This window comes from Andrena cerasifolii, chromosome 5 (genome assembly GCF_050908995.1).
Source record: "Andrena cerasifolii isolate SP2316 chromosome 5, iyAndCera1_principal, whole genome shotgun sequence".
NCBI lineage: Eukaryota > Metazoa > Arthropoda > Insecta > Hymenoptera > Andrenidae > Andrena > Andrena cerasifolii.
The window spans coordinates 15,902,737-16,455,739 of NC_135122.1; the positions used below are offsets into that span (position 1 = coordinate 15,902,737).

Sequence of the window (553,003 nt, forward strand, 5' to 3'; positions counted from 1 at the left end):
GGGGCTTGCCAAAAAACAGAGTGTGCCACCACTAGGGTGGAAGGAAATATAGGGGCGAAATATTTTTTGTATTATTCGTGACTTCTAATAGTGGGCAAAAGTTGTCTTTTACAAAGTTATTTAAGCCGTGAAAGCTTGATCTTGATCGGCAAATTTTTTGAGGTGCCGCAAACCAGTCAAAAGTCACACGATCGATAAATATGAATTTTCGAATGGCTCGCGGCACCTCAAAAAATTTGTTGATCAAGATCAAACTTTCACAGCTTAAATAACTTTATAAAAGGCAGCTTTTGCCCACTATTAGAAGTTACGAAGAATAAAAAATATTCTCCCTCTATATTTCGTCCCACCACCTGCTTTGATACTCCAGGAAAACCATGGTTCGGAAAATCTTATCGAGAATAATCACTCGGAAATGTTATCGAGTACAATGACTCTGTAAATGATATCGAAAACACCAAAGATGCAGAGGAGCATAATCATAAGTCTCTGGAGGACGGACGACGAATTGTTGAGTAATGTGTTTCAAATATTCCCGCCTCTAGAGGTGATTGCGGCGTTGCCGCACTTTCACAGCTACTCAGCTGACAGTCGAAGATTTTTCCGATTCAGTTTTCCGCGTGATTTTCTCTCATTTAAACAAAAACCATCGAATCAATTATCCGGAATTTTTGCGACAATTTTGTTCAGCGTTCGATCTTTCTGTACACCATATTTAAAAAACTTTGGCCTATTATTTCACTCTTAATTTTGAAGCTATATTCTCAATATTGCGTTTTCCCATAAGAATACATGTTAAATTGAAAGTTAAATAATTGGAAAACCACCGAATCAATTTTCCTAAAATTTTGCAGAGGGTTTTACCATTGCATAAAGATCGATGCCTGCGATTTTCAAAGATTTCCCAAATTCTTTCAAAGATTCAAAATCAGCTTTGAATGTTACCGAAGTTCATCCTTAATCGCGTTTCCCGCGGCCATTTAGCAGACGGCGGCGTCAATGGCGAGCTTTCCATCCCCTCCTCGCAGCCCCGTTGAAAGGAAGGCGAGACGTACTTGTTGAAAGTTGTTCGATGATCTTTTTCTCGTTCTCGAGGAAAGCGGCGAAAGTAAACCGCGGGAAAAGTAAAGCGGGAAAATATTGGCCCAGGCCCCATCTTCTCCGCCCCCCCCCCCTTCACCCTCTTGAGCCCCGGGAGAATGATAATTCGACGATTTCCAGGGTAAGTAGCAGACGACCGCGACTTCCAGGACTCTATCTTTCGCCCCTCCCGCCCTCTATCTTCCCCTCTTATTCTCCCTCCGGCGCGAGTTTACGAGTGTACAAAGTAGCGGCGCGGGGGGGAATTTTTGTAAGACCCGGCAGCGAGAGCGGGACGGAGCTGGGGCTCGCATCCTCAAGAGGGCCGTTTCCGTTCTCTCGAGTGCTTATCTCCGCGGATCGTGCACGTACGGCAATTCCAGGCAAATTGTTTGTAGCGAACCGTCTGCGGATTCAAACGAGCCTATTAGCGCTGGGAAACGGGGCTTTCCCCCCGCAGTTCGCCCCCCCTACCCCCGCCCCTCGCGCGATATTCCGGGAAGATCAAAGCGATTCGAATTTCAAATCGTTTTATTCGCCTAGGCGTGCTCTGTTGTCGTCGTCGCCGCCGCTTCGTTTTGCTAATCGTTACATCCCTTTATTAACAAATGTATCCGCGCGAGCTGCATTCTCCATCCCCCGGTCTCGATTATAGGTCGCTGCGCGCCGAGTACGTCGTTCTTTTCAATCGCGGACTTCAAAGACCGCGTAACCCTTTCGAGGCTTCGTACATTCGACAGAAACCGTTTCTCCGAGACTCTTTCTGCACTTCAACGCGATTAACTGGCTTCGTCCCTCCCCCAGACCTCTGTTCGCTGCACGCTGCGCTGCAGGCAAGTAGTGTTACGCGCGATACAGCCATGGGCAGGGGGGCTTGAGGAAAAATCGCTTGTTTTTGAAAACTACTCTTTATTAAGTTGACACTAAAAATGTGAAAACTGTTGAGATTTTAATTAAAATGCCGCTACGTAAACGGCGCGACGCAGCTAAGCGGCTACAAATATTTCACCCTAATTAGCGGAACGCCTCGGTAAGCGGTAAAACTCTTCGAGAGGGATCGGTTTGATGTAGACCAGGCAAACAGAGACTGAACAAAGGCTAGAAGAATCAATTCCTCGTCACTGATCCGCTCATTTCGACTACTAAACGTGAACTGCCCGACTGTTGCCGGATCAGTGTAGACGCATGCATAACATTAGGTGCCGGTGACGCACCGCGCCGTTGCCGGTACGTGTCGGTCCGAGCTGTATAGTGTAAAATTGACCTTAAGGGGAGGTTTCGGTCTAGAGCCCCAAAAAATAGGTGATCTTTAGGAATTAATTAAAGGAAAACTACTGTGTATAATTTAATGGGACTTTTTGCATCGTATTAAGGATGTCTTAAATTATAGAAATATATTTTTTGTTTTATAATTAATCATTAAAAACGGCACTGGGGAGTCGTCAAAGTCAAGGCGTCAAAAAATTCATCAAAATCGGTGGAACCTGTATCCCCAAAAGTTATTATCCGATTCGACTGAAACTTCTTTTATTTTGAAGAATACACTTCTGGCTAGGGGGGAAACCAACAAAAAATGCAAAATTAACATTTTTTAAGAAAATAACGATACTTGAAGTTTGAAATCACTTTCCCCCTATATTTTTCGTCTTTCAACGCCTTTAAAAATTATAAATTTCCAATTTTTTGTACTTTTTCCTGGTTTCCCTCCTAGCCAGAAGTATATTCTTCAAAGTAAAAAAAAGTTTCAGTGGAATCGAATAATAACTTTTGGAGATACAGGTCCAACCGTTTTGAGAACACTGTTTCGAGAAAAACGCGTTTAGAGTTTTACGTCAGCGCCAAGTAGCGGGTTGTTACCCATGCATTTGCCGCCACTCAAATGCCTATAACTCCGGGAAATTTACGAATTTCAACAAATCCTTTTAAACACGCATTCCTAAAAGGTTGAGCATTCGAAAAATGAAATAAAAAAAATCGACTTTTAGACCGGAACCTCCCCTTGACTCGACACTGTTGCATCGACCGAAACGTCTCAATCGAAACAGAAACTCGCTTGTTCGTATGGGGCTGCAGTTTTACCGTTTTATCGGAACTTTGATCGGTATTGCTCAGAGATATAGATCCGCGGCCAGGTCTCGATTCCCCACAGTATCACGCGCATCCAAGATCTCGCTATTGTTTGGTATCTGTTCGATCAGCTATAACTGAGTTCCAACAGGAATCTTACTTCGCGACATCGACCGGCGGACGTCTTTCTCGCAGCTATCGCCACTGGTTCCCGGCGTTCCGCTTTCGACGATCCGCGCGAATATTGTCCACTGCTACCCAGCAGCTTCGCTCGCCCCCGATTGCCGCGTAAAGTCCATTGCTCATCATAAGCGACGATTCGTTTCAAAAATGGAACCCGTACGTTTCCCGGGAATAACGAAGCGAGCGTCTCCATTCGCTCCAGCCTCCCTCAACGCTCCGCTCGATCGGAACCCGCTTATCCGTCTTCTTTACTCCGCCAAGTGACCGGCCACCGTTGGATCACTAACATTCATTTGCGGGGCCGTTCCCCGCGCAGTCTGACACCGATTATATCCAACCATCCCCCTTTCAGCACTCCATTACTCGCGGCTTCCTTCAACGTCTCCATTTCGATGACTCTCGGCGAACACAGGGACGGGCAGTAATGGCGGTCCTTCGAACGACAAAAGCTTCTCCCGCCCTTTCGATTTATCTTTGCACCAAGAATCGCCCCTTCCTCTATCTCGTCTGCCCCCCCCCCTAGCCTGTATATCTGATCGGCTTTGAATTTTCAAATTCAACGCTCAACGTCCCCCGGGGTTGCCATAATCTTCTTTCGAGCATTGAATTTATCGCGCGGACAAATCACTGGAGGGGTTGCTGGCTGTCTTCTCCAATCTCTAATGTACAGTCTCTATAGGAGCTCGTGGAGGGAAGGAAGGAATAGCAACGCCGGCTTAAAAGCGAACGACACGTCGCAGGAGTCTACCTATCATTCCAGGTCGAATCGTTCGCGTATACCTCGTTAAGCGCTCGCGCCGAGGCGATTTAGAAGCGAGCCAGTCGTTCCCCTCCGTTTATCGTCTCTCTGTCGAGGCGTCGAACGATCGTAGTGCCTTCTAGGTCCCGTTTAACGCGGGGCGAAATGGCTATCGTCGCGCTCGCACGATAATGCTGGATACGACAAATATTCATCCCTGGACGGGCAGATTGAAAATGCGCGCGTGCAGTCACTCGACGGCCTGTTTTTCGGGGAATTAACGACCGCTATTAAACGCGTTTCCCCGGGCATTCGTAGCGGGGCCGTAATTAACACGTCACGCGCGAAACAAAGTGATTCGCAAATATTTGACAATTTGCAATATGATCGAGCAGCGGGGTAATGCCTGTAATGACAGCCCTCGAGCGAATTCACCGCCACGTCCTCGGGACAAGCGCGCGTTGTATTTATTCCACTTCTCAGGAACGAGTGATTCCAACGATCTCGTGATTCCTCACTTGCTTTGTCGCCAAGGGGATTCCTTTGGCGCTCTCAATCGAATTCGCTGCCTTGTAGACTTAACGCTGTGGGTTATATCGTAAATTCTGTGTAACAATTCTGGATTATCGTTGCTGTGATAACCCTTGGTTATTTATTGTAAAGTTAGGAGGACAAATGAGAGAAAGTACTTCTGGATCAACGTTGCGCTGGACCTAACGCGAAGAGAAGTGGGCGAGATTCAGCAATTTGCTGCTCTTGAGTCGAACTCCGAGACTAATGGCAAAATACAATAATAATAGATAGGGGATAAAATAAAATAATACAGTGTACATGGCAGTTTTTATTCAGAATAATTTGCTGAACCCGCGGGGAAGTTTATTTACTTATTCTTTAACGGGAAATATCCTTTAGTTACAACGAAGCATGTAGCTGTTGTAAGTAAGGGCAGTCTATAATAATTAACCTATATATAAGGGAAGAGAGAAAAAATGAAAAAGGAAAATATACGGAGTCGTTTTACGGCAAGGAAAGCAGAGAAGTAGAATATAGAATAAGATGTAGGTATACGCAAAATAAAAGGAAGGGGAAAATAGTTAAAGGGGAAGCTTACTGACGGTCGAAAGTAAAGGCTACTGGCATTCTTTTATAATGAAATGTAACTTGCTACGGAGAATATTTATCATATATTCTGGATTGAAAAAAAATTGAGTAGTGCTCTGCAAAAAACATTTACAATAAGGGCGGTCATGTAATTTCTCAACGTGTGCTCTGGAAAAGTCGAACGGTTTCTTAAAGTATATTAAAATAGCTTCAGCTAAGCGTACAGATTTAAAAAAAATAGTAATTTTTGAAGAAATGGCGGACTTTGGAAGAAAAAGTATAAACAATAAACATGTCTTCTCAATGTTACGATTAGACGAATTGTTCAACCAAAACACCTGTACGCTTAACGGAAGATAATTTTATTACGAATATCCCCTGAATATTTCAAGTGAATCCGATAAAAATTGGCTGAGTTATTAACTCGCTCTGTTTGAAAAATGCCGTTTCGAGATAATCGCGTTTGAAGTTTCGACAGAAGTTTATTTCTGCAACTCAATCCATTGCAGATGTGTACGGTCTCGTCGTGACCAGCAACTCTCTACCTAGTTCTAAAAGATGTATCAGTTCATAATCCCTCTTATTACATACGTTTGGATTTTCGGACATTAACTTGTCAGGCGATTGACACCAAGTTCTGAGCGCTGCGCTACCTATGCAAAACCTTCTCGAGCTCCCAGAATTTGTCGAGATCCACTTTGAAACTGTAAAGGTGTAGGCACAAAACCAGTGACTGACCGAATTATTGAATTTATGAACCCTCGAGATCAATACTTGAATATATTTATGTACAACAACAAAACAACTGTCGAGATTGCATTTAAATTTATTTTTCTTGAAATTTCTATAAAAATAATTACTTATTCGTATGGTAATTTAAAGAGAAAAAAATTATAAAATGCAAGACGTGTAGAAGCCCAGCAAATGACCGCATACTTTTAATAATAACTGTACTTATTAATGTTTGCTTAATACGCGCAACTAAAAATATTAAAAGTGCAACTACATTTATAAACATATAATATTGTTTAAATTTATAATTGACATTTCTTTGCCTAATGGTCACTCACTGGTGCGCGGTGAATTTCTGGTTGGTTTACCCTATTTTTGAGACCGCAAACATTCTGAAAATGCAGAAAAATAAATTTCTCAACGGCTTCCTCCCCTTAACAAACTAACATTATAAAGTGACCAACATTCCTTCCTGATATCTCTTAACCCACCACCGCCACTAGTGCATCCCTCGAGTACCTCGTTAGACCTCGTGCACCCGCGACAGCCTCCCTCCCCCAAGCTTACTTAGCTGCCATACATCGTAGCAGTGGACAATTAACGAGAAAGTCTGATCGTCCATCGTATCACCGGATCCCGGAGCTTTTCTTGCCCTAGCTGCCCCGATTTCTCCCACCGGTGGGTATCGACTGGTCCCGCGGAAACTTTCATCGCGGAAACAGATCTTCTTGTGTCGTCGGGCGAGCACATAACGGGCGGGGTCGATTTATGTACAGAACCCTGCCCCCCCTCCTTCCTCGACAGTAGTTTCTTGCCGCTCGCAGGAGCAGATATTTTCGTTCTCTCATTCTGAAATTGACTCGCCCCGGGGGATGCATCGCGACGGGGGTGAGTGGCCACGACGCACGGGGGATGTAAACCGATGTATCGGAGGAGGAGGGGAGAAGAGCACGAGCTCCTAGCCGGTGCCCCCTTCCCGGAAGCTTTTTTGTTCGCCGCACGGAACGGTTGTTTGCGCTGCTTTCAACAGTTCCGACTGTTCCGCCGGATGGCAAGGTATTTTTAAAGTTGCAACGCCGTGCCGCTGGGTCTCATCGAGGGCAAGGGACAAGCGTCGCGGGGACGCTCCAACCTCGCATCGAGGGAATTATTGAACGCGTTCGAGTGCCCTTTGATGTCGCCTCGCGCGTCACTACCGGCGAGGAAACGTCTTTGCTCTGCTTTCCGCGCGGTACACGCGGGGGCGGCCTGGCTTTTCCATCGTCCTCTCGATCGTTTCTCTGTCATTGCTCGATGATGGTGGCAAGCAGCGATAGTAAGAAGAAGCTCCACGGGGCCCCGAGCACAGAAGCGTAAGAATGCCTATAGGTCTTTTGTAATTCTTATGTGTCCCGCAGCCACGGGAAAAAACGGACCTCCGCGTACTGGGCAGCCGCCTTACCAACTCCGCCGAAGTCTACTCTCCGAGGTCTCTTATTCCGGGATCACTCTTAAGGGGTTATGCCAGGGCTTGAACGGGTTTCGAAAATAACTGTTTCAAACTGTTATATAAAGATTCTGACTGAAAGAGTTATGAAGAATCTTTATTCGGAATAACCGTTATAAAGAACGAAAATATCAGACTATATAAGTGTAAGTTACGGTTCCTATATAGCTCTATATTAGGGTGGAGTGAAAAAAACTTTTTTTCGATGATCAAATTCTAATAGTGCGGAAAAGCTGCCTACGTGGCCCAATAAAACCTGTAAAAAAAATTAAGCTCGATGGGATAATTTCTTCTGTGTGCACCAGAGGCCTTAACTTTCAAAATTTTAGTAAAAAACTTAAGAAAGTTCAACATTCTTCCGTTGGTGGTTTCTATCTTTTTCCTTACCCAGGACTATATTTGTTGCATAAATGAAGCAAAGAAACACCCGTGGTTCGTTTCGGAACCACAGAAATGGCCCATCGGCACTCTTCGTCCACTTTCCTAACGGAATAAGTGGCCCAAAACTTGTTTTTGTGTTGTTTTTTGTATTTTAATTTTTTCTTTGTTTCTTTAAATAATTTTATTGTTTTTTTTCGTAATGTATTTTCACATTTCTATTTGCCAGAACGCGAAACTGCGCTTGTTATACCTGCTATTGATGTGCAAACTTTGCAGCGAGAACTGATTATTCGTTTCAAAATTTGGCATCGATGGACGGGACAACAATGTACACCGAATGAAACCATCCCCTGCATCGCTGACACACACTTGACAGGATGCTTCGGTCACGAGTTTCACCATGCGTTCGACTGCAAGGGTGTGCCAGGCATACTTAAGAAATTCCCAGTCTAGAAACAAGCTGTTACTCGACAATTTCTCTGACAGCTCCTGATTAGTTACATAGGATACATTAATACACTAACGAAATCTTTTTTGTCTTTGATTTTAGATAATCCGGTTCCGAATAGCAGTGCTCAGCGCAAAAGCAAATTTTTAAAACTGCCTCTTGGATGTCGCTTGTTACTTTATTCTAAACGTAAATATTTTTCCACGAAAAAATTACCAAATGTTCCTCAAACGTTGCTCTTTTAAGCGCAAAAAGTTTTGTAGAAATATACGCTTCCACGTCCTCAAAAAAAAATCACAAATATTTGCCTCTTTTCGGCTGTCTGACTAGGTACAACCCCTTCAGGGGGTTCCGGATCCCACAGAAGCCTCTTTAAAAGTGCCTTTTTGGCAAAGCTAGAATTGCCGCGCGGACGTGGAAGTGCACGCGTGACGGCGTGCACGCGCGTGTGCGCTCGGGGATCGGCGACGGTTTGTTCGTCGACCTCTCGCCAGAAGAAAGGGGGAGTTTATAAATATTTCGCGCGGACCTCTCGCGCCCCGTTAGGGAATAACGTCTGAGGAGCTCGAGTCAGACGGATGACGGTCTTACAATGAGATGCGCGTGGAAATCGCTGGCAGCATCTACCTATCCACCTGAGGATCGCGCACGAATAACAAGCTATGCACTCTTATCCGTAGAATTCTTTGCGGTGGGAATTTCCCGGCACCAGCTCGGTGCAACGACCGATGGGAACAGCCTATTCGCAGACTACTGGTGGCGTTCGCTTTTCCTCCACCCCTGCCCCCGGGTATACATCGATACATCGAGTTTCGACTAGCCTCGAGGACGGGAAGAGGAATGGGAGGTACGTAATTTCTTGAGCGTTCCGCGGCAATAATTCCGACGCAATCACGCCGCGACCGTCCACGTTAGAAAATGGGAGCGGAAGTCGATTACCGAACAGTGAGCCGCCGCCAGCAGTAAACCGTTTCCGCACCCGGGAATCCGTACGTTAGTTTTGAACAGTCGTAACCGCACCCGGAAGCACGGGAACCGGGTGCACCTGCGATTGCAGTATTACGTGACTCGTTATCACCGCTATGATACGCTACGGTACGATACCAAACGATACCGATGCGGCGCGGCATGCTCGGCGAATAACAGCCTCCATCGATTCGGTACCGATCATCGTCCACGCGTTTAATCGCCGCGGCGCGGAAAGAAATACTTCCTCGCGGGGGCGACGCAAATATCCAACTGGGCGGTGGACTTCTATTTACTTTTCATTTGGCCGTTACATACGCTTACAAAGGAACCGCCTGAGCCCGAAAATTCAAGAAATTCTGAAACTCCGCGAATACGTAGGGAATTTCCCCCTGATTACAAGGGAATTTTTTTTTGCTGCACAAATTCACTCCAAGGGGGTGTAATTGACCCCTGAATATCCGGATAGTTTCCGAATTTCTGTTATAACTCGTGAACTGTAAAATTATTATTTTACCAAATGATAGATCTAATTGAGAGAAGTAACTTTTGCCTGGAAACTTTTTTTCTATCTCTTACATTTCGCGAGTTATAACAGAAAATTTGGAAAATAGCCGAATTTTCGGGGGTTAATTTCACCCCCGCTTCGAGTGAATTTGGGCAGCAAAGAAAAGTTGCGTTGTAAGCAGGAGGAAATCCCCTACATATTCGCAAAGTTTCAGAATTTTTGGAATTTTCGGCTTCGGGATCCTCCCTTGTTCGCCGCGGCGAAACAGAATGATGTTAGGAATTCCTTTTAGGGGCTTTATTAGAAACAATAAAACAAAATACTTATTACGCATAATTTATTACTTAGTCCATAAAGCGCAGGGAGCAATTTATTTACAATAATTTTTGTATTAAATTATTCATGATTTCGGAGGATCTTTAGACCACTGCAGGAAAAATGGTCAGCATGATATCTCCTTTAAACATCCATGGATCTGAAAAATCAAATGATATTCTTGTAAAATTTCTCTTGCAAAACTTTGCTTTGTAATTGAGCATCAAAAATTAATCAAACAATATATAAAAAAAAATGGTCCGCCAGCCTATAATGGCAACATTATTTTGCAAGAATATCATTTCATTTTTCGGATCGATTCAAGATCCGAGGTACGAATATTTATGAGCTTAGTATAATTACGTATATCCACTAACTATACAATTTGTATACCGAGGGCCAGTCCCGTTTAAGTAAATAATAATATAATACTTTAAATATTTGAAACAGATGTACTTGCAAGTGTTATTCGGATTTCCCACTTAACCTCCCCCATAAATCAAAGCACCGGTTACTTTGTCCCGCGGATTCCAATTATTAGCAATCCTCGGTTGCGGGCTATTGAAAGCCACGACACTTCTCTGGCTTCGATGCCTGTTTACGCGAGGTTTTAATTGGAAAACGTGCGATTGAAAGTATTTCCCCGTCGACGGTGGCGCGTTTTGTTCTATCGGGCAACCGTATTCCGCGGCGGTCCATTCAGTTCAGTTCCGTTCGTTAACAAACGCCAGCGGTACGCGAAATTTAACAATGCCCGGCGTTCCTTCCGTCTCGCCCGTTTCGCCTTCGCTGTCCCCACGTCCCGCCGAGCCAACCGGCGGGACTCGGGTCGTGGCTCCCGGGACCTTGAGGAACGCGCGCCGGAAAATTATTTCGCTGTTGACCGTAATAAATTGCGCGCAATTTCCCCCGCCGGGTGCCGAGCGAGGGGGGTAGAAACTAGCCGAGGGGGAGGTCGGCGGTGAGTACGTGCGAAAGGGGGCGAAAAAATGGCACGAATTTGCCGCGCTGAAGGCGTAAATCCGTCTCGGGGGCTGCATTACGGCGAAGGCAAACTTCCTTCGGGGTATAATTAGAAAACTAGCGCCCGCCTTGTACGTTTCGACCGTCGTGGAATTTTCGAGGGAGCTGCGAATGTCGCCCTTGCCAAAGGGAAACTTTACCTACCCCCTCCTGCCGCGCAGCTCCTTTATATCGCGGCTCGAGTATAAAATTTCGTTACGTGTCGCCTGACCGAGTTGTTTGTGCATTCGGAAAATATGCAAATTAAACTCGTTCCAGTTTCTTTCGTTGCGCGGCGATCCGCGCTCGAGTCGCGGCGCACCCTCCAACCCCCCCCCCCCCTAACGGGCAACGACGCTTATTCGATTTCGGGGGGAGCCGCGGAGAAGCGAGGCGGAAAGTTTACCCCGATCTCCAGTCTCAACCTCGCGGCTCCAAATTCGAGATCCCAATCCTCTCGCCGATCTTCCCGGGGCAACAAGTGTTTTCAATTTCACTTTCAATTACCCTGGACGCCTCGATGACGTTCCAAGAGGCAGGGGCGCAAACATAGGGGGGATAAGGGCCCCGGAAACCCCCAAAGAAAAGGGGAAAAGAAGATTAAGGGGTTATACCTAGTCAGGCGGACGAAAAGAGGCGAATTTTTGTGAATTTTTTTTGAAGAAGCGGAAGCTTGTATTTTTACAAAAATTTTTGCGCTTAAAACAGCAACATTTGAAGAATATTTGGTTATTTTTTCGTAGAAAAGTATTTATGTTTATAATAAAGTAACTAACGACATCCAAAAAGCATTTTTAAAAATTTGGTTTTGCGGTGAGCAAAAATCACGCGAAAAAATCAGGATTTCAACTTTAAATAGCTGCCATTTTGTTTTAAATTAATATTTCGGAAAATTCTCTCCGTCAACCCGAGGATACATAAATATACTATCGAAATCTTTTTAGTTTTTTGATTTTAGATAATCTGGTTCCGAATGGCAGTGCTCACCACAAAACCAAATTTTTAAAAATGCTTCTTGGATGTCGGTTTTTATTTTATTATAAACGTAAATATTTTTCTACGAAAAAATTACCAAATATTCCTCAAATGTTGCTCTTTTAAGCGCAAAAAGTTTTGTAAAAATACACGCTTCCGTTTCTTCATAAAAAATTCACAAAAATTCGCCTGTTTTCGCCGCCTGACTAGGTATAACCCCTTAATGTAACCACGACTGAATTAATTCAACAGCTTTGTAAAAAGGAAAATATGGATTTAACCCTGCGGTGCATACGTAAATTAAAGTTACACCATTGTCACATGTATCTCTGAATCTAGAAATGCATGGATTATTAACAAAAATATTTAATAACGAAATGAAATACTGAACAAATATCTCTTTAGCATTACGAGTCATCGTTATTTGAATCTCTTTCAATATCATGAGAACTGTTCACTTGGGTCCACGCGTGCACTGTAGGGTTTAGTTAAATTTTTATAATAACCTAATCAATTCCATTGAATTTGCGTTAGAGATATTTGAATCCCTTGGGCTCGGAATCCCCTGGATTATATCCCGAGTGCGCTACTGCAAGGGGGAATCGTGTTTTGAAAGCTCAGAAGGAAAGTTATTCGAACGTCGATCCTGTTGCCCCTGTAAATCAACGGTTCCTTTCCCTGTGACGAAAGATTACCCGTGGCTCATTAGTTATAGGATCGCGACGGTTGTCGCGACGCAGTCGGTGTGCAGGCTTCCCGTTGCCCAACGGATTACGGTTCCGCGGCGGAAAGTGAGAAACGAGGGGCTGGCGGGGCCAATAGGGCGCGTTAATTTTATTCGAGGTGCCTCAATCCGCCGTTAACGCGGCCATAAAATATTGCTAATACGATTATCGATGTAACAGTGCGTTTAATATGCGCGGGGAATTATGGAGTATCGTCTGTTCCGCGACCAGGCCGAACGGAATTTATTACCCCGCGGTGGCCGTTTTCAAACGTTAATCTGGATTTCGGCTTCATTTTCCACTCTCTTTGTGCTTCCCTGTACAAGTATCACGTCGGCCGGATTTGTTTAACTATAAATTCCGACAGCAGCGTGGGGCGTAAGCCGGAAAACGCTCGCGTGCGGCTATTAGTCTGTCATCGCTCGGATATCGTATTACATTTACTTCCGTTTCCAACGCGATATTTATATAGAGCCTAATAAAAATCATACGCCTCGATATCTGCGGAGGACAGATAAAAGTATCACTCAACCCTTCGGTGCCACGCTTTCTAATAGTCAAAAATCGGTCACAGTTTCGAGTTGCCATCTTCGTACTTTTGAATCTTTTAAATTTTCAGTTTCGATATGAAGAGATTCGTAGTTGAAAAAATAGGTGCGGCAAGAAGCGTTTTTTTATTGTTAAAATTCAGAAACATTTTTAAATTTGAACATCAAGGTCTAAAAATTTACAGAAATATTGCCAAAGACACGTACTTATGGAAGAAAATAGCCTGCGCAGTCAGGAAGGGTTAAGGTGCGAATCTACGATGAGACTTTACACGGGACAAAAATCTCAGCAGCAGCTGATTGGAAATAATGAAAATAGCCGGGAGAGATGAGGTTTTTGAAGATATATCATGAAACTCGCCTCGGGAGAGTCTAGTTTCACGGAACTAATGACAGAATAATGAACAAAAAAAAAATGAAATAATTGTCACACGCGAGGCACAATATTTTTGCCTCATCGTGGATTTGCACCTTTAGGGTAGCTCGCCTGCCTCGCTTTCGAACGTTCTTTTATAAGACTCACGGACGGTGAACGAACGCTGTTGGCGGTTCAACGCCTCCGCGGTTTACCCTCTTATTTTGTGTCTATACTTATGCACCGGCGTTTGGAGTAAAAAAATTCTTTGCGGAGCGCAATATCGGATATCGGATTGATCCGTGTCCCTCGCGGGTCCCTGTTTCGCGCTCCGGTCCAGAGGCCAGCGGCGGGCGCCACATGGAGACGGTAACCTCGCCCTCGTAACTAACGATTCCCCGGTAGCCGGTACGAAAATAAACTATTTATGAATCATTCCGAGAATACACATAATTCCCCGGCTCCCTTCTACCAATCTTCTCCCTTTTTAAACGCCTTCCCTCTCGTTCGCCGCGCGACTCGCGCCTTAGAACTTTATTTCGGGTTCACCGACTTCGCAGCGCTCTTCCTTTTCTTCGATGCCCCCTTAATTCTCGTAAAACGCGGCGTAAATCTTTATCATCGCCCCTACCCACCCCCTTCTATCCGCCGTCCCCGAGCGAGAAGCCTTGTTTGTGGAAGTTTGAATATTTGTTCGCGCCCCCGCCCGCCGCCCCGGCAGAGGGGCCCGGGTGGGAATTGTTCTTCGCGAAAGAAGAATTTTGCAATTATTGACTTTGGACCAGTCGAGGGTGCCGAGCTGCTGCGCATGCACGGACTTCCAGCGCGCCAGGGAATGATTTAACGCGAGTAATTCGATTTGCTTTTATGGCTCGAGCCTCGCTCCTTCGATGCCACCGAGACTGCTGTTACTTTCAGTGTTTTCTCACCTCTTTCACGGTCCGTTCCCTTCGGCGCTTCGCTGGAATTCCTGGTGACCATTCTGACCTGCTGTGTTCGTTGTAAATTTTGTTACGTGTAAATTGAATAGGTGGAGGAATTAATTATTTTTTTTTTTTTGCTCGATTCGTGGCAAGTGCGAGGGAAGTGGCAGAGGAACGGGTTAATAAGCAGCTGCAGTGCATTCTGCCTGTCGAGTTCATTCCACCGTTCCTCGCGCCCGTATGCACGAGCTCGATGTATATTTTCTTAGATTACACAAACAAATCGCGGCTCACACCCGCCGTCAAAGTCGAGTTCACGGAACGTCTGCCTGACCTACGATAATCCGTGCTCGGTATGCTGCTTTTAGAACGCGTTTCGTAATTATGGAAGAGTGGGCTCCCTGATAAGAGCTCGTTTTTATCAGCGGCAGCGTGGAAGGTGGCACCACCGACCAGGATTCTGTTTCAGCGACTGCTGAGCTACGATTATTGATTTTCCAATTGTTCTCGCAATTTCTCGTCGGCTACTTAAGGAAATTTTTTACATTATGATTCGGATGTCACGTAAGGGGAATTCTGGTGTGTGAAAATTTTTCCAGCGTCGTTGGTAAGAGTTATCGCACAGGGGGTGTAGGTAGAGGTAATATTTTTTTAAATTTGGCGGCTCATCTTCGGCTGCATTACCGATCCAGAAATTCGAGACGATTGTAGCGTCCTCTCTTCGTGAACGACGGTCAGTTGAATAATTATTCCCCGAAGTAGTATTGTAGGCGAATGAAAAGGACTTTAAAGACAGTAGAAAATTTGCAAAATTCCCTCGGTTCCAACTTCTTGCTGAAATATTCCGAGTTCCACTTCTACCTTAACAGTGTAGGGGAGACCGGGGCCAGTTGATACGTTCTTCAGTTTTCAATTTTTTTAAATTTTGTTCGCATTAATTACTTAATAACAAATATGCCAAAATATACTTTGGTCCTTCCTCTTTAATATATAGCAAACGAAAACTCGAGAGAATACGTACAGAATGAATGAAAAAATGTCATTTGGACGAAGGCAAAGTGTATCAATTTACCCCACTGCGGGGCTAGTTGATACGTTCTTGAGTTTTCAATTTTTTTAAATTTTGTTTGCATTAATTACTTAATAACAAATATGCCAAAATATACTTTGGTCCTTCCTCTTTAATATATAGTAAACGAAAAAATTTTACTGCCAAGCAATCACTCTATTAAAAGAAATTCAGGGAAGAAGGAAAGACGAGGGGTAAGCACGAAATGAGTATTGGACGGCGCAGTTCCTACCACCCTGCTGTCCGAGTCGAGAGGGAAAAGCGCTCGGCGCCTCCTAGGCGATTCCTCTTGCACCGAGCGACTCGTCAGGAGCAACACTAGGTGTGACCTGACTCAAGCCGATTAACCCGGAGATTGGGCAATCAAACTGGGTGACTTATGCAGAGAGTGGTGCCAAAAGGTACACCCCCTGCGCCCGAAACTTTTCCCTTTGGACAAGAACACCAAGGGATGAAACTGATCCACCCGTACCGATTCCATGCCCAGCCACTTGCTTCCGAATACAGAAGCAGCGGTGACCTCCATCAGAGATGAGCCAGCAACCGAGCAAACCAAAGCTAATGAATTAGGGGCCTTAAATACTTTATGCTGTAAATTAGCCTAGGCTCCCTTAGATGTCTTCTTTCACTTTCACTTTTCACTATTTTATTCTTAAATATATTATCCTCTTGACTCCATTCCCCGCGAAAGGGTGAGCCTCAGAAGCTGAAGCAATCAGCCACGTCATGTTAGTAATGTTGCAGTGGGCTTGGAAGGGAACTGAGGAAATAGTTATTAGGTTGGTGACGATCGAGATGATTTCGAGAGCTGCGGAAGAGCATACACGAGCACGCAAAATCAACGCAGAGATATGTACATGGAGGAGGCCAGGAAATGTAAATACATCGATGAGATGCATGACAGAAAACAAGTCGTACGAAACCATCGAAGAAGTACCTGAAATAGAATAAATCTTTAAACTATTCCTCTATCAAAAACATTTGTAAATCGCGGGTTTCGAGCGCCTTACTTTTACACGCGTTGAATTGTTATTCCCACCACGCGAAGCGTTACAATCTGCTTCGAGACTTTCCCGGTAACGTTGCACGTGACACTAAAATGGTAAAGTCCTCCTAGCGCAAACCCAGAGCAGAAAGATACATAAAATGTTCGGTCTATCTGTGCACTTATTCTTCGCCACTGATGGCAAACGCTTCTCCAATGAACGTCCATTGATAATCCAGCTTTTCTAACGAACTTACCGTTGGGAGGAAACTTGACGACCCCTCTGCATCGTGAAAACAGTGCCATTCAATGGACAGCAATTGCTGGCCGAGAGGTATCGAAGATCGGTTGAACGAAGGATCAATGATAGGGGCTGATCATTCTCGAGTTTGCCGAATGAGCACACACGAACAGTGTGAATTACCCAAATTCAACAAGTACAAGTCCCTTCACCATTTAAATAATTTAATTCGCATCTGTGGACTTGATCGATCAAACGAAAGGAAAGAATCTGCGATTAAGGGCATCTTCTGCTACGTGCTCCGCCTGGAAGACCTTCAGGACTCTGATTTATCTACTTTTAATCATCCACTTTCGGCAGCCAAGGGGTAACGATATATTTATACTCCGGTGCCATGTTACGCATCCCTTCCCCCTTTGGATTCCACTCGTTCCCAAGAAGGGGGTGGGACGTCTTCGGGACATGTTCATGAATGGGAGTTGATTAGGATACGATAACGATCCAGGAATAACGCTGTGTACACGGTGGTACCTGATCGGCGTAAATTGCGCGGATATGGGTACCTTACCGCGGATGTTTGGCTTTAGCCCCTGATTCGCGGCACGTAATCCGAGATCATCGATCTCGATACGCTCCGGAGACGAAATTGGCGACGATCCCTTCCTGACGAGTGATAATAACCAGCAAGCCCCGTCTCTCTTTCGCGCGTTCCGCAGAATTTGTTGGAATCTCTGCGGACGTAATGATAGTAATGATACTTTAATTCGGCGAATGGCGAGCAGGAAGCGGAGCGGCGCGAACGCATGCGTGCGTCTTGGCCAATTTCACACCCACGCAAAGCCTCTGCGCGCGAATGTACTCGGGGAAGTAGATGCTCGCTGCTGGGTGTCGATAATTGCCTCTTCATGTGGAGGGATTTGTGTATGGGGTGGTTCGTTGTTGCTGGGCATATCTTTAAAGGGAAATACAGCAGACAAAACTAGCCTTTTCTGCGTAGAGTTGGGCATCATTCGCATAAATTTTTATTCGAAAGAAAAGACGTTTTAAAATTTATTTTATTAAAATTAGTTAACTAAAGTTAGTAAAATAAATTTTAAAACTTCTTTTTTTTAATAAAAATTTATGCGGATAATGCCCAACTCTACGTAGAAAAATTAAGTTTTGTCTGCTGTATTTCCCTTTAGTAAAATAAAATTAATAAAATAAATTTTAAAACTTATGTACATAAAAAATTATTAAAAACTAATTTTAATAAAATAAAGTTTAAGACTTCTATATATCTATATATTTATTTTATATATATCTATGGATTTATTTTATTTATTTTATTAATAAAATAGATTTTAAAACTTCTGTATATAAAAAATTATTAAAAACTAATTTTTTATATATAGAAGTGTTAAAATTTATTTTATTGCCCAATTCTGTTTCTACCTGAAACATTCTGGTGGATGTGGGATATTTGAAGGGTTCAAAAACATAGAAGAATTTGGGAATTTTTTTTTAAGAAACTAGCGGTTCGATACATCCGAAATTTGGACCATGTTTTTCATGCATCTTTGAAGAAGTTGCGCGTTTTTCTTATTAATTTTGAATAATAAATATAGGAATTATGCATGATGCCCTGCAAGTCCGCTTCCAGGCAATCTGAAACAGAAAAATGAAAGGGCGATTTAGTTTATACATATGTAGCTTCAATGTAATCAACCAGAATACCGATAAGTTATACACTTCTTTTGTTACATAATAAAATTGCCACAAAATTGGATAGCAACAATTCAAAAGATTCAGACATTTCACTTTGAAAACTCACCACTCTCCTTAATAAATACTTGTGTTTTATTTTGGTTCACCAAATTACTTCCACACGTGCGCAATAAATGGCGGTACCTACTTATATTGGCCACGGAATTCTAGGCAAAATTATTCATAGTACAAATAGAATAATCTCGATATTAATGCTAATGGGCTTACACTTAATGGCTCCTGAGCCCTCCATTCTTTCACATAAAAACTAGTTTCTAAATTACAATTCCTTTTCAATTCGCATAGGCGGATATAAAAGCGTCCCGTCCGATTTCAGAGACGCGCGTCGAAGCGTAGGTTGTTCCGTGTAGTGTTTCACCGAATGTGGGTTTCGGAAGCTCAGTAGGCGGTGGTAACGAAGGAAGTTTATATAAAAGTTTTCCCTTACTCCACGTCGCTCCCCAGCGGCGCTGGATTACGAAATAAGCAAAATAAGCACGCGCTTAGGGCATCGGGTTCCATCCCGAAATCCCCGCAGGTTTCCTTGGGGGTACGTGTTGCGCCTGGCTCGAAGGGTGTTCAGGCCTCGCCTCGGTTGGCATCCCTTCAAGCTGGCCTGGAAAAGGGTGCGATCGAGCTGGGGTGGTGTTTGCTGCTGTGCAGCCAGCGGCCAGCGTGGAGCATGTGCGGCCACGGGAGAGAGAGGATTTTTACTCCGCGGGGCGAATTTCGGGGGGCGCGTGCGCCCGCCTCGTCCAAGCCCTCGGCGCCCGCGCCGCGACGCTCGCACACGCTCGCAACGTTTACACGCGTCTGCGGGACCGAAGCGTGCCTGTGCACACCAGCAGGATCACCTCGAGCGCCTAAAAACTCGGAACGGAGCCAGCCAGCGGGCGTTCGCCGTATCTGGGACTGGAGAACTCGCCTAATCGCGCGTGCACCCGCGCGAGGCCAATACCGGAGCCCCTTTCCCCCTCGCTGCCGTGTGTACACGTAGGTGGATCAGTTTCGACTCGGCTGGGAGGGATATCAGACGGACGGGGCAGGGGAAGGGTGAAAAAAGGGAGGAACGAATTGGTGAAAAAGGAGAGGGGGATGGAAAGGGTGGAAATTGGGTGGGTACCTTAGATCGCGGCACGACGATTTACGACGGTTTGGCGGGAACGTATTTGGGTCAGCGTTTGTTATCGGTCGCGCGAGGGCCCACCCCCACCCTGGCTTTTCCAGGACACGGCGCGTTACGTAATCAACGGTGACCGATCGTCCTGGACCAGCGGACCTCCTCGGAGCAAGGGACGAACCTTCTCCTTTGGCGGACGGCGGTCGGGGATTCGTCACCTGGAGGGCTGTTTCGAAAGTGTTGGATCTGTAGGCCAGCAGGAAGGGGGTGGATCCGCGCGGCCGTGCCGCTGGTAGCAGGACGTTCGATAACGGGGGTGGTCCCACCTTTCGGCTCGAGAGACGTGGAAACTTTCGAGGGTGGTGTAACCGTATATGTACATCTAATCTGTGGGTATTAGCTCGGTCTCTCGTGCACGCTGCGCGTACACCCTGTACACACCGGTCCTCCATTCCTCTCTGTACACTCTCCTACCCAACGAACCTTGGACGTTGCGCTCTCCGTGCTCCCGTTAATGGGATTAACCTGTTAACTGTAACATTTTTCCATTGGAAACCTCCTCCACACTCGCGGAGGCGACACAGTGGTATGTTGAGAGATCTAGGGCTCGGGAGATTATATAAGAATAGTTGTAAGATTCTCGTGTAACAGCCCCCAAATGTAACTGATATTCACGATTCTTTTGGACGAAAACTATTGCATTAAACTCTTTTAGGCTATAAGGAGACATCTGTAAACTCTTTATCTCCATAAAAAACTTGAGAAAAGTAAAAAAATTACGCCAAGTACATGAAATCAAATAAATCACAAAAAATTGAAGATAATAATAATTGTAAAATAAAGGAACATGTGAAATCAAAACGAGCTGCACGTACATAAAGGTAATGATAGATACAAATAGATATTTTAATACGAATAAACATTTTATTCAAAATACTTGGCGCTGCGAAACAGAAAAAATGTTAATTGTCCTCGTATTAATAAATTACAATAACTCCCTTACAATTTAAAATGTTGACGAAAAAATTTCTTGGAGAAGACGTAGAAAAATCGTAAAATTTCCGACTGATCCATGAGACGATATTACGATATCTCTGTTATGCGCGGACCGATTTTATTGAAATTGGTCTTATTCGAAAGCTTATATGCGGTTTACATAAGAAAAATGCCTTTAAATTTAGGAAATATTGCTGGCGTGATGAGATATTAATGAAATAAGTTTCAGGTTAGGTTGGAATAGCCCGGCGGCGAGTAAATGATAGCGGTAGCGACAGTCGCCATATACAGGGTGTCTTTCCTGTACTTTCTTTCCTGTACTTGGCGTTGAGGCGCTGCCGCGTCTCTAGAAAATTGTTTTTTTTATGTTTAATAGTTTATCTATATGTATAGTAAATAAGAAAGCTATATCTACATAAAAAATAGAGATACCCATAACAGTTCATATTTCATACGTACGTGAAATCGATGCCTGATTTTCGGCTTATCTGTCAAAGTCTCCCTCGGAGATTCTGAACGATTCTTCGGCTTTGTCAAAAATATTTAGGTTCCTTTTTATACAGATTTAATACTTGGCCTTAATTGATATAAAATACCGATGGCAGGGCACAAAATACCTACTAAAATCCATTTATCTCAGAACCACCCCTTCATACGCCCTTTCGAATCAGCACGGCGGCAGTCTCATCCCCGTCGAAGGGAATATCCTCGCGTGGCGTCCAGCTCGCGAACTTGAAGCGCGACCGTTTCTTCGCTGGTCGATACCGGAACAGACCTAGCTGAAACGCTAAAGTTGGCCAGCTCGTGGTCGAGATTGATACAAAAGAGTCGGCGGCCAGGCCGCAAATAGAAAGGCGACGGGGAGGTGGAGAGAGAGAGAGAGAGAGAAAAAAAGGGAAGTTTTGAAGTTTCGACCAGTCGATAAATCCGCGTGCGCCGAGCACGCTAGGAGGCTCGTGTAAAAGTGACACGCGCGCTCCGCGTCTCTACACCTCCGCGGCCCTTCGCTCGCTTCCATACGTCACGCTGACCTCGAGCGAGTGTCATTATTTTTATTGCCGCCTCCCTAATGAATCTCGACGTCGCGGCATGTAATTATAACGGACCCGATGGAATGATACACTCGGCTGTACTAATTCCTCCCATTCTGTCGGCCGTGATTATCCGCTCGTTATTTCTCGATAAGGGTGCTCTCCCCGCTGGATCTCCGCGTAGTATTTCAAGACGCTCCTCCCTCGCCGCCTGCCCTTCCGCCGCGCCGCGCAGCCCCGCGTATTATCGCGTTGTTATAACCGAGGGAAATGTGCGCGTCACGTCGGACGGTAAATGTTTCAAGCCGGCCGCGCGTCGCGTAACATATCAAGCGCCGAAACGGACATACATCGCTCTATGGTAATACAATCAGGGTTTAGTTAGGGAAGAATGCCTCTACAGCTGTCCTCGAATCGATGCTATATTATTAGAGCCAATGTATTTCCGTGTAGCTGGACACCCGACTAGATACCAGTGTCTCCGTTTCACAGGCATTTTTACACCCCTAGGTTGGAGAACCGAGGACACCGTTCTCCTGTGTTCCTGGCCGAGTAATTGCGTCGTCAAACGCCCGAACGGTTTGCATCGCTTTTCCAGAGTGCACCAACGGCGCAGGGGTGGATTTAACTCTTTCGCGGCGGACGTATTCCTCGGACTAATAAAATTGTTAACGGTGCCCTCGCGAACGGAACGATCCGTTTCCCGATACTAGCTGGCAAATGGCACCAATTATTTCAGCCCGTCCCGTTCATTAGCAGGAGCGGCTTTGGGGGTTACGCGTCCAAATAATTGAAAAAAAGTTTACGTAAGCCTGCGACCTAGTTGGCCTTGTATCCCAGTTACAGTTATTTCACCCGGTGCTCCTTCTCAGACACCGAGCTAGCACAAGCGATTCCGTGGAACCGCTTACGACCGACGCGACGCTCGCTGGCTCGTGCATAACCATTCCAACGTTCCGCGAGTCATTAATATGGTTGACTCGAAGCGTATGGTCGCTGAAGAGTATTCTTTGGGAATAAGGAAAGCTTTCGAAGAAGTTAGCATGGACCGTGGCGATGGTAACAAGTCGAGGGAGGGTGGAGCTCGCTGGGGATGTCCCTGAATTATCGGCGGAACGTTGCAGCGTTGCAGCTTTTTTCGCGAGAATTCCCGCGCGTCGACTGGCAGCGAACGCGGAAACCGCGGAAAGGTGAAAAGAGGCGGGAGCTCGAAAGTCTCCGGTTCCGGCGTTCCTCGCCGCTCGCTAATAACTGTAACGACCACTGGCACATGACGAACCGGCTTAGGCGGTTGCAGGAGCAGCGGTGTTCCGGGGGTGCCACGGGGGCACGGATAGTTTGCGGTACGGTGTAGACTGTAGTTGCACGTGCCTCCTAGCAGTCCAGGGAAATTAAACGGAAACATGGCCATTCTGCGGAATAATTCCCAGCAAGCTAAATCGTTGTACGGGCCTTTATTTCGTCGTTTTAAACAATACCTCAAAAGCTTCCATCGCAGGTAAGGAAAAACAGATTTTCGTGAATATATCGTTACCGATTAGTTTCTCGACAAAAATAGTTATTATGGAATTTGTAGCGTAGGAAATTTTGTACAGAAAAGGTTGTATGAGTTTTCTTCGTAGGAGTAATGAGAACGTCAGCATCCATGGATGTAGCGCGTGTAGAGCGAATAGAAAGAACAGGAGTAGGTTTATCGCTAAGCTGTCTCAAAAATTGGAAGCTGAATCTCAAACACGCTCAAGACGATGCTGGCGTTCTCATTACTCCTACGAAAAAAACTCGTAGCATCTTTTTTGTAGAGAATTTCCTAAGCTATAAATTGTATAATAACTACTTTTGTCGAAAAGCTGCTAGATAACGAGATATTCGCGAAAGACAGTTGTCTTTTCAACACTCTGTAAAATTTTTAGCGGCAGTTGGATCGATGGGGACTTCTGATATAAAGGCCCATATAAAAATTTAGCCTGCTGGGAATTATTCCCCTGACAGCTCCCAATTTCACTGGACTCTATAGTCTATACACGACTGCGCCCACCGTTGCATTTCCCGTGTCCATTATTTTTTTGCGCGGAGAAGTGCACGAGGGACGCTTCGAAACCTGCGGCTTGCTCGATCTCCGCCCCCAATGCGCGTGAAATAGACGAGAGGCTCTGGGGCGACTCGATCCAATGATTTAGTTTTTTAATGAATTAATTAGCTGCTGGCTGTTTCGGAAGACCACTTGGTCCCTAAAAAAAAAAGCGCAACGTTTCTGCGAAATCTCCGGACAACGCCGCAGAAGCGTAAACGGAGACAATGTGAGTTCGTTCCCCGTGGCTGATGAGGGAATGCGACCGTACTATTCACAACAGTTGCGCCCCATTCGAGTGCGCTCCCCTGATTACAAAGTTTGCGCTAAGCTCGCTATTGTCGTCGTTAAGGGAACGGTTGAATTAGACATGCTAAGTCGCTCAAAGCGAGCAGGCGCGATAGCTGCAGCGGCAGCTAGTAATTCCGCGTGCGACAGCGGTTATTACTTCGGCGAACGTATCCGATCTGAATTTGCAGTAATGCTACTAACGAGGCCTGGGATCTTTATCCCGCGCAATCGCGAGATTCCCTTAACCGGTTCTGCCGATGCAGCTACAGTCCCCAAAATTGCGCACCTCTGAGATACATACCGTTCCACTTCCTCGCGAGCGGGGGATCAAAGATCGAAGGTAGCTACGTAACGCCCAAGATGCGAGAAAGTTTCAGTTATCCGGAGGTCGAGCATCCGCCCGTTAAAATAAACATATAGGTCGAGCCAGGAACTTCACAGGTGAGCGCATGTTGCCTGGGATATGGATCAGCCGGTGTGGAACTCACTAGAATTCCAGCAGCCAGGTTTGATTCACGGCTGGGTTTAATAACGTTCGCGGATAGGGTGATTCCCCGAGAATATGTCGGGGCTCTCCCCCGAGGACCGTAATCCCGGGCGGAAGGGCTTTTCGGGAGCCCTTGGAACGATCCATCGCCGCGGTTCCCCAGCTGTTGTTACGGCGTTGCGTGGCAGTAGGGAGTGAACGTCCATGGGGAGACACGCTGGGACGCGTATACGCGGCGAGAGGGATCGGGCGACACCCGGTATACGCGGATTCGTAGCGTAGAGTCGTGGAGTCGACTCTCCGATATCGAGCGGGAGGCCCAGCGAGGGTTGCGCGCGCGCTCACCCACACACCACCCCCCCCAGGAAGCACGTACACGTACGTGTGCACGTTGCTCGGGCTTACACGTGCGCAGGCTCCCACCTCCACGAGCCATCGCTACCACCGCCTCCGCCAGCGTCGCCTTCTCCGTCAGGTGGCGAGGCTCGGGGATGGAATTTCGAGCGGAACGAAGAGGAAAGTAGGGTGGCGAGTGGCGGCGGAGCGAAACGGGAGATGTCAGAGGGTGGCTCCTCTGGCCGCTGGGGAGGAGAAAGGGGCCTGGGTGGAAGAGAAAGGCACGAGGAGGATGGAAGAGAGCGGCGGAAGAGGGGTAGGGTTGAAGGAGGGAGATGGAAGCAGGGTGTGGAGTATAGAGTGCAGAGGGAGAGGGTTGAATCTGGCGTGGTTCAGGTTGGAGGGAAAGAAGGACGAAGATATAGCGAAAAATGGTCTCCACCATCCTCCGATAGAGGGACGAGGATAGAAGACCACCAATGTCGGCGAAGGAGATGGAAGAAGCTGATGCGAGGGACAACGCCGAGGGAGCGGAAGGGTTGGTGCTGGTGGGACAGAGAGGGGATGACGATGGAAGGGGGCGGGTGAAACGTGGCAGAGGGAAGAGGGTGGGAGAGCGAGACAGCAGGAGGGTAGACGCGAGGGAAGTGTGGAGGGTGGTGGGAGCGGAGAGAGAGAGGAACGAAACGGAACAGGGTTGTTCCAGTGTGCAGCGGGCGGGCATCGCGGCGGGGGCGCCGTTCTGCTGCTCCTGTATATCCATCCAGAGTTATATGCACCATCCACCGCATCCTAGCGACCACGACGACGACGACGACGACGACGACGACGACAACGACGACGACGACGACGACGACGATCACGACGAGAACGACGACGACGGAGACGACGACCGACAGCAGGAAGAGGAGGTGAACCAGCGGAGGATATCCAGCGGCATCCCTCGAATCGTCGACCACATCGCGCGAACGACAGCATCGACGTTAGTAATAGTAGAGTACATTAGAGATTAGTAGTACGCGCGGCGAACGTTTTACCGATACACCTTGTCGCGGACGGTGCGAGTGACGTTGTCTCTGGGGACGGAGGACGAGCAAGGACGTGTAGCGAAGGAAGAGGGAAAACTAGCGCGACAGAGGAGAGGAGGCTGCGCGAGGATAACACGGTAGGAAGACACGTAGCGCGGGGGAGGTGCGGTTGGACTACATAACTCGTAAGCGAACGAGGGAAGAAGAGACGAAGGAAGGAGCCGAGGTGAAGGAAAACAGAAGACGGGGGGTGGTCCCCCCGTCACAGGTTACAGTGGCAAGGCCGCAGAGGGCGCGATAATAGAGGAGAGAAGAAAGAGAGAATAAAGTGAAAGGTAGGTCGACTCGTCGGTGGGAGCCATCGAAGGTGGAGGAGCATGCGAGAGCAGCTCCTCAGTGTTCCAACATGATCCAGCCTTAGTAGGGTGCCTCTGCTGGCGTACACCCTCCGCGCCGCGACACGATACGACACGCGGAGGTGGTGGCGACGGAGGAGGAGGTTGTGGCGGAGACGGAGACGGAGGCGACGGAGGCCAGAGAGGAGCAAGAGGCGGCGGGGGGGAGGGGAGGAGGAGGACGGAGAAGAAGAAGACGAAGGAGGAGAAGGAGGAGGAGGACGGAGGAGGAGGAGGAGGAGGAGGACTCGCTAACGACGGCGAACGTCCTCGAGGGTGCGATACACCAGCACCAGCAACACCACCGACGACGATGATCGTGACAGGAGGTGAACGGCGTACGTGCTGGAGGAGGAGGCGCCGATTCGGCAGCGTGGCGGCCGCGGCGTTCATTTGGGTCCTACTGGCCCTCGCGATCGGTCCCACGCCCTCCGACGGACACAGGCCGGCCCCGAACAATCCCATCATACTTCAGACAAGCAGCAGCACGTCAGCTACGCCCTTGCCCGTGCACGCGACCAACAACAACAACAACAACAACAACATGAACGCGACCGGTACATTCCTGTGGAACAACGGGCTGGAGCCAGGCGAAGAGGGCTACAACAGCACTCTTCACCACCATCACCACCAGAAGGCAGGCGGCAACTTGACCGAGGAGAAGGCACCGCTGTTCCCTCGCGATCTCTTCAGCATCCAGGAACGGCGTCGCGGTGCCGTGATACTTCACGTGATCGGTGTGGTGTACATGTTCGTCGCCCTGGCGATCGTCTGTGACGAGTTCTTCGTGCCGTCGCTGGACGTGATCATAGAGAAGCTAGAGATCGCGGACGACGTCGCGGGTGCTACCTTCATGGCGGCCGGCGGCTCGGCCCCGGAACTATTCACATCGATAATCGGCGTGTTCGTGTCGTTCGACGACGTCGGTATCGGCACCATAGTCGGCTCCGCCGTATTCAACATCCTCTTCGTGATCGGCATGTGCGCGATATTCTCGCGTACGGTGCTGTCCCTCACATGGTGGCCCCTGTTCCGCGACTGCACCTTTTACAGCGCCAGCCTGATCACCCTCATCTATTTCTTCCGCGACAATTATATATATTGGTACGAGGCGCTGGTGCTCTTCGGATTCTATTTGGCGTACGTGAGCTTCATGAAGTGGAACCAGCCGATGGAGAAGCTGGTCAAGAGAGTGATAACCAGAAACAAGGTGACCCGGGTCAGGTCCACCGATCAGCTGATGCCCTCGGTACGTACACGTCCGTCCACCACGTTATATCGCCACGTTAAGCATACCGCAGACGGAAAGACGAACCTTACCGAGATCAAACCCCGAAAATCACATCGATCTAACCTGTGTCCAATTTTTTTCTCTCACCGCTCTTCGACCACGTCACTCTCACACCCGTGCCGTTTCCAGCAGCGTCGCGTGACTCTCCCCAGTCGCGGCCAGTGTTTCGTCTACTCCACGGACTTCGGCCACGCTCGTTCTCTTATCGACTCCGCTATTTCTCCCCCTGTTCCCTCGCTCCAAGAGAAAGCATCGCGGGGCCGCGACATTGGCCACCGCTTACCCCGATTATTTCCACCCTCGCCACACACCCCACCCAATCGCGAGGGCTCCTCGCGATTGCTTTTAATCGAACCGCCGCGATCTCCCAGCCGAGGACGAGGTTATCCTCTGTGTACTTTAGTTAATAGAATAGGATCCACGAACGGCCCCGTTTTACTGCCTTGTCGAACATCCGCGGGACGCGACGGTTTCCTCATCGATTGCCGTGCTCTCGCTGGCGAAGAGGAACCTCGCCGGAACCTAGGGAATCCTCTTTAAGCGGGGGAAAAGTAAGGTGGGAACAGGATACCCGCGCAAGGTCGATCTTGATGAATAAATTCGAGCGAGAAATCCCGCGACCCGCAAGACGGTCCAATTACCCGCGCTGTCGTCCAACGGCGCGCTTAATTAGCACACTTGCCGCACGTACGTGGTTCGGAATCGGAGAAACGCGCGAAAAGAAAAGCGAGCGGAAGCGACGTTGATGTCGCCTCAGCCTCGCTTCTCGGCGCTCCAAAGGCTCAACGATTTAATTTCGCGTTAAGTCTATACAGGCCGCTTCAAAACGGGCGATCCTCTTTGTGAGAAGTAAGGGTACTATAAACGGGCGCCTACTCAACTGCATTAATCTCTGCGCGCGTATTTATCGCATCCGCGCGCGAAATTATTATGTTAATTTTTGGGGGACTTGTGCGTTTTATCGTGCGCGATTGCTCGCGCGTGTCAGAGGGGATCGTTTAACGAAATAAATTCCCCAGCTCGCAAGTCCAAGTGTTTTACACAGCCAGATAGAGTTTTCTCGCAGCGACACGCCATTTTTACACGCACGAAGGCACACGACTCGGAAATTGAAGAGGCTGGTGGCTCGAAAACACTTTCTCGCGTGACACGAGGATTTGAGTGCCTTCTCCCGACGCGAGAGACGCGCCGCCGCGCGCTGGCATTAAATATTTAATTAAACGGTCCCAGATAATTCGCCCGCGGCTCGGTATTTCCAGCTTCGCTGGCTTAATCATGCATTGCGCCGGTAAAAATGCGCGAACAATCCACGGGCCAGCGGATGGAATTTATGAGTCAATCAGCGGAACGTAAACGCGAATAAATCAATCGACCGAATTGAATTTTCCGCCAGCGATTAGTTTGCGCCCGCCCAAGGACAGAATTTTGATTTATCGGGCGAACATTTCGACGGTCCGCGATTGATTCGTCCAAATCTGGCTTCCAAAATTCAAGCGTCCGGAGGGAGGTATTAGAGGCACGCGGAGTTTGTACTAAACGCGAACTGAAAGGGAGAAGAGTGACTTGACTTCGCTGTTATCCATCCATTCAGTACCAAACACTGACAAATGTAGGGTTGCCACCTTTTTTTTTACAGGAAATTAACGCAAATTTGCTTTCGCGGAGTATAAAAAAATACGCTCGAAAGAATTAAAAGTAAATTTTAATATTATTAGTCTCTATTTGCTTGAAATATATTTTTTATTGCTTCTTGCATTATACAGCAACTTTTCATCATTTTTAAATAACTCAACGGCATTATTGCGCTCGATATTTGTATTAAAATGTATAAATAATTCGTTGCTGATTAAATTAAGAGTGGCCTTGTTCCTCTTGTCCCGCCATTTCATATTCATGAAAGGCAGAGAAAAGTTTCTCGGTAAATGCTGAGGTGGCAGGAACAGACAGAAGATAAGAATTATTCGAAAGTATAGAGTACATTTACGTATAGTAACGTAAGATACTTTATTTTAAAGTACGCGTGGCAATCCTAGTTGTGTGCTCCCTTCAGGGCGTGTGTGTCTAGAGATCTATCAAATCCAATAGAAGTGACTTCAACGAAACACCTGAACATCCAACACCAGCGTTCTCCAACCGGTGTTCCGCGAAACGAGGTTTAGGATTCCCCGAAGTAAAATTTCCAATATTTTTCTTTCTTCATTTATAAATGATTAATTTCGATCTTACAACCCTTAGTATACAAAAGAAAACTGGTTGAGGGGGTAGCTCCGCGAAATCTTAGGGAATTTAGAAGTGTACATTTCTTTTCCAAAACGACCAAATACGTAATTTAGCAAACTAATCCTTCTAGCTTCTAAAATAAAACTCGAGTCGTTTCCACCAATTCTAAAAAAGTTATGCGATTTTAAAAAGTGTCCGAATATTAATACGAGTCACTGTATATATTTGCTTACTTATTTCTAATAATTTTTAACCAATTTGGTTACAAAGAGTAATCTATAGCTGTAATATGTTGTGATTTCATTTACCGTAAAACTCTGTACAATCGTTACAAGCATCGGTTCTATAACCGCTTTGTAACTTACATAGAACCTAAAAAATAAAACTTATAGAACCTAAAAAATAAAAGTAATAGAACCTAAAAAATAAAAGTAATAGAGCTATATAGTAACCGTAACTTATACATTCTGATATTTAGGTTCTTTATAACGTTTATTCCGAATAAAGATTCTTCATAACTCTTTGAAGAACCGAAATCTTTATAATAACGGTTCCAAGCCCTGGCTCCAGGTAATTCGCCAGCCGATCGTCGCGGGCTCGCAGCGTTCGTCGGGGCGCGTTGATTTATCAGCCGCGATCTGGATAACGCAATTAACGTTACGACAGCCCGGCGATCCATCTTCCTGGCGCGCGAATAAAAATCGCCCCAGAGCCGCGCAGCCATGAGAACCTAATCGCGCCGGCTAAATATTATGCAGCGGGCCCACGTTACGAGCACTGGCTACGCCTCGCGCTCTTCCGGCCCGCACGAAACGATAATAACACCGCCGGCATTGGTGGAATATCGATTGCGGCTCAACTCGTTCGCATTCCCTAATCGAGGATCGCTCTTTAATGTTGTGCAACCGTGGAGGCGCCCGATAGATAGACTGCCCGTGTCCCTCTGCCTCCTTTCCTCTTCCTCTCGCTCCATTCCACGCTCCCCTGTACTGGTCCGGCTTATCTTCCGCGTCCATAGACAATCGGGTCGCGGAAAAGTGGCACGAAGATCCGCGTACGGTCAGATTAGCGCCGCTGTCCCAATTTTCCCAGCCCGAAGGAGCGCGCTCGAGTTTGCGGGGCGGCCATCGAACGGGCCGAGGAAACGACCAGCGCCAGGCGAGCGTGGGTTCACCGGATACTCCCTTGGGATCGTTAACGTTTTACCATTCTCTCGGTAAAACTGGGGATGCTGGATGCTTTATCGTTGGCCGTGATAGGGAGTCCATTGTGATTCCTTGGTATTATATGCCGCGTTGATGTTCTCCAGGAGACCTACGCACACAGAGCCCTCGTAGACGGTGTGCAAGTGGTTCTGTATTTCAGCTTCGCGCGGGACAATAATGCTGGAAAGTGTGCAAGGTTCAGCAATGTTTGATTCGCTGTTGAGTGGCTAGTTGTGCTTGAGAAAAGCCCAGTTCCTTTGGAAGCTGTAATCGTTGATACGTATCACGTAGGGGTGCAACCCGGTGGTATAGGAAGCAATCAAGCTTCTTTTCGGAAATTCTTTTGCAAGGAAACTATACACGCGATCTTTTTGAAGCTTTCAGGATATTATTGTGCAGTTCAAGAAGGGAAGAAACATTTTTTTATATAAAAATAACGCGGTATTTCCAATTGGCGCGAGTGTTTTGGTGCGGAAGCTGTTCAACCGCGGGCAGTCTAGGGTCCGCTGAAGTGGCCTGAAACGAAACAAGCGAATAGTTTTGTGTTTTGTTAATAAAATTACGCTGCGGATGGTCCTCAATCCGCACTCAAATTTGAAAAATCACGGTAATGATGAGTGTTTGAAAAAATAGTTGCGTTCTCCACTGAAAAGTTTCGCGTTAATTAGGCAATAAAACCTATTAAATTTCATAATATTATTCCAGATTGAGGTCCATCCATAGCGTAATTTTATTATGAACCCACAACTATTTCGTTCTTTGGTGTCAGCCCACTTCAACCGACCCTAGGCTGCACGCAACTTGGCCGCTCAGAAACACTCGCGCCATTTGGAATTACCGCGTTATTTTTACTGAAAGTTTCGAACAGACTGCACGTATAGTTTCTTCACAAAAAATTTCCCAAAACAATCTTGATTTCTGCCGGTTCCACTGCGAACATCAGCGTCAACCCAACGCAACATGAAAGGCGCGAAATATAAGTCCCATTGACGCTGGTTAGTGATTGCCGAAAACCGAGGTCTGACGCGCTAATGACTGCATAATTGTACGCAGACAGTGCCTCCGTTCGGGATTTACATACGTCCACGTGCAAATAGTTATGTTTCACTCTCCATTCGTGCTTCGAGCATCGCGCTTTCGATCACTGTCCTAAACAGAGAGATGCCAAGTGCGGCGACTTTTGCCCGACATTTCGTCGGGGAAAATTCGCGGGGGCTGTTAACCCGGAGTACGAGGGGGCAGGGCGGAAGCAATCGAAAGATTAAAGGCCTCGTTAATGCGAGGCCTGGAGTGGCGGAGGGCGGTCGCGAAGGATTTTTCCGGGGGCACGCGAGACGTCGAGGAAGACGTGGAATAAGTTGGCAAACGGAAAAGGGTCCCTCCCGTCGTCTCTTCCCTCTTCCATTTCCATCCTTTCCCGGTGATCGCCGGCGGTGGTTCCGACTCGCAGGAATCTTGCCGCTCTCGGGGCAAGTTACGGCATTGCAGTGTGCAGAGCCAGGCCCTCCACCCCATCGTCGAATCGATTCGACAGAGGCCCTTCCGCGCTTAACCTCGCCGCCGCCGACGATATACTACCCGCCCGCGTACGCTCCAGCCCTCTCGTCCGCTCTCCTCTCCTCTCCACTCTTTGCGTTACATAAAACGTATGCACGCCGATCAAATGCACGCCCGAGTTGCCAGCTAGCTGCCTGCGAAACGCGATTCACCGAGCAGGCCTGAAAGAAGTTTCGAGGGTGAACCCCTGGGGTGGATGCTAATGATATAATTAACCTTAAAGGGAGCAGATACGCCCAGCGCTAGGGCCTGGGCGCGAGATTTCCGTGGCAAGGGAACAACCTCTGAAAGGAGATTTTAGTACAGCTTCTTCAATCTCTCGTGAGGGGAGTTTAGGGAGCTTCGCGGTTCTGTCCCTTTGTCCATAAATAGGTGTAAGTTCCTATTAAGTTTCGAGCTAACTCTACAGCGACTCGTTGAGCAATGAACACTGAAATTTCAGAGGACCTCGACGCCAGCCGCGACGCGAACCCGAGATCTGCGGGGTCCTCCTCGTACTGGGTAGCCGCATTACCAATTTCCCCAATGTCCACTCTAAGATGTTACTCTTCTCAACCTCTACTAATACCCAACCTAATCGGGCGCCACCTACGTATGTGCGAATCACATCATAGGACGTTCCTAAACGCCGGATGCGTTCATTTAAGGGGGAACACCACTGTCACGGCCGGATAAGTAAGCCATTCTTAAGAATTTTTTTCAGGAATATTATACAGTTTTCATAGAAATTTTTTATTACCTACCTTTAGTACGCTGTCTTAAGAGACTATACAGAAAAAAGTAAATAGGAAAACACCCATAAATTTTAATATATTAATTAATCTACTAGACCCCCCACGCGAGCTGGTCGAAGGGGTAACTATGGAACAGCAGGTCCGAAATCAAATTTCATTTTTTTTTTATAAACTATATGAGTGTAGTTCTTGTTGTACGTACCGATTTCTTAAACAAATCATTTTTGTAAAAATGGTGCGCCTTAGAAGAAAAGCTTCGAAAATCCGCGAATAAGATAGACAGCTCTTCGAGCGTATTTAAGAAAATTTGTTTTCAATCAAAGAATCCGTACGTACAACGGAAACTACACGCGTGTAGTTTATAAAAAAAGAATGAAATTTAATTTCGGACCTGCTGTTCCATAGTTACACCTTCGACCAGCTCGCGTCGGGGGTCTAGAAGATTAATTAATATATTAAAATTTATGGATGTTTTTGTATTTTTTCTTTTTTGTATAGTCTCTTAAGACAGCGTACTAAAGGCAGGTAATAACAATTTTTTATGAAAACTGTAAATTATTCGTGAAAAAAATTCTTAAAAATGGCTTACTTTTCCGGCCGTCACAGTGGTGTTCCCCCTTAAGTTCCGTACACTTCTCCTAGCTTCGGCAAAGACAGTCTACAGTGGGGCACAGAGAATTACTCCACTCTACACACTCGTTTCGACGAGTAACGTCTACGTACCGCGATCCAAGCGGAAGTTTAATTTGACCCTTCAATTAGAAACGTCTGTCGCCGGGATTTAAGCATAACTTCTGCGCACTTGTATTTCCCTCTGGAAAACGGAAAAGTCTCGCAGTCGTTCGTTCGTTGGTTCGGTCCCCGACGGTGCGTCAAAGGTTGCTGGAAATGGAAATCGCTGGCGAGGATGGTCGTGAATTAAATCGAACAATAACTCGCTGGATCGCGGTGCTACTCGACCCAATCGTCCGGAAGTTGCGATTAGTCGCATCGATTCCGGGACGTCCAAGGGAATCCGGGTCAACCTTCGGCGGGTATTAGACTTCCCTCGTCGTGGGAACTCGATGAAAAGCTTTGGGGTAATTAATGTGTTTGAACGGGAGTCCTCGAACACCTTCGACCATCCCTGAACTTTGGATCGCGAGACGATGGACGATGGATGCATTTTTCATGGCGCGATAGTTCGAATCGCGATGTAGCCTGCAAGTTTTCACAATTAAATGCCCCGCGTTCCCGTAGATAGACAGTTTCGACTGGCACGCGCACTCTCGCGGCATACTTGCTCGACTACAGAGCTCATCCTGGAATCCGTTTTGTTCCGTTTGTCGTCCCTCGATGCTCCAGGTAGTAATTAACTCGAACGGCGCAAAAATGTTGCCTTAAAATTAAGGGGGATGGAGGGGGTCGTTCGAGGCAGTACGTATCTCCCTCGTCCAGAGTAACTCGACGAGGGAACACGCAATTAAGGAATTCTCCGTTCTCGTTAAGCGAAGGAAGAAGCACGAAAACTTGGCGGTAGGCTTCTGCTGGAAACGGAACATTCTCGCCTCGAATACGGCTGTGTAAATCGCTTTCCATGCAGGTTGGGTTTAGGGGTGTGCGGGCACCCGAAATTACGGGACGCGATTTCCAACTCGGGAGCCGATTTTCTTTTTTACAAATTCCTACATCTGATCGCACTGCAAAATCACAGCTTAAAAGTTATTTAATTCTTTATTTTTTATTTCTCCTGCACGGGTAACCGTTTATATAACCCATTTTGTAATAGAAATGGGAGCTTTGATTTTGCAGGGTAATCAGATGTAATACGACGTCTGGTTCCTAAGTTATGAAGAAAAACGTTTTGTGTCACGAATCGTGGCTCGCGGTCGGTGGTCCATTTTGGTACGGTACGGTTACCCGGAGTCAGGCTCGGGTTAATCCGCGGGCCGGCTAATACTAGTGTAGCGGTACCTCCGACTCCGCCGCTAGAGGGCAATCCGACCGATCCCGCTCTCTCGCTAGCACTCCCTCAACTACCGCTTTGTATATATACCTGTTTCGTCGCACCTCCTAATATCCCCGCGTCTAAGGCAGGGTGGACTAGGTAAACCTTTTAAACCTCGGTCTCCATTCATTAGTCAAGTTACTTGACATATTTAACTTGGTTGAATTCAAGTTACTCGACTTCCAAGTCACTCGAATTCAAGGTACCCGAATTTAAGTTACTTGACTTTTCAAGTCGCTTAAATTCAAGTAACTTGATATAAAGTTTGTCTTCAGTTGCCGTCAAGTCAGTTTCAAGATTACTTGAAGCAAGTAGATATCTAAAATGGCGGCATCAAAGGAGAGGCGATGTTTGCTGGATTGTGTGTAATAAGGAACGAAATTACGAATGAGTTATTAAAAATATATAAAAAAAAATGATTAAAAGGAAACGATCAATTACTCCCTGTTCTTTGTAATTGCTTTATGACCATAACCTAACTGTGCAAAAAAAAAATAGGCAGCTTACTTCAAAGACTCTACTTCGCGTGAAACTTGAAAGAAACTTGAAAGGATATTCCAACCGAAGTGAATAACAGGTTCACATTGGTAAAGTAGTCTCGAATTACTTGACTTCAAGCGACTTGAAGTCAAGTAGCTTGTCTAATCTGAACGAGGCTACGAGTCCACTAGCAGGCCTAAGACGAAACGTACTCCTCCTTTTAAACTCCTTCCCTCCTACCTCCCAACCGTTTTTATACCTCCACCAAACTAACGCGAGAATCCTCAACCCATTCTTCAATTTTAGGTGAATTTGAAATTTCCTCCTCAGGATCCTCAATCAATCGAGTTTCTCCCAATTATTTTACATATAACAGTCCGTTCAAATCCCATTACCATTATCCACCCCCACCCCCACATCTTCCCCCTTTATTCCCCTCTCGCCGCCAAGTACCCCCTACCAGCACCGTCTAAATAAATAAATACAAGGTTCGTCTGTCCCTCCCGCCTCGGGGAAGTGTCCCCGCGGGAGTTCATTTCCGCCAAGCAAGATACCAGGGTTCGATCGCGCGGCCAATCTCGAGCTGGTATTTGCGTAAACGTCCTCGCGGCTCAAAGTGGGGAGAGTTCGTTCCACGTTAATGGAACAGCGTCGCGTATCGAGATGCTGAAACGGATCCGCGTGGGCGCTTCCGGGGAGGGGGGGGGGGGATATTTTTTCGCCCGGGAAAATGGAACGACAGCCACTACGGGAAAACAACGGCCCCGCGTAGAGCCTCGTACCGATCGTCGCCGTCGGTTTGTTTTAATTACTAGCGATCGGCTGGCCGACCCGAAATCACTATTGATCGCGTAGAGCGCCTCGGAACAACACGACCAATCATCGTGCCTCGTAATTACTGCGGGGCCCCAAGCAAGCACTGCTCGTTATCGCTCGACACCGCTCTGTACTCTGTATCCCGCTTTCCCCTGGCAAGCTTGCGAGATGTCGCGAAGGAAAAACAAGGGAACCGCCTTCCGGGGGACCGAGATGCCGTCGTATCGATCCGAGGGTCGCAATTATTCGCACGATTGAAAAGTAAGTTCCAAGGATTCCTGCTTTCTTTTACTTCTCCCCCACTACTCTTCTTATTGCTCTGGTCTCTGTGCTCGTTAATCGTAGCGACTGGCCTTCGGTCGACCCACGACCCCGTCACAGTGGTTCGAAATGCGATTCTAGCTGAGCGAAATTATTCTTCTCGTTGTTCCTTCCTGCATATATTTTAATAGCGTTTACTCGGTTATTACTTTTAATGTATTTTCTACTTATTTATGATTATCTTTTGCTTATGTTTGTGTTAGTAAAAATTAATATTCTTAGATTATAATCGGATAGTTTAACGGAAAATTCACAAATAAGTAAATAAGTGTTTTGGTAAAACTAAAAAATGCATATATTAACGTACCTATGTAGAATACAAAAAATAGTGCGAAGGATTGGGAAGCGCTGGAGTATTTAGTTTCTCCGGTACTTTGATAAATACAATAACAGAATTTAGCGACAAATTTGGCTGGTTTTTGCATAAGTAATCAATTTCTCAAAAACCTGCAAAGAATCAGCCAAAAGAATTCTTAAATTCTATTAATATAGGGCATTTATCAAAATACCAGAATTCTAAATACTCCAGCACTGCCTAATGCTTCGCACTATTTTTTTGAATTTGCTAAAACACTTCTCTGCTTGTTTCTAAGCTTTAATTGATTATAATCTGAAAACATTAACTTTTCTCAAGAACACCTGTATTTTCACTTGCGCACAAGAGTAAACAAAAACAGATCGCAAGTGAGTAGAAAAAGCATTAAAAATAACAACTAAGTAAGTGAATGCTATTAAAGTATATGCGCATACAGGAGAAACGAAAAGTAATTTTCTTCCGCCGGAATCGCATTTTAAATCACTGCGCGCCGTCCCCCGTCCTCCGTCCTCCGTTCCCAGTCCTCCGCCACCCCGGCTCGATCTCTGTGCACGACGATCGATGTGAACTGAACGCTTTCCCGCGAGCACTGCATTTGCCGTGTGACTGTGCGCCGCTTACCGAACATCACCAATCACCCTGCGAAACAATTACATACTCGATTGTCGTTACTGTGACTTTTGTAACTGGGTGTTTCTTGCTTGCAGCACCAGAGCGCCGCCCAGGCATTGGTGAGTCGCATGTCTATCTCTCTCTCTCTCTTTCTTCCCTCACATTTGTCATCCTGGTTGGCAGTCGCGTCGCCGTGCCTCGCTTGCTAAACTCTCGTCCCGGTGTCCGTGCTCCTCTAAGAGGAATCAACGCCTCCCATCACCGCGAGGCTTCTTTCCAACGCGAGTTTAGCAAGCGAAACCGTCGACTTGCATGCTTCTCTGTGTCGTGCCTCGCCACGTCATGCGCCTCTAATCGATGTACTTCTATTCATACCGTTCCATATCCCAACACAAAACACAGGGCGCTCTGAAACTCGTGCTTTATTACGATTAGAATTAAGTCCAGCATGGTCGGTGCTTTGGATGCGAAGCTAGCCCACAGGAGTTCCGTATGCATCGCCCCGGGCGCGACACCTTCCTTCCAGGGGTGCACGACTTTGGGAGCGCCTTGTGCAAGAATAATCAGCCGAGTTCCCTCCGCGGGAATCGTAGAGGGACCCGGAGGGAAACGGAGGGGAGTCGCAGCCGCGGGAGTGTATAAATATTCAAGGGTACAAGGCAGACTGTCGCCTGATCCCCCTCGGCGCGCCCTCATTGTTACCTTCGACTTGAGCCGCTGCGGCTCTGATCTATCTCTCTCTCTCATCAAGCACCCTTGGTCCGGGATGCAACCCCGGCCGGCGCGGCCAAGCCGGGGTCCGCCCGTGAGAAGTGGCAGCTGCGACAGAAAAGAATCGTTTATCCACACCCTCAACCCCGTTTCCGCATAATAGATACGTGGGGGGGGGGGGGGGCCGCGTGCACACCTACGCAGCGCACACGGGTGCACGCGCTTGGTGCAGCGGGAAGAAATGCACTTAGGAGCGGTCGAAAGTGCACGATGCGCGCGTCCCGCGCTCGATAACAACATCCGTCGTAACTACCGGCAAGCAGGGACGATTCGAAAGCACTTTGGACAGGTACGAGGGTGGCGTCGAGTGCCCGCCGATCAGAGTGCACCCGCTCGTTTCAGCGACAGCGGCTCGATGGATCGCTCGAATCACGCGTCAATAATTTATTCGCCTAGCAGGTGTGGTAACCGCTGAACGCCCCGAGGAGGACACAGCTCGTGAAGGAACCGTGAAATTTTATACAAAGTTCCAGTCCTCGTGAATCATTCATCTACAACCCCTGGCAATACGCTTGGAAACAAATAAAACGCAACGGCAGGTACACGTATAAAACGGATGGTGATATTAAATTGGTCTATTTTAAAGTAAAAACACCGAGAATAATTAATAATTTCGTTTATTATGTAATAAGAAATGCAGAAGAAAAAAGAAAATGTTTTGCTCCAAACTTATTGCCAGGGGTTGTCTGAGGCGTCGCGACGCGTCGCTTATACCCCTCATTTTTCGAGCATAAACGGATGGTGATATTAAATTGGTCTATTTTAAAGTAAAAACATCGAGAATAATTAAAAATTTCGTTTATTATGTAATAAGAAATGCAGAAGAAAAAAGAAAATGTTTCGCTCCAAACTTATTGCCAGGGGTTGTCTGAGGCGTCGCGACGCGTCGCTTATACCCCTCATTTTTCGAGCATAAACGGATGGTGATATTAAATTGGTCTATTTTAAAGTAAAAACACCGAGAATAATTAAGAACTTCGTTTATTACGAAATAAAAAATACAGAAGAAACAAACTGTTTCGCTCCAAACTTATTGCCAGGGTTTGTCTGAGGCGTCGCGACGCGTCGCTTATACCCCTCATTTTTCGGGCATACATATATATAGTACAGGTACTACTACTTCGCCTCGTAATTATGCAAGTTAAGACGTGCAAATGGCCCCTGTAATTACGTCGGGGCTATTAGCGAAAGGTCACTCTGCAGAGTAAACTTTTCCATTACGTCTGACGAATCCTGATGGGAAATCGATAAGCCGCGCGGCCGGTCAGCCGTCCGAGAGGTCCCACAATTGGAAGAAGCCGGCGTTCAGGCATTAGACTCAGACATTAACCGCGACGTGATTCGTTTCCCCGACCGCAACACCGTGGAATCGTCCCCGGCGCGGCCGATGCAGGTTATCCAGCCGCGGTACGAAGAAATTCACCCCGGCCAGACAGTGCGGAAAATCCAATCGCGCGGATAATCGAATTGTCGGGTCGATGAATCGGGATATCGGCTCCGTCGGTCGGTCCGGATCGATTTTTTCGCCGCTGGCGCGCATGTCGTCGAGCGTCGCTCGGGAGAAGAAGCCACGGCTCGCTTTATCCCTCTAAAATCGAAGCCGTTCCCCCGACCCGCCGGCGGCAGCCAGATACGCTCGAATTTTATCCGGAAGCGGCAACGTCACGACAAGGTGCGCGGGGGATCCACGCGCGCCGTTGCCCTTTGTTGCATATTCTATGCGAGAAAAGTTACGACGAATCGCGGATACGGGGAACTGGGTCGGGAGCAGAAGTTGCGTAATTGCGTCCCTATCGGTTCCGATAGCCGATTCCAGGCGGAGAGCTCGGGGATGAAGAGTGGAGAGAGTGCCTCTAGTTTCGCGGGCCAAAGTAATCGCAGTTGGCCCAAAGTTCCTGCCCCTGAGCTCCCACTTTGCCCCACTCGAGTGTAAACAGTCTTACACGGATCATCGCGGGAGCTCTATCATCGCGGCAACTGACTTGCGCCGTCTTTCCTCCGTCGCTCGGAAAGCTGCGACTAGGCTGAACTGGGTTTCAGGAGCAACTGAAATGGAATAAGGCTGCCGCGGTGAAGTAGAACGGAGGCTGAGCTCGTAAAAATTGCCACGGAATTGATATCTGCTCTGAACCGAGCAGCGACTCGATTCAGTCGGTTTCTAGTTCCTTGGATCTTTCGCGGCAGGAGTGATGATGTTAGGATAGAGGATCTTTACCTCCCCTGGAGGCAGGGTGAAGCAGGGTTTCTGTTTCACCAGGCTCGCTGTGTTTACGTCATTACACCCTAGGGTGGAACGAAAAAATCGAAATGGTGCGATTGTTTTCTGGAAGTGAAAAGAAAACTTGCCTTTAGCGACACTGATTAGGCCGCAAAAGCTAGATTCTGTCCGAAAAATAGTGAGGTGTCGCGAAAACCCAGAAATAGGGTAAAGTACCCAATTACTGTCAGCTTAAGAATTGACTCTGACATTATTGCACCTTAAATCATTTATTAATAAACTTCAGCTTCTACAGCTTAAATGACCCTCGTAAAAAGGCAACTTTTACCAACAATTATAAGTCACGAATAGTAAAAACAAAAAAGAATTCCACCCCTATCCCTAGCAGCATTTCTGGTTGGCCCACAGTATCCCCAAGTTGGGAATTAGTTGGCCATCAAAATGCCAACCATAAATGCTACTAGGGATATTTCGTTCCGCCCTATTACCCCCCGTCGGAAGGCGACTAGACAAAATTTGGTCTTGTTGCGCGAGTATCGGCTGAGCTGCAGGCGACAGCTACAGCGGAGTCTAAGAGTCTTAGCAGAAGAATTCGTCGTTGGCCTGAATAGCTTAATCGGTTAAAGATTGAGTGTCCCGGGCCAGCAATCCGATCTGGCGATTCCTTTCTTCTTGCAATCTGGGCTTCGATTCACCCGCCCCTTCCCACCGTTCTATAAACTCTGGCCCGCCTGATTGCTCCGTTCTCTCAGCTTTCCTTCCTCGTTTCCAGCGACTTCTCATCGAGTCGCTCTAGCGTCGATTCAGGGGCACACCGCGGGCGCGCCGCACTAGTAATACGACAATTCCCATCCGCGAACGTTGGACCCGCGCGTCAGCAAACTGTGTCCGGGGATGACAACACAGCGGCGACAGTGACGCGGTCTCGACACTTGGTCCGTCGATTTCGACGCACGTTGCTGTCCGCTTAATTAGCTGTACTCTCGCGGTCTCACTGGGGCCGCGTCACCCTGACGAACGCGTTGACCGGAGGAAAGAATTCCCGTCGCGATATGGACCCTGACAAGTACATACACCTCGCCCCCAATCTCCACGAACATTGTTTCGCGACCGACGCAGCGTAGCGTTTAATAGAGAAAGCTTTGTGGGTGTTTGGAATGATTCGGTGCGCTGCGTTTCCGCGAGCCGTGCCGCGTCGGCGAGGCGCGTTAAATTCCCAACGTTATCGCGGCACGTGTCCCCCGCTCTGTCAAAGTGTCGATAAAAGCAGTGGCGCGCCGTTGTCACCGAGTCACTCGATACTCGCGCAGTGGTAGGTTTTACGATCAACTGGGATCGAGCCCAAACAAAGCAGCCCTACGCCCACGCGCCGGCGAAGAATAAACCACGTAATTCTAGAAAGTCTTGGATTATACCCAGTGACCTAGTCAGCAGCGATCAACGGTACGCCCGTGGAAAGGGGCTCGAAGACAGCTGGCGAACGTGCCTGGGAGAGTAAGTGGCCAGGGTGAAGCGGCGACAGTGAATCGAAGACGGTAGTAAGCGGACTCGATAATTTATTTACGAATATTCCGGCGGCCCCAGGTCGCGGCGCATGCCAGGCCCGCTGCAAAATAATGCACACGGCTTGTGTGCGCGTGTGTGTGTTCGATGCTTTAATATTAAGCGACCTTCCATTCATACCGCAAACAGGCTTTCCGATTCATTGCCATCCGCCGGGCCCAAAACACTTATCCCTTTAATGGCGCCGCTTCTTATCGGGTAGTTCCACGAAGGTTGCACGTGAAATTGCATTAAGGACAGCGAAAGGTTGAACTGTAAAGTCGAGGCGGCATTTGTCACCGCGCCTCGCTTTGTTACTGCGACCTGTTACCTAGCTAACCGGTCATGGTAACAGATGTTGACAACGTTCTGTGTCCGCATATGTACTGCGACGCGTTACTTGCTTCGGTAAAAATGACAAGCCTCGAGGAGCAACGCGTTGCCTTTTCGAATTCGGTTTCGGACGCCTTCGCGCACCAAGACTTTTTACCACCCGCACAAAACGCAAATATAGAGATAGTGTATAAATCCCCACAGAAGCGGAAAGTTAGTGCCAGTCGTGCCTGAACGCTTATTATAGTCTTCCTGAAATTTGTATCCTTCTTTGCCACTTTTGGCCAGAAAAGGATAGGTGGTTTCAAGTTAATTTTCAATTCAAATCCATGTTGCCATTTTTACAGTGTACAGAGAACTGGAACGCGATGGAGTAAAGATGGAGAGTTATGGGTGCGGGTAATTGTGAACAGATTCAAACGGATTGAAAAATGGGTCCTGCATCAAACCTCGTTGCCATTAAAGGGGCGGCCTAGAACGGCCAAAACAACATGCTTCTTTGGGAATTTTTTCTGGAAAAACCGATTAACTTTTGTTATTAAACATTAGTCTATTAGAGAGAGTATATCTTACGGGTATTGCAGTATTTTTTGCAGTAAAAAGTATTGAAAGGTTTGTGAGTTATGGGCGATGCCCCGAGACGTCCTTTTTTTTAGGCGCTTTGCGGTGACGATCGTAACTCGGTGCAGGGTCATCCAAAATTGAATTTGGAAAAGTTATTTTGAGAGAAAATGGCAGCTGTGCAATGTTGCAGCATCGATATTTGGCAAAGAATCGCTGGTTTTTCGAGTCTAACAAAATATGTAAGCAAAAGAAAAGGAAAAGTTACTGATAGCGCTTAGATATTTAACCGTAAAATAAGCCTGCAAAGCCTTGACTAAATCGACTTTGAAAACATGATTTTGAGGGAAACGCGGTTAAAGTTTTGGGTCTGAGCGCTACATCGAGGAACACCTACCTACTTACACGCGTATAACTTTGTCAACTTTGGTCGGATTTACTTGACACTTTCAAGGGATATTTTCAAGATGTACTTGAAAATATAAAAATCGATTTTCGAAAATTTCTAGGTAGGCCTCCCGCTTAAATAAAGTAATGCGACAACAGAGCACGGTGTGGTAACAAATGTGGACCCGGCTTAATAGACTAAATAGCATTCTGCATTCCCATCGAAGCGATCCGTTCTTTTTCTTCTTTTCAACCCGCGACGCAAAAAGAAGAAGTGTTATAAGTTCAACGCCTATGTTTGTGTGTGTGTTTGTCTATTGCCCCGTAGCTCATTATCCCTTCGTTGACACTCTGGGTGTGAGCCACCCGTAAGCTGATTTTGACGCTCTGTACCTTCTATTTGCTAAATGAATACCTTTTCTCCAAAGCTGACTTATAGACTATTTTTTCTCTGAAAATATGATGCCCGAGCAACAACTCCGTAGATTTTTAGCTTCTAATACTGAAATTTGTAAAAGTCACAACTATTTAAAGATTTTCTTCGTTTTTTCTCGACATGTGGTAATCTAGATTTTTTTACAAAAACTGTGATTAAATCTCAATAAAAAAAACTATTGGCATATATTCCAGAGACCTTAAACCTGATCCATGATTTTTTTTACGACGATTGGATTCTTCAGACGATAATGGCAGTTGTTCAAAAATTGCTCTGGGTGCGAGCCACCCAGGTGCACACGTCAAAGTTGATCGAAAAAGGAGGTGTGTCGACGAAGGGTTAACGAATGATCCAATTTTGATGCGGTTTTTTTTGTCTCCTCTTCTTTTTCTCCTGCACGATGCACGTTACGCGGTCAACTCGGAATGCGTGTATATTCCATCAGCGAAGCGACTGTAAATTTGTTCACCAGCCAGCTCGTCGAATGTATCGCACTGTTTGTCGTTCGACCCACTTGCCGCGAGAGTGGAATATTTTAGCGGCGCGTTTCGTTCAATTACGTCAATCTATTCGAAACAAAGGATCAGGGAGACAGTCAGGGACCATCGTACCGAGCGACACACCGACATCTGTCACGACCACGCGCCCAACCCTTATTTCCCCGACGACCCCGGTAATCCTGAGTTCGCTCTAGGATCTCATCTCTGATTTCTTTTCGAAAACGTGATCCGATCATCGAGGAATAAAATGGCACCTCAACTCTGGATAGAACGATCTTTTAAACTCTAAACAATCACGCAAAAGGAATCTCAACTAACTCGATCACCGTTTCAACAAACAGCCGCCCGTCTCGAATAACAAGATTCCACGCGGCCTAAAGAATCGCAGTCCTCGGTCGTCTTCTCCTCGGCTGCGATTACGCTCCGCGGTAAGTGCGAAGTTTCGTTCGTTGTTTCTTCTGGGGCAGCAGCGACTCGACTTACGTCCCGCCCCGGTTTTCCCAGTCCACGAAATGGCCGAATTGTTTCCAGCCGTGGCTCTCGAGGAGCCCGTAGCTCGCGACAACAGCGCGGAAAGTTTGCTAGCTGGGAACAACTGGCCGCGTCCTTGGTCGTGCTTTCTGCGAAAGATGTCGGCGACAATCGAGTGCCGGCTCTCTATTGTTCGCGATTGCGACGAAGTAAGCGAGGCACCGGATGAATCCGCGACTCACTTGGCCTACTCGCGCCCGTTTCCCTAACGGTGCACTCTTGAAATATTGCCAAGCGACGATAAACGCCCACGTTCCCGATTCAATGCTCTCCTCCGCTTCGAGCGGCCGTTACACGCGAGCAAGGGCGGAGGAAATGTGTGTATAGAGGCGTATCGCGTTCCACTGGACGGGAACGATGCTTTATTCGCTCCAGCTGGTCGCTGGACTGGCCTCGACGGGGTACTTTTCAAATTGGCGCGTGCTTTCGCGCCACGGCCACGCTACTTGGCTCCGTTAGGCCTGAAGGTATAACGCGTCCGGGGGATGTAACGACTTCGTAAACGCAGTAGTGGCTCGGCTCCTTAAGGAGAATCCTATTTCTTCGGCTTAAAACGTAGCAAAAGTTGGGATATTTTTTTAATCTCCCAGGTAATCTGAAACAGAAAAATTAAGCGGTGTTTTACCTTATACTTCAATTTCATCAAACAGAATAGCGATAAGATACGTATATTTTTTGTTAGATTTTTTTTCGTTCTTCTGGGTCGTCAAATTGAAGTTGCGGTTGATCATGCATAAATCCTGTATTTATTATTGAAAATTAATATAAAAAAAACTGCAACTTCTTCACAGATGCTTCAAAGCGTGGTGCAAATTTCAGGTAAATCGAATCGCTTTGAATGTTGAAAGAATTCCCAAATTCTTCTGTGTTTTTAGCCCAAAAAATAGGATTCCCCGTTAACATCTCCGAGTGTTTCGGTGGCAAGTAAAACGCCCAGGAACGTATTTAGCTTACTTTTGGGGCATTGGTTGGTTGAGGTCAACGCAAGGAAGCTCGCGTAACCAAATACATAATTGCGGCCCTGTAACAAGTAGCAAATGATACATTTGGTGGCTTGTAGCTTCAATGGCACACATTGCTCACTTCTTGAATGGACCTCCCCTTAGTCGTTACTTCTTTTCTCAGTCACATCTGATCTAGCCTCGCCTCTATTTTGCTCTACCTGAAGTTTTCATCTTGTCTCGGCTCAGCTTCTTGTAAGTCAGGCCTTCGCAAGTAGGGGAAAACCACTCTTGAAACACAGGTTTTGATTCTCCCTCCAACGCTACGCCTTCAGCTAAGGTGGGACGATTCCTGCTACCCTTTCTCCGAGGAGACAGCAACGCCGCTAGGAAGCATGTTGGGGCGCTTTAGGGTGAAAGTTACCAAATGTGTCAAGTTTTTGTAGGAAATTTCGTAATGACTTAAAAATAGTAGGAAAAATTAAAATTTAAACTAGCATTTCAAAATGACGTAAAAAGAATTTTAAAAAAAACTATTACATACAACGATACAATAATAATTACTGCATCGTTGCGTGCAATAATTTTTTTAAATTCTTTCTACGTCATTTTGAAATGCAAGTTTAAATTTTATTTTTTAAACTTAAAAATAGCAGGGAAAATTAAAATGTAAACTAGCATTTCAAAATGACGCAAAAAGAATTAAAAAAAAAATATTACATGCAACGATACAGTAATAATTTTTTTAAATTCGTTTTACGTCGTTTCGAAATGCTAGTTTAAATTTTAATTTTTCCCACTATTTTCGAGTCATTACGAAATTTCCTACAAAAACTTGACACCTTCGGTACTTTCACCCTAAAGCGCCCCAACATGTTTCCTACCGTCGTTGCTGTCTCCTCGGAGAAAGGGTAGTAGGAATCGTCCCACCTTAGCTGAAGGCGTAGCGTTCGAAGGAGAACCGAAACCTGTGTTTCAGGAGTGGTTTTCCCCTGCTTGGGAAGGCCTGTTGCAAGTCAACTTGTCGAAATGCATAAGGAAATCCTAAAAGGAATAAAACAGCTGCCAGTATAAACTACTTTTGCCCCTCTCGCCATTTTCTCGTTACTCTACACTCTTCAGCCTGACGGTTGACAAAGTGACTTTTCTCAAGAATGTCTTCCACACCTTCCCATTATTTCCCCCGCTTGTATCAGCAGGTTGCAGGACACCCTATATTTCAATCACCTACCATGGAGCACGCGTCCTTTCTTCCTCCTCTCATAATTGCCTATAATGCTCTTACCGATAACAGGCCATTAAGCGCTCCTTCATCCAGCGAGCGGCTCCTTTTCCGCGCAGCCTCTCAGCTCCCGTCTACGTTGCAGGCGAGTCCTCGTTGCCCGATTAGATAAATCAGCGAAACTCTCGTTCTTTTGTCCCGTTTCACCTACATTAGTTCTTTTCCTCCGGACTTATCTCCGCGAGGTTCGGAGCCACTTCCATACAGCCAGCGGCACGCGCATGCAGCCGTCATTAATTGTGCAGAAATCTCACCGGGGCTCGTCCTCTCCTCGCTATTCTTCTCTCCCGTGGCGCGCACCAGCTCACCGTTTCTTTTGCCCAGCGAATCTGGGGTAAGGTCAGGGTACCTGACGCTCCCAGGACACGTGACAGCACGCGCGCATATGTTCCCCTCGCACGAACACCAGATCCAGGAGCTCGTGAAGCCGAGTCACTCGCGTTCACCGCGAGCAGAGCCTACACGTGTGGGTGAGCCTGTGAAAGACGTAAATCCGACCGGCTGATATTCATCGCGTGTAAAACTCCGCCATCACCCACGCGCCCCTCTTGCCAGGCGACTTCGAAGCGGCGTGCACGCGTCGATTTATTCCTCCGGCTATTAACAATCAGGAGGAAATCGCGCGTGTGATGTGTCCTGATTAGAAAGTTCTCGATCGTTCCCCGTGCCAGCCGGGAAGTCAGCTCGATCGGCTTCTGCAGCTGGCGTCGAACAGTCGCGACTGATTCGATCACCGTTGATACCAGTTGCACGGTGAATTAGCTGAAATTTTCCGGCGCCCAGGCTGGGCCAACGATTTCCCGTCCGGGCGGAATTCATCGACAGAGTGCTGCCGATCGATTAAATATACTGAAATTGGCCTTCGGTGCTTCGGGACAGGCGAGACTGAAATCAAGCCACTAGTAGCAGAGTAATTACGAAATAATTTCTCCGGCTTCGTTGCTTGCAAATAACCGTATCGGTACTTTGCGCAACGGTTAGGTACTAGAGAGAACGTAGTGCATTTCGTTTTCAAATAGGGACTCCTACGTTACAGTTGAGGAGCTTGCAGCAAAATCGACGCAGCTTCGTGCTTACCAAATTCGAGGAAATTGGAAAAAACTGTTTATAAGAATTACTACTTTGGCTTAACATTGAAAAGGGAACACTATTTTTTACTAATTGAAAAATATATATTCTCATAGAATAAGTAGTAGTTATCGAGTTGATTTGTTTTTATTTCTATTTTTGGCAAAGAGTATTCTATAATAAAAATATTAATATTAATATATCTATTTTTATTTCTCTGTAATAAATCCTTTACTTGCTATCGGATTTCCATCAAATGTGCACCGAACGATGATGAATTTTTGTTCTCGTATATTACGCGCCATAACTCAAAAACTGGGGGAAAAAATGGAGCTGGACCCCTCTCGCTGCAAGGTCCTCAAATTCAATTCCAGCGGCAAGACTCGACGGGGCTCGCGTTTAGCGACAATCTTCGAGCGATAATGAAATTCCCTGCCGAGGGGGACGGAACACGTGGGTGCAACAATCGAGCCAACTCGTATAAATTTGTCAGCTGTTGGAGTAAGCTGCTTACCTCTCATGCGCTCGGCTGAACACGCAACCCTCGAGACGCGTTACCTGCGACCCCCACCTTCCGCGTCTCTTCAGCAGCGCTTGGTAATTAAGAACACAGGTTGATTGCTTCCCATTTCGCAATTATCGCGGTCCAGGAAGGTTAGACCTAATACATTTCAGCGAAACGCTGTTCACTGTAGGGGGTTAATTCAGTTAGGGTTACTGCGTGGTATCCAAAAGAAGGACGCGTCCTCCTTTCTTCACTGAAATGCAGTGTCCTCCAATTACCTAAAAACTCAACCACCTAGGTGCTTACCAGATCCAAAAATGAAAAAGGAGAACAATCTACTCACTCAGAAATATCTGAATTTCGAAATTTTGAAATTTCTAGTCTGAATTTTCCTTCGATTTCAGACTAGAAATTCCGTTCTTTTTCATTTTTGCCGCTACGTGAAATAAGAAAAATTAAATTAACTCGCAATTTTATAATATTAGATTTAATAAATAAAGTACCATCTACATTGCTTTTTATTTCTATCTTACAAGGGAAAATCCCGAAGCCGAATATTCAAAAAATTCTGAAACTTTGTGAATATGTAGGGGATTTCCTCCTGATTACAACGCAATTTTTGTTTGCTGCCCATATTCACTCGAAGGGGGTGAAATTAACCCACGAAAATTCGGCTATTTTCCGAGTTTGCGTTATAACTTGCGAACTGTAAGAGACGGAAGAAAAGTTTCAATACAAAAGTTACTTCTTTTAATTAGATCTATCATTTGGTAGAAAAATATTTTACAGTTCACGAGTTATAACAAAAAAATTTAGGGGTCAATTACACCCCCTTACAGTGAATTTGGGCAGCAAATAAAAATCGCGTTGTAATCAGGGGGAAATTCCCTACACATTCACGTCGTTTCAGAATTTTTTGAATTTCCGTCTTCGGGATGTTCCCTTGTTAGTCGCCAGCCGGTCCGCGAAATATTTCTCCTATTTTCGCCGGTCCGCAGATGTGGAATGGCTGAAGAACGCTGGTTTAGTTGACGTGTCGTACGTAAACGCGCGCCTCGTCACGATATCTCCATCGAAATTCGCCACGGTCTATTTATTAAGTATTCCCGGTTCGACATTCGACGGTGATAACTCGCGACCTGACAAACAAGGTACCTATGGGTACGTTCCTGCGCGATACTTCAGTCGCTTCGATACTTTCCGCGTGTAAACATCCCTCGCGGTTGGAATTCACGATCGACGGAGTGGAAGCTTCGCGGTTTTCTGCAGTGTGTTCGCGTTAGGGGAAGACGTTGCATTTCCTCGACTGGAACCCGCCGCGGAGCTAACCGTATCACTGCAATTGCGAATAGGGGTGTGCATTCTCGCGGGAGACACGCTGCACGCGAGGCGAACCTCTTTAATAACTTTCCGCCGAGTAATTCGCGTTGGTTCTTCCACGCTTGTCGACTGCTTCTCTGTAGAATTTTATCCTATCAAACGTGCGACTTTCTACGAAGAAGACAAATAAAAACTGCGGAGTAGAATTCCTTCGTAAGAGGAAGGAAATTTCTGTGTAACTTGAAGCTTAATATTGAAGGGAGAACTTAATTTAGAACGCTGGAGAAAGGTGATTTTCGCGAATTTTTTTAACACAGAAAAATAAAGTCGATCTTTCCAAAAACTTAGGGGTACTTTGATATATATTTGTACGATACAAAAATGAATTTTAATCGGGAAACTTCAAGTTCATCGCGCCGAAATTGGGATTTTCACTGGAATTGCGAAACGGCGGGCAAAGTGGAGCCTTTAATTCTTGCCCGTGATAAAGAAACCGAAGCGTTTCTTAATTTCCATGAACTTACATTGTCGACGAACTAATAAAATAAGAAAACTATTTAAAATTCACAAAGTTCTGTGACTTTAAAGGAAAAGTTGCAGTTTTGATGAAAGAGTTTTTATGCTTTATGCCCCAAAAAACTGGTTCGATTTAATTTTTTCATAAATGTTTTTAGTTCATAGACGATGGGGGGTCACTCCAATGACTTAAATTATTCTTAAAACTTCACGTAACAAGAAAATGCAAAGAAAAAAAAAATCGTGTTTTCAAAACTTTCAGGGCGGTGTAACCCCTTAACCACCCCTGTACAGGCTCCGCATGTTCGCGAGAAAGTATTTTCTTCCATATCTCCGACTTGTCTATCTCTTCCGCGACGAATCGCTTCGATTCTCGAAGAAGTACCTCGCGTTTCGATAGATCCAGGCAGTCGTCGTTACTTCGTCTCTATTCTCGTCGTAATGGCGCGCCGGAAGATTTACTGGAGCCTGTTCCACGCGCGTCGGATTTATATTCTGCAGACGCGGAAATATGCACGTCTGGGCGCATTAGAGCTCGCGCGCAAGGGTTCCGGCAGTTCTTGGCGAGGATACCCGAAGGCTCGAGCGTGCAGGCACTTTCGCGACGCTCTCGACCCACTATTCCCCTCGAGATCCTTTAACCTGCTCGAACTCGTACAATTTTTACCAACGGGAGCAAATACCGCCGGGAGGAACAGTCAGCGGAAATCGAAGGACGTCTCTCTTGGCACGAGCCTCGCGAGGAAGAATTCCGTCTCGCGGAACTTTCGAGTGCCCTCCCCCTTGTCTCTGTTTTTTTCGCGAATCGCGCGCAGATCTGGCCTCCGTCGTTTATCGAACATCAAGGCGATCGATTCGGAAGGGTGCAGAAGTAGATCGGGAGTGGTTTTTGAACTGTTAAACTCGCGAGCAGTCAACTGCACTTGCATTCGACGAGCGACGCGAAGTCTGCAGGGTAATTCGCAGCCAAGGTGTGCGCTGTACTTTACTGAGAAGCTTTCATAAAGAAGAATCGAACGGTGGCATTGCTAGCTTAGGGGGACAACCGGGTTTATTAATCAATTTCGGCGCGACAAACTTGACATTTTAAAATTAATTTTGTTTTGTATCGTATAAATATATATTAAAATACCGCTGAAGTTTTGGAGAGGTCGAATTTATTTTTCTTTGTTAAAAAAAATCGCGAAAATCACCTCCTGTCAGCGTTGTAATCCAGGTTGCCCCCTTAAGGGGGTATACCCGTTTTTACCCTCGGAAAATGTGTACGTTTTGTGGATTTTTTTACAAGTCAACGGCTTGATGAAGATTTCCCGTTTTTTTTACTATATTTGCATAGTATCATGAACTACTTAAAAAAAAAGTTTCAGTTAAAAAACTACCGTTTTTCGGAAGTTATGCTTACATATCCGAAAGTCTCTCGATTTTAGACGGCTGAACGGTGGGCCTGGAAACAGCTGTATGTCGTGTCTGAAATCAAAGGCAATAAAATCTTCTTATAAAGTTTGTCAATAGCTATCGTCCAACGGGGTGGATTTTGAAAATTTTGAAAAATAAAGACATGGTGAGAGATCGAAGGTAAAGTTAAATTTTTCTAAGAGAAAACGCCACCTTTTTTCTTTATAAATAATAAGCGGGGAATCGGAATAAAAAAAGTCCTCGTCGGACGACGTGGAATCTTAGTACAATCCTGCGTGCAAAATTGGAAGTGAATTGGTTGAACGTAGCGCGAGTTTTTGGGCCCGCCGTTTAGCTGTCTAAAGTCGAGAGACTTTCGGATATGTACGCATAACATCCGAAAAACAATCGTTTTTTAACTGAAACTTTTTTTTTAAGTAGCTCAAAATACTATGCAAAGATAGTAAAAAAAATGGGAAATCTTCGTTAAGCCGTTGGCTTGTAAAAAAATCCACAAAATGTACACATTTCCCGAGGGTTCAAACGGGTGTGCCCCCTTAAATCAGATTTGGGTGGTTTTGGATTTTAAATATTGCCAAGTCAACAGCGGTGTCATTCTATTCCCCTCGGCGAGACTCTCACAAATCACTCAACAATCTTAACATCGCCCTCTTCAGTCGCTGTGTCTTTCCGATTTTGTTACCTTGCATCGCTTTTCTAAGCAACGAAACGGCGCCAGAGGAACAGTTTGCCCAAGCAGCATGGTGCCCTTAAACGGCACAAAATGCTTGATAAGTCCACAAAACTTCTCGTCGAGTGCACTTTTTGGAAGTGCACGGCTCAGAATGGTGGTAAAGAAGTCCCTTTCACCACCCCCCCCCCCCCTCGCACCACTCGGCTCCGTTGTGATTACGAAAGTTACGGAGCCAGGCGCGAGCTTGGGTCTCACGAATATCCGCCCGTTCTCGCTGGCGATCGTTAAATAATTCCTCGTCCGCCAGTCTGCAGTTCATGGTTTATTTAATGAGCCCCCGCGTATCCCGGGCGAGTTACAATCCGCGCCGCGCTGAAGCGGCCCGTTAAACGCCTCGGAGGAGAACTCGAAGCCCCCAAGTGGCCCTCGGGATTTAAACGGGCGCGAAAACGCGACGCTGGGAAATTTTGCGACGGGAAACTGCGCCAGATTCCGCGGCGAAGTTAGACGGTTCGAATTATACGCGCCCCTCTCCCCTCGCCACACCCTCCCCCGTCAGAAGAGGGATTTAATATCGCGAAGCTGGGCCAAAAGCGACGTTACCAATCTCCGAAGCAGTCTCATCTTTTGTGAACTACACTGGTATCATTGAAATGTGGTCGAGCTCCTCGATTTTCGTTCCAATTAGAAAGAAAACGGTTGGATTAAACTTTTGGGGTTTTAATGGAGGGTGCAGTTGGAAATGGAGTGATAGTGAAACTCGTAAATGTGTTAAAATATCGTATTAATTTATCATTGAAATTTTTTTAACGCAAATTCAATGAGGTGTAAATACATTGGGCGATTATAAAAATTTATTTAAAGCATAAAATCCAGTCTTCCTTTCTTTTTACATTAATCTCGTTTGGACTTCTTTCTTTGGGGTTGCCAAGGCCCCTTGTTAACACTACCTGAGTAACAGAATCTAGCGAAATTTCTAACAAGCGTTTCAAGCTTCTCTACCCCCCACTCTTTCGGTTGCCATTTTTGCAATTCTTAACACATAGATCGCTTTATATGCATCTCTTCTAAAATTCGCGTAATCCTGGGGATATTCGGCGTTTATATCGACTAACATTTCATTGGGGAACTGCCAATTTTCGAGATTCGCCTGGCTGTTTCACCCCTTAAAATTGAAATTTAAGAAAAATAAAAGAAATACGCTTGTCTCAAATTTGAGGCAATGAGAGCAGAAACGGACTAAGTAATCGACACTGAGAAAAACGAATTTTACAATTTTATGCGATTAGTACAGCTGTTTTCGCAAAAAATCCGGGTTAGTCCGTTTCTGTTCTCAATGCCTTATTTTTTTTTTTCGTGATAGTGAATTTCAAATCTTCAATGCTGCTTGAGGTGAAACTGAAGCGTTGCACGGAAACAATCTTCTTCCCCATTCTCACCTATTTTTAAGAGCATCCCCTCATTCCGATCGTATTCAGAGAGCTCGAAATTCACCGTTGAACCGCTGCCTCGAATATTTCCCCCGTCCTTGGGGTGAATCGGTTGATCCGTTTCCACCGGCACACCCTGTACACTGCAAACGTGGTCGTTCAAACATCCCCCTGTCTGCCAGAGGGCAACTAGAGCGAATCAGATATTCGTTCCCGTTTGTCCAGCAAATAATCGGGATCAATCCACGCTGTTACATCCGCTCTGTTCTCGTTATTACGTCGCTTCCGTTTAAAGCCGCCCCCTCACGTGTCCGCGCGAGCCGTGTGCTTTCCCACTTGTTTTCTAGTTAGAAAGGTCATTATCTCGTTGCCGAAAGATACTGGGCCAACGAACACGCGTATCCGCAGCGCGGGCCTCGTGGTCGATTCGGAATCCAGGTTGGAAATTGCGCCCATCCGCGTCGTCGTCAGTTAGCCGCTATCAATCCAACTACCATCAACACTGAAACCGTTTCAATATACCTACCCCACGCCGCAGATCAGCGGCGGTAATAGGAATACGCGGAGAGCCGAAGAGCTGAAACCCGACGGGGTCAGACCAAAAAATATCGCAGCGTGCAATCAGAGTTGGGCATTATTCGAATAATCGTCGAATAAAAATTGATTCGTTATTTTGGAATCACTTCACTTCATTCGCAATTCTTATTCGAAATTACTCAAATCGAAATTTAGTGGAAAGATGAATAAACCTTTATTCGAAAAGGTGATAGATTTTGTATTCGGATAACGCAGAACTCTGCGTGGAATCGATGGGGGTGAATTTAAAAGGGCGCGACTTTCGCGGAAGAAATCGAAGGCGAGAGCGATAAAACCAAGAAAGAACTCGACTCGCGTTGAAAAGACGCTGAAAGCTCCATTCCCGCGGGGGATACTCTGCCGAGCAGCGTTTCGTTTTCGAATTAATGTCGGACCGAAGTCCCATTAGACGGGGCCGTTCGATTCGAGCCAGCCCCTTTCATTACCGAGTTTCCTTGAGCGCATTCGACGCCGCTTGAACGGCACTTCCGTCCTGGCGACGCATTAAAATTTACGACCCCCGCGGGGGCGAACTTCCCTCTTCGATCGGCGTGCGTCAAAACTTTGCGGGCGGGCGTATTTATGAGCGGCCCGCTCTGCAACGGCACTCGGCTTACGAAATCGACCTGTCCAGCGTGCGTCAAAGTCGACCCGTCTCGATTCGATTTCCACCAGCACCGAGGAAAGTCGGGCTCCGGCGATGCCTCCTGCGACGGGGAACGAACGTAATTGGAAAACGGATGCGCCCTGACGAGTCGCGGAGTTACGAGTGCCGCATTCAGCTGGATCCGATGCATCGAGTCGTTATCTCTCGCTTTGTTGTATCTCCGCGTTAATCTCGCGGCGCACCAGTCAAACCACCGCGCTGCATGGTAAGGGAGAACGGGGCTGGCTGCCTCGAGGGGTTGGTTGACTAATTGTTAATAACTTTGCAACGACATATGCTCTATTGCGGAAGAAACATTTACTGTAGTTATTATTTAACTATTATGTAGTTAAAATTTACTGGGTTAGAAGCAACATTAAAATACCTTACTTGACAAATTCATTTTCTTTATTTATAGATAACTTTTTAATCTTTGTATTTTAAAGTAAAGGTTTTAATTCTTTTTACACCTACCTTCTTAAAAACGAATATACTTTCACGAATACTTGCGCAGCCTAACTTTCTTCTCTGTGCATTTTCCACGGAAAATGCGTGGGGTGTAATTACACCCCTGTACACGGTTAACGTTAAAATATTAATAGACAGAGCGAAGGTTAATTGTGGTCGCGTTAAGTCAACTGTAATAACTTAATCAGATGGCCAAGTATATGCCTTATCGAATATAATAACCGGTTCAATGATATTTCGTCCTCATAAGTTATAGCTACGGCAACAAAGGAAGGCCAATTCTATGGCCCCGGAATCGACGATTTTATGTAAATTAAAAAACAATAATTATGCCACTTTAACCTGTAGTTTAAACGCTGCTTTCTCAAAAGTACATTTTCCAAATCGACGCCAATGATATTTCAAAAACTACTGAACCGATTTCAATGAAACTCGGCACGATTAATTCTCATATCAATCTAGTATTTTCCATATGTTTTTTTTTAATATCCACAGTTTGTTTTCAACCATTAAAGAACTGATGAAATTCTTCTGAGAAATTGCATTTTGAAGTTCAATCACTCGTATATTTTTTGAGAATTAAATTTTACAAGTAGCGGATGATAAGGACTAAGTAGTTTCTTTTTTATACTTTAAGGGATATTTTTCTTTTTTTCTTCTCGACGACACCCAGAGGAGATATTTTTGGCATCGTAACTCCTTACCTGACGGCCCTGCTTTGTTCAACAACTACACGGCGAACGAAACGAATATTACCTTCCTTTTTTAAAAAAAAAATTCTTTAAATTATAAGCTTTCAAGTGCACATTGCGATTTTTATCAACGAAACTACTTATAGGTAAAAATATCATAAGAAGTCCCCTCTTTTCACGGTCCTAGGTGTATGTAACCCTTTACCGCAGAGGTGACGAAGGATAAGTTTACGGTATCCTGTGTCCGTATCCCCCCCTAATTCGGCTAGCAATTGAACACTACGGAGTCGACTGCAGCCGAATCAGCTGGCTCTGTTGCTCGTGGTCGCGGAGTTTCGTTACGCGGCCATTGTTGCACGAGCTTGGGCTCTGTAAACGAACAAAGGGGACAGCCCGGTGGAGGTACGCGCGCCTCGTGACCCGCGACCGAAGCTGTTGCTCGGCTATCCGGAAGCGACCTGAAAAGTAGGCGAGCCCCGCGTAGTCGGACGCCTTAACGTTTCATGCATAGCAGATGAGCCTCGAGTCATCTCCCTCTGCGTTCGATCACACCCGGCGCAGCGGAGGAGTATGATAGTTAAAGTATCGTTCACCGAGGTTACCGAAATTCTCGGACAGCAGTGCGATTCAGGCTGCCGTCCGGGAATCCGGGGAACTCGGTCTGCAACTCACCCGTGAATTGGGTTGCCAACTTTTTCCCGGGTGTACGCACTACTTTACGGCCATGTGCGTTACAAAAGCGATACAAACTAAAACTACATTAACATTTTTTTATAATAAAAAAATATACCGCGGTAATAGTTCTTGTGCACTTTGTTGGATTGCACTGAAAGTCCAGATTTTAATATAAATGAGGTCATTTTTTCACGAGAGACAGACTGACTCTGTTTCTCTCTTCCCGCATTTCATATTCATTATAGAAACAATTCTCTCTGTAAAAGACGAGGTAACGAAGTGGCGGGAATAGAGAGAAAGTATGAAATTATTTTATATAAATTTCGACAAACATATCATGAACAACACTTTTTGTAAGTCGCCTTCAAAAGCTTAAAGCTCAACTTCGCAAATTACAGTGTCGATGTTGCCATAGAATAAGAAAAGAAGTAGAAATTGTAGAATCCCATCGATGCATCGGAAATATAGTGTCAGACAAAAATATAGTGCAATACTATATAATATTATTATACCACGGCTGGCAACCCTGCGCGAGCCCCCTCCGCTTCCCATTGCTCGATGCCCCGCGGTCTCCTTCATACATACCACCCAGAACTGATACAGCAACGTAAAAGTTGCGAAAGTCCCAAAGTGTACAGCTTTAAGGTTTCGGAAGAAGAGATCTGCGAGCCTCACCTGCCCCAGAAAATAATAATAATAAAACGCGGAGGCTCTTCTTCCGACACCTAAACTTCTGTATCCCTCCTACGTGCTATACCTTTGAAGTGAGGCTTGTCACTGACGCGGTCACTGGCCAGCCCTAGAGTCACCCATCAAAGACCCAGAGAAAGAGAGCGACGGAGAGGAGGGAGCATGGTGGAGGAGATGGAATATTGTTTGTATTGAGAGACGAAATGACGTGTGTGTTCCAGCAGCATCCGAACGCGACGAACAGTAGCGAGACGAGCGTGGGTGGCGTGTCGGGTGCATGCGGAAGCAGCGGCATACCGGCGGGCGGAGAGGCCGGGTGCAGCAGCAGAGGTGGCAGCAGCAGCGGTGCCGGTGGCGCGGCGGGACAGGGCTGCGAGCAGGGCGCCCACGGTGGCCCCTCGTCCCATTCCAGGGAGAGCCACGCCAAGTTCAGGCACGGTCTGCTACAGCTTATGATCCACACGATCGATCCGCTCCACGACGGTCAGTCCCGCGCCGGTATACCAACTCCACACTCTATCACTCTCGCTTGCCGCTTTGCCTTAGCGCTGACAGCACGCTCTTAGCTGGTAGTCGTAAACTTAACTTCCATATACCGTAGAAACCTTGATCCCCCCGACTGCACGCGGCGCCTACCGCCGATACGGGCTGCTTCTCGTAGAATCTAGGTCTCGAAGAAATTCGTAGAGATGCTCGACGCCTGGCAGCCTTGCATCGATCGTGTTCGAGCCACGAGACGGTCGATCGCTACTTTCGCAACTTTCCTGGCACCGTGGCGGGGCGAGCCGCCGCTGTTCGCCGTCGAGGAACCGCCGAGACTTGTACGGCACGAGCCCCCGTCAGGCGGAGTGCTTTTAAATCTAGAGTCGCGCGAACACGCGGCTGTCTATCGACACAGGGCTTCCGCCCGAGCTGGCGAACCTTGGGGACCTTGGAACGTGGTCTGACAGGTGATTTCAGGGATGCGAGGTGGAGACTACTGTCCTTTCTAACAGGGGAAGCTCGGTCACCCGAGCACTATCATTTCTTTCAAACTGTAAAGTATCAAACAATCTTTCGTTCGCGCCCATTTTCAATTCAAAGGGGTGGAGACACCTCTTAAGGGAACGTTAAAATAATTAAAGGCAAACTACCACAGATAATTGAATCAGACTTTTTTGCATCGTATTAAGAATGTCTTAAACTGTAGAAATTAATTTCTTTCTATAATTAATCATTGCAAATGACACTGGGGATCGTGGAAGTCGAGGCGTTAAAGAATTCGCCCGAACTTCGGGAATTTTTTCTTCAAAAATCTGTTTCTCAAGATTTTTAAACCGGAAGCTCCCTTAAGGGGTGTTCTCACCCTGAAGAACCGAACACAGGCGCAAACTGTTCTTGCGAGTGTTGACATACACGTGTAATTCGCTTGGGGAAGATCTAAATCCCGCCGCAGCATTCTACGATCACCGTTGTATGTACAGGGATTCGAGACATCGTTAGCAACTCTGGCAGTACTGCCTGACGGCGCAGCGTCCCGGGCCGAGTCGGTTAATTGAGTCGCGTAAATAAACGTCGCTGCGCGGAGCCCGATGGAATTTAAAATTCCAATTGAAATCCGTTCATTCCGAACTAAGTAATTCCGCGAGGCCTTGGACCTGTAACCCAATTGACCTACATCACGAATTCTCGTCTCGGCCTCGATACGAGCAGCAATGTTTCGTAGACAATTTTTCCCGGCGACGGGGGCCGCCACTCTCGCGCGGCTCACAGTTTGGGAAACGGCCTGGAATATTCGTCGACGGCCGCGACGGCTGCGTTGTTTGCTCGTCTGTGTTGGTCTCGTTGCATGACCGATGGCTGTGTTTGCGCGTCGTTGCGTCGGGCGAAGTAATTAAACGTTACGAGCACTCCGCGATAACGAGCCAGAAGTTCAATGTCGTGCACGCTGCGCGCGGGGGCCTGCGTGCGCTGCAGTGCCGCGACGTTCCGCACGGTGTAGAAACCAGTAGAACGAGTCGCTACGTAGTCAGACGCGCGTTGCTCGGACAGCGCCGGGACCTCGTTTCAAGAACTTTGATTAGCAGGGGTGATTCGCAGGGCGGAGATTCATAGTGGTGTAAGTCAGAGTTGGGCGTAAGCTTAATAAAAAATTATTCGAATAATGGATCAAATAGAAGTTACTCTAGATTATTTGACGAAGGAAGTTCATGTTTGCATTCGACGAGAATTTGTTCGATGAGTAGTAAAGTTTACTCGAATTATTCGTTAGTTTACTGTTATTAAAAAGTCTACGTATACATTGCAGTTGTGGGAACACATCTAAAGGTTCAAATACTACTATAATAAATATGTACGTAGCTAAAAATTTAAAAAGAATTTAATTTTTTTTTTTCACTCGTCAGCACAACACTTATTAGTCGGACTTACACCGTTACGTTTCGAAACGCTCTGCTCTTGTTAATTAAGTGCTAAAAAAATGTACTTAATTCTCCGTCAAGAAAGGAGTCATACCTTAATGGGGTGTGTCAATTTTTTGAACGTTTTAATTTTAAAAACGACTAGTGAGAAAACGGTACGTCAGGTTTAAAATTAACCACTACCTTTAAATTTTGTGTATTACATTATTTACGTAGTTGGAATTTCATTTGAAATTATAGAAAAATACGAAAGTTATTAAAATTATTTAAAAAAAATTAATAGTTGAGCTTATGAACCGCGACAGAAGCAAACAAGATGCCGCTTCTTTGGTGGGCTTTGTTAAATAGCATTACATTTACTACATAAATGACACACGACTAGATCTGTTGCTAAAGTTACATATACTATCATTTTGTAATAAATACACATTTCCATACATTTTCACGTGAATGTAATAAACACTAATTTCCACATATTTTTATTCTCATTTTCCAGTTTTTATGTAAGCAAGTTTGCAGTTAAATCTTACTTAATTTTCACTTTTTTCAACTGTGATTTGTAGTAGCTAAACCTCACTCAAATCAATTTCCGAAGATAGTTTCGGATTCGGGATTAAAAACAGCATTACTCTGTTACTAGTCGTTCTAAATTTTTCAGAAATTTTAAATTTGCCCATAAAATTGACACACTCTGATACCTTAATTCGCCATGTAAGTAAACAGACGGAGCCTTTAAGACTTAAAAACTGTTATCAACCGAAATTATAAAAATTTGCACTCACGTACAATTTAATTCTCAGCACTCCATTTGAACGAGGGAAGGTCCGACTTGACAGTGCGGCAAGTTTCGGAAACGGGAGACAAGGAAACAAGGGGAAGAAGAGTTTCCCTAGCTGGAGGCGCCCGAGTCGATTCTCTCTTCGGGGGTAGAATAATCGATACGGAGAGGCTTTCGTAAATTAGAGGAACCTTGAGTAGTTTGACACCGTGGTATATCGTAGATTGTTTTAATTTGTTAATTGAGGAAGAGAAGGTAACTCATCATCGCGCTTAATGGCCACACTCGTATATCGCATCCGCGGCCAAGTTGCCAAACAATGGGAACGCAACCTTGGGATAACAACGCAGTCGTGGCACCTAGATACGCGTCCATAGTGCATCGACGAGCGATCAGGTCGACAGATTAGCCGCGAGCGATACGATTCGACAGTGGCTAGGGGAATAAATGCGAATACGCGGTGGCTTCTCCGCTGCATATCGCCCTCACCCCCTTCCCCGCGCCGCCCTTTACGTATTTATGGATCAAGCCACGGCCTCGTCGTACAGAGAACTCCTGAAACGTTATTTTTCATCGGCTGTGTAATGTTTGCCAGACGGACGTGACAATAACAGGCAAAGATGGGGCCGATAAACGATAACCTTCCCCCAGTTTCCAACACTGTCTATTAGTATGAAAATCTTTTAATCTCATCTATGGCTCTATGCGTTCCTTCGCCTAAAATATCGAACCGACCAGAGTTAGAAAGAAGAGTATTCCTGTGGGCGAGTCGAGGAAGGGTGAATGTCAATGTTTAGCAGTTTTGACTTGAATAAAGTTAAAGTTAACCCCTTCGACACTGCTGGGACAAGTGCGTTATTCGATTCCCCTTTCGTTAACCTGACTCCATACTAGTATCTTTGATCAGCAATTATGAGAACAAGCAATGTAGTAACGAGCTGGATAATTTTTATTTTGGCAGGGTATATGCCTGTGGAATCACAGTGATAGAAATCGTGTTCTTTACACGCGTAATTGAATAATTCTCTGAATTATTTATTGTGGCCTTTCAATTTATAGTTTTGCTAAAAAAGATTTTAAATTATTGCTTTTAATTATCTTATGCAGCCCAGAAAAGTGCCTATGCGTTTTCGGGACACACATGTCCCATTAGGTATTTCCATTTCTACTCCCGAATGCGGTCAAACTGTGTTTTTCCCTAAGTAGTTACGCTGCGAAGGCCTTCTTCCCCACCCCTCTGGAATACGTGGAATTGATACGGGAGAAATATCGTAAAAATACACGTACGACGTACCAACTGAAAGTCCGAAGTGTTTAACCCTATTTACCTTTTCCCGGGACACATAATGCCCAACTCAAAAGAACTGCTGAGACCCTGTGTCACAATTCTTAAAATTGACACACCCACTTTCAAGTTCGATCTGCACCTATCCGTAGCTCGATACAATTGATTTCCACCAGAGAATATAATAAAATCCAAATAAATAAAAAAATTGGCAGGAAAGGGTTAAGTAAACTTTCCGCTGCCAATGTTGACACCCTTCTAGGTCTCGCCCGCAGATGTTACCAAGCACAGAATTTTATTCTCTTACCAATCAATGAAACTACCACAGAGCCCGCGTACCCTTCTTTTTTACGAAGCCAAGCTGCCGCGCAACTGCTCACATCCCGATACGGTCTCACGCGAAGCGACGTCTTGGGGACGGAGTCTCGCGTTTCTATTTTTCCCGAACGACACTCGATCCAGGGTCCGCGCGATATTAGACCGCGCGATCGACGCGGTGAATTTACGACGTATACGTGGCCCATTCGCAGGAAATGCCCCGGCGAGCCTTCCCTCCTGACGTCGCTGGAAGTCGAGGCACATCCGTCTCCGTTTCGCCGCGGTAAAGTGCGCTTCCTCTCGTGCCCCGTAATACGAGCGCCGCGCCGTCGATTATATTTGTGTGTACGCCCGACCTGTTTGCCGCGCGGAAGCACCGATGGAGAAGGATCGCCTGAAAATCCATATCTCCCTTGGAGATGGGATCGCGTGCATTTTCGACCCTCCGCCGGCCCGACCGCCCTCGTCCAGCCCCCCGTCGATGAAATTTGTACAAGTGTCAGGACGGGGGCGCTCATTAAGCGACCGCTAAACGAAACACGTGGATCGCGGCTGGCGTGATCGATAGGGATCTTAATCCAGAAGGTAACCCGGCAATCTCGACGTTGAAATTGATTTCGGGGGCTGCGCGCGTGCCGTGTGCAGGGCTCGGTGTATAAATGGGTCAGGTCACGCGCGGATGGAAAGAAAAAGGACGATCATCAATTAGACAACTCTTTCGCGCCGTTCCTCGCCGTTATAGTCGACGGGATGGAAAATTAGCCAGCGAAAACCGAGCCCACGGAGGACCATTTTCGTTTCGTCGTACGAGGCCAGTGATTCCCAACCGGTGGGCCGCGAAGTGTTCCCCGGGGGGTGGTTTTCGGGTCTATTTGTAGTACTATTAAGTTAGAATTGTATTCTGAAATTCCTATATTTAATCTGTTTTCGTTAGCTTATTAAATTTAAAAGGGGATCGCGACTCATAAAAAGTTGGGAAACACTGTATTAAGGGGAAGCTAGACGGCCACTCTTCTTGCAAGGGAACATCCCGAACTTGGAGCTTCAAAAAGTTCTGAAACTTTGTGAATGTGTAGGGAATTTCCTCCCGATTACAACGCAATTTTTGTTTGCTGCCCAAATTCAATTGTAGGGGGGTGTAATTGACGCCTGAAAATCCGATTATTTTCCGATTTTGTGTTATAACTCGTGTACTGTAAAATAATTCTTTTACCAAATGACAGAACTCATTAAAAGAAGTAACTATTGTCTTGAGACTTTTTTCCTATCATTTCTCTATCTTTTTTCTATAACACAAAATCAGAAAATAGCTGAATTTTCAGGGGTTAATTTCACCCCCTTCGAGTGAATATGGACGGCAAAGGAAATTTGCGTTGTAATCAGCAGGAAGTCCCCTGCATATTCGCAGAGTTTCAGAATTTCGTGAATCTTCGGTTTCGGGATCTTCCCTTGTTAGATGATTACACGATCGTCCTGTAAAATTGGACTATTCACGGGCAACTATTGCACCCTCGAGATTCTCATTCCACGGTCGATGCCGCATCGATCACGACCTCCCGCGTTTACTCCTCCATTTCCACAAGCCTTCTTCCTCCTCCTCCTCCAGGAGGATCTGGCCGCGAGAGCCCCAGCGTCATTAATCTCGATTCCATGGAGAACGTTCAATACTAGATCTCGATGGCGCACCGATTGTACGCGCGCGTGTGTGCCTCGCCTGAGAAGCGGGCAAACTATTTTCCGTTGCCGCGTCGGTGGGGCGCGCGCGCCCACTGAACCGTCCACCTATTTTTCTCGTCCCTTCCCTTCCGTTCCACGCGAGTCGGCGAAACAGGGGAGGGAGGAGGGAAGAAAGGTGAGACAGGACGAAGCGGAGGCAGCGAGCTCCTCTTCCGCGGCGAAAGCTGCGGGAGAGGCTGGGGAGGGTAGTCGGCTTCGAATGAATTTGCGGGACGCGTTTCGAGCCCGTATATCCGCCCCCGAGTGGCGGTGAGTGGCGAGCATGTATCGGGACCCTGACCTAGAAACCGCCGAGTATCGATCGCGACTAGCGAATCCACACTCGGGGCTCGCCTTCCTTTTCCCTTCCTTTAAACTCCCGGGCCTTTAACGTCATCGAGACATCGCCTCGCGCCGCTACTCGAGATAATATTCAGGACGAATCGCTGCCCATCCTCCTGGAGGATTCTCTAGCCACTTCCCCTATAGGAGCACCCTCGAACCCTGCTTCTGCGTCGGCGAGTGAACCTCCGCGGCCTCTGGGCGAGATTTTCCAGTCAGAGCGGATAACAGATAGGGTGCTGAATCGACCAGCAGATCTGTTCCATCAGTCGTTCGACCAGCTTAGGGGGTCGGGGATAAATTCGACGGTAAACGCGGACGGACGACTATCGTTTTCTCTTACGTACTTGCGTCCCGACGCCACGCTAAAGCGACGCACAGTGGGGCTGGAGAGGAAAAATTCTTACAATGAAAGTTGTATTTTTATGTATCCATCGCTATACCCTGAAAGCCAATAGACCAACGTATCTAACGTATATGACAGATACGTCATATTCATGTTATTTGCAAAGAAAAATTGATCCGAAGTTAACCCTTCGTATTTTAACGGGAAACGTGTCAATATTCGTACGAGATTGTCGAATTTTTTCTGAAGTCCTCTAGATATTTATATTTTTTTACCGCATGTATTTCGAATGTGTATAGTCTCAGCTTATTTGTGACATAAATATTTTTCGAAAATTCTTCACTGTAATCCCACTATACGACTTCAAATGAAGCTACCCAGTATTTCAAGTTTTCATTAACTCTTTTAGGTTCATAAACAAAGCTCCGCCTTCCCCCGGGCTCTAGATAGTACTAATTGAAAGCAGACACCATCTACTAACAGCCATAAAAAAATTGGCTGCAACTATTTGCAACTTTGGCTGTTATTAATACATAATCACCCGAGTGCGCTGTGCACGTTTCTTCGGTTTATTACTATTTCATTTGTTAAAGATGCTTCAATTTTATTTACGTTGCTGTCCATATAACCGTTGGTCTATTAACAAATAATATAAAAAAAAGTACTCAGAAATATTGAGAAACACCGAAGTTATGATATTTTTTCCGCGAATCCTGTGTTACGTGCCCCACTGTGCGACGTGTCTTCGCTCGACCGACTGAACCTTTCGCTCGCGAAGTAGTCAGCCGAAGAGCGTCGTCTCGGTTCTGCACTCCGAAAAGCATAGAGGGAACAGAATAAGCCGAGGCGAAGCGCGGCGCAGCGAGAGGCTGCATTTAACAGCTGACAATTTCGGGAGTGATGGCAGCGCAGCAACAACGCCCGCGTCACTCGCCCTCGAATCGTGTCCGAATCGAGCGCGTTATTTATAACGAACGAGATGCACCAGTTCCGCCGGGTTTTTTAATAACTTGCAGAGAATGCGAGGCGGATGGGCGGCATTGTGGTAGAAGGCCAATCGAAATCCCTGGTGACGTTTTCCACGTAGCAGAGAGCAGGGCGGGCGGGGGTGGGGGAGGGGGGGGGGTGGGTTTATCGAGAATCCCGGTCCCGCGAGTCACAGTCACGATTACTCGCCGCTCCCCCGGGGATGATATTAACAAATTGGGCCGCGCTGCTTTAATTCCTACCTTTCTGCTCTCGAACCCCTCTCTGGCAGCCAACGTCCTGTCACACTTTTACTTGATTCCCGCCCGCCTAGTTCGCGGCCCTTGTTCCATTTACCAAGAGACGCTAGAAGTTTGTCCTAAATATCCCGTCCTTCCTCTGATCCTCTCCAGCTGTCCTCCTTCCTCCACTTGAAGAAAAACGGAGGCAAGAGGCACCTGAAAGTCTGTCGAATATCGAAACTTCGTCAGCGTCGAAATAACGAAGGGAACTGCACCGTCGAGGGGACAGCCAGCCAGCCCCGCCATCCGTTGCTTCTCCAGGCTTTCAGAGAACGAAGGAATTAGGAGTGGATAGGGGGGGGGGCGGGGGGGCGAACGGTGACTGAAAAGCAGCAGCTCTCGCACGGCGACCTTCCACCGACAGGCCTGAGGTGATCGCGAGCAATCAATCACGTCAGCTTCTGCATTACAATTACCTGGCAGCCGCGTATAATCGTTTACACGCAAGAGCCCTCGCGGCAATCCGACACCCCCGAAAAGAGCCCCGCGATATGGATCGATACTCCCTCGATGTTGCGCCGTTTTCCGTGCAGAGCCTCCCTTCTGTTCGTCCCCTGCCCCTCCCCCCCCCCCCCCCCCGGTCCCTGGCGATTCCCATTCGCTGATCAACGCCAAGATAGACGATTTTCTCGGAAATCAAGCGCGATATCAGAAAAACTTGCTCCTCCTTTTCGACTTGTATCGAGTAAATGAATCCATAAGAAGGAGCACAATTTTTTCATATTCCGCTTCGTTTTCGAAAAAAGCGGCTTCGAGAATTTTATTATTATTATTATTATTATTATTATTATTATTATTATTATTATTAACGGGAAACCCTTTAGTGTACAGAGATACAAAATTATTACCATTACTACATAGAAAGATAAAAATAAGAGAAATAAATGAAATATATATATATAAAATAATAACATAAAATAAAATAGTATAATATAATATAAAATAAAATAACAAAGATAAATTAAGATGAGATAATAATAGATAACAAGAATTCTTCACGTTGCGGCCAGTGAAGTGTAGGAAAGCATACACGTGGAAGTAGAAGCCGGAGAACTTTCATTAAGCAGACGAGCAATCGCTTTGATCCGACGTTGAAGCGAAACTGAGCGGAGAAGGAAGACGAGACTACGAAGAATACAGCCTCGCCCTGTGACGAGGAAGGATCTGCTCGCGGGGCGTTTAATTTACTCAGAATGGAACTGGAATACCAAATTCACTCGATGGGAATTGGGTTTAAGTACACGCTACGTTATCCGGCAGGCTCGTATCGCTCTTCGTCATCAGTCTGCAATTTTGAAAGCCTGAAACAGGCAGGCAGCATCCAGGATGCAAATTGTCGCCAGTCTCCTCGGAATCCTCTCGCGGAGCAGCGAGATGAAGTCGGGGAATTTGCTGGCGAAGGCTTAATTTTCCTGGCTAATTCGCCGAGCGACTCTGGAAGACAGCGGCCAGCCGGTTATCTCGACGCCGACCGATTCGAATTTAAAGGCAGATTAGCTCCGGGGACGAGTCATTGAGACGCACGGCCGCGCCCGGCAGCGGCGGCGATCCCTCTGATCAGATCTCGCGTCGCTGGTCCTTTAAGGAAGCTGATGGCCCTCGATTTAGGAGGCACTCGACTGCGCGCAAGGAAACTTACCCCGGGATAACGGAACTTCAAAGATACCTCGCCCCCTGAACCCGCCCGGATTACGCGACTTACTTTTCCCAAGGAACTCTCCACTTTCGTCGCCCGTTTCATCCGCTGCGTTCATCGTCGCGTCACCCCCCCTCGGCAATCGTGCTACATTTCCCGCGAGCCGGAGAAGCAGGGGAAGAGAGGGTAGAACGAAATTCCTGTTGCTGCGGAATGAAATTGTCACAGGGCACACGAACGTGCGAGAAATCCTTGGCAAGAACGACGCGGCTCGGTCGCAGAGCCGTGCAGCTTCTCGGGTAACCTTTCCCGCCGCGACCTACCGCATCCGACAAACACAAAAATATTTGCCCCATTAACGGGGGCGGTTTTTATGGCCGCCCGAAGGACGCCGCTCGATCTATATCTCCGTTCTTAACGATCGCCTCGCCCGATGTCATTTCCCCTCCGCCTGCTTTATTCCGTACGCGAGTCGACGGCGCCGTTTAACGAGTGGCGGCCCGTGTTTCCTTTCCAGCCGGCTGCTCATCGAGCAAAACCTGAAAGGCCCGCGTTCCAAGGAGGAGCTCGGCTACGCGCCGCGACTCCGAAGGACAGCCGCGGCTCCGGCTCGCTTTAATTGTTCGTAAAACCGGAGCATGCCCGCTGAATAAACCCGGACCCGATCGAGTTTTGTAGGTTAATAGGTGACACTTCGGCCAACCTGCCGCGGACTCGTTCTACTTGATCCGACCTGACCCTTTCGATCCTTCCCACCACAGTCGCGCATCTGCCACGAAATTCTTGTTGGACGAGCCATGGGGCTGGGAGATGGGGTGCAGAGGGATGAGATAGGAAAGGGGTAGTGGACTATTGGATACGTAGAATCGTTGGTTTCTTTGGCGCTAAATTACTTTGATACCATACGATCGTTACAGTCGAGCTTTTGACAATCTATCGCGGGCATGTTCGCGAGTATTTGCAACCTAAAGAATCGTCGGAATGTATGAAATTGTCGAAGTTATTAATCGTTGAAGATAGTCATGCACGGCGCGCCGCTGCAGGTGGTGTACGTAGATTCAGGTGAACCAATCATCTGAAAGCAAAATGCTTCGAGGTGATTATTCTATACACGAATACCTACAGCGTGGAAACTTGCCGATGAATTTGAAGAAAAATTGTGGAAGTTACAGACTAGTCAATTTTCTTTCCACATGTTTACGGGGAAATATCGTCTTTAATCGGTTATAAAATGTTTTACATACATCCAATATCGATGCGGAATTTCTGCACGATAGAGATTGGAATTCTGCAGGTCCGTTTAAAATTTTAAGTGAAAATATTCATTCGTTCAAGAGTTATGGTGTACACCGTTTCTGAAAATGGTGCTTCGAGAAAACCGGCTGCAAAGTTCGGGGTGTTACTTTTATCGCGCGGTTACTCGCCGGTATACTGCGTTATTTTCTCTGCTATAACTTCGACAATTATTTGAATTTTTTCATGAACATTTGTTTAAAATGTTCGTAAACGATAAGACTTTCAGAAGCAATAACAAATATTTATTTAAATTCGTTTCCTGATTTTAAATGTTAAGCTCGGCGATGTATAAGGTTACATTATGCGTCACAATAACTTTCTAGTTTCTTAATGTTAGTTAGTTCTTTTTTTTTTTTTTAGTCATTTAGTTAGTTATTTAGTTATGGTTAGGCTTCTAACAGTATTGTACTGCAGTTTTAGTTTTTTGTATTTGAAGCTTTGGTTTAACTGAAATTTGAAAATCTGGAATCCGATTTCTGGAGGGTATGGATTCCTAGACTTTCTAAAATTTAGTTTATTCTCTAAAGTGGGGGTGGTCAAATTTAGTAATATAATTGATTTAGTTTAGTTTTTTGTATTTGAAGCTTTGGTTTAACTGAAATTTGAGAATCTGGAATCCGATTTCTGGAGGGTATGGATTCCTAGACTTTCTAAAATTTAGTTTATTCTCTAAAGTGGGGGTGGTCAAATTTAGTAATTTAACCAGACCATTTACTTCGCTTGTCTTTGTGTATTATTTTCTTCTCTGGATGTGTCAAGTAATAAAGACGAATAATAATAATAATAATAATAATAATAATAATAATAATAATAATTTTTTTAAACTGAAATAGTCCACTACCCCCTTTAAAGCGCAGCTGCTAGCTACTTACTCTAGGGTGAAACTAAAAAATACAAATTGTGTGATTGTCTCCTAATAGTGAAAAAAAACTTGCCTTTCATAATTCAGATTAACCCTTTCGCTTGCGGCAAAATTTGTTCTATTATGCTTTCTATACACAACACATTTGCGCCTTTTTTTATCAGCAGAATTCAATTACTGACACAAGCGAAGTTCGTTGCAGTTATTGCCGATTAGATTTGCCGGGCGCCTATAGGCGCCTTCGGTGCGAGCAATATGAAGTGAGCGCCTATAGGCGCCTGCAGTACAGCGGAAACAAATTTTCAAAGCGCCTTTAGGCGCCGGCAGTAATGAAAGGGCTAAGCTCGCGGAAGCTAGATTCTGTCGAAAATAAAATTCAGGTGCCGGAAGAATCTTGAAGTATTAGGTAACCTTTTGTTTTTAACCCTCCGTGGTCACCTTCTTATAATCACAAATTAGTCGCATGGGGTTCACTGCACCCCAGCTTCATTTTGCACCCCTCAAAACATTTATTAACGAAGTTCAGATTTTGTCAGCTTAAACACCATTATAAAAGGCAACGACGTTAGAAGTCACGAGTCATAAAAATAAAAAATTGTCCCCTAAATTTCTTTCCAGCCTGACCTACGCCACTCGCTGTTTCAATAAAATTGTCAGCTTACTTCGTGATTTCCTAAATCGGACAACGCTCACTTCCTCCTCCTCCCTCCCTTTAAATTCTCAGTCTGCAGAGTACCTAGCCCTAATTTAAGTAGATGCTCCTTCCCCGTTCAAGTCCTTTCCTCCACCCAACCCCCGGGTTCGCCCTCTCCCTGAATCTAGCCGTACCTTCGAGTGTATTTATCTTCCCTTACGTACAGGGGACTGCAGCCGCGAACGGGGGAGGGAAATACGAATGAGAGGGAGGAAAAAAAATTACAGAAGCTTAGCAGCTTAAAACACGGACGGTCCATTCTCCTTCCGCCCTCCGCCCCGTCTCTCCCTCCCTTGTTCTCCGGCGCCGAGGCTCTCGCCATTCGCGCGTTCCTCCCTTGTGCCCTTCCATCCAGCCCGAGGCGACTTAGGGGTCGATACTTTCATCGCGGCACGACTTCTCGCCCTCGGCTCTTCGCCTTTCTTTTCTCGCCTCGTTTCCAGCTCCGTGGATGAAGGCCACTCACCACGGGCTTTCTCTCTTTGACCCAACATCAAGCTAGCGCGGGCCCGCGATTGGTCGAAGCTAATCGCCGAATTACGTCCTCCTCCGCTGCCACGTATTCCTTACACACCCAGGCTCTTTTTCTCCCCCACCCTCCTCTTTTTCAGAACGCAGGCTCCCGCAATATTTCATGCGTTCATTTCGCCCTGCCGGGACGGAGGATCCTGCCCTCCGGCGGAGCCCGAATGAGAAAGTCATTAGCGGAGCTCTCAATAGAAGAAGACGCGAACGATCGCAGTCCTTTGAACGCTCGGCAGCTCGTAGCCAATTGCCGCGGTCCCAGCGCTGCGGCGCTCTGTTAATTATTCCGACGGTCTCGCGGCGGGCACCACCTCGCAGGACTTCAGAGCCCACCGTTGTTGCCGCGAATATTTACGGGCGAACGCCGCGGGACGCTGAATTATTTAAGGCGGACGCGTCGAATTAAGACGCGCTCCACTTCGCGCCACTCTGCCCGCCGGTTAATCGATAAGGGAGACTAATTTACGCGACGCTAGGAGAGGAAACCACCGTGCGGATGCTGGCCTATTCGACGCACAGACGCCGTGTGCACGTACGCCGGAAGAACGGCGCGTAGGGGATGGAGAAACGAGATAAATAGCAAATGAGCCTGTCCCGAGGCTAGACGGAGGAGATATATACTTTCGTATCGCTCCGGCTTGCAGTGCTCTTCTCGACCTTACTCCACGCGGAGCTTCCTCTTTGACCTACAAGGGAAGTTAGGCACCCCGGGGATTCAGACGATTATGCAAAATTGCACGCGAGTATGTCATGCGTAAGACAAATCTATTTTTTTGGTGGTGCCATTATTGCTGCTTTTGAGGGGGTGGAGATACATTTCGTGGGATATCTCGAAAACGGTGAGAGATATCGAAAAGAAGTATAAACGAAAGTCGCATCTTTTTTTTGTGTCTAGAAAACTGCGTAAAAATAATTATCGAACAACCATACTTTTCAAATTATCCCTACCACCGATCCTTAATTCCATAATTACTTTTACGGAGTTCTGTAAATATCAAAAAAAGATGCAACTTTTGTTCAAACCGTTTTCCAATATCTCCCACCGTTCTCGAGATATCCCAGGAAAAAGACAATTCTACCTTTCTCTGAAGGGGTGATCTCACCCCCTAAAATTGTACTATGGCACCAACAAAAAATAGTCTACTCCACCTGCGCACGAAGTTGAATAATTTTCCGAATGTCCGGCTTGCCTAACTTCCCTCGCTAGTATCGCGCGAACCAGCGCAGGATCGTTTCGCTGAAAATCAAGTGACCATCTGAAGCTATAGCTGTTACGGGGCGATGAGCTTGGCAGGAGAGGACAGCCCGCGAGTGAAGCGTCGGAATTTTACTCTCCAGTATCTCGAGACACGTTTACGGACGCTGGGGAATGGTGATTCCTTTTCACCGCGCGTATAAGTTAACGGGAACGCCTGGAACATTTTTGTCCCGTTCGAGGGGGAAACGGTCGATACCAAAGTTGCGAGCCATTGTAGCCGGAGAAAAAGTTGCTTCGTTTGCGGGAGCGCGGACGCGATTCCTGGAACACTTCTTTTCTCTTAATGAGGCAGCTTGTTCGCCCTGGGGATGCTCGCCGAGACGGACTCGGCTAGGTTCCGCCGAAAGGTCCTCCAAGGGCGTCCAATGTCGTAAGTTGACGAGAAGCGAGCGCGCGGGGAAGTTGAAAGGAAGGAAAAGTAGCAAGCACTGTGCCGCAGAGGAAAGGAATCCGCGACATCCCGGGGCGCAAATTTCCTTGGAAATCACCGCGCGCTAACGATAACGGGACGGAAGTCTCGGTTGATTCACGAGGCGTATATTAATTAAGGTCATCTCCGGAAGGGAAAAGAAAATCGCCGAGGAATTAGTTCTCGCCCGGAGCAGGCGTTATCAGTGGGACGCTGCATTTGCTGAAGCGACGCTCCCTAATGCGCTAGCTTCGTTAGGAAGTGGATGGAATAAACACGAATATCGAGTAATTTCTCTTGGAGAGCTGAACCACCCTTCGACTATTTAAATTCCACCCCTTCGCCGGTAGTGGAAGCAAATGTAGGAGTGCGGCGTTTAGGAGAAGCCATGGCGCGTATGGCACTTAGGGTAAACTGCACAATGAACGGCACCCTAAGCGAAAATCCCAATTGGGATTTATATCTATATCTTCTTGTGACGTTTTTATATGCTCTTAATTTTCAGTTAAAACGTCTTGAGTACCTATTAAGTCTTTTGTTTTAAAAATATTCAATGAAAAACAAAAATGGGCATAAAAGTACAATCACTGGCAAATTTCAGATTATATAGAAAAAAATAGTTGAAAGCGAAGTTTAAACAGACTATTTCATTCACTATTAAATACCTGCAACACTTACAAGCGAACATCCCGAACCCGGAAATTCGAAAAATTCTGAAACTTTGCGAATATGTAGAGAATTCCCTCCTGGTTACAACGCAAATTTTATTTGCTGCCCAAATTCTTACTCTAAGGGGGTGTAATTGACCGCTGAACATCCAGTTATTTACCGATTTTCTGTTATAACTCGTGACCTGTAAAATAAATTTTTCACCAAATGGTAGATTTAATTAAGGGGTCATGCTCAGTCAGGAGGCCGAAAAAGGGTGGTCTTTGGAAATTTTTTACTCAAAAGCTATAACAGATTTCTCAAAAAATCTTTTTTTCCTTTTAAGGATTGCATCTAGTGCCGTGCATCGCATTTTACTTTATTTAAAAATATTTATCAATAACTGAGTTATTGTCTATCACTCGAAGGTTCTCTAAAAAAGGCTTCTGCGGTGACCACTGCTGCTCGAAAGTCGAGCATCTAAAATAAAAAATTCAAAAGAATTTACTTATTACATTATATTATCTAGTGTTTATTAATATTATCTAGTATTATTATCCAAAAGAAGTAACTTTTGTCATGAAACTTTTTTTCTATCTCTTACAGTTCGCAAGATATAACAGAAAATCCGAAAATAGCCGAATTTTCAAGGGTGAATTTCACCCCCTTCGAGTGAATTTGGGCAGTAAACAAAAATTGCGTTGTAATCACGAGGAAATCCCCTACATATTCACAAAGTTTCAGAATTTTTTGAATTTTCGGGTTCAGGATCTTCCCTTGTTAGTAAATATGCATTTCAACCCGCAACTTAATTATAAAACGGCAACATCTGAAAATTTTAAGACATCGCTACCTTCAAGACATTTGTGCGGTGTTGCCAGATGTAAAATGTGTATTTCAGCTACTGGGATTTGCAGTGCTGCGGCGAACGAAAAATAAGAAATTGTAAAAAAGTTCTTTCTAAGCTCGTAGTTCTTGATAGTTGGCTTTTTAATCAGGAGTGCCAATGATTAGTGCAGGTTAGTTAAATAGAGTCCAAAACATAGAGACCTCGGGGAGTCGGCTTTAGCGGAGCCGGTTAAGGCGGCTGACCAGCGCGCAGTGGATCCGAAGATCGTCGGTTCGAGTCCCGTCGCCCGAGGTTTTTTTCCGTTTTTCTACCACAGAAACAGGAAACATTCTCCGTCGCTCTTTGTCATTGCTCCGTCATTTCGAAGGAGGTTACGAAAAATGGTCCAGGCAAAACGCACGAATCCATAACAGGATTTATCACGAGACTTGCATTTCTCAATATTATAGGTGCACAAGAGTTCTCCCGGCGGCAGGTGTCGCGATACATTCGATATTCCGAACGGAGGACGTTTAAGAAAACGAATGCGCGTCGTCAATCTTCCTTCCGTTCTCCGCGGCGAGATCTGCTTCCTATAAAATTCCACGTCCAAGGGCTTATAGAGGGCAGGCAAACATCCGAAACTGTCCTAGCATTTCAATGGAGCGCGAGGGATGACAAACAACGGTGAGGGATGACATATCGAGTTTGTCTCGAGTGGCCTCTGACACACGCGGGCCGTAAGTGGGATCGCGCGCCTAATCCGGCCCGTTGTAATTTTCTTAAACACGATTTGCCCCGGCGATCTGCTCTAGCGCGATGCCGTTCGACGCTGATGATCCAATTGGCCGCCGATCGCGACAGTTAAACTGATTAAGCGCGTGACAAGCGGCTTTGGGACTCATCCCCGTGGCTCGTAAAACGTTGGCTCGTCGTCACGCGTCGTCGTTGCAGCAGAGTCCACCTCTCGCAGGACCGTAAACGCAGCGCGCGACACGTAGAGCCCCGCAATTAAGTGAATCAGGCTTCTGTACCGGGTGGCCCTGGTGCCAGGCAACGGTATTCGCGCGTCGTTAGCGCCCCGGGATCGTTTCGGCTCCGCAACCGATTCGTGAAATGGTCGCGCAAAGTGGAACGGTAGCAATGCTCGCTGGAATGACGCTCATAATTATTTCGTAGCCCCAGCTTCAGCCAGATCTTGAGCCCACGCTTGAATGGAACGGCGATGCATCCGGCCGGGCTTGTGCAGTCGCAGAGCATGCGGAATGTTTGCAACGTCCTTCCGCTGGACGGAAGGGGGTCCATCGAGGTTGGGCGTCGAAGGGGCGACGGGGTGGATCTTTTGCTCGAGAGTTTGCATTTAACAGCCTCTAGATGGCCGTCATGGGCGTTGCTCGAGTATATAAGAGACGAGCGCAGATTTGTCTCGGAAGATCGGAACAGGATGATGTGTTGGAAAGAATCAGAGGATAGCGCTCACCTTAGTTCAGGGGTCGGTAACTCGCGATTTAATGGTAAACGGGACAAAATAGGTCACATTTAGGATTTTATTAAAAAAAAAAAAAAGTAAACGCCGTAGTGTTAAAAAATACTTTGTACGCTGTATCTGTACATTATTGAAGATAGTAAAAAAATTCTTTTAGTCGCGCGATTATCTAGAACCCAGAATATCCAACGTCCATGACGCTAGTTGACGGTCGGCTGGAGTAGACTTTACCGAAGTTACTTGTCAGTAGCTGAAGGAAAGCGTGTGTACAACGGTAGCCCGTTGCCGATCCGTTTTCCTCATTAACCTGCATCTCTGGTGTTGTTCAGGCAAAGTGGACGAGAAAGCGACGCAGCTGCACGCGATAGCGTCGCTGAAGGTGCTGCTGGACGCTACCAGGCCGCACAACGGCGCTGCGACGTCCACCGCCGCCCATTACTCCGGCGCAGCGTCGAAAGAGACCACTCTGCAGCTGCAGCAGGGCTCCCAGGGCACCACGACCACCACCACGACGACGACCACCGCTGGCACCACCGCCGGCATCCAGGAACTTCCCAACGGCGGTATAGCAGCTGGCCTCGACGCAGGCCTCGACTCGGTAATTGTCAAATTCGACGAATGCCTAATTCCCTCCCCTGCCGCGGTCCCAATTATTGCGGTCGCATCGGTCGCCGGGGCTTCCGGTTATCACTCGTCCGCTCTGCCCCGAAATTCGTTGGTGCTCGACGCGAGTCCATTAGACCCCCGCGGCCCCCCATGCTTAACGTTCTCCTCGCTTCTCGTGCCGGTGAATCTCTCGAGGCCTCTGATCACGGGTTTAGAACGAACCTGCTGCTTCCCAGCATCGGAGTTGCCGCTCTTCAGCTGCGAAAGGTCAAGGAGGAACGCGCTCAGACTGCTACTTACAGGTAGCTATTCGAATTGTAGGACGCACGGGGCAAAAGCATAACTTAATTTTTAAAAACTGATCTTTATTAAGTTTGTACTAAAAACGTGAATACTTTTAAATTTCGCTTTTAAAGTTTTCATTGAATTGCCACTGCAAAATGAATTTTCAAAAAGCAAGAGGCCTACTCCACTCGCACCGCGTGTTTCATGATCCGATTCGTCACTTCGGAACTACAGTGGCTCGCAGCCATAATCGTACACTCTTTAAAATCGCGTAACTTTTTTAAAGTTAATCCAAACGACTTGAGTTTTTTTTAGAAGCTAGGAGGATTCGTTTGCTAAGTGCCGTGATTCGTCGTTTTGAAAAAATGCACTTAGTCGGAATAGCAAAAAAGAAAATAGAAAAGGTCGTTTCTTCAACTTTTTTATGTGAGCCTGTAATGAAAATTCAAAAACCCAGTTTGTAGATTGAAATAAGTTGTATACGTGTCTAAAATTCCATGAAAATCGGTTAACGTTGCTCTGAGCTATAAACGCTTAAAGATCGCAGGATAATAGATTTTCATGGAATTTTAGACACGTATACAACTTATTTCAATCTACAAACGAATGTTTTGAATTTTCTTTACAGGCTCACAAAAAAAAGTTGAAAAGCATCCTTTTCTATTTTTTTTTTTTGCTATTCCGACTAAGAAGGGAACACCCCGAACCCGGATATTAAAAATTTTTTTAAACTTTTTGAATATGTAGGGAATTCCTCCTGATTACAACGCAAATTTTGTTTGCTGCCCAAATTCACTCGAAGGGGGCGAAATTAACTCCTGAAAATTCAGCTATTTTTTGATTTTGTGTTATAACTCGCAAACAGTAAGAGACAGGAAAAAAGTCTCGAGACAAAAGTGACTTCTTTTAATTAGATCTATCATTTGGTAAAAAAATATTTTACAGTTCACGAGTTATAACAACAAAATTTTAGGGGTCAATTACGCCCCCTTACAGTGAATTTGGGCAGCAAATAAAAATTGCGTTGTAATCAGGAGGAAATCCTCCACATATTCACAAAGTTTCAGAATGTTTTGAATTTTCGGCTTCAGGATCTTCCCTTGTAAGTGCATTTTATTTTCAAGACGACGAATCACGTCACTTAGCAAACTAATCCTTCTACCTTCTAAAAAAAACTCAAGTCGTTTGGATTAATTTGAAAAAAATTATGCGATTTTAAAGAGAGTACAATTATGGCCGTGAGCCACTGTGTATTTCTCACCCGATGGTTGAAAGAATACTGCGCACCTCCTGGCGCTCCTTGACATTGAAGCTTACCCAACGCATTGTTTTTGGGTGCTCCAATCTTCCCCTGGAAAATAGTGCCTTTAAACTCCCAGCAGCATAGCAATCCATTTCCCGGGCGTGAGTAGACGTGCAGGACCAAAGCCGACAGGCCCTGTCGTCGGCCGCTGTTCGCCGCGCCGCTGAAAGATTGCTGGTACACTTGAATGCCCCGAGTCAAGTCAATCCGCGCTCGGCGTGCAAGCATGAAAGCACGAGCGCCTGGACACCCTAAGTATTTCAATATCGACAGACCGTGAGAGCGGCGCGTGAATGTAGTTAGCGCGGGCCAATAGCAGCCGAATTCCTCGCCAAAGCTGAGCTTCCCAGCTGCCGCAATGCCGGCGAAACGTCGCCGCGAGTTTCCACGTAGACGCGGGTCGCGCCCGGAAGCCTCGTCCGACCGCAGGAACAATGGCCGCGGGAGCGCTAATTCGGTCGTGTCGCTCCCCATCGCGGCCCAGGGAACGCGCGTCGCGAAACTCAACCCCGCTCGGGCTCGTTCCCCGTCACGAACCCCCCGGGGCCCTCGAGACCCGTCCGTTTTCTGATCCCGTTCCCCGCGGCCTCGTCCGAAATAACCGTAGTCGCCGTAGCCAGATTCGTCGAGCCAATTATCGTCTATCGATCGCGCCGGAGCCAGTCCAGCGGAGCGACCAACCTCCGCGCCGAATAACTTCGCGGTAACAACTTCGCGCCACGGTTTCTTCTAGTAATTCCCGCGCGGAGAGCGAAGGGGAGGCGCGAGGGAAGCGTTCAACCCTGATAGATGGATTCTGGGAGAATTTCATTTTATGTGCGCTGGTGGATGGAAACGGGGGTGTTCTTTTTATAGGAGCCAGATACAGTTAACTGGAATGTAATTGATAATAATTCCTTATTGCACAGTAGACGTTACGAAAGGGTGTATGTAAAAAGACAAGGAAAAGGAAAATAGTAAGAAATCGTATAGTATGAATAGGAAAACGCTGAAGGCGAGGTAGAGCTGTCAGCTGTTGTTACCGTAAAACTAGTTAAAACTACTTAAAACTAGCACTGGCAGTGTATAAGGAAAATAGATGTCGATGGACAAATAACGTCATCGCGAGTAAGGACTAAAGCCACATGTGTGACGTTTTAAATAGCAACGTGCATGTTTGAAAGGTGAGAGGGTGGTTGGAGAGCGAATTTCAGATGGAAGGGAGTGGTAGTTAGAGGTGGAATAATTGGAAAAGGAGCCAATTTATCTAATTCATTTAATTCTTCCATCCACAACACGCATTAGGAAGGAGGTCACGTGCTATACGTTTACGCGCGGATCGGGCACCCGAAAACCTCCGCGCTGGAAATTTTCCTCGCTGTTTCCCCCCCGGGAGAGGGTCCCATCCCCCGGTCGACCGGTTGTCGCTCAACGTGAAAACGTAACGAGCTATATCGCCGCCACCCCTGTCGCTCGACCGCTCCTATCTGAAATTCCGCCCGCCTGCCCGCGGACAGAGATAGATATTTGGTGATTCGGGACGGTCCTGCCGGCGCGATAGGAAAAATGAAGCGGGGACTCCTTATTTTCCGGCCAGTCGACCTCTGACAAACGAACCCCGCCAGCTTCTCATCGACCAACGGGCGAGGCTGCTGCAACGAAGGGATTCGTTGTTACGGGCATTCGATTAATCTGTGGAAAATCAGTGGAAGTTTATTGTTCTTAACGCGACTCATAAATTTAATGACATCACGTTCCGAAGATAATATCCAAGAAATTACCGATAATTCGAATTCATGCAAATCTGGGCACTTTTGAAGAACTTTTGGGGTTCGATTTTCGATTTCGTGTTGAATGTTATCCTTTAATTGTTGCAGGGTAAAGGACCCAATTACTGACAGCTAACCAATTACTGTCGGCTTAAATAATAGGTTCACAGAAATTTACTAAGTATATTTAATTGAAAATATACAAAATTAAGTTGGCATGACATACTCTGGTTACTCCGTGATAGCTCTGGTTACTCCGTGATAGTTCTCTGGCTCATGATATGGCCATCAGCTACTGTTATATATTATTTTACATTATTTTGAATGATTTTACATTATTTTATATTATTTTATATTATTTTATATTATTTTATATTATTTTATATTATTTTATATTATTTTATATTATTTTATATTATTTTATATTATTTTATATCATTTTATATTATTTTATATCATTTTATATTATTTTATATCATTTTATATTATTTTATATCATTTTATATTATTTTATATCATTTTATATTATTTTATATTATTTTATATTATTTTATATTATTTTATATTATTTTTATTTTGTGCATAATCAATCGTTTCGTGATAGTTAGATGTCTAAGACGTCTCAGCCACAGGAAAAATAAGTATATAGTCACTTTTCATAAGCAAAACTAACACTGATGCCTTATTGTATAATAATTTCAAGAATAAGACTTGTTAGAGTGACATTTTACCACCACATACCTGCAGTTTGAACTTTCCATTTATCTTCTAAAGCACATATAACACAGAAACAAGCGGCCATCCACAACTAGCGCGAAAAATTTCACGAATAATGCGCTGCTGGAAGAAACTGCTCTCTCACTCTATCACACTAACTTCAATTGACTAATTATTTTACCACAACATAAACTAGAAGATCAACGCTGTCTGTTAGTTTTCGTCCCATCTAAATTGCGTCAGACAATTTCGAGTTACAGATAAAGGAAAAAGTATCACTTAGTAACCTGTGCACACGAACTTACCCGAGTTTACCCTTCTTATCCATCTTTGCGGACAAATTTTGCGAGTCTGTTCTATTGAAATGTCAAAACATCACTGGCATGAACACTTAGCGATATTATTATAAGATTTTAAAAGTCAGAAAATTTATATTTCGCCCCGCTTTCTCCCGACGTCCCAAACGCGTGCTTATTTTGTTTATTGCTTAATCCATTTCTGCCATCCTACGCTCCTGAAACATTCTGTGTAAGGGTGGCCGCTATTAACGGCCCGTCAGTCGCGTTCCACTATAATGGCAGGGTGTTGGGGAATTGGGACGCTTAATACGTGGAAGAAACGTCCTGGAAGCAAGGCAATCGCGAAGAGTGGCTTTTTCCCCGAACGAGACTTTCGTTTTCGAATCGGCCGCCGTCAAAGTCTCCCGTCGTATCCGACAGCTCTCGCACTTAATGCCCTTTGTGGCCCACTCCTGCCCCGGCCTCTCAACTTTTTCGTTTCTCTATCCGAGGGTAGGGAATCCCGAGGACGATCGCGTTGCATCTTCAGGGTCACTGCTTCCGAGGTACCGTGGCGAACGCACGCCAATCGCAAGATTGCCAAGAATTAATGGACCTTAAAAGACAGCTGCAATCTGAGCGGCTAATTCCGGAATAAAACGAGTGTGCCGAGCGTGGATCGGCTTCAGCGATTAAAAAATTCACAGCCCGAGTTTTTCACTGCTATTAGTCCAGGGTGGGGGTTAGCTCGCGCGGGCGGATCGCGGGGATTCTCGAACCTCTTTGTCGCAAATGAGTGAGAAGACCTTTTCATTTTGAATGCACCGCGAATCTGGGTCAATTCTGGCTACACCGGGCGTCGGTGCGCTGCACATTGCCTATTTCAGTCCCTCTTTTCCTCTCGGATAATCGAAGCGAAGTCACCAGGCGATGGCTCTTCCGCCCGAGTTCCGCGTTTTCTAGCACGCGTCCACCTTCCTCCGCGAGCCTCAAGGTCTTCGATCTCGATCGACGCCCCATTCGTTCGCCAGGCCCCATTTGTCTAATGACTAGCAGCCATCTTCGTTTGCTTGCCGAACAAGAAAGCTCCTCTTCGAAATCAAACGAACGCAGCACCACCTCTGGCATTGCCTTTTAGTCAAACAAGACGGCGATTCTGATACTTGTCCAGACGATTTTTCGATTAGTGTCTTGTTTCGTCCTTTATCGACAAAAGAATATACGAGTAGGTGCCATTTTTCGAAAAGTAAACTTTTTCAAAATCGGCATTCACGAGTATTATAGATTATAGTCTTAAGAATATTCGTGCAAAACCTTATTCAAATCGGTCTAGTAATCTCTGAGATATTTTATTTTGTGCGAAGCTGCTACGGTGCCATTTCTCAAGATATCAAATTTCTTTTTGAAGGGAATGCGGTTGAATTTATGCGCAGCAAGGTGTATATCTTGATCTTTAAGTATGAAGAGTTTTTATATGGAAAAAAAATCGTAAAAATGAGCATGTAATAACCCTCTAATTCGCCTTTAATCATTTTTAAACGCGCGGCAGGAGTTCCTCGAAGAAATGACCCAGTTAAGGGGTTGAATTCTCGAACCCTCTGTCTTACAACTCGTTACGTTAAACGACTAGGCGCTGTAAATTACCGGAGGTCCCTGGTCGGCAGATTTACAGCTGCTGTGGCTGGAAAACCTAAGGCGCGAACCGACCAGGACGCTTCCTCTTGGCTTCGCCAGTAGAGAAGCCGCGTTCTGGTCAGACGCTGGTGCTCGGACGACCAGGCAGCGAGATGATCGGTGTGCTCGCCGAGAATTACACGTGCTCGTTCTACCGGGGCACCAGCAATCCTTATAAAACGATATTCTGCTGGGAGAACCGTACACCTTGCGGGGGCCATTGTATTGCGGTCAGCCGAGGATGAACAAGGGGTTGGCTGGGCGCCTTTAGCGCGGTTTTCGGAGGGCCTTGTGTCTCTGTCCGCGGGAGCTTTATTGTATAGCACGACATAATAAGCGTGGCGGGGCCAAGTGTGTCGCGGATGATAAAACTCCGGCTTAAACTTAATTCCATTCGACCGGGTCCACTGAACGGATTAAGCGGGCCGCGTTAATTAGGGAGAAGGGTGTATTCTTCTCTTGTTCCTTGGTTTCTTGTTTCTAAAGGAACGTTGGTTTGCAGAAGTTTGCCTGACTGGAGGCGCGTCTCTGTTCCAGGGAGAAGAGGATGAACCTCCAGAGGCCTTGGACATGGCCTGGCCCAGTAGTCCCAAGAAGAGACTAACTTACATTCTAGTCGCGCCGATCCTGTTCCCTCTGTGGCTCACCTTACCGGACACAAGGACACCCAGGGGTAAGTTGAAGTGGGGAAGGAGACAACGTTGGCATTAGGATGTCGGTGGCATAATAAGAAGACCAGAGTGCTATGCAGAGTTGAGCAGTTTTCGAATAAAAAATTATTCGTCATTCTCGAATAACTTCATTTTACTCGCCATTTCTATGCGAAGATTATTCGAAATTTTTATTCCAAGATTATTCTTAAATGTAAAGATATAAATTAAATATAAGTATACAAATTTATTCGAATAATGTCCAACTCTGGTGCTAGAATAATATTCACGGTTCAGAAGCCAATGAGTGTAAGTCCATCGGCGTTAAAACCGAGATTTGCACTGTTCGCCCTGCGAATAATTTTGCCAAGTTATTGCTTACGTATGAAAGTAGAGACTTAATTGATTAATCAACTGAAAGTTTTAAAAATAAAGAGGTTTTCGAACTACATTCGAAATTTTTATTCGAAGATTATTCTTAAATATAAAGATAAAAATTAATATAAGTATACAAATTTATTTGAATAATGCCCAACTCTGGTACTAGGATAATATTCACGGTTCAGAAGCCAATGAGTGTAAGTCCATCGGCATTAAAACCGAGACTTACACTGTTCGCCCTGCGAATAATATTGCCAAGTTATTGCTTACGTATGAAAGTAGAGACTTAATTGATTTATCAACTGGAAGTTTTAACAATAAAGACAAGCTCATTTACAAGAAAAGTTAGACTTACACTGACTGCCTTCTGAACCCTCCACTTACATCTTCCATATTTCTTTGTTCCTGATTTGTCTAACTTCAAAAAGGTCACTGAGCTAAACCACGATACCCACCTACCTAATACCCCGATACTAGAATCCCACGCTCACAAGCCTGAGATTTGTACCACTCGTAATCAGAGTCGGCAACGTTCTCCAGCAGAGTAACGTGTTAATTTCTCGAGATACGCAGGTACACCCAGCAAATCTGCGCCGCAATTTCAGCTATACGTGCTCGCCGTGTCGCGGCATTAACGAGCCACGCCGCTGCTAAAACAATCTGAATATGGAATGTAATCTTTGCGGCCGTGCGGTTCCTTGATTCACAATTCCCGGCTGCTAAATTACAGCGGGGATAACCGTGACTGTACAGAAGGTTACAGGTAGTACCTCAATGGACGGCGGTTCATCCCCCTTTGTTCTCCATCCCTCCAACGGACGTTCCCCACGCTCGTTTCCGAGCGCGGCATTGAAATTTTTCCGAGAATAGCCCGGCGACGCTTCCTTGCTTATTCCGCGAAGCAACGAACGACCAGGACCGGGTATTTCTGTCAGCGTTGTGCAATATTCATCGGGACCGTTCGATCGCCCGAGCCTCCAAAGAGCGTCCGCTGTATTTCCGAAGGTTTTTGGGGAAGCGGACAAGTTGTTGGGATTAAAAGCGCGAGGAAGTAGGTAAGGGGGAGCCGCTCCGCCGTCGTAGAGCAGACAGGGTCGCTCTGAGCGGTGTCGGAATTTAATGACGCAATTAAACGCGCCAGCAAGACGGACGCGGGCGACGCGCGCGCGTCTGTTATTCAAAACCGTTCCCCGGCCGCCATCAATCACGGACGTGCTGCATTATCTCGGCCTATTAACGGCCTGTATTTCAACGCGACACAATGCCGCCCGACGAAAGATGATATTGACACGCTAATTTCGAATCGGCGGCTGATTGTTGCGGCCCTCCGACGCTGGCTGGCATTCAGCCGCGCGCCTCTCATTGTTACAGAAAATTGCCAGGGCGGCCTCTCGATTTCGATTGATGCCGGCGGGCGGCAGCGAAAACTCCTCCCTCCGCAGCGAATCGTTATTATTATTACTGTTACGTCTTTATTACGCTGGCGTTGTGTGCACAATTACAGGGAGGATTAAATTTGGAGGTGAAAATAAAAGAAAAGGAGGCAGGAGATCGTAAGAAATTCCGGCGCACTGTTCATTTGTTGCAACTACTCTTTGGGGTAGGTAGGCGTTTCGAGAGATCGATCGTGTCAACATTCCACGCACTGTAATTCAGTAGCGCACTCGGGATTTAATCCTTGGGGGAGCCGAGTGGAGGGGATAAAAATGTATTTTAATGCAAATTCAATTAAATCCATTAGGTGGTTATAGTAATTTATTTAAAGAATAACATCGAGTTTTCTTTTGCTTTCGCAGAGTTCGTGAATTGGAGAAGGCGTGCTTACGTGAATCCCCTTTTTTCTTTGGGGTGTGCCAGGGCCCCAGGCTCCCCTCTAGATGCGCCACTGCTGTAATTACACTGTGCATGTATTGTAGGCTTGCTTCTTTTTTATTTATCTACCATTGCCCCTCGTTTTCTTCTTTTCGTTTCGCAACAACGGGAGCTTCTCTTCCGTAAATGAATTAATAATAATGAGAATAAAGGGAAACAGAATGGGAATACGTATCATAATAATGTAAATGTAAGAAGGCTCAGCTTTGGTAGCTGTTTTTAAGCCCGGCTCGGAATACCAGTACAAGGGGATGAGCCGCGGATAGATCCTATTTGAAAAGGGAAGGGTGGTTCAGGAGATAGGTTTTTGAGAGCGCGTTTGAAGGAGGGAGGTGAATAATTTTGGGAAGGGCGTTGGCGTAGCGAGAGGCAGCGTGCGAGAAGGAACTGTAGCTGTTTATTTGGGAAATGGGGTCTATCATTCAGGTTTGGGCAGATAAGTCGCGTTCCATTAGTTGGGTTGTGCTTAGTACGTTCGCTTGGAGAAGAGGAGTCGTCGTCGGCTCTGGGTAGCTTACTGGGTTTTTAGAGTGACTCGACACAAGAACAACGGTGTCTTTCATTTGGGCCCTATCGCCCTTTAAGGGGGTGAAAACTAACCTCAAAGTCAAATTGGCACTTCCACTTTTTCGCGTATAACTCTCAAAGTAGAACAGACAGAAGAAAATGTTTCGAACAAAAGTTTAGTGGTGCAATAAGCGCTACAAACTTGCGTTAACAAAATTTTGATTTTAAAAAAATTAAAAAAATTAAGATTTTAAAAAAATATATAACTGACGAAAAAAAACTCTTTTCAAAATTTTGTTAACGCAAGTTTGTAGCGCTTAGTGCACCATTAAACTTTTGTTCGAAACATTTTCTTCTGTCTGTTGTACTTTCAGATTTGTACGCGAAAAAGTGGAAGTGCAAATTTGACTTTGAGGTTAGTTTTCACCCCTTTAAAGGGCGATAGGGCCCAAATGAAATACACCGTTGTTCTTGTATTGATTCACTCTAAACACCCAAAAAGTTGCGTTCCAATCGGTGAGTTCGGATTCGCGGTGCTCCCTTGTTAGTGGTTAAAACAGTGATACCTGTTCTATACGTTGTTATTCACGCGGTGTCTTGCACAGTTTAATACGCTAAGATTAAGAAATTATAGTGATATTCTATAAACAGTTTGAGACTGTGCGTACCCGAGCAGGGTCTTTACAAAATCGTTACATTTGTTATTCATTTATACGTTTTAGAATTATTGGTTCTTATTGTTGTATCTTTGGCTTGGAGCATATAAACATGGAGGAAGCATGCAATGGGCGAAAATGTAGACGACGGTCGGAAGAAAAAGATATACACCCTCTCTATTCCTAGCGCCAGGGGCGACAGCGTTTTTTTTTGACAATAAAAAAAAGAGGTTGTCCCCCATGTATATCTTTCTCTTTCTACCGCCGTCTAAATTTTCGCCCATTGCATGCTTCCTCCATGTTTATAGGGTAAATGTCCCAATTACTGCCAGCGTCTCTATTACAGCTACTTCATTTATTTTACTTAATAAACACGTGACGTATAAAGAATAGTGTAAAAAAGAATTTATCATAAAATTGGGACTGTTCTTCTTACTATTACAGTACACTCTATATGCGTTACGTTTTTCTTAAGTGAAATAAATTAAGTGGCAGTAATTGGGACACCTACCCTATGCTCTAAGACTTTTTGGTATTAAGCGTATAGTTAAAAACAAAAAGTGGCTAAAGCAGTCGCCCGGCAAGCGAAACGTCCCTCTTTTTCACCCAGAAGAACTACCGACAGACCCATTCAATTACCAACAAAGCAACCTCGTGAAAGCGATCGTTGCAAAGCGAAAGGACTCTATTCGAATCCAAGCACTAAGGGTCCCCTAAGATATACTAAGAATCATTCTCCTCATCAAATTATCTTGAACAGGTTTCGGTTAACGATTAATGAGAGTCGCCGGTGAACCGTCCAATATCGGGAAGGAAATTGCCCGTCAATTTCCGCGCGCGCGCGCGCCTACGAAAGACCCCCGTTTCCAGGGGCGCGATGGGGAAACTTTTTCGTCGGGCCGGGAAGCGGTTAAAGCCGAGCGAACGGAACAACCCGCTCGAGACACAGATATCGCGGATCCGCGGTCTACTTTCCGCGGTTTCGCCAGTTTGCGAGCTCGCCAAACGTTTCGCGGCTCCCATTCTTCCCCGATCGCTAGCCGCCCTTCTCTTCATCGACGCTGCTATCCGCGTGTCTGCTTTAATCGCGGCTTTCGCCCTTCCGCGGCCGGTTCTTAGAACAGACAGCTCACGGGTCGATGGAAATAGAAATACCTTTGCCCGCGAAGCGAGCGATTTTAATATCGACGGGATAGGGGAGTCCGACTGTCCAATGTAATCACAGATAGTCGACCTTTGACGCTGGATGATCGCGATACAAGGCGTTGGGCGTGGCGCGCCTCGATACATACAAGATCCCTCCCGTCTGATACGTGGCTGATCTCTTCTACTCGCCGCGAGCGTTGGAACCGCCAAGGGGAGAGGTCTTGGGGTGCATTTCCACATCTGGCTGCGAAAGTGGCACGCGGATATCGTGCACGTAATGCAGCATCGAATACGATCTCATAATATCCATGATATTTACTGTTCTTCGATTTTCGAATTATTTAAACTTAACGCTCCGCTCGGGAGTTTCAGGAAATTTCCGCTTTTTCACCGGTTACGCCACACTTCTGCTTTCGGTGAGAATAACTTCACTGATTGCTTGCGTAACTTAGCCAACAAGTTCTGTCGCGCTGTGGACTGTTTTTTAAACACCGGCGTGGTTCTTTCAAGAACCAACCCTTAAGGGGGTATTCTCGTCTAGTAGGCCGATTTTTTGCCTTCCTTTAGGGACAACGCAGAAAAGAACTACGCAGTTTTTAGCGGCGAGCATTATCCAGCCCTGTTTATTAACATCTCAGTAAGTTGCGACAAATATTTCAGCCATATAATAATTTGGGCTTTTTCTTTCAAATCAGCGGAATGGCCGAAATCGTGCGTACCCTGAGGCAACTTTTTTGCGCACGCTTTACAATATGACGCATGTCTCCATTAATTATCATTATATATAGCTGAGTTTTGTTTTGCGACTCACTGAAATGTTAATAAATCTGTGTGGATAATACTGAGGGGTAAAAACTGTGTAATTTTTTTTTGCGCGTTGTGCTTAAAGAGGACCTAACCCAGACCTACCCCGACCTTTTTTTTTTTTTTAAAAAACACCCAACCGCCCCTCCCCCGCATTTGACAGATCCAGAAACGCTTAAAAAGCATTAAAACTAACAAACCGGCCAGGTGACTAGGCACGGGGGGCCTCAAGGTGGGGCCATGAGTTCAAAACAACTCCCAATAAATAAAAACATACACCAGTACACTGATACCGGGACAACACACACATACACACATAAGCACATAGTGAGCGGGCCAGCCGCCACTGCACAACCAAACATCGTGGCCACTCAGAGAGACGGGACCGAGGAGAAACCTAACCCCAACCTAATACCTTCTTAAGTTTAATGCGCAACAACTCTGTCTAATTCCTTTTGCGTTTGCTTATACTACATCTTCTGCGATGTAATTGCACCTCTTACCAAAGGATGCCTACCCCTATGTAAATAAATTCGTTCTCGCGAAGGAAGGACCATATTTCAAGGTTCGTTTCAGAAAACATCCTTTCCCAGTCGGTGAGGAACACGAAAGATTTCACACCCATTTGGGAAAGGGAGGCGTTCAGAGTTCCCGCGTTCGATGGAAAGGGCTTGAACCTTTTAGAAGGGTGCACTGTGATGTCCGATCCATTGATTGTTCCAGGGAAGAAGCTGTTCGCGGTGACGTTCATCGGGTCCATCGTGTGGATAGCGGCGTACTCGTACCTGATGGTCTGGTGGGCGAACGTAGCGGGCGACACGGTCCGCATACCACCGGAAGTGATGGGCCTGACGTTCCTCGCCGCCGGCACCAGCATCCCCGACCTGATCACCAGCGTGATCGTCGCGCGAAAAGGATTCGGCGACATGGCCGTGTCGAGCTCCGTCGGCAGCAACATTTTCGACGTGACCGTTGGGTGAGCACACATGAATCTCCACACCCGTTTGCTCCCGTCATTACGGGGGACAAAGCTCGCGCGAACTTACTTGGGCGGTAATAAATTTATCTCTGTTGCGATCATGGAACGTCCTCCTTCTGATTAGTGGAACTCGATCTTCTTTTCTTCTTTGGCTTGGCAATTTAGGAATCCGTTGCAAATTGAGGAGTTCATTGCAAATCTGGGAATTCGTTGCAAACTTAGAAATTTATTCCAAATCTAGGAATTCGGTGCAAATTTAGGAATTCGTGGCAAATTCTAGGAATTCGCGGCAAATCTAGGAATCCGTTGCAAATTCTAGGAATTCTTGGCAAATCTAGGAATTCGTTGCAAATCTAGGAATTGGCTTCAAATCTAGGAATTGATTTTAAATTCTAGGAATTCGGTGCAAATTGAGGAGTTCATTGCAAATCTGGGAATTCGTTGCAAACTTAGAAATTTATTCCAAATCTAGGAATTCTTGGCAAATCTAGGAATTCGTTGCAAATCTAGGAATTGATTTTAAATTCTAGGAATTCGGTGCAAATTTAGGAATTCATTGCAAATTCTAGGAATTCTTGGCAAATCTAGGAATTCGTTGCAAATCTAGGAATTGGTTTCAAATCTAGGAATCGAGTTCAAATCTAGGAATTGATTTCAAATCTAGGAATCCGTTGCAAATCTAGGAATTTATTTCAAATCTAGGAATCGAGTTCAAATCTAGGAATTGATTTCAAATCTAGGAATCCGTTGCAAATTTAGAAATGTATTCCAAATCTTGGAATTCGATGCAAATTTAGAATTTCTTTGCAAATCTAGGAATTCGTTGCAAATCTAGGAACTGATCTCAAATCTAGGAATCGACTTCAAATCTAGGAATTGATTTAAAATCTAGGAATCCGTTGCAAATTTAGAAATCTATCCCAAATCTAGGAATTCGGTGGAAATTTATGAATTCGTGGCAAATTTATGAATTCGTGGCAAATTTATGAATTCGTTGCAAATTCTAGAAATTCATTGGAAATCTAGAAATCCGTCGCAAATCTGGTAGTCCATTGGAAATCTGTAAATTCGTTGCATCAAAAATTTCGTACGTCATCGCTCCAGTATTTCGCCTACCATTGACGATTTAACTTTATCGAGTCACACAGAAGCAATTCCAGCCATTAATCGCTAGGGTTCCGTTCCCCCGGCTCGACGAGATAATTCGTCGGTATTTGTTTTCTGCACAGTCGGATGTAGGTCGCGTATGGATTTACGCGGCTCGGTTATAAGCGGCCATCGCGTCGCGTTATCGAGGGCATCGGTTGTGGCAATTTTCACACGAGACAGACACACTCTGTCGCGACCCTATACGCGAGCTCCTAATGCCCGCGAAACAAGCGCGTTTAAGGAGCACCCTCTTCCCTCGCACGCCATCGATCCGACCTCCTTCGCGAGGAATCTTCTATTTTGTCCACTTCCGCGGAAGAACCAAGACCGCCGTGGCCAGACGTACCCAAACGCGAGAAACAATTGCGACATTCCAGCGTTCAGATAACGCTCCAGCGAGCTTTAGGGACAGGACCTATATTTCACGAGGGCGCACGCTTTTCCGAGTGCCTTTAAAGTCAAGATCGTTATTTTAGGAGCCATCATAAACAAGAATGTTGAGAATACACTGCAGGAACGCTCCCGTCCCCTTTCCTCGGCACCCGGCGAACCGTTTCTCTCCCGATTTTTCAGAGAAACTTCCGCCGCGAATAGCCCCGGCTGTATCTTTCACGAGCGACGAAGGGAGATCCGATTTTCAGGGGATCCGTTTCATAGACAATTACGCGAATTTACGTTACGGTCGAGTTCGGGAGATTGCTCGGTATGGCCAGCAGGGTGTTCTTCCGAGGGCGGTTAAGGCGCGAGTAATAAGATTACGTCACTTTGAGCTGGTGGAATCTCTCGTTAGCCGGCACTCATCGCGCTCGAATATGCCCGAGCGATCCTCGTCGGACAACGCCGGCAATTATTCCAGAAAAATCCGGTCACTTGCTTCGTTACGTGGCGCGTTCAGGATCGGGTAGAAAATCGCGAGCCGCGGCTCCGTAATTGTACTGTTGGATGCAGGAACATCCCTCAAGGACACTCGAGCACCCCTTTTCCATAAAACGCGTAATTAAATTCCTCGTTCTTCCCTACACATGTCCTCTAAATTTCATTGCCGTATCTTTAAAATTGACAGTGCTGTGGTAAATTTTGTGGATCGATGTTGAGTAACTGTGATTCTAATTCTATACTATTTTCAAATATTATGCAGATATTAAATAAATAATAAAAAATGTTTGAAAAAAAACAACATTGTTTTCTATATTTCTCCGAGAGGGCTATAATTATAATTAATCTCACTGATTAATTTATTACGTAATTCCAGTTGCAACGATGCAATTACAAAGGACATACCTATATCAATTTTTTAAAAAATATTACAGACAATTTTACAACAAATTCGCTAAAAAATATCTAACTTCGTAATATTTAAAGATACTTTTCTCGAAACCGATTTTTGGCACTGGCAGCATCCTTTGCAACTTTGAATCCAACGGTACAATTTATTGAACTCGCGGCATAAAACCGACAAAACAGAATTCGAGCAGAATTATTGCAACGCCTGCCACCATCGCGAGGAATTAAATCGTCGATCTGACGACTCACAAACTACTGTGCAGCGTTTGAATGGCACTCTGCGAGGTGGCACACGAACCGTTAGGTATTGTACGCAAGTAGCGAGCTTAAATGAATAGTTTGAAACAGCGGCAAGTAACAGACGGCGCGTGTACTCGTCTGGATGGATCCTCGAGACGGTGCAGCGCCGCGACGCGTCGCGATGCTTTTCCTTTCGCGTGCCGGATAACACGCGGAGTTTCTTTAAGGCTCGCGATCGATCCCGTCGCGAGGAAGAGCGCGAGCGGGTGTCTTCGGGGAACGGAAATTGCCCGACGTTCGGAACGATTACTTCTTGAAAGGGACTAAAGAAACGATCCCCCGACAGATTCGCGATTGGCCGCTATTGGAAATATCGGAAACACGTACCCGACACACAATGCATTTAATTGGATAACATAGATACCGCTCCGCGACTCCCTAAATAAATCGCTTTGACGTTCGGGCAACTCCGGGGCAGTCGGTCGACCTAACACAAAATGGTTATTAAAGCTACGCAATACTGATATTATTTATTTTATCCAGATGGAAAAGCTAAGGTTTATTTCCTTTATTATAGCCGTCGCTATGGTTGCAACCACAGAGGCACCCTAATAATAAAAACTTGCAGAGTGCACAGCATTCTGAAAGAAAAGGTTGGACTTTTGCTAAAAACTTAGCTGCTTTCGTTCTGCAAAATTAATTGTTTGTGAGACAGAAACTCGCCCGGAGTTCCAACCACAGCGACAAACGTAATAAAGCAAATAAACATCAGTTTTTCCATTTTGAATTGATTAAAACAGTCCCCACACCGTCGCCCGTTGGAAAAGATTTTTTCTTAACAACCTGGCGCCACGTACTATATCCATGGGATATAGAAGCCCCCAAAAATTCTGAGTGTTACTTCAAGCATGCCTTTATATGCAGGCAAGTCGCCAGGCAGCATAAACTGATACTTTTTGTTAAATAAATTCCCGAAGATGTCGTTTGAAAAACAGGCAGTCGCACCAGAGTCCCGCTTAAAGAAACATGTTGGTGTCACCCTCCCCGCGGCACCAGACGCTCTCCCAGAGATTTAAATATCCATTTCACGGCAGCTGGAGCACATTTAAATTAGCCGCGATTAAACGAACAACTTCCAACGCTCCGAGACTTACCAGATCTTCGAAACTTTGGACCGCCCGAGTTCTTTCCATCCACTAAGTCCCCCAGAAACGTCGAGAGACCCCGCTAGGCGAGTCGAACTTCAGCGCGACCGAGTTGCTGGAAAACTCGCGAAAAATGGAGTCGGAAGTCCGTCGCCATTGATTGCGCGAGGAGGATTCGAACGGCGCGCTGACGTATAAATTGGAATTTCACCGGCGATCGGATAGAGCCAAGAGGAGAGGCGCGGAAAATTGGTCGTTGCGCCAGCCCATTCAAGTATCCCCGCTATTCCCTGTAATGGCGTTCCCCGTTCGTTCCGCCGGGCCTCCCGTTCTGTATTATTATATCGTTGGCGCGTGAAATGGCAGGGATGCCAGGCGCCGATCATTTCCCGACGACGATCCGTCCGGGGAGGCCACGCGCGGCTCCTTTTCTCAGCCGCGGGTCACGACCCCTCGACATCTTCACTCTGTGCATCTTCGAGGGTGGTCCTGGATCGTTCCGAGCGTTGGCCCCGGGTTCGCCTAGTTAAGGGACAGGTTCCGCGTATTCGAAGAGCTTTATTCCGCTCTCCAACGGTCGGGGTGAACGAGCAAGTGATAGACCCACACGGATAGTCAGACGCTGCGACAGAGATAGTTCCCGGCTGATTTTAAGTGGCCAGTTGATTCTGCTTCAACCTGCAGCGACCAGCATCAATCGATATCGTTAATGACGGCCCGACGGTGATACTAAAGTCGGTAACGTCATCCAATACGCACCAACGCGAGGACGTTCGCGTCCCAGATGCAATAAGCGCGAACAGAGCTTTGTCCCCCGTCCGGCGGTAGAATTTTTCCGATGCGAATGAAACGACGCCCTCCTCCGGCCCCTCGCCCCCAATCCCGTAGCGTTCCGTGTTTGCAGAGACAGCCGTGTGTGTGCGTGCGACTCTGCGCGCGCGACAGTTCGTTGGATGAATCGAGATCAAGTCGGCAGGATCTTGCGAAACGCGGGCAGAGCCGCGCAGGCACGCGGGTACGGGTGCGCACGCATGATTTCCTGGCGACGGCTCGGCAATCGACTCGATCGGAGGTCGATTCGGTTCCACGCATCCGTGGGTTTGGCTGCCAGCTGGCAGACCGCCCAGCCCGAGAGCAGCGGAGCGCTTCCCTCGCCGCTTTCGTAGCTTCCCGCGGCTGCCAGTCGGGGTAAAAAGGCGCATACATTTTCCGCGTAAGGCGCGATTGCACCTCGAGGATTACGATTAAAATGCGTCCGAGGGGAAAATAATGCCCGACCGGCTGCCGCTCCGCCGAACGGGATTTATCGAGTGCGCCCTGTCCCGGTTCTTGCTTTAATTCTCTGCTCTCGAAAGCTCGCCACGAATTAACGAGCGGCCGCGTAAGAGCGCGTTTGGGAACCGCGCCCGGGCGGTGGCGTGCTCTCTGTCGAGGGTCTGCAGATGGAGAAACGAGAAGGACTTCTTAGATGACGAGCTGAACCAAGTCCGCTGTTGTCGCTTTAACGGAACATCGCGTTTTCGGTTCGGAATTTCGCCGACCTCTTGCGAATGGTAAGAGGAAACGATCGCGAACCGCCCGGCGGTGAGGAGATGGTAATAATTGAAGCTTGAAGAGTTCTTGTAGAAAACTCTGTATGTGCCAAAAATCGAATTTTTTCAGAGAGAGAGGAAACTTGCCTGACTTTAAATTATTTGCGAAACTTTTTTTTTTTACTAAATATGCTTAAGTACACAGTAGCCGAATACATTATAAACTTTTCTATTTTTTGCATTAATATAGTAGAATTCGTGAGAAATAGATTTGTATTTGGTGAAAACCCTGTATGTGCCCACTAGGGTGGCTCTTATTTAGTCTGGGTCAAATTTTTCTTCGAGATTTTCTTTGGGGCACCCTCCAGAATAGTTCGAAATAATTTTAAAAAAATCCGTGTAAAGTTTGAGCTCGATCGGATAAAGGGGAAGGGTGCTCCTGGGCCCTTAATTATTTAAATCATTATTTAACAGCTCGCGCAGTCGATTTTATAATATATAATATCATCCGAGTTATTGATTAAATAGAAAAATATGTCAAACAAAAGTTGTAGATCCGGACAAGGAGCATCTTTTATGTTGTATTGCTTTTTCTCGTGCGACAAACGGTTTTCGAAAAAAATCCGAGAAACTAAAATAAAAACTTATTTTCCTGAAATTTTGAAAGTTTAAATGCTTCTGGAACACTTTTTATTTTTGAAGACGAACAAAGAAAAGGAATTTTTATTTTCGAGGACTATTTTTTAAACATTTAAGGGGGGGAGCATGTACCGAAATATGCGAAAAGATAAAAAAAAATCTTATTTTCAGTGTTTGATATGTCATGAATGTTTCCTGAAAATTTGGGATCGAGTATATAGACTCTGTACTATATATAGTCTCTAGCCACCCTAATGCCCACCTTACCATCTTTTAACACTATTGGTAGCATGACTTATAAACACTAGTATTACCATTGGCACGTAGACCATTTTCCGCTAAAATTTCTCTGTTTAATTTTAGCACTTACGGTGTTTCCTACCAGTTCTTCACTTCTTCCTCAGAATCAGTCGCGTTTAAATAGGTAGCTCACCTTTGCGAAACCTTACACTACTGAAACTGTACTATTATCACAGCTCCGCTATAAACCCACCAAAGGAATATAATTTTTCCAACGATCGAATTAAATTCCGAGCGCGCCACCGAACGTACCCTAAGATTCCAGGCAAACAGCCCGGGCGCGATATCTAAAAGAACGTCCCGCGCGAAACGGAAGGTGGAACTAGGCTGGATTTCCGGTGGGCTTTTCTGTCGACAGGCTTCCTGTGCCGTGGCTGCTGTACGGCCTGATCTACGGGAGGCCCGTGGAGGTGAACTCCGTGGGCATGGTGTGCAGCATAGCGATCCTGTTCTGCATGCTGCTGTTCGTCATCATGAGCATCGCCTGCTTCAACTGGCGGATGAACAAGGGCCTCGGCTTCACCATGTTCCTCCTCTATTTCGTGTTCGTCGCCATCTCGCTGATGTTCGAGTACGAGTACCTGGTCTGCCCGGCCTAGGAGCGCGACCGGATCGCGGCCAGCGAGCGAAGTGGTCCAGAGAGGGCGGTCGATGGACGAGCAGTCGCGGGCCCCGTCACCGTCACCGTCATCGTCGTCGGCGAGCAGTCCGCCTCGCGTCGATCGAGCGACGGACGGACAGCCTTCCCGAGATAACTATACCGGAAAACCGCTGACGCGCTCGCCCCGTTCCCTTCGCATTCCCTACACTCCCCCCTCCCCCACCCCCATTGGAAGCCCCGACGCACCGTCGGGGTTCCGTTCGCGCGTCAATCGGGCGTTCTAACGAAGCGTTTGTTGTTCTAGTCGAAACACGTTGTACATATTGTATAAACCTTGAAATACCTGAAACAAAATACTCGTCTGGTTTAAGGATCACCGCGGCGGTCGCGTTTCGCCGTGACCGATCCCGAGGCGGGCGCCGGACTTATTCTAGCCGTAGCGAGCGCGTCGGCCCCGATCGTGCCAACGATCGCGCGCGCGGCCTCACTGTCTACTTTGTATAAACTATAGCAGCCAGAGATCCAGCCGTTTCCCATTTTGCCTCCTCTTCTTCTTACTCTACTTGTCGATCTTACGCCACTCTTACACCTATCTCTTCGTCTTGCTGTTACTACTACTTCCTCCGCGACACTTGTCCTAGTTCCGCGCTCGCGATTCAGAGCAAGATCATCGAGCGCGTCGACGCCACTCGTCGGACTGCCCGGCGGAGCCGATGGACGCTCGGCGCGGGTCTGACGAGGGGCGGACGGATACCCGGTCGGATGCTGAGAAGCCTCGACTCGCGACTCTGCCAGTGGCGTTAGTCGGACTGCCAAACTCGTCTCGCCGACGATCACAATGAGTCTCGCCATCGCGTGGAACGCGCACCATCCCCGACCCCGTCCCCGCGATCTCTCGCCCGAGTCCCATCGACTCTTTGGCACGATCCCGTCCGAAGCAGCGCGAGTGGACGTTCTCGCGCGGAACGACGGATGGACCGACCGCTCGCTCATTTCTCTCTCTAAAACCAAATCTCTTTTCGCCTATAACAGTAGACTCTAGCTACATACTTTAACTCTGCCGCGGACGCGCCCTGTCGCTCGGACCTTCCCTCTCAAAGCGGGGGCGGATTTAAGGAGAACGGCCCAGACGGCGAACGCTCTGGGAGGCTCTGTATACGCAGCAGAGTTGCAGATAAATTCGCGCGTGGTTTGGATATTACGGGGAGCAAAAGGAAAGAAATAGTGTTTGGATAAAATCATACTTTTTCTTGGAAAATGGGACCCCTGAGGGGGGCATTTCGGCCGAGGCCCAGGCGGCAACTGCTCCTTATAGGCTGACCGTTGAATCCGCCGCTGTCTGAGAGAGATCTAAAGCGATCTCCACCACTAAATGCGAATCCTACCGATCGCCAGAGCCGGTCCGTGCGCGCGCACGAGGAACGGACGCGTCCCAGACATGGATCGCGGAAACGAGGGCGGTAAAGTCGAGTGTCCTTCGTCCACCAAAGTGCAATTTGCTGGCCTGGTTGCTCGGGGTGTCCTGCCGAGCTTCCCAAGCCGCTGTGTCTAGGTACCACGAACTCTAAAGCCATAAAAGCCAACCCTCGCTCCGCGAACGATCCTCCGCCCGGGACGCGCGCCACCCCTTCCGTGCGCGCTCCTTTTTAACCTCGATTTAACTCTACTTATTCAGCAACTAGTCCGCGTAAGGGGCAACGAACTCGATCTTTTCTAATCGACCTTCCTAAACGCGGTAGAGGAAACTAACGAAGGGACGCGCGCTCGCGACGACGGGGTCGCGAGGTCCTGGCTCGAACCCCCTAGCGAATCGAGCACCCGCGACGCTTCGCTCTGCACCTACTCTCGACGGTATGTTCACCTCGCGGTCGAGCGGTCACGCGACCCTGCGCCGCGGATAGAAGCGCGCGGCGCGCTGGACAAGGCAGCGACGCGAGCGATCACGGAGGGTGGATAACGGCCTCGGTCGGTGGACCGAGGATCGGAGCCTCCAGCGACGGAACCACGCGAGACTGTGGCCCGTGGTCCCGCGTCGACGCCGATACTCGCTAAGCTATTTTTTCGCTACCATACTTTCGAGTTTTCGATGTCACGTTACGACTCGCTACGGTGACACCCGTTAGGCAATGTTGAATCATTATTATTACCATTATTATTATTATCGTTGTTACGTGTACAAGCGAGGAGAGACAGAGAGCGAGGGACAGTTGTACAGATGTGGCGACGACGGGCGTGAATGTGACAACGGGAGAGAATGCAAGAGATTTTTAATTCGCGTTAAGACAGACTTCTGTATCATATTTAAATGAAATGTTTCAATACGTACGTTTCACGCGTAGAGTAACGTAAGGGGTAGCTGCGACGTGATAACGAGTAACGTTAAGGGCACGAAGGTAACGGCGGGGGTGTGACTGTTGTTCATGGGAAGGTACCGCCTGAACGCCTAACAGCGGCCTAGCTTTTTACTAAAACGACGAGGAACGGCGGCGCGCTCGGTGACGCTGGGTGGCCGCGTCGCGGAGGAGGCGAGCGATTACGGTAGGGGAAGCAGGATGATGGACGCGTACTCAGCCGAGATTCACTTTCGCATGTACTTCGAACGTTGCCGTACTTTTGTATACTTCTCGACGCGGATCTGGACGAGGAACGGGCATCGAGCTCGCCAGCCAGCGGCTGCTCGTTGCTGTTGGACCCAAGCGTTCTCGACCCGTAGTCGATGGAAGGGTTGTTGCACTGGGTTCGTTGCGCCGGGAATGATTGAGCTTCCGAGGGAATATTCAGCGTGGGTCGCGGCGACCGGTATTGACCAGCGAAACGGTGAAGCTGTTGCAAGGATATTAGAGGAAGCCCTTCGAAGGAAGGAGAAACCAACACCTAGCAAGTGGGGGTAGATACTATTGGGAGCTGGAAAGAAGTCCCACTACCCACTGGAATATGTCACAGGGGCAAGTGGAGTCGTCCGATCGTCCCACCCAATATCCTCCGAGAAATCCTACTTTTTAAATCGCGCGATTTCTGTCGTTCGCGTTCTTCGTTAGGTACGCGGCGGAATTTGTTGGAGCAGGTCGGGTGGAGCGAGCGGAGGACTCCCCTTGCCTAAGGTTACCGTGTCCAGAAATGAAGAAGGAGGAGCATCTAGCCTGAAATCGTTTGAAAAGGAGGATATCTTCATTTTTTCAAACGATTTAAGAACAGACTGTCCCCCTTTTTCATTTTTCAGAAGGACGTCCTCCTTCTCAAACGATTTCAGACTAGATTGCCCTCCTTTCTCATTTTTGGAGGTGGACGTCCTCGTTTCCGAACGATTAAATTGTCCTTGTTCTTCATTTCTGGAGAAGGACGTCCCCCTTTTCAAATGATTTCACTCTAGATTGTCCTCCTTTTTTATTTTTGGATCTGATAAATAGTGATGGAATTTTGCTAGGTAAAGCCAAGGCGAGTGGACATTTTTAGGTGATAGGAGGACACTGCATTTCAGTCAAAGAAAGGAGGACGCCCTCCTTCTGGATACCATTTAGTAACCCTACTTGCCCCAGTGACGTTTCAGGTCGCGGGTAATGCGACTTCTCTCGCGCCTCTACCTAGCTGCGCCCCGTCTACTCGCCAGCCTTATCGTCTACCTACACTATTCGCCCACTTGAGCCTTCGAAGTCTCTTCAGAAGCAACCATTGCCCACGCTGCAACTGTGATCTCCACGTGTACAGAAGAGCCTTCAGCGATCCTCCTACAGTCGCGGATCCGTTCTCCACCGATCGAGGCCCTAGCCCTCGGATCGATCAAAGCTCTCGACGAAGTCGAGCCTGCCGCGACGATTAATACGCTTCCGACCGCGAGACTGTTTTCCCCGACCGACGAGGGATCGAGGGTGCTACGGGACCGAGAAACGCACGAGGCACTCGGAACGGAAGGAGGGTCCGCGCGAGACCGTGGGTCCCCGTATCGAGCGGGCAGAAAGCGCGTAGACACGACGAGCGAGTGGAGAGGGGATGGAACCCTTAGCGAGAAGTAGCCGATAGGACCGTAGGCGTTTCTTAATAGTTCTTGTAAATGATTAAAGCGAGAGAAGCAAGTAGCGAGAAATGCACAATACGATCTTCCCGAAGTATCGATCACCGATCAACAAAACGTTAAACGAACAAAAAGAAAAAAAAGAGAGAAAGAACGGCGCCCTTTTTTGCGATCTAGCGTTTTTAGCACCACGCCGAAGGAGCGAGTGGGAGGGAGAGAACGTGTGCGCGAATGTCTGCGTGCGCCTGAGTGACGAGGGAAGGGGGAGAGGTCTCGTAGCTTCGATTAAACGTTTCCAATCAAACATTTGTTATCGTAGCGCGTGCCGATATATCGTAACGACCGATCAACCTGCGATCCGAGTCCGCTCCACCGGCCGGGAAACGAGCAGCGTTTACTTATCATTCGTACAAAGTTCGTGGAAGCTTAGGGGACGAGGTTGAACGCCGGGGACGCGGCGATTGTGGGCACGTGGAGCAGTTCTCGCAGAAGCGACGCGTGGCCTGCATCACGGGTGTGGCCGCGAACGAGGGAAACCAACCCCTGCACCTTGGAAGCTCCCTCTCCAGCGAGCTGCCTGCGCGCCCGACGAACGAACCGCGAACCGATATCCTGCCTTCCAGGATCTATTAGACCCTAGAAACTCAAAGATGCGCGTCAACCACGAGCTACAGTGACCGACCAAGGGCTTCGGGCGCTCGAGGCCACTATCCCCGGAGTCTCTTAAACAAAGCCTTGTGCAGACACGGAGGTCGTAGTTAACGTAATTGAAAATTTTCAGGGGTGGCTTCGAGGATCAACGATCATCTGCCATCGATCTACCACGCTGTGGTTCGTCGGGCTCCCGAGCCGTTCTCCAAACTCGAGTTGCTCGAGAGTTCGTTCCACATTGTGTTCGTTACGTTGTTCTCGTTAGAATCCGCGCACGGAGGGGAAGGAGGGAGAACGGACGAGCGGGAAATCGCGTGATAAGGCGAAGGTCGACTGGGAGGAAACTCCGAGGCTCGGGGAGGGGGCTATCGCGCTCGTAATTTGTACTTTATAATACTTTAGGATAAAGATCGTCGGGGGTGAAACGGGGATATCGAGTTTTCGATTTCGTCGCGTCGGGACCGATCGCGGTAGGGCCCGCGGGAAATCACAGACGGTGGGCTTCGCTGCGATCGGCCGGACGTTTGCGGCTCGAGAATCATTTTTATATAAATACGCGTACGCGAGGGCGGTCGTTTAAGTGGAGCCTTGCTTGTCGTCGAAAGTGTCACGGGAACGAGCACCTAGGCTGGTCGAGAGGCTTCGCTCTTTCGGGCGGTGAGCGCGCGGAAACGGGGAAGGTATTTATCGAACCGTTCCATTCTATATCACTCGTACGATGCCACGGTTAACTTCAGCTCCTTCTCCTCGCCCCTCGTTCGCTGTAAGAAACCCCGCGGCGAAGAGAGGAGGATCCCTAGATTTCGTTAATCGATCCCGGACCATGGTGCCACCTCGGTTTCTGGTCGCTCGAGCGGCAAGCCGATGCACCACCGGCGTCACGGAACCCGCGATCCGCTCGTTGTCAGTCAGGGCCGACCAACAAATTTAGAGAATTGTATTTATATTTTCTGTGGGAGCGGCAGCGCACTCAGAATTCAATCTTTGGGAGGCCGAGTTGAAGGGATACAAATATTCCTAATGCAAATTCAATAAAATTCGTCAGGGGATTGTAAGATTTATTTATCGAATTAAATTCAGTTTTCCCTTCTTTTTACAATGCTCTTGAATCACTTCAACCGAATTAAACGGGTGTAAATATTTGTAATGTAAATTCAATGAAATTCATTAGGGGATTGTAAGATTTATTCGAAGAATAAGAATTCAGTTTTCATTTTTAGCTTTTGCAAAGTTCTTTGAATTACTTCAGTCGTGGTTACGTCAATCTCCTGTTTCTTTGGAGGTGCCAGGGCCTCTGGCGACTAAGCGTGCGATATAGTTTTCTACCGACCCTATTGGCATTTCCTTATTTCCGCTGCGCCATCTGGTGGCGAAAATTAAAGCAGTCTAATCGGGTTAGTTGTCGCCTGTTATTGGCAGTATTGGGAATTTCGACTGTTTGATGATCGATTTTGTAAAATTTGACAGACTATTTAATGACAAAAACATTATTGCAATATTTCAATACTTGTGTGACACCAGTCCTGTAACGCGATTCACCCGATTACAGAGCTTACTTTAGTAGATGGCGCTCTCACAATATTTCCCAGTACCGCTCGGAACTTGCATGACAGGTTCCGTCGGCCCTGCGCTCAGTCCCCGACCGAATTCACGAACTGTCCCCTTCCTGCGAAAAATCGCGGGACGTCGAACCGTTCGCCCGGATCGCTCTTAAAACGACGCGAAGCTCCACGTACATGGAGCACACAGAGCGCACGAGGCGGTCCCGAGGAGAACGCGATGCACGGCGACGATACGGGCCGTAGGAGGGGCATGAAGCTTGCCGCTAGAGCTCGCCGCTGTCGCGATGCAACGGTTACATAAATTCGCTCTCCCTGCCAGTCGGTCGATCGTATTTACGCAACACTGTTCTTTCCGCCTGGCCGAGAAACGCTCCTCCGATTGCCGATCGTTTCGTCTGTTAGAGAGGAACCGGCCAGTCGGAAGGAGGGGGGTTGGAGCGGGAGTGCTTGGTGGTGCGAGGTGTGCGCGTGTGTGTGAGAGAGAATGACGGACGAGGACAGGAGGGAAGGAGATTCCGCTTAATGGCTTAAAACATATTCTCTTGGCAATGACGAGGCGCGAACGCACATATCAAAGAGAAAGAGACGTTGACGATTATATATATATATTATTATATATAAAAAAAAAAAGGTAACCGATCAATTTAGCGGTATTACTAGCGACTTAAATCGTAAGGTACAGATTAGGAGAACGGAAGAGAGGATACAAAGCGTTACAGAGTTTCTATATGATTAAAAAGATTATATTATATTAAATACATATTATATATATTATATATAATATATATTATATACATACTGTTTTCGGGTCGTGTACGGGGCCCGTCGGACGGTCCCTCGGGCGCCAGCGGTCGCGTGCGCGCGCACGCACACATACGCACACGCACCGTATACTTGTAGGGACGTGGGTGCGCGCGCGCGGGGCGTTGCGCGCGTGAAAAGACCGCCGGGGGCGATTATTATCGATATTCGGCGTATGCCCGTGTTTCTTGTGATTAGTTACCACAAAGACGCGCGCACGTGCACACGAGCGACGACACAGGAGACGACCGGCGCGCGCGCGCGCGCGCGCGTTCGCTCGCGTACACACACGCGTGCGATACGTTTAATATACACATAAATATATATATATACGTGCGATCTCGTTTGTTCCAGTTCTTTTTTCACGTATATATACACACGCATATATATATATATTTTATGATTGTCGTTGTTGAATTCGTCGCATTACATAGGGTTTTACCCCCGTCCATCGCCGCAGTAGTAGAACTGGATACGACCGTAGTTGAGGAATCCGGATTTTACGAGGTAAACAGACAGAGGCAGCCGATATCTAGGCTACACCGAGGAACCTTTAGTGGGAGCGGATAAACGGTGAAATATGATTATAAATAATACTATTATGTATATATACATACGTATATGTGTATATATATATACATACCATATACATACTTATATACATAAAAAAAAAAAAAGAAGAAGCGCATATAAATATGTAAAGGTTCTAACGTTGTATACGTTCGGGGTGAGAGAGTCCGAGGATAGGATGATTTTATTACGGTAACGCTTTCTTTCGCTCGTGCGTACGAATATGTGTCATTGTCGTTCCGCTTTTAACCCCTTCTCTGCCTTTGAGTATCCACTTCGCGCCCGTGACGCAGCCTCGACTCGTTTCACCTTGGGACTCTTGTGTTCCGCGCGGCGTCGGCCAGCGCGCTTTGACTGTCCCGATGCGTCGTCGTGTGCGTCCTCCTTTTTGTCACCGGTCAAGAAGCTACGCAACCGTTAAACGGCAGCCGAGGCGCCTCGAGGCCGTCGGTCGACGATCCAGCGTTGCTCTCGCGTCGCGCAAACACGATGGTCTTCGAGAAATTATTCGCCCCGACCATCGCCTGGGCGACATCGAAAAGCGTTCTCGCCCTTTCGGTGCCGAACGGCGCGCGATCGTTCCCTCAGCAGCGGAGGAAGGGCCGGAGACGCTCGGCGGGAATCGCGAGATTCCCTTTCTGCCTTTAGACACAGCGGTGTTTGCCTCTGAGAAGCGTCGCCATTTCTTTCGTGAACTCGGAGGCGCGAAGTGGCCAGGGGCGGCAAAGCGTGGGTTAAATTGGAACGCGCGAATGGTCGATTCTGTTTCTCGCGGATATTTAGGGTACACGCGATTAGACCGAGGCCCGCGTAGTACGTACATATTATACATATTATACATATATAAATATTATGGATTTTACTACGGATTGCAGCGCGCGCGTGCAATTTGCTCGAGAATACAACGAGGTCTCGACAACCGTTCGATTTGACGATTTTTTGTGATACCAGTCGATACGCAAACGGGGCGAACCGATCTTCTCGATGGACGACCACTGCTTCTCCGTTTGTCCCGATCGCACGATAGGAACCCTTTTTTTCGTACGGATCACGCCTGGGCGGGCCCCCGCCGCGCGTACACTCCACGGCGGGGGGCGAGGCGGACGCTGCACCAACGACCACGTGTTATTCACACCTCACGCAGGATTGAACTTTCGGCTTATACCTAGAGGAACCGCTGATCGCGCGCGAGCGAGCGCAACGAGGATTAAACGCGGGATTAAGGGGGAGGGGAGAGGGAGTATAGTGAAAATCTCGCAAAAAAAAAAAATAAATAAATAAATAAACAAAACGAAAATGTAACAGGCTGATGTTAAAAAAAAAAAAAAAAAGAAAACGTCGCCGCGGCGGAATCGGCATCGAGGGAGCGACGGGGATCGGCGGTCAGCTCCGTTAGTCCCAATTGTCCTCTTCTGTTTACTTCCTTAGCTTCTCCCCCTCGACCTCTCGAATGGCCCTGCAGAAGTTCCGCGAACCGTTGCTTTCCCCTCTCCTCCTCCCTCCCTCCCCCCCCCCATCGTTCTTAGACGTTGCTCAGCGATGCCGCGATTGTTCCCGAGAATCGATAATCGTCCAGGATCGGCCGGATGCCCGACGCTCGCTCGATGCGCCGTCGCCGCCGCGGTCGACACCGCGTGCAATAAAACCAGGATATATAAACAATATTAATATCATTATATACAACATTTTTACGGCATATACGAATACGACATAGAGAGAGCAGGCGAAACAAGTTTAGGATTAATATTACTTGTTGTTGTCTACCATAGGCGTAGTAGTTACGTACGGTACAAGGTAGATGATTAATTTATAGGCAAGCTGAGCGGCGTGTGAGAGGGAGAGCGTGTGTGAGAGAAAGAGCGCGAGAGAGAGAGAGAGAGAGACCGCGTGCAAGCGAGAACGAGAAAGAGAGAGAGAGAGAAGAGAGTCAGCGCACTTGTCGAGCGTACATGTTACTATTATTACATAACAGCGACTATATATATATTCACATACATATGTACTGTACATATACCTATGTGTATATATATACATACTCGAGGAAGCTAGTTAATTGAAGCAACAAACAAGCAACAGAAAACAAGAAATCCAATGATTAACATTATATACAGAAGAAGTCTATACATTATAAACTTTAAACGAGAAAAAAAAAAAGAACGTGTGCCTATGTGCGCACGTGCGTACGCGCGCGTACGTGCGGACACACTGACAGCCCCCCGAAAATTTATCCAGTATCCCGTCCCGCCACCGCCCCAAATTTCTCGCCGCCACCACTTTTTGCAGCCAACTTCTTCTTCTTCTGATCCTCCATCTTCTCCCCCCTCTTGCCGTTCGCCTCGATCCTTCTCCTTCTGGCCGCCAACCCCTCCTCCCCCTCCCCCCCCACGGGTCCATCCCTCCCTCCCTCCCTCCATTCTTCACACGCACTTGCGCACATATCCATGACGCATTACCGTAGCCGTGTTGTGTAGGGAATGTCTTTTAACGAATAAGATACGATTTCTCATGTTACATGTTATACGAAGCAAAAGCGCGCAGCAGAAGTAACTTACGAAAGAAAAAGAAAATACAAAAAAACGAATTATACTGAGGATAATACCGAGACAAAATCTCTTCTCTGGTCAGTTGCAGGATCGCTCGAACGTTGTCGGATCGATTATTCGCGTCGCGTGAAAGGGATATGATTATAGAGGGGAAGAAAGGGCAACGGGTGGAACGCGAGAGGAATGACGAAGAGAAATGGCACGTTCCGTTGACGAACGCGCGTAGCGGTGCGGACGCGGAGTCGCTCGAGACGTCGGCGGGAGGGGAGCATTCCGGCAACGGAGCGCGCGGGAGGGGAAAGGAGGAGCGAGAAGGCTCTTTCGCTGCGTAAAGCTGGGTTTACATTTCGGTGATCCGCTTCGGCAGTGGATTGCGACTGCAATAACGTAAACAGTGACATCGTTCCAGCAGGTGTCGACTGGATCGAAAGTCTACTTTTCAATCCAGCTTTTTAACAGTTTAATCCAGTGCTGGCTTAAGCGTAGTAGGGTGTATACTGCTCGACACTATTTTTTGCCGAGTATATGATTACGTATACATTAATTGGAACATAAATGTCCAAGGAAAGGTATATAAAATTTTCTTAAAAATCATGCAAGAAGTAAATAATTTGAATACATGAAATTTACATACAGCTTTAAAAAAAAACTTGTAACGAGGGAGAATTTATTGCGACACATTTTTTTACGGTAAACTTTGTCGCTTTGAATAGTCACTTGTTTATTAATTCTTAAAGGATCTAGCTGGGTAAGCATAGGAAAAACAGTGACACCACCAATTTCAAATAATGCTCCTTGCCTAAAAAACCCACTGAGAAAAATTTCAAATCTCTCCCTCCTTTCGTTAGGATGATATGGGGATAATAACCCTAAACTATACCATTTTTTTTCTCAATAATTACTTAAGATATTTGAATGCTTCACAATGCACGCAGGGTAAACCAACCAGTGAACGACCGAATTGTTGAATCTATGGACCTTTTATATTAGCACTTAAATATATTTATGTATAACGACAAAACAACTGTGGAAATTGCATTTAAATTTATTTTTCTTGAAATTTCTGTAAAAATAATTACTTATTCTTATCGTAATTTAAAAAAAAAAAATTATAAAATGCAAAACGTGTAGCACTGTAAATGACTGCATACTTTTTAATAAGAATTGTACTTTTAATAAGAATTGTACTTATTAATGTTTGCTTAACACGCGCAACTAATTTTTATAGGATATTAAAAGTAAAACTACCCTCCATTTATAAACATATAATAATGTTTAAATTTATAATTGACATTTCTTTGCCTGATGGTCATTCACTGGTACGCGGTCAATTACTGTTTGCTTTACCCTAGTAGGTACTGTCTTAGCTTTTTTCTGTTTACTAATAACGAATAACTGAAAACAATGCAATCTACGCATGAAACGATACACTATTTACTTCGCATGAATTTCGTTTTATCTTTTCGCGTGACCGATCGGTAAAAAACAGTGCCCAGCAGTATACATGTGTTTACAAAACACATGCAGGCACATGTACGCGTGCCACTAACAGTCCACCCCTTTCAACGGTGCCGAATAGACTGGAATAGCGTAGACATCGACCGATTTCCAACGAAGCCACTCGCTTGATCCAGCGACTGGACTAATGTACCTAAAGCCAGCTTCAACCCTTAACTGGTATACTGTTTTTGGGCAAACGTGACTGGTATACTGGGGTGGTGGCAGACCCGAAATAAAAAAGGACCCATAAATTTGTAAAGTCGACGCTAGAGCAACCACTATGAATATTTTCATCTCAGATAACGTAGAAAATAATAGAAGCGTAGAAAGTTAAACTATTATTTTAAAATTAATTAGAAACTCAGTTCACCAACTTAGACAACCGAAAATTGTACATCGAACTTCGGGTGCTTGGGGTGACGAGCGACCCCAGGGTACCAGTTAAGGGTTAATCAGCGTCGCCTACTGTGCGCTCGTTCACGAGTGCCTGGAACCTCGCGACGCCGCAGCGTGTCTGGCGACGTTCGCTTCCACCGCTGCGCGTACACTCTGTGCATCACAAGCTGCCCGTGTTGATTATTACTGTCATTATTATCGATTCTTGTTATTGCCGGAGATGCGCGCGTATCGACCACGCACGTGCGCATATAGCCCGCGTGTGTCGCGCCGGCCGCGGCGTTCCTTTATCCGCGGCTCGATTTTATTTCCCTCTCCACCCGCCGCCCGATCGCTGTGCCTGTGTTAGCGGCCGCGCAACCCTCGTCGCTCCTCGATAAAGATCAGCGATACGCCGATGGCGAAGCATCGATCGATGGATCAAGCGCTGGATACGAAAGAGCCATTTGGCCGAATACTATCGCTGCCGTGTGCTGACACGCTCCGTTGTTTATCACCCCCTCCGTCCCACGTTGTTTTCGCGACGCATCCCTCTTTCCTTATCGCGCTCGCGGTTTAAAACACTCCGCCGCCAATTCGCCCGCGGCTCCGCTGCCGACTCTTTCCGGAGAGGGCAGTTCATTAGTACGCGTCCATCAATATGCATCGATCTATGGATAAAACATACCCCTTTGGAATGGAAATTTCTTGGGAAAAAAGGACCTTTACCGTACCGACAGCGAAACTTGAAAGGATCTCGGCAACTATTTCTCGCTCGACGCGATTCCACGGCGAAGGGAATCCCCGGGCACGTCTGTGCAGTGGCGCAGTCAGGATTTAATCTTTAATCTCGAGGGGCGTTTAGAATTAAAGTCTAGAAAAATTTATTCGATGAAAAAAATCCAGTTTTCTTCTCTTTTTACGAAGCTCTTAAATTACTTCCAGTCGCGGTTACGTTAATCTTCGTTTTCCTTTTTCTTCGGGGGGTGCCTTTGGCCCTTCTGGGTGCGCCACCGCGTGTGTGTATTCTGTCGCGGTACTCTTTCACAGGGCAAGCCTATAAAAGTATCCTCAGAATTGGAATTTCAACTTCGCACTACTCGGAAATAATCTTTCCAACGCCATTCCCGGACAACAGTTCCCAATTCCACCCAGCGCTGAACCAGCGTCACCCCTCGGGTTCCCAGCAGGCGGAATCAATTTAAATTCGCGAGTGCCGTTTTAATGAATGGCTCGCCCCTCTCGAGGGTTTCTTTAAATCGAACGCTGAAAGAGCAATTGACTCCACCCCGTTGAAATCGAAGCAGGCGGATGTCTTCGAGATCCTCGGTGATACCGAGGAACGTTTCGGACGGAAGTTCTCGCAGAGGGGAGGTATGAAGATCGACTTCACTGTTCGGCGAATGAACCCCGTTTCGGACCCCGTTTCGAGCGTTTCTAGATATCGCCGACGGTTTCGGGGATTTGAATAGGGCACCCCCGTAACTCCTGCGACTGTTGGGAGCAAAGGATATCGCGGTGCCCAGATAAGCACGATCCAAGCGTCAGCACATGCAGGCGGAGAAAGAAAGGACGAGGGGATGCACGATCCGCGAACAATGCATCGGATATGCGGGTCAACGATGCCAAGTGTTGCGCCCGATTTTTTTTTTTTTTTGTTCTTCTTATACTTTAACTTTGACCGAGAGAGAGAGAGAGAGTGGCAGAGTACTCGCGGCACGGTGTACAGACGGAAAAGTCGGGCGGTGGGTTATCGATCATTACGAAGCAGATGCATACACATACATACACACGGACATGCATACACAGGTACACACGTATATATATACGCATTATTCCGTACCAAGTACGGCTAGAAGCTACCGAGTAATTTAATATAGAATTAAAACAGTCAACTGTATCGCGATTAACGGAGCACGAACGAAGAAAGGCCTGCATCGACCATCTTTCTCCTCCACACTTTTAACCCGATCCCTCCTTCCCCTCCGAGAAACCTCTTTGTCCCGAACCCCCCCCCCCCCCTCACCCCACAAGCCACAAGTTATTCTAATGATTCCTGCCTCCCTCTAACCCTCAACAAGAACAAGACAACATATTGTAATCTATTGTAGATTGTTGTAGATAAATTATACGGTTTGACCGTACATTGTTACTTTTTGTCGACAATATAAAATACACAGATATATAAGTAAATTACATCTGTTGGTTTCCGCTCATTTCAGCCCCCTCCACCCCCCGTTTGGTGTCTTTGCTCTTTTGGCATCGGCGAGTGTCTGGTGATGATTCTACGGTGGCCGAGTAAACGAGTATAAGTCAGAATTATTAGTTTCGCAGGTGTGAGCTGAGCTCCGGGCTGTACAGGACCCTAAGGAAAAGGAAAAAAGAAGAAAAGAGAAAGAATATGAGAAGGAACATTTTTTGTTTCATCGGAATAAATTTAACCGAGACTCACTAATTTACAAAATTTAAGTTAATGAGTCTGGTGGATATATATTTTGAAAATATAGAATAGAATTAATATTTTCTATTAACTTTGAATAACTATTTGAATAAATAGCGTTAAACAGTATTATAAAGCGACTTGAATTTCACTGTCAAGTCTCTGAACTGACAATACCATGTCAAAAAATAAATTAGGATATTATAATAAATATAATAGAATAATAGGATATTATATTGGAATATAGAAGTATAATTAGAAGAAATTTGAATTTCTAATATAATAATATAATATTATTAATGATATGGCAATAAAAATGTCATATGTAAATGTCTTAATGTTTATTTATTTCTTTCATTTTTCATTTTATTTTTTCTATTATTGCTATTGTTATCCTTTCCCGTGAACAGATATTCTGCCTTTTTACCGTTGAGAAATTGTTCGGGGCGCCAAAACGTTTCTTGCAACCCTTTATAGATAAGGCCGCCCTAATTTTACAGGAAGACAGAATTTAATATTTAAATTTTGGACTTAAAAGTTGCCAACGTGTAAGTTAAAAGAAACTTTTAGTTTCAACTTCGATTCACAAAAACGAACAAAAAGAAACTGTTTAAGCCCGAGGTAAATTATGACTTACACTCGTTCGCTTGCCCACGAGAATTGGTACGGCAGCGACGTTCGTGAAATTAGTTTTATTCGTTGTTCGATACAATGTAAAAAATGGTACAGTAACGGATTGAACAAGCCTACACAGTATCGTGCATGTCGCGAATCAAACGGTTCGATAATTATTTACAACTGCTACGGAACTGCCTCATTCCACCGATCAGTGAGTAATACCTGGCATGCTGGGTGAGCCGACCACGTCTATTATGTCGGCTTTGACCTCGGGCTCCGTTTTCGGTAGCAGCGCGGGAGGTATCGTCAGCGTCTGAAAATTATGCGTTATTATTGTTGCCGCTTTGTAAAAACCGAAGCTCGCCGTTGGCAATTTGAAAGGAGCGTAACCTTTCCAGGAGCTAAAGCCTCGTACTGGTGCCTCAGCGATTGCAATTCGTAGTCGCAAGTCGATAACGCGCTTTTCAATTCATAGTGTAAAACGATGTCGCTTCGTAATTCATTAAACTGCTGACATATTTGCTCCGTGGGCGGCGGGTTTAATTCTGGAACGAAGAGCGTGTTAATTATTCAACTCGGGGATACTAAATTTAGATAAGCTAATGTTAGATACCTAGTCGCAGTTCGTTGAGCATCTGTTCGATACCCTTCATCTTCTTTTGGCCTAAACTACTCGGCAGCTTTATTCTCTGCGAACGGAGCGACACGCCGCTGTTTTTGAAATCGGGGAACTTTATTCCGGCCGATTCCACTGTCTGAAAGTATTTTCGATGTACGTAAGCACGGTAAGTTCTCGAGGTGAATTGCTATTACATCGAAATTATTTACGTGAGAAGCGTCAGTCTTATTCGGCCTATTTCTAGCGGAAGCGCCGCTCTTCTTGGTAGGCTTCCTCTCGTTCTTTCTCGGGTCCGCTTGATGATCAGCCGCTGTTATCAATTTCTGCAGGTCTTGAGTCTTCCTGTCTCTTTCCTTCTTTCTTTGCTCGATCTTCCTTAATTCCGCGAGCAACATTTGCTCCTCCTCCACTTGCTCGGGCGTTCTCTCAAATAACTTCTTTAGTTGCTCTTTTCTACGCTTTTCGTGCTCTGCATCAAATATATAAACCTTATCAGTGTGGGATTTTGCCTTGGTTAATGCGGCGCACACTTGATAGTACCTAAACATTAATATACATACACATGAATAAGCAGAAGTAGGAAGAAACACAAAGTCGCACGACGATCACTTGCCTTTCTTTCAAGTCCTCTACAGATCTCGCAGGGAATTTCGTGCGATCCCATCTGTCTTTGATTATAATGAACCGCAGATCGAACCTCCTGCACAAATCGAACAGGTGATCTGTCTCTGCCCTGGTCCAACCGTTCGTAACCAAATGTTGAACGTACTCGGCGTTGGTGTACGTCGGAATGGGAACCCTTTTATTGAATTTGGCGAAGGGATACTCTTTCCCCGCGTCCGCCACTCGCCTCCAATGGTGGAAGACCGCGCCGTCCGTTCTCGCGGGATTAGTGAAAGGTGTCCACTTCCATGGCCTAACCTTCCTCATACCTAGCTTGGCCCTGATTTGTTTATACCCCTTCGCTGTGTCGGTGGGGAACATAGGTGGTACATCGTTGTTGTCCTTGCACAGCAGTGCGAACACCTCACGATGCATGCCCTCTGGCCTTTTTGGTACTTTGTATTCATATTTTTTCCGGTTCTTCTTATCGCTGCCTATAATCGATTCCTTCGTCAGCTCGCTGGTAGTGGGCACCTCGATATCTAATATATCACGTACGTCCGCCATTCTGTTAATTTCCGACAGACTCTCGTTTTATATACAGGGTCGAATGGCTTACATTGAGGTTATGTTGGATACTACGCGTGATAAATACATTGCCATTTCCACGAGTTTGCGAAATAAGATGTGCGGGGTAGTTACGTGTAAGTGCGCTGTATTTTGTTTAAATAACTGCCATGTTATTGTGTGTACATGGTTAAACAACACCTTTTGTTGTCACGAACTGGAGTACAACCACAATCCCGTCATAAGCTTAGGAGCATCTAGTGTTGACACTCGTGACATGAACAGCTCCTTTCGAGGATTGCGAATCATTTATTTATTCATTCGAAGATGCCAGTATCTCATTTAGGTAAACTGTAATTGACTGTGCATAAAATTGCACAATAGTACAGACGATTTTCTGCCTTTTAACAGAAATTTTAAAATTTATCGGATCATGAGCATTAAGCGCCACAACCATCTATCGGTGAATGCTGCAAATTAAAAAAACGTGAAAACTAGTGAAAACGCGTCTGCATATAGTTACAGCACAGACGAGGGGCGGTATTCTCAGTCGCTACTTATTCTTAAGCAAATGGTTAAGCATGCGGCATCCTCTACTAACCTAGTAGCTGGTAAAGGATGCCGAATGCTTAAGCATTTGCTTAAGAATAAGTAGCGACTGAGAATACAGCCCGAGGTCTCGTCTGTGGTTTTACACGTGTTGAATTCTAATTCCTACCACGCATAGCGTTACAATCTGCTTCGAGACTTCGCCGGGAACGTTGCATGCGACACTAAAAAATGGTAAGGGGTTCTAGAATCCCCTCCTCCAAACCGGTGACAGAAAAATCCATTGGTTGATAGGTCTATCCTATACCTTGTCTGTGATATAGTACTAATGTAAATTTTTCGGTTTCTCAATTCTTTTTTTTCAAAAAATGGAATTACACCTCTTTCAAAATAAATGGTTCATATCGTAAAATGAAGCTACTCGTATAATAAATGTACATGTATAATAAAACAATTTAGTTTTAATTAAACTATAATTAATAAATCTTCAGTTTGTTGTTTTTTATTTATTTTATGTATCGGAATGTATCGATATTTTTATTACGATATTTTAAGTGTATCGATATTAGGGCTGTCGAGATACGTATCGATATTTTTTAAAGTATCGCCCAACCCTAAAACAGAGGATCGAAGCTGAATAAAATCGTTTAAAAACAGTTCCAAAGAACGGCATCTCGTTAGGGCGTTACAGTGGAAAGATCCCTTAAATTAGGTGTATCGTAATTCAAGAGAATAAATTATAGCCCATTATTGTTGCAGAAATATGTGGAAAGAGGTTTAGCAACGCAAATATGTGAGAAAAGGTGGGATATGTGGAAACTATGGTAAAACATAAGGTATGCGCGACAGGTGGTTCAAGAATAAAAATTTTACTTAGAAGAGTGGCAATTATCAAAAATAAGTAGGGCTAGAGTATAATAAATCAAGGCCTTATTGCGAAGGTCATAGAACAATATGTTAAATTAGTAATCCCGCATTTAGATGTATTCACATAGTTGGTTTTATGTACTATATCCTGTGTAACATGCCTTAATACTAATAAAAATATTATACCTATGAAACAGTACTATTCATCGTATCTATATAGATATCACATTACAATTCAGTTCTTTTAAAGGTAACAAATGAAATGCTGGTTTTTTTACATACTAATTATAAAAACAGCTAGAGAAATTCATATCCATGCTATGGATCTCCCTCTTTCTATAAACAATGTAACTTCCGTTACCCTTAGGAGTCACTTAAATGTACAAAGATCCATCCGCCGGACCCAGATATCTTATAGAGATAAGTATTACGTCGATCAGTGTCCACACACCTAGTCCTCCAAAACTGAACACTTTGCCAATCCCCTCTTGCCAATGGCCCAAATAAAACCTGCGGATTAAATCAATAAGCATATAACGTTCCTATTCCAATAATAAATATCAAAACACAGAACTCTACATACCGATCTGCTCCAAAACCTCCCAAAGTGATACTTAGAATTAGTGTAGTAGACCATCGATATCCCACGGTCCAATTGCACAATAAGTTCTTCATAAACGTACGTCTTCCCAGGCACAGTATATCCCCATTCACCGTGCAATTCGTTCTGTAATATTGTTGAGGGGACGCCACAGAACTACAAGAATTCTTTTGCTGGCACTCGTGTTCCCAATGCTCCGTTTGGTAGCAATACCTACACACGTACTTTCTCTGGAAGTTCTGCTCACCCTGCAAATTTCGCCGTACAAATCATTATTGAACACCCATAATCAGGGCCGGCGCGAGGATGGCTCGCGCCCTTATGCGGCGCATAACTTGCATAATGGGTTTCGCCGGCCCTGCACATAATAGATACCATCGCGCTACGTTATGTCACTTACAACGCAATCGATCTGTTCTAGGACAGAACAATTGGCAACATATGATGCTCCGTACACGCAATTAAGATTCAAATTACACTTCAAGCAGTCTCCGCTCAGTTCTGAACAGGCGATACCCCTCGAACATAATCTTGCAGTCTCCTCCTGTAGCGATTGAAATCATTATAATCGTTAATCGCTCTACTGAAACTGAACTTCATAACTTCTCCATTACCTTTTTGCTATTAAATGCAGGTGTAGAGTTGACATTGGCCTCTTTCAGTACATAACTCAACACGCTATCTATAAAGAAAGCGTGCATGAGAAATAAGAATAGTTGCAGGCTAAGGAACAAGATTAAGTCCACTGGATGGCTTACCATAGCCCATGTAAGCCTGCTTCACGGTGGTCGACAGAATCGCCAGAAGGATGAATATCACATTTCTTGAATTGATCCGCACAACATTCATTGTGGGTAATGTTTAATTAATCGAATCGACGCTCGGCGTAAACGGGGATTCAATAACCTTTTCACTTATCTACGTACGGGAATGCATAGTTCTCTTTGTATATACGGCACGTCCACTCGAAGTGGTCAGGCGACATTCGTAAGTTGTGAGGAAACTTTGGACACCCCGATTCGAAAAGTAATGGTACAATCTTCGAATGTAACGCTCGATGTGATCCGAATCCGAGGAATGATCGGATTCAAAATAAATATCAACTATTACTGAGTTTGACGGCAATCAAAACAAAGCAACGTGTTTCTAGGGACTAACCAGGACTAACTATCTTTTGGACCTCTCGGCGTGCTTGAGCGTGCTCTTGCGTTCGATTCCATTGACGTTATCTACACTCTCAGATAATATGCCGCGCATTTATCTCCTACGGAATGAATGCAACACATATCGCGACAAATCCTCTCATTGTCGGAGCATGCAATACCAATTTAAATACTTTCGGCGTGACGCTTGAATGTCTCTATACAAGCTGCTTCGATTGTTCGGTGTTATTAACAGGATCTTCTTTAATACGGAGACCGAGGGTATACCTATAGGACATAGGTGAACACGACCCGCCACGATTGGTGGAGATTGTGCTCAAGTTAAATTCGATTCGTTTGTGTCGCAAATTACAATAATTTCGGACTTCAAATCGACTTTCTAGATAACATTTCATTTCAGGCAAGACGGATGCATTTTACATGCAACCTGTGCGAGACTAGGTTCGTAAATATCGCGACTGACGGTCTCGTTAATGGACGGGCGAGTCGGGAGAATTTTCTTTTAATATCGCCCGTGGCCCTAGTGATAAAAGTGATGTACAACGTCTCTTCCTATCGGTATGGATGACTGGATATTTGCTCGAGAAACGATACGCAAATTAACGAAGTCCCGTATTCTAGTACACTTGCTTCTAACAATCAGCTGACTTCCGGAACTAATACGGGCAGGGTGACAGGAAAATCCGTACTACAGAAGAGGGGGAACATACGCCTTGTGGAGGAGGAACACCTACGTTGGCGTCGATTGGTTGACGTCACGGCGTCATCACTCACACAATATACCGCGCTGCTGTAGGTATTCCCCCTCCACTACGCGTACGTTTCCCCTCCGCTACAGTAGGGATTTTCCTGTCAACCCTGAATACGGGAGAAGGTGTTAGTGAGGCCTGATGAGGCCTTTCGTTCTTTCCTCTTGACATCACACATTTTCGCAGACAGAATAGACAAATAATTTTTCACCACTCGGCAAACCTAACGATCGAGGACTGACACGTTAGGTTCTTCCAGGTTCTTCGTAGTTTAAGCTTGCTCGGTGATAAACTAATGTTACGATACGCGTAACAGTAAGAACTGTCGGAGAATAACTCGCAGGTAAAATACTTACTAACACATTTTCGCGATCCGCAGGCTCGTTAGATGGTTATATTTGCTTTATTTAACGCGATTTATCACCACTCCGATAATTATCAATCGCTATAGCACGAGCTGAGAGAGAGAGAGAGAGAATATTTATGTACAGATCATTCTGGTTCACGTTTTAACAAACAATTTACTGGTCCCTTAAAGATAACATGAATTCTCAAGAGAGTACAAGCAATAACCAGACAAATGCGGAAACGAGAGTGGATGGGAACCTGAAGAAAAATGGTAATCAACCTATTGAGCAACCGGCTAAACCATCTAAAGTTCTGCAGCTTGAAAGTAAATTATGCAGAGATCAGCTTAAACTGAATAACAAGCTGAGCGAGAACACTGCCAAGAACCTTCTGCCTTCTAAGCCTTCGGTTGCATTGGCCAACGGTACGAAATCCCCGCAAGCTGCTGCGTCCTGTCTCACCAATTCTATAGATCAAGATATAAATCAGGACATGCCGAACACGTATGTAACTTCCATATTCTTAAATACCAACGATATCAAGCCTCGGATCGTAAATGCGGATGCTGCGAGTTAATCGGAGCATAAGACTGTAACGAACACGAGCGCTTTAACACTAGATCTACCAAGGGGGTCCAAAAGACTTGTTCGGCATTTCTTCTAATCGTTACTTACATTATCGTTAATTATACAGTTTATATTCAATTTTCGCTCATAAAATAGGAAAATATATAAAAACGCAATGAAATGTAATGTCTTTTCTTAACTCTATTCCTACCACGACTGGTCAAATGACCGTTTTTAAAATTTCGATTAGAATTTCGTATATACAACGTAATTGAATCGCCTTTAAACTTCACGAGTTTTCCTCAAATATACGTATGTACATGATATACTTCTAAATAAAAGAAACTATATTTTTATACTGTCAAATTGGCTATTATCTGCATTCTGTATTAAGAAATATAAGTTGTGCTAAAGACCGGTCATTTGAATAGGTATATGTGAAGTGTCGGTAGGAATAGTGTTAAATGACTTGTTAATTTTAAAAAACAAGTCATTTTGACTCCTCCGGTGGAAGTAGGTATACGTCAATCGTTGGTTGTTCTAGTGTTAAGCTTGCAACAGATGCATTTAATTTTCTCTTCCAGTCAAAGTAACGCACATCCGAATCATGCTTGCGTGTCGATCTCTTACAACGCCGGCGAGACGTCGAGTCCTATTTTACATTTAAATAACTCGGCGCCTGTTTCGCCTGCGATACTGCCGAACTTATCGACGATCAGGCCGAACGAGGATATCGATATGAAGAACAATGTGGATTATGTTTCTGGAATCGAGAAGTGTCCGTCGAAAGTATCTTGCAGTCCGGAGTCTAGCCCCGAAGCAGACTGTGCCTGGGCGTCAAAGTCCGACGGGTCGAAATGCGCGCTGAATAATATCGGAGGTAGCATAGGTTCGACGAGCCAAGGGACATGCTGTTTCTTAACACCAAATATCAATGGAAGTAGAGAAGTAACAGGACTAAGCGGATTACAGAAGGTAGGTTTCTATATTTCTCTGCGAGTCGGGAAATGCAATGTGCTAAGCGGAAATCTTTACTTCCCCGTGTACCAGAGTATACAAAGAGAGCAAAGCGAGAGGCAAGATTCAAATTCAGGCAACGAGGGAGATTTGTCGGACGGAGAAGATTATTGCGTCTACACGTACAAAGGAAACGACGACGCAGTTCACTTGGCTCGGAAAGAAGATGCGAATCGAGGGCAAGTGGAAGATCAGGACGAAGAGGGGCAATACAACAGCGGTAGATCAAGTCCAGAGATGGACTTTCTGGAAATGGACTTTGATCCCGGGCCTTCTTGTGAGCAGGTATTTGATTTATTGCAATAGAGGTGCAATGTCATTTCTTATAGTAATGTTTTCCCATACAGGACACTGGAGATAGCGACTTGGCCTCTATAAATGAAGATATACAAAATATAGCATCAGATAATATAGACCCAGACCCAGTATTAAATGATTTAAGTAGCGGTAAAGTTGTGTCTCATCAAGGAATTGCTTCTACATCTCAGTATCCCAGGCAGAGCGTGCAGAATGTGAATCCTGCGGTAGTCCAGCCAAGTTCTAGCAGTCAATCTTTACCGGAATTAGTTGCACAGCCCAGTACTAGCGGCGCAAGCGGTACTTGAATATTTTTTATTTAGAATATCGTGAAACGTGTCGTATATCCGAGGCTATGTATTCGATTATGTACTCCGCAGGGAAATGGGAAACTACTAGATTATATCGTAACTTAGGATGTCCCTTACGCGAATCGTATGGATATCACAACACAAGCGGAGATCTTATCTCGCCCGGTGACAATAGTGACTCGGATTCGGAATCATCGACAGCTTCTGTTCCAGAGAACTCGAGCTTAAATTCTAGGAGGGTGAATCGCAGTTCGACGCTCTATCATCGCACGATGGCGAAGAAATTGATGCTTAATAAGCAAGCTGCGTTCAATCAGAGTGGTGACTCGAATCTAGTTAATATATTTCATTGCTACCAATCGAGATAAAGTTATGTTCTATGTAGCGACAGCAATGTACAGAAAGCTCTGCTTTACATTTCGCAGGAAAACGAATTATGCAATGAACGGTTAGACGGCCTCGTACCAGTTGAAAAAGTTATGCTATGGAGCGAGCAAGAAGCTACAGTAAAACAAGTGACCCAGATCGGAACCTCTTCGTGCGGTGCCACTTCTGCAATAAACGCTCTGGTACACGTATAATTAATTCGTACTTTGTGGCTGTCCGAATAATTTAGCTAAATGATGATTTTCCCGCAGTTGGCTTTGAACGTATCGTTTTCATTGGAAACGTTAATGAAGGGTGTTAACACTAGACAGAGGGAGCCCGGTACAGCGCTTCCGCGATATTTGTTAAGCCGATCAGTGGCGGGATCCACTCACAAAGATTTGGCCCGCGGCATCGCTTTGTGTACAAATGGATCGGTCGTAACGAAGTTCTTTGCATTTTACCCAGAAAGGAAAGTTTCTTTGTCCCACTGGCTGCATTATTGGATTTCAAGAGGTATGTTTAACAATGTACAAATTAATACTCAGGGCCCGATCTAGGAAAAATGATTTTTGCCGCCCTTTACATTTCATTATAAATAATTATTTTCGAATATAATTTTTCACAGTGAGCGAAACTTTTTGTAGGTATTTGTTGAATAACAAAAGCATTCTGTTTTATAAAAAAAATTAATATTCATAAGTTACCAATTCAACAATTTGTGCCGCTCTAGGCAGTTGCCCTGCTTGCGTCCCCTTCAGATCGAGCCCTGTTAATACTGAGGCAATATCGCATCGGTGTGTTTCGGTTCAGGTGCCGCGCCAATCGCGACGTTAAATTTACAACATTGTGGACAAGGCTGCGATATTCCAGATGCGTGGCATCATCAAATGATATTTGGTGTAGGACGAGGAGGAATATATTTAACCAATCCGTTAGAATGTTTACCGGAGCAGGTTGGTTGTAATTGAAGTGACTCGATTATTCAGATACGTGAATTCCACTTACTTTTAGAACGTTTGGCATCAACTCGTAAGTCCTAGTGTTCTGCTGATCCGAAAAGCGGACGTTTTAGCTCACTGGAACGTTAACACGGATCTATCGCCACTCACTACTATGAATCACACATGGAGGAAGGCCAATGTTCTCGGTACGTTTAATCTTTATAATTCATAAATGAAGGGTAAGGGGAAAAGCAGGGAATGCCACGAAACAGCTTTATCGAGAAAATTACGTTTTAGCCCGTCAGTAAAGAAACAAGTTTCAATGAATTTAATTTTCTTCTTAAATAATTTCTTTTTTCACCTTGACGACAGAGCCTTATGCTTAGGAAAGCCGTGGGGACATTCCGTATTTCGTTTCAGTGCAGAGTGGACATTTCCTGTTTCTAACCAGCATACCAAATCTTTAACGTTATATTACGGAGGAATTTGAACTTTACAACCTTTGTGATTCGACAATTCGGTTGCCACCAACAAAATATTTCTATAAATCGCAAAATCGCGAAAAATGGACATTCCCTGTTTTTTCCCCCTTACCCTTCAAATATCTAACGTTATTTTTACGCCTCTGTTCTATTAGGGCAAGTTGTGTCAATGGTACGCGAGGCAATGATCCCGACACAACAGCTTAATAACGCAATGGCCTCTATAACTCACATTCGCATCCCTGCATCTTACGAAGCAGGCATCACGTTAGTTATGTGTGCAGATTCCGCTGCCGCTTCCGAGTTGTTACATGCTGAACAATTACCATTACTCTAGTCTTGTTAATCAAAATTAATAAAACCCAGGTTGCCCCCCTCTCTTCGTTTGTAATGAATTTAATTAGCAGGCTGGTCCGCACAATGTTGTTTACAATGGTTCATTTACTATGTAAAGGCAGTTTAGAGTCAGAACTGAGATAATCATTTACATTTTTGACACAGAAACTGTTTGTATTCAAAGAGAATATTATCGATTAAAATATATTTCAATAGAATACTTCCGTTTTATATGCAGTTATATTTATAAATTCGTACATTAAAAAAGATTTTAACAGAATTCAGAAAGATCGTATGTTCTCTCTCGTGAGGTTTAAATTTTATAGAGGAAGGTTAGTTGCGCACGATATCAAATTTTGCCTCATTCTTTCATTGCTCTTAGACAACAAACAAGGTAAGTATTTTCTTTCTTAGTTACAGACATGTCTCGTCGAGTCCTCCCGTTTAGATATTTTCTTAGAGAATTTAAAAGAATTACATTACATGGTAAAAATCGCTTTGGTGGTTTAAGATAGAACTTAGGGCTGTGTTCTGTAGAAATTTCGGTACACAATGTTGCGTTAGGTTTCTAAGTTATCCTATGTTGGAATCATAAGGAATATGTGTCTGCTGTGGTTACTCAAAGCACAGAATTGCCTTGGTCGATTGCGTCCGACATAAATATTGGATTCATGTAAATGTACACAGTACAATCTATAGTCCACCAAGACTTTTGTGCTCTCCCAGAGAGTTCACTTTGACTTAAGACATACTGAAACCAAAGAGAAGCATCGATCACTCGTTAAGATCAACGCGATACTCACAATTTCAAAATCAAGATTATGTTTACCTTTCGATAAGCGACGCACGCATGGTCGAGGTAATAGTAGCTGGAGTAGCTTCGTTAAGTTTAAAAACGCTCTCGATGACTGAAAGCTCCGTGGAAGTAGTGTCCATCCCACAAAATGATATCCAATCGTTTACAACCATGCCCGCAGCTATAACATCGCTGCCTCTATTTATGGTTCCTGCCTACAGAATATTTTCAACACATTTAAGCCTCCTCTTAAACTTCTCGCTCGTTGTATCTGTCTGCGAAATAATCTTACAGCGAGCGGCACTTGTAACAAGGACGACAATTCGTCTTGGTCTTGTATAGACGTCTTCGGATGTACTAAGCCACCTCGATTCGACAGTACCGAGTACGAACCCACTAAAACATTACTCGCCACGGTTTGCCTGAAAACTTCTACGTTCAAAGTGTCAGCTAAAATTTCTTCCGTTTCCTGGGGGATAATAAACGGCAAACATTATAGCGGAAGGAAACTTAAAGCCCTCGCTACCAGTAAATACTTGCCCTATCAAGGTCGGGGTGCACTAAAGCTACGTAATCGTTACAAGCGATAACGTTGCCGAGAGCAGAGAGTCTCTCTTCGACTCTCTGTACTTTGACGCTATCTGGTAACGAGTTTCGTATGTGCTGCAACTCTGTGTCTGTTGTCGAGTTCGGGACCAATAGGCCACTTTTGTTCCCTGTTTAAGTGGAATTTCTGGATCAAGCATCTTATCTGAACGCGATTCTGTAAATCTTTATTTTCCGCTTACCAATGCACAGTCGACCAATTATACGGCATCCTGCGACCGAGGCGTGAATTACAGGTATGGTTTCCGCTAATTCTGCCTCAAAAACACTGCAATTAACAATATATGTTTTATCGAAGGTAAGGAGCTGAGGTGTGCTTCGTGTCAACGTACGGTTACAGATACATAATCGGATTGGTAAGCCGCTCGTGAAAGCTATTTCACCATCGATAGTTATTTCGCAAGGGTGATGAATCATATATTGAAGAACAGAGCGGTAGGTAGTGATTTTTATCTATTATTACCTGTAAAAATTCTCGGAACCACCGATTGCTACGAGGCAATAAGAATTTGTTAGCTTGGAGAAGACTCCGATTTCATTGTTATTCTCGAACTGTACACGAACCGCCATAATCGCGCTGTTAATTTACATTAGCGTGTTTACACAGGAGTGGATTTTTGAAAGTCGACGTGTTATGCTCTTATCGATACTGAAATACACAGTCTAACCTATACTACGCACACGTATTTTCTTCTGCCGCTACACGAGGATTTACAGGATTTATGTCACCAGACACAGACTAGACAAAGTTCTAGAAAGGATGACGCGGTATAAGGGTGTTACGGGTTACGGTATCACGTGGAAACGCTTGAACATAGCTTTATGTTGGGTGACCCCGCATGGCCAAAGATTTAGACGCGCCAAATTTAAATTGTTAAGTGAAGTAATCGAAACTATGAATAAAAGCTTTCCAAAGACTAGGCCGGTATTCATAGTGTTGCGAGTTGCGATTCTCGCTCTAGCGGCGTTCAACACAAACTTTAGAAGCGCGAAGTTCGAAACGGATTATACGAGTGTAATAGGAAAGGGAAACACAGCGAAGTTCGCACAAGCCCGAGGGGTTTGAAAATAGTTAGAGATTCTTTTAATGAGAAAACTTCAAGATTATAAATTAATCAATACCCGCTTGGAAACGGGTGTTTGAATAAATGAACTGCACTTTGATCCCTTCTCCTAGATGTAATTCCAGAGCAATGTTGTTAAACGCTTGATTCTAAAAATCAATAACTGCGAAGGAAATAGATTCACCAATGAGAATTTAGTTAGTAAATATTTTATTGGCTCTTAGATTTTACGGACATCTTGTAAAGAACAAAAGATGTAAAATCGGTGGGATCCTTTTCGTCGGCCGATCGTTTGCGAGCCCCTGATTGCCAGCGCCAAACCCAGCGAGCTTGTTACAAAATCCAAGTGAAAAGGTCCAGTCATCTACCAATGATTAAATTAATTCATGGGTGTTTTCGAAAAGAATATCAAACAGTTTTTAGGGCTCATCGGGTACTACCGCCGATTCATTCCTCAAATGGCTAAAATCGCCAACCGCTAACTCAACTTTTAAAAGCAGACGTTCCTCTTACCTGGAACTTCGTGCTTCTAAAGCTTGTGTTGAACGCCGCTAGAGCGAGAATCGCAACTCGCAACAGATGCTGCAGAACTGGCGCGGACGTTTCATCTAGGGACATTTCACGCCATACTTTACGATCTTAATAACAGATTAATCGCGTAGAAAAGACAGCCACTTATAAAATCGCATCGTTACAGTTCTTGAACGTAATATCTAGTTTTAAATAGTACCGCTAATGGCGTTGCAATGTTGTTCAATTTAGAGACACTATAATATATTATTATTATTGAATTCCAAAGCGATGATATTGGACGTGACGCAAATGAAGTTGAATAAGGTTAAAGATCTCTGGAAGGTACCGGAGGGCTCTGGAGCTCGCGCTCGCGAGCCACTGAACCGCGTCGCGTGGGAAACATGGGACATTGGACAGTGACGTAGAGGCTGCTCCCCTCCACGGTTCCACGGTCGCGACTCGTGAATGTCGCGCGATTGGTCTGGATTGGTCGCGGTACCGTAACGTTTGAACGCGCGCGTTTAGCGAACGCGAGCAGCGCGCCCAAGTGCGCCTCGTACGAGCAAACCGCGAACTGGGGAAACCGCGAGGGGTAGTGCTGGCACCGCTGGCCGCTGTTTGTCTCGTTGCAAGGACCCTCCGTGTCAGTGTGCCGTACTTTCTAACCTAAAACGCCGAGATGGCTGAATCTGAGCAAGATTCCGGTGATCGCGGTGACAACGATAATATAAAGACGGACAAGATGTTTATCCTGAAGAAATGGAACGCCGTGGCCATGTGGAGCTGGGACGTAGAGTGTGACACCTGCGCGATTTGCCGAGTTCAAGTAATGGGTGAGTGCTCGCACATACATACGGTTCATAGATCACGGCATTGTTTGCGAACGGTTCGCACCGAAAGAAAGTGTCCTATCTTCGTTACCGGTGAACGTACGTGCGTTTCGCGCCGCGAATATTCTCAGAAAACGCCAGGAAAGCATCTGATAGTCAGAGAATCACGCATTGTAACAATCCATCGTGCCGTTTGATTTCGATGCGTGTGAATTGTGCATTGTGATTGGGAAACGCGAGAAAACAGTTGAGGCTACACTCGTTTACCGTTTATAGCGGTGGCGCGGGAATTCAAAGCGAAGATAAAAGGATGCTGAAGGAAGGAGAGAAATAGACACGAAAGCGGATCTTGTCAAACGTTATACATATTTCGGTGACTTATAGTTTACATAAAAACTGGACGCGTGTATTACGTTTTTGAAGATACTTTCATCGAATTTCGTAAAATTTAGTAAGCGCCTCACGCCCGAAGGAGGAGGGGGCAGGCGGTACAAATGTTTGTCAGATAAATAGAAAAGTATAATATAAAGGTAAAAATATAGAGTCGAACAACGGTACCGGTGGAAGAAACGGTAAGGTAAGGTGTTCAACAAGGGCGTGGGTACGAAACACATTTTTTCACGGGAACTTATTGCTCGCTGTATCGTTGGTTCGAGATCGTACGTTAAGTCGTACGGCAGGAATGTTTCGTGACGCTGTCTCGCCTGACCCTAGAGCAGAGATTCGAAATGCGTGACGTCGCGACGACAAACGTGCAGTTCTATAGATGGCGGAGCGACTACGCTATGCGCCTGTTCGCGATGGCGGAACGAAAAGGAAGAAAGACGAATAAATGGGGCGAAACAGATAGTGCTGCGCGTGCAATCGAAATTCGATTTCAGATATGGAAAATAGACGCGTCTAGTAACGCGTACACACCTCTACCGCGTTACAGACAGTATATACGTCATATACGATACACAGAAACTGGCGGAAACATAGCATCGGACATCCGTTAGAGGTCGATTGTGTTTCTCTTTACGGGCGTCGAGTTCGTTTCGTCGCTGGTTACAACAGTTTCGACGCTTTCGCGAGTTTCACGTTGGAAAAATAAACGCCTCTTGTTTCGATCTCTGGTTTCTTAACAATAAGGGTGATTCATAAATGCGTGTCAATACTTGAGAGGTAAATCTATACGCTAATACAAGTAAAATATCCTATACACCTTAGTTTATCGAGTTGTGGATGATTAAAGAAAACGTTCCCAAGTGCCAGCCTCGTGTCTCAACACGCGTCACTCCGCGCTCGCTCTAACGCACCAGGTTAAACGACCCCAGAAGTAAAAGTCTAAGCGGTTAGGGCACTTGGAAGATTTTCTTTAATCATCCTTAACTCGAAAGCCAAGGTGCGTAGGATATTTTACTTACATCGACATGCATTTACGAACGACCGTGCGTACCTTGCGATCTAATTCGTTGGCGGAAAGGCATCCGTTGGGACGACGGATTCGGCAATAATATCGGCATGCAGAAACTCGACGCCGACGGCCGGTATCCAAGGAGATACAAGCTAACTGTAAGTAGCATATAGTTGCCTGGCTCGTCGCGTTTCAAGCTTATTGTCGCGATAGCAACGGACCAGTCTCCATTGCTTTCGAGAATAGCGTTGTTTCTTTCTCTCTCGGCAATATATCGTGCACGTGTCGGTAGCGACCGGTGTACGCGCGCGCGATCGATTGCCGTTAGTACAGCGTGTCGCGCTCGCGTCTACGCACGCGTACATAAATTAAATAAATCGCACTTTGTCGTTAACCTACTCGTATACCTTTCGTAACAGTGCTAATTTGAGGTAGACCCTGTAGAACTATCAGATAACAAAAATAACAGCTATGTCGACATTTAATCAACGAGGCCTCCTCTTCGTTGATCTCTCATTCTATCGTAATCGATACACCATCGCCAGTGCCGTTCGGCTTTATCTTTACACACATGCAATCATTCGCGAGCGCGTCTCGTAAGTACAGGCAAGCCCAGCCTACCGGAGCGCTATACTTGACGCGTCGTATACATGGGTATATGCATATTCTCTCTCTCTCTCTCGCAAACGCACAACACCCACACACATTCACTCTGTCTCTCTCTCTCTACCTCCGTTTCCTCTTTCTCCCTTTATTCCTATGCTCTGCTGGTCGGTGCAGGTTTCCCAACGGTATTAGTGTTTCGAGATTCGACGCCGCCTTGAAGGAACGTTCGGGAGGAAGACGAGCAGAGGAAAGACCGATAGCGGTTAGACATCATTTCGAAGAGGAGAATCACATCCCGGGAAGACGGTCTGCCGTCTGTTTCGCGCGTGCGTGCATCCGCGGTACAAGGAACTATACGAACCGTTCGACGGATATCGGCCGTACGACGAATTGACAACGGGAACGCCAACGCCAACGGCGACGTCAACGAACGTCGACGCGATTTCCAAGTGATCGAACGGATTGATTGGCTAGCTATGAACGCCGGGAGCAACGGTTAACAGCCCATCGGCATCGGCTTCATGTTCGCGACCGCGCTCATTCTTCGCACGGGGCCGGTGAATCTCTTCTCGATCTCCTCTAGGGAGCGGCCGCGAGTCTCCGGCACGCAGGCGATCACGAACACGAAGCCGATCAGAACGATCGTGCCGAACAGCCAGAATGTTCCGTGGGCCCCGAGTATCGAGACGATGTCCTCGTAGGTTTTCGTCACAACGAACGTGCACGTCCAATTGAAAGCGGTGGCCACGCTGGCGGCCGAGCCGCGTATCTTCACCGGCAGAATCTCGCCCATCATCAGCCATGGAATAGGGCCGAACCCTAGCGAGAATCCGATCACGTAAACGATCAGGCTCATCAGAGGTATCCAACCGAACGCCGAGACGTCGGTGCCGCTGGCCTTCACGTAGAAGAACGAGCCGAAGGTGAACAGGGTTATGCACATCGAGACCGCGCTTATGTAGAGCAGCATCTTTCTGCCCAGCTTGTCGATCACAGCCGCCGCCACGAACGTGGAGATGAAGTTCACGATGCCCACGATTATGGTAGACACGTTCTCGTCGATGCTGCTCCCAGCGTCCTGAAAGCCAGCACAACGATATTATAACAACTAATCCGTCTGTTTCTTCCCTCTGCGCTTAGGTTCTCGTCCGGAGGAGCTTCGGGACGCGCGCAGGTAGCTACCTTGAAGATTTGCACGGTGTAGAATATGACCGCGTTGATCCCGGACAGCTGTTGGAAGAACATCAGACCGAGGGAGATGAGAAGCGGCTTCAGGTGACCCTTCTTGAACAGCTCCATAAAGGCACCCTGCGAGACGTTCCTCTCGCTCTCGGCGTGCAGCTTCTCGACGGTCGTCATTTCCTCGGTGATGTCGGTGCCCTTGCCGCGGAGCCACTGCAGAGCCTTGCGCGCTCTCTTCTTCTTCCCCTTGGATATGTACCACCTCGGAGTTTCCGGGATCGCGAACATCAGGACCATGAACGGTATAGGGAGGCAGGCTCCGAGCAGCGCTAGATTCCTCCAATCCAGGTACATGCCGGCTACGAAGCACAGCAGGATTCCTGGCGGCGACAGATTGCCCCGTGAGCGATTTAACAGCTCGCTTAGGATTCGGGTCGGGGCGTAGAGAAGCGAGGATGCTTACCCGTGTTACCAAAGGCCGTTGGTAATAGTCCAAGGGTGCCTCGCACCTCCGCCTGTATAGTCTCGCCTAGATAGACTGGCAGGGACAGCGAGGCGATACCGACGCAAAAGCCGCAGAGCGATCGTCCGACCAGTACCATCGCGACGTTCGTTGCCAGCGCGATGAACAGCCAGGCTGCAATCGAAACGCGGGGATGCGTGGTTAATTAGATCGTCCGACTCCAAGCGCGCCTGCCATTTCGGCCGTGAACGCGATATCCTACCTGCGATGAACGGCAAAGCCGTGGCCAGGATGGTGTTCCTTCTACCGAGGTATTCGATGCACGGGCCGCCAGCTATGCCCCCGAACAGCGCGCTCAGCGGCATGATCGAGCCTATCCACATGCCCTGAAAACCGACAAGTAGTCCGCGTCACGTTTGCAATGACGCTCCGATGCGGAACGCGAGGTACCGAGCCAGGCGTGCTGCTTAGGCACCAGGCATCCCATTACCCCGCGTTCGTCGCTCGCTAAAGCGCCGCGTCGGCTTGCGCGACCGCGGCCTTCGAATATAAATAAGCCCCCGGGAAGAATTAAGGAAATCAGTCGATGAAGGAAGGAAATCGTTAGCGATCTTTAAACGCGGGCGGGGAGTAATACGCGCGTGTGTTCCTCCCGCGCTGCGTTCCAGATAGACAGAGGCCAATCTGGCCGCGAAGGGGTAGGGGGCCGGGAGAAAGAGAGGAGAACGCGGAAGTGGCCATCGCCGTTGCGATTAAACCTCGATGCGTATCGTCGGCGAAGGTTGCGACAAAGTCGAGACGCGGCTTGTCAGCGGAACGACGCGATAGTACCGAGAGGAATAGTCAACGGCTCGGCGCAACCGACGGAGAGAGAGAAGGAGAGAGAGCCTAAAGAGCCAATCGGATCTCGCGGTCACAGCGAGGCTGGACGAACCAATGGCTGCTGGGTCCATCGAGCCCCTGGCCACGTTCACTACCGTTGACGCACTCGGGGTTAAAGTTTTAATCATCCATTGACCCGCTCGATGCCGAGGATTCACCGATCTACATTTTCACGCGGCGGCCGCAGCCTCGGTGTCCGATCCGATGTGTCCGATCTGTCCGCGCGAAGAGACGGATCGCGCGCTCCTCATTATCGCGGGGAAACCGCGCCGCTCGCGTAATCATGGAACGTTCGAAAACAAACGTGCTGCCTGGTCGGAGATGGGTCCGGCCTTGGCTGGCTCCTTGGATAGGAAGAGAATCACGTTCCTTCGCCTTCCGTTCGAACGTTCGAGATTGCGCGAGCCCCGCGGAGCACGTTCTGTTTGGGAAGAAATTGGTGGACGGAACGGCGAGGGAGGGCGTCGCCGAGCGGCGCTCTCTGCATTCTTCTACTTACAATTTCTTTCGTCACGTCGAAGGAGGACGTGGCGTTGTTCCGCATGGAGACCAAGCCTGGAGAGGTGAAGGAACTCGCGTAGCCAACCACCATGGAGCCCATCGACACCGATAGGGCGGCTAGCACCTGCGAATAGTCGAAGCGAACCGAGCGTTACACAATGAAGTATCGTAGCCCAGTGTGCTCGATCTTGGGACAGTTTGCCGGCGAGTGGCGCGGTCGAGAAACACCAGGTAACGCCACGGCGACGGGTGCTCGGCGTTGCGTGATTACACGGTAGAATCTTGACCGATATTCGACACGGAAGGTCGATCGGTGGTTAAGCGCAAGCAGCATGCTGGGCGGGACCAACGGAAAATTGACCGGAGGAGGGAAACGGTTCGGAAGTACGACGGTACACGTCGCTTCGCTTGACCTCCGGGCCTTTCCGATCAAGGAATACCGTAGAAGTTACACAGTGCGATCGTCGATACCTGAGTGAAGGTGCATTTAGCGACTGGCGTGTTGCCCGGTAGCTCGATGTTCACATGGGTATCTGCTCGCATAAGAATCTTCATGGTTGGTGGAGAGAGAGGCTGCCAAATTTATCGAACGGACGGAGCAATCGGGCGGAAAATGTTCGGCGACGCAACGACGCACACCGCCGGCCACGGGCGGATCCTCCTGGGATCGTCGCGGTAATTCCGCCTAGGCGGTTAAGCCGTTCGATCCCTTGCGAATGGCGAAGCGTTTGTCGGGTCGCGCGGCGCGCAACCAGCCAGCCGTTCGAGCACGCGCCGATCGATACCGATGCAATCTCGGCGGACCAAAGTGGATCACAGGCTAGATCGCAGCGGCGATCGCGGTGCTCTTTTGATCGTTACTACTCTTGCCGTTGTTCCACTGTTTAGCGACGTCGTTCCCGTATAATATTGACACGTTTATTGACACTCGTGGACCGACGGGTGGTTCTCCGCTTATATAGGGAACGATGCTGGGGGGCCGCGACTCTATCCCTTCCCTTCCCGCCGCGAGGATCCATCGTCCGCGAATCGGATGATTATACGTACGCGTATGTATGTGCACGAGCGTTTTGCGTATATGCGGTCCTACGCGTGAGCGTAACTCGTGCCATTCTTTCTTTCTTGCTCGACGCCGGCACGTGGCACTAATTTCGAGAGACGGGTGGACGGACAAAGAGCCGCAGAGGCAGAGATGTTGGCGGGCGGGGGGTAGGCGAGCGGAGCTGAAACGGGAGGTTGCACGTTGGCGGGAAAACGGGTGTACGTTGGAACCGCCAAGGTACGACGCCTCGTTTCGTTCGAGGGGACAAAATTCGTCGGCGCTTAATTGCAACGCGCTCATCGGGGATCTCGCGGAAGACGTCGTCGTCAACGTCCGATCTTACTCGCGACCTTCTTTCGCGTTGCGCAATCACCTGTGTCGGAACACGACTCGCTGCTCCTCTTTTCTTTTCGCGTGGCAGAAGAGAACCGGTCGCTGTTTGATGCGCGACCCGCCACCCGCGTTTCGGGCTTTCACGACTAGTCGCGGTGAAAGCAACAGCTCAAAGGGAGCTTATCGCGCGAAATCGTTGCTCGCCGCGACTGAGAAGAAAAAGAGACGTGGACGTTTCTCGGTCCTAGGTAGCCCCTGGCCAGGTCGCTTTCACCCGAGGATACCGAGGAATCCTGCGAAATACGTTTGCTCTTCGCGTGGCGCAATTATCGGTGCCTCCCGCTGCTCGCTTCGATTGCGCTCGTTCGCTTTCATCGTTCCAGACTATTAATTGTTTCATAGAGCTCGGGGACGTCGCGAGGATGAACGTTAGCGATATTACGTGAGAAGAAATTAAGTCGTTAGTTGTTATCAGAAGTGTGCAAGGTCGCTGTGTTTGGTACCCACATCGTGCATGCACGAGCGTATGCATGCACGCACGCATCCTTTGTTTTCCCTAATTGTTTCTTTCGACGGAACAACGACGAAACACGCGCGAAGATCAACGAGACGTGTTGCCCGCGCACCTCCGTTTGCAGCCATTCCTTCTCGCTCGCTCCACCGGGCCTACTGATTTATTCTCGTCGGCGACAGGTATGCATCACGAGCAGAAGCTCGCGACAGGAATGAGATCACTGGAAGCCGAGAACGGGTGCTTCGGCGTTTCGCGCTTGTCGAACAGAGAGCTAGCCGCGTGGTCCCATCCGACCGATTCGCCAGTCGCCTCCGCGACTTCACTCAACCGCGACAGCCAGAATCGGGAGTAGGGAGGCCTTAAAGGTTCTCGAATTTTTAGAGGGAAGAAAAGCTGCGCTGCTCCCTCGTCAGCAGCTTTCACAATAGCAGCATCTATGTCGACGGGTGGCTCGAGTCGCCGCTCGCGATGTTTATTCGCGTACGTCCGTTTGCGCAATAATAACTGCGAGAGTGACAGTGTGCAACGTGGATGTCGTAAAAGCGACACGAAGATCACAATCCACCCGAGTTTAGCTCGATCGAAGGGGGCGAGAGAGAGAGGCACGTGCGGCGGCATCCGACCCGACACCGCGACTTTACACTCTCGAGGGACGAGGAATCGTGGCCGAGCTTGCCCCGAGACTCGCGCGCGGCTACGTTGCTCCGTCTCGCGGTGAGATCGAATTCTATCAGCCGAGGCGGATCGAGAAATGGATCAAGGATGCCTCACCGTGCTACCACGTATCCTTGAGGCATCTACGCGAGTAGAAGCGAACAAGGTCTCCGCTGTTTTCTCGCGGGAACGACGCGACACCAGCGTGCCGAGACGTAGTTCCGTTACCGGTTCTCGTCCCTCGGATCGATAGCTAGAGTTTCCACCAGCCGAGCGGAGAGAGACGAGGGAACGCACCGACGAGAAATGAATAAAAAAAAAGAAACAGACCAACTGAACCAAAGTTACCTGAGAAGCGAAACGCATCACCGACGGCTTGACTTCCTTCGGGAACTGGAGCGAAGGTTTCCGAAGCCGCTCCATGCTGATCGCGTCCTTCGGCACCTTAACATCCTGGGAGCTCATGGTCGCCTTCGTATTTACAGAATACGGGGGTTCGCCGGCCAACAGCGGGTCCAGCTGCTTGTAATCGGGATCGAGGTTCTTGTCCAGAGGATCGTACATGCGACCCCCGTGCAGGGCCTGTTGCTGGTTCCTCAGGTTCTGGGCATAATAATGATTGGCCGACGCAGGGGCGATCGTGCCAGGGAAAGCCTTCTTCTCCGCGATCAGGGCGGTCTGGCTGTTGAACGGGCTCGCGTTCGTCGCGATTGTCGTGCTGGAGGAACAGTCGAGATTCGCGGCGGAACTGGTCGCCGATGATCTCGCCACAGAAGGCACCCTCGTGTAGTACTTTGGTAGAACGCTTCGTTCCTGAAAGCAAACCAACGTCTATCGTCAACAACATATCGCCTATCGCCGCTGCTACGTATATCTTCGCTTCGGAGGAGAAGCGCTTCCTTGCGTGCGCGGCATCCACGACCGCGGTCCCGACACACCCGACCGCGAACACCGCGGCAATCGCGACCTTCCAACCATTCGCTCGAAACAGAAGCGATCGATGACGGCTTTCTTCGCGAAATCCGGCAACAAGTGGAAGATAGCGTTCCCACTGATTGGCAACGGACTTGAACTGTTTGCCTCTGACCGCGATAAACGCGTAGGTATCGGCAGTTAAAGGAAGAAGACTGGTCGGCTAAAGAGCCGTAGTTATCCAACAGTCGCATATGTCCGTGGATCCACTGCGAGACAAACTTACGTGATAGGTGAACTTGCCGACGTCCGCGTACCGATCGCCTGTACAACCTACAACCTGGGAAGAGCGAACCTTCTCTACCCGACTTTTTCTTTACTTTAATACTCTGGAGAAGAACGAAGCTAATCTTTCGCTGGAACGACCGAACAAAGGATAAGTGCGCGGTGTAGGTACGCTTTCCGAAACGAACGCAGTGCGTCGGATGGCAATTGCCGTGGCCGCTCGCAAACCGATCGACTTCCTCAGGGGATGAAACTTCAAAGTTGGAGTATTTATACTAGATGTGTTTATCGAGAACCGTTCCGAGGGGAACGAAACCGGACGAAGGAAAGAGAAGGCGAAATACGGCGTTTATCGCGACGAACCAATGACGAAAAGCGACCAATCGGAATGAGAACAAACGAGCGTGATTCTTACTCGCCGATTAGATGACTTTTACCCCTGCGCTGCGTTGATAACCTCCGCTGAACTGTGTAACGAAACCGTGAGTTTCTTTTTGTTTGCAAACCTTCGCGCTCGTGGCTCCGGCTTGTTTCACGCGCACAGAGGCTGCCCCGGGGGACGAATAAGTCCCGTCCACCGAATTCTATGACCGCATAGGTATCGCCGCTCGCTAGCCGCTTAAGACCACGCCGCGCACTGTGCGCTGATTATGACATTAATGACCGTCCATCGGTTTCCGTTATAAATCGAAAACTGACCAAGACCGCGTCCTAACGCGTCAGCCTAGCATAGATTTGCAAATAATCATTCTCGCGCATTGCACTCGGATAATCGCAATTGTTTTTATGCGAACCTACGCCGCATCTCATTCTTTAGTGCCCAATTATAATTTATTAAGTATTCTCGACTTATACGGGGAAGTATCTCCTCTACTTCCTCGATGTTCGCCTCGCCTACCGCGATACGCTTCACCGGCCAATTTCGCGGAGCTTTCGAGCATTTAATTCCGCTCCTACTTAGGCGCCGTAATCGGTGTTCTGTATCGAATCGTTTGAATTAGCTGGAAACCTAAGTCGGTCGCCTTTACAATTGTTGAAACGATCACGTCACGCATCATGGGGTCGTCTATTTTCGTTTTTACGCGCGCTATCGTTTCTCCTTTGAACGGTACGAATGATAACGTCCTCCTAGATATCCGATTCACCTCGATATATTAACGTCACGTCAGTATCTTCGGTCGACGGGCATCATCCATCATATTGTATCATCGTCCCTGAGGGAGCAACGAGCGCGCTTCTTTTCGTGCGTCGCGCCTCTCCAAATCGAAACGATCCCGCCGCGCCAGGCCATCGAGTTTCGACTGTTTCGAGTATCGTAGGAGCGCGTCTCGATTTTTAACGGTGGCGCCATCTGGCGGGCGGGCGCCGTACCAGCGGAGTCTAAGCGGAACCGAGTCGAGTGGACTCGAGGTCAGCACGCGGCGGACCAGTGTTGCGCCTATTATTATTGCATGCAAGCCCAATTTTATCCGTCGAGTTTCATCGAGGTCCGTATCGTCCGACGAAGCGACGTCGTCTGTCTGGCCGCGATAAATGATCCATGATCCATGATCCATGACATTGCAGGCCTTTCAAATGCGCGTTCCTATCGATCAACAAGTTACGAGGCAATCAGCCGGAAGCTCCTTTAGGCAAGATGGCTGATCGAGCGCCACGGGTTCTCGGAAGCGGTTACTTTCTTCCTCACCGACCGACAAAACTGTCGCACAGAATTCCCTGGAATTGGTCAACCGCAGATGCATCGCGCGCAACTGTTCCCTCCTTTCCCTCATTTGCTCAGGGCTTAGAACTAGAGACCACGGTATGGTACGTGTAGTAAAAAGACACGTGTACACGTGTATTACATATATCCGTACCTCGATCCGTGTAGCTTTTAGTACACGGGTACCCGTGCACTATTTCACGTGTACTTAAATACACGTGTATCAACGTATTTGTGTATTTTGATCAGAATTGGGCATTAACTACGGGAGAATGGGCAATGGCGGTCACTTAAGCAATAAGTGTAATAAAACCGAGTGATGTTTTTCAATTTTAAGAATTATCGTCTAAAAAGAAGCTCGCTTATTACCAGTAGTGCCTTAATTTTTTGTATCGAAATAGGTAATCGATTAAATAAATCTTGTTAATTTTATAATTGCGTTATTAGTTACGATCTGAAAATTTGTGAAACCATACTTTCCGCATATTATTCTAGTAAATATATTTAAATACATTAATTCTTTTATGAATTTCGCAATCCCCCAGAGTTCTGGGATATCTATAGATATTAAAAATCAGACGAATCAAAATACGGATACGTTAATATACGTGTATTTATAAATACACGAGTATCTAAATTCACGTGTATTTAAATACACGTGAAATAGGGATCTCTACTTAGAACGCGTTTCACGTCTGATCGCATCCGCGGCAGCATGTCCTCGAGACTCAGCAGAGCTGGGCCCAATGGCTAATAGGAAGCAAAAGCACCGTGAGTCGCAGTTAGACTGGATGGTTGACAAAATTCGGCGAACGCGAATGGCGGTCGTCAGCTACGATTCGCTTGTCCAGAGAATTAATTGGCGCTGCGGCGCTACGTCCCAAATACAGTTCTGTCTCTCTATGTACGCGAGCGTCGGGGCCGGGCGCACGCAATTTCAGAGACGAGTAGCCTATTCGGCTTGCTTTGATTCCTCCTCGAGCGCTCGAGTGGTATGGGGCGACGCGCAGTTGTTTTTGCGTTCGGCTTCTTCGGGTTTTTCTTTGATATCCGATACTCAAATTCTGTCGCTCAGTCGAAGAAAATTAATCGATTCTCGGTATTTCGACTGTGCGGTGACTACAGAAGTAGCGGGGATAGCTTCGCGCGTATAGAGAATCTGAAAACGCGTGCAATTTGGAGACAACACTGTGCATACATAGAGGCGTCTCTTAGACAATTGAATCGGTAAGAAAATCGCACGGTCCGATACACCGGCAGAGAGATCGGACAGAGTTGCGAACGCGAGGCAACGAGCTTCCGCAGTCCGCCGCGTAGGAAAAAGCTCGAGGATAGATGTATGCATTACGCAAGCTTTCGTCCTTAATTCGCGACAACAATTCTGTTGTTCCGCTTGCAGAAACTGCGTCGCCCTCTGAGCGGGCCAGTCGAAGCGGCAGGGGGAGAGAGTGAGAGAGGAAGTTGTGCAATTGAATTCGAAATTCGCTTCTTGTTTCGAATATCTGATAAAAAAAAATATTGCAGCAGCAGACCTTGCGTCATTCATATCTGGCGGGAAAGGTGTGAAGCTACTTGTTACCGCGTTGAACAGAAAAATAAGCAGTTGGTAAACTCTGGCGGACACGCGGGTAAGGTGAACGTCCCAATTTCTGCTGATTTAATAGGTTACTCGTCATAAAGAAGGTGTACAAAAATTTGTTTGCCATAAAAATTTGCAGAGTAATTGATTAATTCTTAAATAATAAATCAACCAGTTCAAAAACTATTTAAGAAAGATATTTCAAGATTGTTAACTATTAGTAATTTCTAATTAAATATATAATACTCTAAATGTGCGTATTTCTGCTGATGAAAAATAGCGATGTATGTATTAACCCAAGCTCGTGCAACACTCGCGTAAATGTTTAAATAGTTTCGAATAATTTTGTTGCGACTATATTACAAACGTAACGCGTATAATAATAAGAAAAATGCTTAAAAATAAATAAAATTGGGACATTCACTTTAACTACCTAACTAGGTACTTCGGTACCTACGAATTCTGTGACGCGGTGAGCTGCGCGAGTTGGAGAGCAAGCAAAGGCCAGTAGCTCCGCAACGCATTCGCGATAAGCGCGAAATAAACATCGGTACACATAGGGAGGTGTTCTAAGCGGTTTTCAATGCCGATCGTCGCCACCGTGCGTTTTCAGTTGTGTCCCCTGATTGTTTAATCGAGCCGAGGAATCTCAGTCGGGTATGCACTATACAGCAGCGAGAGCGGCAAGGGGCAGTGGCCAGCGTTTGCCGTAGTTGAGGGCTTAACTACAGGGATGGTCGGCGATCGTTTCGCGCGTTGAAAATCGGCCGGAAGCGCGCGAAGCTAGCGACACGGCCATCCGTCTGGAAACGGAACGGAGAGAGTCAGGGTCGATCGGTTGCCACCAGGCCGTTGGTCTTATCCAAGTGATCTTGGCCCCGGCTGTGATTACGTCGGGCGATGACGCCGACGCCGGGCGCAAACATTTGCACGTGCGCCTATTTGGCCAGAATGGAATGTTGCGCGACGCTGTGTAAATCACAGTGTCGAAAGCTGCATCTAACCGGTATCTGTGGGGTATCAGGCCAGCGGCACGTCGATCCCACTGTTACCGAGCTGACGAACCAAACCGCCGAAAGCTTTTCACAGAAACGGGACTTGTCTCGTTGAGATTTTCAAACAACTCTCCCGAAATGACGAAGGACATCAAGCTGTGGCGACTACTAATCCAAAACGGACCAAAAGTTGAAAAGGAAGGGGGTGAGAGAAAGAGAGGAGAGTAAGAGAGTGAGAGAGAGAGAGAAAGGGAGAGTAAGAGAGAGAGAGAGAGAGAGAATGAGAGAGAGTGAGAATGAGAGAGAGTGAGAGAGAGTAAGAGAGAGGGAGAGGGGGAGGTTTCCTACGAGCGAGCAGAATTTCTTACACTCTGCCGATTTTACTATGTCGATCGATACGCCTGTCTCTCCACTACCTACTTGTTCGTGTATCGTCTACCGATCGGATCCCCTCGACGCCCATAGTGGCAGTGGCTGCCCTAGTATCTCGCGAACGAACGGGCGAATTATGCACGCTCCAAGCATTCCGAAACCAAGTTGCGCTAGACTTAGAGCAATAGTGACATACCAGCGGCGTAGAGACTCGTGGCTGACGAAGCATTTTAGCGCTGCGTCCGTGACAATTAACGTAGAGATAAGTCGACTGCAGTGCCCACATCTTGCTGGCCGAAATATATCATGCTACGTGAAGCGATCTAGCGGGGAGCGCCAGATAGTAATTGGCAATCTTGGGGTATCTAGGCTGTCATTACGCCGCGATATACGACACCTCCGCGGCGTTATCAATGCATTTAAGCCGCGCGCCGGCCCGGTACCGCGCCGGCGTCTTACCTATTCCCTCGGGTCTCTCTCCCCCTGTTTCTCGCCTGCTTGCGGCAGTGCGTGGCCCGCTCGGCCAAGGCAGCAACGGACTCTTTCCATCCGAAAAGTCTCCGTCGAGAGCGGCGAGCCTACTAGCTAACGAACGGAGGACCTCTCCTCGGAGAGTTTACTTCTCCGCGTATCGATCGCGCCCGCGAGTCGATTCCGTGATCTTTGGTTCGCGGGCGGCGCGGCGCGCTCGGGCCTTGATACGTGTTATCCGGAAGCTAAATAGAGCGAGAGAAGAGTATATATTTGCGTATCGGATAAACGAGAAATCTCGCCACGAGCAGATACTGCCGTTCCAGAAGAAGGGATTTCAGTTCGTACGCGTGCACGGGGGGCGTGTAGGGGGGGGCATCGGGGTGCAATTTATGAGAAACACCAGCGACTTGATCCGACTTGAACTTCCCCGTCCAATTCCGCGAGATCGAAAGAGCGATCCGTGCTCCGAGCAAAAGTTCCCCCGTACACGTGCTACGTAGATACTCAGCGCGGGGGAGTAGGTCCGAAGTACGCGACTGAATCACCTCGACGCGGATACACACTGCCCGCCGAGACGTCGTCGATGAATGTTGCAAACAAACAAGGCGAAAAAAGGGGGAAAAAAACGATGCAAAGAAACGGGGGAAAAAGTTGAAACGATCCCCGGAGGAGTTATCGCAAATGACGAGCGCGCTCGACGATTGAACAGTATGGTCGATTAAGCGAATGGTATGGACTATGGAAGCAGGTCCGAAATACACTTAGAAACTAATGAAAACGATTGAAAAACACCATTTATTGAATTTCTTCTGTTGCGTTACAAAATGATGCCACCTTTATATTCGGGACACATTGGCTGACGATACTGGTGAACGACAAGTCCTAAAAGACAATTCAAACTTCGAAATTATACATGGTTTCCGCGTCTTTCGAGTACGAAGCCGAACAGGCCTGGCGGCGACAGCAGACAGTCGAATGGAAAGCAGCGCGCGGCGTCCAAACGCACTTATCATCGGTCGATGATGTCTGCTGACTGCCGCGACAGGATGCGCGAGCATCGTTCTTACGAGGGGACGATACTTTACTGTACGAATAGTCTCGGGGAAGGCAGAGACGAGTGGCCGAAAGAAAAACAACAGTGCGGGTCGTGTACCTATCCAAAAGGGAAGAGGTCGCGGCGTCGTGGATACGTTCGTTTGAAACATCGAATACGTGCAGTGTTTTGGCCGCGCGTCTGCGCAGTCTATTCGCGACCGATTGATATCCCCGGAGAGACGGAAGACCCGCGTACTTACCGCGCAAAGATACCGACGCGGAGTCGCGAGGAACGCGCGCGCAAAAAAAAAGTACGCGTCGCGCACGAAAACGTATAAAAGCGAGCGAGCGAGCGAGCGATCGATCGTCCGGATCTCCCAACGACGGACGGGGCTAGCACGGCTTGACGTTCGAGCACCGTGGCTACATCTTACGGCATACGGTACATGCCCGTGAACCTCTGCCGACTTGGACGCGCGCGCGCGGCCGTTGCTCTTAGATATAGAACGCGAACGAATTTCCGTGCGAGCGAAGCGATAAACAACGCGACGCGACCGACGAGAGACGCGCGAGCGCAGGAAGGGTTCTCCAGGCGAACGAATTATTTAGGTGCGGAAAAAAGGTTAGAGAGATGAGAGAAATAGGCGAAATTAAAGTGTCTGAGATTCCGAGGAGGGAAAGAAGAAATAATTATATAAACGAGAAGACGGCCGTCGCTGTCGCCAAGTTGTAACGTCGTGTCGGGTGGAATTTGTTGAAAATGTGGAGAACGGGCAGGTACGGAGAGAATCGACGAGGGACGGTGACATCGGGCATTGGAAATATAGGGGAAAGTTGGACACCCGAAGCTGGAACCATGGACCATAGGAGAGGCAGGTGATCCGATGTCGGTAGAGGTGAAGGTAGAGGCAAACGTATAGCGGCAGAGCGGACAGCGATGTGGATCGTGGACATCGACGCCGGCGCCGGCGCCGGCAACAGCACGCACGGTGGAACTTTCCAGAAACGGTGGAGGGGGAAAAAGAGCGAGACAGTGAGAGCACGGAATCCTAGAAAGAGATGCGGCAGGGAGCGGGGAGGGGGGAAGGGGGGAAAGAGGGAAAGGAGACGAGTGGTGGGCACGGTAGGCGAAAATGAGCTGACGGAGAACAGCTGGTTCGTTGATTATGACCGACCGCGGGGCCGAATGCGCGTTACGCGAAAGATACTCAGTGCAGCTTACCTTCGTTCTCGAAAGGGGCACTAGGCACAGGGGCCATGGCTGCATCATCTGTCTTCTCTGAGAGTTGGCCATTTCGCCGGTGCACCTCGGAACGGCGGAGCCCTGTCAGCTGTTCTGTTGCCGAGTAGCGTCGTCAAATCCGCTTCGGAAGAGCTTCGGACCAGACGTCCACCTCCGAGAATCACCAATTCTCTTTCCGATCGCTTCTTTTCCCCTTCTCTGTGGTTCGCTCGCGCGTTCTCGTCGCGAGATCCAACACCCTTCGCGCTCTGTCTTTTCGTCGACGGTTTGCTTCGGCCTCGCGCTCGCTGTGCTTTCGAGATACGTGACACGCGTGCCTCCGTATTTACGTGCAATAGCCAGAGTGTCAGCGGTCGAAACTTTTCCCCCCTCGATGTCACTGTGACGTTCAGATTTTCTTCGTACAGCTGGGCTACTTAGCTAATTAGGCGTAAGTAGCGATTTGTTCTTCTCCTCCTCCTCTGTTGCTCGCTCTTTTGCTCTCTCTCTCTCTCTCACTCCGTATGCACCACCCTCGCGAGACTACACAGGGAATGGTTAAAGCGTAAGTGGATGCCGCGTGGACGATTCGGCGTGTTTCGAAGCTAGTAAATCGAATCCACCACCGCTGGTAACAGGACCAGCGACATAACCACGGGCCTGCCCTGCGCTCTCCTACTTTTCTGTATCTGCTAAGTTGTGCGGTGCAGTGCGGTGGTGCAGTGCCGGATTTTCTGTTCTCTGCTCCCCTGGCTGTCCGCTCGCGCGGTTCTCGATCACGTCACTGCTTCTGCCACAACTTTTGCACCTGCTACTAGTTCACCTCGCCCCGTCAATTGCCGTTTATCGCACTCGCTACTTTAAGCCGTCCCTCTTACGACTTGACTTGCTTCCAGGACGACTAGGTAGGCCGTTTTGCGCCGCTATATTTAGAAGGTTCGCCGCTTCGTAAGTGCGCTGCCAGTTATCGGTCGGAATGTCGATTTTCGGCTGCCCCGGCACGTGAGATCCCTCTCTTCCTCTCCTATGCACACCGGCAGAACTCGAGCCTTTACTTGCCGCCGCCGGCTTCTAAACTTTTCTTATTGCTCGCGCCGCTGCCACTGCCTGTGTTTACCATAGGCCGTTCAAATCTGTATGAATGGAATACGCTTTTACGTGTGTTTTGGAACTTTGCTAATCAGATCGGGGGGTTTGTCTCTTTTATATAGAGGCCCGTGCAGTCGCAAGCGCCGCCTCCTCTGCTGGGGCGCGAGTTGCTGGTGGGGACACGCGCGCTGACCCGGCACCCCTTCGCCCCCCGCCCCTGCCCCCACTACACCCCTTCCCCCCCCGCGCAGCGCAACGCAACGCTACGGAATCGCGCGCTGCGCCTCTCGGCTCCGCGCCATGCCACACGTTGCTTTCAGGCTCCCCAAGGAAATTTAGCGGAAATTGATAACATAACGCCGCGCATCAAGTAACGTGCACATCTACCACTTACTTACTTGCTACGCAGACTTCCGAAACCAGCGAATCCTGCGGACCTTTGGTTTTCCTACGCATAAGTACATACATATTTCTTTTTCTACTACACACTGCAACTGCCCCCCCCCCCCCCCGCATTCCCCCCATTGCTACTTAGGTGACGCGATCGGAAATGGATCCCGGTTTTCGCACGGTTGGTTCCTGCTAGCCACCACGAGGATGCGGCGCCAAATATCCTTCGGGCTTCTTACGGAAGGTTCCAGTCGTTCGACCTCGTTCGGTCGCGACCGCGTGCAGTCGCTCTCGATCCTGTCTACGCGTACAAGCGTCCCGTATTTCTGCCGCTTTCTCGTCCCGTCTCGGCTCGTCTCCTCTCACATGTCTGTTTCTTTTTCTCCTGGCTTCAAATGCTCGTCGAATCCTTTGGCTCGTGGCCAATCCACTCATTCGTCGGGGGTAGTTTCGTTTTCCTTAGGAATGATCTTTGGACAAGAATAATGGCGCCACGAGTGGAAAAAGTACACAGTCTCTCCCGTTAATACCCGTGAGACAGTAATGCATGCCGCGGTGATACCGAATTCTCCTTTTTCGCTTTTCTTCGCTACACCCTAGCTGCGCGTGAATCGGCAACGTCCATCGACGAATACACGATGTAACGAGAAAGAAAAAGATCGCACGAAATAACCGGTTTTGTTTGCATCACGTGCGTTTTTATCAGATGCTTCGCTTGTTTACTTTTTTTTTCTCTCTTGTATTCGCTCGCCGTGGCGAGTTAGTTAATAGATCGCTGTTGTTTCCCGCTATGCCGTGCGTAACGGCTTTGTCTCTAAATTGAGGAGAACGAAGTGGATCCCGGAGCGTGGAAAGCCTGAGCCGAGCCGCGTGTCGTTCGTCGCGCTCGGCGCGATTTCGTTCGAGGAATCCGTATCGCATTGCTGATTCTGGGTACGATACCTACTCGTAACTCTTTACCCATCGCGAACCGACTCGTCCCCGCTGTTCATTCGGGGATTGCGCCACGCTGATTCGGAGCGTGCAGATCGAGGAGAATTCTCCGCGATGCTTCCGATTGATGAGCTCCGCGATCCGAACCGTTTCCCGTCTTTGCGTCGCGATCTTGAACTTTACATTGACGCGCAAATCACCTTCCAAGGTGTCCTTCTAATGCAAATACAGATTTTTCTAATGCGCGCCGCGACTTCGCATCATGGTAAACATCGTTAAACATGTTTGTATTTCGTAGCTTTTAGTCTCCTCCGTACGGATCGCGTTTGAAGTAGGCGTAGTATGTGCTAGGTAGTAAATATTAATGCTGCGGCATGAAATTGCAACGCGGCTCGATAGCTGTGGGTTGCGCAGATTTGCGAGCCGGTCGAAATAGAGTAGCGTGGCGTACGTTTCGAGCTGTAGACGCGGTACGGGGAAACAATTCGCCGGATTTATTTTTACTCTACGGAGAGGAGGTAGGTAAATGTTATCGCGGCAGAGTATAGACGAACTTGACATCTAACGCCGCGGTCGCGATAAAATATCGAGCGTGCGCGTGTAAAATTCCTGCGTCTGGTCCGGGCAAGCGAACGCGCGCGTAAGCACTATTGAGCAGGCATCGTCGCGGTTGCGGTAGCCGAGGATTTCCATGGTGAGCTTGATTTGAACGGTGCCTACCAGGGTACCTACAGGACAAAACTGACAACGGTGGCCGATGGCGGCGACGCGACGGCTTGTTCGCGGGCCTCGGATCGTTCGTCTTCGTCCTCCCTGCTTCTCCAGCGGTCAAAGTTGCTCGGCAATTGTCGCGCGCTGTTACATCACGGAACACGGTCAACTCGTTGATCGATAAAGGTCAATCGATCAAACGAATCTTCAGCAACAATAAAGGAAAAATACCTGCATCTTCGGGTCGATAAAATTCCGATGAATGAAGAGACAAGGCGATACATAACGGGACGATACAGTTGTCGAAGCGATGATTCGTTTCGGTTCGGTCGGTGTGGCAGCGGAGCTGGGTTTCCCGAACTCTTCCTGCAATGGAACACTGCGCAAACCCGGAAATTTTAATGGAACACTCAGCTTATTTTTTAGGTTGGGTAATTCCTACTAGTAAATTAAAAAAAAATGTTATTGGTGCACATTATTTATTTGGTAATTATTTTTAAATATAAAACTATAGTGTAATATAAACATAAAAATATGAATAAATAAAGCACTTAACACTAGAACAACCAACGTTTGACGTACCGGAGGGGTCAAACTGACTTGTTTTTTTTTAAATTAACAAGTCACTTAAGAAAAGACATTGCATTTTATTGCGTTTTTATATATTTTCCTATTTTATGAGCGAAAATTGAATATAAATTGTATAATAATAATATAATAACGATAGTAATTTTGAAAATAATTACGCATAAAATTCAAAGACATTTTTTACAAGCTACAATTATTTTAGCACAAATATTCTTCGTTTTATTATTAGTACAATATGCTATTTGACACCGTTTACGTTTCATCGCATTATGTGTATGGTGGAAGAATGAAAAAATTGAGAAAACATAATACGTGTATATTATGGCAGTTTTTATACAACGTGTATATATGAAAATATACTTAGTTTTTTAAAAATGTATTTGAACTATACGAAAATAATACGAGAAACTTCTGAAACTAAAAATTTACCTGCGAATATCAAAACTATATTACAGAATTAATTATTTACATATCTTACAAGGAGAGTATTTTAAGTGTCCGCCTCCGATCATTTTGATTTTTGGATATGTTATAGAGGACCGAAAAATAAGAAATACGTGTTTTTTTATTTTTCCCCGTTTTCATATTTGGGGGGTGAAAACTGCGTTCAAAGTTAGGGTTGAAAAATCATTTTTGTGGATTTTTGAAAATCTGGTGAGTCAGTCATATTTCGCATTCAAAGACACAAAATTCGTCCATTGACACTATTCCCCTATCTCTAATAGTTCTCGAGATATTCCACAAAAATGATTTTTCAACCCTAACTTTGAACGCAGTTTTCAACACAAATATTGACACAGTGCAATAATGTTTTTGTCATTAAATAGTCTGTCAAATTTTACAAAATCGATCATCAAGCAGTCGAAATTCCCAATACTGCCAATAACAGGTGACAACTAACCCGATTAGACTGCTTTAATTTTCGCCACCAGATTGCGTAGCGGAAACAAGAAAATGCCAATAGGTATCCAAACACTATACTTCTTTCTGTACTTACTACACTTGACCCGTTTTTAGTAAACTAGCTCTTCATTTTCCTCCAAAAATGACCCCCTCAGAACGTTTGCCAACCTGGGCCTTTTCTCTCAAATCCGCCACCGCTGGTGTTAATGACTTCGATGAAAACCTTTCCAAATTGTCGCGGAACACCTATTCAGGTTCAGCGGAACAGAGTTTAGGAAAGCCTCCAGTAGAGCATACGAAAACGGACCGCGAACCGATCAGTCGATCACCGATCATATAAATTGCAAATCCCCCGGATGATTTCGTAACGCGAGCTGACGCGTTAAGGAGTAAACGCCGGAGAATTATAGTAACGCGTAGTATCTACCTCTGCAGCGAGAAATACTGGAGAATTAAATTAAAGATTCGTTCGAGTGGCTCTGTACGGGCGACGGGTTTGAAAATGTGTCGCACGCAAACATGTTGTCGACTGCCGAGGCACGATGGCGCGCAATTTAATAGCGTGCATGAACATTGAACGGCGCGGCGCGCTACTGTCATAAGTATGTTCGCATCAGCAACGCAAGCGGTGTGTATATGCACAGTGACTCGCATTAATATTCGGACACTTTTTAAAATCGCATAACTTTTTTAGAATTGGTCCAAACGACTTGAGTTTTTTTCAGAAGCTAGAAGGACTAGTTTGCTAACTGACGCGTTTCGCCGTTTTGAAAAAAAATGTATTTGGTTGGAATAGCGAAAATAATAGTAAAGGTCGATTTTTAAACTTTTTTTTGTGAGCTTGTAATGAAAATTCAAAAAAACCCGATCGCGAAAATTCCCGAAATCAGCGATCCTCGACCTTATTCTGCGATCTTTAAACGTTTGTAGCAACGTTAACCGATTTTGAAGAAATTTTAGGCACGTATAAAACTTACTGCAATCTACAAACGATTTTTTTTAATTTTAATTTTAATTTTTTTAATTAAAAAAAATCGTTTGTAGATTGCAGTAAGTTTTATACGTGCCTAAAATTTCTTCAAAATCGGTTAACGTTGCTCCGAGCTACAAACGTTTAAAGATCGCAGAATAAGGTCGAGGATCGCTGATTTCGGGAATTTTCGCGATCGGGTTTTTTTGAATTTTCATTACAAGCTCGCAAAAAAAAGTTTAAAAATCCACCTTTACTATTCTTTTCGCTATTCCAACCAAATACATTTTTTTTCAAAACCACGAAACGCGTCAGTTAGCAAACTAATCCTTCTAGCTTCTGAAAAAAACTCAAGTCGTTTGGACCAATTCTACCAAAGTTACGCGATTTTAAAAAAGTGTCCGAACATTAATGCGAGCCACTGTAAGTAGATACGTAAATATGTCGGAGAAGCCGCTTAGGACGAACGCGACGGATCGACCCGCCTGGAATCTTCTTCGCGTTCCTATCCTCGCATCGTCGCAAGTTTCATTTCGGATTCGCCTGCGCCGGCATCGCCGATGAACGAACAAGTGGCCTGGGCGAGCGGCACGTGTCTTGTCGATCGAGCGACCGATCGATTCGCTGTAAAGGATCGGGGCTAAACATCGATGGAGCCTGCGCAAGTATATATGTACTCGCGTACATGGAACGATCAGGGCGATTGATACTGATCGGCTGACCCGCGGTCTGTACTATGGATTAAGCGCGTACCTCGATAGCTATCGCAATTTCATCACCGTTCACGCGATACTCTGCTTTCCGGACCATAAAATCGACGTGTGCCTTATCACAAATGCACGATAGCTCCGTTCTATAAATTAGTTTCTGCCAAGCTGCAACTCGGCGCCATTAATCGCTGGCGTGCACGCTTCTATTTCTAGTCGCAAGCTCGTCGATAAATCTCACCCTCGATAAGGCTATCTCTAGTCGATTCAAAACGGTAGCCGCCAGTCCAAGTAAATCCGGGGAAGAAGGTCGCGGGCGCGCAAACAGCGGGCATAGTTGGCCCGCTCTTACTGGATCCCACCGGAATCCTAGGTCAGTTTTTTTCCCGCGAGGGGGGGGGGGCCTATTGTTGCGAGTAGAAGCGGGGAATGAGGGGAAAAAGGAGCGGTTCGGAACGGACAGCCGCGAGCCGGTTGCACGAGCAGTCACGTAGTAAGAAGGAACACGTGCACGTTTCTCGTCCCGATAAGATCCAGTATCTATCGCGTGGACGTCGACGGCTCGATCGTGAAAGATAATTGGCCCGATGCCCTGCCCGCTTAAACCTTGGGGGCACGACTGACACGCTTGCCCCGATCCCCCGGTGCGGGTCAACGAGAAGCAACCCTTGAGAACGATAGACGGCCAACCAATTCATTGGCTAACCGCCGCGTCTCCGCAGCTCTACCTACACGGACCTATGCCTAAGTAGTTGTGTGGTGAATCGCGTGGACGATTGATTCGCAGGCCACGTTCGGGTGTCGCACGTCGGTTTCTCTCTCGTTTGCCCTCCCTCGTGCGCGGTGTCACTTTCGACGAATAGGCAGATTTCCGCCTGCGGTACCTACCTAATGCGCGTATATAGCTCGCTTCTTTACCGTTGGCGGAGCGACATTCCGACCGGACAGCTTACGCTTCGTCTCTATTTCTTATCTCTACTGTTTCGACTAATATGTGTACCCGCGTGTATCGAGGGGGTATTCTGGTCTGACGAGGCGTTTTCGCAGCGGTATTTCGGATTTTTTTTACAAACAACACATCGATTTTATTACTATTCAGTTTGTTGCTACGTGCTTATTGATATTTAAACTGTCTTTAAAAAAATTGTTAATAGAGAAATGTGAAAATTAAATGCAGTTGACTGCTTTAAGGAAAATCGTGAGAAAAAAAACATGGGGCCACGATTAGGCTCGTTCTGGTGATCAGAAACAAGAAATGTAAAGAGATTGTTTATTTGTACGCCTTTGGATACCGTCCCTACCAGAATGATATAAAAATATTGAAAATTAAGCAAATGGCGGCGGTTTGAGAGTTAAGTTTCGATTTTCGCACATTTCTTTCAACTTTAACGGTCTGTGGAAGTTGAAGAACAAAATATTTTATCGTAATTCTGGTAGGGACGATAGCCACACGTGTGCTGATAATATATGCAAAAGTTGGACTGATTTGGTCCAGTCGATCTTGAGACATCATGACCCCCGATTCGAAGAGCATGGTTTCGAGGAAATCGAAAGCACTCCTGTAGGTGTGTCTGCAGATTAATTCCGCTGAACACTGGGTCTCTTTGTAACCAAATGGTCGATTTTTGTGTTCTAAAAGGCACAAAAATGCACAACCCCCTTCAGAAAGAACAGTCCGCTTTGCTAAAATAGGTACACTTGTCTTTGTTTACTTTCTTTTCGTTGTTTTCTGCTTGTGTTTTGCAATAAAGACGTTTAATACTAATACTAATACTAATACCAATGCCAATACCAATACCAATACCAATACCAATACCAATACCAATACCAATACCAATACCAATACCAATACCAATACCAATACTAATAATAATAAAAATAACTTGCAAGAACAAAATTGTTGTGCGTCGCCAGCCCCGCTGAGTGAGCGCGCCGTACGGCCGTACCTATACCTACCTATTCTGCACCCTGTAACTCTGCAAATAGTAGTAGTACTAGTTTATTGTTTCCTCTTAAAAAAGATTTACAATATATACACGTAGAGTGCTGCATTCCACTGCATATTGATATTTTACATTAATTTATTTCTATTCTCCTGTTATACCATGCCATACACAATTTTTTCTTACCATATCTTTTCTACTTAAACTCTGCAAATATTACGAACTCGAAAAAATCCCTTTGCGCACGTATTACCCACGTAACGTACCAGTAGAAAATGCAACAAAAAAAAATCAATTTTTCTGACCCGTCGGACCAGAATAACCCCCTTAAGCGACGGGCGCCAAGTGAACACTCTCTTTATCGTTTGAATGCTTTTGAATTTGCAGACGCGTGTCTCCGTTGCCAAGCGGAAAGCAAGAAGGACTTTTACGGCCGACAAGACTGCGTGGTGGTCTGGGGAGAGTGCAATCATTCGTTTCACTACTGCTGCATGTCTCTTTGGGTGAAGCAGAACAATCGTTGCCCGCTGTGCCAGCAAGAGTGGTCCATTCAGCGGATGGGCAAATAACGCCACGAAAAAAACTTCCTTTTATCTACCTTTGCTCCGACCATTCCTCCAGCGGTTCGTCTTTACCTAACAGTGTTCCCGTCTCCATACGTTCCCGGCCCATAGGTAGGTACGCTCTTCCTTCTCGCAATTAATTCCTCTCGCCTCCGCTTTTACTACCTTTACTACATACCCAGGGTATACCTTCTCCTCCATCACTTAGAATTCCGCCCTACGATCAGATGTCCGCTCGGAAGCCGAATCGTTATTCAGAGGGAACTTTGCTCCCAGAACAGCTACGTGCATATGCTCTTTCCCGGCCAGCATAACGCGTCGCGCCACCTTCGGCTATCGTGCTAACTGTAAGACGATCTTATCTCGGAGGATTGTCCGGTTTTAATCGTCACGGCCGAAACAAAATAAATGTGCCGTAATCTCTTAGCGCAAAGTGCATCGTTTGCAGCCGCGTTATCGTGCGATGCATTATCGGCGTCTCTAATGGATTTCGACAGAAGAAGGTTCAACGTTCACGAACCGCGCCTCTTGTTGTTAAGCGAGCCGGTATTTCACCGCGCCGTCACCGACCGCTTCTTTCCGTTGCGTTTCGCGTGTTCTCGAACCTTTGCGTCATCCGGACGGGTCGCTCGAATGCAACGACGCTGAAAAGCCCCCACCGAAATTCTACGAAATCCATGTTCAACCTTCCAAAAATCCTCCGGCTCTCGGATCACACCAATCTGCGAGTGGAGGAGGGCTTGGAGGGTCGATCGATCAGCAGGAGGCAATACGAGGGTTTTTATCTACGATTCGTTCGGTGCGATACGATACACAGAGCGGGCGGGCGGGCACGTAATCTTTATCCGAATGTTCGAAGGTCGTTCCTCACTTCCCCTCGCCCCGCTCTCCCCTCTCTCGTCTGCCGTGCCTCCCATTCCTGTCTTGTTTCTTCCCCTTCTTCCCCTCGCTCCTCAAGCAGACAGGCCGTTTTTCTTGGTTGCCCGACGTTACGTGTCGCGTCACGAGCTCGGAGGCTCGACCGGAGGCTCGTCCAATGAAATCGTAGAAGGGCGAAGCAGCCGACTGTATCTTTAACCTCGCAGTCCCACCACCTCTTGCGTTCTCTTTCTGTCCTTGTCTACTCTCTCCTTTTTCGGGCACCACGTAGAAACCCGTCCCTCCTCCCCCCCCCCCCCCACCACGAGCCTCTGTTGTCTCGTCGCCGCGTCGGTCTTCCTTCTTCCTATTTTTTTGGACTTTGTCTCTAAGCCCCGCACTCGCTCGACTGTTACGCTCTCAGCCAAGCCTTCGCCGGAATTAACGGACTTCAACCGAATTTAAAGCACGCCTTCAATTTCGATCGCGTCGGCTTTAGATCTGAACCGTTGATCGATCGATCGAACGTACTGAAATTTCCGATCTGGTTACCCACCACGGATCTCAGTGTTTCTGCAGCGAAGTTATTAAGCACGCGCCGGCCAAGCGATATCCTTTTTGCACGAAGCACCGTCGAGCAACGCTCGGAGAATGTATGTGTAGTTATTTACCATAAAAGTTAGCTTATTCGTTACTCGAGGAGGATCGCGTGATTGACAGAAACGCATTTCGTTGACTGCAATCAGCTCCAACGTTCGAGTTGCACGCGGGAGATAAGGAAAGAGCGTTCTGTGACGAAGCACGAAACGGTCTCCGTGCGCAGCTGGAAATTTTCCGCCTCCGGTAAAGAGAGGCTGAAACGTTTTAGCGTGTATGTATTCCTGTCGTTAGGCGATCGAGGCGAAGAAGTGGGAGCCGCCGTAAGATAAGATTAAATAAAACATCTTGAAAAGTAACACGCATCTTGGAGAGTTATTTCCGCAACCCCATCGTTATTATTCTCGACGAATGACGCGTTTCTCCATGTGACTCGACGAATCGTAGGTATACCAATAAAAATAACTGTTAAGCATCGCGGCGCGGAATGACGCAACGGCACGACGAGGCACGCAAATTCGTTCGTCACGCTTCTGCTGAAAGGCGGACGCGCCGCGCGCCACGAGTCGAGGTCAATTCGAGTCGAGCCTCCACGCAAGCCGCCTTCCATTGGCCCTAACCGAGCAGCTATCGGGGAATATCGTGTTCTGTTTACGTTAATTCCTATTTTGTCCCATGATGGCCGTGATACGCGCCACTTGCACTGGGCGAACGGCTATGACCTGTTAAACGTTAAATAGGTCCCTCTGGCGACAAGTGCACCGACGAGTATCTCGACTATCTGCTACTTACGTAGAAACCTGTCTCCTACCACGCGATTTCTCCCAGTGGTGTGACGCACGAATTCCTGCGCCGCGGCCTGCAAGCATTTACGGTGTCCATACCTACATTTCCCATAGCGAGTACGTGCAAAGGAGCAGGGACGCTGGTTCGCTGCACGCTGGCACGCGGCTATTAGTCACATACTCATCCAAAGATTTACGGATGTATGAGATTCGAACTTCAGGGCTTCAGGCACAGGTACATACCGGTCGCCCCTCCCCTTCCTTCTTTTCCCGCCCCCTTCCTTTCCTTCTCGCTCTCGAATTCATGCGCCCGATCCGACCCGATCCTTTCGAAATGTCTCATTCCCCCATGTGGCGCGTATGACTGCCAAGAAAAATAATTCTTTCAGCAAAGACAGAAGCGTTGCTAGCTGCTGGTATAAACAAGTAATTCTCTATTCATCTTGATCGAGAAGCATTTGATTATTCATTTTCATTAATATTTATTCGATACAGATGAACGTTCCAGACGCAAATCGTAAGACATGGTTTCCCCACAAGGCGGTTAATGAAAAAACCGTCGATTAGATTGGCCAAGAAACGTCAGTGGCGCCAATGATTGAGCATAATGCGATGGTCACTCCGGTCAACTGGAGGCTCGTCGCGTTCCGCCAATCAGCTAATGGCATTACAAAATGCCTTTCTATCCGAGCCTGATACATAAGCGGAATTGCATAGTATCTATACATACCATTACTTTTTGCGATTACTGGCTGAATTCCGTGTTGGTATACTTACCTATACGTGTAAGAAAGTAATAAATGTTCGTACCCTGTATATCCTTCGATTTCCCTTAAAAATTATCGTTTCAAAATGTGAGAAAGAAAATAGTATGACGCCGGGGACTATTTTCAAATGAGAAGCAGAGCAACAGACTTAACGCAGGTATTTTTTTTTTTTCTTAAAACGATATAGGTTAGCCGCGATCTCCGCGGAACTACTACATAGCTCTCTTTATTCTTTTTCTCTCTCGGTCGTAAATACATTTTTATGCCGCGTAGTAGAAGAATATCAACTTCGATACTAAATAATTGCATTGAAAATAGATGAACAAGTGTATGGCTTTACATTTCAACGCTGCTTGTAAACTTTTCTTCGTACCGGGATAAGACACAGTGGAATCAAGGGATTTTTCGAGTGTCGAAGGTGTGTAGGTATACGTGGAACTTTAGAATCGATATGCACAAACTGACAATGAGTCGCGTCCTCTTTCTACACTACACCGCAAACGCGTAAAACTTGTCAGCAATGCTTTCGTTTAATCACTAAAGTAACGCGTAGATTATCACAGACGATTCGAATGGTTGAATCGATAAAGTATTCTGTACATCATTCAAATAACCCTTATCGATTAATTTTTATCAAGTGGTCGTGATTCTAGACGATTATTTAATGACCTTCGACTAATATCAGGAACACTCGTTACTTCGTAATAAAACTAACGGCAGTTTTGGTATTCGACCGTAGTTGACGCGCAATTAGCAATACAGTAAAGCATCGATTATCTCACAGTCAGTGTAGGACAACGGAAATACATTGTTGATTGTTGCATATCCGATAGATGAATTATTGTACAGATAGGCAATCGAACATGCCGAGAATCTTATTAGGAATGATCCACACTTTGGTACGATTTTATACATATGTATGTACGTGTGCAGTGTATGCATAACCAATAAGAGGAATTATGATTTCAACAAAGATTATTTTGCTTTGCGTTGCGTTTAACGTATATATGTATATTTCTTCAAACATTATTTACACGATTTGCCTTAACGTTCTGTTAGATAATCGACGTTTTACCGATAATCATTTACTTATTCGCTTGCGAAACAAAGCACTACGTGCCGCCGTTCTGCGGAAATTTCATTCTTTCAATTTCTTTGCGCGTTCTTTCCATTCATACAAAGTAACGCTCTGAAAAGGTATGTATCCGTTTACAAATGGCAGATTTATGTACCTATGTACTTACATGATTTGCGTCGTACATATTACGTCAGTTACACTTGTGTACAAAGCTTTTATCTATAAAACGATACTCGATGATATCTACATGTTGTAAACATTCTACTGTCACGTGCACCCTTAAATAATTAAGACTGCGAATCGTCTGTTCCACCGATAGTCTTTGTCCGTATTGTATTTCGATCGCTTGATTCGATCAAAATAAATGGCGCTCGGCACTACATAGTTTAAACTTCAAACATCCTGATAGAGATAAAGACGAAAGCAATATTTACGAAATATACATTCCTATTTCGTGATGGAATAGAGAATATACTAAAATCAGCGCGTTGGATCTAGAATTTCATCTTCGAGTAATTCCGGCCACTCTATCGGAAAACATCATTACGCGAATCGGTTAATCTGTACAAGTTATACAAACGCTTATACATTTGCAGTAGATTTTTCCTTTAATTCACGCGCGTATGCCAACGTGTAACGAATAAATTAAACCTACGTACTAAGTCGTCAAAGATAAAAAAGACGGAAGAAGGGTTGTACGATTTGAATTTAGTCGCCTGTATGTTGACACTAATTCATCAATCACATACTTCATTCAAATTTGCGTAATACGCTTCTGAATTAAATATCACTATTCTCGATCGTTACTTTAAGTACAGACGTAATAGCAGCGTTTGCAAAAATATTTTCAATTAATCGATTATGGGTTAAAGATTAAAGGATAGTGGAATCCAAGTCGGAGCGAACAATGTAAAGAGATAAAAGAGAAAGTTAAACGATGCTGATTACGAAGGCACTTGGATGTATAACGTTTTGTTAAATAGATCGGTATAAAAAAATATCTTTTAAGATGCTAGTGCCTATCACTGGCAATAAACACATCTATAAATTGATAATGTTTCTAAGTAAAGGCCACGCTGGAATGTAAGACTGTCTCTACCAAAGGCCACTCAAACGGTTTTCGCCACTTGCATCGCATTCTACAGCTTTACGTTTATATTTTCACGTCTAACAACGAACTAAGAAACGAGCATCGTAAGCACGATTACTTTCATAACCGATGTACAGAGTAGAGTACACTTGTTTTGCAGTTGCCGCGGCGTAAGTTATGGCAAGCGTTATGGCTTGTCGCTGTCGCGTGCCCTCTCGGTCGTTCTCAGCCGCCCTCGCGCGCCGCGGCAGATAATCTTTATTATTTGCAAGCCGAATAGACTTATACGTTTATACCAGATTCGAAACTGGTTGAAACTAGCCGGCCCCGAGCCAGCTTCGCTTTTGGAGGGAGTGCTGTACGTATTAACGAATCTGTTACCGCACTCATGCATTTTTACATGGGTCAACGGTTATCGACAGTTATCAACAGTTCGTATGCCTGGACCCTCTCATCAATGGAATCAGAATACTCGGACTCTGAGCCTGTCTCAGAAACGGATGTTGTAATAATTCGGTCGCCGTGGCCCTCTGCGCCGGATCACGGACGAGCATTCTCTCAAGGAAGCCTTGAAGACGTGGGCTGACCTGCGAATAAAAATAAACGCGATTAATCGTTCATCTACAGTCTATACGTGCCCTGTACGGTGAATCTGACGGAAATTCGAATCGTTCCAAGCTTACTTTGTGAGAATTCTTTAATTTCGGCGGTGGCATGTCTCTGATACGTCGCATAGCTTGCAAAGGGGGTTCGTTGAAAAATGGTGGTTCCCCGTCCACCATCTCAATAATCATTATCCCTAATGACCAAATATCTACTTCAGGCCCGTATGGTAACCTGAAATGCAGGATGCACAGGGGTATTCCGAGTGAACAACGACGCAATAAGGAGAATGGTTAAGACGTTAAGGGGTCATTCTGGTAATCACGCCGCAAAATTCGACAACATTCAGGCTTTTTTTCTCAGTGAATGCAACGAATAATAATGTGAAACTTTTTTTTTCATTTATTAAGCTACTTGTAATGTATACGGAACAATTATTTAAATACACTTTTAATTGTGTTTTTTCAATGTCATCTGGAGTTAAAAATCGCGCCTTTGAAAAGACGGCGGGAGTGATTTCTGCTCACAGACTCATCTGAAACTTGAAGTTTGAATGCGCGCAATTTTGTTAAATTTTTTACTTGGCTAATTCTGGCACCTGCGATAGCGGTACTCATAATGATTAAGAATCAGCTTGGTTTTTTTGTTTTAGATGAGTCTGTGTGCTTAAATCACTCCCGCCATGGAGGTATTTATTTTAAAAGGCGCGAAAAAACACAATTAAAAGTGTATTTAAATAATTGTTCCGTATACATTATAAGTAGATTAATAAAGGAAAAAAAGTTTGACATTGTTATTCATTGTATTCATTGAGAAAAAAAAGCCTGAATATTGCCGAATTTTGCGAAACGATCGAGAACTGTGTTCTACCTGGAAATAACTTCGGGACTCATCCAATACGGTGTCCCCACCAGAGACTTCCTCCTTGGCAACTCTTGAGAGACTTGAGCACAAAAGCCAAAGTCGGATAACTTTACCCTGCCGTCCGCCGTGAGCAGTATCGAGTCCGATTTAATGTCCCTGTGGATGACGCCCTGAGAATGCAAGTACGCGAGTGGCTTCAAACACTGGGAACACACAGTAGCTATCTGACTTTCGTCCATGCGCGAGTGCGTAACGATATCCGTTAATGCTCCTCCTTCGAGATACTCCATCACAACCCACAGTTCATCGTCCACCAAGAAACTGTCATACATTTCGACAATGTTCGGGTGATGATAATCTCTCATGATAACTACTTCGTTGAAAAGTAGCTCCCGTCTCTGCTGTTTCCTCAAGTCCATCTTCTTCACTGCCACTTGCCGATTTGTATTCTTCTCAGTCGCTATGCACACCGTTCCCGTGCTACCTTCGCCGATTTTCAGAAAGTTTTCCAAATTCTCCCTCGGGTCGCCTCGACTCACCTGAAATTTAGGCACGTGTATTTTTCACGGGTATTTTACAGCTATGTAACATTGGTTTTAAATTCCCCTTTCTTACCACCATCTGCAAAGCCGCCCGAAATTGTTCGTGAGTCAGCCTTTGTTCCGCGGTTTGTTTACTGGAGGCACTCGAACTGGAACCGACTGCTAAATTTCCAGAGGACAAGGCAGTTTTCATGTTCTGATTTTGATCCGGAATCGAACTACTTCCGGATGATGGTACATTTGGCTTTGATAAGTTATGCATGGACTGGGATGTTTCGATAGGTTTTTTCATGTGAGCATGCAAAGCTGATGAATTTTCTTGCATACTGTACCCTTGGGTATACTTATTGGCGTTATGCGAACTCAATTGGCTCAACGGTCGTTGCGAAGCTATGGATCCTACCGGCGAGATTTTAGGTTGCAACTTATGCAAAAGGACGTTCTGAGCTACCTGCTGGTCCCTCGACGACGATTCAGTATTTCCAATCTGTATACAAGAGACAGAACGATCATACGTAGAAGGCTTTTCGTAGAATTTCACGTTACATACGTCCGATAACCGAATCTCGCTTACTTGAACGTTTCCATTGTATTGGCCAGGCATTGTTGTCATTTGAGGGTTTAGCCTCTGGAATTCAGAATCTGCGAGTTGAGGAGTACCCGGACTTTGCGCAGGTCCTTGCGGATTAGTGATGGGACTCAAGTTTTGGAAATTTAAAGACAGATTCGGAGCGTTAGTTCCGGTATGCGTTAAATTTGGAGACGACTGCATGTTCGGATTGAGATTCTGAAGATTCGGAATCATATTCTGTACATTGGGGTTCAAACCCGCTATAACATTAGGCGAATTCTGGCGCAATTTGTCCAGATAATTATGTTGCTTCCCAAAGTTGGGATACCCTTGCAATTGATTAGCGCTGGATGGTATTTCTTGACCTTCCGGCACAGACGGTGGCAGATTACTGTTATGCCTGGGAAATTAGAAATAGGAATTACAAGCTGTTGGAACTGGTCTCGCTGCGTATTAATTTGACAGGTAAAAATAATCACCTGTAATCTCTCCTAAGTCTCGGCGGGCTCGAAGAACGAAGAGAATTGGACCTAGCGACGGTGCTAGTCTTGGGTAATCCATTTTCTGTATTCTTGTCGCTGACGGATGTTCTCCCTTTAGGGTCGTTATGACCTCGAACGATGGTTTTTAGATCAAGAATCTCCGTAGGTGTGATTTCGCTCGGGTCTACCAGAGGTAACGGCCTGTTCGTGGATTTTAGAATTTGATTGTTTCCAACTATAGAGGCCCACTGTAGCGGGAGTCCGATGAATTTTCCTTCGCGTTTGTCGAACCCTGTGTGTACACGATGCTCAAAATTTGTCGGAGTGGATATTTGTGGTTTCTTTTTCTTCTTGGCGAACATCGCCCTTCCTGTTGTAAGTAACATGTATTTAAGACATCCACTACACCAAACGGTACGCCGTTTGAAACGTCTGCGTGTACTTATATGTTCGTCAAGTATGTACTTAGCCTGAGTAGTGTTCAGTTGTTTCTTTCACATAAGAAAAGAAATTACGACGAAGAACGTAGGATCGAATGTGTCGGTTGTTCTACTACGCGAGTGCTTAGTTTTTAAAGGACAATTCTTACGAGTTATCGAACACGTAGTGGAGGAAGATTATTAACGTTTATGACATCTCGGTAGAAAGCTAACACGGGCATCGGCGCATAATATCCGAAGAAAGTATCAGAGGCGAAGGGAAGCCAAATGACAGCAACGCCTACCAGTAGTACCAGTACGTGATGCGACCGCCTTAAAGTGCTTTCTATCAACCGTCGCTCAGATCTTCCAGGGCTTAACGTTCCCCGTTGACTTTACAACGTCTCGAAAAACAGGCGAATTCGATACGGTGCCGAAACATAAGAGAATTTAGTAGTTAAAAACAGGTAAATACGGCATTTAGCCTCTGGACGGGTCGTTCACACACCGGCGCTCCGCGCGGAGGGCTCACGAATCTTTCCTGGCATGTGGCTCGTGACAATTTACTTAAACCGCTTAAACGTGCGTGAGGTAGCACCTGCAATGAGATTACCGCCAGCAACGTAACGCACGGAAAACTCCTGTCGAGAGTCGAGAGAAAGCGATTGCCGATCACGATTAAGAATAAAACCGTACATGTACAGTGACTCGCGATCATCGTAGCACGAAATCGGATATACTTACACGCATATAAGTACGTACCTATTATGAATCACACGCCGGATAATAAACTCCTCACTGTCTCATTGATATATATGACAACGGACTCGCTTCGCAAGCGAGAACGCAATAGATTCGAAAGGAGGCGTTCGCGCGTGTCTCATTTCCCATGAATCCATCCGATCGAACCTTCCTTCGTTCTTCTTGGTTCTTCGTCAGATATTAAACATGTACGAGCAGAGAAGCAGAGGGAGTAAACGGTTTTTCCACATCTTCGAAACTTTAAGTACATGGTGCAATGTTTCGTCCCTGAAATTACTTCTTTTTAATAGAAAGAACGTAAGTATACGACAGATCAACAATGTGGAAACATTTCGTCGCACGCGACGTTGCAAGATGAAATATTAAATGCTTTCTCGTCCGTGTGGCGGGCTACGGCTGTTTCTTGTTTAGACGATTCTTTTCGCGGAACTATTACCATGGCTATTTAATGTCGCTACCTATGTAGCGTTTGCATTGCAACGCCCGCGCAAAGAATAAGAAACGGATGACGTCTCAACGTCACAACGCCGAAGGAATACGCAGGTTCGCGCCATATTCCTAACCGCCTGTCAAGTACATACATGTGCATTAGGGTGGATCTTATTTTCGACTTTTGAATTCTCTTCGGGGCACCCCCTACAATAGTTTCAAATAATAAGAAAAAAAATCTGTGCAAAGTTTGAGCCCGATCGGATAACGGGAAAAGGTGCCCCTGGGCCCTTAAACATTTAAATCATTATTTAACAGATCGCGAAGTGAATTTTATGTAATATCCTCCAAGTTATTGATTAAATAAAAAAATATGTCAAACAAAAGTTGCAGATCCGGACAAGTAGCATATTTTATGTTGTATTACTTTTTCTCGTGCGATAAACCGTTTTCGAAAATAGTCCGAAAAACTGAAAAACACGAACTTTTTTCCTTCGAATTTTGAAAGTTTAAATGCTTCTAGAACACTTTTTATTTATGAAGGCGAATAAAAAAAATGGAAATTTTATTTTCGAGGACTATTTTTTAAATATTTAAAGGGGCGAGCATATATTGAAATATGCGAAAAAGATAAAAAAAATTGTTTTCTTATTTTCAGTGTTTGATATGTCATGAATGTTTCTTGAAAATTTGGGACCGAAATTCGCAAAAATATTCTAAGGCAGTCATTTAGGCCGGTATCAAAATTTTTTTTTTCTTTTCAGCACATTTTAATAGAAGCTTGTTTTTATTGTCAATTACGTTCACTGCATATTATAAACTGACATCTACGAAAATCCTTCCAATTACAAACGAAATTCCAGTTTCTTATCATACACACTCGCAAAATCGTTACCTTTTTTCGATGGAAAGCATTGGAATTATCACTATTCAACAGAGTTTGTAAATTTCTCAATTAGGTATATACCTACTGCCGATAAGCAGGACACTGTTTTGATCCATGTCCGTTAGCCGGCGTCAGGTGGCCAGGAGTATGGACCTCCGTAAGGACACGCAGGACGAGTCGGTGCAATTTGCGCCGAAAAACGAGGAAAAATTATTCCCTCTTAATGATGGATAATTTAAAATATTTTACGTTTACTTAATTTTTCTTTTAACAATTTTGTAACCATAATTGTTGTAAAAACCTTTGCAAACTGTTTATTTGATACTGTATTTAATGCCCTTTTTAAAATTCATGGTGTTGATAAACAACAGGCTAGTTCTTTCTGTATCATTACTTCCAGAAATTGAGAAATTAACTTTTTATTCAATTATGTGTTAATTCTGCAAACCTCAGAATCTATTGTCCTGGTTTTCTTTTTTTATAATTTTATCCTTAACGCAGCGCATGCATAGATCAGACATAAGGGGTAACTAACGGGACGTGTCTTTGATTGTAGTGGTGTTTGAATTTTTTTCTACAATTTTTGTTCCTGTTAATATCATTTTTTGGAACGATGCGCCATTATTGTGGCTTTTACACGCATGTGGCGAAAAATCTCTCCTCGCACAGGAGGTATAGCGCCGCGGTCGACACTGTCGTAGTTAAAATTTTTTAAATTAAGACAGGAACGAGATCAGTCGACATTGTTTTCAAACCTTATTACAGTAATCTGGGGTGCGAGTAGTAAACCGATCATAAAAGCGGAGCGCGCGGCTCGCTTACCTGGGTCAGGAAATTAATTTGAAAGAGACCATCCTAAAATTTTCGAAGCTCGGACCATCACTGCTGTCCAGCGGTCGCTGGCAGCCCTCCGCACGCCGGGCCGGTGAATGGTTGTAGCGGAATGCTTCCGTGAGGCGGTGTTGCCATTTCGTCTGTTCGCGCGCGCGTAGGTTGCAGTTTTAACGGATGACCCTGTACATATAACGCCACCGGTCACGTTTTCACAATGCAACGACATGGTTCTCTCTAGTAGAGATTCACACAGTATACAGAGAACAAATTACATTTTTTTTCGTGCGTTCACAAGTTATTTGGTTAACCTCGAAATTCAGAAATAGACCCGGTTCTCCACTCGATAGGTTCTTTCTCAACTATAAGTTGCTGAAAATGGGAAGAAAGTCTTTACACGATCTGCTCTGCCCGATCGACCGTTCACTCTCATCCAGATATGTCGAGACATCAAAGATGCACGCGAGCCATAGAAGGGGGAAACTGTTTTCTCCATCGTTGAAACTTTAGTTGGACAAATGTTTCGCCTCTGCTGTTTGGAATTATGCATGCACTTGTTCTAGTAAAAGATACGCGACAGAACGACAGTGTGGAAAAATTATCTTACACACGATGTTGCAAGATAAAATATTAAGCGGCTCATGCCTGTTTCGCGGGGGCTTCTACTTTCTTCTTCTTCCTCGGGCACTTGTTTTCACGGGGTTATTAGCATGGCTATTTAATGTGCTCCTGTAACGTTTTTATTGTAATGCCCGCGCAAAGAGGAAGAAACCGCTAACGTTTCACTGTACTCGCGAGTTTCAACATCGTTCAACATGAAGGTCACAACGCCGAAGGAATACGCAGGTTCGCGGTACATTCCCGAACGTCTTTCAAGTAGATAATACGTACATATTTGTGCACAAACTTATCGTTGGTCTTACAACCGTAGATTACGAATGGGCAGTTAATCTGAATCGCTTTTGCTTGAGGCTAATTGGTATTTGGCCCGATGACGACCGCGGCGCAAGAAAGTTGTCGATAAAATTATACGTGACGGCGATTCTGCTGCTAATGACCTTCGTCTGTTTGATTCCTTGTCTGTGCTCGTTGATCTTCAAGTGCAAGAATTTGTTGGCAGCCATAGACAATCTCGGTTACGTTATTCCTTTCCTGATAACGCAGATGAAGTTCGCTACTATATACAACAAAAGAGAAGGTACGTTTGCGAGCTCGATTGATTCGCCCGAGATTATAATTTTAACGCGATTCATTCATTACTGTGTTGACTTTAAGTTCTTCTGCCGGTTATAAATATGATCGCAGAAGATTGGGCAAAAGCTAAAACGGACGCAGAGAAAGGCGTGATGATACGCCGGGCGCGAATCGGTCGAGTATTTAGCGGATTCTTTTACGTATGCGCATTTCTCTTATTACTGTGGCTGCTCGTCGTGCCACGATTCGGCGTCAAGACAAGATACTTAACGAACGAGACTGATGTACGAAAGAGTTTTCCGATTCCCACCTATTATCTACGCGACATCTCTCAAAGCCCGTACTTCGAAATCGTATTGGCAGCTCAAGCCGTCACAGTAGCGATTACAATACTGTGTTACACTGGAGTTGACAGTTTCTTCGGAATGCTGATTCTGCATATATGCGGGCAACTAGAAAATCTTCGAACTCGCCTCGCAACTATAAAGGACTCCGAGCGGTTCGATCGCGCGTTAGCGGCCACTGTGAACGACCACACGCGACTTATCAGGTATCTCGTCAGTAAGCACCTAGAAATCAATTCAAGGAAATTTTTTAAACGGGTCTCTATTTCAGAGCAATCGACGCGATCGAAGATACATTTACGCTGTTGCTCCTCCTCGTGTTGCTCTATTTCGTCATTTATCTTTGTGTTACGGGACTGTTAGTAGTAAACGTAAGTAAAGGGAGTTGAAATATCTGTGATCACAAAGAGAGCACCTACCTAAGTCAAGGGTCGTCATTTAATCTTGCAACCTGCGCTCGGGTGAACAGGAAACATGGCAACACCGCCTCACGGACCCATTCCACTACAACCATGCACCGGCCCGGCGTTCGGAGAGCTGCCAGCGACCGCTGGACAGCAGTGATGCCCGAGTTTCCAAAATTTTGTTATGGTCTCTTTCAAATTAACGTCGCAAATCGCTAATTGGAATTTCCTGTCCCGGGTTGAAGAATTTGGGGCCTTTTCGTGTAACTTTTGAACTATAAAAGATATCGGAATGCAATTTGCGCCGCAAAATGAGGAAAATTATTCCCTCTTAACAATGGATAATTTAAAATATTTTACGTTTACTTAATTTTTCTTTTATCAATTTTGTAACCATAATTGTTGTGAAAAGCTTTTGCAGACCGTTTATTTGATACAGTATTTAATGCTCTTTTTAAAATTCATGGCTCTCCGAACGCTGGGCCGGTGCATAGGTTGTAGTGGAATTCGTCCGTGAGGCGCTGTTGCCATTTTACCTGCTCGCCCGAGCGCAGGTTGCAAGATTAAATGATGACCCTGTACATAATCAGTCCTAAGCGACAAAAACGTGAACGCCAGCATCGTAATTTTTAAATGAATTCATATTTTTTAGATTATCCTGGAAGGTGGTGATATTCCTCTGTCGTGGCTATTATGCATGTTATGTTGCGTTGCAAATACAGCTCTGCAAACAGCTCTTTACTGCGCCATGGGGCAAGTTCTGGTAAGTCAAGTAAGTAGAGATTCTCATTTTTTGTACGATGTTGACGATTATACATACGTGTAGCTCATAATCTATGAACGTTATACTGTACATTCAGTCCGAAGGTGTGTACGAAGCTGTCTACGAATGCGAATGGCTAAATCTAAAGCCAAAAGAAGCAAAAGGCTTGATTATGATTATGATGAGGGCCAAAAAGCCGCTTTACGTAACTGCTGGAAAAATATTTCCAATGATGATGCTGACATTTTGCAACGTACGATACATTTTCACGGCGCCGTTGTTTCCCTAAGCAGTATCGTTATGTTTAATTTAATACCTTTCCAGATATTAAAGATATCGTTCAGTTATATATCTTTCCTAATGACAAAGTTGTAGCACCTACCTATCGGTCGGTTATCCTATTATCGTCGAAGAATGTCGTAGGCCGTAGCGTAGGCCGTACGGATAACGCATTCGGTGAAATAGAGAAATATTTTCTGTACACGTATGCTATATCTACTCGGAGCCTCTTTACGCTAACTTTGCCGATCCTTATTTAGTGGTGGTAAATTAAATAAACTAGTGGAGCTAACGTTGAACATTTCAAATGGTTCATTTTTTAAGTTACTTTCACTGCGTATCCCAACGAAATTCCCGTTTCTTATCATACGCATTTGTAAAGGCGTGGAAGGCATCGGAATCATCACTATGTATTCAACTTATTGTTTGTAAATTCCTCAATTATGTACGTATCTACTGCCGATAAGCAGGACATTGTTTTGAACCATGTCCGTCAGCCGGCATCAGGACCTCCGTAAGGATACGCGGGTCGAGTCGGTCCAAACTCCAAATTCAGTATTTCAGACGCTAAACACTGTAAAGTACCTACGACGCAATAGTGGAGTAACGAGACGTTACGATGGCGTTTCAAGCTTATTTTTGCTTATATTGCCCAACGAACTATAGTCACACATTTTTTTTATCCCTCCTCTCTCCTTCGGGTCCCAGCAGCAGCAGCGTACCGGGAGAAAGGTGGTCTCCCATCTTTCCCCATTACACCGCCCCCTGATGCTTAACTTCGGTTTTCCTTTCTTTTCTTTTCCTTCCTTTTCCTTTCTTTTCCACTCCTCTCCACTCCTCTCCCCTCCTCTCCTCTAAATATAAGGATTTCGAAGTGAACAGATTACATAAACATATTATGCTATAATACAGCATAAAATACATTAAATACTAAATTTAGACAACATGCAAACTAATAATAATAAACGCATTTGAATATCCAAGCTTACCTTTTTATTTTAAATACGAAATTGCAGATTACGTAGTAGATTAGATGCGCAGGAAAATTCTCTGCCGACACTGAACAACGACTTAAAACAATTAACGGGTTATATTGCGGTAGGTCTGGGGAGAGAGATGAGGTACTTAAACGTGCTTACAATACGAACGACCGGAATGCTCGTTTCTATCGCGATGTAACAAATATAGACTGAATTCTTATTTTGACCCGACCCGCCTCGGTCTACCCCTGTAAGTTGTTGAAAATCGGAAGAAAGCCTTTACACGATCTGCTCGATCGACCGCTCGTTCCCATCCAGACATGCCGAGACATCAAAGATGCACGCGAGCAACAGAAGGGGGAAAAACTGTTTTCTCCATCGTTGAAACTTTAGTTGGACAAATGTTTCACCCCTGCTGTTTAGAATTATACATCCACTTGTTCTAGTAAAAAATACGCGACAGAACGAAAGTGTGGAAAAATTACATACCTCAGCTACCCACGATGTTGCAAGATAAAATATTAAACGATTTGTGCCCGGGGGCTTCTACTTCTACTCCTTCTTCTTCTTCGGCCGCTTCTTCTCGCGGAGTTATTAGCATGGCTATTTAATGTGCTCGTGCCACGTTTTTATTGCCACGCCCGCGCAAAGGAGACCAAACGGCTAACGCTTCATTGCACCGGCGAGTTTCAACATGAACGCCACAACGCCGAAGGATTACGCGGGTTCGCGCTATATTGCCAAACGCCTGTCAAGAACATAACACATACATTTACAATGTATACACTTATCGTTGGTCTTACAACCGTAGATTACGAATGGGCAGTGAATCTGAATCGCTTTTGCTTGAGGCTAATTGGTATTTGGCCCGATGACCACCGCGGTGCAAGAAAGTTGCTGATAAAATTATACGTGACGGCGATTCTACTGCTAATGACCTTCGTCTGCTTGATTCCTTGTCTCTGCTCGTTGATCTTCGAGTGCAAGAACCTGATGGCAGCCATAGACAATCTCGGTTACATTATTCCTTTCCTGATAACGCAGATGAAGTTCGCTACTATGTACAACAAACGAGAAGGTACGTTTGCAAGCTCGACATTGATTCGCCGAGATTACAATTTTAACGCGATTCATTTATTACTGTGTTGACTTTAAGTTCTCCTGCCGGTTATAAATATGATCGCAGAAGATTGGGCAAAAGCTAAAACGGACGCAGAGAAAGGCGTGATGATACGCCGGGCGCGAATCGGTCGAGTATTTACCGGATTCTTTTACGCGTGTACATTTTTCTTATTGCTGTGGCTGCTCGTCGTGCCACGATTCGGCTTCAAGACAAGATACTTTACGAATGAAACCGACGTACGAAGGAGTTTCCCGATTCCCACCTATTATCCACGCGACATCTCTCAAAGCCCGTACTTCGAAATAGTATTGGCAGCTCAAACCGTCACAATAGCGATCACAATACTGTGCTACACTGGAGTTGACAATTTCTTCGGAATGCTGATTCTGCATATATGCGGGCAACTAGAAAATCTACGAACTCGCCTCGCTACTATAAAGGAACCCGAGCGGTTCGAACGCGCGTTAGCGGCCACTGTGAACGACCACACGCGACTTATCAGGTATTCTCGTCAGTAAGCACCCTCAATCCTTGCAATTAATTCCCCATACCCTAATTACTATCGTATGCGGCGAGATTTCCTTGTAAGTTTTCAAAACGACTTTCTATTGCATACGTATAGAGCAATCGACGCGATCGAAGAAACATTTACAATATTGCTCCTCGTCGTGTTGATCTACCTCGCCGCATTTGCTTGTATTTTTGGACTGTTAATAATAACCGTGAGTAAAGAAATTTGAGGGATCGCGAACAGAGTTATCAATCGTAAGAGATACGTGAACAGGGGAATCCTAATTTTTAAATGAATTCATATTTTTTAGATTGTCCTGGAAGGTGGTGATATCCCTCTTATGTGGCTATTATGCCTGTCATGTAACCTTGCAAATACAGTTTTTCAAACATCTCTTTACTGCGCAGCGGGTCAAATTCTGGAGAGTCAAGTAAGTAGAGATTTAAAGTTTCTGCACCATGTTGGTGTATATGTACAGGGTCATCGCTGTATCCTGCAACCCGCGCTCGCGCGAACTTGTGAAATGGCAACAGCGCCTCACGGACGCATTCCACTACAACCATGCACTGGCCCGGCGTTCGGAGAGCTGCCAGCGACCGCTGGACAGCAGTGATGCCCGAGCTTCGAGAAGTTTGGGATGGTCTCTTTCAAATCAACGTCGCAAAGAGCTATTGGGAATTTCCCGGCCCAGGTAATCCAGCCGCGTGCTCCGCTTTTATGATCGGTTTACCACTCGCACCACAGATTATTGTAATCGGGTTTGAAAATAATGTCCATTTGTACGGAGAGATTTTTCGCCACCTGCGTGTAAAAGTCACAATAAGGGCGCATCATTCCAAAAAATGACATTAACGGAAGCCGGTACAGGCGTGGCGTTGAGTAGCTAAAACGTTCAGACACAAAAATTCTAGAAAAAAAATTCAAACACCGCTACAATCAAAGACACGTCCCATTAGCTACCCCTTACGTAAGATCTAGGTATGCACTGCATTCAGGATAAAATCATAAAAAAGAAAACCAGAACAGTAGATTCTGAGGTCTGCAGAACTAACACATAATTGAATAAAAAGTTAATTTCTCAATTTCTGAAAGTAATAATACAGAAAGAACTAGCCTATTGTTTATCGACACCATGCATTTTAAAAAGAGCATTAAATACTGTATCAAATAAACAGTTTGCAAAGGCTTTTTACAATAATTAAGGTTAAAAAATTGATAAAAGAAAAATTAAGTAAACGTAAAATATTTTAAATTATCCATCGTTAAGAGGGAATAATTTTTCCTCATTTTGCGGCGCAAATTGCATTCCGGTATCTTTCATAGTTCAAAAGTTATACGAAAATGGCCCCAAATTTTTCAACCCGGGCCGGGAAATTCTGAACAGCTCTTTACGACGTTAATTCCCAAACGCCGGGACGGTGCATGGTTGTAGTGAAATGCGTCCGTGAAGCGCTGTTGCCATTTTACCTGTTCGCGCGAGCGCGGGTTGCAGGATAAAACGTTGACCCTCTATGTAGGTGTAGCTCATGATTTATGAACGTTATTGTACAATGTACGTACATCGTAACTGTGCATCAAGTCTGAAAGTGTGTACCACGCTGTCTTCGAATGCGAATGGCTGAATCTAAAGCCAAACCAAGCAAGAAGTTTGATTATGGTTATGACGAGGGCCAAAAAGCCGCTTTTCGTAACTGCAGGAAAATTATTTCCAATGACGATGCTGACATTTTGCCACGTAAGATACCAACATTTTCACCGCGCCGTTGTTTCTCTATATTAGTATCGTTGCGTTTAATTTAATACCTTTCCAGATATTGAAGATATCGTTCAGTTATATATCTTTCCTAATGACAAAGTTGTAGCATCAGTCGGTTTACCTATTACGCCTTACGGATGACGCATTCCATGAAATGAAGAAATATTGTATACCTATACGTACGCTATTATAAACTAACATCTATTATACATTATTATATAACCTACTGTCCCGTTAAGCAGGACATTGTTTTGATCGATGTGCGACACGCGGGTGACGCGGGACGAGTCAGTCGAAATTCAGATGCTGAATATATGTATAGGTACGATGTAATAATACCTATGTGCTAAGTTAAGTAGCGACACCGCTCACTTGTCGGCGATTTTGTTCTCTTTTTTCCGCTTACAAGTTATTTGGTTGGAATTAACATTCCGAAATCGACCCGGTTTACCACTGGTTTCACTCTGAATTCGGCTTTCCGAAATTAAATATCTACATACCTACTCGGCTAGAGTATTCGATTTCGATACGTTCTAAGTATCTAAGTCGCTGGAAATAGGAAGCAGATCTTGTAAAGACTATCTTTACACGATCTGCTCGACCATGCTCAACCGTCCGCCCCTATCGAGGCATCAAAGATGCACGAGAGCAAAACAAGGGGGGAAACTGTTTTCTCCATTGTTGAAACTTTAGTTGGGCAAATTGTTTCACCCCTGTTGTCTGGAATTATGCACGTAGCTACTTGCGGGTACTTGGCGTGGTAGAAAATATGCGACAGAACGAAAGTGTGGAAAAATTACATCCCCTTAGCTGCCCACGATGTTGCAAGATAAAATATTAAACGGTCTACGTCTATCTCGCGGGGCTTCTACTTCTTCTACTTCGGTCACTTGTTGTCGCAGTGTTATTAGCATGGCTATTTAATGTCTCCGCGTAACATTTTTATTGCAACGCCCTCGCAAGAAAAGCAGGAATGAGCGACCGTCGCTCGTGCACGCGAGTTTGAATTTCAATATGAATAGCAGAACGCCGAAGGGACACGCAGGTGTATTTTCGTTAGCATCCTTCAAGTAATAGGCATCTGCCGTTGCGTTGGGTTTAATCGATCGTCGGTTTTATCGTCGTAGACTACGAGTGGGCGGTGAAATGGAATCGCGACGCCTTGGGCGCGATAGGCGTCTGGCCCGTGGACGATCACGGTATAGAAAAGTTTTTAAGGAACCTGCGCGCAATGGTGGCTTTCGTCCTGATCACTTTCATCTGCACGATTCCTTGCTTTTGCTCGCTGATAATGAAATGCGACAATCTGACAGCATTCATAGACAATCTCGGATACTTTATCCCTTTCGTGATAACGCTGATGAAATTTCTTACCATCTACGGCAAAAGAAGAGGTAAGTTTGTGCATCGAACGATCCTGTAAAGTCTACGGCGATCGCGTAGATCGCGATTCAGAATTCAAATGGGTGTACTTACACTAGGGTGGCTTTTATTTACTCTTGGTGAAATTTTTTCTCAAGATTTTCTTCGCGGCACCCCCTAGAATAGTTTCAAATAATAAAAAAAAATCTGTGCAAAGTTTGAGCCCGATCGGATAACGGGAAAAGGTGCCCCTGGGTCCTTGAACATTTAAATAATTATTCAACAGTTCACAAAGTCGATTTTATTTAATATCCTCCAAGTTATTGTTTATATAAAAATATATGTCAAACAAAAGTTGTAGATTCGGACAAGGAGCATCTTTTATGTTGTATTACTTTTTCTCGTGCGACAAACGGTTTTCGAAGAAAGTCCGAAAAACTAAAACAGAATAGTTTTTTATTTTTCAAATTTTGGAAGTTTAAATGCTTTTAGAACACTTTTTATTTGTGAATGCGAACAAGAAAAATTGAATTTTTATTTTCGACTATTTTTTAAATATTTAAGAGGGGGGGATATACCGAAATATTGCCAAAAAAAAATTTTCATTACAAGCTCACAAAAAAAAGTTTAAAAATCGACCTTTACTATTCTTTTCGCTATTCCAACCAAATACATTTTTTTTTTCAAAACGACGAAACGCGTGAGTTAGCAAACTAATCCTTCTAGCTTCTGAAAAAAACTCAAGTTGTTCGGACCAATTCTAAAAAAGTTATGCGATTTTTAAAAACTGTCCGAATATTAATGCGAGCCACTGTAGGTGCCCACCTACAAGCCGCGTAGGTAGCGAGGTGATTGGAAAACTCATTTAATTGCTTTCTGCTTCAAAGTTCTATTGCCGGTTATACGTATGATCGCGGAAGATTGGGCAAAACGTAAAACGGACGCAGAGGAAGACGTGATGATACGCCACGCGCGAGTCGGTCGAACATTCGGCTTTATTTTCGGTACATTAGCGGCTGTCCTAGTATCACTGACGCTCGTGCTACCGAAATTCGGCGTCACCCTTCGATACGTAAGAAATGACACCGACTTACGTAAGACTTTCCCGATACCATGTTACTACTCGTTCGACGTCACTCGGAGCCCGTATTTTGAAATGACGTTAATCGGCCAACTTGTCGCCATATGCGCGGGAACAATTTGCTACACAGGCCTGGATAATTTCCTGGGAATACTGATTCTTCATATCTGCGGGCAACTGGAGAATCTTCGGGCTCGCCTCGCAAACATCGGTGATTCCGTGCGGTTCGATCGCGAATTAGCGGGCGTGATAAACGATCACGCGCGGCTTATCAGGTACCCAGCTACGCGCAGATTACAGTATTTCCTCGTTAGCGACTCGATTTTGTGTACACGATACCGACTCTTCGCTATCCTCGCCACTTTTGTCTCACTCTTGCCCGGCGAAAGCTGAAGCGAGATGGAACGAGAGCGAGCGAGAGGCACTGAAAGCGAGCGAGGACGGTACGAGACCGACGACGCGTTGATGTTTTGTCTCGCTCCGTCTTTCGGACGCCTGACATTCTGTCCTTTGCGCTTGCGACCATCGCGCACGCTCGCCGCGCACGCAGTGTTCCATCTCGCTCCCCCCTCCGGCCAGAAAGAAGCGAGAAACGAACACTCGGAATTAGGGTTCTGTTCGCGATACATACCGACTCAACGCCGGTCCCGACCAGCGAGTCGCTAACGAGACAATTCTGTAAACTCTTATGCACACATTTGGAAACGACCGCTCGTTGCAGAGCAACCGATGCTGTCGAGCGTACATTTACGATGCTGCTTCTCGCCCTGTTGCTCTACTTTGGCACGTTTGCTTGCATCTACGGCGTGCTGTTCATCTCCGTAAGTCTGTGGGTTCAAACGATCCTACCCAGGCAAGCGCGACGGAACTCGAGCGATAAAGCCCGAACGCGAAGGCAGTCACCGTTTAATAATTTTTCATAGATACTTGCTGACAATGATCGTCGCTCCGCGTTTCAACTATTCTTTCTAGCATGCATCCTTGTAAACACGTTTCTACAGACATTTTTTTACTGCATCGCAGGGCAGATTTTGGCAACTAAGGTGAGTAGAGATTGCAGCGTTTCCACAATGTTGGGCCGGCTCACGATTTACGAACATTGGTTGTCAAGTCCGAAGGTATGTACGACGCAGCCTACCAATGCGAATGGCCACATCTCAAGCTGAACGAAGCAAAGTGCTTGATTCTCATCATGGCAAGAGCCAAGACGCCGCTTTATATAACGGCCGGAAAGTTGTTTCCCATGACGTTGCTGACATATTGCAAAGTAACGTACTTCGTCGATATTGCAGATTTTCGTTTTAAAATAATGCCCTTTACTTTCAGATATTAAAAGTGTCGCTCGGCTATTTATCTTTCTTACTGACGAAGCTGTAGAACGTAGGTATAGGTACTAATATAGGCTGGCATATAGTAGCCCTGGAGAAGTACGTGTGTACTATGAATTATTACACTTTTCACGAGACAAGGCGTGGTATTTTTCTTTGAAAATATACGTATGTATTATTAATCTAACAATAAGCAGGATCTCTTCAAGTGTGATTACTGTGGAGGGGCTGAATTAAATAAACCGAACTAACGTTAAGACTACGTTTCAGACCATCCACTCTTTCTCTCTAGCTTACTTTACTTTAGTGGGTTCTATGCAGAGTTCGGCAAAATGTAATCTAATTACAACTTACAAATTAGGATTAAAATGTAATTGTGTAGTTGATTACACATTATTTTCCGTAATCGTTAAATTAGGTAGTTGACGAAACCAAATGGTCAACTACCTAAATGAACGGTTACAGAAAATAACGTGTAATCAACTACACAATTACATTTTAATCCTTAATGGGCTGACGCGTTAACGAATTTTCACTTCTTCGACCTCCCATATCTCAGAAACAAATTGTCACCTCAACTTGAAAATTTCGTGTGATCGATGTCTCATCATAAGGTATCGTTTCGCATAAAATTCAGTTCCAAAATCGTGGCACCAAGAAGAGGCTATTTTTTGGGTCACTCTTTTATGGTCGAAAAGTAAGGTTCACCCTAATGTATATATAGGATATATATAGATGTATATATAAACATTCTTTCCCTTTCTTCCAATTGTAAGAGATGCGAAAAAAAGAAATTCCCAGTGGATGTCGAAGAAGGATGCGTCCAAACATTGTTATCGAGCGCGATCATTCAACTCCGAGTTTCGTCGAGTTCCGCCTGTAGCTGTACCTATGTAGGTACCTACCGGCCTACCGCTACCACAGTATAATAACACAGTCGAACACAGTGGTGTACACCGCGCCGTACGGTGTACCTATAGTCCTATACCCCACTGTACGGTCAAGCATTCAGTTTATATGCATGTACACATACGTACATACACAGCTATGTACATGCATACTTGCATGCACGTTTCGTACGTATCGTACGTATAATCGCGTAGCGTAGTGGATGCATGGTATTTATGTAACGTATGCCTGTCATGTGTAGTGGAACGCGCAGTATGTATATGTGTGTATGTAGTTTCGTGATACAGAGGTAAATCGATCGATTGGACCGATTTGATTTCCTTGGAAAAAAAGTGGGATGCCTGTGCGATTGTAACGCAAAAGAAATTACAAAGGTTAAATGGAAAAATAAGGAAAAGGATCAGCTTTGGACGTGCGTGCACCGTTTCTCAACCGAGATGTGTAATCTCCACTGTAAGTAAAAATAGAGAGAAAAAAATCATACTTTACGATCGATTCGCCCACACCAGTAGAGCCAATTAGTAGATTATCGTATTAAACGTTTTACGAATTGGACGAGTTCACCCGTTGCAATCTCTTCTATTATCTTTCCTGTTGCATACCATCGCCTTGCAGGTTATTCGATTACATACATCCAACCTCCTATTTACGATTTCTGCTTTTCACCGTATAATTAGATTACCGCTTAGTCGAGGTAAGCGCGATCGAAATCGAAATCGTACAGAGCACTCAATTTCATTTACAGATTAGAGTATGTATGGCAAATGGAAGATTATATGGTGAAAGATGAGCCGATGGATGCATTAAACATAGACAGTCAGGTTATGGTAAACGTTTTCTATGAAACAGCAGCACCATACAAATACAATGCTTAATGCTCGCGCAAGGACTCTAACTTAAACCTTACTTTAAGGACGAAAACATTGTAAGCGTTGTACTTAAAGAAGAACCCGGCGATAGATTTGATCCCGACTACATGGAGGACATCTGCTCCGGGACATTCGAGAAGGTATTTTTACCTATCGAAAATAACGAAGTTGACTTCTCTAATGAAATGGTAAATTTTCAAGCTCCTGCGTGGCGGAGCTCTTTCTATTTTCCTATGCACGAGCCGAGTGACAAGCGACAAGTGACTTAATACCGCACTCTGTTTCCAGGTAAAACTTGAATTAGATGGCGAGTCCAGCAGTCATCAGAATTGGACGGCTCAAATCGCTAATGCAAATTTATGCGACAAAGAAGATGGAGCTATGCAAAGATGTTTAGCGAATGCCAACTTTGCGCAGCCGCAAGACCCTGAGAAACATTCTGGCTTCTGCTCGAACGGGCAGCAGGCGAAATTTTATAAAATACAATGTTCCATTTGCAAGAAATGGTTTCTGAACAACGACTCGATGGTTACCCATCTGAGGATGCACTGCAGTGGAAACGAGTGCGAGGTGTGCCAGCAAAATTTTCAAGATAGCTCCAGTCTCCATGCGCACATGTTAACGCACGTCGGGATGAGTCCACTGGAGTGCAATGTTTGTCAAAAGCGGTTCGCTTACAAGTGGTGTTTGCGCAGCCACATGCAAATGCACGTGTTGGAGAAGCCGTACGACAACGACAATGACGCCCTGCAGCAAAGTTTTATGAAGAGGCCGGATTCTGAGGACGACCAGTCGATGAACACGGAGGAAAGAGTATTCGAATGCGACGTCTGTCACGCAACGTTTAAAGGAAAATCTAGTCTGAACCGACATGTGCTTACTCACACAGAAGAAAGGCCGTATAAATGCGATATATGTTTTGCAATGTTTAGAGAAAAAGCGAAATTAAATATGCACATGACGCTGCACGGTGGGAGCAAACCGTTTAAATGCACCATGTGTCACAGAGCGTTCACGCAGAAAACGGCACTAAACAATCACATGCTGGCGCATAGCGGTGAGAAGCCGCACGCCTGTAACATTTGTGAGAAAACGTACAAACGGAAATCGGAATTAATAAGGCATACGATGGTTCATACCGGCGAGAGACCGTACGAATGTAAGGAATGCCTAATGACGTTTCGGGAGAAAGCGAAATTAAATTCCCATATGCTGGTGCACACCGGCGAGAAACCACACGAATGTCATATATGTCATAAGGCGTGCGCGCGGAAGTCTGATCTTAATAGCCATATGCTGTTACACACCGGCGGTCAGTATGATTGCAAAGTGTGCGACAAAATATTTACTCGCAAATCGGATCTGAATCGGCATACTTTGATACACACGGGGGAGAAACCATTTGCTTGCGAATTATGCGACATGGCCTTCAGAGAAAAGACCAGACTGAATTCCCATATGCTTATACATACCGGCGACAGAAGACACGTCTGCCATATCTGTCAGAAAACATTTAAAGAGAAGTCCTCGTTAAGGAAACACATGCTGAGTCACACCGGTGACCGGCCGTACGAATGTTACGTCTGTCACAAGGCATTCACCCAAAAGACCACGTTAAATAGCCACATATTAGTACACGCAGGAGAAAGACCATACGAGTGTAGTGCGTGTCAAAAGGTATTTAAGGACAGAGCTACATTGAAGAAGCATCTATCTGTGCACATAAATGAAAAAACTCACGAATGCCTGATTTGTTTAAAAAAATTTGCCCATAAAGCTGCGTTAAATAGTCATTTATCGACAAATCATACGTCCTAATTAGAGAGATCTAGTCCATTATATTTCAGCCGTTAGTTTCTTTTTTTAATACAAGCACCGTGTACATCTATAGCTGCGTAAAAATGATGATATGTATTATAGGTGAAAGAGATAGAGTGTACCCCCGCGGGCGCAAGCCGCCAAATCTCTTTCCCACTGTTCATTACAGAGCTACGCAAAGCTCGCAATGTCTGCCCGCCTTAAATCTACTCGGGCCCTCGATGCGCAACTGTTCCAACACTAACCGCTAACGGATCTCCTTTTCTCGGATCCTCATTTCCGGCAGTGAACTGCGCAACCGTCTTCAGTGTTCAGCCTTCACTTTCCACTGCTTTCACGAGTTCGCTATATTTCTTCCACCCATAATGCAAATGCATCGGTTTTATATGCTCACTCATCCGAACAGTCACATTCTTTCCTGTGTATGTCTTTACGTACAATAAATTAATTTCTAATTAGTCAGTGACGATTCTCTTCGGCACCTTTATAGTGAGCAACGTTTCTCTTTATAAATTCAGTTCAAGTTCGGGGACGTTTACTGTCTTTAACAGCAACGGCATAAAAGTACGTACAACTTACGTTATACGTATACATGTACATATGTATAGAGTCGAGGCCTGAGGCCAACGGATTCTGAATACAACAAAATGTTAATAAATAAAACAGTTTTTATAGGCTTTCATCGCTACATACATGACTACCAAAAAGGCCGTTTCGTGCAGAAAGAAAATAACAATTGTGTTGATCAATACAATACGATCGTACAAAAGTGGCAGTGTCTCTGTAACAAGTCATAATAGGTACCTCTCACAAGGGATGTTCAGCAACTCGCTAATTCAGAAAATTATGCAACTCGGTGTGCAAGGAGAGTAGTTCATCCGTAACGCAACTCTAATTTTTGGGGGTGAAATCACCACTTGAAAAAAAAATGCAGAATTTTCTTTTCCGTGGAATATTTCGAGAACGGTGAGAGATATCGAAAAGAAGTTTAAACAAAAGTTGAATCCTTTTTTTATATCTACAAAACTGCGTAAAAATAATTTTCGAAAAAAAAACATTTTTCAAGTTACCCCTACCACCAACCCTTAAAATTAAGTTTTTGTATTTTGCAAATATATGCTGAAATACCTCTGGATAATCTTTTTTCTGAAACTAATCTATTTTTGAAACCACACGATAAATAAATAATGCGCGAAAATTTACACTGACTTTGCAAAATATATATTCCGATTTGCATAATGCATATAATGTGTAAAAATAGCCTAATGAGACAACACTTCAAGTAATGCATGTATGAATGTGCTGTTATCATAATGATTCATACACGTCATTGATTATTTTTAATGAGTTTTACCTTGGATACAATTTTAGGTAAAACTGATATAAAAGAAGGATGCAACTTTTATTTAAACTTCTTTTCGATATCTCTCACTGTTCTCGAAATATTCCACGGAAAAGAAAATTCTACATTTTTTTCAAGGGGTGATTTCACCTCCAAAAATTGCATTATGGCACCAACAAAAAATAGGGTTGCGTTACGGATGAACTACTCTACTTGCACACCGTTGCATAATTTTCTGAAATTGCGGGTTGCCGAACGTCCCTTGTCAGACTGTCATACATTTTTATTTCTATATAGAATTGATGTATTTCTGTAAAAAGCGTTTTAAAACTTATTTGTTCTAAAATGCCATGATTTGAGGCGCGAGGCGGAAAGCTTGGGCGTGAAAATGTGCCAATCTCAAGCAACAGAGTAACCGAGTTTTCCAGTTTTCTACCTGTAGCCTGGCATTTCACGCCTTTTCGCGCCCATTTTAGTTCATACGTTTCACCGTTACGTGGTGATAGTGGTCCCTAAATCGCAATAAATTGTTAAAACGCTTTTCACACTGAGAAATTGAATAATCAAACCTGTTGAATGTACACGCGTATGTATGTACCCGCATAATGATCAACAGATTCCACAGAAAAAACTTGGAATCCCAGATTACAAGTAAGGGAGCAAAACAATCGTTAGACCACGTTATATCTGCTTACCGTAACAGGTAACTGCATAATACAGTACCAAACAGTGCGTACCTACTGTGCGCCTAACCCAGATAGCACACGTCGTCTATAAGCCGTCTTTAAGACGTCTTGAAATTCTGAAAGACGTCTTGAAAGTCTGAAAGACGTCTTAAAGACGGCTTATAGACGACGTGTGTTATGTGGGAAGTGAGTCGTACGTTGTACGTTTAAAATTTGAAATGAAGCTTGGTTACCAATATTAAGAAAATTATGAGACTTTTAATTAAACGGTTAGAAAGAAGTATGATCAACACTATAAACAATATTTTTTCCGCTAGTATCGAGCGCGTAAAAAGGCCTGTCAGAGATACTGACAATGAGTGATACGACGGCATCATTTCGATTTCGTAGCGCCGGTCAAAGAATTTCAATCGAGTAACATGTATGTATGTATATTTTCATATTTGTATATATACCGAGCATTGAGCTATAAGAATACCTGGAGAGAGAACAGCAGTGGGAAGAAGTAGAGGCGACAGCGGTCCGAGGGAAATAGAAGATAACGGGTGAACCTATCCTTCTTCTTCCTATTATCCCTCTCTGTACTATCTGTGTTGTGCATGAATTTTGTATTCGCAGGTAACTTCACTCACATGCACTATGCATCCATAGCCTGTTGTAAGACAGAGATAGGTTCACCCGTTACTTCTCTCTTTCTCGGACGGGCCGCCATTGCTCTGTTCTCTCTCCAGGTATTCTTATAGTTCAATGGTACCGAGCTATCGAGTACATCATGTTCGTCGTGCCTTTGTTTTTCTAATTTTTTACGTAGCGTGATTGTAAAGTTATGAATTCTTGAGAATCTGTAAAAAAATCCTTGTAATTATTAGGAGTAAATAGGTTAAATAATAAGCGTATATTATGATTTAATACGCGTTTAATCCTGTACATATATGTATATATATATATATAAATTGAATAATGAGGGTGAACAAAGTGTTTTTAAATGTTATTTAATCTTATTAGATTTATGTAGTATACAGATATATACTTATAATTTCACCACCTTGAAATCAACTATTTAAGAGGATTGAAGTTTTCAAATGGAGCTATCACAGTACACCCAAATTTCATCTGACCCTCGAACAAAAGGATTCGATCTGTCAGCTGGCAACACATGGATCTATCCGGAGAATTATCCTGTTAGGGACTATCAGTTCAATATAGTTGAAGCTTCTTTATACAGCAACACATTAGTTTGTTTACCAACTGGTAAGAGAGACTGCGCTTTCAATATTAGGAACAACTGCAATGCAGAAAATTAATTTAAGTTTTCCTTATGATTTGCATCAGGATTAGGGAAAACATTTATTGCTGCGGTTGTGATGTATAATTTCTGGAGGTGGTATCCATGTGGGAAAGTTGTATTTCTGGCACCCACAAGACCTTTAGTGGCTCAACAGATTTTTGCTTGCTATGATATAACGGGTATACCTAGCACAGAGACTATCGAACTTACAGGTACAGGTAGTCTGTGTATTTTAAAATATTTCTTGTATTCTTTATATTATCATTGATGCATATTACAGGAGCAGTAAGTCAAAAGCAGCGTGAAATGGCATGGTCGAAGAAGAGGGTGGTGTTTGCCACGCCGCAAGTTTTTCACAACGATCTGGAGAAGAATCTTGTGCCTGGTAATTCAGTAAAATGCATAGTTATAGACGAAGCGCATAAAGCCCTAGGGAAACATTCGTACTGTGAGGTAATTGTCCAGTAAAAACATAAAACTTAAGGGGTCATTCTGGTAATCAGGCCGCAAAATTCGGCAACATTCAGGCTTTTTTTTCTCAGTGAATACAATGAATAACAATGTCAAACTTCCTTTTCATTTATTAAGCTACTTGTAATATATACGGAACAATTTTTTAAATACACTTTTAATTGTGTTTTTTCGCGCCTTTTAAAATAAATACCTCCATGGCGGGAGTGATTTAAGCTCACAGACTCATCTGAAACAAAAAAACCAAGCTGATTCTTAATCATTATGAGTACCGCTATCGCAGGTGCCAGAATTAGCCACGTAAGTCAAAATTTAACAAAATTGCGCGTATTCAAACTTCAAGTTTCAGATGAGTCTGTGAGCAGAAATCACTCCCGCCGTCTTTTCAAAGGCGCGATTTTTAACTCCAGATGATATTGAAAAAACACAATTAAAAGTGTATTTAAATAATTGTTCTGTATACATTATAAGAAGATTAATAAATGAAAAAAAAGTTGGCATTGTTATTCATTGTATTCACTGAGAAAAAAAACCCTGAATGTTGCCGAATTTTGCGGCGTGATTACCAGAATGACCTCTTAACAATATCTTTGACAATCCCGGATGACTAGGTTTTTTTGTATTCCTAGTGCATTCGATTATTAAGCGAGAAGAACAAATACTTCAGGGTACTAGCCCTGTCAGCTACACCAGGGAATAAAATTGATAATGTTCACGAGGTATGGCCTGTTAAAATGGAATTTGGCACTTGTTAAACTAGCTGGTGCTTTCTATAGGCGTGTTCTGATTTGCAGGAATAAATAAATAAAATTTTCTGTAGGTGCTGCAAAATTTACATATAGCTCATCTGGAGTTAAAAGATGAGACATCTTCGGATATTATACCATATATCAACGAAAGAAAAATCGATATAGTTTTGGTGCCACTTAATAGTGAACTAGCAGATTACAAAGAGAGGTATATCTTTATCATGGATCGTCATGTTAAAGTTCTATTGCAGCATAATGTTCTTCGCGGTCATACCGCGAATATCTCGAAAGGAAGGGTAAATTATATCATTCGTTTATTTTCCATTGATAATCTAGAAAATTAATCCGATCGTTTCTGTATGTTTCAGGTATTTCATTTATTAAAGGAGTTTCAGAAGAAAACCAATAAATCAGGAAATTATGGACAAATTATGAAAACGTTAAACATATTAATGACTATGTATCATGCTTATGAACTAATGGTCAGAGATGGTCTTCGAGTATTTCATAGCTTTTACCAAAGTACGAAAATACAAATGCGTATTTTTTAAATAAATCGATAGAATTCTCTGCCTTGTTTTCGATCAATCCGTGTTCATGATTACGTATTGTATAATTATTATCAATTTCTCTTGGACAGGTCATTCTGACAAATTTTGGATGCACGAGGAAACGCAACTGCAGAACTTGCTTGAAGACATCAAAGTATACCTTGGCCCGTTCCCAGATGTAAAATCTTTATGCGAAGAAACTACAGATGATGTGTGTTATATGTACATTAGTTTAGACGAAATTCGCGGTGCTTGCCGCGAGAAATCATCTTGTACGTGACTTGAACTCGAAAATTGATTTCAGATTCCGCGGAATCTTGTATTTGGACATACGAAATTTGAAAAGTTAAAACAATTGCTTTTACGTCATTTTACCAATAATCGGGAGAAGCAAGTCGATACAAGAGCCATAGTTTTCGTCGAGGTTCGTAAGTTTCAACTGAGCTCTGGCTTGTGCCAAAGTTTCACACCCGACACGTAATTTACTTCTGTTTATACAGTATAGAGACATCGTGAGCGAGATTTACGTTCTACTGTTGCAATGCCGACCATTAATAAGACCGCAAATGTTCGTCGGTCAAGCTGGACTGAAGCAAAAGCAGCAAATAAAAGCGTTGGAAAATTTTAGAAGCAATCACGTTAACGTTCTTATATCTACCAGCATAGGTATGTACGCTTGTGCATACAGTGGATATCATCTCGACAATGATAAAAATGTAATATTTTCTGATAATTGACGTAGGAGAGGAAGGGTTGGATGTTGGAGAAGTAGATTTGATAATTTGTTTCGACGTATCTCAACATTCCCCGACGAGGCTCGTGCAAAGAATGGGTAGGACAGGTCGAAAGCGTGACGGACATATAATTATTCTGGTCACAGATGGAAAAGAGCACGAGGTAACCGAATACTCTTGGTCTTGGAGAATAAATAAAGCTCCCATAAAACTTTGCATATTATACGATACGACTCGATAACATGTCGGCATTACAGACATTAAAATCCACAATGGCTAGAAGAGATTCTCTAAATTACAAGATATTAAATACGAGTAACATTTTTGACTCTCTTTATCAAAACAACCCACGTATGATACCAGAGACTTTCAAGCCGGAATGTTTGAAAATGCATATCAATGTTCAGCCAAAATGTCCGGTTACAAAATGCAACGGTAGAACGGAAACATCGGATAAGAAAGACAATAAGCGTAAGAATACGCGAAAGAAGATTACCACTACAGGTAATAATACTTGTGTGTATTCTTGTAGAAACGATAAGATAAAAATATGTACAAACCGCATGTATGTACATGTATTTCAGATTCGAGCTTGGATGTACAGCCGGACGGGGCGAAATTTTCGATCACAAGATTCTTTAAAAGTAAGAAGCAAGGAGAAGAGAGAAACGCATTACAAACACCGGATCCTGATACGAATCAGCCTAATAATGCCCGCAGCACAATAAAGCCCTCCGACGTGAAAGTTCTGTCTTGCGACAACGATGCGGTCGATTTTCTTACGGCGTGCGCTTTAAGAAACTCCAACAGAGAAATGAATGCAGAGAGGAACCCCAGCACTGACCAGACTCGTTATTATATACCGAAAATTTCTCCGCTCAAGAAGTTTTTTAATTTCTCGGTGCCTGGCGTTCAAATTCTTGATTGTTTAATTACTTTGAACGATATCGTTCCGATATTGCAGGATCACGAAGAGGGCGGTTTAATAGACAATAACGAATGGGCGGACAGCACTGGCGGGGACGATTTGTGTAACGATATATATCAACCATCGAACACTATAGCTAAGAACATCGATAGCAAGTACGTCGCTGAAGAATCGAAATTCGAAGATTTGCTCGACGAGAGTAGCAAATCAAACGAAAGCGACGATTCTGTTATCGAGGAAGAGACAAATAGGGTGAACAGTGTACGCCGAGAAGATACTGACGACCTGAAGATAATGCTGGAAGATACAAGCGGCTTGCAAGACGTGGAACTCGGTGAATTCGAGGATATACTGAATGAAATGTCCGACGACTCGGACCATGATACTCGAGTCGGTGATTCCAATACGGTTCAAACACGAACAGAAAATATCGATATTCCTCACGACACAGACTTTAAAGGGTCAATCAAGAATTTCACGATAGACGATAATATGGAATTATACGGTACCCGTTTGCAAGAAACGGACAAGACCACCGATCATTTTAATCTACCTCGCCAGACAGAGAACAGCGTTGAAAACTGCAGGCGAAAAGATGAAGCTAACGCTAGACAATCGAACCTTCACGAGTCCATGAATGAAACTGTGCTTAGCGTGACACAGGCAATTAACGAGATAGCGCGATTAAATGTAAACTCGAGCGTGGCGAGAGCGATCGACAAATCCGAGGATGATATATTTCAAGACGAAAGCTTTTTTGAAAACAGTTCCGTGCGGCAAATCAAAGATTCTGGGAAGAGTACCATTGAAGGACCCGATGATCAAATGGATCTCGATGAGTCGACGCGTCTTAACTGCCGACACAGTGCAACTAATTCGGACTTTAACATCGAGGAATACAAATGGGACGACTATTTTGAAACGTCGATCGGTCCTGTACAGGATCACGCCGTGAAAATCCACGGAAACTGTGAGAAATTAATGCAAGTCGACAGCGAAGTTGAGGCGCGACATTCGGATAGTAGTCATGATTGGATTTCGGTGGAGAAATCGTTTAGTTCCGCGAGAAAGAATATTCCCGGTACAAGTTTAGCGAATAAATTGGCAAACGTAAAGAAATGTTGGAGTTCAAAGGGCGATTGCAGTAACAGACATATCAATGATGAAGAGGATTCTGCGAGTAATCTGTTGTCAAAGAAAAGGGAGGGAAGCATCCATCACGAAAGGAGTTACTTTTTCGATGAAACGGAGAATGATGTTGGCGGAAGCGCAGGTGCGCGAGAGAGGAGGAAACGTGTCAAGCTGGTTGACGGCCGAAAGCGCAGCTCTCGCAAATCGGGGAAAGTAAGAAATGTATTTATAGACGACGAGGCAAAAGCTTCGTCCAACAACGAAGAGACGACGGAGGAAAGTTCCGAAACCGATCACGATCTCGAGGGTTTTGTGAGCTACACACAAAACGTGCACGATGCTACCGAGGTGTATGCACACTATTTGCAATCGATTAGAAGCCCGATCAAAAGACGCGGATACCTCATTAAGGAGCCGCGTCCGCTCGATTCCAATGTAGAAATATATTCTCAGCCGGTGACCGAGATAAACGAATCCTACATGAACGTAAGTGGAAGCAGTTATAATTTTCTTCGTTCCTAACGTTCTTATTTCTCCGTGGTTGCGCACTTTCAGGATTCATTCTGCGTGCTGGATGACGCCGAGGAGGAAACGATGTCCGATCAAGTCGAGGAATTGTCCGAACTGGAAGAAGCAGAACGGGAGCTGAAAAGGAGAAAGCGCAAACGGGCCCGCTGCGAGGAATCGCAGGATAACAGGAGGAAAAAGACGAAACGGAATAAAAGGAGAAATATAATAGATTGCTGTAGCAGCAGCGAAGACGAAACTGAGAAATTACGCCAACAAATTAAAGAGGAGTCGTTCATATTGGCACGATCGTGACGGAGACGTTACTTCAAAGTCGGGATGAATTTACAGTCTATTTATATTTTTGTATCGTTGTACCTAACAGCCGAAAGGCGACGTCTGCCCCGTTTGTCTAAGAAACAATTAAACGCGAAGAAGACGAAGAGACGCCGTTAATAGAGCAAGTTCTTTTTAACGAAAATGACCGTTTTGATACTCAGTGGAGACCGTGTCGCACGAACTATGCAAGGAATCTTACTGCTAGTCACGGCAAACCGTGAAACAGCAAAATATTTCTTACCGGGCCGAGCAGTCCTAAATCGTATTCTTCGAGTAAATTTAACGTTAACAAATCTCTTGGAGATTCGGGAACGGTAACGGTAACTCGAAGGAACAGAAAGAACGGGGGTACAGAAGGATACAGGGGTTCGAGCTCTCCACAGGTAGATCTAGGCCAGTTGAAAGGAGATTTAAGATGTACGTACACATTAGAAGGTTTCGCGTCGACTAGAGATGAACTGTTAGAGGCAGAAAATGTTAATGGAGCAAAGTTTCAAGGGTTTCTCCCACGCACCTTACGTTAGGTATAATAATACTATATAAAACAGATACGTTTTTAGTTAGTTTCCGTTTTGCGAGTTGTTGGAAGCCACGCGCACAAATACTCTGTGCATCTAGGAGGGAGAGAAATCCGAGTCAACAGGTGTTCGCGATCCCTCAATTCGGCAACAGTTCAGCACTATCCACAGCAGCAGCCGGTCTACACGTCCGCACAAGGAAGTCAACAGTTGGCCAGTCAATACTCTTATCCTACTTATACAGACTACGGCGGTAACGCGGTTAAGCCAGGATATGAGAGTTATCTCGTTCCAACGGCTCTGTCGTCGAAACGAGAGTCTAATTTCGTCGGAGCGCGTGCCGGTGCATACATACCTATATTTTGCAACTTCTGTTTGTGGCTCTATTAGGCGGTGCTGTTATGACTATAATTTGCACGTTCACGCCTCTTTGTACCATCGATTTTCTTGGCTTTGGTCTTACAAGGAAGCAGGTAACGCCCATTAATCGTTTCCCCTATTCGCGTTCCCGACATTGGAAAACGATAGGAGGAAGTTCAGATTCCCATTAATAAGAGTGATTTCGTTGTAGCAGGTAAAAGAGCAAGTAGCGGAATTGGCCCGGACCTACGTAACTCCAGAGAGCAAAAACGCGGCGGCGACCGTGTTGGTTTCGAGGGCCATCGATAAGTACACGGCGATGCAGCGAGCAGAGGACGAAAATGCGAAACGGCGAACAATGGAGAAGTCAAAGACCAGCTGATTTCCACTTTTTCCAAATTGTCAAAGTGCGGTAACACATACATGTACCTACTTGCATACCCACATGACGCGTTTCCTTAAAAATCTACCAACGTTTTCGTCGTATTGTAAGCAGCATTGTCGATGGCTCGATTTCACTGTAATAAATCTTTTACCGAGAAATTCGTCTCGCTCTTGGGTATTCTTTGTTCGCATAAACGCCTGTTTGCGTTCGAAGGATGCGCGAGTCGCGAGTTGAAAGCGGCGATTCGCTCGTGGCTCGTGACTGCTCGTGAGTCCCCGACACGGCGAGCAGTCCCCTGGGGGGACTCTCCTCTGCCCTATACCACTTCTCGCCCGTTCCGCGAACTAAACCGACCGGTTCTCTGCTGATCGTCGCAGGCTGAGATCACTCAAAAGCTGACTAGCTAATTTGTCTGGCGGAATTGTTTGCGTGGACTGAGCATACTCTCTGGGCTATTACGCAATGAAGAACATCGGAGAAGTGCTGGGTGAGAAATTTCTTTCATTCCCGTGTAAATCTACGAGCCTTATTCGTTCCGAGCAACTATTCCTTTGTGTGCGCAACGAACACGGAACAGAAAACGATGGAGACAGTTGTTCTTACCTTGACATCTAAGCTATTTTACCGATCAAACGAAATGGAGGGGGAGAAAATCGCTTTTGGAATAAGCCGTCGAACGATTCCAAGTTCGAAGGAAGCCGGGCCGAATTATATCTACGTATAGGGTAAACGATACAGTAGTTGACCACCTAAGAGCTTCGGTTTAGGTAAACGCTATGGAATAAGTAACTTGAATTTTGTAAATGAAATTTTGCTATACCAGGCGGAAAGAGAAGTATCGAAGATGATTATAACACCAAAGAAACTTTGAAGAAATCAGTAGTTTCGATGTTATGCTATTATAAAGAAACATAACTCAAAAGTATAGTTATTGAACGGTCGTGGCATAGTTGTTGACCGGTCTTAGTACAGTTGTTGACCACTTACTGAATATAAAAGAAAATGGCATATTTTTTACCTGCTCTTTCTTTTTTTCTTCTTCTCTTTGCATCTCTTAGCCTCTTTCTTTTTCTTCTTTTGCTTTTCTTTTTTTTGCCCCGTGCCTCCAAAGATCTAAATCAATTTTCATCGCGGTCTTTCAGCACGAAAATTACGAGTGGTCAATAACTGTATTACTGTGCATTCGTCGAACCAGTTATTGAACACCCCCCAAAATTGAACAATGATTATACAGTCATTAAACAAGTCGCCGCTCTAAAGATGCCCGCTAAGCCCTTAGCTTCTTTGATAGTTGAAATTACACGTTTTCCTTTCCAACGATTCTTGGTTGAAACGAAAGGTAGAACTGTCTTTTCTGATCAAATTGCATCATTGCGGAAGCGCGCATGTTCATTAGACTATGGCGGCAGATATTTGAAGTGGTCAACTACTGTACCCTGGTCAATAACTGTATCCTTCACCCTATATAGGATTAACCCGACCGATAGCAATGTATTAATTTCAGGCTACATAGTAGTCGCGTATATCTATATCGCGGTGGTTGCAAGCAAACAATTCAACTCGGAGGTGACGCAAACATCCACCCATTCGAACACGACACACGTCGGTGCTAAGGCCATCAACCCCGGCGAGGAGGAAGAGGATGACTTCGTGCCCTATCGAGGAGAATATTCCAACGTTTTCGATTGGATACTGCTCCGGGTAATGACTTTTAAAACAGGAAATCTTAAAGCCACTGCTTGCATGTACCTATGCAGTTTTGCGTTCTCACGGTGTCTTTTTGCGCTTGCCCCCAGGTCATGAGCAAACGGGAGCCCGGAAATCTTCTATTATCGCCGATATCTCTAAAAATCGCCCTAGTCTTGCTGTACGAAGGGGCTCAGGATGAAACTGCGCGCCAGCTGGCCAGCGCGATGCAACTGCCGGTTAGTCGAACGGCTACGCGAGATAGATTTACCACTGTTTTGCAATCGCTTCAGGTAAATGTTTGATATAGGTACCTAGGGAAAGGAACAAAAATAATGGCTCAGATCCTCACTTATGTATACTTTGTATTTGTTGCAGGCGACTACGTCCGCGTACAGTTTAAACATGGGAACGCGAATTTACATAGATTCGAACATTTTAGTTAGAGAACGATACGGGGCGATCGTGAAAACATTTTACAACACCAACGTGATCACCGCGAATATGTCCGATGCTCGTCCTCTGGTCGACAGCATCAACGCCTGGGCCAGCACCGTTACTGATGGCAATATCCATAAAATGATAACGGATGGTATAGCACGCGCGAAATATTCCATCGAATTCAATCGTCTATTCGGAATGTGCGTAAGAGTCGCGAAACACGATTTTTTCCAGAGAGCAGCGTAGAAAATTCGCTGATGCTGATCATGAACGCGATCTTCTTCAAAGGATCATGGCGTGGTAGATACTTCTCCCCGGAAGATACTCGAACAGAAGAATTCCATACGAGCCAGAATCGAACAGTGCTCGTACCGTTTATGCGTACAATCAACCGATTCTACTATTACGAATCTCCTGACCTAGATGCCAAGATTCTACGTATACCGTATCACGTACGCGAAACCATATTCCATTCCCTGACAGATGCCACCCGTACCTTAAACTTGCAATTTCTCTTACCTTCATATCTTATTTCAGGGGTTAAAGTTCGCCATGTACTTGGTACTGCCACGCGCTAGAAACGGAATCGAGCACCTCATCAATGAAATCAATCCGTTTGCGTTGACGCGGCACGTGTGGCTGATGGAACATTTGTTCGTCGACGTTTTAATTCCGAAATTCAAATTCGAGTTCTCCAGCCACCTTGAACCTGTTCTTCGGGAGGTCTGTTCGTTCTCGTTCTCGCTTCGTTACATACCACGTTTGTTCGCGCGTCTAATCCTGCGTTGTTGCTTCGTTTTCTCTTCCATCAGCTTGGCATCCAGGACATTTTCGACGATACGGCAACGTTAACGGGTATAGCCCGCGCCAGACGGACTTCCAAGCATCTAAAAGTATCGGACATAGTGCAAAAGACCGGCATTGAAGTGAACGAAAATGGAACCACTGCTTACGCGACCACTGGTAACTAAATCCTCTATGTATCTCTATTAGGGTGGCTCTTATTTACTCTTGGTGCAAATTTTTTTCAAGATTTTCATCGGGGCGCCCTCGAGAATAGTTCCTAATAATTAAGAAAATATTAATTGGAGAAGTATTTAAACTTTAAAAATTTGAAAAATAAAAAAGTATTTTGTTTTAGTTTTGCGGACATTTTTCGCAGAAAATAGAACATAAAAGATGCTCCTTGTCTAGATCTACAACTTTTGTTTGACATATTTTTTTATTTAATCAATAACTTGGTGGATATTATGTAAAATCGACTTTGTGAGCTGTTATATAATGATGTAAATGTTTAAAAGCTCAGGGGCACCTTTTCCCGTTATCCGATCGGACTCAAACTTTCCACAGATTTTTTTTAATTATTTGGAACTATTCTAGAGGATGCCCCGAAGAAAATTCAATAGTCGAAAATTAGAGCCACCCTGATCCCTATATTATCTCGCCTGCACTTCTAATCATTTTTTCTTTTTTGCTCCAGTGGTCCAGCTCGGAAATAAAATCGGGGACGAAGCCTTTCACGCAACTCATCCGTTCCTGTTTTACATCGAAGACGAGTCTACTGGAACGATTCTCTATATGGGTAAAATGGCAAATCCTCTGGATACATCTACAAATACAGTCGACGTAGAGGAGCTTCCATCGAGATTTCAGCCGGATGTACTCGCTGCAGGTTAATCTTTTAATCCACTTTAGTCCACCTTAACGGAGGTTTTACAGATACATAATTTCAGATACGAGTTAGATCGAACTTGGCCTTTGGCTCTACCTTACTTTACCTCTTGCTTTAACTTATACTTATTGCTACTTTTCTTCCAACAGTCTTAACACTTTACGCTAGGTATGTCTTCCTCAATTTCTCCTCTTAATTGTTTACGCTGAACAGATATCGGCTTTCAATAAATGAATAAGACGCTTGTACACGATATTAACGCCAAGATATTTCTAGAACCAGTCTTGCAGGCAGGCTTTAATACCGAAGATCGGAAAAATCTCTTCAATACGTACTTTACGCAGGTAAGAGAAAGAGTAATCACAGCGCTTGCGAGCAAAAACCAAAGCCGCTGGGCAATAGAAAAATGATGGGAAAGCTCGCGGAGTAGAATGGTAAAGGGTGCCCCCATCGAAATCCCATTGAGTGACTAGTAGCGATTTCTTTCTGTCTCAGCCCCTTCAGTTCTGCTCGCGAGACCTATTTAACAATAATTGGATATCATGCATCCATGTACTTATTTCGTTATAGGCTTTGAATAAAGAGTACAATGGAAATCTGGTGTCGTCGCCTGCGAGCGTTGGAGCAGCCCTGGCGATGCTATCCGAAGGAGCGGGTGGAGATACGAGAAGAGAACTTATTTCGGTCTTAAGATTACCGGAAGACGGAACACGTATCAGAGAAATTATGGAACATACTCTGACATCTCTAAAGGTAGTATGTACACCGAAAAATATCCAAAGGTGTGTATTTTATCCAGTTTCTCACGTACTCCTTACTTGCAGAGAAACGAAAATGGTACGGAAATTGATTTAGCCACTTCTCTCTGGGTGCACAAGGACTTGACCGTGTTGGATAATTACAAATACACTTTGCAATCTTATTACAAAGCAGATATTCAGAATGTTAACTTCGCGGAATCACAAAGTGCTGCAAAACTCATCGACGACTGGGTTCGTCGAGCAACGCGCAGCAAAATTTCTTCGCCGTTGGTAAACGATCTTCCAGATGATACGCGTTTAATGTTGACTTCGGTCGTTTATTTTAAAGGACGCTGGTTAAAATCGTTCGATAAGGCGAAAACCAAACTACAATGTTTCTATATGCCGAATGGTGAATGTCGAAACACCTACTTCATGAAACATGAATCTACGTATCGATACGCATACGTATCTTCTATCGAAGCGGAGATTTTAGAAATTCCATATTCGGTATGATAAACCCGTTAAATCTCATCGCCGACATACCTGCGTGATAATCCGTACGTAATTCTTTTAGGATGGCAAAACATCAATGTTGACTTTACTGCCGAGAAAAAGCGGGATAGATCCCTATCTTCGAATATTATCTACAGATTTAGCTACTATCCCTGTTTCTGCGATATTTGCAAACTTAAAGGAGAGAGACGTTACTATTCACCTCCCGAAATTTACTATAGAAAGTAATCTCAATTTGCTGCCTACCCTGCAAGACGTGAGTGTCGTTATATAAAATCTTTCTCATTCTAATTTGAACGTAAACAGATATTGCCGTGCATCGCAAAAATTGTTATTTCAGTTGGGTATCGAGAGTATATTTAACTCGAATGCAAATTTCACTGAAATCATATCCAATGGTTCCTTACAAGTAACTAGTCTCTTGCAAAATGTTAAAATAGAAGTAGACGAAGAAGGAACGTTAGCTGCTGCCGATACAGGTATTCCATACGAAACTCTTGTGTCCTTATAGTCTCTCAGATTTATATACAGCGCCATGTTAATAAAACCATATCTCACCAGAAGTTGGATTCGGATTCCTGTCTTCGCTTGGCAATGACGTGAAGTTGGACAGACCATTCTTGTTTTTCATTGTCGACACTGTGACAAATACTACTCTATTTTCCGGTCGCTTCATCGGACCTTTGTAACAACGTTCAATGGGTATTTTAAGGTATGAAATCGTAACCGCTTCTCACAATGTAATCCATGCGCGTGACAACAATAGCTTCTTCTTTTCATAAATAAATACGTTGCAATGAAACAGACTATGCATTTAAATACTATGCGTAGAAAGTTAAGAACCAATACTGTGTCCAAAGAGAATGCTCTTTATTCGTACAATTGGAAAAGGAATATACTTATTCGTGTGTACATACAGATTCTAATTCAAAAGTATTAATATTTTTCTTATCTATTTTTCATATTTATGTTTGATGTCTTTCCAAAGTTTCTGAAACAGAAATCACCACCAATGTTATTTTAAACATATTTCTCCTGTTCTTTAGACATATTAAAGCTTTCATGCGATAGTTTTCTACCATAGCTATGATTTCTTTTCAGTTGTATTGGAAGAAGAAGAAGCAATAGTTTGATAATATGCACGTGTGGGTGTGTTTCTCTTTTCACACGCCGCACAAGCTTCTGCGATACATCATTGGCTTGTTTAACAAAATAATTAATGAATGCAATCTAACAGTAGTAGTATTTAAGTAAGTTAACTAAGTAAGTACTAAATATGTATATGTATAAGAGGAAACCATGTAAACCAGCGTTCTTTTATTAAACTATTAAACTAAAGTGACCAAACGTCCCGCATTTGAGCCCTTTGTCCCGCAAAGTGTCCCGTATTGGACATGTAATCTTTTACATTTTCGCAGTGGCATAAAGTTACTGTTTCCCCTACTTTTTTTTTGTGAAACAAAAGAAATATTTTTAATTTCGTTTCAATGTATCAGTTTATAATCACAAGTATGTATTTTTTAAATATATTGCAAATGCTTTAATAAACTACGAAAAGGATCTCTTCACGGATCTGTTAACCCTTTTTTTTGCTTGCTTGCTTGTCCCGCATTGGAACAGAAAATATCTGGTCACTTTATATCAAACATATCGTATCATACAGTGTGTACGTACCCCCTTATTAGCGCTTTCGTATATACCATCCGAAATCATATCGAAAGCTCGCTCGAAGATGAAGCTGCTTGCCAGAATGGTTACAGCGAACGTAGAGGTTCTTTTGAAAAGGATATTATACGCAGTACTTGTTAATCCTGCCATGATCCTGACTTAAAATTATTACGTCTAAGAAGATTGCCAAATCCAAAACACAAATATCCTTTACGCCTATCTTGCCGATCGTGATCGACTTTACCGCTCTACCTCGCAATGCCTCGGCTATCTGAATAATATAAGAAGATGAAGATGTAATAGACTAATAGGAATAAGTAAGTTGAATAAGTAAAAAGATGATCGGAGTATGTGTTACATATTACGATGTGTTACGCCACGATTGCGTAGAGTACAATAGAGTAGTACAGATACGGTTCTTGCATGTAAAATACATATCTGCTTAGCCGCGACATCTATGGGAAGAATGTATCCTTCCACTAATCATTGATAAATTCCAAAAAATCCCAAAGCAATGTCGTCTATCTATGTGTAATTGCAAATAATATAATAAAAGAATGAGAGAGCGGTATGTGACAGTGTAAAGGAAAAGTAGATGATTTGAATTGATTGTGATTGTTAACTTACAAGTCTTATAGCGAATTCGGTACCTAGCACTGACTCTGCACTGGTGTCAGAAAATGACTTGGATTGGTTGTTTTTGATAGAAACGGAGATAGCTCTATAAGAATCAACCAATCCAAGTCATTTTTTGGCACCAGTGCAGAGTCAGTGCGGGTTACCGAATTCGCTATTACAAGTACTCTACAGAGCCGCTAGATTCCGCACGAAAAGAAACGAAAGGATGAGCCACGTCAACGTCCGTTCGACTTTAATTAATGAATCGCTCCTCTTACGAGTAAGTAACGATGATCGATGCGTGTCATTCTTGACCATTCTTGACAGATTGTCGCGATTGTCGCTGTTGGTCGCTGTTTGCCGTTTGGTTTGATTGGGTTTGATCTAGTTCGCTCCCAAGTATACCGCATAGTGTGAAATTTCTTGTAAATTCTTCGTATTATGAAACATTTGGAAAAACTGTTGGCATGAGTTCGTTATGTCAAAAAACATGCAGATGGAAGAAGATGAAGTACCTTTGGATTCCAGTGTCTCAGGAGCACCTGCGAAAATGGCAATTACTCCTGAAAAGCATAACCTGAAAGTTAGACGAAGAAATGTAGTTGACACAGTGAACTTTACACCGAAACAAGACAAGGGCTCGGACTCTGAAAGTCACGTCCCTCTCATAAGGGTGTCTGATTCCGCGAGGGCATGGCGCGACGAAAATATGCCGCGAATACCTGACCTCTCAGACTCTAGGTGGTCGGTTAAAGAACAGGAACCGTTAATTCGTGATGATAATAGCAGTTCGTTGGAAGATGATTCTGGTGGTGGGGAGACATTGACGAATAGAGAACGGATAAAGATAAGCGTTATTCGAGGCTGCATCGTTAATCCGGACCTAACGTTAGGGGAGCTCAGACTACTTGGCTGCAGCAGCGAAGGACTCGTTAATGGTATTTCGTTGATACTATCGTCAATAAGGAACCTCTACATGGATGGCGCGATGTAATTTGTTTATGCACGTTTACCGAAAAAAAAAATTAAGTTTATCAAGTCGGTTTGAATAGTTTAGTGCGCTTAGAATTGTGGGTTCCTTATTGAAAATAATTTTACACCATGTAATTAAATACTGAAATGATGATGATGATGAAAGATGATTCATAGATGATATACGAAGGGTTCTATGGCCAAGGCTTTTGAGACTGTCAGAGGAGAATAGTTTATCAATAAGTGGATTAGAAACGATACATAAGCATATACCAAACGAAGTCTATCAGCAAATATTAAAGGACGTCGCGCGCAGTGGCAGTCATATTTCTCAAAATGCTGCGCAACACGAGATAGAGCATTTTCAGCAACAGTTGACGCAATTGATGTGCTGGGTTCTTCACAAGCATTCTACATTGAAGTCAGTATTATTTACCCGTCTGGTCTACCAGAGAGCATTCGAGTTTTAAATGCTTTCTGGTGATGTATTGGAAACATTTATCTTAAACACATGTACATACCTTAGTTACTACCAGGGATATAACGACATAGCCGCAACTGTTCTACTTGTCATGGGTTTAGAGAATGCTTTGCGTGTACTCGAGTCTATTTCAGTTGAGTTTCTCGAGAGATTTATGGAGAGAACCATGGAGAAAGTAAATCAAGAGTTATTTTATATATTTGCACTGTTAGAGAGAGTACATCCTACTCTATTGGAACACTTGGAAAAGTTAGTACGATAATAAGTGTGTGTTCCCTGCGTCTTACTTACGCAAGGTATACACGAGGTTGTTAAAACTGTTTTATACCGTAGCGTAGAATTATTTCCACATTTCGCACTGGCTGAGTACACAACATGGTATGCGCACAAGTACGCGGAAAATAGGAAATTGTTACATAGATTATTCGATTACTTCCTGGGCAGTCCTCCATTGATGCCCCTCTATCTGAGCACTGTGATCGTAGCTTATAGAGCAACAGAGATTTTTAATACTACACCGGACATGGGTCACACTCACAAAGTATTATGTACAGTGAGTATTGCTTCCTCTTGATAGTCTTAAAATGAAATCATATATGTATTAAGCCGGAAATCCACTGGGAAGCTAAGCTATGCTATACAATGCTATGCTATGCCATGCTACGTTTTAAAAAAATTAGCTTCAATACATTCTTATGGAACCGTTTCCACCAAAAGCTACGTTAAAACATAGCATCGCATAGCTTAGCTTAGCTTCCCGGCGGATTCCCGGCTTTATGTACAAGAATCTCGTGCTTCTTATGCAAAAGTTATTTCTTCTTTGTAGTTGCCAGATAATTTACCGTTTGAAACGCTTCTAATTGAGGCAAAAGATTTGTATTCTCAATATCCTCCTGAATCCATAAATAATGATGTTAGAGAATACGACCGGAAGAGAAAGTGTAAGGAACAGGAATGGAAGGCAAAAGCAGTAGCGAGCCGTCAAGAAAGGGAGAGACAACGTCAACTTAAAATTGTACAATCGACGCCGAGAATACCGTACCGTATTAGAAGTTACAAAACAATCACAGTGGTAACCATCTTGGCTCTAGGATTATATGCTTTTTTAAAATCTTCGTCTAGTCTCAACTGACATTAAGCGAACATGTCTTGTTTGGATTTTGGAAAGTACATACAGTTAGTAAAAAAAGTATTTGCAGACTTTTTAAAATCGCATAACTGTTTTATAATTGGTCCTATCGGCATGAGTTTTTTTTTATAAGCTAGAAGGATTAGTTTGCTAAGTGGCGTGTTTGGTCGTTTGGAATAACAAACGGGCTTTTTGAACTTTCATTGCAGGCTCACAAAAAAAAGTTAAAAAACGACCTTTATTATTTTTTTTACTATTCCGACCAATTGCATTTTTTTTTCAAAACGACGAAACATATCACTTGGCAAACTAATCCTTCTAGCTTATAAAAAAAAACTGATGTCGATTGGACCAATTATAAAAAAGTTATGAGATTTTAAAAAGTGTCCAAATACTTTTTTTACTAACTGTATACAGGGTCTTCCGTTAAAACTGCACCCTACGCGCGCGCGAACAGACGAAAATGGCAACACTGCCTCACGGACGCATTCCACTACAACCATTCATCGGCCCGGGGTTCGGAGCGACCGCTGAACAGCAGTGATGCCCGAGTTTCGAAAATTTTAGGATGGTCTCTTTCAAATTAACGTCGCAAAGAGCTATTTCAAATTTCCCGGCCCGGGTTGAAGAATTTGAGGCATTTTTCGTATAACTTTGAACTATAAAAAATGTCGAAATGCAATTTGCGCCGAAAAAATGAGGAAAAATTATTCCCTCTTAAAGATGGATAATTTAAAAAATGTTTCGTTTACTTAATTTTTCTTTTATAAATTTTTTTAACCACAATTGTTGTGAAAACTTCTGCAAACTGTGTACTTGATACTGTATTTAATGTTCTTTTTAAAAATCATGGTGTTGATAAACAATAGTCGCTGGTTGTAGTGGAATGCGTCCGTGAGGCGGTGTTGCCATTTTCGTCTGTTCGCGCGCGCGTAAGTTGCAGTTTTAACGGATGACCCTGTATATGTATGTATGTACGTACGTACATACATTTGCCTGTTCCTCGAGCAAAACTTCATTTTATTATTTCTATGGCATAAGCTTGATAAATGATGATAAGAATCGTTGGGCATGCAAACGTAACAGAAACATATAGTATTACTAAATATACGTGATGAAGAGTAAATAGTTGCTCAGTGGTTGCTAAGCTTAGTCGGCGACGATTGAACGGGCGTGTTTTTTAATGTGTGTAACAAGGTGTATCGTATCTTGAGCATTCCTGTGCTGCCTTTACGCTGTGTTCTTCAAGAAATCGACATCAACTTTTTCTGCATACATGTTTACGATGCCAGAAATTTAAGCACACGTTTATAGAGGAACAACGAGTGCATATGATGACGGGAAAAAGTACTCCTGAAGTAAGAATACAATTTTAAAACATAAAGAAGAGGGATTTAGAATTTAGAGTATGGTGGATGTATGTACTTGTTTAGATTGTAATTGTATATTTACAATCTGTGATCCAGTTATGCATGTATTTATTTAAAGCAAACAAAAACCAACATACAGGAGCAAGACAGAGATTATTAATAAAAGAACATAATTTTTCAATATCATTTTTATTCTCTTCTACACCTTCAATCGCATTTATTGATTACATTATTATTATTATTATTTAATCTTTATTACAATATTATTACCACAAATACATTATCTCTAAGTAATTTGTATTTTTAAGTAATATTTTTCTGAAATTCTCAACACGAAACACTTTAAATACAGTACCTAAGTAGTACCTACTGCAATTATTTCATGTGATCATATGATACATATATGCTCAACGATGTGTGCCTAAGAGAGTAAAGATAACGTGGAAAAATTTTAATACGTTGATCAAACCATTGTAAAACTTAAAAACTTTTCTTTTATTATTCATCTACTGGAGTTCGTTTTGTTAACTTTTAACAGGAGTATTTATCAAAAAGATATGAAGAAATAAAAAAAACAAGTAAACGTTCACTCGAGTATGGCAAGGAGTGGTAGAGTGATGTATGACGTATGTATGTATGTAATGAGTAATACAAGAAACTGTACATATGTATATACAAAAAATCGGTCGAGTTAGTTTCTACATGTAATTTCTTCTCGCGATATATCGTTGTTATGGAGCGTTATTATAGCGCATTATTTTCCTATTATTTCGATTTGCTAGTTGGACTGAAACTAATACACTTGTTTGAACAGTAAGTACTATTGCACGCTTAAAACAGTGTTAATATAACTTAATACAGTAGGATTTCTAAGAATGCCCAAATGATTTATACCGGGGAAAATTTGAGAATAAACTTTGTGTTTTTGGTTACCCTGCCAATGTTTACAAGCCTCTAAACTTCTTAAATTTACAGTGCCATCACCGTCACCAAGAATTAATTGAGGAGTATCCTCTATAGATGTACCAGGCTTATAATATAATCTGAAGTCAATTCACACGTATAAGCATATTAGAAAATTAGAACAGAGTAAATGCATGACTTGTTTAAGTTTTTAAAATGATCGAATTCTAATGGAATCAACATACCTTTCTACCGTGTGCACACCAGCTCCATATAAACAGTGTACTTCGACCCCTGGTGGTTGAAAATTCAATTGATATTTTTCGTTGTCTTTCCTAAATTCCCATGCATTGGGCACATTAATGTTTCTATAACAGAGAGCAAAAACTAATTGTTATTATTTCTGTTGATAGGAGATTAATTGTAAGTACATATCGTAAATATACTATACATTAGGTAATCTTTTAAGGTGGATAACGTATAGTTTTTCTGCTCTGTTTGCACCAGTACTTCTGTTTCCTTCCAGAATAACCTCGACGGTAATAACCATCCTAAACTGGGGCTGGTTATTTGCTCGTCTTTCAGAATACTTTGCCGTAGGAAATAAGCATCCAGATCGTCCCCTACATTTATTCAAAGCGTTACACCTTAAGTACAAAGTCAAGACATGTACATCGTAGCATGTATAATATGTCGTATACCACATATTTTTTACCAATGGCAAATACTTTAAGCGCCTTGACACTGCCACCCCAAACACCTGACAAGCTTATTAAACTGTTGATGTATTTGTCCTTCCACGTTTGACTTTGGCGCTGCAAAAATATAAGCGACATAGGTCCTCCCATACTGTGCGCCAATAATGTTACAGGGACCTGCTTATTCGCGTCATACGTCTCTTCGATCAATTCTTTTAGTTTACCAAAGAATTCTTCATTCTCGTCTAAAAAGGATTTTGTGCACAATCTAATTTATAACACAGTAATCAGTCATCTCGCAGCTTTAACAAGGACTCTAAGAAATATGTATACGTACTAGGTGCTTTTCTAAAATCATACGGAGCACCACGTATAGAATGATTTCTGACATATCCAAGTTTCTCGACTAGCATGTTACCGATATCTTTAAAATAGGCTCCAGGAGAAGCTTTACTCGGATCCAGATACTCAACAACAAATGGGTCGCCCCAACCTGGTATACGTATATCAACGCCTTCTGGATTTCTTGTTGTTCTCGTTACATTGTCATAAATTAATTTCATATTATCAATCTGAAATAATAAGTTTATATTATTTATTAAAGATATAAGGAACACCCGCGTACCGTATAATATCTAAGTACATACCCAGCAGTCTATAACCATTGGCACCAGTAATTCCAAGTTCAACCAAATATTAAAATATTCTGTGGAAAGCTTTTCACACAAATAGTGCACCACAGATGTTTTATTGAGCTTCGCTTCGACTTGACTGCCTCCATCACCTGGAACTTTTCATAGAAAAGATTATACATATTAACTGTCCTGGATCAGATCAAGGAGAATTTATCGGGAAATTACTTATTGCTGGTTCTACAGAGAAATAGAATAGAAATAAGTAATTACCAAATATGACAGGGGATATTTGGCTGTGCTTGGAGTGCCACGATTTTACAGACAGAATGCAATGCAAAGAGATTAGTGCACAGATAACAAAACACAAGCGCATCGTATATCAAACGGACTCTTCTTGCTATGTACACTTTTAATCACATTTACATCAGTCACTTTCACTTGCACTTAAACTTTAGAATTTAGAATAATTATTGGTGCAGTTAGAAGTGCACGTCAATAAACAAATCGAAAATATTACGCACAATAATATTGATGCTTTACTCTTGACCTTTGTAATGCACAATCAGCTGATTGCAACTGAATGCCGATGAGTTATGACTGGGTGATGACGTACTATTTGACCGTGTGTGACCGCCAATGGTTAATAGGTGAGGGAAATTATCACACAAAGATGAACATTTATTGACGTACCTACTTAAATATATCTGATAAAACGAAAATTTATATTGGTGTTTTGAACTTTTCTCTTAAGGCTTTTTTCGGGTCGAAAATGTTAATTTTTCATATTTTTTTTAATTGAAATAAAAATACATGTTTTTGCCCCAATTACCGTGCCATGAATAATGCGTTGTCCCTATTCCCGTGCCCTTTGTGAATAACGTTCCCGCGGTTAGATTATGTCTTTCAACTTTGAACTGTTTAAAACATTTTTTTGCTCTACGAGAGGTGTTTTTATGTAATTTTAATATGGCCTTTTCATTACAAAAGCAAAATATGCAAATGTAAATTTCTGTTCACCCCAGTGATTTCAGAATCATGGGACGTGGAACAAATATTTACTCCCACTATGACCTACCGTCGACCCCCACTTTCTTCCCATATCACTGCACACAACCATATCCCTACTCCTGTCGTGTGCATTGCCTGGGCTGCCAACAGGGATCGGCGGTCTCCAGCTACCGCTGATGGAGGGGGAAACACCTACAGGGAGCGTTGGTAATAAGTGCGTGAGACGCCACGAAGGAGACGAACGAACCACGGCGAACCAACGTCACCGGGAAATATATTGTCGACGCTGGTTGGCCGTGGCGTCACTCGCTTGGCGCTGACGTCGGTTCGTCTCCAATCGTGGCGTCTAACTAGGGAATTCAATCCCGGGATCCCGACTGTTTTTTGGATTCCATTTTTATATTTTTCAGTTGTTCACAAAGTAATTTACGTTTTTAAAAATTCTCGGGATAAGTTATAACTTGATATATCAAATCCCGGGAGTTTTAGAATCAAAAAAACAGCCGGGATTGAATTCCCTACGTCTAACGCACACATTACCACCGCTTCTGTAGATGTTTCCCCTTCCATCACTGTAGCTGGAGACCGCCGATCCCTGGCTACCAAGCACATGGAAAATCCGCCGTGGATTTCCCGACGCGCTGAGGACTGTTAAAGAGAACTACGAGAGATTAGAAGGCAAGAGAAGGAAACGAAAGGAAAGTAACCGAAAGGAAGACGACAGTGGTCACCAAGTAATTTGTTCCCTGAAATAATGCAGAAAAATCTGCATACATGACTTGATATGACGTGATACACAACTTGTGTTGATTGTGTGAACGTAAATAAACAGTGTGCCTAACCTAAAGGTGTGTTTCGTAGACAGCAAACATACAACGTAAGAACAGAAACGTCGCAGTGTAAATAGAATTCCGTTAGAATTTATTCTTTCCCATGCAAAAATGCCGACAGTTATAGCGTTAGATGTTTCTCTCTCGATGAGACGTCCGATATTACGAAACGGATCTGGTGAAAATAATCAAACTGAACAATTAACAAGGCATCATCTAGCTGTTCACGGTATAAATGCATTGTTACATTATCTGCAAGTGAATTCAAAGTTAGAATTTGTGTCTCTAGTAAGTGCACCTGCTTCGTTACAAAATTTTAAGTTGTCACTATTTTCGTGTAATCACAGACTTCTCTTCTTTATTCAGGTTGTCTTTTCTTCCCTGTACGAAGTTATTTGTCCATTTACTCGTGATTATGATAGTATTCGTTCAAAGTTACAAAACATAGAGGAATGCGACAAGACTTGCATCGAAACTGCTCTCCATGGTGTTAATAATGTTATTATGGCAGAGTGGGGTAATACCACTGCCTGTCAAGTGATATTAATCACAGATGGCAATCCTGGAGTGGGTCCAATGTCGTTAGGTGACTCATTGAATTCCTTAAATGTAACAAGGGATGTAAATCCATTTCCGTTACCCTTTCCTTATCCAGGGAAATTAAGTGTCGTGTGCATTACTTCGCAGCAAGGTATGTTCACTGAAACTAAGAATATGTAATACCCTCTGCCAGCAATTCATCAGGTCTTACTATATTTTTAAGTTTTAACGCATTACCAGATGCTGGTTTACATATGGGGTTGCCACTTTACCAACGATTAATCGAGTTGGCTGGTGGCGATAGCGTGGTACTGGTTCCTGAAGCACCGCTTTCCAAACATTCGGTGACAACTTGTTTCCAAAAACTAGCCGAAACTAATTATGTGTCTTTCCAAGCATACTTGAAATGTGGAAATTTGGGTTCCTGTATTCTTTTATCACCAGCACCAATGGTAAACCACAATAATGAAATATATAAAACTGGGGTATAAAGTAGCCCAAAGTAGCCTAGGCCTGACATAACACCTGTCGTTTTAGTCTTATACTAAAAAATCAGACTTCGAATTAGTGTCTGGCTTAATTATATCAAAGACCATCGAAATTTGTGGATTCGTATCAGTGGCAGATGTCGGCAGTCCCAGTGCTATTTCTAGGCATCTAGTTTTACCATTAGCTACGGAGAAAAGTCCGAGTATGCAGGGCATATCTTTGGAAGAGGATTCTGATACAGAAGAAAACGGAGACGAAGGGAAAGTACCATCTTTCTGTGTGTTATTACATGGGGCATTGAAGGTAATGCAAAAATTGAAATTTCAAAAGATATGATATGCCATAACGGTACGGGCCTGAGGCGCTCCAAGCACCTGAAAAAGTTGTCTCTGAAAATCGGCCGCCGCATTCACTTAATTCCCAAGCCTGTAGTTATGGAATTATGTATACCTATTTGTTACAGGTGGAAAATATGGTAGCGCTTTGTTCACTGAACAACGAATGGTATGGGTTTATATACTCGTGGGCTGATACTAAAAAAAAGTCAAACTTAATGTTGACAGTGTTGGAACCAGGCCTAGACGTTGTACCCTGGTTAGGTAATTTTAGTAACTTGGGTCCAGTTGACGCAGCTAAAGGTGCTGCTGTTAGCTTTCCAGTTAGGCCAAATGAGAAGAGGAGTTACACACAGAATGCACCTTCGTGGATTCGCCAAGTTGGATTGCAATCTGATATTCAAAAGATTTTAAGGCATGCAAGAAAATTGCCCGAGAAAACACAAAACTTTTATAAGGTAAGCTGGTACTGGGTGCGGACTCAACCGTTGAGTAGCCGCTCACTGATTTTTCGTTGAACGCTACCGCTAGGTTGCTCGGTTCTCAACATGTTTAGTGATCGGTCGCCATTTTTTAAGCGGGGATAAAGGGTGGGTTCAACAGACTCAACTGTTGAGTGATCTCACTAGATTTTACTCTAAAGTTGCACATTCATTGGTCGACGCGATTAAAATCTAGGGAAATCACTCTCAACTGTTGAGTCTGCTGAACGCACCCAATATCGCTGCCCCTCCCCAAGTGTCGTTTAGTGGAACGGTCACTGATCAGGACTGATCACCGTTGAGCTCTCAACGGTTGAGCCCGCTGAACGCACCCAATATTAGCACCCAAAGTTCTGACTTATGATGTGTTGTACTTTTATACAGGAAGTAAATCGATTACGCAGAGCGGCTGCGTCTATGGGATTCGTGGAACTTTTAGAAGGATTAGCATGTATTTTAGAACGAGAGTGTACATTACTACCCCCAAACTTGAACCCTGACTGTACGATTCAGATGGGTCATGTAGCATCTATGATAAGGAAACCCGAATTTCTTGAACTTAGGTACAATATACCACCGGCGCGTACTAGATTTCAACAAGGAGGATCATAGACTAGGCAGTCGATAATAGTACTTGTAATACATTATGGTATTTATATTAAAATGAAATTTGATATTTTACTGATAATTGGATAATTTTTAGTAAAATTGTATAGTGACAATGATAAAACCTATCCCTCATGAGGGTGGTTCCTCACACTTTCAATTAGATAACATAATATATCGTGTAAGCCTTTCGCGGTTTGAACGCTTGAATACTTATCAAAATCAGGAACGTGAACGAACAGCGTTTTCATAGGCTCTATTTCCAGAGATTTATAAAATGTATATTCGCACAGATATCTGCCTGCATCGTAAGAAACGCAAGCCTTACAATTTGTCTGCCTTGACCTGTTGTTAACAATGTCACAAACTTTATTCACATTGATACCACTTGTTAGAATCTTTTCTGCAACATCATTCTCGTCTGGACATTTATTATGTATATCTGGCCTTATATACCCGTTACTACGAGCACAACATTCTACAGTTAAACAGCATGCAATCTTCGATACACCTACGTGTAGAATTACCTAGAATAAATAGACATTATTTAAATCTGAAATAACCCTATAGAATGTGAGATTTCATTAGGATGAAAAATTTACCGTAGGTTTGTACTCGTTGCATAGTTTAGATACGTAATCGACTACACCGTCATACGAAACTGGAATTTCTTTTACAATCACTTTAACATCCTTGAGCTGTTCTGAAGTAGCAGATAAGTTGCTTAATTCTTTCACAGCTTCCCAGCTGGCATTAATAACATGATTATCAAATGGACCGAAACCAGTTACCAAAGCCGTATATTTATCTTCAGAATTCATCGTCAAAGTCCCAATGGAATGGAAAATTCTAATCAATTGTAATTTAATTACCTATTGTTTGAACGAAAGTAAACTTTGATTTTTGGTTTTGTTTAGAGTAGAATACGTGTCCTGGTTAGGGGTCATCCTTAAATTACGTAAGGCTTTTGGGGGGGGGGGTCGCAAATTTCTTACGTTTTTCTTACAAGGGGGAGTCAGGTAGCGTCTTACGTAGTATTGTTTAACCTAATTTTAAATAAATACAAATTCAATCATTAATTTTCCAGAAAAGTAGTTTTAGTTTAAATTTCCCGAAACTGAGTTAAATAAATTATATAAACTATTAATGTACGTGTTACAAACGAGAAGGTTGTATTTTTAAACAATTAAAGCATAGTAAAAAAGATTGAAAAATAAATATGAAGATTTCGATGGATTTACCTAAATCCTTACCGGGAGCGGTAAGGAACACGTATTTTACAAACGTGAATAAATTGATAATTATCATGATTTGCACTTATGTGATGTATTAATTAGATCATAAAGGATTCTAATTATATGAAAAAAATAGAAAAAATGAGCATTTTTTAAACGTTTTTGTATTTTTTAAAGTGAAGCCATAACACGGACAGGAATTTAACGCTTGTCCCTATTACCGCGCCCCTCGGTGCCCACTACTGGCTTCCTCTGTAACTGCTAAACCTAACCTTATTTTCGTTTCTCACAACGTGTGAACAGAAATTTATATTTGCATATTTTATTTTTTAATGAAAAGGTAATATTAAAATTACATATAAACACCTCTCGTACAGAAAAAAATGTTTTGAACAGTTCAAAGTTCGAAGACATAACCTAACCGCGGGAATGTTATTTAAAAAAGGGCACCGTAATAAGGGCACTTTTTAGGGCATAGTAATTGAGACAAAAACATGTATTTTTATTTCAATTTAAAAAATATGAAAAAGTAACATTTTTAACCCAAAAAATGCCTTAATAAACAGAAAGGTTCAGAAAACCAATATAATTTTTCACCAAGCAAAATTAAAGTAAGAGAAGTCAGTAATTAATTCCTTCGTGAGCAAGTGTGCGTCAAAGCACCGTAATCGGGACACGTACCCTAGTTTAGTAGTCATTTTAGTAGTTTAGACTGTTGGAAGAAACGAGGATCAAGGAGAAGAGCATTCGTGTTGAATGGTGATGAAACTATGAAACTATTCCCTCTATTTGACATCTAAACAACTAAACGCAACTAAACTTAATTTCTTATTCCAACATATGGAATACTATCTAGTTTACACTTTACCAATGATGCTGATGCTCGAGAGCCGAGGGTGACCACCAGACCACGGGTGACCAGTTAGTAGCGTTAGCAGTTCATAGCAGTTAGGGAAAATGGCTGACGATATACTATTAGGTCATGTTTTGACAATTTTACGTGCTTCATTACGATCATTGGAAAAGAAGTGCGTTACTTTCGAGAATATGATTTCGATCGTGCAGTGAGAGAAATACTCTGTTAAAGATCAGAAATATCTGTTGAATACCTACGTACATACATAAATGTCGATCGATTAAGGAAGTCTCGTGAAAACTTGTCTGGACATGTTTCAAGTAGCTGCCATCAGGAAATACTCATTACGACCGTGTGAAAAAAAATTTCGACAGCGTTTGCGAGGAAACTATGTTATAGGATCTTGGTACTGTTAGGTAAATTTTTAATTTAATTTTTAATTAACAACAAACAGGTACCACTTGTTTTCGTAAAAACGTAAAAGATAGGAAATCTAGTGTTTCTTTTACTCGATTAACAATAAGTGCACGTTACAGGCAAATATTCCTCGTCCTCCCTCGTTATAACCAGGAAGAAGAAGTTTGCATTTCTATAAACTTGAGAAGTTACACATAGTTTGTTTTAGATAATCATGATCAGCGACTTATGTGATATAATGGTATCGTACGATGCGAGAGTATAATAATTGTACGAAGGAAAGATACAAATGAAATACTTTTAACACGAATAAGATGCCTGCCACTCCATCTAATGATGGGACAGCATTTCGCTAGTCTCAGAGAATTTTTTAGAATGGACGGCGAACGACAGTCATCCGAAGCGGGCACTAATGTTGTTTATTCGTCCGAATTAGAGATGATGAATCAAGATGGTACAGAGGGTACCATACACGACAATGAAAATAATGGAAACGTACCTGTGTTAGACTCGATCGATTTGATTATGCTCGGAGAATGCAAGTTGGACGGGAATTTGGACAATGATCGTTTAAATTTAGATCTGGATAATCATAATTCTAGATTCGAAAGTTTGTACAGCCAACCAGTTGAAACTCAGGATACAAGGCATATTTGTAACAATGGAAACGTTACTACAGAGATACGTTTCAAGCAACAAGAAGCGTGTTGTAGTAGCTCCGGCGGTAGTAATACTAGTAGTAGTTCAGAAGACAGCCCTGTAAATCCACCGTTACGCAGGTCTTCTAAAACTTTATCCTTTGTAAAAAGAAAAAGTAAGAGACATCCTCTGTATGTCTTTTTTGTATTTATATTTTCGTGTCGAGAGACGTTTCGATCTTCTACTGTACATGGTTCTATACTTGCAGATAAACAACGTAATAAGGATCAGAGTCCAGTGTGTACTCATGTCTTGTCATCGAAAAAGAAGCGAAGCAACTGGGTGTTAAAATTTAACTGTGCCAAGAGCAAAGGTTCCAAGAGCACAGACATCATTCCCGGGCATGGAAATAACAGCTCGGATTGCGTATGCACCGGTTACAGAAGAACCGGGGAGCATCCTATGGGTGCCGGTATCATGTTCAATAGTCGGTCGGCCCCGCAAAGTCCGGTCCTCGGACCGCTTCCACCCAGTCCTGTAGTCGATCGTTCAAGGTTCGATGCAGAGTTGTTTCCCATGGAAGTATGTCTTGTATTCTTTGTTGGATGTAACAGTATATTTATGTTTGTACATGACGTTATTGTTTTAGTATATTTTGTCGCAGGATTGCGATGAAAGAGCTCGATTACAACGTGCGCGAGAAATGGAAGAGGGTGTTGAACCTCCTCCCGGTTATAAGCCTAATTACCCTTCAGGGATACAAGTACAAGTACATCCAAATGGGATAACTGTAGACAGCTTGGCAGCCCTATTTCAATCCCACGCTCGCATACAAGCTGCCGCGCTCACAGCGTTGTCTCAGATCGATTTAATTCCGAACATCGAAAGGCTAGTCCATACACAGGTATACATATTACTAGCTTAAAGTACCCGGCGTCGCCCGGGTAAAACTTTGATTACCACATAGTATCAAGGGGGTGAAATAGTGGGAAGGGGAGGGATGTCCAGATTTCATGGTATCGGTTAAAAAAATTATATTAGTAGGATACTCCACAGAGTACAGGGACAGTATCCCAAGTATGTTAATCTACTGTTACGCACTTGCAGGTTGATTACGTTCATTGCCTTGTGCCAGATCTTCGATCAATCACAACTTGCTCGTTTTATTGGGGTAAAATGGACAGATACGAGGCAGAACGTTTATTGGAAGACAAGCCGGAAGGCACGTTCTTGTTGCGGGACTCGGCACAAGAGGAATTCCTGTTCTCCGTTAGTTTCCGAAGATACGGTCGTTCTCTGCACGCGCGAATTGAACAGTGGAATCACAGGTTTAGTTTCGATTCGCACGATCCAGGAGTTTATGCCTCCGGGACGGTATGCAGTAGAATGATTCTTTAACAAACAGCAAAAGAAACTAGTTTTCCGGATGAACTAACTATATGATGAATTTGAACGTTGAATGTGTGCTTCCGCAGGTGTGTGGTTTAATCGAGCATTATAAGGATCCATCTTGTTGTATGTTCTTTGAACCTATGCTTACGATACCATTGCATCGAAATTTTGCCTTCCCGTTACAACATTTGTGCCGAGCAGTGATAACTACACGGACGACGTACGATGGTATAAATAAGCTGCAGTTGCCAAAGACCCTGAAAAGTTATCTCAAGGAATACCATTACAAGCAAAGGGTACGAGTTAGGCGATTGGATACCGAAAACGATTCGCAATCAGATGGAAGATCTATATCGTATTTACCTTTAATATGAGTCTATGTATTCATATTGAATAGAGCTATTGTACGTTGTATTATTAATTTTCCATTCGCATCTACAGTTTTGTCCCGTTATGAGGACGACGCTCGGGGGACAAGCCGTTCCCTTAACGGCCTTAACTTTAACCATAACGAAACGGTATGCTATATATTCGGCTCGCCTTTCGTATTCGCAGTCTTCTTTCAGTTATTACTACGATGCTGCCGCTATCTCCGACGAGATTTATGGCTTGTCGCTGTCGCTGTCGCCTGCCCTCTCGCTCATTCTCACTCTCTCGCAATCGCCGCGGCGATTACAAAAGAAGTATGTAGCTGGGATAGAAATGTTCTTATAACTTATAACGAGACATTACTGTACCACTTTACTACAGTCACGTATGACATATGTACAGTATTGGGACCAATACCATTCTACGAACTGTCGATACTTGGAAAAGGTACATACATTGATTTCTCGCGAGCATCGAAAAATTAAAAATTAATATTTTTCATAATATTGTCGGACCTTTTATTTTCTTTCATCCTACATTTCTCAGTAAGATACTACTGTTCTCTTCGGATATTTCGGATTTTCGGAGCCTATTTACATTCCCACGATCAATATCGATTCAGTATGATTTTCCACGGAAATGTCGGACTTTAGGATTGCAAAAGAGATCGATTTGGACCCACTATTGTCGTATGTAGCGTAACCATCGCGTTGAGGGTCCAAGTTCTTTTCGAACATTCTCCCTCGACAAGACAATTGCAATATTAGCAAGTAAACCATATCTATTCCACGTAAAAGTGAAAAGTAGCTTAATTTAAACAGTAGTTATCGTTTTAACTCTATCATCTTCTCTTAAATTTCCATCAGATGCACGCACAGATTCGGGAACACCGTATGTAAATACATTTATAATACCTTAGCTAGCTGCTTCAAATACGCAGCGTGTTATAATTCTTACGTATTTTAGCGATTACAGTTTTATGATTATTATTATTATTACTACGTTTCTCATCAATTTAATCAATATTCATGCAAAATACAACTAAGGTTATATGTTAATTTCGTTTGTAAAGAACGAAAAATGTTGAGTCCAGTATCATTATGATACTTTTCCTTTGATGCATAAGTTGACCTCCCATTTTGAGAAAAAAAAGTTTGATTTGTATCACTCCTGTTGTGCCTACTCGTATTGGAAACATTGTTAATTAAAAAACTGTGTTCATGCTCATCGTTATTAAATAAATAAAAAGAAAATGAGATAATGTTTGTGTACTTGAAATTTATCCTTAACCTTGGTAGGGTAACTATTCTGTGCAAAATTTGTTCTGAACTTTTAAGGAATCAAGCGAGCTTCCCAGCCAACCGCTTAACAATGCGTTACAATATCAAATACATAAAGATCTGATAATTTGACAGAATGTAACATTACAAATATGTATAATTTGAAAAACAATAAACACAGTTCTCTTATTGCTCAAAATAGTTTAATTGAACCTTTCCATATAGAAAAGTATTTGTCTATGTTTATAATTTCAACTATATCGCGTAAAGCTGTTGGGTACAAGACAATAGATTGGCGCTAGTCTTTCCAGCAGTGTTTTCAAGTGTCCATCGCATATTCTGTAATTGGCAACAGCACTTTGTAATTAAATAGGAAGAAGGAAAAGAACAGCATTACAAGCAGCATATCTATGTTCGACATAAGAATTAATATAGACTGTTTCTGAAATGTTCGTTTAGAAATTGGAACAACCATTTCACCTCCACACAAACATTCTGCCATGGTAGTTGTTTTTTCTTTAACATTCGTTTAAAAGGATACTGATAAAATTTCTTTCCCATTTTTCCACCATGTATAATTCTGTAACAAGCATGTATCTGAAATACCAATATTCTAGAAAAGAGAGCAATCGTCGTAGCGGATTAAACATATTTGCGAATACACTTGAACCGATTAAATTAAAGCAGTAAGGTTAGTTTATCACTTCGTCAGATATATGTGGGTAAGCATGTATGGAAGTACCGCGCCATCACACTAATCAGTGAGCACACATCTCTGAAGTCACTTGCTAACTTTCCTAATGATGAGTAATGATAACAAGTTCGATTCAAGTTCTTGACAATCAAACTTTTATGCACAATAAGCGTAATTCCATGGGAAACATTGAACAGACTGCACCGAAAAATAGTTTTCACACTTAAGCACGTAATCCGCATATATATACATTAGGGACTTAGGGTGGTCCTTATTTTTAACCGACTTCAAAAAGAAGGAGGTTATAGATTCGACTCGTTTGTACTTTTTTTTTTTATATGTTTGTCCCCGCATAACTCCTCAATATATGGGCCGATTTTGATGATTTTTTTTTTATTTGAAAGAGGGCGATGCCCCGGTAGTCCCATTCTACACTGCATCAACATTGGCCCAATATTTTGTTAGTTCTGGTTAATAATAGAGACTATTGTCACCTAATTATTATTCTTTTATGTACGTACGTGTATATCTCCTCAGCATGTTGTGTCAATATATATATATATATGAAACTAAAAAGTTAAAAAAAAAATTGATAAGAATTAAAACCGACTTCAAAATAATAAAAATGCACTAAAAAGTAAAAAATAATTTTTCCTTTATTTAATTTTTTAAGTCATTTGCACTGTGTAATTTTGGCATCGACTTAAAAAATATGAGATCCTAGATTAAATAAGGGAAAAAGTTATTTTTTACTTTTTAGTGCATTTTTATTATTTCGAAGTCGGTTTTAATTTTTTTAAAAAAAATTTTTTCAACTTCCGATTTTTTTCTTACCCCCGATATGCAAATTATGACACTTGGTGAGAAAATGATATGTGCCAAATTTCAAAGTGATTGACAACGGGAACCCGTATCGCATTTGAGTTAAAGTTTTTAAATTTTAGTGACTTCTCGTCAAATTTGAACGTAATTGTGTTCCGAGGTATAAACTCTGTAACATGGAAAGGCTGGAAACTCTGAAGCATTTCTTAGGTATATGCCCGCAGTATAAGCAATGCCGTTCGAAAGAAGATAAATGGAAAGAAGGCATCTTACAAGTCATGATTGTGAGAGACGTACGAGAAGCAAAATGAAGCAAAAGCATTTGTGCACTAGGATAGAACTTATATACATATACTAAACATTGCTGTTTACGATACGCCAGTTCAATAATATTATATTTCACTATGTTATAGAAGTACTATTATTATTGAAATTAATGTATTCTATTGCTATTAGTGCAAAGTTAGAACGGTCCTATGTTAAGTTAAGATAATAATGTATATTGGGAAAACTAACAATAAGCGGCAATGCCAAAGAACCTCCTTGTAATAGATATATGGTTTGAAATACAATAAATATTATTATTATTATTATATTATTTTGAAAGTATGAGTGAATATTTTTTATTAAAAGTACAATTTCTTAGGTGTATAAGGGTATCATTTGTGTGTGATTTGAAAGCATATTTATACATAAAAGGTAATTATTTACAAAAGGACAATCCTCACCGATTTCCATGACCTTGGAATATGTTGTCATCTATCTGCCTCGCTTCACTATATATTTCGCTTATTACTCAGTCCCATTTAGTAATATCGAGATGATATATAGCTTAAAACCTTCCCTGAGAAATGGAACTACACGTTAAAAAAATGGATTTTTTAGTTGGAAAATTGATCTATCAGTTCCTGAGTTATAAGGGAACAGAAAGATAGACGTTTTCATTTTATACATGTAGAAATATACATATGTACCACTTCCTTGCATGGTGAGATACCTATTTCAAATTACATTTATCGAGAAGGGCTAGGATTCCACAAACCCGAGGCCGGGGACAGAAAAATGCATTGGATGCTCGGGTGTTCTACGCATACCCTGCCCGTGTGTGATGTTACCTTGTCTCGGGTGTAATCCCTTGTCTTCTTTTTGCAACAAGTTGTGCAAAAGTTTTCTCTCGAAATTAATTAATTGCTAGCAATTTTTGAAAACACGAATTTTTTATTTAATACTCCCAGCTATTAATATTATTTATATAATGATAGTTAATTTCCCAATTTGGTCTCAAATTCAATAAACATTAAATTTAACTTTCACTACGTACATGTAAAGTAAATATTGTATGTATTGTATGAATAATAATTAAGTGTGTAATACACGCAAAGAATAACGCGGATTAAACTTTATGATACAGTTTACTTTCAAAGATTAAAAAATTTGTACAGGCTCAACAAATACCTTTCATCCGATAGTAAGGAATTGAAACGCGCTTACTTTAGCTCGGTTATCGTTCTCGGTCGTTATTTTACAAAACAGTAAATATAATTAGCTTCTCGTGTTCAAACAAATTCTAATTGAACTCGGTCCGCAACGTAAACAGAATCTGTTATGACAAAATATTATATTTATATATCGCACCGCCTTTCCACAGTGTATCCAAAGACGAAAGACTTGCTGGAATTACCAGTAAAAACGTACATATTTGTAAAACTTAAAGGCCACTTGATTAGATACAGTGGGATATACATTTCAGAAGAAAAAAAATGAAAAGTAATGAAAAATGAGAGAGAAAAACAGAAGAGAATAGGGTACAAGTGTTGGACCGCAATGTAACGCACTGTACTACATATATATGCTTTCACCAATATTCGATATACACACTATTTGAAAATGCCGAGTCAATTGATCGATTTTACAACTACCTCACAGTGCACTGTGATTAAAAAATAATGCGTCGATCTTTTTTTTATCGCTTTTACAATCTTTTCATTCTTTGTTCGCAAAAACGGCTTAGCGCTATCTCGCGGAAGCGAAAAATAAATTTTCTTTCGCATCCAGTTACAAAATATATCAAGTCATTCATTCATCGGAGTCGCTCTATGTACAAGCTAAATGTACATACATATGTAAGACTTTATTATAATGTGTATCGTGATAAAAAGTAATCTCTTACACTGTATACTAAAGGCCTTGTCGTCGTATATTTTAAATCGCTGTCCGCGGTCTCGCTACTTGCGCACCCCAAACATGTTGACACGAAACAATTGCCAAATTGTGAGAACAGGTGACAGGTGACAGATGACAGATGGAACGAGAATCATTGCAACCACGTGTCTCTGATGGTGATGCTAATTACATCGATAGATACAACTTTTCGTCGCTATTTAAAACGGTGATGGTTATATAAAAACACTGCAATATTTATGCATTTCCATTACGTGGAAACCTATACAATCATTGCTGGTACGTTTCCAGTGCCATTATTCTGGCTCGGAACAAATAATGCAAATAAATAGACGATGTAACTTTTAGATAATTTTAGACAAAATTTGTAAAAACCTCTTGCACCAGGATAATGTATGTATTATCTTATGCGATTAATCTCTTTGGGAAACATGTTAATTTGTTAACAAGTGTTTATAATAACGTGCTGCTCTTTTCAAAATCCGAATCTTGTTAAAAGCCTACACATCCTACGTGGTCTAACGTCTAACGTTTCACGAGTAAACTCGTCTGATCGATCGGAGAAAGCACGCGATCGTTACCTTTCAAACCAAATATACCTATAAGAGGAGGAAATTCTGTTCGTCGAACGGTTAATATAAAAACGGATAATACACTTGCGCTAATAGTTTCCACGTCCGTTCTGCTAAATACATATGTACCGTTCACTAACCATTAATGTTAGTGACGTAAAGTTCAACCTATATCCAACCAATTACATACCTTCGAGATCGCAGGGCACGACGGCGTTAAATGATGCGCAAAGAAATTGGGTGAAGCACAACAATGAATCGTTATCGTTTAGACGATATTACTAAAGTTACATCTTACAATTAATATCATGTGAGTGCCACTAAAGAGAGAGAAAGAGAGAGAAAGAGAGAGAGAAAGAAAGAGAGAAAAAGCAGAGAACGACGGAAAGAAAAGGAAAGGAAACCACTACAAGCAAAGATCGTGTGGATAGATAGGATGTGTAGTTTATAGTATACGATGGATATAATCGATACCAGGCTTACACGGTAGACTCGCGATCAAACAAGTTGCACCATTTCTAACAAAGTTTGTACGAGATCTTGAGCCAGACTGCCCCAAGTTGTATATGTGTGTATGTATGTACGTATGTAAATGAAAAGCGAGCAATTTACCATGCTCGTGTCTAAAATAAAGATCAAAGAGGCAGGTCTACTCTGTGAAACATGGATATCAATTCTGTTAAAATATGCTGGTACGCACGAACTGTTGGATCAACACTGATGATCTATGTAGCATTAATATGCTACATAATTCTCCTCCGGCAAAATTTCTCTTATCATTCGTAATAAAGACCAAATTTTCTGGAATATACCTAATATCGTTCGACTATCGGGAAGGGTTGGCATCGGTTAGCAGAAGTTCCAGGGTTGTGTATCTCTCACTTTTCAAATGAGACAGTCGATTTAAATGCTGCTTGAGCGTGATGCCAGCGATTGGTCGACAAGGCGCGACACAGGGTGCTGTCTCACCGGTTATTTCGACCACGTTCGCTACGAAGGACGACCATTCGGAAGATAACGAATCATCCGTAGGATATAAGCTTTCGGCATGCTCCAACATCGATGCTATCACGGACACGCCAAACTAGAGAGTAAAAATGTTGAGTGAAATTTAGAGTAGCTTGACGACAAAAAGATAAGGTGAAAGCGGCGAGTACATGATAACATTTTAAACAAACCTTATTCGTGAGCGCGAAAGCTAAGCTATTGTTCTTTATCGGATGACTAGCGGAGTCGGATAACGATCGAGCTAGTCCAAGTATAGTACTAAAGTCTTGTACGATAGTAAACCAACGTTGGAATTCCGAGTAGAAGGATATCAGCAAGTGAGAATCTCTACGTCCTATAACAGCTAGTCCTCGGAATATCACGTTCCACAATTCCTCCAATTGGTTACGATGTTCCATCACGTTCAAGTACGGCATGAACCTCAATAGCAGCGCCTGTAATAGAGTGTGATATGCGAGTAACAAATTGATATTAGAATCGAATATCCAGCGATTCGTATGTCGTCACTCTACTTACCTTCCCTTTCCGAATGCTCAGCATGCTCGTCAATTTGTCCTCTTGTATCAATTGAATAAGGGACATCATCATCATGTTTATTAACTCTGGGCTAGTCCTTTTAACAGCACTGCTCGCTTCCTTCTCTTTTTCCAGGTTTTGTTGCTCGCTAAGCAGAGCCAAAGGATTATGCAGATCTTCGAGACGTAATTGGATTACATACAACTGGAAAGTTTCAATTTTTATTTTTATGCAACGCACCAGAAAGCAACAACTTAACGCTCTGCTAATGCGAAAAATGTACTAATACCCTTTCAATCTCTAGCAACAACTGTCGCGTTTTTTTTGTATCTTTTTGCTGGATTTGCGCGATCGATTGAGGATCACTATTTGGTACAAGATCCATATCGATAATCTTGCGCGGTGCTGTTACACTGGTGAACTGCAGCTTTCCTAAAGAATTCTCAAATTGCGGTGGCGTATGTATTGTCTTCGACAACACCAGATGAGATTGGTCGCGATCCCTGCGATTGAAGTGATCAGGTGACGATTCAGAAGTTTCAACAGCGAAGAAACGAGAAAGAAAGTAAAGGCAAACAGAAGAAAGGACGGTGTACCTAGAGTCCCTGTGGTAACCATTGTTATTATTGTTATTATGATGCTTCCTATCCTTTTGATCTTGGTTCGCGTCCTGTTTATTCTTTTTATCGCAAAAGACGGTGTAATAGTAGTCGTCGACATATGGTTCGTTCGTGTTTAGTTGAAGTAACTGAATGTTGATTAACCACTGTTTCTCCCGATTGCTCATAAGACCAGCATATTCGTCGCATTCGTCCGAATTCATCAGTCCATTCATTCCTTGAGGATGATGATAATAATGGTAATGTTGCTGATTATTTCGCTCATGGTTACGATAATGGTGATTATTTTTAAAAAACGGCTGATGATTTCCTTGCTGCTCCCCGTACTGAAAAGGTCTGTTTTGGTTTCTCTGGGTGGCAGAATGCGAAAACGAATGCTGCTGCTGGTGGTGGCCAGTCTGATTATTGGAATACGAGGGCACCATGCCATGATCCGTTCGCAAGAATGGGGGAGGCCCTAAATTCGAATGCGGGGGTTGCTGTAAAAACGTTTCTCATTTCATTGAAGGTCTATCTTATAATACAACGATCTGTAATGTTCCATCAAACTTACAGGAAAATTACTGCAAAAGGAACCATGAATTGGCTGCCTCTGTGGAGTGTGTGGCAGCATCAAGTGCGTCGCTACGGGATACCTCAGGACATTTCCGGTTTGATCTATGGAACCAGTAGCGAGTTGAGCGTTGCTTTACTTAATCATATTAAAACGTTATTTACATATTACGGAGGACGCTTACTTGGCAATAGCCTAGGATGTTGTACAAACTGAGGGTGTGGATATCTTATATTTGGTGGCAAAACAACAGGATGGGGAGGTGGTATACCCAGCCCCGGTGGAAAACGTGGTGGAACGGACAGCGACCCGAAAATAAGCGATCCATCGGATTTTTGTGGTGGTAGTTGTTGTTGCTGCTGCTGGTGCTGTTGCAACTGAACAGGCTTCGCCAATCCTGGTGGAGGTCTATTCGCGATGAGACCCTTTTCCAATTCTTCGACGGTGCATACATTCGTTAACGCCGCTTGTAGGATTAGAGACGGTCGCGGTTTAGGAAATGATAAATTAGTAGGACTATCCCATACTCCAGGTCGAGGAACAATTCCTTCTTTATCATCTAATACTAAATGCGACAAATTATCTTCCACATCCGTATCCACTCCGTTCTGTAAGTATCGTAAAGGGGCAGAATTTATCTTGAAATTCAAATTAACGGGGGCAGAGTTTCTGATTCGCTTACCTTTTTGCTAAGAACATTTTGGTTATGAGGACGACTGGATTCTGCAATCTCCGAAAGTTTTTCATGGTCTTTCTCCCAGTCACCGATATTGGCTTCCGAACCAAAAGTTTCGTCGTTTAATGCATCGTATTCCTCCTCTTCTCCGATATCGTCTTCTTCTAACAAGCAATCCAGCACCTCTTCTAAACTGCTAGTATTCTGCGGATTTTATAGAAAACGTAGGGAAACGGAGCGAGTGTTGTTATTACGGCGGTAAAACTCGTGGGTGAATATAAAAAAAATTTAAATAGAATGGAAATGCGTGATTGGTGCAGAGGCAGATATTTTCCGGAGAATTTACCCCGGAAATTTGACTAGAACGACATTTACGAATCGTTGATCGATGAATTAGAACTTAGAACTGCGTGGCGAAGCATGGGAGAATAAAAAAGATGAAGATGATAAGAATTAGCACGAAGGCAACAGTGTTAATGACCTTTAGAGGGAATGAGAGATCGGAGAGGTTATGCGACGTACCTCCATGACCGCTTGAGGAGGTAGTAGTAGGTACATACGTATTGCGTATTTTTCAGACGATAGGTACAGAGAGAAGATGGTGAAATACTAAACATTTGCGCAGCAATTAGCAAGTTCAAAGATTTCGCGCGACATAAATAGTAATGCTTTTATCGTTCGGTTAGCTTGGAGGATAGTTTTAGGTATCTGCAAAGCCCGTTAAGCCGCGACGCGGCTGTTGATCGAGAACGAGCAAGATCTTGTATTTTCATCGAACCGTTATCCACTCTTCCGAAAAACATTTGAAAATCAATGGTACGTTCGGTAAGAACGAGCTTACTTACTGCAACTGTTGTATCGAAACCGAAAAAGAAGTCTGCCATTTGTTGAAATTAATAGTGCAAAATGACATGTTCTGACCAAACGTCAAGCGATACGAAAAGCATCAGCTGTCATGGCGGTCGCACAGTAAATCCACAATCACGTTCTAGATGTCGTGCTTGTTCCTGACAGAACCAAATGGAACCAAAGAAGAATGCCTACGCCTCCCTCCGCCTCCTACACCTCCTACACCTACTTGCATACTTACGATACATATATATATATATATATATATATATACTGCCCTCTTTAGTTAAATTGTCCTATCAAGCATTTTGAAACAACCGAGAAAACTGAAGTTTTATCATTTACTTTGTACCGTCCTTATTTTCCTTCATTCAAATTAGAACATGTTGTTATTATTTCCTAACAGCCTGATATAATTTTTTGTAACAGGTGTAGCCGTAGGTAATGTATCATTAACGTACCAATTAATTAATTGCTTTAGATAGGATATTTTCACCATTTGGAAAGAAGTTAGGTTAAATACATTAGACTGTTTATAAATCTTTACGAAGCACGAGTTTTCTAACTTTTCTTAAGAGGTAAAAGACGTGTGGAACTTCGCATATTTCAACATATCTAAAAAAATGAGAAAATGCTGGATAGGACAGTTTAACTAAGGAGGGCAGTATAGTAGTCACACATGCAGCCTATGGGCGGTATTCTCAGTCGCTACTTATTCTTAAGCAAATGCTTAAGCATTCGGCATCCTTTACTAGCTACTAGGTTAGTAGAGAATGCCGCATGCTTAAGCATTTGCTCAAGAATAAGTAGCGACTGAGAATACCCTATAACTTGGAAATTCAAGGAATCCGATAACGCGATTCGATCGATTGGTATTGCAATTAAATATACATGCAAAAGTAAAGATCTGGTTCTATGCGCTTTCCAAATTCACCGAAGGAAACATAATCTTCTACTTGTAAATTTCACGATACTGGTACTCGCGATAATTGCGTAATGCTTGTTCCGATACTTATTAACTCGAGAATGAGACAAATGTGAGACTGTAGAGTTGTAGACGTATACGCATACTAAGGTAGGTTAGTTTCGATTACGCTAGTAATGCGTAAAGATATCGCACTCTGCAGGATGTAAACGGAGGGGGAAAAGTAACGGAAGAAGGCAAACGATGTGGATGTGCATTTTTATTGCCATTAAGTCTTTTCGCATGGTGCTATTTTCCTTTAAACTGTTTTCTTCTAATCTGTTTGTAAAGTAATTCGGTAAACCGTGGTGGTAAAGAACATCATCTAATCGTTTAACGGTGTAATGGTTTAACGGTTTAATCGTTTAATCGGCCAATTGCGGAAATTCGATCTCCCGTACGGGACAGAAACTCGGAGGAGCCGTGGCTGCCGGTGGTGGTTGGTGTTGGAAAAATCTGTGCCGACTATCGTGGCGATCTAATCGCGATCGCATTGAGATCTGATCATTGCGGCCTGTGGCGTCGCGCGGCGTCGCGTCGGCTCCTCGGGGTACGCGCGGGTCTTGTGCTTGTCGCTAGCTCGCGATCGTGCGCGTGCTCGCGCGATTCTCCTTTCCGCGTTACCGAAGGACGCGCACGAGCGCGCGACCGGACTAGGTTTTTTTTTCTGAAATCACACCTATACTCGATAAAGGTAGATGGGTAATTATAACGCAGATCAAACGCTGCTCGTGGCGTGACAGTCGTCCAGCGTGGCTAGACTGCTGGCTCTCAAGGATGCCAGACTCAAGGAACTGTGATTTAAAGTACTCATGCCGTGTGGGTCTTCGCAATGCAGGTACAATCGTGAACTAACAGACTTGTGACAGTCGGGGCACAAACGTTTCTTCTTTTTATCACGTCTCTTCAATATGTCGTACGCGCACCTGTAAATCGCGGAGCACAGCTCGGTTAAAGAACGGGGAGAATCGAGTAGAGTGGCGCGTCCAAACGTTGCATATCGCGAGGCTCGTATCACCTGGCGTGTAATATGTGAGAGCAGGGCAACGCCTCCAAGGAGTCGGCTTCGAGGCCGAAGGGCTCGTTACAGCCACCGCATCGTAGCTCCAAATCTTCCTCCATCGCCGCGGCTAATCTCTCGTGATGAGCCTTTTGTTCCTCGTCCCCGAGAGAGCCATAGATTCGAGAGAGCCTGGACCTTACGATTCGTACCAGGAACTGCGTTCAACAGAGCCATTAGAGCGTGGAACTTATAACGTGTACGAAGGGAGGAAAGTTGCGCGTACGCCGCGCCGTACACACTGCACAGCGGCAAGGCAAACGTTACCTTAGCACCGACCGATCCAGCCACTTCGAGCAATCTCGTGTTGAACTCCAGAGGACGACAGTTGCATATTTTGTGCTGGAGACGAAGAGCCTCGAGACACCTCGCGGCACCGTCCATCGCTTCCATTTGGCAGAGCCGATCCCCGGTCGCTGCCGCCGATCCCATAGCGCTCTCGTACTGCCGAAACGCTTTCTACAACGACACAGTCGGGGTAGTTGCCCCTGGCAAACCTGCTCCTGCTTATCCTACGTTTACTTACGCTTATGTCGGACTTTTTCCTATAAATGTCTCCCATTATTCGTATACTTCTCGCATAACTTGCTTGATCTCCGGAGACGAGCGACAATCGGGTTGCTTCCTGCGTGAACGGTCAGAAAATTAAACGCAACCGTCATCTGCATCGCCTGCGAGTAGGTGCGCTAGATGCATCCAACCTACCGAACAATAATCGTGGGCATCGCCGAGCTCTCCTTTCTTCCGGAGCGCCGCGGCCATCTGGAGAAGAGCCGCTCTGTGATGCCGCGAGTTTAAATCTCCCAGCTGTAAACTTCTCGATAGATCGTACGCCCGTGCCGCGTACCTCGCGCTTTTGTCGGCGTCGTGTAATCTGCAGAAAAGCTCCGATAGGCCTACGTACACCTGCGAATCAAACGGTATCGGAGACCGCGTGCTACGCGACTACGTAGGTACGTCTGTTTCACCGGCGAACGGGGAGTGGAAACGAACGGAGAGGTAGCAGCCGAGGTTACGCGAGGTTCCGCGTCGGCTAGTGCTCCTGATTTCTCCATACTTTTTGGTTCTCGAGAAATCAGAAATCAGATCATATTTCTTCTCGAGAAATTGAAGAGAATATTGCAAAAAGTATATTTTTGGAATAATGTTGATAATATTTATCAATAACACAAGGAAACTTTAACCGAATGATTATTCCTGTCTAATTTGTACAAAACTTGTGTAATTGAAAAAATAGATATTAAATGTAATTGGTAAATTTAGTTATTTAATACAAAATTTGTGCAAAGCGAAACATTACTTTTTGGTTTTAAAATTTATTTTTAAATAGCACAATGCGTCTAATGTAGCGTCAGCGAATCTATTTCTTTTTTCTGGCAAAATCTGTTACTGTTATATTTTCACGTTTTATATATATATATCTATCTTAGCTGTTAAATGAAAAATGCGTCTTTTGACCCTTTGGAAGAAATTCTGGATCAGGCAAAAATTTTATACGGGACACAATAGTCTTATCTCCTCTTTTCTATATTTCTTCTTGAATAGCCACAAGAAACTCATTAGGTACTTCATTCAGTATGCAATTTTTCTAAATCTTTAAATCAGAATTTAAGAGCGCCTTCAGCAGTTAGTAATATCGAATCTTCTGTACTGTGATTTTTTATTAGAATTCATATAGGTTCTAATGTTATTAATAAGATGTATTATAAATTGTAGATGTGTTTATACGTTCGCGATTAACTAGTAATACATTCATTTACGAAAATAAATGAGATTTATAATATTTTTCCTAGACTTAAGTTTCTCGAGAAATAAAAAAATAATCAATTGTAAAATTTTTCGAGAAATTCTCGAGGAAGCACTCTCGAGAAGGAACACTAGCGTCGGCGGAAAGCTACACTTACTTGTAGTTCCAACGAAGGGTCTTGTATCGAATGAGCAATTTTGTGGGCTCTCTGAAAAGCTTCCAGAGCTTTGCAAAATCCTGCCAGCTCCAAATGAACTCTGCCTACGGTTAAATGAACCAATCCAGCGGTAGCGCACTGATCGCATTCGTTGTACAAACTGCAAAGGTACAGAGTGGTCTAGAGGTGGACGAAGACGACGGGACGCACGGTTCTGTTTGCTCGTCGGAAGTTGCAACGCTAGCGCGCCAAATGGAATGGAATCGGTCAGGCTTGAAAGTAGAATCTGCATACCTGTGCCGGGCGTAATCCAGGGCCCTATCGAGCGCGCCCAATCTTTCGTGAGCCCTTGCCAAGTTCAAGTACGCTTCTGCTCGCATATTCGGCGAATCCAGCTCTTCCGAAATGCACAGTTGCTTGTGACCGAAGTCAATGCTGTCCCTGAAATGACAGGATTTCTCCACGTCCCGTGTCTTGGAACGAGAAAGGAAGGAGAAGAAGATAAGAGACGGCAAACGATGAGCCACGATGCTCGTAGGTATACGCTCACCGAGATGGATCTTTTGCGAATAAGGTACATAGGTACGTAGGCGCAGATACGCTACACGACACTCTCGTTTCTCGGAGCGAGAAACCACGCGGAAACGCTTCGTTACCGTGTCAAGGATTTTCGAGCTTCTCCTTCCGACTCTCGCGTCTCGCGAAGTAAATACTATCTCTCGGCTATCATCTCTCTATTAAGCTCTTTTACGTTCCTGGTGGAGGTTCTTAAGGGGAGGTTCCGGTGTCTAGAGCCCATAAAAACAGGTGATCTTTAGGAATTAATTGAAGGAAAGCTACTACATATAATTTAATGTGACTATAATTTAATTTCTGGCCCCTTAATCGAGCTAACGAAGCAGGATAATTTTAGAAAGTACCCGATAGATTGGAAGCTACCTATGCTCCAACATATTCTCGTCTGTTGCCTCTAATCTTTTCCTTACCGGCCTTTCGATTGCTTTCGAACGAATCGAAACGAGGAAATAGAATACGAGGGTGATTGAACGCTTTGGCAAGTGCTCTGTCTGCTACTCTGCGAGTTTGCCGATGCCGCGCCGCAACAGATACCTGTATTTTCCCCAATCCATGTAAGCTTGATACAGGTAACCGAGGAGAGCGAATTTGTCTTCTCGCTGCCTGATGTTCTTCAGAGCGCCCCTCCATTTGCGAACAGCAGCCTGCTGCTTGTGGGCACGGTACAACTTCAAGCCCTGTTCAACCTAAAAAGGAAGGGAGATTTTTTATACGACCCTCTGAGATAAAGGTACCTATGTACAGGGGTTGAAACGAGAGTCACGGGTTAGGTGCATCGCACATATTGTGGGAGTGCGAAGACTGTTCGATCGACAAAGTATGTTTGGGCCAAAGCGATTGGGATCGAGAGCGGATGTTTATAGTAGGATATCGAATGCGTCAGGGGTGTGAGGTTTGAATGGTTTCGTCGAATGCATGCGGAGAGTTTGGGTGACCCGAGTGCGTGTCAAGAGTGTGTGTGTTGTAAGTGTGAATCTCGGGGAGCGCAAGATAAGAATGGATGAAGTCAGTCCTGCAGAGTCCGTCGAACGAGAGGCATCATCGCCTGAACCTATTCTTTATAATAAATAAGCCTTTTTTTACTTTTCCACGAGTGTGCAGTTTACTCCTGCCCTGATCACCTAACATCCCTACAATATTATAGGTAGGCATTGTCGATTAGCGCGCGGCGCGTGGCTAAACGTGGCAGGGAAGGTCATATCGATTCAACCCTGAACTTTCTTCGTCGATGATTTAAGATCCAACGATCCCGTACGATACATATAAATAGTGCTCGACCTCGACGATACCGGGAGGGGCGGCGCGGCGCGGGCGGCGGCGAGCAAACAGGCTCGAGGAAGGTGACACGATCATGCGTTCGGTGTGATCGAGATTTGTCTCGTTAACGCGATTCCGCGATCAACTGGAAACCCCTATCTTCCATCCTTTTCATCTAACAATTAGATAACCGTTTATCCCAGCTGTTTCTCCACTGCCTAAGTAAGTAGTTCACCCCTCAACGACCACCTCGGTATCTGGTGCGGGCCCTAAGTTTTCCACTGGTCGCCCACCCCCGTATCTCCTACGGACCTTAAAGGTCTGCGCACACATATCCGTTCCGTGTCAGCTCCGTATCCGTGGTGCCAGTGGTAAGAAGAATAGGGGCAGAGGGTCTCTTAACGGATACGGAACTGACACGGAACGGACATGTGTGCGCAGACCTTAAAGCCGTATTTCCTATAGGGTAAAGGACCCAATTACTGTCAGCTTAAGCTATTTTACTTAAAATAACGAATAAATAAACGATGCGAATTCAGATTACAAAAAGAATTATGTAATTCAACCTATAATCTACGCTATAGATTATATACTACAGTTTATTTATTCGTTATTTTAACCCTTAACTGGCATCCTGGGGTCGCTCGTCACCCCAAGCACCCAAAGTTCGATGTACAATTTTCGGTTGTCTAAGTTGGCAAACTGAGTTTCTAATTAATTTTAAAATAATAGTTTAACTTTCCACGCTTCCATTATTTTACACATTACCTAAGATGAAAATATTCATAGTGGTTGCTCTAGTGTCGACTTCACAAATTTCTGTGTCCCTTTTTATTTGGGGTCTGCCACGACCCCAGTATACCAGTCACGTTTGCCGAAAACAGTATACCAGTTAAGGGTTAAGTAAAATAGCTCAAGGTGACAGTGATTGATTAGGTGACAGTAATTGGGTCCTCTACAGCCCGGGAAAACAGTGGAGGTTTTCGATCCGAGGAGCCGGGCCAGTCAGTTTTTCGCTTCAGGGGTCGGTCGTTGAGGGGTTGACCAGCTATCTAGCTACCCTAAGCGCGGATCTCAAAGAGCTCCGTGCCTGTGCGGAGGTCGAGGCTGCAAGGGTTGGAAAACATTGCGCGTAGCGTGACCAATGACCATTGCCATCGCGTGCACCAGCTCCGCGGCACCCACTCGACAATGACCGAGAAAAAGCGTGCGCCGAGGTCGCGTATCGACTAATCAGCAACACCATCGAAATAGCCGAGGTCAGCATGGTACCTACACGGTGCAATTGCAAACTCACCCGCCTCCGAGCCAAATGCTGATCCAATCGCCGCCTACAGCCGATCAGACATTCCCACAAACCAGCGCTGGAACGTCCGTTCTGATAATGGCCGTTCCCGTTGGAATGCTGCTGGCCATAGTCCTCCTCGGCGAATTCGCATACGTCGAGGGGATGACGCGACCCGTCCGGACTACCCAGCAACGCGGTCGCCGACAGCTGATGGCTGGCCGGACCTCTGCGGATTGGTAACAGTGATTGGCGCGCGATCGATCGGAAAGCAGACTCTCTCGCGCGACTTTCGTTGGGATTTCGCGGTCACGGGACAAACACAGAGGCGCAAGCACCGCTTCGTGTCGTTACTTTACTATAAACCCAGCGAATGCTATATATATATACAGTTATCGTACTGGCTCAAAAAAGGCTGTCCTGCGTTCCACCTGATAGCGCATATTTCGATTGAGCGTAGGGTCTCGGCGTGGGATCCTGCTTTGTGCAAATTCGATCACGGAATTTCAGCTCGCCCCTCGAAACGGCGCGGCGCGACGGCGCCTGCTAGCCACGGTGGGCGAGGCACCTGTGACCTCTTTTCCTGACCTATATACGATGGAAAGTTGGCGAGTACCTAGTACCTACCGCAGCGGCAGTCCCCGCTTCCGTTCCATTTCTTTTTTCTTTCGCAGCAAGGATCAACGCTGCGGTAGAGTTTACGTACCCCCCGATCGAATCTCCACCCTCCCCGTTCCAGGCCAACGAAAGAGCGCTAAAGAGTTTACTGGCACGTGAATCCCTATCCAAATAAGAGTCGCGCAGTGTACGCCTAGCTACAATATCTCTCCGTAGTCCTCGCTCTCAAGTCGATACTTGCCCGAGATAGTCTCTCGACGAGATAGATTCCCATGACATGGCTGCGTCTGCCTTCCCTCGTTACGTTTCCCGTCGAATACCTTCTTAAATATCCTCGCCAGCATATCGATTGTCCCTTTCTATCGGAATACTCTTCGTCGCCAGCGACCCTCCGCAACGTTCGCTAGCCATCGGCTCCACCCGGTGCGTGTCTTTCGGTTCTTGTTCGCAAGTCCGCCCGTTATCGGGGTCAGCAACGTGGTTCTCCTCTGGCAATGCGTCCTCTCTCTCCCCCCCGGAGCTCGCTACGCCGACATTCCGATTCCGTTGGCGCGTTGCGACTGTCTCGCGAAAACCACCCCGACGAGGATCGATTTTTCGCAGCGAGATCCAAGCCACTAGACGTCGAAGCCGTTCGTGCCTTCGCCGCAGGATCGGCCCGGTTCTATCGGCGATCCGTGGTACAAGTCAGTTACGACGTTTGAGGTAGCTCCGTTTCGGCTCCATCTCCGCCCCATTGCCGACGTCCTTCCGTCCGACACGGTTCAAGTTGCGCGCTGGACAGACTTGTTGAAATCGACGGAGTATAGCGCGTTCGCGGCGATCCGGGGAAAAATAATTTCTGCCCCCCCGCCCGCGGATTTTGTACTTGAGTTGAATTGAGCATCGAGGGAATAGGTAAACGTACTTTCCGAGGCTTATCGCGGCGGAGTCGACCTGCTCGCGATTGCGATAAGGACGAGGGGAAGGATCAATGGGCTCCGGGGGCAAACGCGGCTGCGAGCTTGCTTGCGGGCCGTAGCAGAGAAGAGGAGCGCATTTCCCATCGGTAAATAACTAACGATGCGCAACGTTTATTTTCGACACGGGTATCGGTGTTCAGTCGCGACAGCCGCCCTTTGCGATCGAACTGGACAAGTCGCGGCATTTAAGTTCCACCACTTGTTTACTATAATTCCAAGCGACCGGCGCTTTCTCCCACCCCCTCCCCCCCGACAACTTTCATTATCATTAAGCGCGTAACGTCGTAAAATTTATCATTCAACAATAACGGATCGCGTAGACACGAGCATTCGTGTGTATGCACGTAGGCATTTGCATAGTTAATACATCTACCGCAGCCTGTACACACGAATATAAGCGCGTGCGCACGTGAACACATACACGCGCAGACATACACGCGCGCGCAGCAGCAGGACGCGTACGCACGCACATGTGCGTGGGAGTGTGTGTGAGACAGTGCGTATATATATGTATATATAAATATCTCTATGTAACGACTGATTCAATCAACGTGTTCAAAGACGCGTAGTGTCGGCGACGCACCGCGTGGTTAACTCGTCGGTTTCATCGGCTGCGAAAGGACCGCTTCTTTGATCGCGATCGACGACGCATGTGCGCGGTAGTATCGTATCGGCTTAGGGTCGATATCGTATCGGTGAACACGCTCGCTTGTTATTCGGCCGCTCGCCTGACCGTTTGTCCCCACTTGCCCCGACGCCACGACCGCGTTCGCGTCGATCAGCCGCGGCGAAATCTCGCGGAAACAGCTTGGCCCGGGAACGCGGGGCCAAACCGAAAAGAGGCACGCGGGAATCTGTGGCGCGCAACGGCCAGTAGCCGAGAAGGAGTTAGCGTACTCGGTGCGCTGTGGCATCCAACGAACGGTGTCGACGCGAGTCGATTCGTCGCGTCTCGCGCGATGCTGCTCGACGCACAACAGCCCTGCCGCTTCCGCCCGATTAAATCGTTGAGCAGCTGGTGCGGTGGAGGCAAACGAGCCGATTCGGAATAGTAGCGCTGAGGGAGATCGGCGAGTTTCCACCCTGATTCTTCGGGCAGTCCTCAAGATTTAAATCTGGCGCCCATCTCGAATCGAAGGATCGAGGACGTTTCGGATTTAAACGGCTAACACGGCGTTTCGCGCTCGTTGAGTAATAAGCGACGATCTTATTCGTTTCGAGGCGTTTCCACATGCCGTTGGTTGCTCGACGTATCGAATCGTCCGTCAAGACGACTGTCCCGTCGCGTCTTATGAAATGCTTCTTCTTCTTCTTCCTCTTCTTCTTCAGCTTCTTCTCCCCCTCCGCTCCTCTCCGCTCTTCGCCCCTGGGTCTCTTCGGCTGCCCGTTTATATCTCTGTCGCGGGACCTTGCGTTTCCTACCGCGACTGGGGAACGAATCAGCCACCGGTCACAACCAACTTCGGCGATAACGCGGTCAAAGTGTTACCCTCGGAAATGAAGTCGCGACTCGCTTGTTTATCTGTCCGTTCGCTCGTCGGTCCGTCTGTCCGTCCGCGCGTCTTTTCGGAAGGGTTAACCTCTGCCGCGTAAGGGCTGCTCGCGAAAGTCAACCGGCAATGGTCGGGGTAGAACTGTCGCGCCCGAGCCGCAGCAGCCCGCAACACACGACCCGACCGATTCTCTTTCCTCTTCTCTCCTCTCCTCTCCTCTGCGCTCCGCTCCTCTCTTCTCTTCTCTCGGCCTCGCCGCTCCATCCCTCTCCAGCCCGCTCCTCTCCTCTCTCCTTTCCGCTAATCTACTCTTCCCTCCTTACCCTCCAGGCCAACGTTCACGCTTTTCTCCATACGCCCCCACTGCTCTGCCCCGCCACGTTTTACCTCGATTCCCCCGCCCCCCTCTCTCTCTCTCTCTCTCTCCTTTCCCCGATCATTGCTATACTCCCCAACCCCTTCGCCGCCCGACCCCTTTACAGCGAGGTACACGTACCAAGAGAAGCCGTGAGCGTGAGATCTCTTCCGTATCCGACGACAGCCCACATCCATGTCTACGTACACGTATAGGGCAGCGGAGAGACTATCCCTGTCAGACCTGTCGGTGATTCTGATTCAATCCTCTGGACTTTCCGCGTTTGCAGGGCCCGTGGGTGCGCGCGCCAAAGCGTTCTCAATCCGTTGGCTGGTCAAATGGGCGGCTAACTGGCGAGTGAATCGCGAGGATAGACGAGAAGGAAATAGTTGGCAAGTTTCGACTGGAGAAATCCGCCGTCGGGGATTCGATGGGAATGGCTGGGAGTCTCGCGGAGCGACCTGTTCCCCGACAGGATCCGGCAAGGAGATCGCATCGGAAAGGGGCAGCAGCCCGAGCCGAGCGGTCCACCGCGGGGCTGGCGCTTCCATAAAAATGGGCGAGGCATTGCCCTTTCGTGAACTTTCGGCGAGCTTTGGCGGATGTAGGTATCCCAGCCGACCGAATCCTGAACGAAGGAGAGCGTGACCTGTTTTTCGTCTCGCTTCTCTCGGATCCGGACCGTTCGCCTTGCGCGATTCACCCTCCTCGTTTTCGGCACGACGAGCCCCGATCCGGCCCGAGATCTCACGAGGACTGTGCCGCTACGGGGGTGCGGAACACCTACAGAGTCACCCCTACGCGTCACTTTCCTTCCACGCTACATTGCTAACGTATTCCCGCCGCGCGCGCGCGCACCCTTCCCAGCATACTCGTTATGTACTTCCTGCGATCATCCTTTCCGAGCGGCGAGCATCACCTTTGTCGCGGTGGACTGTTGTCGTCCTCGTCTTTGTCCTCGTCCTCACCCACGCCCTCCTCGCCTTCGTCCTCGCCCCCGTCCTCGTTCCCGTCGTCCGTTCGATCGATGAATCGGCAACCTTCTTGGGAAATGTCTCGGTTGGCGATTGTTGATTAACCACGCGACGCGATTCGCTAGCCGGTGCGTGACTCGCCCTCCACCCTCGCTCGCTCCCACGATCGCGAGTCGCGCTTTCATATTATTTTTCTCTATGTAGGTAAAGAGGTTATCGGTTCAAGGCCGATTCTAGCAATTCCAGCAATCCAACCGGCAACTCGCGTTTCCATTCCCTTCTGCTCCACCGTAGCCATCGAATTCCTGCCGCTCTTCGACTTCTCCTCAGTTCTCGCCTGCTTGTCTAAGCACAGCCTACCACCCCAACGGTCACTCTCCATCGATTCCGTCGCTCTTCTAACCCTAAAGTCAATTCGAAGTCTGAGCTTACCGATTGCTGATCCCAAGGAAGCAAAAAAACCCGCAGAAAGAAGAGGAGTCGAGACGCCAGATGAACCGAGCTTATACTTTAATCCAACTAGCCAACTACCGCTCTCCGTTCGCCTGGACTAGAGCCAGAATAATTTTAGCTCGTAGTTTGATCCGCGAGAAAAATTCTCTGCGAGCGAAGTAAATGGATGGTTTCGAGAAGCGACGAGACGCGAAGCGTGCAGCCACGTTCGCAGGTACCTCGTACCTACGCGTATGAGCGATGACAGTAGGTAGGAGTATCGGGGAAACGATCGCAGCGAAGGATTTAGGCTGCGACGGCAGCGCAAACCTTTTCGCCCGGAATGCGCGGTAGGTGGTGTTTCGATTGATCCAAGTAGGTACATACTACGTGTCTCGCTCGCGGTTCCAGCCTCTTGATACGCGGGAGAACTCGACGGCGCGAATGCCCAAGGAGCTGCAGCTGCGATTAAACCACACCCCGAGGGATGACTTGGCCAGCCATTAGGTCGGGCTAGGAAAGAGAAGAGGCGGGACGGCGGTGGATCCGAGAGGATTTCGATGGTCCCTAATTGGCCGGCTTCTGGCCGAAAATAGTTCAACTGGGTGTGACCGGCCACAAAACTTGGCTCGTAAACTATTCGAACGGCGCTGGGCGATGCGCGTGTTTTGGCGGGCGCGAAACGTGTACGCAAGCGCGGCAGCGAGCGCGAGCGCAAGCACGGGTGCGCGGCTACCATCCGCTACGGGAGTGTACGGGCGCGTACGAGCGAGCTTTTGCGGCCGCCACTCGCTCTCGCTCTCGCGTACGCCGCAGGGCCACGCGTCACGCGCTGCCTCCCAAAAAGCCCGCTGCTTTTCGCATCCGTCTCCTGCTCGGAGGATTTCGTCTGGCACTTTCCGCCGTTTCGTCTGATCGGGAACCGTCCACGAGCTAATTAGTCAGGCACGAGCTACTACGTCGCGCGTACTGCACGCCCGTAGTTAGCCGTCGACCGGGTGAATCGGGTTCGATGCCGCACTCGGTATGAAGATCGTTTCAATCGCCAGCCGCGATTCGCTTGTTGCCGAGAGCAAGTACATGTTCAGTGAAGTTTCGGAGGGAAGAGTTTCAAAGTTTGCCGCCGCCCTACCCGCTTCCAAGGAGCTAGGTGGCGAAACCACCGAAAGGGAGGAACGATCGAAAAGTGGAGGAGGCTCGTACCAGCAGGATCACTATAGAAATACGATACGATGACCCTCGTAACGGACGCGTTGTCCTACGCGTGTCAAGCCGCCTACCAGGCTAGACCTTCGTCTTACGACTCGTACCGGCATCATCACCTCCAACTTCGACATCATCCTCCTCACGGACATCACTATTACCATCGCTTCCATCACCACCGCCACCACCATCATTATCACAACCATCACCATCACCGTCGCCGACGCGGCTACCCGTCGTCTACCGAGCAGCCGCCAAGCATCGACTACTTGCAAGGATACCTGCAGCTCCAAGGAACCGTGGACGAGGAAGGAAGAAGCGTCGGCCAGGCGGTGGAGAACGTCTCGCAACTAGAATCCACGAGTTCGCAGCGTTACCGGTAGGATCATTGTCTCGCGCAACCTTTTATCCGCTGCAACGACCCCGTTCGTTCGGCTTCTCCTTGGCCATCGCACAGTGGAAGCGAAACCCCGGGTCGAGTGATCGCCCGCTCGTTATTTTCAGCGAAAACGCGCTGATAGCCTTGCCGCGCGTTAAAGCATTTTCACCTCGTATCTATCTCGCGTTCCCTTTACGTACGTACTCGAGTCTCTCGTCGCACCGATCAAGCTACCAGAGCCCAGAGGCTCGCGCGTTACCCGACCACCTGGAACGATTCCAATCCGGGAGACTGTCCTCCGTGGGACTGTGCCGCTCCGCTTCCACTTAGGTGCTACCTATCCCTATAACCTCGGCGCGTGCCTGATGCATTCGAGATCTTTTCCATTCCCATCGAAAGAAAGAAATGAAAAGCATCGAGCAATAGCGGAGGAAAGGAAGGTAGAACTGGGGCTCGTTAGCCGGCGGAGAGCCGAGGATCGGGTATGAGGATTTGCTATGCATCGACAGGTTGCAGTCATCTCGGTATGTTCTGGATTCGGACGACACGTCGTCGGTGGTATCGGGGGATCCTACCGCCGATCTTGACACGGTGTCTGTCGAGGCGGAGGAGAGCAACGAGGGTAACGATTCCAACGGACCGAACGAGCCAAACGATCCAAACGATCCTAACGAGCCGGACGAGCCTGGCGAGCCCAGCGAATCCAACGAAAGGAGCAACGAATCGAATGAGAGCGAGCTGAGCGAGCACGTACCTCATCCTCACGTGGCGCTGGACGCGACAGCGCCGAGCCACGGGGCGCGCAGATGCCTCCTTTGGGCTTGCAAGGCATGCAAGAAGAAAACCGTGACCGTCGATAGAAGGAAAGCGGCCACCCTGCGGGAGAGAAGGCGCTTGAGAAAGGTCAGTACCGAACCGTTTGTCTCTTATTACACAGCCTCCTGTTTAGCTTTTCTTGCAATCACTGCTTCAGCCACCACCTCATCAGCCAACCACCCACCAAGCACACAGTTTTTCGTCCAATTGCTCCGCCTCTTTCGTCCCGTTACAGGTGAACGAGGCGTTCGAGGTTCTGAAGAGGAGGACGAGCAACAATCCTAATCAACGGCTGCCGAAAGTGGAGATCCTACGAAACGCGATCGAATACATAGAAGGTCTGGAGGCGCTGCTGCAAGCTGACGGATCCTCGGCCACCCAAGATCGTGGTTTAGCCGAACACGCGGTAAGTGGATTACTGGCTAACCATTCTTTCCTAACGAAACGGAGGTCAAAGATGCGCAGGTAAGTATCTATGCGGACCTACATACACGATTGCACGCGCGACGGTGTCGCGTAGCGTCGTCCGCTTTGCCGCACGCGTTAACAGACAAGACGGGGAAACGGAGCACCAGGGAGAGAGAAGTTTGATCGTCGTTTCCGCCGATGGAGTGCTGCTCCCGCTATCGGTTTTCGATAACCGCCGCTCTGTGTCCTCGCGCCTGTCAGAAATCGAAAGCAGGTACCTATGAGTGGCAGGGAATCGCTCGGTATTTTCATCGCTGCAGTGAAATGCGTGTAGTATTCGCGAAGCAACGGCGTAAGTAATTCAGAACCACCCCTTGGGTTAGCCAGGAGATTCGGACGCGTTGCGCCGCGATGCGCGCCGGTAAAAAACGCCAGCTACTTAAGTACTGCTTTCGCGCTCTGACACGGAGCGCCGAGTTCGCGTCGAAGCTTTATACGTTGCCCACCGAAAGGGTGGCGAAGGGTATCTGGCTCTTGGACCAGGATCCGCGCATATATCGTAAACTGTGCGCATGCATAGGCCCGGTAGGTACGTCGGATCGGAGTGGAAAGGTTCCGTTGACTGGAGGGAAGGGAGGCCATGCGAGCACACGCGTCCTCGTTGGTGCGTCTCGGGCGGAGCGGAAACCGAGCCACTTCGGGACGCTTCCCGAGGGGATTATACAATGAAGTATATGTATTTCTCTGGTGTTTCGCGTAAAGCAGTCGGCTCGTATTCTCGCTAAATATAAACTCCATTTTCAAACGTAACCGCATCAGCCACGGTTGTTGCAACATCAGCCGTTGCAGAACTCCAAATCATCAAGCGAAGACAATGCGAACATTTGCACGGCATTTGGTCTCTCACCCTCTCGTTTGCATTCATCGGTGGCCAGGCGACGAGCACTTTTACGCTTAAAAGCAGGACTTTCCCTTCGTATCCTAGGTCGTCCTTGTCGGTGGCAATAGAACGGCAAGGAACGACAAAACACGAGGACAGATATCGGCAGAGATTATCCTCTGCTCACTGTCAGCGAACAGCAAATGAAGAAGTTCGCGATTCTAGACGCTCCACGAAACAAACTCGAGGTTTCGCTCGCTCGAGGGATTCTATTCCAAAAGAAGTAGATGCATCGACCTCCGGCATCGAGGCTGGGAAGCTATCTTCCACAGCAAACACCGCGCTTATTTAAAGCAGCTGTTTTAGTCGCGAGTCGAGGCCGGTTAACCTACCCTACTTTACGATAAAAGCTTCTCGATTCCGCGTCCTGTCCCGTCCCATACTCTTCCATTTTATCCCATCTCGTTGCCAATTCCTCGTCCCAGTAGAGCTGTCTCTCGTGATCCGTACTCGGTGGCTACTGGATGCAAGGAAACGTCAATAAATGGCAGAAACGTGGAAGGTGCCTATTATAGAGCGAATCGACGATTACCTGCGACTGGCTGCGCCGCGGCTCCCCGCTTGGCGGGCGCCGTGTTCTTCCCGTGGAAATGAATCTCGGTGCGGAAGACTAGTTGTCAGTGCTAGTTTCTCCTAACAAGTTGCAAACGCGCGTGGATGCATGGACCAATGCACGATTCCGGGCCGCGGACAGCGCGGTGAGGAAACTGCTTTCACTCCGAGAATAGTTGGCCGCGACGCCGCATATAGATGCGCCGAAACAAATAAAGGAACCCGAGACGGATAAAATGTGTACGGAGTGTTTAGTGGTCTGTAGAGTGGAGGAATGAATGAGAGAAAGAAGGCGCATGAGATCAGAGAACGCGACGCCGCGCCGCGCCTCGCCGCAGCCGTCCGGCCCGTGAGCATTCCAGCGACGAGCCGCAGAGTAGGCTTCTTCAGCCACTTAGTTCTACTATCCTTTCTTCCGATTTCTCTTGTCCCCGGGAAACACGAACCACCGCGACGTCCGCTGGGCGCGGCACAGCCGCGAGCTTTTACCGTGCAGGTGCATACATCTATGTTCGGCTAGCGAGCGCTTAACGAATTCGCTGCGCGCGTGTCCAACGTCCGCCAGGGTTCGCTCGAATTCGATCTGTCTCTGTTCCGGCCCAGCCTTCGTCCGCTTTTCCACGGCCCCTTGTCCGGTGGAAGAGCCTCGTCTCCTCGCGGCTGCAATGAAGACGGTGCTTTTTTATTTGCAGGGCGCGGATTCACCGCGGTACATGACGGAAAGACTGAGGCAATTCTCGGATCCTTTGGCAAGGTTTCAACCCATCAACGGTGAGTGAGATTCTATCCGCGAAACGGTAATTTTCGTTTGCGTCGCCGGTGAAGTGCGCGGAAAGACAGGAGCCGTCTATTAAGGAGCGCTCCGCGCGCCGACCGGCTCATCCCGTCCACGCTTCCAAAACGGTAGATCTGCTCGCGATACTGGTATTTTTAAGCAGATTAATGCCAGACACGAGACGGGGCATTAAGCAGATCGGTATTAATGAGTTTTGTCACCCTTGAGTGACACTCGGTTTCTGTTCGGTTATACTCGCTCTATAGATAGCCCACCCATGAGGCCGGCGAGCTTCCGAGATGCAACGCTCCCCCAGTAGAGTGGCTCGCTCTCTCGCGCGACGGTCTTGAGACTCGTAGCGAGCCGCCGAGAGCCACGCGGCACGTGCCACGCGTCACGCGCCCCGCCGTGCCCTACCCTCGCGTCGCCGTTCTCCGCGGAACGCAGGAACGCGAGAAAAGGACACCCTTTGTCGCATCGCGTTCGATCATTTAGCCCCGTTCCTCGCTATTTTCGCACGGTATTCCCAGCTTTCGTTTTTCCCAGCGGCACCGAAAATATGGCGGAATTAATTGGCCTACATCCTGAAAATAGACCAACAGCCGTATCCGTCTTCCCGCAACCTAGGACACGCGGGCTCGCTCGGTGCACCTAAAACCTGAGAAGTTTTCAAATCCGCCGGGGAACATCTGTTCCCTGTCTAGGTGGGCACGGTTTCGAAGGGGCTGTCCAGTCGAAAGAAGGGCGATACGAAGGGAAAGCAAAGGGGAATGTACAGTTGGCCCGCTTTGGATCCAGCGAAATAGAATCACGAGCGAGAAATCGCGGAATCTCGGCCATTAAAATAACTTGGGATTAATTAGCGCCAGCAAATGCCGGACCATTGGCAACCGTGGAACATAATTCAGCGCAGCGAAAGGAAAGAGTGTGCTGGGCTGCATTGTGCACCGGGGCATTGCATCGGGCTGAGCGCACGGGTATGCGCGTCGCGGGATAAAAAAGGCGATTTGAAATTAGCGGCATCGCGATCGGAGCGGGAAGGGTGGTGTAGGTGTTCGAGATGCTTGGATCGGTACATGGGAAACAGGGTGGAGGAGTCTCTCGTTAGAAACTGCAGCCTATAATTCACGATCGCACTGCACCGCCGCACAGTGGGGCACGTAACATGGGATTCGCGGAAAAAATGTCGTAACTTCAGTGTTTCTCAATATTTTTGAATACTTTTTTTTATATTATTTGTTAATAGACAAACGGTTATATGGGCAGCAACGTCAATAAAATTGAAGCATCTTTAACAAATGAAATAGTAATAAACCGAAGAAACGTGCACAGCGCACTCGGGTGATTATGTATTAATAACAGCCGAAGTTGCAAATAGTTGCAGCCAATTTTTTTATGGCTGTTAGTAGATGGTGTCTGCTTTCAATTAGTACTATCTAGAGCCCGGGGGAAGGCGGAGCTTTGTTTATAAACCTAAAAGAGTAAATGAAAACTTGAAATACTGGGTAGCTTCATTTGAAGTCGTATAGTGGGATTACGGTGAAGAATGTTCGAAAAATATTTATGTCACAAATAAGCTGAGACTATACACATTCGAAATACATGCGGTAAAAAAATATAAATATCTAGAGGAATTCGGAAAAAATTCGACAATCTCGTACGAATATTGACACGTTTCCCGTTAGAATACGAACGGTCAACTTCAGATGAATTTTTCTTTGCAATTAACACGAACATGACATATCTGTCATATACGTTAGATGCGTTGGTCTATTGGCTTTCAGGATACAGTGATGGATACATAAAAATACAACTTCTTTCCTCTCCAGCCCCACTGTGCGCCGCGCCTCCGCCTCCGCCGAGTCTGAGACCGCGAGGCGAGAAAAGAAAAAGAGTCGGCTGGTGGTCCTCGCGGTAGGAGTAGGAATAGGCATGGGCATGGTTGAGAGAACGAGAAACAAGTTCCTCGGTAGCGGTGCCAAGCGATTTACCGAACCGTAACCCACTCAGGCCTGGGCCCTGATCAGTTTAATTAATGCTCCGCTGTTGCGTGCCATTTAACGAGCGTTATTTCAAAATAGCCGCCGTTCCAACTGAACGCGCCCGTCTATCGTATCGTTCGTATCCACCCCGCCCAACGAAGCTCACCCCCGAAGGGAAAGTGTTTCGCCCTCGCGTCACCGTTGCGTTTCGCCATCCGCGCCGTTTACTATTCGCGAAAGGCCCCTACCGGCGGGAGCCGGTGGGACGTCGAACGATGAGAAAATTCAAACCACCCCGAAGTGCCATATATTGCCACGGTACATTAGTATGACGCATCGCCGCGCCGCGCCGCCGGACTATCCTTTTGCGCGACGCGACGGAACGTGTGTTTAAACGCGGCGGAAACTTGGGCCAAAATATGTACATGCATATATACTTTGCCTCATCCACGATCCGCTAATGTCTCTCGAAAATCTCGTTTCCTCAGCTGCTCTCTAGCCCTCGCCCCCAGCCTCCGTTCGTCTAAAGTTAACGTTCGATCCTCGGTTCCAGGGGACTCGATTCGTCCCCAGAGCGGAGCCGAGGCGATCGAAGTCTTTTAGCCACGGAACGGAACATCCCAATTCCTCGGGCAAAATTTCAACGTCGCCGTTGCGTCTCTTGCTAATGAGGACGAATCAAAGGTTCTTTGTGCGCCCCCGAAGACGCAACCCGCAAGAACGAGTCGAGCGGACCGAGCGCGCTCGACGAACTAACAATAAGTAGGGTCTTTGAGGACCGAAGGATGCAATTAAGACGTCTCGATTTACTTTCGTCGAAATTTAAGGCGAGATCCAACCTCGCCGGCCAGCTACTCGCGGACGAAATCACGCGATATACGTATCTTACGTGGTTACATCGTGCGCGTAACATTCTCTCAGTGGACGTCGATCAACGCCACTTGTTAAACCGCCTAGAACCACTGCGCATCGCTAATTATTCCCATTTCCGTTTTAACGAACCGGTGTTCTACGTTTAATTGTAAATTGCTTAAAGCTCGCTCGGTACAGTGCCACTGTCGCGATCGGCGAACAAACCATTCATCGGTTCTTTGGGGAGTTGACAAAATTTTTAAAAGTGTTTAAAACTGTTCATTATGATAAAATATGCTTGGAAAAAAATATTAATTTTTTGCTACACCTCTAACATGAAAGGAATGTAATTTTTATTTGAAATAATAAAATTGCCGCGAAAACGCACTGCACGGTTATGGGACCATTTGTGACGTCAACGTGCAGTAAACACAGAAAGTTGTGGTCAGGGAAAGTGAGGAGTGAATTTTTCTCACAAAAATAAGGGCGAATAAAAATTGTTATCAGCACTGTGCTGTTCCCTGTTGTGGGGACACTTCGATACGTACGCCGAAGAAGTTATTTATTCGTGTTCCGCTGGAAACAAATACTCGCGATAAGTGGCTAACTCTTGCGCGAATAAATTATCAATTTTTAATCAATAAATTATCAAATCGTATTTATGTTTTTGTGAAGACCATTTCAATGCAAGTAACTAACTTATTATTAAGTATCATTTATTATAACGAAATTCTTTTCCATTGCCAATAATAATATATATATAAGTGTCATTCGTCGCTATACATAAATCGCTGTTTACTGCACAATGACGTCACGCGCCGTGATTGGCGTTTGAGATCACGTGACTCAGAACTTAAAAACGTCAATTTTATTTATTAAATTTTGGTAAAACGAATAAGTGTTTTATTAATATTTCTATCATTTTAGGCTTTTCGTTAATAAATCTGTAGATTTCACTACTTTTCCCTTTTTTTTCTTCAAATACTGGCAACTCCCCATTAAGAACAAGAATACTTATAGTAAAAGATAATTACAGTAAGTTACGGAATAATAAAATAAATAAAAATTTAAAAAATTAAAAAACCCGACTGCTTAAAAAAACATTAAAAAAATTAATTTTTAATTTAATTTTCTTATTAATTTAATTTTTTTAATGTTTTTTTTATTAATTTAATTTTTTAATGTTTGTTAAGCAGTCGGGTTTTTAATTTTTTTAAAATTTTTATTTAATTTTTTTTAATGTTTTTTTATATCCTATAACATTCGGAACGTCAAGACAATTCTAAAGACACCTCATTTGTCCAAATCGGTGTATCCGTACAGACTAGAGCGTAACATGGACATACATACATAGCCTGATAAACACAATACCCTCCTTTGCGCGCCGCAGTCGGGTAAAAATGAGAAAAGAAGCGCTAGTCACGAACATAGATTTCCAGGTAGGCGCATGGGGAATAAACTACGAATTTCCATGATATCTACGTGGAAATCGAAACGACACCAGCTAATTTATCGTGGACGATTTCGGTCAGCTTCGGTGCGCGGAGTCGCGCGTCACGGTTGAGAAACAATTTACGCTCGATTTATTCCGTGGAAAATTAGTTGGCTTTGGCAGTAAGCCCCGAATGTTACGAGCGAAGACATATATCGCGAGGGAGACAGGATTGGAAAATAAAAGGAGGCCGCGTTTCGCCCGTGGACGAAATCTCCCGATCTTAATATTCAAAAACCCGGGCGCGCACCGGTGACGCAAACTCGGCTACGATTAAACATCGTTGCCGTCGGCAATTCTAGCCGCTGTTTCCAGCTGCGATCTACACGTAACTTTATAGACTTCCAGTATACCACTTAGTAGGTAGGGGAGACCGGGGCTGGTTCCCTCAAGGGGTAGGTTGACTAATTGTTAATAACTTTGCGCCGACATATACTCTACTGCGGAGAGATTTACTGTAAAGAAGTCGCTTCTACTATGCCATGCATTTATGTCCGACCTCGCGAAAGCACGTTTTTTAAAAATTATCAGCGTTTGTCGAAAAATTGACTACGTAAGTAAATATTTTTTCTTAAAGATTTTATTTTTTCACGCTCTATATAGTTACAATAGAATAGATGTTAAGGGACTATTTTAAAGTTGGTTTATTAGACGATCTATTGGCGTTGTATTTTTATTTATACGTAGGCAGAGTTGGGCAGAATTACAATTGAATTACTCCATGAATTGTAATTATAAAATAACTCAATTACATCGGATTCAATTACGTTGTAATTCGTAATTCAGATCTCGCATTCAATTAAAATACATCGCAATTCGTAATTGCAATGTATTTGCAATTGCATAGTGCAATGTAGTTGAATTGTAATTACGAATTAAGAGGTAACCAAATTGAGAGGTAATAAGAGGTGGGAAAAAAATGTGTAGGTAAAGGTTTCGAGCAGAAAAAAATTATTATGAGTGCTGAATATGGTATTATTCATAAATTTATAATATAGAAAGTGAAATAAACTCCTTTGTTACGTTTTTTCCACTTTTTTCTCACTTCTTCAGAGTTTCGAGCTGTAATTTAATTACATTGCATTTTAATTACATTGTAATTTAATTGCACGCTCAATTACAGTAATTAGGAATTGAATTAATTGAAAAGTTTGAATTACGTAATTGAGTTACAACGTAATTGAATTAGTATGTAATTGAAATACAGTGTAATTAAATTACAGTTTCATTCAATTAGCACAACTGTGTACATAGGTAATATAGATTATTTAAGTCAAAATAATCGGTCGGGGCTGGTTAACTAATTACGTTAATAAGGTTGAAATTGTTATTTTCTTATACACAAAGCGATTTATATTTTTTGTTTAAATTTCGCTATATTATAAGCACATTATAATTTATGTTTCACTTGAAAAATATTTCACTTTATTATTAAAATATGAAAGAAAGAAATTAATATTTATAATGAAACAATTCTTGTGCCATTGTGTTATTTTATTACCACTGAGATAAGTTGCTAATAACATTTTCTTAACTGATTGCACCTATAGTCAACCAACCCCGATCGTGGGGCTGGTTGACCAGCATGGAAGGTGTTAGAAAAACATTAAAATAGCTTAACTGTTCTCAAATTGAGTCAACTTCAATAATTTAATCAGCTAGCCAAATGTATGTCCTACGAAATATACTAACCGGTTTAACGACATTTCGCGCACATAATTTATTAAAAATCAAAAACTAGCCTACCAGCCTCGGTCTCCCCTATACTATTTTGAAAAGTCTATTTTGCAACATTCAAAGATCTTGGATCGATACGTATTCGACCTAAACTTCGCGAAGACTGATGGCATTGATTAATGTTCGTTCGCAGGATTCGACCATGCAGAGCCGCAGTCGCCCCAGGTCTGCGGGAGCAGTTTGGACCGCCTGAACATGATCGTTCAGAGTATCAACGAAACGTCTCGTCCGACCAGCGAAACGGCGCGACGCGCAGTCGGCACCCTCCCCACCAATTAGAACAAGGAAGACAGTATTAACTAAGAACTGAAGAGGTATCGCCGATCCGACCGTTCCTAGACTAACCACCGGCCACATCGAGTGGATGGATACCAAGTTCCTATCAATAAGTGGCACCGACCTGGTCACTCCGTGCTGTGCATAAGTTCCTCGCCAGTCGCCGATCCGCGCGTCCCGTTAAACTATTTCAACTCCTACGAAAATTCTATCCAGTCTGGATACTAACGTTATTCTCCGGTTCCCTCGACCTGCTCTGCTCCTCGAGGGAAATCTTGGCGCGTCAGAGAGCGCGCTAACGACGAGAAAACATTAAAAATTTGTCCGATCAACCGCGCGGTTCGTTCGCTTCGCGAGTCCCGCGTAATCTTATTTCTCCCTCGGTGCATCAACTGTATATAAGTACATATGGATACGTTTATTCGCGCTGCACAATAATAAAGATCAACCGGAATCCTTTAAACCCTGCAGGAAATAGACACGAATCATTGGGGAAAACGAACAGGCTATGTATAATAGTTCCCACGCCCGCGTTGAGGATCACGTAGCGTCGAAAGCTGATGGGGAAGGCAGATGTTGCGTACGAGCAAAAGGTCGGATCTTGCGTGTAAACACGAAAAATCACGCGCGAAGGAGAACTAGCGGAGACACGCCGGTGCGCGGTGTCTGTGTTTCTAGAGCCGACGCATCCTCCCTGGTTTCTTTCCACCCTAATCGCGCGCGCGGCTCGTCCGCCGAACCAAGGCAGCTGGAGTGTCCCGGCCGATTTATGGATATGGCCTCGCATTGGATTGTCGGCATCAGCAAAGCTTCCAACACAGGAAATAGACGGGCCTCTTATAGACTGGTAAATCGGAAAGCTTGTCAAGCCCACGTATCGACGCCTCGCCTCGCCGCGCGTCGCCCAAACAGGCACGCATAGGTGCATTGCGCATCGCTCGAGAGACTCGAGGCGACGGGACGCGCATCTGTCCTCGTCGTTTAAGATCCGAAGCTAAAAGTTACGTATCAGAGTGGCTCTTATTTTCGAGACTTGAATTTTCTTCGGGGCACCCTCCAGAATAGTTTGAGCCCAATCGGGTAAGGGGAATGGGGTCTAAAATATTTAAATAATTATTTAACAGCTCGCAAAATTGATTTTCTGTAATATCCTCCAAGTTATTGATTAAATCTGAAAATATGTCAACCAAAGTTCATGGAGTTCGAAAAATTAAAAAGAAAATTTTTTTCTCTCAAATTTTGAAAGTTTAAATGCTCCTCGAACACCTCTTATTTATGAAGGCGAACAAAAACATGGATTTTTTATTTTTGAGGACTATTTTTTAAACATTTAAGGGGGGCATATACTGAAATATGCCAAAAGGATATACAATTTTTTGTCCATATTTTCGGTGTTTGATATGTCAGGAATGTTTCCTGAAAATTTGGGACCGAAATTCGCGAAAATATCGAAGATATAGAGATCACGATTTCGAGAGAAATGCGTTTGAATACCTCACTTCTGATGTTTATATCTTCCATATTTTTGCGAATTCCCCTCTCAAATTTACATTCATGACATATCAAACACTGAAAATATGGAAAACAAATTATCTTTTTGGTATATTTCGGTATATGCCCCTCCCCTAAACTTTAAAAATGTGAAAAATCAAAAGGGATTTTGTTTTAGCTTTTCGGACTTTTTTTCGAAAACCGTTTGTCGCGCGAGAAAAAGTAGTACAACATAAAAGATGCTCCGTGTCCGGATCTACAACTTTTGTTTCACATATTTTTTTAGTTAATCAATAATTTGGAGGATATTATAGAAAATCAACTTTGTGTGCTGTTAAATTTAAATGTTTAAGAGCCCAGGGGCATCTTTTCCCGTTATCCGATCGGGCTCAAACTTTACAGATTTTTTTTTATTATTTGGAACCATTCTGGCGGGTGCCCAAAGAAAATCTTGAAAAATTTTTTTATCAAGAGTAAATAAGCGCCACCCTAGTACATATTCCTGCCACAGCCGACGCCGCGGCCGTTCCTGGACAATCCCGCAAACGTCCGTGATGCTTGGATTCCAATCTTTTACGTAGCTACATATGTACCTACTTGGAATCCCTCGATGCCAGCCCCTACTCCTGCGTAACAATCTTCCGACGTAGCATTCTCTAAATCTGATTCGATTATTTCGCGTATCATCGTTCTTACATCGAGCAAACTCGTTCAGTCACCTGCCTGCGCAACTCTGCGCGTTCTTAACTCGATGTTTTGCGGTCGTATTGCTTAGCACAGGCATTTATTCAGACGTTATGACACCACACCTAAAATCTGTGTATCGATCTATCGGAAGATCGTAAGCGTCGCGTTGCGCCGTCCAAAACAACTTGGAAAACTAACAGCGGAGACAAAATTTCGTCAGAGTTTCTCGACCCGGCCACCAACTACTGTAATTAGGGGAAAAGCGAGAAAACGCGTTGGGATTTGGCATGGGGGTTACCCAACATTAGCCGAAAATATCCATGTCGCGGGAGTAAGAATAGTTGGGGGACGACATAAATATTTTTGGAGTTACTGACCCGTCAAAACTCGCGACACTTTGAGCCGAGCATGTGCCCCTCCGATAAACGTTCGAACGCTACTATAACCCACTATACCCCACCTTGTAAGTACACACTCTTAACCCTCGTTCCAACTACCTACTTACATGTACATAAAGTCCTTCGAACTATTCAAGCGCGAGCAATGTTTCACCGTCTCCGAAACGGCCAGCTAACCAGATCACACAGAATCGAGCGATCCAATTTTTAATCCAACTTAACGAGAAAAATTTAAAAGGATAACGCGTCGACCGGTTCGTACCTCGTACCTACACGAGGTTATTCACGATTCACACTCGTTCTTACCTCGTTCATTTCCTTTGTCACGTTTCTCTTTCTACTGCTGTTCCAGCTGGCCGGAGTGGTACTTCGATACGGTGGGTCCTCTTGAAAAATGTCGGTGGTATAATTATTTTATAGTGCCATTGAGCGATCTTAATATACATATGTGTGAACATACATAAATATCAACGCTTTACACTTGTTTTACGGAACTATGTAAGGGGGATAGACGCGATGATCACGTCGCGTCTTGTGGCGAACTTGGTTGTCGCGGTACAACTAGCGCCAGCTATCGTCTCCTCGGTTACAACAATAAGAATGCCGGCAGTCGGCTCGGTAGGATGGATCTAAATCCGCCTGCACGCTACCTCCTCTACTTATACGCTTGAAAATTGATACGCAGCAAACGTAAGTCATTGTAGATGAAAAAGTACGATCAACTCGACGATGTGTGTAATATTTTCAACAATAATCGTAAACTTAGACTAAGCTTTATTACTTACGAATTGTAATGCAACTTAATGTAACGCTCAGCCGTCGTATACATACATGCATGCATACACACACGTGTCGTACATACTACTACACAACCGACTCGCAATCAGTTATGTACGTACCTGGTACAGAAATGGTGGGTGCGTTGTGGCAGATAGTGAAAAGAACGTTAGAGCGGTTGCCTTTTGGTCATCACTTGCTACGTGAAAAACCAATTGGAAAGCCGACCAGGCTGTTTGAGCCAAGCTGTGGAAAGAGAAAGGAGAAGCCGAGAAGCAAGGAGAGCGAACGTATACGTACAAGTGCATGGGAAGATTTTCAATACAGCCACGTATAAATAGTCGCGATCAAAAGAGGATTTCGTCAAGTATGGTTAGAAAAGTCGACATGACTTGGAGAAACGACAAACGAGGAGATCGCGACGATGGGCCGATTAAACTATCCGTCAGTTTGAAGAGAATGTATGTAACAGAAGCATGTTGAGAGAGATCTGTTTGTATACCCGCGGCCATGATGTAAGGACATCATGCTCGCGGCAAGTGATGACTGTTCCCTTGGCAGAGTTGCACATCCGCGCCCGCAAAACGAGCCTTCCTTGCCTATATTCACGTAAAAACTGTGATACAAATTAGAGAATCGCCGACGTCGGTGTAGTGGCCGCGAGGAAAACATGCAAGGCAAACATTGTGAGAATCGTCGCTGTTCTTCGTAGCATACTTTCACTACCACTTCTTGGGCATTTGCAGTTGCCAGCGATACAGACTGTATTGTTACGGTTTAAAAACCGCTCGGATACCCGTTTGTTCTTGGTATACACTATCTCGGTAGGCAATCGATTGTTCACACTCTCGATTCTGCTGGCCGAAAGTCTCATAGAGCTTTTCCCGTCCGCGCAGCTGGCGTTTATCGTAATGCTCTCCGCGGCAACTACGTTCGCGCTGGCGTTGGAGAGAACACAGTTCTCGATGAAAACAAGGTCGCCTTCGATCAACAGGTGACCTGGCTTCGACAAATGAAACTTGGAACGGAGAATCTCTACGCTGGAGAAGTATGCGAAATTCAGGGGGCCCGTTACGTTTTGAAACTCGCTATTTTCTATACGCAGCGTTCCGCCCTTCTCCGAGAAATTCAATCCATCGATACGTCTTATCGTAACGTTCATCATCGAGAAGTTATTTATCGCGATATCGGTGAATCGCTCCTCGAAATTATCGATTCGCGCGTCCTCGATCCTGACGGTCTCGATGCTGCTCAGACTGAGGAAGGTGTCGCGCGTTATCAGTGGTATCCGTCGGATGTTGGACAATTTCAGTCGCTTCATCTTCTTCGAAGTCAGAAACAGCTCGAAGATTAAACGCTCGCTGATGTTTTGCACGATGATTTCCGTGATTCGATTGGCTTCCGTCAAACTGGAGAAGTGAAGATTCGCGAACGTGCAGGATGTGATCCGCAGGCTCGTCACGTTCTCGTAGTTGTACCCTTCGGGCAGGAAAAGTTCCTGAAACCAATTCCGTAACGCGTTCTTTAGCCGTTGGTAACACGAGACACGAGTCACCGCCAGGCAGGTGACTCCAGAAAGGTAAGATGAGAAACTTACCTCGTTTCCAACGCAGTGGCACGTGATCCTTGTCTGTTCGTGAATTTCGCATTGTTCACTGATATCGCTTGCCGCGGTGAGTAATGCCACGATTGCCACGAAACTCATCAATCCCAACACCCTCTTCATCTCTCTTCCTTCTTCGCTTCCTTCTCTCTTCTGTTTAAATCCAATTGGGCGTGTTTTCCGTCTGGTTATCCTCCCTGCCTTCTCCTCCTCGTTTTTATTCTCGTTTCCTCCCTCGCCGAGTAGGTACAGTTACATATGTTCCGCAGGTTGTTCTCCAGCACTGGTCCGATTAGCGTTTACTTTCCCTCCTCTTCTACGGAGGGTGCTTTCACGAAAACTTTTCCCTGGATCCGCAGACTTGGGCGACGCGCTTGTGTGGATCGCGGTTGAAGAGAAAAGACGGGTTATCGTCGTAGAGGCCAATCGCCGAATAAAATATGGTCTGCTGGATCATCGAGATTAAGATGGACAGTTGTTTCGTACCGCTTTTATATAGAGTGACATGAGCGTCGCACGTCGGTGGATCGCAACACGCCCCATCCACTGAGCATATTCATCGAGATAATCGGTATATGCAGAACAAACGCGTGAATCGGTTCGGCTCTGCGTAGTAGGCACCTATGTACACACTCGCGTACCATAGTGTACGTACTGCAGTTTTTACTTTTTAAGGCCTCTCGTTTGGACCCTCTGAGCGAGTAGTGCTACGCGCGTACACATACATAATACGTATACATACTTACTTACATGTATCTACGCTGACTGTAGCACCCGCTATAGCCTGTCCGTAATACGAGTGGTCAATTCCCAACGGAAAAGCACGCCGCGTATCCGCCGGAACTGGTATATCGCGACAATGAATCTCCAGGATCGATCACCACCGTTCATGGCACTTTCTTACCTATGCTTTGCTCGTCCATTTTCCATTTCTCTTTCTCCTCTTGTCCATACTCCCTCTCTTCTTGCTCTTGTGCTTGCTCACTTATGTTAGTAAGTAGGTGTACTACAGAGTATTTACAACTTCCCGTACGCAGTCTATGTTTCAGTGGTAGCGCAGTAGCCGGACATCGAGTGGGGTGGAGAGTCACTGCGTGAACAAAGTCGACGCTCGAATACTAGAATTAATCAAAGTAATGCCTGTGCCACATATGTATATCCGTCAGCCAATTATGCCGAAGAGTACGAGTATCTGCGCGCCGATACATACATTTACATGCATGAATATTATAATTTATCTGCACTTATTGTTAGTTCCCACCTTTTTATTCAACTCGGGTCGAATCAGCAGAGTAAAACTATGATTAAGCCACGATAAAGAAGAAAGAAAGAATAAACATTTTGTACGCAGCCTTCGAACGAATATGAACGTTGATGGTAAGTACGTAGTAACAAGATAGTAAAGCCGAAAATTCGGCAGTTAAATGGCAACATCGATCAACGTAGAAAACTATTCAAGGACTTGATCGACGTTGTTCGAAGTGAGACGCATACTCTTTACGGCCCGAATTGTAAGTATACATACCTATTAAGCCTCGGGCGCTTCTTTTCTCACGATTCTCTCAACGACCTTGTCTCGGCGCGCCGTGGCGCTCGAAACTTATTTACCTTGATACCAGCATGGTATGCCCCACTACCTTATTCCTATTCCAGCTCTACAACATGCGTGGTCGGCGGAATACGAGACGTAGGTCAGGTCAGTTGATGCAGGTATTCAAATAAACATGTTTCGGTTCGAAAAAAAAACGTGAGAAGATAAACAACACCCGAGGCTCGCAATTAGTAGGGTCGCACTTCTCGCTCTATTCCCATTCGCTCCATTGAAGGATGCAGGGAAGGAGAAACTAAAGCAGAGCACTGTAAACGGGACTCTATCGCAGAGTCTTACTGCCCTGCTATATGTAGGTACATGTGTATATAACTGCCGAATGTACGACTTAAGCGGCTTGATCGCCGCCGACGTACGAGTTTACTAAATCTGTACACGTATCTATGTATGTATATCATTCGCGGTGGCTTTCTTAAATGTATAGTTGAAAAATGTTCTTATCTTAATCGTGTTTAACGATCAGTATCGGTAAGTGTCCGAATTGCATTCGCAATTAGCATCTTTTGTAGAAAATCCTTTTGATTGTGTCTTTTCTTTCGGGCGAGACAAGGGCCAACGGTGTTTTTCCTTGACGGTTCGAAATATTGGTGTGCGCCCCGGCTTGTATCAACAGAGAACATACTTCTTTTTGCCTCTCGAAAGGGACGCTGTTCGAAACAGCCGCTGCCAAGTGCAACGGCGTATTGTGGTTGTAGTTGACCGCGTTCATCAAATCAGAAGCGTATGTAGCCAGCAATACCTGCCGAAAGGGTAGAGTGACCGTAAAAGGAATCAGTGAATCGCGTTGGCGGTACAGCTACAGAATTCGAAGATTGATTATATTGTAGATAGGTACCTTCACCAAGGCGGGATCGCAGGCTAAAGATACAGCCATGTGTAATGCCGTGTCGCCGCATTTTGTCTCCTTGATCCTAGGGTCGGCACCATGCTTCAGGAGCAACTCCACGGTGGCAACGGACGTGATCCCTCTCGTCAGTGGGTTGTGCGATTCTATCGCCACGTGAAGGGCTGTCCGTCCTACGTAAATCCAGCAGAATAAGTTGTAATTAGTTTATCGTTTCAGTATATCGACTCACGCCCTTCCATGGATGTTCGTGGGCCGTTATAAAAGTTACGTATCGCGGCTAACCGTCGTAGTTGCGTTTCGACAGATCGAACACCACGTTTCCCTGGATCGTTTTCAAGGCCAGCAATTCAGCGAGAACTTGACCATGACAGTCTCCTTGCGCTGCCACCGAATGTATCAATGTGTCACCCTGCGGAGGGGAGGTAAAGACCGGACTATACATATACCTATACACAAGTCTGTGAGGCAAATAGGTGGGCAAAACCGTATACCTATACACAGTATGACTAGAAGGGATTAGTATGATTAGTAGGGATTAGTGTGCACTAAGGTGGACCTTAGCTACCCTTGACGATAAATATTTTGCGAGATTTTTCTGGTCTCACCCCCCAGAATTGTGACACATGTTGAGAGAATGATCTGGAAAGAATTTCGGGCCGATTGGACCATGGGAAAACGAAGCGCATCGAATTTGAAAATTTTGAATTTTTTAAAACTTCACATAAATATACATTATGATATATGAAAAAACTCTTCAGACAAAAGTTGTAGCATATAAAGGGGCGAATATAATGGTAGTTTCTTTTTCAAGGTCATTCTTACGAGTTTCAAGGCCGCTCTTTCGATTTTTTTTTCAAGGCCGCTATTTCGATTTTTTTTTCAAGGCCGCTATTTCGATTTTTTTCAAGGCCGCTCTTTCGATTTTTTCAAGGCCGCTCTTTCAAGTTTTCAAGGTCACGGATGTTATTTTTTTGTTAACAATCGTATAGGCTGCTTAATCAGAAAAAATACAAATTCCACGATATATCATAATGTATATTTATGTCCAGTTTTAGAAAATTCAAATTTTTCAAATTCGACGCGCTTCGTTTTCCCGTAGTCCAATCAGCCTGATTTTTTTTACAGATCATTTCCCCAACAAGTGTCACAATTCTGGGGAGGGGGGGGGGGGGGCAAACAAATTTGCTGGTCGAAAAATAAGGTTCACCCTAGTGTACGCTGACCACTGTGCGAAGATGTAAAGTGGAGAGACAAATGCGTGAAGCTTACACGAGTATGGTACAATCGTTGACTGACGTCAAGTCCCTTCTGTAACATCGCCGCGGCCAAATATCCGGTAACGTAGGGATATTGTGGACAATTGAGGGCAGCCAAGTAAAGAGCATCCTCGCCGCGATCGTTGGAAACCGACAGCGCTTTCTTAACTGCGCTCAGCCGTTCGACGAGCGGTGCTAAGTAAGCCTTCTTCTTCGCTAGCTCGTCCGGATTTCCCACTAGGCACATCAGCATCCTATCGGACACACACACGGATCGGCTCTCAACACCATCTCGCGAGTCTACCCAGGTACTTATGCACATATGTATTCTTACGTGTCTCCGTCCTCGTCCTGCTTCGCCAGTTCCTCGACCGATCGTTTCAGTAGACTACTCATTGCTCTCTCTACTTCCTTTGCATTCAATCCGTCCTTCAGCCTCTCGCTCGCCCTTACAAGCGGTAAGTTCAACGAAGGCCAAGGCATTATACTGCGATCGGAATTTCTGCGAGGACACAGGATAGTTAAAGAAAGAAAGGAAAAGAGAAAGACGACGAAACGTAGGTAGGTACAGCAGAGCGATCGCTGAGCAATAGGTAGGTTTCAGTTGTTAGGTCGCTCACGATCGTATCAATATACCTACCTACTTACATACGTGCATACATACATACTTACGTGGTACTTAATTGTTGCTTAGAAGAAGAAGAGCCGGAACACCATGGAGCCAAAAACACGTTTGGAATTTCAATGGGATCGGTCGGATTCGTCGACTCGGTGGGTCTAGATTCGTGAAAATTGATATGGCTGGTGAGGGCAGTATCGATCACGGTCGACGAAGGAAAACTGGGAGCATGGAGATTGGAATGGAGGAACTGGAAGATGCTGCGAACGGTGTCGCTGTCCGTCCCGACTGCCTTTGCCTGTGTTTGCCAATGGTTTCCCTCGACGACACCGCGCGATACGTCCCCGTTGTAGTAGTTGGGGACTATCGCGTCTGCCTTGTAATCGGTTGGGATCGGGTTTGCTATCTCGAGGTTGGGTATCCTACTGCCGATACTGTTCTCACGCGCCTGGTACGATACGTTCGACTCCGATAGATCGGTACCTGCGACGTGTTCAGCAGAAATTTTGTCGCGAGTTGGACGGGTAGTCGAGTTTGCCAGGTCAAACCGCGTCAAGTATTGCTCGGCCAGTAGATTTGCCCGAAGGGCCTCTTGACACGTGGACTCATTCACGTACGATAGTAGATTCGCAGTTCTCTCCGACTTGGACCAAATCGTTTCCGCCTCGGGCTTTTCTTCTCCCAAAGTCTTGAGAATTTCATCGACCAGCTGTAAGTCGTTCTTGTCGATGGTATCGAGGATATTGCTGGCCGCAGTGGCGTCTCTAGCAGCTTTGTTCTCCTCATCGATTTCACAAATATTCAGCCCAACATTCTGGAGGGGCTCGCGAGTGTCGCTCCAAAGCGAAAAGTTTTCAAGATCCTCGTCCAGTTGTTCTCCCATTTGCGAACCGAGAGGCACCTGCTGATGCATTGGATTCGGGCTTGGGCTGTCGCTGTAGGATTGATTCGACGAGGAGGAGAAAGAGAAAGAGGAATTAGAAGAGGACGATAAGCGCTGAGGCGGCCTGTACTTGGTGGCGGCGACCTGTGAATAGCAACGGTGAGCAGGCTATTAGACTATGGATGCCTGTGTGTATAATAAGACGCGCAGGGTATGCAAGGGGTAGTACATCGATAGGATTAATGGTTGAAGGTTAAAGGCTAAAGCTAAAGGCTAAATCCTAAAGGCTTGTTACCCGAGGGGAACCGATTGGACTGCAAGTCAAGTTGTTGGACCGTCTCGTCGGTGGGAATTCCGCACGAGTAGACGGACAGGCCGAACTATTAGGCGAGCTGGAGCCGCCGCTCTCCGATTCTGAGGCGGCTGGGTCGCGACCATCAACCGCGCGAGAATCGTGCCATGTCCTCGTCGTGTCCGGCGAATATAGTAATCTGCTCTCCGAGACGGATTGTGCCGGTTGAACACAGCCCCGTGTCAGAATCTCTAGCAACGAGTCCTCGCTTGGCTCGTTCGCGGTGCTTGCCAGAGCTGGTGCCGGGGCCGAGACAGACGCAACCTGAACGCAATCGAAAAGAACGTGGCAGCTGTGTTAGTCTCGTTTATTAACCTCGAGGAAACAATTTATCGGGGACGCGTGAACGGCTTACTTACGTCGTTATCCAAGCTGCACGACTTGATCGTACTCTGATCTTTGCTATTGGTCCAAGCGTTACAGACCGTCCTGGCAGCATCTTGCAATTGGTCCAGACAGGCGTTCAATTTCTCGCTGTATTCTTTGTCACGGAGAATCTGCTCAGCAGTTTTGTCATAATCAAAGGTGAACGTCTCGTTGGTTTTCAGATCTTGAGGTTGCCCGTAAGTCATCCAGTAGGGTGGCGCGCGAGTCGTCGATGGGAAATGTGATTTGATCGGTCCTCGTTCGATCAGCTGTTCCTCGCGAACGCGGCTGTCGTTGTTGCCGTAACAGTGTTTGCTGCTCCTGTTACTATTGCTACTACTATCGGTGTCACTGTCGTCGTCGTCATGGTCGGTGTCATTGTCGCTTTCGTTTTCGTTTTCGTTTTCGTTTCCGTTGCTCCCTGTAGTCTGACATCTGAGAATGTCGTTGTCACGGAAACTGGATCGACAGTCTACGGCAGATCGTCCGCGATCGATAGATTCACGGGTCTTTCGGTCGAATCTATTTACCAGAGAGCCGCAGCAATTGCCAGCTTTACGATCATGCCTAAGTCGAAGGCCTTCAATCTTTTCGATTATATCGTCGAAATGTTTCGACGAATGAATAACGATCGCGTCGTCCGGCGGCGAATAAATAGGTATGGTCTTGTCAATGCGAGGCAAAGGCATAGTACTTGCGTTTGCCATTGCAGATGAATCGCCTCTCCTTGCCTGGGCAATTGCCAGCGGGAAACGGCTCATTCAAATGCGCACTGTCGCTATCGAATTCTCGCTAAATATTCCCCACGAATCTGCCAGTCACCTGCAAAAAAGATACGAATTAGTCGGGAATCGGTACACGCGTAATTAAAAATAGACACTCGCGTGAGAAAATCCGCGTGGCGCCGATGGCTCCCTTATTCTACATATTCGATAGAAGTGGTTGTCATTGTCGCCGTTCGCAACTGCCGATAATCGAGCTAAAAATATTCTACTTCGCGCTAATTCCCGTTACCATCGGAGAGTCGAGGAAATCGAGCAAGAAGACAGTGACACACTGCGTTGATTGGTAACCAAGGAGTCGTAAATGGAAACGTGAACGCAAAAGCGAGGGTCCTCGCGTTTGCGTCCAGCATTAATAGTTTATTCGGCGACCGGTTGTGTAACCCGTTTATTGGATAGTGATTGCTGGCAAGAAGTATGTGCTGGAACTCGTCGAGACTTGTCCAGCTTGGCTGGGAAGCAAGGCTGCCGCCTGTCGCGTTGCCTGGTAACACCTCGTATTCGCGACCAGACCACCTGCTACCGTCTACGATCACTTTCTTTCTCCACCTTGTTCGTATCAGTTCGTACGGTATGATAGTATACACTGTTTGGAAGCCGCGCGCAACTAGCACAAAGCCTGGAAGCACAATCACGTTTGCCGCGCATTAAGTGCATCGGTCGCAACTTTCGATTGATGGACCTTTCACTTCACTGGTTCATTCGATGCGTAGTACGCACAATCGTCGACCCCGTAAACGCCACTCCGCGTCGCGGTTGTAAGTCGTAACTGGTCGTAACCGCATACAATCGATGCGACGGGGTATCGTTGTGGAAGGCGACTCGCGATATCGTAAAACGTATGTGTTTTAGCTGACGCGGCGGTCGTTGGCCAGGAATAGGAACGTGAACACGCTTGCTTGTACGTACATATACCTACCTCCATAAACTGGTTCTGCCGAATGTACCTCTCCCTATCCCTCTGTTCTGCCCGCTTTTGCTCGTAACAGTAATGAATGGAAGTAGCGGTGGCGTAGTGGCGATTTCGCTTCTGCAAGCCGATCATCGGACGTGTAAAAAATCGAGCCACGCTCGACCGGCCACACCGCACGGCGCACGATTGTAATGTCTGTCTGCTGGGTCGGTGGTAGCGGATACGCATGCGCGACTACCGGTGACGTCCGTTTCAACCTACATTTGCATGTGCGCATATGGACGCGCCCGTGTAGGCTCACCCGACAGCATCCAGCAGCACCCGCCAGCAGCGTAGTGGTACCTATATGTGTAGAATTGATGGCGGGAAAGAAAAATCGATTTACCTATTTATTTCGCCGCTTTGACGTAGAACTATGTCTTTTCCTGCGCTACATACAGTGAGTAACGGAAATATTCGGACAGTTTTTAAAGTCGCATAACTTTTTTAGAATTGGTCCAAATGACATGAGTTTTTTTTTAGATGCTAGAAGGATTACTTTGCTGAGTGACGTGATTCGTCGTTTTGAAACAAATGCAATTCGTCAGAATAGCAAAAAAAATAGTAAAGGTGGGTTTTTAAACCTTTTTTTGTGAGTCTGTAGTGAAAATTTAAAAAAAAAACTTTTGTAGATTGAAGTAAGTTGTATACGTGCCTAAAATTTCATCAAAATCGGTTAACGTTGCTCTGAGCTATGAACGCTTGAAGATCGCAAAATAAAGTCGAAAATCGCTGATTTCGGGAATTTCGCGATTTTCGACATATGTACCTCAATCGACAAACGGGTCAGAGCCACAGCCGTAGTTCTGCGTGAAATATGCAGCATAATACATTTATGCTTGAGACTTTTTGGTTACGAATAACCATTACCGATGGCGAGAATTTGTTTTGGTTACAGTGTATCTAAACAATATTGGCTGTACTTCCGAAAGGTGACCGATCCAGATGAAACTTGGTGGGTATTACGAGGGGTGTGGAAAGGCCCCAAATATAAAATTTTAGCTTCGGCAATTAATGCGTTCAAAAGATACAGGGGTAATTGTGAATAAAAGGGTACACCTTACCGATTTTTTTTTAATCACTTTACCACGGTCCCCCCTCTTAACAATATTTTGATTGACTTATACCGACACAACGCATTCCACTTTCTAACTTGTCCCGGGTATTAGTATTGGTTGGGGCTAGATTAGTGCAGGGGGCGCGCGGCCCGCTCGCGGGCGCCTAAAGCATGGTAGCAAACCGATGTGAGTTTGGCGATGCTAAAAATGAGACTGTAGTTACAAAATTTCAGAAATAAGAAATGGCAGGACGGGAAGCTTTTCGGGTAGGGTAGCCTGCACCAACGTCAAAAAAAAATTAAAAAAAAAAAATTAACAATAATTTTTTATTAATATTTTGGAAACTAATAAATACCCGAAGCTACAATTTTAGATTTAGGGTCCACTCCCCCTCCCGCAAACCTCATCTCGATCGGCCACCGGTCCCTTTCGGAATAACATCCCCAATATCTGTTGCTAATTCATATTAGTTACGCTGTAACCAAAAAAAAAATCCCGCAATAGATATTGGTTATACCGTAACCAAAAAAATTCTCGTCATCGATAATGGTTATTCGTAACCGAAAATAATTTTCGCCATCAATATAATGGTTATTAGTGACGTATACGTACCTGAATACGTAGTAGGTAAACCGGAGACAATGATGGAAAGAAACAAAAGAATCGATTTTACTACAAAGAGGCGAAAACGTGGTCTAGTGATTTGATGTTGTATTCGGAAGGATTCGGAGGAAGGGGTGATGTCTCGCGTTGATAGGAGGTGGGGGCGACGGCGATGGTACCCATGACGGAATCGATGGTTGCGCAGTCTGATAAGCTGTTTTCTAGAGTCTCGCACAGCTGGCACTTGCGAAACCGTCGAGGAACAGCGATGATGCGATTTCTTATCCGTTCGAGATTCGTCACAGAAATCGCGATGGTTTAACAAGCCCAATAAGCCCAGTGGGTCGGAGGTTTAAGAATCGTGAAACACGCCCATCCTTTTTCTCTTGTGTTTTATTTCGACAAACAACTCGACACGATTTCCTGATTTCTGAACAGGAAGCAAACACCAACGATTCAGCTCGCGGGACGCGCAACCACTTGCAAAACGCAACTATTCGTTAAAAATCGATCCGTTCGTCAGCGACGCAACTGGCGTAAAAATGTACGAATAGAGTCCAACCTTCCCAAAGATCCACAGCAGGAGCACGATACAACAGCCGTGCACTATCCTCTCGATCCACCGCATCCTGTAACATTCGAATCTTGAGACTGATTATTTATCAGGTACCTACCAAGTACAATCTAGAATCTAGAATTTCGCAAAGCGGAACAGACGTGGGTAGTGCCTTTTCGAGAGTGGACCGCAGTCCAACAAATAAGCATAGTCTAATAATTTTAGAAGTGAATGCAACTAAGAATATGAAACGAGAGCGTGACGCGTGCGAGCATGTTTTCAGAATTATTCGCTCGGAATTTCCACGATCGAGCGTCATGCGGCAATTAATCACACTCATCCTCCCATTAAGCCTGCTCCGCAATCTCCGCTTCCTTCGTCATCGTCCACGAGACGAGATCGCAGCCGTGAGCCGAGTCAGTCAGTAGCACAAACATCGATGGCAAAGTAGAGGAAAGAAGAGTGCAAAAAGAAGGCGAGCTGATAGGACGGAGCCAAGGGCAAAGTTGTTGCGGTCAGCATGGAAGGCGCAAAAGAGAGATCGATCGCATTTCACACAATGCACGTAAGAGAAATGGATAGTGTAGCGCGTGTATACAGGTCATCCATTGAAGTTGCAACCTACGGGGGCGCGAACAGATGAAAATGGCAACAGCGCCTCACGGACGCATTCCACTACAACGATGCACCGGCCCGGCGTTCGGAGAGCTGCCAGCGATCGCTGGACAGCAGTGATGCCCGAGTTTCGAAAATTTTAGGATGGTCTCTTTCAAATTAACGTCGCAAAGAGCTATTTGAAATTTCCCGGCTCAGGTATGCGAGCCGCGCGCTCCGCTTTTATGATCGGTTTACCACTCGCACCCCAGATTACTGTAATGAGGTCGTAGTAGATCTCGATTTCGATCCCGCCCAAACCACACGAGTTCTTCCGATGCGTGATAGTCGAGCAACCCTATTATGCTCGTGAGAGTGCTACTTTACCTATTTAAATGCTGTTTAGACTTCTCCAATTGCGACAGATCTTCGTGCAGAAGGTAACGTTTCGCTCCGAGTAAAGCGGTCCTGATGGAAAGAAATCAAGCAGGGAACTTTGAACAGCGTTACCTATTACATATTATTATTAAATATGTACAATGTACACAATAGGTACTCGAATACTATTTGGTGGTATAGGTACAGACACGATGAGACTTGCCTTGAGGCGTGCCTCGAGATGAGGTCTCGTGTCGCGTGCTGGCAGGGTGGAGAGATGTGGAGAGATGTGGAGAGATGTGGAGAGAGGTGGAGAGAGGTGGAGAGAGGTGGAGAGAGGTGGAGAGAGGTGGAGAGAGGTGGAGAGAGGTGGAGAGAGGTGGAGAGAGGTGGAGAGAGGTGGAGAGAGGTGGAGAGAGGTGGAGAGATGTTGAGAGAGGTGGAGAGAGGTGGAGAGAGGTGGAGAGAGGTGGAGCGAGAGGGCAAGTCTCGTCGTGTACATAAGGCAGGCTTTAGAGTTTAGTGTCATGTATACCTACACTACTGAAGAGTTAACGTAAACATGACTCGGACGCCGCGCCGCGCCGAGACAATCGGCTGGAATAAAACGTGGGAAAGTAAACAATATCCGAGACTTATTGTCAGTTATGGTCGTGAAGCGGCTACTTTGACCAGTGTTGACCAGGTTCCTGATGTTACAAGTTGATACCGCGTAGGTTAGGTATACATCTGATGTGGTACAAGTAGGTTAGCGTTACTTACTCAAAATATTCCGTCCAATCAATGTTGCTGTAGTCGAAACCAAAGATCTTTCGCTCCGGCATTGGCACGTCATTTGTCAGGATGTTTTTCATATTGGTGTTGCGAAAGGCCCATTCATTATGCGTAAAATGCGCCAATTTTTGCGTGGCGTTGTATACCTGTTTGTGAATCTTGAGGAGCCTGGCGAGCGAAGACGAGAAGAAAGAGAGTAGAAAGACAGAAGTAAAAAGATAAGAAAAAACTATGTAACGTGTATTCGCTTACATCGGTTGGCGGCCTTTCAATTTTAGGAATCCGTCTATGAGCAGGGCCGGCAAGAGGTGAAGAATCAAGGTTAGCAAGTAATGGTAGAAGGAACTGCTCGTTAAGGTGGTTCGAGGATACCAGATGATTCCTTCGAGAGGTGTTGTTTCGTTAATCGCCAAACCCGTTGCTATCATCTGTTGCTGAAGAACACGGCAGATCTGATAGGACGTGCAGTTGTAAACGTGAACCTCCGGATCCTTGGTAACCCTGTAGCAGAGCGTTATAAATTTCACTTGACACGACTTAGGTCTGGGTTAATGCGATTTGGAAAATTTCTTCTTCGTACGTGACTCGCCCTCGTTTCCACGCGGCCGTCAGCGTGGCTTTAATGGCCACGTCGACGGGAAGGTAGTCATTGGCAATATCTGACTTTCCACGGGCGACGCGCAATGCTCCCTTTCCACCGAGTATCATCATCCCCACCGGGCCGTTGAAGTTATCCACCCAGCCAGGTACCGGCTCATCTATCGTCGATACCACTGTTCAACGTAACAATGATTTTTTATTACCAGCGTTACTGTAAATCGGTGCAGAATGGCCTGGATTCACTTATTTAGCGCCATTTGGGTCTTTTTTTTAAGAAATCGGAATGAAATTGACGTAAAAAAATCGGATAAAATTATTCCTTTGTAATGATGTATATTTTATATATTTTATATATTTTATATATTTTATATATTTTATATATTTTATATATTTTATATATTTTATATATTTTATATATTTTATATATTTTATATATTTTATATATTTTATATATTTTATATATTTTATATATTTTATATATTTTTTATATTTTATATATTTTTTATATTTTATATATTTTTTATATTTTATATATTTTTTATATTTTATATATTTTTTACATTTATTTATTTTTCAATTTTTTTAACTTATTCGTTATAAAGTAAATGAAAACTGTTCATTTGGTACTTTATTTAATGCCCTTTTCAGTGGTTTATATCGAATGTTCAAGAGACTTTTCTTTTCCAAGTTATAAGGAAAAGTACAAAAATAAAGGAATTCAGCAAAATATAGTTTTGTTTAAATTAAACGCCAATCTTTTGCGCTAAATATCATTTTCTATTTTTTAATAATCTATTAAAAAACAATTCTGAATATATCATCGAAAGAGAATTATTATTTTTATTCTTCAGTTCCAATTTCATTGTGATATTTTTTATGACTCAAGTGCTATAAAAACATGTCGCCGCATGATCGTAACGAAAATGACGAGACGCTGATGACTTCAAACATTTTGAGAAATGGGACAAAGTGGGTAGTGATTCTTGCATGCTTGTATAGAGGAAGGTGCACTGACAATGAGAAGATTCCATCTCTTTAAAATCCGGAACTCGTTAGGACTCGAAAGATATTCCTTCTATTCAAAATTAATTTTTAATAGATTATTTACATTAATTACTAATAGAAAATGACGTTTGGAGCAAAGGATTGGCCTTTAATTTAAACAAAACTATATTTAGCTGCATTCCTTAATTTTTCGACTTTTCCTTATAAATTGGAAATGAGAAGTTTCCCGATCATTCGATTTAAACCACTGAAAAAGTCAATAAACAAAGTACCAAATTAACAGTTTTCAATTTTTTTATAACAATTAAGTTAAAAAATTGAAAAATAAATAAATGTAGAAAGTATTAAATTATACATCATTAGAAAGGAAATTTTTTATCCTACTTTTTTACGTCCATTTCATTTCGATATCTTAAAAAAAGGCCCAAATGGCGTTAAATAAGTGAGTCCGGCCCACCGTGCGGCGCGGCGATGCTTACCTATCGACGGTCGAAAGATCACACTGGGCAGATGTTGGGAGTAGTCGCTAATCACTTGCTCTGCCAGTCGTTTGCTGAATGTATATGTATTCGGCATCGATCCCACGTACCTACGGCGAAGCATCGATGGATCACGATTACGCCTTAGCGACCTACCTACCAGCATGGACTAACGGCTCGAGCCGACTCACTTGGATGTAAATGTTCGTATAGTGTGCTCGTCTAGTGTTTCGGCCATCTGAATGGCATTTCTCCAGTTGAGAAGCGGCGGGTAAACGATCTCATCCACCACTGGTTTATCGGCTTGAGCGTACGCAGAGCTAATGTGCACCAACGCCTGTCGGCGTTGGCGAACGCAAAGTCGACCGGCGTTAGTCGAGGAATAGTGGCGAGACGGGCCGCGAGAATACTTACCTACCTACTACGTAACGAGAAAAGAATTCTACTTGCCACCAAGTTCTCCATGCCTCCCGCCAGAATGCAGATATCCCTGGTACTTCGGCAGTTGGATAATATGTCCTTTTTCAGATTGTCTTCGAATCGAACGTTCGCGGCGACGTGAAAAATCACCGACACTCGGCTGGTAATAGTCTGTCTCTCAGTGGCGGATATACCTAGTCCATCGACGCTCGTGTCACCGAGGACGGGAATTAGCTTCGAGAGGTTGGATGGCCTCTCTTTTCGTAACGTATCGAACAGCTACCGACCAACCAAACAAACCGTCCAGTAACAGGAGCTGAATATACTGCCTATCCGAGATATAGTGACTTAGGCGTGACGTCACTCAGCGGGGCCTTACCCGATATCCTGCTGGGTACTGGCCGCTGAACGTGCCCCCCTACTACATCTTGCAGGACTGTGTTTAAAGAAGACCGGGACAAAACCGGGGCCCTAACAGAAAATAAAACAGAAATTGAAGATACGGTTTATCATTATTAAAAGACATCAATTAAGCTTTGATTAATTATTATATTGATTCATAAATTCTCCACTACTGAATTCTAATGCAGTACATATGCCTTACTAAAATGTATTTGTATTTAATATGAGGCAATTTTTAATAGCCAGTAGCAAAGCTGAATTGATGCCTTTTAATAATGATAAACCGTATCTTGAATTTCTGTTTTATTTTCTGTTAGGGCCCCGGTTTTGTCCTGGTCTTCTCTAAATACAGTCCTGCAAGAGGTAGTAGGCGGGCACGTTTAGCGGCCAGCAGGGTGTCGGGTAAGACCCCGCTGAGGGACTTCACACCCAAGTCACTGTATCTTTGATAGGCACTATACTTTCCACCACTTGAAATTTTCACATTTCCACGTCATCCGCAACTTACCGGTGACTGAAACTCCTTTCTCAATCTCTCTTCGATGGACAGCCCCTTCTTCGGCCGCATCAGCAGATATATCTCTCGAACATCGGGGCAGGATCTGAGTAGCTTCTCGATCAGCACTTTGCCAAGGAATCCGCTACCACCCGTGATTAGGATACTCCTTCCGGCGTAAAATCCGGCTATCGAGGAGCTCTCCCTCGATGTCTTGTCTTTTTCTTTTCCGTCGTGGGCCTAGGTTCAGGAGGTGTTACGGACCGTTAAATTAGACGCGGTTAAAATGCTCGCAAAGTAAAGGGTACCCCTTTCGAATTTTAACAAACTTACAGCCATTGTAAAAGAATGTACACGGACTGTTGTCGCAGTGGCAATATCGGTGGCAATGGCAATGGCAGTGGCGGTGGCGGTGATTGTCTTTGGAAGTTGTCTTGGTCTTTCTTTAATCCTTTCTTTCTCCACGGTCCTTTCGTTTCCTGTCCAGAAGAGACACGAATGATCAGTGACAAATAAACCGCCACGACTGACGGAAGCACCTACTTACCGATAATTGTATTCCGGTTCACCGGTTCAAAGATCAAAACTTTGGTTGCCCATCCGCCCATTGTTAACCGTCGCCCTTGCGAGACTGTAATAGCTAAATAACTGTAACAGTGAAAGAGCGGAATTTATTATAGCTCTAACGTCAAGCCTTATACAAGTAGATATTTATCACATACGTATTCACTTGTACATTGTATTAATAGTTCTTATTTTGTTGCATCTCACTTTACCCCGGAGAGGAGTTCATTTTACCCCGTACATGGGGTAAAGTGATACCACTTGCATAATTTCTTTCAACTTGAATTTTAATATGCTCCAAGTTTATCTTAAGTACTGCTATTCGTCCTTTATCAACAATAATGTTTAAATTATATTATAAATATGTCTCCACGCATGTTTATTGAAAGGAAAAAATTTTATTCGACTTCAAATTTCTTCGGGCTCACTTTACCCCAGTCTCCCCTACGTGCTAAATTCAGCTAAATAAATCCATAATGCATAATATACAATGGATCGTTTTTATCAGGTTCGGCAAATTGTGTATGCTGCCAACTTGCTATTTGTTTAAAAATAAATCGCAAATCTCCAAGGATTTTCCGCGGCTCGTAAAGTGGACGAGAGTCTCCTCTTCTGTTCTCTTCTCTTTCGCGTGCAAATATTATTCTTTCCTCTTTAGATTACATTTGAAAGGCCCGGTAATGCGTAGATGCACATATATGTACGTGTATCGGCTCGATCGACATTTGTTTCGCGGCACCCTAGGAAAATGGTGAAACGATGAATTCGTCGGGGTCTCCGATCGATGGAATGGTATCTACGCCGTTGATGTCAGCAATATCTTTGCCGCGACAAGATCAGGATAATTTGATCGATGATTTGAGCTCCGTACTCGTGGACAATCTTCCAAGGTTCGACGAAGAATTTCGACCTCACCTCGCCGAAACCTGCAGAGACCCTAAGGTGAATGTCCCAATTTCTGCTCATGTCCCCATTTCTGCTCTTTTCGTATTTTTCTTATTATCATATGCGTCACGTTTGCACTACAGTTGCAACAAAATAATTCTAAATTATTTAAACATTCACGCGAGTGTTGCACGAGCTTGAATTAGACTGTCGTATACACGGGTCACGTGATCTGCAAAACAGGCCCTCACATGAAAAGTTTACACATAAATAACATGTTAATAACGCGTTTCTGAGTCATGCTACATAGCCTATGTCCATCCTAGAGTATGCAGGAGTAACGTGTTAAAATTTGAGGAAGATCGGTTCAATAGGTCTTGAGTTTTGCGCGAACATAAAAAACGGCTCTCTCTTTATATAACAGTATAAATTACTTACTAATAGTTAAACATCTCGAAATATCTTTCTTAAATAGTTTTTGAATTGGTCGATTTATTATTAAACAATTAATCAATTACTCTGCAAATTTTGATCGCAAACAAACTTTTTACACCTTCTTTCTGACGAGTTAACTCTTAAATGAGCAGAAATTCGGACATCCACCTTATGTATGGCTACGCATATCGCGGTTTTACCGGTGTTCAGGGAATCGATCGGTGAACGCTCAATAACGAGCAACGAAACGGCACGGCCGAGCCATGCTCTTTCCGAAACGGAGCCGGAAATCTTATACGAGGAGTACGATGACCAAGAAGACGAACGGGACGAAGGAGACGGAGAAGGAGTCGCGTGGAGGGAGCGAGCTCGGAGATCTGTGGATCAGCCCCGTCGCGTTCTATCCTTGGTAGACGACGGTTATTGAAATTCCTAAATCTTTCCATAAACTTTCCACGATTCAGCTAACACTGTGGGCGTTTCAGATCGAGAGGTGGCAACAGTTGCAGGTTACTTTTCCTTTCCATTCGGTGTACATTCCCACCAACTATTAGGTACATTAGATAGGCATCTAATTGTATTCCGAGCCATCGTTTTCTTTCGTCGCGTCCTCATCGACGTAGAAGACGGCAACGCCCGCGGCCGCGGCAGTAGCCAAATCCAGCACCATGGTCCAAAGGGGGCGGAAAGCTACGCCGAGACGCGCAGACACGGCCGGTGACGATGTGGTCGAAACCATAAACGTCAGGTAAACAGAGACTCCTCTCATTACACACATAGAACTTTTCTACATCGTTTCGTTTCGTTTCGCAGAGGTCAGATGATAAAGGACATGCAGCAAGAGATCCAGCTGGAGCAGTACAACGTGAAACGCAGGGCAGAAGTGGAAGGGGAGCAGCAGGGAAATCGCGAAACGCAGCTCGGGGAGACGCGGGAGATTCTTTCTCTCCACTGGGCAGCGTACGCGAAGAACGTGCGGATCCTTGAAGAGACAGAGAACGTTGGTATTCGTCGGACGGGTTTTAAGTTAAATTAAATTAAATTACCACCGAATTTCAGTGGGCCAGGTACATGACTTGCGACGGTCTACCGGATCCTGGATCGCTACCCGACATGAACACCTTTCTGTTCCTTTGGACAATGGAGTACGAGAAGGCGAGCGTCGTCACCATGGCGGAAAAATGCCGCATGATCACTTCCGTACGTAAACAGACGGTGTTGAGAAATGTGAGTTGTTTGGCGATAAACGACGATGACGGTGTCGGCGTTCGTTTCAGCTATTAACCAAACTGGAGGGGATTGTTCGTTTCTCCACGACTATCTCGGCCGGATACGCCAGCGAATGCGAAGTGGTGAGAGTAGCTCTTCAACCAGGGCTTGAAACGGTCCTGAAAATAACTGTTCAAAACTGTTATATATAAAGGTTCTGATTAAAACGGTTATGGAGGACTTTTATTCCAAATATACCTTTTATGAAGAACCGAAATTTCCAACTACTAATCCTGTTTCGGTTACAGTTCCCTTATTTCCTCTCTTCATATCAGTTCCATAACCGTGTAGGAGTCGGAAAAAGTGAGCCACGGGCGCCGGGAATCGAACCCGAGCCGTCCGCGTGCTGATCAGTCGCGTTCGCCACCACGGCTACGCCGACTTCTCCTCGGTCCCTGTCTTCCGAACTCTTCATAAATGGACGCCACCTATGGGCCTCATCGCACATCATAGGCCGTTGCCTAAATGCCGGTTGCCTACTACAACCGTTATTTTTTCGGTTCTATATCGGTTCCGAAACGGTTCCAGAATCAATTCTTATACTTATCGACTTTTCCCTAATTGATATCATTCATTATCGTAGCTGTAGATTGCCGTAGATGTTCATCTTTTTTACAAAATCCTTATAGAAACATGAGAAACTTTTAACTTCCTATTCTGAATGATATAGTGTGTGTGAATGTAAAAAATATCTAGCTGATTTATTTATTTCAACGCTTTATTATATATGATATGTCTCTTCTTTTTCTATAAGGATTTTGGAAAGAATATGCACATATACAGTAATCTGCAGCTACAATAATTAATGATATCAATTAGGGAAAAGTTGATACAAGAATTGATTCTAGAACCGTTTTGGAACCGATATAGAACCGAAAAAATAACGGTTATGGAACCGACATGGGGAAGGAAATAGGAACCGTAACTGAAACAGATAATAGTTGGAAATTTCGGTTCTTCTTAACAGTTATTCAGAATAAAGGTTCTTCATAACCGTTTGGAGAACCGAAATCGATATTATAACAGTTTTCAAGCCCTGGCTTCGACTGACAATGAAACGAAAACGCGTCATCTGATGTCGTTGTGATCTGGATGTACGCAGGTTGCGAAACAGCTCCGGTACAAGCTGCAACAGTGGATAGACGACGCGTGTTATCGACTTTTGCGTGACATCGAAACGAACATGACCAGAATGGACCCGAAAACGGCCACATACGTTTCTACAGCAAACGAAGCGGTGTGTTGCGTTTGGGCCCCGATTCCACTGCCCATTGCGGCAAAGCGGCTCACGGAGAAGGAACGGTAATGTCACGGCTTACCTTTGGTGTATCAATGCCGATAATACCGACTATATCATTTCATGAATAGAAAGCCCATCGAGGTGGAATTCCATGAGTTGAAGTTGACGATTAAAATGCCCGTGGACGTGGATTGCTATCGCATGGCGATTCGAGGACTCTGGCTAACTTACGATCATTACTCGGTTGAGACGGCCTCGTACCGAATGCCCGAACTCCCAGTGGATCTCCTGTGGGACCCTTCTGTCGGTAAGTTATCTACTCTCAGCTTGCGTTCATTTTCCACGCGATTAGTTGCGTTGCTGCTACGCCACCTTCTTCCAATCGATCTGTGCAGACTTGCTCCACTTCTCCAGAAAAGAATTCAGAGAAATGCTTAGAATTTGGGAGGAACAAGCCGAAGGGAGACTCTTGAGGATAGAAGAGAAGAAAGCAATACTCGAGCAGATAGAGAATCCGCCTGCGTTACCGCGTAGCATCGAGAGAAGTGGTAAACGTGGCAAGAGGCCGAAAAGGCCGCAGTCCGCGACGAAAGACAAACAGCGACTCCAGGCGAACTTGCTGTCTATTTTACCGACGGCCACGCAACTTCTGCCATACTTACCCTCGGCTAACGAAATCATTCAACAGAGAGAAGGTTAGGTCTGGATAGTTTGGTGGTGGCGGCCAATATATTCGATTAATCACCTCTCTGTTCTTTCAGACGAGAACAGGAAAGAGGTGAGAAGGCTGTTGTTTACGCGATGCGAAAAGACCGAAGTGAATCTACGCAGGTACAGGATTCTCGGAGGTGTATTCCACGTGGACCTCGTCTATCAACCACCGCAGCCAAAAGATCTCGGGGGAGAGACGTGGCTGACGACTCGTGAGTGCGCAGCGTTTTGTCTTTAACGCTGCTATCCGGGTTTCCGTCTTTACCGGCTGGCTGATTCAAGTCCAGGTGAATTACAGTTAAGTTACCGAAGCAGACGAGGTTCGTGCCGTTCGCGAGACCGTACGAGCCACCGCAGCCAGCGGCGGACTCTGAGAGAACACCTGAAGTGATCGAGGCCGAAATGAAAGCCTTGGAGACCGCGATGGAGGCGCTCGCTCTGATTACCCTCAAGTCGGTGTTTGGCCAACAGCATAGGTATTCAGTACTCGGTAAATCTCGTTCATTTGGCCGTGTCTCGTTCTTCCTTCGTAACAGATTGCCCGACTCCGTTTACTGGTTCGAGCCACCGTTGGTCGCCCACTGGATACCGGAGAAGAGTATTTGGTCGACCAAAGACGTTCACGACATCAAGTACAACGAAGAGAAACAGACGATCGCGTTTAGGAGCGGCAGATTGGGGGTTCACGGGTTGGCTTCCTATAAATTTGCGAATCTGCCGTTCCAAAGCTGGGAGCTGAAGCCCGAAACAGGGAAAAGTGGTCGCGACTACGGCGGCGTCGTCTTGAGCGTTACAGCGGCCACTGTTCAGGCGGAGTTTATAGTCAGGGTACATACATACTAAGGCTGTTCGAGTACTCGATTATTCGAGTAGCTTGAAGTTCGTACCGAGCCGAGACTCGGTTTCCGAACCGAGCCGTGTACCCGTAGAAACCGAGTACAGTAATCGCTCGTTATGAGTCCGTCGAAGGGGGCTGGCGGCGGACTCATAGTGGATTGCGGACATGGTTCCGCGCGGCCAGTGGCTGTGTCGACCCTTTCGTTTCCTCTCGCTGGTTGTCCGGTTCTCTCACTCTCGTCCGCAGGCTTCCAAGAAATGGTGGGGATAGTCGCCGGACTCTGAACGGGCGGAAAAACGGACTCATAACGGGCGTTTACTGTAGCTCGAAAGAACCGATCGGCTCGATAAAACCCAGTAACTCGAATTTCTTCGAGCGATTCGAAAAAACCGAACGAACCGAGAAACTCGATTTTTTTCGAGCGGCTCGAATATACTTGGAGCCGCTCGAAAAAATTCAAGCTTCTCGATTCTTTCGGGCCGCTCGAAGAAATTCGGGCCACTCGGTTTTTACGGGTACTCGGCTCGGCTCGGGTCGCTTTTTCCGAGTACTCGAACAGCCTTAACATACATATTCTACTTCGTGGCCGCCCGACTTTTCCCCTCCTAGGCACTTTCTGTATGTACATACATAGTCATTCTCGTTTTCTCGTGGTCAGGACGATCGCGTCTGCCTGAATTCGCTCGTCGGTGGTGCGTCGAAGCCGCTTAAACATATATTGGGAGACTATACCGAGCTGGAGACTTTAATCGAGGTATGCACAGGGTCAGCATTTTATCTTGCAACCCGCGCTCGCGCGAACAGATAAAATGGCAACAGCGCCTCACGGACGCATTCCATTATAACCATGCACTGGCAGCTCTCCGAACGCTGGGCCGGTGCATGTTTGTAGTGGAATGCGTCCGTGAGGCGCTGTTGCCATTTTACCTGTTCGCGCGAGCGCGGGTTGCAAGATAAAATGCTGACCCTGTATGTATGCAGCTATTTAGGTAGATATGTAATATAAATTTTTATAAAATTTTATTATCGCCTCCCAGCGAATGCAACAGGTCGGATGCGACCTGTTTCCGGAAGCAGATGCCGTCAGCTATCTGAAAGGGCTGGCGATCAAGCATCCGATCGCGGCGAAACACTTACGGGAATGCATGGCTCTCCTGTCCACCGCCTATACCTTTGCTTGGTCCCGATGGAACGCGACTCGCGACTATAGACAGATAGTCTTGCAGTTGAAGGAGGTGCACGGCTGCGTTGCCAAGGAGGTAATGTTTCACATCGGCATATGTATGGAGCTACTTAAGTAGTTTCCAGGCTTACCTCTCCCGCTTCCACACAACTCCTCCGTTCTCCAGGGTACAAATCTAACGTTGCTGGTGACACCTTCGCAAACTATGCGCATACGCTGCACCGAGATCAGTCCCGAGTTTTCTCACCTACCTCTGGACGAGAGTGACGCCAAGGTAAAGTAAACTGTAGCGCGCTGCGCTATCTCGATCCTCTTCGCTTGCTTCTAACAGTTACCTGCATATATGTATTAATCAAGTACCTGTTTGATGACGTTACAGTTCTACGCCGATCTGTATCAGTTGGCCATGGACACGGCCGGCATCAAGACACGGCTGCTAATAAAACGAATACCGTTCACGGTGGTGTCGACTGTTGCGCGGCTGCTCGAACGTACGAACGTCGTCGAAATGTCCTCTTGATCGAACTGGACCCTGGCACTGGGCCTTGGAATTTCCAATTGTTCGTAAGCAGAGGAGAGATTTACGACAATCCGGGGAACGTTGCTCCAAACGAAATTCTTTTTATTCGAATACATAACGTATCTCGAGCATCAAGCGATATAGTCAGGAAATAATAAACGTCTCCGTTCGATCTGAACTTGAACGCAAAACGACAGCTCGAAGGAAACACACAGCGATATCGAGGTTACGGCTAAGCGTAAAGAGTTAATTGATGCGCTTCGACGGGAGTGGTATTTCTGCTCTATCATCGGGACTGGGATTGGGAATGGAGTGTGCGAGGTTCGAAGGACTGGTCTGGGTCAGGTGTTGTGGGTTGATTCTGCGATGACGGAGGCGGAGGGGTAAATAGTAGGTAAATAGTACTACGACACGGAAACGATACGGCGTTAAAGCCGTACCTAGTATATACGGGCGAGATGAGCTGACGCGCGGGGATTTCGTCGCGGACTTGTCGGAAGCGCGCCGACATCCCTCTGAATATTATTATATCACGCTTGCCCGCGCTCCTTCTTTCTCAGGTGTCAGAACATCCACGTGTACATGGCCTCTAGTTGTGTAGTTGTTTAAACTGCCCTCTCGATACGATCGATCTCTAACGCGCGCGTACGTATGTAATACGAAGCTAAAAAATATACAGTGTTGCGCGCTGCGGAAACTGGACACGCGTCAGGGCAGCCTCGACTTTAATCTATACAGCTCTATACAGCCGAACGATCGATCGTAGAACTCCACCCCGCTGCAACATGTACGTGCTACGTCCTCCCATTTCCCATTCCCTAGCCGCGTTCACCACACTCCGCCTCTATTCTTTCCTGTACCGCGCAACGTGCACGACGTCTCGCCTGCAAACCACATATGTATTTCGGGCAAATTCTACCGCTTCGCCTTGCATCCTCGGGCAAATCTTTTATGTAAGTGGCTCTGTCGCGTATCCAGGAAGCGGAGGCCGCATCACTTTGTATCCGCTACATTCTCTAACTACGTATATTCCTATATTCCCCGTCGTCGTCTTCGTCGCCTTAGCTCGTCTTCCTCTTCGCAGTCTAGTCTTGACAGTTTAACGCGTCTTTCAAACTGCCTCCAACTTTCTTCGGCCTTACTTTCTATTTTCTGAGTTTCACACTTTCAACGATTTCCAGACAGTCCCGCGCCCTAACCATGAGAATCAAAGCTCCCTCTTTACCTTCCGCTCTCTCACCCTCTCTCCCCGCCAGCCAACGACCTCTCGCCGTCCCTCTGCCAGTGGCCGGTTAATCGAAACCAGTCCGAAAGAAGAAGCAGGCTGAGAGAACGAACATGTCTGCGAAGGCGCGTGCGATAGTAGCGATGCGCGGGTTCTGACTAGCATCTGAGAATGAGCCGCCAACTCGGATCTCTTAACCTTGTAAACCTTGTAGTGTTATTCACGCGTATTAAAATCCTATCAACGCTTGCTTATCTGTACCGTAAACTCCAACTCCAACTCCAACTCGACTCGTAAGCTGCTTACGTCTGAGGTAATCCATGGTATAAGGCCCAATTCGCATCCAGTTCGAACTAACGCATATTTAGCTGTATACCCTACTTATCGTGACCATTCGTTTGACTCTAAAAATCTTTAGAATTAACGCGCGTTCCGATTTCGCGACGGAACGCGTTAAAACCGCAAACATTTGTAATTGGTTGCTCGATCAACCGGTCTTTCACCTTCGACTATCATCGTCATCATCGTCATCATCGTTATCGTCGTCATCATCATCAACGTCATCAGATATGCATAGTACGGAATAATTACACATATATAGAGCAACATGTCTCCGGCCGATCGTCCACATCTAGGATGTGTCTACGGTGGTTCACGGCGATATCTACATAATGTATATCTATAGTTTCTGTCGAGGCTACTCGCCCGTATTCGGCCAGATCCGTGTCGATCGTCGGTCAGCGTAAATGTTTTAGCTGTGTCTACTTGTCGTCCAGGTTCACGCCACTTTGCCTCCACTCGTCGCGTTATCTGTCACCGGTGCTAGCCCTGCTATCGCATCGGGCACAGTGCGAGTGCGAGTGAAGGAAACGGGAAATTATGCGTTGACGGAAACGAAAGCGTTCGTCTGGTTTCGTCGGGTCTCGTCTTGTCTGGTCTCCGATCTTTCGCTTTGCATCTGATCTGAATTTGTCGCCCGCGTTTACCTTTGGCACTTGATCAGACGAAGGAATTTACAGATGCTAATAGATGATCGACGCGCGAACAAACGCGTCCACGTGGGCCATTAAATGGCACGGATCTGGTTAGCCGAACGAGACGGCAACTCTATACATATAATAAAGACTCGGGTCGAGCAGCATCGTTTTAACGCGTCCCATTTTAACGAGTTTGCGCCGAATCGAAATGTACCACGGTTCGCACTTTGCATTTCGCGTGCAACGGTATAATATAGGTACATTATACATATTGGCTATCTACACAACATACAAACGTTAGTCTAATTGTTTTTTTTTTTTTGTGCTAGTCGATTTACTTTACGCGTACACGCCCGAATGTTGCGTAGCCGTACGTACATGGAGTGTACAGTGTACACCCTGCGTTGTGGTGTAACGTAAACAAGTGTTCTGTACGTGTATGTACGTACATATCTGTATGATTTGACGGTGACTCTGGATGAGTTTCGCGCGCACGCCCAAGTCCGAAGAGGCTGCATGACTCGAACTCGCCCGTGGCCCGGCGCGACGTGGTCGATCCCCTTACGATTCGTAGCCTCCCCATGCAGCCGAGACGGTGCCGCGTTTACGCGAAATTCGTTATTCGTTGAATGTAAAAATATTTGTCGGCTGCGCTGATCGCGCTACATCTTACGATTAGCGAACGCGAACGATCTACATACGCGCGTAAATCTAAAGCTACGTGTGTGTCGACCCTCGTGATGCACGCTATTCGTTCTCGCCGTTGTTTCTTTCACAATGTGTCGTTGAAACCAACCTTACAGGCACACGCTCACTCATACATGTGTCGAGCGCAAATATACATATGTAAGTATGTACATGCACACCCATATACCTACATATGTATGTTATTGCATGTACGCAAAATCTGCAAATCCACGGCTGAATTCGATCTCGGGGATCGCTCTACGTTATCGTCAACAACAGCAAACTAGTAGATGTGATAACGCTTAAGATTAATTCAAGGTATAACACCGATCACAATTTTCATTGTTTCCAAAAAATCTCCGACTTTGTCGATACAAAAGTTCCGTCAAAAATATCTGCTGCTTTATCGTGCCCTACTACGTAGTAAGAATTCAACGTTAACATCCCGGTGTCCTGTTCCAATTGCTCGTAAATCTTAATAGCAACACGATGCAAACGCATGCAGATAGAAACGAATCGATATCGATGCATAGGAGGACAGGGAGCGTTTCGTACGCCGCAGGTACGAGTCAGTGTTCAAATTTTCGACAGCCAGTGGAGGGAACCGAGAAAGTGGTTGGTTCGTTATTGTACAGACGTGTATAGAAGGGGCGAAAGGACCGAATTAGAAAGAGAGAAGGGAAACGTAGGGTGCGGAGTAGGGAGGTCGATCAATATCAGGGATACGGAGTCGCGATAAAAAGGATATACCTACCTAAGGCAGAATTGTCGAGCCCAGCGTTCGGTTAGGAATGTTGGCCGTTTCGGTTCGTGACGTTTCAAACTGTAGGTAATCCGAATGTTGGGTAAAAAAGGTAACACGTTCGTTTCTAGTGGCACACAGGAATCGAAAGACACCGGATTCACGAGGCATAGGAAACGCTAAATCGCCGCGCCGTTGTCCATCAATATTCGAAGCAACGGTATTACGTACTCGGTACGTACTAGGTACTTACGCGTGCAAAACAGTCATAAAAATAACATTCGATGTATGTAAATGTGAATAAAATCGTGGAAAATAATATCGATCGGTCGTATTTTCGAGCGTCTTGGCCGCTCAAAGTAGATACATACTGTATGTATACGTACATGTACGCGCAGTCGGCACGCAATCTCGCGTGAAAAATCAGCTGGTTAGTTTTCGTGTGAAAGGTGAACGCGATACATCCGCCGAGTGTCGTCGCCGTACACGAAAAACAAGGAGAGAAAAGAAACGGAGAGAAACAGCAAGTGTCGATGGGCGAGCCAAGGAATGCGTCTGTTGGCCGTAACACGAGGGAGATATCGTCGCTGGAAATGGATGTTCATCTGGAATTCAAAGTCGAGTCACTACAACTTCTCACGCGATCATTCGAGATTCGATACTGGTCGTGTTACTGGAAACCAGAGAACCTTGCTCGCCACGGCTATTCGATTCCCCTGTTCTATACACGGGGCTAACCAGAGAACAGAGCAAGAATGAGGAAAAGATTTTCAGTCGCCGCTTTTGGCCATTCCTAGGCTACGGAGCGGGAGCGGGAGCCAACAGTTTCGATCGGTTTGGCGTTGTCGGGAAACACCGAGTACCATAAAGTAGAAGCTTTCAAAGTTCGAGAGCTGCTGATCTGGCGTAGGTCGAGGATGTTCCGATGTTCCCACGAATTGCGAACGGTACGCGTATTCGAACGCGTTTACTCTGGCTTAAGTCGGTGCCACTGAACAATCGTCTGCCGCGGCTTCGTGATCATGTCCTGCCAGTGTTTCGTTTCGCTCGCCCCGCTACCATTTTTCCCTGAAACACAATAGGTCCCAAACCTATCAATTCTGTTTGTTTCGCCCGCAACAGTAAGTGGAGTCTTTTGGAAAGCAGCAACCCTTCATCGATACTGCTCACTTTTAGCTTACCGGCTAATTGAATCCGTCCAATCAGCTCGTTTCGGCCAATATTATCAAAGTCCATTACCATTACGTCCAACGAGCACTCCCGAATCTTCTCCCATGGTACATTGAAGGAGAACGCTTCGTTGAACACTGGATTCAGAGTGCACTTAAATATTGGTGTCTTTCGTTTTTCGATCCTTTTATCGCCGAATTGCAGCCACACCTTTACGTAAGGATCTAAACGCGTCGAGGAAAACCAAGTATGTACATAATAGGTAGAAACACATGTACTTATCGTCGGTGATGCTGCAACACCGCGTACGAGCAGTTTGTAAATACCGCGTATCTGCAAAAGTAGCAAAATTGAGATTTCGTGCCCACGGTTGCCAAGCGCTGTTTCGCTTTTTTTAAAAGTCACGCCATGTGAAATAGCCAATAGGAAGCCGCCTTTTTACCAACGGAACCAGCAGGTTCAAGGATACCGTGAACCTGTCTCTCTTAGCAAGTTGGCGACAAAACCGCGCATTTACAGAGAAATCAGGTGAAGTGACGGCACGTTTGGTGCGTGAAAGTGACTTTGCACAGCAATTAAGCATTTTTATGACGAATTGATGTTACTATTTATTACAAGGCGTGCTGAAACTGACCCAAAAAAGTTCAGTCCAAGAAATCCCTTAAAATGGCTGAAATATTAAGTTGTTTCTTCCTCCTGTAAAATCGGTGAAATGCAGAACCGCGGTATTTACAAACTGCTCATCTGTTGCAGTATCACCGACGTTATGTCCTCGATTCGCATGATCGAAAGAACCAAATACGTAGGTATATTCGTCCAGCTCACCTGACTTGCCGTTGATGTCCTTTGCCTTGAGGTTTCTCGCCTTCAACAGCGTTAAAGTCAGCACGGAATTGCTCGGATGGTAGCACAACGAGCACAATAGTTCTCCACACTTGTCCTTTGCTGGAGGCTTTAGAGCTTTCCAAAACGATGGTTTCTCCGAGAAATCCACCTACGGCAGTCATCTCGACCAATGAACCACGGGCGCACCGTGCAAACTCTCCAACGCCGGATAAAAAGGGGTAGATATTACGGGAATTACCTGACAGAGCGGCAGAAACATCTCCCCGATGGAATCATCCCTGGAGAATCGATCGTAGTCGAACACGTGCAAATGCAACACCCTGCTCTGCAACTTTTGAATCGGGAACCCTAAGGATACGGGTGAGCTGGTGAAACGGTGAGACTCGCATTGGGCGACATTCCGTCGTTCGGCAGCGCGGCTCGTTCGCTTACCTTCGAAGTAGAACGTCTCGTTCCATCGTGGATTAAGCGTGCGCCTCTTTATTTTCGTCTCGAGTCGATGCTTTTTATCCGGCAGAAGGGTCACGCGAACGTACGGATCAGACGTTCCAGACAAATCTTTCGCCGGTAAATCTTTACCCTGAAATCAATCGTGGATCTTTACGCGCGTCGCCACTTTCCTCGCGGCAACTCCCTCCCGTCGTCTCTTTTCTTGACGCTATGCAAAACGTCTCCGTGTTCTTTCCTTTAGCGTTCCGTTCCGTTTCGTCTTCCCTCTCCTCTCCTCCCCTCTCCTCTCCTCCCCTCTCCTCTGCTCTCTTTCCCTTTACAATCTTTTCCGGCCCTTTGAATCGCAACAAGAAATTCTTCGCTTTCAACTAGACCAAATCGAGCGCGATCGTTCACACGCCACGGAGGAACTGGCTTTAAAACAACAAGTCACAATGGAGACATTCCGCCGAATCCCATAATCGGAACGGAGACGAAAAGCCAAAGTGTAAGCGTGGGAACGCGATAGAAACTTTTCGTGGTTTCCAGAGTGAACGTTTCCCTGACCTGTATGATACGAAGGATAAGCGTAGTATTTTGAAAGTCGTACTCCAGGCTGAAGTGAATTTGGCCAACGTTTTCGCTAGGTTCCGAATTGTCGATGTACATGTCGACCAAGGACATGGATCTGCTTTGCAGGAAGGCTTTCTGAAAGGAAAAGAAATCCAGACGGTAGTTAAATAGATATTACTTTATTTTTTTTTCGAAACACGTAGGTGTCGTAGGTACATTTACACAGTGCCGAGCCTAGTCCGCATAAAGAATCGAACTGTTCCGTTAAGGGCAGAACTGGGTAACGTTAAAGTCTGGAGAAATAAACGTACCGAAGGATGATCCCCTTTGACGTTCTGCAGTTGTTTGTTTTGCGCTCCCGCGGTTGGCGTACGAGGCTCTCCGCTACCACCGAGAACGCTGCCAGCACCGCTACCGGAAACCGTGGTAGCTCCGGCTCCAACGCCGCTCGCCCCAGCATTCGTATTTCCAATGCCTGGTACGGACCCGGAACCGGATCCTGACCCAGACCCGGAACCAGATCCAGCACCCGATCCAGCGCCGCCGGAGCTGCCAGCGGTCGCGCTCGACGCCCCACCGATCCCTCCAATGCCGGCGCTTCCGATCCCACCTGTGCCGGCACCGCCGACGTTGCTGCCGCCACTCCCGCTAGATCCGACTCCACCGCTTCCAACCGTAGACGCCGCCGATTTGTTCGCCGGACTGCCAGTTGTTCTAAAACACCACCAGATTATCATTCTTTCAACGCCGGTGGAAAATTCACTTCTCCTCGTAGTCCAGTGAAATTAGACTATCAGGCAAAGCTAAATTTTGGTATGGGCCTCTATTTGGTCGTTTCAGACAATACGTCGAAAGTCCCAATCGATCCAACCGCCGCTGAAAATTTTACAGAGGGTTAAGAGAAATAAAAACTGTTTTCGCGAATATATCGTTATCTAGCAGCTTTACGACAGAAATGGTTATTATGAAATTTATAGCTTAGGAAATTCTCTACAAAAAAGGTGCTATGAGTTTTTTCTGTAGGAGTGATCGTTTTCGTGCATGTCGGGTTACCAAGTTTCAACCCTCGTATTTTTGACAAGGGAAGATCCTGAATCCGGAAATTCAAAAAATTATGAAACTTTGTAAATATGTAGGGGATGTCCTCCTGATCACAACGCAATTTTGTTTGCTGCCCAAATTCACTCTAGGGGGTGAAATTGACCCCTGAAAATCCGTTTTTTTCTCAATTTTGTGTTATAACTCGCGAACCGTAAGAACTGTAGGGACTATAAGTTACCAAATGATAGTCCTAATTAAAAGATGTAACTTTTTCCTGAACACTTTTTTTTCTATCTCTTATAGTTCGCGAGTAATAATACAAAATCGAAACATTTTCAGAGGTCAATTGCACCCTCTTGGAGTGAATTCGGGCAGCAAACAAAATTGCGTTGTAATCAGGAGGACATCCCCTACGTATTTACAAAGTTTCATATTTTTTTGAATTTTCGGGTTCGAGATAGTCCCTTGTCAAAAGTATGGGGGTTGAAACTTGGTAACCCGACATACATGCAAATGATTACTCCTACGAAAAAAACTCATAGCACCTTTTTTGTAGAGAATTTTCTAAGCTATAAATTTTATAATAACTATTTTTGTCGCAAAACTGATAGATAACTAGATATTCGCGAAATATTGTTTAAAACGACAAAATAGAGGCCCGTACCAGTATTTAGTTTGCTGGGATTTATTCCGAAGGCAGATCCTAATTTCACTGGACTATCAATCACCCAACCACCAGTCCTTCGTTCCTGGCCGACTGCGTCCAAGTCGTCGTCCAAGTCTCGCCAAGTACCTATGTAGTACCTATGTATTATGCTACCTCACACGTATTCACAATTTTACAACGCCATAGTTCCTCGTGCGTTCTTCGTCTAACGCCAGATTCTAGCAGTACAATAGTCTACAGTCTACATTCTCTATAAATTGTACTGGAGCTATGGTATCAACAACATTGGCGATTGCGTCGCGTCATCGAAATTAAGGACAGCGCACTCACAACGACTACACGTGTATATAAGTACGTCGACTTGAACGGCCGCCGAAACGCACCGAACTTTATCAACTACGAGAAACGACAACATTTGGGTGCCACCTAAGCTAAATACATACGCAGAATATAGTAAATGAAACTCATGTTCCTGGCCACTTTATATTCTATATCAGAGATGGGCAAAATTTTTATTTAAATCAAATTTCGAATAACGAATAAAGGTTAAAAAATTATTCGTCCCAGTTAACTTTATTGCACGAACAAAGTTAAATTTTTTATTCGACGAATAAAGTTATTTTTTTTTAATTTTGAGGCCCTCGGCGGCTCGAACACCTGTTAAAAAAAATTTCGACCCTGAACACACTGTCGAATAAAGTTAAAGTTACAGTTACAGTTAAAGTTGAAAGATTTATTCGACACTGAAGTTGAAACTCTCGTCGAATAAAAAAAATTAACTTCGTTCATCGAATAAATTCTCATCGAATAAAAAATTAACTTTATTTGTCGAATAATCTAAAATTAAAGTAACTTTTATTTGATCCTTAATTAAACAATTTTTTTAGGCTGTACTTCCGAATGGAATGATGGAGGATGGATCCCCGTTGGGGCTACGTGTACGCAGTTAAAAAAAAAATAATAAAATGTAAAAAAAGTTAACAATAATTTTTTATTAATATTTCGGAAACTAATAAATACCCGAAGCTACAAATTTAGATTTAGGGTCCACACCCCCTCAAACCTCGTGTCGATCGGCCATTGGGGCTATTCGGAAGTATATCCTTTTTTTATTTAGTTAATGCTCAACTCTGTTGTATATTCTATATTCTATAGAGCCACCATCTACACATTCTACCCACGTAGGCTGAACAGAGTAGACTTTTACGATACCGAATATGTATCTGATATCGTATCGACTTGTTACAGAGAGACTTCTCTGCTTTTCCCTGCTTAAATAGGTTGGCAAAGAGAAGTAAGCCAATTGCAAGGTGAATGAAGTTTAAAGCGAAAAGCGGATAGAGATACGTGCTTCCTACAAGACACAAAGATTGCTCGCCAGTTATGTACAGAGTTGTACGATAGCGCACGCGTCCATAAAGAGACAGGGTGGTGGTAATGTTTTAAAAGCAACAACGGGTTCGAGGAATCGGAATTATGTAGATGAACAGACAGATCGATCGAATAGAATTACTTACTCAAGTAAAGCAGCGCCCATCCGCGAACGAAAATTTTTCCCATTAGGAAGGAAAATTGAAAGAGAAGATAGAAGAGTCAAGTGAAGCGGTACGAGAAAAGTTAAGTATCGATTAAAATTGTCGTTATTCACCAACTCGTTGTATACTTACTCCAGTTGCGCTCTGGATTCCAACCGTAACGCCGAAAGGAGGCATGAAACAAAAAAAAAAATAAAACAGGAGTTAATGAGTCTCGGGAATTCCCAACTCGACATAAAAAAAAACACTAGAATGAAATAAATGAACTCGTCCCAACTGCAGATTCCAAGTAGTTTCGTCAGTGAACTTGCCAGTGTCGCAACCTTAACCTTTCGTGGTACGTTTCTCCACTTAGTCGAAAGAAGAATAGTTGCTCGAGTCGGATACTTATTTCTCAACACTCTCTTTGAACGCGAGATTGCGTGAAAATTTGAAAGACAATACTGAATGAACGTCCAGAAGAGAAGAGAAGACAATGGAAGAGAGGAGAAGAGGGGAGAAGAGGGGAGAAGAAGGGAGAAGAGAAGAGAAGAGAAGAGAAGAGAAGAGAAGAGAAGAGAAGAGAAGAGACGAGAAGAGAAGAGAAGAGAAGAGAAGAGAAGAGAAGAGAAGAGAAGAGAAGAGAAGAGGGGAGAAGAGAAGAGAAGAGAAGAAAAGAGAAGAGAAGAGAAGAGGGGAGAAGAGAAGAGAAGAGAAGAGGGGAGAAGAGAAGAGAAGAGAAGAGAAGAGAAGAAAAGAGAAGAGAAGAGAAGAGAAGAGGGGAGACGAGAAGAGGGGAGAAGAGAAGAGAAGAGAAGAGAAGAGAAGAGAAGAGGGGAGAAGAGAAGAGAAGAGAAGAGAAGAGAAGAGAAGAGAAGAGAAGAGAAGGGAAGAGAATAGAAGAGAATAGAAGAGAAGAGGAGCGAAGAGGAGAGGAGCGACGCGAAGAGAAGACAAGAGAAGAGAATTACATACAGAGCCATAGAGACTGAGAAAGGGTTGATAGCAGAGAGAGAAAGCGAAGCAGAGAGAATGCGCCGGCAGCGCGAGTTATCATTCACAGATGCTTGGTCGGTTGCAATTGACAGTTAGTAGGTAGACTGTTTTGGCGGGACTGTAGTAAAGCGATACCTGCTTGACACACACTTCTTACCTGGTCGTGTAATATTCGAAGAAGGCAACCAGTATTTCCAAAGACCTCGAGACAGCAGCCCACATGGTTTTATTGTTCCGAGAAACTGTCTTTAGTCACGACTACCACGAAAATCCACACACATTCCCGTCATGAAAGTTTGATCTGTTCGGACGAATCGAAACAGGAAACGGTCGCCTCGCACCCAAATAAGTACATACGTATAGGTATGTACGTTCTTGTCCCACGCGTCTCACTCTTTTTCAAGATTCGTAGAGTATCCCGTCTCTCGTTGCTCGTTTACTCCAAGTCGCGCTCGTCGCCTGAACGCGACTCGAACGAATCCTACTCGCGTGGAAGTGGATCGGATCCGAACCCTGACGCTTGGCTCTGTCGTACTTGTGACTTATGCCATGCCTACGTAACGTACGAGGATTTTCGAGCTTGGTTGCTTAGCAGACTTTTGAGGGATTCTAAGCGATCGGTGCGAAATATTTGGAACCTATCGCGGTGCAGATGGGAAGCCAGCCGTGAGAATCGAAATTGTTGATGTCCCGCGCGTGAAAATATTCGCGTCCCGTCGCGTCGCGTCGCATTGCATCGCGACGCCATCTCGAGAAGTGTGTTCAACCGTTGTTCCTCGAGCAACTGTGCTCCCAGCGACGCCGACGCCAGGCTGACGAATGTATTCTATACCGCGCGGAAGCTCGCATGTTGCCGGTTTCGTTGATGGAAAGTAGGTAGTGAAAATAACGGACAGCAACTAAGCAACAGAACGGAGGCGTACAATAGACACGAAAGATCGCACACATTCGGACGTTAAGTCGGTTGATGGAACGTATTTGCTTGCTTCATTAGACGGACGTTTGGTTGGTCAGTTGGTTGAAGGAAGGGGGTTATTGGATCGATCTTGGTTACGTTCGCTAGTACTACAGCCACCGCCGCCATTACCCCGGACCGCGACTCTGACGCCGACGCCAACGCCGACATGCTTTAGTCACTATATAGTGTCACTAGTCACTACCACTACTACTGGTACATCTATCATCGTTATCACCATCATTCATACAATTACCTACTCGCGATCACCGTTACTGGCAATAATATCATGGCTACCATTGAAAAGAACGAATCGGTTCGTAGATGAGCCATCCGAGATAAAGTCGATATTATCAACGATTGCATCCCGAACACGGTGGGGGACGTGTTGGGTCACGCACGTGGCAACCGAGTTCGCGAAGGTCGATAAACACGGCGCGCGCACATTATCATAGGCATACGGGACACTCTGACTTTTTCTCGGATACTTTCAAAAACTCTGAACACATTCTTTTTTTAGCCTAACGATGTATTGTTGTCGACGTTATTGACGTATGCCTGCCCCTACCCCCGCGCTACCCCGCTGCCCCGCTATCCCGCTGCCCCGCTATCGCGCTCTCCTTTCGCCACCTACTTCTCCATGACAGAAACACTCGACGAAGATGGAAATACCTTTTAGCTCACTTTCGGAAGACAAATAAGCTAACGATACGTCGAGCAGGCATTGAAGGATCGCTTCGAATGGATTGTTTTCGATCGTGATTTTGCCATAGCGAAGAGGCAGAGTTTTTCACGGGAGGTAAAATCAACGTTTAGACGATCGATCGGGACGCACGCGCACAGAGGAAAGGTATGAGGGTTCCTGGCCGTGGCTGGGCTCGGTCAATGGCGAAGTACATTCGAGCAACAGGTTCCTAGCCAATGTTCGCGCGTCATACATATACATACATATATGTATGTACATACATATGTGTTTATGTACATACCTATGTACCTATAATGTATATTCAATGAGAAGCAAAAAAACGTCTCGTTCTTTCTCACTCTATCGCGAAAACGTGAGTTTCGTTTCTATGTATTCCCCGTTGCTGGGGTTTGTCAATGAACCGAAACGCATCGGAATTGGAATAGCAACGGTAGAACTGTTCTTCGGCAAATGAGACCGTTTATTCGAAATTCAAGTAGCCACTGTATGTCGGTTTCGAATGATTGCTACCTACTTGCAACAATAATCATGTAAATTTCTCTCTTCAAATATCGGCAGGTACTTCCACACTGGTGACTCGCGTATACGAGCCTTACGAATAGTGACAGTTGCAAGAAATTCACGGGACATGGCGCAGCGATTATAGGTATATAGTACATACGACTTCGTTACGAAGAGAAAGAAGGTGCGGAAGATGAATTATCCAAATCGAGCGTAAGAAACGAGGTATGTAGACTTCAACAGGCCCTGTAAAGTCACGCGCGTGTGTAGCAGTGAAATAAGGGGGCTGGGCCGTGTAAACAAATCGAAGCGATGTAAAGGAATGCGCGCCGAAGAAATTAATAGACCTATCGTAAGTATGTAGATGCTTGGAACGCTTGAGAAGGGCTAAGCTGAGATTTAAGAGATTCAAAGATTTCGACTCACGTTAAAGTATCGACGGAAGCTTGCCTGTACATACGTACTTACATACTTATGCACACAGTGTGTGTGTGTGTGTGTGTTTGTGTGTAAGTGAGGGAAATGCGTGATATGTAGAAAGCTATGTAGCTATGTATCACTTTCGAGTATGTGCAGCTCGAAAAAATTACATCGTTCACAGGATGTAAAATCAAAGCAATCGATCGATCACGACGAATCTAGGTATTCCAGCCACTTGTTACACGGTCCATGCATTCGAAGAATGCTTAGCGTAGGCGTAGGCGTAGAATCACGATTGAACTTTAACGATCGCCACGCGACATGCGACACTTGTCGGTTTCCTCCGCCCGTCCCGTTCCACCTCTTCCACAATGTTCCGATACTTGTGTCTAACTTTCGCCTTACTGTTTACCGATACGCGACTGCTACTTAGATAGTAGTTGTTCCATGCAGAAAAATTCAACGATCACGAAAACGCCGCGTCGCACTTCCCCCCCTGATCGACGAGCGTGGCTCTCGCGAGGAATCCGATTACGGCGGATAGCTGGCCGGTGTTTGCAGAATATGAAGGACTGATGGGGTCTGAGGGATAGGGAGAACCGAGTTCCTTGGGTGACAAACTCCAATGTGAGAGGAAAGCGCGGTCGGTCGCGATCAATGAAAGGAAAGTATGCACGTAGGTACGTATAATCAGAAGTGACTCGAATGGAAATGAACGAGGTCGAGACGCACCGCGTCCTGTTGCGTTTAGCTGCAACTTTGCGCCAGGAATGCGCGAGCTCGCCTCCTTCTCGCCGCAACCGCGTCGTATCACCGACTGAACTTTCACTACCGTGAAAAAGTCCGAGTTACACACGCATCGATGCTTTCGAGCTTTCGATACATTGGCGCCACCTCGATACTCGCTGAAGGAGCTCCCAGCCCCATGGCGAGTCTCTCCTACGCACGGGGATCCAACGCCCCCTTCCCGACTCGCTCTTTCCTCTTCTCCCCTACCCTCCCTCTCCTCTCCTCTCCTCTCTCCACTCCTTTCCTCTCTCCACTCCTTTCCTCTCTCCACTCCTCTCCTCTCTCCACTCCTCTCCTCTCCTCTCTCCACTCTCCTCTCCTGTCCTCTCCTCTCCTCTCCTCTCCTCTCCTCTCCTCTCCTCTCCTCTCCTCTCCTCTCCTGTCTCCACTCCTCTCCTCTCCTCTCCTCTCCTCTCCTCTCCTCTCCTCTCCTCTCCTCTCCTCTCCTCTCCTCTCCTCTCCTCTCCTCTCCTCTCCTCTCCTCTCTCCTCTCCTGTCTCCACTCCTGTCTCCACTCCTCTCCTCTCCTCTCCTGTCTCCACTCCTCTCCTGTCCTCTCTCCACTCATCTCCTCTCTCCACTCCTCTCCTCTCTCCACTCCTCTCCTCTCTCCACTCTCCTCTCCTCTTTTCTCTTCTCTTCTCCTCTCCTCTCCTCCTAAATCCAACCCACTCCTCTCTCTTCTTCTCTTCTCCTCTTCTCCTCTTCTCCTCTCTTCTCTTCACTTCGCTTCTACTCTCCTCCCCACTCCTCTCCTCACCTAACCTCACCTGACCTCACCTCACCTCACCGCTACTGTCCACTCTACTCCAGTCTACTCTACTCTCTCTGGACTTTGTCGCTTCTCCACCTCTTTATCAGACCTCCTCTCCTTCTGCTCCTCGGTCCCTTTCCATTATATAGTTTCCTTTTCGTCCCCTTATTTTCCACCTGAACCACTACCACCACCATCGCCACCACCAGTAACGCGACCGCCACAACCACTACCCTCCACCTCCACCTCCACCGCTACCACTCCACCCCTATCGCCACCCTCCACCTCCGCCGCTACCACTCCACCCCTATCGCTACCTTCCACCTCCACCGCTTCCTCTTGCCCCTCTTTACTACCACGTTCGAATCACCAGCACTTTCTACGAAAGCCGTGCCTTTTTCGCGAACCGAGTACTACTCTGTTGACCGCGGTTCTTTATCCAAGGCAGATTAGATTTTATATCGATTTCAGTTCGCTATGCTGCGCAAGATGCCATGGTCGGTGAAGCGATAGCACCGTTTGATCCGTAAATCGGACAAGCTGTATCGACCGGGGTGATTCGAAAGCTGAAACGTCGGAAGCTGAGAGAGACGAGCAACAATGGAGAGACATCGAGATGGTGAGGAGCAAGGGAAACCACGAGCCCGCGAGGTCAGGATCCACGAACGGAAGCTGAAATGACGGACCCGGCCAGAGGTTGTTCCCGTTTCTCTTTTATCCTAAAAAGCCCGAGGCGGGGGTGGCCGCGGCGCGGTAGAAACTGGGCCAGCATCGGTGTCCTTTCAATTACGCGCACCTTCATGGTCGTATGGAAAAACCTGATAAGAAATAAAAGCAACTAAGAAAAAGGGGTTGCGGGCATACCGCGATCAAGCGCACTGTCGCCTCATCTAATAACGGAACGAAAAAGCTTTAAGAAGGTAGAACACGGCACATGTAAGTGTCTCGGTTAGGAGCTCTGCCGCCACGAATAGTTGGAGCATCGATTAATGGAGTAGCAGCTGTAAGACGATGGCTGTTTGTGCTGCGCAGCCGAGTGTACGCTTAAGTACCTACATATATTATACATACACACGTATGTGAAATGAAAGAAGAACCTTGGCAAAAATAGTGTATCAAACGAATAGGTAGTTAGGACGACGCGACGCCGAGTATCGGAGGGACCGTTGCTTGGCAACATTTACCTACCTCACCGACAACGTTCTCGCTTACATAGATTTACATGTACCTGCGCATGCATAGAATCTTCTAATCCACGGTAGACGTGACGATCGGTGGCATGGAAGAAACGGAAGCAATGCTACTCAGTCGATTCCCGCATTGCTACATAGCTTACCTACTCTAATACGGCCGAATTGCTGTGGAAACTCGACGATCAACGTCGAGAAGGAAACGCGAGCAAGCATTGAACCAAGCATGCTACAATGTTGTCCATTTTAATCGGCTTCTTTTCTGGCAATGAGTTAGGAAGACAAGTCGGATTAGAATCGGAATGCAACACGTTTCCATATTTACTTTCTCCCCTTCGTATAGTCGCAGCTCGCTTTTTCCAATCGCGATTGTAAAGCCCGAGGATGCATAAACTCTGCGTTCGCCTTTAACAGTATTTGCAACGTTTACATACACCCAGGTATGTAAAGAAGCAGCTCGAAAGACTCTACCGACCGAGATGTGTTCTCGATCTTCTCTCCTCTCGTCACCCCGCTCTCTCATTCAGACCTCTCGTCCGATTCCCCCTACTTTCCCCTATTTCTATGGTCGCGCATCTTCCTGAACGCAGTTGCGATTGTCGCGAAAATGCGCAGTTAAATAGCTAAGGGCACACGCGAAACAGTCGATACTATCTGGAAATTACGAAGCTTGTTAAGCCGTACCTACTCTTTTAACCTACGATTTAGCGTCTCGTCGAAAAGCAATCGCCGAGAGCTTGATGTCGGGAGAAGTAAAGAGTTAGATTACTGGACAAGCAGAAGCTAAGGGAACTCTCGCGTACATGTTTTCCTCGTCAGCAGTGTCAGCACTGTGGTGCGAGCAGAAGCGAAAGAAAAACGAAAATAGAAAGCGGAAGGAAGCGATCGGTGTATATACTTGGGTACGTAGTTAGGTACCTATACACCTCTATACATATTCGCCAGTGGGATTTACGCGACAATTATGCCTACTTAATAGGCAGGTAGCGCTAATGTGTATGCGCCAATGGAGAACTCTATGCTTGCGCGTAGTTACTGGGAAACCCGCGGGGAATAATAGCTCGGAATGATAGGTAGATACTAATTTTAAGGTATTAAAAACTATCTAAACGACAGGACGCGACGATACCTAATTACCTACGCGGCGGAAGCATAGGAAAAGCCAAGCAATCAATTAGTGCGCGCTACGTGCCGATGCTTCCGAGCAGTGAGCACCCTCGTTACTCGTATCGCGTCGAATCGATTACGTGCTCGTGACGAACGGCCGGGTTAATTTACTCACAGACTCTGCGACAAGAACCGCGACAGTGCCAACTTGCTGATTCGATTATTTTTCAGGCCGTCCAACATTGCAGAGGCTGCAATTTCCATATTCGATCGTTTCCCGTGGAAAGACCACGGATGGATAAAGTTTGTTGTCACTTGTCGCCGGCTTCGATTGCCTCCGATCGATTCGGCCGAACCACCTTCCTCTGCTTGGATGCGTATTCACCGAATCGAAACGGCGCGGCGCGGCTGTCGCCAATTCTAATTGCCGCTCCAATTGTCAGCCTTCGATCTTATCTACCCTCCGGTAGATGCGGACACTGGGTATGATGAAATCCTCTAGGACTCGCGAGAACCTCGCCCGCAACAAGCATCTAGTCCAGCAAGAAAACGCTGTCGTTCCTCGTCCGACAGCTTGCTTCCTCTTCCTCCCCCTTTGACTCGATCTCTCTAAACTTTAAGCCGCTTCGCATCATTCGGTCGTCGTCGCTACGCCTTTTCTCTTCTCTCTCTCTGTCTCTGTATCTCTGCTAATCGCGAGTTTCTCAGTTGCTTTCTCGAAGATAGTCGCCGCTCGATTTCGTTGTATCGTTTCCTATTGACATCCGAATACGCTCAACGAGTCCAACCGTTTAAGCACTTGATCAATTCGTTGCTCCCGTCCAAGCAAACAGTTACCTTCCACCTTCCCTTTTCCTTTCCTCTTTCTCACCACCCGCCGTGTATCACTCTATCACTCTCACACTCTCTCGCCCTCTCACTCTCTCACCCTCTCACCCTCTTTCACTCTCGGTCTTTTGCTCTGTTCCTGTTCCGGTAGGAAGTGCTGACTTTGGATTATCTTGGCTTTCCCTTTACATTTATCTTCTCCACTTCTTCCCCGTTCACTCTCTCTCTCTCTCTCTCTCTCTCTCTCTCTCTCTCTCTCTCTCTCTCTCTTCTGCTTCCACCTCTTCTCCTTCTTCTTCTTCAAAGAGAGAGAGACGGATACTTGATTATTCAACAACGGCAGACGAATACGCGCGGTTACAACGTGAAAGGCAAGTATTTACGACGAACAGTTCGACCCTCTCGGTCGATTTAGACTGCTCGAATTATCCGACGACAGCTGTTAACGTGGCCGAACACGTTCCCTACGGAAAGACACAATCTGGGATTACTCTTTCCGCGAGAACTGTATACTGATATAGAAACAGATCGGCGAGTCGTCCGTTAGCAATCGTCCCTTCGGTTCGTCCCAACGTCCAAGTACAGCTAAGCACCGTAGATTCGTTGAATGGCAACAGTCAACAGCTAGATTTACAAACGAACAACAAATAACAATCAACGGTAACAATAAGTTTGTCTTTCAATAACGGTCTCGCACGGCAAGCTGAACGATGATGCGATCAATTTTATCCGCTCAAGCTTCTCTCTCTCTCTCCCTCTCTCTCTCTCTCTCTCGCTCTCTCTCAGGCGCGCGCGCGCGCTCGCTCGCTCACTCGCTCTGTTACTCTCTCGTTCCGTTAAGTCCGTGAAGTGGAAAGTGTTTTTAAACGTCAAGAGTCTTCTCCGTGCTGCGTGTCTTGGAAAAAACTCATCGGAAGAAGCGTTAAGCGTATCGGGTGTTCCTTCTCTCCTCGCCCTTCGCCTCTTTCTCGTCTTGATTCATTAGCCCCTGAACAATCGCCTGGACTCTGTCGCGAAAGGATTAAACGCTGGAGGAGATACGTGCGAGTGGGCTATCGGCCGAAGGCGAGCGATAGGTAGCAGAGGCGCGATGCAACGCTTTCCCGTATCCGACGTGCTCGAGATGGCGGAAGGAAGAAAGGATCCTCCGTCTGTTGGATCGCTGGAGAGAAATCCCATCGAAAAGGTAAGCGATCCGGGCTTACCGAGACCAACGACTATCGGGGCCGCGGAAGAACGGTTCGGAGTGCTTCGAGTGCTGGCTTCCTAGGGAAATCAATGAACTGTTTACTTGTCGTAGCTCACGATCCGGGCCGATAATCCACCAGGGGCGGCCATTGATTACACGACAGTAACGTCCAGCCGTTCATCCTCCACGTGAGCGTCCATTTCTCTTGATCGCCGACGGTGTCCTTTTGCGGAGAGGCAACGGTAATGGCAACGGCAACGACAACGGTAGCAGCGATGAAAAATTGACTACGACAACGAGAATGACGGCGGCAGTCGGCGATACTGGCGAAGAACGGCGAATAAGATCAGCCGAGGAATTCTGGATCGATGATGCGAAGAGAAAGGTGTAGCGATGGCCGGACGAGTATCGTACGTTCCGTCCACCTGAACGGACGAACCGCTGCACAATCGCGAACTACCGCTCTTCTCTGCTGTATGACCTACTCGCATACTGCTCTCAGCTGCTTCCAACCCCTAGAATCCTACTGCCACCCCCTAACGTGCCTGCCCCCACTTCGCCGTCTCTCCTTCTCCGCCACTTCTTCTACCTCCTCTACCTCCACCTGCCACTGTCCTCGTTCCTACCGTTTCCACCGTTCCTAGGCGTTCGTACCTTCCCGTGTTCCGCTCTGAACTATATAAATACTTACCATCCTGCTTCCGTTCCCGTGCTGTGCAGCACCGCACCACGCTGCCCCTCAACCCGGTCAGCCTCCCCCCACCAACGCTCAAAGCCTTCCAACCCCTACTACTCCTGCTAGGACTAGATATGCGTTTCCCTCTCTTTTCGACGCGTCCTCGTTATCCCCGTCCACGCGGGCGCGCGCGCGCCTCCAGGATTCTGCCCATTTTGGCCTACCAACCTCCCTTAGGCCACCGATCCTATATAGCAACCACTGTACGCCCTTGTCCTCTACCCCTCGCGTCGCGGTTCCGAACACTCGCTTCTCTTCGTCATCCTCGCTTCCATCCTTATTCGACCTTTTCAACCTGCATCTCCTGATTTCTTCTTAGGCGTTCCAGATCCCAAATAGAAGAAGGGTAGTCTCCGCCTCAATCGCCATCCGCTGCCATTCCATGCTGGTTTCTACTCTTCTTTCTCCACGACGCTTTCAGATGTTTGTCCTTATTTGGATGTCTGTAGCTACTGCTTGGCTGGAGTAACCCTCTACCACTTTCCCTTCTAGCCGATCACCGTTCACGCTCAAAATTCCAGCCTATGCAGTGAAGTATGTTCCGTGCTTTCTATCCTTCCGCGATGCGATGTATGGAGAAAACCTCTCCCTTGCCTCTCTCTCTTGGCTCTCGATCAGTAGTTTTTCCAACAGAAATCAATGGTCGATACAGTACCGATGTGCGTACCTAAATGTGTGGGTTTATCGAGCGTGCCGCCTGTGCGGCAGCGCTTGAGGCGAGAGAATTTGACGGAAGCTCGTTCATCTTACCTAGCGTACGATAGAAAAGCCCTAGAAATATCCTACCTACTACATATTACCATAAAATGCTCCTGCCCGGTGACATAGCGATATCAATCTGCTAGATACACGATACAATACATTATCGCCTTCATCGGCATAGGGCTTGTAGCAACGAGGTCAAGATTAAATTTCCCCTCCCTTCCTCGAATCTCGATGCTGTAGCTGTGTACATACTCACGTGTAGATAATGCATCGGGGTGATGAAAAAAGATTACACGTATGTACTCTGCACCTACTCGAGAAGGATAATGCACGACACGCGTTCACTAATTTGATCGTTAAATATAATCCGCAAGACAGATAGTATCAACTTTGTCTTGCTATCGGCACCTACCCCTTTCTTTCCGCACCGCTAGCTTTCGCCCGTGCACGAATGCCAAATGATCGAACGATCAGACAAAGCAACGCAGCTGTTACAGCTGTAGAGTAAAGCCAAACAGTTACCCACCTATACGTACCTATCGCCCAACGTAACAAGTGGCATCTGTTGCTTGCGTTTCGTCGATTTAAGTGCTACGAAACACTCGACTGTTTGGCACGCTTCCAATTGGCATCTTGTCAGGCATTACAGAATTTATAACGCTCTAGCCCTTTAGTTTTTAGTCGTCGCTGTCGCTGGTGATTTTTGTCCAACTCGAATAATGCCAATACCTATGTACGTAGGTAATCCACATAATTTTAATCTTGGACGATTCCAATTGGCGCCGCGCACCTGTGCGATCTGCTTTTCAGATCCACACTGCTTCGCCTTGGTTTATCTTTAGTTAAGGATCGATAATCGGTATCGATTCGATGATAAATTCTATCTAGACATATTTATCATCGAACTTGTCTAGACTGAATCTATATTTTTTAAGGCATCGCCAGGCACGAGCAGGTACGAACAGAAACGAATCATTTTGCGAGTTGGCCGGGTTACGCCAACCGTCAACACGGTTCGGTGTTCAGCAACCGCGCAGAAAGGCAGAAAAAGAAGAAAGTGGAAGAGACAGAGAATGGGAAAGGGAAAGAGAAAGAGAGAGAGAAAGGATTAATAACTAGGCGTGAGTGGATATCTGTGGACGTGTGGGCTAGGGCTGGGACTATTCGTCGAATTTTTCGGTATTCGAATATTCGAGTACTTCAGTTGCTCAATTATTTGGCGAATATAATTCGAATATCCAAGTATTCGAATACTATTCGAATATTTAAGTATTCGAATATCCAAGTATTCGAATATTTAAGTATTCGAATATCCAAGTATTCGAATATCCAAGTATTCGAATATCCAAGTATTCGAATATCCAAGTATTCGAATACTATTCGAATATTTAAGTATTCGAATATCCAAGTATTCGAATACTATTCGAATATTTAAGTATTCGAATACTGATGTATTTGAATAGTATGTGAATTATAAATCAAGTTCTTTAGGTTCATTTGTCAGGGTGAAATCTTGTAAGCTAATTTTGACCCACTTCACACTGTTGTATTCGAATAGTATTCGAATAATAACATTCGAATACTCAAATATTCAAAGTTTATTCGTAGCATTCGAATACTTGTAAAATATTCGAATATTAAATTATTCGAAAAGTCCCAGCCCTAGTGTGGGCACATTTCACCCCCGTCACTCTATACAAATTCAGTTCTCTACTTCTGAGCAATCTCATTGAACGGGTTGGCCCGGAACGGGTCCACCGACCGTTCCGAATACTGCCATTAGGATTTCCTTTTCGCTCCATGCCTACCTTATACTTACGTTCGAGTAAATATCTCCTACCGACTGTATACATACTACCTACACGGGTTACATACATTACCGTGCTCCGTCACAATTTCACTTTTCGCTCCTTCTTTCATCGCGCATTGATCGTACGCAATCACTGTGGCCATAAGCCATAAGGGAACACCACTGAAAACAACCCTCCGTTTCACGTGATCACGTTAAAAATAATTTCTTCTCATCCGTTCTGCTCTTTCCCCGCGTTTCGAAGCAGAAAGGGTTGTGCGTAGAGGACAGAGCGAGAATAAATCATTTAAATAAAGCGACGATCGATTTCTTCCAGACGAACGTCTGTTACTTTTGCTTCTCTTCCAAGTGGTCTTGTATCCTGCAGACAGTGTATGTAAATAAACCTGCCTAAATGCACACTTGCACTTACGAAGCAAAAATAAGTTTCGAATCAAACGAGCCAATCGCTACTACATATATATATATATATATATATAAGGTCCACCCTATTATTGCCCCCCCCCCCCCCGATCCAGCGACCAACTGCCCGCTTACAATTTACATAGATACCTGTTGTCCACTCGTTCACCTTCTTTTGTCCCTTCCCTTCTCCTCGCGCTCGTAACTTTCTTCCGCAAAACTACAGTGATTACAGTGAATACCTACGTGGATCTGGTTGAATGGTAGAATATGGGAACTACCAGAGAGTGTGCGGTGCGCAAGTAATAGGTACGTGATTTATTTACGGATAGTGCCACTACCAACTACCCATCCACCGTAATCACGCACCGCGCCGCCCCGACGTACCTACCTACCTAAGTATATCTATAGACGCGATTATATCTTTCACCTTTTGATAAACCAATCAAATTCAATAGTACCTGCTAATCATTCCTTCAACTACCGGGTCTTTCTAATTAAAAACTCGCCTCGGGGAAATTACTCCCCTTTGGACACTCTGACGGTTCCCACTACCACTCCGTCTCCGCCTCCGTTCAATCGAGCACATTCAAACTCGGTGATCCGACTAATAATCGACCATTATGTTAATAATAATCCACTGGGGAGTCGAGAGACGTCGAAGAGAGTCTTCTTTTATCTACACACGTTACAGGTGTGCACGTGGGACGCGTGTGCGTCCCAAGTGTCACGCTGCACTATCCGCAACAATTTCCGTGTCACCGAGGGCATCCATTAATCCCGCCGCTAATTCGACTTTCTACCCACCCGATCACAAATTTAAATGTTCTCGGCACCTATGTGAAATATGCATAGTGCATGCTAGTTAGGGTGGCTCTTATTTACTTCTGGCGAAATTTCTTTTCAAGATTTTCTTCGCGGCACCCCCCAGAATAGATTGAAATAATAAAAAAAAAATCTGGGCAAATTTCGAGCCCGATCGGAGCCCTTGAACATTTAAATAATTATTTAACAGCTCACAAAGGCGATTTCATATAATATCCTCCAAGTTATTGATTACATAAAAAAATATGTCAAACAAAAGTTGTAGATCCGGACCAGTAGCATATTTTACGTTCTATTACTTTTTCTCGTGCGACAAACGGTTTTCGAAAACAGTCGGAAAACCTAAAAAAAAAATTGTTTTTCAAATTTTGAAAGTATAAATCCTTCACGAACACTTTTTATTTACGGAGGCGAAGAAAAAAATTGTAACTTTTATTTTCGAGGACTATATTTGAAGCATTTAAGGCGGGGCGTATACCGAGATATGCCAAAAAGATACAAAATTTGTTTTCCTTATTTTCAGGGTTTGATATGTTATGAATGTTTCCTGAAAATTAGTGACCGAGATCATAAAAGATGTTCCTTGTCTGGATCTACAACTTTGGTTTGACATATTTTTTTATGTAATCAATAACTTGGCGGATATTATATAAAATTAAATCTGTGAGCTTTTAAATAATTATTTAAATGTTCAGGGGCCCAGGGACCCTTTTCCCGTTATCCGATCGGGCTCAAACTTTGCACAGATTTTTTTTTTATTATTTCGTACCATCCCAGGGGTGGGAAGTGCCGCGAAGAAAATTCAAAAGTTGAAAATAAGAGCCACCCTAGCGCATACCTAACCCAGGAGGATTACATGTAAGTGGGTATGTAGGTATATCTACATTCGTATGTAGGACATGCGCATTCCTACTATACGTGTATGCCTTTAACGAGAATTGCCGATCTCAGGCGCCGTACGAACCTTCGGCCATCCATGATATCTACGCTCGGTTGCCAAATGCCAAGTCCGACGAAAGCTTTCTACCGAAAGCCAGCCGGACCCCATTTAAAATTCGACTCTCGCTGCAAGGCAAGACGACATTCATAATTAACTGTGTGCCATGTGAAAAGCCCCGAAAGTAGGTCGGACGTAGCTTTTCTTTACTCCTGTACGTACTTACTTATATGCATACTACATACCTATATCGCTAGATGTAAGTCTGGAAAGGTTAAAAGATACGCACGGACACGTACGCAGTGACGAACCGCTAAATCGTCTGTAAATTCTACTCTTTCGCACAGAGTCTGAAGATACATATACCCCCTAGTAGCATTTATTGTTGGCATTTTGATGGCCAACTAATTCCCAACTTGGGGATACTGTGGGCCAACCAGAAATGCTACTAGGGCCTAGTAATAGATTTATGTGTTGCAATCCAATATTTCTCGAGCATTTGTGCGTATTCTTGACCACCTATGTAGGTAGTACACCCCTCTATTACGTATCTAATAGGTAGTTCTGGCCGAATCTGTATTTTAAAGTTAAGGGGAGGAGACCGTATAAACAGAACGAAAAATAGAAATAAATTTTTTTCCGTAAATCGCTTCTGAAACATTTCAAAAATATATTCCCAAAGTTATAGGCCGAAATTCAACGCCGTATTGGTAATATAGCCTGGTGAGTCAGCGCGCCTCCGAGCGCCGAGCATACCCAAAGCGCATTTTAAACGCGATTTTCTCGAAACCACGTTTTCACAATTGGCACCGGGGATAACTAAAAAATTATTTGACCCATCAACTTCAAATTTTGCACACTTTTATTTTATAATATTCCTCGGAATATGAACCACAAGGTTTAATCAAATTATTAATTTTAATTTTATTATTAATTTAATAATAATAATCTCGAAAAAAACCTATTTAAGATATTGCTCTATTTCTTTCGTACTTATTACAATCTGACTGTTATAAAAAATTGTTTTACTTGTTATAATGTTAAATAAGGTACCCTTAAAGTTTCGAAAGGATTGGCGCATTGGTATCTTTGTAAATAATTCCTAAATATTTATACAAAAATAAGCCGTTTATACGGACATCTCCCCTTAAACGGTTTGATGGTTCGAGTCTCTCGTAGGAGGGCAACTCGTTTCGAGCTACAAGTAAAATTACCTAATCGATCGAGGTGGACGAGAAGAAATATGGGTCCACGGGTCCACGGGGAAGGAAAGTTCGGAAGGTTATTCATAGATGACCCGCTTCGTCTCAATTCCATTGCCAATAACGAATAGTAACCTTGGCCGATCCACGATACCATGCGAATCGGTCAACGTAGACGATTGCCCTCGTCTACGCCAACATTTCAGATATCGACACGCTATTATTGATTACGATAGCTTCGTAAACAGCATTGTGGCCATTAAGCACTAGTCGTAAACCGATAATAGCTAAAACAACCTGTAGGTAGTAGGTAGGTAGGTAGGTAATCATTCGTTTTAGTCCGTATCCCGTCGTTTAATGTGGACACTGCAATTTCTCAACTACTCAACTACTTATGTACCTGCATATGTGGCGCCAGCCACATTCGCGCGGCGCGTAGAGAGCCCGCCAGCGCTCGTAAATCTTCGGCGAGCCTCGGGAAGGCTTGGGAGCTTAGGGACGCGGTGCGCTGGAAGAAACGGCACTTCTTCTCTGGCATCGAGACATGCGTCGCGCCAATGTGGCTGACGCCACATATACATATACCTGTTCAATATACGATACCATTTGACAACGGAGAGCGGTATAGATTACCTTCAGCGTTCTTTTCTTCTTTTTTCATTGATCCGTCAACTATATTGGCAAGTCTAATACGCAGTATCAATACGCAGGAAGACCTTTTACCAATGGCACGTGATTTCCAAGCAACTACTATTTAGGTATCGCGAGGAACGTAATGCAAGATGCGCAACAGAGAAAGAGATTGTAGTGGCAAGAGGAGAAGGAATACGGATTCGTTCAAGACACATACGTGTGTGATAATTACCAAAACCTCTGTTGAAATGTCCTCTGCAATTCCTACTGATTCCACGCAACTTAATCAACACCTTTAACGGCAGCTTTTACATTTACGGGATACATATACCTGTACATACATATATGTATGCAGTTGAGCTTAGATTGGTTGGGTAAAAGGAGTTAATGGCGGTCACTTAAGCTGTTTTCCTTGTTTGCTTGGCAACGATTAAGGCGAGGTCGTTCGACAAAATAGGAATGTTGTCGTGGAACGTAAAGCCAAGAAAGCATTGCGCATTTCGCACGTGCCGTTTTATAATAACAATACCGATCACCATTGCCCGCTGACCGCGATCGCCTCATTCTCCCCTACGTTCCGCGCTCACTGATCCACCGATTCCCCAACATCCTTTTCACGTTTATCAATTACCTATCCTTCTTTCTTTACTTTCTCTACTTTCCACACATCTTTGTCTATTTCCGACGAGTCGCTCACAATTAAATGCTTTACTTTGCTTTCGTGCGCAATATAAACTGTCTATTAACGTCAACAAAAGCGAAAGCGAGTAAGCAGGGGAAACATCGCAACGATTCCAGTTGGCGCTTTCAGGTTGAATGGGAGAAGTATGTAAATAGAAGAGAAGCAAGGGAAGAAGATCGGTGTTTGCTTGGTCGAGGGTGCAAAAAGCGGAGCAGGAAGGGGTACCAGAGAACAAAACTATAAAGAACAGAGAGGGAGAGAGAGAGAGAGAGTGGGGGTATGATATTCCGAACGAAAAATGAAAAAGGGACCGAGACCAGGGAGGAAAAGCAACCGCGTGGCAGACAGCGTCGCGACGCACTGCTGTTTCCCATCGTCACGACCCCGCCAGTTTTGTAGCCGCACGCGAGCTCGCCCTCTTGCCCTCGTCTTCATTCGCGATCCCCACCACCCTTCCGTTATCCGGTTACGTTACAGCAACCCTTGCGCATCCCATCGTAACCACGCCACACCGTCGCTCCCCGCGTTACGATTTCTCTATACTCGTATTACGTATCTCTACCGAGAAAACGAAATCGTGCGTATTTCCTTCTCCCCCCACCCCTGACCCTTCTCACGCCGCGCCGCACGCGTATTAAGTATTGTTCAACGTTCGTTTCCGCGATACGGACGTGAAATCTCTGGACTGGATCAACCACTCCGAACTTAATCTCAATACAGTTCCTGATCACTTAAGAGTAACTACCGCGGGTTTTTAAACGTGTAAAGGGAAAACTTGAACAAATTCAAAAGATTTCTTGTTATTTCAGTAAACCTATGTTTTATCTTTAATTGGGTATTTAAAAAACTGCGCACATAATAATAGTTATTTTATAATTTAACTTTGAAAGTGAAAAATGCGAAGGGAGCAGTTTCTGATCACCTTCGCGCGTTTTACTATGAGCTATCAAATTTTGCCTATAAATTTCAAAATACTTCATAATTATTTAGTAATTTGTTAGAATAAATTTGTATCGTTATAAGCGTATTATTTGGTTTATTTTCCTAAACTGATCAGGAATTGGGTTCTGATCAGGAACTGGGTCCTTGACGGTACTGTGCCCGGACGGAAAGAAGTCGGTCGAGAAACTCTAGGGTCCGAATAGTTCATCCCTATTGGCTGGCGCGACAACGTCGACGAATACAAAGTAAGCAAACGGGTCACGGGCGGCGGGAGCCAATGCGAGCGAAGAACCCCTCTTGCCCCTGTGACATTTCAACCGACTTCTTTCCAGCCGGGCACAGTACACCTGTAGGGGAAAACACTCGGGAGTTTTAAACGGTTCGGTAATGATAAAAGTATATAAAAAGCGTACGGGCAGATCGCTATGTTCGGTCGGGACTGTAATGTACCTATGTATACTTATAAATAGATGTGTATAAACCTTTCGCTTTTCTTCGTATCCTACCATCGACATGTACTTCTCATCTCTTGCCATTATTCAATTACAGATAACGAAATTGATAAGATACGACATTGATGAGTAAGATTCGGATCGCTGCAGACTTTTGCACTTTCTACATCATTTTTGCCCACTTGATTGTTTTACTCGTAGGGGATGAGGGCAACGAGATAATGGTAATGATAATCGGCATTATCAATCAAGTAATTATATTTAGGATCACTGTCACGCCAGTGCGTTAGATAAGCCGAACACATACATATCCGTACATACAGTAGTACCTACAACCGTACAATATGGATTTTATCGTTCTTTAAATTAGCTCGGTGGCAAGTAAATATATTACATCATCATTTATACAATTCCAATTACGATAAAATGTGACGTGCGTGGTAAACCGATATGTGCAAATTACTCAGAGTACAGGCTAATTGTAAGTAGGCTGCAGCCCAGGGCGACAAATATCCGACGAAGGAAATTGGAAAAGGTTTCAAATCAGCCCTTTCATAATGATTAATAATCATCGATTATAGAGCATACAATACGTTTAGAATGCAGATGTGTTTCCAAGTCGCGAACTTTGTTGTCGAACGTTAAAATGCTGCATGTTTTGCTGTTGCTATTCTTCAAAGAAGATGTGTGGTGTGCAGTGCGCACTGTGCAGGTTCGCGCGGCTTCGTAGATGCATCTGGACGAGTGTAGGGGAGACCGGGACTAGTTGATACATTATTCTGTTTTCAATTTGTTTTATTTATTTATTTTTAATTAATTACTTAATAACAAATATGCCGAAACATACTTTGGTCCTTCCTCTTTAATATATAGTAAGCGAAAACTTGAAAAAATACGTACAAAATGAATGAAAATCGTTTTTGAATGCCCTCGTTTTTTTCGACTCTGCCACATGCCACTGTGTTAAAATGCATTAACTTTAATTAACAATTTCTCGATAACTATGCGGTAAATCGATTTTAAATTTTGCACAAGGGTTGCTTGCATTCCAAATTAGTTTTGCACGAAATTTCAAAGAATTCTTGAATTCGGTAGATTAATCGGGAACTACCCTTAACGTCAAAGTACATAGACGTACCATCAATTCGTCTGCATCAACCTGCCCCCTGTATCAACTATCCCAGGTCTCCCCTACGCGATGCGGACTGTAGTTACTTATTAGTATATAGAGCATGGGCATAGCTAGGATTTCATTCAAGGGAGGAGCCCCTCCTTCGCTACACCCATTATATATTTACAGCGATTCATTCGTTTAGTGAATGAAGTGAATCTCCTACAACTAGCTAGTTGCGTGTCGGCTGCGGATTTAAAGATTTAAACGTACAGGCTAAGATAAATCGAGTAGATACTTATCCTGGACAAGTGATGGAAAAACACAATGTGATTATTATCACACGCGATGGTGATATGTAACTCATTAGTTCGATAAGTGAGTACATAATAGCTACAACTTGCACACGGTGTCATTGCGCACGCATGTCCAGTCCCGCTGTTCAGGAATCAGGGATCAGGAATTCAGTTACATATAGACCAGATCTCCGAACCGCACCGAATAGTATTCACAAGGCGTTCGTGGGCCTAACATCTCACAGAGGTTCATCCGTGGTAACCGCAAAACGATTATAATTGTTCCCTCATTTTACTCTCTCGCCAACTGCATTTCATCGCCGGTTCGCTTTTTGCAACTTCTTTCGCAGCGATACATATTAATAAACTCGGATACACTGGTTGCAACGTTGCTGGTTCATGGAATTAATATTGTACTTGTTTCGTAGGTTCGCACTACTTGCTTTCCTCCGCAACCATCTTCTCACGGTCCCCAGCGCCAGCGGGCTGCAACGAGCTCAACAATTACTATGCGTGGTAAATGGAGTGGCTTCGGGCTGGGGTTGGTCCTCCTAACTCTTCTGCACCCTTCGTCTCAGGTAAAATTAACGCGTTAGTCAATCCGTCGTCGTAAGCGTGTACACCAACCGCGCTCGCACAGTCAAAGATTTATTTGACACGTACTTTTTTTTATCGGCAATCATCCACATGTAGAGGGTGAAATCAGCCCTCGAAGTTTGGGAGTGAATAACAAGACAAATTCAACCATATATAAACAAATATATTAACGATATATTACAATGAAGAAAGAACGAGTTACAAAAATAAAACATTTTCAAATTCGATGCGGCACGGGTTCCCGTTGTCCGGTGGACTTCAAATTTTGCACACAGTAGTTTTTCATCCAGTTGCACAGTTCCAGTGGGTGTCCCGAAACAAATTTGAAAGTCGGAAAATAAGGTCCACCCTAGTGTACCTACATGCACTTACTTACATCTAGGTAGATATAGGTGTAGGAAGCGCTTAGCAGCTGAGCGGCGCGATTGGTGTCCCAGAGTCAAAGGAACTCGGTGCACACTGCGATGCGATTCCTTCTGATCGGTGTGTTAAACAGGCGCCGCAGCAGGACTGGCGGGACTACTATGTAGGAGCGGTGGTGGAATTCGCGCCGACTACTGTTTACGGCAATGGTCCGGCAACTTTGAAGGCGAACACTGAAGCGTACATCAAGTACATAGAAGATGCGAGCCAACAGGTAAGAGGATGCATGCGTATTGCACTGTAGATATGTCCTTCAATAAGTCGTCACGGTTAAAATTTCTACGTGTTCGCCAGGACGCCGATATTATCGTATTCCCGGAAGATGGATTGACGTCTGTGATGATGCCGAACAAATCGCGGATGAAGCCATGGTCAACGGTGATCCCTTCCGCTCTCGACGAATACGTTCCTTGCACAGGGAACCGCGAAGACGTTAGCGATGTAAGTGAAATCACTTGTATATCCCATACTCCAGCAGAGAAATGGAGCGTAAATGAATCCTGACGCGTACGTTCCATGTTCCTGTACATATGTTGGATATTCTTGCAGACACTAAAGATGGTATCGTGCGCGGCCAAAGAGAATCAAATTTACGTGGTAATAAACATCGCCGAGAGGGAATTGGACAGCAAAAACGAGACACATTACCACAACACTAATGTGGTGTTTGACCGGACGGGGAAAATAATTGCCAGGTGCGTAATAAAGTTCATAAATACGTTCGCGACACCGCTGCGTTTCCACGCGACGCGAAGATACTAGTGCCCACGGCAGAGTGCCTACGTAAGGTTAATTGTTGTTAAATGCAAGGTTACGCTGTACACAGGTACCGTAAGGTGAATCTTTTCATGGAATATCCGCGGTTTGATGTCATGGACACGCCGGAAATCGTTACCTTTGACACCGATTTCGGAGTCAAGTTCGGCACGTTCATATGTTTCGATATGCTGTTCAATGTACCAGCTCTAAACTTGACGAGGATCGAAGGAGTTACGAATTTCGTATATCCGGTTGCCTGGGGCTCCGAAGTGCCGTTCTTAACAGGTAAGGGCTGCGAAACACCAGTCTTGCGGTGTTGTTGTAATTGTTGTTCGTACATGAATTGCAATGAGTTTCATTCCAGCCCTTCAAATGCAATTCGGATGGTCTTTTTCTGAGAATGTGAATCTATTGGCGGCCGGATACCACGGGACAGAGTTTGCCTCCATGGGAAGTGGCATTTATTTAGGTACGTCGGTACAGGCTGTCCTAAGTACTCCCTGATAGCCAGATCTGGGCAGCAGAATCTGACGTCAGGACCGTAGTCGTCTGTGTCCGCAGATGGCTGCGTTCTGAGGTGCAGAGCCTGATGTCAGATCGGCAGCAGATCCGCAGCAGATTCTGCCGTCTGCTACGGTTCAGACTCTGCGCTCTCATGCCGGAACCAGACCCTGCTACCAATCTGATGTCAGACTGGAGACAGATGGTTATCAGGGCTACTACTACTACTACTATGTACTTATGTACCTGCAATGTACGTTTTGCCTGACATTCTGCTTTTCTAGGTCGCCATGGAATAGCGAACGTAACGTTTTCTCACCATCCAGACCGTAAACTCTTAATCTCTCGCATCCCGAAAACGCCAGGCTTGGCGAGGAAACCCGACGAGGGAATCAAGATGGAGATGGAGATGGAGGAAGAGAAGACTAATCTCTTGAACGCAAGGCGGGACCCTCCCTACGACACTAAAGAGAGAGTAGAGAATATTCAAGGAATGATCATGCAACTGGACAATATCGAGGCATTCAACACTGTTCGTATAAACGGCTCAATGAGCAACTCTGTTTGCCATGGAGACTTCTGTTGCGCCTTCGACATTGAAACGACTTCCACCGATTCTTCGACCAATTATCGTGCTGCCGTTTACAAGGGACTTCGCCTGTTTGGCCGGCAAGTGGAAGCGGGTATCCGCGTCTGTGGATTGGTACAATGTTCCAATGACTCGGTCCTCTCTTGCACTTCCGTTCAACCGTCAAATACCGTATTTACCAGTCTGAAAATTCAGGCAACGTTCGACGATTACCCGCAGCTTCTCGTGATGCCAACTCTCATGGACTCTACGCTGTTTCCATTCAAACACTGGTCGTACACTACAAACACGCACGACCAACACACGACCGTCACCCTCGCCTTAAACAAACCGAACAAAGATATCGTTAGTTTTGGTATATATGCAAGAGACTTCAGCTTAGATTATTGGAAGCAGCTCCAGTAATCCTGATTCATTTCATCATTACTCTTGCCTCTTTAACTTTTCAATATCTGTATTCACCTTTTCTCCTTTCCTTACGTTGTTAAGGGTTTTCTTCTTTTCTGTTCCTTTCCTTTCCTTTCGGTCCAATTAAAAATTGTAGAGGAGAGAGAACGGTGTTGCAGGAGTGATTAATAAAAACCGTTAACCTTTAAGCCTTATTTGAGTTTCCAAACCCCTCCCCAATGTACTTGAATACGTAACGGTTACATTGTAACCTGAAGGAATCGAACACCCTCGAAAATGCACGACTCTCTGTTTGGAGTGACGAGCGAGCTGGAGCACTTCAGCTGGCTATGACAACAGGCAGGGTACAGAATAGACTAAACACCCGATTATGCCACTCATGAGTCCCATTTTCATGTCGCACCCAACGTTAACTAATAACGTCGTCAAACTCCGTGATAACTACTGTTTTCTCACTGTTCTGCTATTGTTGTACAAGATTTAAGAAAAAAGGCCCAGGTGGCATACGTTCTGCGGGGCCCATTTTTGGCAGAAAATGAAGAAGTAGTTTACTAAAAGCGGGCCAAGTGTAGTAGTACGAAAAAAATGTAGTGTTTGGATACCTATACCTAATCATAATTTTTTTTTTGGGCATGAGGCCCTGCGGGGACTTCTGTGCATGGGCCTAAGTGGCAAGTGCTCATCAGCCGCCCTGTTAAATCCGCCACTGGTGAGAATAATGTATTAAAAGCTGTGTACTTAGGTATAGCGTGAAAGTATTATTGGACTATTCTAGGGAAGGTAGTATCATATACTCGACGAATAAACCAACTCTTTGAACATGTACATCTTGTAACTAACGAAAAACTTTGTACCTAAAAGTAGACATTTTAAGCAATAACTTTAAAACGTCGATAATTTGAAAACAAAAGTTTTGGGGTTACGCCATTATTGCGCTGATGGCCTCATACAGATGTATATTCGTTCAATTGTTTCTGGGACAGCTGAATCGTAAATTGCAAAGAGCCATAGCTTGGAGCGACAGTCGAGATTAGAAAAGAAATGTTGCGTCCCAATGTGTCATGCTATAATCTCCCTTTCGCGTCGTGCCGAGTATTTAGAAATCGCTTGAATTCAAATCTGATTCGATTAACGGATCGATATGCTCATACCGATTTACCGGAGAGAAATTTTCAAGAGTTTCGCCGACAAACGTTGCAAAATTCCAATGAATCTGCAGCACGAACCGTCGATGAACGAAGAACCTCGACTTACGCGGCGTCTTTCGGTACGTTTTCCCAAACTTGTGCACTTTTTAGGCACTGAACTAGGGAATAAGGTTAAAGTTGGTTGATCATTAGTCGCCGGTGTCGCAGCCTTGTATGGAATAAAATCTCATATATTGCATTGCGTACTATTTATGTCTCCATCGCGAGACATCCTGGCGGAAGCACAAATTAAAATTGATTTGCGAGGCATAACGCCGGGGCGGATGTCAATTGTGAAATGGCGAGGAAAGCCGATTTTCGTCTACCATCGGTAAAATGAAAAGAAACTCCTTGCCAATACAGTATCCTATATTCCTATCCTTCGCGTCAAGCACATACATACATACATACATACGTTTGGAATACATTTCAGAGCTGAATCCGTCATAGAACAAGAACAACTTGTGAATGCCGCGGAGTTACGAGATCCCCAGAGTGACAATGAAAGAACGAAAAGGCCAGAATGGCTGATCGTATTTGGAATTTGTACGCATCTTGGTTGCATACCGATTCCTAATGCCGGCAAGATACCCGGTGGATTTTTCTGTCCATGTCACGGGTCTCATTTCGATGGGGCTGGGCGCATACGTAAGGGACCGGCGCCTACCAATTTGGAAATACCTGAGTATAAATTCCTCGACGACGATACCGTGGTCGTCGGCTGACTGGGCTTGCTGGGCTGACTGACACTCTCGACAGTCTCAACACTTACCTCTTACTCTATGGAGTATGCACCATGCATCCTCCGCCGATTTCATTTCTATCAGAGTAGTCACATTAGTCAGTAATAACGTTTCTCGTTAATTTCCATGCAAATAAAAACGATATAAGTATGCAGGTACGATAGATAATTGTTCTTATTGTGTTTTTAAATAGGTATAAGTACATACATTATACGTAAGTGTACATAAGTTTATGTATGTATAACGATTAGTAATACAGATGAGTATTTTCTAATGAGTGATGCATAGTGATCCTCTAGGGAGTGATCGGAACAACGTGTATCGTCGCTGATTGGTTGCCGCGATTTTGGAGCAAAAGCAGAAGTAGACACAGAAAGAAACTGTAAAAGAGAAAGAAATGCCGATAGAAAGAGACAAAAATACTGACAGAAAGAGAGAGAGAGAGAAATACTGATAGAAAGAGATAGATATGTTTATTTCCGGTTTTGCTCCAAGATGGCCGCGGTTATACCGATCACTCCCTAGAGGATCACTAGTGATGCAGCGTTACAAGCGCCACCTATTCGACTATTTTCGGTTATGTTCGGTCAACTTCGATCGCAGTTATGTATGGTTATGTACAAGCAGTTAGTGCGATATTATTTTTTGTTTTACGATTTGCTTAGCTACTGTTTTCTTGATTTTCATAAAGACTGAGTGAAAAGTCCCTGATCTACGCGATGACGCCACCGATGGAGAGAATACAAATCTTGGAAGCGATCGAGAAAGATATTATCGTGTGCCTACAAAGCGCAGGTGATTAAGGCTTTTCCATTCCTAATACGACACCGGACATAACGAGCTTCGTATCCTTAGAAGATAGCTTTTTCTCATTTTGTAGGCCAAGCTTTCGTCGAACTGAGCAAAGAAAAATCTAGCTTGAAGCAGGCCGAAGCGCAAACGCAACAGTTCCTAAAAACTCTAGGTCACGTCGAGTCCAAGTTAAGCGAACAGATCAATTATTTAACCCAAGTTTCAACAGGTGAGAAAATATTGATCAGCGATTTCTAAAGGTTATCTTATCCCATTCCCGTATATCTCAAGTCGTGTTATTTTTCCTCAGGGCAACCGCACGAAGGGTCAGGATACGCGAGCCAAAAGGTTCTACAAATGGCATGGCACAGGTTGGAACATGCACGAAGCAGGGTAAACGAATTGGAGCGGATTAAAAATAAACCAAGATGAGCGCGCCAAATACTTCACTACGTAAATTCTTTCCAATGGATCGCTATTGTAATTCTAATCCACCTCCGGAGCTAAGGATTATCAAGATTTTTACAACGAGCCTCCATCGCTTCGAGCTATTCCGTCTTAATTGTATTATCAACTACACGTGACCATCGCGATGCATTAAGCATCGATTCGTTCGATACCGAAAATAACATTTTGGTTAAAGACAGAAGGCGCGGAAGGCAGATGGAAACAGGTTCTCCAGTTCTTTCTCTTCTTTCTTTATTCGTCCTTGCTGACTTTTCTCTCTTGAACCGTGCAACAGAAAATTTACAATTCCAGAAACATTCCTGTTACAAAACATGGATTATATTATGGTAAAGAATAGAAGCAACATATGAATGTAATCGAACATTTGCCAACCATTGCAGTAAAAAAATGATAATTATTTAAAGAGCAAAGGTCATGACACCGATCCATCTACAACACCCATACTACGTTTTACCGTAGCAGCCAAAGAAAGTCTCGACCTCCTCTCTTCGTCCAGCTGTTTTGTCAATAGAGACATTTGCGATTGCAAATCTGTCATCTGACTTTTCAACGTTTTAACTGTTTCTGAGAGTATCCTAAAAGTGTAAATAGCAAATATATGCTAGCGAACGTCTCGTTTCCTAGTTAGACTCGAATTTTACGAAAGCGTTTACCTGTTGCTACAAAAATCCCAGTTTCCTCTATTATGTGTGAAAGATGTTCTATCGCGTGTTCTATGCAAACCGTAATCCAACATTGCTAGAATGCAAATACAATACATGACACCACATTTATAATTCATTTAAAATCGTTCCGCCATAAGAAGCACTAAACGCCACTGATCACCTACAAGTCGATTCTCCGGAGTGGACGGTGAACCTAGCACTCACGGAAAGACAATATGCCTCGATCACTTTCAGTATAATCGCATCGTTCTCAAATTGCCGTTCGTCTACAAACAAGACAATACATTATTCTCCGATTAGTAGCGTGCGTGAGACATCGAGGCTATACGATATAGATTTTCTTTTACCAAATGCCTTGAGAGTGTACAACGGAGGAGCCGGACGTAACGAAGCAATACTCCAACATGTCTTAATCGGCATGGGGGATGGCGAGTGTTCCGCAATTGAACGTTGTTGTTGTTGTTGTTGTGGGTGGTGATGATGAGGAGGGTGCTGAGGAGGATGCTGTTGCTGTTTCCCATTTGGTTGACTGCAGATCTGATTGATTAGGAAACAGAAGAATCAAGGTAAGCAAAGGTGACGTTACGACGAGATCTGGTTTACTTTGGTTCGCTAGCATGCCCTAACTTGTTATGTCAGATGGATAGATACATGAAACATAGAAATCACAAACCAACTAACCGATCAACAACTTTAGGACCTTATCTTTCGATTGAAATCTCGCGATGCGTCTCAGTATTAGCAAAGCGATAGCTTACTTCACACAACATGGCTGTGAAACGAAAGCGTACGCTCGTTATATGTAATGTAAGTACATGATAAGATATAATTAGTAGCTAAACAGGCAAGGACGTTAACCGAATGAAAACAGGAAACAGCCATGCCATGGAAGCTTGCCTTGATCTGTACATCCAGAAAGCGGTATAGATTTCTTCAACCACCAATGTGCGTATAATCCCGACGTATAGACTTGGCTCGGTCCGCCGAAATCGTATTTGGCGGTAGAACAATTTCTCCGAATTATCGCGTTCCTTGCAATCTTTGGTACGATGCTTCGATGCGCATACGGTATCGGTTGCGTAAACCTTCTCTGCACCGAATCATCAAACTTGTCCAAAGAAGCGTGAATCGTGTCTTTCTCCGTTTCACCCTCCATCTCATTGGCATCGTGCGATGGACTTTTAGAATTCCCCACTCTCGTGGCGTTCGTATCGTAAAACGAAGAATTTAAATTATCATACTTCGAGAAATCTCTCGATAAATCAGATAGATGCGCGCTGTCCCTGGGGCTAGAATCGAATGGTGAGGTACAAATGCATTGATATTCGAAATTGTTCTCGTCATTCTCACTTTCGCTGAACGAATCTCTCGCAGTATCTCTGATAATGTACTTATTACTGGTGCAAGTGTACGATTTACAGGAAGAATTGATCTCGGAAGAATTTAGTCGATAACTTTCGGCCATTCCCGAATCGGACGAGCCCACGCTGGCATCCATATGAGAACCGAGTTCTTGACGAATAGACACAGAAGCAACACTAATCCTAACAGCTTGTTCCCGATTGAATTTAGTGTTGTCACAAGAGTTTAACGCATCTGTAGCGGCCGCGTGTTTCGTCAGTTTCGACGTAACGCCGGGCCGATCTTGACAGTGAAGATTGGCGAAACACGATTCACAAACCCGTTGATTGTTAACTACAGTTGCCGTTTCGTTGTTTACGTGATCGATGGTGGTAACGGAGCCAATACTAATAGTATTGCCGTTGCCAACGCCGTTTCCCGGGCGGGTGTACTGGTAAGCGACGGGAACGGGTAAGGGCAAGCTTCTACTGGCCTCGCGTGCACTGTCCCGCTGGGATAAAAAGCCAGTTGAAGCCGACCCGATCGATATCCCTACGGTACTAAGATCAACATCCCCCATCGCATATTTTACATCGAGAGTCAAGGTAGATTTGCGTAACATCGGCGTTCCGACGAACCGTTCCTCCTCCATGACTTTCTTGCCTTCATAGCTCGATGTTTCGGAATCACTGGATTTATACCGGTTACTTGTTTGCATCGGATAAAGGGTGTACGTTGTTACGTTAGGCTTTCGCATTTGTACGTTACTCAGGTCCGGTTTCAAAACATATTGGAAATACAGTAATTTCTTGAGTAACTCGGCACGTATGATCTTCTTCTTGACCAGCTTGGCAAAGTACTTGGAGAGGCGAGTGTACGGAGGTAGATTACAACTCACTCGTGACGTTGTCGATGATTTCACAAGGCTGCTGCTCGTTATCTGTTCCTGGATCAACAGTTCGATCCAACGTTGCCGATCTTCCTTAGTGGCGCATAAAACGAGAATACTCTCGATCATCGGTCCTAAGGGAAGAAAACAGACCGACAAGAAGGAGTAAAAGCAAAATGGGATATAAATCTCTTCTATAGAGGAGAAAATTCTTACCTGTAATTTCGAAAGCATTTGCTATTTCGTCAGTATCTTCTGTATGAATAATGTTAATGCCCGTCAACGGAAGCTTTCCCTACAAGAAAGGAAAGAGTGTGCACGTTTGAAATTGCTTAGGCTTGTGTCTGTGCATTGAAATAGGCGGCGAGTATACTTCATAGACGAAAGAACTCATCCTCGGGCTAGCACCGAGCACCAAAAGAGTGGTAGGGAAAAGGACAAAGTATCTATCTCGACGGTCAAGCCCGGTGGTTCCGCTTGCCAAAGTAACGGGTCCGACGTAAAGGATTTCTCCCAGCGAGCTTAATTCCTCTCCCTCCCAACCCTTAATACCACTAGTTAACACCTGAAGCGCCAATTCGCGTTGCTTCCGTATAGACGCACATCGGTCCTACGCAACAAGGTACAAGGAATATCATACATCGTACATGGACACGTCTCGAGAACAGATACATAGATGCCAAGCCGGATAATATTCAAAGTACAGTTGGACATGCGCACCGCTATTTCTCTGTACACAGCTATACTGCGCTGGGTATCTCCTCTGTCAGGGTGGTTTTTTTCCGTATACCTTTCTAATTCTTGCAGCATAGCAGAATACTTGTCCAACCTTCGGAAAGGTTTGCTTAGACCAGTCGTTAGCACTAATATACCCGGCGATATTGCTCCCTCGCGTTCCATAAACTCGTTCAATTCGTCTCTACAACAACGGTAAGAACTATGTTACTTTCAAATCTACAAACATATCCTTACGATCCAACAGACTCGACGCGAACCTGTATCGATCTAAAATGCACACAGCTCGCGGATGATTTCTACAATATGTCGTATGAATGGACTTGAGCCTTGCCGCCAACGTTAGAAATATGTTTCCAACTCTTGAGGCACAACCTTGCACAGTAGCTGTCTCTAAGTTGCTTAGCAATCGTTGGTGCACCTCTAATATTTCCTGGGTATTCCCTAGAAGTTGCTTGTACTCCTCTTTGCTTAGTCTAAACCAAACATTCTAATTGTATCGCTTCGTTCTATCTCGAATATCGGGCATCCTGTTTACTTACATATTGGCCGATTCTAAAGGATGTAGAAAGCTATTTATTAAACCTTGTAATTCTGCTATGTTTACCCGTTCAGAATCGAGTATGTCTTTTAATACGATATCACGATTAAGCCTATGCTGAGCCGGTGACTCTGCCAGAAGTTTCTCTGGCGATGTCTTAACGATCGAAAGGCCGCCATCTGGAGTACGAACATGCGTAAATATAATATTGTCAGAATGGATAGGATTTTCAAATGGGACTATATAGCGTCAATGTCCATACCTGGAGCTTTGCATTCTTTCACATAATTAGATGGAAACCAGCCAGTTTTATCGTACAACGTACCCTCCCACCAACCTTCCTCATCCATCTGTGTTATCGTTATCACATCTCCTTTTTTAAAACACAACTGCGAACAGAGACACAATGACTGAACTTGAAAAGCAATCGGACTTAAGCAAAAGATATGATTGAATAACTACTGGCAATAGAGAAAGAGGCATGCTTACTTCATCGTTGTTTTTTCCTTTGAAGGAAAAAAGTGCAGTCACGAATTTTGGCACGTCGGATTTTGACATGATCCTTGTCCTTAACCGTCCTTAACAGACTAAACTCAGGACTATATAGGTACTACTCGAATGTTCCACTTTGCTTTGACGTTGATTGTCGTGCTGCACGATGTTCGTTGCTGGTCACGGCTAACCGTATTTCACTGGCAATGAGAATTAACAATTATTCTACTCAACGAGTGAAAAATTAACCGAGGATGTGTCGAATGCATGCATCTGTCGCTTTGTCGTTTGAGAAACATAGAGGTTACTAGCCTATAGAGACGTCCGTGATCTGTGACACCACAGGGTACTTACATACTCTATTAATACTTTTCTCATTTCTGTATGCCGCCAACACAGCACATGTGTAGATACCTGCGCGTCCGTATGTACATGCATTCTGCTTTGCAAGTGCACATACGCACCTACCCATTTAGGAAGGTGTGTATCAGTGTGTATAAGTGTGTCAGTTTGTAAGTAGGTAAGTACACTCATACTTATGTATACGACCTTACCGTAAAATTACTTCTCTCACTACTCACTGGCGCTAAGAAATCAAAATACTTATCAGCTCGAGCTGCTCGAGCCTGGTAAGCCTTCCCAAGCCTTCTTACTGCTTCTTTGTAGGTATATCAGTACCATCAGTACTCGGTAGGTAAGCATCAGCACGTACACAGACGAGGTATAGAATTCTATACTTTTTCTCGTACGACAAACGGTTTTCGAATAAAGTTCGAAAAATTAAAAAAAAATTCATTTTTCAAATTTTGGAAGTTTAAACCCTTTTCGAACACTTTTTATTTATGAAGGCGAAGAAAAAAATGGTAACTTTTATTTTCGAGGACTATATTTGAAACATTTAAGGCGGGGCATATACCGAGTTATGCCAAAAAGATAAAAATTTGTTTTCCCTTATTTTCAGTGTTTGATATGTCATGAATGTTTCCTGAAAATTAGGGACCGAAATTCGCAAAAATATCGAAGATGTGATAATTTATAGACCATCGTGGATGCTGATAATTCTATTTTTTTCCCAGATATATTCGATATACGTACAGATAGAAGAATACAAATAGAAACGAAGAATGTCGATATTATTGGTATGGTATCATGGTCGGTGTGGTCGCGGTCATTGTTATCGCCATCGCCGCCCTCGTGGCGTAAGAAAGATTCGGGCCGAATTGCCAATTTCTTTGCGTTCGTTCACCTGCTTTCCGCTAAAATCCGGTGTCGGATCGAAAATCATTTCCCTGATAGTGACGCTAATATGGAGAATGACGACGTGTTATACGCTAACAAGAAGAGACAATAAAGTCGGCCCGGTAGGTATTACAGGGTATATATAAGTGTATATGTATACTATATGTAGTATATGTATGTATGTATAATACACCGCCGCACAGGTACAGGATATACATATGTTTTATAATAACGTTAATCGAAGAAATGGCCTCGTCGGTGGGCTCTGGTCCGCAGTGTGGGTATCCGTCTGTGAGTACACATCTGGTCGCATTGTATACGTGCAGATACGTACGGATGTATCTAGCGAAAAGTCCGTCGAAGATGATCTTGTTTCGCTCCTCGTACGGTCCTCGAAACTTTGGGTCTCGAGGGCAATGCAGGATGCCGCCCCGTTTCAATTGAACAACGGTGTTCGGCTCCTTCGGGAAAAGCTCTGTAACTTGGACTCGACAGGGTCTCCAATTGAACCCGACTCTTGCTCACGAAGGATTCTTGAAAGCTTACGTAGGTGGACGGATCATCATCACCGAACATCGTTCTTTTCTCAGAACGGGGATTGTTTTTGCATTACTCTTTTCCTTCCCTTCCCTTCCCCTCTCTTTACTTTCCTTTCTTTCGCGTATCTTAGTTTTTATCGATTTGGTCCTTTCGATTAGACAGACGGCTCTCTCGTTTTCGATGTTGTGTCGAGCAGAAATACACGAGCATGTTTTTGGCGTTTAACGTCGCTGCTCTCGCCGTTGATACGACCGAGAGAAGAGCAGAGGACGGTATCGTCGATAAGCAGGAAAACAGATGAAAATGTGCACTTGCAAGTGCGCGCGATATTCGCTCGGTATACAATTACATATACATATACGCATGTAGCACGCTTTAACGATGAGCGAGCAGCGGGATATGCACATACCAGGCGGGTAGGGAGGCGGGGCTCAGGGAGGAGGCAAGCCGGCGTGGTGTGGTATGTGTATGCTGTATACTGTATAGATACAGTATGTATGTATGTAAGTATGTAGGTGTCGCGATTTACAAGAGGACGATTTGTAAATTTCGTGAATACGATCCCCCGCTCGCTTGCCCACTTGTACGCGTTCGTAGGTATTCAGATGAAATGCAATTCGGTTTGTACAAACATCGAGAGAAACAAACTTATTTCTACCTATAAAATATCCATCGAAATTGTAAATCTGAGTCATCGATCGATGACCAATTGCTCTTCCAATTATTATACAGGTCAATATTGGCAAACCGTTAATTGCTAATTTCCCAAAAGCGATCGGCGTTACTTCGTAAATGGGTGCAACACTTAATTCAGCGCTGTCCAGCGTGGGGGCCCCTCACGCGTCTGCTTCCCCTTCCAACCTTCCTTTCGAGCAGCGTGACTCGTTGTCAAGGAAACCTCGCGAGGCGGAAAAGGAGACTGTGACATTTTCGTAGACAAGGGACTCGAGGAAGCTCAGCCGCCGCGCGCGACACCGACGTTCACTGTTACTTTGCGCGTCTGCGCGCCACGGCAACGGCGGACGATTGTAGGGACTGCTTTTGCCTCCCAGGAGGCAAGTCGGACAGCGCTGACTTAATTTCTAATTTAGTGGTCGCTTGTATGCACGAGGCTCTCGATACATGTGTTTTATAAATCAATTCGGTGAGTGTCGTAATGGTAACGTCCTAGAATCTAGAATCTAGAACATTGTCAAAGGGCACGGAAAGTCCTTGCTACAGTCAAAAGGATCGCTGTTCCAAAACCGCTCGAAACTTTACCCGGTCACTTTACTCTTACAATATTATTATGTCAAACACTGTGCGAGTGCGAGTGCGTCGGCAGTTAGATCGAAGCAATAAGACTCAAACGGCAGATGAAAATCTAATACATGCGTGCCACTTTGCTTTTAGGCTTCTATGTACAATCCGTGAATGCAATGAATAGGAGAGGAAACTGAATGAGATGCGAGCTACACGTTCCATACGGCTCCAAGTGTGCCATCACCCGCGTGTTTATTTTCCCACTCTTCATTCAGACGAAACGTCGCGACGTTCGAAACACGTTTTTGCTTCAACGCCTGGTTAAGTTGACATACTTTTCCCATTTCACTATCCACGCATGTAAAGCTGCTGGAAGAGAAATAAGGAAATGGATCGAATCATCCAAGCGCGTCGAGTTAAATAAACATGCGAGCCTCACTTTCGGTCTTACGATATTATATATTCTATGGTAAAAAAAAGAAGTGGGTGTATATATTTCACTTCTGATTCGGTTTCCGCTAACCCCATTGAAGAGTGTACAGGACACCCTGAAATAGGAAATTATAAACGGTTGTCACGGCTCTCAACCGCTTATTACCTCTATCCGAGAGACTACTATATCTGACTTCCTATATCTATTTATCAGTATACGCGCCCCCCTCTATGTAACGCTAAATACGATGGGCAACACCGATTTTTATTCACCCATTTAAGCATATACTTACATACATAGGTATGACAAGTGAAGGCTACATAGTAAAAATGCTCATCTAAGCAGTTTAGGAACGTTACGATTTTTGGGGGACGGTATCTAGAGTCGACTCCGAAGTGTGCCACAAGCTCAGAGCATCATACATACGTAGGTATACTGTGTAGTGTATATGTACACTATACTGTATTTGTGCATGTACAGCATGACAGTCTCGGACAGGAATCGGTCGCATCTGTCTGACTTTTCCCGACAAGTTCGATACGAGCATGTTACATAATTATCTACATTGGTATGTATGTGTGTATATGTATACTTATTGAAAAATTACGGTGCAATGCAATAAGTAATCTATCGCGAATCACGACTTGATATTGTGTATCAACATTCGTTCCTCTCCTATGTTCATATTTTTTAAGCCGAACAGACGATCAATAAAACGAGGCGATAACTTTTTATACCGTTCACGTTTGTACAATAAATGGATAAAGACGAATCCAACGTTGGATGGTGGGAAACGTTAACACCTACAGCAGATGCATTCATGCTCGAGTTCTCGCACACGAATTTAATAACTGCTACCAATTCCCACCAATTCTGCTATCATAGAAGAAAATCTAATCGTAATTAGAACGGTTACCTTTATCTAAACACCCGCGACTATACGATGTTTCGGGGCATGGCTCGCGTGTTTACTTAACCTGTAGGTATTTATGTAGAATAACAGGATATTAATGCAGCGACGAAAAAAAATCAGAAAACAGGACAGCAATTACACCATACTAAAAAGACAATGGATTCACAGAGAATCAGTGAGTGAGTGAGTGAGTTAGATGGGGGGTAGGGGGATGGAGTTAATATTATGGGACGAATACGCCTTAACCTTAACCGGTCCAACTGTTACTAATAAACAGGTATGCTGTTCTACTTAACATTTAGATTCCGTAAAATTAGACATGTGGGCGCGATGGGAATTCTCGATCGCGAGTATCTTATCAAAAGTTCCATATGTTATTACATACATACACATATGTGTGGCCATGCGTGTTGCGTGCGTGCGTGCGTGCGTGCGTGCTTGCTTGCGTGCGTGCGTGCGTGCGTGCGTGAGTGTGTTCGTTCTACTCGTATTTCCAGCCATGCCCTTTCGGTGTTTACGTTCCTGTAAACTCGAGAATTTTGATTTCTGGCATTCAATCTATGCTCAATTGCCGTTTCGTACAACGTACGATTATTGAATAAAAATAAAACAAATGCAAAAACTTGAATGCCGAAAGTGTGTTCGCAATTCGCATTGTGTAGTATGTACCAAGAATTTGATAGGCTCAGACTTGTTACGTGTCTGTCTCGCACTGTTTCTTTCGATCCCTTTTATTCCTAAAACGGCACAACATCGTTTTCCCTGTATTTGATGAAAGTCAGAAAGATGGGAAGAATAACAGAGATAACGGTGCGGGAAACTACACGACGAAGATCTTGCGGGTCATTGAAAGAAGTGGTCGAACGATCGAATTGATGGAAATTCGATAAAGACGAGAAATGTGATTAAGAAGAGCACGCGCACGTGACAGTTGCAACGAAGGGGAGGAGGAAGAGCAGGAGCAGGAGGAAAAAGAGAAGAGAGATTTGTTATTGCTGAAAGGAGGGGAAAAGAAGAGGAAGATGGAGGAGGAGGAAGCTGCGATGGAGGGGGAAGAGCAGCCACATCCCAGTATGTATCACGTACGAGTTAAAGGACGTGCAAGTTCTCGCAACTTTTCGACTTGCTGTCTCTGGCCCACACCTTACCCAATAAGTTTCGTACCTTCAAACTTGTACTTGTGCGACTACCGCGATACTTTTTCGGTGAGTTATTCTCAGAGCAAGATCCTAAAGGTGATTTACTACGGTTCTTTCGTGACCGTTTTCGGAACAGGTCCCTGGTCCTCTCAGGATTTTCAAGCTTCAAGCGGATTTGTGTGAGCAAACCGACAAGAAGTTCATCCACGTTGTGATTTATTCCAACGGATGTCTCGATAAATTTGCAGTCATAGGACGTCGCCATAGACTTTCCTTCTGTAACGAGAAAGAAAAATCGTTTAAAAAGGGAAACTAATTACCTGTCAATGTTTTCGCGAAGATGATTGCTCGAAGGCAAGTCCAGAGTGGAAAATGCAAGGGAATAGTTAGAAAGAAGAAACCAGATAGCACATAAGGTAGCTGCATACATATGTATGTACATTGTACATAGGTAATGATATGGCCGGATTTATCCGCTGGCAGGCCACGAGGGCAGGCGACTCGGCCCCTTACCTTCAGTCGAAACCAATCGACTGCGAACGAGGTCGACTTTGTTTCCTACAAGTATTACCGCCCGAGCCGATACGTGATCGCTACGCCAAAGAGTTTGCAGAACCTCTTCGGCTACGCGCACCGAAGCACGATCTGTTGTTGAATAGACGACACAGTATGCGTGTGGCTCGTACGCAGCTATGCAAGTTTCCGGCTGTAAAGAGAAACGAATTCGCATTAGGCTATGGGGCCGTCCTTAAATTACGTAAGGGTAATTTTGGCGAATTCTTACCCCCTCCCTCCCCCAGTATAAGAATTCGTAAGATTTGATGTTCCAACCCCCTCCTTACGTAATATTATTTACGCTTCATTTTTTCAGTAATTAAAATTCTTTTAAAGGTTTATATAATTCATTCAACTCGGTTTCGGGAAATTTAAACTGAAACTACTTTTCCAAAACATTAATGATATAATTTGTATTTATTGAAAATTAGGGTAAAAATATTACGTAAGACACTGATTAGACGTTGAAAGACCCTTAGCCTAGTGTTCCGTCTCGAGAATTCTTTCTCAAGAATTTCTCGAGAAATAAGAAATAAGCAATTATAAAATTTCTCGAGAAATAAGAAATAAGCAATTATAAAATTTCTCGAGAAATACTGTTTTCTCAGTAGAGAAGATTCGACATTATTGACTGGTGAAGGTGCTCATTAATTCTAATTTAACAATTTAGAAAAATTGTATACCTACTGAATTAAGTAATGATTTTTTTATGGCTATTAAAGAAGAAATATCGAAAAGAACGGACAAAACTAATCTATCCCTTATCAAATTTGTGCATAGGTCATCCAGAATCTCTTTCAAAAAGATTCGAAAGACGCGTTTTTTTCATTTAATATCCAAGACAGATATGTATAAAATGGCAGAACAAATTCTAAGTAGCTAGACTTTTCGGAAAATATAACAGTAACCATGGTTCTTCTGAAAATACTACAAAATTTACGGATCCTCAATATGAAGAATTACCATTAAGAAGAGTTCCAAGAATTTAGAATCAACCTAGAAGAAGATAAATAATTAACAAAGGAATTTCATATTTTTCAGTCCACTGGAAGAAGGACACCCAATTTACTATAACTTTTGAATGTGCTACGTATACGATCAAGCCAATGAAATCCACTCAAAACCAAAGAAAATTTTCTACAGCTACAGATTTTATCACAAAAAAAAAAGAAAAGAAATAGATTAAAAAACTATTTTAAAACAAAAAAGTAATGTTTCGCTTGGCACAAATTTTGTATTAAATAAATAAATTTATCAATTATATATAAAATCTGTTTCTTCATTTATACAAGTTTTGTACAAATTAGACAGGAATGAAGAATTAGTTTAAGTTTTCTTGTATTTTTTTTTATAAATATTATCAACATTATTCCTAAAATATAACTTTTGTAATATTTTTTTTTTCAATTTTTCGAGAATTCTCAAGAAGTATGATCTCATTTCTGATTTCTCGAGAAAGAAAAAGTAAAATTTAATATATATAATTAAAAAGATATAAATATTAATTAGTTATTTAAAAATTTCATTTTTATTGCCACTTTTTCATTTATTACGGGAATTATTTTCTTATCCAATGGAACAGTCTTAGGGGGCGGCGCGAAAAAAATCATGCAAACAAATTTTCACCAAGAGTAGCTAAGGTCTACATAAGTACACAAATACCTACGTACAGGCAGTATAGAGCAGAAAGTTTCAAGGGAAACATGTTCGATAGAGCGCGCGCACGCGCTTCTGTATTGTGTAATATACATATGTACATGTGGCAGACAGGGGTTGATCGATCGTCGGACCGTTTTACGGTTGACCGATTGTTATGGCTCGATACTCATCAATCGCTGCTCACGATGGCTCGCTGAGCCCATACTTGACACGTTTACCCTTTAAAACGTAATGACCGACCGTTGTGCTTTCGACCGTGTCTCTTCACTTTCCTACATTTTTACATTAACGCTAGTATATGTGTGCACGAACACAAATTGGGCCAAGTAGGTATTTGGCAAAACGTTAAGGGGATGATCCGGTCTAGAGCCCATAAAAATAGGTGATCTTTAGGAATTAATTAAAGGAAAACTACTATATATAATTTAATGGGACTTTTTGCATTGTATTAAGGATGTCTTATATTATAGAAATATATTTTTTGTTTTATAATTAATCATTACAGACGGCACTGGGGAGTCGTTAAAGTCAAGGCGTCAAAAAATCCATCCAAATCGGTGGGACCTGTATCCCCAAAAGTTATTATCCGATTCGACTGAAACTTTTTTTATTTTGAAGAATATACTTCTGGCTAGGGGGTAACCAGAGAAAAAAATGCAAAAATGACATTTTTTAAGAAAATAACGACACTTGAAATTTGAAATAACTTTCCCCCTATATTTTTCGTCCTTTCAACGCCTTTGAAAATTATAAATTTTCAATTTTTTGTATTTTTTCTGGCTTCCCTCCTAGCCAGAAGTATATTCTTCAAAATAAAAAAAATTCAGTCCAATCGGATAATAACTTTTGGAGATACAGGTCCCACCGATTTCGAGAACACTGATTCGAGGAAAACGCGTTTAAAGTTTTACGTGAGTGCCGAGTGGCCGGGTGTTACCCATGCATTTGCCGCTACTTAAATGCCTATAACTTCGGGAATTCTACGAATTTCAATAAATCGTTTTAAATCCCGCTTATGCGAGTCGGTGACTCTAGAGAGAAAACAGATCTCGGAAAGGGAGAAAAAATGCAGCAAGCCATCCGACATGCGAGTCATTCTCTCGGTATATTAACGGGCGAGCGACATACCTATGTAGGGTATAACTTACCGTCTTCTCAGCGCAGGAATGATCGATAAACGTCAGTTCGGACTCTTCGCCGGCTAGAAGTACGCTAACAGTCTTTTCGCCAGACTCGTCGTCTGTAATGGAAGAATGCACGACTTGGTAATATGTATGTATACCTAATACCGATCAATTTACTTAAATGCGAAGGGAATTACCTATCGAAGTATCGTAGGCGTGGAGGTACTCAGAGGTCATAAATTGGGAAACCAGCGAGCTTTTGCCTACAGCTGGAGCTCCCAGCATGAGAACGCGATACGGCGTTGGTCCTTGTGACGCGCTGCTTTCGCGGGAGCTCGCCAACGAGCCCGCTGCTGAATTCCTTGCCGAACCAGGATACGAAGCCGTCAGATGTTCCGTACTGCACCGCCGTTAATAGCCAGCCCGAAAGAGAGCGACAAAAGGACGAAAGAGAAAAGAAAGAAAGAAGCATGAAATAGATATGCCGTCGGCGGTTAAAACAACTCTGGGGGCTCGTGAATCGAACGCCTCTCGAAGCTGCGTGTCTCTTTTAACTTTTAATTCACTAAATACCTATTACGTAACATCTTCTTTATCGTTCGACATTCCACTTATTGGATAGCAAATCTATTTTCTCGCGATCGATACCGCGATACCTCGAATCGATGTTGATTGGCGGCAGTGTGGTCCCTGCTGCGTTTCGACGTCGCGGCTGGATCCTCCTCTAATGTCCAACACGTGTGTCTACGTCGCTTAAACGCTCATGTCACACGTAAACTCACGCGTTCGATTTAGAGTAGAACCGTAGAACAGATCAGCAATTTTGCCTCGTAATCTTCTCTTCCCTTCTCCCTTTTAGCATTTCGTTGTTTACGATTCCGTATTTATGTATTATGCTCGTATACAGTTGGGAGGTGACAAGAATGGACTTGAAAGGAACGCAAGTCCTATCGGTCGTAATGTTGTCTCTGTCCTTTGTCACGCGCGTGATCTGCTAACCGTGCGATTTATTGGCAGCGCGCTCTCCCATCGCATTGACAGGCACACGAATGACTACATAGGTATAGGCAGGCTACATATGTATGTATATATAATAGCGCGATGGGTTGTGTAAAATGGTACCTCATAGGCGGAATCAAGGAGCGTTCCCCTTACCTCGTGGTATTCCTCATGTCCGATCTTGTCAGCCCGCAACTGTAAAGTCCGGCCGATTTCGCCGGCGACTCGACGCGTTTCACCGTTTCCCCCGATTCACCCGATTCACCGTGATTCCACGGACCATTTAGCCCTGCGAAGAATTTAAAGGAGAGTCGACGGTAAGAAAGTCTCACCTCGAATTGCTCGAAGCGACGCTATTGTTTGACCTAGATCTCCGGCTCTTGAGAGAGTCTCCTCTGTTTACCACCCCTTTACCGGTTATACTAAAATGTCTCAGCCTGTAGTATTCTTCCTCGACCCCGGTATTCGGCATACTGGCGACTCTCGATCTCTGCTGCGGAAGACTCAAATAATTCGGCCTGCCCGACGAACGACTGCCAGGTGTCTTGACCGATTGCGATCGACTGTGGTGCGGGCTGCCATACCTGCGACAAACGACAACGCGTGTCCTGTATCATTCGTCAGTTGGAACCGTCGATTGTCTACCCAAATACCTACGCATATGTATACCTACGTATGTACCTATGTACCTACATATAATAGATAGCATCTCGGACGAACCTCATCTCGAAATCGTGTATCTCCTGCAGCGTCAGCGTGTTCGCCACGTCCAACAGTTGCCTCATATTTTCTTCTCGGCGCCTCACGTCTACCTCCGGGTGCAAAAGTATCGTAGCAGCTCCGGCCGAGCCATCCAACGAGAGCGACGGTTGTTGAACCACGATTGTTGCTGCTTGCGTCGATCTCTTATTCCCAGCCGCGTTCCCACCTTTTCGGTAGTAGAAAATAAGCATTCGTTACCTTTCGTCTGTGTTTCCGCTTAAAGTGTACATTGCGAATTATTAAAAGACCTCCGAGCACCGGACCAATTTCTCGCATTTCCTCGCGCGTTCTCGCATTTTAGTTTCAATTTTTCAGCAGCCACGCAACAACGTTTTCGCGTTCCTTTGCCTCTGGCGCGTTTTCATCCGCCAACATTCCCGCCAACGTTCCTATTCGCACTACCTACTACACACTTGTATCTTTCTTCTCCATTCCCCTCTTTCGATCTCGCTTTTTCGAGAAAAAAAAACATACGAAACCGATCTGACGACGGACTGAACAACATTCTACATCCAATTAGGTACTTATCCGCCAGCACCAAGCGCATCTTCGCTGCAGGCACCCCCCTTGTCCCCGTATTCGATCCTCGGCCCCCGGCAACTTCGCGGTAGGTATTCGCGTGAAAGGAATCGAATGCTTCTCGACTCGACCGAAAAACGTACGATGCCGGGAGAGTCTTTTTCACGTGATGCTAAGCTTCGCACATTAGGTCGCACAGGTATGTATGTAGGTATAGGTACGCGTGCGTCTTTCCAATGTTGGCAGAATTGCCGCCCGTGGCCGAAAGATCATAACAATTTCATAGAGCTGCGAGAAACAGTCTTTCAGATTCCAAGCGCGATTCTTGTAAGTAGGTACTGCTACACCTACGGGATGCTTTGCAGTCACTCGCAACGCAACTACGCTTTGTTCCGTCTACCCCATCTCGCTTCCTCTCCCTCTTCCCCTTTTCCTCGCCAATGTGCTTGTTAGGGAGATTTAGAAAGGCTGAGAGAGGACGGAGACGTTGGACCGAAGATGAAAGGTAAATGCGAGGTAGGCGTGTGTGTCTCGACCTGGGCGAACGAACAAAGCGTGAGAAGCAAGTACCTGCATAATTATGTTAACGGGCGGCAATTCGGCGATATGTATGTAGGCTGCTGTGGCAAACGAAGCGCTAGCAACTACGGTACTTCAACTAACGGCAAAATCGGCAAAACATGCGGTCCCAAGAACTGAAACGCGCAGACTTGTCAAGTTCCGAGAAAATAGAACGATATAACGATATATAACGAGGGGTCGAGTGGTCGATAACTGACGGCTCTCCTCTCCTCGAGAAATTATCCCCAAACGCTCCTCGCTACCTCCCGTCTTTCCATGGATAACGATTATCGATCGTTAACTATTCCAGCGGCTTTCTCGAACGTCATAAAGGATTGCGAAACGTCGTGATCTGTTGCAAAATGTCGTAGTACGAAACATCGTACAGGTTTATACTACAAACACATGGGATGAACTCTTTTTATCCGGCTGCGAACGAGGAGAGAGAGAGAGGGGCGGGGAGGGAGAGATGGCGGGAGACAGAGATGGAGAGAGAGGAGAGAGAGAGAGAGAGAGAGAGCCCTGGCTCATACTCGAAATAACAAGCAAGAAACGCAAAGAAACGGGAAAATGAGAAAGCGAAATGTGAGGGAAACTGCGGTGAACGATACGCAAGTACTCTATATAGTAAATGTATTATAATAGAACGTATAAAGGTGTGAATGAATGCAAGGGAAGGAGCGGAAACGGGTGGAATCGCAAAGTGCGTCTGACGGACTATGCACGAGACCCACCACGAACCGAGAGACCTCCGACTGTTACGAAGGAATAGTCTTAGAAAATTTGCCGTCTCGAATGAGAAGCGTCGACGGTTAACGCGACCCAAGGACTTCCCTCCTCCCTCCTACTCGGCGTCCTCGGCGTTCGATGAGTTTCAGTGGTGATCTCTCGGTGCCAAAGGTCTCGAAACACAACTCGAGCACAATCAACTGTATACCTATTGCGCAAAACGGGAAAAAGAGCCTGACCCATGAATGAATGGTCGAAACGAGGGGATGAGATTCTGAAAGAAAACAACAACAATTGATTTTCTTAGCAAAGCACAACCGTCCACGGACTGTCGAACCGTTCCGTTGGTTCTCTACCTCATTTCGCTCGCTCTTTCACATTTCACTTTCTTTTCTACGATATATCTACGTCCCGGTTACTGGAATTTTCGACCGTGCGCCTTCCGCGTCTCTCTGGCAACGATCGGGCCCGATAAATTAAGGAGACTACTGAGAATGAACGGAAACAGAGAAACTAACGAGTTAGTTGGCCCTGCTGGGGTACAACGATTAACGCGTCCCTCGCTAAAGAGTATCCGTGTCGTAGCATTTCGCTTGACTCCGCTAGGCTTAACTCACCGGCAGTTTTTCCTCGGGGTTTGCTGCTGGCGGTCCTACCTGGACCGTTGGCTGAGCCGTCGTTGGCCACGCGAGCTCCTATCAACGATATGTCCAAAGGATTCGTCGTAACGTTCACGCTCGGCTTTCTTTGTTCGTATTTGCTATCGCTAGACGGGGAGTTGTTTGGTCGATCGGCGGATCGATCGAGCCGACTGCTACCTTCTTCGCTTTTGCCCAAGACCATTGTCAACACCGGATTCAAATTATCCGAATCCGGTTGGCCAGCGTCCACCGAACCTCTCACCGGCGTACTAGGAGAATGTACACACACACACAGAGAGAAAGAGAGAGAGAGAGAGAGAGAGAGAGAGAGAGAGAGGAGAAAGAAGATATAGAGAGAAACAGAGGGGAAATGAAGGGTTGTTGCTTGGGATCCTTCTAATCGGCGGCGGTACGAGTGCATGCACAGAGGGGAGGAAATACGGTGACCAAAGGCGAAGGTACGGAAATGGCAGAAGCGGTGTATACGAACCTGAAGAAATCAGTGGCCCGGAGGTCCGGGAGAGGCGGCGTCCTTCCGGAAATGGCTACCCTGGTCTCGTTCAGGGCACCGACAGCGGTGAACGTTGCGGTGGTGATGAGGTGAGAGTCGGCCTCCTCAAGAAGATTCAATGTACTCGACGCTCGGATGTTGAGACAGGCAGTAATCTCGGGCCTCGCGATAGCAGAGGGTAACGGCCTCGATTCGGACCCCTTCCCGTCAGCGGTGGAGTATTTATCGTTGATCGGCGGAGAGGGCGGGGGTGGCGGGGATGGCGGTGACGGAGGAGCTGGTTCAGGTGGCGGAGCTGTTGTTAACGAAGCGGGCGGTGACATCTCCGACGGGATGTCCGCCAAATCGAAACTGTCATCCGCCTGTTCTCCGTCCGTTGTCGTCACCTACGATCAGTTGCTCTCTAATCTGTGTTGATCGTTTGTTGCTATAAAGGTGCGCCTCCACCAGCGTTCGCGAACTGTTCACCAACAGTGGGGGAATTAAATTTCCTGCTCGCGAACTGTTCTCGCTGGTGGGCACGCACCTTTACAGGAGCAATGGTTATTAAAAGTTTGCGAACAACTTGCGAGCATTGTTTGCGAACAGGGCTCGCGAACTGTTCGCTGGTGAGGACCCACCTTAAGGGATTATACCTGGCCAGGCGGCCGAAAAGAGGCGAAGGTTTGTGAATTTTTTTTGGAAAAAAGGAAGCATATATTCTTACAGAATATTTTGCACTTAAAAGAGCAACGTTTAAAGAACAGTTGGTAATTTTTTCGTAGAAAAATATTTACGTTTATAATAAAGTAACCACCCGCATGCAAGAAGCCTTTTTAAAAATTTGCTTTTGCGGCGAGCACTGCCATTCGGAAAGAGATTATCTAAAATCAAAAAACAAAAAAGATTTCGTTAGTATATTAATGTATCTTCCGATTGACGGAGAGAATTTTTCGAAATATTAATTTAAAACAAAATGGCGGCTATTTAAAGTTGAAATCCCGATTTTTCGCGTGATTTTTGCACGAAAAAATCAGGATTTCAACTTTAAATAGCCGCCATTTTGTTTTAAATTAATATTTCGGAAATTCCCTCCGTCAATCAGAGGATACATTAATATACTAACGAAATCTTTTTTTTAATTTGATTTTAGATAACCTGGTTCCGAATGGCAGTGCTCACCGCAAAAGCAAATTTGTAAAAAAGGCTTCTTGGATGTGGGTGGTTACTTTATTACAAACGTAAATATTTTTCGACGAGAAAATTACCAAATGTTCTTTAAGTGTTGCTCTTTCAAGTGCAAAATGTTCTGTAAGAATATATGCTTCCACTTTTTCAAAAAAAATTCACAAACATTCGCCTGTTTTCGGCCGCCTGACTGGGTGTAACCCCTTAAGGAGGACGAATCTTACCATCGTGAGCATCGTGTTGGCACTGTCGGTGCTGGTGTTGATCGTAGTCTCGGAAGCGGTACTGGAACCCATAACCACAACTTTCGGAACTGTGCGGCAACTTCGACTTCCGCCAGCGGATTTGAAGTGTAACCTTCGAAGCGCGGAGGCTGCGTGTGACAAGAAATCGGTCTCGCGCGAACTCTCCGAAGTTCCATTGTGGCGATGCACGGTACCGGTAGCACGCGATGCCTGCGGCTGCGGCTGTGGCTGTGGCTGTGACTGTGGCTGTGACTCTGGCTGTGGCTGTGGCTGCGGATGCGGCTGCGACTCGCGCGCCGACGACTCGGTCCCATTACCCCGCGAGCTGGCATCGTTTCTACCGCTGTACCCGCGGCCGCGGCCATCCAGGCATCCCTGCTCGCAATAATACTTATAACAATCACAACCAACGATCCTTTCCCCCTTTCCCCTCTTATTCTACGAGTCCCGCGTACTCACGTGATTCTTGTGTTCCGGTGTGGAGGGAGGATTCGGTGTATTTGGCAGAGAACCCCCCGTGGGGGTGCAATGCCGCAGTCGCGCCAGGGCCGTGCGAAGCCCCTCCGTCACGAGGCTCTTTTATTAAATCCTCGCGTTCCCTGCTCTCGTCTTACTGTCTTTCGCCTTTCTCAGTCCTTCCAATCTTTATCTCGCCTTTTCTCTAACTTTCTTTAGCGTTGGTTTTCTTCTTCCTCCTCTTTCTCCACCACCGTCTGTTGCCCCGTTTCCTTACTTACAGTTAGTCACTCTATGCCCGATGAATCACAAGTTTCGGCGCTACAATTCCACTCCAACTGTCCTTTGGATAACCGGAGCTCAGTTCCTTTGCTGGAGTTTGTACGTGTTTATAGGTACGTGTAACGCACTCTTCTCCTTAACTTCCCCCAAAAGAGGGTGACACGGTCAATGGCATTGAACTGCTGATGAAAGTTAACCGTAGGTCAGTTAGAATTCCCGTGTTCCGATACTTGTACGTATTTGGCTGATCCATTCGATCTTAATTTTAGATCGAATATCCTTCATTCTGTCCGTTTCTATTTCGTCTCCCGCGTCTCCCTGGTTTCTCTCCCAACGGATTGTTGGTTTCACTGTTCTCGATGATCGTCGATTCTCCAACGCCGCGGCTGCGTCTACAACGCAAAACGGTATGGCGATTCATCGCGTTGCATTCATCGGTCGGTCGGTCGAGTCGAGTCGAGTCGAGTCGCGTCACGTCGCTGTTCGATGGAACCACTTCGCTCGCAATCAGTAGTCGAGCACTCGTGCTTGATATCGAATAGAGAAACTCGTGCACAGACACGCGATACGCTGCACGCGGAACGCGTTACCTGTCATCTAATCAACAAAGGCAGAACGTTAGTCTAATAATGGCGAACACGAAAGAAATGTGTTTCCTATCTAGAAATGCCATGAGAAGAAGCATCGCTTCTAAGTGTAAGAGATTGTACTGTTGATGAAATGCTAATTGGTGCACGACCCAACCGCGTGAATATGCCTATTTATAGGTATAACTTTCCGTTTACCAACGTGAATGTACAAGTTGTATGTCGAATACAGAGCATCTATCTAATTCTAAGTACATATACTGTGTTGGAATCGATAATTTAGTGTCGAACACCAAACAACCAAACCAACGAGAATCAACGTATCTTCGTTCTTCTATTCGTTATAAAAGTCGCTTCGGTTGAAAACGGAACTGTTATTCCAAAGGTAATAATTCTACGTGCCACTTATCGACGATACCAACACCGCACCGCACCAACCGAAACAGTTGGCATTCAAAAAAATGATCGCTTAAAATAAAGATCTCAAAGCATTCGAAAAGATCGAGTGAAGGCTGGCTAAGGCAAAGGTGACGAGGACATCGCGATGGTAACACTTTGCAACGTTCAATGATCTTGGAAAAGCCAATAGGTTCAACTGAGTATGCCGTCCGCTATACCTAATGTAGATTGCCAATATCCACTAATAAACGTTCCTTTACAATCCCACTGTCTTCGTAATACATTTCAATTCATTTACGTATATGGCGAACACGATCAAACGTGTTTCGTAGAGCGAGTACCTATGTACATGTAAGTATGTAAGTAGGTATACGCGCGTTGCAAACACACAATTTATAAATATCAAGTGAAGAAAGCAACAAACTGGTAAGGATGATGAAAGTAAGTTTCACTTATACTGTTGAACGAATTGAAACGTCGAATAAGGTGTACACAAAACAAAGTAGCGCCTAAAGCTTAAAGGAAGAAAACAAACACATCGGCAAGTATAAAAGTATGTATGTAAGATGGTGGAAGAACTGTTGAACACGATTTCGGTTATATCGAAAGCGACAAGGGTTTAGTTTATATACCTGTATTCCTCCGAGAAATATCACCACCTTTTGCTTTCACATTCAACGGATTACTGGCAATACTGGTACACGACGAGCACGATGAGCACGACGAGCACGACGGGCACACACGAGCGTCGAGAAAGGACACTGACGCTTGCGCTCTTCCTCCAAGAGGCGAAACTAAACCAAACTAGCAGCACCGTCGCGCCCGCCCGATCAGCCATCATCAGCCTCCTCACCCCACTCAGACCTAACCCCCTCGTCGATCGCCCTTTTTATTTCTCCTACACCACACTCTGTGAACCACGCCGTTCCTTTCGGGCAATCCTCTCTACTACCATTACCCCGCATTTCCGCCAGCCCTCTTCTAAATCTCCCCATCTTCTTATCTTACGCTTATCTTTCTTAACAGATGTAGCATTTTAGAAAACCTCATAACCCTATATAAATGATCGTACGTGTACGAATGGTACGTGTCTATAAAGAACCGCGAGCTATGGCAGAAAGCGAACAGTCATGTCTGTCACGTGTTAAAGAGTGGCCTCAATGTCTAGTTGATAGGTATACCTACTGGTCGAGGAAACGGGCTACAGAGCCAATAGAACGTAAAGTGCTAAAGGTGTATGAAAACTTTGAAAAATTATATCAAGTAAGAATCGATTGGATTGCGACGTTAAGTGCGCAACACTCTGTGAATACCATCGAGCAAAACCTCCTCGTATCAGTGGCAAATTATTGAACCTTACAAATCTGTAGAATACTGCGCAGATGCGCAAACGTTTCCCACGTACTAGAGCCATTAACCCCGGGTGCTTTTGCCCTACATTTCATCCTCCACTGTTCTACTTTTTTAATTTCATAATAATACCTATATGTTCCGCCTTCTCCAAAGTAACACATGTACACGCGCGCGCTTTCACTCGCGGAAACATCGGCAGCTTGCAACCGATCAAGTGGCACCGGAAATTCTAATCAACAATTTTTAAACATAACCCACACCGAATCTGAAATTTTAAACAGCGAGAGAAAGTATATACCTACATATAAGTCTCAGAAGTGGTACGAATCTGTGGTGTACCCGTAACACTCAACTCAACCATTTAAAGGGGTTTACAAACACGCCCCCCAGATGTGAGATGACCCGAAGCGCACGCGGGTTGATCGACCGCTTTGTCAAAACACGAAGCACGCTTATCGATCCAAGGTGTCCACGTGCTCGGTCGCGTATAGTCATCGACGAAGTATAGGATAGACCTATCACCTTATGGGACTTCGTGTCACCACCCAAACTGTGTTACCGACCCATAACTCGAGGACTGAATTCAGCGGCCTCTGTGTATGAATAGGATAAACTTATTATCCAATGTAATTTACCATTTTCGTGTCACACCCAACGTTATCGATTCAGTCTAAAATAAGATTACAATGCTACGAGTGGCAGGAATTAAAATTAAATCTTATCGAAAATATTTAAAATCTAAAACAGCCTTTTCTTTTCTTTACGCGATGGAAATCCCTAACGGATACCTCGACTCTCAGTGGAGTGCCGAGGTTATGTGGAGCTTCAGGGGAAAGAGGTGCGGTTGCGCTGGACGGCTCGGTCAGCCCTGGGGGAACTACTGTTCTCCGATTGTTTGCAAGCTCGCAGGCTGAATAGCTAGAGCTGCGCCTGGGACTCACGGCATCGGCCAAAATTCCCCCGCTGCCAAGTCGGTATTAATCTACTAATCGTGCTCAGCACCGATATTTTCGGTGCTCGCGAGCACTCATCTGAATAGTGTACGACAACTATTTTCAACGGTGAAAACCTTTCCCCGTGTATACATATGTAAAATACGCATATCGTAAAATTCCCGGACCTCTCCTACATTGTAAAAATATATACGCTGCTGCACCCTTACGATTAGACAAGCGCGGCCCTTCCCTCCTCGTCAAATACAAAACATATGTTTATGTATACAACGAATGCGGGTGGGAGAGGGGGGGGGGTACATTCACGTGTTTTTCTATGTGTATATTCTGTACATGTACGTGTATTTCATCATATTCAAAATATAATAATAAACGTTACACACAGTGTAGCTTTTAGTTATCGGTCACAACATTTGATCAGCGATTTTGGCGAAACTAAGACGTCGGAACCGCTTTAAACCTACGTCGACTTAAAGTTAAACTGTCGGTCGACAGAGTCGCTCTACGAGTTTACGTGTTGCATTCATCAAATTCTCATATCCATAGAACGGACCGACTGCTTCCAATCCCGACACACAAATACCGTTGCGTTGCTTTTCGTCTGTCTCATCACAAACTTTTATCGCTTAGGAACGAACGATCACTTCGAAAACACTATTGGAACTGTGCTTCAGCTATCTTCTTTTTACTCCCCTCCCTCGAGGCTTGCGATAACCGCCATACGATCGATGCGTTCTCATTAAATTCGCTGGCTAATCAGACAAGCAACGCGCGAGTTTTGCTTAAATATTAAATATTACTATTTTCATTTATTACATCGTCTTTGTCAGTTTTCAGATTTGTCTGTCTCTGTCGTCATAATCATCGTTGTTGCGTTCACATCACAATGTAAAGAAAAAATAGACTGCTATAAGCGCGCGCACGTCTGCACGCACTTTGCATCGCTCTTTTAAACACACGCATTCGACGTATAAAATATACAAAAGCGCACGCGTCGCATACACACATTAGTAGGTTTTCTGTGGTTGGTTATGATTGATGGTCACTCGATCACTTTGCATCCCTTTCCCCCGAATATAGACGAATTGTTGTATAAAAAACGCTGATATTACGTATTCGACAAGATATCGTAGAAACATTATGATAAGGCTGTGACTGACGCGATACCTTTATACATATATTTCAATGTCGCTTTCATCGATATCGATCGCTGTATTGTTGCGTTAAAGATATTAGTATTCATTTCACAAACAACACACACACGCGCGCGCCACGCACACGCGCTCTCTCTCTCTCTCTCCCGTTCGATACGATCGAATCGTATTTTATAGTACATACGACGAGTGACCGGGGCTTACTTCGCTTGCTTGATGCGTAAAAACGTAATCATGAAACTATATCGAAGGAAATTCAATCGAATGACGTGCACGATTAACCGCTTTCGTCTATCAAATGCTATACAATATATATATATATAAGGAACAAAGCGAACTGTATAAACTGGCCAGGGTAAGGTGTAGAGGGGTGGAAGGTAGAGATGGGTGACTAATAAGGGTCAAGAGAATCTCGAAGACACTAATGCAAAAGAACGGTGAAATAGGAAATAACAGCCTTATGTGTATAAAAATAAGATTTTATCTCGATATTCAAAATGTGTCTATCTTACGAGTTAGAATCAACGCACCATCCTATACGAATGTTGTTCTAATTATGTGAATTCTGGGACAGTCTCAATCGTTCGTTTATGCTCTTATGTTCTGCGTGTGTATGTTATTATAGAGTTTAATATAATCGCGCTCTGCTAACGTCACATACATACACGTATGTACAAACGTAACAGATGTTACGGATGCAACGAGGCCGATAGATGGTCGCATTATTCTAATAATTAATTTCGAGTAAGAGAAATTTATAAAGCAACGAATAAATATGTCGCTCCAATTAGGCACAATATACATATTTGTGCAATCAAGACAGAAAGAATAAAAGACCAAGATACTCATTAACGATTTCATACAGAGCGTGTTTCGCTCGTTTCGCGTATATCGAGCGCAGCAGTTTCAAACTCCCCCATTTCCCGACAATGCATGTACATTAGGGTGGCTTGTATTTTCGAGTTTTGAATTTTCTTCGGGGCACCCCCCAGAATAGTTCCAAATAATTGAAAAAAAATCTGTGTAAAGTTTGAGCCCGATCGGGTAACGGGAAAAGGTGTCCCTGGGCCCTTGAACATTTAAATAATTATTTAACAGCTCAAAAAGTGGATTTTATATAATATCCTCCAAGTTATTGATTATATGAAAAAATATGTCAAATAAAACTTGTAGATCCGGACAAGGAGCATCTTTTATGTTCTATTACTTTTTCTCGTGCGACAAACGGTTTTCGAAAAATGTCCGAAAAAGTGAAAAACAAAAATTTCTCCCTCAAATTTTTGAAAGTTTGAATGCTTCTCGAATACTTTTTATTTATGAAGGCGAACAAAAACGATATTTTTGCGAATTTCGAAATAAGGAAAACAAAATTTGTATCTTTTTGGCATATTTCGATAAAAATCCATTTTTATTGTTGGCCTTAAACTTTCCAAATTTAAACATAAAAAACAAGAGATGCTCCTTGTCCGGATCTACAAGTTTTGACATATTTTTTTATATAATCAATAACTTGGAGGATATTATATAAAATCGACTTTTTGAGCTATTAAATTATTATTTAAATGTTCAAGGGTCCAGGGGCAACTTCTCCCGTTATCCGATCGGGCTCAAACTTTACATAGATTTTTTTTTAATTATTTGGAACTATTTTGGAGGGTGCCCCGAAGAAAATCTTGAAAAAAATTGTTACCAAGGACTAAATAAGAGTCACCCTAATGTACATGCGTGTACTTTGTCGACGTTTCACCAAGGTGAACATATTCGAGCCAATAACAGGTTTTAGGTAAGCGCTCGATAATTATGTGCGGCAGTGAGTGGAAAACTCCATACATACATACTCTGTAAAAACAATTTTTGTACAGTGCTTAAATTATTATGTACAAAGTGTAGCTAGCTGAGAGGTAAAAAGTATTCCCTTATCATAATTGTTACGTGTTAAATTAAGGAAATTCGTAGTTATAGGATTATATCGACTTTACTCGCGATTAATCAAACATGGTCTTGTCTCGTTATACCCTGCTTATATGTACAAAAGCTGCGGGCGCCTGATAGCCCGTTGATCAACACCGCGTGTACACCTACCTCGAGATACGGAAATCCGTCGTGTACACAGAAACAATCGAGGCGTCGCGTCGTTGCTCGCTTTCTCATTTTCTCAACTATTACCTACGATTACCCGGCATCGTGGCCAACGTTTTACATACTTCTCCTTCACCGCACGTCTATATAAAAAATACACATGCAAATATATAATTTTGCAGGATATAGACAGACAATGTCGGACAAAAATCTCGATCATCGTACGAAACGGACGGGCCTAACACCTAAAATCCAAGTACGTCCCTACGCGTCTGGGAGTAGATGGAAATGGAAACAAGATATCAGGAAAGTCGAATATTACGATCATATGATGGCTATCGTGTCATTAGCGTTTCAGAATTCACAACTGACAACTGAGAATCGGCAAGTGACAAATGGGAAATGAGAAATGAGAGAAAACAAATGAGGGTAGACAATAAAAGATTAAAGGGAAGGGTACAGGAAGTAAAAGTGACAGTTGACTACGATCGGCTATACCACTTAATAACCGGCCGGAATATTATAAAACAAACATATAATCAGTCGTGAGCATAGTTTGGGCTTCGTGTTCTAAAACCATTATTCGCGTTACCTACTTAATTCGAGCTACTCGCTCTTGGTTTCGGTCTTTACGAAATCAGCGATAGATGGTAAAATTTCCCATTCCTGTCTTCTGCTCGTTTCGCATACGCATTCAAACGGACGTACTTATCGCAAACATCGCTTTTCTTTCACTTGACATTCGCATATCATCTTAACAGATATTTGTATGCCGCACAATTTCCCATGATTACAACAAGCAAGGATCCAGATAGGGAAAATAGAGGCGCTAAACTGGAAGCTGCTTTTGTTACATCTTCGCACACACCTACAACGAGAAGGCAATGGTTACACGAGAGAAAAGAAATGGTATTTATACATACTCTCTACATATCGATGCATCAATTTTGTCAACAGGCACAAAGAAGCAAAAGAGACTTGGAGAGAGAAAAAATTTGCACGGTCTTTGGTGAAAATACCTTGATCGACAAGCCTGTATGGCCATTCATCCTCGGCTGGTTCTCTCCGGCAAACTCGATCCAATCTCGTAAACCAAAGTTCTCGCTCAGAAAGTTTCGTTCTAATAGTTTTTCCGACCGTAGACGTTTTCCCCGTATTGCCGTCGAAACGCATAGAAAAACAAAACGTTTGTCCTAGTCCCGGGGAAGCCTGATTGTTTTTTTTCGACACTATCGTGTACCAAGTACCTCTTTCTTCCCAACTTCCATGGCAGTAGTATGCTATAAAAGAAAATCAAACACGTGCATATTATTCTAGAATGGTTTTGCACGAAAACACATAAACTCGAAGAATGGTACAACTAATCCCACTTACTTGTCTCTTCTCTATCGCACGTTTCTCCAATGACAATTTCACTTTGTTCCGGCGAGGAACAGCCTATTTCAACATTAGCATGTCTGCACTCCCCTCCGTGTTGTTGTTGCTGCTGCTGCTGATGCTGCTGCTCACCTCCATATTGGTGATGGTGATGATGATGATGATGGTGATGCTGTTGTTCTTGATGCTGCTGCTGATGCTGTTGTAGCTGTTGGTTCGGATCCTGTTCGTGCATCTTCTTCTGCTGTACATCTTCGCTCCAAGATCTTCTTTTGATAATTCTCCAAGAACGTTTCTCACTACGGCGTTGTCGCCGGAACGACGTGCCGGGTAAATTAAACGGAGCCAATCCCAAGATCGCGTACCGACCAAGATTGGGACACTTTCTCTGACGTAACGAAGAGCCTGCACAATAACATGGAAATATCGGTCCGGGATGATTATTGAAACAACTAAATGGATTCGTGAAATCGCAATTATTCGCTAGAGTATACTGACTTATCAACGTGGTATACGGCATGGCGGACATATCGAAGAGGGAGCACGCCTCGTCCGGCATTATAGCCTTTTCATCTACGAACCATTGATGATATTTAAGAAAAAAAAGTAAAAGGAGACTTGAATTTGTTCGTATTTAAGATAGAAGGATTAACTCAAAGAGTTCCACTCACCAGATTGCTGTAACTCTATAACATGATGATCCCTCTTGTGGAATATCATGCAAACGTAACCAATATCACTGAAAGGACAAGCAATTACTTAAAAACGCTATACACGCATATGTATTATACGTTTACGTTCACTTACCACCCACTGGTAACATGAGCGATCAATTTCACTTTGTACCCCTGCCCATTATCGGTTGGTTGCAATGTCTCCAAATTATGACAAACAATCTTCTCCTCGTGAAACACGCCCTCCTCGGTATCTTGCACTCGAACTTTAAGCGTTGCATTTTTGTTCGTAAAATGATATACTTTTGTGCCGTCCAGGGAGTGCCAGTCGTGATGCTCGGTGATCCAGGAGGGATATTTACACCTGTTGTGCTGCTTGTCGACTGCAAAAATAATCACGGGGTAAACCAGAATGGAATGGGAAAATGTTAGGAAGGGATACTAAAGCAGCCGGGGGGTACCTTTCGTCAGTTTAATCGTGGGCGATCCCTCGGAAACGGTAGTCAGGCCATTGCAAGTCGGTTCGCCAGATTGAGCAAGCAAATACACCACATTATCCTGATGATGCGTTTTTTCTTCGTATAGAAAACATCTGTGAACGTGCAGAAATAAGAAACGAGAATAGCGGTAGAGTTTAACAATAAGTGAAATATTTGGAATTGAACGCTATCATTTTGAACAGGCACGTACCTGTAGGTTTTCTCCGCACCTGATACGCTTCTTCCTTGCAACGTTCCAACAAGATATTTATTACGACCGTCGTTCCACACAGCAAGGCACTGCAATTCCTCCGCTGAAGAATAAATGATTGGTGAGCGTAACGATAGAAGGTGGCACGGCTTAAAACGGTAAAAGAAGAAATGGAATAGAAATAGATGACGGACACGCGCGACGGCGGCGGCGGCAAATAATCGAGCTTCGAAAAATACTCACTGTTACTCTCGCTTCTCTTCACGTCCGGGCAAGCTTGATACTTGAGAAGCAATTTACTCTCGTCCGTACATTTCTCTCCGAGGCTGATGGGCATTGCGCATTCGCCGTATCCCTTGTCGTAGGTAAACGTAAACGATGGCCCGCTGAAAGGGCACGGTATAGGTTTGGAATTCACTCGAAACATGGAATACAAGGTATCGTCCGATTTGATCTTCGAACATATGTCTTCCAAATTGGTTCGTTCCGACTGGCAATAGCCTAACGAGAACGAGAAAACCAATTACCCAATAGCCGGGAATGAACGAGCAAAGACGGGGCAACACAAACGAATGCTGGCAAATGGAAAACCAATGAAATGGTCTTGGCACTTCTGGTGCTCACCTTCGCGAAACTGGATCAGATTCTCGTGTCGGTCGTTGACGATTATGCAGTAGTAGCAGTTCTCGCCGCTGAAATCAAGGAAACGATTAACGCACCCTGTCTTACGCTATACGTTATACATACATACATTGGTCATCCACCTGTCCTTCTCTTCTGACGGATCACCCCTTATTATATTACACATATACACCTACACCTGAAAATCATTCTTACGAATACTTACTGCACGATGTACGAGTGTTTCGATTGCTCCACGCACGTCCTTTCACCCAGAACGGTATCGTTTATAGTAATCGATAACAGTTTTTCGTGCTGATACCATTCTCCGGCCCAACTCGCTGGGAACTCGCAGGAACCTAACAGACAATTATATTCACCCACTTTATTCCCCTTCCTTTCTCGTTGTTTCCTCGTACTTTATAATAATAATACTAGACGACAGTCTAACGGTCTATTAGTAATCTATTGACTACCATCTATTTTCATCCACTGCCTAATCATTATTATTACCAGTGTAATCCATGCGCGTGTCGTGAGAATGTAAACGAGAAGGTATAGGAATCGAAAGAAGAGTCAAGTGATCGGAAAATTGCAGATTTCCTATGTATTGTCAAACGCAACAGCCTTTCCGACACCTTCTTAGACTCGACTCGCACGGACGTGTATAATAGATTATAGATTATTCTGCTGTTATTGCGTGGGGTCGGGCTGTCGGTGGTTAATGGACAGATATTAATTCATTTATTTCGCAACACTCGCGGTTGCGATTAAGGATTGCAAATTTACTGACTTTTTCAATTACCAATAATTCGGTACATTTTTTAATCAAAGCTGGTTTACCGGTAATTTTTAAAGGTATTGAAAATATAAGAGTAAACATTACAAAAAAAATTTTATAACTCTAATCGAGCATTATAAAAAATATATGCAAATAAAACTATTCTGAACATAAAATATAAAATAATATAACACAAAATAGATATATTTTGATGGCTCGATTCAGTAATTTAGTATTTTTTTGGATCAGAGTAGATTCTTCATGAGATACTTCGGTTTTCGTCTCTATTAATATTTGAAGTTTTTTTTCACTGATAACGTAGTAGATATCGACGGAATTAATGAACGCATATATGCGCTACATTGCTATACATAATTTATCGAATTACCGGTAAAAATTTAGTGAATTACCGGTAAAAATTTAACGAATTACCGGTAAAAATTTGAGGGTATTTCTCGCGATTTACCGGTATTGTAATCTCTAGTTGCAATGTGTTTGTGATAGTGGTCTGTCTAACGATAAATTAACCCTAATGGCCAGCGTCTGTTACGAGTAGAATAATTTCTGGCAGAGAAGAGAAATACTGCCTCCTCGGCTGTTTTCAAATTTTAACCGACTATTCTTTATTTCGATGCACGCGTATTTACTTGATTGGATTAAAATCAGCTACTTACCATCCGCAGATGATGGGTCACCTAACGATAAAATCAAAAACATCAGCATCGTCGTCGGGCCGCGAATCCCTTTCCGATGTAGAAACGAACCTCCCAGCATCCTGAAATGACACAACACAACAAAAACAATGCGAGTTACTGTTCGCAAAATTTCCTTCCAATAATGAACGATACGATACGATATGATACGATACGATACGATGCGATTCGATTCAAACACATCATGATTGTCGCTCGATTATTACCATCTGTGTGTTATCGGAATCGTTAGTGTTTTGATTAATCGATGCGAATCCAACTAAATTTCGATCTGTGTATTCCCGATATGAATTCTTGAAATTACTCGACGATCAGATAACGGCAAACAATGACTAACACGATCGAATCAGTCGATTTATCCCGGACCACAAATCGTACATATAAAATCTATTCACCATCTACATACATATTTCCGTCATCTGTATCGCTACCGCCGTTTTCATGAAATTACCGATACGAAACGTACCGGTACGTGCGTGACATTCGCTTTTTGAAGTAGAAGCCGAATCAAAACGATCAGATGAAAGGGAAAGCGCTCGCTGCGATTGCTGGTGGCGGTGCAAACGTAAGTGCTTTAAGATAACAGTGAAATGCGCCAACACAAACGGACGCCCCGATAGAGATGCATTATTCAATGAAGTACACGTGTTCCGATCCGTGTCGTTCAACGTGTTCTCCCTTTACCCGCGAGAACCTCGCATACCAACTGCCCTTTCGTTCCAGCGATGCGCGAAATACGTACGATTCTGCGCATCTCATTCTTCAACGCTTTATTGCAACCCAGATTTTCACCATGTTGGCAAACATTCGAACAAACGCTTCGAAATCCTTTGCGTTCGTTCTCTGGCTTTTCCTTCCTTTTACTTATATTTCACTCGTGAAACGAAGTGATCGCAGACTTTAACAAGATTTTTTCGATGGTATCATGATAATCCGAAAACCCGAAAATCCGATAGAGAAAAGAATCGAAATTTCCGTAGTTGACGCACGAAACGGGACTTCTGTCCTGTTGTCAACGGAAACTAACCTTTGTACGTTCGTGATCGCAATCGTCGTAACGAAGAAAGGACGTGTAAAGCTTCACTGACTATCGCATAGTGTTTTAGGATCCAAGTTCGTGATTTCTGTGTAAAGCGAATCGCCAGGATCTATCAGGGCGATTCGTATACGATCGTGATTGCACGAAATATTTAAGCAGTTGCTCGGAAAATCTGTCTGGTGAAACAGGCCGCATGCAGAGAATTTACACGGGACAAGTAAATTACTTTCACGTGACGAGTTTTCCTTAAGATGGCCCGTGTAATCCGGTCAAAGAAACGAGCTGGACACGACCAGTCTCTCCATTGAAAGAGCATTCGTCGCTCCGAATGACACAGAACAGCGGCACACCACTCTCTTTATCATCACTATCACCATCACAATCACCGCGCGAAACCACGGCTGGAAGAGAGCAACACCTACGAACAAACTTGCTCCTCTTCAATGCACCATGCACGATTTCTGCAACGTTCCGCGATCGTTTTTTTAATTTCCGTCAAACGGTCAACAATATATACCAAAATTCAACACTTGGAACGCGTACATTTTTCATGTCTGTCACTACAGAGCGTTCCTCCGCTCCCACCTGACAATCAAAATTTGATTATTACTCTCGTACTCGTTGTTTTCCACCCTCTTACTCCCTTATCCGTTTACTCGCTCGTTCGCTTGATTGCTCGCCCACAGAAACAATGGCGGCTATGGCTACGATGGCGACACGGTGACTGTGACGGAGACAGAGGCAGTGGCAGAGACAGGGACGAAGACGAAGACGGAGATGAAGACGAAGACGGAGACGGAGACGGAGACGGAGACGAAGACGGAGACGAAGACGGAGACAGCGATAGCGACAGCGGCAAGTGAAACACTCGCACAGTTCTAACCAAGTATTTGGATTGGAGTACCGCGATGATACTAGTTGACGCTGCACAACGCTAGAATACGCGCCTTCATTCATCGACTGCAGATCTGGGCTTGCATCGCCGATTGGTACGTTGGCTATTGCAATTTTATTGAGTGCATTTTTCGTGTATGCGCACCCCTCCCTCTTCCCAGGACAACACTCATCCTCGTTGTCCTATGTCCCTTTCTCCCTCTTCACTCTTATCCATTTTCTTTTCTTTTTCCTTTCTCACCTTCCGTCACCTTTCCAAAGATATTACTTTTCGCGCCTCCCCCCCTCACCCCTTTTCGACATTTACTCTTATCGCGGTAGATTGTTCGGACAAATAGAAAAGAAGGAACTTTCGGCAACGTGTAAGAAGGGTAAGAAGAACAAACCGTGTTTCTATTTACGTTCCCGGAATCCTGAACACGCTGGTGTAAACCGTAAAGCTAAAAATACCTAAATTCGTAGAATTTGAACAGCAGGAACTAGGGGCTAGGAACCTAGGGATTTTTCTTCGAACAGATGCGAGTGTTACCGTTTCTCCAGCGTGCGATAAAAGCGCGCGAAACTGGCAACGATACGAAGCCTCTACATACAAAAGGTGCAATCGGTATGCATACATACCTATGTATCCGATAATGGGTAAAACAGTCGTACGCATATTTTCTTGGCAAACAGACTGCACGGTTCTTCTCAGTTTGTAACGTACATCTTCTCACAAGCGGTATTTGGAACACCTCGGACCGAATAAGAGGTACATAACTATGTTTGCCAAGAAAATATGTACGACTGTTTTACCCCTTATCGGATCATTGTGAAGAGAAAAGGAATCTCTAATCACACTTTTATAAAAAATAAAGTACAGGTGAACGTTTCACCGGCCATTTCTCGGTCGATTCGATTTGCATTTTCGTTTATTCGTTTTACCTTTGCACAAGATGTCACGGTTCTCTCTCCTTGTACAGAAATGAAATGACATCAACAAACATGAAGCGAGTATCTTGTGAAGAAAATACCCTACAACATCATTATTATCAGAAACATATTGGTAATGAAAAACTAATGTTCATTGTAGACAGTAGGGATATGTACACTCCATTCCATATAAGAACGGACCTACGCCCCTACCGATTTGCGACCGATCTGCGCAGCTCCCACGGATCCGACACACGCGATTGGTCGTAGCACTTTTGCGATTGGCCGTAGCACTTTCCCTGCCGGTTTCCTACCAATCAACAGTATATCCCTGCGCGGAACGAGTCCGCTTTAAAGTGGAATGCAGTGTAGGTATGCGTAATTGTGTAAAAGAAAGGAAAAATTTAGCATCTTGTATTTATGATCCTATCCAGTACGTACATACTTGTTAGTAGCGACCCAACTAAATAATAGCTGCACATTACCTACAGCACCCACTCATATCTTAATACATAAAGCAGAAAGCTTCTATATGTTGTGTGTTTATCTGTTGCCTAAAAACTTTTGAACGATAAACTCTGGGATCATGAAATGTGCCTCAGCTCATTATGCCTGACTAATCCACATGAATGTGACTATTTTCACAAAAAAAACTAAAAAAAATTTTATAAAACAAGAATCAAAAATTTCGGGCGAAGCCGAGTAGTAAAGCTAGTGTACCTATAACTGGCAATGACTGATACATGTAAAGGCTGGAACAGACACGTCGAGTAATTTAGTCGAGTAGCGAGGAATTTAGTAATTTACTATTGTTTTACTAAACTACTTGACTAAATTTTAGTGTTCACACACGAAAAAGTACCAAATTACTCGCTACTAGACTAAATTACTCGACGTGCCTGAATCAACCTTAAACGCTAATATATTATACAAGATAGTGTTCTTTGAGCCCTTTCCTTTCTTCTTTCACGCCCCCCTCTTTTTTCTCGCTTTCTTTCCGTTTTGTTTTCTGGACGATGACAGACGAGAAATCGGTAAAGAAGAATGGTTTGTGTCTAATCTCTAATCTAACTAGTGAAATCGAAATCGAATCTAATCGAAATATCGTAAATGGGAAGCAACTGATTGATCCAACAATATGTATTTAAAAGATAGATGAAATTTAAAAGAAAATTGTAAAAGAACGTGTGAAATCTATGTAGGTAGGTTTACACATACCTATGTATATGCTTATTGTTAGATAGGCGATGGAAACTGGAAAGCTCTTGAGCGCAAGTCCGCGCCGTTGCGAAGTGAACGTTACTTTTCGATAGACAGTGGTCGCTCCGCAAAATACGTCGATAGGTAGGTCAACAGACGCAACGGTTAGGACGCCGCGTGTACTTAGGTATGTACACACGGTCACACGGCAACATATTCTTCGCGAGGTATGTTTTCAGTGAGCCTCGTCACGATCATTTCTCCCCGCTTTGTCTTTGGATCTTTACGCGACCGCGAGTTGGCGTTATCGTTCGAGATACATGGCAGTGTATTTATTAAGGTGGTAATCGATAACGATCATGGATGGCTCTGCGTCGCGTCTCGCGTCTCTGCTCTCTTGCGTTCTCAATATTTCTTTTTCCTTGAAACGTTTACATAGGTATGTAGCCAAGTAGAGTTCTGTATACAAGACCGCACTGAATCGCACACAACCAAAACAAAAAACCGCTTGCTAGAAACGGAAGATTCCAATAACAGTGAAACAGGTTTCTTGTTTTTGGTGTAACTTCAAAACTCCCTGAGCGATTTTGATAATTCTTTCTCCGTGACCCAAGAGTTGATCGAAGCTAAACTAAACGTAATAAGTTTCACGAGAATCGTTTCTTTTTCAAGTCGTTTAAAAAGAAAGAGTTGTTGACGTTGCGTAATTCTCTTGAAATACTACCACGGGAAGCGCAGCAACGAGTCTGTTGTAATCGATTCGAATTCGAATAACACTTGGAAACACGGTTATGCTCATAAGCATACACAGTACAAGTTTTTCAGCACCTATCGTATATCGTAGCGTTAGATACTTACGATTGGTTAGCGATGTTAAAGACCAGGTCCTACCTGGCCCTACAAAACATTGCTTTCGGATTTCAGTAAAATCCATCGATATGTCCTTCTTCTCTTGGAAAGGGAGCAGTCACTCTGAAAGTGCCGAACACACAGGACGTAATTTACAAGACGGCCTCTTTCAAATCGCTTCCCAAGCTTGCCATATTTTGGTACAAGTGAGTTCGCCATGCGCCCTATGCATGTTAATGAAATTTTACCAGCAATGAAATTAAAAATTCATTCTCGCCCTCGCATGCGCGTTTTCTTATTACTACCTACTTACAACTAACAAGGGAACATCCCGAACCCGAAAATTCCAAAAATTCTGAAACTTTGTGAATACGTAGGGGATTTCCTGCTGATTACAATGCAATTTTTGTTTGCTGCCCAAATTCACTGGAAGGGGGTGAAATTAACCGTTGAAAATTCGGCTATTTTCCGATCTTGTGTTATAACTCGCGAACTGTAAGAGATAGAAAAAAAGTTTCAAGACAAAATTTACTTCTTTTAATTAGATCTACCATTTGGCGAAAAGAATTATTTTACAGTTCACGAGTTATAACACAAAATCGGTAAATAACCGGATTTTCAGCGATCAATTACACCCCCTTAGAGTGAATTCGGGCAGCAAATGAAAAATTCCGTTGTGATCAGGAGGAAATTCTCTACACATTCACAAAGTTTCAGATTCTTTCGAATTTCCGGGTTGGGGATGTTCCGTTGTAAGTAGTAGACATTTAAAAAAATGGCAAAGCTTTCGGGTGGAAAAGATAGTTTCGCGTAATCGTGATCTGATTGATTGCATGGCATTTTATTGAACAGGTGAACAACACGCACAACGTTTCTTACGGCGGCAGCAATAACGTGAAGAATGTCGCATACACGAAATGTTCCACCGGTGGTGGGGATCCTGCGAGTGTCGCGACCTGTTCCGCGGCTAGAGGAACAGCCTCGACGGTCAAATCTTATACAAAATACACGAAAGAGCGGAGCAACGACCAGGATGTCGTAGTTTTATTACCCCATCGAAGGAACAGGACCCCTGTTGTCAAGCACAAATTATCCGTAAGTACCTACGCATCCGTAAGTTCGCGCAACTTCTTTTCCATGCAAACTGATTTAAGCTTTCTTACACAGACAGTTTCTGAGAATGCAAGGTTAGAGGTAAATCGTTCAAATTGTAGCGGCGGAGGCGACGGCGGCGGGAATAACGCTTATAACGGTGCTCCTGACGACGATCTTGAATTGTGGGATCAATCGGGCTACATGTTGAGAAACGACACGGACGACTCATTGACAAACGGCAAGTCAGTACCTATCTGTTCGCGAGTAACGGCTGATAGGAGGACGTGATTGTTTTCATTATTTCTGTATGTTTCGCGCGCAGATGGGGAGGTGCGCAAGGGTGGTGTAGGCCCAGCTGCATTCCAATCACGGTCATCTTAATCCTGATAGTACTGGTGGTTCTGTTGCCATTGTTGGACCATGCCGCGGACAAGTATGCGTCCAACAACTCCAGTTACGAGTTTAACCCGAGCTGCATGAACGGTTGCAACTTTTCCTTCGTAGAAACGCTACCAGTTGGCATGAATTACACCGGCGACAGTGTGTCGCTGGAGAGTACGTACGATAGTTGGGCGAAATTAATATCATTAGCGCGAGAGAAGATCGAAATAGCTTCGTTTTATTGGACACTGAGGAGGGAGGACGTGTATCCGGACGATAGCGCGAAACAGGTACTTGCGTGTAATCGATCAATGGGATTCACGCGCACCGCACGGCTTGCGGCAGTAGCGGATCTCTTCCCTTCGGATCAGAAGCAGATTAGTTTCACGATGATTGTTCCAGGGCGAGGAGATTCTTCGTTTGCTCCTCGAAGCGGGTAGAGATCGGAATATAATTTTGAAAATAGCCCAGAACATTCCTTCGCAAGTTAGTCCGAACATCGACACAGAGATCTTGGCGAGAAAAGCAAACGCCAAGGTAAGTATACCCTGGCAAACATAGAAAAATGTGGCGAGGCAAAATCCTTGAAAATCGTTATTAGAAAAGCAATGAAAATTATGATATATATAAATTTGAATGAAATTATGAATTAGAGAAAATTATGATAAATCTGCTGGTTTTGTAGTTTAAAGGAAAGTTGCTACAATTAGAATTTTATGCAGGTAAGAAGTTTAAACTTCGCGGGATTGTTCGGAGGAGGTGTGCTTCACACGAAACTATGGGTGGTTGACAGAACGCATGTATACGTCGGTTCCGCCAATATGGATTGGCGATCGCTCTCGCAGGTGAAAGAGCTCGGACTGGTCGCTCTAAATTGCAGTTGCCTAGCGAACGATTACGCCAAGATTTTCGACGTAAGTCCACTGTTCCATTATTCGGCTACGCGCACAAAGACCAGCAGCTACGTCGCTTTCTCGACAAAGCAATATATAGCAATCGTAACGTTAGGTATTATCTTTTCCACAATATTTCGCAGGTTTACTGGACAGTAGCCGCGGATGGTAAAATACCGCCTGTTTGGCCAGATACTCTCAACACGAACATCAATATAAAGAATCCAATGAATTTCACATTCATGGACAATAAATATGAAACTTTTATCGCGGTAAGTTGGCTTTTACTTTATACGAACGGCGTTTGTGGAATCCATTCGAAGCACTACTAACAGTATTAACAGCCTGGTACACGAGAACCAACTAGATTTACATATGAATAACATTCGAAACCCACATCTACTTCAGAGTTCACCTCCAGCTTTCTCGCCAAAGGGTAGAACAAACGACGTTGACGCTATTCTCTATTGCATCGAGAAAGCGGAGAGATTTATTCATATAGCTGTAATGGACTATTTCCCATTAACTATATACACCGCTAAAATCAAGTACGTATCCACTTTTCTCGATTATCACTTTATGTCTCGCTACTGATACGAAATTTAGGTATTGGCCAATAATCGACGACGCTTTAAGGAGCGCAGCTATCGAACGCAAGATACAGGTACGGCTGTTGATATCCTCTTGGAAGCATTCGCGAAAATCGGAGAATTTCTTTCTGAAATCGCTGGTCGATTTAACCGACAGTTACGCAGGCGTGAAAATCCAAGTGGTCAGTAGAGGCAGGCCAGGCACCTCGGTTTCTCTCCGACACATTTTCATTCATATTTGCCCGTAATTTAATTTGTCCTTGCAGAGAAGATTCGTGGTACCTACCACTCCCGAATTCGATAAAATACCATACTCGAGGGTGAATCACAACAAGTATATGGTGACTGACGCTGCTGCCTACATAGGGACCAGCAATTGGTCCGGCGATTATTTCATAAACACTGCAGGTTTCTATCTTTTTCATTCACTTTTTTTTTTCTTTAACGAATAAATTTTCGAGCTTCAACATCGTGTGTTGTTAGGCATAGGTACGGCGTTTGAAAGTATCGGTGATGAAACATCGGACAACTTGAGGCAACAGTTGCAGAATATTTTTCATCGCGATTGGTACTCGAAATATTCTTACGCTTTAAACGAAACTGTAGAAATCGCTCAACCACCGGCAAATACCATTGGGGGCGATTACTATATGCGATCGTCGCGCTACGTATTAGCGTGATAACGTCAAGTTCGTTAACGGGTACTCGGCCAAGGAGGAAAATAGAAATCATTCCTGGTCGATTAGCACACCTTGACGAACTTAGTAAATGTCACGTGTCTCGCCATTGGTAAAGTTTAACCGTTTTTTCCTTCTTCTGCGAAACACTTGGTTACGGTTGTACAGGCTCGGCAAACATCGACTTTGAGCGAACGATTTGTTTGTTCTCTCATATGCGTTATACACGCACACGTGCAAACACGAGCGCGCCCATCTTTCTTCCATTCTAGCTTTTACCCTTCCTCCCTTTTCCCTTCTTATGTATTTCGGACTATTTAGTCTCGTTACCGTCGTGCCGGCCCCAACTCTATACCGCCAGTAATCACGTGACAAGTAAGAATAGACATCTTGACATAAGTTTTAAGCCTACGAGAATACTATTATGTAACGGGTATCCGTGTGCCTTACCTCAAGTGCCCTTGCAAATATTTTCTCAGAGTTATTTAGTCAGCTCGAGCCGAAAGCTCGTGTACCTAGCCGCATATGTACAATACATCCTTCCGAGTTCCATTCGTAAGTGAAATGGGAGAAACCGATAAATATTTACGATTATAGTAACGCAACAGGTCGCAGTGATTTATAAATGGTGGAATATCAAAAATATTAAATCTAGATCCATCCCTGCGAACGTTATCGACTCGTGCCTTTCCTACAGGATAAACATTTTTACCATAACAAGTTTCGAAAAACTATTTCGAGCAAAGTTCAACATTTAATGTGAAACGCATTAAGAGGGCTACACGTTTCGCAAGTTTTTGCTAACACGATCCGCACGGAATGAATCGTAAATGTACGAGGGTCTGACGTACATAAATATCTACATACATAGATGCAAAAAGCTGCCTGCGGCGTTTGTCGAACGCTCCAAGAGATTTCTCGCGCGTAAGTCGGAGCGATTTTTACATTTCTCATTCCACAAGAACTCGTGTAACTCGCTGACAAACATTACCGGCATATTTTCGCATCTAACGTAAAAATCAAGTCTTTTAGTGCTTTTAGTGTAATATTATGTGATCGCATTACTTGATCGAAATACTTGATTTCAACGTGGTTTCCAACTTTCGACCACGTTGCTCTGCTGACGATTTCTTAACTTTTTTACCTTAGTTTCCAAGTAGGTAGGGAAGACCGAGGCTGGTAGGCCAGTTTTTCAGTGTTTGATTTTTAATAAATTATGTGGACGAAATATCAGTAAACCGGTTAGTATATTTGATAGGGCATACATTTGGCTATCTGATTAAATTATTAAAGTTGATTCAATGTGGCAACAAGTCAGATATTTTAATGTTTTTCTAACACCTTCCATGCTGGTCAACCCTATGATCGGGGTTGCTAGACTTACAATATGGGGTAGGTTGACTGTAGGTACAATCAGTTAAAAAAATGTTATTAGCAACTTATCTCAGTGGTAACACAATAACACAAGATCACAAGAGTTGTTTCATTATAAAATATTAATTATCTGTCTTTCATATTTTAATAATAAACTGAACATTTTTTCAACTTAAACATAAATTATAATGCATTTATAACATAAAGCAAAAAATAAAAATCGCTTGCTGAATAACAAAATAACAATTTAAACCTTATTAACGTTATTAGTCAACCAACCCCGACCGATTATTTTGACTTCAATAATCTATATAACCTTCAATTATTTATGTATATAAAATAGCCCCTTAACATTTATTCTATTGTGACTATATGGAGCGTGAAGACATAAAATCTTTAAGAAAAAATATTTACTTACGTGGTCAATTTTTCGACAAACGCTGATAACCGTTAAAAAACGTGCGATCGCGTGGTCGGACATAAATGCATGGTATAGTAGAAGTGACTTCTTTCTACAGTAAATCGTTCCGCAGTAGAGTATACGTCGGTGCAAAGTTATTAACAATTAGTCAACCTACCCCTTGGGACAACCAGCCCCGGTCTCCCCTACACGTGTATCGCAGAAAACTTCTTCCTCGTCTTACTGTTGGTGCAAAATCATAGGTATAGAATAACCATTTCACACACACGAACCGTAGTGATTTCCATACACATACATACGTACAATATACATGCATCGATTCATTGCGTTAATCGTGTTAATTTGTTTACCAATTGCGAAACGAATGTCTGTAGGCAAAGCCGTACTTGATGCGCTTCACGGCGTCTGTTCTCATCTCGCCACGCCACACTACGCCACGAAACGCTACGAAACGTCACGAAACGCCACGCCACGCCACACCACACGTCGCCTAGCCTCGCCTCGCCTGACGCCCCGTTTCGTCCCGTCCCGTCGGCTTGTCACGCATCGACACGTCTCTCCTTCCCAGTTCGCCGTTGTTTTCGTCGGTTCTTTTTCCCCCTTTCGTCGTCGTCATCGTTGTTGTTGTTGTACAACGATCCCCTTTTACGTCTCTTGCATTTTATATTTCATTTGTAATTCCGTTGTATGTACCTTTGTATACAAACAGCGAAAGAATAAAACATGGATGAACCTATGTATACGTACATCTGTAACGAATAGATAAATTATATGCCTGATTATTGCTTCCTGTAAGTTGTAATACAAAGTTGGTGCAAGTTCATTCTTCTCGCAAGTGTGTTGACAAGTTTTCGTTGTTGCACAGCAGTACGCGAGGAAAGTACGTAGATAATCCTTTAAGAAGCAACGTGTGCATAAGAGAAAAAATTCTTTTGCCAGTTTTCAGTGAAATTGCGGTAGTAGGCTGAAGCATTTACACAACTACACAACTATGTACGCATATGTATACGTACATGTATGTAGGTACTTATCGGATACAGCGACGGAGATGATCCGGGAACGTTACAAAACACAGAAAGTAATGCTCATACATACATGCATACATACATACGTACTTGCGTAACAGTGTATGTATGTTGATATGTAAAAGATGATGAAAGAAGAATATATGTACATATACGTATGTATGTAGTAGCGTAAAGGCAGCAACGTTTCGACACTCGAAAATCGTCGATCTTTACGATCGGTACGACAAAGTTTTCTTTCTTCAATTTCTTTAACTTATTCCGTCGCGTCGGTTAGATACTCATCGTGTAATTGTATTCAAAGAATTGCCATATAGAAATGTCGCACAGAAATAAAGTAGTATTAAAAGAGTTTCATAGAAAGTATATAATATTTGGACCACGTTTCAGATTGCACTGTACATGTATGTACCTAAGTATAGGTACGCGCTTGTTCCTTAGGTATAAGTCAAGTACTTGGGACTTGGATGAAGAATGTTTACATTGATTTCTCCGGTGGCGAAACAAACCTTTCGAAGAATTTCAATCACATTGATATTTCTCGCTTACGTTTGAACGCATTCGGTCATATAGTCGTTCGGTTAACGTTGGCAAGATACCAGTAATTTACATTACAACAGTAATACACATAGGTGCGCGTGCATATGTACACGTGCTACCTGTATAGGCGGAAATTCCAGATGCACGATTTTCGCTACACCCGCAGAAATTGATCGCTGCTGAATATCAGTTTCAGCCGAGTCAAAGATACGTAGTTACGAGTTTAGGCAGTTCGTTGTTTTATTTCCAGCCAGACCGTTTTAAAAGGTTTCGGGCGACCGTGTTTCCTCGAAACTCGCGTCGCGTCGCTTCCTACACTTCCACAACGGCCTGCAGCTCCCGGCAACAATGTTCTTATAACGAATGTGCCGCTCCTTTACAGACATTTTCTTCAATAAATGTCACTTAAATGTTTCTATTTGCACAGTCGATAGATCGTCGATTCCAAACACCATTCGAGGATCCTCCTCGCAATCGAATCGATTCCGAGCTTTCTACTCGGCGGATTTTCATTTTTCACTGGATCAAAGGTTCCAAGAAAAGAAAGGCTATACCTACATACGCATATATACGTGCATACGTATACATAATAGGACTAAGGACATGTTGGAAATGCAGGGAAATCGGGGATGGAACACAGGAAAGAAGAGAGCATCAAGGAAGCGGCGTAGGAAGGAGCTGGTCGACTGGGGGTCGAGCGTGATTCAGTGGTTAAAGGAGGGGAAAGAGTGTCAAAGGGTAAAGGGAAGACGGGGGCAGGGGAAGATGGAGAGTAGAAGGAGGAGAAAGGAAAAGCGAGATCGACGACGGAACGAGTGACAATTCTGAGGTGTATCGCTTGCAAAAGACTCGAGGTGGCATAAGAGGAGGATCGGTAGATTCGCGCAAAGAGAAAGTCAACTGCCTACCAAGGTATTTAGCGTTCTTTCGTTCGTTTGCTGGCCATTTCGTTAATTTATTTCGTTATTTCGTTATTACGTGCGCCATTGTCCGATTGGCAATCTTTTTACACATCTACGAGCGTAGTGCGGGCGCTCGTGTCACGGAACACAGGGTAAGGTCAGTGCAATTCTACGAACATAAACGTACCTATAACTCTTTACACGTGACCGTTCCAGTCGAGCCAATCGTCCACACACGCACCTCGTAAAACAATTCCGTGTAAACGGTTCAATTCCTTCGCTACATTAATTTTATTTCTTGCAAAACTTTCATACATTTTGAATACCATCAGCAGTAAGAAACATTCACAGACACCACTGGGACTACCATAATCTCTAGCCAAGTGAACAGAAGAAAGTTCCCGTGCACGCAATTTTATTCTTCCTAACTCTTTTAAAATAGAATTTAAAGCAACTTTAACCTGAAATTTCTGCGTAACTGTTTGACGTGTACGTGCTATACTTGCGTTTACGTATGTATGTATGTACCAACGAGCACGTAATATTCTAATTCGACGTGCTTTGACCTTACTATGCACTCTTACCTGTTTTCGGCTTTTCGAGCTTTCGGCGACTCACGCGCTGCGGAATTCTTTACGCCGAACGGAATATTTACCGAACAGCGCGTACCGTTATCTCTGAACCGTCCTCGCGCAGCATCTGTACTTAGGCACCGTTATTTCGTCCGGAGTTTGCCGCAGTTTCGTTACGTCTATCTCTACGCATGTGTGGATACCTTTATAACAGTACACACACAAGCAAAGGAACCTGGTGACCATTAGCAGTTTATTATTACACTAGGTAGTGCGTGTTAAATAACAGGTTAAAGTTCGCGTAGTCCGAGTCCCAAGATTTATTCAACATCCAGCTCCTTGGGATTATCCTACGTGCCTGCGTATGTATGTATGATTCGTGACGTCGGGTCGGGAGGGTTTTAACGAGTAAATATACTTGCGGCTTGCAACGTTACGCCTTCAGTTTAATCTTGCGAGCAAAATGCTTGCCGGGCAATAGAATACAAGGCGGCTGAAACGGTTGTGGCCGTCGAGATTCGATTGTGGGATGGCTTTACATGGTCGACCTTTTTTCGTCTAGGCCACTGCCAACTAGCCACAGGCTCCCGTCTGGGACACTTCTATTTCAAATTCACCATTTGCGATTCATTGTTTTTATTTTCATTCAACCGAGATCACTAATGTATACACGATACATTTGGGGTTATTGTTTGCAGCAGTCATCAGATGGTGATGAAGCACCAACTACCCGCGGTTGGTGACGAGCAGTAAATTATTATGACTTTCATAAAGTTCAAATGGCGGTAATAACGAAAAGAATGGAAACGCATGTTGATTGGAGGGGGGGGGGGGGGGGGGGGAGACTGAATATTGAAATAAGTATTGTTTCTTCTTGTACTTCATTATGTACAATACATCCGATGTATATTCAATTCAGTGGATTTTTTTAAAACTTTCAACATTGGAGTTTCCGGTCCGATCGCTCTTCTCGATCTTTTCGACCGATTTCTGTGGAATTTCTTCGGAATTGTTTAGTGAACAGGCGAACCGCGAAAGGCAAAGACCCTAACGCTATCGGTCTTTCGATTTGGAGCATGAGAGAAACACCGACCAAGTTCACGATCGACTTTCACTCCATGATGGTGCGCGGTTTCTCTTCGAGTCTAGCTATCACAGAAACACGAACGGCGCGGCGCTTCGCTCTGCGTCGCGGCGCTGCGGAACGAAGCGGCGGCAACAGTTTTCCAATCGGCATGTAGCTTTTATTTCTCTCTCTTAGCTGTCCACCATCATTATTGCCTCCGAAACAACACGAGACGCACGGTCAGCGAGGAACGGCGAGCGCGATGGTTGAAGTATTGTTGGAGCCTTGTGGCCAAGAGGTGGCAGTCCCGGAGAACGGTTGCAATCTAAGCGAGAACATGACGGAATGTTCGCCTCAAGATAATCGCTGCCACACGAATTCGGAGCAGCTGAATCTTTCTCCGATTCAAACGTTTTACAATGGGCAGAGCATTTTCGTGACCGGCGGTACCGGTTTTATGGGCAAGCTGCTAATAGAGAAGCTTCTCCGCGAGTGCCCGGGGATCTCGTTCATCTATCTGCTGGTACGTCCGAAGAAAGGCAAGGATGTACATCAACGTATCGAGGAACTGTTTGACGATCCGGTAAGGATTTCATCGTACTCGACTATTTGTCCATCCGACACGATTCCCTGCTTCCGATATCGCGCGTACACGCGCAACAAATCAATCAGCTGACCCGAAGGTCAGGGGGAACCCTACCTAAACGACAGGCTGTCCGAAAATTCACGGACAATTCAGATACACGCAATATCCTGATGTAAAAAGATGCGCAAGAGTCTTTTATATTTTGCTTTTGGAATCCGCAGCTTCGTTGGATATTAACGCTAATAACAGTTGAATATTAGCGGTCCAACTTCCCGGCCGCGGTCAGCTGTTTCAGCTTTAAACTCTGCACGGTCCGGAAGTTGGAACGCTAATGTTCAGCTGTTAATATCTCGAGAACGAAGCCGCGGAACTGGGACACCCTGGATACAATATGTAGTAGGGGAGACCGGGGCTGGTTGATACGTTCTTCTGTTTTCAATTTTTTTAATTTTTATTTGCATTAATTGCTTAATAACAAATATGCCAAAATATACTTTGGTCCTTCCTCTTTAATATATAGTAAGTGGAAACTTGAGAAAATACATACAAAATGAATGAAAAAATGTTATTTCGGCGAAGGCAAGATGTATCAATTTACCGCACTGCGGGGCTAGTTGATGCGATATTCTGTTTTCAATTTTTTTCATTTTTTATTTGAATTAATTCCTTAATAACAAGTATGCTAAAATATACTTTGGTCCTTCCTCTTTAATATGTAGTAAGCGGAAACTTGAGAAAATACATACAAAATGAATGAAAAAATGTTATTTCGACGAAGGCAAGATGTATCAATTTTCCGCGGGGCTACTTGATGCGATATTCTGTTTTCAATTTTTTCATTTTTTATTTGAATTAATTCCTTAATAACAAATACGCCAAAATATACTTTGATCCTTCCTCTTTAATATATAGTAAGCGGAAACTTGAGAAAATACATACAAAATGAATGAAAAATTTTATTTCGACGAAGGCAAGATGTATCAATTTACCGCACTGCGGGGCTAGTTGATGCGATATTCTGTTTTCAATTTTTTTCATTTTTTATTTGCATTAATTCCTTAATAACAAATATGCCAAAATATACTTTGGTCCTTCCTCTTTAATATATAGTAAGCGGAAACTTGAGAAAATACATACAAAATGAATGAAAAAATGTTATTTGGGCGAAGGCAAGATGTATCAATTTACCGCACTGCGGGGCTAGTTGATGCGATATTCTGTTTTCAATTTTTTTCATTTTTTATTTGAATTAATTCCTTAATAACAAATATGCCAAAATATACTTTGGTCCTTCCTCTTTAATATATAGTAAGCGGAAACTTGAGAAAATACATACAAACTGAATAAAAAAATATTTTTTGGACGATCAATTTAGATGTATCAAAACTATTTACTTTTTCTCTATATAAACGAAAACAGTTAATAAACGATTCTTAACGTCAAGGTACACAGACGTACGCTGAATCGTAGTAAAGAATTGAACAACAAAATTCACATATCTCGCTCAAATGGAGCTACATACATACATATGTACAGTGTCGAGATAATTCGTCTGTATCAACCTGCCCCTGTATCAACTAGCCCCGGTCTCCCCTACACTATGTACAGGTACCATACAGGCTCCTTTCTTTCTCCCTTCTTCTTTCGTTTATTCTGCCCTACCCAACCTGTACGCCTTTGCTCGAAAATTCATTCCGGGCAAACTTGACCGTTTAAAGTGTAAACTGTTTAACGCTTCTGACTGCTGCTTTGTGTGCCTAGCTATTCAGCAAACTGAAGGAGATGCAGCCAAAATTTAGGCACCAAATCGTTGCGATAGCTGGAGATTGTAGTCTGCCAGTTCTGGGCATGTCTCCGACGGACAGAGCTATGGTGGCGCAACAAGTCTCGGTCGTGTTTCACGTCGCGGCGACGGTTAGGTTCGACGAAAAGATGAAGCTCGCGGTACCTATAAATGTTCGGAGTCCTAAGGACATAATCGATCTCTGTAAAGAAATGTGCTATTTAAAGGCAAGTGAAAGAGACAGGTGCGCGGGTAACGCGCGCACGATTTTCTATGCGCCTATAAGGTAAGATCTATATAATGGAAAAAGGACTTTTCAGTCGTTCGTGCACGTGTCGACGGCGTACGCCAATTGTCCGTATAATTATGTCGAAGAGAGGGTGTACGACCCTCCAATGGAAGCAGAAAAGCTGGTCACACTCGTAGAATGCTTGGACGAGAAATTGGTCGACGAAATTACTCCGCGGTAAGCGATGGAAAGTGGAAACGCATCGGCCATGTCGGAGGTGTTTCTCTGATGAAACTGATCGCATATTCTTTCGGTGTTAAAGATTGCTGGGTGCATGGCCAAATACGTACACATTCACCAAAGCGGTGGCGGAAAGTGCCGTCAAGAATGGAGCTGGTGATCTACCCGTCGGGATATTTCGCCCTGGGATCGGTTAGTAATTAGCATACGCGCGTGTAGCTAGGTAATAGGTATAATAATGCGTCTGGACTTAGGCCGTGGTGCGCCCGGGCCGCGGTTGTAGGTAGCTACAGCGAGTAACGAAAATATTCGACCAATTCTAGAAAAGTTATGCGATTTTAAAAAGTGTACGAATATTTTCGTTACTCACTGTACTTGGGTACTAACAGCAGTTTGGAAGACAGTTACTATTTACAGTATTTACATTTAAATACGTAGGTAGGTGTGTACATGAAATCGAGCGACTAGACTTGATGAGAATATCATTTTTCCAGTAATATCCACGTACAAAGAGCCGATACAGGGTTGGATCGATAATTTGTACGGGCCTACTGGTGTCGCGGCTGGCGCAGGTTCCGGGATCCTCCGATCGATTCACTGTGACGGCTCGATGATCGCAAATGTTGTGCCCGGAGATTTAACGATAAACGCCCTGATTGCCTGTGCCTGGGACGTAGCGAACCGTCCAAGGTATACGAGTAATACAACGCACCGAGCAGTGGCGGATTTAAGACAAAAAGGCCCAGGTGGAAAACGTTGAGGGGCCCATTTTTTCGGGAAAATGAGGAGGTAGTTTACTAAAAGGGGTAAATGTACAGAAAAGTACAGAAAAAAGTGCTTGGATAAAATCGTAATTTATTTTTGAAGACAGGACGCTAGGGGGTGGGCCTTCTGAGCTGGGCCCATTTTTTCGGGAAACTAAAACTGTAGTTTACTGAAAACGGGCTCAGTGTGATAATACAGAAAAAGAATATAATTCGGATAAAATCATAATTCTTTTTAAGGATGGGGCCCAGGTGGCAACTGCTCATCGGCCGCCCTGTTAAATCCGCCACTGGCACCGAGGCAATTTTCCAATAACAGCTGCCGAATGCATCTTTTTCAGTAAAACACACTTAAATTTACATTTTCAAACTTTTTACTTTAACATATACTTGCTTAGTATGACCGATTACGATTAAAATATTACAAGTATCTCGGCGAAAATGGTCACCGCAGTTGTTTTTGTTTTTGCACGATGTTTTTCCACCCTTTTGTCTAGATTTTTCATCGCATTTTCACATGATTCAATGACCCGTCGAATTTCGTTCTCGAGCTTGTGTCGGTGGTTTGCGGATTGTTGGCGGCCGCTGCTACACTTGACCTTTCGCTTACATAGCCCCCAAACAATAATGCAGCGGAATTTCGTGAAAGAAATTCTGCCCCTGAACTTTGATCATAATAAAGTGATTGTTTCGTCGGGTGTCCAAATTCATATCAATGAATTCTGACTACAAAAAGTTGTTTACCATCGTGAGGCAGCGTTCGACCTTCGCCGTCCGCCGTGATTGTCTGAGAATGTGATGAAAAATCTAGACAAAGGGTGGCATCGTGCAAAAACATCTGCGCTGGCCATTTGACCGATATTGCACATATTTCATATATAATATTGCAATCTCCTAGGTTTTAGTAGATTTAAGTAAAGACCTTGAAAACTTTTCGGTAGCAGTTACTTGGGTGGAAACCACTATACATTCTTGTTTTCCTGACATTTGCGAACGCTTATAGGTCCACAGCCATCCAAGAAGGGAAATCCAACGACGTGCCGGTTTATAATTACGTCTCGCAAGACAATCCCATCACCTACGACCAGCTGAAGGTTATGTCTGAAAAGTATGGCCTCGAGTTTCCCACTGGCAAGGCGATATGGTATTACAGCTTCCGAAACAACAAGCACAAGATTGTTCATTTCTTTTACGTCTATTTTCTACATTTACTGCCGGCTCTCCTGCTCGACGCCGCCACGCTATGCTTAGGGAAGGAACCAAGGTATGTATGCAACAGATCTTAGCTCTCCCGCTCCCGCCTCCATCGGCAAGTCTGTCTTATCATCCTGATTGCACATTCAATTCTCCCGCTTCTCCTTCTTCCTGTTTCTTATCGGCCGATTTCTCGCCCACGCTTTATCTCACATTTCTTTCACCGCAAGGATGTTAAAGATCTACAAAAAGATACACAAATTCATGAACGTGCTGAATTACTTCACCACAAAGGAGTGGACGTTTACGAATGACACGTTTAAAGCAGTTATGAACAAGCTGAGCCCGGAGGATCGGGAAAATTTTGCTTGCGACGTCACTCAAATCGATTGGGATCATTACTTTAGAACATATATGCGAGGGATTCGAATCTATCTGATAAAGGACCCGTTAGACACTCTTCCGCAGGCACGCATCAAGTGGCAGAGGTACGCGGAGGAAGGTGTACTAGCTTCATCTTTCTTCTTTCCTTATACCTGCGCCTAATCGCCTCTCTTTCGTCACTTTTAATCTTTCTCTTACAGATTATATTGGATCCACCAAGCCCTCAAGTTGATTCTTGCTTACGGTCTGTTGAGAATTTGTTGGCTGTCCATATATCGCATTTCTCGACTTTATGCGTGACAATCTGCGTAGCCGATATATCACGCATGTGTATTATATGTGTTGGAGTGAGTGTGCGCGCGTGTATGTGTGTTTATAGCGTTGAATATATTGTTCCGTCGGGATTTATTTTCTAATCAAGCCGATGTCGCTCACCGCATTCACCAGTGCTCGTGTCTTTTTCGTAAAAGCGGGGCCAGCTTTGTGTCTGTTTGGGTACCTCGGAAGCATTAATAGGAAAGAAGGAAAAAAGATGGAAGAAGAGACAAAAGATTCGACTATCTTTTTCGACAGTTGGAATGCGTCGCGTTCCCTTACCTTTGCATCTGTTCGAATGGACAATACAAATCTACTTACATTTTTACAATTTTATTGCACTGCAAGGGAATAAGGAAACAATTAAGAGATTTGTAAGAAAATGAAATACATTATGATTCCTTCCATCTCTCTGCGCTCTCTCTCTGTCTGTGCTCTCTCTCTCTCTCTCTCTCTGCTCTCTCTCTTTCTCTCTCTCCCTCTTCTTTTCGCGAATGTTCTCATAGGACGATTTTTTACTCGCGCAAACAGCGCTCAATGTCAGTCTTCTTTTATATATATATATATATATATATGTGTATATATATATGTACGTTTATTGCACGTCATGCTTCCATTTTTAATAAAGAAAGCATCTCTCAAGAAACTCGATCAACTGAGTTTACTACAACTGTCACTCAGGAACGCAATGGACGTGTTAAATTTTCTCCGCTGTGCAAGTCTGCCTGCACGCGAATGCCTGTATACATACAATATGTATTTTCCTTCGGAATTCGCGAGCCCGACCTTTGCGCTTTTCTCATTATATTTTTTGTTCCAACTGTTTCCTCGATTTGCGGAGAAGATCACCGTATGGAAGTTTTTCAGTGCGCTGCGTTGACAATAGCCATCCCCCACCCTCTACACGTAAAACATTTCCTTGTCAAATCATTCCTCCATCGTCTTCCTTCTGCGTCTACATATTTCTCCTTGCTTTTCCAAGTGCTGTAGGAGTAAGGTTCGAAGGTCATACCGAAAGTTTGCAAGGAAGACCGCCGTGTACTTGTGTACGTATATGTAGCTAGTATGTACTTACAATTAGTAACCTGAACCGTTCGCCGATCGTCCTGCCAGCTGCAGTGCGCATTACCTACACAGGAAATAACTTGTGCAAAACATTTTACGCTGGTCGAAGCGTATTGGTTACAGGTACATTGTACACTAATTGTAAGTTTTTCGAAAAAAGTCCGAAAAACTAAAAAATAAAATTTGTATTTTTCAAATTTTGAAAATAATCTTGAGAAAAAAAATCTTGAGAAAAAAATTGCACCAAGTGTAAATAAGAACCACCCTATTGTATATATAGGTATACAGCGATGAGAAACCTTTCTTTCTTTACGCTTCTATTATATTTATTATATATTCGCAAAACGCAAGCTACGCAAACTTGACGTAAATATAGATTATGATATATCGTTGAATTTGTATTTGTATGTACGCGTGCCTCTTCTGCTTAAAGCACATTCCTTCTGGAAAGCTTCGTATGCAACTTTGTGCCGGTGTTAAAACAATGCGACGCTCAATAAGTAAATATCCTTGCAGAGTTCTTCCGCCTCTCTTTTAGAGAGAGAAAAAACAGCAAACACATATAAATTTAACGACTGACTATATTTTTGTTGTAAAACGATCGTTAAACACAAACGATAAGATCGATTTCAGCCCACCGTCCTTTCGAGTTATCTCGTTCATCTTTTGTCCGCATAACGGACGAGATGAAACGATCCGATAAGACGGATGAATTATAACTTCCATTCGTCCATATAATCGAACAATTTCACACGCATCCGAATAGAATAATTCTCTATGAGAAATGTGCCTCGCGATCGCCATGTATATACTAACTGGTACTTTCGGAATCCTTTCAAAGGTATTCATGGCGATAGGTATATTCCTTCTAACCTTTCTCGGAAGAACTATTTTCTTTGTGTGCGCGCTCCTATACACGGCGAAACCTTTGCCAAGACAAACTAATTCGATTCGATTAAACGTCCAACAATTGGAACGGATCCCCGATCTTCCACTGCCTGTCGAACAAGAGTAGTCTTATTCGAATCAACATTGTACCAACATCGACGGTGTTTCGGCAGAGTCGATGATGCATCTCCCATGTTTGCACCATTTGCAGTTCAGGCAAGCTGAAACGTACATATGTATGTATGTATGAAGTTATGTTCCCCCCGCATAGTCTCGACTAAGTCGACTAAATGTATGTATAAAAATACGTGTACTTGCGTGTAAATAAGTGTAATACGAGCATGCACTGATCTCATTCACTTTATGCTCGGTGAAACAACAGTAGACGAGCATTCGAACATTGCATCCACACAACTATTTACAAAACTTTGGGATCTATATCACAAATTGCAACTTGGATGCCAATAAGAGTCTGATCCGTTTCAAGATCCTGCCGCGTGCTCTCAATCGTCGCTGTAACTACATATTTATATAGGCGCTATCGCGAACGCCCTCGTAATATTGAACAGATAAAAAACAATGGCAGATTATTTGATCAACGATTTTATTACTCGACTATGTTTCTTTATTCTTATTTTCGTGTTGGAACAGACAGCAGTGATCGGCGTAACTAGGATTTTTGTCTAAGGAGCGAGCTAGGTCCCAACCCCCCACTCTCTCTCTTTTATATAGGTAGACTAACCTACATTTAGCAGCTTAATTATAACAGTTTTAATTCATAATTTAACGTAATAAGAACATTATTGTATTTTTTTATTTAGTTGCACTGCATATAGCATTTCGGCCTAAATATTTGCTTCTTTTAAGATAAGATTTTACGAACAGACGAATGTTTTTTACTTGCTTCGATAGTTTCTAGGGAGGGGGGGCCTGGCCCATTCGGCCCCCTAACTAGTTACGCCAATGTCAGTAATCGCGGTGTCCCGCTGTTTCTCGCGCGTTTCGCGTCCAATGTATGTACATTTCACTCCATATGCGTATGCGTGCATACACGCACGTACATACAACCATCCAAACCTCATGGCATGCAATATACATGAAAAAGAAGGTAAAAGGCAACCGCTCGCCTGTATTTATTCAGATTTTATTAATAAAAAGGACAAGGCACGGTAAGAACTAATACATATTGCGAGCAATTACGAAACTTGATTACGAGGCTCGCCTCCCAAGGCACGATACCTTGGTTCTTACTATTTAAATAATTTGTTTCGTACCAAGTAGTTATAATTACGTTGATTCATCGGTAAAGTCATCGTGTTTGGACGGAATTTAAAATTAATGGACGGATAGGTAGACACAATCAGCTTCTGTATGCGCTCATAAGCGCTTGGGCAGTGTCATAGTAGCGGTGTGTACATCCGGCACCCCGCTAAATCGTTTCCAAGCTTATCTCAGCTCTGCTTCGATTACGTTTAACATGGGGAAACTTAACGGTCGTCTTTCAATTCGTTTAGATTTTTTTTAATTGGCTGGCATCGTCGACACCGCGCTATGAGGTGTCGTCGGTCGAGAACCAGCGATAGAGTGAGTGGTAGATGCATTGAGCGATTGCATGGTACCGATCTAAAAGTGAAATCTATCCGTCAGTCATTTGTATCAGAATGCACGTAAGAGGATACAGCAGTGATATAATACAGCGAAGGAAAGAGCAGAGAAGAGTCTTTTAATTTTCCAGATGTTTCGCGGAAAACTTACTCTCAGATGTGCCAAATCTTCTAGTCTCGTAAGATCGGACAATTCCACGTACAAAGAATAAACGATTAACCATCCATAAATGGAGAAGCAAACGAATATCATCCATAGGAGACACATCACAACGTTGTAGGCAAATATCATGTCGTTTACCGTGCTAAAGAATACAAAAGCGAACAATCTGAAAACAGCGAAGCCAGCAAAACTATAAAGCCAAGGTACCATCTTCCTTTCATATTCCTTTCGCAAAGCAGCTATTAACATCAAAGACGTCGCAAAGACTGCAATTCCACCAATCATAGAGAACAAAGCGGAGACGACAAGAGCGTTGCGAACTGAAAAGAAATGTTGGGATAAAGTTTTACGAATGGCATGGAAACTTTATGAAAATATATATTTGTCTTGTTGCATATGGCTTAAGAACTTTCATAGCTTTACGTAACGTTCTTACCGTGCCGATTACCCACATAGACAAATTCATACGATATCACATAATAGCCATAGTGCGTTGAACCTGGTACAGCTTGAGATAAACAATAAAGATCGAATATAGAAGTACAAACGGTGAACACTGCTAAACTCTACAACAAAGTGTATCCATCACGATAAAGTCTTTTAAATCCCGCCTGTAATTCTTACTTTATATACCTACCAACGAAAACACCGCGGTAAACATGGCGCCTCTTTGAATGTTTAATACATAAGCATGGGTCAAAATTGGCTTCTGATACCAGGGCATTTTGACACTTTTTACCGATCGCGAAGATCTTAGGTTTGCGCTGCTACGTGTGGTAACGTGTGAATATACAGAAGGCGTGCCCATGCTGGGAGATTTCTTTCCGTAATTCATTCTGCTTCGTAGCCGACACACCTAACCACACCTAAATAACGTCGTATGTATTTCTATCGAATCAACAAACTTGCGTCTTCTCCGATTCTCTTCAAATTCGATCTTTGTCCTTTCCGATATATTAGATATAGGTAATTGTACTTTTTATACTCTTACAGCATTACTCATCTTTCTTCCCTTCTTTTAATTAGGTACAGAGTTACATACCCAAGCGCACAAGTATATACTCGTTCGATTAAAAGATGCTTGGAAGAATGCGTGTTCGTGATCTCACGGTTCAGGTTAGGCCCATACAGACATCGTGCAGTGTTTTCACGTGTTTTCAGATTTCACCAACGATCCTACGCCGTTTCAGAATGTCGTTTGCGTCAAATACACGGCCCGTAAACTGTACAGTGTACACCCAACTGACCCAACGCAAACACGTACCTACAGTTACTTTGCGAGTAATTGCGACACTCGCGACTGCGCGAGAAAATTTGATATTTTCGATTGGAAATTCGAAATGTAAACATGAAGTAGCGTTTACACACAGCTTTTGGGTGGATGTCGATGTAGATCACGATCATGAGCCGACGCCCGTCAAATTTAGAGTTGTTTAGAGCCAATGAGAGCCGAGACCCGTCGACGACAGTCGAACACATCCGAACTTACAGCATATAAACATGGAGGAAGCATGCAATGAGCGAAAATGTAGACGGCGGTAAAAAAAGAAAAATATACATGGGGGACACCCTCTCTCTTTCTAGCGCCAGGGGCGACAGCGTTTTTTTTTAATGTTAGAAAGAGATAGGGTGTCCCCCATGCAATGGTGGGTCCGTATTTTACCTATCGTAGAAAAGTGAATTCTCTAAGTGTAGAATAAGATGTAGTAAATAGCTTAACTTTATTACGTTCATATATTTTACTGTATAAAATCATATTATTTGAAAAAACAACGTTGCAGACTGTGGAACGTTGTAATCTGCATGGACATGTCGTATTCGTTAAATTCAGAATTGCAATAACCCAGACCCGGAATTTCGCGATTCGATCGACCTTATTCTGCGATCTTTAAGAGTTTATAGCTCAGAGCAACGTTAACCGATTTTATTGAAAGTTTAGGCATGTATACAACTTACTTCAATCTACAAACGGGTTTTTGGAATTTTCATTACGGGCTCACGAAAAAAAGTTTAAAAAACGACATTTATTATTTTTTTGCTATTTCAACCAATTGCATTTTTTTTCAAAACGACGAAACACATCACTTAGCAATCTAATCCTTTTAGCTTCTAAAAAAAAACTCATGTCGTTTGGACCAATTTTAAAAAAAGTTATGCGATTCTAAAAGTTGTAAACTTTCTTTGGTCCACCACTGTACCTACAATATAAATAGTGCCACTATACCGAAGTACTTATATATTTATATGAGAATGTATAATAGGATCCAGAGAGAAGGGACAGACAACATGAAAAATATTCAAGTCTTATTATTATTTATTCATGAAAGAAGTGAGATTTTCCATATGGAAGTTAAGCGGATATGGCGCACCTGAAACCAAGATTTCCAGCTGACGTGTCAGGTGTGTTCTGACTTCTAGCAGCACATCGGTATCTGAAACAATAGCTATCGTGACAAAGGTAGGAACCACCTTTCTTTACCTTGTCCATACCACGGGGTGGGCCAGCCTGGAAACATGTTTCACGCCATGAAGAAATATTGGCCCAGAAAAAGAAGAGTAATAAGGGAAATAAGAGATGAGATCCGTTAAATATGTATAATATATATACGCACGGGATTTCTATGCCCTCCACGTTTCGTGATTTCGACTGTCCACCAGTCAAACGTCCATTCCCAAACATTCCCTATCATGTTATGTAACCCATATTTGTTTCGCGGAAATTTTGTTACCGGTGAGGTACCCTTATAGCCGTCTTCTATAGTATTATTGCTTGGAAAATCGCCCTGCCACGTATTTGCCCTGAAATAATCCCGACGTGGTACGATGGTGCGAGTTTGGTCATTTGCTGTTTGTTTACCTGTATTGACCATTCGGAATCAATTTATTCCCCCATGGATATAATCTATCGGAAAGCCTCCCGCGACATGCCACTTCCCATTCTGCTTCTGTGGGCAATCTTTTTCCTAACCATTCGCAATAAGCAACAGCGTCGTGCCAAGATACATGCACCACAGGATGATCCATCCTGTCTGGATCGTTTGATTTTACATTCTGCTATCTCCGATGGATAATCTCAAATGATTGGAAAAGATGAAAAGAGTATACCTACGCGTTATCTGGGAACCAGGCCCTTCTGGATGCAGCCAACTCGCATTTCTCACCTGTAACCACCAAGGAGCCTGAGCGACAGCGACTGGTATACTCGCTCTCACTTTCTCTTCCAACAGGCCCCCAAAGACGAACGAATCTCCGAAAGTTTCAGCTTCTGTTTTGTAGCCAGTTACGTCAACGAACGCCGCAAACTCTTTGTTACTCACTTCCACCTTGTCCATATAAAAACTATCTAGGTATACTTGTCGCCTCGGCCCTTCGCCGTCAGCAATGAAAATCTCATCATTTGTTCCGATTCCGAATGTGCCTGCCTCTATCTTCGCCATATTTTTCACACGATCGACATCACCGACATTCATTCTCGTGTACATGTGAGCAGGAGCATCGTTTGCTAAACAGTAGTCCGATGGTCCTTCTTTATGCTTCGTCGTTTGCCTACTCGAACCCTTACCACAATGAAAAGATTCTTTGCTCGAGCGATCACTTTCGAAGCTTCCCGCTTCACGAATCCGCCAACAAAACACAAGTGTCATGCTCGCGCAAACGCATAGTGTCCATCGTATCGGAATGTTCATCTTGCGATCTACAAATTTTTGCGCGCAAAATCCAGCAGTTGATTGCAATTGATTGACCGCAACCGCAATAATCACAAATAGCATCAAGATTCTTATCGATGCTGAGCTTGGGCCAATAACAAGTCCACTGACCACCACAATCAATAACTAAACCAGACTTACCGGGAAATACCTGGAAATACTCTCGCAGTGACAAGATGATAATTCGTAGAGGAGGGGAAACACGCCACGCATGCGCGTGTTGATGCGGTGACGTCAAACCAATCAACACCAAGACGGGAACCGAGCCGACGGCAGCGCCAAGCCAAGCCAAGTGGAGCTACGGGCAATCAGCTTTGAGAACCTATTTCTCGGCGACGCTGTTTGGCTGGGTTGGCGCTGGCGTCAGCTGGTTTCCCCATAGCATATATAGACGGAGCAGAAGCTGGGACTATCGGCGAGGGGAACAGTAGGCTTGGAGGGGAAAAGGTAGAAGTCAGATACAGGCACGTCGGGATAGCTTCGGAAGCATTCGGCATGCATATCCATTGCATTACCCGATTTGCCTGTATCGCTCCCCTTACCGCGAATTACCACCCCCCTCAGCATACGGTCCATCTATATATGTCATTGGGTTTCCCATCGTGGTGTCTCACGCAAACATATACCACCACCGCTGTAAGTGTTCCCCCTCCATTATCATCTTGCCACTGCAAAGGTATTTCCCGGTATTGGGGGTATAGACGACACGCCACCACGCCATAATCTTTGTTAGCATCAGTTACGACTCTCAAAATAATAATCATGAGTAATTTTAACACATTTGACACTTTTTTTAATTTGCGATCATTATTCATAAGAATATTCTTTGTTGGATATGTTTTACATTCTTGTGCGCGCGGATAAGTTCACTGATAGCGAATTCGGTACCTCGCACTGACTCTGCACTGGTGCCAGAAAATGACTTGGATTGGTTGTTTCTGATAGAAATGAAGATAGCTCTATAAGAATCAACCAATTTTTTGGCACCAGTACAGAGTCAGTGCGAGGTACTGAATTCGCTATGAGATGCACTATCCATCTATAGTCTAGTAAGGCAGAGAAAGCAATACCTCGCATTTGTGTTCCTTGCCTGACCGTCCGCCATTGCTCTGTTCATACTCCAGTTACGATAGAGTTCAATGAGTATAACACACAATAAAGTAGCGAGAGAAACCAAGAGCAAGTACTGCCATCTCCTGACACACTCTGCTGCTCTTGGCTTGTTCGGCCTCATGTGGTCTTGTGAACGTTTGATGTAGGGATGGGCGATGTTAAGAAAGTATCGATGTTGACATCGATAGCTAAATAAAGATAACCGATAATCATCGAACTCAAATCATCGATTTTCGATAACATCGACGATTTTACAACAAAGCATAAAATGAACAAAACAGAATAATAAATTAACAACATTAATATTTAAAAAATGTTTATTAAGAAACAAACTACTTAAACATATCAATTATGTATAGTAGCGGACAAAAAAGTTACCACATTTTCGGTTTGTTTCATTTTTGTTGTTTTTTTTTTTGGGCATTAGCTTGAAACTGTAGTGTTACGTGAGTGCGTTTTATACGGCTTTTAATTCTACAAATATCAGAATATGTATATTGGGCACATGCAACAGTTTTGAGTTGAGAAGCGTCGTAAATTAGCTTAAAAAAAGCGAATATTATCTTCGGTAGTTTATTATCGATGTTTGGCTTGGTCCCCTATAATCGATATTCCGTAAACATCGATCAGTTCATTATCGATATTGATACATCGATGTTTGGTCCCCCATAATCGATATTTCGTGAACATCGATGAACATCGCCCATCGTTAGTTTGATGTGGGCGCATGTGATTCGCGTCGAACATAACCTACCGTTTCTTGCCACGTATCATTTCTGTATCACTTTTTTGTGTACGTACTGTTTGAGCACCGTTCACCACCATTCGCATAGGATGTGTCAAACGATTTCGTCGTGTCTTCGTCATCATCGTGATACCAGCCCATCAACCAAACGATAACGTAGCAACAAAATCCGTGACCAGTTAGTCAGTCATCACGCGTGTATAATTAATTATTACAATGGATTCCTCGAAACGTTCCAAACTGTTGTTCTGTGCTCTCGGTATTTTCGTATGTTACTTTCACTTTGCCATGCTGCAAGAAAAAATCACGCGAGGACAGTATGGGGACGAAAAAAGCAGTGAAAAGTTCACCTATATGTTCACCTTAGTTTTTTGCCAATGTTTAATCAACTACCTGTTTGCTAAGACTAGTTTATTGACGGTTATGAAACAGGACGAGGACACTACACCGAGAACATATTACGCGATATCTGCCCTGACATATTTATTAGGCATGGTATGCAGTAACATGGCCTTACAGTTTGTCAGTTATCCAACACAAGTAATTGGAAAAGCTGGTAAACCGATCCCTGTGATGATACTCGGAGTACTACTTGGAAACAAGGTATCACCTTTATCCCCTGTTTTGTCTCTCTCTCTCTCTCGCTCTCTCTTTCTCTCTCTCCCCTCTCTCTCTTGTATTCTCACCCTTTTCTTTTTCTATTAACGCAATTTGCTACGAGCAGGTAATTTTTCATTCTGTTTTCTTCTCTGCTCTTTCATCCAACCGGTTCAACTATGGAGAAAAGATCCCCTCAGTTCTCCACAAAACCCTTAACCCATTCCTTTACCAAGCTCCACAGATTCTGAAAAGTTTAAAGCAAGTTCCATTTGGCAAGAATATTATCTACGTAAAAATCGAACTGTTTCGATCAATGCATTTCCTTCATTTGCCACAACTTCTGGAAAAGCATTCGTCGTAACGAATTTGGTGCATTACCTTACAGGTTTATCCCCTTAGGAAGTACTTGTTTGTCTTCTTAGTCGTCATTGGCGTAGCTTTGTTCATGTACAAAGATGTTGGTTCATCGAAGAAGCAAGCCGATGGACAAACAGCGTTTGGAGAGCTATTATTGTTACTGTCGTTAACAATGGACGGTTTACTTAGCGCTGTACAGGAACGAATGAAAGCTGAACATAATTCCAAGTCTGGGCATATGATGCTGAACATGAACGCATGGGCTGTAATATTCAGTGGTATCGTTATCCTAGCGTCCGGAGAATTCTTTGAATTTGTCCAGTTCTTACACAGATATCCTTTTATCATATGGCATATAGCAATGTTTTCCATAGCAGGCGCGTTTGGGCAATATTTCATATTTATCACGGTCGTAGAATTTGGTCCATTACCGTGTGCCATTATAACTACCACTAGGAAATTCTTCACCGTCCTTGGTTCGATATTGATTTTTGGTAATGTCTTATCTCATAGGCAGTGGTTAGGCACGTTGACGGTATTTTCGGGATTGTTTCTAGATGCTATGTATGGTAAGGATAAGTCCTCGAAGAAAAACGTAGTAAAGTAACGAACGAAAGCAAGCGTGTTAACACGTGGGAACATGACATTGTCGCACAATTGACATAATCTGGTACATTAACGCGTGTTTTTGCATTTCTAGAAATCTCACGGGAAAAAACAGTGCAATCGAATTATATTATGTGTGGGACCTTGGTATCCCGGTTTCTTGCGATTTAGTTTTATACTTACATAGATTGAATTTTGACAGGTGTGTGTTGTGTGTATGCACGCGCCGCGTTCCGTCCCGTTCCGGCATGTCCCGTCGCGTCGCGTTGGTTGCATGTCTGTATGTACATTTGCGGTAAGTTGGTGCACGCGCGACGCGTACACAGTAGCATACATGGACCGTGCACAGAGATGGGCGAAAAATTATTTGAAATAAAAATTTGTGTACGAAATCTGAAATAAAAATGTGTGTACGAAATTTGAAATAAAAATTTGCGTACGAAATTTTTATCTCAAATAATTCTTTGCCCATCTCTGACCGTGCATGGGTGCCTTCTTCCAAGGATAAGTTTCCTGTGATTTTGCCCGATTCACCTCGTTTATCTTTCCTTTCTCTTCTCCCCATTCCCCCCCCCCCTTCTTACCCATTTCCATTTTTGAACTTTACCGTGTCACCAACAGTGCCATGTACAAAAGCGAGTTGTCCCCGAGCGGCATACACGGTATTGTTAATTTTGGGCATACGTACTATAAACGAATCGATGATTGTAGAATAATAAATTATACAATTCTTCCATACGTAATCGAGTGCATTTAATCCTTTTACGAAGCTGATTGTTTTTATGCCCTCTTCCCTTTCACGCGTGCCGTCGAAATCTTGCGACGAAAGTGTGTAGATTTGTCGCGCAAACGATGACAAACACGGCCGAGAGTTGAAGAAAATAGGCAAGCGGCCAAATTGCAACGCAACATATGCACGACACTCGACCATAACCATAACTCGCGTATAATGATTTTTAAAATTGGTTTTCGTTATTGTTATCAATATCGATGACGACGACGACCACGACGACGACGACGACGATGTCGTCGATGATGGTCAAGTAGATAATAACGACGCGTGGATGGACGTTAGGAAGGGATTGTAATCAGTCGAATGTACCATAAACGCGCAAACTGCTTCTGAACAACTAGTTTAACGTATTTCAGTAAAGAACTCGGATCGAAGGTCGATATTTTAAGAATCCTAATTCGGAGGCTACTTGAAAATGAACATAGATACACGGTTTCCTATATGTTGCGCGTGGCTCGTTGTGTTATTATCAGTGTTCTTCCCGGGTATTTACGCGCTTCTCGGGAATGGTGAGTGCTGAATTTGGACAATTTGAACGAAATACATGTGCCCTAGCTCGACTCTACAAGCTACGACCGATCAGACGGCTCGTGGCTCCGCGAACTGGCTCGGCTCGTCTAGCTCGTCAACTCGGCTTGGCGAGCCGAGTTATTACCGATCAGACGGATCGTGGCTCCGCGAACTGGCTCGGCTCGTCTAGTTCGTGAAGTCGGTATGGCGAGCCACGACCGATCAGACGGCGCGTGGATCGCCGATCCACGAGCCATCTGATTTCATCTTAAGAATACTATTTTTTCTCCCCTTTCCCCATCTACATAATTTTCGTGATTTAACCATTCCGAGGAGAGAATTGTTGGAAAAAGAATATGTTGCTGGGGCTATATAATCGGACGATGGTGTATTATAATCTCTACGCTATACATACCTAATATATACAATAGGCGATCGTTCTAAATTTAGGGCTTCCACCGCGCCCCCTTCAACTCGTTCATTTCTTTCGCCCTGTCTGTTTCTCTGTCAGAGAAAAAGGAAAGACATATTTTATTGTAGAGTCGTCTCTGAACGAGTACTCGTCGAATGGCACAGCTGTTCGTGGCCACGGAATCGTTTCGGGGAGGCCGTTAAGAAACGATGGTGAGCAACAACTATTCGGAAGCAGCGAACAGACAAGATACTTTACAGTTGACGAATATGAAGAAGGGAACGCGACAAACGCCTGCTCTCCGCCCTCGATCGACGATTTCCCCGCAGATCTGTTCACGTACAAACAACGCCGATATGGAGCAGTGGTGTTGCACGCGTTTCTCGGTTTCTATTGTTTCGTATTGACAGCAATGGTGTGTCACAGTTACCTGTTACCGGCACTCGATCGCATATGCGTTGGCATGAACATAAGCACCGATGTCGCCGGGGCAACATTCCTCGCGATGGCTAGCTCTTTTCCCGAGATGTTCGTGAACGTGATCGGAACGTTTCTTACCGAGTCGGATCTTGGAGTCGGCACCGTTGTCGGTAGCGCCGTATTCGACACGTTCGCAACTCCGGCTTGCGGAGCGTTGACGGCTCTTCACGTAAGTACATGCACAGATACATACGTACATACACACATGCGCGTAGACACTTGGTTTCTTACCGAAACGAACGACAATTGAAGGGTCGGATGCGGTAAGGGGACTAGCGCTCGAAAATGGGAAAAATTATTGCCCAAACGCTAAGAGTGGAAAATTAAATGTTAAACTGTATTTTAAAAAATATAATGTTGCAAAGCTGGTCACGACACACATTTTTTCTGTTTAAGGTGCATTTCTGCTTATTTAAGAGGTAACTTGTCATAAAGAAGGTGTAAAAAAATTGTGATGAAAATTTGCAGAGTAATTGATTAATTCTTTAATAATAAATCAACCAATTCAAAAACTATTTAAGAAAAATATTTCAAGGTGTTCAACTATTAGTAATTTGTAATTAAATATATAATGCTCTAATTATCCGTATTAGTAAATGTTTAAATAGTTTAGAATTATTTTGTCGCAACTTGTACAAACGTAACGCATATAATAATAAGAGAAATACGAAACGATCAGAAATGGGGACATGAGCAGAAATTGGGACATTCACCTTAGTCCCCTTATTGCATCCGACCCTTCAACTGAAAGCTGAACGATGCGACGTTCCGTTTGCAAACGAGTTTTTTTTTATTTCCACTTTCCCGAATATAATGTACATATTTGGATATGGATACGTAATCAAGTACACAGGTGGGTGCAGGAAAAGAATGAGCCAACCCCTTGATCACTACAAATAGGTTCCTAATAGCTGATTTGTTTGATTTTATCGACTAATATACGCATGTGCACAATATACAGTATTCCGTACGTACGTTCGAATCGAAGATATAGAGGTACACTTGTAGCAGTAGTACCTGGAGGAGTGTGGGATACGTAAATAGCTGTCTTTCGATTTCTTAACGATCCAAGCAGCCTACTCGTATCGATGGGTTCATGTTTCTTCCCCTTTGTAATGCTCTCACCCTTTCCGACAGGCGATACCGCTAGAATGGCGAATATTGTCGCGCGATTGTATCATGTACGTGATCTCCGTTGGAGTACTGGTAATAATAATGTGGGATGGGTTGATCATTTGGTACGAGGCAACGGTTCTCCTGGTGTTGTTCGTTATTTACTTGGTTCTGCTGTTCTGTGGTAAAAAGTTTATGCACTGTTGCGGTAAAGCGCCGAAAATCCTTTCATCCGGTGGACGCAGCACAGGTTCCACAGCGAAACGTAAGTAGTACGTACCTATACCTACGCATTACAAAAAGGTCAGAGAAAGTACGTAGGTAACGCAAACTGCTATAATTCGTTAGTTTCCAACACCGATGAGAATTCATCCGTCGAGGGGTCGTACAAGCCGCAATACAGCTGCGCCAACACAGCTGCAGCATCCAAAGACATTTCGAGCGTCGCGGACGGACCGAAAGGGGAGCAAAGTGGCAGAAATGATCCGGAGGATTTAAGGAACTCGGAGAAATCTGAGGAACACGAGCAACCAGGTATGCAGGCACTGTGCACGCGCGCATGCGTGCATATATAGTACCTACTTTAACCGCCCTTTCTTCTCGCCCGCAGAAAATCCCTTCTCGTGGCCAGCTAAAAGAACCAAGGCTGGGAAATTTTGGTTTATCTTGACTTGGCCATTAAAGTTTCTTCTGTTCATTACGATACCGGATATTAGAAACGAACGATTGAAGAAATGGTATCCATTGACTTTTATCATGTGTGTCATTTGGATCGCGATATCCTCCTATTTGGTCTCTTGGATGATGACGGTTGTCGGCGATACCATAGGAATACCGGACTCCATAATGGGCATCACGTTTTTAGCTGCCGGTGGAAATGTGCCGGAGCTCGCGTCCATTGTTATTTTAGCGAGGCAAGGTAAGCGTGCACCCGCGATTATTTATACCGAAATCGAACTCGTTGGAACGAACCCTATGTAGGCACGTGTGTAATATGTAGGTGACGGAAACATGGCGATGAGTAACACATTAGGAGCAAATATTCTTGACATTCTGCTCTGCCTGGGTTTACCGTGGATAATAAAATGTCTGATGACAGGAAAGGACGTGCAGATCGTCTCGGGAGCTCTGTCGTTCAGTGTACTTTCCATAGTTGCCTGTATAGTCGTCCTTTACGCGGTGATAGCGTACTTTGAGTTCAAGTTGAACAAAAAGGTTGGGCTGATCTGTCTCCTTTTATACATAATATTTATAGTGTTTGCCACTCTCGTCGAACTAAATATCTTTTTCTATGTGAATCCTCCCATGTGTCATTATTAACCAACATCCATCGTATCTCTCGTATTTTCCTCTCATCATCTACAAGCGCGCACTACAGTAACCCCCCGTTATGAGTTCGACGAACGAGGCTGGCGGCGAGCTCATAGCGGCTCGCGGACACGGTTCCGCGCGGCCAGTGGCGCGAGTGAGAGAACCGGAGAACCAGCGAGAGGACACGAAAGTGCCGTCGGGTACGAAAGAGAGAAAGCATGATACTTTGTATCGCGCCGTCTTTCAGCTGGAGCTCGAGCTCGACTCTTCCGTTTCCTCTCGCTCGTTGTCCGGTTCTCTCACTCTCGTCCGCAGGCTTCCAAGAAATGGTGGGGAGAGTCGCCGGACTGTCAACGGGAGGGCAAAGACGGGCTCATAACGGGGAATTACTGTAGGGTAAAGTTCACAATTACTGACACCTCACCAATTACTGACACCTTAAGGGGAGGTTCCGGTCTAAAAGTCGATTTTTTTTATTTCATTTTTCGAATGTTCACCCTTTTAGGAATGCGTGTTTAAAAGGATTTGTTGAAATTCGTAAAATTCCCGAAGTTACAGGCATTTGAGTACCGGCAAATGCATGGGTAACAACCGGCCACTTGGCACTCACGTAAAACTTTAAACGCGTTTTTCTCGAAAATGTGTTCTCAAAACGGTGGGACCTGTATCTCCGAAAGTTATTATCCGATTCGACTGAAACTTTTTTTATTTTGAAGAATATACTTCTGGCTAGGAGGGAAACCAGAAAAAGAATACAACAAATTGAAAATTTATAATTTTCAAAGGCGTTGAAATGACGAAAAATATAGGGAAAATGTGATTACAAACTTCAAGTGTCGTTATTTTCTTTAAAAATGTCGTTTTTGCATTTTTTCTGGTTTCCCCCCTAGCCAGAAGTATATTCTTCAAAATAAAAAAAAGTTTCAGTAGAATGGGATAATAACTTTTCAGATACAGGTCCCACCGATTTGGATGAATTTTTTGACGCCTTGACTTTGACGACTCCCCAGTGCCGTCTGCAATGATTAATTATAAAACAAAAAATATATTTCTATAATTTAAGACATCCTTAATACAATGCAAAAAGTCCCATTAAATTATATATAATAGTTTTCCTTTAATTAATTCCTAAAGATCACCTATTTTGGGGGGCTCTAGACCGGAACCTTCCCTTAAGCTATTTTACTTAAAATAACGAATGAATAAACTATAGTGTATAATCTATAGTATAGATTATAGGTTGAATTACATAATTCTTTTTGCGTATGACTTTACAACGTTTATTTATCCGTTATTTTAAATAAAATATCTTAAGGTGACAGTAATTGGTTAGGTGTGATTAATTGGGTCCTTTACCCTGTCCTGCAATTTTTTTTTGTATCCTACCCTCCGCTATCACAGTGGCTATTGTTGTCGGCCGTTTTCGCTGCTAAACGTGCAACTGGTCTCGACAACAAGCAAGAGCAATTTCTTCGCAACGGTGGTACCATACGACACATGTATGTAATAGCATTGCCTCCTCCGATTGATTGTGTAATCAATTGTGGCGCAAAATAGGTATGTATGTACCTATATATTAAATCCCGCGAGCCTTGTGGGAGAGCGACAACGAGCGCCACACGTTGGAGGTGCGACCAGGAACGGGAACGAGAACGAGCGATTGGGTTTGACGTCGTATGGGATGGGGACCATGCACAGAAAAGTAAACGAAAGACTATAAAGTGCAGGAGGCACACTTGTAACTGAACCGGTCACACATCTGTCGACCCCAATCATCATTGACCGCACGAGTATTCTGCCTTTAAATGTATCATCTTAACAAAGAACCATTTGTTTTTGCGCCCGACGAATTAATTTGACCAGGAGCAATGGTTCTAGCATGACAACCATGGGAAGAAATTAGATTCGGCTGATTGTGAGTTGCTCCTTTGGAAGGCGGGAGAACGTAATTGTCCAAGTTGTGGTACGAAGCTTCGAATTGGAAGAGATTTGTCAGCGACACCGGTACGTACGGTAGGGCACGTATTCGCCGCTCAACCAATGTAAGGGTGGTTATAATTTTTATACACATAGAGCCTCACCACGTCGCGAGATGTCGCGAGCGAGAGAGCCGCCTTTCGCTAGTAAGAAAATACAAAAGGTCGCACGAAAGCGGGGCAAGTGCGATGTTTGGCGTTGGTGGCATAGATTTTCAGTTACTCGCGGCACGATTAAATCGGCCCGTCGACTCTACCAAGGACGGATTGTAACGCAACTCGGGCCGATTTAATCAGTTCCATCGACCTTTATTGCGATTAACACCATTCTTTGTGTGTTTCAACGCGATGCTTACGCGATAACAAATTAATCGCATAAACGAACGGCGATAACCGGCTGGCGTGTATACGTTTAATCAGATAAGATACCTAATGATGAACTATGCAACGATAATGGCCGAGAAATCATTTACCGAAATCTCTTTTCCCGGGAATTCAAGCATGCGGCCCGATCTACTGCTCCGTCGATCTTCGAAAACAGTTCACCGCGCCGGTTCCCGCCTAATAAATTGTACCTCTATGTAATACTGTAAAACGTGCGACTATCAGTTTACCCGCTGTACCAGATGTATTGTACTGTTTTTACTGACGACAAATTTATCACAACTTGGACTGTATTTTCAGAATTCATACAATTCTCTATTACTGCAAATATTTATCATTTCTGTTTCGCAACCTCCCGCTTCTGCTCCTCCTACCTTTCTTCTGCTATCCCATCCCTTCTCTCTTCTTTCCCGCACAATTTCCTGTTACTCGCGGAATAAAGCACGGTTGATGCTTTCCGTAAAATTTCAACCATCACTCGTCGGTCTCGGGGCCAAGAAGAAAGCGACAAGACACTCGACGTTTCAGCAGTTTAATGTCTCTGAATCGTTCGGTCCGTGAAAGTGTTAAACCGTCTCGGATCGTGTATTATTTTGTTGTCCTGGTCCTTCAGGGCGGGTATACTACGCTGTACGAATATTATCGCATTATCGTTAATTCGATAAAAAAGTTGCGTGGAAAACAGTATTGACCGCGACGCAGATGTAATTGGCGCGATCGACGCGGGAGTAGCCGCAGCTGGATCGATATTAAATATCGGCTACTGCCTCTAAATAAGTGTATGTAGTTGCGACGAGATTGTTGTCATTGCTGGGACGCGCGCGCCCGGGACTTAAGAAATCGAATAGCTACGTATGTATATTGTATAATCACAAGTCGTGCGATCGATCAGCAATCATACTTGTTCAACATCCAAACACTGTGCACAATCTTCTCTGCTTCCCTTTCAAACCTCGATCGTTGACTTTTCAATTTCATTCACAGCATTTCTCTTCTTTATCCCCACGCCTCTCTTCCACCTCCCCCCTCGGCCCTTGCCTGCTCCGGAAACCATCGATCTTCCGCTTTATCTTCTCCGTTTGCTCGTTCAATTACGTAGCTATCTTTTTACGCGTACGCGGTGCACACATGTACGTACGTACGCACACGTAGGTACCTACGACGTACGGATCGTTGCTCGCACGATTATCGCGAGATTTCAGCCCGCCCGACGCTACCATGCACAAGTACGTACATACCTGTGTACATAATATGTAGTAGCATTCGTAAGCGATTTCACTGATTTCTGAAAACGCGTCACACCGCGCTATAAGGACGGTCTTGATTAAAACAACCGGTCGCGCCGCGAGAGAAGATAATACCTACATACGAAGTAAGCGTGGCGTATAAACGTCCCTCTGTCACGCCTTTCAAATCAATCAAGTTTACAAATGAGAAAAATTTCGTTATCTACTGTTTGCCGCGTGCCAGCCGTGTAGAGAGACTTTTTCTCTCCGTCTTTCTCTGCCGCAGAACCGCGATAGCTACGCATGTATGTATCTTCGCATACAGCCGTTCGTAGGTACTCTCCTATCTCCATCTACTTATATGTACATATGTACTTGTCCAACTATTAACCTTGACTACGCACACCTACCTATATGTACATACCTATCTCTCCGTCTACGAAGTTTATCTGTCTACGTAGCTGCCCGGTTAGCTGAATAGCTATAGCTAACCTGCCACTAGAGCTGCTCGTCCGCCGGTAACGAACGGTACGGCAGCAGCTTGTACACGCTTATGTATACACGGAGAACCATTGATCCAATAGGTTTGGTACGAGGTGGAAAAGAGCGGCGACAAATGTTGGAATTAATAATTTGAACGCTGCTACTTGGGTACGAAAGTTCAATGAATTTTCACGGTAACGCGATTAACTGCGGGTAGTACCGGCGAGATCCCGCGGTTTACAATAACGTGTTGCAATTATGTACTACGCTTATTCGTGGCGGCGCATGGTGGCGCGCGTGTCGCGCGTGCAGGGCAAACTCGTTTATCCCGAGCAGAGGGATCGTGGAACGGATAGAACGAACTTTACAGAATTCTTGCAGAGCTGAAAGGAAGTACACGCGTACAAGTTGCAGTCGCGCAAGTACGATTTCCCTACGGCCGCAACAGAAGGCGCTACATCATGCGCACATACATGCGTCTGTGTATGCACGTGTAGGTATGTATCTATGTTTAATGAACACTTGACTTTAGTGAATCGTGGGTAAAGGTTCGACTCGCATATTCGTAGAAAACCCCGTTACGTGCTTTCGTTTTCGCAAATGAAAAACTTCTGTAATGCAATCTTCGAATTGCTCCGCATTGTTTCACCTTGTTATCACTTGGGATCGCGAAACGAACGATCGCGTGGTTGTACCGCGCAATGTAGAAATCGTGCCTGAACTTTATCCGCCAGTACTTCTCGTTAATAATTATAGAATGTAATCGTATTCGTAACCGTAACCGTAACCGTAACCGTAACCGTAATCGTAAGTATTGTCGTCGAGATTCATTCATGCGTAAACACTTGCGCCGAGCACGTTGAATGCTGAATAACGCGTGCAGCCAATACCCGGCAGATGTGATCTTGGCTCGGTCTGATTTGGTTCGGCTCCATTTGGATCGCCTCGGTTGAATTCGGTCCTCCTCCGTCCACGAATTGGTATCACCAACACGGAGATGCACAGGAGCGTGCGTACTCCGCGCGAACGTGCGATCGCGTCTCATTGTATCTCGCAGAATGGTAGTTTGCCGGTTAACTCTTTGGTCTGTTCTTGATCCTGGCTGTTGGCACCCTCGCTTTTCGGACTACCTCCGTCTTCTAAAGAGCCCCCACCGCTCCCGTGGGGGCAAATTGATTGTCATCTGAGTGCCAGAGTTGAGATCATCGGAGGTCGGGACGGTTTGTTGTCGAGAATCCTTTCGATTTCGCTCATTATGTTTGCGTTTAATTTTGGGATCAGCTGAAACCGTGATTAATTCCCCCGTTTATACCACAGCCGGCAAAACGGATACGGCCGAAAATCAGGAATACAGAATCGTCACCTGCAAACTCTGAAGACTCTCGTATAGTTGATCTATGTTTGATGCACCGAGGAGAAGGCACTGAACACTTTCATTCTTTAACGACCACGCTATGGCCAGCTGTCCAAAGGAGCAACCGAGCCGTTCGGCCAGAGCGCAAACGTCTCGCAATTTGTCCGAATATTTTCGGGTCTCATCGTCGGTGGACTTTTCCTTCCAGCCGTATTCCTGCTGAAACAAAAACGTTTGCTCTTCTTCCAGTACTTATACTATCGATTATTATTATTATTATTATTATTATTATTATTATTATTATTATTATTGACGCGCGGCTCGCGCTATAGAACGCCACGTACCTCTTTGTACAAGGACTGTGTTTCATCCTCCGTCCAACTGAACGACGAATACTTGTTCTGAAAGCGTAACCGTTACAGCGGTTATTTCGTTTCGTTATTTATATCTAAACTACGTACATACTCCCGCCGGTTACCTTGTAAGAGGATCTCGATAAAAAAGAGACACCGTAGTCTTCCGGTTTCGTAGAAACCATACCAATTGTCACCGTGGACCATGCCATCAGACCAACCCCTGCACAGAGATGTGTTACATACTCGCAAGTAATACGCTAGCGTTTAAGATTCTTTAGAAGCCGACGGGGTGATTACCAATTTTATTGTACAACTCGGGCATATAAAGTTCTGGTTTCTCCCTATAAAATAGATGATACTCGGCTTGCTCTACAATCGGCGTGACGCAGTTAAATTGACGGCAATTCGTGTAAGCTTCCATAATTTCGACGGGAGTCCACCGAGACGTTCCCCAGTACATCACCCATCCTTTACTTATCACGTAGTTCATAGCGCGTACTATCTCTGGAACAGGAGAATCAGGAAGAAATAGTAGAAGCGGACGAAAGAGGGGAAAGGGGGATCTGTAATTATTATCCCGCGGTTGGGGAACAAACCTTCCATAGGGCACATTGGATCGACTTTATGAATCATCACTATGTCGATGTAAGAGAGCTGCAGTCTGACCAACGACGCTTGCACCGATTCGATGATGTGTTTGCGCGACAATCCCCGACCCTCCGTCCTGCGAAGTTTCAATGAATTTGCGTTAGCGTACCTACCGCGTTGGAGCGTCAACGCACGCAAGTACTCACTTGGTATTCCAGTATATTTTGGTGGTAACCACGTAGCTCGAGCGGTTCCAAGCGCGTCGCAGCAGAATTCGTCCAAACTGGATCTCCGCTCTGTGACCACTGTGGGCTTCGCTCAGGTCGAATACATTTATTCCACTGTCATAAGCAAGGGCGACAACAGCCTCAGCTGCTTCCTCGCTACTGCATCCTCCTACGCCGAAAGTTGTCCACGTACCTACGCGTGCAAAGTAACTTCGTTAGACCATCCAGGCATCTAGCTTCTTTCGACAAATATTAATTCGACTCTCCATCGCGTCCGACAGTTGTGGCGGCGACACTTGCGCGACTGCTGTCCCTTTCTATTCCTAGGTACCTACCGTCCTTTCCCCACCATGCAACACGAATACACCCTGCCAATTATCCGTGAAACGTTGCACACGTACATGTACATTACATCTCTATTTAAACTTCTAATCCCGCCTTTTCACTTGCCATTTCCCATTTCCCATCCCCTTTCCTCGTCGCCAGTCCTAGACTCGATTTTCCCCGCTACGCCCGAGTACAAAGCTACGGAGAAGGAGCTCGTGCGCACAATCCATCGATTCGATAATTTAACCCTCTCAGCGTTATGAAACCACGCGCCGTTTGATAAGTTATAGACACCGTTGAATGGATACACTCTCCTGCACGGCACCACGTTTAACGCGGAGAGGGTTAAAACCGCGTCGAGTACCTGAGCTGGGGAACTGTCCATAAGATTCCATCGAACTTTAATTCACGACACCAGGCATCGCAGCTGAAAATAATAAAAATGGAAAATTGTATCGAGACTCGACCGTACTACCTGCGTTCCCTTCTTCACCTCTCGCGCGTTTTATCCACGGTTCCTTAATCACTGATCTCTCGGAAGCACGTACAAGAGAAGCTTATAGATACAGGCATTGCTGGGTAATAAGCGCACCGTGAAAACAATGGGAGAGACAGGAATGCGAACTGATCTACGGGAAGGACAAGGGACGAGGGTGTAATGTGTCGATGCTTCGTGTGGCTAGCTAATTTAGGGACGGAAACGAAATCGTTGTACCCGCGTTGGAACGTAAGTATACGAGGACGGGTGATCGGTTAGCTACTACCCATCTCAAACAGAGGGATGCATTCAAGCGTAGGTACATCGAGATGGAAAAAAAACGGTCGGGTAACCGCGCGAGTTCTGTTCTCTTTTGTTTCTACGAAAGTGGGGGAAAACATTCAGCGTACCTAATCCAACATTGGAAACACGTAGACCGCTTTTGCCCAAGTTGCGGTAGCGAATACCTGGCGAAGGATGCTGTAAGCGTTGCGCTTGTGCGGCAATGCAGTTAGTCAGCAGCTGTTCCTTCGTTCCAGCGGTATTGCTGCAGTGCACACCAGTATCCACACTGCCTCCGCTACCAACGCCTCCGCCACCTCCGCCAGCACCTCCGCCAGCACCTCCGCCTCCGCCACCGCCGTTGAACTCTTCCATGCAATCCAGACTTGCTATAGGTGCACGACAGCTGCGCATATAAAGTATACAAAGTATTAATAGGTCACGATCGATCGGATCCTCGATACAAGCACGTAAATCTTTGTCACATGTCACTCTGGTTAAACAACGTCTGCGCCTCTTACTGATAAACAGCGTTATAATAATAACAATAGAATCTGAAGTAGGTTGAAGGCTATACAGTCTTCTCAACAGTTTGTCCGGCTTTTCGGATTGATCGCTCGCGTTCCGGGACAGTTTTGTCCAGGGCAGCAAACTCTTTCGGCACGTCCCAAAACACAACGACGAAAATTTAGCGCGAACACACCTCGGAAACACTTGAAGCGTTGTTGTCTCCGTAGGCTAATTCTAAGAGCACGCCAGACGGTTTCTGATCCGGTCAACGCTTGCAACTTTTAAAATCGCATAACTTTTTTAAAATTGGTCCAAACGACACGAGCTTTTCTGAGAAGCTAGAAGGATTAGTTTGCTAAGTGACGCGACTCGCCGTTTTGAAAAAAAATGCAATTGGTTGAAATAGCAAAAAAATAATAAATGTCGTTTTTTAAACTATTTTTGTGAGCATGTAATGGAAATTAAAAAGCTGAATAAAATCGTTTAAATACAAAAAAGTTTCATCGAAATCGCGAAATTCCCGAAATCAGCGATTTTTTCGTACGATTTGGCGTACGTTCGGGTAGGCACGTGACGTTTAAATGGAAAAAGGGTGGAAAGTTTAACAGTTTTCTTATACGTTTGGGACGGGCGGCAAGAAATAATAAATATCTACGGAAATCGTTTGAAACCGATTGGGGGAAACGTGATCGCTGTATGGAATATCGTGAATGTATAACATTATACGCCACATGGTTCTGACGTCGTACACGCGGTGGCGAAACGCATCGGCAACAGCGGAAAAGCTTTTATATTGGGTACCTAGGTGTAATAGGTGGCGATTATGTTAACGATTATGCAATTGCGACTTGTTGGTTGCACTCTGTCATAATCTCGTCTCTTTATGCATATCAAAAGCGCCCTTATCGCTAACTTGAATAAACCTATCCATCTGTTTCTTTCAGATAGCGCTTCCAATCCAATGGGAACACGTAGCAGGCACTGTACTCAAGTAGGTCTGGGTTAGACAGCATATAGGGACCTAAGTAATAATATTACAGGTATGTGTCTGATTGAATCTTGCGTCTTGTAAGTACAATTTCTATAGATCACAACGCTAGGAAACAACGCTGGGGGGGAGGGAGAGGAAGGGAGGGCGGGAGGGGGCGAGAGGGCGCAAGAGAGAGAGAGAGAGAGAGAATTATGTTTAATAGCTAACAAATGCTGGAGACATGCAAACAGCAAGCTAATAAAGTCTTACTCACCGATAAATCGTAGGTAGCGGATAGTAGTCGTCATCTTCCATACTACTGTTTGTGTTCGCGTTGTTGTTAGTGTCATTTCCAGCCGTCGACGTATTACCAAGATTACACAGCATTAAACGAGACATTCTCGCGCAGATACTCGGATTGACGAGATGATACTTGTGACCGGGAGGCTTGAAAGGGTGCCTCTGGAGGAGCGAAAATTCTTAGGGGACGCGATCGATGGATCGGAGTAAAGATCTAACGGATCGATCGAGCACAATGCCGTACGGTTAACACTCGTGTCCGAGGAAATGAATCCGAGGGCTTCGCTGGCGCAGCTTTCGAAAGCTTCTATCCAGTAGAACTCGACTCATAATTTGTCAACGATCCGATTCAAATCGCACTGCTCCATTGTCCACTTGAGAATATTTAAATATCGTAGACGCGCGATACGATTCGTGCGATCACATTACAGTTGCAGGAGGGAGGCAGCGAGTTTCTCTCGAGTACCACTCGATCGCTAAACGTAGGTATGTACATATGTAGGTACATGGGTACGTGCACGTTAAACCACTCGGTTCAGCGAGTCGATATTTTTTATTATTTTCTCAACTTGTAACATTTCACATATTTATTGCGCAAACATTGTAGTATAGGCACTAATTCATTTTCTTTTTCTTCTCTCTCTCTCTCTCTCTCTCTCTCTCTCTCTTTTTTATTTATTTTTTTTATTTTATTAAATTTAAGTTATGTAGGCACCGCAGTAAAGAACAAGTAGGTAGGTACTCTTCGCAACTATCCCGCTACGTAGAGGCGAGACGTTTTCTGACCCGTTTTACTCGGTTCGATCGCAATGCTGCTTGAAAACCGTAACACGGAATCTCCACCCCTTCTAAAGGCAATGCATCGTTAGGTACAGACGAACGGTGGTCGATATGAGTTTCGATATGTCATATGTAATTCCCGCGGAGCAGAGATAGGCGCGACGATTATTGCCTTCGGATCCGACGTTTTTAACATTCACCAATCCATCCTTCACAGATTCGTCGATGCAGTAGGAAGTCCCGTTAGCTGAGCTGGCAATCTTGGCGCTGTAATTCCTATTGGCTCCAATTCCGTTCCCAGCTCCGACTCTGACCCAAATCTCTCCTTGGATCCCAGTCCTCAGATCTCGATCTCGGCTTCGGCTTCGATCTAGTTTTCCATAGTAGCTGTACCTCTGGGTTGCATGGTAGTTGCAGCATTAATCCTCGTTCCGGTGCCCTTTGTACTCTTGTCGTATCGGTGTCGGTGTGTCTTTCATTAAATAATCAATCTTACGTACGGCTCGCAGCGACGCAGGCGAAATGTTTGCTGGATAAACGTTAACGAATGTTGGGAAAAGAAAAACACCGAAACGCGAAACGGAAACGTTGTAAAAATGTAGGGATCCTATCGTAGAGACGGCGAGTGTTATACCTCCTACGTGGTAAGCAACACTGCAGAATTTCGCTACACCGCGACTCCCTCCTTTTCGCAGCAGCAGCTACGAGTTTGCGTGATTCCGAGCCTTCGTATCTCCGTTCCTCCGCGGTGTACCGCTCGGAGTGCGCGAGCGAGCGAGCCAGCGAGCGCACGCGCCCGCGCACTGACCCTAGGCGCCGCGCCGTCTACCCTTATCGCGGCTCCGTCCCTCACCAGAGGGTTGCGGTCGCTTTCAGGAGTTTCAGGGCGCATGACATTACCCACGTCGCATTCAACGCATTCAGCGCATTCGCCGCATTTGCCGCATCGAGTCTCCCTTAGAGTTATACATGTCTTTCGTTCACCTGCCCTCTCTGGTCTGCGGCCTTACTCGCTCCGCTTATCACGTACGATGCCTACGTAGCCGTCGCGTACGCGCCTATCATTACCCCACTTACTATACGTCACCTTACGCACCGCGCTTCTTCCCTTCCGCTGTCGCACAGACTCGAAATGAAAATTTAGAAAAAGATCAAAGCCGGTGCCAGAGTCTCGCGACTGTTTCTGTTGGAAAGCCGCGTCCCTAATTCCTATCGGCGCGGCGCGGCGCGCGCGGCGAGCGGATCAATCGCGCGGATCGATCCGCGCCCGGCTCTTCCCTCCGACAATATAAATGGACCTTTCGATCAAGCCCGCGGTACGCATGTACCTGCCGTACAGCTACCGTGTGCCTAGTAGATACGCATAGTTATACGCGGCTTTCTGTTACTACCCCTTAATTCGCAAGGAGGTGTGCACAGTGGCACGCGCGCGTTTTCACGGTACGGAAAGAATTTGCGAATTGAGAACGCAACGGCAACACAGTCTCTGTGCGACAACGCCGCATTGCGGATCCGGCGCGGTGACGTGCAACTGACCCCTTCCTGAACCGTTTATGACCGCCCACGTTGTTCGACCTACCGACCTATATACAGTAGTACGCGCTCGACCTACCATCACCCGACCCACACTACCGATCCAGCCCTTCTTATTACACCTGAACCATCGCGCGCTCCTCCCTGTCCGAACACTATGCCTGGTCCATCTCCTTCGCATCGTATTCTCCCTCCTGTGCCGCCGATTCGTCGTCGTTGAAACCCCCAAACAGCCCGGGTGGATCGCCTCGAACCACTCGCATGAATTTAATGATTTTCCAAGGTTCTATGTGCGTATGCAGAACGCGAAACTAAGGAACGGTCTTCGGGGTAGTACCTACCTGTCAAAACACGGCGCACCGTTCCCCGACGTGTTTCTGCTCCTCGCTGGAACGAATCTGCGACGCGTGGCGAATCCTAGTCTCGTCTTGCGTCCGAGCAGACACTCCTTTGTTGAAATTTTGCCAAAGGTCGCGGAAACATTGATTGCAATTGCCGACGCGACGGAACACGTTGCAGTCACCGGGATCTACTGTCGTTATTAGGTATCGGCGGCGATCGTAGGTAGGTGCGCACGGTAGAAGAATAAGAGGATGCCACTTCTATTTTTAATAACTTATTACAGTACTTTATTAAATCTGTTAAGTTCGTAGATTACCTAAATATACAACCGGCGCGGGCGGCGAATTTCAGTGCGCGCAACGGCGTGTTCAATCAAAACGGCAACGATTTCGCGCGCAATTATTATCGCAATAAAATTGTCGGGGCTACCGTCGCGGTTCCTCGTTTCGGTAATCCCCTACCGCAACGATAATAATTGGTCGTCGAAACTTGGGTCGATCGTGGGATACTTGATCACGGGCGCGCGTATCGATGTATGTAGATCTGTACCTATATATCTGTGATATGTGTGTTGACGACGAAAGCGGCAGTCTTTCCTATGGGTATCCTACGATCGTACAATTTCGCCGGCGCCCCATTTCTTTTTTTGTTTTTATCCTCGGTTCTCTTTAGACTCAACTTTCTCCTTACGATCTACCGGACGATTGTCGATTTATCATTTATTGTAATTACTTGTCGCTTCGCCGATGCTCGCTTCGCACCTCGCTGCGTGTCGGTACCATTTTCTACGAGCACTTGTAAGTTTTTACCTTCCGAAGTGCACGCGCGCATCCGAATGTGACGCAGTGAATGTACGTATTTGCTTGTGTTACCAAAGGATAAGATGTTTACTTTTTCATCTGCCCCGATGCCGATGGTTGAACCGGACCAAGTAGTAGGTGTCCACTATCCGGGGTAAGAAGAACAGCGCGAGAGAATAGCGATAGATTCTTGGTTCAGGATGAAGAGAAGTTGGTGGCCCGGTGGCTCGGTGGCGTTGAGCAAAGGCGGTGTTTGTCTTTTGTGTGCGTGTGTGTGTGTGTGTACGAGAGAAATGTTGGCGGAGGAACAGAGGGCAGGGAAAGGACAACGTAACGCGATTCAGATAGGTAGGCAATATGCATCTATTTTCTGTGTACGAAGAAAACGATGGCATGATATATTGGATCCTCGGGATGGAACGTCTCGTTGAGGCAGCTGGGCGCGGGTCGAAGGGAGGAGAAGTAGATTCGCGTAATATAAAACAGTAGGTATCCCTCGGTGTGCACGGTGTTGCTCGCAAGTTCGAGAGAACCAATGACGATCAACTAAAACCGTATCGAATATTATTAAGCGTTTTCTATCCTCGATATTCTTTATCACTTCACCGTCCTCTGGCACGTGGGCAAGTTCACCCTGAAGAATACATTGAGCTCTATCAACGACGCTAATATGAGGAACACGGCGTACATACATAAACAGGCTCGGCCTACTTTTCTATCGAGCTGAAACTTATTCGAGGCAAAAGCAATATAGAGTAACATCAATGTCGACAGTAACGATATGGCACTGTATTCGAGTCCCCCGGAGTTTATACTGATGTAATGTTTCCCAGGTTGCGTCGGTGAAAATGAAGATTTAATTAGCCACGGCAGACCCAAACACAACAATATGTCGAAAGTGTTGGATCCTATCGAGTTGCTAATTCCCATCGAACCGTGTCCTGGCACAAAATAAATCGATCCAAAGGTTTAACGCGCTACCCCCAATTAACGGGCGATAGATATAACTTTTCCTAGAAGCTTATGCACTGCGCTTGCACTCGCTATTGGTGCGAGTATAGTAATTTACCTTGCTTCGCCACTATCACGCTCGAGACAGCTTCTGGGACGCTGGTGCCGGCTGCGAGAAAAGTAATGCCCATTACGGAGTCCGGTATCTTGAGCGTGTCACCTGGAAAATGAGCGATCGTTGGTTTTCCATGCGCAACAGGATCTTGTATCGTTAGGTACACTGGCCGCTGCTTCCTTTACCGATTATAGTGATCATCCAGGCGACAACGTAGCTCAGAGATCCAATCCAGATGATGCACATGAGAAACGTAACCGGAAACCAGTTCTTGAATCGCGGCTTTTCGCAGTCCGGTATCGTGCACATGAATATCAGGTGAATCGGCCATGTCATGATCCAGGCTGTTTTTCTTATCCAGCCTGCCCGTGCCGGCCATACCAATAACTCGTACTCGTAATCTGCAAAACGTAAGAAGACTGTAACTTTAGTTGCGGCCAGCTGATGTGTACATGGCTACGTCCATGTAGCGTTTCCATTTGCTTTTCAATTTTATTTCAACCAGCATCGTACGAACGAGCGTACAGCTAGTGACCTAATAGTAGGGTTTATACAAAAACCGAGTTTTGAAAAAACCGGTTTTCGAATTCCACTATTCCGAAAAACCGGTTAAACTGGTTTTCGAATTCCACTATTCCGAAAAACCGGTTAAACCGGTTTTCGAATTCCACTATTCCGAAAAACCGGTTAAACCGGTTTTCGATTTCCACTATTCCGAAAAACCGGTCACACCGGTTTTCGAATTTTCACAAAAAAATTATAATTAAAACAGTAAATCAATATTTGTTCTTATTTTAAAAAATTTCAGTTTCCTTAATATTAGAGAATTACAAAAATATAACAAAACAAAATATAATCTATCTATACAAAATCAAATAAATAAAAGAAAAATTAAAATACCTAAAATCTGTACAAATACGTATAATTTTTTAGTTAATTTAATATTTATGAATCTACAAAAATATAACACAATAAAATAGACTGCATTCAAACCCAAATAAAAAAAGAAAATAACTAAAATCCATAAAAATATAAATCTTTATTCCATTTGGTATTTTTTTCTCAAAATATGAACTCACGAAGATTAGTTTTACAGTAAACTGTTACCTACAGTTTTTAATTAAATAATTAATTCCGTTCTGCATATCAATTCTAGTATATAAAACCGGTTTTTTTAATTTAAAAACCGGTTTTCGAATTTTACAGATTTATAAATACTAACCGGTTTTTAAACCCGGTTTTTAAAACCGACAAACCCTGCCTAATAGCTACATAAATACCTACATATGTGTCGAGCCAGATGGACTAAGTGTAATCGGATCGCGTGCAACAAAGCAGCAAGTTGGTTCGCGATAAGAGTCGCCACGAAACGCGAGGACGAGTTCTCGGTAGAACCTGATACCTGCATAGGTACTCGAGTACATGTTCAGTCCCGACAGTCGCACTACTTCTACACTTACTAGCATCCGCCGGGTTCTCTTCCTGAGTTTTCGTCCCACCGTTTTGTAGCGGCACATCCGTGTGCTCGGCTTGATCACCGGTCGGTTGCACCTTATCGGATCTAGCTAAACAAATTTCGATGCTGCCCTCTAAAAGAAGAAAGATTAGCAATTAAAATGTCTTGAAAATCTGCGTGTCTAGCTTCCACGTATGGTCGGTGAACTTGGTCTTAAAATATTACGTATACGGAGGTGTCTTGAAAATGTTGGAGCATCGTGAAAGGCTTTGTTAACGAGATGCCACCGAATAAGCGGAAAACCCCGTGCAAGCAGAGCGCGAGTCTACTGCAGTCGAGTGCAGACTAGACAAACGTTTTTTTATTTCTGCCACAATTGCGATGCCGCGTAATTAGTGGAAGATTTTACTTTTTTCAATAATTATTATAATTTAAATGAATAAATATTTTAATTTTGTAAAGTTAAATTTGTGCTACTATCGACTCCAACCACTTTACACGCTTCACAGTTTTTATTAATAACTCGAATATTACTTGACATATAGCGAAACTGTTCTGACTCAATGATGTCAGATAAGTAAGGAGCATTTCCGTATAAGAGTTTTTGTTGTTAATGTAACAGTTCCTGCGTAATCGTATTCCAAAGTCAAAGTGTTACTACCGCCCCCGGTCTACGCTACCAACAGGTAGGGATCCTTACCTGTCGCCAGTCGGTGGTCATCCGTTGATGATTGATCAACGGTGTGCGTACGGAATCGTGTGCATCGCTGAAACGATTTGTCCCAGTACATGACAGCAATGTAGACGATGTATAGTAACACTAGCGTTAACGCCTCGTACCATTCTACGCGCTCGTCGTGTATGATACATATCAGAATAGCGACGGTAACGCCATAGGCGAGACAATCTCTGCTGACCGGCCACCAGTCCAGAGGCACTACCTGTGCATATCGACCGACATACATACATACATGGGTATGTACGTACCCAAGTAAGTACGTACCGTAAACTGAGGGAACATTGGCAGTACGGGGTAACATTCGCATCTACTTAACATCTATTAAAAAGGAAAAGGAAAACAATTTTGTATGCATTTTCACACTTGCAGTACGATCACAAACGATGCAATGTTACAATAGCTAATATTAGGTATACCTAAACCAAATTTAAAAATGTTAATTAAAAAAATAAAAAAAATTATAAAATAGAGTGCATTGGACACAAAAAGAAACAAATGTAAGTTCAGATGTGGTAAAACTTTAACTTTTTAGTGCCATTTATATAATGCAGGTATTTAACTTTATTCACGTCGCGCTCATCTGAGAAAAAAGAGGAGAGTATTTTTTAAATCTATATTAATATAGTTACAGTTAAGCGTACGGAAATTAAAAATAAATTATTTTTACTATTTTTTTCACCCCAAAATGTATTGATTTTTTCCTTAAACTCACTCGAAATTTTAGAACTTTCCGCTTTAAGCTCCGCTATTTCTCCAAAAATTATTGTAATTAAATTTCCGTGCGCTTAACTGTAACTATATTAATACAGATTAAAAAAATGCTCTCCTTTTTTCTCTCAGATGAACGCGACGCGAATAAAGTGGGAAACCATCGGATCGTGTTCGACGCGTCGCGCTCTACGTTCACCTCTATAACTTGATTAAAACTGTACATTTTGTCACACAAAAATTCTAAAACACTGTCCACTACATGCACATTTAAACCCCACATCAATGACTTTCCTACGACGTATGGATATCTGACGAAAAATTCAAAAAAATTGCACTTTTTTCCGGGCTTCAAGGTGTTGTTTCCCCTATAAAGCAAATGTAAAAATGTCAATTCTTATGTTACATAGCAAAATGTTCCAGAAACATGCCAATGTTCCGCCAGTTTACGGTGCGTTACATAGATTCGTGATATCGACGCGCGAATCGCAAGATCGGTACTTGAGTAGCGGGGCTAGTGGTTATCGTGGAAAGGAACCAAATACGTACATATTAACGCAGCACATTCCCGATTGGTTTGCACCCAAACTTACCATTCCCGCACCAATCCCGCAGCAAGCCGGCACTGCGAGGATATTGAATACAGCCGAGCCTACTATTGTTCCGACACCGATGTCACCTTCAGTGATAAACGTGCCGATCGCGTTTACGAACAGTTCCGGTGCCGACGTTGCTGCGGCCATAAAGGTAGCGCCGGCCACGTCCTTGGACATCGACAGTGCTGTAATTTCAACAACACGTCCGATCTTTATACGCATATACACACACATGCACGTACATACATACGCGTGTCTGTTTAAGGGAATGCAACGTTCGTTTTCTTTTGCTCCTCCAAGGGTCGGTTACTACCATGCGCGACAGTACGATACATACTGTACGTAGGTATGATTATTAGGTGTAATTGTAAGCTTTAAATAATTACGTGGTAAATCGACTGAAAAGGAATTTCCTTACCGTGACAAATTTTTTCCACCGCGGGAACAAAGAACTTGTCACATACTACTGCTAACGCGATAAATAGATAGAGCGAAACGATCACGTGTACGACAACAGCCCCGCCTTGCCTCTGCTTCTCGTCGAAAAGATCGTGTGGAAAATCTTCTATGGCCGGGGGTGTGCAATTTATACCTGCAACGTGAAGTAGTGATTAGCAAGTGCGCATCGATCGCGGGATAAATTGGTCCCGCGTGCCGAATGTACAGTTACGATAAAATTTAGAAATGCAGTAAAAATGTGAAACAAGTAGGAAGAAGTCCGTTTCGAATCGCGGATCTCGGACTTGTGATAATTTCTCTTCTCCGTCAACGTTGAACCAAGAGACACACTCGGTGGTGTGCGGTAACAAATAGAGCGGCCAACAGCAACGTAGTTGCCATTCTTTTCCTTTCACGTCACATCTTCCACCGCACAGTTGTTCGCGGCTTTTAAACCGCCGGTTCGGCCTGCGATCGGTAATCGAGCCTGTTGCGCGCTACATCGCTGCCCGATTTTCGGCAAACCCATGGTACGAGTTTCGACAGCCTTGCCCGCAGCTGCTACAGCACACTTGTTCAACACAAATGTCCAGATACACACTGTACTCGGCGATTACGAATCATGACAATTGGTCGTATTCGTTCGACTACCTACGATCAGTACAAACGTAATGAGTTCACCGACCTTCGTCGTTCATCTAGCGAATCTGTCTCTTTGTAAAGTTTCTCTTTCGTGGTATAACGTAGCCGACTCTGCTGCGCGCGCGGCGATAGCGATAATAATCATCATCGGGCGATTCCACTCGTCAATTATTATACCTACCCCAAGAGAAACGAGCATCGTACTTACCCGTCGATACGTAATTATCCGGGATAAACCTACGCATTACTATCACCGCGCACCGTACGATTTATGTACAACGCAAGCTGTGCACGCATCTTCGTATTTTCGCATGTTCAGCGAGTAACGAAAATATTCGGACACTTTTTAAAATCGCACAACTCTTTTAAAATTAATCCAAACGACTTGAGTTTCTGTGAGAAGCTAGAAGGATTAGTTTGCTAAGTGACGTGACTCGTCGTTTTGAAAAAAAAAAATGCAATTGGTCGGAATAGCGGAAAAAATAGTAAACGTCGTTTTTTTCACTTTTTTTTGTGAGTCTGTAATGCAAATGAAAAGAAATCGTTGCTCTGAGGTATAAACGCTTGAAGATCGCAGAGTAAGGTCGAAAATCGCTGATTTCGGGAATTTCGCGATTTTCAATCTGATTCTCAACGAAACACGTGACTTAGCAAACTAATCCTCCTAGCTTCTAAAAAAAAAACTCGTGTCGTTTGGAGCGATTCTAAAAAAGTTATGGGATTTTAAAGGTTGTAAAGTTTCTTGCGTCCGCCACTGTGCATACGTACGTCTATAACGACTCGGTAAAAGTAATCTATGCCAGCTTAAGGGGAGGTTCCGGTCTAAAAGTCGATTTTTTTTTTATTTCATTTTTCGAATGCTCAACCTTTTAGGAATGCGTGTTTAAAAGGATTTGTTGAAATTCGTAAAATTCCCGAAGTTATAGGCACTTCAGTAGCGGCAAATGCATGGGTAGCACCCTGCCACTCGGCACTCACGTAAAACTTTAAACGCGTTTTTCTCGAAACAGTCTTCTCAAAACGGTGGGACCTGTATCTCCGAAAGTTATTATCCGATTCGACTGCAACTTTTTTTACTTTGAAGAATATACTTCTGGCTAGGAGGGAAACCAGAAAAAAAATACAAAAATGACATTTTTTTAGAAAATAACGACACTTGAAGTTTGAAATCACTTTTTCCCTATAGTTTTCATCCTTTCAACGCCTTTGAAAATTATAAATTTTCAATTTGTTGTATTTTTTTCTGGTTTCCCTCCTAGCCAGAAGTATATTCTTCAAAATAAAAAAAGTTTCAGTCGAATCGGATAATAACTTTTGGGGATACAGGTCCCACCGATTTGGATGAATTTTTTGACGCCTTGACTTTAACGACTCCCCAGTGCCGTCTGCAATGATTAATTATAAAACAAAAAATATATCTCTATAACTTAAGACATCCTTAATACAATGCAAAAAGTCCCATTAAATTATATACAGTAGTTTTCCTTTAATTAATTCCTAAAGATCACCTAGTTTTTGGGCTCTAAACCGGAACCTCCCCTTAAACTACTCTAATTGTAAGTATAAGAAACTCGTTTACGCGTAGGTATACCTATGGCCTAATAGATCAGTTGTCAATCTACATGATACGCGCAGATGAGCCAGATTTTCTCCCAATAATTTCAATTGTCCGCGTGTTCCCCACCTTTCAACAATCGATTTTTCTTTAATCCCAAGGTGATGACGCGCGACGTTGCTCGTGCCGTGCAGAAAAAATTTCCTTCCTCTCGACTTTAGAGTCGCATGCTAGACGTAAAATTGACCAGCCCCTCTTTTGTATAAATCTACTTTCTTCACAAACATGCCGTGGGTGTGTACCTAGGTACTACATATTATTATGCACACATATCGTCGAATTAATGCTGGGTACACGCTGATATCGTAATTACTTCTCGCTTATAATATTCTTCCGGTTTACGCGGGATGGAAAGATAATCATCGATCACTTTCCTGGTTCGATGCACCAGCTGCCTCTTCTCCCCGTGCATTCTTAAGATTGTTAGGCCCCGGTGATTTTTCTCCTACGATTCCGTACTAACGACGCGGACGTAACGAAGCAAACGATTCACGTATCGGTGTGTTGTACAGGTTACACAGCTGTGTGTATAGCTGATGTGACTTCCTACCGATTAAGCAACCTAAAGAAGTTAAATTGCTCTCATTCAAGTTGGCAGAGGAGATGCCATTCATGTCTAATGTACGTCGCATAAACTAGATGTAACGTGGCTCGGCCATTTGGTGTCGAACAGTTTCGTCATGCTGAAAACAAACGACAGCCATCGCGGTTCAGTTGCCGATTATTAATCACCGCCGCCGGTGGCCAATAATTAGCAATCCATCCATCCATCCACCCCTCCCACGCGCAGCGTCGTCCGAACCAGCGAAAGGATTTTTTAATCGTTACTTCTGATCAGTTGCACCGCCGATACGATCTACATACTATTCTATATTCCGCAACATGCCGACCAAGCAAACTGTTTCCCCAAATTCCTGCTGTTGCTTTTCAATACCGATCGTTACGCGCATGGTGTAAGTAGGTGCGTGCACCGAAACCTTGCGCGCATATCAGCAACGTCCCGCCGTTCTTTCCACCAAAGTGTCTCGCACCTTTGGCTGTTTTTAACGCGAGATCATAACGATAGTTGCGCGATGCTGATGGCGCAATCTGTCTACTTGATTCTTTTCTCCGTTGTACGAAATCGACGGCGGCAATCGGTTCTCTCCGTCCTGCTTACGTTTCATTCGCGAGAATAATAGGTGGGTACCATTCTATACGGACTTGCTACAGAATTGAAATGGGCCAAGTGTTGTTCACGTATGTACCCTCATTTCTTTCAGCATCCTCTCCTTCCCCAACTCTTGAGCAATCGAAATCGATGGAAAGTCCGAGCCTCCGTCATCCACTGTGTCGGTCGCGAGCAACGATCCGTGCAAATATCGTATGCCCATCCATCGCGAGCTGATTGCCATTAGTGGCGGTAATAAAATATAGCTACTCTGCTCGCAGCATCACCATCGGCTTGCCGAACGCATGTACGCGTAGGAGAACACCACAAGGACTTGATTCGTATTACGATAGAATGTATTTTGATACGTAGAATACCGAAAGAAAAAAAAAGGAACTCGACTTGAAATAGGAGACGGGCAAGAAGGGAAGAAGCAGGTATGGACCGCGAGTCTGATGGGGGTTCGGTGGTGGTGGTGGGGGGGATAGCCAGGGTGGCGTGGGGGGAGGGGGGAGCGAGAGGAATGAAATTTGATTAATCTATTGATTAAACTACTTGGAGCAGTTTGAACCAATTATTAATGCCGTGGACTTATAGGAAGGAGTCGAGCCTCCCGTTATCATGAAAATTCACACAACTGTATCGATCAGCAAAACCATGAAAAATTACCAGGCCACGTTTACAAGTCCTTCAGTGCGTATTGTATATCGCACGCCGCGAATATCGTGTTTTTTTTCTCTCTCTCTTTCTCTCCTTCACGTCCAATTCTTTCCGATCCCGGAAGCATTGCGTCTGTATTCCCGAACAATCGCCGGCAACTAAACTCCACAAGTAGGTACCGCGGTACCACGATACGCAACGTCACACGACACACCTGTACGTTTCGATCTTCCTCAATACATGCACAATGCACTATATTTTGGGAATCTCTCCGTCTTGGTTTTATTCGATCTTGCAGCCCTCTTTTTACTCCTCTCCCGCGCCGTCCTCCGCCTTGTCCACCTCCACCCCCTTCCCCCCCCCCCTCTCCCCCGTCTTTCTGCTTTTGCATTTTCCCAAGTTCTATCTTCTTCTACTGTTTCCTCTGTTGTTGTTGTTGCTGCTGATGCTAGTGCTGATCCATCATGCTCTTCTACCTCCAATTTTTCTTCCTCTTCCACCTTCTCCTCCTCTTGGTCTTTTCCCTTCCCCTCCTCCTCGTTCTGCACCGCCACCACCACCTCCTCCTCCTCCTGCTCCATCTGCTGCTGCTGCTGCTCCACCTCCTCCTTCTCCTCCTCCTCCTCCTCCTCCTCCTCCTCCTCCTCATCGTTTTCCTTCTCCTCCTCCTTCTCCTTCATCTCTTTCTTCGTCTTCTTCACCTCGTTCGATTCTCTAATTTACATTCTTTAATATTATCCGGTTATATCTTATATCACGGTCCCCGAAACACACCCCCGACTCTCTCTTGGTATCAACCGATTCCGATGTACCGCGAAACGCATCGATTTCCTATAATACTGGCAAGATATTCGAACGAACCTCCTCCCAAGTCAGTCGTATCCATGTTGTCAATCCCGTTGTCACACATATACTACATTAACAACTACTCTAAAGTCCGGCAGCGTTTGTTGGAATCGCCCCTCCCTCTAACTCTTCTCTTCTCATCTCTCGCGCATCGCGCCTGCTGAATCGTGCCGCGGTCAAAATGCGAAATCGTCATTGCACCAGAATCGTCGTTACGGCTTCCTTGAAAATTCGACGCGGCATCCTGTACGTTTTCCTGATAATTGCCGAGAAGCAAGCATCCCCAATTTTTCTTCGCTTTCTGCCATTCTTTGCCATTTGCTTCTCCAATCTCCATTCCAATCCTAAGTGTGTTATTATAAAGCGAACACGCGATACACGCTCAAGTGCGCGGTATCGGTATTAAAAATAAGGCTTAAAAATAGGAAAGTAGTTGGAAAAATAAAGTTATCAAGTATCGTTTAGGCTTTATTTTCGTGGTTGGAGGGGGTGGAAGGAGGAGGAGGAGGAGGAGGAGAAGGAGGAGGAAGAGGAGAACAGGAACGAAATAGTGGAACACGATGGGGTGAACTGACGAGTTCTGTAGGTATCCCAGTACGTGATTAAATGAACAAAAAACACAAAGAAATATAACAAATTCATTCGCAGTTTTTGGGGTCTGTACATGTAAGTAAGCGTAGGTACATAAGTATCTACACATGTCGCGTTCTTTCGACGACGAACGGTCACGCAAGATATTACAATAGGTAGGTGGTACATCTTCGACTACATCTTAACATATAAAGCAGAAAGCTACTATATGTTTGTGTGTTTGTCCGCCGCCTAAAAACTTTCGAACGATCAACTCTGGGATCACGAAACGTGCCTCAGCTCATTATGCCTGATCGATCCAGATGATTTTTCACAAAAAAACTAAAAAAAAAAATTTTTTTTTAAAAATCAGAATCTGAATTTCGGGCGAAGCCGAGTAGTAAAGCTAGTATGTACATAAATGTAGGGTACACGGCGGCGTTCAGACGTTCAACGGGTGGGGGTCATTGGGTAGGTATTTACTTACTTACAATTAGTGTGAATTTGGGCAGCAAAGAACATTGCGTCGTAATCAGGATAAAATCCACGAAGTTTGAAATTTTTTTTGAATTTTCGGGTTCGGGATCTTCCCATTGTTGGTAGCAGTTCAGCAGCAGGAACTTTCCTTCTGTTGGATTATATCAGCAAAGGGATGTCTTGATTCTCGCTTCGTGTAGTATCTTATCTGTGTAAAGTTGGAGCCGATAATGCTCGTAAACGAAAAATATCGACGTGGTCTGTCGATAGTCTCTCTGCGAAACTAAATCAGTATCAAACGGAACAGCAGATTGTATCGTTGATTCGGCCATTGGGACTTCTCTCCGACTAATTCAGCTATAAATTTCACGATGGCGCGAAAGCACAAGCGAATGATAGGTTACAAAATATCCTGCATCATCGTTATACCGACGATATATTTGCTGTTCGCAAATACGTTACCGATGCTTGTTCCAAACAGTACGGCAAGTGCAAATAATCCCACGGATATGCGTAAGTCTCGTTTTCTCAGTCCCTTGCGTTACACTCTCCTCCCAACTACTCTCGTTCCTTACTCTCTCGCTCGCTCTCTCTCTCTCTCGTCAAAAGATGACATCCTTACGTTACTGCCAAAAATAACATACCTATACGTAGTTGGCCCGCAAACAATTTTCCACGATTCTTCACAGTACTGACAATGAGTACAGGAACAGTTAACGGCCAGCGATAAACACCAATTAACAACAATTAGAACGTAAACGCGCTGGATCTATTGCTTATACATACCTACGTGACTGCGTTGAACGGAAGAGGTGAAAAATGGTAGCGCAATACTAAAATTTACAATCAACCGTTACGTAACACGCTTGTTACGTACGTGTGTGTGCGTGCGTGCGTAGGTACAGTGTACCCACACGAATCTCTAATCCAGAAACTACTCTGAAAAGTGATTTTACCTCCCTCTTTCTTTCCCCTGGCTTTTCCCCGTCTCTCCCCGTTTCGGTAACATGTTTTATCGTTCCTCACCTCCCTGGAACACGTTTACACATCACAAATTTGTCCGCATCAGTAGACAGCGTATCTTTTCTTCAAGGACTCCGTAAACTGTTGCAATTCGAGCCGAATGCAACAACAGTAGCAGAAGGAAACGAAACGGTCTGTACTCCTCCAACGATCAAAGAGTTCCCGCCTGACGGGCTGACGCGGGAGCAAAGACAATCCGGTCTTATAATAATACATTTCGTAGTAGCGATTTATATGTTCTTGTTGCTCGCCATCGTTTGCGACGACTTTTTCGTGCCATCCATTAAAAAGATCTGCGGCAGTAAGTTGAACGGAGCAATAATATTATTACCTACTAAGTACAAGTGCTTGCATAGCCACACTCTTCTATATTCGCTCATCCGAGGGAAAGAAAAGTTGTGTTCTTGGCAGGCGGAATGAAAGCGGCCAGCACCGGACGAGACACGGGAGCTGCTGAAACAATTAGGCGTGTTTGACTTTCAGAGATCAATGTTACGGAGGATGTCGCAGGAGCGACTATTATGGCGGCAGCCAGTTCTAGTCCGGAATTGTTTATCAATGTTGTAGGAACTTTCGTGACAGAAGGGGATTTGGGCGTCGGCACGATCGTTGGCTCCGCCGTCTTTAATATACTGGCCGTGCCTGCCTGCTGCGGCTTATTCGCAAAACAAGTGAGAATACTTCTTACTTTGGATTAGTTGCCGATAAAGGCAACATTACCGTTTAACACAATAATTAGTGGTAGAGGGGATCAAAGTCTCTTCTATTTCGGGTACAATGGGTGGAGGGGGGTGGAAAAAGGAAACGTATCAAACGGGTTTAATTTCTAGGTGTTAAGCCTGGAATGGTGGCCTGTAACGCGGGATATCATCGCTTACGCGATTACAGTTCTATTATTAATTTTGACGCTACGGGATGGCCGTGTCGAGTGGTACGAAGCACTGCTTCTCGTTCTTTTCTATGTTTTATACATTGCGGGTATGTACACGGAAAGTTCGGGTCACTTGCTGACAATTAATTAACTAATACGGTTGATCTTTGCAGCCTCGTGCGCCACAGATTAGAATAATCTTTTGTTTTATTTAAATTTCTATCACTTGGCGTTGCTTCTCTGGCGGCGCATTCCCTTCAATGATCACGCAAAACTATGGTTGCCGTGACTGCATTCAACGCGCGATTCTATATGTATATCGTTTCAGCAATGTGTTTCAATCGAAATATCTCCGAGTTCCTTCACCGCGCAACGGTCAGGAGGAAACAGTATAAAAATCTTACCGAAGAGAGCCCCTTGATTTCCAATCACGGTACGAGCATATCAATTTATTTCTCCCTTAACCCTTTCTCGACGGCGATGCTAGCCGTCTTGCTATATATATTTTATATATATATATATATAAATAAATATATACATATACTAGCTTTACTAATCGGTTTCGCTCAAAATTTAGATTCTGATTTTATAAATAAAATTTTATTTATTAATTTTTTTGTGAAAATAGTCACATTCGTCTAGATTAGCTAGGCATAATGAGCTGGGACACATTTCGTGATCCCAGAGTTTACCGTTTCAAAGATTTTAGGCGGCAGACGAGCACACACACACTTTCTGCTTTATATTATATATATATATATATGTGTATATTTTGGAATCGTATCGTGGACGTCGGATATATCCGACGCTGGGCATTTTGGATCGCTCCGCGGACGCCGGGTATATCCGACGCTAGGCGCGAAAGGGTTAAACCGTCGGTACATATGTTTTACATATTTGTAAGCAGCCTAAAAGCCTCGCTGTATTCTGCCAACGTTTCAGACGTCGTCGTTAAGAACGCCGACATGAATCTATTGGATTCGGACGAAGAGGACGAGGAGGCACGTAAGTACATACATACAAATATCAAGTAATAGTATAGGTAGGCGTGTACCATGTTTCCCTCAAATTGGATTAAACGTGGGTGTACCTATGCGCGACTGATTCACGATATGCGTGCCATCTTTTTTAGTCGACATAGTAAACTTGACGAACTGGCCAAGCTCGGTGTGCGAAAGAATCTGGTGGTTGATGACATGGCCAATTAATTTTCTACTCCTCATTACCATTCCCGACTGTAGAAGGAACAAGTTGAAATCCTGGTATCCATTTACTTTCGCCATGTGCATTGTATGGATCGCGACAACGTCGTACATAGTTGGATGGGTCATCACCGTGATTGGTATGGATTTTACAATGATTTTATTTAAATAATTATCGAGTAACTTTCGTTTCTCTGTACCTACATACTTGCGCGCACTCGATTCACCGTTCCGTGACCAAAGTGTAATTGTAAATGTCCAACTAATTGTAAGAAACGACGACGACGACGACGGTAATTGACCAAGTGCTCGACCTCTGCCTTTGCGCGTACACACATGTACATGTGTACACGTTGCGTGACAATCGATCATCATTTCAGGCGATACGTTTAGGATCCCCGACTCTATAATGGGATTGACCTTTCTTGCGGCAGGAATGAGCGTACCGGAGGCTGTGTCGAGCGTTATCGTCGCGAATCAAGGTAATTTTCGCCTTTTTAAGTCTTCGTTTCTCGCGGTATCCAGTTACATATATTATGTACAGTGCCCGTTGAAATAAATCCTCGCCTAAATCGTGCTTCGAAGCGGTGGTCAGGATTTACCACGCTTCGCCCCGATAATTACCGAGTAATATACCTAATCCAGAAACAATTCGAACCGGCAGCCAACCATTCGGCGATAATGCGCTATCGCGAGTAGATTGGGTTACGATAACGCGGCACGTGCCGACTCTATTATCAAATTCCCCTAATCTTTTCACAATCAACTATGCGCCACGTCGTTTCAACTTGTATACATATATATCAGGCAGTGGGAGCAACAACGGACTAACCCACATTTTTTCCGAAATTGAGTTAGTAGTAATAATGTATTCCAATAGGCTCTACTAATCACATAAAATAGGAGAAAACAAATTGTTTCAATGTGGTTAGGTTAGCCCGCTGTTGCTCCCACTGCCTCATATGGGGGAACATTTGTTGCACACGATTACACGCACGAATGCTCGCGGAACTTTTTCCTCTCCTTCGCTTTGCCGTACAATTAATACCGTTTAGCGCGTCATTTTCACACGTGCGAGCACAATAACGTGTGTATGTATATATATGTTGCGTATCTTTCGTTTTCTACCTACGAATTCGATGACTAACCGAGGATTTTCTGTATTTTTAGGGCACGGGGCTATGGGTATAAGCAATACAATCGGCTCGAATGTATTCGACGTCTTGCTTTGCCTCGGACTACCTTGGTTCTTAAAAGCAACACTCTTCCCCGCGATACCCAACCAGCATTACGTAAAGATCATTTCGCAAGGACTCGTTTACAGTTCCATATCATTATTTTCTACTCTCGCGGTACTTTACTTGTCTCTCGTAATTGCCAAATTCAGATTGACACGAACCGTTGGAATAGCTTGCCTGATAACGTACGCCATGTTCTTGGCCTTTGCTTCTATTCTCGAGCTTAATACGTTCTTCGTGGTTAATTTACCGACGTGCGTTCACTGATACGTACCACCACCACCACCACCGCAGGCGAGGACACATGGTATAGGCGGGCATTATATACATACATCTTATGCCTCATCTTTACGGGATGTATGTGTCACGCCGCCAACTGAAATACCGACTTGGTGGAAAACCAGTGGTTCCGACGCGCGCACTCTATATTTAAAGCCGGTGACTCTAGGAACTAATTCAACTAAATCACCCCCAAGTCGGTAAAGTTTGTATAAAGGACAGAGAAGAATAACGATGCATTCGCACTGCAGTAGCACGGAGTGTACTACAATGTATACTTGAAAATTGGTCTGGTTCCGGCTTCCGGCGCACACTTGTTGTTGTCACTTGCACTATACCTGTTCCACGCGTACTTCGTATCCCCAGATCTATATAGTCTAATTTTCGTTGTTCCGTAGCGATTAATTTCACCGAATTTCATTTCAATTCTAACCTCGAGTAAGGTTACGATCGAATTCCACTCTGAATCGATAACGTTTGGATGGGAGGTTCTAGAGCCCGCCCACGATCCGCGTGACAATTATATTTAATTATATTCTATATATAAGGTGTAATATTAAACCGCCTATGAAAAAACCTCTTCTTACGATAAAACAGACAACAACGATCGCGCGCAGCCATTTGCTCAAATATTATTTGTGATACCTAATAATTATAATAAAATAGTATTACAATATATGTTACTCGCGATACGATTGCTAATTTCATACATCACGAAACAGTAAGATTACCCACAGGTCTTTTCGCGTTGCTGCGCATCACGACCCATCCTTCAAATGTACAAGTATACTTGAAGTAGTATACGCACCTCCTCTCGATACTTGCACAAAAACACGTCCCATCTGTGAACGTCGCGCAATTAACGAGCGACAAAAGGAGCTTTTCTCCAACGACTTACGCGGGAAAACTTGAACAAAATTATCCAAAACAATGTCAATTTTAGTAATAATTATATACACTCTAGTATTTAATACTAACGGTCCCAAAATTACCAAGTATATATATATATATATATATATATTTTTTTTCTACCTTGGTAATTTTAATAACGCACGCGCTTAAAACACACAAGTGTTCTTCTTTTCTTTCTACTTGCAACGGCTTCTTAATTCTGCCGATTTTTACAACCTACCTATACAAATATATATGTATGTATGTATGCACATATAAGTATACTTAATAGAAAGATTTCGGTAAACCGTTTACATTTGAATGCAACTTTTTTTCAAACATTTGTTACGTTTTTTTTACAATCCTCTTTATTACAGTAAAGTATATATAAGCATTTTTTTATACTTTTTCTCAAGGTCGCGAATATAAAATATCCTGTCGCATGCATTTTTCTTTTCATTGTGTTTTTCTGTGCTTACTTTACGATCATTTTATAACTATCGAGAAATATATTGAAGTTTTACCAGCATTTAATTCTATTTTATTTCAAACACCCACGCATTTCGCGAGCACTGAGCAGCGTGCTTCAGCGGCACTAAGGCCGGTATTCATAGTCGCTACTTATTCTTAAGCAAATGCTTAAACATGCCGCATCCTCTACTAACCTAGTAGCTAGTAAAGGATGACGAATGCATAAGCATTTGCTTAAGAATAAGTAGCGACTATGAATACTGGTCTAACCCGCGTTAGTATCTGAGAATTCCCTCGGAACGCGCAACAGTGGCGCGCCACGCGGGCGAATGGAGAACGACCCGAGGCGTGCGTTGGGGACTGGGCTTAAGGCGTGGCCGACGGAATACGCATTAGCGAGCGTATGTAGGGGAGATGTCCCGAATACCGTGCCTTCATACTTAAAGAAGCCATACAAAAAAAACTCGCATAAATAAATAAGGAACGCATTTTTTTTAATTAAGTTAAACTACGAATGTATGGGTTACACACGAGAAGGTTGCATTTTTAAACAATTAAAGCATAGTACAAAAATTTAAAAAATGCATATGAACATTTCGATGGATTTACCTACCGTTTCCGGTAAGGAATACGTACTTTACAGAAGTGAATAAATTGATAATTATCATGATTTGCACTTATGTAAAGTGTTTATTATATCATAAAAGGTTCAAATTTTATTAAAAATAGCAAAATGAGCACTTTTAAAATATTTTCGTATTTTTAAAGTGAATTTGGTAATAGGGACAGGAATTTAACGCTTATCCCCATTACCGTGCCCCTCGAAGCCTACTGGCTCCCTCTGTAACTGTCAAACCTAACCTTACCTCCGTTTCTCAGAACGGCTGACCAGAAATTTATATTTGGTAATATTAAAATTATCAAAGGTAATATTAAAATTACATACACACACCTCTCGTAGATAAAAAATGTTTTGAACAGTTCAAAGTTCGAAGACATAACCTAACCGCGGGAACATTATTCAAAAAAGAGCACGGTAATTGGGGGCACAGGAATCCCTATTAATAGGGACAACGTATTTTTCAGGGTACGGTAACTGGGACAAAAACATGTATTTTTTATTTCAATTAAAAACATGAAAAATTAACATTTTCACCCGAAAAAATGCCTTAATAAAGAGAAAAGTTCAAAACGCCAATATAAATTTTCACCAAGCAAAATTAAAGTAAGAGAAGTCAGTAATTAATTCCCTCGTGACCAAGCGGCGTCAAAGCCATGGACCTAAAAATTAATTAGTCAATGCGATTCATATGGCAACGTGTTGGAAAATGCTACTATAGGCGGCGGTCGTATACCGCATCCACGAATCGCCGAGTTGTCGGCCATCTATGCGACTTGAACGAAATTTGTGACAGTAAATTGTGTTGTCGACGCCCAGTTGCTTGTGAGTATTTCGGTTAAATTTAATGTATTACGTTCTTCGACGTGATCCGGTTTTTACCGCGTTAAATTGTGAAAAATGCACTCGGATATATCCGTTCGTACATTCGGATGATGATACTTGACAAGAAAAACTGTTTCATTCGACGGAATATCTACTAAAATGGCGTTCCGGGAGGACACAATTGATTCGTAGCAGATAGGTATCTCTGCAGCTGAACCGACTCGTTGCAAGTTGACAGACACGATTCTCGTTGCTGGTACAAAGAATTCTGTTTCGCAAACACGAAGCAACCAAACGAAACGGTTCAACGACGACGACGATGCCGGTAGAACGTCGTCGTCGTCGTCGTTGAACCTTTGTATCCCTCGAGTCTCCGCGAACCTCCGCGAGTGTACGTACAACAGTACGTTGCGGAACGTAACGTGTATGTAGGTAATCGGACATGACTGGATAGGGCATGACAGAATCCATGGGGACTAGACATGACACGACGCAAAACACAAGACCGGTCCCGTTGGAACGGAACGCGACAGAGATTCATCTTGTATGTCGCTGACACAAGTAATCCGGTATAAGGGTGCTTCCGTCTTAACAAATTATCATCATTTGTCTCTGTAGTAACGTATCATTCTTATCTTTCCATAGAGAGATCTAAGAGAAACAAGGAAAATGCAAACAATTAAATGTGTTGTGGTGGGAGATGGTGCAGTAGGTAAAACTTGTCTTTTGATTTCATATACCACCAACAAATTTCCATCAGAATATGTTCCAACAGTGTTCGACAATTATGCAGTAACTGTTATGATTGGCGGGGAACCTTATACATTAGGATTATTCGACACGGCTGGTAATCGTTAATTTCGCATACTTCTCTTATACACAGTGTTCACCAACTCAATTACCGAGCTCATCCATTCGTATAAATTTTGGGTACGCCGCTGTATCTTTTTACTTACATCTAATTTGTCCCAAGGTCAGGAGGATTACGATCGATTACGTCCTTTGAGTTATCCCCAGACAGATGTGTTTCTGGTATGCTTTTCTGTAGTGTCGCCATCCTCCTTCGAAAATGTTAAAGAAAAGGTAACGCTTCGTGCAAGTTTCACCAACCAATACGTCGATTAACCGAAGCCTCCTAACGAATCAATTAGAAATCTTTCATCAGTGGGTTCCAGAAATAACTCACCATTGTCAAAAGACCCCATTCTTATTGGTCGGCACTCAGATCGATTTACGGGACGATGCGGCGACTATTGAGAAACTCGCAAAAAATAAGCAGAAGCCTATATCGGCCGAACAAGGCGAAAAGCTTGCCAAAGAGCTGAAAGCAGTGAAGTACGTCGAGTGCAGCGCCCTTACGCAGGTATCGTTGAATTTATTTACGACCCCCGCATCGCCGTATATATATATGCACTTGGTTTCATTCATTTTAACAGAGCACATTCATCATTTCTTTCGCTTTTCAGAAAGGCTTGAAAAATGTGTTTGACGAAGCGATTCTAGCAGCTTTAGAGCCTCCGGAGCCAGTTAGAAGAAGACGATGTATCGTCTTGTAGAATCTAACTGAAACCTTTTCTAAAGCTCATTTATCGCTGTTCACAGAAGAAGACTGTGTGAGTTGAATCGTACAGTGCGCACGTGAGAATATTTTCGACTATCGATAGTGTTTCGATCTCCGAGTATCGGCGGCTACTCCGAGTACCGTCTTTCGTTTGCTGACACGTTCGAACGAAAAATTTACACAAAAGTATAGAGAGACAGACATTCTATATACTTCTTACGTAACGGAGTTGCATCGACGCGTTGGTTCGATGCATCATCTTTCGAGGAAGAAAGACACAATCGACGATCGATGGTTTCGTTTAAATCGATTCACAGCAGAGCGAGCATCGATGTACTTGGACGATCGCACGAAAGAAACGATACATATAATCACCGAGAACTACAAACATACATACGGATCTCGTATCATTGAAGAATCTGCAGAACATTCAACTGTTTAATACGTAAGACGTTTTTATCGATAAAAATTGGTAGTGTGAATTTTTTAATAAATCAGTTTTAAAAAAAAAAAACACGATTCGAGTCTATACGAGTAATAGCAATCATCGATACATTCTTCCACCTGGATATCTATAATTATTATTCTCTTCTCCAGCGCCGTAGACTTTTCCAAGCTCCTCGTCAAATCCGTTCTCGAAATCCGTTACCGCCTGCTCCATCGCTGCAACGTAAGTACGTACATATGTGTACGTACTAGAAATGATGTATATCGCTGGGTGATTAGATCTTTATTTACATACATTGTTTTACGGTGATATCGCTGAATAATGACGAGGTATCTATAATACATGTAAAACTTGCTCTTAAATTTGGCCGCTTATCGTACAAGTTTGGTACCTAACTTTGGATTAAAATCGATCACGCCCGATTAACGTTTTCGCGATATCGAACATCTTACCGTCTACTCTAACACGTTGATACTTGACTTTTAATATGAGACGCTACGCGGCAGGTACTACTCTACCCGCGATACACCGCCACTACGCGCGTGTCTGCGTATGATAGACGACACGCGAGTTTTTACGACACAGCGGTTTTTAACAATCAACACCTCGTTGTACACAGGGTATGTTGAAACTAATATCGTTTGGTCTTGTATCCGAACTCGATTGTTTTCGTAATACGAAGAGTATGCGGAATAAACGGATCACTGGCTCACTCCCTTTCAATATTTACCCCCTTTTACTGTTCTTTTGCAGTAATAGTTTCCCGACTTAAGCTCTTTCTCCCTCTCGCAATCATCAGGCGAAAAAGGAGAAGCGATCAGATGGGAAACGGAAGAGGTAGATGCGGGATATCATTGCACAAACGTAGGCCACAAAAGTTGACGTTGCAAACGTTCAGACATTCCAGTTGCTCGAGTGTCGTGATCTTTTTCGACAAGAAATTAGCCAAGTAATCCAAGGTGTAACTTTTTGCGCTATAGGTGTCATATAAGTGTCTATATGCGTTGCACGCAATCTCCCGGGTTCTGATAATTCCTAATCGATGTATCTCAATTCCTTGTTTTAAATTCAATTCAACCCGTTGCGAAATAATCTTTTCGTCGGCCACACTTCTGCGTATACGCGCGCATAGGTACCTATGCATACGAACGTCTCGTAACGAAGGTACATACCCACTTTGGTAAATGTTTGCGGTCGTATCGGTGTACATATTTTCGCGTGACTAGAGTCGATGATAACGTAAATCGACGTAAAATTTGATTTTCGAAATTCTACAAGTCCCGAGTCGGCCCCTTGTGTATGTATCGCGCAACGACGCGAATGATACATGTACATAGAACCGCGGCAGTCTTTTTACCCGCGTAAACGCGGTGAAACGTTTTCTCGAAAATTGCCCATGATTCGGTATACGTAGAGTACAAATACATACACCGCTCGGCAGGACCTGGACATTCATTCGCGTTTAATGGAGGTTCTTCGACATACGTATGAAAATGTAGTGGTGGTTGGTCGTGTTGTCGTGTCGTGTTGATTGGCGTAGATTGTTTAAACGTTCATCGCGTAATATACCGAATTTTGCGCACGAGTTGGCAAAGACACCCCATTGGGATTATGCGTGACGTAGGGGTTGGATGTAAGTAAAATTGCTGGTTGCGGTGGAACGTCGCGAGAGGACAAGCTGGCCGCTCCTTCTGGAACGCCACGCTCTATCGCCGCGTAAGGGCCGATAATCTGTTGTCGTTGTTGCTGTTGTTGCTGTTGTTGTTGTAGTTTCGAAGGCGAACAAGGAATTTGCAAGGAAGACGACGAAGAAGAGGACGAGGATGAGGAGGAGGACGACGACGGCGACGAAGAGAATGAGCAGGACGCGGAAGAAAAGGAAGACGAACACGTGGAGGAAGAGGAGGATGCGGAGGTGGTGGCAGATTGAACGGGAACATTGACGGTAACGTCGTTAGAAATGGATCGAACAGTCCCGTGCATAGGTTCGGTAACGTGATTCGGAAGTGCGCGCGTAGGCGTATGCTGCGCCGCTGCGGCGAGCGTGGGCAAGGTAGCGAACGACGAAGGTAAGGAGGGCGAATACGAGGTCGAGGATGTTAACGAGGAGGTGATCGCGGTGGGGCAAGATGCGACAGCGGTGGAAGTAGCGATGGTAGAGGAGGACAAAAGGGTCGGAGCCGATTGCAATTCGGAGGGAGATGAAACAACGGTACGTCCCAGCTGCACTTGATAGAATCGATACGAACTTTCGGTGGTTGCCACTCCACTGCCGTTGAACGGGGCGGCGCATCTGGAGGGTGCGAACACGGCATAAGGAGGCGAAGCGGGGGGAGGCGCCGCGGTGGTGACTTCCGATGGTAGACGGTAGAACGTGGGTTGATGATAATGCGGGTGATGTTGGTGGTGATGAAGCTGCAACGTATGACCCGCGGCATGAGGGACCGAGGAAGAAGAAAAGGCAAGGCCGGAAATTCGAAAGTCGTCTGGTTGTTGATGGTGATGCAGATGCAGATGCAGGGTTTGCTGCGTGGATGGCGGCAAGGCGATAGGATTAGGGGACGAGATGGAAGTGAGTCGAGGATCAAAGAGGGGAGGAGAGGTGGCGGCGGAGGGTACGGAATGACCGAGCGAACCAGAAGGTGGTAGAGGAGTAGCGGTATCGCTTCGCGTTAAACTCGGCGACAGCGAACGATTCCCTGCGTGGTAGTACCTGGGTTGCTGTTGCAACGTTGACTGCGGTTGCGATTGCGTTTGCGTTTGCGATCGATGATCATTCGCGCTCGTCCGAGGGTAGGGATACCTTTCGATGTGGCTAGCATAACTGGGAGATGGATGCGCCGGTAGAATGCGTTGAATATTTTGATAAGTCGGGTCGGACAGGCCGTTGTACGGAACAAAGTACATAGTGCGATAACATTTGCCGTTAGCGGGAAATCCGGTATTCACCGTAGGCATTACGTTACAATGATAGTTGGATAGCGTCGTTACCAAAGGCTCGCGTCGTCGAGGATTCGCGGGCAGACCGCCGTTGGTCGCGTAATCTCCGTCGTTATTAGCGCCCTCGATCTCTTCGCTTCCGAGCGCGACGCTCCGCGAGGTTCGCGCGTTCGCCGTGTTCAGCTGTTCTTGATAATATTGCTGGCCGCCGTTCCTTGGCTCCTGATGAAAACGAAACGTAGCATCGTTCATCGGCAGTTGGGCATTACGTCGCGCGAACGTCTCGTCCGTGTATTGCCCCCGTTCCATTGAATTTTGAGTGGTAACGTTAGTGTTCTCTATAATGGTCTGATAAATGTCATCGATTTGCTTCTGCATCGTGTTTATTCTATTGATCGTATTCGCGTCTCGGTCATCGGTAGCCAAGGTGCCAACGAACGAACGCGGGTTGGAATCATCAGCCGGTTGGTCGTGGTCGTACGACTCCGCGCGACCATCGATTTTCACGCTATTACTTTCGTAATACGTTGGTAAGGAACGATGAACGTTCGCACCGTCACCTTCCGTAACCATTTGGCGGAAAGTTTCCTCGGTGTTGTTCGATAGCCGCTGTTTAATACCTGTTACCGATGGCCTACGATTGAATCCATAATCATTCATTTCATCGTCTTCGTCGTCCTCATCGTCGTCGTCATTCTCGTTGTTGTCTCCGCCGCCGCTTTCGTCGTCGACGTCGTTGACATCGCCGTTATTTCTGTCGTTCTTGCTGTGGCCAGTATCGCGCTGAGCTTGGCCACGATTCTTGTTCTCGGCGGCGGCGGCGACACGGTTGACGATGACGCCGTTGCGGAGGAGTATAGGCTCGAGTTGTCGCTGACCATCGCCACCATCGGCTTTTCCATCGACAACTCTGTCGATTCTATTGTCAGGAGCGTAACTGTTCTCGCTATTAACCGGAGGATAGCGATGATCCTCCACTTGGCTGTACCGCCGTTTGATTCTTTCCATTCGAAACTTGTCCTGCTGGACGAACGCAAGCAACTCGTCGGTTATGTTGTCCCCGATGTCGGGTCTGTCGATAACGATGGGCGGTGTGCCTTTGGTAACGTCCGGTGGGCCGACAAAGTTCCGGTCGCTATCGCGTAACGCCGCTTCGATGTCTTTTAAATTGTAAGACGCGATCGTGTCGTAACTCATCGCAGAATCATGGTTCTCGTTCATCATCGTTCTAGTAGAATCGTGGCGGTAATAATCTTCTCGCGTATCGGCACTATTAACGGTCACGCACGACAATGGCGCCAGGCTGGCTAAGAACTGCTTACGCACGTCCGAGTTATTCGGCTTTAGTACGGAATTCTTCGATTGCTGATACTCTTTGCCAGCGTTGCTGTTTCTTTCAACATTACCCAGACCAAGGTCCGGTGTGTTGGAATTTTTCTTGTGGACAAACAGATCCGTTAGTTTCTTGTACGTCGAGTGATTATGCGTCGGGTGATCGGCAACGGTGCTGGAACCTAAGCCCAACGATTGCGGCTTACTGTAAGTCGTAGCTGCGATCGTCGCCGTCGTCATCGCAGACGTTGTCACTGTTGTTATACCAGGCAGCGCGTCGAGTCCAGCAGCGACAGGTCCTACAGCCGTTTCCGTGATCATAGTCGGATTTTGAACGAGCATTCTCGACGGTGGCAACTCAGGTTCCTCTTGCCCCGTCGGCGCGGTGCGTACCATTAAATCGGCGGTGTCGGTGACTTTCATGCCCGTTACCGAATCCGCGATCGCCGCGGAATTCGCAGAACCCTCGCTTTCCTCCGGATCCACGCAGGTGAGTCGACGGATTCGCTCCTCCAAGGATAAATTGTTGGAAGGTAGGCTCTTTTTTCGCGAGCTCGAACGATACTTGTCGACAAGTCTTCTTCGAAGGGTATTCCTCTCGATCGTTCTACTAATCAGATTCGATTCCTCGCCGAACTCCTTTGGCGGGCATTGTTGCTCGGAGATTTTCGGTCTTTTTAAAGCATCGATTAACCGCAAACTCTCGGCGGTAACGAGAAGCCTCGCAACATCTTGTCGCGGATCCTCGTGGCAATTCGCCGAAGAGATTAACTTGCCGGGTGGCGCTGGAGGTGGCGAAACGAACTTCGGGTTAGGGAATAACTGCCTGACGGCGGAATTAGGCTTCAGGCTATTGCCTACCAAGCATGAATTACCGAGCTTAAACACTAGGGAGAGTTCTTTTATGTCGGAGGACGCTCCGTCACGAATTAATCGGTCCTCGTCAATGTTCTCTTTCTTATCGGTCGTTACCTTCGCAGGGTATAGCGTTTCTCTCGTATCGCGATCATCAGCGACGCGTTCGTTAATATTATCGATCCTGACGCGAGCATCGTTGTCGTCGGTTAAATTGAAAACATTCTTCCAATAATCGCTTCTCATTCCATGCGAGGGATCAATGTCCTCCTGTCGCACCACGCGTTCTTCTTCTTCGTCTTCTTCTCCTCCTCCTTCTCCTCCTTCTTCTTCTTCTTGACTGATTTCGCGTACAATGCGCCGTTCCGTGACGGTCGTCATAGTTATCGTCTCCACGAGGTACCGATGCCGTGGCTCTACGAATGAAAGAAGAGTTTGCTTCCGAGTCGTTTAAACGTATCACAAACGTGGGCAAATACGTACCGGTAGACGCTGTTCGCTGCAGTCGTTCGCACGATCTCCTTGCGTTCTCATCGTCGTTTTCCGTTACCTCGCGGTCGACTCGGGATTCCCCTTCGATCTCCGTATCTGGAAAACCATATTACGCGTGAAATATCCATGTGTTGTATGCAGAGTTGGGCATTAGTCGAATAAATTTTTATTCAACTACGTTTTTATTCGAATGAACTCGAATAAAAATTTCGAATAAAGTGAAGTTATTCGAGAATAACGAATAAATTTTTAGCCGACTAAATTTTTAGTCGTTATTCGTTATTCGAAGGACCGCCGCGTCGACTAAGCGGCAGGAATAAGCGGAGGTCAGAACCTGAGCCGCTCCGTATCATGAGGCAAGGGGAACACTTTTCGAGTGTACCTACTCGAGCCGAAGCGGCTTATTCGTGACGCTTACAAGATCCCGAAGCCGAAAATTCAGAAAATTCTGAAACTTTGTGAATATGTAGGGGATTTCTTCCTGATTACAACGCAATTTATGTTCGCTGCCCAAATTCACTCGAAGGGGGTGAAATTAACCCCTAAAAATTCGGCTATTTTCCGATTTTGTGTTATAACTCGCGAACTGTAAGAGATAGAAAGAAAGTTCTAAGACAAAAGTTACTTCTTTTAATTAGATCTAGCACTTGGTAAAAAAATATTTTATATTTCACGAGTTATAACACAAAATCGGAAAATAACCGGATTCTCAGGGGTCAGTTACACCCCCTTAGAGTGAATTTGGGCAGCAAACAAAAATTCCGTTGCAACCAGGAGAAAATCCCCTACATATTCACAAAGTTTCAGAATTTTTTGAATTTTCGGGTTCGGGATGTTCCCTTGTTAGTCGCCACGGCGGTCCTTCGAATAACGAGAAACGAATAAACATTTAGTCGACTAAAAATTTATTCGTTATTCTCGAATAACTTCGCTGTACTCGAAATTTTTATTCGAAGGTTAGTCGAAGAACAATTTAGTCGAGTAATGCCCAACTCTGGTTGTATGTACATAGAGTTAGGAAAACGCGGGACGTATTGCCTGAACGTAGGTACATATTCGTGGTAGAGAGCAGCGAAACAGATGCGACAAGCAACTTTAAAAAGGTGCCGGTCACTTTCTTCAGGAATGCACGCGTTCGGCCTTGTTGGGTAAGTGCCGCGTGAAAACACCGGAGACACGGTTCGCTGTACGTCCGGTGAACGTCGGCGAGCGTGTGCCGCTAACAACACGTTCGGGAACGACAGTAAGGATGCGATCGATGCTCACGCATCTACGCATGTCCGTATCATTTCCCGACAAGTATTTCGCTGCACGCGATATAACGAAATTGCCGCGTCGCCGTAAAGCACGGAGCATCGGACGAGAACAGGTGTTGGGAGAACGGTGCTAAGAGCAATCGACACAGTCTTTTATCGATTACCAGTGGGCTGCCGCAGAAACGCGTATATTATCCCTTTAAACGTATCCGTAATTCCGTATGTCCGTAAATACCTGCTTGCGTTGTATTTGGTACGTCTTGACGCTAAAAGCGAAGCACGATCTTACAAGGGAACATCCCGAACCCGGAAATTCAAAAAATTCTGAAACTTTGTGAATATGTAGGGAATTTCCTCCTGATTGCAACGGAATTTTTGTTTGCTGCCCAAATTCACTCTGAGGGGGTGTAGTTGACCCCTGAAAATCCGGTTATTTTCCGATTTTGTGTTGTAACTCGTGAACTGTAAAATATTTTTTTACCAAATGCTAGATCTAATTAAAAGAAGTAAATTTTGTCTTAAAACTTTCTTTCTATCTCTTACAGTTCCCGAGTTATAACACAAAATCGAAAAATAGCCGAATTTTTAGGGGTTAATTTCACCCCCTTCGAGTGAATTTGGGCAGCGAACAAGAATTCCGTTGCAACCAGGAGGAAATCCCCTGCATATTCGCAAAGTTTCAGAATTTTTTGAATTTTCGGGTTCGGGATCATCCCTTGTTAGTTGCTATCTCGACAAAAACTACCCGAGTACCTACTTGGTTGGAATTGGTGGCGCGCGATTTTCGAATCTTATGCAGCGAACGCACGGCAGGAGTAAATTATGTACGCATCGTGGGAAAAAGTACGTGGCCTCGATCCAAGGAGTTCATTATTCAACCCCTGTGTGTTACGCACAAGCGAATTCTATGGGAACGCGGGAGAGATGCGCGGGAGAGCGTATGTATGTTGTCGGCACGCTTCGCGCAACACTTTTTTATTCGGGTTCGTTCATCCGAGGGAACGATATAACGTGTTTGAAAAATTAATAATACATAAACAACGATAAGCGGCATCCCAATGGTGGCTCACCTGTCTTTCGTTGACAGTCAAGATAACTTAACGACGTTTGCGAGCTACATTCCGGTATGCTGGAGACATCGCCGCTGGAGTAGATATCTTTATAACCCTCCGGTGGGCTCAACGTTTCTTGTTGATGCTCTTGGCGCGATAGAGATGACGACGACCCGTTTAGCGGTGGTGGTGTCGGCGGCAGCGGCGGCGGAGCAGGAGGTGGTGGTGGTGCGGGTGCTAATGCCGGTGTCGGTACCGATATCGGTGGCGACGGCAACGACGACGACGGCGATGGTGTCGTCGATGCTGGCAGTACGATAGGTACATTCGTCTCGGTCGATCGTTTCCGACCTCCATCCTCTTTCGGTCCATCTACCCTATCCCGTTTCTTTTTACCATGTACCTCCGCGTTAGCCGCCTTATCCGTATTTCTCCCTTTCACCAATTCTTGCTCCTTCGCTTCTTCTACTTTTGGCTCCTCCCGCGTCACTTTCTGCTCGCGTTCGTGTCGTTGCCGCTGTTCCGCCTCCACTACCTCTTCCTCCTCTCGATTGGCATCATCATCTTCTTCCTCCTCCTCCTCCTCCTCTTCCTCCTCCTCCTCCTCCTCCACCCCTTCTTCTTCTTCGTCGTCTTCCGGCCCTATTCCGTCGTATTCCTCTTCGTCTTGGTCCTCGACACGCAATTCCACGCAATTGAACTGTTCAGCCCCGCAACCTTGCCTCCTCGCCCCATGACCGTGTATTATTTCTTCGTCCCTTTCAACGTCGTCGCGGTATCGACCGTTATCCGAGACACCGAATCGGAGATTCAATTCGGCCCGACATTCCCTGCAATTTCCCAATCGTATCAGCTCGTGCTCCTGGCAGCAACAGTCGCAGTCTTCCTCGTAATCCGGACAGCATTCTTCTTTTATCAGTATTATATAATCCGCCGCGAAGAATTCATTCAGTTTCTCGTTTATCACCACTCGATTCTTCTGCGACCTGGCTTTAGATTGGCCGGGCTTTTTCAGCAGAGACTTGAGAATCTTCGCAGGCTGCTCCGCCGGAAGTTTGCTTCCGTGCTCCTTCATTATCGGGCTTCCTCTCTGTCTCCTTTTATCTCCGTAAACGTATAGAGCATACGCGCGTATATGTATATCCCTCCGTACCTGTAGCACCTACTCCGCTGCTTCGTGGCCTTACCACCATCGTTCGTCTACCTTTCACGCTGCTCTCACGGTAACGAGCTTCATTTCTCGCTGCACCACGGGGAAAAGGGCACCGCCAGGTGCACGCGCCCTCGCGATATTCGTACCACCGCTGTCGATCGATCGTCAGCGATCGATCCTCCGCGATGGTCTCAGACGATCGTATCATTCGGCGGGCACACCATATTTCTGTGCGCGCGTCTCACCGATCTCTAGTTCCTAAGGTCGTGTCCAGATATATTGGCCGGTGAGTTTCGCGAGGGGTATTCCCCCACCATACCGCTTGCCTGCCTCGGCGCTACTTTCCTCAACGTTCTCTGACTCGCTCTCGCCTCCGCAGAACAAGAGTGAGCCAGAAGTGGTGGGGATAGCGCCCAGCTCCTGACGTGTAGGCCGAACCGAGTTCTTAGCGTAGAAGTGCATACATCGGAATAGGTGTGCGTCAGCTCCGAAAAAATTCGTGAGTTTTATTGGTCAGAACATCGACTCTTTCTCGAAAGCTTCATCTCGTATCAGTCTACGCATAGCTTCGTAACGCACACAACTCTATTACGCTAGAATAAATAACAGCCAAACGGCTACGTTCAAGCGACACCGAGCAGCGTCCCCGTTACCCCACCATACCCTTGGGGGGGCCCAGCAACTCCAACTGACAAATCCACGATCGTCAAATGGTGGTGGCTGACCTCTCCTCGATCGCTGTTCACGGAAACGAACTCACCGGCCAATATACCTGAACACGACCTTAGGAAACAGCACTGCTTCCGGCGGCATTACAAAACCAGTGGTTTAACAGCGTGGATCAGGGTTAGGACGCCGCGGATGGAAACGTTCGTACGTTGAAGCCGAAAATCGATCGCGGTGGAGCTTCCCGTAAGAACGGTGGTTCGGAATGTTATTATGTATCATCGTCACGACCGACAACAAGAACGGTGCCGGCGCTCGTTGTCGTCTCCGTTACGAGTAGGCAGCATCGGCCACCACCACCACCACCACCACCACCGTTTTCTTTTCAACGCTATCGTTAGCTCGTCTTCACGTTGCTCGCATCACCGCCATCACGATCTACTCGATGCACGGTGTTTCGTTTACAGCGCGCAAGCGAACGCTCGTTTCTAATAACACTACCGTTTTATCGATCTTGGACGACGAACGTGGGCGCACTTCTAAACGGCACGACGCGCCGTCATGGTTCCTCGTGACTCGTACTTTCACCGTAAATCACGCACGCACACATATGTGTATGAAGTAGCCGCACCGAGCGCGTACAACTCAGCACCGAAGACCGAGAACGAGGCGCCTTACGATTCCAGCAGATCGAAATGGATGCAGTCGTAACACTTTGACATTTCCGAATTCGACCGGAAAATGTAAACGATTTCAGCAACGCCGACGGGGATACGTTACTACTTATAATCGCAATTCCAACGTATTTATCCTCCGCCCGTTAAACGTGACCAGCGTCGTTGGGAAAAACTGGTCGGAGTGACCGCGGCACACCGGTAGCTTTCAATTCGAAACGAACGTACTACTGGCTATCATCAGACTGTTTCGACCTCGAGAGGACTCTACCGACCAACCGTGCTCGGAAATGGAACGGGCCGTCGTCCTCCGTTCGCCGTCGGTTATCTTCGGTCTTCGTCTACGCTGTCAGTGTTCGCGCGCGCGCGCGCGCGTCGTACCTCGTCCTACGGTTTGCCCGTGGATTACCAACTACTCCGGCGGCTGCAGAAGTATATCATGTTTCTGTAATTACCCGCAAGGGGAGCGTCGCAAAACAATTCGTGGGAATATTTCTTCGAATCCATTGGGAAAGAATTTTGTCGAAACAAAGCGTACCTAAGTAGTACGCAACAGCAGTTTTTCGAAAGTTTCCCGCTGTAACATGCGCAGTAATCAATACGAGCGGGCGAATTTATGCTCTCATGGCCCCTGGACTCGTCGCGACGAGGCGAATGCTTGTACGCTTCGATGTGAAACGAAAAAGAGACGAACCGTTGCTCGCTGTGATATCGCCGATTACGAATAATTGGTTATTTCGTTTCACTCGTGTCTACACAAGCTGGAAAATATTTCTTCTCCATCGCCTCCGCGTATGGAGGTACATACATACACGCGAGTTATATTGATAGGTTATATTCGTCGCGCTTATTACGCTGGACCTACCTAAATATTCGGATATTTTGTAGCGTGCCCGTTGGAGATATTAATCCAATTAAGGCAAGGTTTGCGCCCGTGAAACGTTACACCACTCCGTTTCGACTCTGGGAATCGAATGCCATGATTTTCAGCTTACTGTCGATAACATTAAGAAAATCATATTTTGTACTTACCTGCAACAAAGATGTATGAAAATTATAATAGTACCGAACGTGTAATTGTATACCCAGTCATGAATATTACGAATTTTACATATACATTTGAAAAAGAACAAAGCAACGACAATTTCATAAAGTACCCCCTTTCTCTAGTTTAAATTTCCCTCTGAATCCAAGTCTACGTTCACATGTTAGCAAGACAGCGAGAATACAAAATTTCATGAAGTCTTCAACCACAGACGAGGTATAGAATAGACCCATCACCTTATGGGACTTCGTGTCGCCACCCAATCTGTGTTACCGACCCATAATTTCAGGACTGCATTTAGCGACCTCTGTTCACGAACAGCGTCCAACTCAGCAACTACTCTGAAATGGTGAGATGCTGAAAGGTGTGTGCGTACTTGTATACGTGTGACTTGTTTAGAGAGAGAGTTTGACATAAGAGGGTAGGCTTTTGTTACGGTATGCTTTGGCTCGGTTGGTCAACGACTCACGCGGATTTCTCTCCGAAAATCCATTTCGTGGATCAAGACACTATGGCGTTCAGAAATGGCATTTCTTCAAAGCCCGTGCGAGCTATAAATTGCAAGATGACATTGTTTATTAGCACTTTGCGTACCCTTGCGAACCCTTTCACGTATCGTGCGCCGAAAAAAGTATTAAAAATTCACGCTGTTACTGATATTCCCACAAGTTTCTAATGCACTGTTTAATCATTCCAGTGAAGTAATAATAATTGGATTCCGTTTGCCGCCAATACTGAAATTTACAGTAAAATCTAATTTTAAAAGTCTCGCAGAAAGTTGCATGATGCATGAGTGTCTTAAAAGTTTGTCTAGCCCTGAGAAATTCATCGGTTCAGTGAAGTGTGTGCATGGTATAGTGCATATTATCTCGTGATTTCTCAATTCACAAGTATCTCACTCATATTTCTCCAAATATTCCTGCAACTATTCACTTACACTAAGTTCAACTAAAACGTATTTATACATTATAAATAATACTACGTGATATGTATAAGCATTAACATTAATGTATCGAACGATTAAACATTGAGAATAAAAGAGAATTCAGTCGGCGCAGAAAATCATTTGCAAATCCAAGGCCAAATGTTACAAATTGCTTGATATCTCGAGTTATATCGATTATAGTTAATAATAATTTATACTGGGCGGTTAGTGTAAATGTTGTTAACATTATTTGTCACAGCAATAGCCACTGGAATGGATATTTTAGCCGAAAATCCATTTTTGCCGAAGAATTCGCTGGATTTCGCAATTGTAACTAACCGTCGACCTTGTTTTCATCGGGGGACATCATTCCTCGAAGTCTACATAAGGAGCTCACAGATCTTCATGTACTCAGTCGTCGTCGGTCCTCCGGACTTGAAGGACCTCCGGGTACCCTGGAGCTGCCGAGCCACCTGGATCCACTGGACTTCCTGGGGACCTGGTTCTTCCTCCCCCTCCCCCCTGGAGCTGCCGAGCCACCTGGATCCACTGGACTTCCTGGGGACCTGGTTCTTCCTCCCCCTCCCCCCGGAGCTGCCGAGCCACCTGGACCATTCGGAACTGCTGGACATCCTGGGGACCTGGTCAGCCCCTCACCCCTCTGGCCTGGGTTCGTTTATTCGCTTGGTGCTGATGAAATTTTGGGGTTCGGTAAGTCATTTAAAATTTTATTGTTTTGCGAATGTCAAATCTGATTTCTTCGGTCGTTTTCTATCATCTGTCCTATTTCCATGCATACTTTCGAGAATTTTGCGCGAGTCGTTCTATTTTGTGTATTTCTTCGATGGGTTTAAATGATTTATTTCATTTTCGTGAATTTCTTCGATGGTTTTCCCTGATTCATTTCATGTCTTCGATGGTTTTTCCTGATTTATTTCATCTCGTCCATGTCTTCGATGGTTTTCTCTGATTCATTTCATCTCGTCGATGTCTTCGATGGTTTTCCCTGATTCATATCATCTCGTCGATGTCTTCGATGGTATTTTGTGACTTCTGTCACTCTGTCATGCATCTCATCGATGGGTCTACATTCTCTGCTCTTTCCTTCAAGTACTTATCTCTGCGGTGGTTTTGCATGCTCGTGCGTGCTCTGCTATTGGTCGAAATTATCTCGATCGTCTCCAACTCAATAAGCTTTTCCTTAATTTCTTTCCAGGCCGACCACACCGTTACTAACATATAGTAGTTGATTGTTTCAGCTTTTCAGGTCCACCGTTACTAGTGAAAAGTGATAGTGAAAAGTGATAGTGAAAAGTGATCGTGCAAAGTGACAGTGAAAGAAGACATCTAAGGAAGCCTAGGCTAATTTATTATAGTATGAAGTATTTAAGGTGCCATGTAAAATTGCCAAGCAGTCACTAAATCGTTAACTTTGTTGTTCGTTTATTGGCTCCTCATCTGTGATGAGGAGGTTACCGCTGCTTCCGTTTGCGGAAGCAAGTGACTGAGCATGGAATCGGTATGGGTGGATCAGTTTCATCCCTTGGTGTTCTTGTCCAAAGGGAAAAGTTTCGGGCGTAGGGGGTGCACCTTTTGGTACACTGCCTGCGTAAGTCACCCGGTTCGATTACCCAATCTCCGTGTTGGACGGCTTGAGTCAGGTCAAGTGTTTGCTCCTGACGAGTCGCATCGGAGCAACAGGAATCGTCTGGGAGGCGCCGAGCGCTTTTCCCTTTCGACTTGGACAGCAGGGTGGTAGGAACTGCGCCGTCCAATACTTGTTTCACGCTTACCCTTCGCCTTTCCTTCTTTCCTGAATTTCTTTTAATCGTGTGATTGCTTGGCAGTTCCCTAGATTCTATATCTAAACCGAAGGGATCGATGGAACTTTGTTTCCATCCATCTCTTTGGTTTAGTAGGCTTCATGTACAGGGAGATCGATGGAACTTTGATTCCATCTATCTCTCTACGGGTCTCGAAACGCAGCAACCTCCTCGTGGTGAGACCTGGTAATCGATGAGAATCGAGCCGATAGCTGTGATTGTCAAATATTCTAATTAGATATAAGAATTTCTTTAACTTGCAATACTATGTAACTTAAAATGTTGTTCGATTGTTCCTACCGAACCCCAGAATACGAATATAGTGTTAAGATGGAAGAATAAGTGCAAGTTGGAATATTTCAGCGAGATACTGGAACTGTTGAGTTTTTCACAATTTTTAAAGTCCTCTCTGCTTCAGCATTTTATTGAAATATACAAAGTTACAATTCCTTTGCGAGGTATTCCACGTTACATCATGAAAGCATGTCTTCCACAAATAATGTTGTCGTTTATATAAATTTGTACGTTAAATAAATTTGTTTTGCGTTAAATAAACCGGAATAGGACAGCAAGGTTAAAAGACGAATGTGATATCGTTTTATTTTCTTCCTCCGTTCTTTTCCGTTGAACGAAATATGTTCATAAGACGATTTTTAAATTGTTACTCTAACAGAAACATTTGTAAATCGCGGGCATTGACTCTCGAAACATAAACTAGTTTTACTCGTGCTTAATTCTAGTTCCTACCACGCGTAGCGTTACAATCTGTTTTGAGACTTCACCGGTAACGTTGCATGCGACACTAAAATGGCAAGGGGGTCCTAGGACCCCCTAAACCGGCGACACAAAAATACATTGCTTGATAGGTCTATTCTATACCTCGTCTGTGGCAACACTAAACTGGTAACAGAACCGGTGACAGAAAAATGCATTGGTTGACGAGGTCTGTCCTATACCTCGTCTGCAGATGGATGGAAACAAAGTTCCATCGATAAATACAACTTGCACCGCCTTCTTTATCGACAGTTCGTAAATATATCCCCACAGACTTCGTCGATACCATATGATAAACCATATGCCTTGGACAAATTACGTGCACATTTAGTTGCAAGTCGCAACCACTTACATAAATTAAAGCGGACAAAAATGACTAAATTAAATAACCATGGCAAACTTTCGTTCCGTCCCTATTCACTGTGTAAATATCTTGGACATTTCGTACAAGATATCCAGAAGAAAAAAAAAAACATTTAACACGTTCAGTGGAGGCTACTTGTAAGCAATATGTACACAGTAAATTTACATCGTGCATGATTGTGTAAGTTGCCGCCGCTGTACCCACGTTATGTGTGGTCTTAATTAATCAAATTGCTAATGGCGCCGAGCCAAATGGTACCTATTTGGCCTGCAATCAAAAGGACATTCAACAACTGTCGTGCGTGCTCGGCGTTCATCATTCGCAAAAAAAAATTCATGACCCAGCGCGGTAAATCACAATTATAGAAAAAATAATCTTTCCGTGTGCCGAGAAGAAAGACTCGTTCCCTTTTACCACGATGACGCAGGTCTTCCCCAACGAATCACATTAACTTCTCGATTTCACTCAAAAGTTGCTTCCCCTTTAAACAAACATAGTCAAAAACCAGTCTCGAGCCGCTGGCTTCTACAAACAATTCTCAATCACTGAAAACGCCTCGAATACTATATATTCATTGCTCGAGTAGAGTAGCAAGCGATGCAGATTGATAACCACAGACCTCCGCCTCCCTTAGAACTCGAATCTCGCCAAAGTTCTCCAGCGGCACGGAAGTTCGAACGACGTTAAATGCGATCAGACGCGCTTTTGATCGCTCGATTTTCGAAAAGTCCCGCAATAAAACGTGACGGCCCTCTGTTGGCCGTGGATCCTTGCGTGGCGGAGCACTCCAGCGGGTCTATTTTTAGGAACGACAGAAACTTAGGATTATTTTAGTTACATTTTTTACCTCCGAACCAGAAGGCAGGGTGCTTAGCGCAAGGAGGTCAACGATGACCGGGTAGGTGGATTTTTCGGCGGGCATCGACGATTCTGTACGTTCTGAACGGACCAACGAAAAACGCAAGGCAACGAAGGAGTCACGTTTTCTCGAACGATTACGTAATTCGAGCGCCAGTGCAGTTTTCATGGAAAGTTGATGGGCCGTGCACGATGGGGGGAAGTTAGCTCCACCATTCGTCGCTGAAACGATAGAACCGCTCCCCCGCGAAGCAAGCAAGTAGAACGAAGAACCGTACGCAATCTCGATCCCCGGCGTTGCACCATAAATCGCGCTTTTGCCTCCTAGTGCAGCGAAGCCATCGATCTGTGCGTGAGATCCCGTTGCACGGTCGTTCGGCTTTCTCCCCGTGTGCTATTACGTGCTTGGACTACGTCAGCCAAACGTCGCGGCAGTGTACATTTAATTCCACTTTCTTCTTTCAAGTTTGGAGCGGCAGTGACGTCAGTGAGGGATGTTAATCGGCGCAGAATTTCGCGGAGGGATGCATCGATGCTTCCCAGCTTGCTTAATCCTCTGACGTTTGAATCCCTGCCCGATCGATCGCGTTATCTTCGACATGGACCCGCGAAGAATGTCCAACTGGAATGTCCTGAGCGTGGAAGCGGCTCTCCAGCAGCTTACTAGTTTGGAGGATGGCAACGGGGTGATCCTAAGGCGGCCGAACACGGTAAAACATTCGGAGGAACGTTTTTCTTTTTCAAAGAATCATCCGCACACCCTTAGGGCGACGAGTCTTCGCTATTCGCGACGGCAACGAAGGGATTGTAATTCAGATACGTGGATCTACCCTCGAAAGGGTTGGAATATCACGAAGCAGCGACGTCTCTCGGAAACGTCCACTTCTTTTGCGGATCGTGACGCTAGGGTATACCAATGGGTTCCACCTATTCTTGTCTCGTCTGCTTGCCCGACTGACGGACTGCTTGCCTTTATTTATAACTAATTAAAGCAGACGCGGTTCGAAGTGCATCCTAGTATGGTTCAGTTAACCGGCAGCCCTCTGATAAATTGGTTTCCTCCTTGCTCGCTTAAAGTAGCTCGTGATTCTGTGAGAAGCCGCGAAGAAATGAGAAGAGACGCTGATCATTTCGATTTCGCACGGTGACACGATACTTCCGCGGCTGTGGCAGTTCGAAGTGATACTTTCTGGATCGAGGAACTTTAGGATAAGAGAGCTGCAGCGATGAGCATCTGGCATCAGTTGAACGTGGAGCATGCCACGAGCGCTATATCCAGGGAGGATCTCGGTGATCACGTTCATCGAAAGAGAATCGTGTCGCGTTCGGTAATTGTCTCACTTTCCCTACATTTCCCTAACGAAGAATGATACCTCGGCAATTGATTGTAATCGAGTTCACGTAGTTGGTATCTATCAGCGGAGAGTAGTAGCTCCAAGTATTCAGCTTTTAAATTAGAAGCGAACCTCTTAATCGTGTTAATTCAATTGCGTAACAAAGCTGGGAATATTAGACACGTTCGAGCAGAATGCAGAATCCGATTGCTAGTTAAAGAAACCCTCCAACCGCGCACGTTATCGATTCTCGTCACCGTGCTTGCTTTCAAAATGTGCAGAGCATGATTTTCGATAAAAGAGCCTAATTCAGCTAAAGCAAAAGACAGTTATGGTCGCGGGTAGAAGGAGAGCCTGTAGGATGACTAAGCGCCCGGTTTACCATTCATCTCCATCTTGCCACTTCATTAGAGCCCTCGAAATGGCGATCGTAAGCCAAAAATAGAGTGTATTTCATTGAAGAAATATTTTTTCTAGCGTTATATGTATCCCCGCGCGATCGCCACGTGCACGAATTTGTTTCGTCGACGGTCTCGTGTCGGATAAGTTCCAAGCTTCGTATCAGCCAAGAGGTTCCGGCAGATTAGAAGACTGATCCTCTGAGAAATCAGCGTGCATTATTTCACGAAATCGTTCCTTCTATCGATTTCCAGAAAGTCCATTCGATTTTCCAAACTCCGCTCCAACTTCCACCAGACAGATTACGTAAAACGAGCGGCTCGAACAATCCCCCGTCGCCGTTGTACACCCCCTCTGTTCCCGAGCAACGTCCTCCGAGGGGGACGCTGAAAGCTCGCGAATGTTTTATAAACTCGATCCGGAATTTGACGTTTCACGGGAAACACAAGGAAATGCACCTTGGCTGCAGGTGGCGAGTTTAAAATTAAAGCGCAGACGGGTCTTCCAAGTCTTATATTTAGGACGACGCGCAGGCGCGATCCGATTAGAGATCCCGTGAAGACTTAGAACTTCAGGGTTCCCCGAATTCCGACGTGCGCCGCGTTTTCCACCGAGTCCGCGTCCATCGCGAGCGATATACCCCCATTCCTTTTACGCCAGTGAAAACTACGTCGCCCCGTATGGTGAAGAGCTGCACCCCCCGTCGCGCCACGTCGAGAGTTCCATCCGATTCTACGAGTTCCGACAATCTTGCGATCCGCTCGAAAATAGAAGCGATTCGAGCCAGCGTCGATCGAAGCAGGCTCAGTGTTAGACTTCTGTGAGAGATCGTCCCGCGGTTCGTTTTGAAAGAAAGAAAAATACCAAGATGGATCTCGGCGGTGTGGACGTCTGGGGCCAGATCGCGGTGGAGACGTCTCAGATGTTCGTTTCCGAGGGCGGTGTGGTGAAAAGTCGTTTCGCTGGGACAGTAAGTGACCGAGACGTACTCGAAGGACGTAGAAAGATCCTCTGGTGGCGGCTAGGCTCGCAGGGCTCGCGGAGATCCTGGTGGCCGTTGAACAACTCGCTGGTTTTTCGTTGTTGCAGACTATAGAGAAGCTCCCCGACAAGGTGATACTGAACGTGTTCAGCTACCTCTCCCATCGCGAGATCTGCAGGGTGGCGCGTGTGTGCAAAAGGTGGCGTCAGATCGCCTACGACACCCGCCTGTGGAAGCACGTATCCCTGCGCCCGGAAATCAGCGGCCTGCACGTCAGCTCCTTGGACAATCTTCTACACTTGGTCAGGTAGACGACACTTTCACGGCCACGCGAAAAGTGCAAAGAATTTTGGCAGATAACGCTTGTTCCCGAAATACGTCCCAGTGGCGTCCTACTTGCCAAGATAATTTGTAAACAGTAAGAACGGCAGGGTGGGCTAGGGGGGCTGTCGTGTAAAGATGGGGATCCTTTCTGCATTCGACAGCACGCGTTTCGGCGCCTCGCTGAGGTACATCGAGCTGCCCATCGAGCTCATCACCCACACCGTCCTTCACGAACTGGCGAACAAGTGCCCGAACCTCACCCACATGCTCCTCGACTTCTCCACCGCCATGCAGCTGCACGACTTCTCCGAGATGCAGGCGTTCCCCACTAAGCTGAAGTACATGTGCATCTGCCTGTCGGAGGTGATCTTCATGGAAGGCTTCATGAGGAAGATATACAACTTCATCAACGGTCTGGAAATCCTTCATCTCATAGGTAACTACCTTGGTGTCTAATTAGGCTAGCGTACCGACGTACAGATCGGAGGAACAGAGGCTGTTCACTGTATTTCATCGTTTAGGAACGTACGAGAAGGTGGAGGAAGAAGAGGAGGAGATCTACGAGGTGATAAACGTTCATAAATTGAAATCAGCCACCCCGAATCTGAGGGTGATCAATCTCTATGGGATCAACTTCGTGGACGACTCGCATATCGACGCGTTCTCCTCCAACTGTATACAGCTGGAGTGCCTAGCGGTGAACTTCTGCTCCAAAGTCACCGGCTCGACTATGAAGACCCTGTTCCAGAGGAGCAGGAGGCTCAAGTGCCTGCTCATGCAAGGAACAAGTACCTATAACCACCGCCGCGCGATTCTTTCAATCTCCTTTGCTCGACATTTAGAAGAATGCACTCTAAATTGATCGCAGATCTTCAGAGCGAGTACGTGATGCAAGTGGAGTGGGAGAAGTCGAGCATCCAGGAGCTGGACGTCACAGCCACCGACTTGTCCACGGAGTGTCTGATCGACATGCTGTCCAGGATCCCGGGGCTTCGTTTCCTCAGCGCTGGCCAGCTGAACGGCTTCAACGACAGCGTGATGAAGGCGTGGGCCGAGATGGGCAATCCTCGAAACCTGATCGCCCTGGACCTGTCCAGCTCTGACAACCTCACCGACGACGCTCTGCATAAGTTCCTCTCGAGATACGGCCACCAGCTGTGGGGACTCGCGTTGTCCGGCATGCCCCACATCACTGATCAACTGTGGCAGAGCGTGCTGCCGATACTGACCAACGCCAAGTGAGATTTGCCCAGTGATAACTTGGTAATGCCGAGCTATCACTCGCTCCGCGTCTTTACGGGCATCGACTGTTTTAGAATTCTGGTCATGGGGACAGCGGAGAGGCTGGGCGTGAACATCCACGTGGACCAGCTGATGGATGGAATCGCGAACAACTGCCCGAACCTGGAGCGACTGGAGCTGCGATGGGATCCAGAGAACTTGCGGTTCTCCGATAAGAGCCAGAAGGCTATAGACATACTCCGCGTGAAGTGCATCAAACTGCGCTGTCTGAGCTTGAGGTAAGTTCTAAACGAGGGTGATAAGTACCGCTGGAAGTGTGTCGGGAGTGACGGGAATAAGTGGCGTGTATCACTGCCAGTCTAATGTATTCCAGCGACGGCAGGTACTACGAGGTGGTGAAGGCGAATTTCGAGCGCGCCGACAGACTCACCGTCGTTCGGACCACCACCTGCTGCAGGGTGACCAACTACTACCTCCTAGCCAATTACAAGGATCTGATCTTCAATTAACGAGACGTTTTTATAATAAACATTTGTATATACGCTGTAAAGGATTCACGCATACGGTTTTCCGCGTGATTTGCGAGCTACCGAGGGGTGCACACCCATCGGCAGGGTAAGCGTAATCATGTCCAAGCATAAGGATCGAAGTAAGCTGCACGGAATGCAGGATCAATAATCGGGGTTTTATTCCAGGTAACGAATTGCGGCAACTACCACCGGACGATCCTAGTATTACGACAAGAAAGCCTGCGCGACATACCAGATGTATATTTTTTTACACTATTTTTGAACATGTACACAGACCAGTAGCGGGTCCGTTAAGCGTCGGAAGATCGGGCGGGAAGGAATCTTTCGGATGCGCAATTTTGAAAGTTCACAGCCTCGATGTTTACCACTGTACTTGTAAGAAGAGAGTATATAAAGAAAAGTGATTCCTTGACACGTTAAAGCACAAGGCTACGGTCTAGCACCTGGCTGGCGGCCGTCATAATTAATCCACGCCGGGGGAACTTTCCCACCGCCGATATTGACAAGACGGCCACGCACAATGGCGTTGCCGGCGATATCGATTATTCGCTAATTTATTCATGCACCTGTGTGGACGACGTCGACGACGACGTCGCACTGGCCACGGCCCGGTCGGTCGATTCGCTCGATTTCATCCTCTCCAGCCACATGCCAGACCCTTGGTTTATATGCTCCATTATAGTCGACGCAGAACCGCCGTGGACGCCGCAACTTTTCGCATGACTCCCGAAACCATCGACGAGCCTCTCCCTCTCCGTTCCTCCCGTCCCGAGCTTCCCTAATGTCTGACGCCGAGGAGGACCTGTCCGCGAAGAAGCTGAAAATCGTCCTCGTCGGTGACTCCGGATCTGGCAAAGTGAGTTTCCAAGTGCCTCGACGAAAGTGCGCCTCTACTGTCGCAGTTGCGTGCCTTCCTCTTTCTCCTGCGTTCTTCTGCATTTATCTAAGTGTCCACTTGAGTAGGAATTCTCGATAGGTGTTGGAGACTCTGCGTTGAAACCTCGAGACCGGTCAAACTTTTCTTTTGAGTTGAGCGAGCCTTGAAGAACCAAGCAACGTATCGATTTATTTCTTTCGTGCGAAGTGGTCAGTGTCACAGTTTTAGATGCCCCTGTACGGGCGCCGTCGACCGTCGAATTCTCGCTGGAATTTACTTGGTTTCTTCTTGGGCTTCTTATTTCTTAGAGCGATATTAAACTCTTTGTAATTGCGGACCATACGGTTCAGGTGAGATTGCATATTCGTGACAGAAGTTAATTCGTATGTGTCACTAATACCTTCCCCAGTCAGAGGTCTCTTACTCTTTAATTAACAACACAGCTGCTTCATAGATCGCCTCGAGCCACTTGCACTATTAATTAGGGGAGGGACGTGACACGCGAGTTTCGATCGACGTGGGAACTCTACCCTACGATTTTACTTCTGAACAAGTAACAAACAATTGAGACGAGAATTTCAAGAAATCTCTGATGAAATACTTTCAAAATTCCTGCATTCTTGATTATGCGTGAACGTACCTATGTGGGAGACTCAAAAGCGGGATAGACGAGCAACTAGTTTCTTAATTAATTTTCAACTAAATTCCATCTTTGACGCGAGAGAAATGCAATTTCCCTGCTAGTCGAGCAGCCATTCTCGATAACTGAAATTCAAGGGTCCCCCTTTAGACGAGCATCGCCCAGAAGTTCTGCAACAACGAATTCACTAGGCAGTACACCCCGACGTCCGGAATCGACTTCTTCCTGAAGAACATCGGCGTCGGTTGTTACAAAAACGTGAACGTGCATCTGTGGGACGTCGGCGGCCTCGCGCTTCACGGTAGCATGCTGGACAAATACGTCTTTGGTGCTCACGTAAGAAGAGAAAGGGAGTACCCTGGTCGGGATTGGGCGCGCAGCGATCTCACGAAGGTGCGGTTTTCAGATCATTCTGTTAGTGTACGACGTTACCAACAACTTCAGCTTCGACGTCCTGGAGGAATGGATAGAGAAGATCAGGAAGCTGAGCAACGATGACGAAGAGCCACCGGTGTTCGCCGTGGTCGGGAACAAATGCGACATGGAGCACCAAAGATCGGTGAAGAGGGATCGGAGCCACAAGTTCGCCGCGGAGAATGGACTTCCCTACCACGACGTGTCTGCGCGAACCGGCGAGGGGGTAAAGTGCTCTTCGAGCAACCGAGTCGAGTCCTGTATTAATGCTGAAGGAACGTTTGAATTGCAGGTATCTCTGTGCATAGTGACGCTGGCGGCGCAAACCTTGGGCGTCCGGCTAACGAAAACCGACCAGGACTTCCACAGGCCGATAATCGTCGCGGAAATAGGCGACACGGTCGATATGAGCACGGTGCACAGGGTCGTGAAAAGAATACCCAATAAAAAGCACAGCCAGATCCCGTTCCACCCCCATTTGCCGTCGTCCAAGTCGGCGGTGTGCGTTCTCCAGTGAGAGTATGAGAAATCCTCGCGCGGGGTTGTCGGATCGTTGCGGTATAAATTATTTTCGCGCACAAAAGGTAGCAAGTTCTACACGGCGTAGTAGAAGTTACGCGGCGTTGATGATGAAAGAGCTGTACATACGATGTCCAATCGAATATTTTTCCAAAGCCGTTACCTGAAAGTTCACCTGTGTGTTTTGAGGGGCCAATGCAATAACCAGTAGTGTCTTCGCAGTAGATTTAGAAACAGATTTATTTATTGATAGAATCTCGCTACTTGCGGTAATAATTGTTAATACGGATCGACGTAACAACGTTAAAAATAGTTTTACATTAATAATAGCGACGTCATACATGTAATAATGTACATATACGAGGATCCTAGATCGAACTGCATGCAGCGAACTGGTGTTAGACTTCGGTGATGTTAGAAATACTTATGGTAAATGGATTGTTCAGCAGCAAGGTATATTTATTAAGACGCGGCGGGCTATAACTATCGCAACAGATCGGTTGGAACTTAACAGGTAAAAGGAGAACTGTTCGTCCCTCGTTTCGAAACCGGCGGACCGCTCACGCGTCGGGCTTGTTGCTGTTACATAGACAATCTTTATATCTATTTGTTAATGGCACTATTCATGCAGATGCTACATATACGAAAAACATAACACAAAAAACATCAAACAAAACGCATTTAACGGGAGAACATTGTGAACAGTTAACAAGAGGAGACGAGTGATACCGCAGTGTGTGCGTATTCTCGGAGCGATGCGAACTGGAAGCATTGAAGGGATAAAAGTGTTAATAAATAGCAAATAAATTAGTTGGCATCTTTCATTGTCTAGGAATCAGAGTCAGGGATCGATAAAACGGTAGATAAGTAATTTCTTTGAACGACGCTATCGACGCTACAGTCAATCAGCTTTAAGATCAATCCCGGAACGAGCACTTCGTGGGACGAGAGGGGTGATTCTCTGTGCTTGATATATACAAACTTGAAATTTAAACTCGTTACCCAGAAGTGCTGATTGAAAGCTTCGAGAGCTCGAGTTACCCATAATTTTTTGTTCAGGCGTCGATGAAACGCCTTGAAAAACTTCGTCGTTCCAGATGGAGTGAACGAGAATAATTTACGGACGGTGCGATCAATGCGATATTGATCGCTCGTTTGAATCAAGATATAGAGTCTCTATACATTAAACGTACGAGGTGGAAAATTATAGTTTCAGCCAATTTTTATACACCATCGAATTAATTCATTCGTTTAGAGAGCAGGGGATTCGAAATATCTCGACGCGCTGTTTCCTTATTTATCCTAGTATGGTCTTCAGTCTCTTATTAATTTTTGTGGCAGCTATCCATCTGTGAGTATCAACGTTGGCCTCACTATAAGTCAGATTTTCGTAACGGTCTCCGTGGCCATACGTCCTTCTCTAGAATTTTCTCTTTGGCCATCCACAGCTGGATAAGTTTATCGCTCAAAGGGGTGATATTCGTCTCCACCCACTCCTGTATGGTATAATTGTCGTATATGTCTTCCATAGACGATCGTATTTCCTTTTCAATGTACAGTAACTCCACTCTGTGTCTGTCTAGCTCCGTGACCGCTCGCTCCACGTGACTAGGGCTCGAGAAAGAATACTTTAAATTGTACGGCTTCAACCATCCCTTGAACGTATTATCCTGCTCCATTTTACTGACTTCTTGAGTCAAGGAAAAGAGTCGCAGAATCGCAGCGTAGATCGACACGCCATGGTAAGTACATTTGGTCCAGCCGTACTGAGGTTCCGGGATGCTCAAAGAAATTATACTCTCACACTTTAACGCTTGCAAAACGGGGGCGAGTACGTCTACGGGGGCTCCGCTTAAATCCGGAGCTTGTAGAATGGCCAGGTTTACAGCTAGCGACGGCATGGCAGCGGGCAAGAGCTCGCAAAGTACGCTAAAGTGATCATATCTTTGCCAGCCCGTTAAGATCACCCCCTTGAACGCAATCTGGGAGGAGTATCTATTGATAATTTCTAACCATCGCTGATGATTCTCCATATGATACGAGACATCTGTGTAATATCTATCCGGCGCAGTAGCACCCTTGAAAGCTGTAGCGACCCAGATATCCTTCCAAACCGCTGCGTAACTCTCCCACAACTGATCGGTTAAAGAAGCCCCAGGATCGGTGGTGTACTTCCAAACGACTGGCTCCACCATCAAATGTAGACCTCTGTCTATTATTTCCTGGGGAGAGATCTCTCTGAACTCGTCGTCCCACATTAGAATCGTCAGCTCCGGATACTTGTCTTTGACGTATCTCGCTACTTTAGAGACGTGATCCAAGAACAGTTGCTTCTTTCCCCACTGTCTTTTAACCATTACGTCCAAGCACCTAGAACACTCTCCTATTTGATAGACTTCGTCCGCCCCTATGTGCAAATGCTTGGCATCGGGATGCGCAGCCATCACCTGGTCTATCATCTCGTAAATCAACGGAAGAGTGCTGTTATAGGTGGGGCACACGGCTTGAGGGTAACGCGGCGCCTCTCTGTAGTCTTTGTATCTATCTAACTTCAGGATAAATTCCATGTGACCGAAGGTTTGCACCAGCGGTATGATCGCTAGCTTATTGTCATTGGCTATCTCCTGGATATTCGCGATATCCTTCTTAGCGTAGCAATTGCCGGCGCTGACGTTTTCGAGCTTCCCTTCGAAAGGAAACATGTCCTCGTACTCTATAAGTATACCAGTGGCGCCTAATCTTTTGAGCAAATGTAACAGGTACTTATAATACGTCGGTTTCGGAGGGGCACCCTTTAAATCTAGATGTACTATTTTATGGCCTTTGAAGAGGGGAATGGCGTCTGTGTACGACCTACCGTAATTTAGGTCGCCGAAGAACTTCCCTCCGCCGCTTTTCAATTTCCCCAGCATCTGGGCCTCTATCTGTTGCTTCTTGGCGATGCTGCGAGGATTGTCGGTGAGATCGCTCAGCGGGTAGACCTCCGCGATTTTCAATCGTGGATTCAGTTTATTGGACGACATGTCCTCTACCTCGTTGCTGAGGATGTGATAAATAACAATTAACAGAACGAAGCTGATCATTATGATGACCATTAAAGAGGCTCTGCCTCTTAGTCGCGTCATGATTGTCAGTGCAGTAGAACATCAAGATTGTATCACTTCGTTATTACTTCTGTTTACTGGGAAAGGCCCTCGTCTATTTCTAACGCGATTTAATCGTTCCTTTCACTGGATGTCGGCACTGGTATAAAAACGGCGTACTTTCGACTCTTCTTAAGCTAACGATTTACATTAACCTCGTTAATTACCCCATCGTCATTAAGGAATAACTTGATGCTCCCTAAATGATTGTTCGCGGAACGAGAGGGATACGAGCTCCTTTCCTTTATCACAGTTTCATTGACAGAAATAGCAGACTGTTCTCGCTGTTGTATAGTGATAAACGCTATCACGAAGCAGTCTGGGCAACTGCTGCAGCCGCAAAGTGAAGCACGCTTTCTAAGATGAATTTCAACTTTTAACGGCTACTTTGCGTCTTCGCGTTCGATTATTTAATGGAAATATTGGCCAGAAGTGTTCTCGGAAGATTCCGAAGCCAGCAACGGGCATTTCTGTTACCTAATTGAATATTTAAACGCCGGAACGTTGGAAAGGATCCGATGGGAATATTCCCTAACTGATTCCCGACGACCTCTCGCATCGCGCAGATCAATTATACTTACGGATTCGTGACTGCTTGCTTATTACTTCAGCCTTTACAATGCTGTATTGTCGCGATATTAACTGACCCGTATAATCTCGGCGAAATCAGCTTGACGCGTGAGATAATGGCGATTACATATACACGAATATGATTGCAATTAATAATGCCAATGCCACGCGCTTGACCTACAAATAACGAGACGCCGTTCTGCATCGAATTTGCTTAACGAGATCCATCAGAGGCATGACAATGTCGGGGCGATCTTGAATTAAGATCTGCCTCGGCCATGGCCTCGCGGCCCTCCCCCCCTCCCCCCTCCCCACCAAGATTTTCTACCGTTATCTGGGATGTTTATTCCCGTGTAAAACGCGGCGAAACAAAATCGCTCCGGCGTTCGGCAATTTACGCTTGAAATACGTATCGATTGGGCGCATAAAATAGGGAACGAAGGGACACGCAGATGCGAGAGGGGAAATAGTCCTCGTAGGTTTAACGGGAGAAAGAATGGAGGACGAGCGAAACCGGAGGAGGCTCGCTGGTGTGTAATCGAATCCTCCGCGGCGAAATCTTAAATCCTGCCCCCTTTATCTTATTTCCAGTTCCCGCGAGCCCTACCGCCACCCGTTACATACTTAATGAACGTGACTCACGGTCTCCTTAGTTATGACGGGAGTAGGGGGAATAATTCTAGACAATAAAGCTGTTTAATGATGCCGCCGGACGGGAGTTTGAACCGCGCGCTCGGCCAAACGCGCTCTCCTCCGCAATTCCCGTAACGCGTGCGTGAATAAATCCGATAGATACCTATAGAAAGCGTCGCGGTAAGTTTACGTGCTCCGCCGTGATTTAACGTACGGGCGGACGGATCGAGTTGTTTACCATTCAACGGAATACCGGCAACTCCTTCGAGAGCGAAGCTCGAACGAGGTGGACGCTCGACGGAGCGGGGCCGTCTCGCGTCAACAGGGCCGCGTTACGCGCGGCGTTGGGCCGGAAAAATATTCGCTCTCCGCGGAAATATTGTCCCCGATGTTTGCCGAGGAGAAAGCTGGATTTTGAATCGCGTCGGTGCCTGCGCGGTAGATCCTCGCCGCTGCGCAGTTACCGATCAGCGGGCGTGCTCGGAGGAATGGAAAGCTACCTCGCAGCCGGTCGCCGTTTAACATTTTAGGTACGAGAATGCACGTTATAACGTAAGGCGACTTTTAAGTAGAAGCGTTCGCGGCCTTCGCGCGGAAATGCCCGCGAGATTAGAGCGAGTCGCCGAGACGGGGGTTGATCGGCTCGGTTTTATTACCGTCGGTGATGGGAAGGAACGTGCGCGGGCCTGGCCCTCGCGGGACCGAACCTACAACTCGGGCCCACTGTATCTACGGTTCGTGCGAACGGCCAGAGGCGTCATCGTGCTTCCGTAGCAACCGAACCGTGGACAAAGGCTGGCTTCGCCGATTATTCAGAAATCATGACTCAAGTTCCCGTGCACACGCAGACGCTGGCATATCTACGTTTGCCCAGTCTTTTTTCGCGAATGTGTGCGCAGCTGCGTGACAGAGAAAAACAAGGAAACAATCGCGTCGGGGGGATTAGAGAGATCGGCACATCGCTCCTCGACGGGAACGCAACCATTGACCCACCTAACTAGCAAGCCCGTTGGCGGCTGCTCGCGTAGCATCCGCATCCATTCGTATCGCTGGCCCATTAAGTGGGGACCGAAGAATCGGGCGTGAATTCTGGATTAGGAGCTGGTTAGCAATACGGGAACTTCAACCTTGGACAGCCGGTGATTAAAGATTCCTCGATTAAATCGGCACACCCGTCTTAAGCCGCGTATTCACCTGCGCATTCGCCCCGAATGTGCATTCAGCGCGCACCGATTTTTTGCCCGTTCGGAGCTCGGCGCGCGTTCGGGGTTGAGTGAAATTTGCGGCGTCCATTTCATGGTATTTGTTGGAACGTGTACAACGATGGACTCTGTTCCTGGAGTTGGAGTGTCAGGGACTTTGGGGACCCGGTGACTTGTGAGTTTACCTTTCTTTCGCTACAGGAGACCCAAAAGAGGGGAAAACGGTCTTCTCGACCCCTGCGCTTCTCAGTCCGAGAAAACCCTCCGAACGGTTAACTTGTATCGCGCTAAAGACTATTCTTTCTATTACTTTTAGTTTAAGTTTTATACAGTTCTTATTATTATTATACTGACGATCGACTGTGTAACTTTTATTTTCTTAAATAAATAAACATTATATTCTAACAGTATTGTTCGGACCCGAATGCGCGCTTGGGCGAATGCGCAGGTGAATACGCGGCTTTAGTTGCCGCGCACGAAATGCGCGCGGAATGTATAAGACACACATCTCGTGTTTGTCAACGTTGATAACGATCGCCGAATCGCAGCGAGCGGGCTCGGTTAGGCAACGTTGCGCGCCGATCGCTACCGCGTACCCGCGCGCGGGCTACACGCTCTTCCGAGGAAATTCTCCGCTCCGGGCGCACGCACGGTTTCGTGAAATGCAACGGCACACATTCTCAAGTGTCTTTCGCGACTGATAAACCCGGTGATAACGTGCCATTAAAGCGAATCCGGCGGTGCACGCCGCAAGAAATGGCCAATAACGTCGGACAACGGCTCTTCAGTCTCCTGAATTGCACAATGGGGGTAACAGAGAACAGCTGTCTTTGTTGCAACTTCGCGGACGGGAAATATTACGGGCTACCGCAGTTAAGCGCCTACACTGCTCTTTAACGGAACTCGTACTTACTTCCTCGCTTTCTTCCCATCGAACCTCAAAGACCCTGAGAGGGTAACGAGTAGGTGAGACCGGGGCTGGTTGACTAATTTTTAACAGTTCTAATTTTTATAAATAGACCATTGGTATTTTGTTGACTTGTCGCGCACCAAAAGTTTAGAAATTTCATTAGGTATACAGGCTTTATTTTTAAAATTGTTTTAATTCAGTATAGGTCGTAGTTTTTATTATATTTAGAGTAGTGAGAGAAACAAGTCAACAAACCCCCGGGTGTGGGGTTAGTTGACAAATATGATGGGGTTAGTTGACTTGACATTTACTTTTCAGCTTTAACCCTCGGTTGGCACTCTGGGTCAAATTTACCCTGCAATTTTTTAAGTAAAAAACTTTTTATCGGAACTCTGATTGCTTCAAATTTTTTTTTTAAGCACGATGACACTTTAAATGTCAACTTTCAACGGTGGGCATATATTCTACAATGTTCAAACTTTATCTCAGAATTTTTAAGACTTAATTTAACAAATAGTTTTTAAATAACAACTGATTGGAAATTGGCAGGGACAAATTGACCCGGTGTGACAACGACGTTCCAAAAAGTAGGTGTGACAACCGAGGGTTAACCCTTTGCCTGCGAAAGGAGTGTATATACGCTGTCACAGTTCCATCAATATAGTATACGAAAGGCGTACATATATATCCTACGACCAACAATTTTTTTTTTCACTCCTTCACACTGTTATTTTTTTTATTAAGTATCATGGAGTTAGATACTGTAATTATTTTCTACTTGTTTGTTATGGTCTATTTGGAAGGCCTGAGAGTTTGAAGGGAGGATGGGGTGTAAAACTGGTAGGGGTGAGTTTGGAGGGATTTGTGGTGGGGGAAGTGGATTTGATCAGCCAAACTCCTTGCCTCGACTGCATCTTCAGGACAAAAAGTGCAATTTTTAGTAGTATTCCTATGCTTAGCCAAGTAACCCCGTCCGACACTGTCAACGTGTTAAGGGTCGTACGTACAAATCCTCCACGCACCGGATAGAATAAAATACCCCAAATTATAGCGAATGTATCGCGTTTCCACAAAATATTCATGAAAACTCATCAAGCAATACCTAGTGAACAAAAATTCATAAATAGTCGAAACAAAAATATTTTTCCAGACTTTTCATTCTCACCGATAGAACCCGCAAGTTTTTGCCACGGTGACACATTAAATGGCAAGCAGGTCATCCATAAGCTTTAATATCGCGAATCGCAGCATAATTTACAACATAATACAACAATTAAAAGAACTTAGTCAACTAACCTCGTTAGTCAACTATCCCGGTCTCCCCTATCATTTTCAATGGGCTTAAAGTTAAACAGCCTTTTCCTTCGACTCTTATTATCGTATCGCGAGCATTCAGCTCGCAAGAATACCATCTCGCTGCGCGGAGATCTAACAAAAACTTCGTTGCAGCTCGCCCGGGGGGATTGGCTGGAGAAAAAGAGCCGAAAGATCAGCTGCGGTACGAATTAATTGGCGGCTTGGCGAAAAGCGTCTCCTTCCAAATGTCCGTTGGAGATCGCGCGTAAACAAAAGAACGACCGTGGCGCGGGCGGTGGCATTTTTCGCGGACAATGAGGAAACCTTGCGCCCATACGAGCCCGCACACACGCGAGACGGCTTTCATTAAAGGAAGGGCACGCACTCTCGGGCTGTTTCGAGCCCCGTCTGAGACCTCCTCAGATAACGCGACATTACGGCCAGCCGACAGCGAGCAGTATGCGCGCGAACGTCGGAGAACGCGCATCTTCTTTCCTTCCCCCGACCATTAATCCGTCCGAGCGTTGCTCGTGCTCGACCAGCGAGAAGCTCTCCGCGATCCGTCTCCAACGATCCGATCAAGAGTTTCTGAAAATGCAGTGACCTCTCGGCGCGCAGAGTCCGCTTAACGCGCCGCTGCTAGCATTAGCAGGGAATCGTAAGTTTCCACGGTTTCTCGATCCTTTTCCTCCTGTCGCCCGCGTTTCCTCTCCACTCTGTGCCGTTCGAGAAGGACAAACGCGGGCCGGCACGCTGCCCGCCGCGAAAGGGGAACGCGGAAAATCGCGCTGGGCGAGAGCAACGGTGCAACGGCTACGTTTGACAGCGCGAGACATCCGCCAGCGCGAGGCAGGAAAAGTGAAAGGGTTTCGTAGACTTTCCGCGGAGGCGACGCGACACGTGATTCCGCGTCGCTCTTGTAAATCCAACGTTTCCTCGGCCGACCGTGGCGCAGAAGTAAGAGAAACGTCCCCCGGAGCTGTTTCGCGTGCGAGAGTCGCGAGCGCACGGTTCGGATTGCTCAGAACCGTCGGCGAAGGCTCCGGCTGACGTGCGTTTCCTCGCGCGACGTAAATGGCGAAGCGATACGAACAAGGTGATCGACTGGATCGCGAACGGCGCGGGTAGAAGCGGAAAAGTGCAACGATCTACGTGACCGTCGACCTGCAGCCTCGCCTCGCATGACACGGCACGTTCGAAATTACCATTTCGCTCTTCCTGGACGACGGACGTCGCCGGCGGGGGTTCACGCGACGCCGAGCGTGAATTTAAAAATAGTCGGCAACGGGTAAAAACGCCACCAGTAATCCGCGGTATTCCTGTTAAGTGTGAACGGTGCGGGCGCGCGCGATTCCGCTGGCCCACCGCGCAGCGGGGAAGGGGGATCGACGTTCCCGCGAACAGATATTACGCTGAATCTTTATCTGGGGATTCGAGTACTCGTGAAGCACGTATGGGAGCAAAAACTGACGCGGGAAAATTAAAAGAAATTATGGAATTTGTGAATATCTGTTCGCTGCCCAAATTCACTCTAAGGGGGTGAAATTGACACCTTAAATTCCCGCTATTTTCCGATTTTGTATTATAACTGTAAGAACTGTAAGTTGCCAAATGATAGTCCTAATTAAAAGAAGTAACTTTTGTCTTGAAACTTTTTTCCTACCTCTTACAGATTGCGAGTTACAAAATAAAATCGGAAAATAGGCGAATTTTCAGGGGCTAATTTCACCCCCTTCGAGTGAATTTGGGCAGCGAACAAAAATTCCCTTGCAACCAGGAGGAAATCCCCTGCATATTCGCAAAGTTTCAGATTTTTTTAATTTCCGGGTTCGGGATCTGCCCCTGTAAGATACATTTTTGGGGAAATTGAGTTAGTAGCAATGATGCATTTCAATAGGCTGTACTAATCATACAAAATAGGGAAAATGATTTTTTTTCCAATGTGGGTTAGTCCGTTTCTGGTCTCAATGCCACATACGATTCTTGGACCTCCGAGTCGAGAGCGTGTCGCGTTTGGGGAACGCAGATAGAAGGGGAGGTGACGAAGTGGGTCACTGTTTTTGTAACGAAATACTTAGAGCTGAATACGGTTGGAGGTTTGAAAGGGCCAACCATTAGGGACTAATGTCGCAGGAGTTATCGGCAGACATTAGCTTCTGGAGTGTATTACATCGTTAGCGACAGGGCGTCATTAGCCCTTGAAAGAATAGGGGACGTGAAATTTGCGAGTCACTGTACAATTATGATCGATATTGGAGCTCGGGGCATGCATTGTCCGCAGCCTTGGCAAATGCTAGGGCTACGTAGCCGTTAGCCTGGCCTTTATCCAACTGTTCATCGTGAAAGTGGTCGAAATGTCAGACTTTCCGGAACGACGTGGCCCGCGGCCCCGTTAACGATCATCCGCGGGAACAGTGACGCATGCATTCCGACGAATTAGCCTGGGAATGTTTACGGGAGGTCTCGTTGACTCCCGCGAAGCGAGCGACGAGTCTCCTTGTGTTAGTCTAGCTGGGATCACCACGCCGCGCGCTCTCCTCGCCTGCACGCGCTATCGCTCGGTGTAAACAAACTCGAGTTCTCGAAAGTACGCGGTCGAGTGTGTGTTGGATCGCGTCTGTGTCTCGGACGACAATGCCAGTGGCGATAATAGGGAGCAATTGAGGAATGACACAAGAGCCTCGGCAGTAGCGTTTAAAATTCGCTGAGCAGCTTCGGCGACGGCAAACGATCAGTGCGACAGAGTCATCGATTTTGCTCGCGTCGTTCCATCGACTGGATCGATGTTGCGTGGCTACACCCGCGGTGTGTTAGTTGTCTCGAGTTTGTTGTTATTGTTTTTTAGGCGTTCCAAAGGGAGATTGGACGCTTCGCTAGCGGCGACGCGACCAGCGGGGCTCGCTCGACGTAACGTTTATCATTTCCCAGTGAGTTGGCTCGAGAAACGCCGTTATCTCGGTTGCTTAGGATTTTGCGGTTCGCGGAATCGAGATTAGTCACGGACACGCGGTTTGACAGCGCGGCTATTTCCAACGTCGCCTGGACCGCAGGGGGTGAGGCCGATACGATTATTTTTAGGGGACGCCGATGTTATTAACCCTCCGCCGTTCGAGTACACTTCAATAGAAATATTCTTCCTTGCCTAAATATAGAGTCGGCTTTGCCGTTCACCGAGACGGTTCTCAATTGCTTCGTACCAGCGGAGGGCAATGTCGATGGGAGGGTGCAGAGGCTACCAAGAAAGCCCAGGAAACTTTAGTCCTGAAATAGGCACCTTCCAGTCTCTCTTAGCTTTATGGAAGACCGGAGATTGCCGGCGAAGAGGGGCTCGGCGAGGATTTCTAACGCGGGCGTACCGTTTCTGTTGGCAGAGGCGAGATGAACAAGACGGAGCTGAGCATCGTCCTGAATACGGAGCCGCCGAGGACATCCTCCGGCGTCATCCACTCGCACATACCGGTGCCGAGGATACCCAGCGCGATTAAGGCCCAGGAGAGATGTCCCCCGCCGCGCAGAGGGTCCTTCGAGAAGCTGACCAGGGGCGTGTCGGTGGCCGCCCAGAGGGCGTCCTTCGAGAAGCTCGACGCTTCCGTTCAGCTTCGCCCGAGAAACAACAATCTGTCGGCGTCGAGCATCGAGATGCGAAACTCCGAAGAAAAGCTGGCCAGCTCGAGCATCGTCAACTGCAAGACGAGCGAGCACGGCGGCTTCAGATTGAGCCGCAGCAACAGCCTCGAGGGCAAGTGGAAGAGCAAGTACGAGGAATCGGAGAAGAGGCGGAAGTTGCTGCTGCAGAAGAACGAGGCCGGTAATTAACGATTAGGAATAAGTTCGGGGGCTTACAGCGACTGTACACGCCGGGTAAAGTCGTTACCGAACATTATTACGATTGTATTAGTCCTGATCAACCAAGTGGCAATTCGATTAAACGGCTTCGAGATGCAGGGGCACGGTAAATATGGGACGAGAGAAATTTTCAGAAACGCCGGGGCGAACAACGCTCTTGCCCGCAGTTCTTCTTCGATTGCATGGCTCGACGAGCGAATTGTAGGGCAGAGTCCATCGCGCGCGCTTGGAAGCATGCGGGACTGAATCGATGACGAATGTGACGTTGAGGATAAGCTTTGTTCGGTGAATTTTGTGGAGAAACATTACTTAGTTAAGGGGACCTTCTGGTCTAGAGCCCCCAAAAAAATAGGCGATCTTTAGAAATTAATTAAAGGAAAACTACTGTGTATAATTTAATGGGACTTTTTGCATTGTATTAAGGATGTCTTAAATTGTAGAAATATATTTTTTGTTTTATAATTTATCATTGCAGAAGGCACTGGGGAGTCGTTAAAGTCAAGGCGTCAAAAAATTCATCCAAATCGTTGGGGCCTGTATCTCCAAAAGTTATTATCCGATTCGACTGAAACTTTTTTTATTTTGAAGAATATACTTCTGGCTAGGGGGAAAACCAGAAAAAAAATAAAAATGACATTTCTTTGAAAATAACGACACTTGAAGTTTGAAATCACCTTTTCACTATATTTTTCACCCTTTCAACGCCTTTGAAAATTATAAAATTTCAATTTTTGTATTTTCTTCTTGTACCTCCCCTAGCCAGAAGTATATTCTTCAAAATAAAAAAAGTTTCAGTCGAATCGGATAATAACTTTTGGAGATACAGGTCCCACCGTTTTGCGAACACTGTTTCGAGAAAAACGCGTTTAAAGTTTTACGTGGGCGCCGAGTGGCCGGGTGTTACCCATGCATTTGCCGCTACTCAAATGCCTATAACTTCAGGAATTTTACGAATTTCAACAAATCCTTTTAAACACGTATTCCTAAAAGGTTGAACGTTCGAGAAATGAAATAAAAAAATCAACTTTTAGACGGGCAGGTCCCCTTAAGTGTTCCTAATATTGCTGACAAAGATGTTGCGTTTCCTTCGTTTGGTATCTATTGATCTGTTATTGCAAAAACGATCGGAGACGCTGGGGCGACAGACTTACGTAAAGCGAGAGACAGAGGCGTGGACGAAGATACGCAGCGAAAGTGAAGCGGCTGACGCGCGGATTGTAGTTCATGGCCAATCATCTGTAATGCAGCTTAACCATTATTCGGTCGTGATTCACTCCTGCATGCAAAACGAACTCTGTGACGTTTCATTAGTCAGCGGGCATACGCGGCGTGATTGCGAATTGATCGGTGCGGGACATCGCTCGGGGGATGCTCGCCGCGTTTTGCAATTCAATGTCTGTTTCCTAAATCGCAGCGAATAAGGAGCATGCCGACCTGGAGAGGAGAAACCAACAGCTGCAGAGGCAAAATAACGCGCTGCAGTCTCAGGTCCAGGAGAAGGAGCAGAGGCTTCAGAAGTTGCGGACAGGTAAGCGGGCACGGTCCAAGGGAATTTTCATTTTTATTAAAAAACTGCGTTCTTCGTTTAGTTTCCGAGGCGGTATGCAAGGAGTACGAGCAGCTGAAGCATCAGTACGACGTGGAGACCGGCGCGATGCACAAAGCCATGCAACAGGCTTCGCAGGTAGATCCGAAGAGACTGGCTTTGCTTCTTTGATCGCGTCCGCGATTTACTCACGAATTTACATCGGTTTCAGTGGTACAGGCAGAACCGCGAGCTGAAGAGAAGGTCGCAGATCATAGCGCAGAAGTTTCTGCACACCAATCCCGAGGGATCGGTGGATCTCGAGTTATCGGACGAGGTCGACTCGAACTTCGAAGATCTGGATCAGTTGAGGGAAACGGTGAAAGGTAAACGGGGAAATTCTTGTCGCGGCGTAGAATCGAGCTGTGGATTATAGGAATCGTTCACGAGAGGGTGTGACTTTCAGAGCTGAGCAAAGAGATAGCCAGGCTGCAGACCGAGCTGCATTCCGCCCGGCTGCAAGAGTTCGAAGCCCAAGAGCAGGTGACGCATCTGACGACACAGTTGGAGGAAGAAAGGACCCTCAGACAAAAATGTAAGCGCGGAATTCCTTGTAATACTCTCCTGACTCACTCGCCACCTATTCTGTAACGAATCTTTCACTTCAGACGAGGAGAAAGTAAACGAGATGAAGGTACACAAGGAGAACATGGAGAAAGTCACGAAGATGGTTGCTGAAGAGGTGCAGGCGTTGAAGGCGCAGTGCGACCGCGAGAGGGAGAACGCGAAAATTATGAAAATCGAGGCGGAAAGGGTGGGTACATAGTTTTCACTGATTTCAAGCAGAACAGAGGAATAGCTTGTGTTTCCATGAGCAGGTACAGAAGGAGAGGAACGTGCTGGCTCATCAGAGCGCGCTCCTGATGGCCGAGGTCGGCGACGACCCCAATGGAAGATTGCTAACCGTTCTCCAAGAGGTAGAGTCTCTGAAGAGATCGTTGGAGGAGGAGCAACAGAGCCATTCCGCCCATATACAAATGCTCGAAGAAAAACTCGAGGAGAAGGAGTCGAACGTGGAGTTCGAGATAGTGGAGGAGAAGCTGAAGCTGGCAGAGTCGGAGTTGGAAGTCGCCACGCAGCGGGCAGAGAGGGCGGAACAGTCGGTGGAAAATGTGGAAGAACTGGTGCAGAGCTTGAAGTCGAAGATCGGTGAGCTCGAGGAGAAGCTTTCTAGGCCACCACCGCCCCCTCTGCCCCCACCCCCGCCGCCGCCGATGTTCAACAACGGCGGGCAATCGTCGATCAAACTGCTGACGAAAGAAAAAATGAATTCGGAACGCGACGCGGTGACCGACATGGAGAACATGCTTGGAATCACGAAGAAAACGCCGACGGTTACGCAACAGCCGGGTAATTTGTGTTTTGGATTTGTCGCCGGCCGCTTACGAAATCTGTGTCAAGTATTTGATGAGTAATCCAGCTCCCTTTAAATCTTTTCCAGCGATCGACGATATCATTAACCAGATAAAAGGCGGCCGATTCACGCTCAAGCAGACGGACGTAAGTTTGATTTTTGTGGAAGCGTCCTTTCCGCGGATAAGATTTCCTGCACGTAATGATTCATTTCAGAAACAGAGAGAGGAGGAGAGGAGACGACGACAAGAAGCGGAAAGCGCGCCGCCAGCGGTGTCGGAGATGTTGAATATTTTAGGAACCATGAGAAGGAGAGCCAAGCCAATAAAGCAGTCTTTCAACTCGACGGATTCAGCAACATAGAGATAGGAATTGTTAGTAACGCGTGGAAAGCTTCTCCGTAGCTCCAGCCACGCGACACCCGTCACTGTTGGTTTATTAATTACGATAAGCACCTTTAAACAAAGATCTATTCTGCGAGAGTACTGTTACGATATTTATGCGGACGTAAAAGAAATTTTCAACCATCGAGTGAAATATACAGGCCACACGACACACACGAGATTTGTATTTACATATTTTTATACGTGTAAAGAGGATGAATTAAAGACGGTTAAGGGAGAAGTGATTGGAAACAGATTGCAGTGAGCATTATGAAAAAAAGGTGTATTATAAAAAGCTGGTTACATGTACTGTATAGATATGATACAGTTCATCGTACAAGATAGAATATCAGAGATATTATCTTTCAGAAGCGTGTGCCTTCCTTTAATACAGTATAGGCGTTTCAGGAATATGAGATGGATTAATCTTAGTCCTTTCGATTGATTACGAAACATGATTTTTTATTTTATCGATAATTGATTGCAGTTTGGTCGCCTCGAATAACAGAACCCTTCTATAAGGTACCATTTCGTCATCCCCCTCTGTCCATGTCCCGGACAGGCCACTGTCCGACTCCTTTTCAACGGAGAACTCAAAACTGCACGTCGCGTCCTCCGCGAAAATCTCCTCCTCCGGATTACTCCATATAACGGTCGGCTCTTCCGCGTTACTCTTCTTTTTGCTCTTCGCTTTCTTCCCCATCTTCTGCTCCTCCATTTTGTACAATTTGCAGATCAGTACGTAATACGAAAAGTCGAATGCCATTCTTTTGTTATTCGCTCGCTTGATTTCGGAAGTCAAGTTCTCCAAAAGTGGCACAGAGATCTGAGCAGGAATGTTAACGAATCTTTCGTTAATCAGGAGGCCTAAAGCTTCGGAATCATTCTCGAGAATGTTTTTTATCATGCTGTTAGTCGCATCTGTGGCATGCTCGTTCGCCAATTGTTTTAACAGGTCTCTGAGTTGCTGTATGCAAAGATAGTTCTGAAACAGAAGATGTTCGCCACAGTTAATCGCATCGAGGTAAGGAATACAATCAACTACGAGGAACTCACCTGTCCGCTAGATAAGTTAATTACTGTAGTAACTCCAAACACGTCGTTAATGTCGTTATCCTCGTCGTCGGATTCTTCCAAGTCCTCCGATTGTTTGACAACCGAGCCCACATAGTTTTGGGAAATAATCATGTCCGTAAGACCACCTAAATCGATATGCGCTTTCAGGAAGAGTTGTTGCAGAAGGGTCTTAATCCCGTGGTAGTCTGGATCTAAAGGATTTCTCCCTTCGAAGTCTACTTGAATTTCCATCCCCTAATTACAAGAAACCTGGGTCTTAACAATACATTCTCACATCAAGCTCATCTTGTTCAATTAACCTTTCCTTGCATAACTTCTTCGATTTTGGAAAAAATACATTTTTGGACTCGTACAAGTGATACTAATAAGGGAAAAATAATAAAAAAAATTGCGTTTTTTTCCACTTTTTCCGTCATCACGATTATGATTACTTAAAAAACGCGGAATTACAACGTTCAACGCGATCTATGTAAATGTTTAGATATTAGGATATTAGGTTGCAACAAAAAAATTAGAAACAAAAAATATGTTGCATATTTGCAACAGTATGCAACGAAGGGTTAAACAGTGAAATTAAGTCTGTCGGTAAACATTTCCCACGCTCCGTTATCGTAAAATGTCACCGACCGGACGGCCCCTGCACAATGATGACCACGCTGGTCATCTTGACAGTTCGGCGAATGATTTCGCAAGGTCGTACGATTTTTAAGCTCGTACGCTAACTCCGATCATTCTGATCCATTCGTAACGGCCTCGGCAGTCGTAAATGATCGTGAAAAGCGAGACTGTTCTAACGACCGCGTGTACGGTAGTAAGGTTAGACACGAGCGGTGATGTCTCGCGTTAGTAAAAACACCGTAAAAATCTCTTACCTGCTCTTCTATGACATTCCGCTCGTTATCCTCGCTGTTCGATGAACTGTGATCCTCGTCATCGCTACTCCTGTCCTCGATATTCCGCTGGATATCACGTTTTTTCACCGGAGCAGCCATTGTCACGAAATGACGGTTCAACTGGACCCGTACCACGTGACTCGCAGTCAGCGCGACATTCCATGACTTTAAAAACAACAACTACGTACTTAGTCAATACGTGGCCGCGAATTATTCAATTTTCTAATTTAACTATTACGTTACTCATTCCTCAGTAATCTGTATGGAGATTAGAAACACCCTTGTGCTGAATTATTTTACAAAGAAACAAAACATCTGGGTGCCACAGCTGCTGCGATTAAAATACAGCGGAAATTATTATATTCCTTGTACCTATGTATCCATAATTCAGAACAACGATGTGTAATGGGGAATTGTATAATACATAAATATTCCGTATTCCATCAAAGTTTTAGTACAGATAAAAATGCAACGTCCCTCTAGTTGCAGAATTGTTCGCCAGGTGGCGCGACGAGTGCGAAATCCAGCGCGGAGCGCGGCAAGCAATCAGTCATGGCTCATTACCCGCCCAAGCGTTTAGCGTGTTCAGTGTCGTGCTAATTCGTTCAAGTTTTCCGTACAAAGGAAAAGGTGACCTCCCACGGGCCGCGCTAAAAAAACGTGAGTCAATTCTGCGACCTTCTTTCCCTCGCTACCAAAGTGTCTTATTAACCGCAAATTAAGCAACGAAGGAAAATAACTCGCTAGCACAGGAACGGTCTCCGCTTTCGTATTCACCGCTTTCGAGGATGTCCGCCATTTGTCATGCGCCTCTAATCCCTTCTCGATAGCGGACCCAGCATTTTAAGCAATTATTTAATCGCAATTGGGGGTTTATCGACACGAATCCATTGGTAATATGCAAGATCCAGGTCTGACTAATCGAAGGAGATCGGCGTGAGAGTTGGTGAAGCGCGGGAAACTGCTACGCAGGGCGGGGGAGGGGAGGAGAAATTTGAATTTTCGAACGGGAGTCAGGGCCGTGCATGTTGTATCGAGGCGAAGGCGCAGCCGGTGGTCGGCACTGGGACGCGAAAATTCGATTAAAGTTGACGCGCATGGGCCGAAGGAAATCCTGTTTTCTCAAATTTCCCGGAGTCTGTCAGGTGGCACCACGGCGTTCACCGGTCCGCATACGGGAGCAGTGCGGTCGCATTTTTAGGTTATAAATACAACACGGAATAAGCATCTAGCCCGTATCCCCGAGTAGAGTAAAATATTGTCAGGCGAAAGAGGGACTACTGTGGCCCCCTTTGTCGTGATCTACTACCCCCCACCCTCCGTGAGATTTCGTGAGTGCTTTGAGCTGTGGCGGGCGGTGAGATGGCTGTCTCTCTCTCTTTCTTTCTCTCTTTCTTTTTTATATAACTGTCTCTCTGTCTTACTTCCTCTCTCTCTCTCTCTGTACCTATCACTGTTTCGTTTCTCTCATTATTTGGTGTTTCTCTAAATGTTCCGCTGAATAGATGTTCTCGACTACTTACTGTATTCCGTTCGCCGTGACCATCGATTGCCCCGCGATAAGCGTGCAATGTGTAATATATATATATATATATATACGTGTATCGATGTACACAATGCCACGGTGTATCGAGGATCGGCTCGAATACCAGGCAACGTAACCGGGAAATAAGTCTGGGGGACGAGTCACTGTCTTCCTTTCCAACTATCGCGACGAAGCGATAGGAAGGAAGGGAACTAACAGCCGTAAGATCTCTTTCTCGCGGAGACTGGTACCTCTGGCGCGTCGCTGTTCAATTCTCTCTCTTTATCAGAGTGATTAATTCTACGTCGATGTAACAGCATATGCTCGGAGAAATCCTCGCGATCATATTCGACTCTCGATCGTGTTCGAAACTGGTAACCACCGAAGTCCCGTAAATTTCCGAAGACCCTGTCGCGTCGAGAAGAATCGTTCTCCCCTTTCTCTCGCGAGTTCCGTTGAAATTATTTCGTAACCGGAGATCGAGCTACCCCCGGCCACCGGGCTGCCCCATATATACAGGGTGTTTTAGAATCATGGGTACAGGCGTGCCTGGCTGACGGACGAAAGTCATTCCGTCGACGTGGGTTTGTAAACTAGTCGTTCTTGAGAATCGCTAGCGTGCAGGCCCACGTTTGCGAATGGAAGAGAGCTTAGTTATTTATTGTACAGGGTAGACACTAACTATGGGTGACCGAAATCACGCGCACACCCCTCGACAGACTTCTGTTCTGTTTTATTATAAATTCCCTACCACTCAGCCGTGTAACCAGTGTTCTAAAACACCCTCCACGCGCATACACACGACTGGAATGTTTCTCATCTCTGGCTGCTCGGTGTTCCTTAGCGCTGTCTCGTAGCATAGCTGTCTCACCTGCCTTGATCTGTACTCCTTTACGTTCCATTTTTTTCCATAAACCACGTCGCATCGCGAGCGAAATGGACGCGGACCCCCGCCCCTCTGTTCCCCCGATCCCCCCTGGCTCGCGACATTACGCGGCTCCTGATTCGGTCAGCGAAAGTTCGCGGCGGCATCCTCGGAAAGTGAACTCTTCCCGAGCGGAACCGATCGAACGCGATTGGCGATTAACCGCGCCGTTACTCTCCCTCTAGCCCTAACTTGATAGCGCCGCGCGAACGATGACACCGGGCACCGCCGAATCTCGCGCGGCGCGAGGAAAACCGAGGGCGCGTACTCGCGATAGAGGCCACAGACGTCGGTCAGGATTTCGAGCTGCCGCCTCCGCGGGGCTTTGGTTTATTGATTTCCCTTCGCTTGTTTTCTTAGACGGTCCCTCTCTCTCTCTCTCGCTCAGCGCTTGCCGTTCGAAATTGGGTCAAGATCGAGGCGTCTCGATCCGAGCGCTCGGCTCCAAGGCGTACGCGGCGCGATTTCCGTGGAAACCGAACGGCGAGAACGTTGGGCATCGGATCCCGGCAAAATTCGGATAACACTGGGCTCGCGGGGAGAGGGGGCCGTAAGAGTTAATCGTTTATTGATTTTGCACGATTTCGAATGTGCTGCCCTAGACTGTTCTATACCGCTCCACTGTTTCACGCTTGCCTCGCGGTAATCTGTGCGCAACGAGCCTGCTTTCTAGTGGTTTCCCCGCTAAATCACTCGATAAACTGTTGCGCGCAGACTTTTCTATAATCCCCAATTTAGCGGATCCACTGAAATCTCCTCTGTCTTGAATGATAGCTGGCTCGAGCTGGTTTGTTGCTGCTCGCTTACCTAGATTTTAGATTACCGAAGCTGCGTTGCGTTAGCGATGCTGTATGTACATTTCAACTGTGGATTTAAGCTAGCGTTACACTTTGCACTCTACGCGCCAATAAGTAGCTTGTAAGTGGAGCGGAGCATCCGGATGTCGCGTAGATTCTGCGACGGGGTGGTCTCTTTTTGAAGGGGTGGGGGGTGGGAATTGCAGAGCGAAACGAATGAAATTAAGCCCGTATGGTTATATCGCCGGGGTGTGCTCAGCTCGATGCGCGGCGCAACTGGTTGATTTATCGGTGCTTTCGCGTAGCGTAGGCTAGCAAGAAGGCCTGAATTGGATTACGCTGCGTGCACAAATTGCTTTATTCAAATGCAATTTAAGGGTCGCGCGTCTTTCGCCCGGGCTGCAAAGGAGAGTTTAAAGAGGTCGTTGTATTAAACACCCCTGGTATATACCCCTACTCTTCGTCCATCGATTTCTCCCTTTCGTTCTAAAGTTTCTTCGAAACCCGCGAATCGCAACCCCCCTCGCGTAACGCGCGTTCAATTCCATCGACATCGGCTACGTCGCAGCTTTAAAGCCCCTCTCCACCGTGACCTCTCGAGTGGGCGAGTGGACGTTAAAATTATCCGCGCTGGATGCACGTCCCCGTCGTCGGTGGTCCTTTCCAAGGGAACGAATGCTTCGGGCTGATTACGTCGCGAGACGTCACGATCGAACGCGTGGGTGGAGCTTCGCTCTCGTCGATGGGAATTTTTCTATCGTCGAAACAAAGTTGCACCTTCATATTTCGCACTATCGGTCAAGGGTGCCCACTCCGGAGGTTGGAGTTCACGGTTTCCTACGCAGATTCGATGGATTGCCCACCCACCTCTTCGAGCGTATTAAGAAACGCTTTAGCGAACCACCAGTCACCGCGCTCCCCCGCGACAGAATCGAGATATAGGTACTCCTCAGCCTCTGGGTATCTAGGCCCTTCTTGGCCAACCACCACCCTTAAGCCCGCGATTTATTCAAACAGTCGAGGCCCCTCCGATTTCGTAATATCGAAGCGTGATTCCATGCTTCCCTGCCTCCCGACGTCCACGGTGCTCGGACTTCGATAATCCTAAACTGTTTGCCGAAGTTCGGCGAGGGTTGACACGGAAACGCGTAGCTTTCCGGGGGCGGCTCGATGATCAACCGTTTGAGGGGGATCTGGGAGGTTCGTACGAACGCCAGCGTCATCGGCTCTTTTGTATTCCGAGTAGACAGTCGGCGAGTCTCTGGTAGATATGTATATAGCTACTTTCCCTGCAGCGGGGATTCGCGCAGCGGACCCTCCCTCTGCCCCGTGTAATGCAACTTTTCACTAAATTTCACTTTTGCCGACTCTTACTTAGCCGCGGGACGGCATTATTCAGTGGCCGTTTGTATCTGGCTGGAAACTTCGCCCATTTCCCGCGCCGCAAATCATTTCAGCAGCCGTGGCACGGTTTAATGGCAGGGGCCCTTAAAGCCCGCCGAGAGAGCTGTCGCTCGCTGAATTCTCTGTCGCGGATAAAGAGGTGTATAGCCGGAGGCGTCGTCAAGGGGCAACCCCCCCGGGTAAACAGTAAATTCATTTCGATCAGAGCCAGCGAGTATTCGCGCACTTTTTTAAAGCCCCCTCGCAGCTCTCCTCCCCGTCCATCCCTCTGCTTCGTTGGACCGTTCGCGATCGCGGGAGGAAACAAAACGTCGAGGAATATAGGGTAAACCAACCAGGGAATGACCGAATTGTTGAATCTATGGACCTTTGAGATTAATGCTTCAATATATTTATGTATAACAACAGAACGACTGGTGAAATTGCGGTTAAATTTATTTTTCTTCTAACTTCTGTAAAAATAATTATTTACGCTTATAGGAATTTAAAAGAAAAACAATTATAAAATGCAAAACCTGTAGAAGCCCAGTAAATGACCGCATACTTTTAATAAGAATTGTACTTATTAATGTTTGCTTAATACGCGTAACTAAAAATGTAGGATATTAAAAGTGCAACTACACTCCATTTATAAACAGACTAGCGTCCCCCATCTCGGCTTCGCCCGAGATATTAGCGTGACTAATTCATGTTTATTAGATTTAATATCTTTTAAGGGAATTAAGTGTTTTGAAAAAAAGCTTGATTTCTTCGTAATATATCACCCAGGGCATAGTAACATCCACACGGGGTACACATAAATCTGCAACAGCAATTTTTGACCATACGATCATTCTAACATACATGTCCGCGATAATCCACTTCTCTAGCGAGAAAGCGCGCGAAGAGCTTTGCCATCTGGTGGTGACATCACGGTACTGCTGCGGGCGAGGTATCGCGCGGGTCGAATATGCGCATGCGCGCGCGAAGTAGACTGTCGTATACACGGGTCACGTGGTCTGCAAAACAGCCGTACACATGAAATGTTTACACATAAATTACATGTTAATAACGCGTTTCTGAGACATGCTACATAGCCTATGTCCATCCTAGAGTATGCAAAAATAACGTGTTAAAATTTGAGGAAGATCGGTTCAATAGGTCTTGAGTTTTGCGCGAACATAAAAATCGTCTCTCTCTTTATATAATAGTATAGATAATAATGTTTTTAATTTATAATTGACATTTCTTTGCCTAACGGTCATTCACTGGTATGCGATCAATTACTGGTTGGTTTACCCTACGGGGTCCCTTGCGAACTGTGACCTGTAACTTCTCGGGGCGAATCTGGCGCGCAGAGATAAAGAAGACGGTTCATCTGAACCGTTGCCCTACCTATCGTTCCGTCCTCGCTCTCGTTGCCAAAAGCCCCTATAACGATTCCCGTCCCAAAGCGTGTCCAGGGGATCGGGAGCTCGAGGAAAGTCACGTTGGAACGGTGAATTTATTCCCGAATTTTCTGCCACGCATTAAACGTCGCCCTGTACGCGCCCGCGGTCTGTGGACCGCCCTGTACAGGAGGGTAGACCAGGATTAATTGTATCCGTGAGCTCTCCTTTATCTCGTTTCTAAAGCTTCCGCGGCGGATTGGGAATATTACGTTACTCGTTCGGCGTCGTGACGTTGCAGGATCTTTATCTTTGTCCTTTCTGGCCCCGTTTCCCCGGTGGCGAAGGCAAACGTCGTTTCCGGTTGCACCGTTTCCCGCGCCCCGCTGCCCCTCCGCCAGGCGGGCGAATTTAAGTCGACTTTAGCGCGTTTATTATTCACGGGGCGTAGCCGCGCGCGAGTCCTGGTAAGAGGCGTAAACACGGCTGTTTCGACTTTCCCGCTATCGCCTCCCGGCTAGAGCTGCTTCAGTACTCGAATATTCGAGTGGCTCGAAATTCGATTCGAGCCCAGACTCGGTTTCCGATCCGATCCGAGCGCTCGAAAGAACCGAGCGGCTCGAATAAAGCGAGCGGCTCGAATTAACCGAGCAGTTCGAACGGGTTTCGAACGGCTTGAAACAATCTAGTGGCTCGAACAATTTCGGGAATTTTCGCGATTCTCGACCTTATTCTGCGATCTTTAAACGTTTGTAGCTCGGAACAACGTTAACCGATTTTGATGAAATTTTAGGCACGTATACAACTTACTGCAATCTACAAACGGTTTTTTTTTTAATTTTCATTACAAGCTCACAAAGAAAAGTTTAAAAATCGACCTTTACTATTCTTTTCGCTATTCCAACCAAATACATTTTTTTTTCAAACACCAGTTTTTTAGGGTAAATGTTTTTTGTTTGGAACTGTCGTACGAAAATTTGCATTGCATGCTTGCTATTTTGAAATGTAAACGCTTTGCATTGGACGAATATAATCATCGATAGTAGCGGGAGGGTTAATACAGCTTATAATATTCTAAGCATTCATATTCAATGCAACCACTGCATCGCAGTGGGGCAGCTCGAAAATTCTAATATTCCCGAAACGGATTCGAACTGCTCGGATCGTTCGAGCCACCCGATTGTTTCAAGCCGCTCGGTTTTTTCGAGCCGCTCGCTTTAACCGAGCTACTCGCTTCATTCGAGCCGCTCGGTTCTTTCGAGCACTCGGCTCGGCTCGGCTATTCGAACCGAGTATATCCCGGCTCGCTTTTTCCGAGTACTCGAACAGCTCTACTCCCGGCCGATATCTCCCCGCGAGAATTATCGCCCGCTGATCGGTCCCCGTCGCGATTATCGAACGGCGAGGGCCTCGAAATGGAACCGAACTCCGGGTAATAACTCGGCAAGACAGAATAGACGGCCGGCGGTGAATGGCGAGGTAAGGCGTCGTATTACTCGGATGTCCCCGAAAGAGAAATCCTCCTTATAATGTCGGATTGTTATGCGAGGAAGCCCCCGACGGGCCTGTATAATGCCATTGTATCGCCGGGATAACGGGGCTATTAAATTCGCCATGTGGAATACCGCCGAACGATAAAAATATCCGCGGTTCGCTTATTAAGGCCTCCTAGCCGCGTCCCAGGGTGCGCGCCGTTTCTCGAAATCGCCAATCCCTCGGGACGTGGAAAAAGGAAAACGAGACTTGACCTAAATCTTGCAAGAGGAAAAGTCTCGAGTGTCCTGCTCCGGCGCGGGGGATCTGTCAGGTCAAGATCAAAGGAAGACGCCTCGGACCACCTGCCTCGTTAGCATCAACAAGTGCAAAAAGGAACCGGAGCATAAGTCACCTGCTCCTGCCCCGAAAAAAATTCGTAATCCCGGAAAGGTCCGAGTTTCTCTCTCCTCCTGTCCGCCCACCCACTGAGGATCCGTGGAAGACGGGAGACGGTGCAACAGGACGGAGGAACTAATTTGATAGCGTTTTGGGTCATCCAGGGCCGTACGGGGTAGAGGAAGGAGCCGCCGAAGGTTGCGTCCTACTTCGAACGTCGCGATGCCCGGGGTGGGAGTGCAACAGAAAGCAACGGGGTAGGATAAGGTCTGGGTGGGATCCAGGGGTTGGGGGAGGGGAAAAAACTCAACCCGCGAGAGAAAACCGAATCAATAAACCTACGATCTCGCCTCCGGTCGCCTGCTGCCGCCTCCTACCTTGCACCTACTTATGTAACTAGGCGAGCAGTTACGACCCTTCGACGCTGCATGCTTGCATTAATGGGCCGACCGAGCACCGCGAATTACCCTGCCGCTCGGATAATTAATTAGCCGCGACGGGGCCGGGGATCTTTTGCCTTTGGTCGTGGATACGGAGCCTTCTACATTCTCGCGACGTTTCCACGCGCCCCTGTAATCAGCCCCTGCGAATTTTCTTACGCTATTCCCTTTGTGGCTTCGCGTCGTTTATTGGCTCCAAGGGGTTCATCGTCGCTGTAGAGTTTCAGATTTTCGGTAGAATTCAATTACAGGAGGGTGGCTATTTCTTTTTCTTCTTCGCTGGGGAGTATCGTCCTCTGATGTGCATTATTAAGGGGACCTTCTGGTCTAGAGCCCTAAAAAATAGGTGATCTTTAGGAATTAATTAAAGGAAAACTACTATATATAATTTAATGGGACTTTTTGCATTGTATTAAGGATGTTTTAAATTGTAGAGATATATTTTTTGTTTTATAATTAATCATTGCAGACGGCACTGGGGAGTCGTTAAAGTCAAGGCGTCAAAAAATTCATCCAAATCGGTGGGACCTGTATCTCCAAAAGTTATTATCCGATTCGACTGAAACTTTTTTTATTTTCAAGAATATACTTCTGGCTAGGGGGGAAACCAGAAAAATTACAAAAATGATATTTCTTAGAAAATAACGACACTTGAAGTTTGAAATCACCTTTTCACTATATTTTTCACCCTTTCAACGCCTTTGAAAATTATAAAATTTCAATTTTTTGTATTTTCTTCTTGTACTTCCCCTAGCCAGAAGTATATTCTTCAAAATAAAAAAAGTTTCAATCGATTCGGATAATAACTTTTGGAGATACAGGTCCCACCCTTTTGAGAACACTGTTTCGAGAAAAACGCGTTTAAAGTTTTACGTGAGTGCCGAGTGGCCGGGTGTTACCCATGCATTTGCCGCTACTTAAATGCCTATAACTTCGGGAATTCTACGAATTTCAATAAATCCTTTTAAACACGTATTCCTAAAATGTTGAACATTCGAAATATGGACTTTTAGATCGGAACCTCCCCTTAAGAGGGATAGCTTTTTGGTTTATTTACTAGGATATTTCTAGAGGCATCTCTGACGAATTCGATGAAAGATCCGAAGCGCGCAGCACTGTTTTCGCGGGCTGAGAAGGGGTGGCTTACACCCCGGAGGTGTCCCGTCAATGACCAATTTCATATTGCTTCCACCCTCCCGCTGACGGTGGTGAAGGGCCGTGCGTAGCCCGGAGCGGCAATCTGATTATGTTGCGTTCACGATCTTCTCTGTTTGATGACGAATCATTAGGAAGTTAATATAAATTCATTGGCTCGTGCAGTCGGTTACCTGTACGATTTACACGAGTGCACGAAAGATACGGCGATTTGGATAATCGCACGGTTTACTTATAGAACCGGGGCGAGCCGGGGAAATTCGCAATTCATCCGAAGGGAAATTCGATCGTGTCGAGGTCCCGCGTTACTTCATTTTCCACGACCCAGGACAATTACAGTAATTCTCGTGCGGGCAGACACCGTGGCAATTGTTACTTCTCTTTGTTTCCCCGAGACATTGTTCTCTCATTACGACAGGATGTCACGAGGTTTCGATTTCCGTAGTACATTTAAATCCTTCTACTTCCCCGCGTTCGATAGCTTGTTAGCTTTAGTTCTGCGTCTCTCTCTCTCTCTCTCTTTCTCCCTTCCATCTCGCTCGGAGTAATTACCAGAGCGCGGTGCTCCTCGAATTATTTTCTAAGATAAATCCAAAGCGGTACATCAGCGCGAGTTGTCGTCGCTCGGGGCATTACTTGCACGCGGATTAATATTTCCAAAACGGCAGAAGAGAGAACTATTAATCCCAACGATCTACTAGATCTATATTCGAACTCTTTAGTTGGATTCCATTGGTCGTTGGCTGATCTGCGAACGTTCGATTCGAAAGTCGGGACGTCGCTGCGGACACGTAAAAATTGTCCGTGCACCTTAATGGCGAAGAAAAATGCGCTCATTTACGGGGGGGAGGCGGGGGGAGAAAAGGAAAGGGAACGAAGCACAAGGCCGTGGCACAATGCTGTCTGCCTTGAATTTTGATTGGAGCGTCCATTGTCTTCCCAGCTCTTAATTATCTTTTTAATGCTGGCCCCCTTCTATCCTGCCCGCGCATGCATGCCCCTTTACGCGCGTCCACGTGTGCGCGAATTATATCCGCGTACGCGGCGCTTCTTAATAATCGCTCGCAATTAATCGAATTAATCGAACGGAGCCTGCCACCGACATAACGATCGCCGACGAGAATGTTCCAGCGGCGGAATATTTATCGGTACCTCCCCCGTATATAGCAGCATAGAAGTCGTTCCAACGGCATTTTAATTAAAGAGTAATTAAAGGGAAGTGGCGTTTAAAAGAAAAGTTTGTGCCGTCTTCTCCGTTTTCTTTTCTTTTTTTTTCAATTTCTTTCAATGAAGTTCGAAACAACGACGGCAGGGGTGGGCTCGTTGGAACGGGGAAGGGAACTCGTAAGAGGAGGGGTGCCCTTTGTTTTTCCATCGAACGTGATATTATATTTGGTTAGCTACATCGTCTACAGTCTGTTACACAAATACAGCGGGCACGTGCCGCGCGAGCAGCTTCAAAAGACTGCCTGCGAAGGGAAGATATTAAACTCCTGACATAATGCCAGCTCTCGCTCGGCAGCGAGCGTGTGACCAATAGAAACTTCAGGGAAGAATGCGAAGATTGCGCGTCGCTTCCTTTAACGCGCTTCCGTCGCGAACTTCTCAGCTAGCCCACTCGGGAATCTTCCGTTTGTCAAAGACAGTTAGGTCGTTCCATTTAACTGTAGGTATTCTACAAGACGACTGTATAAAAAAAGAAAGTCGCCCAGGAGAATCCGCGCGTACAAAGCAACGCGCTATCGAACGTTCGTGCTCGCGAAAAAACCGTGCAGTCTGCTCGGTTCGCAGTGTTATCTAGTCGGGCCTCTTGCGCATTCCAGATGAAAAGAACGAGGATATCTGGCGCGCTCGTATTCGCCGTGCATTCCAGGACATCGACTCGATCGTGTAGACCTCCGAGGCGAGGTGCATCGCTGCCTCGACACGCGAATACGTCTCAGATTTCTCACACCCTCGCGATCCGCACCATTTGCATAACCCTGGCTCCGAGTCTCCGCTTCTTTTCAACCAGACTCACGATTAATATCAAACACCCCGTTCCGACTAAAGATCCGTTCCCTCGGACACGTGCCTCGTGCACCGGTTTTCTTCAGCCAGTGTCTTGCTTCTCTCGTCCATCGTCGTCCTGGATTATCGCGGAGTCGCGACCGATGCTCGCGACAAAGCTCGCCTCATTTCCTGCGGCGTGGGAGCACCATTTTGCGAACCCGTCGCCTCGCGCGAGCGCTTCGGAGATCGCGCGGCTAAGCTCGCGAGAAGAGACGCACCCGTCGTGCCTCGAGGGGTGGTCTAGGGGGGCGCGAGAGGAGGACGGGCAGAGGTAAATAAGACAAAGGGTTGGAGAAGGGGGTGGTGTGCGTGTATGCGGCTGGAGAGAGGTTTTGGACGGGAGCGGACTGGCGAGGCGCGCGCGGAAAACGCGAGAGCTCGCGCGTGAACTGGCTGGGCCGCGGACAAAAGCGTGGCTCGAGCTTTTTTTAATTGTGTCCCTCCTACACCTGCTCCCTCACTTCCCGCGCCATCCAGGCCTCGTCCTTTCCTCCACGCCTACCCCACGTGGCCCCATTACCCTCCTCTCTCGTCCTTCGTGAATCGACTCGGCTTTATCGGCCGTATCGGTTGACTTACCCCCCGAAGGACGCCGCCTCGTGTGCCAACCCCCCTCGCGCGGAGCGGGGACGCGATTCCACGAGATTCCACGGATCCTCCGAGCGAGCACCGGGGTGGCACGGTGACGCGTGAGTCGCGGAGATAGAATTTTATTTCCCTCAGACGCCGCGCTGATTCGCGCCGGCACGCTTCGAACGGGCTTGGCAACTCGGGGAAGATACGGGAACTGCTCTTGGGGCGGGACAGGGGGAATTTCCAAGCGGAATCCTCTTGGACGCTCGATTCCGTTATCGGGCAGTAACGTTGCTTCGTTTGGAAACGATGACTGTGCTTCGCTCGAGTTTCGGAGACTAGGATTCCGAGGGAATGAAGGGGCAAACTGCCTAGCGGTAGATATCCCCTGTTCTTCCCACTGCAGATACTTGAATCCACCGTCCCGAGCATTACGAGTGTAAAAGCATTAGGGCAGCACGTTGGAAATTATTAAATAAAGGAGGCAAGCTATTCGAAATTCAGCCTCGTCCTCTGCCGCGTCGCACGAGCGAGCTTGCCTCTCGTTGAAAAAAAGGAAGAGGGAGGGGCGGAAGGGACGCTGGTAGCGGCAGAAAAGGGCAGACGACCAGGCGGTGGGGTGGTTGGATACGTTATTACGTTTTTTCCGCGCGAAACCGATGCAGACAGCGGCGAGAGATGATGATGCGATTTCCTCTCGGCGGGAACGAATTTACGAAACCTCGAACAGCCGTTTTATCGATGCATCGTCGCTCGTGCGAGAATTTCCTCTGTTTCTGGGGGAGGGGCGAGGCGGGGGTGGACAATCGGTGTAAAGGCATCCGCGATCGCGGGAGCAGCTTCTGATGATAACGGAATTATGCAAACGAACGGGAGCTCGGGACGGGGGAATATCCCTTCGATGGAACTCGACTCTTACCCCCTTGTACTGGTGCAGTGCGATAGATAAGCAAGAAATGTGTTTTACAGAGAAGAGTGATTAACTCGACTGTTTGACATTGAACGAAGTAAAGCTGCGCCCGGTTGGGCGCGGTAGAAATCGCGATTAGGTGGAGCAGAGGAACTCCCTTCGCGTCCACATTGCGGCAAAACTGTTTCATCCCCTAATAACCTCGAGTGTCCTTTTTTTCGGCGCATCGACGCTCGCGACATCGTTCTTCGGGGGCTTCATTAGCAGGGTCGTTACCATTAAACCCCAGGCAACAAAAACCATCCGCAGCTTCAACTTGCTCCGCCGAATGCCAGATACCCGATGGTATCCCAGCCAGAATCCGGCCACCAGCATCCCTTTGCCGCGCGAATTCAAGTAGTCAAAGTGCAACAGCTCCGAAGGGATGCCTCAGTTGCGCGAACACCCGTGCAACTCTGAGTTCCAAGTCTCTCTGGAAATGCGAATTCACGGAGGCGGGCCTGCGAAAAGCGGAGGGTAAAGAGAGAGATCTGAAAGCTGTCGCAAGGACGAATTGGACAGCGGAAACACCGAAACACGAATATACAGGGTGTATCGTAGTAAATAGTGACTCCGCGTGATTATCGATAAAAGATAAAAAAAAAGAAAATAGACTCTGGCAAGTAAACATTCACTTATAGGGAATGTAGTTTCCAAAAAAGCGATTTTTTTATTAAGAGAACTACCTTAGGAATTTTTTTTACACAAACAATAATTCCCCGTTTATTATTTATAAAGAAGAAAGTTGGGGTTTTCTCTTAGAAAAAATGTAACTTTACATTTGATCTCTCACCATTTCTTTATTTTTCAAAATATTCAAAATCGGCCCTGTTGGACGATAGCTATTGAAATACTTGATAAGAAGATTTTATTGTTTTTGATTTCAGACATGACATACAGCTGTTTTCAGGCCCACCGTTTAGCCGTCTAAAATCGAGAGACTTTCGGCTATGTATGCATAACTTTCGAAAAACAGTAGTTTTTTAATTGAAACTTTTTTTTTAAGTAGTTCATAATACTATGTAAAGATAGTGAAAAAACGGGAAATCTTCATCAAGCCGTTGACTTGTAAAAAAATCCACAAAATGTACACATTTTCCGAGGGTTCAAACGGGTATACCCCCTTAAGCATTTGTTTAAGAATAAGCAGCGACTGAGAATACCGCCCTTAGTTGCTATGAGTACTTTAAAAATATATATATTCCAAATCGCGAAACTCTATTCCCTATAACTGAATGTTTACTTGCGAGCACGGGTGAAGTGGGTGTCTTCGAAATGGATTTTCTGGAAAACGAAGGTCCATATGGAAAAATTTGATTCTACACATTCGATGCGCTGTTTTGCGGAGCATTGCGTGGTCACAGCATATGTGACGGAGCATCGCGTATAACGCAGGGAGGCAGGTCCGAGAAAGAAGTTCATTTCTCACTGAAATACCGCGATATTTCCACTGTGCCAAAGCGTTACGTGCGCACAGCTGACTAAGATCTACAATTCAGCTTCTGCCTCGCAAAGAAGCACCCCGTGCTGGGAGTCGAATCGGAAATAATGCGAGGAATGAAACCCACCCCCGCCGGGGACCCCTTTTATTATCGATCCTAACGTTTCGATCGTTGACAAATTCCTGGCGTTCCTAGGGGAGTTCCATTCGATCCTCGTCGTCCTTAGAGCTGCGCAGTGAGATTTTTAATGTAATTTAATTTGTGCGCGGCCGACCTTCAGCGAGCTGTATGTTTCATTTAACAGATTCGAAGGATAAGAGGGTTAGCCAACCGATTGGCTCGCGGAACGCAGTGGGTATCCTTTCGGCCATGTCGTGAAATGAAATTAAATCCCTCGGCTCGCTGTCAATCAATCTCGATCCACTCGGAGATATTTGACGGGCGCCGCGAAAATACGCATCGGCGAGTCCTTTCCAGAAATTATGTTGCGCGCTTATTACTTGCCGTTGCTCCACAACGGAATATATTTAATTAAATCGGTCGGTGATTGAAAGCAGATGGGACGTGCGCGATTTTAACGAACCTGTCAACGTCGTCATTTCACCGTCTGCCGGCCACTCGATATTCGCATCCGGCCGATCGCAGATGCTCGAGCGCGCGTTATTGTTTCGCGCTTGTCTTCTGAAACGGAGAAACGTTACTGTTTCGGGGAAAAAATCGTTGTAAAAATCGGATATTACTCGACCGAACAGATCCAAACTCAATAGGCGCTCGCAGAGGTGACACTTATTTCGCTGTTAATTCTAATTAATTATAATTTCTTTGTAATTCGCGGATCTCGAAAGATTCGCATCACGACGAACGCTTTAACTATCCCTTCGTGCTTCCTAGATTATAGGGCATCAGCTCCATGGGCGATTAAGCAATCGAAAGTGCTATCGTTTGCTCACCCCGCGATCACGGGTATCTAACAGACTCCCCCTTGCTCGGCTGTGTCACAGTTTTCGAAAACCTCCACCGGGACACGCCCATCCCACCCAGCTTTGGCCACTCCACCCTGAACTTGGTCTTTTTTATCCTTCTCATCCCCCTTTGTTCCTATCTTGTCCGTTATAGTATGTCTGGTCTGGCTGCTCCCGGGATTATTTCTATATTTTAATCCCCTCTTTGTCCCCCGCGCCACCGCCCGCGACCCTCCCTCTTGCTTTAACATTCTTTTATTCCTTAACAGTTATTTTATTCCCCGGTCTCCGTGGTTTTTCGCGGACGCATGAAGGTTTCCCTCGAAGGATCGTTTATTTTCCTTCTAGGTCGAACGCGATTCTCATTTCCCTGTTTCTCAATTATTCGTCTCTTCTTTCCCGCCAGCGTCCCACCGCCACCCTCCCGTCTCCTTCTCTGAATTTCTACCTGACTCTACCTCCCGCCCCCCCGGAGGGAGTATCATCCCCTCGAGCCCGTCCACCCACCCCTCCGCCTCGGCGTAAACCGACGCGACCAGGGAAACAGATAAAGCCGTTGAGCTGATTTCGAATTCTTTGCTGGGACAACGAAATCGTATTACATTCATTAAAGACTACGAGCCGGCTAAGAACACAAAACACGAGACACGGGGGTGTGGGCGGTGGAGCTGTGTAGTATGCTGGCGAAACGTATCGGGGGGGGCGAAGGGAGACAGAAGGAGGGCGAACGATCTAACCGCGGCACGTCGCAAGAAGGCACGAGCTGCAGCTGCAGCTAAAAAAGGCTGCCACCCCCTTCTGTCTGACCTCCCTTCCTGCTACCTCGCTGGAATCCTCGACGTGCTTGCGGTCCGCTCCTCCTGGTCCAAATTTCGTCTATGTCCGCCTAGCGATGGCGTCGATCTTGCGATCTTCGACAGCCACCTCGACCTACGCACCCTTAAGGTCTGCGCACACATATCCGTACCCGTCAGTTCCGGGCCGTGAGGATCAGTGTTAAAAGGTATCGTTTGCGTGCTTTACGTATCGCGAAACACGTATCGCGATAGGTGTCGATCATTTGTTCTTCAATAAAAAATATCTTCTCGTGCCTCGCACATTTTTGGACAAAATATTTCTCTGAAAGAATGAACGAGACTGAAGCGTTATCTATTTGGATTTTACACAAAAGATGTAGTAAAAAACGAGCGAAGAGGAAACTTTCGGTTCATCCCATAAACAGCATTAGACATGAAAAGGGAAGCGTGTGGAGGAGATTGTATAGATTAAAATGTACTTTTACATTAATAGTTAGCAGTGGATTGCTGATGTCGAGGAAAGCACCCATTCACAGGAAACCAGATGTTTTACCGTGTACCAGCATTGGAGTAAAATTTACTTAAATCTACCTACTTAAGGGATTTTTAAATTTTCATTACAGGTGCAGGAAAAAAAGTGGAAAAAACGACCTTCATTATTTTCTTCGCTATTCCGACCAATTGCGATTTTTTTTCAAAACGACGAAACACGCCACCTACTTAGGAACCTAATACTTCTAGCTTCTAAAAAAAATCACGTCGTTTGGACCAATTTTAAAAATGTTATTCTGCTTCGAAGGGTGTTCGAATACTTTTGTCACGTACTGACTGAAAGAACTGTACAGCAGGCTTGCAGAAACGGCTGAATTGGGACTGACCGAGCCAGAGCAGGCCTCCTACACAGTTGTCAGTGAAATTAGGGACACGGAACGAATACAGAACTGACACGGAACTGACACGGAACGGATATGTGTGCGCAGACCTTTACAGTTCCACCCCCGCAGCGGAACACGTGTTCAGCGTAACGTTCTCCGTTCCTCCGTCAGACAAAGTCCCTTTCAATCGAGCAAGAGGCTCCTTTGCCAGGCTATCCGCCCTATCTGTTGAACCCTGACCTATCAGAGGAACGTAGGTGGACAGTATTAGGCACCGCGTGACGGGCTTGCCAACGATTACGGTATTCACGAAAATTGTGTGGGACGTGGCTGCGCGGTGAGCACTCATTTCAAGTTTGGCATTAATGAAGCGACGAGGGGCTGCAAAGGTCGGCTAAGGTTGCTAGTTAAAGTCTCTGCGTTTGAACTTAGAAAAGTGATAAAAAAGAAAGCGGTTCCTACATCGAGAAGACCTTGAAACCTCCGGCTGACCTCGTTCCTATCCATCGGAAGCACCTTGTGCGAAAGCACCGTTCATAAACCATCCTCCATCCATCGCTGCACCATCCTACGACCTTAGAAGTCTCTAAAACAATCCCTCGATAGGATCAAACAGCCCTCCGCGGCAAAAGTTCTCCATCCATCGAGCCAACCCCTCGAAGCCACCCTCCTCGTTACCTCCGGCGAACGTTACACCCGCGCCTTTAGCAGCGGGTCAAGCTCGCCGAGGGACATCAGATCCGATAACAATCGACAGTCCCCGGAGGTGTATCGATAAGTCGTCGCGAGGGTGTTGGTCCCATCGCTAGCGGCGGCCGTGTTAGGGCAGCGGCTCTTCAGGTATTCCTCGGGTGGGGTGAGATTGGGGCGCAGGAACCGGCGTCGGTAATGGTGACTACGTTGGGTGGTGAGTTCCGCGCGATGGACGAAGAGGTGGGGCGGGGGTGGTGGGGACGGATTCGGTGGGGGCGGCAGAGGGCCGGCGGGGGTGCACCGCAAGCTCGAAAGTTGGGAAAAAGCCAAGGAAGGGGTTGTGCCACGAGCAGCGGACCTCGGGGCGAGGGCGCAAGCTCGAGGTCGTCCCTGTGCCCTCCCACTCTGCCACGCGATAGGTGGAGCCTCCCTGGCCGCCAATACATGTCCTGGAGGCCGCGTACGCTACGTGCGTAACCCCCGGCTCAGTCCTTCCACGTCCGAAAACGCGCGCTCCACGCACCCGGTGCGAGCGAGCTTAGCGCGGGCTCTCCCAGCTCTCTCTGCCGCGCCGCACCGCGCTGCGCCCAGCGTAGCTGAACAGGTTAGCGGGACGATTTTGTGCACGGGTACCATCCCCTGTGACGGTTTGCCAGGGATCTCTTCACCGGGGAACACTGCTTCATCCTTGCTGTCGTCCTTGCACTTTCGTCCGCCCGGCCACCTTAACCTAGCGCGACGCTGGCGACCAGTTTCCTCCGCGATCGCTCGTCATCACTGTGTGCACCGCTCCTCTTGTGCGTTGGCTCCGACCGGGTATCAGGAGAAAATCCTCCCTCTTTGCTATTGTTCTTCTATTGTAACCGGACCCTTGCGTCCGCGAAGCGGCTAATTGGTCCGCGTCGGTTATGATCGTTCACTGTGCTGTTTGTGTGCCTGGTTCCCTGCATTCCGGGGCTGTATTGTTTGTTGCGTCGGGTTGACCCGGTTCTCGCGAGCTCCGAGTTACCTCGTCGCTGCGCGAAGTTCCTCTGGAATCGTAGGATTCAGTGCACTCTGTTCCTTCTTATGGTTTGCGCCGACTTGAGGTGCAACGCGTGGTGATTGATAAGCTAGTCACTTGTGATCCATGTAACCGATTCTGAGTAGTTGGAGGGATGCTCGAAGAAGCGAGAGCGCGTAATGCGGGATAAAGCGGGGTGTCGCGGAGGTGTCAGGTAAGGAAGTCTCGAGAGGAACACCGAGTTCAGCTGAATGTTGGTGGCTGGTGGATTCAGTTTGGAAGGGGTGAAGGTTAGAAAGCGTGTTCCTTTTAGGGGTTGTCGTAACCCAGGCTTATCCGAGTGCAGTTGTTGCAAAAATAGAAACAAAAGCGTCGATTTAATCTCTCTACGCCACAGTGGATCCGCACATTGCGGAATATCCAACGAATTGCCACAGAAATAATAACAATTACCATTGAAGCATTTAAATCGAAGCTCACTGGTCGCCTAAAATAGCTCCTTCGACCGATACCATTTCGTGTGCTTTCGACTGTGAACAACTAAATTATAGCATCGGTATTATCACGCAGATAACACGTAACGCAGCTGCATTATGTTCCACACAAATTAATCCAGCCCCAGTGCGATTCTGATATCAATCAGAATCCTGCGGCTGAATCATACGGCTTCGTTTGACCGTAGACTACTTTCGAAAGATTTTCTAGCACACGCTACTTGAATCATATCCACGATAAAAAAAACTATTGCGCCAGCTGACTAAATGTGCGCAACTTGGGGCCCCGCGGAGTATTTAACGCCCGTGGAAGATGACGCGTTCGGTTTGACCCAGCACGATCCGTTTCTACTTTCCAGCGGCTGGTCCCGCGACTATCGACGAACCACGCTCCATAATAACGCGGGTTGGAAACTTTGCGTGCACCTTCGACGCTTCCACTCGCCGATTAACATTGCACGATTCGTGTTTCGAATACCGCGTGCAGCTAGCTTCCTACCGATCCATTCCTGCCGCTGGATATCGCTAGGCAAACGAGCGTGGCGATCAAAGGTGCGCTCTGTGAATGAACCCAGGACACGATCGTACCGATGGCATTTTAATTGTTCCACGATTGCGTCGCGCCTTCGCTCTCTCCTCCGCTCCGTGCCGCTCCGCTGGCCCCGCAATACGCGCGGAGCGTATTGGAACGGTGAAACTTTTGTTAGCCAGCATGAATTTATTATCGCTCCCCAGATTCCCTATGAACCGCCACGCTAAATCGTTTCGTCACCGTGGATCACTTTGGAACACCAGAATGCCCCGAGGATTTCGCGGCTGAAGGGTTGCATCATTCTTTGTTTTCACATTGTCTGTCGATCTTTCTTAACTTACTGGTCAGTTTATACTTCTCCATTATGAACTGTCGTGGAGCAGTCGAATCGTGCTTTTGTGACGTTTCAAGTGAAACATCCTTGCTCTGACAAGGGGAGGGCACCATGCGGTAGACACCGATTTTTATGAGCCCTGGCACGATGGATCTATGTCGAAAATAAGTAAATAGGTGTCCGAGCGTTTCAGCCAATAGGCCTTAATAATAGAGATGTTTACACGGAAATTATTAAAAATTTCATAGTGGCCGTGGGATTTTAGAGGGTAAAAATCCCATTCTACCCTGGCGCTCGCGGGAGATTCCCTTCTGGAGGCGTCGGGGTGCCTTTTGAAGATGTCTCCACGTTAAAGAAAAACTTTATATTTTTTTTTTATAAATTATTTTTTTCATAATTTTTTTTTTAACTTGAGGAAATCTTTAAAAGGCACCCCGACTCCTTCAGAGAGGACTCCCCCGGGGGCGCCAGGGTAGTGTGGGATTTTTACCCATTAAAACCCCACGGCCACTATGAATTTTTTAATAATTTCCATGTAAATATCTCTATTATTAAGGCCCATTGGCAGAAACGCTCGGACACCTATTTACTTATTTTCGACATAGATCCATCGTGCCAAGGCTCATCAAAATCGTTGTCTACCACACGGTGTCCTCCCCTTGTGAGCTTTTCTAATATCTTCGTTGGCAGTTTGTTGCAATTCGTTTGGTTACTGCGCGATTTTTCTCGCGGAGGAAAGATACACACCGCGCAGGTAGAAAGTGCCAGCAGAATTCGTGGTATCTCGAGGTCGTCGTGGCGGGGCAGGCAGTGTTTTCAAAGCCACGAGACTGTACAGAAAAGGTGTGCCACACGACCAGAAGGAAATTTCGGCTAACGATCAGTTGACATTGTCTGGGTCAATAGTCAACACGTCCCACAGAAGTCCCTCGACTGGTCAGTGTCAAGTGTTAATACGATTCAGCACAGTTACTTTCTTCTTCTTCTCGTTGCTCGCGAGTCGTCCTCTATTTGGTGATAAATATTGCTTCTCCACTTTCTCTGTCCAGTACGTTAACTTCTAAGCTCTCTCCAGCCTACAGAATACAAAGAGGGGGTGAACGCTGTCGACGGAGTCTTTCCCATTATTCGAAGCGAAGTATTCGATTTACGTTCGAAATTCTACAATCCCACGCGAATTCTAAAGCTTCCCCAATAGTGTAATTTATCGACCAAGGGTAAGGATCATCCCTCGTAAAACCTCCCTGAATGAAAGCTCCTCGAGTTTCATTCACAAGTACCAAATTCCAAGGACCAGCAATTAGTAACACGTGGAAGGAGGAAAACACGGTATCGTTTCATGATTCACGGATGGAACGTTGTCAAGGACGCTGGCCCGGCGTGTCCTTCCCAAGACCAAAGGCTTCACAAGCGGGACAGCTCGGGGCACGCTCCGGTGTGGGTGGGGGGCAGACGGAAAACCGGGGGGGCAGCGAGGAAAGGCAGTAGTATCGCCGAAGCGTTCACAGTGTCCCTTTCGAATTCCAGATCAAACATAAGTGCGCGCGTGTGGTTCGTGTGTGTGTACATGTGCCATCCTCCTTGTCAGCGGTAAAGCGGGAGAGAAGAGGACTCTGGGCCAACGGCAGCCGGAACCGAAACATGGATGCGACGTCACTGCGGCTCATTTCCGGACTGCTTTTGTTCGCCTACACCACGTCACACTTTGGTAAGTCGTTTTGCTTAATAAAACCAGGTTCGCCTGTGTGCGCGCGCGTGTAGCCCATTGTGCCGGCAGGCCGACCCTGTCGCTGGCCACGAAAGGACATCTTTCTCCTTTCATTGCCGCTGGCATGCATTTAGTATTTAGATGGACGCACAGCGTTTAGAGTAGAACAAACTGTGCTTTAGAAGCTCAAGGGAACAGAGGGGGAATTAAAGAGAATCTTGACCATCCTCGAATCGATTCGGTTAGGGTAGCTCGTGGTAATATGCCACGGTTAACTTTGAAACGCGATAACTCGCAAGTATAAGTAGATACAGGGGAGAAGATAACACCATATGAAAGTGTAACTAATTCTGCGTTTTGAGTAATAAGTAGAGATATGTCAGTTTTACAGTTCAATAATAAACGTGCAAATATAAAAGTCCTCAAAAGTGGCATATTACCCGAATGGTGCGTAAATATGCCACAAGGTATGAGGTAATATGTCACATGCTATCAAACGGGAACTAATCACTCAAATTTTTCAGAATCAACAATATTTGAAAATATTTTAAATATTTAAACTCAATTAAACGTAAAATATATTTGAAAAATGCTATTTCTAACAAACTAAACAGTCTCCAATCTCTACGCAGTCTTCATGGATCCACTTTTTGCAACAAGTAGTTTTTACCCAGTCACATTTAGGTCCTTTTTTATCGTAGTAACATAGTTCACATATTGCACAGTATTATTATAGTAAGTGCATTATTTAAAAAATTATTGAGACGTGGCATATTACCTGCGGTGGCACATTACCTGCGGTGGCATATTACCCCGAGTTACCCTATATGCTTGGAAGAATGGCTTTAAAAGCTAGTTTCAACTATTCCGTCATTGTGAACGCAATCTGTAATACATAATTGAGAGACGTGTAGTTTATAGTTGTGTCGTAACATGTGCTCGCGCCGGGACGGCGTTTCACACAAACGAACCGGACGTTAGGTGTTAGCTGTTCGATATTCGAGCCTCTTACCGTGCAAAAAGCGTTTCGATGTTTCCACGCCGATTTACGTTCTACATGACCATGCACAGATACTCTGGTGTCAGTCGCTGACACAAAACCGCCAGTTCCTCACCCACTAATGTTCCTTAAAATCCAGCAACCATCGTAATACCAGCTGCTCTGCGATCTGCGTCTGCACATTTGTTACCATTATTCAATCAGCTTGCTTCGACACGCCTGTGGTCCAAGTGTTGCGAAAGATTCTCGCGGATGCTCGAACGGCAATCCCTGCGAGAAGCACGCGACGGAGATTAAAGCAGTTGACGAAACAGCCGTTTACGTGGAAGATCCCAGAAGCTTGGTGGCGTTGATCGATCGAACGAGCCGGTCGTCGATTGTCGGGGCCGATGTCCACGTATCGGCGGCTGCGGCGGTTAGGGGTAATTTCAAAACTTTGAGCGATTTAGATGGTAAATTGCTAAGGGAAACGGGGACGGGAGCGAGAGCCACCGCTGGAAAGACGGCAGCAAATGCGTCGCCGTAATTGCATAATGGCCCTGGTGTGTTCTCGTCGAGATACGAAGCCCTGGCCTGGTTTTTACTTGAGGACTTTCACTCCGCATCACCGGGCTCTTCCCTCTCTCTCCCTACACACTTCTCTCTTCCTGGCCTCTCCCTTTCTGCTTCTGTTTCTCTCTTCCTTATATTATTCCTCGCCACCTTTGTTGCACCTTGCCCCGCATTCGCGCCCCGCCCACCCCTCTGTTCTCACCTCGATACTCTTGGTACTCACCGGTTCCTTATCACGTATCACGTCCACCACCAACACCGCCGCAGACAGATCTCGAGGAGCCCAAACAGCGTGGGATGTCGAAGGGAAATAGTAGATACACGTCTCTGTAGTATACCTTCGCGTAATACCTCGCGTGGTTCGCGAGAATCGATATTCCTCGAGCGTTGCAGATCGCGGGCGAACCGGGACGCTCGGCAGAACGTTGCTTCCGCGGGGAGCTCTGCAAGAACGGAGAGATAGTAATGATCGTGTGTATTCAAGGGGAATCTCAATGAACGTTGTGATAAATACAGTTACTCGGGGGGGCGTTCATTTGGTCAGAGCACCCGGTATAAGGAGCTGCAGGGGGCTGTTAGCTGGCATTAGACGGTTTCAAGTACGGAATATTGTTTCTGGAGATCCCGCCGTTCAAATTGCTAGCATTTAGCGGCTTATCTGGATTACCGTTTCCCTGCGCGCGCGCGCGCAAGCGAGCGTACCCTGGGGGAGCGTTCCCGTGGGATAAAAAACTCGAGGCGGAGCGTGTCCCGCGCTTTTCGAAATTCCCTGTTTTCGCCCCGGCCGATGAGAAAAGGATTAAACGGTGAAAAGGATTGGAGACGCGCTTTTCCTCTCTCTCTTTTCGCGCTGTAAAGGAAATGATTCCAGGGGGTGAGGATGCGTAGACTCGAATGAAATGAAACTTTGTACGACTTCGAGTAAGCCGATTCGAGCTGACAACGAGAGAGATTCCATTTGGATATCATAGATATTCTCCTTGGAGTTTCTTATATTTACTTGGGAGAACGTTTTATTAATGACTTCTAGCTTCGTTCGTTCTGCTCCTTTTCTGTGCGCGAGAACGCGTGAACGGTCTCCTGGCGTTCGACCTACTTCTGGATAATTCGAAAGGCTTCTCGCGTGTTCAAAGGTCGATTTCAACTAAATTCAGCCTTGGGGTTAGGACCGATCAGAAGCGTATTTGTGGGCGTCTTCAAGGACCACCCGTATTTGAGAGTGACTGTATTCCTCGCTGCAGCGATACAAGCGTAATATCTGCCGCTGTCCCAGTTCGTATAAATTACTGTTGGCACGAATTAGATAGACCCGCGGCAAGGCGCAAGGAGCAGCCCTCGGCAAAAACTGTGTCCCCGGTAGAGGAAAAGCAATTGTTCACGGTGGATCACCTTCTAATGAAGTTCCACGACCGTCGCCTCCACTGCTAGCCTCCGCTGCTAGCCTCCGCTCCATTCCTCTTCCAGATATTTCTTTGGCAAACTTGCTTCTTCTCCTCTCGTTCGCCTCTCATTGTCTAGAACTGCAAGACTTTGAAAAATGTTGCTTTATCGAGTCGCACGATGTCCCGCTCCGCGGAAACAAAGGGACGAAACATTTTCTCGGCGAAAATTCTATCTAACACTTGACTAGCTTCGCTCAGCAACTCGTTCCTCCTTCTCTGTTATAAATTTACGAAGCGTCTTACAAACACGGGGCGCGCCTTCTCGATATTCCAAAGGAACCGACACCTTCTCGCGCCGAGAATAATCGCACCCACGTGCTCGCAGGAATCATAATTCAACATCGACGAAGAAATAAATATTCGACGAGCCATTCTTGTTGGAGGCAGCCAAATCTCCGGCGCGGGCTATAAATTTCAACGGGCAGAATACCGCCGCGGTGGCAAACTTCCGGGACACCTTGTACACTCGTGCACGAGCAGATAGAGAGGAGCGTAGGCGCACATGTAGCCTTCCAATAAAGCTCCGCTCGAGTGCTCGATCGGCACTCGACGAATCTCGAATCGGACAATACCCTCGTGGTACGTCCGTCTGAAATAACCCATAAGGTCTCTCGAGTGTACATCTATATAGGGGGGGCGTATGGGGTGGTAATGCCTCGTGCCACGGTTGCCAGCATCCTGGCCGTGCAAGTAGTCGGGCCACGTTTTTTTTTCATCTCCTTCGTTGAGGATTACTTCCGTGTCAGCAGTCGGGCCCGATTCTGTTCAATCGACAAGCTTACAGATTACACCGGACACTTGTCTGTAATGCGACGCGTATCGGCTGTAATCCACTCATCTCTCTACTCGAGCCCTGTTCTCCTCATCCACGGGGACGGTCCATGGCGAAATAAGCCAGTTGACGCGATCATGGGGATGTATTTGTGATATTTATGAGGAACCTATTTTCCCATCGGACGCAGAATACATCCAGTAAGGTTAGATATATTTGCCAATGCCAAAGAACTGTCGCAGAGAGCTGGCTCCGTGTAAAAATATTAGGGAAAAATAGGGTGGCTTCCAGGTGAACAACTCGACGTCGGATATGTACGCGGCGGCGGTTTGCAGGTAGCGGAACAGAGGCTGGGCACGCGATGACGGGGTTACGCGATCATACGTTGCAGAAGTAATCGAGCAATTTTTCCCGCGCCCCCTCCGATCCCTTTTTTTTCCCCCTCCCGTTCTCGTTTTGCTTTCCCGCGGGATTACTTTCGGTTGAACGAGTCCCGCTCAGTTGGGTTCAATCTCCGTACTCTCTGTCAGATTACAGAGTACTCGCCGTAGTAACATCTATAGTAACACGTGTGTAGTATCTTGTAAACTGTGTGGCACAGGTGCGCATGCACCAGGGCCTGGCCACCCATATGCACAGCCCGTGCACCTAGCTGCGCCGAGTGAAAAATCGACTGCGTCGGTGCACGTTCGATGCATATCGGGGGCGAGGCGCCTTCCTTTCTTTCCTGCGGAGATTGTCGCGCGATTCCGAAGCCCCTCGATCTCGCAAATTGTTATTCCGGATTATTTATCGTAAACGGGGCGCACGGTGCACCGGCACACTTCGGTGGATTACCTTTAATATCTATCACATTAATTGCGCCATCAAGCTTCGCGTTAAATCGTTGCAGCACGAAACTGTGTAATAACTTTCTGGAGCCTGCGCTCTAAATTCGTTCCTTTGGGAAGACTCGCTAAATCTCAGTAGTAACAGATGAAAGCGTATAGGATGTGAGGAGGAAATACGGACGCTCCTGCTAGTAAAAAAGTTTTGTTAATAGTGACAAAACGATAGACAAAAGGAATCGTTTTCATTGGAACGTCGGAACGAGAGTGAGTTTCGGAGGACCAAGCGTCGCGACGCGTGCCAGTGGCGGGAGGGGGCGACGTTGGGGCGCTCGTCCAGCGTCGTTCCCACCGCGACGCTCGAGGGTAGCGAGTGGGGGGCGTCGTTTGAGCGCTGAACCCGCGACGCTCACCGCCGAGCAGCCTCTACCAGCCCCTACCAACCCCTACGCTACTGTCGAAGTGGAATAGGTCAGTCGGACACCGAATCAACCTCGTAGTTACGATTATTCCTATACACTTTGGAACTTTCGATCTGTAGTATTTGTACATCCACGCTGGCTAAATTATTCGCACCGAAGGACACAGAGGAGGGCTTTGATATGGTTTCGAATCATGGAGGAACTGATACGAAGAGAAGGGAACGTCTACTACGTAGCTTTTAGGAGTGGACGCTATTGTTAGTAAGGAATCTCAATGGCGAGGTTCAATTCTTCCCTTTCCTCGGTGCCGATCTAGAGCAATTATATCAATTACCCTCGTTGCTGCGTTCGCCACACCTTGACACGAATGAAACGAATATAATCGACGTCGGTGAACGCTAAGCTCTAGAATCCAGCGTCTCGTCATCCTCCCGTCCGTGAACCACATCGTAGTCGAAGTTGCCAGTACTCCCAGGAAACTTGCGCAATCTAGCATGACGTAGAATCAAAGGCGAATCTTCCGTGACTCCGTCTTACCTTCAGCGTATAAGGTCCACATGCCACATCAAAGCTCCACTTCGGTAGCTCTTAAATCATCCTGAATTCTTGCCAAGTAAAAAGTCCCCGTCGACTCGCAGAGGACACACGGTCAATCCTCGTGGCCGATGGAACAGCAATCGGGCTGGAATTTCCCCGCAATTGGAACTCGATTGCGACCGGAAAAGCAACTGCGTGGCCGAAGATAGAGGACCGCACGTGCATGGCGGAGGCAGGGTACTCCGAGTAATTGGAGTCGGTAGCGGGTGTACATTTAATGCGTGTACTTGTTGCTCGTTCGCCAGATGCGTGGTTCCCAGAGGACCGTGCACGATCGCTCGGCCGACAAGGCGACGATCGCCCCGAACTTTGTGGTTTGGTGTTAATAGATACAGTATGTAACAGAAGTAAGTAAACAGTCGGAGTTCTAGCAAACAAACGATTGTATCGAAGTAAGTGTTTAATTTCATAGAACAAAGTATATATTTATTGATATTACACGAGACTACTGAAATAACTATACTAATAAAACTTTCACTAATTAATAATCTGTTTAAAAAAAAATGCATGATGTGTGAAGAACTCATAATACAAAAGTAAGTAAACACGAAGTAAATAATAAATTAATACCCGCAATGATAGTTTGGCTAATCGATCGGGTAAGGAGAAAATAATTGAAAATAATTGCCATGTTTTCTCTATTAAATTTTCTAATTCCTTTATATTGCGTGGTCCGTGTTCTGCGATTAGTAATTTTAAGATATACCACATATTTTCAATTGGCGAAAGATCAGGGCTTTGCGGAGGCCATTCCAAAATGTTAATTAAATTTTCTTGTAAATGTTTTTTAACAATTTTCGCCGTATGAATTGGTGCATTGTCTTGTTGGAGTATAAAATCATCTCCTATCAATCGTTTTCCTTCTGGAAATTATAACGTCTTGTAACAATTTCAGGTAAACTTGGGAGTTAACTTTCCCTTTTAAAATTATAATTTTCCCTACTCCAAAAAATGAAGAGGTAATTCAAAAATACATTTCACGAACGGAATACAAAATGAAAAACCAAAGATGTTTACTTACTTTTTTAACCTTTTAATATATATGTTCTAATTAACTTGGCACAATAAACTTAACGCGTAAAAGAAACTTGTGCTCCAAATAGGAATAACAATTGGGGGTCGTCGCCCTAACGTTTGCTGTTTTAGTTTCTAGGATACCTAACTCTAGGTTTCAGAAAAATCTATTCAAACGTCAGAAACTGTCGTGTCTACTTACTTTTGTTACACACTGTATGTAAACGATTGATCTCGGGCTGCGCGGAGGGGGACTCTTCTATCGAGTGTTCTTCTAATCTCACTCCCCACCTGCGACCGATTTTAATCCGTGAAGGCGACTTGTAAGATGGGTCAGATGATGAACGAACCAAGCATCACTGTTTCTCTGTGTCCCTTATCTGTTACTCTGGAAATTGGAGTCCCCACGTTTGCATCTTTCACAGGCATCGAGATATCCCTGAAGCTTCCTTCTTCTTCTTCGCCAGTTCTCCGAGGAGTTTGCCCCCCTTTCGCGCACAAAAAGCTCCATTCCATCCTCGGATTAGTATCGCGTATCGACTGGGAGCCAATATAAAACGGCTCGGTTTGCATTGTCAGCCGCTACAAACCCCCCGCCGCCGTAATCTATCCGCAATCAAATGATCACCCGTCTCCCCACGGATCCATCCCTCTTTCTTCTTTCATGCTATTTTCTTATCGACTCCTCGGGGAGGGCAGATCGCCCGGAATTGCATCGTAGGCTCGCCTGTCCCAGGCACCCAGGGGTCGGGATGAAAGCACCGAGTCAAAGAGCGCGGACGTATCAGGGAAACAATTTAACTAATGGAACGGTATTGCTCGTGGAAATCTATGATCGCGAGCGGCGCGTAGCCTGCGCCTTTGTGCCACATTATCCGCATCTTTCGCCGTTCGCTCTTGGCTATCGATGCTCGATTCCAATTTTCTGGTGGCTATCGATTGATGGCTGGCGAGCCATCGGTGTCTCCAAGAAAAATGCTACTGGCTCTGCTGCACGAACATCGTGATATGGGTGGATGGGTAGTCAGGTATATTGGCTTGGGACGTAATATCTTTGGATAGTGGACGGTGACAGTAAGATTAGGTGTTTAATGAATTGTGCTGTGTATACAGTGGCCGACAAAAATGTTACCACTTTTTCGAACCACTCTACTTCTATTACTTTTCAACATCAACTCAAAACATGCTAACCGTTATTTAGCCGATATTGACTTGTTCTCGATTGCGTTCGACTCGTTCCGGAGACAATTGTTTAATCGATTCCGTGTTTAATTTAGAATTTTTTTATGTCCGTTGTGCATTAGTAGTTATACGTTTTTAAGCGACTTCCAAAAGGAGGAGGTTACTCAATTCATCACGTATATTTCATTATGTATGTATGTATATTCACGCATAACTTTGTAACGCGTGGACCGATTTGGATGATTCTTTCGTTGTTATATGGAGTATGTTCCCCAATTGATACGATGACAACTGTTTTTTAACCGACTTCAAAAAAGGTCAATAAAAATTAAAAAATAATAAACTTTTGGAGAAAAATTAAAAAACCGACTTCAAAGGTGCGCTAAAATGGATAAAATAATTTTTTTTAAATCGGTGCCAAAATAGAAACAGAATTAAATTTCCAAACCTTTATCAATTATAGTCCATTGGCACACTAACGCCCGAATCAGAGCGTTTAATTTTGTTTCTGTTTTGGCATCGTTTTCAACAAAAAAAATATTTTATCCTTTTTAGCGCACCTTTCAACTCAGTTTTTTACCTTTTTCAAGAAGTGTTATTATCTGTATACAGTTTTGGGGAACGAGTAACTTCTTACCGTGAAATGAAAGTCCTTCTTGATAACTCTAGAAATATTGATGGATACTGAGAGACTTTCAAAATTCTATAAACCGAGGACTTCTCCCCGACTAAATTTTCAAAATTCCACACACTTTCACACATATTCCACGCCCTTCCCCAAGCCCTCCTCACTCGCATCCCAGGATGCACAGGTTCGTTCGCCCTTCACCGCACTTTTCACCCATTACCTCATTACTTCACCACGCATTTGCATTCGCACTTGTACCCCGGCCGCGCTGCCCTAAGAGGTAACAGATGCGAGCGCGTTAACTGCGCGACGACGAGGTATTTGATTGGCTTCCTCTTGTCGGCGGTATTGGATCCCCGTATAATTTGCGCGTCGTCAGGGTGCATAATGCGTTATTAGATGAACCGGCGACACGTGCTCCGACACGACAACGTCATTATCGACCGTTGTTGCGCGTCTCTCGCTGTCCCTACTTATCCAGGCCTACATACTTTCATAAATTACACCCACCCACCGCGGTGCAATTAGTCGGACCCAAGGCGATTGTTCCACGCGTGTCTCGTCCTTTAATTAAAACCGTGAATGGTCGCGACACGACAATTACAATGTACACCCCCGAGTCGATAGCGGCGGGAATAACTACGGCGGCTCTTTAGTCACGTCTAAATGGGAAGTGGTCGGGGATCGTGGGCGAAATTGGCAGCCAAATGTTCGGATATCGATGGGACAGCGATCAGGGTAGCCGAAGGGGACGATATTACAGTGGCGTGTCTCTGGTCCGTGTTTGAGTTCCACTGCGATATGAATGTCTCCCCATGGGGGTGTCGTCGCATATCGATTGGAATGAGGTGCCAGCTACGCGCCTGCATCCGTGTACGTACGCGCGCGTGTGCGTGCACGTCTCGTTGCAAGTAGGCCCCGCGTCGTCGTAACGCGAATTTCGTGGGAACTAAAGCGTACCAGAGCGGGAGGACGGGGACGGGGGTGGTCGATCTATGAATCGTGTCCTGGACGATGACACGGTCACCACCGTCGCTTCTGGACGATAATGGTATCGGTCCGGAACATTTGTCACGTGCTGGCATTAGAGCCCGTCACGCGTCCCGTGCCCGCACGCGACAGCCAGCAAGCCGTGCGCACCCTCGGCATCGCGATTAATTAAAAATTATTCGGTCGATCATCGTTGATCAACGGCCGCACCCGGCCATCGCAATCCTCGGCGGCGTGTGAAATATAGTAGTTTCGCAGGTATTTAACAGATTCGTTCCTTGAATAGTACGTTCGCAGGCAAGCAGAGGCGATCATCAGCTTACCTGCCCACCCTTCCATTTACCCTCAGCCAGTGTAGTCTCTAAAAAGCCCGTTCTCGATGGCTGCCGAGTGATAACGCTCCCTCCAGGTCACCGTGACCCTAAGCTGGCTTTTAACGAGCAGCCCGCCGATGGCAGATAATTTTCCGCCGTTACTATGCATAAATAAGCGCAAACAGTCCGAGCCAGTTTCGTTTTATTCGCCGCCGAAAAGCAGGGGCGCGAACAGGCCGATAAAATCGGATCGAATTCGGGGGATGGAGGCGCGGAAGTGGAGGAAATGAATTCTGCGTATGGGAGGCTCACTGTAGAGGGGGTTCCTTAAGCCACGCTTTTATTTTACGCCGAAGGGTGTGTTTGCAGAGCGGCTTGAGCCACGGAGACCGTCTTCCCGGCACGAGTTCTATTTCCCCGGAATCCCATTTCTTTCTCCGCCTCCTCTCGACTGGCCGCGAGGGTGTGACGTTTCCTCCGGCGCTGGTGCAGCGTTCCGCGTGCGTCCGTACGGAATGCAGCGCTCGAAAAGTGGCCGGAGACCAGGAGAGCGCGGCGCCTACCACTCGCGAGCAAACGAGGCGCGAGAAACGCGATGTATCCCGACTGCGTGGAACGAGTCGTACAGTCAGTTCGATATTGCCGGGGTGGTAGGCCGGGGGGTGGTGGAGGAGGGTGGTCTTAATGCATTTGGCGAGGTAGCTATGGTACGCATCACCAGCCACCCTTTCTGCAAGCTCAGCATGCCCTCTCCCTTCCTCCCTCTCTCCCCTCGGCCCCTTCCTTCATCCCTCTTCTTCCTCATCTTCTTTCCTTTTGTCTCAACCCCTCTCCCTCTTTACCACCCTCCCAGAACGCTCTCTGTTTCCCTCTAACTTTCTTTCTGCTCTTCTTTCGCCGTGTCTCGGCGTTTCCCAGCTTTATCTCTGTTTTACCCACCTCACCCCTTCTTTGCGCTACCTTTTCTCTGTCCCTGTTTACGCTCTCCCTATCCGAGCTATTCCACGTCAAAACGGGGAGGTGAAAAATTTAGTTTCACCGATTCTCTTCAAAATTACAGCATTTGTCGATAACCCTGCGAAAACAAAGTATACTAAATTTCAACGGCCTATGTCAAATAGTTTCCGAAATATTTAATCTTAATGTCTCGAAAATTCAAACAAAATCGGCTGACGCGTCATCACTTAAACTGTAATATCTCGGTCATTTTTAAAGATAATGCCACCTTGTTATGTTCATTTTATAGCTGAAGGAATGCTTTCTCAACCCGCGTATAAAATATTTTGTTTATTGTTAATAAACTTAACAGTAATCGATGTCAAAGATGTCGAGAAAAATAGTAGGAATATCTGCTCACCATATAAAAGATTAGCAATAGTAGGTAGCAGATATTCCTACTATTTTTCTCGAGAATACCGAAAATACTGAAAGAAAAATTTGTTTTAACCCATCGTATAGAAATACTTTCCTACGCTAGGCTATTGTTTTGAAAACGCGTGCGTGCAGACTGACCATGGGAACGGTTTTATTTTTTTATTAACTGTTCCCAAAATTTCTCCACTTTTTTTAAAAAGGCATTTATTAGTTGAAGACTTAACGAATCGAATGATATTTTTTTCAAGCCGAACCGTGGGTGGGAACGACGTCAAATCACGATTTAAAACTTTGACATCGATTACTGTTAAGTTTATTAACAATAAACAAAATATTCTACATACGTTTTGAGAAAGCATTCCTTCAGCTTTAAAATGAACCCAAGACGGTGGCATTATCTTTAAAAATGACCGAGATATTACAGTTTAAGTGATGACGCGTCAGCCGATTTTGTTTGAACTTTCGAAACTTTAACATTAAATATTTCGAAAACTATTTGACATAGGCCGTTGAAATTTAGTATACTTTGTTTTGCAAGGTTATCGGCAAATGCTGTAATTTTGAAGAGAATCGGTGAAACTAAACTTTTCACCTATTCGTTTTGACGTGGAATAGCTCATCCGCCTCCATCTCGCGCCTAGATCCGTCTCTCCTTCTCGCATCGTCCCGGTCCCATTGCTGTTTTCCCTGGGACTTTCCTTCTGCATCTTCTCCTCGAACACCCTGTCTACGCTCACCTTGCCCCCCTCGCTGTCCTCCCGTCCTCCTCTGTGCCGTTCCCACCCTCGCTCCGTTTCTCGCGCTAGTCCCCTCTCCCGAGAGTATAATGGATCTAAAACGAGGCGGCCGACCCCCTGGCTTTAATCTCTTAACGGGCAAACGACAAAAAAATATCATTCGTATTCTTCTTGGAAGACGAACGGTCCAGGCTGTCTGGAGTCCCGATCAATTAAGAGATTGCCTTGTCTACGACAATTATCCGGATTAACCGATGCGAGTCGAATGGGCGCGCGGATTAGAGGGGCTCTCGCTGTCAGGCAAATCTCATCCACTCCCTAAAATTGAGCGTCCCCGTCCGGGAACGAGCTCCTTCGAAATCTGTATACAGGTTCGGAAAAGAAGAGGAAAATAAAGCAGTCCTTCAGCTTTCGCGTCAGAATTTTTCCCTCTTCCTGGTATAAGAAACTGGTCAACCTTCTCTCAGCGCCGATTCGGGGTACCGTCTCTTTTCGGCTACGTTAAAGAGACTGGGAGTCCAAGGTGACGCAGCTGGGCTCGTGAATATTTGCGCAAAGATGAGATTTATGCATAGACGACGGCGCGTTGGGGCGATTTTAGAACGGGAGGAAAATTTGGCTGCGAGCAGGACGTTGGATGGGAAACATCGCGTCTGGAATAATCGAATGGCTGAGGGGGTGGGATCCTCGTCGCTCGCGGAGTAATGGAATATCCTCGCTGGATCCTCGGACGTCCGGCTGTTTCATCTTGAATGCAGCAGCTAGCTGGCAGCAGGCGGCAGTTTGGTTACTTTGGAATTCTCGATGGTGTCGCGGCGACTCGCCTCTCGGTCGGGAACACTTAGAAAATCGATAAGCCCCGGCTCACTTGATCCGCCGTTGGCTGCTGCCAGGCCATATCTTGATTAAAATCAGTGCCGCCTGGTGCTACACGGCTTTCTTCACCCTTCCCGCCAAGATTCACCCCTCCGCTGGCGATGAATCCGGTTAGTCTCGTTAACGTCTTAAGTCACTGCCTCTCCTCGCCAGCCTCCTCTCAGCCCTGCACTCCAGCCACGCCACTTTCTCCTACCGAGGACAATGGGACGCGTCGTGCTTCCTCGAAAACTCGCGCTGGCACTCGCGTGCCCCTCGATAAAATCGTCCCTCGGCCTTGATTAAACGGCGGAGGCGTCGCCGATGACCCGATCTACCTACGACACGTCGTCGTCCTTAACAGGGAGCTGTTACAGAATCCTAGTCGTGCCAGAAGCTCGTGCAACCGAAGCGAAGTCCCTTATGCAGTCCCCAGACACCCGTTAATTTTCTATCCGCATAAGAATTATTACTATATTTGCAACAAAATAATTCTAAATTATTTAAACATTTACGCGAGCGTTGCACGAGCTTGGAGCAATACATACATCGCTATTTTTCATCAGCAGAAATACGGACATTTAGAGGATTATATATTTAATTACAAATTACTAACAGTTAAACATCTTGAAATATCTTTCTTAAATAGTTTCTGAATTGGCTGATTTATTATTAAAGAATTAATCAATTACTCTGCAAATTTTCATCGCAAACAAATTTTGTACACCTTCTTTATGACGAGTTACCTCTTAAATCAGCAGAAATCGGGACATTCACCTTATGTTGAGGAGAATTTGGCTTGAAGGATCAGAATCAGAATTAGAAGAAAAATCTTACCCTTTCCGACTGATCCATGAGACGATATTACGATATCTCTGTCATGCGTGGACCGATTTAATTGAATTTGGTCTTGATCGAAAGCTTATATGCGGTTTACATGAGAAAAATGCCTTTAAATTTAGAAAATATTGCAGGCGTGATGAGATATTAATGAAATAAGTTCCAGGTTAGGTTGGAATAGCCGTGCGACGAATAAATGATAGCGGTAGCGACACTCAACACACACAGGGTGTCTTTCATGTACTTGGCGTCGAGACGCTGCCGCGTCTCTAGATCCCCCTCAGATCGTCACGGGTCGAGCGAATGCTGCGGTGTTTAGTAGAGAGATCATACGGGAGAGTGAAAATTGACTCCTATGGTCGATAGATCCGCGCGTTCCCATCGAGCCAGGAAAGTTGAGGCTGCCGGCCTGTGTTTCCGCGATCTCACGGTGTCTCGCTGGTTGCCGAAAGAAACCGGCCGGCCAGACGAAAGTGAAAGTGCACGCGCGATTGTAGGTCTAGCCCAGTCACGTAGCGATCGGGTAGGAAACGGCTGGCTGGCTCGCACGTAAAATCGGATCTGCTTAATTTTTTGTGGTCTGATTATGCCGCTGCTACTCGAGCGGGTTAAATCGGTCCCACGAAGCCAGGCTGGCCGTTACAAAATCGGCGGCAAGGATTTTCTTAACGCTGCAACGCGCGCCGATGATAATCCAAGCTTTTAAAATCTGCATTCGTTATGATGCAAGGCGTCACGCTCTCGCTGCGTAACAGGCGGAACTAACCGTCAACGGGTAACGCTCGGCTGGAATGGAAAAAGTTAATGACTCGATAAATCGCTTCGACGCAGCCTTCATCTTGGGAAATGGTAAATGTCAATTAAAACGCTCGATGCGCCGGCTCGCTGTGCGTTGGAACCTTGAACAGAACGATGCGTCTCGGTGGATCCTGTCTCTGCTAGGAACGGCTCGTAGTATTTCTCCTCCACGAAACTCCTGTACAGCGTGAAACCCGTCGCTGTTACGGCGCAGCATTTTTCGTTAATTGATCCTTCGAGGAGTGAACTTTGAGGATTCTCACGAAGACGATTGCGCCTTTACAATGGACGCATCGGACAGAAGATCGCGCTCTTCCCAGTCGCTGGATTGCGAAAGGGAGCAAAAATAAGCGACTCCTCGATTAACGGTGCTGTAATTTACGAGTTGGAGGGAACACAGCGCGATGAAGCAGACGGGGCGACGGTGTTTTCAGTGGGAGTCGATCGAAGAACACGAGTCGCGGGAAAGCGCGACGCGCCTTCTTTAAGAGCGAAGTAACAAGGGAATTTCTCAGGACTTTTCTCGTTAAATGTCCGCCCGGGGGCACGGTAAAAGCTGGCGAGGCCGTAAAAATGCTCGGCTTCTCGCCGGGACGAAAAAACATTTGCTTCTAATTAATTCGCTGGGACTCGGGTCGCGAAAGGAGCGAGAAAGGCTGACCTGTTTCGATTCCAGCAATATTCGATCGGAGAATTTCAAGGGAGTAGGTTTCCCTCAGCTCTCCTGCCACCTTGCAGCCTGTTGCCGCGAGCCTCGGCTACGATTTCTCCAGCAGAGGAGGGGCTGGGAGAAGCGTAATTGTTTAATTTCGCTGGGCGTTCTCGTTTCGACACGTGACGCCCTTGCCGGGGCAAGATAACGAGTGGAATTTCCATGACTATCCTCATTAAACGAGTGCCCGGAGGCAGCATCCGCTCGGATCCGCTCGGATCCGTTGAATCCGATCGAAAGAGCAAAGACCATCGACGCCAGAAGGTAACGAACCCCGACGCTACCCGGCTGCGATTGTGTATTTGGAGCACATGCAATATGCTTTGTGCCAGGGTGCCCGGGGGCTAAGGTATTCCCCGCGGTGGCCCGTGGAGATCCGCCCAAGACCGAGCGTGCACCAAGGGGCGAGGATGCGGAGGACATTGCGCGCGATTCAGAGTCTCATCGGCGGATACGGATATAGCGAAGGGCAGAATGGAAGAAGGGATGAAGCGGCCACGGTCGGCTGCTGTTTGCCCCGCTCAAATGTTGACCGTAGTATACCCCCTCGCTACTCCAGGATCATATCCTGCTTTCAGACGTGCCTCTCAGGATATACGCGGGGCCTGGGCCCCTCGCGAGAACGACCGCCGCGAATTCGCGGGGCGCAGGCGTGACGGATAATAGAAGACCGTAGCGGTAGCAGCGAAATTATTCAGAAAGGTTTTCGACTTTTTATCGTCTTTTGAATCGCGGCATCGCGCGCAAGCTAATCAAAAGCTGAGTGAATTGAAATCAGTCGTGGCGTCTGACATTCCTCCAGGACTGGGCGCTGGATCGGCGAGCGTAGGCGAGCGGACCCACGCGACCAACGAAGCGACGAAGCGTGAAGGAGCGTCGCGCCGCCGCGCTGTGTTTAAAGTAGCGCCCCGTCGTCGTCGCGTTGCGTTAATTCGTCCCGGTGATTATGGATCCATTAGTGTGGCAGGCAACAAATAGCACGGTACAATCCAATAACCGTCGCGGCCCATAATAAAAGGGGAGGCGGTTTAAGCACCAGTCGGGGGTAGTTTAGGTGGCGGCGCGTAGGCACGCACCCACGTACGAGCTGGCGCGGCTGTGTGCTCGTGTTTACTAGTAGATATCCAGCTCTCTCCTCTTCCCCATGTCCCCAGTCACCCCTGTAGGGTTCTATTCCCTTCCTACCCCCGCCCACCCTCTATCATTCTTTCCTTTCCGTTCGCTGTGCCTCTCGCCAGTGCTCCCCTCTTTCTCCTATCGCTTCGTGCCCGATTCTGTACGCGCTGGTGCGACCAGAGAGGGGTGACATCCCCAATACCGGCCAGATAGCGATCACTGCGTTCATTGTCGCATCACCGTAATATCCTGCCGTGCCGACGGGTAACGGTGGGCGCCCGAACCTTTCGCTTGAACATTTTCCAGCAATTCTGTATCATAGAATTCAAATCTTCCACCAGTCCACGTAGAGCGACCTCTTCCTCGGAACGAAACAATTTTCTCCCAGCTTTAAGATCTATCCTGGAAATGCTGTATTATACTACTTATTGGTACGGGGTATACAGCAAAGACGCGTTTGGAGTGGTTCAGTGAAAGCAACTCGAAGCTCGTCGAAGCCATCGCTATTAACAGAGCGCGACGACTACCAGCGACGACCACGATGACGACGACGATGATGGCTCGAGAAGAAACGGAACCTCCGCGTTCACCAATACAACTCCGACCACCGAACGGGGTGAATGGCGAGCGGAGGGTGGACTAAAAGCCTCGACTCGGCGTTTCGGCTGAACACTGCCATCCAGCGACGTGTTAATTATCCCGCGGTGTTTCGCGCGGAACAAAAATCGCGGCACCGAGCCGATCGTTCAATGGGAATTAATTGGAAACGGACTTTGAACGTGTCCCCGTGGAAATGAATTCTTTATACTCGTATTATATCGACTTTCAGATATTTGGTAACGCGCACTTCGATCGTGGACACTGTTGCCGTTTAAGGGGAGGGTCCGGTCTAAGAGTCGAGTTTTTTTTATTTCATTTTTCGAATGTTCAACCTTTTAGGAATACGTGTTTAAAAGGATTTGTTGAAATTCGTAAAATTCCCGAAGTTACAGGCATTTGAGTAGCGGCAAATGCATGGGTAACACCCGGCCACTCGGCACTCACGTAAAACTTTAAACGCGTTTTTCTCGAAACAGTCTTCTCAAAACGGTGGGACCTGTATCTCCAAAAGTTATTATCCGATTCTACTGAAACTTTTTTACTTTGAAGAATATACTTCTGGCTAGAAGGGAAATCAGAAAAAATACAAGAATTGAAAATTTATAATTTTCAAAGGCGCTGAAAGGACGAAAAATATAGGGGAAAAGTGATTTCAAACTTCAAGTGTTGTTATTTTCTAAAAAAAATGTAATTTTTGTATTTTTTTTGGTTTCCCCCTAGCCAGAAGTATATTCTTCAAAATATAAAAAGTTTCAGTCGAATCGGATAATAACTTTTAGGGATACAGGTCCCACCGATTTTGATCAATTTTTTGACGCCTTGACTTTAACGACTCTCCAGTGCCGTCTGTAATGATTAATTATAAAACAAAAAATATATTTCTATAACTCGAGACATCCTTAATACAATGCAAAACGTCCCATTAAATTATATTTAGTAGTTTTCCTTTAATTAATTCCTAAAGATCACCTATTTTTTGGGGCTCTAGACCGGAACCTCCCCTTAAGGGGATAGTGGACTTTTGGATACGTAAAATCGTTAGTTTCTTTGACGCTAAATTACTTTGATACCAAACAATCGTTATAGTCGTGCTTTTGACAATCTATTGCGGGCATGTTTGCGAATATTTACAACAAAAAAAATCGTCGGAATGTATAAAATTGTCGAAGTTATTAATCGTTGAAGGTTGTCCTGTACGGCGCGCCGCTGCATTGAATTTTTATTTGAATTTTTTCATCAACATTTATTTAAAATGTTCGTAAAGACTTTCAGAAGCAGTAAAATAAATAATATCGATTTTTTAAGCTGAAATAGTCCACTACCCCCTTAATGGGCTGCGAGGGATGAATTACTTTCTGCGTTCACTGAATCATTCAGTGGGGCCCGTTCATTCTGGATATTTGGGATCGCATCAATACCGATCGGATCTTAGGAAGAGAAGGAAGTCAGGATTTGGAATATTTAATAGCCGCGGGTTAATATCTTGTCGAACGTTGGCGGTCGGCAATAAATACTTCGCACCATTTTTCAGGATCGAATTCGCCCGCTGAATATACGAAATTTGTTTGTTATGTTTCGGCGCAGGTCGACGCGCAGCCAGAGATTCGCCGGGTTGTTAAAAATACACAGCAACACATATAGAAACGAGTACGTGCTCGTGCGTCCTAAATCCAAAATTCCGATCGAGCCATTAAGCCGATTTCCACGAGATTCGAAGGGAAATTCATGCATTCGCCGGGCAACAAATAAGAAGATTTATAGAATATCGCTTTTCCCCTGTCAAAAAACACCACGCAAAATTCCCTACAATTTCCCGGAGCCGTTAGCTGGAACCAGACAAGGGAGCCGTGCTTACCTCTCCACCGAATCCTTTCGAATAAATTGAACTCCTTCGTCTAAGACGTTCTCGATTTTCAAGTATCCCACGGTTTTTCGCAGTAGCCCCAGCGAAGTAAATCTCACCCCCAACCGTTGCGAGCAATCTCGCGAAATCCCTTTCCCCCTCGTTCACTTTGCAGACTGTTAAACGCACGCAACCGCTAATCTCGAGGCGGATGGTTTTAAGGCGATCGCGCCACGTGCGTTCGTATAAACGTGCTCGCCGATCTTTACTGCCCCGCGCCAGCCTCTTCCGACTCCTGCTCCCGCGGCCGACTTTATGTGCCTGTCGAGCAAATGAAATGAAATTCATGCAAATCGTGGCCACGGTCGACCGGTCCGCCGTGGCTTTTGTATCGGGGCGGCGATGCGTCCAACCTATATCACGAGGGTGAAACCCGTGCTTCCCCCTCGCAGCGACGAGCTCGAATCAAGTCCCAACCATTGCCACGTCTTTTCGCGGTCCCGAGCGTTTAGGGGTGATCTCGCTCGTTGGTACATTGAAATTTTATCGACCATCTTCGTATAACCCTTCGGCCACTGTGCACGGTCCAGGTAGCCAGGGGTGGGGGTGGACGGTCGTAGGTGTTCCTCTTTCTTTCGCGTGCAATGTCGGAGGGTCGTTGGGCGAATGGAGGTGCAGTTGCAGGAAACTCGGGGCATGTACAGTGGCGGACATATACTTATGAACATAGTCATTTTCAATCTTTTATTACGCTTTACAATCAAACGTACATAGATCGTGTAATTATATTGGAATTATCAATAATACAATTTATGCTCTATGGATACATACGATATATTTTGCTTCAAATTCATAGCAAATGCAACATAATAAAAGGACAACATTTCTTGTTACAGATTTCAGCGACACAAATTGTCTTTTATAATGTTATTTAAGCTGCGAAAGTTTGATCTTGATCGACAAATTTTTCGAGGTGCCGCAAGCCAGTCAAAAGTCACGCAATCAGTAAATATGAATTTTTGAATGGCTTGCGGCACCTCAAAAAATTTGTTGATCAGGATCAAACTTTCACAGCTTAAATAACTTTATAAATGGCAACTTTGCCCAGTATTAGGAGTCATGAATAATATATTTCGTTCCACCCTACTGAGCAGGCCATTTCATGGCATTTATTTTTTTCTTTGCTAGAAATTCTTTTACAACACGTGCCCTATGTTTCGGATCGTTATCTGCCTGGTAAATCCATTTTTTTGCGTATTTTATCTTTAGCAAATGGAAGAAGAACATTTTTTATAACATCTAAATAAACAAAGCGATCCATAATTAACGTTTATTTATTCGTTATTTTAAGTAAAATAGCTTAAGGTGACAGTAATTGGTTAGGTGTCCGTAATTAGGTCCTTTACCCTACGTCTCACATAATATTTGCCATCAGAACCGAATCGGTTAAACTTACTTTCGTCAGCGAATACAACTTTGGACCATTTTTCTGCCGTCCATGTAATATGAGTTTTTGCGAATCGAAGTCTATCACGTCGATTCTTTTCGGATATTAGAGGTTTTTTTCGGGCTACTCTCCCCATCAACTTAAACTCATTTAAGCGACGTTGAACCATTCTTCCACTTTTTGTTATGTCTACAGCAGTTTTAAAACGATCAGCTTTGGAGGTTCGGTGAATCACACGGTCAGTGTGAACATCCGTTTTACGTGGTTTTTACTTTCCGAGGAACATTATCTGCTGTTTTATTCACTTCTATGTCCTTTATAACTGCGTAACAAGCTCCAACAGTTATTCCCAATCCCTTAGAAATGCTTCGATATGTATTACCGTGCTTTCGAAGCAGCTGCATTTGCAGCCGTTGTTTTGATGTAATATTTTTACCTTTACTCATAATTAAAATAACTTTAACGTACACTGTGTAACGTACAGAACATCCACGATCGTTTCTGGCGCAACGAAAACTGAACATTGGTTGTTTACACTGTAAGAAAGTCGTTCAGTTCGCGTGCTCATAAGTATGTGTCCGCCGATGTGTCGTAGGCGAACATTACAACCTCCAGTATTTCGAGTTACATTTACCTAGTTAAATCACAAATATCCAGGAAACCATTACATAAATTACGCTTTCGAAATACTCGACGAAAATCATTAAATCTAATACGGCCTTTATGATACAGTTCCTGAAAGTTTAATTATCGCTGTGCTCATAATTACATGTCCGCCACTGTATAGGTGTTCGAAATGTCGAGAGAGGGATGGCTGTATTTTCAAATGGGACGGGGTGGTGTTAGAAGCGTTATTCCCATAGTGACTCGTGAAATTCGTTTTCTGTTGCAGGCCATGCGAAGAACGGACCCAACTACTACGGCAAACTGATCGGTGCCCTGCCACAGTTCGCTCACGGAATCAAAGGCGACACGTACGTCGTGGACGACACGACGATATTCATAAAGGGCTTCTGCTACGATGGGACTGCGCCTGACGTTTACTTCTGGATCGGTAATAGCTCCGCGCCCAGTCCCAGCGGTTACATCGTCCCGTACCCGGAAGTGGAGGAGGGCAGGTAAAGAATGATTCCTCCTCAGCGCGCGTACGAGCGCAGCGTCTTGCCCCGAAACGCCTGAAACATGACCAGCCCTCTCGTTCGGTCGAACTCGAGCACTTTGATCCTCCTCACGATCCTCGGAAGAAAACCCGCCGCTGGTTCTCGCACGAGCGACCGTGAACGATGGATAAAAGCGCGGGAGGCCGCGTGCGCGGTCAGGGTTGACGCGCGAGAGCCACGAACGCTGAGAAGAAAGACAGGGGAGAGAAAGAAAAGGAACGAGGGTGTGGGGAGGGGGGGTCGGCTGTTGGACGAGAGCGGCATACCGTAACCGAGGGACGAAATGAAACTCAAAGAGCCTGTTGTGCGCGGCGAAGGGGTAGTCTCGGGGCTGACGGGGGGGATGGAAACAGGAGGAATGCTGGACGAACCAGATCGCGGGGGTGCAGTTAATAAAACGGGAATTATACGGCGATCTCGTTCGGATGAAATCCGCGCGAGCACTTTATTACGTTTCGACTCGCCGGCACTTGTCTCTTCCCCCATGGAAATTCGGTAGCAAAGTCGTAAACAGTAGCGTGGAGAATTCTTTCACCCTCCGTATCTGCTTAAGTCGATTTTAACAGAGCCCTGCTCTTTTGGATACGATCCAGCAGGGATTATTCCGGGCAATCGATATTTTCACAGGTCACGAGGCAAATTCATGGATGCATCCGAATTTTTTGTCAGGTCACGCGTAACTTTCGTGTAGTACTTACTGTTACGATACCGCGACTCATATTTACCGCGGATAGTATAACAGTCTTTTGCTGGAGCTCGACTTTCCCGCCCAGCGGCGCGGGATTGTTTGCTGAAAATCGGCGACGCCTCGATGCGAATCGACGCGCACGATCGTCTCTGGGACTGGCCAGCGGGAAACGCGGTATTATCGGAGCAGTTACGGGCACAATAGAGGGACACGAGGTTCTTCACTGTTTTTTTTTTTTTGCGTTCTGTCTGCGCAGGGATCCGCCGGTGCTCAAACCGAACAACTATACGGACATCATTCTGAAGCTGCCTGGCGGAAAGCGGATACGGGACATCAAATGGCTCAGCGTTTGGTGCCGTCGTTTCGCCGTGAGTGAACTCCAACATTCCCGCATTTTCCTCTCCCCGGATTCATCGCTGATTAGTACCGCCGGGACAGTTTCTATTTGCGCAATTTCTACGCAACTGCTTTCTAACGCGATCCTACTTACCACAAATATGTGCGTGGCACAAAGCGATCCTGTATCTTCCGCCGACGATGGGAAGTAACCGAAGCTCGTAAGACTTCGGTGGTTTAGAGCGTAGATGAATTCTTTCTCCCCTAAACCTAGAAGGAACTGGAATTTCTCACTGAAACAGGATACTTGTAAACGACACGGGCGGACCTTAGACGTGGTTACTTCGTTGCCCCCGGAGGGCAAGTATAAATTCCCGGGGCTCGTCGAGATCCGATAATAAAACGGCAATCCTCTGTAATCTCGCGCACGGTATTTCCAATAAATTTGCGCGACACACTCGGCCGGGCTCGGCCGAGGCGGAAAAGACGTCGCGCCGCCCACGTGGCGTTTTATTTGAAACCCCGCGATGCGCGGAGAATGGAGATAACTTGATTTTTGAGGAGGTCCACGGTGCTGCCCCATCGGACGTGCATTCGTGGTCAATGGTGCGTGTGAGATGGATACGGAAGCCAGGGGCACACGCGCGCTCTCACACGCGCGCACCGACGACTCCGTTGTGTGCACGCAGCTAAGCATGCATTTAAGTCGTTACTCGCCCCCGGACGCTCAGTTCCGTCCTCTGTTTTTTCCGCCAGTTTGGGAGATCAGCCGTGCTGGCAATAGAATCAGACATCAAATCGCGTCGCCTTCGATCGAGCGATTAATTAAAGGTTTGGGGGTAGTCTCCTCGTCGGTGGTGGCTTTCTTCTTACCCCCTTCTTACACCCTTTGCTCAGCCTAGATACTTAGTCGCCACGATGCTCAAGCATACGTAGGTACGTGGATTAATCACTGTCACTTGCCTCGCAAGATATCACTGCTGATTTCTTCCAACATCGGTGCGATCGAACATCGATATTCCACCCCCCCCCCTGGCGATGTAATCTTGCCTCCCCCCGTTAATCGCCGTTTTCAATCGCGGAAGTTGAATTTTTCAGACGCAACGCTTCAATCCCCCGCAGAGTGGCGTGCCTCGAAACGTTACGAGAGCCCTTTCCGTATTCGTCTATCGTAAAATCGCGATCGTACATTCATCGCGGCAACCCCCTTCCCCGCTATCCCGGCCGTGGCGCGTCTGGCTTCCACTCACGTTCCTGATCGGTGCACTCAACGAGAGAGAAAGAAATAGAGGGACGGGGATCGATTTATACGAAAAGCTTCGACGACGATCACTTACGGGGCGGGCGTATCGTAACGGGACACCCTGTAGAACGGACCATAGGCGGCGGACAGCGCGTTTTGCGGTGACAGAGCGTGTCTGATGGAGGGTTGTCACGGTACGGGAGCACCCCTCAGACTTCGATATTAAAGCCCTCCTAATATAAGAGCAAAAGCTCCAGCTCTCTGCCGTCGATATGCTCGTTTCAAACCCGCCGCCCCTACCCCGGCCCCGTTATCCCTCGGAAATTTCCAGCAAGACGATACTGACTTTTGTGCTCACCAACGGACCCGACTGGATTTGTGGGTAAGCGAGTGGGCGGGCAGGGGTGGCTCGTGAAAGGGATGGACAGATTTATTAAGCCCTGGACGAGTCCCTTCGGGGCGCGTACAAGCACATCGTACCGTAAAATGGATATAAAACCGTGCAAACGCGGACGACGATTGGGTGTGCTCTATTAGTCGTAAAATATTGATGCTGCACGTTCCAGTGTCTCTTTCTGTAAGTTGTGCAAGTTGTTTGAGCTCGGAAGTCCATAGATCCGAGTCCATATAATGAAGGAGCTAAGGAGACCCGCGACAAACGCCCCTCGCTAGAGCTGTTCGAGTACTCGGAAAAAGCGAGCCGAGCCTGACACGGCTCGAAGAACCGAACCGAGCCGAGTACTCGAAAAAAGCGAGCGGCTCGAATGAACCAAGTAGCTCGAAGAAAAGCGAGAACTCGAATTTTTTCGAGCGGCTCGAATAGAACCGAGAACTCTTTACACCTTCTTTATGACGAGTTACCTCTTAAATCAGCAGAAATTGGGACATTCACCTTATTCGAGTACTCGGCTCGGCTCGGAAACCGAGTCTCGGCTCGGTCCGAATTTCAAGCTACTCGAATATTCGAGTACTCGAACAGCCCTGCCTCGCATCGGATACAAAAGAGATCGCGAAAGCTTCTACCAGCTCCTCCGAGTAATCGAGCGGAGCTTAACGCGTCAATGTCTGCGGAGCGCAAATGAAACTTTCCCCGTGGCGGACGTCGTATTTGTTTCCGCGCCACCAAAAATCTCGGCGATCCCCCTAGAAGAGCTCCCCCGTTTCCCTCCGATACACCGTGCACTCCACCATTCTACTCGCGATTCACAGAAGAGGCTGCTGGGGCGTACCGATCTCTCGAGGGGGTGGGTGGGCCGCTGATACACACAGGGGTAGCAGACGTAGGTTTTGCTTGGGTATCCGGTAGACAGGAGCTGTCTGTCAGTCAGCACACCCTCGTCGCGTTGCGTCGAAGGATGTATTGTCGGAATAAGCCTTCTTCTTGTTCCGCTTTCCTTTTCCCTCCTAGTCGGCCTCCGCCCCCATTCGACCCACCCCCCCGCACGCGATACCACCGCCTCCACGCGCGGCTTCCTTTGAAAAGGAAACCAGGAGATATCCTCGGTCGATATCAAACCACCGTCTCAATGGACCACCGATTCAGATAGGATTTAGTAATTTTTTTCCACCATCCAACCGTGTCCCCCCTCGCCGGCCAACGGTCTCTGAAACGATCCTCGGCACTTCTCCGCTCGCGATAGGGGGAGAAGCCGGCGGTCTCTGCCTCTGGGATTCTTATCCGCGGGGCTTCCTCGGGGAATCCAAAACGTTAAAGCCGTTGATCGGTCTTTCATCCCCTTCCCCCCGTTTCCCCATTCCCTCTATTTCTCCGCCGCCTCTCGATGCCCGTATGTCACTGGCGACCCATGGGAAGCTGTGTTTGACCACTGTCGAGGGACAGCGACGAAAGGAATCCTCCGGTTCCTCCTGGACACGCAGGATGAATGAGCTTCCTGATTGGGGCTGGCACGCGTTGGCCCGGGCCTCCCGAAATGAATCATATACAGGGACGTTTAATTACCACCGTGTGGAATACTTAATAAGAACCAGGGATATTAAACCAGGCTACGCGTTGCAGAGATGTACATCTCCAGAAAAAAAACTTCAAATAAGTAAAAAAAATTACGCCAAGTACGTGAAATCAAATAAATCACAAAATATAGAAGATAATAATAATTACAAAATAAAAAAATATGTGAAATCAAAATGAGCTGCAAGTTATTTTAAATTATTAATACGAGGACGATTAACATTTTTTCTGTTTCGCAGCGCCAAGTATTTTGAATAAAATATTTATTCGTATTAAAATATTTATTTGTAGTTATCTTTACCTTTATGTACTTGCAGCTCATTATGATTTCATATCTTTTTTTATTTTGTAATTATTATTATCATCTATTTTTTGTGATTTATTGGATTTCATGTACTTGGCTTAATTTTTTTACTTTTTTGAAGTTTTTTTTATGGATATCTCACTTCTTTTTACAAAGATAATTTGCATAGGGAGTGACTTCAGATAATTTTCAATATTATAAATTATTATTATATTATTAATTGATGACTGGATAATTTTTTCATCCTCTCGGGGTTATTTTTTTTTAAATATATTGTATTGTCATCCAAACTACGCGCGCCTGCAGAGCTTCAAGACAATTGGATTGGTGGAATTGGTTTAAATTGTTTTTTATCATTTAACTTAAAAAGAAATTCATTTATGTATATATTTGTAAAAACACGTTTATAACTTGGTTAAAACTTGACGGTAAGCTGTCAAAATTTGTGGTGGATTGCATAGTGAAGACAGCGATTGACGAACGAACCATGTGTTACTTTCATTTTGGCTGAAGGTGTGCGTGTAACGCGTATATGCGTATTATGTTTGACGAAAAATTTCCTGAAAGAGAAGAGGAAGAAAATCAGAAAATCTTACCGTTTCTAACAAATCCATGAGACGATATTACGATATCTCTGTCACGCGTGGACCGATATTATTGAATTTGGTCTTGATCGAAAGCTTATATGCGGTTTACATGAGAAAAATGCCTTTAAATTTAGAAAATACTGCAGGCGTGATCAGATATTAATGAAATAAGTTTCAGGTTAGGTTGGAATAGCCGGTCGACGAGTAAATGATAGCGGTAGCGACAGTCGACATATACAGGGTGTCTTTCATATACTTAGCGTCGAGACGCTACCGCGTCTCTAGATACGTCGTACGGTAGCGCTGCATCGCTGCCTGGCTGACCAGTGCGCGACTCGTACCACTGCAAGCGTCGAACAGCCTCGCAATGAAAGAAATCCCGAATCGATTTACCCCGTGGATCTCGTACGTACCATCCTCGTTACACGCGGGAATTTAATCTTCCATTGTATCATTCATGCGGCGCGTGCCTGTAAAAAGCGAGAACTAACCGTGGCGGAATTGTAGCTTCATTACAAGCTTTCTAATTACGGAGCTGATTATCCAGTGGCTTAGGGTACTCGACGACCCATCGATTGCGATTTATTTACAGTCGAGTGAAACTCCGCAATTATTCTTCTCTGCCGTTGGGAGAGGACGGGTGGCGAAGTTGTTAAAATGATTCTCGATCGGTGGCCTGGCTATCCCGATTGGGTTTCTTAAGCGACGAATTATATTCGTCGGGGGGGAGCGAATTTAAATTCTATTGGGGAAGGGTGTCCGTCCGAGCAGCGGTTTCCGTTGAACGGTTGCGTTTTAACCGGAAGAAGAAAGGGTCGTCCTGTGGGCGTGTCAGGGCATTTGCATCTGAATTCGCGTTCTCTTTCCACGAACACTGGAGTTAATTAAACGCCTCATAGTTTTCGGGGAGGGATGACGAAGCACGGCTGCTTCTGGCACCAAGTGGACGATCCTAGCCCGCGAGAACGTCAATTAATAACCGTTTCAAACGGATCCTAAACACCGCGCTTCCTCTCTGCGAAATGGGATTCTTAACGAGACCGCCATTCTAACCAACCATTATCCGCACAGGCGCAAACAAAAGAAAACACTCCCACGATCTGTCCAAGACATGTCCGTCGCAATAACTGCGCGTATTTTTTTTTTCCTCTATTTCTATCGAGAACAAAGTTTCGAAACCGGGAAAAGTCAGTTTTTAACGGCAGAAATGTCGCCTTTTTACGGAGAAGATATTGTCGCGGATTACACGGAAAAAGAGCGCGTGGGACACGAGCGAAAGCTCTCGTATAAATCGTTCGCATTGACAGTATTTATTGCGCTGGGACGGCAAATGCTTTCCAGCCACGTTGAAGGACTTTGTCGGGAAACATTCCATGGCGTCCCGCTTCGCTCTTGCCAGTCGGTGGACGCTAATCGCCGATCGGAAACCAGTAATATCGCGTCCAAATATTTCACGAATGACACCGCTGTTATCCGCGGACCCTCGTGTGTCCGCGAACGAAAAAGGAAGCACAAATTCACACCCAGCGGGAATAATATTTCCCGTCTGTGAAACACCATCAGGATATTTCGATGGCTAGCAACTTTTACATCGCCAAATCTGCGAAATCCCTGCCGACTGACCGTATTCGCGTGACGAGACATCATTTACCAAAACGCGTCGCCCGAAAAGGCCCCCGACGGATCGAAAAATCCTACGAGCAAGCGTTCGTGAAAGGGGTAGCTGGTCTCCGTGGAGCTTTGAAAGGGAAGTTTCACCCCGCGCAACGATTTGCCGCGATCGCGACTGGCAGGCGTTTATTCCCGATGATAACGCGTAGATTTCATTGTACAGAAGTAATGAGAAGTTGTAAGTCGGGAATTGGATCGGGCCCATCACTAGTCCTGGGTAAGATTGTTGCGCATGGGCAGAGAGCAGCTCGCCGGGTCGATGTTGGCCGGGGCTGGCTGACTGGCTGCCGGCTGCTACCCCGAGGATGCTCTCCCCTTTCTCTTCGTCTCTATCTTCCCACCCTTCTGCCCTCTGTCCTCCTCCCCGTTCCCTCCCACCCTTGGCCTAACCTTCGACTGTCGCCGTTTCGCTCCCTCTTTCCCTCCAAAATTCTCTGCCCCTCTCGTAGCCGTCACCTCCATTCTCGCGCTCGCTTCCGCTTTCCCCTTTTGTACTTGGTGTATCCGCACACCCTCCCCACGGTTTTTCGAAAAATTATTTCGCTCCGCTGCCACTTGCTCGCTCCCTTTCTTCGGCTGCACTTTGCCCGCCGCGGCCCACCCCCTCCGTTTCTTTATTCCGTGATTTTCGTCAGGTTCCGTACGCTTCTCGGTCCCTACCCCGCGTTCCTTTATTCTCCAAAGGAGAAACGAATTTAAGCCGGATCGCGCTCGCTCGCAGACGACTGCGATTTTTCGCGTCTTCCATCTCGTTCTCGCGGGATAAGGGGCCGCCATTTTGAGGAGTCTTGGCCGATGGCCACCGCCGCGAGACCGAACATCGGGGATTCACTTTGAAAGCTTCAAGGTCCCTCGATCGAGCGGGGCAAAGGGGTAAATGGGCTCTTTGAATTTTAAAGGGATGCTGTCGCGGCGTCGCTAATGAGGATTTTTCCAACGGCAGAAATGGAGGGTGGAACGTGCGAGAGTCTCATCCGCGACCTTCTTACGATAGCTCGCTGAAAAAATTCGCCGTTTGTACAATCGAAAGCGAGCGAAACGGGTAGAAGCGCGTTAAGAAGGGTACAGAAAGCAGGCTGAATTTCGTTTCTCTTCCCTGAAACCCCCTCGACTCTGCAAGTAGCATTTGTACGTACTCTATCAGACTCTCTACCGTAATTACTCGTCATTACTTATCTTCCCAGGGATCTCGATACTTTCCACCAACCCGCGCACAGAAGGAATACTCGCTTTCCCATAGAGATTCATAGCAGAGCCTGAATCGCACCGGCAGAACGCGGACAGTGTAGCGAGGGGTAGCGCGTCGCGTAACAAGACGCCATTTTGAAGCCGTCCGTCGCGCATCAGGTGCACGACGCCGCAGCCACGCATACAACCCCTGTGGCAGCGCAGCGCCCATCGCTGGAGCGCCGCCAAAAGTCTATGAAATTAGCTGCCAAAAAAATGGCGCGCGCCATCGAGACTCTCCAACGTTTTCGTTCGCCGCTGGGCGAGATAAAAATCCCGCCAGTCGCTTCTCTCCACCCCGTTTAAGCGCCAGCAGCATTAGCCAGCCGCCGGAGTTATCGCGCGGCCGCGAAAAACAAGCTACACGGCCCCGGCGTAAAATTAACAGCAATATAAAGCACCCGAGACGGCCCCGAGTTTTTCGCCGTCCGAGCCACCCCCTCCGTCGGCGAATAGGTGGTGGTGGCCGACCGAGGCACTTCCCCCGGGGCGCGCATATGAACAGTACCTGCGTAGCCAGCATTCGGGTACACATAATAAGTGGTCGAGTACACACGGGTAGACGTGGAAATGAAATACCGGGGCGAAGTGGTTGGCCGGCGATGGTGCAGAAAGAGAGCACGTCTGCATCTGGAGGGTGGGACCGAGGGAACGGGTGGAACGAGGCGAAGCGGAGCGAAGTTAGCATCGCGGCGTCTGACCACCGGCGTATTTCACCCAAAAGTTATCATTTTTTCGTCCGACGCCGAGTTAGTCCCCACTTCCACGCTCTGCCGGTGTCCTCATCCTCGCCCCTGTTTGCTCCTGCGCCCCACAACCGTCACCCTTTACCAACTCTTGCACCTATTCGCTCTTCTCGTGCTCTTTATGGTATCTTCTATTTCTACGCTTGGTGTTTCTGCTTTTTAATAATTTATCCCTCGGTATTCTTCCATTCCTAATCATCTTCCCCTCCGTAACAACCCTCCAGGTTTATATCCGCCACGCTTTTCTGTTCTCTTTCCCTCTTCTTCGTCGCTCTTCCAGCCCTCGTTCCCTCTTTCGCCCCGCTACTCGGCTTTCTCGCGTCTGTCCCTCCCTTTCTGGCTGATTTTCTCTTTCGCACCCTCTATCATCCGCTTCCCCTCTGTAGATGTATACATATAACTCTATACATATATACATATAACTATATACATATATATATATATATATATGTCTTTCCCGCTCTCGACACGCCGATTGGTCGAGAGCTTGCGAAAGTTCCAGGTATCCCGGAGAACCGCCCACCGCGGCCCTCTTGCCGCCGGGAAAGTTTCGTCATTCCGTGCAGGACAGGGTGGGAATCCGACGGCGATGTTTGCCTCTACCCACGGCGACGTGCACCTTGCCGATTCGTCGGGTCATAGTCAGAAATCGCGGGTACACACGCCAGCTTCTGATAACCTCCAGGGGTCCGAGGCGCAATTAAATTTCCAAGGATTTCGCGAGTGAACCCCATTCCCGTGCCCCGTCCAAGTACCACGGGCACTGTACACGAAATATGGCCCAACTTTCGCGACGTCGTTCCAACCGGCTATTTCGGGATGCTTCCTCGAACTGGCTGTAGACATATTTAAGGTGAACGCACGCGTAATGTACATTCGCGCGTGGCACCGTTTCGGGAGGGTTGAAATCCGGCATCGAATCAAATCGTTCGTAACACATTAGCAGTTTAATCTATGAATTTCATTTGGTTCGTGTTTCCAAATCATCCCCCAAAGTGGCGCCTGATTACGCAGTGCAACAAATTTCGACTTTTTTCTCGGACTTGTAACATTCAATAGCCGTTTCTTATAGGTCTTCGTGCCCTGAAAACGAATCCGCAACCCGTTCGTCGCCATCACCCTCAGTTTTTGAGAAAATCGATTTTGGAAGAAAACTGCAAATTTTCAACTTTGAGCATCTTTTCTGTCGAAACGGTAATAGTTATTCGATTGTTCGTTGCGTCAGATTATTCTATGAACCCTCCGGAATACAACAATACAAGTTATTATTGCATTATGTACATTTAAATATGTTTAAACAACGATCAAAGGGAAAAGGACACCCGAAATGCACCAATTTCTGCAGATATCTTTCAATTTATTTCCAAAACTAAGGGTCTGGGAAAAAATCTGACTACTCCACGCGATGCAACCGACATTTTTCCTTCGAAAAGCATCAACAGAAGTGGTAAGTCACGTTTTGTTTTCAATACAGAAGCGAAATAGTTTGGCAGAACGTGCGGCGCCAACAGTGGTAGTCACGCGCGTTAAGCGGTTGTGTTACACTGAGCGGCAGTGGATCGCGCGCCGTCGTTGACTACCACTGTCGGCTGCGCGCGTTTTACCAAACTATTTCGCTTCTGTATTGAAAACAAAACGAAACCTACCACTTCTGTTGACGCTTTCCGAAGGAAAAATGTCGGCTGCATCGCGTGGAGTAGTCAGATTTTTTCCCAGACCCTTAGTTTTGGAAATAAATTGAAAGATATCTGCAAAAATTGGTGCATTTCGGGTGACCTTATATCGTTGTATTCGGGAGGGTTCATAGAATAATTTCACGCAAAGAACAATCGAATAACTATTACCGTTTCGACACAAAAGATGCTCAAAGTTGAAAATTTGCAGTTTTTTTTCAAAATAGATTTTCTTAAAAACTGAGGGTGATGGCGACGAACGGGTTGCGGATTCGTTTTCAGGGCACGAAAGCCTATAAGAAACGGCTATTGAATGTTACAAGTTCAGAAGGCTGTTGTACTGTGTTATTACTCTACTCTCTGCACGTTGCAAGCAAGCTTCGAGTGACGCAGTACCTGTGTAGTATCGTAGAGAAATAGCCGCTGGTCTTGGGATAGTCGTGGGCAAATGAACGACGACAGCCCCCCCTCAGGGGGTCGAGCAACTGCTCAGCCAGAAAGAAGTTGGAGGTGACGCGAGAAATCCGTGTAATTAGACTGCCGGAACGTATTTAACGGGGGCTTATCCCCGGCTAGTATAAAGTTTCGGTTAAAAAAAGTTCCATTAAATCCGCCACCCAAGATATAGAGGTATCACGAAGAGGGAGGCTCGTTTAATTTATCACCTACTTAAAGTCCGCCGGACGGGATCCGCTGGAAAGCGGTCCTTTTCAGCTCGGATTTCAAGGTTCCCACTGCCAATTGCTCGCGCGCAGACATCGGATTGGAGATCTACGAGTGGTTCGTAAAAACGCGATACATCTTGACCTTGTTAAACACGGCGGCTCGTTCGAGCCGAAGGATCCTGAATCTTTATCGCGTTCCCTGTAAGCAGCTCGAGCCGAACTCCGCGCGAAGTCTAACGGCTGTCCTCCGAGACCAAAGGAGAAGGAGTCTCTGCGACGCGCATTTGCGGATGTAAACGCGAAGATCGAGGCAGAAATTTCTCCGGGACGCTTGGAAGGATCCAGCAAGGCGTGCTCGAAGAGGCTCCACCGCGCTGGGATATAACCTTCTGACTGAGTTACCAATTTAATCGTCCGTCAGGAAGGACATTGCGCGATAATCACGGCGGGCTGGATCCTGGCCCGGGAGCAATAAAGTGAAGCACAATGTGCGTTTGCTCTCGTTCGATGGAGAACAGGGATAAGGGGCGTTGCTATCGAGCCTAACGAGGCTCGATGTCTCAATTTCCGTAAGAACGTGCGCCTCGCAACGGGGGGTAGCCGGCGTGAACAGCGCGAGGGGAACACCCGTCTGACTGGGGGTGATACGGGCCTGATAAGGTGCTAAAATAATATACAGCTATGACCTGCCCGGAATCTCTCCGATAGGTCGTGATCCCCTTCATCTCTTCCTCCAGCCAGAAGCGATCGTTAGAGTCCCGTGCAGGGATAATCGCGTGGGGGATCAAAATAATCGGCAAACACGGAATAATAAGATGAGAGCACTGGCATGGAGAGGAGGAAAGGACCTCGAAAAATGGTTATCGCGCGTGCACGGTACGGTGTACAAATCATGGACCAACCCCTGTCGAAGGATTCCACTTAGTTCCCTTGTGAATGGATCTAGGGGGTCAGTTACCATTTCGATTGAGTTATTAGTTCTTATTAAATGCATTTATTCAAGAACCACCTAACTCACTGTAGAATTCGCGGAGACAGTAGGAGGTATCGCAATATATTAAGTAACCAGATTCGTATATTTATTCAGATAGAGGAACAATGCGGACATCATGTTTGCTGGCAGCTACACGGGGCAAATTATTCGATTCTTCCGTTGCTGATTGGGCACTCGCCCCCTATTCACCCACGGGATTGTTTCTTGATGCTATCTCTGACTCTCCAGTTTGTTAGGGGGATTTATTTGATTGAATATCGACTGCTCGAACGGCCGCCCGCGCTATAACGAGTATATCAGAATCGGCCGTATCGCGCCCGTCCACGGGGTGCACACCCCGTGGATTGGGTCCAGGGGGTGGCTGCGTGGATCCTAATCCAGATCGACGTAGCAGCGACCTGGTCACGTTCTTCTTTTTCTTCCTGGAATGCTTGGGTGAAAGTGGTCATACTTAGCTTCCTTCTGATTATTTTCCACCCAAGAAGGAGACATGAAAAGCTCGCAGCTGGTGTCGAGGGGAGAAGACCGTATAAATCGAAAGAAAAATTAAAAAAACATTCCATAAACTACCGGAGTCCTTACAATCGGCGCCGTTTTGCATCTCGAAAAACAAACCTATTTCCGATACGGCCCAATTTCTTTTGTATTTATTATAATTTTACTGTTATAAAAATTTCGTTACTTCTTATAATGTTAAATAAAGTACCCTCAAAGTTAGGAAAGGATTAGCGCATTGGTATCTTCGCAAAAAATTCATAAAAATTTATACAAAAATATTTGTGAATTTTTTTTTGAACAAGCGGAAGCGTATATTTTTACAAAACTTTTTGCACTTAAAAGAGCAACATTTAAAGAACATTTGGTAATTTTTTCGTAGAAAAATATTTACGTTTATAATAAAATAACAAGCGACATCCAAGAAGCATTTTTAAAAATTTGGTTTTGCGGTGAGCAGTGCCATTCGGAACCAGATTATCTAAAATTAAGAAACAAAAAAGATTTCGTTAGTATATTAATGTCTCCTCAGGTTGACGGTGAGAATTTTCCGAAATATTAATTTAAAACAAAATTGCGGCTATTTAAAGCTGACATCCTGATTTTTTCGCGAGATTTTTGCACAAAGAATCATAATTTCAACTTTAAATAGCCGCCAAATGGTTCTCTTTCAACGGTTATAAAAATATTCGCTACCGCGCGAGGGGCATCACTTTTAAGGGATTCGCGCAGCAGCGCGTGCGTGTCGCGTACACAGACTTACGGCTCGCATAATAGAACCCGATCCGAATCTAAATCCAGGCTTACGAGATAAACAGTCTATTAGGGGCTGCAGTAACCCCCGTGGAAACTTGGGCCGGCGTATAACGACCAGATCAAAGGTATCGAATTGACGAGGAACCCTCGCGACTACCGCATCCCCCGGTTTATAAACTGCTGTGGTTTTCGCCGGGCACGATCGAGGCGGAGACTGGGAGATCGTTTTCCTGGATCCATCCGCGGTTTACGAAGAAGAGCTGCACGCGACTGGTTTCGTTTCCTCGGCGAGATTGCTCTTGGCGACGGCTAAGGTTTATCCGAATTTCGGGAGACTCGTCCCGAGAAATTTCCGGCATTATCCTGTCGATTTCCCAGACGTTGAAACTTTATTCGGGAGACTCCCTAATAGAGAGCCGCCAATTACCAGCCGCGCGCCGCGCCGTCGACACATTCGCGTTACTCAATCCGTAATTAATGTCGGAGTATCATGATTCCCAGTGGCTCCCAGCTCTCGCTAATTTCGTCGGGAACAATGGCCACCCTTGGATAACACGCGATACATTTCGGGCAAAAATTGACACTTGAAGCTGAGCTGGAATGCTGGCCAAGGTACATTCGAAATGGGTGGGCGTGGATTCAGCTCGTGTTCACGTGGATACGCGAGGGAGACTGCTTGCCAGTCTTGGGGAATTGTTACGAGTGCTTTGTGGCTCGGTAATTACGGGAAACTGGCCGATAGCGTGGGGGTACAGAGCGTGATATTTACGGAAGATCGTGGGCGCGCATACACGGCGAACCAAAAGAATTCACGAATAGCTTGAGTGTTTAATGTCAAGGGTTAATGTTAAGGAGGTTCGATACCTCACTTGCGGGGCAGGTGGCGAGAGGGGTAAGCCTACGCTTATACATTAGGGTGGGACGAATTGTAGGGGCAAAATATTTTTTTAATATTCGTGACTACTAATAGTGGGCAAATGTTGCCTTTTATAAGGTGATTTATGCTGTGAAAGTTTCGTATTGATCAACAATTTTTTTGAGGTGCCGCGAGCCATTCAAAAATTCATATTTACTGATTGTGTGACTTTTGAATGGCTTGCTTTGAACATTAGATTAAAACACTTTTCAAAGGTTTCTCATTATTTTTTCTCCGGTATCGAACCTCCTTAAGGGGAGGTTCCGGTCTAGAGCCCCAAAAAATAGGTGATTTTTAGGAATTAATTAAAGGAAAACTACTATATATAATTTAATGGGACGTTTTGCATTGTATTAAGGATGTCTCGAGTTACAGAAATATATTTTTTGTTTTATAATTAATCATTACACACGGCACTGGGGAGTCGTTAAAGTCAAGGCGTCAAAAAATTGATGAAAATCGGTGGGACCTGTATCCCCAAAAATTATTATCCGATTCGACTGAAACTTTTTTATTTTGAAGAATATACTTCTGGCTAGGGGGGAAACCAGAAAATTACAAAAATGACATTTCTTTGAAAATAACGACACTTGAAGTTTGAAATCACCTTTTCACTATATTTTTCACCCTTTCAACGTCTTTGAAAATTATAAATTTTCAATTTTTGTATTTTTTCTGGTTTCCCTCCTAGCCAGAAGTATATTCTTCAACGTAAAAAAAGTTTCAGTCGAATCGGATAATAACTTTTGGAGATACAGGTCCCACCCTTTTGAGAACACTGTTTCGAGAAAAACGCGTTTGAAGTTTTACGTGTGCGCCGAGTGGCCGGGCGTTACCCATGCATTTGATGCTACTCAAATGCCTATAACTTCGGGAATTCAAACAAATCCTTTTAAACACGCATTCCTAAAAGGTTGAACATTGGCAAAATGAAATAAAAAAAAGTCGACTTTTAGACCGGAACGTGAGCGCTGTTAAATTTGATTATTCGAAACCGCTAACGCATGATCGCTTTGAGGAACAGATTCCCCCGTCGACCTCGTCGGTTCGATCATTTTCACGAATCACGAGGCAGCAATCTCCTCGATGGGTTTTAATTATTCCAAATTTCGGTCGACGTTGCAATCTTCCAGAGGAAACTTTTCTGATGGTCCATATTCCTCACTGTTTCTACAATTTTTTTTTTAACGTGTCACACACGAGTGCGCGTGCTGAGGTATCGTTGCTCGACATCCGCGGATGATAAGCAATTAATGGACGTTTAATTCGTTCGTCTGGAGATTGAACGCGGAAACTGTCAGGGCGGACCCTCGCACGAGGACCAATTTTGAGTACACCGTGCCCACTCAAAACACCATTAAGCTCGAGATCGAGTTCATTGGTATCCAGCATCTCGGCGCTGTGTGTACGCGCGCGCGCGCGCGCAGCCACTCGCCGAGGGTGGATATGATTGACGAGCCCTTAAACGAAATGGGCTTAATGCGCGTGCAAATTTCGAGCCCCCCCTGGAGAACCGTCGGCACAGCTCGCTGATAATGATTATTATTAACGATGGAATTAGCGTCCGACCACGTGGGGGCTAAGGGAAGTCGAAGGGGCCTGGAGAAACTACTTTTACGGCGCTTCGGTTTAAACATCAGCTTTGCCAACTTCGCTGAGGAAACCTCGGGGAAAATTTCGCCCGGGATCTGACGGGGACCCAGTTGCTCTCTCGTTTGCAGCGAGGAAGCGTTTAAAAATAAAGGCCAGCGCTGATTTTCTGGCTAGCTGAATGGAGGGTATATCGGCGTAAGATTAATTTTCGGGAGGAGCGTCGCGGCGTCCCGACTGTCTCCTCGCCGCTGTTGCCTTTGAAACGTACCGGCTCGCTTAATGAAGAAGTTTTCTTGCCCGCCTAGCGTCCGGGCTTAATGGAAAATTATTAATCGATCCTCCTCGAGCGGAGGTCCCGTTGACAAACATTTCTAAAACTCGCACCCCCTTACAGAATTTACCAATTTACCACCGTTTGAGCGGTCTCGATGCTTGAATGGAGGACGCCGTCGCGGTGTGCCCGCTGTTTCATTGAAACTTGAAGTGAAAACTGCGTTCGGCAGCGCGGAGAACAAATCTCAGCCGAGGGACTCTTGCTTTTCCCTTGCGAAACCCACCTCTCGAGATAATACACTCGCGACCTCTATTAGAGTTTTCGTTATTGGTTCCCCTGTTCTATGACTTGACCGTTATTACATACTACAAGCTACGGTACGTAATTATATTTTCGCACACTTGAGAGTGATGATTTTTAACACATAGCAATAACTGGTGGTATTTTGGCAGTTTTTCGTTGAGGTTCTCGAGTCTTGCCCTTTCAATTATTTCATAACGGTTAACCCGGGGGTAGGCGCATGTCGGTCTTTTCGACCGACGATTTCATATGTTTTGAAACACGATCCATAGCGTTCGACTGTTTAGTTTTTCCGTAGAGCTATTCCTCTTTAAAGGAGTTCTTGACTTATTTACAGTGAGTAAAAAAAGTATTTGGACTGTTTTTAAAGTCGCATAACTTTTTTAGAATTGGTCCAAACGACATGAGTTTTTTTTAGAAGCTAGAAGGATTAGTTTGCTAAGTGGCGTGTTTCGCCGTTTCGAAAAAAATGCATTTGGTCGGGATAGAAAAAAAAAATTGTAAAGGTCGTTTTTTTTAACTTTTTTTCGCGAGCCTGTAATGAAAATTCAAAAAACCCGTTTGTAGATTGAAGTAAGTTACATATGAATCCGGTGGCCGGGATTTCCGTCGGGCTTCTCGAACAACGGCTCGGCGGAAACGGAACAGCAAATAAGTTAACGACACGGTCGACCCTGATGTGGAGACTCATATCGCCGGTTCAAGGTATCGCGTGTATCGATTCCTTCTGTAGACAAAAAGTCTGGGAGTCCCTTCCAAAGGACATCTCGAAACGGCGGAATCAGGCCACGTATACAGTAGCCTTGAGCGGAATATCGAAGACGTCGAAGATATTCACCGACTTTTCAATCTTCGACTCTTGGCACAGTTTTCGAGGGCCGATAAAAAAGACAATAGAAAAATAGGGGGGCGATAGGGCTGTTTAATCGCTGCGGCAACGACGCGCCCGCGTAGCCGCATAGGATTCGTAATTCGATGCGAGGGTATTCAGTGGGAGATCCTGGAGATCGAGCGTCAATTATCTTCTGAGAAATTTAACGTCCCAAGGATCTTTTGATAAGCAGAATTATGTTGCAAATAGATGCCTGCGGAAAACTGCAGCTGGGGCGCTTTTATTATTATTATTATTTACATATCGCATTGCAACAAAGACTACAAGAACTTTAAAATATATACTTTCGAATATACAACCGTTTATTTAAAAACTTCTTCAAATTTAAAAAAAAATTCCGAAAATACTTGAGTTTTCAGACCATGCAGGTAGGCATAACCCCTTAAGTTTGTCGAAGCAATTACAACTTCGAGTGACTGGATCCAGCTGACGAATATTGGTCCTGTACCGTCTTGCATACAATAGAGGGCTCTGACGAAGAACCCTCCCTGCGACATAAAAATTCACGCTTCCTAACAGGCTCGGACACTTTATGTGGCCATTAATGAAATTGTACAGGAATACAAGATCGCTGGTCGTCCTGCGAACTTCCAGTGTCGTCATGTTCAACTGAGTTGCTGTATCGGTATAGTCGTGGGACAAAAAACCTTTAACTGTAAATAAATGATACAGGAAGCAGTGGTGGGTACGAAGGGGAGGAGGAGAGTAAGTAAAGCCGCGAGGAAGATGGGAGTGTATAAAAACTGCGTCGTACGCGAATAGATTTGTCCAGGGTCTCGGGACGAGTTGAGAAATCCTCGCGAATGTTGAATTTTCTCCCATAAAACGTTCCCCCGGGGGTTAAGGGAGTAAGATCACCCTGTATAGAGGGTGGAATCCGTTTCTCGGATTTTACGAGGTCCCGCTCGAGATCTTTCTTTCTACTTTCAACGCTGCCCGCCCCTCTCGCCCCTATCTCGCTCTCTTTAACTTCGCTCCTCTCGCCCCGGCTCGTCTCACTTATTCAGACGTTTGACGGAACTCGGAATATAAACGACCCCAAACCAGCCCCTATCGCAGCTTCAGCAGGGGGGCGGCTAGGAATGATGGATCGACTTTTTCGACTGACTAGGGTGTAAATATGCGGTCCCTGAAAGACAGGTTGATGAGACGGTTCCTGTTCCCAGCCAGGACACCGTCCCACCTTCTCCTCTCGCCTCTAATGGAAAATCTTTGAATTCAGCGGACCCCGAGTCTCGCTGGATAAGTCCGCCTCGGCATTGCAGCGGCGCGAGAGAAAGTCTGATAGCGAGCGGGCAAAAAGTTCGACTCGCGCGACTTTCAGTGGGCTCAGGCGTGCCGTTAATTTACCACAGGTCAACCTGGGCCACGTTTATATCCCGACGGACCTAAAAGTGCCAAAGGCGAGGGAGCTGCCAGAGTTCTCGAGGCTGGCTCACAGTCTTCGTAGCGGGAACATCACCATCCTAGATAGCAAAGCTTTCTACATTCCGAATCTGCATTACGACGGAGCCGGCCCGGACGCTTACTTCTGGGTGGGGAACGGCTCGGAGCCCAACACTTTCGGTATTAAAGTGCCCAACGAGAGGAAGAGGTAACCGTTGCTGCAACCCACCGCAACTCGTGCAAGCTCCGGCAGAAATTAACGATTACACGTGTGCCGGCAGTTTGGCTCCGCTGAGGGGCTACCAAGGGGAGGACATCGAGATAGTTTTACCAGGGAACCTGACCGTGTACGACATCGACTGGCTGTCGGTATGGTGCGTGGAATACAAGCACAATTTCGGCCATGTCCTCCTCCCGAAGGACCTCGACGTCCCGCCTGCCCTCGGCCAGACGAAAATCACGGTAACTCATGCACGTATTACTTAACCGACCGCGGCGTAACTAACGAACCTTCATCGCACATAACACCCTTACGAACGAGCACAGAACGTCTAATTAATCGATTGTTCTGAAATTCCATCGGGAATAGCCGCCTTGGTGGTACGATCCTGTAAGTAGCACAGTGTTCGAACCAACTAGCTCACACAGATTGAAACAAAACGACCTCCGCTTATCGTTGGCACCACAACAACCACCCACCCCACCCACCCACCCCTCTTTCGTCCCGAATCACGCGCGAGCGTCCGTGCCTAAGTAAAAGTCTCGGGGTTCCTTTTCAGACAAGCAGTACGCCATCACCGCCTCTGTCCAAACAGGAGCTGACCAACTGCAAGGAGATGCTGGAGGGTCGCGTTCAGGTGCAGTGGGAGATGATCGGGGAGGACATACATATAAGAGTGTCTGCCCGTATCAGGGAGGATCAGTACGTCGCCTTCGGTTTGTCCGGTAGCGAGGGGAAGCCCGAGATGATCGGCGGGGACGTGGTGGTGATCGCTTACAACAACAGGACGGGCAAGTTCATCGCGGTGGACTACTACATGTCGGACTACGCGCAGTGCGACGGCACGAACGGCGTCTGCCCGGACGAAAGGGTCGGCGGCAAGAACGACGCCGTCCTTTTGGACGGGGAGAGGAAGAACGGAGTGACGACAGGTAGGCCTGGCTCGTCCGACTCTTCTTAGATACCCACGGTTACGGCGGAGAGCCACTCTCTGAACGGGGCGTAATGGTGTTCGTGGGCGTTTCAGTTACGTACACGAGGCCGTTGAGAACGAACGAGCCGGTGATGGACAGAATGATCCCAGAGGTGGAGACCAGCGTGATCGCGGCTATAGGGCCCCTAAATCTGCGAGGAGAAGCCAATGCTCATCAGAGCGCCTTGGACAAGACCACCGAGGACATTCGTATTGATTTTACGTCGAGGAACATCCACGAGTGTACGAATTCCCTCTACAACCTCCCGGACATGTCTGACATCAAAGCCTGGGCACCGGCGGCGATCACCAACGAGACAACCTTCAGCGTGAGGATCGGACCTGCTGGCGGGAAGAGAGGATACTCGAGGATCACAGGTGATTACGATCGTCGACTTTAAATCAGAAATCCGGGGATCCACCGCGCGGCGGAGCTAATGTCTCCTGATCATGCGTTGGATTTCGAAGTTTATGGTCGATACGTTGAAACGCAGGTCAGCCTCCCTGGGGCATCGCGTGGTACATCAACGACCTGCTCATCCCGGAGCTCACCGTCGAGAGAGGACAGACGTACACGTTCATAGTGGAGGGTGGCAACACTTCCGTTAATCCGGCCAGGCGAGTTGAAATCTCAAACTATTAACAACCGAGTCTGTGCCTTCGGTTCCCTTGATTCGTTGCCTCGGTGCTGGATAATTACTCGTTAACTATCCGCAGCTTCTGTGCACCGCGTATCAATCATTCGTTTCTGCTTATTCGTGGAATTCGACGCTGCGAATCGAGCGCCACTTTGGGACGTTATTCTGCCGCGCGAAAGCTTCCGTAGTATTCCACTCTACTCGAACGTTCTCCAAGGGTTTAAGTGCCAGCCGCGTAGCCGTGAATGCGGAATGACGACACTAAATCAGAAAGCAACACAATGGACCGTGTTTTTTTCACGCAGATACCACCCATTCTACATCACCGACAGCCCGGAGGGTGGCTTCGGTCAGAAGACCGAGGCGGAGAAGATGGCACAAAGAGTGTTCGCCGGTGTAAAATACGACGAGAGCGGATATCCTTACCCGAGCGCTGCTGGCCGTTACTGCGAATGGGTGCACAAGACCGTGGATATGAGCGCGGACATGGAGACCTTTGAGAACTTCTTCGAGACCCTCAAACTGGAATGTGACAAGGGCGAGCCGGCCAAGCTCGCCTGGACCGTGGAGGAGGACACTCCAGACTTGGTATACTACCAGGTACGATCAATCGAGTATCGGAATCCAAACGATACTTGAAGCGTTAGCTAGATTTCATTCGGCGATTTTCGCGTAGCTAATTCAGAGGGTGAGCGCTTAAGGGTGTATCGGACGTACAATATTAGACAGAAGTATATGAAATTTGGAATACTTGGATATCTACGTCTTACGCATAGTAAATCTAGATGCAAGGAACTCGAACGACAGTTGGAGTCTTATTTTTACTTCTAAAAAGGTTTCTTTTCACTTTACAAATGCTTTTTCAAACATTATTTGCTAAACTTTTGGCAGGGACATTCCACGCGAAATCGGACACTTTTTGGAGTAACATTTCGGATGTGGCTGAAATTTGAAAGGCCAATTTTAAAATGCCCATATTTTTGACAATTAAATCATGAAGGGGAAGGATAGAACTATATTCTGTTTTTCAGATTTTTAAAATCGTGCCCTTTGTTAAAAAACTGCTTTTGTTTAAAATAATTGCACAAAAATGGTTAAAAAAAATTGTTTCTGAAACTGAAATAATTTTTTCTTAAAACTTCAATGTCTTTTCTACAAATCGCCGTAAACCTCATCTCCATCCGTTTACTACTTCCATAGTTATAATTTATTGAAAAAAAGTTAGCACTTACCTTCAAGCAGCTGTAAAATCGACATTTTTCAAAATTGTCAAAAATCCTTCGAGATATGTTTATACATCCCTAAAGACTACAACGTATTCAAATTTCAGCCACATCCGAAATGTTACCCCAAAAAGTATCCGATTTCGCGTGGAATGTCCCTATATGTAAAAAAAAAAATGAACACATTGGTAGCATTTCTTCAATATTTTTTCAGCTGTTGTATCTGTCAAGATCGTCTCTTTCCATAAGTGTACGTGTAAAGTCAGTGAAAATTAAAATCGTTATAATTCAGCAACCGTTTAGTGAATTCGTTTAAAATTTTTGGAGCACATCAGGAAGATTAAAAAGAACAGTCTCGCAAATTTTCATCAACTTGGTACCACTGAAGATAGGTCCGATACATCCTTAAAGGACCAGGCATATATTCTCGAAGCTTTGCTCCACTAATAAACTTTTATTCGAATAATCTTCGAATGAAGTTATTCGGGAATGACGAATAATTTTTTATTCGAATAAAAAAATATTCGGAAAATACCCGACTCTGTCTATAAGTACCAAACGACAATGTCAATCGGTAAACAGAAGAAACTCGCGGTCGGTCCTTTGCGCGTTGAGACTAAAGCTTTTGATAATTGGGGGTGGAATATTTTAACCTGCACTGGCTTAAGAAGTGGAGGGACACCGTCCAGTCACGAAATTTTGTTTCCCCAGTGTTACATGCACAATTTCATGGGCTGGAAGATACACGTCGTGAGCGTGGCAGGCACAGCCGTGCCGATCGCGTCGATGATCGCAACGCTCGTCGTCGGTCTGCTCACGCTATCGAGATGAATCCCTGGGACCGTCTAGCGGGAAATACGCGGGGCTGGTGCACAGAACCACGGGGTTGGGGGCGGAGGGAGGAGGAGAAACGGGAATAAAAGGAGATCGACGGGAGAGAACAGGAAGCTCGCATCTGTAACGACGGGTGATAAAATATGCTAATTATCAAGAGAAACGAGACAGCAAAAGAGTAAAAAAAAATCGGCTGAACACGATACAAGGTTGTAAGAAAGTACTTAGCGCGTAAGGTTTAATCGTACGTAAAAAGATTAGCAGAATATTTTTAAGATCTATCAGATTCAATATTTCGTATTATACGATATATGTATATGTATATTTCTATATATATATATATATATATATACATACATACATACATATGAATCTATACATATATTATATACATACATACATACACACTTATTAAACACGGCACACGAGGAGAGCGAGATTCGAGGTGATTTTTAACGTTTAAGAAATTTACGAAGCTACTTAGGAACGGGGTGACTCGGGAGGTTTCTGACAATAATAAATCAGGACGGGGAACGGGGGTAATTGTGAAAATTCCGACAATAATGTTAAACGAATGTTGTTCATCGGGGGGGAGGGAAGTGGGTCGCTAAAGCGTATAAAGAGGAGTCGTACATTGGATGCAGGATAAACTGGGTGGGGGATAGAGGAGCTTTTTGGGGGGAGCATCGGTGGTACATGTACAATGTAAATTTTGCACAAAGCTATAGTTGACTATAATTGTAACTTTAAAAGATCGAGTAGCACTTAAGGTAACACTACATTTATAAATGCTGTCGACTTGACAATAATACGTAGGGTAGAGAACGACGAAGGTAATCGTTGAATGGGAAAGGGAAGGAAAGCGAGAATCATGTACAAGGTAACGTCAGACATATTATTACTACGATTAGGGGCGATACTATTACAAAACTATCTCCCCCCCCCCCCCTATACGTGTAACGATGCTATAATGATATGTACATACTATAGAGTGGACCTTCCTAAAACGGAATGAAAGTATAAAATGTGCCTTGGGTACAGATAATGAAACTTCTTTAATTAACACGAATTAGGAACCACTCGGACAGGAGATACCCCTGTAGTACTTAGGAACTGGTTTCTTGCGCGTCGAGCGCATTTCTACCCCAACGAGTACAGTCGAGTCTCGGCTGGGATCAATTGCTTTCCGGGATCCCAGATTGTGCATCGCCAATGGCGGTATTAGAAACGGGAGGGAATGCCTCGTGACTTGTACGAGAGGGGGGCTAACCGAGAAACCGAGACGAGGACGTGAACGGTGCGCTAGAAACAGGCGCGACACGCGCAAGGAATGAGAGAGACGTGCAACCAAGAAATCAGAGAAATACATAATCATTCTAGAGGGGGGCGAGGTTTTAAACGAACAGTGTCCCTCTGCGTTAATACCAGTCTCAGAAGCTTTCGTGTGTCCAGATTTCTAAGTAAGCCGGGGTGTCCTCAAAATTTTGCCAGCAGCGAGAAATTCTTTGCGACTCCGATTGCTTATCCCACGAAGACCAGTCTGTATTTAACTGCGCACGCATACATACCTAACATACGCATTATATATACACATATATTAAACACACAGTACATAAACACCAGGTACACGTATGCATATAAAGGGAGGAACTTCGGAAATTTACGTCGTCTAGCACTCAGCGGTGCCCAAAACGGTGTTCGTCGCGTTCAACCGCCCCTCGCGTTAACGCCGGGGATAGTAATTGATTCGACGAACGTCCAGCGCTGTACTCTCTCCCACACCTCCCTCCAGACCGCTCCCCCTCGACGCAGAATGGAAATCGCCAGCGACGGACACGTTGGGCACCGTTGCTTTAGCTTTCCCGCGAGAAGCATAAAAAAAAAACCAGTGTTAAGTAGGGCTACGTACTAACTACCATTGTAAGTTAATTAAGGGACAATAACGGAGACGATTCGCTTACTGTTCGCGCCTGGAACCCGATTTCTCCGGCGAAATTCATCCAGAGGATCGAACTCGACCCATCGTTACCCACCACTTAGAGTGCATCGTCGTTAACTTTCGTTTCCTCCTCTCCTTATCCACCCAGCATCCACAGCGTTTCGTGTTTTCCTTCCATCAGGCGAGGTCCTCGGAGAGAGCGGGGCGGAGAGTCTAGGGTGTAAGCGGATGAAACTCCTACTTCTGTGAATGACAATAATACGACACCGACTTTGCCGGATCGAGCATTCGAAGGGCTGCTCCGAGATGATCGGTGAGGGGGCGCGAGCGTCTCGATGTCCCTTCCGCAGCTCGCGTAGAGACAATAATTGTGTCGCGAAGTCGGTCATCCGCTTGATGAAGCTGTTCGGACAATAATATACGGTTAATGTTAACTCTGTCGCGCGGCGAGCGGCTGCACGCGGTGCTGGCGAATTCCTGGCGCGGGCGAATTAGCGCCTCTAACGAGCGCGGGGGTGTCCGAAGATCGGCGGCTTCCAAAAGCTACGAGACGTTTCGTCTGTGTCTTCTCTGTCGCCGTTGGAAGGTGCGACTGTACTAGAACCTTGGGCCAGGAATTCGTCACCACCCTGTCCACCTTCTCTCGGGTCAGTGAAACGCGTCCAAACGATAGAGAATAATCTTAATTGAGAGAGTGATGTTTTGGATGTTGAGAGTGTCCGCGGATACGGTTCACTGTCCCCTTGTTCATGGGTAAATTCGGACAATAACTGTGCTCGATTCCCTTAAGTACAAACGTCGATGATCGGCCCTGTTGGCCAGGATAAAGGAGCGTCGCGGGGCAGTAGACGCGAGGTCGTCGGAGAGAGGGATGTCGATCGTCGGTCGAGCAAAATCTATCTGTACGGATCAATTATTCGCGATGTAAGTGTAGAAAGACGGAAGGATCGTGCGGCGGACGGTTCCGCGTTAAGCTCGCCTGTCCGCGGCGTTAAAGTAATTTGTAACGAGTGTACAGAAGCAGTGACGAGGATCGTAGGTAGAACGATGGGTAAAATCGTATCTTTTATCTCGTCCCCCTTCTCCTCTCTCTCTCTCTCTATTTCTCTCTGTCTCTCGTTTTCCACTTGATCTATTAGAATACTAGTGCTAAGCTGTTTCGAGCGCTCGACTTTTCGCGGAGCAGCCCCGGCCACGCGCCCTCAAATTGTTAGCTAGTAAGAAGCAATTAATAGCATAGACGCTAAGAGAGAAGCCCTTTCTTTTCGCTGTATCGACGTGTAATTTAACGAAGCTACGAAAGAAGGGTGACGAGATGTATCTGGGGGGCGGGGGTGTGTTTCGCGTCACCGTTCAGCGGCCGTTGACGGTCGAGGGGACGGTGGCCTGGTTGGCCCTGTGGATTTCGAATTGTTAGCGATACCTTAGCGATTAAACAAGTTTGCATTTTGTGTCTCGTGTCGTAGTTAAGGCCCAGGATAGCGGTTTCACTCGCGCAAATTTTCTTCCGGCGGTCGAGAGGGATCCGCGAAACGATCGGTCCGAGGCACTCGAACGGGAAGAGAATGAAATGGGGGGATATAGAATGTGATTCTATACCGTTGGCGCTCAATTTTCTCCAGCTGTCTAAATATCTCGCGAGAACGTTCCTCCTTGAGTATAGCCCTCTTCTTCTTCTCCGGTAGCTCTGATTTCCTCCCCCGACACCCGCTCACATATCCCTGCCAGACATATCCCTAACGTAAGGCTCGCGAAGCCAACGACCCGAGACGTTCACGGAGCCCTGTCTCAGTCGAAGGCGAGCACAGGCCGGACTTCTCTTTGGATTTACGCGTAGGAAGCTACTTAAGGTGGAAGGCGATTTCCTCCCCCCGGGGAAAGTCGCCGTCGGGAAGGGAAAGGCAGCTTCGGATATCGCGAGTTGTTCGTTGAAAACGATAGTAAGTTACGTAAGGAGCGACGCGGGAGGAAGCTATGCATAAGCTGTTCTCCTCGCGAGGTGATTAAACTTAGAGGTAAGCGGGAGGAGCAACATTTGAAAGTAGCGATTTTAAGGGTGGTGTCGATTAAGTCGAAGGGATGTGTAACTCTGTCAATATTGTATGTAACGACGATCTGGTCTTCTCGTTTCAACGATACCGTAGAGTATACTCGAAGACTTTTAACACACCGGATATCTTTCTGAATCTTGTCCTCGTGGTAGAATATATTTTCACACTCTAAGAACACACACGGCGCGCGGAGAGCGAGAGAAAAGGGAGAAGAACGTGGTACCAGTGCTTCGGCTCTTTGCACTCTCGGAGCCCGGTCTCTTCCCCTTTCCGATAAGAAGAAGTCAACGGGGGTACATATTGCGAAGCGAGGGCGACGGAGGTAGCTTAAAAGCGAAAGGGGTTTCACTGAGAATTCCATCGACGCTAGTGTTCGATCGCGGGCGGAGATGCTTTCAGCGCGATATCAATGGTGTACAAAACAAGCTACGATAAGAGTTCGTTTGTTATGATAGACCGTCCTGAGTTGCGTTTAAAAATTCTAGTGTTATAAGTACTCTTAAGCAGCAGATATCGTCGGGGGTGTAACAATAGTTCCGGAGCAAATTGCGTTTGAATTCAACCGAGCGAAGTAGAACGGCCCCGTGTGCGGTCAGACACGAGTGCGAAGAGTTGAAGGGGCAGAGGTCCATGGGAGCCGTTTTCCAAGTACCAGTAGTACGAGTCGTTTTTCGAACACGCTGACACGCGCCCACTAGCGATTAGAACGTCCCCGTAGCGAATAAACTTAGTTGGTGAACTACCGAGCAAATAAGCAAGCAAACAAAACGAAAAAAAAAAAAGGAAGTAAAATTTATCAACCGCTATCGAGGAGAACGTGTCTAAGCCCAGAATGATGGTGAGTTTCGGCGAATTTATCCAGCTCTCACGTAAGAGAACCCAAAAAAAAAAAAAAAAAATATATGAATCGTAGCATTATCAAGAATGGTAACAATTGTCAACCGTTTTTTTCAACGTTTACGTGTTAGACTAGGTTAATCAACAAGGTAACTCTATTAATCGTGTACTCGTGTTACTGTAAAGTCGATTCGATCGTCGAGATCCACGTGTTTCCTGCTGCGAGCGAGCCTCCGCCGCGAGATCCGCGCGAGCTTGACTCCAGAGCACGTTCCACCCCCTCTGATCATCTTGACGATCTCTGAAAGTAATCGAGAAAATTGTTAGAACAGTCCAAGCAATGATTTCAATGTAGCTGATTAACTTTGATAAATAGCCGAAGATTTAGATTACTCGCTCCACTGAGACGGTGCTTGGATAAAGCTTGCGCGTGTTCGAAATCCATCGTCGGTCCGCGCGGAAGCGGGGTGGCTCGGCAGGAAGAAAAACCTACTAACTGCATACAAAGATGTATACGAGTTTGAATTACGATGTGGGTGCAGCGTTGCGCGTTTCGAAGAGCCATGTCTGCGATGCTGCACTTTGCGTCGCCTCTTTCCTTGCCCTCTTCTTTTTGCTTGTTTACGAAGAACAAATCTTACTGAGATCGATTGTACGCTATGGAATTGCGCGTTGCGGGAAGCGGGCGCCGAATGATTGTCAATGCCCAGGAGACTTATTTCATGAAGCTGCAAGTAGTGATCTGGACCTCTCTAAAACAACCGTATATTTATTTCTCTTAATTATGGTGCTATGATAGTAGTCTCAGAGGAGGCTACTGTTTCTCATTGGATTTAATTGACTAATTAACGTTTCAGCCTCAAGCACGACGAATAAGCTTGCGTGGTTTTATGAAATAAGTTAAAAGATCTGCGAAGCGTATTGTATTATCAAGTCTGCACACCCAGGGCTCTTAGGTTTCGTTTAAACACTTGCGTAGAGATTAAAGAAGCGAAGAAGAGCTCTACTAACAATCCAAAGTATTCCATGAAATGTTTTGATAATTTTATACTTCATATTCTGATAATAGACGAATCTCCTTAAAATTCCACTCGTGTCACACTGAGGGCCCTGAAGTGCGCAAAACTAGTTCGAACGAACATCCAGAGGAACATATGTTTCTGTGAATTATTCCGTAAAGCGTTTCCTGGTTTTCGGTTTCCTTGGTGTCGCCTTTACTTTTCCGTTGTTTAAACGAAACGAAAGCGTTGCCGTGGAGCCTTAATTTTCCTTGATATGTAGTCTATGCGCAGAGTACGGTGAAATTTGTAGCCGTTAACATCTATCCGTTTCGAGGAGAAAAGAAGAGAAGGAAGAATTAAGCATCAAGCCGCACAGAGAGGGAAACGCTTGCGCGTGTTCTGAACGTAACGAAGCTCGAAGTCACACAGATACGAAATATAATATATACACATAACGAGAGATGAGAAAAACATAAAAAAAAAGACTGCTCTCGCCGGCAAAGAAGCATCATTTACACCACCCCCTCGGAAAAGAAAATAGATTTAGAGAAACTCCGACATGTATGCCGCACAAGCATCACCGAACACCCTTCGTTCTTCTTCATCGTGTTTCTTTACGATGCCGTAGATTGTTTTAAGGAAAGTTTACTCTTAAATTCCGCACGAATCAACAAGTTTGTACGTAATATATCCATTGTATGCAGATCCACGTCCGAAGGATGCTAACGATGATGACGGGAAGATATTAGAAACGGCCGCTAGATGAGAAATGTCGTGGAGTCACGATACGATTATTCTCCAATGAAAAATATCTCAGGATATTGTACTACTCGTTCATTGTCCCCTGAGTTTATCTCCGCAATGTTTCACGCGTTAAATCTACAGCTTTTGAACAGCGCTACATTTATTAACGATTGGGTAAAAGGAGCACCTAAGTAATCATGAGGTATATAATATATTATGATTATGAATTATTGAACATTGTATCAAATTTTATATTCACTTCTTGTGGTTGACAATAAACTGGTTTTATAAAAAAAAAAAAAAACAGACCGTGACGGCTTTTTCACAAACACTCGACTCTTGCGCTTCATGTACAATTAAATATACAGTTTCCTTTTTCTCCCGTTAATCGTCGCCTATTTTCCTACAGACCCTCACTTCGGGTAACCCCAGGGATCTTTCTTCTGGTCCAACAGGGTGATGGAAGACTCGCAGATTTTCTTGAACACCTCGCGCAACTTCCACTTCGGGAACACCTGGGACCAATCGAAATTAGGAAATGATTAATCTTATTCTATACATCTTCTAACGTTTAAAAAAAATGTCTGTATACGTACTTTGTAGAGCTGATACTGTTCAGAGGCAAGAGTGTCTGCTAGCTGGATACACCCGGCGTGCTCGTTCATTTCGGACATCACCGAATGCAGAAGAAGCATGACTTTCGGTATACAAAGCTCCCTTAACTTTTTCAGTTGATGCTCGCGCGACAATTCCTCCGGCGTGCAAGGCTCGTCGTTGTTGCTCGAGTCAACGAGCCAACCACCGTCCGGAAATAGCAACACATTGAAGAACAATTGTTTCACAGCCTATAAGAAAGTTATTATAGTCTGATTTTCGGGAGTTGAGACCTGAGGCGGGTTCCTCGGACGGAGCGTGGTTAAGGAGGAACCAATGGTACGCTACGCCGCACGTAATCCGTAGCGTACCATTAGTTCCTCCTTAACCACGCTCCGTCCGAGTGATCTACCTCAGGTCTCAACTCTCGAAAATCAGACTATAGCTTCAAACCTATCTCCTGCTCACACCTCTTCTCCAATTTCGTGTTCCAGTTTTATTTACCTTTGTGTGATGCTGCATCGTACACTTCCACCTCTCCATTTCCACGTTATACTGTGCTTTCTTGTGCTCGTACGCGACCTTCTCGGTGAAAGTGGCGTACGGTGGTAGCGCTTCTAAAGAGGTAGGTTTCCCGTGGTGATAGTGGGAGAACCACTCGGCGAAACCCTCCTGAGCATCGAGGTAAGTTTTGTAACAAAGGTACTCCCGGATCGCTGAGGACGCCCTATTCGACAAATTGTTCGTTAGGTTGAGATTTGCTAGAGTGCCCTCCAGCGTTGGGTATTCAGACATAACAGACTCTATGGAATCCGGTGGGATCTAAAAGAGTTCTCGGATTAGTCACCTTCGACACGGGCAGGATAGAAATTGATTATACCGGTCGGTACCTTGTTGAAAGCTTTCCGTGCAGCGTCCACTCTTTCGTTCGACAAGAAATACCTTACGAGAGCGTTGGTTTGCCACAAAGCCTCTTCCCGCTGACTTTGGTAAAATATTAGCCAGTCTAACGCGTTGATCTTCTCCATATCTGCCTCGGTTATAGTGCCCTTTAAATCCGTGGTATCGACATCCACGTTCTTGGACCGTATTCTTTCTACCACCAGCTTCGTGATGGCTTCTACGTTCAAGTTTGCGTCCTCCGCCGCGGCTAAGCACTTCTTCCGCTGCTCATAGTCTTGTATGACTTCCAGGTAGCTGGCGTAATTCGTCACCTGAGCTTCTTGGGGCAGCATGGCAGTGTAGAAAGCGATCAGGACTGGATCGTCCATCTCAATTAAAACACGAACGTATGCTAATAGGACTTTATCCCCGACTTTGTCGTTCACATTCTTCCCGATTTGTCGGAAGAAGTATATCAAATGCCCCAAGAATCGTACGAAGTGGGGATCGCAGGTCCTCGTGTCTATCATGAACTCTATCTCGTCCATCAACTTCGGTATCTGATCCAGTATCAGGTATTTCTGAATAAGATGATCGGGCTCGTTCGCCTGCTCACGGATAATCGGGTTCTTCGAGGCTTGAAGTTCATTGAAGACATCCTCCAGCGAGATCTCGTTCTTCCAGTAATCTTCAGGCATGTCTGTAAAACTTTTTACCACTATGTCTCTCATTTCCGTTTCGACTTTGATGTCTAACAGCGCTTTCATGTAAGCCCACAGAGCATCTTGCCACGACGATGCCACTGGCTGCATTTGCTGGACGTTTCCGCAGAGACTAGCATAAATGGCGCGATAAAATTGACCTGAATTCAACAATTTCGTAAAAGACAAAGCGCCGGTCACCTTTCAATTAACAATATAAACAGAAGAATATCATTACCTACGCGTTTATCTTGAGATAGCTCCCATGCGCACAACTTCCAGAGACTTCTATTAGGATTCCCTTCGATAGGCAGTTTAGTATCCGACAATGGATTTTTGTAATTGGGATCATGATGAGGTATCCACCCTTGTAAACAAGCCGCTTTCCAAGGCTGCCCGCAGTGCTCGGCCAGCGCCTGAGCTTTTTGAAGACGACCGCAACGCACCTACAAAAGCATATTTCTTACGTTGTACTACCCTATGAAATTTCTTGAGTCGCCTTTCGTCTTTTGCTATTTCAAATTAATCTTTCATTCAAGGGCCTAATACCTCTATGAACATTCTTTTTTCGAGCCTTGCATCATCTTCCCTGTCCAGATCATGCAGAGATTTACCTTCTCTTATCGGAGCATCTGGATCAAGGGACGATACCAGTGGTCTAGACGACCGGAACGGAATCTGATCTTTATCTTTGTACGTGAGCAACTGTCTGACTGTATTCTCCCATGCGAGAGTTTTATCCGTGAAATGTTCGGTGGTTGGATATTTATCTGCCTGATCCAACGCATTTTTCTCCAACCAATCGATTATCAATTGATATTCTCTAATGTAGCTTTCGGTTTTGAATAAGTTCTCTATCACGAGCTTCTCGGATATGTAAGTATCATTCTCAACTGAATCGTCTTCCATGGGAATAGGGTAATTCACGCTGTGTATTCGATTCTGATATAAACAATAAATCAGCCTCCACGTGTTTCTTTCGTTCTCTAAAGAGATCTCTTCTTTCGAGACATCGCTGATTTCTACTTTTGATTGCATGCCTGTGTAACACGAATTCATGATTACGGATAAAAGAAAGTACCAGGATTTAGGATTGATACGTGTGTTTCAGAGTTTCGTGTACCTCTCATTATGTCCAATGTGTCGGTGCAGTTCTGTATAAAGTCTGCGACAGTGTCAAACACCTGCGCCTGTGAAAAGTTCATCTGTATACTGTGCAAGAAATCGTAGTACAGCTTGGACATGACGTCCCGCCAAGGCTCTCTCGCTTTTAAGATCATGCCAGTTACACTACTGTCTTCCATCATCTCCCTCAAAGTAAGATCATTTTTCTCTGAAGCAGCCATTATATCCGCTGTTCTTTATACCACTTTATACACTGAATACTGTATGCAACAACTTGAATGCAACGAGGAAGCCTCTGTAGTCATTTGAACCGCGCCATCTTTGCGTACTACGTTTTCGGATTCACATGTATGCTCATTCAAGCCATGCGACACCTTTATTAGCAGCAACATTGGTGCGAGCGGAGTTAATTACGAAATACGTTGTTGCGCGGCCGCCTGGGGAAACATCTGCCTCGTGGGAATTTTCTGCGCGGTTCGATGCCCGTGGAGGCCTGAAGGACTCTGCTCGCGAAACGCGTTAGTTTAAATGGACTAAGGGCGGTATTCTCAGTCGCTACTTATTCTTAAGTAAACTGTATGATGCGATATGGAACGGGTCGGTTTTCGAATTTCACAGTAGGTGCCAACGAGACCACAAGCAAATGTCTCTACATAAAAAATTCCCTACATTCCCATTGCATACATATCATAAGGAAATAAAAAATACATAAGGCGTTAAAAATTTAAATTGTTGCCCAAAAATCTACGTTTGAATATAGTAACTTGATGTCTGAAGTGCAGGGGTGAACAAGAAATAATCTTCCTTGCCGTATTTCATTTTGCAAACACTGGTTTCTTTTATTAATCTTACGTCGCAATTAAGTTCGCCTTACTGCGTTACAATTTTAATACATTCTTTTTTACTCATCGTATCACTATCATTATTTTAATACACCTATATATTGGACCGAGGTGCCCGAGCCAGCTCCGAACACCAGTTCAAATCGTGCCACTACCCTCGTCGTAAGTGGTCGTAAGCCGTCCCAGTTGCGAAGAGATCGAAAAAATGGCGACTCGTCTGCTTCGAGTTAGTTCTGCGTTGCGGACGTATCCTAATAAAACCAGTCTCGTAAAGGTAACGAAATTACGATTTTACGTTTCGAGTATCATTATCAGAACGCATCGCAGCGACTCGTCGAGATTCACGTTCAAATCCAGATCCTTTTACCGAGGCGAACAGCCATCGACTCCAGTTACTCCTTACGTAATGGGAACCAACTTTTGGGAACTCTATAAAACAAAAGAGGAATGATGAATTATTATTTAACTGACAGCAAATGGGGTTCAGTAAATTGGATTCCATGATACGTATCACGATACTCGCCGGTCTTTCATAACCCCAGTATACTTAGGTTATCCGCGCAGTATGTTGCCAATGAATTCAAGGATTTGACAGATACAACGTTTTCTAGTACTCCGCTCCTTCTTCTCCCTTTAGTATCCCCTTTACGCTAGTTCCTCATCAAACTCTCATTTCCTCCCATTTCGACTTTTTCTCTTCTTGCTTCGTGTCTATTTCCCTCCAGCATTTTTGTACTGTTTTATTTTTATTCAGGCATTTTGTTTTCTCCTCATATTTTATTGCCCTTTTTACCCTGCTTCTATTCTTACTTTGTCCGTTTTTGTTTTCTCCAAAATTAAATATGCTGGTGTATCGAAATCCAAACCTAAAGTCCACCTTATGTATTTCTCCTGTGTTTTCTCTACTTTTTCTGCTTCCCTCCGTCCCCAAATTTCTGACGTGTACAGCAAGATACTTTTCACTGTGCTTTTGAATATTGTTCTTAAACATTCCTTGTCCTATTTCCCATATACAACGTTTTTTATTTTAACGTAATCTTCCTAGTGATTTTGCTTCAATGATTTCCATTCCCGTGATTAGCTTCGTGTAGTTCATTCCAATCTGTATGGAATGGACCCACAGGCAGGTGTATATAAACGTAACTTAATTCTTTATACTTGTTTCATTCTTCATCGTATTCCTTCTTAAGTTCGTATGTAATTTATTTCTTCTTCAGCCACAAAAGCAATGGCAGTCCACAGCGGCATCTTTGAAAGAGATGCTTATCAATCAACCTGCCACAAGGATCACAACTTTAGACTGTGGCATGAAAGTTGCGAGCGAAGACAGCGGAGCTCCAACGGCCACAGTAGGGCTTTGGATCGACGCTGGCAGTCGCTTTGAAAACGACGAGAATAACGGCGTGGCGCACTTCATGGAGCACATGGCTTTCAAGGTACATTTTCTGAAGAAGCTTCTAAGGGAACGGTAGAAAGTTTCACTCGAAAGCATAATTATTGTACAGGGAACCACTAAACGTTCGCAAACCGACTTAGAATTAGAAATCGAGAACATGGGTGCTCATTTGAACGCTTACACGAGCAGGGAACAAACAGTATTTTACGCCAAGTGTTTGTCGCAAGATGTGCCGAAAGCTATTGAAATTCTGAGCGACATCATTCAAAATTCGAAACTCGGCGAGAACGAGATTGAGAGGGAGCGAGGTGTGATCTTGAGGGAGATGCAGGAAGTCGAGACGAATCTCCAAGAAGTCGTTTTCGACCACTTGCATGCCAGTGCGTATCAAGGTACACCTTTAGGAAGGACGATTCTTGGGCCTACTAAAAACATTAAGAGCATCACGCGAGCTGATCTTCTTAACTATGTAAAGAATTTCTACGGTCCACCAAGGTACATGATTATAAACTATACTACATACTATTGCCAGATGGGGAGAAGAACGACTACGTACAAGCTGAAATGTCACAAGGGCAAGGGGAATTGCTCGCTCGCTCCACCCAATTCCTTGATTTTTATTATTCGTTATGCGATTTTAAATGGTGTAAACTTTCTTTCGTCCGCCACCGTATATAAACCTTTAAAAGAATTTTAATAACTGAAAAAATTAAATGTAAAAAATATGTAAGAAGGGGGTTGCAATATCAAATCTTATGAATTCTTATGCTGAGGGTGGAAGGGGGTAAGAAATCGCCAAAATTACCCTTACATAATTTAAGGACAGTCCCATAGGGTGGAGCGATCTGGCGATTCCCCCTTGCCCCTGTGACATTTCAGCTTCTGGGTAGTCGTTCTTCTTCTCATCTGCCAATAGTACCTCTGTCAAGTATTTCTGTTGCGTGTGCATCTTTAAAAGTGACTGAGTTCCTTCTCTTAGGTTTGTTCTGGCCGGTGCCGGTGGTGTAGAACACAGCGCGCTGGTTGATTTGGCTAACAAACACTTTGGTCAAATGAAAGGACCGAACTACGATGAAATTCCATCGCTGTGTGTACCATGCCGTTACACGGGTTCTGAAATAAGAGTCCGAGACGATAGCATTCCTCTCGCACACATAGCCATTGCGGTCGAAGGTGCTGGATGGGCTGACGCGGATAACATTCCTCTTATGGTTGCGAATACCCTTATGGGAGCGTGGGACCGCAGCCAGGGGGGAGGTGCAAGCAGCGCGAACCGTTTGGCCGAAGCTTCTGCAGTTGCAAAACTGTGCCACAGTTACCAAAGCTTCAACACCTGCTACAAAGTACGTACTATCCTTCGATGAAAAGAAGTCCGGGTCTATAGGCCCGCGTAGGGTAAACGTATTGTCGCTATTGGCCAGCGCGACAACGTCGACGAATACAAAGTAAGCAAACGGGACACGGGCGGCGGGAGCCAATGTGAGCGAAGAACCCCTCTTGCCCCTGTGACATTTGGACCGACTTCTTTTCATCGGGGTACAATAGTTACCGTGAATGCCCTGGTGAGCAGATTAAAATATATTGCAATCATCTCTTTCTTATAGGACACAGGTCTTTGGGGCATATACTACGTGTGCGATCCTATGGCGTGCCAGGACTTCTTGTTTAACATCCAACGCGAATGGATAAGGCTGTGTATATCCGTCACCGAGAAAGAAGTGGAGCGCGCGAAGAACATTCTCAAGACGAACATGCTCCTCCAGTTGGACGGAACGACCGCAATCTGCGAAGATATTGGTCGACAGATACTCTGTTACAATCGACGTATACCGCTTCACGAGCTCGAGGCTAGGATAGACGTAAGTAACGGGTGAACGTAGAATGTGTAACACAATTCCTTTATCACTGATATTCCTTGCAGAGCGTAACCGCACAAAATATTCATGACGTTAGCATGAAATACATTTACGACCAGTGCCCGGTAATCGCAGCAGTTGGCCCGGTTGAGAACCTGCCCGATTATAACATGGTTCGCGGCGGCATGTACAGTTTACGAGTATAAACAGAATCTTCCGAGCGAGCATAGAACGAGTCACTGTGAACGTCATTTTTAGTAAAAATAAAAAACTGGGATTAAAGTGAAACTACGTATACAAATGATTTCGCAAGTATGAACCACCGTTGGGATTATTCATAATATTTATTAGTCGAATTGCAGCGTCGTAGGGCAAATTCGTATTCATTCTACAAATGTATTTTGTAGTTTTACTTTAATACTTGTTCGACGATTAGTCCTCCTCCGAACCTGTATCAACTGGATTAAATAAAATTATATAAATTTATTCCCAAAGAAAGGAGTCCCTTGGTTCGTGACTTGGGGAAAGAAGGAAGCTTCTATTTAAAGGGTAAAACTATTTGGGAGCTTCATTGATAACATCCGCTTATTCTTTAATTATTTATTTGGTTATAGATAATGAACAATGTTGTATAATGGAGACAGGTTCATTATTCTTTATCCATTCAGATGTTTGTACTCTTTCATGTAACAACATGCTGTTCTACTCTTGCTTGTTACAGTATCGTTTAATCTCATACAAAACTTACAGCTTTTAATGCAATACATAAGATTATTACACAAATATCTAAAAGGCGCACAAATTATATGTACAATTGCATAAATAATGTAGTTTTCTTACAAAATTTAATATACAAAGTTGTCTTAATTTAGTCGAGAGTAGAGTTGACTTCTAACAACAGTATCTATAAAAATTAATCTGGGAATACATCGACAAAATGATGGACTATGCATCCACAAAAAGGTGGATAAAAAACTTAAAAAAATCTAATTACATCGTTCCTCAAGCTATCAACAGAATTGCTTAAGTAGCAGTTGATGCACAAAGAAATACATAAATGCATAATTTGCTTTCTACTTATCATGATTAATTAGAAGAAGACGTACATCGGTAAATTATTCTCCCAAAGTGGGAGAATCATTCTTAATGCAGTAATGGAAGGACATTTCTAATTATTATAATAATAGTATGAATTTAAGAGCTATGCATAGTAAAGCTTTCAATGAGATTCTTGCCAAATGTTCTGAATACCAATGAGGATAACTATGGAAACCATAGAAATACTAATGCTTCGCTGCATTCTAATACTAACCAATTTCTCAATACCCTTCCAAAAAGTACTAAGGAGAGTTTCTTCAATTTTTGTACTTATATTAAAAAGATTTACCTCTCTCTAATCTGGTTACCATATTCACGCAATTGAAAGGTTCTACAACTATCTGGCGTGGTTCGATGGCGTTGTAGTCTGTGTTGGCGAGACAGTGTCCTTACAAACTTTGGCAGTCATTTCAGCCAGCGGTTCTAACTCTTTCGTGTTTATTAATTCGAATTCTGTTACAAAATAGTAAAAGTGCTTGTAACATGTATTTACGTGTGCTTCCTAAAAACAGAAAAGTCATGGTCAATTGCAGGAATTATCGAGATCGAAGAGTAAATAAGAGCCACTCTAGTATACGCGTACAAAACTTACCGCGCCTATCGCGACAATACGATCGAAATGGTGTATATAGACATGGACGAAAACTCTGAACAAGCGTGTCAAAATTTTTCTACATAATGGCACGAATGTCTTTGGGAACGGAACGTCTGTAACAAAAGTTCTGCAATAATTAACTGATCAAGCTAGCATGAAAATTTTCAAAACCTTGTACCTGTCGACACAGGGAATATGTTTTCATTATTAATTTGTGCTTCTATCCAATCCATGAGAAGACTGACATATTGTGGTGCTGGCAGTGCAGTAGGTTTCTTATATTTCTCACCATCTGCCCACAAGTATTCGAACCGAGCACCGCCGCTCATAGTCGGGCACGACGCTGAGTCGCAGTACTCGGAGATAGTACCATATATTAGATTTATTCTATTAAAAAAGTCCACGACTGAAATTACAGTATCATGTATAAGACTTGCGCCCCTCGAACTTATATTCTAAGACATTGAAATTTCTTATCAGAAGCTCGAAATACCGTGAACAGCGATCCAATCGTTCAGATCCTCCCCAGGAGGCAATTTCACGACTGACCTTAAATTAATGCCAGAATTCAGGGAAGCTTGTGCTTGCTTGTGCAAGGAATACCGCAGTGTCCCAAGAGCAAATTTCTTCTTTGGCCTGAAAGTCTGCAACAACGAATGAAAGAGACACTGAAATAGAGGCCCATGAACGAAATTCCAGAAATACGTGTACGTAAATCGAAAAGCAGGAGTGAAGTAGAATTAATCAATAATAATTTATTAGGTTAGAATATTCATTATAAAGCGGGCAGATGTAGCACAGGAGGGAAATAACATTTACCTTTCCTTTCTGAAAGAACTCCATGAAACCGCCTAACGCAGTCATTGCGACGAAACTACGCGGAACTTGCGGTTATCACACAAATACCGGAGTAACCGGTAGTGCGAATTTATTTCGGTCTATGTCCATACATGTGCTGCGAATCGAAATTCTGCACCACCCATCGCACCTATCCATGAATTTTTATTACACCTCTCCATGGTCTATTTATCTCCAAGTTGTCCGGTTGAATTGAATTTTATTATGAGCCATCCGTAGAATATTATTCGCTTGCAAGTATATCGGTTAATACTCGGCGCGAATGTGCGGCTGGTTGCATAGATGCGTGTCAATTCGTGTCACGCCGAAACACGTTACTCACGGTGTCAATGCCACTTATTGTTAGGTACAGTCGTTATATTCAATTGCAGTGTTACGTGCAAGCCGCATCGTTGCGACGATGCGTCTCTAATTCGAAAGTACTATTGTACATTGTTAGGATGACGAATTACTGTTTGAAAATAAGAAAAAAAAAGAATTCGAAGCGAACGATAGCGGGTAATTCAAAGTCACAGAGAAACGAGTTTGAGAATACGTGTTTAATAAAAAGCAATCGTAGGCGTAAATTAGGAAAAAATGGTTCAGAGTAACATTATATTATATACAGAAATATTTCATTTAATGAACAAGTAGTTTGATGCACAGAAGTAAAAATATAAATGTTGTATACCAGGGTATCATTGCTGTTCAGAGTTGCTTTGGGAAATAGACTTTTATGTATAATATAATATATCGAACGCTTTTACTTTCAGTTGCAATAGTATTCTACGAATGCTGAATTTTATACTCTCTTTCGCGTGCAAGGTATAGGTACTCACTACTTGTATGTGGTGTGCTTTAAATAACTATTTTTTTTTATATATATATATATATAATCAGTACATACACGTAACGAATAGGTCTATGTTTATGTACTTTACAATTAATAAAATTACTTTATCTATAAATGTACATTATATCTCTGTTCACCCTCGATCGCAGAGGTATATGTTTACAGTTTTCGAAACGAAACGGAAGTGACCTGTACTCTGCGTTATTACAAATTCTGTGTTGATAGTCGATACTTCGGAGAGATGGAATGATTCCACACGGTATTACAATATTTTCGGAATTGAGTTTCACTGAAACAGAACCTGTTACATCCCGTTGCAAACCACTGATATCAATTATAGTAGTATTGTCACATACGATTTTAAAAAAATACATTCAATAGCGATGAAGAATTTGCATGCAAAGTATTGCCATTGTGACCAGCACAGATATCTCGCAAATTACGCAACAAATAATACACTGATGCCATTAAATGCACCACAGTCTTAATGAACAAAAATTCAGAATCTGCTGCAGTCATAAATACAAAAGACATATTAATATATTTATGTTCACCTTTGTTTTTAGTCGAACGTTCTAAGTAGTGTAGGCCATGTATGTAGCGGCAACCGTCGTAAGTGCTTTAATACACACATGAGACTATTGCGATTATTTGCTCTATAGAGTTCTTTTTACACGTCCTCGCGGATCTTTTGAAAGATTCCCGCTGTATAAACTGATTCGCAAAAGAAATGTTTCCAATACTATTTATAGAGATGAAAACGCAATACCTCCCTGAATCAGTGTTCAGTAAAAAGGTTGTATTAATAATTACATACATTAATTTATAGTTAGTTGTGCGGCAATCATAGGTGCTTAGAGCCTTCCGCTTTTTTTGTTGTTGGCGGAACACCGGGTGCTATCGGGGGATTTCTAACCGGGTCGGAAGTGGAATTACTTTTAAGGACCGTTGCTGACTTTTCCCGTTCCTGTTCCGGCGTGTGTGCTGCATAAGCTTTATTAGGATCGCTGGTGTCCTCTAATTCCTCTTTACCGAAGCCCTTTTCGGTCGTTACCGGTGTAGCAGGAACTGGGGATTTTGGCGCGACGTACTTCTCCTCGGAGCTCTGCTCACTCTTCATTTCGTTTAGATCCTTCTGCAAGGCCTTCTGAATTTGTTCCTCCACCTCCAAGATCTCCTCCTTGTCGATTAATTCGATCAATTCGTTCACTTGCTTCTTGCTTAGCTTAATATCTTCTTTTCCAATTAATTCCACCACCTGTAAAACCATCGTATAAATTTACAGTAAATCTCAAAGGAACAGTTATCCTTTTGTGTAATATTATGTACTACCTTTAGAACGTCCTCGATTTTTATAGCCCCATCTCTATCGTCGTCAATCTTCGCTAGTATTTGTACTATGCGCTGCAGACGATGATCATCGGGTACACTTTGAATTCGTTTAATAGCTGAGATTAGCTCGTCTATTTTAACTAATTCCTCAGCGGACTTCGAAGATGGGCTTTCCTCCGTATCAGTGGCTTCCGCTTTCTGTATCACCTGCTTCTCGGACTCAAGCTGCTCTAAAACAGCATCCATCTTCCGGATCATCTTGTTCACTTTGTTAAATAATCGTTTAGCACCTTTGGACACCTTAATACTTTCTATATCCTCTTGACCCTTCGCGGCTGCTTTGATTTCATAAAGCTCTTTAACATCTTCCTGATAATCCGCCATTTCTTCTTTCAGTTCTTTCAATTCCTCTTTCTCCACAGACATCTTCTTCTTATCCTTTTCAAAATCACACGTATTACCATTAGGAATAATAACGACGTTATTTAAACATTTCCTTGAAACATCTAATCATTACAAACCTTTCCAATAGAATCTAAAGCCTGTTCTAATACTTTTACGTCCGTATTCGTAATTTCGTCGTCTTTACGGCTCTCCATGCTAACCGAGGGCTGTGGTTCGCTATCCTTCTTCTCTTGCCTCTCCTCTTCGATTTTACGCTCCTCCATTTTTATGATTTCGATATTCGTCTTGTGATCCATCTTGCCCTCCTTCTCTCCTATTGCACCTTGAGTACGCGCGACAACCGTCTCGGGCAGGGCTGAGATAGTTGCCTTCAGTTTGTCCGACATGGGTATAGATTCGGGAACCATAAGTGCACGCGAAAGCAACAACAAGCACGGCGGCACCTTCTTAGTCAGACTCAAGTCTAACCATTGAGACAACTGTTCTTTTAATTTACTTTCTGGCAATCCGTATGCCCGCATCCCGCGTGCTCTGCAAGCTTGCTGCAGTTCGCTTCTCGTAAGAGAATCTATACCTTCCTTCTCAATTAACTGGACAAAATAAACATGAATTACACTTGTTGTTGGAGGAAATATACAAAACTATTCATAGACAAAATGGAATTACCTTATCATCCGCAGCAAGACTCCTCAGCCTCATTCTAAGTAAAAATCGTAAAAAGTTCGTCGTCCCAAGAGTTTGCACATCTAATACTCTACATAACGCAACCAACTGTGGCCGAGAAAGAGAATCTAATGTAATCTCGTCCTCGAAAAGTTTGCTGAATTGCATAACTTCCTCGTTAGTCGCTATAGCACCGGAGGTTCGAACTTTGTAAAAGAACTCGGCAAATTCTTTAGCTTTCTGCGATCTGTAATCCGACGATTGTAACGCCATGTCGTCCAAGGTTTTTTGCAGAAATTTAGCCATTTCGATTTTAATCTGAAACGGAAGTATCAAATATAGAATGGAGGGAGAAATGTTATATTAAATAGTGTCACGGTTGTACAGATCCGGTACCTTTAGAGCCTGTTTCAATTTGTCCTCCTTCTCTGTAGCAGTTTGGAAGGTGGACGGTAGTAAGCCAGGGAAGATTTTAATAACGATTGGAAGCAGAAACTCCATGAAGGGTATGATAATGAACACAGAGAAGGGAATAAGCCTGAACACATCGCCTGTTGTTTTTATTAGCTGAAAGATGATTAAGAGAATGACGAATCAAATATTTAATTGACGTTTAATCATAGATACGCGACTCGATCATTTACCAATCTATGCTCTCTTCTGCTAAGCTCCCTGCCCTTCAAAATCCTCCAAACCAGCTTCGCTGAAATCTTCATATCGAGGCCCAATAATCTGAAGCCATGGTAGTAATGTATTATCTCCGCTTTAACTTTCTGCCATAAGTTAAGCTTTTGCACCACGTCCTTCTGAGTGCTCTTCGCAACGGTCCCTTCCGCTTTGTCCTTCATCTCCTTTTGCTGCTTGATATTCTTCACTGTATCCTCCACTTTGGAGGACGACTCTTGACCCCTCCATGTCGGCGTGGTATAAAATGTCCGCAGCTGCAAGTAAGGCAAGTTGATGCTCTTACTGTCGTCCACGATCGTCGAGCGTATTAACGATCTGCTGCTTCTCGAGTCTCTCGTGTCTGTGTAAACAAGCGCCAGGCTTCCATTTACTTGATTGGCGTTATACCACAATTTGAAACAGTGGTACTCTGAAATGAAAAGTACTTTGTAAAATGGTTTAAAATAAATCTGCCATCAACGGTGTCCTACTATTACTCTCAACGTCGCTATTACTGCTTCGCTTATAAATATCATCGCGTTGCGAGAATACAAAATCGATGTTGAAAGTGACCATTAATATACCTATTTATTTCGGAACATAACCTGCCGCTCAAGTGATTATCTGCGAATTGTAAGGTCGCGAAGATAATACGTAAAAAGAAAATGGAAAATTTATATTAACTTGTCATAGATATTTATAGCTCTGCCCATGCATTCACCTGTTATATAAATATAACGTGCACATTGCCTATAATGCACGTTTGGAGGCAATGCTAGATTATGACTTTTAGCTTGTATTAATGAGTAAGATTGATTGATACATACGTCGAATCGCTCTGCCACGACCTGTCACCATTGTTTTCGTATGAATTAGAGTGTTCATCTTGTATTAATATTTTTTTTCGTAGTTTTTGTACTTTTTCGGAGCCGTGTTTCCCTACAAATATGTGGCAAAATACGGCCATCAGACATTTTCTACCTTGAACATAGCGATTGGATATCAAAGATCAGCTGTTCGTTAGACAGGGTCCAATATTACTAGCGCGAATTTAAAGATCTGTTTCTGCTGATTCTCGCATACTCGACCGGCAAACTTTGTACCTCTTTGAAATGTATGTATTCACAACAGCAACGGCAGGATATCGATTCCAATTCTGTTAGAAGACTGACCACCGTGTATTTAGAACGCGTCGTTAAATGTTTAAAAAATATAGGCAAGGAATCCAACATGATCGTCCACGTCATTAACCGTCATTAACGTGTACAGTCGATACAGTCTCTGTAATTATAGAATTGATCAAATGTTAACAATAAATTGTTACACGGACACAGTAACGGTATATGTATTTATCAAACAATAACATTTAAAATTGCACAAGCTTTTTTATGCAAATTTATTTATCGCGATTCCCTAGGTTAACAAACAGTGGTTACATGAAAATGTGTGCAAAAATATGGGCCAATCATCGGTCGGTGCAACTCGTTTCGCAAACGTTCATAAATGCGACAATTCACGTAACAGGTTCTGCATGATCTGACCGACAGGTAAATCTTCGGCAAATTCCACTTACGCCCAAATCGCCCGCCGCGAGCGCGATATGTAATGAAAATCACAGGCGTTGCGGGCGATTTGGGCGTAAGTGGAATTCGCCCGTTGAAGGTTGAATAAGGCGCCCCTTTGATTCGATGCGAATAGCGAATCAGACATCAACGAACACGAGCGCAGCGGATCGCGAATTCTCGAACGCACCCGCGAATCTTGTGCAAGAACCGACGAACCGACTGCGTCCGTAGGAAGGGGGAGGGGCGTTTAAGCTTTTAGTAGCCGCCATGTTTTTCGCTGAGTGGGGTGTGTAGAAGTGGCCGGGGTGAAAATCATCTCTCGAGGCATGCAGGTACGTCAGAATTGGGAAGAATTTGGTTTATTGTCGGGATAGGGGTGCGATCAGTGGTTGACGCGTGTTGACAAGTGCGCCGCGTACAAGTAGAGGTTTGTTTTCGTTTCGTAACGTCACGCAGTCCGCCGTTTTGTCCGTCGCGAGCGAACTATGACTCAGGCGAACCGCATAGCGCAATCGGCAAGGTTATTTGCATTGCACCGTGCAACGATACCTCTGCCAACGATCCATATAGACAGCCCAGTCGGGCAATCAGCATTATTGCGCCCGAGCTCGCAGTTTGTTTTCGTGCACCAGTTCGAGGGACATCTATCAAGCGGACGGGGTCGATTGATAACGCGTGCATAAAGTCGTGAAATTCTATTGCTCGGGTGGCCCTCGAACCTCGAACGTTCAATCCTCCCTGCCCGCGCCTGAATCCGGGCGATAAGCGTTTTTGACAGCGACCGATAACGGCGACGATCTGCTCTGCCCACCCGATGCACCGCGGGGGGTGGCTTTTGTAATTTTGCGCTGTTAATTTCCCCGAAGTCACGACGTGGAATATATGTTTCTAGATCCACGGTTCGTGCAACGTGACTTGATAAGCCTCTAACGTAAACGGTTCGTTTCTCCAATTGCGTCTTACGTTTCCGCGCAAAAAGTTAACGGTCGATTAAAGTCCGACCGAGCACGCTTAACCGCTTGACGTTGCGACTGTTCCGACAGCGTAGAATATAAATGTTTAATATATTTTATGCGTTCCTTTCGGTAGAAGCAAAGTAGAATTTAATGTGAATTTCTATGATTTCCATTTCTTTTTTTTCGCCCACGAGTAAACAACGTGTTTGCATAGATTTAAGGAGCCTTGCCTCCAACCATGTTTAATGTACACACCAACGTTCAAAGCACTTTGTATAACATTACACTGTGCGCGTTGAATGAAAATGAATATAATCTATGACATAACTCGATACTCTATCTGAAAATTACATTAGTCACCGGTCGATTTCTAAGTATCGAGTGTTAATAATACCCGTGACTCATTTCCTTCTGCATTTCTTGTTATGCGCGATATGTATTTAACAATAACCCTCGTTGCCGCGCGAGATTAATTAGACTCTGTCGTAAAGGTTCCATCGAACAGGGGTCCAGCTTTGTTTCGGACATAGCATTCTCATTTTGTGTATTGTTTTCATCTGGCATGGTATTCAAGGTGTAAATGTACTGGCACTAATATTTACGTAGAATTAGATAGTACGAAAGTGAAAGTTTCATGCAACTAATAGCTAGTGTCGCTTATGTAAGAAATGTAATAATAATCTTCCATAGACCTAAGTTCACAATTTGTACAAGCAAATTGAAGTCGTCGATGTATATCGCAGATTTCGAATTATATTTCTTGACCATACAAATAAATGACGAGAGTGAAAAGGAACTTTGTATTTGTTTATTCATTCGCGGTGAATGTTCTTTTTACGCTAAGAATGCCCGTAAGAGTAATGGGAGGATTATAAAATTTCAGTGTCAAAATGGGAAGGAAACTATACTTGTTATCCTTCGCTAAGACCTGCCAGCCTCATTTCTACAAGATATCCACCACCTGTGCACAACTAAATAATTTTTAATCGACGTAACTGAAATCGCAAGACACACTACCACTGATCGTGGGCAACGAAACTATAAAGCGAGAAATTACAAGTAACGAAGAGAAGCGAAAAGAGCACTTTATCAAGTTAGTAAATGTCATGGTGGTGGATTCAGTGAAATTGAAACATTAAAGGACAATAATATAATACTGTAACACTATTGTAAATAGGTAACTTCGCTAATTGTTAATTTCTTCATCGATCATCGCCGTAAAGCTGTCTTGCGCATCGCGTCAGAGTTCGCTTAACTTTTAAGGAGAGAAGATGATCACCCTGGAGGTAGCGGAGTCCGTTAAAGTTCCTGGGTCTAGGAGGAGCTTTATTAAGAGGAAATGAGGAACCCGGCATTGCACTTGGTCGGGATAGCGGCGTCGCCTGGAGGAGGCGAAGTGTTTGGCACAAGGGCCGAGGAGGAGTTGCGCCAGTGGCTGGAGGCACGCCTGGACGCATTGGGGATAGACCCAGTTGCGTACTCGCGATTCGTGCTCAGCCTGCTGCGTCGCCCCGACTCGGCCCTCAGTCCTCCAGAAGAAGCAGTAGGTACAGGTAGAAACGGAGGACGTCGCATTCGTACCCGACCTAAAGCGAAGCTGCCGACGCAAGGAGACAGGGAACAAAGACGTGCTGTTGTGCAATGTCTGACAAGTGCTGCTGATAATGTAAGTGGCATTAATTCTTTCCACCTTACTTTCCACGCATTTGCGTATATCTCTGTTCTGCGACTAGTGCACGTATTATTTTAATTACACAGAAATGTGGGGTTGAAACGCTAGTGGACGAATTATGTATGAAACTGCGAGACTTGGAGGGAGGCGGCTCAAACGAGACGGAGGAGGAATCCAGGAAGTCTGATGGCGAAACCAAAACAAATCTGGAGTCGCTGACTCCTCGCGACAGAGCTCTCAGATATTACGCAGCATTCCCTGCTTTGCAACCTACCACCCTCAAAAAGTTTTCTCAGAGAAAGGACAGGAACTTTGGGAATAACAACAACAACAACAATAACAACAACAACAACAAAATCAACGGGGTCAGCTACAACAATAACAAGAACAACAATAAATCTCGCAATAAGAAAACGAAAATGTCCATTGTAAGTGCGCCCTGTAACGTCGATTTAAGCGTAAGTTATATCATCGAGGCATATTATGGTTTAACCAACCCTTTTCGTTTAGAGCATTGACTCGCGAAGATCGGAGGACAAGGAGAGCTTTGGGTTCGCTAAGTCAATGGAGCGCGAGAGGGAAAAGGAACGGGAATTGGAATTAGATCAACTTAGATTGGCACAGTTGCAAGCAAAGTTCGATGAGAGCTTGGAGGCGCTTTGGGATTCAGGACCAGGCAATGCACAGGACACGGCCTCTATTTGGGCAGCCCCTACTCTCTCGATCCCTTCAGGACCCCTCTGGCCGACAGACACTTCCGAGACAATCTTTACTTTATCCACTTCGGACAATGGATACGCTACCGACACACCGTACCAGGAATCTATCGTTGACGACTCGCCGCTCATTCCATGGGACATCGATTTAACTAGCATTGAGGATTACGCGGATGATTGTAGTAACAAAAATAAATCAGGTCTGTGTTTGACTGTTACAATCTGCTTGTACCCGCGGTACGTTAGCTTCTAACGGATAGAGAGCATCCGGTGTGTACGTAAACGGGTGTACCTTATTTCAGAGAGCAATGTTAACTGGTCTGACTCGACCATGGACGGACCCTGGTGCTGGAAAGGGCTCGGAAGTAATTTAGCTACCTTGGGCCACAGCCCCCAGACAGGTAGCTGCTTCTTTCCAGTCGCGCCGCGTAAGACGCCCATTGGTACACGCAAAGAATCTCGCCCGAATCTGAAGGTGAACAGTCTTCCGGAACCAGACGAGGATTTGCTCACGTCCGCTCGCACGCACTTTCGCCCGATAAAGGATGACGGTCAATGGGCTGACGGGACTACGTTTCCTGTGAACAATACATTAGAGCGGGTCGCGTATCGCAGATCCGAGTCGGGGAACCTGCTGTACCTTCCCGGCGGAGAAAGCCCGTACATGGAGTATCGGGAGAATGACTCGCCGAACCCTCCGGTATCGTCCAATCTCACGTTGAAATTCAGGGTGCGTCAATGTGACAAGTGCGTTCAAACCGAGCCCATTCGATCTCCGGTCAAGCGCAGAATTCTCTCCGAGCAGGATCATTTTCATTGTACTCCGGTCGGAGTGGAAGATACTGTTAGTCGCGAAGAGGAGAAAATCGAGAAAGATTGCTATGCATTGGGTCAACTGGGCTGGGTACGATCTAGTGTACCTCTGCACAATGATAGGAAAAGGTAAAACAATAACATGCCTCTTAGAGAATTCACGTTACACGCCGAGTGCTTTGTTGCATTTCTTTTTTTTTTCTGTCTCCCCAATCTATATTTTTTATATATATATATATGTAAGCTCTGCACACTTGTTCGGACGCGTGATTGCGCGGGTCACAGGGTTACCATTACGTTTCCCTTTCTGTTTCTTCGTTATCACAAAACCTTTCTCGTTTGTTCGGAGGTACAAGTATACGATTAGACCAAAGAAGATTGGTCGAACGATCGAAGCAAAGTTTAAGTTTTGTTAATCGTTAGGAGGATTCGTGCTATACAGAGTGTTCACAGATTAATGATGCAAGCTTCACAGGTGTGTAGCGCTCGTTAAAATCAAACAGAGTAGCGTGTCGGCATCTTGGCCATGTCAGAAATGATCAATGCTATTTTTCTCACAAAACACTTTTTTTGTTCACTTCTATCAACTTTACGCACCCGTAAAGCTTGCATCACGAGCTCGTGGCCGTCTCGTGCACAAATTACGAACGGAATACTTTTTTTTTTGTTATGTTTACCGTAACCCGAAGTCGATAGATGTGTACGTATATATTAATGTGTCCACGCGGATGCATAATCGATAACGTGGTATGTAACGTGTTACATGAAAAATTCATCTTACATCTCCTAAAGTAACAGAATAAATCCCTCTCGGGAGTGATCGGCCGCGATACGCTGTCGATTGATTTTTTTTCATCTCTTTTTTTTTTCCAATAAAAAAATATTCGAAGCGCACCATATTTAGTTGTCGCTTTGTAGCGTGTGTAGCCCGGTTCTCTGAGTACTTAGCCACCGCGTTGTTGCTGGTTCATGTTTGTAACGTTACATGTTTAATGTGTTTTTTTGCGATAGAAGGCACAGTAGCAGCTTCGGATGCCAGCCTCTGACGACTTTGCGTCCGTTGACCTTATGAACTGGATTTAAAAAAAAAAACACGAGCTGCTTAGGAAAAAAATGCTATATGACTGGAGAGATATCGAGGCGTTTAGCTGTATACTTTTTTTTCCCCAAGACGAAGACGCAATGAACTGTTACACGTACACTTGCACACATACACACTTACACATGCATGCGTACATACGACAGGGGGAGGCCTCTTGGCATGTGGAATTTGTTATGCATGTATCCAAGACGGTGCCGTTAATAATAATAATAATAATATTAATATTAATGATAATAATAACGAAAGAATATCCCCCGTTGTCGTTGAACAACAATGTAAAACACAGCGAAGCGAGACATGCGCCGAAGTGAGAGACGAAAGAGGAAATATTAAACGTTCATTTAGATAATTATTATTAACCCTTTGACGAGTAAAGAAAAAGCAAAAAAAGAAACGGAACAAAAAAAAAAGAAGTGTATATGCTGCGCAGGCGTCCGAAGGCGCGAGGCACACTGGCGCGCGCCCAGAGTGCGAGCAGAAAAAAAAACCTTGTATCGAGAACGTAGTTCAACGAGATTTCGTTTTTCTTTCTTTCTTTTTTCGTAGCACGTTGATAATACTTTTTTTTTCGTGAACTTTCGTGAGAACAAAGAGAACGAAAGAAACCAAAAAGGAAAAAAAAAATAAACTATAAGTAAAATTAGTGCGCTGATTTTCTATACGTATATAGAGATCGTAGCGAGCAGAGTTTTTCTTTTTTCTGTTTCTCGTCCAATGTGCAGGCGTTCCATTGCGTGCTCCATTGTGGATGCGTTGCAAAGAGAATGGGAAAGGGAAAAAAAATGTAACCAAGAAAAAATGCCAAAAAAAGAATATAAGAGCGACGCTGAGAAAATCGAGAAGGGTAAATTCGAGGACGGAGTACTTATACACGAACAAAAAGATTTACAAAAAAGGCGAAAAAAAAATACAATGGTGACAAAGTGCCGCACGACATTTAAAACCAGACACCGTCGAAGTACCGTTCCATTTTCTTGTTGTTTTCTCGTAATTATTAATGAATTATCTTAATTGTATCCCCCTAATTATTAATTTAACTTCCTAGAAGATTAATTGCCCCGCCCCCCCGTTTCCCACCTTCCTTTGAATCCACCGGACCCCATGTTTCCAAGGAGTCCGATAATAATTCCCAATGCTTTTCCTGTGCTCCCTCAGAAGGAGGTATCATCGGGATCACCGAGAACGTACATGTGAAATGTAAGGAAGCAAAAATGAACGAAACGTTAGGGAACTTGGCGAATGTACGCCTGCCTCGGGTGTCGGGGGCACGCGAAGGCGCGAAGGGAACACTGTTAGAGAACGAATGCGTTTAAAAACGAGGGAGAAAGAGAGAAGTGGATAAATGTGAACGATGCAACGGAACACGGCGTGAAAGGGTTGCTCGAACGGCGAACGACACGCGCTTCGCTTCGAAGCTAGAACGATGGAGTGAAACGAAAAAGAAACCTGAACATGTATTCTCTGCGCGAAATAATGTACGCAAAGGGAGTAACCAAATAAAGGCATTGCAAACGCTGAAGTCTACACGTGTTATTTCCGGCTCCGACTCTTTATCATTCCTTTGTCCAGGTAAACATTTACTTCGTCGGATTTCTGAGGGAGAATACATAGCAATCTTTTATTTCCAGAAGCTTCCCTTCTGTTTCCCTCTACCGAGTGGTGTACAATCAACAAATATCGACGTCCTGGTGGCAGTAAGAAGAAAAGGTATCAATAAGACACGATAAGTTCGAGTCGTACATATTTTTATTCCGTATTGGGTGAAGTATAGAAATTTTGGCATAACGAATCGTTGTTGGTTCAATGTAGATAGATTCAGAATCTTGATCTGAATTGAGAAGTTTGGAAACCGTGCGTTGGGGCGGGATGCAGATCGAACCTCAGCGGCTTCACTTTCGTCTGTTTCCTCTTGGAAGGGCTGTTCCGACTGATCTTGGTGATCTTCGTGCGATGCCGGTAGTACCAGTACTCGAAGGCCAGGGTGAAGCAGGCAAATATGATGCCGAGGAATATCACCACGAATACACCCCCGATGTTGTGGATGCTTATACCGTCGCTCTGACTGTTCTCCGCGTCGCAGTCTTTCCTGTCGGGGTTCTTCTTCCACCACGTATCCTTCAGCTTCTCCAGTTTCCTCTTGTTCAGAAGTATGAGGATCCTGCGTCGAAATAGAGCATACATTTCACTGAACATAGTGAGCGAATGCAATAAATGCTTACGCGTTGTTGAATTGATCCTTGAGAGGTGATCCCTGTTGAACCGCGATGGCGTAAGGTTTCCTGGAGAAGTCCTCCCCCACTTGAACCAGATCACAGTTCGTCATGGTGAGATACTTGATAGTGGTTGAATCCTCTATGTAAGCGAACTCGTTGCTAGAGTCTAGCCGTCGAACTCTTCGCAGAGCCTCCTCGGTGGAGGACGGGAAGCCAGCCTCCTCCATGGCTTGCACCATCTTCGTGTACTTGTCGCTCACGGGATAGTCCCAGACCGCTAGATTAGCCCTCTCCACGTCCGTCAGGCTATCGTTAAGGCTCATCTCCTTCCAAATGCTAAAGTTATATTATTCATCATTGAACAACAACGATATTCAGACCGCAGCGAACCCAGCCACGCGCATACTCACTCGTAGAATTTCCACTCGATAGCAGCCATCCTCTTGAAATAAATATAAGCAGGCGAGTTTAATACCGGGGCGTACTGGATCTTGTACTGTTTACTGAGATCCTCCAAAGTCTCTATCGGTATCTCCAATCTGGAGACCGTGAGGAATGCGGCGAGGTTCGCCGTGTAAGAGGCGATGATGATGAACCCGAACAGCCACCAGGTAGCAGCGACCAGCCTGCCGGATAGGTTCTTCGGTGCTTCGCCGCCACCCTGCGGCGTCAGCGAGGTCATGCAGAACCAGAAACACTCCCTCAGGTTGAACTCTCTCTTCTCGTCGTCATCCTTGTACTTCTGCCTGTTGTTCTGGTAGCTGTACGGCGACCAGCGATCGAAGATCCAGAGCAGAACGCTGGTGAAGAGGTAGGCAGCCAAGATGCAGAACCAGACCTCGTTCTCCAGCACGGTGAGGAACTTGAATAGCGAGGTGGAGCTCTTTGTCTTTAGCATCATGATGGACAGGCCCACCAAGTCGTAGTAAGGCACCGTGAAATCTACCACCCTCTCCCTTTCAGCTGTGACCCAGAGCGAGCCTAACGCGATGTCCGCCCGCTTGTCAATCAGCTCCCTCGTCATTCCGTTCCAGCTGCCGTTGGGGCTCAGGTCCCCGTACAGTTTGTCCTCCACCTCGCGAATCTCGTACTGGAAGCCGACCGTCTCCTTGATCTCGTTCAGAAGATCGATGCAGAAGCCGTAGTACTCCTTCCTCTCCTCGTTGAACATCACGAACGGGGGATGGATCACGGTGACGACCCTGAAGCTCTTCACCGCGGTGGTGTTCATCACGTCGTCGTTCGTCACCTTCACAGAACGCAGAATCCCGTGGGTTCCGGCTGGCAGTTTTGCTTGATCACGGAGCAAGGTCGATCGATGGGAGGAAGGGACCCGGGGATGTTGATGTTCGGGTAACGGGTCGAGTACTTAGCGAGCAAAGTCGGATGCCAATGTCGGAGCTCGAGTTCGGGCAGGTCTAAGCCACCAGTCATTTACGTTAATCGAAATGGAGCGAGGATATACGACGCAGAACTACAGCCACGAGTGCCGGGGAAGGTTTCCGCGGTTGGAGGATCTCGCTCTATACGTATATCGGGTAAACAAATGAAGTTGCACGTGGTATCTTCATCAGCGCTCGACGTTATCAGCTACAAGCGTAAATAAATGTCGTAACGACTATAATGTCGAGCGTATAGCCACAGCGGTCAACTGGCTCGCGGTCAGGGCTGAGAAATCGTTCCCAGCGCGTTCTTTTTCCCCCCTCGCTCAGTAGTTTCTGCGAAGTAATGACGCGCTGGGAACGATACTATCGCCGATAAGGGAAAGTTATTAAACAAATATACGCCATAATAGCCATCTATACCAGATTTCCATTTTTCCGAGTATCGGTACGCGCTACAAATGGGAAACTTCGCGTACATTCTCCCGTGGGATTTTTTAACAGGATGTCATTCAATCTCAGCCGATGCACCCCGCGCGCAGTTTCGACTGATCCGTTCGGAAAAAAACAACGTCACGTTACAGCCACGACATTCGATTATCGAGCAGCCCCATCCTCGCGTGACTCAAAACTACCATTTTTTCGCTGATCAATAGCACGACCTAATTTCACTTGATAATGTCAGGTGCACACCGCTATCAATTTGCCACGTTGATTCCCTATGCCATGAATTTTAAAGATGCTTTCTCTGAAATTAAATGACCCGCGCACGCCGCTCTCGTCATCGATCGCGCTCCGCTTCGCAGGCCTCGCGGGAAAAAACCCGTCTAGTCTTAGCTACGCGTGGCAGATTTTCCGATCGAACTGCGCGCCTCGAAATGCCGCGCGATCGGGTGACAAGCTCGCCAAAGGGGGCGATATTTCTCGGACGCGAAATTTCGTGAATACAACAAAGAGCACTTCGAGACCGTTGTGCCGCGAAGAAACTCGAGACTGAGGCGCATCGGCCGAGGATCAAGGGGATGGAGGTGCGGAGGGAAGCCGGAGATGCCGCCCGGCCCAAAGGGGAATCAACGATCGAGCCGCGATCGATACTCTTTGTCGCGTCCTGTAGCTGCAACTTGCCTGTAACGGCGTATTGATGCTCGCGTTCCAGGATCCGCTATCAACCATGGAGGAGACAACCCCCTCCTCTATGTTCACCACGTGAATGGACATCTGAAAGCGAGCCTGGTGCTCGCCGTTCTTTGTCCCCCAATGGATCTCAGCGTAAGTCGGTGTCATGTTTTTGTAGGTCGCCTTCAGCTTGCCAAAGAAGTCCAGCTTCCTCTGCGGGGTGTTTGTGCTGTTGTACTCGTCGCAGGTGATCTGCTTTGGCTCCAGCGGCCACTCCTTGCTGTCCAACGCTAGCTTCATAGCTTTGACACCCAGCTGCACCAGGTCGTAATAGAAGCCAGAGGACACGATCGGTTTCGGCAGGTTGGCTTCTACCGTGGGCCCTCTCTGGCCTGCGAACTCGGGCCTCATGAAGAGGACAGTCATGTTCCTGCACTCGCACCTGGGCCAGACGTTGCTCTCCGGCGTCAAGAGGAACCAGCCGTACTTCTTGCCGGTGAAGTTCAAGGACTCCGCTGCCTCGAGAGCCATGTTGATGGTGTTCTCATCCCCCATGATGAAATAGTTGACGATATCCAGATCCCGTAACGGCGGTAATTGCCACCTAATCCCTGTTACGTGCTGGGAAGCTTCGTTGATCACGTGCCTCGTCGGGACGTTCAGCAGTAGGCTCTTGTATTTGTGATCCATGACGAAATTGTGATCGTAGAGGATCGCGGCGTTCGTGATATTCAACTGGATCGCCAATTGCCGGACCGCTTCCGGTATTAAATCTGCCGGGGGCATTACTTGGATTAAGTAGTTTGCTTGATCCTTGTTTAAGTTTCTCCAGTAGAACAGGTCTCCCTCCTGGCCGTATTGCGCGGACAGCGTGGGGATTCCTAAGGCAGCCGTGAACGAGTTGGATATCTTTGCTCCCAGCCCGGCTGTTGTTATATCGAGGACCAGATCGGGCACTTTGGGCCCTCCCTTTTCGACGGCGGAGTCCCAGGTGTCACAGATGCGATCCAGAGTCTCGTTCACGTCGGACTCGTTCACCGTGACTGTCCACACCGTCCCCAGGTGGCTTGGATACTTCTCCCGGATAGTTTTGAGGGCGGCTATTACGCTTCTATTGGCCACTCTGTTGATCTCGTCGCTGATGATGACTGTTGCGGAAAATTCAGAGGCGGAGACCATTAAAACACATTCAAACTTTCGTTGAAATTGGTCGTATTTAAGAAACTTTATGACTGTTAATAGAATGGAGCTAGTTGTTGAATTGAAGGGTGGAAATGGCGTAGGACTGTGGTAGAACTGAAAAAATGACGAAGGAGTATTTGTGTGACCATTGTGCGACTGGTGTGGATGCGAAGTAGAAGTGGCGTGGAAGCAATGAGAATATGGCGTAACACTGGCGTGGACGTGTCGGTGAAAAAGTCAAGAAATGGTAAAAGATGTGTCCCATTAAAACTACTTACAAAGATTCACAGGCCTTGTTGCTTTAGCCGATTCTCTATCAGCCACGACGTTCCTTTGCCCGTGGACTGAAAACTCTCCGCAGAGTCCAAGGAAGGCGAACGAGATAACACTAAAGTACACAATCTCCATCCTTAATCTAAAACCTGTGGAACTACTACCTCCTACAAATCTTGCACTCGGTGTTCACAAGACTAACATATATTTCAATACTAACGAGACACTTGTACTTCTTTGTAACGCTTTCTTATCCGATTAGAAACTACAGCCAAGAAAATCGCCGCTCGTCCCCCAGCGATACGTAATTGGCATTGGCTCTACTTCGTTTCGGTGCCGTTGGGCATTGTATCCACTGGTCGAGATATCGCGTGTGGAAATCGGACAAGTAACTGAGCGTAGTTTCGAGACCCGGGCTCGTCCCTGCTCGTTTCGTTTTAGGTGTGTTTGCCCGTTGGTTGCCGCGGGGATGACCTAATCAATTTCTCGTATCAACGCACTTTGTCTCCCGCCTATAAGCTCCTCTTTTTTTTTCCAATTCTCGATCGCCGATACAACGCACGAAACGGAGCCGTTCCTCGAGTACGCGTCGCGATCGCCGAGAACCGCGACACTCCGCCGTGAATTTGCATGTCGGCGGTCGCGTGCCGCGAGATCCCTTTATCTCGTAATTGACCAGAGGATCGTTAGCTTTTCCACGGCACACCGTTTGAAACTTTAATGCAGATGCAACATCGATATCTTCGTGACTGGTAATCGTGGAAATTTGCAACGCGTCGCGCGCCCTTTTCGCGGCGCCGCTCATTTTTCCTTGGAATCGTTTCAACGAGTCGCCGAAGCGAGCGTCGTTTCGAAGCGGCCAGGTGGATTGCCGGCAAGGTGCGAATTAACGCCTCAAAATAAACGACGCGAAAGCCAAATGCTCCGGACTTTAGTGGCGATAAAGTATGCATTAAACGTTGCTGGAAAGAACGTTGGAGCGTTAGTCGCAAGTTGAGTACCTATGTACCGATACAATCAATTAACAACCCCCTTTCGTTTGTCTCACCTCTCCATGGAACATCTACGTCTTCTGTGTTTCTTCCTTAATGGAGTTGTGTTTGAATTCGGGGGGGGGGGACCGTGGGATTTCGGTGGAGCTCGCACAGTGAAACTCGGAAAGAGTGGAGATACACGTTCAACATTTATTGCGAATTCATTGCACAATTTCATTAGCCACATCATTTATTTTGCATGCACAGACGCGTGAAAAGTCACAGGAAACGGTGGGGACCGCGCATCGACCCGTGTCTACCTAAAAACAATTCTACGTTGCCAGAGAAAAGGGGTCGGGAAAACAGATTAGCTAATTGACGGCAAACACGAAACATTTGCGACATGTTTCTGGAACCCTGGTTGCGTTCAGGTGGTTTGTCAAAACGTGACACGCTAAGCTGGCAGAACAAATGGAAAATGTCCCGAGAAAATAATATCCCTTCCCTTGTTTAATCTTCCTCTTTTACTCGTCGCTTATTACGTTTCTACTTGTACTTTCCAGCGAGGTAGAAGTTTAGACGAACATCGAACTACGCTCGCGCGTACAGAGTGGCGCCGGGACAGGTTACTTCCTCGAATTCTCTTTGATTCTGAACATTTCACGGGGACCCCTAACTTCAGGATGAGCCAATGCCGCCCCCGCAATGACACGCGCGTTTTCATTCTTTCGCATTAATTGACAACGACGCCAGATGTATTCCGCGCACAGAAATAGAACGGCAAAGGATATGCCGGCGAGGATCAATAAGAACACAACTGCCAAATTGTCGAGGTCGAAGCCCGCGTTGACGTCCTTGTCCGGTGGGCAGCTCACCCTCGATGGGTTCTCGTCCCACCACTTTCTCTCCAGCTCGTTTAATCTCCTCCGGATCGCCAGCTGCGTGATCCTTTAATTAAACGTTAATCAGCTGCGGGATAAAAGGCGAAATACTATGGATAGCAGCAGCGAGATGTTATTTAAAATCGCGTCGCTGGAGCGGAATAATCCTGGATGCTCACGCGTCGTCGATTTTCCTCTTCAACGGGGATCCCTTTTGCACGGCGAATGCGAACGGTTTCCTGCTGAATTCCTCTCCGACCAGCCTGACGTCGCAGCTCGTCAGCATCAGGTATTTTATGGTCATAGCTTCCGCTATAAAAGCGAACTCGTAAGTGCGGTTTACTTTCCGGACCATCTTCACCGCTTGCTCCACGCTAGGAGCAAATCCTGCATCCTCCATCGCGTAATACATCTTCGTGAACTTGTCTTCCAGGGGATAATCCCAGACCGCGTACTCGGATCTGTTCCATTCCGGTGTACTTTCGTCGAGTGTCATTCGCCTCCAGATGCTGCAACAACATATTTGTCGGACTGTCGTCGAACGTATAATGCGACGCCAAGTGCTCTCAAACTGCTTGGTCACTACAAACTAGCATTTCGATTCATCTGAAATTTAAACCATATTTTTATGCAGCCTTGAAGAAGTTGCAGTTTTTTTTTTATTCAGTTTTAATAATTAATATAAGAGTTATGCATCACGCCCAAGTTTTTTTTTATTCGGTTTTAATAATTAATATAGGAGTTATGCATCACAGAAAAATGAAACAGCGTTTTACTTTGTACATACAGTGGCGTGCAAAAGTATTCGGCTACCCTTTAAAATCGAAATTTCCGAAATCAGCGATTTTCGACCTTATTCTGCGATATTTAAGCGTTTATAGCTCAGAGCAACGTTAACCGATTTTGATGCAATTTTAGGCACGTATATAACTTACTTCAATCTACAAACGGGATTTTTGAATTTTCGTTACAGGCTCATAAAAAAAAGTTTAAAAAACGACCTTTTCTATTTTTTTGCTATTCCGATTAAGTGCATTTTTTTCAAAACGAGGAATCACATCACTTAGCAAACTAATCCTTCTATCTTCTAAAAAAAACTCGAATACTTCGCACGTGACTGTATGTAGCTCCAAATTGATGAACCAGAATACCGCTAAGTTCTATACTTCTTTTATTACATAAGAAAATTGGCTCCACACTGCTCAGTAAATTTTTTTGTTTTTTGCTGGTTCATTAATTTCAAGCTACAAATGTATAAAATAAAACGCCGTTTCATTTTTCTGTTTCAGATTACCTGGTAGATAAATATCATGCGCACCAACGGCCGGCGAATTTTGCGCGGCGTGATGGTCGATGATGCATAACTACTATATTTATGGTTAAAATTTAATACAAAAAAAACTTCAGCTTCCTCAAAGATGCATCAAAATATGGTCTAAATTTCAGATCAATCGAATCGCTGGTTTCTTAAAAAAAAAATCCCAAATTTTGCTATATTTTTAGTCCAAAGAATAGGATTCCACACTTAATTGATACAGCTGATAGAATGCGCTGGTGAAGATTGACGAAGGATTTTATGAGCACCCTCTATAGAAAAATGTACAAGCGTACAAGTGTTAGTTAACCCTTCGTGGTCACTTGGGGTGTATCGCACCCCAGACATTTTTCTTCCGGAAGTATATGTCTGCCAATATTTCTGTAAATTTTTAACCTTAATATTAAAATTTAAAAATTTGGTGAATTTTTCAAGAAAAATCACATTTTACCACCTCTATCTTTTCAACCAGAAATTTCATCATATCAAAGTTTACATTTCTAGAAGAAGACTATTAGAGAATAATGGCACGAGTATTATGAATGTACAATTATCACTGAAAAGTTAAAAGATTAAAAATTGCGATAATTGTAACTCAAAAATAACGCTGGGGCGTAGTTGAACCCCATGTGACCAATTTCTGATTATAAGAGGGTGCGACCACGAAGGGCTAGGGGCGAAGGAGTGTGTCTTACATACTTGTAAAGCGTGTCCTCCGTCTTTTTCATCCGCTCGAAGTATCTGAACGCGGAGGAGTTGGCCAGAGTGGAGTACTGGATACGATACTGCTTCCTCAGGTCGTCCATGGACTCGATGCCCCTCTCTAATCTGTCGAGCGTCTCGTAAGCCGCGAGATTGGCCGTGTAAGCGGCCACGATGACGAAACAGAACAGCCACCAGGTAGCAGCTGCCACTTTCCCCGATAAATTTTTAGGGATGTCCCCGCCCCCTTGAGGGGTGACCGAGGTGAACGCGAACCAGAGGCACTCTTTCACGGAGCAGAATCGATCGTCCGGCTCGTCCCGATACCTTCCTCGGTTATTCCGATAGCTGAACGGCGAGTATCTCTCGAGAATAAATAACAGAAATATGGTTAAAAGGAAAGCGAACGCGAAACCGAGCCAGACCTCTAACTCCAGGATCATTAGGAACCTGAGGAACGGGACCTGCCTTTTCTTCTTCAGCATCATTATGGCGAAGCCGTTGGGCTTCTGATAGGGGATACTGAAGTCGATCACCTGGGGAAACGCGCGCCAATCGCTGACTCTCCAAATAATTCAATTAACGCGTAAAACGCATAAAGCTTCGTTAAATTTTCACGCGGCGTTTAAGACCTCCCACCATTTAAGGGCTCATGCTCAGTCAGGAGGCCGAAATAAAGGGTGGTCTTTGGAAATTTTTTACTCAAAAGCTGTAACACATTTCTCAGAAAATCTTTTTCCCTTTTAAGGATTGCATCTAGTACCGTGCATCGTAATTTTTTTATTTAAAAATATTTATCAATAACTAAGTTATGGTCCATCACTCGAAGGTTCTCTAAAAAAAAGGCTTCTGCGGTGACCACTGCTGCTCGAAAGTCGATCATCTGAAATAAAAAATTCAAAAGAATTTACTTATTATATTATCTAGTATTTGAACGAAGGATTTTTCGAAATATTGATTTGGGAAAGAATGGCTGATGTTTAAAGTAAAAGTTTCAATTTTTTATCATAAATCATGCCTGATTTTCGCCAATTAAAAGAAAACTAAGCTAAGCATCGGATAAAAAATCCTTCCTTCAAATACTAGATAATATAATATAATAAGTAAATTCTTTTGAATTTTTTATTTCAGATGATCGACTTTCGAGCAGCAGTGGTCACCACAGAAGCCTTTTTTAGAGAACATAGTTACTGATAAATATTTTTAAATGAAAAAATTACGATGCACGGTACTAGATGCAATCCTTGAAAGGAAAAAAGATTTTTTGAGAAATGTGTTACAGCTTTTGAGTAAAAAATTTTCGAAGACCACCCTTTTTTCGGCCTCCCGACTGAGCATGACCCCTTAACGAAACTAGTCACTTTAACCGAATGAATAATGTACAATTATCTCGTGAACTATTCCACGTGAAAAGAGAATACACGAATTTCAAGTCTCCATTCCGCGCGAGTAAGAGTCAATAATTTTCACCTGCTCTCTGTCAGACGTGATCCATATCGGCCCCACGGCAATGTCCGACGTGTTCTTCATTAACTCGTAGACCATACCGTTCCAGCCGCCGCTCGGATCTCTGTGCCCGTAATGCTCGTCGAACGATTCTCTGATGGTGTAATCGAAACCCGCCAACGATCCAATATCGTTCAGGAGATCGATGCAATATCCGTAAAAAGTGCCAGCGCTGCTATTGTACATGACGTATGGCGGAGCGATTCCCGTTACCGCTCGGTGCAACGGTCTCGTTCCAATGCCCATTTCTTATTTCTCTCCTTTCACTCTCCTCCGGGAAACAACCTTACAGACGCAGGATACACGATGTTCCGTTTAAATCCATTTAAATCTGTACACCCTTGAAACTACATATTTAACTGGCGATCGATAGGAACGCAAAGTACTCTCACCGTCGAGTTTAATTGTTTAAATAAACATAATACTCTTAGAATCCGTCAGTGGGGGGACGCTGGAGGCGTTAGCTAGCTTTTTAACAACACACTTTTCCCAACGAAGACGGGGAAGAGGGAGTTAAGGGGTAAAACCACTCTAGGATTTTAAAAAAATTAATTATTTTTTTATGTTTAAACGATACTTTAGGGTTATAAAAACAATATGCCATTTGATTTATAGTGGAAAACAAATGTTAA

General features: G+C 45.2%; 58 protein-coding genes and 4 long non-coding RNA genes across 153 annotated transcripts in view; 31 read left to right on the top strand and 31 right to left on the bottom strand.

Moving 5' to 3' along the window:
• Positions 1–25,579: 25,579 nt before the first annotated feature.
• Nckx30c (solute carrier family 24 member Nckx30C) lies at positions 25,580–110,841 on the top strand. Of its 5 annotated transcripts, none has more exons than XM_076812529.1 (7): positions 25,580–27,576; positions 37,962–37,985; positions 58,265–58,526; positions 76,468–76,736; positions 83,287–83,422; positions 89,489–89,741; positions 96,392–110,841. In XM_076812529.1, exons 1-7 carry the CDS (start codon positions 26,641–26,643, stop codon positions 96,630–96,632), a joined length of 2,121 nt encoding a protein of 706 aa, XP_076668644.1. In that variant the 5' UTR covers positions 25,580–26,640; the 3' UTR covers positions 96,633–110,841. The 5 variants fall into 5 exon arrangements, with proteins under 5 accessions (XP_076668644.1, XP_076668646.1, XP_076668641.1 ...); XM_076812526.1 differs by having other exon boundaries at positions 25,581–27,576; positions 58,265–58,541; XM_076812527.1 differs by having other exon boundaries at positions 25,581–27,576; positions 58,268–58,541.
• A 921-nt stretch (positions 110,842–111,762) lies between these two features.
• Positions 111,763–113,811, bottom strand: Dmap1 (DNA methyltransferase 1 associated protein 1). 2 transcript variants are annotated; one of them, XM_076812542.1, is made up of 6 exons: positions 113,581–113,811; positions 112,936–113,493; positions 112,532–112,862; positions 112,317–112,458; positions 112,094–112,248; positions 111,763–112,016 (listed from the first exon to the last, which is right to left on the bottom strand). In XM_076812542.1, the coding sequence occupies exons 1-6, from the start codon at positions 113,586–113,588 to the stop codon at positions 111,912–111,914; spliced, it is 1,299 nt and encodes a 432-aa protein (XP_076668657.1). In that variant the 5' UTR covers positions 113,589–113,811; the 3' UTR covers positions 111,763–111,911. The 2 variants fall into 2 exon arrangements, with proteins under 2 accessions (XP_076668657.1, XP_076668658.1); XM_076812543.1 differs by having other exon boundaries at positions 113,679–113,774.
• A 1,079-nt stretch (positions 113,812–114,890) lies between these two features.
• Positions 114,891–117,316, bottom strand: Amx (TM2 domain-containing protein 3 almondex). Its single transcript, XM_076812546.1, has 5 exons — positions 116,268–117,316; positions 116,124–116,191; positions 115,910–116,053; positions 115,492–115,757; positions 114,891–115,418 (listed from the first exon to the last, which is right to left on the bottom strand). Exons 1-5 carry the CDS (start codon positions 116,356–116,358, stop codon positions 115,283–115,285), a joined length of 705 nt encoding a protein of 234 aa, XP_076668661.1. The 5' UTR covers positions 116,359–117,316; the 3' UTR covers positions 114,891–115,282.
• Positions 117,317–117,452: 136 nt separating this feature from the next.
• On the top strand, positions 117,453–122,683 carry LOC143369086 (uncharacterized). The gene is made up of 11 exons (XM_076812525.1): positions 117,453–117,764; positions 117,960–118,272; positions 118,920–119,310; positions 119,386–119,637; positions 119,700–119,949; positions 120,030–120,295; positions 120,386–120,529; positions 120,599–120,842; positions 121,140–121,282; positions 121,341–121,476; positions 121,908–122,683. Exons 2-11 carry the CDS (start codon positions 117,965–117,967, stop codon positions 122,087–122,089), a joined length of 2,316 nt encoding a protein of 771 aa, XP_076668640.1. The 5' UTR covers positions 117,453–117,764; positions 117,960–117,964; the 3' UTR covers positions 122,090–122,683.
• On the bottom strand, positions 122,310–124,226 carry Eif6 (eukaryotic translation initiation factor 6). The gene is made up of 6 exons (XM_076812545.1): positions 123,954–124,226; positions 123,673–123,758; positions 123,425–123,600; positions 123,177–123,353; positions 122,918–123,099; positions 122,310–122,839 (listed from the first exon to the last, which is right to left on the bottom strand). Exons 1-6 carry the CDS (start codon positions 124,058–124,060, stop codon positions 122,830–122,832), a joined length of 738 nt encoding a protein of 245 aa, XP_076668660.1. The 5' UTR covers positions 124,061–124,226; the 3' UTR covers positions 122,310–122,829.
• A 1,306-nt stretch (positions 124,227–125,532) lies between these two features.
• LOC143369094 (RING-box protein 2-like) lies at positions 125,533–152,657 on the top strand. Its single transcript, XM_076812548.1, has 2 exons — positions 125,533–125,900; positions 150,668–152,657. The coding sequence occupies exons 1-2, from the start codon at positions 125,747–125,749 to the stop codon at positions 150,847–150,849; spliced, it is 336 nt and encodes a 111-aa protein (XP_076668663.1). The 5' UTR covers positions 125,533–125,746; the 3' UTR covers positions 150,850–152,657.
• Tret1 (trehalose transporter 1) lies at positions 126,245–142,196 on the bottom strand. 6 transcript variants are annotated; one of them, XR_013085338.1, is made up of 8 exons: positions 139,512–139,616; positions 133,819–134,283; positions 130,926–131,051; positions 129,807–129,930; positions 129,545–129,718; positions 129,082–129,461; positions 128,245–128,977; positions 126,245–128,214 (listed from the first exon to the last, which is right to left on the bottom strand). XR_013085338.1 is itself a non-coding variant. In XM_076812537.1 (7 exons), the coding sequence occupies exons 1-7, from the start codon at positions 142,116–142,118 to the stop codon at positions 128,396–128,398; spliced, it is 1,923 nt and encodes a 640-aa protein (XP_076668652.1). In that variant the 5' UTR covers positions 142,119–142,196; the 3' UTR covers positions 126,245–128,395. The 6 variants fall into 6 exon arrangements, 5 of the variants coding, with proteins under 5 accessions (XP_076668652.1, XP_076668651.1, XP_076668655.1 ...); XM_076812537.1 differs by lacking the exon at positions 139,512–139,616 and adding an exon at positions 142,047–142,196 and having other exon boundaries at positions 126,245–128,977; XM_076812536.1 differs by having other exon boundaries at positions 126,245–128,977.
• On the top strand, positions 144,537–148,636 carry LOC143369095 (uncharacterized). The gene is made up of 3 exons (XR_013085339.1): positions 144,537–145,503; positions 146,941–147,303; positions 148,059–148,636. It is a non-coding gene; the product is annotated as an uncharacterized LOC143369095 (long non-coding RNA).
• A 2,183-nt stretch (positions 152,658–154,840) lies between the features above and the next one.
• Mbt (serine/threonine-protein kinase PAK mbt) lies at positions 154,841–160,017 on the bottom strand. Of its 4 annotated transcripts, none has more exons than XM_076812535.1 (7): positions 159,805–160,017; positions 159,078–159,450; positions 158,602–158,998; positions 158,101–158,514; positions 157,492–158,024; positions 156,702–156,855; positions 154,841–156,605 (listed from the first exon to the last, which is right to left on the bottom strand). In XM_076812535.1, the coding sequence occupies exons 2-7, from the start codon at positions 159,440–159,442 to the stop codon at positions 156,444–156,446; spliced, it is 2,025 nt and encodes a 674-aa protein (XP_076668650.1). In that variant the 5' UTR covers positions 159,443–159,450; positions 159,805–160,017; the 3' UTR covers positions 154,841–156,443. The 4 variants fall into 4 exon arrangements, with proteins under 4 accessions (XP_076668650.1, XP_076668648.1, XP_076668649.1 ...); XM_076812533.1 differs by having other exon boundaries at positions 159,546–160,017; XM_076812534.1 differs by having other exon boundaries at positions 159,523–160,017.
• A 142-nt stretch (positions 160,018–160,159) lies between these two features.
• On the top strand, positions 160,160–165,752 carry LOC143369091 (odorant receptor 10-like). The gene is made up of 9 exons (XM_076812544.1): positions 160,160–160,253; positions 160,439–160,804; positions 161,650–163,253; positions 163,339–163,605; positions 163,683–164,151; positions 164,217–164,316; positions 165,002–165,121; positions 165,210–165,365; positions 165,437–165,752. Exons 3-9 carry the CDS (start codon positions 163,223–163,225, stop codon positions 165,485–165,487), a joined length of 1,194 nt encoding a protein of 397 aa, XP_076668659.1. The 5' UTR covers positions 160,160–160,253; positions 160,439–160,804; positions 161,650–163,222; the 3' UTR covers positions 165,488–165,752.
• A 1,715-nt stretch (positions 165,753–167,467) lies between these two features.
• LOC143368886 (odorant receptor 10-like) lies at positions 167,468–170,043 on the top strand. Its single transcript, XM_076812092.1, has 5 exons — positions 167,468–167,996; positions 168,117–168,231; positions 168,316–168,435; positions 169,585–169,740; positions 169,817–170,043. The coding sequence occupies exons 1-5, from the start codon at positions 167,548–167,550 to the stop codon at positions 169,865–169,867; spliced, it is 891 nt and encodes a 296-aa protein (XP_076668207.1). The 5' UTR covers positions 167,468–167,547; the 3' UTR covers positions 169,868–170,043.
• A 169-nt stretch (positions 170,044–170,212) lies between these two features.
• Positions 170,213–173,692, top strand: LOC143368887 (odorant receptor 19a-like). The gene is made up of 7 exons (XM_076812093.1): positions 170,213–170,806; positions 170,889–171,155; positions 172,011–172,479; positions 172,926–173,124; positions 173,173–173,247; positions 173,316–173,471; positions 173,531–173,692. The coding sequence occupies exons 1-7, from the start codon at positions 170,776–170,778 to the stop codon at positions 173,579–173,581; spliced, it is 1,248 nt and encodes a 415-aa protein (XP_076668208.1). The 5' UTR covers positions 170,213–170,775; the 3' UTR covers positions 173,582–173,692.
• A 796-nt stretch (positions 173,693–174,488) lies between these two features.
• On the top strand, positions 174,489–178,990 carry LOC143368917 (uncharacterized). The gene is made up of 4 exons (XM_076812138.1): positions 174,489–174,894; positions 175,187–175,268; positions 175,355–175,498; positions 175,599–178,990. Exons 2-4 carry the CDS (start codon positions 175,206–175,208, stop codon positions 177,126–177,128), a joined length of 1,737 nt encoding a protein of 578 aa, XP_076668253.1. The 5' UTR covers positions 174,489–174,894; positions 175,187–175,205; the 3' UTR covers positions 177,129–178,990.
• Positions 178,991–179,343: 353 nt separating this feature from the next.
• Fancm (FA complementation group M) lies at positions 179,344–185,958 on the top strand. Its single transcript, XM_076812125.1, has 14 exons — positions 179,344–179,577; positions 180,162–180,407; positions 180,489–180,656; positions 180,725–180,897; positions 181,545–181,634; positions 181,736–181,960; positions 182,033–182,186; positions 182,305–182,426; positions 182,520–182,639; positions 182,716–182,881; positions 182,958–183,112; positions 183,207–183,453; positions 183,534–185,494; positions 185,564–185,958. Exons 2-14 carry the CDS (start codon positions 180,239–180,241, stop codon positions 185,828–185,830), a joined length of 4,017 nt encoding a protein of 1,338 aa, XP_076668240.1. The 5' UTR covers positions 179,344–179,577; positions 180,162–180,238; the 3' UTR covers positions 185,831–185,958.
• A 743-nt stretch (positions 185,959–186,701) lies between these two features.
• LOC143368914 (uncharacterized) lies at positions 186,702–193,683 on the top strand. 3 transcript variants are annotated; one of them, XM_076812131.1, is made up of 16 exons: positions 186,702–186,845; positions 186,944–187,604; positions 188,622–188,818; positions 188,914–189,096; positions 189,182–189,395; positions 189,479–189,696; positions 189,782–189,967; positions 190,057–190,207; positions 190,725–190,916; positions 191,193–191,260; positions 191,487–191,669; positions 191,741–192,166; positions 192,234–192,428; positions 192,513–192,651; positions 192,734–192,884; positions 193,274–193,683. In XM_076812131.1, the coding sequence occupies exons 2-15, from the start codon at positions 187,580–187,582 to the stop codon at positions 192,859–192,861; spliced, it is 2,505 nt and encodes an 834-aa protein (XP_076668246.1). In that variant the 5' UTR covers positions 186,702–186,845; positions 186,944–187,579; the 3' UTR covers positions 192,862–192,884; positions 193,274–193,683. The 3 variants fall into 3 exon arrangements, with proteins under 3 accessions (XP_076668246.1, XP_076668244.1, XP_076668245.1); XM_076812129.1 differs by lacking the exon at positions 193,274–193,683 and having other exon boundaries at positions 192,734–192,976; XM_076812130.1 differs by lacking the exon at positions 193,274–193,683 and having other exon boundaries at positions 186,707–186,845; positions 186,947–187,604; positions 192,734–192,976.
• Ox (ubiquinol-cytochrome C reductase complex subunit oxen) lies at positions 193,026–194,192 on the bottom strand. Its single transcript, XM_076812166.1, has 2 exons — positions 193,847–194,192; positions 193,026–193,163 (listed from the first exon to the last, which is right to left on the bottom strand). The coding sequence occupies exons 1-2, from the start codon at positions 193,988–193,990 to the stop codon at positions 193,125–193,127; spliced, it is 183 nt and encodes a 60-aa protein (XP_076668281.1). The 5' UTR covers positions 193,991–194,192; the 3' UTR covers positions 193,026–193,124.
• A 547-nt stretch (positions 194,193–194,739) lies between these two features.
• On the top strand, positions 194,740–198,591 carry LOC143368921 (TBC1 domain family member 20). The gene is made up of 5 exons (XM_076812146.1): positions 194,740–195,396; positions 195,608–195,851; positions 195,957–196,160; positions 196,245–196,464; positions 196,738–198,591. Exons 1-5 carry the CDS (start codon positions 194,937–194,939, stop codon positions 197,041–197,043), a joined length of 1,434 nt encoding a protein of 477 aa, XP_076668261.1. The 5' UTR covers positions 194,740–194,936; the 3' UTR covers positions 197,044–198,591.
• A 287-nt stretch (positions 198,592–198,878) lies between these two features.
• LOC143368924 (lysosomal phospholipase A and acyltransferase) lies at positions 198,879–201,370 on the bottom strand. Of its 2 annotated transcripts, none has more exons than XM_076812160.1 (7): positions 200,917–201,370; positions 200,659–200,801; positions 200,349–200,583; positions 200,029–200,256; positions 199,765–199,936; positions 199,559–199,681; positions 198,879–199,453 (listed from the first exon to the last, which is right to left on the bottom strand). In XM_076812160.1, exons 1-7 carry the CDS (start codon positions 201,017–201,019, stop codon positions 199,231–199,233), a joined length of 1,227 nt encoding a protein of 408 aa, XP_076668275.1. In that variant the 5' UTR covers positions 201,020–201,370; the 3' UTR covers positions 198,879–199,230. The 2 variants fall into 2 exon arrangements, with proteins under 2 accessions (XP_076668275.1, XP_076668276.1); XM_076812161.1 differs by having other exon boundaries at positions 201,168–201,369.
• Positions 201,371–202,287: 917 nt separating this feature from the next.
• On the top strand, positions 202,288–205,012 carry Ints14 (integrator complex subunit 14). Its single transcript, XM_076812145.1, has 6 exons — positions 202,288–202,772; positions 202,851–203,175; positions 203,265–203,476; positions 203,562–203,816; positions 203,977–204,306; positions 204,715–205,012. The coding sequence occupies exons 1-6, from the start codon at positions 202,596–202,598 to the stop codon at positions 204,940–204,942; spliced, it is 1,527 nt and encodes a 508-aa protein (XP_076668260.1). The 5' UTR covers positions 202,288–202,595; the 3' UTR covers positions 204,943–205,012.
• On the bottom strand, positions 204,965–206,790 carry LOC143368929 (pyroglutamyl-peptidase 1). The gene is made up of 2 exons (XM_076812165.1): positions 205,539–206,790; positions 204,965–205,463 (listed from the first exon to the last, which is right to left on the bottom strand). Exons 1-2 carry the CDS (start codon positions 205,755–205,757, stop codon positions 205,062–205,064), a joined length of 621 nt encoding a protein of 206 aa, XP_076668280.1. The 5' UTR covers positions 205,758–206,790; the 3' UTR covers positions 204,965–205,061.
• Positions 206,791–207,062: 272 nt separating this feature from the next.
• Positions 207,063–211,105, top strand: Socs36e (Suppressor of cytokine signaling at 36E). Of its 3 annotated transcripts, none has more exons than XM_076812141.1 (6): positions 207,063–207,443; positions 207,564–208,258; positions 208,352–208,665; positions 208,733–208,987; positions 209,191–209,457; positions 209,559–211,105. In XM_076812141.1, exons 2-6 carry the CDS (start codon positions 207,778–207,780, stop codon positions 209,847–209,849), a joined length of 1,608 nt encoding a protein of 535 aa, XP_076668256.1. In that variant the 5' UTR covers positions 207,063–207,443; positions 207,564–207,777; the 3' UTR covers positions 209,850–211,105. The 3 variants fall into 3 exon arrangements, with proteins under 3 accessions (XP_076668256.1, XP_076668258.1, XP_076668259.1); XM_076812143.1 differs by having other exon boundaries at positions 207,065–207,443; positions 207,653–208,258; XM_076812144.1 differs by having other exon boundaries at positions 207,066–207,443; positions 208,748–208,987.
• Positions 211,106–211,448: 343 nt separating this feature from the next.
• Positions 211,449–212,432, bottom strand: LOC143368932 (uncharacterized). The gene is made up of 3 exons (XR_013085308.1): positions 211,867–212,432; positions 211,666–211,704; positions 211,449–211,532 (listed from the first exon to the last, which is right to left on the bottom strand). It is a non-coding gene; the product is annotated as an uncharacterized LOC143368932 (long non-coding RNA).
• A 1,601-nt stretch (positions 212,433–214,033) lies between these two features.
• On the bottom strand, positions 214,034–219,771 carry Patr-1 (Protein associated with topo II related - 1). 2 transcript variants are annotated; one of them, XM_076811734.1, is made up of 9 exons: positions 219,612–219,771; positions 218,773–218,970; positions 218,275–218,698; positions 218,091–218,194; positions 217,514–218,016; positions 217,207–217,420; positions 216,918–217,121; positions 216,572–216,835; positions 214,034–216,477 (listed from the first exon to the last, which is right to left on the bottom strand). In XM_076811734.1, the coding sequence occupies exons 1-9, from the start codon at positions 219,648–219,650 to the stop codon at positions 216,220–216,222; spliced, it is 2,208 nt and encodes a 735-aa protein (XP_076667849.1). In that variant the 5' UTR covers positions 219,651–219,771; the 3' UTR covers positions 214,034–216,219. The 2 variants fall into 2 exon arrangements, with proteins under 2 accessions (XP_076667849.1, XP_076667850.1); XM_076811735.1 differs by lacking the exon at positions 219,612–219,771 and adding an exon at positions 219,289–219,525.
• A 1,010-nt stretch (positions 219,772–220,781) lies between these two features.
• On the bottom strand, positions 220,782–246,086 carry LOC143368918 (43 kDa receptor-associated protein of the synapse homolog). Of its 2 annotated transcripts, none has more exons than XM_076812140.1 (10): positions 245,790–246,086; positions 226,674–226,890; positions 224,654–224,805; positions 223,838–224,016; positions 223,544–223,703; positions 222,345–222,545; positions 222,166–222,264; positions 221,907–222,098; positions 221,598–221,797; positions 220,782–221,505 (listed from the first exon to the last, which is right to left on the bottom strand). In XM_076812140.1, the coding sequence occupies exons 3-10, from the start codon at positions 224,747–224,749 to the stop codon at positions 221,298–221,300; spliced, it is 1,335 nt and encodes a 444-aa protein (XP_076668255.1). In that variant the 5' UTR covers positions 224,750–224,805; positions 226,674–226,890; positions 245,790–246,086; the 3' UTR covers positions 220,782–221,297. The 2 variants fall into 2 exon arrangements, with proteins under 2 accessions (XP_076668255.1, XP_076668254.1); XM_076812139.1 differs by lacking the exon at positions 245,790–246,086 and adding an exon at positions 227,521–228,480 and having other exon boundaries at positions 223,838–223,984.
• Positions 231,910–243,387, top strand: Nau (myogenic-determination protein nautilus). The gene is made up of 5 exons (XM_076812162.1): positions 231,910–233,077; positions 233,587–233,980; positions 234,129–234,299; positions 236,486–236,564; positions 242,765–243,387. Exons 1-5 carry the CDS (start codon positions 232,728–232,730, stop codon positions 242,908–242,910), a joined length of 1,140 nt encoding a protein of 379 aa, XP_076668277.1. The 5' UTR covers positions 231,910–232,727; the 3' UTR covers positions 242,911–243,387.
• A 154-nt stretch (positions 246,087–246,240) lies between the features above and the next one.
• LOC143368926 (uncharacterized) lies at positions 246,241–248,963 on the bottom strand. Its single transcript, XM_076812163.1, has 2 exons — positions 247,858–248,963; positions 246,241–247,758 (listed from the first exon to the last, which is right to left on the bottom strand). Exons 1-2 carry the CDS (start codon positions 247,984–247,986, stop codon positions 246,889–246,891), a joined length of 999 nt encoding a protein of 332 aa, XP_076668278.1. The 5' UTR covers positions 247,987–248,963; the 3' UTR covers positions 246,241–246,888.
• A 932-nt stretch (positions 248,964–249,895) lies between these two features.
• On the bottom strand, positions 249,896–255,718 carry LOC143368913 (uncharacterized). Of its 3 annotated transcripts, none has more exons than XM_076812126.1 (9): positions 255,497–255,714; positions 253,789–254,617; positions 253,373–253,693; positions 252,248–253,221; positions 251,910–252,077; positions 251,589–251,829; positions 250,602–250,728; positions 250,308–250,489; positions 249,896–250,211 (listed from the first exon to the last, which is right to left on the bottom strand). In XM_076812126.1, the coding sequence occupies exons 2-9, from the start codon at positions 254,554–254,556 to the stop codon at positions 249,966–249,968; spliced, it is 3,027 nt and encodes a 1,008-aa protein (XP_076668241.1). In that variant the 5' UTR covers positions 254,557–254,617; positions 255,497–255,714; the 3' UTR covers positions 249,896–249,965. The 3 variants fall into 3 exon arrangements, with proteins under 3 accessions (XP_076668241.1, XP_076668242.1, XP_076668243.1); XM_076812127.1 differs by having other exon boundaries at positions 255,487–255,714; XM_076812128.1 differs by lacking the exons at positions 249,896–250,211; positions 250,602–250,728 and having other exon boundaries at positions 250,314–250,489; positions 255,497–255,718.
• Positions 255,719–257,565: 1,847 nt separating this feature from the next.
• LOC143368931 (putative fatty acyl-CoA reductase CG5065) lies at positions 257,566–263,397 on the bottom strand. Its single transcript, XM_076812167.1, has 10 exons — positions 263,228–263,397; positions 262,907–263,134; positions 262,027–262,275; positions 261,768–261,913; positions 261,577–261,686; positions 260,073–260,265; positions 259,745–259,993; positions 259,481–259,660; positions 258,728–258,808; positions 257,566–257,819 (listed from the first exon to the last, which is right to left on the bottom strand). Exons 1-10 carry the CDS (start codon positions 263,231–263,233, stop codon positions 257,684–257,686), a joined length of 1,578 nt encoding a protein of 525 aa, XP_076668282.1. The 5' UTR covers positions 263,234–263,397; the 3' UTR covers positions 257,566–257,683.
• Positions 263,398–264,137: 740 nt separating this feature from the next.
• Positions 264,138–272,160, top strand: LOC143368915 (dynein axonemal intermediate chain 7). Of its 3 annotated transcripts, XM_076812134.1 has the most exons (16): positions 264,139–264,400; positions 264,931–265,187; positions 265,264–265,526; positions 265,592–265,778; positions 265,838–265,978; positions 266,056–266,130; positions 267,150–267,349; positions 267,416–267,594; positions 267,683–267,982; positions 268,049–268,210; positions 268,297–268,450; positions 268,535–268,826; positions 269,495–269,590; positions 269,874–270,095; positions 270,186–270,293; positions 270,399–272,160. In XM_076812134.1, exons 3-16 carry the CDS (start codon positions 265,447–265,449, stop codon positions 270,537–270,539), a joined length of 2,337 nt encoding a protein of 778 aa, XP_076668249.1. In that variant the 5' UTR covers positions 264,139–264,400; positions 264,931–265,187; positions 265,264–265,446; the 3' UTR covers positions 270,540–272,160. The 3 variants fall into 3 exon arrangements, with proteins under 3 accessions (XP_076668247.1, XP_076668249.1, XP_076668250.1); XM_076812132.1 differs by having other exon boundaries at positions 264,138–264,400; positions 268,297–268,826; XM_076812135.1 differs by lacking the exons at positions 264,139–264,400; positions 264,931–265,187; positions 265,264–265,526; positions 265,592–265,778 and having other exon boundaries at positions 265,928–265,978; positions 267,239–267,349; positions 268,297–268,826; positions 270,186–270,298; positions 270,377–272,160.
• Syt7 (Synaptotagmin 7) lies at positions 270,617–290,381 on the bottom strand. Of its 13 annotated transcripts, none has more exons than XM_076812154.1 (10): positions 284,721–284,983; positions 281,564–281,707; positions 280,564–280,575; positions 277,500–277,902; positions 277,183–277,323; positions 276,619–276,766; positions 276,425–276,534; positions 276,166–276,334; positions 275,352–275,564; positions 270,617–275,238 (listed from the first exon to the last, which is right to left on the bottom strand). In XM_076812154.1, the coding sequence occupies exons 2-10, from the start codon at positions 281,626–281,628 to the stop codon at positions 275,138–275,140; spliced, it is 1,362 nt and encodes a 453-aa protein (XP_076668269.1). In that variant the 5' UTR covers positions 281,629–281,707; positions 284,721–284,983; the 3' UTR covers positions 270,617–275,137. The 13 variants fall into 13 exon arrangements, 12 of the variants coding, with proteins under 12 accessions (XP_076668269.1, XP_076668268.1, XP_076668267.1 ...); XM_076812153.1 differs by having other exon boundaries at positions 281,564–281,959; XM_076812152.1 differs by having other exon boundaries at positions 281,564–282,044.
• A 10,311-nt stretch (positions 290,382–300,692) lies between these two features.
• LOC143368916 (vanin-like protein 1) lies at positions 300,693–303,859 on the top strand. 2 transcript variants are annotated; one of them, XM_076812136.1, is made up of 8 exons: positions 300,693–300,836; positions 301,007–301,156; positions 301,672–301,812; positions 301,893–302,039; positions 302,148–302,293; positions 302,425–302,642; positions 302,722–302,826; positions 303,143–303,859. In XM_076812136.1, exons 1-8 carry the CDS (start codon positions 300,708–300,710, stop codon positions 303,850–303,852), a joined length of 1,746 nt encoding a protein of 581 aa, XP_076668251.1. In that variant the 5' UTR covers positions 300,693–300,707; the 3' UTR covers positions 303,853–303,859. The 2 variants fall into 2 exon arrangements, with proteins under 2 accessions (XP_076668251.1, XP_076668252.1); XM_076812137.1 differs by having other exon boundaries at positions 300,753–300,836; positions 301,075–301,156.
• Positions 303,860–303,997: 138 nt separating this feature from the next.
• LOC143368927 (cytochrome b-c1 complex subunit Rieske, mitochondrial) lies at positions 303,998–305,811 on the top strand. Its single transcript, XM_076812164.1, has 3 exons — positions 303,998–305,122; positions 305,196–305,373; positions 305,476–305,811. The coding sequence occupies exons 1-3, from the start codon at positions 304,897–304,899 to the stop codon at positions 305,765–305,767; spliced, it is 696 nt and encodes a 231-aa protein (XP_076668279.1). The 5' UTR covers positions 303,998–304,896; the 3' UTR covers positions 305,768–305,811.
• A 573-nt stretch (positions 305,812–306,384) lies between these two features.
• On the top strand, positions 306,385–307,690 carry Med11 (mediator complex subunit 11). Its single transcript, XM_076812171.1, has 3 exons — positions 306,385–306,580; positions 306,666–306,806; positions 306,888–307,690. The coding sequence occupies exons 1-3, from the start codon at positions 306,505–306,507 to the stop codon at positions 307,007–307,009; spliced, it is 339 nt and encodes a 112-aa protein (XP_076668286.1). The 5' UTR covers positions 306,385–306,504; the 3' UTR covers positions 307,010–307,690.
• Rtgef (Rho-type guanine nucleotide exchange factor) lies at positions 307,105–312,346 on the bottom strand. Of its 6 annotated transcripts, XM_076812170.1 has the most exons (13): positions 312,063–312,332; positions 311,706–311,908; positions 311,479–311,605; positions 311,218–311,395; positions 310,936–311,151; positions 310,661–310,859; positions 310,314–310,550; positions 310,157–310,235; positions 309,950–310,074; positions 308,058–308,247; positions 307,875–307,976; positions 307,699–307,783; positions 307,105–307,620 (listed from the first exon to the last, which is right to left on the bottom strand). In XM_076812170.1, the coding sequence occupies exons 2-13, from the start codon at positions 311,772–311,774 to the stop codon at positions 307,458–307,460; spliced, it is 1,770 nt and encodes a 589-aa protein (XP_076668285.1). In that variant the 5' UTR covers positions 311,775–311,908; positions 312,063–312,332; the 3' UTR covers positions 307,105–307,457. The 6 variants fall into 6 exon arrangements, 2 of the variants coding, with proteins under 2 accessions (XP_076668285.1, XP_076668284.1); XR_013085311.1 differs by lacking the exons at positions 307,105–307,620; positions 307,699–307,783 and having other exon boundaries at positions 308,608–310,074; positions 311,479–311,631; positions 312,063–312,345; XR_013085309.1 differs by lacking the exons at positions 307,105–307,620; positions 307,699–307,783 and having other exon boundaries at positions 308,608–310,074; positions 312,063–312,344.
• Positions 312,347–312,754: 408 nt separating this feature from the next.
• LOC143369498 (uncharacterized) lies at positions 312,755–327,058 on the bottom strand. 7 transcript variants are annotated; one of them, XM_076813537.1, is made up of 11 exons: positions 326,666–327,058; positions 325,254–325,660; positions 324,740–325,032; positions 324,331–324,396; positions 322,245–322,479; positions 321,884–322,135; positions 320,750–320,952; positions 320,577–320,668; positions 317,728–317,920; positions 317,240–317,490; positions 312,755–316,597 (listed from the first exon to the last, which is right to left on the bottom strand). In XM_076813537.1, exons 1-11 carry the CDS (start codon positions 326,735–326,737, stop codon positions 316,367–316,369), a joined length of 2,295 nt encoding a protein of 764 aa, XP_076669652.1. In that variant the 5' UTR covers positions 326,738–327,058; the 3' UTR covers positions 312,755–316,366. The 7 variants fall into 7 exon arrangements, with proteins under 7 accessions (XP_076669652.1, XP_076669646.1, XP_076669648.1 ...); XM_076813531.1 differs by having other exon boundaries at positions 322,272–322,479; positions 326,666–326,873; XM_076813536.1 differs by having other exon boundaries at positions 316,413–316,812; positions 326,666–326,873.
• A 3,983-nt stretch (positions 327,059–331,041) lies between these two features.
• Positions 331,042–340,533, bottom strand: LOC143369187 (uncharacterized). 7 transcript variants are annotated; one of them, XM_076812801.1, is made up of 14 exons: positions 340,267–340,533; positions 338,767–338,867; positions 337,538–337,670; positions 337,315–337,382; positions 336,934–337,191; positions 336,691–336,793; positions 336,462–336,592; positions 336,134–336,383; positions 335,998–336,065; positions 335,825–335,899; positions 335,324–335,731; positions 334,969–335,229; positions 333,602–334,817; positions 331,042–332,819 (listed from the first exon to the last, which is right to left on the bottom strand). In XM_076812801.1, exons 2-13 carry the CDS (start codon positions 338,864–338,866, stop codon positions 334,699–334,701), a joined length of 1,974 nt encoding a protein of 657 aa, XP_076668916.1. In that variant the 5' UTR covers position 338,867; positions 340,267–340,533; the 3' UTR covers positions 331,042–332,819; positions 333,602–334,698. The 7 variants fall into 7 exon arrangements, with proteins under 7 accessions (XP_076668916.1, XP_076668915.1, XP_076668914.1 ...); XM_076812800.1 differs by having other exon boundaries at positions 340,071–340,533; XM_076812799.1 differs by having other exon boundaries at positions 339,833–340,533.
• Positions 340,534–340,655: 122 nt separating this feature from the next.
• On the top strand, positions 340,656–348,002 carry LOC143369189 (5'-3' exonuclease PLD3). Of its 6 annotated transcripts, none has more exons than XM_076812805.1 (13): positions 340,658–340,833; positions 342,888–343,074; positions 343,772–343,902; positions 344,549–344,791; positions 344,864–345,033; positions 345,114–345,462; positions 345,575–345,709; positions 345,895–346,086; positions 346,209–346,337; positions 346,474–346,613; positions 346,672–346,837; positions 346,922–347,063; positions 347,139–348,002. In XM_076812805.1, exons 3-13 carry the CDS (start codon positions 343,786–343,788, stop codon positions 347,333–347,335), a joined length of 1,980 nt encoding a protein of 659 aa, XP_076668920.1. In that variant the 5' UTR covers positions 340,658–340,833; positions 342,888–343,074; positions 343,772–343,785; the 3' UTR covers positions 347,336–348,002. The 6 variants fall into 6 exon arrangements, with proteins under 6 accessions (XP_076668924.1, XP_076668920.1, XP_076668921.1 ...); XM_076812806.1 differs by having other exon boundaries at positions 342,888–343,034; XM_076812807.1 differs by having other exon boundaries at positions 342,888–342,991.
• Positions 348,003–351,456: 3,454 nt separating this feature from the next.
• Positions 351,457–359,134, top strand: LOC143369191 (fatty acyl-CoA reductase wat). Of its 3 annotated transcripts, none has more exons than XM_076812811.1 (9): positions 351,457–351,604; positions 353,428–353,815; positions 355,580–355,828; positions 355,922–356,067; positions 356,153–356,262; positions 356,565–356,760; positions 357,838–358,098; positions 358,259–358,516; positions 358,613–359,134. In XM_076812811.1, the coding sequence occupies exons 2-9, from the start codon at positions 353,495–353,497 to the stop codon at positions 358,710–358,712; spliced, it is 1,641 nt and encodes a 546-aa protein (XP_076668926.1). In that variant the 5' UTR covers positions 351,457–351,604; positions 353,428–353,494; the 3' UTR covers positions 358,713–359,134. The 3 variants fall into 3 exon arrangements, with proteins under 3 accessions (XP_076668926.1, XP_076668927.1, XP_076668929.1); XM_076812812.1 differs by lacking the exon at positions 351,457–351,604 and adding an exon at positions 351,615–351,751; XM_076812814.1 differs by lacking the exon at positions 351,457–351,604 and adding an exon at positions 351,616–351,746.
• Positions 358,903–363,909, bottom strand: Pasi2 (Protein pasi2). Of its 2 annotated transcripts, XR_013085353.1 has the most exons (5): positions 363,085–363,909; positions 362,884–363,013; positions 362,436–362,767; positions 361,955–362,303; positions 358,903–360,901 (listed from the first exon to the last, which is right to left on the bottom strand). XR_013085353.1 is itself a non-coding variant. In XM_076812821.1 (4 exons), exons 1-4 carry the CDS (start codon positions 363,280–363,282, stop codon positions 362,202–362,204), a joined length of 762 nt encoding a protein of 253 aa, XP_076668936.1. In that variant the 5' UTR covers positions 363,283–363,909; the 3' UTR covers positions 361,783–362,201. The 2 variants fall into 2 exon arrangements, 1 of the variants encoding a protein (XP_076668936.1); XM_076812821.1 differs by lacking the exon at positions 358,903–360,901 and having other exon boundaries at positions 361,783–362,303.
• An 834-nt stretch (positions 363,910–364,743) lies between these two features.
• LOC143369193 (formylglycine-generating enzyme) lies at positions 364,744–366,410 on the bottom strand. Of its 2 annotated transcripts, none has more exons than XM_076812819.1 (4): positions 365,553–366,410; positions 365,305–365,472; positions 365,060–365,246; positions 364,744–364,953 (listed from the first exon to the last, which is right to left on the bottom strand). In XM_076812819.1, exons 1-4 carry the CDS (start codon positions 366,215–366,217, stop codon positions 364,798–364,800), a joined length of 1,176 nt encoding a protein of 391 aa, XP_076668934.1. In that variant the 5' UTR covers positions 366,218–366,410; the 3' UTR covers positions 364,744–364,797. The 2 variants fall into 2 exon arrangements, with proteins under 2 accessions (XP_076668934.1, XP_076668933.1); XM_076812818.1 differs by having other exon boundaries at positions 365,305–365,476; positions 365,557–366,352.
• A 1,555-nt stretch (positions 366,411–367,965) lies between these two features.
• Positions 367,966–370,318, top strand: Meigo (Solute carrier family 35 member B1 homolog meigo). The gene is made up of 2 exons (XM_076812820.1): positions 367,966–368,615; positions 368,998–370,318. The coding sequence occupies exons 1-2, from the start codon at positions 368,229–368,231 to the stop codon at positions 369,574–369,576; spliced, it is 966 nt and encodes a 321-aa protein (XP_076668935.1). The 5' UTR covers positions 367,966–368,228; the 3' UTR covers positions 369,577–370,318.
• Positions 370,319–370,632: 314 nt separating this feature from the next.
• Positions 370,633–374,811, top strand: LOC143369190 (sodium/potassium/calcium exchanger 4). The gene is made up of 6 exons (XM_076812810.1): positions 370,633–370,877; positions 371,419–371,939; positions 372,908–373,148; positions 373,232–373,417; positions 373,494–373,802; positions 373,884–374,811. Exons 1-6 carry the CDS (start codon positions 370,784–370,786, stop codon positions 374,201–374,203), a joined length of 1,671 nt encoding a protein of 556 aa, XP_076668925.1. The 5' UTR covers positions 370,633–370,783; the 3' UTR covers positions 374,204–374,811.
• Positions 374,812–377,072: 2,261 nt separating this feature from the next.
• On the bottom strand, positions 377,073–383,772 carry Hk (potassium voltage-gated channel subfamily A regulatory beta subunit hyperkinetic). 3 transcript variants are annotated; one of them, XM_076812817.1, is made up of 9 exons: positions 383,630–383,772; positions 382,061–382,281; positions 380,768–380,981; positions 380,570–380,697; positions 380,271–380,477; positions 380,096–380,193; positions 379,962–380,018; positions 379,627–379,836; positions 377,073–379,544 (listed from the first exon to the last, which is right to left on the bottom strand). In XM_076812817.1, exons 1-9 carry the CDS (start codon positions 383,752–383,754, stop codon positions 379,443–379,445), a joined length of 1,362 nt encoding a protein of 453 aa, XP_076668932.1. In that variant the 5' UTR covers positions 383,755–383,772; the 3' UTR covers positions 377,073–379,442. The 3 variants fall into 3 exon arrangements, with proteins under 3 accessions (XP_076668932.1, XP_076668931.1, XP_076668930.1); XM_076812816.1 differs by having other exon boundaries at positions 379,627–379,833; positions 382,004–382,281; XM_076812815.1 differs by having other exon boundaries at positions 382,004–382,281.
• Positions 383,773–386,568: 2,796 nt separating this feature from the next.
• On the bottom strand, positions 386,569–398,190 carry Zyd (sodium/potassium/calcium exchanger zydeco). Of its 3 annotated transcripts, none has more exons than XM_076812068.1 (8): positions 398,088–398,190; positions 392,094–392,267; positions 391,673–391,860; positions 390,333–390,573; positions 389,637–389,765; positions 388,362–388,577; positions 388,180–388,281; positions 386,569–388,051 (listed from the first exon to the last, which is right to left on the bottom strand). In XM_076812068.1, exons 1-8 carry the CDS (start codon positions 398,188–398,190, stop codon positions 387,708–387,710), a joined length of 1,497 nt encoding a protein of 498 aa, XP_076668183.1. In that variant the 3' UTR covers positions 386,569–387,707. The 3 variants fall into 3 exon arrangements, with proteins under 3 accessions (XP_076668183.1, XP_076668184.1, XP_076668185.1); XM_076812069.1 differs by lacking the exon at positions 398,088–398,190 and adding an exon at positions 397,042–397,124; XM_076812070.1 differs by lacking the exon at positions 398,088–398,190 and adding an exon at positions 392,586–392,657.
• A 254-nt stretch (positions 398,191–398,444) lies between these two features.
• LOC143368870 (sodium/potassium/calcium exchanger 4) lies at positions 398,445–403,362 on the top strand. The gene is made up of 9 exons (XM_076812067.1): positions 398,445–398,586; positions 399,167–399,397; positions 399,580–399,767; positions 399,927–400,074; positions 400,296–400,400; positions 400,910–400,972; positions 401,100–401,309; positions 401,550–401,651; positions 402,340–403,362. Exons 1-9 carry the CDS (start codon positions 398,445–398,447, stop codon positions 402,672–402,674), a joined length of 1,524 nt encoding a protein of 507 aa, XP_076668182.1. The 3' UTR covers positions 402,675–403,362.
• A 2,032-nt stretch (positions 403,363–405,394) lies between these two features.
• On the top strand, positions 405,395–407,567 carry LOC143369462 (cdc42 homolog). Of its 7 annotated transcripts, none has more exons than XM_076813428.1 (6): positions 405,482–405,496; positions 406,140–406,204; positions 406,268–406,339; positions 406,466–406,575; positions 406,658–406,855; positions 406,959–407,567. In XM_076813428.1, the coding sequence occupies exons 2-6, from the start codon at positions 406,162–406,164 to the stop codon at positions 407,046–407,048; spliced, it is 513 nt and encodes a 170-aa protein (XP_076669543.1). In that variant the 5' UTR covers positions 405,482–405,496; positions 406,140–406,161; the 3' UTR covers positions 407,049–407,567. The 7 variants fall into 7 exon arrangements, with proteins under 7 accessions (XP_076669541.1, XP_076669545.1, XP_076669543.1 ...); XM_076813429.1 differs by lacking the exon at positions 405,482–405,496 and adding an exon at positions 405,769–406,061 and having other exon boundaries at positions 406,138–406,204; XM_076813426.1 differs by having other exon boundaries at positions 405,395–405,496; positions 406,140–406,339.
• Positions 407,568–407,764: 197 nt separating this feature from the next.
• On the bottom strand, positions 407,765–418,397 carry LOC143369461 (uncharacterized). The gene is made up of 3 exons (XM_076813425.1): positions 415,447–418,397; positions 413,112–413,216; positions 407,765–413,044 (listed from the first exon to the last, which is right to left on the bottom strand). The coding sequence occupies exons 1-3, from the start codon at positions 416,501–416,503 to the stop codon at positions 409,047–409,049; spliced, it is 5,160 nt and encodes a 1,719-aa protein (XP_076669540.1). The 5' UTR covers positions 416,504–418,397; the 3' UTR covers positions 407,765–409,046.
• A 5,761-nt stretch (positions 418,398–424,158) lies between these two features.
• Fipoq (F-box/LRR-repeat protein FipoQ) lies at positions 424,159–428,933 on the top strand. 5 transcript variants are annotated; one of them, XM_076811721.1, is made up of 8 exons: positions 424,159–424,420; positions 426,533–426,732; positions 426,911–427,185; positions 427,271–427,537; positions 427,618–427,987; positions 428,066–428,269; positions 428,350–428,606; positions 428,687–428,933. In XM_076811721.1, exons 1-7 carry the CDS (start codon positions 424,310–424,312, stop codon positions 428,498–428,500), a joined length of 1,578 nt encoding a protein of 525 aa, XP_076667836.1. In that variant the 5' UTR covers positions 424,159–424,309; the 3' UTR covers positions 428,501–428,606; positions 428,687–428,933. The 5 variants fall into 5 exon arrangements, with proteins under 5 accessions (XP_076667836.1, XP_076667839.1, XP_076667838.1 ...); XM_076811724.1 differs by having other exon boundaries at positions 424,162–424,420; positions 428,365–428,606; XM_076811723.1 differs by lacking the exon at positions 424,159–424,420 and adding an exon at positions 424,747–425,038.
• Positions 428,934–429,086: 153 nt separating this feature from the next.
• LOC143368715 (ras-related protein Rab-28) lies at positions 429,087–431,050 on the top strand. Of its 2 annotated transcripts, XM_076811728.1 has the most exons (4): positions 429,087–429,377; positions 430,189–430,374; positions 430,445–430,678; positions 430,745–431,050. In XM_076811728.1, the coding sequence occupies exons 1-4, from the start codon at positions 429,303–429,305 to the stop codon at positions 430,967–430,969; spliced, it is 720 nt and encodes a 239-aa protein (XP_076667843.1). In that variant the 5' UTR covers positions 429,087–429,302; the 3' UTR covers positions 430,970–431,050. The 2 variants fall into 2 exon arrangements, with proteins under 2 accessions (XP_076667843.1, XP_076667841.1); XM_076811726.1 differs by having other exon boundaries at positions 430,445–431,050.
• A 134-nt stretch (positions 431,051–431,184) lies between these two features.
• Positions 431,185–434,644, bottom strand: LOC143368713 (hexosaminidase D). Its single transcript, XM_076811720.1, has one exon. It carries the CDS (start codon positions 434,094–434,096, stop codon positions 432,345–432,347), a length of 1,752 nt encoding a protein of 583 aa, XP_076667835.1. The 5' UTR covers positions 434,097–434,644; the 3' UTR covers positions 431,185–432,344.
• Positions 434,645–439,899: 5,255 nt separating this feature from the next.
• On the top strand, positions 439,900–446,133 carry LOC143368718 (uncharacterized). 2 transcript variants are annotated; one of them, XM_076811731.1, is made up of 10 exons: positions 439,900–440,013; positions 442,097–442,533; positions 443,986–444,099; positions 444,161–444,255; positions 444,329–444,482; positions 444,563–444,691; positions 444,765–444,910; positions 444,975–445,506; positions 445,577–445,656; positions 445,726–446,133. In XM_076811731.1, exons 1-10 carry the CDS (start codon positions 439,907–439,909, stop codon positions 445,870–445,872), a joined length of 1,941 nt encoding a protein of 646 aa, XP_076667846.1. In that variant the 5' UTR covers positions 439,900–439,906; the 3' UTR covers positions 445,873–446,133. The 2 variants fall into 2 exon arrangements, with proteins under 2 accessions (XP_076667846.1, XP_076667847.1); XM_076811732.1 differs by having other exon boundaries at positions 445,598–445,656.
• A 15-nt stretch (positions 446,134–446,148) lies between these two features.
• Positions 446,149–448,002, bottom strand: LOC143368719 (protein BCCIP homolog). The gene is made up of 3 exons (XM_076811733.1): positions 447,842–448,002; positions 446,949–447,203; positions 446,149–446,877 (listed from the first exon to the last, which is right to left on the bottom strand). The coding sequence occupies exons 1-3, from the start codon at positions 447,959–447,961 to the stop codon at positions 446,338–446,340; spliced, it is 915 nt and encodes a 304-aa protein (XP_076667848.1). The 5' UTR covers positions 447,962–448,002; the 3' UTR covers positions 446,149–446,337.
• Positions 448,003–448,348: 346 nt separating this feature from the next.
• LOC143368867 (protein Skeletor, isoforms B/C) lies at positions 448,349–520,211 on the top strand. Of its 7 annotated transcripts, none has more exons than XM_076812053.1 (12): positions 448,349–448,522; positions 469,581–469,761; positions 490,716–490,941; positions 491,928–492,039; positions 509,668–509,906; positions 509,980–510,160; positions 510,288–510,308; positions 510,478–510,850; positions 510,946–511,269; positions 511,386–511,509; positions 511,835–512,129; positions 513,464–520,211. In XM_076812053.1, the coding sequence occupies exons 2-12, from the start codon at positions 469,695–469,697 to the stop codon at positions 513,581–513,583; spliced, it is 2,082 nt and encodes a 693-aa protein (XP_076668168.1). In that variant the 5' UTR covers positions 448,349–448,522; positions 469,581–469,694; the 3' UTR covers positions 513,584–520,211. The 7 variants fall into 7 exon arrangements, with proteins under 7 accessions (XP_076668168.1, XP_076668169.1, XP_076668166.1 ...); XM_076812054.1 differs by lacking the exon at positions 448,349–448,522 and adding an exon at positions 449,028–449,063; XM_076812051.1 differs by lacking the exon at positions 448,349–448,522 and adding an exon at positions 466,192–466,294.
• A 142-nt stretch (positions 520,212–520,353) lies between these two features.
• Nup107 (nuclear pore complex protein Nup107) lies at positions 520,354–523,802 on the bottom strand. Its single transcript, XM_076812049.1, has 7 exons — positions 523,459–523,802; positions 522,885–523,375; positions 522,574–522,781; positions 521,643–522,496; positions 521,257–521,574; positions 520,755–521,003; positions 520,354–520,673 (listed from the first exon to the last, which is right to left on the bottom strand). The coding sequence occupies exons 1-7, from the start codon at positions 523,679–523,681 to the stop codon at positions 520,572–520,574; spliced, it is 2,445 nt and encodes an 814-aa protein (XP_076668164.1). The 5' UTR covers positions 523,682–523,802; the 3' UTR covers positions 520,354–520,571.
• A 552-nt stretch (positions 523,803–524,354) lies between these two features.
• On the bottom strand, positions 524,355–526,759 carry LOC143368883 (uncharacterized). The gene is made up of 2 exons (XR_013085300.1): positions 526,618–526,759; positions 524,355–524,731 (listed from the first exon to the last, which is right to left on the bottom strand). It is a non-coding gene; the product is annotated as an uncharacterized LOC143368883 (long non-coding RNA).
• Positions 524,434–527,842, top strand: Uqcr-c1 (Ubiquinol-cytochrome c reductase core protein 1). Its single transcript, XM_076812071.1, has 6 exons — positions 524,434–524,576; positions 525,520–525,738; positions 525,808–526,193; positions 526,678–527,041; positions 527,303–527,557; positions 527,620–527,842. Exons 1-6 carry the CDS (start codon positions 524,508–524,510, stop codon positions 527,758–527,760), a joined length of 1,434 nt encoding a protein of 477 aa, XP_076668186.1. The 5' UTR covers positions 524,434–524,507; the 3' UTR covers positions 527,761–527,842.
• A 297-nt stretch (positions 527,843–528,139) lies between these two features.
• Positions 528,140–530,833, bottom strand: Mob3 (MOB kinase activator 3). Its single transcript, XM_076812087.1, has 5 exons — positions 530,067–530,833; positions 529,741–529,891; positions 529,426–529,653; positions 529,245–529,360; positions 528,140–529,154 (listed from the first exon to the last, which is right to left on the bottom strand). Exons 1-5 carry the CDS (start codon positions 530,109–530,111, stop codon positions 528,990–528,992), a joined length of 705 nt encoding a protein of 234 aa, XP_076668202.1. The 5' UTR covers positions 530,112–530,833; the 3' UTR covers positions 528,140–528,989.
• Positions 530,834–530,969: 136 nt separating this feature from the next.
• Letm1 (Leucine zipper and EF-hand containing transmembrane protein 1) lies at positions 530,970–535,248 on the bottom strand. Its single transcript, XM_076812050.1, has 7 exons — positions 534,831–535,248; positions 533,982–534,433; positions 533,734–533,904; positions 533,341–533,655; positions 532,791–533,264; positions 532,270–532,707; positions 530,970–532,195 (listed from the first exon to the last, which is right to left on the bottom strand). Exons 1-7 carry the CDS (start codon positions 534,886–534,888, stop codon positions 531,782–531,784), a joined length of 2,322 nt encoding a protein of 773 aa, XP_076668165.1. The 5' UTR covers positions 534,889–535,248; the 3' UTR covers positions 530,970–531,781.
• A 492-nt stretch (positions 535,249–535,740) lies between these two features.
• On the top strand, positions 535,741–542,346 carry LOC143368868 (uncharacterized). Of its 7 annotated transcripts, none has more exons than XM_076812059.1 (7): positions 535,741–535,900; positions 537,408–537,701; positions 537,788–538,190; positions 538,283–538,624; positions 538,707–539,112; positions 539,215–539,854; positions 540,737–542,346. In XM_076812059.1, exons 3-7 carry the CDS (start codon positions 537,864–537,866, stop codon positions 540,795–540,797), a joined length of 1,776 nt encoding a protein of 591 aa, XP_076668174.1. In that variant the 5' UTR covers positions 535,741–535,900; positions 537,408–537,701; positions 537,788–537,863; the 3' UTR covers positions 540,798–542,346. The 7 variants fall into 7 exon arrangements, with proteins under 7 accessions (XP_076668174.1, XP_076668180.1, XP_076668178.1 ...); XM_076812065.1 differs by having other exon boundaries at positions 539,215–539,642; XM_076812063.1 differs by having other exon boundaries at positions 537,408–537,617; positions 537,702–538,190.
• Positions 541,516–547,381, bottom strand: Ir25a (ionotropic receptor 25a). The gene is made up of 5 exons (XM_076812089.1): positions 546,999–547,381; positions 545,548–546,686; positions 543,451–544,289; positions 543,047–543,376; positions 541,516–542,985 (listed from the first exon to the last, which is right to left on the bottom strand). Exons 1-5 carry the CDS (start codon positions 547,126–547,128, stop codon positions 542,643–542,645), a joined length of 2,781 nt encoding a protein of 926 aa, XP_076668204.1. The 5' UTR covers positions 547,129–547,381; the 3' UTR covers positions 541,516–542,642.
• Positions 547,382–548,176: 795 nt separating this feature from the next.
• Positions 548,177–552,829, bottom strand: LOC143368882 (ionotropic receptor 25a-like). Its single transcript, XM_076812090.1, has 4 exons — positions 552,336–552,829; positions 550,863–551,401; positions 549,028–549,357; positions 548,177–548,915 (listed from the first exon to the last, which is right to left on the bottom strand). Exons 1-4 carry the CDS (start codon positions 552,615–552,617, stop codon positions 548,594–548,596), a joined length of 1,473 nt encoding a protein of 490 aa, XP_076668205.1. The 5' UTR covers positions 552,618–552,829; the 3' UTR covers positions 548,177–548,593.
• Positions 552,830–552,967: 138 nt separating this feature from the next.
• The window catches only part of LOC143368952 (uncharacterized), a 1,041-nt gene continuing 1,005 nt past the window's right edge, over positions 552,968–553,003 (top strand). Inside the window, exon 1 of the long non-coding RNA XR_013085314.1 lies at positions 552,968–553,003. This exon is cut by the window's right edge and continues 530 nt beyond it. This is a non-coding gene — a long non-coding RNA (uncharacterized LOC143368952).

Bases quoted from the DNA above. Each gene is read 5' to 3' on its own strand.
- LOC143369462 (XM_076813427.1), top strand. From the start codon at position 405,975: ATGACACGACGCAAAACACAAGACCGGTCCCGTTGGAACGGAACGCGA. The intron at 406,340-406,465 runs GTAATCGTTAAT...ATTTGTCCCAAG, and splicing joins AGGATTATTCGACACGGCTG to GTCAGGAGGATTACGATCGA. The intron at 406,856-406,958 runs GTATCGTTGAAT...TTCGCTTTTCAG, and splicing joins AGTGCAGCGCCCTTACGCAG to AAAGGCTTGAAAAATGTGTT.
- Tret1 (XM_076812536.1), bottom strand. From the start codon at position 139,601: ATGTGGGCACTGCAGTCGACTTATCTCTACGTTAATTGTCACGGACGC. The intron at 134,284-139,511 runs GTATGTCACTAT...GTTTGCTTTCAG, and splicing joins CACGAGTCTCTACGCCGCTG to GAACGAAGCGTTCTACCAAA. The intron at 129,719-129,806 runs GTAGGATATCGC...TTTCGATTGCAG, and splicing joins GGCTTTGCCGTTCATCGCAG to CCTGGCTGTTCATCGCGCTG.
- Ints14 (XM_076812145.1), top strand. From the start codon at position 202,596: ATGCCGACAGTTATAGCGTTAGATGTTTCTCTCTCGATGAGACGTCCG. The intron at 202,773-202,850 runs GTAAGTGCACCT...TTCTTTATTCAG, and splicing joins AGTTAGAATTTGTGTCTCTA to GTTGTCTTTTCTTCCCTGTA. The intron at 203,176-203,264 runs GTATGTTCACTG...ACGCATTACCAG, and splicing joins GTGCATTACTTCGCAGCAAG to ATGCTGGTTTACATATGGGG.
- Dmap1 (XM_076812542.1), bottom strand. The intron at 112,459-112,531 runs GTAAATAATTTC...AAATACTTTCAG, and splicing joins ATAAGACTGACGCTTCTCAC to ACAGTGGAATCGGCCGGAAT. The intron at 112,017-112,093 runs GTTACGCTCCTT...CATAATTTTCAG, and splicing joins AGGCTTTAGCTCCTGGAAAG to ACGCTGACGATACCTCCCGC.
- Eif6 (XM_076812545.1), bottom strand. From the start codon at position 124,060: ATGGCGGTTCGTGTACAGTTCGAGAATAACAATGAAATCGGAGTCTTC. The intron at 123,601-123,672 runs GTAAGCGGAAAA...CCACTTAAACAG, and splicing joins AATTGGTCGACTGTGCATTG to GGAACAAAAGTGGCCTATTG. The intron at 123,100-123,176 runs GTAAGATTATTT...AATATTCTGTAG, and splicing joins TGTTACAAGTGCCGCTCGCT to GCAGGAACCATAAATAGAGG.
- LOC143368921 (XM_076812146.1), top strand. From the start codon at position 194,937: ATGTCAAAAAACATGCAGATGGAAGAAGATGAAGTACCTTTGGATTCC. The intron at 195,397-195,607 runs GTATTTCGTTGA...GATGATTCATAG, and splicing joins CAGCGAAGGACTCGTTAATG to ATGATATACGAAGGGTTCTA. The intron at 195,852-195,956 runs GTCAGTATTATT...TACATACCTTAG, and splicing joins CACAAGCATTCTACATTGAA to TTACTACCAGGGATATAACG.
- LOC143369190 (XM_076812810.1), top strand. From the start codon at position 370,784: ATGAACATAGATACACGGTTTCCTATATGTTGCGCGTGGCTCGTTGTG. The intron at 371,940-372,907 runs GTAAGTACATGC...CCTTTCCGACAG, and splicing joins GAGCGTTGACGGCTCTTCAC to GCGATACCGCTAGAATGGCG. The intron at 373,149-373,231 runs GTAAGTAGTACG...ATAATTCGTTAG, and splicing joins CACAGGTTCCACAGCGAAAC to TTTCCAACACCGATGAGAAT.
- Ox (XM_076812166.1), bottom strand. From the start codon at position 193,990: ATGGCAGGATTAACAAGTACTGCGTATAATATCCTTTTCAAAAGAACC. The intron at 193,164-193,846 runs GTACGTACACAC...TTTCTGTTTCAG, and splicing joins ACGAAAGCGCTAATAAGGGG to AAACTTTGGAAAGACATCAA.
- Letm1 (XM_076812050.1), bottom strand. From the start codon at position 534,888: ATGAACACTCTAATTCATACGAAAACAATGGTGACAGGTCGTGGCAGA. The intron at 533,905-533,981 runs GTAAATGATCGA...ATCATCTTTCAG, and splicing joins GCAGAAGAGAGCATAGATTG to CTAATAAAAACAACAGGCGA. The intron at 533,656-533,733 runs GTACCGGATCTG...CTTCCGTTTCAG, and splicing joins AATTGAAACAGGCTCTAAAG to ATTAAAATCGAAATGGCTAA.
- LOC143369086 (XM_076812525.1), top strand. From the start codon at position 117,965: ATGAATTCTCAAGAGAGTACAAGCAATAACCAGACAAATGCGGAAACG. The intron at 120,296-120,385 runs GTTAATATATTT...TACATTTCGCAG, and splicing joins AGAGTGGTGACTCGAATCTA to GAAAACGAATTATGCAATGA. The intron at 120,530-120,598 runs GTACACGTATAA...ATTTTCCCGCAG, and splicing joins CTTCTGCAATAAACGCTCTG to TTGGCTTTGAACGTATCGTT.
- LOC143368886 (XM_076812092.1), top strand. From the start codon at position 167,548: ATGATCGCAGAAGATTGGGCAAAAGCTAAAACGGACGCAGAGAAAGGC. The intron at 168,232-168,315 runs TGAGGGATCGCG...CATATTTTTTAG, and splicing joins TAACCGTGAGTAAAGAAATT to ATTGTCCTGGAAGGTGGTGA. The intron at 169,741-169,816 runs GTAAGATACCAA...ATACCTTTCCAG, and splicing joins CGATGCTGACATTTTGCCAC to ATATTGAAGATATCGTTCAG.
- Patr-1 (XM_076811734.1), bottom strand. From the start codon at position 219,650: ATGGCAGACTTCTTTTTCGGTTTCGATACAACAGTTGCA. The intron at 218,017-218,090 runs GTAAGTTTGATG...ACGTTTTTACAG, and splicing joins CCTTTTGCAGTAATTTTCCT to CAACCCCCGCATTCGAATTT. The intron at 217,421-217,513 runs GTACACCGTCCT...CTTCAATCGCAG, and splicing joins GGTTACCACAGGGACTCTAG to GGATCGCGACCAATCTCATC.
- LOC143369187 (XM_076812796.1), bottom strand. From the start codon at position 339,564: ATGAGATGCGCAGAATCGTACGTATTTCGCGCATCGCTGGAACGAAAG. The intron at 336,794-336,933 runs GTGAGTATTTTT...TTTATTCTTCAG, and splicing joins GAAGAGAAGCGAGAGTAACA to CGGAGGAATTGCAGTGCCTT. The intron at 336,066-336,133 runs GTAAGTGAACGT...TTGTCCTTTCAG, and splicing joins GCTCATGTTACCAGTGGGTG to TGATATTGGTTACGTTTGCA.
- Uqcr-c1 (XM_076812071.1), top strand. From the start codon at position 524,508: ATGGCGACTCGTCTGCTTCGAGTTAGTTCTGCGTTGCGGACGTATCCT. The intron at 524,577-525,519 runs GTAACGAAATTA...TTTCTTCTTCAG, and splicing joins ATAAAACCAGTCTCGTAAAG to CCACAAAAGCAATGGCAGTC. The intron at 526,194-526,677 runs GTACATGATTAT...TCCTTCTCTTAG, and splicing joins AATTTCTACGGTCCACCAAG to GTTTGTTCTGGCCGGTGCCG.
- LOC143368719 (XM_076811733.1), bottom strand. From the start codon at position 447,961: ATGGCTGCTCCGGTGAAAAAACGTGATATCCAGCGGAATATCGAGGAC. The intron at 447,204-447,841 runs GTAAGAGATTTT...TCTTGTAATTAG, and splicing joins GGAATGTCATAGAAGAGCAG to GGGATGGAAATTCAAGTAGA. The intron at 446,878-446,948 runs GTGAGTTCCTCG...CTTCTGTTTCAG, and splicing joins TTAACTTATCTAGCGGACAG to AACTATCTTTGCATACAGCA.
- LOC143368867 (XM_076812053.1), top strand. From the start codon at position 469,695: ATGGATGCGACGTCACTGCGGCTCATTTCCGGACTGCTTTTGTTCGCC. The intron at 510,161-510,287 runs GTAACTCATGCA...CATCGGGAATAG, and splicing joins TCGGCCAGACGAAAATCACG to CCGCCTTGGTGGTACGATCC. The intron at 510,851-510,945 runs GTAGGCCTGGCT...TGGGCGTTTCAG, and splicing joins GAAGAACGGAGTGACGACAG to TTACGTACACGAGGCCGTTG.
- Ir25a (XM_076812089.1), bottom strand. From the start codon at position 547,128: ATGGAGATTGTGTACTTTAGTGTTATCTCGTTCGCCTTCCTTGGACTC. The intron at 546,687-546,998 runs GTAAGTAGTTTT...TTTCCGCAACAG, and splicing joins AACAAGGCCTGTGAATCTTT to TCATCATCAGCGACGAGATC. The intron at 542,986-543,046 runs GTAAGCATTTAT...ATTTCGACGCAG, and splicing joins AAGGATCAATTCAACAACGC to GATCCTCATACTTCTGAACA.
- Syt7 (XM_076812147.1), bottom strand. From the start codon at position 280,667: ATGTCGAGTTGGGAATTCCCGAGACTCATTAACTCCTGTTTTATTTTT. The intron at 277,903-280,563 runs GTAAGTATACAA...GTGGTGTTTTAG, and splicing joins GAATCCAGAGCGCAACTGGA to AACAACTGGCAGTCCGGCGA. The intron at 277,324-277,499 runs GTACGTTTATTT...TTTTCCTTTCAG, and splicing joins TCAAAGGGGATCATCCTTCG to AAAGCCTTCCTGCAAAGCAG.
- Mob3 (XM_076812087.1), bottom strand. From the start codon at position 530,111: ATGACTGCGTTAGGCGGTTTCATGGAGTTCTTTCAGAAAGGAAAG. The intron at 529,361-529,425 runs GTACAAGGTTTT...CTTTTGTTACAG, and splicing joins CATATTCCCTGTGTCGACAG to ACGTTCCGTTCCCAAAGACA. The intron at 529,155-529,244 runs GTAAGTTTTGTA...TTCTGTTTTTAG, and splicing joins GTATTGTCGCGATAGGCGCG to GAAGCACACGTAAATACATG.
- LOC143368915 (XM_076812132.1), top strand. From the start codon at position 265,447: ATGGTCCAAAGGGGGCGGAAAGCTACGCCGAGACGCGCAGACACGGCC. The intron at 265,527-265,591 runs GTAAACAGAGAC...TTCGTTTCGCAG, and splicing joins GTCGAAACCATAAACGTCAG to AGGTCAGATGATAAAGGACA. The intron at 270,096-270,185 runs GTAATGTTTCAC...TCCGTTCTCCAG, and splicing joins ACGGCTGCGTTGCCAAGGAG to GGTACAAATCTAACGTTGCT.
- LOC143369498 (XM_076813537.1), bottom strand. From the start codon at position 326,737: ATGGGTTCCAGTACCGCTTCCGAGACTACGATCAACACCAGCACCGAC. The intron at 324,397-324,739 runs GTGAGTTAAGCC...GTTTTCTTTCAG, and splicing joins ACCCCGAGGAAAAACTGCCG to AATCTCATCCCCTCGTTTCG. The intron at 322,480-324,330 runs GTATACAGTTGA...ACTACCGAAAAG, and splicing joins TTTCCCGTTTTGCGCAATAG to GTGGGAACGCGGCTGGGAAT.
- LOC143368887 (XM_076812093.1), top strand. From the start codon at position 170,776: ATGAATAGCAGAACGCCGAAGGGACACGCAG. The intron at 173,248-173,315 runs GTGAGTAGAGAT...TTGGTTGTCAAG, and splicing joins GGCAGATTTTGGCAACTAAG to TCCGAAGGTATGTACGACGC. The intron at 173,472-173,530 runs GTAACGTACTTC...CTTTACTTTCAG, and splicing joins CGTTGCTGACATATTGCAAA to ATATTAAAAGTGTCGCTCGG.
- LOC143368870 (XM_076812067.1), top strand. From the start codon at position 398,445: ATGGCGCGAAAGCACAAGCGAATGATAGGTTACAAAATATCCTGCATC. The intron at 399,398-399,579 runs GTAAGTTGAACG...TTTGACTTTCAG, and splicing joins CATTAAAAAGATCTGCGGCA to AGATCAATGTTACGGAGGAT. The intron at 400,401-400,909 runs GTACGAGCATAT...CCAACGTTTCAG, and splicing joins CCCCTTGATTTCCAATCACG to ACGTCGTCGTTAAGAACGCC.
- Fancm (XM_076812125.1), top strand. From the start codon at position 180,239: ATGGAGCTATCACAGTACACCCAAATTTCATCTGACCCTCGAACAAAA. The intron at 182,187-182,304 runs GTACGAAAATAC...TCTCTTGGACAG, and splicing joins ATTTCATAGCTTTTACCAAA to GTCATTCTGACAAATTTTGG. The intron at 182,640-182,715 runs GTTCGTAAGTTT...CTGTTTATACAG, and splicing joins GAGCCATAGTTTTCGTCGAG to TATAGAGACATCGTGAGCGA.
- Nckx30c (XM_076812526.1), top strand. From the start codon at position 26,641: ATGATCGTGACAGGAGGTGAACGGCGTACGTGCTGGAGGAGGAGGCGC. The intron at 58,542-76,467 runs GTATACCAACTC...GGTGTTGTTCAG, and splicing joins CGACGGTCAGTCCCGCGCCG to GCAAAGTGGACGAGAAAGCG. The intron at 76,737-83,286 runs GTAATTGTCAAA...TCTCTGTTCCAG, and splicing joins TCGACGCAGGCCTCGACTCG to GGAGAAGAGGATGAACCTCC.
- LOC143369193 (XM_076812819.1), bottom strand. From the start codon at position 366,217: ATGCTATTTGTGATTATTGCGGTTGCGGTCAATCAATTGCAATCAACT. The intron at 365,473-365,552 runs GTATACTCTTTT...CGATCCAGACAG, and splicing joins GGTTCCCAGATAACGCGTAG to GATGGATCATCCTGTGGTGC. The intron at 365,247-365,304 runs GTAAACAAACAG...GGATTATTTCAG, and splicing joins ATTCCGAATGGTCAATACAG to GGCAAATACGTGGCAGGGCG.
- LOC143369461 (XM_076813425.1), bottom strand. From the start codon at position 416,503: ATGAAGGAGCACGGAAGCAAACTTCCGGCGGAGCAGCCTGCGAAGATT. The intron at 413,217-415,446 runs GTGAGCCACCAT...ATGGTTTTCCAG, and splicing joins TGACTGTCAACGAAAGACAG to ATACGGAGATCGAAGGGGAA. The intron at 413,045-413,111 runs GTACGTATTTGC...TTTCATTCGTAG, and splicing joins GCAGCGAACAGCGTCTACCG to AGCCACGGCATCGGTACCTC.
- LOC143368913 (XM_076812126.1), bottom strand. From the start codon at position 254,556: ATGAGCCGTTTCCCGCTGGCAATTGCCCAGGCAAGGAGAGGCGATTCA. The intron at 253,694-253,788 runs GTAAGTAAGCCG...GATTGCGTTCAG, and splicing joins CGTGCAGCTTGGATAACGAC to GTTGCGTCTGTCTCGGCCCC. The intron at 251,830-251,909 runs GTAAGAATACAT...TGTGTCCGATAG, and splicing joins CAGGACGAGGACGGAGACAC to GATGCTGATGTGCCTAGTGG.
- LOC143368929 (XM_076812165.1), bottom strand. From the start codon at position 205,757: ATGAATTCTGAAGATAAATATACGGCTTTGGTAACTGGTTTCGGTCCA. The intron at 205,464-205,538 runs GTAAATTTTTCA...TATTTATTCTAG, and splicing joins GCAACGAGTACAAACCTACG to GTAATTCTACACGTAGGTGT.
- LOC143368914 (XM_076812131.1), top strand. From the start codon at position 187,580: ATGAAGAACATCGGAGAAGTGCTGG. The intron at 189,396-189,478 runs GTATAGCACGCG...GATTTTTTCCAG, and splicing joins CCATAAAATGATAACGGATG to AGAGCAGCGTAGAAAATTCG. The intron at 192,429-192,512 runs GTGAGTGTCGTT...TTGTTATTTCAG, and splicing joins TGCTGCCTACCCTGCAAGAC to TTGGGTATCGAGAGTATATT.
- LOC143368868 (XM_076812059.1), top strand. From the start codon at position 537,864: ATGAGGAACCCGGCATTGCACTTGGTCGGGATAGCGGCGTCGCCTGGA. The intron at 538,625-538,706 runs GTAAGTGCGCCC...CTTTTCGTTTAG, and splicing joins AGAAAACGAAAATGTCCATT to AGCATTGACTCGCGAAGATC. The intron at 539,855-540,736 runs GTAAAACAATAA...TTTTTGCGATAG, and splicing joins CTGCACAATGATAGGAAAAG to AAGGCACAGTAGCAGCTTCG.
- Mbt (XM_076812532.1), bottom strand. From the start codon at position 159,466: ATGTTACTTACAACAGGAAGGGCGATGTTCGCCAAGAAGAAAAAGAAA. The intron at 158,999-159,077 runs GTGATTATTTTT...CTAATTTCCCAG, and splicing joins AGACTTAGGAGAGATTACAG to GCATAACAGTAATCTGCCAC. The intron at 158,025-158,100 runs GTAAGAAAGGGG...CCTAAATTTCAG, and splicing joins GGGCGGCTTTGCAGATGGTG to GTGAGTCGAGGCGACCCGAG.
- Socs36e (XM_076812141.1), top strand. From the start codon at position 207,778: ATGATGGGACAGCATTTCGCTAGTCTCAGAGAATTTTTTAGAATGGAC. The intron at 208,259-208,351 runs GTAAGAGACATC...CTATACTTGCAG, and splicing joins ATCCTTTGTAAAAAGAAAAA to ATAAACAACGTAATAAGGAT. The intron at 208,666-208,732 runs GTATGTCTTGTA...TTATTGTTTTAG, and splicing joins CAGAGTTGTTTCCCATGGAA to TATATTTTGTCGCAGGATTG.
- Pasi2 (XM_076812821.1), bottom strand. From the start codon at position 363,282: ATGAATTACGGAAAGAAATCTCCCAGCATGGGCACGCCTTCTGTATAT. The intron at 363,014-363,084 runs GTAGGTATATAA...ACTTTGTTGTAG, and splicing joins TTACCGCGGTGTTTTCGTTG to AGTTTAGCAGTGTTCACCGT. The intron at 362,304-362,435 runs GTAAGTTTTCCG...TTTCACTTTTAG, and splicing joins AAGATTTGGCACATCTGAGA to ATCGGTACCATGCAATCGCT.
- LOC143369189 (XM_076812805.1), top strand. From the start codon at position 343,786: ATGTCCTTCTTCTCTTGGAAAGGGAGCAGTCACTCTGAAAGTGCCGAA. The intron at 345,463-345,574 runs GTACTTGCGTGT...TGATTGTTCCAG, and splicing joins CGGACGATAGCGCGAAACAG to GGCGAGGAGATTCTTCGTTT. The intron at 346,614-346,671 runs GTACGTATCCAC...TACGAAATTTAG, and splicing joins ATATACACCGCTAAAATCAA to GTATTGGCCAATAATCGACG.
- LOC143368715 (XM_076811726.1), top strand. From the start codon at position 429,303: ATGTCTGACGCCGAGGAGGACCTGTCCGCGAAGAAGCTGAAAATCGTC. The intron at 429,378-430,188 runs GTGAGTTTCCAA...GTCCCCCTTTAG, and splicing joins GTGACTCCGGATCTGGCAAA to ACGAGCATCGCCCAGAAGTT. The intron at 430,375-430,444 runs GTAAGAAGAGAA...TGCGGTTTTCAG, and splicing joins AATACGTCTTTGGTGCTCAC to ATCATTCTGTTAGTGTACGA.
- Rtgef (XM_076812169.1), bottom strand. From the start codon at position 311,774: ATGTCAAAATCCGACGTGCCAAAATTCGTGACTGCACTTTTTTCCTTC. The intron at 311,396-311,478 runs GTATGGACATTG...TTCGTACTCCAG, and splicing joins GAAAGAATGCAAAGCTCCAG to ATGGCGGCCTTTCGATCGTT. The intron at 311,152-311,217 runs GTAAGTAAACAG...TGTTTGGTTTAG, and splicing joins CCTTTAGAATCGGCCAATAT to ACTAAGCAAAGAGGAGTACA.
- Nau (XM_076812162.1), top strand. From the start codon at position 232,728: ATGACCCTCGTAACGGACGCGTTGTCCTACGCGTGTCAAGCCGCCTAC. The intron at 233,981-234,128 runs GTCAGTACCGAA...GTCCCGTTACAG, and splicing joins AGAGAAGGCGCTTGAGAAAG to GTGAACGAGGCGTTCGAGGT. The intron at 236,565-242,764 runs GTGAGTGAGATT...GTTCGTTCGCAG, and splicing joins AAGGTTTCAACCCATCAACG to GATTCGACCATGCAGAGCCG.
- LOC143368917 (XM_076812138.1), top strand. From the start codon at position 175,206: ATGGAAGATTATATGGTGAAAGATGAGCCGATGGATGCATTAAACATA. The intron at 175,269-175,354 runs GTAAACGTTTTC...CCTTACTTTAAG, and splicing joins ACATAGACAGTCAGGTTATG to GACGAAAACATTGTAAGCGT. The intron at 175,499-175,598 runs GTAAATTTTCAA...CTCTGTTTCCAG, and splicing joins TTGACTTCTCTAATGAAATG to GTAAAACTTGAATTAGATGG.
- Meigo (XM_076812820.1), top strand. From the start codon at position 368,229: ATGGATTCCTCGAAACGTTCCAAACTGTTGTTCTGTGCTCTCGGTATT. The intron at 368,616-368,997 runs GTATCACCTTTA...ATTACCTTACAG, and splicing joins GAGTACTACTTGGAAACAAG to GTTTATCCCCTTAGGAAGTA.
- LOC143369091 (XM_076812544.1), top strand. From the start codon at position 163,223: ATGAAGGTCACAACGCCGAAGGAATACGCAG. The intron at 164,317-165,001 runs GTAAGTAAAGGG...CATATTTTTTAG, and splicing joins CGGGACTGTTAGTAGTAAAC to ATTATCCTGGAAGGTGGTGA. The intron at 165,366-165,436 runs GTACGATACATT...ATACCTTTCCAG, and splicing joins TGATGCTGACATTTTGCAAC to ATATTAAAGATATCGTTCAG.
- LOC143368926 (XM_076812163.1), bottom strand. From the start codon at position 247,986: ATGAAGAGGGTGTTGGGATTGATGAGTTTCGTGGCAATCGTGGCATTA. The intron at 247,759-247,857 runs GTAAGTTTCTCA...AATTGGTTTCAG, and splicing joins GCCACTGCGTTGGAAACGAG to GAACTTTTCCTGCCCGAAGG.
- LOC143368924 (XM_076812160.1), bottom strand. From the start codon at position 201,019: ATGCGCTTGTGTTTTGTTATCTGTGCACTAATCTCTTTGCATTGCATT. The intron at 200,257-200,348 runs GTACGTATACAT...AATCCTTTTTAG, and splicing joins TGATTTTAGAAAAGCACCTA to ACGAGAATGAAGAATTCTTT. The intron at 199,454-199,558 runs GTATGTTGATTC...AATTGACTTCAG, and splicing joins GGTGTGCACACGGTAGAAAG to ATTATATTATAAGCCTGGTA.
- Nup107 (XM_076812049.1), bottom strand. From the start codon at position 523,681: ATGGCTGCTTCAGAGAAAAATGATCTTACTTTGAGGGAGATGATGGAA. The intron at 523,376-523,458 runs GTACACGAAACT...CGTGTTACACAG, and splicing joins CACATTGGACATAATGAGAG to GCATGCAATCAAAAGTAGAA. The intron at 521,575-521,642 runs GTACCGACCGGT...GAACTCTTTTAG, and splicing joins CACGGAAAGCTTTCAACAAG to ATCCCACCGGATTCCATAGA.
- Med11 (XM_076812171.1), top strand. From the start codon at position 306,505: ATGACGCCACCGATGGAGAGAATACAAATCTTGGAAGCGATCGAGAAA. The intron at 306,581-306,665 runs GTGATTAAGGCT...CTCATTTTGTAG, and splicing joins CGTGTGCCTACAAAGCGCAG to GCCAAGCTTTCGTCGAACTG. The intron at 306,807-306,887 runs GTGAGAAAATAT...ATTTTTCCTCAG, and splicing joins TTTAACCCAAGTTTCAACAG to GGCAACCGCACGAAGGGTCA.
- LOC143369094 (XM_076812548.1), top strand. From the start codon at position 125,747: ATGGCTGAATCTGAGCAAGATTCCGGTGATCGCGGTGACAACGATAAT. The intron at 125,901-150,667 runs GTGAGTGCTCGC...TTGAATTTGCAG, and splicing joins TTGCCGAGTTCAAGTAATGG to ACGCGTGTCTCCGTTGCCAA.
- LOC143368713 (XM_076811720.1), bottom strand. From the start codon at position 434,096: ATGACGCGACTAAGAGGCAGAGCCTCTTTAATGGTCATCATAATGATC.
- LOC143369191 (XM_076812811.1), top strand. From the start codon at position 353,495: ATGGTTGAAGTATTGTTGGAGCCTTGTGGCCAAGAGGTGGCAGTCCCG. The intron at 353,816-355,579 runs GTAAGGATTTCA...TTGTGTGCCTAG, and splicing joins AGGAACTGTTTGACGATCCG to CTATTCAGCAAACTGAAGGA. The intron at 356,761-357,837 runs GTATACGAGTAA...GAACGCTTATAG, and splicing joins GACGTAGCGAACCGTCCAAG to GTCCACAGCCATCCAAGAAG.
- LOC143368927 (XM_076812164.1), top strand. From the start codon at position 304,897: ATGTTGCGTCCCAATGTGTCATGCTATAATCTCCCTTTCGCGTCGTGC. The intron at 305,123-305,195 runs GTACGTTTTCCC...GTTGATCATTAG, and splicing joins GACTTACGCGGCGTCTTTCG to TCGCCGGTGTCGCAGCCTTG. The intron at 305,374-305,475 runs GTAAAATGAAAA...AATACATTTCAG, and splicing joins CCGATTTTCGTCTACCATCG to AGCTGAATCCGTCATAGAAC.
- LOC143368718 (XM_076811731.1), top strand. From the start codon at position 439,907: ATGACACGGCACGTTCGAAATTACCATTTCGCTCTTCCTGGACGACGG. The intron at 440,014-442,096 runs GTAAAAACGCCA...TTCTGTTGGCAG, and splicing joins TTAAAAATAGTCGGCAACGG to AGGCGAGATGAACAAGACGG. The intron at 445,507-445,576 runs GTAATTTGTGTT...TGAGTAATCCAG, and splicing joins GACGGTTACGCAACAGCCGG to CTCCCTTTAAATCTTTTCCA.
- Zyd (XM_076812068.1), bottom strand. From the start codon at position 398,190: ATGGGAAGATCCCGAACCCGAAAATTCAAAAAAAATTTCAAACTTCGT. The intron at 388,282-388,361 runs GTAAAGGAAGCA...CTCATTTTCCAG, and splicing joins CTGGATGATCACTATAATCG to GTGACACGCTCAAGATACCG. The intron at 388,052-388,179 runs GTAAATTACTAT...ATTTTGTGCCAG, and splicing joins CGTGATAGTGGCGAAGCAAG to GACACGGTTCGATGGGAATT.
- Amx (XM_076812546.1), bottom strand. From the start codon at position 116,358: ATGAATGTTGTGCGGATCAATTCAAGAAATGTGATATTCATCCTTCTG. The intron at 116,192-116,267 runs GTAAGCCATCCA...CTTTCTTTATAG, and splicing joins GCAGGCTTACATGGGCTATG to ATAGCGTGTTGAGTTATGTA. The intron at 115,419-115,491 runs GTATGTAGAGTT...TTTAATCCGCAG, and splicing joins GGAGGTTTTGGAGCAGATCG to GTTTTATTTGGGCCATTGGC.
- LOC143368882 (XM_076812090.1), bottom strand. From the start codon at position 552,617: ATGGGCATTGGAACGAGACCGTTGCACCGAGCGGTAACGGGAATCGCT. The intron at 551,402-552,335 runs GTGAAAATTATT...GCGTTTCCCCAG, and splicing joins TCACGTCTGACAGAGAGCAG to GTGATCGACTTCAGTATCCC. The intron at 549,358-550,862 runs GTATGTAAGACA...ATGTTGTTGCAG, and splicing joins ACGGAGGACACGCTTTACAA to CATCTGGAGGCGAATGACAC.
- LOC143368931 (XM_076812167.1), bottom strand. The intron at 258,809-259,480 runs GTAAGTAACGCT...TCTTTCCATCAG, and splicing joins GATTGGACGGAATATTTTGA to GACCGCTTTACTCGGAGCGA. The intron at 257,820-258,727 runs GTAAAGTAGCAC...CGAATGTTACAG, and splicing joins TCTAAACAGCATTTAAATAG to GATGCGGTGGATCGAGAGGA.
- LOC143368916 (XM_076812136.1), top strand. From the start codon at position 300,708: ATGTCCAGTCCCGCTGTTCAGGAATCAGGGATCAGGAATTCAGTTACA. The intron at 302,040-302,147 runs GTAAGTGAAATC...ATATTCTTGCAG, and splicing joins ACCGCGAAGACGTTAGCGAT to ACACTAAAGATGGTATCGTG. The intron at 302,827-303,142 runs GTACGTCGGTAC...CTGCTTTTCTAG, and splicing joins GGGAAGTGGCATTTATTTAG to GTCGCCATGGAATAGCGAAC.
- Fipoq (XM_076811721.1), top strand. From the start codon at position 424,310: ATGGACCCGCGAAGAATGTCCAACTGGAATGTCCTGAGCGTGGAAGCG. The intron at 427,538-427,617 runs GTACCTATAACC...AATTGATCGCAG, and splicing joins CCTGCTCATGCAAGGAACAA to ATCTTCAGAGCGAGTACGTG. The intron at 428,270-428,349 runs GTAAGTTCTAAA...TATCACTGCCAG, and splicing joins CTGCGCTGTCTGAGCTTGAG to TCTAATGTATTCCAGCGACG.
- Hk (XM_076812815.1), bottom strand. From the start codon at position 383,754: ATGTCTCGTTTAATGCTGTGTAATCTTGGTAATACGTCGACGGCTGGA. The intron at 382,282-383,629 runs GTGAGTAAGACT...TTATATGCGCAG, and splicing joins CCGCTACCTACGATTTATCG to CTGTCGTGCACCTATAGCAA. The intron at 380,478-380,569 runs GTTTGTTCCCCA...CTCCTGTTCCAG, and splicing joins TCCAATGTGCCCTATGGAAG to AGATAGTACGCGCTATGAAC.
- LOC143368918 (XM_076812139.1), bottom strand. From the start codon at position 227,558: ATGTCATGGGAATCTATCTCGTCGAGAGACTATCTCGG. The intron at 223,985-224,653 runs GTATCTGTTGCG...CTGTCATTTCAG, and splicing joins ATGGATTGGGGAAAATACAG to GGACAGCATTGACTTCGGTC. The intron at 221,798-221,906 runs GTAACGTTTGCC...TGTTGAACGCAG, and splicing joins CTGGATCGGTCGGTGCTAAG to TTCCTGGTACGAATCGTAAG.